Below are 559,095 nucleotides of genomic sequence, written 5' to 3'. Positions count from 1 at the left end.
GTAGATATCTCTCAGGCCCTCGGCCTGGGCGGGAAACCCTTTCTTGGTAAACCAGAGCCTTAGCCGCCCTTCGGGGGAACGAGCCTCTTCTGGGCAGCACCGGGTCCCCCTGAGGCTGGGCGCCTCTGATGGCTGCCACTGACGCAGGCCTGGGTGAGCTGCACCCCGGCCTCAGCGGTGTCCCCATGTCCCTGCCCAGTTTGCTGGCCGTGCGGCTCAGGCACAGCAGATCTGTGTGTCCCGAGCTGGCACCTGCCTGAAGCCGGGCGTGTGAGACCCCAGCCCGCCCCAGCGTGGGACTTTCCCGAGTGCCCCTCTGACGGGCTCCACGCCTCCCAAGTGACTCATCTCTGACTTGGGACTTAACCATCAGAACATTCCATAGGACAGGTCAGGACCCCATCTGAGGTGAAGGCCACTGCGCAGCACAGAGATCCCCCTCATCCCCACCCCCATCAAGTCCCCCCATCCCCACCCCCCCCCATATGGAGGGCTCATTCTCCAGATGCCCACTCATCCCTGGCCCCCACACGGAGGGCTTATTCCCCAGACACCCTGTCATTCTCAGCCCCATATGGAGGGCTCATTCCCAGACACCCCCTCACCCCTGCTCCCCCATACAGAAGGGCTCATCCTCCCAAAGCGACAGCTCTGCCTGACACAGTAACCAGAAAACCTCTTTTTTTAACCTGTTGTTGAAACTACTTTCTTACTGCCTGCGTTGGACTGTCTCCTCACAGACAGACTGGCCATCTCGTGGCGCTCGATGTTAATGCATGTTTGATGCAAACCGGGAGTACGGTGGGAGCCGCTTGGAGGGAAGTTGGGGTGTCTGGCACTGTGTGTGCATATGTGTAGACCGTTACTGGACTTAGAATTACATACTTAACTCCAATCAGGTTTCTGTAAGATTGAAATAAAACCAGTTCAAAATGGTGGCTATTCAGGGTGTTCTTTGTCTTACTGTAAAGTACACACACAGCCACCTCTTCCTGGAGGTTTGAGAAAATAAACGTTGGAGCTGGAGCAATAGCACAGCGGGTAGGGTGTTTGCTTTGCACGTGGCCTACGTGGGTTCGATTCCCAGCATCCCATATGGTCTCCTGAACACCGCCAGGAGTAATTCCTGAGAGCATGAGCGAAGAGTAATCCCTGTGCATCGCCGGGTGTGACCCAAAAAGCCAAAAAAAAAAAACAAAACCAAAAAACAGAAAATGAACGTTGGGGCCAGAGTGTTAGTCCAACAGGTAGGGCATTTGCCCTGTCTGTGGCCAACTCAGGTTCGCAGGTTCGATCCCAAATGCCCCAGAGTCTCCCTGAGCACCACCAGGAGTAAGCCCTGAGCATCACCGGATATGACCCCAAAATGAAAAAAGAATTTAGGAGAATGTGCTCCAGGGACTCTTCCTGGCCCAAACCAGTTCCTTGGGCAGCGCTAGAAGGGCGGACTGACCAAGGCCCCGGCTCCTTAGCGTGAGACGTGCCTCAGTGGCCTAGTAGCCAATCAGCAACCGAGCAGGTAGGCTCAGGACCCATTCACCGGGGACACAGACTGACGGCGTCACAGAGCGTCATACTGGGTGACACGGCACAGGATGAGCCAACACACGTGGGATGCCAGAAGTCACGGGTCACCAAGGAAGCAGGGAGGGCTTCCTTGAGTTTCCAGGAGGAAGCTTCCCATGGGAGAACAGGGATAGGGGGACACTGGCCGAGGGTGGAGGAAGTGGGCACCAGTGGACAGCGTAGTGCTGGAGTCTTTACGGGTGGAACCCCAGCAGCGACAGTTCAGCAAAGCACAGAGTTGCGGCAACGTCCAGCTGGTGAACTTAGGACCTGGGGCCTGGGGATGGGCAGGGCAGTGACGAAAGCGGGCGTTTATGACCCATAGACCATCTGCGCTGAAACTTTGGTCTGTTGGTTTGTTTGGGTCACACCTGGTGGTTCTCGGGGTTTCCGCCTGGCTGTACTCAGGGGTCATTCCAAGCAGGAGCATGTGAGATTCCAGGGGTCCATGGCCAGTGGCTTGGAAAAGTGGGGAGCCAGAGAGGTGGGGAGCCTTAAGAGTGGCCACTGTATCACTGCCATCCCGTTGTTCATGTGTTTACTCAAGCAGGCGCCAGTAACGTCTCCCCAAAAAGGGGGAGGACAAGGGGAAGGCTGGTGTGAAGGGAATGAGTGTGGGGTGGGTCAGATGGGGTGGGTGAGAGGGCCGGGCTGAGGGGAGCAGGGCAGACCCCTCAGGCTGGTTGGGAGAGCTGAGAGGTGAGGGCCACGAAGTTGTGGGGAGGGGGGACCCTCGGCTCTCTCGGAGTCTCCCCCTGACCCAACCAGAGACTCCTGGGGAGGTGGGTGGGCCTGCGAGATCAGGGAAGGGCGGGTAACAGGCATTTGGTTAAGCCAGGGGGGTGGGGTGGGGCAGTGCCACATTCTATAGAAGGTTCCAGAAAGGGAGGCCACTCGTGCAGCTGGATAGGGAGGAGGAGGAGGGTGCGTGCCCTCACAGGTGGGGACTCCGGTGTCCTTGTTACCTGTGCCAGAGCTCCGGAGGGAACTGCTGTCCCTGCAGCCTTGTCACCCGGCCACGAGGGCCAGAGGCCAGGACGGACCTGTTGGGGCTGTTGGGGCCTGGGTGAGCGGCCTCAGGCCCTCGCCCTCAGGGGGGCCTGCCTACAGCAACTCTGCAGGGGTTCACAGACATTGCAGAGGACAAGCCACACTCAAAGCTCAGGGGCCTCCAAGCCACCGCATGGCCTCAGTGTCCTGCTGGGCACTGGGGACAAGGTTCTGATAAACTGGGTGTTCACTAGAAGACTGAAAGATTCTTGTAGCCGTAGCTGTCATAAGGAAAACAAGGACAAACGAAACTCAACTGGCCTTTGACAGGACAAGGTCAGCCATCCTCCTGGGGGGCGGGGGGGGTCTCAGCCCCAGCGGGGTGCCCTGAGCATGATTTTTTTTTTTTTGGCTTTTTGAGTCACACCCGGCAATGCACAGTTGGACCACATGGGATGCTGGGAATCGAACCTGGGTAGGCTGCATGCAAGGCAAACGCCCTACCTGCTGTGCTATCGTTCCAGCCCCCTTGGGAGACATTTCTAGCTCAGTCCACACTTCCTGTGGGGGATGCGATCTGCCACCCCAGGCTCCTGGGCTGGGGTGTGGGGGAGTAGATAGACCCGAACGATCTTCATGAACACTGAGACGGGGTCTGTGTGGCCAGGAGAGGGTCTGAACTCACTTCCAGGCTGGGCCAGTTTCCCAGAGACAGAGGCCACTGCACTTACATGACGCTTTTGCCCTCAGTGCTTTTGGGTCACACAGGGTATGCTCTGGGCTTATGCTTGGTGACGCTGAGGGAACCAGATGGGGTTCTGGGGATCGAACCTCGGAATGTTGTATGTTAAGGCCTTAACTTGGACTTGTTAAGATTACAAAATCAATTTCGGGGGCTGTATCCGACAGTGCTCAGGGATCACTCCTGTTGATCACTCCAGACGAAACCTGAGTCAGCACCGTGCCCCGTGACGTATTCGATATGCCAGACACAGTAACAACAAAGTCTCCAATGGAGACGTTACTGGGCCCGCTCGAGCAAATCGATGAGCAACGGGAGGGCCTTTTAAGCACCCTACTCTCTCCAAAATGAATTACTGAGTCACCTGCAGTGTGGGTGGTTATCCAGAGCTAAGGCCAGGAGTGTGGGGCTTGGAGGCCACTACAGCTACACCCAAGTTTATTTTCTTCACCTTTTAGAGGCTCATTTCAAGAAACTGTGAACTTTAGTTAGTTTTGGGTCGCATCAGACATCAGAGGTGCTCAGAGGCCTTTATTACGAGCTGCCAGGAATGAAACTGGAGTCAGCTCCATACACGGCAAATGCCTGACCTCCTGTACCATTTCTCAGGCTGACTTTTATCTTAACACTCCATAGTTAAGGCCAAAGTGAATATAGAGTATAAAAAGAGAATTTCTTTAGGAGACATGATGGCTGTGAAACTTATTAGTGAAACTGAAGTATTTCCATACCGCTACTTTCCAGCTACTTTAAAGGGAGGTTAGAAAACTTTCTACTTAACATGATTTTTTTCCTCCCTGAAACCTAGAACTCTAGCTCAATTCACTTTTCTCCCCCATTCAAACTGAGAAATGTTCATGAATTGCTTTGAAGTGGGAGAGAAGCTCCAAATCTCTGGCCAGTCTCCCACAAATTGGGATACAACTGGATCTCTTGGAGCTAAACATAGTACAGTGGACGGGGCACTTGCCTTGCACAGGGCTGACCTGGGTTCGATTCCTGGCACCACTTATGGTTCCCTGAGCACTGCCAGGAGGGATCCCTGAGTACAGAGTCAAGAATAAGCCCCGAGTATTGCTGGGTGTGGCTCCAAGTCATCCCTGGCAAACAACTGGATCTCACTGACAGGCCATATGGCCCAGCAAGCCCTACTCTGTGGGCAGAACGCTAACTTCCCTGGAAGTCTCCTACATGAGGAACTCTGGGCTCCCATTTCTAAAATGCCTGTTAGGTAAGAGAAAAGGCCCTGACTAGCTGAACTCTTAGAAACAGGGGGAACCGGCCCCGAAAGCCTCCCCGTCTCCCCAGCAGTCCCCGAGTGTGATGTGCAGGCCACACTGCTCCAACAGATGCGCCCGACGCAGCAGTTTCTATACAAGCCGTTTATTTGAAATGCCAACTATATGTAGGGTAAAGTCAGTGTTACATGCTGAGTAACAGTAGAAAAATAGAACCAGTGAAAACCTTTTTACAACTGTAATGATACTCAAAAGAGAAATATGTATCGTTTTACAATGCTTCACACAGACGAATTCAAGTTTGGAGGTACCTAAATAAAAATACTATATATTTCTTTTAAAAAACACTATGTACAATTGAAGCGTAAACAAGTTTTACAAAGTACTGGTTATGCAGGTTGTAGAAAACACTTGCATAGGACGTGAGATCAGTTAAGAAAAATTTCTGAGCCTTTAGCGTTGAAGGCACTTGACTTTATACCAGTAACAGCACAACCACAAGAAATGCAGTGTGGGGGCAGGCGCCACCGCCAGGGGAGACGGAGGCAGCGCCGAAACAGCAAGTGGAGTTCAGAAATCTTGATTCTTTCGACCACTCCATCTCAGGGCAGGGGGTGGTGCCACCTGCCCACAGGACCCAGAAACACAGTCACGTGTGGGTACATGATGCAGCTACCAGAGCTGATTTTGTCCCTCAGACCCACATCCTCACACATACACGAAAAGGTTGTTTTCAAGACACACACTTGCAAATTACCTCTCTATAGAAAACGGCCACAGCATTATAATATTCGGCATATGGAAGGTTAACACAGTCTGAGGGTTTCCTAGAAGATAGAAAAACCAAGAGAGACTTGACAATACAATGACACAGCAGCAATTGCCATCTTGAAGACAAAGGACAATGTTTCATAAAGACAGTTTTCACAGAACAGAGTAGAATACCTGCTAAGCGATGTGCATATAACTCTGGTAATAAGATTATCGGTGAGGAGGTTGGAAAGGAAATGATCAAGTAGACCAAGTAAGCCGTTGCAAACCGAGAATAGCACCCATCATTGCTGCTTGGACCAGCTCCCAACAGGAGGTGGGAAGCCGACGAAATGATTTTTATTTTTACAAGTTAGACAAACATTTCCCTTTGCACTCAGTCCTCAGGTGAAAAGTCAGACGAGTGCCTCAGAACTGCAAAACAAGAATCTTATATGTGTCTCATGAAACACAATCCCCTCAAAGGCAAATGAACTGTGCCAACACTGAAGTTGGCCGAGGAGCTCAGGAATGGAGAATGACCCCGTGGGGGTCAGCTTTAAGTCAGCTTCGGCCACACATGCTGTGTCTCCCAATTAACCACCCAGGCAGGCACTGTCTTTTCTAGAACTTCAGCAACAACCCAGAAAAAAATGCCAAGGAAAGAATGCAACTGGATTGAAAACAATGTTTGTGGAAGCCAAAACTGAGGCTAAAGTCAGGGGAAATAGGAAAGACAAACACGGAGGACTCTTCCAGTCGAATGGGCGACTGGGATGCCAGGAGGGAAGGGGAAGGGACGCTTATAAGCTGCAGGGCACAAGGGAGGTATGGGGAACCCCAGCCCTTTCTCGGGGAGACGCAGGCTCCCTATGAGCTTCCACTCATCACTACATCCCAAAACAAAAGAAGAAAAAGAGCAACTGGATTTAGAAGCAAAGAGACTCCTCCTCTGGCTCCAGATTGTCTGAGGGCCTGATTGTCTCAGTCATGTGACAGCCGGGAGATTTGGTTTTCTCTGTGTTTTTCTAGAAGGAGCAGGCTGGGACTTGGGATAGGACATGACACAGATCATTCTACTTTTGTTTCCCGAGAGCAATCTTCCACAGACCTCTCATGACCTTAGTTCACCAGAGACTAAAAATGCGTGGTGAGCCAAGAAAAAAAAAGACATCAGATGGGTTCAAAGGCTATAGGCACGAAGCTAGTCAACACACTCTAGTAACTAACTGGACTTCACAAGACACCGAAGAAGGGCACTTCACTGACCTTAACATACAAACCAGCCACGTGTTCACTTTCTGTGGGTCAGCCAGTCCACAATCCCACAGTTCAAAGCTAGTTTCGATACACACAGATTAGCTTGCTAAGCTTCGAAACCAGTCAAAGCAAGCTCCATCAATTCAATGGTGAACAGTGATTTTTTTAAAAAAAGAACTTTTGGGAGGTAAAAGAAGATTCCATTTCCAGCAAAGTTAGTGATTGGCATCCAAGGTTCTGGTCTAAGAAGAAATAAACACCAGCGGCAACTGATGTGAGTTTCTGCCCCGCGGCACCCGCCAGCCTGCAGTACTGGCACAGGGCCCCCTGGACCTGGAACAGAAATGGAAAAGCGAACAAAGCAGCTCAGGTCCACACCGGCACGTAAATACACATCAGGGGCTAGGGATGGAAGGAATGACTTTTGGATCTGAAGACAGATGGATGGAACTGGCTTCCAAAGACGCCATCGTTGGCAATGAAGAGTCAAACATCCTAAAAAATAGCAGAGTCCTTCCTGGCTTTTCTACCAGTCACTGAAGGTGCCCTGGCATGGCCCCGGGCGAGTGCGTGGCTGCCGCACAGAGTGACGGTTTACCATCTGAGACTATGGACCATTAGGATTTTGCTTGTGATGTCAGATTATTCCTGAGTGTGTATCCACAGGGTAAAGGAGGAAAGGACTGGAAGAGAAACCTCAGTTTCGGGGGAAATCATAGTGAATGGAGAGCGCACGGCGTTCACGGCTCCCTAGCCCTGCAGTTGGAGTGAGTGCGAGTTTTACATCTATATACAGACACAGAGAAGAGGGGCCCAGACACCCTGCACACGACGGGGCGCTCAGAGGGTCACTCTTCTTCCAGCTGCTCCGGCTGTGTGTGTCTCTATGTGTGTAAAATACAAAGTGAGTGCTCAAATATGGTGAAGTGACCGGGAAACTCAGATGCGCGTGTATTTACACCGGAGAGGAAGATGTCTTCAGCTCTTGTGATGCCTTCCACGGGAGAGAACCTTAAAGACCCTGTGTGCTCAGTGGTTCAGTCAAACCCCAACCAGTGTCCTCCGGGATTTGAGTAGAACATGGAGTGTTTCACTGGGGTGGGGGAGGGGGAAGTCTCTCTCTCTCTCTCTCTCTCTCTCTCTCTCTCTCTCGACAAAGCATTATGCATTATACAATGAACCATTTTTTAAAAATAGGACACCAAAATTCAGACACACGTTGAAAAACATTTAAAAATAAAAATCACGTTTGCTTACTGACAAACATCAAATGACATCCCTATGACTGAAGCCCTTTTGTTTTCTAGTTTTCCTACAGAGAGCAAGACAAGGGCTGGCAGCGGGGCCCCACTCTCCAGAGGCAGCCCCCAGCATGACCGACACCCCGTGGCTTTAGGGTACCAGGACACGGAACCGCTCTGGAACCGCACCGAATGGGCACCGTACCCGCAGTGAGCAAAGCCGCAGCTCTTGTCTGGGGGTGAAAGGCCATTTGTTCTCCTTCCTGTTCTTCATGGAGCCCGAACACGTCAGGTTTCTGATGGGACTCTGGCTGGAGAAGTACGAACCAGCTCCCCGCTTGGATGAAAATTAAAAAAATAAGAATGACATTAGACTTCTGAGCAGGAAGATTTCTGAACTTAAGACAGTTACTGAAAAGAGAGGAGCATTTTGATGTGCTGTTCTTTGGAATTTCTATAATTAAAAAATAAAGACAGAAATATCTCATAAGAAAATACATCTTGACTGTGCGATTCACTGCACAGTAGTGAAAATTGGTAGATGAAAGGTAAAATGCAAAAAAGTATGAAAATACAGTCCTTTAAATGTGGCAATAAAGTTTAACATACTTATATAAAATTAATACAGATAAAATAGATGTACAAGTGCAAAAGAATTCCATCATTTATAAAGGGGGGAGGGAAAGGCGGCAGCTTGCTTGCTCTGAAAAACGTTTCCTCACACAATTGTTCAACACAAAATAGACAGATGCAGCATTCAAAATAACCCTCTTAGCATGCCATGTCTAATCAACATGTATATACAGAAAAGAGAACAGAAGGATGTGAAACCGAGTTATCCGCTGGCATCGACAGACTGTCCGTGCGTCGTTGGCGCATCCCAAGGAGGGACGTGTCACCGCCCGGCATGCACGGCCGACGGGGAGGCTCTCAGAGCGCCGACTTCTTGTAGAGGAAGTCGGGCTTGCTGGGGGATCTCCTCCCTCTGCTGAGTGAGTCTTCCCTCTCTACCTGTGTGCTCCGTGAGGCTCCCGGGCCCGGGGCCCCTGGCTCGGCCAGTCTTCGGCTGGCTCTCTCTTCAGACGCCTCGGAGGTACACGCAGCAGGGTGGGGCGGCAGGCTGGGCGTCAGCCCGAATGTCAGGTCCGTTTCTCCTGCTGCTCGGCCCCTGCCGTGGGCCAGGGTGCCTGCCGCGCTGCCTGTGGTCTCGGGGGCTGCCGGGGCCAAGTCTGCCCGCGGGGGCGGCTGCTCGAAGACGTCGAGGTGTATGGGCTCGCTCTTTGAAGGGTGCGGGTGCCGCTCCGGGGACCGTGGGCAGTCTCTCCGAGCCTCCTGCTTCTTCGGAGACGCCTGGCTGGGCAGGCAGGCTGGCTTCAAGCTGTTCGGTGACGCCTTGCTGTGGCTGTACAAGTCGGGACCCAGGTATCCGCCTCTGGAAGGGGAAGGGCTGCGCCTGCCGGGGGCGGGGGTGGGGGGCCTGCAGGCAGTGTGGGAGAAGTCGTAGAAATCCGGATACTCCTGCTGAGCTTCCCGAGCCTCCGTCTTGGCCTCGAGCGTGTGTTTCTTCCGAGACGTGTGCGGGTGTCTCGGGGGGACACACGACAGATGCTGCTGAGACGGCCCTGGTCCGACTTCTGACACCGGCTGGCTCAATTCTGTGTCCACAGCAAGTTCTGGAAGCCTCCGGTCCTTGAGTGACAGAGTGGACACCCCCATGGCGATATCTGGCATCAGGTCGTTGAGGGCGGGTTGTGTGCACTGCAGCCAGACAAAGGGAGAGGCGGGCTTAGACGGTCCCCTCCCGTCCCCTCCACCCTGCGCCCCAGGCTGGAGCTTCCCACACACGAGGCGTGGGCCTCTGAGCCCTGCTTCCTCATACAGAGGAATCAATTTGCAACAATGATGAAAAGAAAGGAAAAAGTTTAACTCCCCAATAACTAACTTTCCCAATGGACATAACCACTGTTAGAATCCTGAATTATTTCTTTTGCCTTTCCTTTTTGTTTGCTTTGTTTTTCATTTTTAGGCTACACTCAGCAGTGCTCAGGGCTTACTCCTGACTGTGCTCAGGGATCACTTAGCGGTACTTGGGGGACCACACAGGATGCTGGGGATCGAACTTGGGTTAACCCTGTGCAAGGGAAGCACCCTACCAACCACACTCTCTCTCCAGCCCCTCACCTTTCTTTGTAAATTATTAGGTTTCCTGAAATTGAATACAGACATAATCCTGTCACTCTGCCCTGACAACGCTACGTTATCACTGGGTACTGTATCAGTAAGGCAGGGCTTACCTAACTTTTTTCCTACTGGTGGATACTAAGGTTAACTAATATTTCATTATTACAATTAAGACCGGAATGATCTTATAAATAGAACCTCGACATAAACGGGATTCATTTACAATACAACGTAAGAGACATTTTAAAATTCTGAAACCATGGGCTAGAAGGGTAGAAGTTTCAGTTCAGTATATTAAACACTTTTAACCTTGTTTTCTTCTTCTGGGGAGCTTTGGGGGTGATGGAACATTAGACAACAAGGTGTAAGAAGGAATTAAAAAAAAAAAGTATTTCCTTTCCCCCAAATGTACTCATTAAGCATTTATAAGTATATTCTTGGAAAAATCCAAGACTCATCACTGAAGTTATTAGCTACCAGCAGTAACTAAAGTGATTCCCGGGAAAATGAGTATTCTGATGAGTGAGTTTGCCAAACGTTGAGACCATCATGGGAACTGATTTTCTGCCACCTTGTCCCTGGCAGAAAAGGTACACTTATCAGGAACGTCCCCCGCTCTGGTTCCATCAAAGTATCTGGCATTGTACAGAAGTCAGGGGCAGTCTATAGGTATGTCCGAACTGAACATGGTGATAGTCTGTTTTGTGTGTACACCCGTGCCCTACCCCCTTCTGAGTATCTGCAAATGGACATAAAGGTAAGGAAACCACTCAACTCCTCCCTCCACATACCCCTCTATCCTTCCTTACTCACCTATACCAGCCTTCTCCCAATCTCTTTTTCACAGTCCTCATATTCACTGCATAAGGGTCACAAATTTTATGTAATTTTTTTTGGGGGGGGGGCAAAAAAAAGACAGTGACTGTCATGTGCCATGATTATTATTATTTTTGGCTTTTTAGCTCACACCTGGTGATGCTCAGGGTGACTCCTGGCTCTGCACTGAGGAATTCATCCAGGCGGTGCTCAGGGGACCATAGGGGATGCCCAGGATCGAATCCAGGCTGGCCACATGCAAGGCAAACACCCTACTCGCTTTACTATTGCTCCAGTCCCAGGTGTGCAGTAATTTTTAATTGCATCAGTTCTGGCAGGGCATGGAGGGACCATATGTGGTGCTGGGGACTGAACCCGGGTTGGCTATGTACAAGGGAAATGTCCTACCTGCTGTATTATCTCTTTGGCCCCTGAAAAAATATTTTCAACTGTGCTGATGTTATCAAAAAATCATTTACTCTAGGGCTGGCGGTAAGGCACGTGCACTGGATGAGGTAATAGCACCACTGGTTTGCTCGGCAGTATGGCCCTGGGTTCCCAGAGCACAGCCCCTGGGCACTGCTGAGTGTGTAGCCTGAACCCTTTCTCCCATCACCTCCCCCCATTTATTCCTAAACTGCTTACAATCATGCGAAGGGGGGGGGCGGGCTAAAAGCCAGCTTCTGGATTGGAAAATCAGGTGTGAGGATTATGTCGCAAAGTCTGGGTTTATGAGCTACACTTCTGTTCCCCGGGGGGTGCTGGTGGGATCTCTCTGCACAGAGGAATTGCCCCTGACGGTTCGAGAGCTTTAGGCAAACCACTCGAGTGCTAACTCACCACTTGCTTCTCTGGTGCTATCGCTGCGGACGCCGTGGCAGCAGCTACCGTCTGTCTCCCCAGCCCAGAGGGGGTGGTACAATCAGGGGCTGCCGCTTTGACACCTGGCAAGTAGACGGGCGGGGGGCCAGCTTTCGGGGCTGTTCTGGAGTGAAACAGCGAGTGATTGCAGGGGTAAGAAAAGGACCGTGACGGCTGCTGACTGGGAGGTCTTTGTTTCCAGCCTGCCTTGAGTTGGTTATGGAGCGGGGTCGCTGGAGGGTGGTACGGTGGCGGTGGAGGGGGCAGGGGCGGATGAAAGGCCACAAAAGAGTCCAGGTCTGTAAACATGGTTTCTGCTGCAGGGGTGCTGTTCACGCGACACCTCCCGGCCTGTGACTGCCTCATTGTCAAGAGTGGACTCTCATCTCCAAAACGTTCATCTGGAAAGAACTTGTGAGGGTTCTGAAAAGGAGGAAAATGATGAATTAGCACATTTATTAGCAGATTTCCAAGATGGGAATGTAGAGACTGGGAATGTTAAATAATGAAGAAAAACACATTTGGTGAGAGTGAAATGTACAATGTACATCCGAGGTCAGGAGTCCAAGGGAATATGACCTCTGCAATAGCACAGAGGGCAGGGCACACACCGTCACCTGAGATACAACATCAAGAGCTGCTGCATCAACTGTTCCAGCAAGCAGACCAGGAACCTCTTACAAGAGATTATGGCTCATGCAAACACACAGGAAACAAAACCTAATTTAAACATGCCCTTGCTGAGAAAACAAATTACTATTAAATATCAAAGGAAGAGAGGCATATAAATGAGGACACTCCTAGAACTTTCAAAATACATTTATATATTCTCAACCTAAAATAAAATTCAGGGCCTGGTGGAATAGCAGGGACTTAGAGCACTTGCCTTGCAAGGACATGGTCATGAATTTAATCCTGGGGTCCACCGTGAACCAGGCGTGATCCTGACTGCCCTGCTGGGTGCTTTCTGGCCACATCACAGCCACGTGAGCAAAACACCACAAAAGGGTGCACTCTCCAGCAACCGGAGCAACTTGCTGCAGTTACCCTCGGGGAACACCTCAACTGACGGAGGGCAGACTGTGGTGAGTGCTAAGGCAGGTGTGTAAACAGCCTGAGTGACAACCATGGCCAGCAGCACAGCCAGAAAGGTCAGGTGTTAACAGAATAAGAACAACGCCCATGGGGCCTGGGGTTCGAGGACGCTACCTGCACATTCCTTGGCAGTCTGATGCCACCCGCTGCTTGGATGACTGCCCGGAGAGAGCCGGGAGTCAGCCTCTGCAGGAGAGTCATGCTGTCCTCATGCTCTGAGACAGGTATGGGAGGGTCTCCGAAGCCTATCCAGTCCACCTTCACCAAGCTGTAGAAAGCACTTGATTGAGGCTCTTCGGGGGTCAAGTTTGAATGTCCTGGCCAACAGGGGATCCACATCTCCAGGAAGTGAGGCTGGGGGCTGGAGACAGTCTAGGGGCTAAGACAGCCCTTGCATGTGGCGGGCTGACCTGGGTCGGATCTCTGACACCACATATGGTCGCCTGATCAACATCAAGAGCGATCCCTGAGGACTCCCAGGTGTGGCTCAAAAAGTAAAACACCAAAACAAAAGAAAACCTACCTCTGACCCTCAACTCCAAGTTTAATGTGCAGTGAGCCTAGCGCATCTAAAGGCAGGGGGTCTAACATGGCTCACCCAGATGGTTGTGGGGTCAAAGGTACCCCCCCCGGACAAATGGGGGCATTGATTCTTAACAACCATGGAGCTGTCTCCCCCTGGGTTGTGTCCACCTACTTCTTACCCAAAAAGACAATGAAGAGCACAAATCTGTTTTTATCCATTACACGTTAACAGATGCAACTATGGTTACTCCATATTTTGAGAATATTTATGGGGATACTTAAACTATAAGCCTTATATATAATTTAAGATATCAAACATACAATTCAGAATATCAGAGAACATTGAAACAAATAGAAAATAAGACCATGTTAGGGATAAAAAATCAGAATAAAAATGGATATGGAAACCAAGTCTGGCTGGTGAGGTGGCGTGAGGCCCTGGCAGAGCAGAGCACAGCATCAGACTAAGGGGCAGAGTGAGCGGTAAGAAAACAGTTCAATCACTTGCTCACATGAAATTACATTTTTCAGGTTCTGATTTAGTGGCTGTGAGCAGATTATAAATGCTAGTAGCTTCATTTCAAAACCAATGCCATTGTTTTTTGTATGTGATGATTAATAGAAATGAGTTTTCCCTTGCTTGTTTAAAATAAACAAACTACTCATTTATGGATTCTTGGGCTCATAGGTTTGAAATGTCATGCAAAAATTGTCTGGAAGGAAGGAGAGGGAGAGGGTCTGGGAAGACCCATCAGCTTGGTAGCTGACCAAAACCCACGCTCCAGCGACCAAGCGAGGGATGGGGACAATGAAGGGTCAGCTTTTCCTGCTTCCCTATCACCTCTGTTGGCACACCCAGCAGAGCTCAGCGACCACCACACACATCTGGATGACACGAGACACACAGAACACACCGTCTTTGGCTCACCCAAGTTACAGTATGGAAACTTATCCTCACAGTGGGAAAGGTGCTTGCTCTAAATGAACTAGTTACGGAGCGGAGCCAGGATATCCATGCAGTTCTCAGTTCTAAGCACGTGCTCCGCCTGTTCTTCTATCATACTGCCTCTCTCTCGGGGGCAGGTTGCCAGTTACTCGACATACTAGGCCTGGTCAAAGAGCACGTCCTGGGAACGCGTGAGAGCTGCGAAGGGCTCCGTGGGACGAGCTTCGACAAAGCCTGCGCCAGGGCCGAGACTGAAGGAGGGCTCCTACCTGCAGGAGCTCTGCAGCCGCGTCTGCCAGGCCAAACTCTCTCAGCACTCGGATCTGAATCTCGTAGCTCACGGTGGCCCCCTCACCACAGTTGAGTGCGTAGGCCCGCTGCACCCGCTCCGTGTGGCGGAGCTCCTGTAGACGACGGACCATGTCCTTCATGATGAGCAGACGAGGAACTGGGGGGAGAAGGACATGTCAGCAAAACACCCGAGCTATGCGAAAGACCACCCCACCCCAGCCCACAGAAATAGTGGCAATCGGACACTTTTTTCCACAGCACATTTTTAGTGGCCTGGCAACACAGAAGTCATATACTTCCAACAATTTTCTAAAGTTTTAACGTTTCACGGTGCCCCCAAATTTCTTGATTTTTACCAACCAGTTCTCAATCTGTATTATGTTATTCCAAGTCTATTTTTGGTGTTGTTTTTAGACCACAGCTGGCTGTGTTTATGGCTCTGCACGAAGGGATCACTCCTGGGTTGGCTTGCGTGCAAGGCAAGAGCCCTACCCCATGCACTATCTCTCTGGACCCATTTCTCTCCATATTTTAAATCAATGCAGTTTAAATAAATATGTAGTAGCTAAATTTGACAAATCAACAATCAATCAGATATTAGCCTGAGAACAAAATATATGTGCTCAATTGAACTTCCTGTCACTGTCTCTTATTATTTAACTGAAGTAGATAAGCGGAAAACAAATGATATTTTCAATAACGCCATTTATCTACTTACTCGTTATAATCTTGTGAGGCTAACTGGCAAAGAGTTTCTGATGCCTGTATTATTGCTACTCCTTCTTCTTCAGAAAATGCCACTAGAAAACTTTGGTTAAAGTACTCGAAAGTTTTTGAGACACAACGGTTATACTTCTACTGCTTATTTCTTCAGATTTCTAACATGCAATATATAAGTCTACACTATAATAAAACTTACAAAGCAGATCTTGGGAGACGGGATCTCAGGGAAAACAAAGGTGATGATATTTTGGGGGACATATCACTCTCAAAAGATATTATAATATTGTCTCCAAAGGATCTGATAATGTGAAAACTTTCTTATAACAAACCCAATTTCTGGGCTGGAGAGATATTACAGCAAGTAGGATGCTTGCTTTGCATGTGGCTGACTGGGTTTGATCCTGGCACTCTGCCAGGAGTGATCCCTGAGTGTAGAGCCAGGAGTAAGGCCTGAGCAATACTAGGTATGACTCAAAAACTAAAATGAAAACCAAACTATAAACCCAAAACCAAACAAATCCAATTTCTTCTAAACCAGTGTTTCTCAATATGTGATTCTGATTCCACTGAGGACATATGGCAATGTTTAGAAACATAAGACTATTGTTAAAAGAATTTGGGGGGAGGGGCAGGGTAGGGAGGCGGTGGCAGCATGCATGTATGGATGTGTACATGAAGCGTGCACGTACACCAAACCATTGACATGGGCTGAGACCTGGCGGTGAAGCTGTGAACACCTCATAATGCGCAGGACAGACATAACACAGAATTAGTTTGCATGTCAAGAGGAAAGAGGCCTAAGATAGAGAAACCCTGGGTAAAATGACAAACTGGTACACAATAGTCAATGCAAATGCAATACAAAACTCTGAGCTTAGGAGTGTGCATTCTTTAAGGTGGTCAGTGCACAGTGGGTACTGGAATGCGGAGAGCTGCAGAATCTATGAAGCGGTTACGAAAGGTGAACAGTGATCACGGAAATACAACTACCTGGAATTTCGTTGGCCACAACTGAAGGAGGGCTGGACTGGTTACTACTGATCTGCTGATGGCTGATCATGTGACAGCACTGTGGCACGGCATTGCTGACCATGTACAGCGTATCTGGCACGTTGGACATCCTGACCATCCGCAAACGCACAAGATCTGTTTGTTCCACCATCATCTCGTCTAGCACTGACTGAAATGACAATTCAACATCATACAGTTAGGCTTGTATCATACACCCTTGTCCTATCCAGGGAGCTTACTGCTTCTAGTGGTCAGGGCTTCATGGTGGAATGTGGGGCAACGGGGAGGGGTGTGTGTGCGTATGTGTGTGCCTTGTGCCACCAAGCATGTGACTTCAGTCCTTTGAACATCTCCTCCATACCGAGTCCTTCTAAGTTTTACTTATTACACAAAATTACCGTGGTGCTCACAATGGGTGGTGCTGTGGGGAAGAGGATGAGGTTCCAGGGATCCAACCTAGGGACTCAAGTATGCAAGACTCTGGCTCTGCTATTTGAGTCGGGTAAGGTGACTGAAATGTTTGACACTTTCCCCCAGCATTACTAAGAAAAAAATCATTGTCTGAGAAGTTTTTTAACTGAAGTATCTGAAATCTAGAGGAGGGCTATGAAAGTACTCAGAAGTTGGCTTTCCACTTTGGAGAAACTCATGTTCTCTCTTGAGCACATATCTTGTGTGCGTGTGTGTTTTTCTTTCTCCTAATCCCTCACCCTTCTCTCTCATAGTAAAGTTACAACAAAGAAAACATTATGGGGCTGGAGAGAACTCAACAAGCTAAGCACATGCAAAGCCCAGACTCGATTCGTGACACGGCATGTTTTCCCGGCATGGCTAGGAGGCTGCAAGACAGAAACAACAGACGGAAGGAACTCTGTGCACCGGGGCATCACATGGCCCTTGGCGGCGATCATGTTGGAGACCAGACCCTGGTAGTTGTAGGGTGTGAGCTGGCTGACAGTGTAGCATGCTGGGGCAGAGTGGGGGCACACTGTGGTCAGGGACACTTTAGTGCCCGGCATCCTTTTAGTTTATAAAGACAAAAGGGCCACAGTCTTCTTGTAGAATACCTTTTCTATCTTGAAAATCATGAAATCTGGAAGTCTTGGCAAGGCTAGGGATGAGGTACAGTGGCAGGGCACGCGCCTGGGTGAAGTTGGGTTCGACCCCGGCATCACAAACACAAACAACAAAAGCAAAATTTTAGCAAAAACAAAGCAAAAATTCAGCAAAACAAATTCTTCCATGTTAATCATCTGCAAGGCAACTGAAAGGAGAAAAACACAAAATGCGACTTAACACACTGCAAATGATAAAACCATGCTCCACAGTTAGATTTCAGGAAACTATTAAGTAGGCGAAGGAGAATTTACTGTCACTTTCCCTATCACAGACATTTTGGTGACTTCCAAATCTTTAAATTACACACATATCTGCTTACAGCCGTGAAACACTCGCCCACTACATTCAATACTTTCCATTACCTTTGCTTCTTCCACGTAGGGGGAGAACAGACGAGGGCGCACATAGATCCCAGCATTTTTTTGCCGTAACCAGGCATTTGACTTGCCGCCTTCCGTTGTAGGAAGCATATCTGATGGAGGAGTACTAATCAAGCCTCTTTTCATCTGAAAAAAGAAGTGTTTTTTAGATAAACTGGTGACCTGGTTGGCAGTACAATACTACCAAGATACATTTAACTATATGTGTAATGAAACAATGTTCAAACTTTACCTCTTGATTAAGATTTATCATAAGAGCTGGAGAGACAATACAGCTTGCCTTGTACACAGCCAACCTGGGTGGCATACCATATGGTCCCCCAAACACTGTCAGGAGTGATTCCTGAGCAAAGAGCCAGGAGCCAGCCCTGCACATCACTGGGTGTGGCCCAAACTGCCCTTTAAAAAACAAAAAACTTTACCTGTAAAATAAAATTTTGTTTTTTATTTATATTTTGCTTTTTTGGCTACACTCAGTTATTCTCAGGACTTGCTCCTGACTGTGCTCAGGGGTCACAACTGGCGGTGCTCAGCAGACCATATGAAGTGCCAGGGGTCAAAGCAAGCTGCTCACCTGCTGCACTCCCCCTGGCCCTTAAAATATATGTAACATTCAAGAGGAGCAAAGGGAGTGTCCTTTTAAAACTCAAGCAAAATGGGTGTTTGTCTTGTATCCTGTCAATGTGAACAAAAGAATTTTAGGAACCGTGAACTATATGTGAATTATAAAATACTTTAAATATTTTCTAGAGCATTCAACAATAAAAAGGCACTATGTATCTCCATTTATTTTTTTCTCTAATAAGCGATTCCTCCGCCCCTCTCGGAGAGCCCGGCAAGCTACCAAGAGTATCTCGCCTGCACAGCAAAAGCCTGGCAAGCTACCCGTGATGTATTCAATATGCCAAACACAGTAACAGCTCTCACGATGGAGACGTTACTGGGCTCGCTCAAGAAAATCAGTGAACAATGGGAGGACCGTGATCGTGACTGAGTAAGAGGTTTTTTTTTAGTCTGGGTACACCCAGTGGTGCTCAGGGATCACTCCTGGAAGGGCTTGGGGGATCATATGGGATGGGATGCTAGGTAAGGAACCCTGGTTGACCATGTGTAAGGCAAATGCCCTACCTGCTATACTACTGCTCTGGCCCTGAGGATTTAAAAACAAAAAAAACCCCAACAACAACACACCAACAAAAAACAAACAAACCCCAAAAACAGTATTAAAAGTAATGAGTCAGACTAATTTTTGGAATTTCTTTATATTTTTGGGCCATACCCAGCTGTGCTCAGGGCTTACTTCTGGCAGAGCATGTCAGACGATACGGATGATGAGAATGAAGTCTGAGTTGCCACATGAAAGGCAAGTGCCCTACCCACTGTGCTATATCACTTCAGTTCTGGAGGTTTCCATTTCTAAGTTGGTGGTCGTGATGGTCAAATGTAGGTGATGCAGATGTGATACTGCGCACACACTAGGTGCGATATAGCTATCAGTCCTTACAGACAGACCATGATTGAGGGCTTATGTGTTAGACAAGGAATTAAGAGAAAAACAGACATTTGCTAAATATATCAAACCAAAATTCTAAAGTGTTTTTCTAAGCCAAATTCAGGACTCAATTTGGTTTGAATCCCAGGTTTTAAACAAAATCAAATATTGCCTTTCATTACTACTGTTAAATACAACAAACATTTAAGTCCTACACTAGTTAATTTAAGCTGCTGTGTTGGGGGGTGGGGGCAGGGACTGAACTCAGGTATTATGCATGAAAGGCATATACTTTATTACGAAGTCAGCTTGCCAGTCCCACGAACTGTTTTGCTTTTATGTCATGCCTGGCGGTTCTTAGGGGTTACTCCTGAACATACCTGGGGTCACTCCCAGTGGCGCTCTGGAGACAACGTGATGCTGGGCACTGAACCCAGAATGCCAGCATGCACACACGACCCTTGAACTAGCCCCCTGACCCTCCCGTCCTTCTATAATTAGGCATGGTAATTTACAGAGTTATTCATGATAAGGGTTTCAAGCAAAGAAGTTCCAGCACCAAAGCCACCTTCCCTCCACCAAATAGGCTTTTTTTCTTTCTTTTTGGGTTACACCCAGCGATGCACAGGGGTTCCTCCTGGCTCTGCACTCAGGAATTACTCCTGGCGGTGCTTGGGGGACCATATGGGATGCTGGGAATCGAACCTGGGTCGGCTGTGTGCAAGGCAAACGCCCTACCTGCTGTGCTATCGCTCCAGCCCCCTCCACCAAGTAGTTAATAACTAATAAAACACTGGATAATATTTAAAAAATAGAAAAAAAAACCCAACTCTCTCTATAGCATTGCACTGTTGCACTGTCCTCCCGTTGTTCATCGATTTGCTCGAGTGGGCACCAGTAACATCTCAACAAATTGTGAGACTTGTTGTTACTGTTTTGGCATATCAAATACGTCATGGGTAGCTTGCCAGGCTTTGCCATGCGGGCGAGGTACTCTAGGTAGCTTGCCGGACTCTCCGAGAGGGGCGGAGGAATCAAACTAGGGTGGGCGGCTTGCGAGGCAAACACCCTACACTGTTCTATCGCTCCAGCCCAATTCTCTCTATAACTATAATAATGCTGATGTATTTCCTTAGCTGTTTCTCAAGTGAACTTCTACATAAATGAATTCTAGAATATACTGAGGATTTATTTTGTATCTGTTTAGTGGCGTATTCGATATGCCAAAAACAGTAACACGTCTTACAATGGAGAGGTTACTGGTGCTCACTTGAGCAAATCGATGAACAATGGGAGGACAGTGCTACAGTGCTGTTGCAGGGGAGGGATACGGGCAGTGATTCTCCTGACTGGTGGCTCAATGTAAGGGTCCGAGGATGAGGTGCTGCTCGAGACCTGCTGGGCCAGAGATTTCTCAGGCCACTCCTGTAGTGCTGGGAACCTCTGGGGATCTGATAGTGCCTGGGATGGAAGCAGGGTCAGCCGCACATACCTTCATCCCACATACCTCTCCACTATCTCTCCAACCCCTGTATCCTTCCTTCCTCTTAAAAGTTATACTTTAGGGGTCAGACAGTCCATTGGCAGGGCTCTTGCCTTGCTCCTCATGGCTGACTCGGTTTGATCCCTGACACTCCAAATAGTCCCCTGACCCCTGCCAGGAGTGGTCCGTGAGTGCAGAGCCTGGAGTAAGCTCTGAGCATTGCCAGGTATGGCCCCAAAAATCAAAACTGAAAGAAAAAAAATTCTATTCTATCATTAGCACATACTGTGCAACTATATATTAATCCTTTTGTTGTTCTGGGGCCACACCCAGCAGTGCTCAGAGCTAACTCCTGGCTCTATACTCGGGTCACTTCTGGTAGTGACTGGAGGACCATGTAAGGTATGAGGGACTGAGCCTGGCTAACTGTGCTTTAACTCCTTTAGTATTATCTCTCCAGCCCAACTGCTGTTCACCATAGCACAACGCTCTGCAAATAGATGTGCTATAATTCACTTTCATGTACCTTGTTTTCAGGCACTTAGGTTATTTCCAAATATTTCATGATAAAACTCCTAATGTATCAGCTAAGGTTTCCCCATGGAAAAGTAGTAGCATTTTAAAAATTGCTAATAGGCAAAAATGATAAATTACTGTTTTATTTTGCTTTCTTTGGTTTATGTGCTTGGAAGTGAGACTGAACACAATTTTTCTAATCAGATTTCATAAATATTTAATTACTTTCTACTAGTTTTCCCATGTTTAATTTAATATTTAATTATTTATCTAACAGGGATTTTGTGTACAAGTGAAATGAAGCTTCAACATTAAACAAATCTTCTTCCTGTCCCACTCACTGACTTGTGACCGGGTAATACTACATGCTCAATTTATTAACTGAGATTCTTTTCTTGACTATTTTCTTTCATATGTTATGCTATCATAACAAATTAAACATCAGTGTTTTAAATATATTTTACATCCTGGAAGTATTATCCCTCCCTTCCTTATGCTTTTTTTTTTAGAGAATTAAGACTTTTTTTTTCAGATTTCAAATATTCCTTTTTTGGGGAGTGGGGGAGTAGTGTGTGAGTTTGGGTCACACCCAGCAGCTCAGGGACTATATGGGGTATTGGCCATGTGCAAGGTGAATGCCTTACCCCCTTGTACTCTCTCTCCGACCCCTCCAAATATTCCACTTTTATGATGGTTCTGTGCAATTAAAAAAAAACTTGAGAGATATAAAACATTTGCTATGAGCAAATTTTTGAAGAACTTACAATTTTCCTTAATCCAATAATGAACAATTCTATTATTACTATTCTTATTACTTGTGGGGGCTGTATTGGGACATACTCCACAGTGCTCAGGGCTCACTCCTGGCTCTGTGCTTGGATAATTTCTGTTGGTGCCTGGGGGACCATCTGGGGTGCTGGAGATGGAAACTGGATGAGCAGCTTGCAAGGCAAGTGCCCTGCCTTGCTGTACCGTCTCTTTGGCCCTGAGAGAATTCTATTATTAAAGAAATTAGCCTTTAATCATTCATCTTTTACATCAAAAACTCTTGCTCCCTGATTAATTTCTATAAGCATCACCAAAGGCAGTTTCTACCTTTTCCTTTTTGAATAAGGATGTGCTGACAAATGGTTGAATTCATTCCCCAGAAACTATCCTCATGCAAGACTAAGACTGACAGTCACCCACTCAACTCTCAGGCACCAAAACATTGATTTGTGCCATGTGCCAGCCACAGGCAGACATCTGTCACTGCCCTCACGGAATTCACCGACTCACACTGTTCTCTAAGAACCAGAAATCTTTCACAAGGATTCCAAAGGAGCGCCTGCATTCCCATGCACCTTCTGTTCACGAAAGGGATATATAGGCAGAGACTCACCGTGTCACTGAGGACTTCACTGTTGGTGGGTAAGATGTGCTCGATCCGCACGAAAGGCAGGATGGAGGAGAGGATCTCTCTCAGTTCTTCCATGTCCAGGTCTCGTCTTTTCACGCCTCTTTTGTTCACACTGTGAGCAGTACCGCTTAGTAAGTTCGGTTCTAGGAGACAGAAAATGAGGAGTCTCAGACCAAATCCAAATTTTCAGAGAAACCTTTTGTTTCCTAGATTACTTTCAGGAATATAACTTTTACTTAAGTACATCTGCTTTTAGAAATGGCTACAAATAAACGCTTTTCAAGTCTGAGAGCTTGATGGAGATGTTTATGGACAAATTTTTTGTGTGACATTTCTGCATTACCCCCCCCCCCCCCCCCCCCCCACTTTCCTCACACACTAAAGTCAAAGGAGAGAAAGATTCAAATTTTCCCTGGCCACAGTTCTCAAAGCTCTCTCACTGTTGTGAATGATGCTCTGGACAGTAAGAGCACTGCAGGGCCGTGCTGCCCAGCACGCTCACTGGGCTGTGAGATCTCCAACAGCAACAGCAAGTCACCAAGCTGTGAACCAGACAGTATCTCTGGCAGCTTTTAGATGTTTTATGAGGCCTCCTAAACTTCATACTTATGAGAATGTTAATACGCAAGAGGCAAACCCTCACCCTCTGCATGTAATATATTCCCACTATTTATAGTACAGTATTAGAAAGAGGTATTATAGTGAAGGGGTCGTCTTTCACCGACTCAGCGAAATTCTTTCTTGAAATTTTTATCAAATGAAATCTCTATCAACTATGAATAGAAATACTAGATTTCAAGCAAACGCTGCATTGGCAAAGTGGTAGTTCCCTTAAATCATGTGATAGATGAAAGTGTGATTCCCTCTTGCCTTGCTATGATTTGTCTATACTTATCCAAGGCAATTCTTAAAAAAAAAAAATTTCCTCTTAAAGCGGTTGTATCCTATTTTCAAATAAAATACTTTTTTTTTTTGAGTGGGGAAGGCCACATCACATCTAGTGGTAGTCGGTGGCTGGGGCCATTCCTGGCGGAGTTCGGAGAACACGCAGTGCAGAAGTGTTCGGGGTTTTGACATGCAAAGCATGACCTCTGAGCCATCTCCCTGGCGCTCAAATAAACTCTTCACAGAATTTCCAAATATGTAAAGGGCCTCAGTAAAGAAGGTCACTGAAACAAAGGTGCAGAATGATCCTTTTATCTTTCTTCTCATCCTTCTGGAAGAGTGTCCCACTCAAACTACACTGACAACTACTGTTTGAAGAAGAATTTCATCAACAATGTTCATTATGTGCCCAAAACAAATATATTTCATCATCATCAACCTCACATCAAAGAATAACTGATGTGAAGTAATAATTTTGTGGTGCTATGTACAGTTAAATCTTGGTACCTGAAGTGGTTCTGTTCTATAAAGTTCAACTAAGTCAGTGGCAACTGAAACACTGTCTCAAGGGAAGCAGGGCTGGGTTCCCGACAGCTTCAGCTCACATTTTTGCTAACTGATCACAACTTCACTGTTTCATGTGTGTCTGCTTCAAGATGTTTTATTAATATATACCGCTAAATCACTAACACTGAATTCACTGTAACTCCTGCTTGAGTTTAGCTTCTCTAATATACACACATAGAAAGATGATATAGGAAGTTTTAGAGTTATGGGGCTGGAGAGATAGGGAGGGTGATTGCCTTGCCTGTGGCTGACCCAAATTCAGTCCCTGGCACCACGTATGGTCCTCTGAAACCCTCTAGTAGTGATTCTTGAGTGCAGAGGCCAGGAAGAAGCTCTAAGCACTGCCATGTAAGGCCCCAAAACAAAAATGCAATTTTAAAGTTGTGAAACAAAATTTTCTGATAACTCTAACGGTCAGGGTCCTCCTGTTGTTCATCGATTTGCTCAAGCGGGCCCAGTAACGTCTCCATCGTGAGACTTGTTGTTACTGTGTTTGGCATATTGAATACATCACAGGTAGCTTGCCAGGCTCTGCCGTGCGGGCGAGATACTCTCAGTAGCTTGCCAGGCTCTCCAAGAGGGGCGGAGGAATCGAACTCGGGTCGGCCATGTTGGCCGCTTGTAAGGCAAACGCCCTACCACTGTGCTATCGCTCCACCCAACTCCCTAACAAAGCACCAAAATATCTTCTGTGCTAAATAAATTAAGCAGTTCTTTTATTTATTTATTTTTTAAAGTGTTTTATTTTCTGTATCACACCTGGCATGACTAAGGGGTTACTTCTGGCTTCGCACTCAGGAATTGCTCATGGCAGTACTCAAGGGACCATATGGGATGCTGAGGATTGGACCTGGGTCAGCTTCATGCAAGGCAGACACCCTACCCACTGTACTATCGCTCCCACACCCATTTAAGCAGTTCTGTTTGAGTCAGTAAATGGTGACCAGGATGCATCATTTTAATATTTTTTTGGAATACACTTAGAGACAAGTTAATTTTCTGAGCTTACCTCTGTCTGCTATTCTTCTCATCAACTGATGCTCACCCCATTTAATCAAATATTTAAGGATATCTTGTTCACTTGCCTATAATAAAAAAAATTCATATTTATTGGTTAATTTCATTAGTGACTTTTTCTGGGTCATAATGTAAATACAGCGTGCAACTTACCACATTTCATTCTTCATATCAACTGTCTGAAAGACCTGTGTTAAATCTATTGTTCATCAACCGCAAATATACAAGGCTGCATTATATGCATCTGGTCTAGTAACCACTCTTCGTTGCAATTATTATTTTTTTTTATTCTTATACTCATCTTTTGAGTTTTTAAAAATTCTCTTTCCTTCACCTATTTACATTTATTTTCTCCCACTAGAGGGCTTCTGTATAGTTGCCCTCATTTTGGGGGACAAGATGGACATAAATAGAGTAAAAGTACAGAGATACTGAGCTACTACTCAAAGGAACCCAAGAAAAACTAATGGGGTCTCCTTATTTTCCCAGACGGGACTCTCACTGGCATGAACTGTGCAGGGCCCTCCAAACATACTCTGGGCCACAGCAATGTGCCCTTCATTTCTTTGTGCCTGATTTACACTCTTTAAGGCCCGATTTTACTCTTTGAGCATCTTTCTGCCTGATTTACACTCTTTGGGCATCTTTGTGCCTGATTTACACTCTTAGAGCACATCAAGGTTGTGCTCCAGGTTTTTACTTTCTAAAAAGCACAAAGCTTCCATAATCTGAGAAAACTGACAAATCCTAATGCCCATAATCACAAAGTTAATGAACACAGATTCTAAATAAAACAGATCTGATAATGACAGCATTTGTAGCGAAATCAAAGCCACGCATGAAAGAAAAGCCCAGACGCTAATTGTTGCTTAAGTGTAAACTGCACTTCCAAGTGAGAGTGTTTTACTGTTTTAGTGTTTTTTCTAGAACAAATGCAAAGTAGGAAATGGCTCAGTGGGCCCTTAGATTACTCAAACTTCTGTACAATTCAGCAGAGTTCATACAACCTAACACAAAAAACAAAACCCCCTAAACACCCACCTCCCCCCATTAAACAAATGCACTAAACTTGAACATATTGTACCTGAAAGCATTCTTTTCAGTACTTAAAATCTATTGTTGGATCAGACTAATATACAAGTCTAGGGCAGAAAATTGGGAAATGCCGAAAACACTGACCTCTGGCAGGACACATACAAGTGCTTGGGCAGATTAGAAATTGAACATTATACTTACTCTGTTACTATGTACAGTCTAATTATCTGATACTCCAGTAAATATAAGAGATCACTAGGGTAAACCTACTATTAGCGGAAGCCACGAAGACCCTGGCTGCGATATGTCTCTGACCGTGCGTACCACACCCTGCTGGTGCAGCTGGTTAGGACCAGATTTCATCCCAAGGTTGAGTCACAGCAGCACTGCACCCCAGGGTCCCAAGGGCCAGACACTGGTTGACAGATCTGGAGGGGTCTTTCCTGGGCAGGGGGATCTCCCTATGTGGGGACAGTAACAGAGTACAGATGGAGTTCCTGGAGCACATATGAATGACAATGAATGGGAGAGATGTATAAATGATTACCTGTAGGTAGTCAGACTGGATAGCAGTAAGCAGATGGTCTTTGCTGAGTTCATAAAAAACATCCGAAGTCATGACCTGGGAAAATTCCTCACAGAGGAAATGTAAAGCTTGTCGGTGTACCCACTTAGAGCCATATGGATGAGAGCTCCACTTGAGGATGGCAATTAAGGTATCTAATGAGATGCTCTCAGCAATGATATCCTCACAGCCTAAAAGAGAAGGCAAATACTTCTTGAGATTAATCACGAATATTACTTACTAAACAGTTGTGTGTTAGGCACTATACGTAAAAGTGGCAATCGCAAAAGGGAACTGAAGGAGATAAAATCTCACGGAAATCACCAAGATTTGATGGGATGGGGTAACAGTAGACTGGAGCACCTACAGGAATCTGCAGTCCAGATACAGGTCACAGAAAAAGGCAAAGAATTCTCACAGCTGGTTCAGAAAATCAGTCTTTAGGTGCTAATCCAACAATGAGAACACTGTGGTGGAGAACACTGGAGTATAGGGAAAAAGAGCAGGGAATTATTGCCGTGGGATCTGGGGGGCCTGGTCAGTTGGAAGAAGGCTCAGGAGAGCCCTTCGCTGAGAAGAGAACGGGCGATGGAGAAGAGGCCAGGGCAGGCATGGGGAGGAGGCATGTTCTTGGCACCTTTCCCAGAACAAACAACACTTTATATTGTTGTCAGTGCTGGGATACAGACAAAATCACAGCTTTATGCTAATTTCAGACTTCAGCAGACCACAAAGTTATCAGAAACCTAAGTGAAAAAGACCTGGATTCGAGAGAAAGGAATGAAGGCACCGCACTCAGGAGCTCAAAGAGGAAGAAAAGCTGATAGCTCTTTTCCTCAGGAAAGATCTTTTAAAAAAATAAGATAAAACACAAGTGAAATCTGAGTGACAGAGACTGTGGAAAGGGAAATAGTTACAATTGGAAAGAAATTCTTTATGGCTACATTCACCATAAAATAAAGCACCAGACACAGGAAAACTAAAAAAAGGCATTTAAACACTACGACCAGCAACCGAAGCATGGCCGAATGAGCTGTTTTCCAATTAGCTCAGCACTTTGCCGGATACAGTCCCCACAATGGCATCAATAAACGCCAGAGTTTCCGAAATCCAATGTCACTGTGAAATCATCGAATGTGCAATGAGAAAGCGGCTGAATCTCATCTTGAGGTAGAGGAGATGGGGGGGTGGTGGTGGTGGTGAATGAAGAATCTGGGAGAAAGAACGCCTCCTTCCCTTTCCGGCCATGGTACCGGAAAAGGAGATTACCTCTGAGAATTGTGTCACCTGATTTCTGTTTCGCATTCAACCTAATAAGTCCTGGCACCCACACTATACCTCCTAAGACAGGGCCTGCTGTCCTGTCACCAGCTCTTTTTTGAAGACAGCAGGTGCTAAATAAAAATGTGGGAAGTGCATAATAACCGAGATCTCCAAAGAGACTGAGAGGGATGACGGCCGGGGTTAACAGTCATTTGGAAGCAGTACTGATGGACTCAGGGGCTCGGGGGTGCAGTGAGGTGTCTCTCCTTTTGCCAAGGTTACCAAGAACTTGATGAAAATGTGGAAAGTATGTCTCACAATCCTCAGATGAGCCACAATTAGGAAATAGTAAACATACCAGATAGCAGAAACCTAGCTGGCTAAAAAGTGGGGGGTCAAAATGAAGGTGAAATTTAACTAGAAAAATTAGAAAATGCAACATTTAGATGAATGAAAACTTCACAGACGACAGGGAGCATTTTGTGATTTGGAACTACCATCTCTTAAACAAGGTAACTGCTATATTTCTTTTTTTCCAAGCGAACAGACAAAAAAATGTGACAAGGCTAAGGAAATCACAGGCGTGTCAGATTATAATCAGAGTCCTAATTAAAAGAATCCTGCTACAGTGCTCTTTTGTGGGGTGCTCTGTCTTGTCCTGTTCTGGATCCTATGTTTTGGATGAGACATGCATGAAACTCCAGAATTCTCTGAGGGTCAAAGAACAGCAAAGAGCGTAAGACCTGTCACTGGAAACAAGATTACTCGGCTAGTGCTGGAGAAACCAGGAGACATACGAGCCTTATTTAAAGTCTGACAAACCTTCCTAAACAAGAGGAGAAAGATGGACTGCTCCACTATTTCAGGAGCAGGTACCGGAAAACTGGGATTACAGAGAGATTCTGACTACCTATGAAGGAATTTTTAACAAGCAGGACTGCTCTTCTCTCCTCAAAATAGAGTCTGGAAAAAGGTGGGCGTGGAGACTGGCTCATGACATCAGTCACATAGTACGACACTGCATATGAACCCAAGGTTAAACAATACCCAAGATAGCACAAATGGTCACTTTTTAAGAAAAATGGCAAACAACTTAATACTGCTACTGCAAACCACAACACCCAAAAGGAGAGAAAGAACAAAAGGGAATGCCTTGCCACAGAGGTGGAGTGGGCGGAAGGGACGGGGTGAGGGTGGTGGGAGGGATGCTGGGACCATTGGTGGTAGAAAATGGGCACTGATGGAGGGATGGGTACTCGACCATCATATGACTAAAACGCAAGCACGAACGTTTCTAAGTCTGTAACTGTACCCCACGGTGATTCACTAATAAAAACCGAAAAAAAATAAAAAAAACCCAAAGCCCAAAAATATGAAAACAAAACAAAACAAAACAAAAATTAAAGAACCAAAAAAAAAAAAAAGAAAAGAAAAAGGCAAACATCAGAGTAATTTACAAGGAATAGTAAATTATACAAGGAATAGTGAGACCATCATAAAAGGATTGGCAAGTCCTACACCCCAATGTAGGACTATGTGCTAATGAGAAGTGGGGACATGAAAGAGTCCAAATGATGCGCAGGGGCTGATGATGCGCCTTAACTGCCAGCATGAAGACAAGTGAGGATCCAGTGGAGAAAATGGGTTTGTTTTTTTGGCCTGTTTTCAGGAGGCGCTGGAATAAAGCAGAGCGGACTACCAGTCAGGCCAAAATGGCAATCTGATAGGTGTGATTGGGAGCAAAGGCCAGGAACTTTGGAGAGAGGGCAGCTGCTTCAAAGGAGGTCCTACAGTCCTTCTAAGCAAGCACACCAGCAGGGGAACAGAAACAATGAATCCCAACATCATCTATTTAAACATATGAAATGCAGAGGAGTCGCGGTGAGAAAAAAGGGGTTCTGCAGTCAGACCCATCACGATCATGATCACAACCATCCTGTTCGTCGATTGCCTCGAGCAGGCCCCAGTAACGTCTCCTTTGTCATAGCCCCGAGATTTTTTAAAAAGTGCCATATTAAAGGCTCTTCCAGGGTTAGGAGAATGAGACCCATCATTGTTACTGGTATTTGGCATATTGGGTACGCCACGGGGAGTTTGCCAGACTCTGCCGTGTGGGCAGGTTACATTTGGTAGTCTGCCAGGTTGTCCAAAGTAAGAATGAGATAATAAGATGTCGCACAGCCGCAAATGCGGCCATGCTTTTCCGGGAGCTGGGTTTTATAGTCTCTGGGTCTTGGCCGTTGATGGGATTACACGGCGCCAGGGGGCCAGTTGGTGGGTGTGACATCTGCCTACTGGAATATCGAGGATCTGGGTGGAGGATGCTCAGCCCCGATCCAAGCAGGCTTGGAGATCTCAGCCCCAGGACCCGCATGCCTTTGTTCCTCTGCCGTTACCTTCATGCGTGTGGAGAGTGGTCTCAGCATGGTTGTGGCTGGTTCTGGAGGTCAGACCCATGGGCCCTGAAATCCCTGTCCAGCTACTGAGTGGCAGTCATATTGGGCAAGTCACTTAACCTCCAGCCTGCAATGCTGCCATCTTTAAAACGGGTCTGACATTTCAGTGAGATTCTACCCCAGACACTTCATTTGCTCCAGCATCCTGGAGGATCTACTTGCCAAGGGCAGAGAGCACCCCCAGCTCTTTTCTCGTACCCTTCCCTGAGTGACCCCTTACTCCCACACTAGAGCCTTGCCTGCCTGCCTGCCTGAGGTCAGGACTTTCCAGCCTGCAGGGCTGAGTTCAAGTCCTCTCATGATTCCCATACTTGCTCCTGCACCTTCTCACTGCATAGGGATGGAGAGCGGTGGAGGTCTTGAGCACTTACGTAAAAGCCGGAACTTTAATACTATTGTAACCTGCACTACAATAGATACTTAAAATGAAAACAACCACAAAAATAATACAAAACATAAAAACCCTTCTCACTTCAGAGTCCCAGACGACATCTTAAACCCTAGTCAATTAGTTTCCTCTGAGATACCCAGCCCTCCATTTCTTCTATTTTGTGGGGAGAGATTTGGGTCACACCTGGCAATGCTCAGGGCTTACTTTTGGCTCTGTACTCAGGGATCACTCCTGGCAGGGCTTGGGGGCCATATGGGGTGCCAGAGATGGAATACAGGTTGGCCACATATAGAAGGTAAGCACCTTAACTCCTGTACTATATCTGGTCCATGTCCCTTTTCCTAATCCCTGTTATCGTCTCAATCAGCAAAACTTAAAAACACTGATACGGTGGGAGAGATACTACAGGGGTTAAGGCACTTATTTTGATGGCAGCTGGTTCCAGTTCAATTCCCAGCTCACACACAGTCCCCAACCACCACCAGGAGTGACCCCTGAGCACAGAGCCAGAAGTCCTAAGTATCACTGATTATGGCCTCCACAGCTCCCTCCACCATATCTGAGTGCAACTGCTCTTCGTCATAAACTCCGTCTTTGAGCTACTGTGTGCTATTTATGCTATGTGGGGGTGGGAAGGAGAGATGACAGGGCCACACTTAGAGGTGCCCAGGGATCACACTTGGCAGGTGCAGGGGATGTTGTGTGGTGCTAGGACTCAATCCTGGCGAGCAGTGTGCAAGGCACATGCCTTATCTACTGCTGCTTCTTTCTGGCCCCTCACTCTATTCATTTTTGGGTGGTGCTCAGGGGACCATATGCAGTGCCAGGGGTCTAACCTGGGTTGACATTATGCAAGGCAAGCACCCTATCTGCTATACTATCTCTTTGGCCCTTCTACTTTATTTAAAACTTGTTCCGGGGCTGGAGCAACAGCACAGCGGGTAAGGCATTTGCCTTGCACGTGGCAGACCTGGGCTTGATTCCCAGCATCCCATGTGGTCCCCTGAGCACTGCCAGGAGTAATTCCTGAGTGCAGAGTCAGGAGTAACCCCTATGCATTGCCAGGTGTGACCCAAAAAGGAAAAAAAAAAACAACCAACCAAACAAAAAACAAAAAACAAAACCCAACCTTGTTTCCACCACTCTATCTTTACCATCTGTTGCAGAATTTGGTTCTTTTTCATCATATAATTTTTTTTCTTTCTATCTACCTCCTTCCCAATCTGGTCTCCATACTGTTGCTAGAAGTATCTTTTAAAAATGTAAATTATGCGACTGGAGTAATTGTCCAGCAGGTGGGTGCTAGCCTTGCACAAGGTTGACCCTGGTTCAATCCCTGGTCTCCAGAGCCCACCAAGAGTAATCCCTGAGTGATGAACCAGGAACAGCTCCTCACACGACCATGTGTGGTCCCAAAACAAAACAAAGTAAACTATGTGTGCTTCAATAACCATCCAACAGTTTACAAATGACATCAAGATAAAAAAAAAATCTAAACTACATGAGTTTGATGATCTCGACGTGACAATCCATCCAGCCCGAGGCCTCTTCAGAGACCACAATAGAGATATATGGCATCACCTACAGCTCCCCTCTCATACTGCCAAGCTTTTATATCTGACACTTCATCTTCTTTTTTGAGAAGCTCTTAATTCTCCTTAACTCCACATCTTTTTGAGATTTCCCCTTCCATCTCTGGGACGGGGGTGGGGTGGAGCAACACCTGGCCATCTGGCTATGCTCTGGGTTTATTCCTGGCTCTGTTGCGTTCAGGGACCATTCCCGGAGGGGGGTGGGGGACCTCTGGGTGCTGGGAATCAAACTGGGTTGGGTGCATGCAAATCAAGCACCCAATCTGCTGTACTATTGCTCTGGCCTCTCGGCATCTTGCAGAAGCATCTGCAATACTGCCTCTTTCCTGAGGTTCCCCAAAAGCCTACCTACATCCCCAAAAGCCTACCTACATCTTTCCATGGCGGCCTATGCTTCTAGAAGACACTAAATTCTCATACTTTTCCTCCTGATCGTACTGAGCTCTGTGCTTAGAATAGATACATAGTTTTAGCACTTTTCGTGTAGGTGATATTGCTATTACCATTTATAAATAAGAAAGCTAAGACCTACAAAGACTAACCTGCCCAAGACCATGCAGATAGAAAGCCAAGTCACACTTCACATATCTTCTCACCCGTCCCCAAAATTTCTCCTCACTTAAGACTTCTAATCAGCGCTCATTAACACTGCTTCACTGAGAACCAACTTTCTTGTGAAGAGAAAAGCATCTTATAAATAAACTAAATTGATTATACTGCCTCACGCATAAAAATGAGAATCAGAAAAAGAACAGAATCTTGGAAGATACATAGATAATATTTGGGGGAGGGGGATCCACACCTCAGCACTGAACCCTGGGCTCCTGCACACAAAGCCTGGACTACAGTGCACCCTGATCTCTCACACTCCGTTGTGGTTTGACTAACACAAATGGCAGCACCCGTTTGATAATGTGGTAAGCTAGCTCTCTGGCCTTTGATTTTTTTCTTTTTTAAGTGTTCAAGGTAAGTGCCTTACTTTCTGCAGCCTCTCTCTAGCCTCCCAAATATTCATTTAATTATTTTGCTTCTGGCAGGGCTCAGAGATCACTCCTGGTGGGCATTAGGGAATCACATGTGGTGTCGCAGACGAAACCGGGGTCAGCTGTTTTTGCAAGGTCAGTAAACCCTGTACATCTCCAGTATAGCCGGGGTGTGAGGATCATGCTTAGTGGTGCTCAGCTCTCGAGATGCGTGGGGGCCGTTCCAGGCAGTGCTCAAAGAGGGGACCCATACAGTGCTGGGGTCAAATTTAGAGCATTTCACATGCAAAGCATCTATACTTCACCATTTGAGCCACATCCCTTTCCTCTTGAAGATATATTCTTAACAAGCTTGATCTAATTGTTATGAAAATTCAACTCTCCCAACTAAAGGATTCCAGTGAGTCATTTGTCAAGGTTATCAATAATGGAGTAAAAATGCAAACATGGCAGCAAGGCCAAAGAGATGTTGTCAGGGAGGAGCCAGCAAGTGAGACACAGAGAGGCTTGTGTCTTGGTTATTTCCTTGGTAAATTCTGCAATAGTCTTGTAGGTCCAAAGGCATTAGGTAGCATACTTCTATGTGGTGAGATTCTGAGTGACAATTACTAGCAGACAAAATGTCCCCAAAGCAATGTCCTAACCAGAAGACCCATGTATGTAAGGCACAGACATCCATTTCTTCTGAGCAGAATGTCTTACTGGACTTCCAGTTCTTCCCAGACTATCTCCAGTCAAGAAAGTTCTAATTGTTTTTTTCTTTTAGGATCACACCCAGTGATGCTCAGGAGTTACTCCTGGATCTGCACTCAGGAATTATTCCTGGCAGTGCTTGGGGAACCATATGGGGTGCTGGGGATCAAACCCAGGTTGGCTGCGTGCAAGTACCCGCTGTACTATTGCTTCAGCCCCAGTTTCTTAAATTTTTAATGTCACGAACCGGAGTGAGGTCAAGAACACTAAAAATGCAACTCAAACAACTGTGATAATGAAAAATTGCTGCAAGTGTCTAAATGTTTACTCTCAAGTTGTGCTTAGCTCACAAAGATGCTTTGGTTTTTTTGATCTGTTTTCGAGCTACCCCTGGCAGTGCTTAGTGAGGACCATGTGATACTGGGCATCAAACCAGAGTCAACTGCAAGCAAGGCATGTGCCGTAACTCTTACATTGTCTCTCTAGTCCCTGTAGACCCCTCTGAATAAAACTCTTTTGTCTACAATTCCTTTTCTTTTGCCAGTTTCCAGATACATAAAAGTCAAATTTGCTTCTTCCAATTTTATACTACTTTTGAGGTTACAAAACTCTTTGGACATACCGAGTTTATAAAGTTCATTTCCTAACTAATAAACTATCAAGTACCTCACATTTCTTTAACAAAAAAAGAAAAGCTACCATGGACGAGGGCAATAGAACGGCAGGTAGGGTGTTTGCTTTGTACATGATCCACCCTGGTTCTATCCTGATGTTCCCTGGAAGTGATTCCTGAGCTGAGCCAGGTGTAAGCCCTAAGCACCGCTGGATGTGGCTCCAAAACTAAAACAAAAACAAACCAAAAAAGGCACACAATGACACATGTGGGATGACAGTTTAGACTATTATCTGTATCACTGTATCACTTGTCATCTAGTTGTTTATTGATTTACTCGAGCAGGTGCCAGTAATGTCTACATTCGTCTCAGCCCTGAGATTTTAGCAGCCTCTCCTTATTCATCTTTCCCAATGACCATATTGGAGGCTCTTTCAGGGTCAGGGGAATGAGATCTGTTATTGTTACTGTTTTTGGCATATCGAATATGCCACGGGTAGCTTGCCAGGCTATGCCGTGCAGGCAGGATACTCTCGGTAGCTTGCCAGGCTCTCCGAGACACACACACACACACACACACACACACACACACACACATTTCCCTCTATGTTAATAGTCAAAGACTATTACCTAAACCAGAGTTTTCCAAACGTATTCGGTCTACTTCCCTTTTAAGGTGGGGGAAGGTGGGAGGTCACTCAGCCTCCCCTCCTCCCTATAAACCTTTAAAACTTTAAAGTGAACAGAAAGCACCCACCAATTGCACTCAAGGTTATGACCACTTTCCTGATTGATTTCAGCAGCCCTGGAGAGATGGGGGAGACCTGTCTGCACAGGAGACACCTATGCAGACAGACTCATCCCAGCAGAGCCCGGCAACACAGGGAACTGCCCTGCCCCAACAGTCAAAGGCCTGGTTATGGTATCAGCTTTGACCTATTAAGTGTCAGCGGATGCGGAGAGACAAAGGTCTCCAAAAGTACTTTTGGGTACTGGGCTTTCTTGCCTGATTAATTACATAACCTCGATGAACTCACATAAGCTTTCACTAACAATTTCCTTGTAACAGAGAATCTCTATAGCCAAGACATATCATGGCTCAAAGGCGTCCACACACTCTGCTTGGGTTGCAGATGGTCGGCAATGCTGCTGCAAGGCTGAAAGATAGTCAAGTTTTTTATCTTTCTTTTTGCCTGTGTGAAAGTCATTTTACAGACCTATCTTCCAAGTACTGGATTCTTTTATTCTCTAATTATTTATGTAAGACAAGAAGGTTCTTTCCAACAATTTGAGCTACATAATATGAATGATCAAGGTTGATATAAAAAGTAAAGTCAATTAATTCGACAGTAATACAAATGATTGTTATTGATGATGTTAAGCAGTGTAAATTTGCTCGTATTTACCGACATTTCTGGTTTTGTCTTCTTTGTATTCCGAGAACTCAAAATGTCACTACTGTCAGATCTGTCCTTTTGTTGTTGCTCTTTTGGGGGCTACACCCACCAGTGCTCAGCAGTCATTCCTGGCAATGCTTTGGAACCATATACTGTGCCAGGGATTAAACCAGTGTTAACCATGAGCAAGGCAAGTGCCATAACCGCTATTCTCTCTCTCTGGCCTAGGATCTGTCTTTATTGATACCCTCATTATTCTGGCTATAGCACCATGGTATGGTGTTTGCCTAGTGCGTGGCTGGCCCTGCCAAGCCAGATTTGATTCCTCCGCTCCTCTTGGAGAGCCCGGCAAGCTCCCTGTGACGTATTCAATATGCCAAACACAGTAACAACAAGTCTCACAATAGAAACGATACTGGGCCTGCTCGAGCAAACTGATGAACAACGGGAGGGCAGTGCTACAGTGCATTATTCTGGGTGCATCCTCATAATGTGGCACCAATGCCAGGGAAGGAAGTCTTCTCATTAGCTCCCATCCATCAGGAAATGTATGAGCAGCTTCCAGATTCAGAATTTCATACTGGGGTTGATGCAAGACAAGAAGGAGGAAACAGAAAGAAGGAAGAAAGGCCCAGGAACAGGGTAAGAGACTGCAACTTCCCATGCAACCAGAAACTGCCCTCCTATGCCCGAAAGCTTAGGAGGCTGGTCTGAGAGCAGCTCAAACTCTCCAGAGTGAGAAATGAGACTTTGAGTGCAAACTGGCTTGAGAGGAAAGTTGCTTCAATTTTTTCCCCTATCAGCCTGTACATGACTGATTTCGAGTCTGAAGGAAAGGCATCACCACCAAGAGAAGTGAGGACAGCATAAAGTGATAGAGCACACCAGCTTTAAGTGCAGGCAGGCATTCACTAATTCCTGACTTTTTCACTTATCACCCTAATTAAATGGTGTCTTCCTTTATAGGATGAAATAATCCCACCAGAGTTCAGAAGCAATACTGGAAGCTTCAGTGTCCATCAACACTACCATTTTTCTAGGTCACAAGTGTTACCTTTTTATTTTTATTTTTTAAAAAAAACTTCGTTCCTGGGCCACAAACGGTGGTCAGGGCTTATTCCTGGTGGAGACTACATAGGGAGCCAGAGATTGAACCTGGTTGGCTGCATGTAATGCATGCAAGCACGCTACCTGTACCATCTCTCCAGCCCCTAGTCTAGTCTATAAATCTTACATCAACTCACTCTCTTATAACCTATGCTTAAATGTGCCTATGTGTATGCCCACATATGTATTAGTGTGTTCAGCCTTCAAAAAGCTTTTTTTTTTTGTACCATGAACATCTGTCCAAATGTCCATGAACATCTGCCCTCACACATGAATTCCTGAAAAACATTCTCTGAGCTCCTTGCTTTCAGTGCTCTGACCCATATTAAGCCAACTACATTGAAAGATTTTCCAAAACAGCACCATTAGCATATTGTTTGTAAGTATCTCCTCTGTTCTTGTGCCACGCCCAGTGGTGGTGCTTGGGGATGCTGTGGGGGGCTCGGAGCACAGGACTCCTGCATGCAGAGCCTTCGTGGGGTCCATGAAGCCAGCTCCCTGGCACTCTGCTGGTCTTTATATAGATTTTTAAGGCACCAGAATTAAAAAATCCAAGGGAGAAAGTGAGAATCCCACATGTGGGTCAGAAGACAAGTGAGTCTGTGCCTCCACTTCTCAGGTTCCTCGGATCCCTCCAGGATGGACAGATGCTACGCTCTGCTGCTCTCAGGAGGGCACTGTGAAGGAGAGGTAGGGAGTTCCCTGGCGGGTCCTGGCAGGCCGGAACCCAGGGGTGTAGGCAGCAACCAGCTCCTCTTTCATTGCTTTCCCTCCTTCAGGCCGCATTCTATCATCTCTGCTCCTGATCACTGATGCCCTAACCTGTGCACACACTTCTGTTTTAGAGGAATTTTCAAGGAATAGAGGAGATACCGACAGAAGAATAATAATTAAAAAAGTGGTGCAGAAAACAGTATCTGTTTGTTTGGGGGCTACACCCAGCAATGCTCAGGGGTTACTCCAGGCTTTGCACTCAGGAATCACGCCCGGTAGGACTTGCATGGACTACCTGTGTGCTAGGACAGAATCTGGATCAGCCACCTACAAGGCACACACTTTACCTGCTGTACTATTTTTCTGGCCCCTGAAACAAGATTATTGGTTGAGATCAGGAAACCTACTCAGGAGATGGCAGAAAGGACCCAATAGTAAGTTGGGGGTGGTGGTGAGCCTGCAGGACATACTGAGGTTCTTCACCTCTTGAAGGAGCAGCTTAGCAGGAGGGATGGCAGCTGAATGGAATGGTTATGTCGGTAGCCCTAAGGCTGTGATATTGCCTGGCTTTAGTGAACAGCTTTAGGGTTCACTCCGGCATCACATGTGCTAAAATTGGAACATAGCAGGGCCTCTTCACAAGTGTGACATGAATATCTGTGCAGCTTTAGAAGTTTAAAGATAGGGTCAGTTTGGCCACTGCTTTACAGGCATTCTGTCAGGGAGAAGTCCTCTTCTAGGTCTGCATTTAAAAATCCTCCGTGCCCATAGTCAGAGGCAGACTACCAAACTCAGGTTCAGGACTGAACTGGTTCCCGACAGCTCAGCCTTTTGTTGAGCATACAAAATCTAGAATGAGGATATTTGAATAGATGAATAGTAACATTAAAGTCCAAGATCCTCCTGAAAAAAACCTTTTTTTTTTGGTGGTGGGGGCACATACTCAACTGTGCTCAAGGCTTACTCCTGACTCTGCCCTCAGGGGTGCCTCCTGACTGTGATGGAGAGACAATATGGGATATCAGGCAAGTGCCCCACCTGCTGTGCTCTCTCTAGACTCTCCCCCCTGAACTTCCTGGGGTACACCCCTAACGTCTTGCTAGAGGACAGCAGGGTCTTCTTGTCTAGAGAGCCTGCAGGCACTAAAAAGTTTACAGACGCCCTTGTCAACATCCGTCCATCTCCTCTACTTTGCAAATCAATAATCAGGATCCAAAGCTGGCGATCAATCTGAAAATGCAGTCCTTATTTTGGGAGGGAAAAACACATTTCAAAGAACTCCGAAGCCTGGATTCAGGTACTGGCAGGCCTGGGAGAAAGATATTTGGAAGAGATTTTGACAGTGTTAGGCCCGGGCTCCATGTTTGTGCCAAAACAGCAGGACAGGAAGCTGTCATCTGGGATCAACAGGAGTCACCAGGGCCCCTTCTAACATTGTGCCTGGTGGGCAACTGCAGATAAAGCACATAGGTGTTCAGACACCCATGGGGGTCGGAGAGACAGTACAGAGGGCACTATCTGTACTTGCCTAACATGTTGTTAAGCCAGGTTCAATCCCTGGCATTCCATATGGTCCTTTGAGCACCACCAGGAATAATTCCTGAGGGAAAGCACTGAGCATCTCTGGGTACAGCCCAAAAACAAAACCAGAAGAGCTCAGATACTTCTGGGATGAAGGTCTGGGTGAGTGTACCTAGCAGGCTACCAAAATGATGGCAAAGTGATAAAAGTCTAGGGTGGGTGATGGGAGGAATAGTTCCCCCACCTCTCATCCCTCATTCCTTCTTCATTCTGTATGGTTCTAAGCTCCAGTGTCCAAAAAAAGAGACGTGGGGGGAGGGGGGGGGCAACGGGACAGGACACAGCAGCAAGAAGCCCTGAAACATTCTCTAGAACAGAGGTTCTCAACTATTCATGAGTAGGCACAGAAAGCCCGAAAAGAAGGCTGTGGAGGCAGCTGGGCAGCACAGCGATGTCCTCTCACAACACCCTGCCAAATTTTGAGAACTTTTGCTCTCAAAGTCATGCTGCTGGCGGGAGCAACTGATGTGGATGGGCCGGTGGGTCTAGCTTGCTCTTACTCCCCTCTACGCTGCACCCAGCTCTCGTGACAGCACACAACGCTTGCCCCAATCCAGCAGCAGATGCCTGGCTGCGAACCCAAAGAGCCCCTTTCCAGAAGCCCCTCTCTGTCCTCTGTCAGAGACCCTTCAGTGGTGGCTGGACCACCCTGGCATCTCAGGCGTCTCAGGGTCTTCATTTCTCTGGATCCTCCTCCTCTACCAGACCTTTATTTCCCAGCTTGGTCAATAGCTGTGCAGGACCCAAAATGCCGAGAAGACCCTCCTCCCTCAGGTCAGACTCGGGCAGCTCCTCTCAGTGAACCGAGTGGCACAGCTATGCCGAGAATATCGGAGCCAGCCTCCAGCTGGCTGCAGCAGCTTGTTATCACTTTGAAGGCTCTGTGATGAATTGGATTTAAATTACTGTTTTCCCCTAATTAAGTTAAACCATATGAAATTATTGCTAGGAAAGTATTCTGACCTATGAAAATAACATCAGAGAATTAAATAATGAGTTCTCTATTGCTATAGAACAACCCGGTACACGTTTAATGGGTTAAAACAACAAACATGTCCTCTCGCATTTTCTGTGGGTCTGGGGCACCTGGCCACAGCCAGGGGTTCCAAAGGCTACAATCGAGGTGTCCGGAGGGCTTCTTATCTCAAGGCACAGAAGGGGAAGAATTTGCTTTCAAACTCCTTCAGGTCTTTAGCAGAATGAGTGTCCCTGTGGTCCTATGACCGACGCCCCAGCTTTTTGCTGGCTTCGGGCCACGCTAAGCCTGAGAAGTTCCTTGCCGTCTTCTACGAGAGCCTCTTCCCAGGTCGTTTCACAGCCTTGCTCACCTCAAGAAAGTTGGCAAAGATGAAAGTCTCTAGAACAAGACTGCCCTCAAGACAGAGTGTTACATAATGCGATTTCGGGAGTAAAACGTCACCATCTCCATCGATTTCTTTTATTCTGGGTGTTGGGACTCAAACCCAGGGCCTCACACATACACACCACAAGCCCCATCACTGGGCTAATGCTTGGACTTCTACACGCTGTTGGTTAAAAACAATCTCAGGGGGCAGGTGGTAGAGCGTGTGCCTGGCATGCAAGAGATCCTCAGTTGCTCTCCCAGCACAGCTAACTATATATCTGACAATGGGTTAACATACAAAATATCAATTTTTGGAATTAAGGAACTCACACATTAAATGGTCTGACTAAAAATGAACACAGGACTTTAATAAAATACTTCCCCAAATACATACAAATAACCAACAAGTAAATGAAACATTAACTTATTAGGGAGACGGAAATCTAACCAAAGACATTCTGTTGTACCTATTAGAACAGCTACCAACAAGAGCCCCTAATGCAGGTAGGGGCTAAAGCCCTGTGATGCCTTGAAGGCTGAGCTCAGCCACTCCATGGACGTGTGGGCTTAGTCCCAAGCACAAGGCACTACTGAGCACTATGGAAGCAACCGCTGGACAGAGCCAGAGCCTGAACATCTCCAGGAAGAAACTCCCCACCTTAACTCCCCAAAAACAAAGTGCTGGCAAGAATGTGGATCAAAGAGAACTCCACTACACTGCTGGATGGGATGCAAATTGATGCAATCACCATGGAAAAGCACAATTACAATGGAACAAAAGTGTGGAGGGGGCTCACATATTAATCTCGGAACCGAGCAGCCGTTCATTGCAGGGATGGCTCCAGACCATGCGCCTGGCTGATTTCACTGGGGCACCTCAGATGGGAGCAGCATCCTCTCTCTGCCTGCACCAGATGAACCCCGGCAGCCCCAAACCTCCAGAACCCAATCGCTGCCACCCTCACGGCTGATCTTCAGAGTCTTGTCCTGGGACCCCATGGAAGAGACTAAATTCGCTGAAAAAGCCAGGTGTGCAGGACCAGTGACTCAAAGCCCCAGGCCTCATGGGGTCAGGACTAGGCTCTCCCTTCCCATCTCCCCTCCCATCCAGGGTCCAGGCTGTCACACCCACGAACTGCCTCCAGCCACTATTTAAGCGCATTGATGGCCATGATCCAGAGACTCATAAATGAATCTCAGAACTGAGCAGCTCACTGTAGGGATGGCTTCGGACCCCAATTATTTCAATTTTATGATCCCAGGAGCACTGGGCCGCAAAAGTGGCCACATGATGTATTGTACTCTTTTTCTGTTGTTGTTGAATAATTGTGAGATAGGCCCTTACAGACATCTTATACTATTCATAACAAGCAATTCAGAATAAATTATCTAGCTTCTGCCTGTGGGGCAGACTTGAATGGTGGTGGGAAACTTCAAAATACTGGTGGTGGGAAGGTGTAATGGTGGTGGTATTGGGGTTGAAATATTGAATGTGATCAATAATTGTGAAGAATTTTTTTTTTTGCTTTTTTGGGTCACACCTGGCGATGCACAGGGGTTACTCCTGGCTCTGCACTCAGGAGTTACTCCTGGTGGTGCTCAGGGGACCACATGGGATGCTGGGAATCGAACCCAGGTAGGCCACGTGCAAGGCAAATGCCCTATTCGCTGTGCTATCTCTCCAGTCCTGTGAACAACTTTATAATAATTTAAAAAAAAAAGTATGGAGGGTTCTCAAAACAAATTAAATTTCAGGGTCCTGAACTTAAAAAAAAAACATCACCACTATATGATATAGTAAGTCCCATTTCTGGGCATATAGTAAAGGATGGCAATCACAATCTCAAAGGAAAATCTGTTGATCATAATCTTATCCACAACATCTAAGACATGAAAACAACCTAATCGTCCATCAATAGATAAACAGGTAAAGAAAATGTATTTTAAATTTATTTATTAAATGGAATAACATTGTCCACTTAACACTGTCTTCCTGTTGTTCATCAATTTGCTCATTAATAATATTCACTGTATCAATGTCATTCCATTGTTTGTCGATTTACTTGAGCGGGCGCCAGTAACATCTCTATTGGTCCCAACTCTGAGATTTTAGCAGACTCTCCTTGCTCTCTGAGAGGCATATACATATACATATATATATTTCTCTCTATGATTTGTTGCCTACTGCATCAAACATGGTGTGGTAATTATGGAAAATGGGTAGGAAGTATCTTATGGTGCAGAGTCCAGTGGCATGGTTATGGGGGCCTCCTTTTATACTCCCATCTGAGAGAAGCAGCCATGAGTTCTGGAGGGTGGTGGATGAGGAGATTATCTGATGCCGGCAGGGTGTGGCTTATGGGTGTTACCCCCAGGTCACCAGAGACTGGGGGAAGAAGGCACAGGATCTGTGCTCCAGGGTCCCATTGAGTCCAGAGTCAAAGGACTCCAGACTCCGTGCCAGACTGTTTTCACTTGGGGTGCCTTGGGGTGGGGGTGGGCAAGAGCCCTCCCCGCCTTAAGGGACCCAGCCCCAGCAGTGACCTCCACTACCCAACCGCCGCCATGCTCCAGGCTGCTTTCCAGACACTTGGGCTGAGCCTTACGCAGGAGTGAAGTCCCACAATAATATTACACAATTAGATGGAATAAACAATAATATTAAACATTAATAATATTAAATGTTCAACAACAAAAGGAAAGAAATTCTAACCCCGGAAAGCACAGACAAACCTTAAGGGCATTATGCTAAGTGAAATAAATCAGGCAGAGAAAGACAAGCACCAGACAATCTCACTAATGTGTGGCAACCAAAAACAGTGAACTCACATAGAGAGAATGAAGGTTCTGGGGGTAAAGGGATGGAAACCTTATTCCCTGAGAGATGTCCATTGATGGGCACCAGCCTTCTGTTATAAGACGAACGAGGATCTGAAGTTAAAATACCACATCCTATTATTTGAAAGTGGCCATGAACAGAGCTTCAAAAATCTCCCCACTTGGGGCTGGTGAGACAGCCCAGATTTTACATGCCGGAGGCCGAGGTTCAATGCCCATTTCTGCATGGCCCTTGGAGCAGCAAGCCAGAGGTATTCTCTGAGCACTGCTGGGGAATTTCTCACCATAATGGTAATGATGTATAATCAAGGATGTATTAAATAACTTTATGATGGTAAACATTTTGTGATATGTGTATCAAATCATTATACACCACATTTAAACTGTACAAAAAGCTACATGATACTGACATTTCAATAAAGTTAGGAGAAAAGGAAATCCATATTAAAATCTAATTTTAGTGTAAAGATTTTCTTGATTTTATTTTTTGTACCTTTTCAGGTTATTGTTTAGAATACGGCTGTCTCTTTTGGGTGGAAAGGCATATACAGAAGTAGAATTTTACCCACTATCTATTTACCTAAAGTGTCTGTCTGTCTGTCTGTCTGTCTCTCTCTCTCTCTCTCTCACACACACACACACACACACACACACAATCTTTCAAGTTTCTTTCTCTCTTTATGTATTTTGGGCCACACCCAGCAGTGCTCAGGGGACCATAAGGGTGTCAGGAATCAAACCCGTGTTGGCCATGTGCAAGGCAAATGCCCCACTCCCTGTACCATGTCTCTGGCCCCTATCTTTCAAGTTTCTGCCCTTCTTAACAGTCTTAAGATTTTCCAGCATGAGTGAAATGACAGAAGGCAATTTAATTACTTATCATGATTACTAGTAGTGTAGGTTTATTCTAAGAAACTTTTTTTTTCCTTTTTGGATCACACCTGACGATGCACAGGGGTTCCTCCTGGCTCTGCACTCAGGAGTTGCTCCTGGTGGTGCTCAGGGGACCATATGGGATGCTGGGAATCGAACCCGGGTTGGCCGCGTGCAAGGCAAACGCCCTACCCGCTGTGCTATCTCTCCAGCCCCACTAAGAAACTTTTTGTGATCCCTTTCAGCATGCTTTGAAAGTTATGCTCTGAGATAAATTCTGGGTGGTTATAAATACCATATAAATACCAAATACCTAGAGGATTCTAAAAGAAACTGGTAACACTGGTTGCCCCAGTAGAAGGCAAGAGAGTGGCTGAGATGGGAAGGAGACTCTCTCGAGTACCTTTTGAATTGTGTTCCTTAATGACTGTTCTACACACAAAAAAAATCACATAACAAAAAACCAAACCAAATAAAACCTTTACACGAAAACTGCTGGGAGTTCCTTTCCTTAGTGCTCATTTCAAATCAATCACTGGCCACAAAAACCCAAGTCAAGGCTGAAAAAGGAATGGGAAGGTTCTCTACTGGGAAAACACTACTTCCTTTTGATAGGAAAGGGGCAATCACTGAGATTCCTGCCGGTTACATATGAAATGTACACCAGGCACCTGTACTTTTCATTCTTAAAATTTTGCCAAGCTGCATGATAGGGAAGAACAGATAGGAAAAGATAGGCAAGAAGCCAAACAAAAACGCTTAGGGAAAAATTTTAGTACTTAGTAAATAAGGGTGGCAATGAAAGCACACAGACAACTAACAGAAGACTGGGGATTTCTTTCAATCCATGAAAGGGAAAAAGAGAATAGAGTAGACTGCTTTAAGTGATCACTTTTAAACTAGTTCTCCAATGACATTTCTAAATATTTATGGTGCTGTGTACTCTGGGGTAAGAGCAGAGTGAAAAGGAAAAGCATTCCCGGGAATGTCAGTTTGCTGGACACTGACATCTTCTAGAAGCCTTTGCTATATTTAACACAGGTGATTTAAGGCCACACCTCCTGGGTCTCCAACTCCTTGAAACCAAACACCTTCTCTGCAGGTATCTTGCTGGAAGTGAGATGCAATATCTAAGCACTAGAGTTGGCCTGCCCAGAGACCCTTCCTAATTCTCCTCAGTTTATGTAAAAATGTGAAATCCTGCCAGTTTCCTCCTTAGGAAAAATGTTTCCGAACCCTCAACATTTACCTCCCTGGATTCTTTTGAGGATTAAATCCAGTATACAAAGCACTTAGCACTTGCAGTCAACACAAAATAAGAGGCAGCTCTGATGATCACGTTCTCTTGAGGAGGGCTCCTATTGCATTAGTGTAATCTGATTCAGAGCAAGCATGAAAATTTGTGGGTAGGAAGGCAAGTCTCAAAAGACCATGAAGGGCAGAGAAACAGTCTGAGTGTTGTGCAGTTCTTACAAACATCTACTGACACACTAGATACAGGGATTGGAGAGAAAGTGCAGTGGTTATGGCGTATGCCTTGCATGCGAACAACGCTAGTCCAATCCTTGGCACCTCAGGGCCAGAAGGCATTGAATCCTGAAGTCCTGGGTCTCCTGAGCACCACTTAGAAAGCCCGTTCTGAAAATAAAAACAAACAGCGGGCAGTGTGCTTGCCTTGCACACAGTTGATCTAGGTTCAATCCTGGCCATGCCGTATGGTCCTGAACCCCATTAGGAGTTGATCCCTGAACCCAGAGGCAGGAGCAAGCCCTGAGCACCACCGGATGTGGGCCCCCTAAACAAAATATGACACAGACAAGTAATCCTAGAACTGAGAATATGAAAAACTCAGCAGTTCACACCTCTTCAAAAACAACAAAAATGTCCATTTATACCTCTCCCTTATTTACAATCCTTAAACCTTTCTCCACTACTAACAGAACAGTATGTTAAGTTCCTACTTGCATACAGAAAAGGAAAAGTTTGGCTTTGGGAAAGAAAGTCATACAGTTACCGATCTAGGAAAAATGTTAAATACCAAGTAGTTGATTATTTCTTGAAATATAATGATGTGCTCTTTTGAAAACAATGCACCTCCCAGGTGGAACTTTGCATATGGGCCTAATTTCCTTTCCTCCCAAACCGGAAGGGCTAAAGATCTAAAGGTCAAAGATCTAATTTCCTCTCCTCCCAAAATGAAAAGGATTCCAATTCCTCCCAAGATTCCAATCCAGGTCTTAATTTTTAGCGCTAAGTTTTGGTGATAATTTTCCATGCCTAAATTTATCTGTAATGGAAATAATGTCAGGGAGGATATATGTAATAGACTTAGCATAATGCTTAGCAAAGAATATGTGTTTGAAAAATTATGTGCTACTCAATAAATGAACAAAGAAACTTAAATTAGCAAATTTTAATGTTTAGAGATTTTTGTCTCCTAAATATGTACATTTTATTTTGGGTTTTGGACCACACTTGGGTGTCAGGGCTTACTCCTGGCAGGCTCAGGGGACCATATGGGATGCCGAGGATTGAACCCACTCGGCCAGGTACAAGGAAAATTCCTTACCCACTGTACTAATACTCAAGTTCCAGAACATACATTTAAAAAGACCAGCATTTCTAAAGTATTGCCAAAGAGATCTTTCAGGAAATGCAAATGTAACTCAGTCACAAGAACTGTTATGCTGAGATAAAGCCAACTGTGTCAGCACTGCAAACACAGTTCTTTATTTTGCAGTTCAGTTGCTTCTTTTGTTTCATTTCTTGCCACACCACTAGTCTATGCAAAAGCCAACTAAAGTGTCTTGTTCTCTTTTATCTCTGGGTCTGTGTACTTGTAGTTCCTCCTGCCTGAAATGCTTCCTTTCATCTCTAACTTTCAGTTAACTTAAGTCTACATGAGTCAGTTCTTCTGGAAAGTTCTCCCTGACACAGTCCTCCCTTTCCCACCCATCTCCGAACATGGGTTCTTTCTCTATGGGTGTGGATAATATCAATTTGTCCTTGCTCCTCCGGCAGGGAGCTTAGGTTTATTGGTTACACCCATCACAGTGCTCTTGAGGCACTCCCACTCTTTCACGTATCACTTATACCCCCAAATCAGACCCTGTGACTTTTAAGGTCAGATCCTTCTAAGGACTCTGGATTTTGCATTTGTAAGTTAAATACTGCTTCTCTCTCTCTCTCTCTCTCTCTCTCTCTCTCTCTCTCTCTCTCTCTCTCTCTCTCTCTCTCTCTTCCTTTGCATACTTTACTTTTAGAGCAATGTCCTTTTCGTATAGACACAAGAAGATAGTTCAAGCTATGCTTTTGTAACATGGGAGTTAGTTGACTCTGAATAATATTTACTCCTGGGCATCCACATATTTACCCGACTTAAGCCTCAGTTACCCTTACTTCCTAACATCCCCCAAAGCAGGGTCCCCAGTTGAGGGGAAGGATGTACCCAAAGCAAGCTGTAAGTTACCCTGGCATTGGAAAGGGACGAACTACGTGCCATAAGAAGAATAATAAGTTAAGAGCACGGTCGTGAAAGACTAACCTGGCCTGAGGACTGTAGTCTGGAATATATTACGAGATGTCCCTAGGAAGGGCCTAACTTTAAGCTTAATATATCTGTGTTCACACAAAATGACTAGGAATATTAGTAAGCAGTAAATTTACTATGATTACTAGCCGAGGAAAGGAGAAAGCAATACACCCTAGATGGAATCCTGCCCTTGAGGGGGATCTCCTAGTAATCTAGAGTGCTGACCCCTCCAATGAGATCTGTCCTTGAGTTAATCTCCCAGAATTTCCCTGAAGCAGTGGCTTTATATCTGTTTGTTGTTATGACAATGTTCAACCCCACCTATGTGTACCCCCACCATTCATGTAGCTATGCTGTAAGGGGAGAGATGGAACTGCTATGTTGGGGAAGAGAGAGAAAATGATTACCAACCAACACAGGGGGGCCCTGTTCCTGTTTCCCATTCCTTCATTCATCTGTCTCCACCAACAGAGTTGGGGAGGCACACCAAACACTAGCTAGGTCCCTTGAGCCCAGGATTCTTTGGCACTTAACACTGTAACTGCATACAGGTACAAAAAGCTGGATTAATACAGTAAGACTTAATACATGCTTGCTAAGAGAATCAAGTCTAGTGCTAATTCTATACCAAGGATTACATTGACTTGACAGGTTGTATTTCCTCCTTTGTCTGTTAATAATGGCTCACTTTTGCTTTTATTTACTTGAAAACTCAGGCAGTTTTTGTTTTTTTGTTACTGGGCCACATCTGGCTGTGCTCAGGGATCACTCCTGGTGGTGCTTGGGGGGACCATATGTAGTGCTGGGGAATGAACCCAGGTTGGCTGTGTGCAAGGCCAAGTGCCTTAATCCCTGTACTCTCACTCTGGCCCTCAGGCAGGTGCTAGTCTTAGGTCTACAGAACTATTAGGATGATTAGGCTTATAATCCATGTCGACTCAGAACTTCTAAAAAAACCCATGTGATACCCATACATTGAGAAATATTTTAGTGAATCAAAATTTATTCCAGTCCCATAATGCACACTCAGTGAGGAAAGGACTAGAGAGAGGTGCATGTGGGGTTTGTGCCTCAGTCCAATGTGGTTTCTTGAGCACCACCAGGGCGGCCCAGACAATCCCTGCCACTGAACCTCTGGGGCAGTTAGCTGGAGTCGTTGGGAGAGCCTCCTGAGTACTGCGTGGGAGCTGCTGTCCCCTCCAGATCCACCGACCCACCTCTAAGAACTGGGCTGGTGGAAACTGCATGAAAATCAACTTCTCAAAGGGGATGTGGCTCAGAGGCAGAGCACATACCTCCACTTTGGAAAAGGCTGTGCTCTTATGAGTGAAGAGGGATGAGGTCAGAAACAAAGACAATGTAATATGCAAGCTTTTTGAAGTTTTTTGGCATCAGCTATGTGGCTAGTTCATCTCCCAATGATATGATCTACTCAGCGTTTACCAGCAGTACTACAGAACGCGCCTCTGAGGTGTGTGAAACCTGGCTCTGTGTTTGCTTTCATCAAAAGAACTGACAAGAGAGCACAAAGTCTTTTGATATGTAGCCATCACCCCCTTCACAGGGAAGATATACCTAGTGCAGCTAGCTTGTGTTGATTTGTAGTAGAAACTGACACCCTTTTCATCAAAATGTACAAAGAACAGTGATTGGAGGGAAGCATTTTCTGGTTACTTATAATCACAAATTGTTCTAGCAGTTTCATAAATACCAAAGTAAGACCAAGTCTTCAGGATACACTTTTGTTAACTAGGGAATTAACTTCTTTTTAGTCACTGGGGATTAGACTGAAGGATTTCCCCTGAATTCACAATCACAATCACAACCATCCTGTTATTGGTCGATTGCCTCGAGCAGGCCCCTGTAGTGTCTCCTTCGTCCTAGCCCTGAGATTTTTTTTAAAAAGTGCCATATTCAAGGCTCTTTCAGAGTTAGGAGAATGAGACCCTTCACTGTTACTGGTATTTGGCACATTGGGTACGCCACGGGGAGTTTGCCAGACTCTGCCTTGTGGGCAGCTTACATTCGGTAGCCTGCCAGTTTGTCCAAAGTAGGAATGAGATGATAAGATGTTGCGCGGCCGCGCGCTTCCGGGAGCTGGGTTAAAATTATTTTTGACGGTGGGGGGCGGGGGGGGGGGGAAGGAGGGCGGGTATACCTAGTGATGCTTCCAAATGCAAACCTGAGCTCAAGCACTTAAACTTTTGAAACCAAACAAGGAGTTGCTAACTTTATCTATGGGGTTGGGAGGTAGTACAGGAGTTAAAGGGGTTGATCCCAACATCTCAGAATACCTCTAGAGCACCTTTGGGTGTAGTCCCAAAACAAAGAGTCAAAACTGAGCTCTACTGTTAAGAAAGTTGTATATAAGTTAGTCCATATCTAAATTTACTTAAAATTTTTAAAAAAATTGAATCACAGTGAAATACAGTTACAAAGCTGTTCATGACTGGGTTTCAGTTATATAATGCTCCAACACCCATCCCTTTACCAATGTACATTTCCCAATGTCCCCAGTATCCTTGCCACCTGTCCTCTGTGGCAGGTACACTGCCTCCCTCCGCACCTCCTTCTCCCCTTTTAGGCATCATAGTTTGCAATATAGATACTGAAAGGTCATCATGCATATCCCTTTATGTACTTTCAACACTCAGTTCTTGCCTAGATCTAAACTTACTTTAAAAATACTTCATATTTATTTCCCAATTGAAGTTCAGTGTTTCACTTGGTTTGCAACATTGAGAATTAAAAATTTATTATACGGCTTTCAAATAAGTTACTTACTGTTTTCATAGGTATTAAAGGTCACACAAAGCATGTAACTGTGAGTCTACTAAGAATGGAACACTCTGATAGGTTCTTTAGGTAATTCAAAGCTGAACAGAATTTTGATCTTGCCTATACAAGAACAAAAAATGCCAGTTGACAAAGTGAAAGCGAGAGAGCTATAAAGGTAGCTCTAGAACAAGTTAGAAGATATAAAAACTTAAAGAAAAATGTTTATATGGAATAAGGTATTACTTTGAGATTTTCATAATTTGGAGTCAAACGTGAATGCTAACTGTCATTATGTCTTAGGGAGACTGAGCAAGTGGTAAGAGCACATGACTGGCACATGCCAGGTCCTGAGCTCAGTCCCTGGCACCATATGCCCTGTCCCCCATACTCAGCACTGACAACGTGGCCCTGAGAACTGTTGGTGCCCTCTATGAAGATTATTTCTAAAAATATACCATTATGAATGTCTAATTTAGAGGATCATCTGAGGAACAACCATTCATTGAACATTAATTCTTGTTCTACGCTGCATGTTTAACTGAAATGAAGCATGTGTTCATTTACAACTCCGATCTGTTGAATAGTTTTTAATTTGGTACCATTATTCTGACGTATATTTGGAGTAGTTTGCTGAAGAGAAAACAATTATAGACAGAAGGAAAACGAATGCCAACTCAAGTGAACTGAGACAGAAGAGGAGTGACATCATGAGACAATGGAGAGGACGGAAGGCAAGGGGACCGCATTAGGCTGTTCTGCATTAGTTTCAAAGACTCCCTTAGATGCTAAATGGAAAAAATAGGTCACTGCTTTCAGCTGCTTTCTCTGCTTTTTTTTTGTTGTTGCTGCTGTTGCTTCGTTTCGGGGCCACACCTGGTGGTGCTCAAGGCTTACTCCTGGCTCTGTGCTAAGGGATCATTCCTGGTGGGGAGTGGGGGGTCATATGTGGGCACCAGGAATCGAACCCAGGTTGGCCACACACCACACGCGAAGCAAGCACCTTATCTGCTGTACTACCTTTCCAAACCCTCTGCTAGATTTTTCAATGGAATAAAATTATAGCAATCACTAGACGTGAACTGGAGAGTTCCTTTTGGAACTAAGATTTCATATTACAAAGATTGAAAAGATATGTATTTTTTAAAAAATGAAAACACAGAGGCTGGAGTGATAATTCAGTGGGTAGGGTGTTTGCCTTGCACGTGGCCGACCTGGATTCGATTACCAGCATCCCATACGGTCCCTCAAGCATCCTCAGGAGTAATTCCTGAATGCAAAAAGCCAGGAGTAAACCCTGTGTACCTCCGGGTGTGACCCAAAAAGAAAAAGAAAAAAAAAAAAAGAACAAAAACAAACAAAAAAACCCCCCATAAAATCCAATTCCAAGTCCACTGCTGTCAAGTGTTCTGCATTGGTACAGGCATATATATAGCACTGTAGCACTGTCCTCCCACTGTTCATCGATTTGCTCCAGCGGGCACCAGTAATGTCTCCATTGTGAGACTTGTTACTGTTTTTTATTGGCATACCAAAAAGCAACATGGGGCCTGCCAGGCTCTGCCGTGCGGGACAGAGGAATCAAACCTGGGTTGGCTGTGTGCAAAGAAAACACCCTACCTGCTGTACCGTCCCAGGCATATAGATAGCACTGTAGCACTGTCCTCCTGTTCAACATTTTGCTCGAGCGGACCCAGTAACGTCTCCATTGTGAGACTTGTTGTTACTGTGTCTGGCATATTGAATACGTCACAGGGAGCTTGCAAGGCTTTGCCGTGCGGGCGAGACACTCTCGGTAGCTTCCTGGCCTCTCCTGAGAAGGGCGGAAGAATCGAACTCAGGTGGGCTGCGTGCAAAGCAAATGCCCTACCCACTATGCTATTGCATATAGATCACTTAATCACTTAACTTCCCGTTAGTCGTCGATTTGCTCGAGCGGGCGCCAGTAACGTCTCCATTTGTCCCTGTCGCGTGCTAGTGTAGCCCAATGGCATCTGTTCGCTCCGGGAATATGAAGAGCTTCAAACCGATCGTTCATGATCTTGACGAAGAAGTCTGACCATCTGGTAGGTGGGCGGCCACGCGGTCTCTTGACATCCCGTGGAATCCAATCAGTAACAGCTCTAGTCCAAGGGTCGTCTTTAAATCTCATTACGTGACCAGCCCATCTGATTTTCGACACCTTGGCAAATGAGACAGCGTCCCTGATCCTTGATCGTCGACGGATGTCAGAACTCCGGATTCGTTCTCTCATTTGAGTGAAACGTGATATTCCAAGCATGGCTCTTTCTATTCTTCTTTGGGAGACCTGAATGGCGTTCTCATCATGTTCTCATCATGTTGCATATAGATATTGGGGATAATTCTGGGCTATTTTGTTCTAAAGTCAAAATACTTATTTTGGTTTTGGGCCCACACCTGGTGGTGCTCAAGGGTTATTCTTGGCTCTGAAGTATTTATGACAAGGAAATAAAATTTCCCACAATAGGCCCATGTGTTGTTCAAGTACATGAGAAAATCTATAGTTCTCCTAAGGTGAGGGTTTTTGTGTAAGTAATTACAAATCATTATTACGTCCTCAGTGATCAAACAACCAGTGCTTTTGAGTCACCAATTTTGGAATTTTATACACTAGTCTTTTCAACAAGGCCCTGTTAATCATCCAACCCTCTAACTTGCAAGTGCAGAAAACAACTGAGCTGGCCTAGAGAATAGGGATTTCTCGGAAAGGACACTGTGGGTCTGCAGCGTTGCTGGGAAAGCAGAGAGCAGGCTCGGGAAACAAACAGGAACAAAGGAAGACTGTGGCTGAAGACAGGCCCACAGGAAAGGCCGGGAGCAGCCTGCCTGCCTGCCAGCTCCTGCTCTGCCTCTGGACCGAGAAGGAGACCACCAGCACCACTGTGCCCCTACCCTGCTCCCAGAGGGAATTCTCACTGGTCTCTGGACCTCACTTCCTGGTGCCGTCAGCCCAGAATCCCACCTTCTATCAAGATCTAAACAAGGAGGAATTTCCTACAAACTCATCAATTAACTGACTGTCTATTCAGGAAAGAGTGGCTGACTCACGACAAGGTCCTCTGTTCTCCGGCCAAGTGCACTATGGCAAAAACTGAGTAATGACTTACCCAGCCAGGCTGCTGCCCCTGCCCCCGCTTAGTGCCCCAATAAAAAGAACCCCTCCTAGCGGAGAGTGCAGTTCCCATAAATTTGTGCTTATTCGCCCCTCCCCGAGCAATTCAGCACAAACCAGGCGTGGGGACGACATTCCTAAGTTGAAGCTCCAATAACCGGTTGACCATCTGGCTTCTGAAGCCAGCCCGAGGGCCTCCTAAAAATCACATCCCTGGAGACTGGTTCTTATTTTGCTCCCCCACTCACTGAGCCTGAATTTCTGGGCTTGAAGTCTGGAAGAGCTGGTATGAGTCACAACTTCACTTACAACTTTAGGAAAGTCTATCTAGTAATTAATACCTGAGCCGTACTACACTCACAGGATGACCAAAGGAGGAAAACAAAAACAAACCAAAAAACCAAAACCAGGCCCCCCACCCCAAACCCAAAAAAGCCATTGTAATCTAAAATCCCAAGAATGTTCTTAGTATTAACTCTGCTGATAGAAAATGACTAATTTCTCAACTCTTCAAGACAAGGTCTACTTTACTGGGAAAATACTATAGCTTTATTTAAAAGTTTTTTTTTTTTTCAAATCAAAGCACTATATGCTTATTATCTGAAGTCTTATGCCTACCAGTAATAAAAAGCTTAGCCTAAAAATAACTCTCCCTGGTGTGCGGTCTCCCAGAGGCAACTACTCTCAGTTCCTAAGGTATTTCTTCTGGGATTTCTCTATTTTCCAATTTTTATTAAACCAATATTCAGTGTTCATTTTAACTAGTTCAATAGCTATTTTAAATAGTGTCTACTGCTGGGCCCAGTTATGTGCTAAAATTATATCTCTTCCCATTAAGTTTAGAAACATATTAATTTCATCTTTACACATTTCACTTCTGCAAGTCTATTGCTAATTCCTTATAATCACACCAAAGGATCCACCAAAATCTTTTTCAATGTCATTTATCACTTAATCTCCAACACCAAGGAAAGGGATTTCTTCCCAGAGCATTTACCTGAGTCTGACCACTAGACCTACTGCTGAGCTTGTACTCAGATCTCTTTTCTTTCCTCTCTGCGTCCCATTTTCTGGACACTACACATCTTTGTTTTTCGTTTACTTCAATGTCCAATGGAAAACATCCACAGTAACTTCATGAGTGGGGAAGCGGAATGTAAAATTTTTTAGAAAAGACTGAAATTTTTTTGGACAATCTGTAAGTCTAGAATTTTTAATTTAAATTAATTTTCAATCAGCTCTTTTGGAAGGAGTATATAACACTGTGTTTCAGTACTCAACTGATGCTGAAATATTCAATACTATTCTGATTCCTAGTTCTTTGAATGGAAACTAAATGTTTCATCTCCATATTATTTTAGAATCTTTTTACCTTTATTGTTCCCTAGGTGAAATGGATAAAAATTTTTAACACAAAAATGAATTTAGTTTTCATCTATGTACAATTTAGTTCTCTTGCATTCTCTCTGGTAGATATATAAAAAAATCACTATTAAGGTGTCATATTTTCTAGATGAATACTGTTTTTTTTTTTACATTCATCTCCACTATTGTCTCTTAATAATTAACTTTCTAGGTGTCTTCAACTTTATATCTCCCCCCAACTTTACTTTTTAATCTATTACACTTTTCATTCCTGTGACCTCATTTTCTAAAGCTCTTGTTTTTACTTTTATGTCAGCCTACCTGTCTACCTTATGTCTCACTGACTCAAAACGTTCTTTTATATAGTATTTTGAGTCTAATAAGGCTTCCTTCCCCCTTTATTGTCTATTTCTTTTAGTACTTTGTTCTTTAGTTCTCATCTCAGTCTTAATCTGAAATCTTTCCTTCAATATCCAATGAGTTTTGGATGGGTTTTTCTATTTAAGAATAAAGCAGTGAAAAGAAGCTTGGAAACTTTGTTGCAGAGGCTGACTTGAGGACTATAGCCTCTGTAGAACAAAGGAGAGGCAAACTGGTTTTTTCATTATGCAATTGCTGTGCATAATCAGATCGTGAAACCCTGAACACCTGGTAAGACCAGAGGACAGCAGAGCAGGTGGGGCCTTGCCTTGCACGTGGCCATAGCTGGGTTTGATGTTAACACCCCACATGGTCTCTGGAGCCCTGCCAGGAGTGCTCTGCCTGAGCACAGTCAGGAGTAGTCCAAGTAAAACAAAATTGAATTTCTTTTGGACACCATGTATAAGTTAAACTCCGGGGTCTTGGTCATTTTAGAGTTCTGAGGGGTGCACTGCTGTCTTTTTTATTTTTTCCTTTTTGGGTCACACCCGGCGATGCACAGGGTACTCCTGGCTCTTCACTCAGGAATTACTTCTGGACGTACTCAGGGGACCATATGGGATGCTGGGAATCGAACCCAGGTCAGCCACATGCAAGGCAAACAACCCTACCCGCTGTGCTATCGCCCCAGCCCCGCACTGCTGTCTTTAAGGAATGAGAAACCCTATTTTGCTGTTTTAAAAATGGAGAAGCATTACTTTATGTAGTTCTGAATGAAAAGTAAAATTATCCATCTTTGGAACTCGGAGAATACTTGATCTAGAATTCTTTCATGTTAAGTGTGTTAAAAAAAAAAATTAACAGTCGAACTGGAGAGTAATACAGGGGTTAAGGCTCTTGCCTTGTGTGTAGTCAACTCCAGGTGACTCCAAAGCACCACACCTGGTGCCTGAGCATGGTCAAGGGTCACTTGTGGGGACGGTCACCTTATCAGTAGTACCCTCCACAGACTCCAGAATTACGGGCCTGTCATCTTTAATGCTTTTTTTAATGTTTTCCAACTTTGAAATTTTTCAGTATCCCCTTGTTATTATTTTCTTCCCAGTACTCTTTGTCTTTGAGTTATATATTTGTTTTATTTGTTGTTAAGTCTTTGGGGGAAATAGATTTAAACTTACATTCAATCTTTTACATACTGATTTAGGTGAAGTGAAATCTAGTTCTAAGATGCCAGGTCAGTGAGCTGAACCCTATTACCTGCAAATGCACCTCCCCAACAGTGACTTTCTCCTGGTCTGACTAAAGCACATTCTCAGTGTAGAACAAGATTCCTTTTATCCATCTGCCAAAACACTCCAGCTGTCCACCTGTAAGCCCTCTTTATGATGTTCCTGAAGCTATTAATTCTCTATTAAAGTCTCCAGGGCAAAGGTCTATCTAGTCTCAAGGTATCAGCCACCCCAGATTGAATCAGCTTCCTTTCAAAATTGCCTTTTACTTTTATAGTTAAATCTAATATAAAATAAAAGGTAGCAGTTTAAAAATCTTTACTGAGCACCTGTAACGTTCCATAGCATGGAGGACATGCAGCCACGAAGAAGGACACATCAGAACTTCCAGCTGCTGCTGGTCATGGCATTCCTGCTGATGTGACGGGGGAGGAGGAAGTGATTACACGCTGTGCTTTCCTAGTTAGGAGCTCACTGCGGGTCAGGTCACACGGGTTACTGTAGTGCTTGTACACCCTTGGTTGCCGTGTGCTAGAGATCAGACTTGGTTTTGGTTTCTGGATCTCAAGCAGCAGAGTTACATAGCTAAGACTCACTGCCAGATGCCTGGAGGCAAGCACTCTTCCATTAAGCTACCCCCCCCAGGACCTTAACACATACAACGCAAGAAGACAAGTGCTCTCCTGTCGAGCTACTTCCTGGCCCCCTGAGAGTCTTTCCTAACTGAGCATGCTTGTCTGAATCCTAGGACACAGAACAAGATTTTGGTAACTATTTTCTTAATTCTCTCCAAAATGGTACATAATGAGCACCATGCTTGGATGCATGCAGAGATGCAAATTCATTATACAGTCAATGCCTGAATGTACTATAGTCTGAATCTTCCTGCAGAACACCTGCTGAGAAAAACTAACTGCAAGAGTAACAGATATTTAGAACAGTTTAGTCACTAGTGATAAAACTGTAATAAAATTTTAGTATCAACAATAATTGGTAAAATATGCTAGGTATTAGGTTAAAATAGATATAATTATTATTTTTAAAAATTTTGGTGCCAGGGATCAAAAATTGTCTTTTGTAACTTAAAGTTTCACCAAAGGCTGTGATAATTAATGAACAACATACGTTGTGAGGAGTCTCAGGCAGCAGGTATGTTACTATCAGCTTCTACACACATAATTTAACCAATACTCTTTCTTAAATCCTCAATGTCTACGGTACAGTGTCACTATTCTTATTTACAAATAAGAAAATAGGAATTTAAACTCATTTTAAGGTCAACAAGTTAAAACATATGAGTGAAGAATGCAGATCTAGTTGTCTAGTTTTGGGTCTGGGAGATGATTCAAGTGTTAGAGCATAGGTTGAAGCAGCCATGAAGCCTCGAGTTCAATCCCCAGCACCACATATATCCTTGCTCCCCTGCCAGATATGCCCCCTCAGCCCCGCAAAAAATACCTCTTTTATGACCAAATATTCTCTTTCCCATAGATAAAATATAGCTGCTTATGAAATTATGATCTGTTATAAGCCCTAACAGAAATAGTAGAATGAGTAGGAGAAGTGGGATAAGGCCTACACAACGTTAAAAAACAAACAAACAAACAAAAACAACACTTCTATTGTTTAAACTAAAGGAAAAATAACTATATACATACAAATTTAGTGTCTTCTTTTTTTGGTAAGTCTGCTGCTCTGGACTTACTCCTGGCTCTAGGCTGCAAGATCACTCCTGGCAGGGATTTGGGGACCATATGAGGTGTCAGGAATCTAACCTGGGTGTGTTAAATGCAAGGTAGGTGCTCTACCTGCTGTACTATCTCTTTGGCCCTTAGGAAATAAGCCTTATTACCTTTTTCTTGGGGGGGGGGCGGGTGGATGTGGGTGGGGGAGCATATCTAGCAGTGCTCAGGGTTTACTTCTGGCTCTGTGCTTGCTTAGGGATCACTCCCGGCTGGAGCCTGGGGACCATATAGGGTGTCAGAAGTTGAATGTGGGCCAGTTGTGTGCACAAGTGCCCTACCCACTGTTCTATCTTTCCAGTCCCATTATTGTTTTTTTTTTGTTTCAGGGCACACTGGTGATGCCCAGTGCTTACTCCTGGCTCTGCACTCAGAGATCACTCCTGGTATTTATTCAGTAATACATATGGAGTGCAAAGGATTAAACCTGGGTCAGTCACATGCAAGGCAAATGCCCTTCCTGCTGTATGCACCACTGCTCCATTTCTTAAGGGAATTTTCATTTTAAGTAACCATGATTAAGTCTGAAAATAAAGAGTTGTTTTATGTCTTTAATTCAAAATACAATTAATACCTAAATAATTAATACCAAAATTCAATTAATACCTAAATAATTGTGTAAGGGTTTGGGCCACACCAACAGAGTCTAGGGCTTATTCCTGACTGTGTTCAAGAGTGACCACTGGCCATGTTCACTCTTGTACAGCGCTGCGGGATTCACCTGGGGTTGTCTGCACACAAGGGAAGTGCCTTAACACCTGTATTACTCCCCGGTTCAACGGCTAAGATTATTTTTTAGCACATTTAACATGAAAGAATTCTAGATCAATTATTCTCCAAGTTCCAAAGACTGGCTGTCAATTTTACTTTTCATTCAAAACTTAAAAACTACATCAAGTAATGCGTTCCCATTTTTTGAAAGAGCAAAGTGGGATTTCTCATTACTTACTGTCCTCCCGTTGTTCATCGATTTGCTTGAGCGGGCCCAGTAACATCTCCATTGTGAGACTTTCTTATTACTGTGTTTGGCATATTCAATACTCTCGGTAGCTTGCCAGGCTCTCCGAGAGGGGCGGAGTTATCGAACCTGGCTCGGCCAGGCTGACTCTGCACAGGCAAATGTCCTACCGCTGTGCTATCACTCCAGCCAGCTCATTACTTAAACACATTAAAAAACATCAGGGCTGGGAGCATGCTAAACAAGTGGAAGCCCTGGGTTCGATCCCAGTATGGCATGGCCCCAAGCACTGCCTGGAGCTACCCCCAAGCAAAAAGCCAGGGGCATATTTGTGACACCACTGGATGTGACTCAAAAATCAAACACCAAATCAAATCAATGAGAAAACAGAGATTATACCTTTATGTTAAAAATGCCACCTTACCAAGTTCCTGAGGTTTACTTTTTCTAACAAAGAATTTGGTTTTACAAAATAAAGAATAGTAGACAAGAGCTGCTAATTTGCCAAGTTTCCTCTAGTCTAATACCAAATAGTACACTATTAATGTAGCACTGTCCTCCCCTTGTTTCATTGATTTGCTCGAGTGGGCACCAGTAATGTCTCCATTGTGAGACTTGTTGTTACTGTTTTTGGCACATTGAATTGCCATGCTCTGCTGTGCGGGCGGGATACTCTCGGTAGCTTGCCAGGCTCTCCGAGAGGGATGGAGGAATTGAACCTGGGTCAGCCACATGCAAGGCAAATGCCCTACCAGCTGTGCTATTGCTCCAGCCCACCATTAATGTAATTCTAAAATTTTTTTTTGGTTTTTGGGCCATACCTTATGGTATTCTGGGATCATTTCTGGTGATGCTCAGGGGACCATATGAACTGCTGGGGATGGAAACCAGGTCAGCAGTGTGAAAGACAAGTGCCCTAACTGCTATACTATCTCTTCAGTGTGCAATTCTTTATATTAAATATTTTCTGGTTTTTCTTGAGGGGGCAAATGCAGCAGGGCTCAAGAATCACTCCTGGGGGGCCTAGGAGACCATATTGGGTGTCAGAGATCAAAACTGGGCTGGCCATGCACAAGGCAAGTGTCCTACTGCTGCCCCAATATTAATATTTCAATGATATTTTGGGCTTTCCCTTTTTTGATCTTTTCTTATATCACACTCTGCAGTGCTGGGGGGCCATCCTCAGCTCTATCTGTGGGAACAGCTTCTGGCAGTGCTTGGGGGAGTATATGGAACCAGGGATTGAACGGGGCCTCCTCTATGCAAAATCAGTCAGTTGTGCTCCCTCTCCATCTTGATCCTAATAAAACAAATCTAGTATGATGAGTAACAAGATTGTGGTAAAAGGACATTTACGAAAGCAAAATCTCAACTTTTTTTGGGTGGGAAAGGGGATACTGACCTCAGGTCCATCAAAGTCAGACTTGGTTCAGAGGCCCACAAAGTGCTGGGCTTCAAATGCAGGATATGTGTAGTTCCATTTAAGTCACAACCTTGGCCCTCAATCCAAAAAACCAAAACAAAACAAAAAACCAATTCCCCCCCCCAAAACAAACAAACAAAACAAAACAAAAACTCCCTCCTATTTATCAATGCCTTCTTTTGTATAATTTCTCCCATTTTTATTACTGAAGATACTTAATTGAGGCTTTAATTTCTTGTTTTCTCTAAGTTCTGTTTGTTGACTTAGTCGCAGAATACACATTATTTTCCAGTTAGAAAAATGTGCTTAGCTTTTCTTATTTAAATCCATGTCTTTTACCCACACCATTAACATTCTTTTCTAATTAACAACTTCTAATGTTCTTTTAGAAATACTCATTAGCTAAATTTCTCAAGCACTTTCATGCTATACAGCTTGTTTTCTTTTAATCTATGGCCACAGAAAACTGTGTGAACTCTGTTGAGACAGCAGATTCCCGAGCTCTCCCACGGACGGTCTCTCTTTTTGTTTCTGAAATGTTCACATTCTAATGTTTATCAATGAATATAGGATGCTTTTTTTCCCTTTTCAATGGGGGCCCACTTTCAGGGTACTGCTGGCAGGTAGGTCCTCCAGTGCTGGGGCTGAACTCAGGACCTCACACATGCTAGACAGGTGCTCACCTGTGCCATCTAGCTCTTCTGCCTCACATATGTATCATTCTTTTTAATGTAATTCTGATGCACTCCTCTGCTTATAATACCCAAAAATATCTGTGCTAACTTAAAAACTTTTAGTATAAATAATACATGTCATCCTAGCACCATGTCTTGACAAGATGCAGTTAGTGCTTCTGAAATAAGATGAGCTTGAAAATAAAGAATATTTGAAGCCTGAAGAAACCCTGCCAATTCTTTAATGCAAATGTGTTTGTATTTAACTATAATTATTTTAATTTCTGTAATGAACCTTCATTCTTATTCTAAATATAAGGAAGTAAATATAATCACAAGACTTTAAGGAGTCTGAGGTAAAGGTAAGGTAAAGGCCCTCCTGTTGTTCATCGATTTGCTTGAGCGGGCCCAGTAACATCTCCATTGGAGACTTTGTTGTTACTGTGTTTGGCATATCGAATACGTCACAGGGAGCTTGCTAGGCTCTGTCGTGCGGGCGAGATACTCTGGGTAGCTTGCCGGGCTCTCCAAGAGGGGCGGAGGAATCGAACTCAGGTCGGCCATGTTGGCCGCTTGTAAGGCAAACGCCCTACCGCTGAGATCAAGACTAATCTTGAAAGCTGGGACATGGGTCAGCTTCAAAGCTCAGGTAGACAGTGCAAGTGGGTAGTAGCTAGTTGAGTAATTATATATTTCCACTCCTATCACCTTACATTCGGGAAGGAAGAGACTTATGCCTCATCTACTGCTTAGTCACTAGTCTTGAATGCTTGGTTTTAATAAGAAATTGGCAATATTAATACTAATTCTCAAGTTATACCTCAGATGTCATTAGTATAGAGTTGAAAGAAAAAAACTGAGCCCGTTACACTCTAAACACTGAAATAATAAAAATACTATGTGCTAAGTTTGGAAGACAAACATATAATTCCAGAAATCAGAACCAGAATTGCGTACCTTGTGCAAGCATGTTAAATTCCAAGAACAATGCTATGTGGTAAAGTTCCATGGCTTCCTCTGCCCTGGTCATGTTTGGCTTCCCTGCGACGAGAGCCTGGACTTCACTGAGACTGCCCACAGAAGGGCTGCAGTGCAACACCGAGAGGTCCACCACGTCAGTGTACATACAGTGTAATATCACTTTTGCATATTTTTTTGGTATAATGGTCTCATCTAATATAATTCTTGTAGGAGTCCTCAGAGTTCGGTCTGTGATTTCTTCACCAGTTCGTATCCTCCTTTGTAATAAATTTCGAAAGAATGGGGACCTTGCTGAAATAATAGCTTTGTGAGCCTTGAGCTCTTCATCTAAACAGCTCTGATTGCCACCAAAAGCTTCAACCAGTTCAGAGTCAGAAGAGAAACTAAGGACGACATCGTAATAACACATGTAATCAAAGAGTCCACGCATATCTACATCGAGGGGATTTGGTGTTCCGAATTCTTCACTAAGCTGAACAAGGATATCGACATTTTGAAACCTTGAGTCCTCCATTCCAAACTCTCCTGTATAAAGGTAGTGTAGCAAAGCAGAAAACATGGGCATGTCTATACCAGCTGTACTGATATCCATGATGATCTCTGCCCCGTATTCAGGTGAGGAAGAAAGCAATGTTTTAAAAAATGGACACCTTGCCGCCAAAATGGCACGATGAACAGGAAAACAAGTTTCTTGAAATATTAAGTCTACATCAGTACAATACTTGAACTCATACAGGTCGGCCATATCTTTCTGCAATGTCCGGGCTTCTGGTCTAGCCAAACTGGCTTGTAGAGAAAGTTCCTTTAAGGCTGAAGTTCCCTCATATTCCTCCACCAATGCATTGACGTCTCTAACATCCCACCCAGAGAGGAGTTCTCGCATCTGCTTGGCATGATCAGCAGACCTATTAGATTTTCGACGTTTAATAAACTTCTTTTTGAGGGTGGCAAGGCCCGAGGTTCTCTTTTTTTTGTCTTGTGGTTTCTCGTGGCCATGGTCAAGGCTATATAATTTTGACTCGCAGCCATAGCCTTGCTGAGAAAAGGATGATGTCCCTAGAAAGAAAATTAAACAAATGAAAATATGTTTCATTTTCTTAATATTCATTTTCAACATTCACTTTAATATATTTTATGCTTAAAATTTTTACAGGCATTTGAATTGTTGAAATAGAATTGGCTTTTTGTTTTATAAAGGCAGAAAAAAGTTTGAGGAACAGTTTTGGCTTCTGTTTTTCAGACCACAGCCAGGGGCTCCTCCTAGCTCAGTGCTGGGGAGGGAAGCTGTCACTCCTTGGGGAAACTCGTGCTCTCAGGGACTGAATGCCAGCATCTGCATGCAAACCATGTACTCTGGCCGGCTAAACTATCACTCTGACCCCAAATAATTAAGTTTTATATATAAATGCAAAGTAGAGTCAGAATAAATTATTCTGTATTTTTTGGTTTTCGGCCACACTCAGCAGTGTTCAGGGAATCATACACAGTATCTTAATACCGGAAGGTTACTCTTAATTTAAAAAAGCTTTTGATGTTATTTTTGATCAAATAACATAGCCGTTAATCATAGATTTTTAGGAACGTGGAAGAATATTTGTGATTATTGTATGCAATATTTTATATGCAATTTTGATCTATATCCTTATAGTACATAATGTTGATTCCCCCCCCACTTTCCTTAACTTTCCCAAAGCTGCCTTTGTTGGGCAACATGTCTGTCACAATTTTCACAGCAATGAAGACTGCTGGTTTGCACAAATTAATTGGTAATTATAGTTAAGATAATCAGAGAAGAAAGCAATGCTATATTGAAGAAATGACTATCAAATGATTGATTGGGATGAAACACATAATAAACTAGATTACATTTGTTGGGGGAAAATTTGAATGCTAAATTATCAGTTGTGCAATAACTTTTCACAACCCAATTTTCTGTTCATTAGCAAAGACCAGTGAAAATACATTCTATTTTTATTTACACTAAAGGAAGAAAATGAAATTAGAAGAACTGAAATGGTTACCTATGAAAGTCTGCTGGGCTTGAGAATTTGCCCCTACCCTCGGGGAACATGAATGAGGATAGTTAGATGCATTAGCACCCATTTTCTTCAGTCACTCAGACCTTCCATCTGCTGGTTCTTCAGAACACAACTCCAGAGGCCTCCACAAACTTTCAACCCTGGATCCAGCAGCCTCTTTTCATCCATTTCTTGATATGAAACAAAATAAATTTTATTCATTTATTTAAGTGTTAACTCAAGTCGTTCAGCAAAAAAGGTAAGCTACTGAAAGTTGCTTTTATTTGCAAACAATGACATGCTGTCAAATCCACAAATTTAAATATAAAAAATTCAGAACATACAAATAGGTTTGAATTATAATTCAGCCTGGCAATTTTGTGTGATAAAACGTATCAACTGCATACATTCTAAGAGAGTAAAAATCAACATACTAGACTAAAATGTGTAAAGGTAAAGGTAAAAGGTAAAGGCCCTCCTGTTGATCATCGATTTGCTCGAGTGGGCCCAGTAACGTCTCCATTGGAGACTTTTGTTGTTACTGTGTTTGGCATATCGAATATGTCACGGGGAGCTTGCCAGGCTCTGCCGTGCGGGCGAGATACTCTCGGTAGCTTGCCGAGCTCTCGAGAGGGGCGGAGGAATCGAATTCGGGTCGGCCATGTTGGCTGCATGCAAGGCAAACGCCCTACCGCTGTGCTATCGCTCCAGCCCGACTAAAATGTGTAGTCATAAAAATTATGTTCAAGCATAGGGGAAAGTATTTAAACTAAAAAGAAATATACCCATTTTTTAAATTCTAGGGATAAGTACCAGTAGTTATAACCTAGGTAATGAATGAACATTTAAGAAGCTGAAACCAAAACTACACAAAAAAGCAGATAATTAAGCAATCAGTTTGTGTTTCACTAATTTAGATGAAATTACTTAAATTGATCTCTAATCTGTGTAATTGGGCATTTCGCTAAAAGAGTACTGAAGGAAAGGTGGGGCCAGGAATCTTTTTTTCCTTTAATTTTTCACTTTCCTTTCCTCTTGTTATTTCTGCCCTGACCAGGGGTTGCATACTAGTTCACAGTGCTCACACACCTTTAGCTAAAGTGTTTGCATACAGCTGGTTGTGATATACCAGAGATCCCAGGCCCCATAGCTGCCGGGAATGCTCTGAGCTTGTGGGGCTTATGGCTCGCCAGCACTGTTAGACTCTCTCTGGGCATAATTATCTTTAGACTATTTGTTCTGTAATAATTTTAAAAGAAGTCATTATAGAGACATAAAGCAAAACAAAACAAAAAAACAAAACCAATCCCCCTCAACTCTATCCTCCCCTAGTCCTGAAATAAAAGTACAGATTTCTATTACTTGAATTATGACAATATGGGGAGAGCATTACCAGTAAGAGAAAAATTACAGCCATTATAGAATAAATTCCACACCATGAAATTTAATTTTTAGAACTGCCTGGGAGATACACTAAGCAAAAAGGAAAGAAAAAAACTTTAATAAGAGACTAGAATAGGAATGCTTCTAAAGCATGATTCCATCTGCACAGATACAATTTACCTGACTAAAAGGATAACTGTTAGAAGATCTTCTAACTTCATAATGAAGGATGAGGCTTTAACAAATAGTTTATACACACACACACACACACAATCCCAAAAAACCTGCTAAAGAGAACCATGTCAAGAGTCTTAAAGTTTATTTTCATCTCTGTTTCTGACATAGCATAAGTTTAGGAATTTAAGGTTCAGGGCTGGGGAGATGGCTCTAAGCACTGGAGTGAGCGCTCTGCCTGCTGAGGCCTCTGGCTCCATTGTTGAGAAACAACCTCAAGTACCCTGCTGGGAGTAAGCGGCTCCCAAGCACCTGTGAGCATGGCCCAACCCCCCAAAGAAGGAAAACTATTTATTTGGACACACACACACACACACACACACACACACACACACACACACACACACAAATATGCTTATCCACACACAGAATTACCTACTTTAGAGTTCAAGAGAGAAGCCAGGAAGTTTCCTGATTAGATTTTATAATACGTATTACTAACTGTAATCTGAACACACTTCCTGTCTGGAAATTACCCACCTACTCTAGGAGAACAAATACATTAGATGTTTTATGCCTGAAGTCAGAGACCAACACAGCAAAGCAAACAGAAACATGACCTGGTGTCCTTTAAGCACCCAGAAAGGAATTAAAATATTTAAAACACTACTTTGTATCATTAAATGACCCAAAAATGATCACTTCTTCCAGTATTCTCAGTCTTCCCACCCTTCCAACCAGCCACCCCCCCGCCCGCCCCACACACAAACACAACCATAGCTGTGTTCAGGGGATCATATGCCATGCCAGGGATCAAAGATCAAACCTGGGGAATACTATGAACAAGGCAATCACTTTAAGCCCTATACTATCTCTTTGGTTGCCCCAAAAGTCAGTTTTCTTAATGATGCACCGTGTAAGTAAATTCACATTTTCCTGTTCTTTATTAGAAATGTAGAAAAGATGGCTTTTAAAAATTATTTCTTACGTGTATTTTTTTGTTCTGGGGCTACACCTGGTGGTACTACCAGTTCTGTTCTTAAGGGATGATGCTCCTGGTGGTTCCTGAGAATTATGAGATGCGAGGGTTCAACCCAGGGATCGACTCCTGCATGCAAAGCATGTGTTCCATCTCACTGAGCTCTCTCTGGCCCTAAAAATTCATTTTTAATACTGGTGATTCTTATAAATTAGAAACAGCATTTGTCTATATTAGCTTCAGTTTAAACATAAAAACAAACCTACTAAATCTCAGTTTTCAGGTTGAACCCTTAAAAGTTTCAAGCACTTAGGGTCAAAGAGATAGTAGGTTAGGGCACTGGCCTTACCTGGGTTCAATCCTTGGCATCCATATAGTCTCCTGAGCACTGCCAGGAGTGATTCATGAGTGCAGAGCCAGGAGTAACCCCTAACATCACTAAGTGTGGCCCCTGCCAAAAAAAAAAAACCTTCAAGAACTTGGGGCTGGAAAGAGTACAGCAGGTAAGGCGCTTTGCCTGGCGCGTTTGATCTCTGGCACCATAGACAGTCATCCTACAAGTACCACCAGGAGTGATCCCCAAGCACAGAGCCAGGGCTATGCCCTGAGCACAGCTGAGTGTAGTAAAAAAATAAATAAATAAATAAAAATTAAAAAAAAAAGAAAAGCTTTGCGTACTATTGTGCACTTTTAGTTTTTCTTTAAAAGAACATACGGTTTCGAAAGCCAAGTTTGTGGCCTCATTTATAGTCAAATCCCATTCTTGAAGACTGGTATTTGAAAGATGTAACGGACACAATTCTCTTAAGTAAAGTCCAAAACAGGGGCTGGAGAGCCAGCACAAGGGTTAAGGTGCTTGACAGGCATAAGATATTAAGCAAAATAAAGCCTTTAAGGAAAAAAAGGACTTTAAAAGATGTGTTTTGAATATGGAATTATTGAAGGCTCATAGAAAGTGTTTCTAAAGCATAGTCCAATGGAGGCCTTTTATTTCCTCCTTTAATTCAATCTTTTTTGGTTTTTGGTACACATCTGAAGCTGGAGCGATAGCACAGCGGGTAGGGCATTTGCCTTGCAAGCGGCCAACATGGCCAACCTGAATTTGATTCCTCCGCCCCTCTCGGAGAGCCTGGCAAGCTACCGAGAGTTATCTCGCTAGCACAGCAAAGCCTGGCAAGCTACCCGCGACGTATTTGATATGCCAAACACAGGATCAACAAAGTCTCACAATGGAGACATTACTGGGCCCGCTTGAGAAAATTGATGAACAACGGGAGGGCAGTGACAGTGACAGTGGTACACATCTGATAGTACTTTTAGGTTTCTTCCAAATTCTTGGGGTTAATCTGTGTAGTTTTAGTACTGAGGTCATATTTTTTCTCAAATTGCTCAGGAAACAACTTCACTTATTTTCATAGGTAATTCAACAACAGGTCAAATGGTTGATTTATTTCGTCCAATCCACTGTCTTTCACAATCACGATCACAATCATCCTGTTGTTCCTCGATTGCCTCGAGCAGGCCCCAGTAACATCTCCTTCGTCCTAGCCCTGAGATTGTAAAAAGTGCCATATTCAAGGCTCTTTCAGGGTTAGGAGAATGAGACCCATCATTGTTACTGGTATTTGGCGTATTGGGTACGCCACGGGGAGTTTGCCAGACTCTGCCGTGTGGGCAGGTAACATTCGGTAGCCTGCCAGGTTGTCCAAAGCAAGAATGAGATAATAAGATGTCCAGGAACTCTGGGTCTTGGCCGTTGATGGGATTACATGGCGCCAGGGGGCCAAGACACAGAGACTATAAAACCCAGCTCCCGGAAGAGAACAGCACAGAGTCTCCTGCCCCCACGCTTGGCTGTTCTCGCCGGGGCCCTTTGGAAGGGGGCGGGTTGAGTTTCTTTCCCCATCCCCAGCAGAGCTCTGGCAGCTGAAGACCTCCAGAACCAGCCACCACCATGCTGAGACCACAGTCCACACGCATGAAGGTACCGGCAGAGGAACAAAGGCATGTGGGTCCCAGGGCTAAGATCTCCAAGTCTGCTCGGATCAGGGTTGAGCATCCTCCACCCAGATCCTCCATCTTCCAGTAGGCAGGGGCCACACCACTGCCTTTATATGCTAGAAATGAGGGTTTGTCACAATCCAACCTCTCCAGTGACGTTTCATCCATGCAAGCTTTGTCTCCTACAAAAATAGGATAAAACTCAATCTTGGGTCATATAACAGAAAAGGAAAGAGAAAAAGTCAGCGAATAAGACTGAAACAGGATACACATGGTTTTAGGAGGCCCATGTTCGATCCGTGGCACCAAATAGTCCCCTGAGCACAGCAGCGAGTGACCCCAGGAGCAGCCCCAGCACTGTCAAGTATGGCGCAAAAATGAAAACAAAACAGGGCACTGGGGAGACAGCATAAAGGCTAGAGTTTGCCTTGTAGCCGACCTTGAAGGTGATGAGGAATGGGAGAGGGAAGGGAGGAAGAGAGGAGGGAGAAGGAAGAAAACACTGGTATCAAGTGTCCAAGAAAGAGTTCTCTTGTCACTAATTACCACTGAAGTGGTAACAAGTCACATTAACTTGTATGGGTCTTAAGTTTCTATAAACTGAAACAGGAGTTATCGTAAATTAAGGGAGTTGAAAGAGAATTCCTAAAATTTAACAGAGCTATAATGACTTAATGATTTGGAAAATGATGAGGAAGACAATTATTGGTATATTAATTAACTTACAGAGAAAAAGGCAGCAACTGGATTTTGGATTTTAAGTGTTTTCTTACTGGGGTGGGGGAGAGAGAACAGCTCATCCAGGTTCCATCCCTGAACACAGAAATAGGAGTAAGCCTTGAGTTGCAGGGTTGTGGCCCCCAAACAAAATAAATTAAAATTTTTCTCTTGGCCTAGAAATTATTATATTACTAGAAATTACTATAAATATAGGAACAGATGAACATGAACATTAATAATGACAACTATGGGAACATTTTCATCCTGCAAATCTGTAAGTGATCATGTGATGTATCACTCGAACTAGGAAGAGTGAGAGTAAAAAGAGGAAGAAATGAGAATCCAAAGAGATGAAAATACGTATCATCCACCTTTGTTTGACCAGGCAAAATGGGAAGAATGACGGCCCCTGTTAGCCAGAACTCACGTTTCCACAAAAGCTAAACATGAAACAAAGTTCAAAAAGAGAAGATTCCTCACCACTACGTAAAAACAAAAAACAAAATAAAAAGAACAAAACAAAAAACCCAAGTTACAAGATGACTTCTTTGCCTTTCTCATATCCCAAGCATATTTTACTAACATAACTACTAACACTGAGAGTTTACTGTATGCCTGACTCTCTTCTTAGAGAACTTTTACAAATATTAGTTCATTTAATTACTTTTTTTGGCTTTGTTTGGGGTCCCACCTGGCAGTGCTCAGGGCTTACTCCTGGCTCTGAGCTCAAGGATCACTACTTGTGGGGCTTGGCGGACCATATGGGGTGCTGGGGATCAAACCCCTTTAATTCTAACATTTTTTTTTAACTGATGAGTGTAAGAATGTAGCAACTAGCCCAAGGTCCAGAGATAACGAGAAGGGCAGAATTACTGTGAAACCTTCAGTTCTATCACTGATACATTTTATTATTTTGTTTTGGGGCCACACCTGGAGGTGTTCAGGAATTATTACCTGGCTCTGCACTCAGGAATTATTCTTGGGAGACTGGGGCACAATATGGGGCGCCGAGGAGTAAATCCTTATCAGCAGCATGCAAAGCAAGGCAAATCACCTACCTGCTATACTATCACTCTGGTCCTGGTGCTGATACATTTTAACAGTCACAAAACAAAACCAATTAACAGTAAATTAGAAGTCAAGTCAGCAATAAGACCCTTATCCTCAGAAGGCATCTTCAAAAAGATGAGACCAAACTGACAGGAGTTTTAGACAAGTCACGATGGAGGGGAGGCTGATGGCTTTCCAGGTCATCTAACATCTAAGGGATGGGTTATCTCCACTCAAAACCACAAACCCAATTCTTTTGATGATACTGAAAGCAGTACTTCATTATGGAAAAACAATTATGTTCCATTAAACATATTTATTAAGGAGGAGAAATCAGAATCTTAGAACTGAATAAGACCTTCAAGGTTATTTCAACCAACCTGTTTTAAAAAGTGAATTATAAATACAAAGTAGTTGTGAATCAAATACTTGAGGAGAAATTAATACCCAGAATGGAACTGCTGGGCCAGAGATAGCACAATGGGCTGAGAATGTTTTGCATGCCAGAGACCCACCACCAGGAGTGACCCTAAGCAATTAAACAAGGGCCCCAGAGCACCACAGTGTGGTGGCTAAAACACAAACCATCCAATGGAACAGGCCTGATCTTTTCAAACATGTTCTCCCTTCAATGTGTATTTCCTCTTTTCTTCCTTCACATGTACGTTTCATTCAATAAAACTGAACAGAGAATACCTATGACTCAACAACTAGATTTTTAAAAATGGTGAATTTAAACGAATATTTCAAAGAAGACATACATATGGTCAAAGTACCACATGCAGAGATATAAATAGTCCTTAGGAAAAACCAATCAAAACCACAATAAAACACAAACCTAAAGGGTGGGAGGGATAGTTCAGAGGGTAGGGCGTTTGCTTTGCACACAGCTGACCTAGGTTCAATCCCTGGCATCCCATATGGTTCCCTGAGCACCACCAGGAGTAATTCCTGAGTGCAGAGCCAGGAGTAACCCCTGTGCATCACCGGGTGTGACTCCAAAAAAGGTTAAAAAAAAAAAAAGGAATGGTAATAAAACAGAATATAACAAGTGCTAACAAGGATATAGAAGAAATTCTTAAAAAAGAAAATCTTTGTGGGGGCTCTTAGGTGGTGTTCAGGATGCCTGGGTACCCCCTCCTGACAAATGTCAAGGATCTGGGCTGATCTACAAATGTGAAGCTATGAGGACCAGCGGGGACCCGTGGTGCCGGAGATTATCTGGCCAACTAAAGAGGAGCTTGGTGGCCTGCAGGGCTGATTGTTCACAGGCAAAAACCTGAAGCCTGAAACTACCTCTCAGCTCTGTAGCTAGAATGTAAATGTTTGTTGCTATCAGCCTCTGGTGACAGAGGTACATTGTGATTGCAATAATGATCCATTTTGCCATCAGTTATTGAGGTTCGAAAAACCAGGCAAGGAAGGCTGAGTCACTTACCCAAGGTCAGAGAGCTGGAAAGTTGCAGAAGCAGGCTTGGAATCCAAGCTCTTCTATCTATGAACAATGTTATCTTTGCATTTTTTCCCCCACGGTTTGCAGAAAAAAATTCTAGAGCAGACAAATATAGCTTCCTTTCAGAAATGGGAAGTGAGTACACACCTGACAGTGTTACTTTTGGCACTTTAAAGGCTCTCTCACATGAACGGAAAGAACTAAAAAGATACTTTTTAGATCATAGCAAGAATCTTTCTAAATATTTACAGCTAGATCTAGCCCTGTTCTCTGATGGCAGGATGACAGACACTCCATGTCTGATTCATCTAGCAGCCCTCACCCACCGCGAGCAGCGGTCTTACAAAACTGAGAAAAATCCTGACTTCCTACTTTGAAACCAGGCCCGTATGAATATGAGTTCATCTAAGAAAAGTTTAGGCATGCCACTCGATGTAAAGAAATAGGATATTTTAAATTTTCAGGGAAAAGGAGGACTGGGTTAGATATAACAGGGCAATGCCTTAATGATAGCCCATTACAACACCTGCTCATATTCACAGAATCTTTGCTGATATGCTAAACAGACACTACATATTTTTTTTCCTTTCCTACTCTAAATGGAAACTTTCTCCTAAATTCATCTGAAAGCTGTAACTAGGAGAAATCTTTAAACAGAAGTCCCAGTCAAAGATACACTGGTGAGTCTGATGATTAAGTCAGCAACTCAAGGGGACAGCTTCGCAGCTTACACCTGAACTTTGTAAACTGTGGCCTGTGACCCCATACGGGGTTATAAAACTTTTAAAACCTTTTTTATTTAAAATAAATTTATGATTTATTATCAGTAAGTGTTGGATTTGTATACCCATTTCACATACCGATTTAACTGGAGTTGCAAAAAAGTTTCGCAGGTTTTCCACCCAATCCGGAGTGGGAAAGATCTAAGCAGCCTGGGTTAGGGCACTAGTCTTCAAAGCAGTGAGTCTTCAAAGCCTCAGTGAGGCTGCATGTGCCAAGCATGGGCTGGCAGTTCTGGGGTTTAGCGGGCACCCCTGCAGTCTGTGCGCTGAGTTCCAGAGCAATTTTTGGCTGCACTGCAGCTACGCTGTGCTCAAGCACCACAAGTGAAAACAGGATGCAGCTCCTATGAGCACCACAACTAAAGAGATATGTGACCAACATAGGTAGTAGTGCTTGGAGAATACCAAAGCCTAGTGCGTGATCTCATGTGTCCCCCAGGTAAGTTCCAAACCAAGTGTCTGAGCACTAGAGTCAGGAGTGTGTGGGACTCTCTGTGATCTCAACAGCTGTCAATGGGGACATTAAATTTTTTCTATGGTAAAGGTAAAGGTAAAGGTAAAAGCCCTCCCGTTGTTCATCGATTTGCTTGAGCGGGCCCAGTAATGTCTCCATTGGAGACTTTGTTGTTACTGTGTTTGGCATATCGAATACGTCACGGGGAGCTTGCCAGGCTCTGCCATGCGGGCAAGATACTCTCGGTAGCTTGCCGGGCTCATTGAGAGGGGGCGGAGGAATTGAACTCGGGTCGGCCATGTTGGCTGCATGCAAGGCAAACGCCCCACCGCTGTGCTATCGCTCCACTGAATTTTTTCATTGAATTTTTTCAATGAAGAAGTGAAATCAGATAAAACTTTCACCTTCAAAGAATTCTTATGAGGTCTTTTGTAGAACAACGGGAAAGTATTTCCTGTCTCCTTCCTCAAGCCCAGTGGTCTTCCTGTACCACCCACTTGTCATAGAAACACTGCAAAAAGGCTGTTACTTTGCAAATATACACAACTGGAATACATGTCCTAGGTACTGGTTAAATGACATTTAGTCTCTATCTTAAATATGAATTAGCATTTAAGATCTCCACAATAAAAAAACACAATTCTTAGTTAAGATAAAATGAAGTTCTTATTATAGAGTACAGAGTGAATACTAATGCAAGACCAGCAATGCTGAATTGAGGAAATGGCTCAATGGTTAGAGTATATTTCTTACATATAGACGCCCCAGATTATGCCTGGCATCACATGGTCCTGGGCCCTCTGAGCACTGTGTCAGGAGTAGCCCTAAACATCACTTGGTGTGCTCCTCTCAAAAGATCAACAAAGTTATGAACCAAGAATATAAGCAAATTTTAGGTATATCAGGGCCAGGAGGTTGGGGGAGAGGAGGGAAGGAGGATAAAGAAAACGGGTTTAAATTCCCATGACATATGAAGGGAAAAAAATGTAGGCAGAGCACACATGGGTCTAGGACATAGCGCAAAGAGTTCCGCCACACGAGAGCACAAGTTTGATCCCCCACTCTGCCCCCCAAACACTGCCAAGGTGGCTCCCAGGAATACCAAACTCAGGCATCGAACCATTTGGTGGGCCACGTGTCAGGATAGTCCCAAGGACCTCTCAGCACTACTCAGCAGGTAAAAACAGTTTAAAAGTCAGCACACACTCTAAAATATAGAATTTTCTTATACAGCAAGCCCTCAAATAAGGTTGTTTCATTATCATGATGTGAAAAAAAAATTTCTGGACAACGCTAAATAAAAATGTGGGTTTATCTGGCTAAGAAGCTTATGAAAAAAGTGCTTGCATCACTAATCATCAGAGAAATGTAAATCAAAGCAATGATATATCACCTTACACCACAGAGACTAGCACACATCAAAAAGAACAAAACCCACCAGTATTGCCATGGATTCGAGGAAAAGAGCAAGATTGACTGGTTCAAACTGGTTCAGCCTTTCTGGAAAACGACATGAACATTCATCCATTCCTCAAAAAACTAGGAATTGAGCTTTTCATTTGACCAGACAATTCAACTTCTTGGGATATACCTCAAGGACCCAAAATACAAGGGAGAAAAAAAGACATTTGTACTCCTATGTTCATTGCAGCACGATTCACAATAGTCAAAATCTGGAAACAACCCAGGTGCTCAAGAACAGCTGATTGGATAAAGAAACTATAGTAAACAATGGAGTATTGCTCAGCCTTAAAAAATGATAAAATCCTACAATTTACTGCTACATGGATGGATCTGCAAAGTATCACACTGAATGAAGTTGCTGGGAGACAGACCAACTTAGAATGTCTCTCATGTGCAGGATATAAAGAAACATGTAGGGGAACAACAAATGCCCAAAGGAAATAGAAATGAAGAACATGAGAACTGTAGTCTTCAGTAGGAAGCCTGCAGGGAGTGGCACAGGAGGAACAGAACAGGGAGGGAAACACTAAAACAATGGTGGAGGGAAGTAGTGGGCCAGGTGAGGAGGGGGCGCTGGAAGATGGTAAGGTGTTATACACGAAACCCTATCAGCAACGGTATTGTAAGCCACAGTGCCAAAAATGTATCTGAAGAGTCTCATAGAGGTAAGCTGTGGAGTGGGAGGAAAACTGGGGAAATTGGTGGAGAGAAGTAGATACTGGTGAAGGGATTGGTGCCGGAACATTACATGAAACCAATATGAATAATTCTGTATACCAATGGTGACTAAGTAGCACTGTCCTTCCGTTGTTCATTGATTTGCTTGAGTGGGCCCAGTAACGTCTCCATTGTGAGACTTGTTACTGTATTTGGCATATCGAATATGTCACAGGTAGCTTGCCAGGCTCTCTGAGAGGGGCGGAGGAATCAAACTCGGGTTGGTCGGGTCGGCCGTGTACAAGGCAATGCCCCACCCACTTGTGCTATCACTCCAGCCCTGACTAAACAAAATTTTTTAAAAATGAAGAGAAAACCCCAGGTTTATCATTTTTTTTTAGCTTAAAGCCACAAGTTCCCAAAGCACCTACAGAAAAGAGACTAAGTGAGAATTTATCGCACTAATTTTCACTTACAGAGGTAATATTCAGATGAGTATTATTAGCATTCTACTGAGAATATTATTACAAATGTCCCATCAATGTTTGAAGAAGATCAATGCAAAGAGGCAACAAAGTGACACTGCTTGTTCTTAGTGCTCCAAGCCACTCCTGGCCTAATCTGGCTTCCCTGCACAGCTCTAATGTCCACACTCTTTCCGACCCTCAGCACAACCCTACTAATGTTTGCACTGTCATACAAATACCAGCAAGATCGCTCGATTATTTTACTCACTATGGTTTTCTTTTCTTTTGGGGGGGACAGGGTGGGGGAGGGGTAAGAGTGGGGTTTGGGCCTCTCCTGGCAGTGCTCAGAGATTATTCCTGGCTCTATGCTCAATGATCACTCCTGACTATGCTCAGGGGACTATAAACGGTACCTGGACCTTGAACCAAAGTCAATGGGTTATAAAACAAGAACCTTAACACCCGTACTATCTTTCCAGCTTCTTAATTAAGATTTTTAAGAGTCTTACTTAAAACTGAGATTCCTTGTACCGAGAAAAAATACACCCCAGAGAGAGGCTGGTGTCTTCTATGTGGTAATCATCACTGGGATGCTTTGCCTGCAGGAATATCTTGCAGCATCACTCATCCCACAAATCAATAAAAACATGGTATTTCTAGAATTTACGAAACATAGAAATATATTTTCCTAAAATATTTCTATCTGTAGTTTTGATCTTACTTTATTGCCAGCGAGATATCTTAAACCATTTCTTCATATTGGCTGAGATGGTAAGTCTTCATATGATTCCTACAATGTCTCCTTAAGTATTTCCTGGGCTAGAGAGTGTGTAGATCACCTGATCAACCTGGTTCAATCCCCAGCATCCCATATGGTCCCTTGAGCCCTGTAAGGAGTGATTTTTGAGGGCAGAGTCAAAAGCCCTAAGCATCACTGGGTGTGCTTGCCCCCCCCACCCCCAGAATAAAACAAAAAGCATAAAAACATTTCCTGGGGCTAGAGGGATAGCTGGTAGGACAATATATGGCCCCCGCCCACCACCCCATATCTCCAGGTGGGGCCAGGAGTTCAATGCCAGGCACATGCTCCCCTCTCCCCTAAGAACTATAGGGTGCAATCCCGGAGGCCCCCCAGGACCATGGGGGAAGGACGGGGGTGGGTGGAGGGTGACCCAAGGGTCCAAGCAGCACTGCATCTGTGTCCTCAGCCTTGAATGGCTGCCCAGCTGACTGAGACTCATGAGGGGACCCTAGGCCTCTTGAATACCCTTCAGGAGCCTCCCCAGACTCCTAAAGGCACTCCCTGGGCTGGAGAGAGTTATCAAAAGGCATTGCCTACTAGGTATGGCCCACTAAAATGTTTCCTGTTCCTACACTAGGGGCTGCTACTCCCTTTGCCTGAAATGCATTTCTACAGTTTTTTCATGGTTCACTGTTTTTATCTGGTCTCTGCTTAAATGTCACCTCAGGGAGACCTTCCCTGATCATCCTCTACAAAAGAACATCCCCTCCCTTCCCTTCCCATCCCTTTCTACACTCTTCATTTTATTTTTCTTTAAATTACCTCCCTGTGTGCTTGTTTCACACTACAATGTAAGCACCAGGAGAGCCACAATGCCTTGGCATACTGGAGGCATGGGGCTGTTTTATCTTGGTGGTGGTGGGGAGGGTGTACTGGGGGGGAACCCAGTGGTGCTCAGGATCACTCCTGGCAGGGCTCCAGGACCGTAAGGGGTGCTGGGGATCAAACCTGTGACAACAGCATGCAAGGAATTACCTTAACAAGCTACGTTACCGCTCCTGCTACAGATGACTGGGCTTACAGATGACTGGGCTTAAGAGAGTAATATTTAACAAGGAAAGGCTTGTTTTGCACGTGTGTGTGTGTGTGTGTGTGTGTGTGTGTGTGTGTGTGACAGAGAGAGAGAAAAGCAAGGTAGTTTTTATTTAAGCATATTAGTAAGATGTGAGGTGAGAGAAAGGGAGAAATGTGTGCTCAATAGAGATCACAGGCTTCTCTAGAGTGAAAATAGGCTAGCAAAGAAACAGACAAGCAAGCAAGATACATGTTCAAGGGAGAACACAGGCTTGAAGAGTAAGTCAGAAAAGAGCTGTTTGTAAGAAACCTTCTGTTTGCTTGTTTTGGGCCCCCCCGCCCCCCCCCCCCAGTAGTGCTCAGGAGACTATGGACTCACTGTTTGGGGACTACTCCTGGCCATGTTTAGATAACCATGAGGTGCCAGGGATCAAACCTAGGTCTCTGGCATGCACTCTAGTCTAACGAGTTCTCTCTCTGGCTAACGTAATGATTGCCAGTTTTGGTGCTCAAGGCTTATTCTAGACTCAGTATAAAGGAGATCATTCCTTATGGTGCTAAGGGGATGACACACCACAGGAACTGAACCCAGGTTGGCTTTGTATAAGACAAGAGTTCTACCCACTGTATTCTATTTCTGACCCCCCATTCTAATTTTTTAAGGTTTTCAGCCCAGAAATTGTTTCTTAGAATCATTATATCTTGTATATGGTTGTGTTTTAGAATGAGATTTAAAAACTGTACCAGTATACCTGGGAAAGAAAAAAAAAATCTAGAAAAATACACATAGATAACCACAACCTCAAATTTGACTGAGAAAATTAAAAGCACGTAAGCAATAAAGTATTTTTTTATTTTGGGTGCACACCTAGTGGTGTTCAGGACTCACTTCTAGCTCTGTACTCAGGGCTCACTCCTGGCAGTGCTCAGGTGACAATTTGGGATGCTGGAGATTGAACCTGGGTTGACTGCATGAAACACCCTACCTGCTTTATTATCATTCCGACCCAGTGAAGTATTTTTTAAAACTTGATTCTTCAAGAACACAAAATTCAATAGCCAGAAACTGGAAGAAACCTGAATGCCCAAGAACAGATGACTGGTTAAAGAAACTTTGGTACATCTACACAATGGAGTACTATGTAGCTGTTAGAAAAGATGAAGTCATGAAATTTACATACAAGTGGTACAATATGGAAAGTATCATGCTAAGCGAAATGAGTCAGAAAGAGAGGGATAGACATAGAAAGATTGCATTCATCTGGGGGATATAAAGTAACAAAGTATGAGATTAATACCCAAGAATAGCTGAGATCAGCACCAGGATGATTACTCCATAACTTAGAGGCCAGCAGGGTATCCTAGAGGAAAGGGCAGTTCAGATAGAGAAGGGAGCACCAAATAAAGGATGTTTGGAGGATCCTCCCAGGAGGGGAGATGCATGTCGAAAGTAGACTATGGACTGAACATGTTTGCCACTCAATGCCTCTTTTGCAGACCACAACACCCAAACGGAGAGAGAGAACACAGGGGATTGCCCTGCCACAGAGGCAGGGGGGGATGGGGGGATGGGGGTGGGAGGGATATTATCCATGGTGGTGAAAAACGGGCACTGGTGGAGGGATGGGTATCTGATCATTGTATAATTGAAACCCAAGCACAAAAAATTGTAAATCTACAACTGTAAAAAATAAAAAATAAAAAATAATTAAAAAAAAAGAACACAAAATTATCATACAATTCAGAAACTCCATTTCTGGACATATATCCTCCACCCCCATCAAAATCTTAACAGGTACCTGTACACCCCGTTCATAGTCACATTGTTCATCATGGCCAAGAGGAAGTAAAGTAAGTACTCACTGGCAGATAAACAGAGGAATAAATGTAACATGCACTCATATCACTAATCTTAAGAAGGAAGGTAAAGGTAAAGGTAAAGGCCCTCCCGTTGATCGTCGATTTGCTCGAGCGGGCCCAGTAACGTCTCCATTGGAGACTTTGTTGTTACTGTGTCTGGCATATCGAAAGTGAATCAAAAATACAATGAGCTATCACTTACCTCATGCCCACTATAATGTCTAATATAAATAAGACAAGAGCACAAATTCTGGGGAAGATGTAGAGAAAAGAGAACCCTTGTGGCTTTTTTGAGGGGGTTATGAATTGGTATAGTCACTGTGGAAAATGACAAGAAAGTTTCTCAAAAACTTAGAAACAGAAACACAGTGATGCAGCAGTTTCACTTCTAAGACTATATCCTAAGGAAAGGAAAACACAATGTCAGGGCTGGAGTGATAGTACAGCGGGTAGGGTGTTTGCCTTGCACACGGCTGACCAGGTTCAATCCCTGGCATCCCATATGGTCCCCCATGCACCGCCAGGATTAATTCCTGAGTGCAGAGCCAGGAGTAACCCCTGAGCATCACTGGGTGTGACCCAAAAAAGCTAAAAAAAAAAAAAAAAAACCATAATGTCAGGGCGATACCAGCACCATATTCAGAGCAGCATTATTTACAACAGCCAAGACAGAGAGACATTATCAGTGTCCAAGGGTGAATGAATGGGTAAAGAAGATGTGCTCCTCACAGTCTCACCAGAATATTATTCTGTCAGGAAAAGAAGAAATCCTGCAATAAGAAGGATGGGTGTGAAAGTACTATTCTAAGTGAAGTCAAGAGAAAAAAACACAAGTAAGCTCACTTAAAGTGCACAGAGGTATCCGAGGGATGAGGGTGGTCAAAAGGCCAAAATTCCCAGTTTGAAGGTATGTCAACCATAGTTGACACTGTTGTATGGTATATATTTGTTCAGAGAATAAGGTAAAAGGCCCTCCCGTTGATCGTCGATTTGCTCGAGCGGGCCCAGTAACGTCTCCATTGGAGACTTTGTTGTTACTGTGTCTGGCATATCAAATACTCTCGGTAGCTTGCCGGGCTCTCCGAGAGGGGCGGAGGAATCGAACTCGGGTCAACCATGTTGGCCGCTTGTAAGGCGAACGCCCTACCCGCTGGGCTGGAGCGATAGCACAGCGGGTAGGGCGTCTGCCTTGCACGCAGCCAACATGGCCGACCCGAGTCCAAAAGCAGGCAAAAATATGACATACAACATACAATGGAGTATTATTCATCCTCAGAAGGTTGGGTTAAGGATATAGCAAAGGTACTTGATGGCATCTGTACCCGCACTCTCTTCCCCAGCAGGGCCACAGTGGAGCTCTTCTGACCAGGGACACTGTAGATACAGAAGAGCTTCTCTCCGTCAGTACCATCATTGAAATGTTTGTGGTAAGTGACTGTGTGAACAGTCACTGACAGTTTGCCAGTCTGCTGGTCACCAATAATCAGATTGCACTAACCACAACTAATAGGCACAGCTTTATTGCCAGTCTTCACAATCCCCGCATGGAGACTCAAGAAATGATACTGGGGTTTCTAAAGTCATCACCTACAGATCTTGGAACCAACTTTAGAAGATAAGCTGGACCTCCAGAAGATAAGCTACAGAGTGCTGCTGTGTGTCCCGCTGCACCTGTGACCTGTTCTCTCCCTCCAGAAATGTTTTGGTATCATCCTTTATTGCTTCAAGGAACACACTGGCCTCTGACACATCTTAGAAGACTGGTACTGCTGAGATGACTTGTCTCCTGAAGCTCATGTTCTAGGAGCTGATACTTCTGCTGACTTTTGGAAATTGGCTGTGTCCTAAATATTGGTGATGTTATTTCCCACTCACCTGGACTGAGGATTGTTTGAGCAAAAGAAATCGTAGTTCTCTTCAGGCGTAAAGGGCTTGTCTCTGAGCTTGGAACCTGACAACGCTGGTGTTGTCATATTTGAAAATGATAAGCTATTGAAGGAAGGGGATATTGTGTGGGGGATGGGAGCCTTTGTAGATGTCCTGTTGGTGAATAACCCGTGGGTCATATAGTAGACGACCTTGGAAATGCCATTGATGGGAAGGAGCTGAGTATGTAGCTCAATGGATAGAACACTGACTTGCAGGTGAGAGTGATTAAAGAGAAGGAAGGAAGAAGGTGGAAAGGAAAGACGCTGGGGTAAGGAAGAGAGTAGGGGGAGACTGATTTTAATGCTTAATTATGAAATTTCTGATAAAAAGCTATTGTGCTCTTATGTACATTTTTAAATGGGGCATCAAATATGAACCAAAAAAGCAGATCACACAACTGGGTGACAGGACCCATGAGCTGCATTCAGAATACTTTCTCTGCCACCCTCCCCTTTCTGCCCCACAACTCTGCAACACTATAAGACTAAAATCTGATTTTATTTTCTTTCTTAATGGAAAGATTGGAGCTGGAGTAATAGTACATCAGGTAAGGATTTTGCCTTGCACGCTGCTGACCGTAGTTGAAATTTCCATTACCCCATTTGAGACCCACCAGGAGTGATCCCTGAGCAAAACTGGGTGTGGCACCAAAACAAAGGCAAGAAAAAAAAAAGCCCTGGAAATAAGTTTTTAGCATTTTAAACTTTATCTTTTCCGATTTATCCCCAGAAATGTTTTTAGTTTCTACTATTAGAGAATTTGAAGAGTGAGATTTTCACTAAGACGGAAATGAACATTTATAGAATACACGTAAAATACAGAGTGCAAAAAACTTAATCTTTTCTACCCATCTTCAAAATATGTATATTTTTGTTTTTATGGCCACACCAGCGGGACTCAGAGGCTACTCCCAGCTCTTATTTGAGTCACTCCTGCTGGTGCTTGGGGGATCATGTGTTGCTAGGGATTGAACCAGGCTGGCCACATGGAAAGCAAGTGCCTTAACCCCATACTATCTCTCTGGTCCCAAATGTACATTTTTCCTGATCCACCTTTGAATACATTTGCTATTTAAAATACTAAATTTTATAAAGACATTTCCTGAGGCCAGGTAATAATTCATGTGACACCCCTACCCCCAAATCTGGAGGAGGACGGGAAGGGGGGAAATGAGGCAATTCCCTAAAATCTGCTGCCCCTCTGGCAAAGACACTAACAATCTGATCTCTATTTTCTAGCATTTTTCATATAAGTTAATTTTAAACATATTTTACAAATAATTCGATAAAAACCTATTTTCATTTCCTAATATATCAGGGATAAAGGAAGATGGCCATATAAGTTTCCTTAATCTTTAAAAAGTCAGCAATTAAAGCACCAGCTTTGCAAGCATGTTGCCACAGTCCAATCTCCAGTGCCAATACAATAGAAATCTACTGGATGAGTATGCTGTATTTCAAGGTGGGATAGTTCTTCAATTTTTTTTTTTTTTTTTTTTTGCTTTTTGGGTCACACCCGGCAATGCACAGGGGTTACTCCTGGCTCTGCACTCAGGAATTACTCCTGGCGGTGCTCAGGGGACCATACGGAATACTGGGAATCAAACCCGGGTTGGCCGCGTGCAAGGCAAATGCCCTACCCACTGTGCTATCGCTCCAGCCCCTAGTTCTTCAATTTTAATAGCAGGCCTTAAATGCTTTTAGAAACTCTGATTACTCAAAGTTACACCATAAGAAGCAGTATTAGAAAGTAGGTTTACTGGGTTAATGTGTAAATATGTCTAACTTGGAGATGTACTGACAGCTTCCTTGCAATTTACACTCATATCAACACTGCATGAGAATGATCAGTATTAATGTTTGTCAATCTAATAAGTGACGTCATTATTTTAAACTTTATTTTAAAATTACTAGTAAAACAGAATCAATATATTTATTAGCTTCTAGTTTATTTGTATCCTTTGCCTATTCTCTATTTGATCATTTTATTAGCTTATTAAAGTTTCACATTAATGCAAAAATACCAAGGGAGAACTAACACACACAAGGTCTTTAAGGCAACAATGGTAAGAGTTCTTTGTCAGGCCAAGTACTGCTAGAAGACGGAACCCTCCCCCACAAAGGAATACAGAGTAAGTATAAATATCCATCCACAAGTACTGTGCCCTATTTTACTTTATAGATATTCTACTGTTATATCAGGATGCGAGAGAGAAGAGAGAAAAAACAAGAACAAAGACAGGATGATCCTGGCTAGCTTGAAAACATCTCTCGCAACAGTACAGTTTTGTAGAATTAGTCATTAGCAAATATTTGAGTACTATGTGCTCTATGCTAAATCATGAACAAAACAGAATTGATTCTCCCGTTGTTTGAGAGCAAGAGAAACTGACACTAAATAAATAATCAAAACAATTAGATGCTGGGATAAATACGGTGAGATGCACAGACTGCTATGAGAAAGAATGGAAAGAACTGATTAACCAATATTAATAAATCCCTAAGACATGAAGAACACACAGGTTTGGGGAGATAACCCAAAGGGTAGTGTGCATGCTTTGCAGGCAGGAAGTCCAGGTTTGATCCCTAGCACTGCAGGATTCCCCAAATCATGCAAAGAGGAACAAGAGCTCAGAAACGGTGAAGTAAGTCAGAAAAGGCCCTCATCACAGAAGTTGTGAAAGGAGACAATATGAAAGAATTCCAAGATCAGCTTTCAATTTCTTGCATTTTCCCTTCCCCCCCACCCTATCTTTAGCAACTTCTCAAGTCACTGCTGTTTCTGCAAATTCATTTCTACTCTATTGCCGTCTTCTAATTTTTTCCTTCAGCAACTGCATGAACACCAACTGTGTGCAATGTATTTAGCCAGGTAATGTCAGGAATACAAAAATAAGCTGACTCTAGCAGTTTAAGACATATTTCAGTACATAAATGACAGAAGACTGTAATTGGATTCAGAGAGAAAGAACATGAGCATGACAGTGAACTTAGAGAAACAATGATTAGGGATGGCTTTCATTAAAAAATGAACTAACCAATCAAAATAGGATGCCAATTTCTCTCTCTCTCTCTCTCTCTCTCTCTCTCTGATTCGGGGGAAAATAAATGTTAGTACATAAGAACATACCAAAAAGAAACTTAAAAGCAAGAGAGAAGAGACATCTGCTCTGGTCCTTGAAAGACATTTAGAGTTTAAAATGCAGGTGAGGAATTTTCAACAGAGAAAACAGCTTAAAATAAATACGAGTGTGAGAGTCAACTTAAGAAAAGAATGGGGTTGGGGTGATAGCTCAGCGGTTCATGGCGGCATGCCCGGTGTGCTTCAGATCCCAATTCAAAACCATACAGCACCCCAAGCACCTCTGAGAGTAGCTCAAGTGCTTCCAGCACTGGCAAGATTGCCCTGACCACCAGCACCACCGGGCTAGCAGTACCACACTGCTAGTCCCAGCACCTGTTCAAGTTCCAGCTGGGCTTGCTGAGAACCACTGGAGTTCATGAGCACTTCAGAGGCTCCTCCATCCCCCAACAAAACAAAAACAAGATAAGAAAATATTAAAACAAGTTATCAGAGAAATACAAACACTGCATGATTTCATTAATGTGATTATGTAGAGAAAAATAGATGAACTTAATTTTGAGCTTTAAGAGCAATTGGTTGTAAGCAGAAAAGAGGGGGAAAAGGGGAAACAATAAAAGGAACAACTGTATGGTGAAGAACAGAATGTACATCTAGTGGTGAACTTACATAACGCTATCATGCAATGTTACCAATGTAAACACACACAAACACAGATTATGTCATTTCCATGTAAGTAGAGTCAATGAGATCAAATGGAGCAACCAAAGGAAAGGAAAATCAAAAATATGGTCTCATAGAATTCAGGAGAAAACCAAATTAAAGTGAAATTTTGAAAGAGCAGATGTTTTTCTAACTCTTTTTTGAAGGGTAGCTGCTAAAAGGTACAGAGAAGAGGTAACAGTAGAAAGGGAAATGGCAACCTATGTATGTAAATGATGAAGAGGGAGCTACTAGAGCAAATGAGAAGTAGATAGCTAGGAATGATGTAGCACAGCAGCAGTTTTCACTTGGGTCTCTGCTCCTTTCAGTACCTTTGTGGGTTTTTTTTTTTTTTTTGCTTTTTGGGTCTCACTTGGCGATGCACAGGGGTTACTCCTGGCTCATGCACTCAGGAATTACTCCTGGCAGTGCTCGGGGGACCATATGGGAGGCTGGGAATCAAACCTGGGTCAGCTGCGTGCAACGCAAATGCCCTACCTGCTGTGCTATGGCTCTAGCCCCCTCCCTTCAGTACCTTTGGCAACACCCAGAGATACTGTTTACAGCCATGGCTGAGGAAGGGGACCACTGGCATGTACTGTGTAGAAGCTGAGGATGTGCTAAACATTTTACAATACACTGGACAGTTTCCCACAACAAAAAAACTATCTGGCCTAAAATTCCACTGGTATCAAGGATTAGAAACTCTGCGGAAAAGATGAAGGAATCAGAAGACCAACCGAAGAAGCGAAGTTTTTGGTACAGTGAGAACATTCATGAAAAAAAAAACTTTTCTGATTACTCTATCCTGATTAGTTCAAGATGATGGGAGGTATTTATTTGAAAACTCTGTTAAAAGTTAAGGACAGTTCATCTTTTCCCATAAATATCAATTCAATGTGCATGCCTTAAATCAATTCCCAGCCTGTGACTGATGGCTAAATCACTTATCTTGGGCATACATCACAATTTAGGTTTAAAATACACTTGAGAGGCCAGAGAGATAGTACAAGGGTTAATAAAAGCACTTGTCTTGCTTTTGGCAGACCCTTCTTCCCACTGTATGGTCCCTGGAGCACTACCAGGAGAGGCCCCCAAGCACAAAGCGGAGAGGAGTCTCTGAACACCAGTAGGCGTGGCCTCCAAACCCCAAATATGCAGAATATTTGGGGCTAGGGTAAGCAGGGATGTGACTAAGTGGTAGAGCTTCTATTTTGTAGTCACAGGTTCCTAAGTTTAATCCTTAGAAGGTGGGGAAAAAGGTGGGATACTTCTAGTTAAACTCCATATAGACCCAGAAATCATATGCACGAAAAGGTCGATACGAATGATCAGAGGCGAGGAAGAAGTTGTACAGAAGGTAAGGTGCTTGCCTTGCAAGCAGCAAACCCTGTTCCGTCCATGGCACTGGGCGTAGTGTAAAGGCCAGCAAGAGCTCCAGAATACCACAATATATGGGGAAAAAAGCAAATAAACAACATCACCTCCCCCCAAAATATCCAGCGTCTATAAACTAGTGGACATTAAAAAAAAACAAACCCTATGTACCTCTTGGAAACTAGTTACAAATAATTTCATTTTAACAGTTCACGGGGGAAATTCATTCTTTTTTGTTGAGTAATATAATCTATTTCAAAACCATAATAAACTATTTTATATTAATTTCTCTTTGTATCAATAGCATATAAAGATGATGTGCAGGAGCCAGGAGATGACACAAAGGACTGGAGTGCTTGCTTTGCATGCAGGAGGCCCAGGTGCAATGCCCAGCACCGCCAAACACAACCAGGGGAAACTCCCAGCACTGAGCAAGGAATAGCTTCTGAGCTCTGCCAAATGTGGTGCAAAAACCAAAAGAGAGGACTATTTTCTAAAGTATGTAGTAAATGAAAGGTACTGAGGAATTTAATCAGAATGAACTATTCCCAGGGCCAGAGACAGTATAGGAGTTAAGTGCTTGCCTTGCACATGGGCGACCCTGGTATGATCTTAGACACTATATATACACCTGCTAGTACCATTAGGAGTGATCCCTGAGCATAGAAATTGGCGTAAGCCCTGAGCACCACCAGGTGTGTTTCAAATACCCAAAACAAATAAAAAACCTACAAAGAGAGAAATAATTTTTAAAGTTCTTAAAAAAGAAAAAGAAAAAAAGTAAGTGGGGCTGGAGCAAGAATACAAAGGGTAGGACACTTGCCCTGTGTGTGGCTGGCCCAGATTCTATCCCCAGCATCCCATATAGTCCCCTGAGCACTGCTGGGAGTTAATCCCTGAGCGCAGTCAGGAGTTAAGTGCAGATTCAGGAGCACCACTGGGTATGGCCCGAAAACAAAACAAAGCAAACAAAGAAGTTAACACTGGTCTCATCTAAGAGAATTCGTGTTTGTTATTTCTGAGCACCTACTGTGTGCCTGTGTGCACAGAGGACTGCAATATACTAGAAACAAGACATACTATTTGCTTGAAAACCAGAGGAGCAAACTTGGTAAGTAGGTAATTACAGAGGAACCAGAGATGAAGGGAGCTGAGGAATTCTGGAGTCAGAGTGCCTGGGGCTGGATACAGCCCTGCATTTTAAGCATTATGATTCTGGTGCATTTTTATGTTTGAAAGCTTTTGGTGTTTGGGCCACACCCAGCAGTGCTCAGGGTTTACTCCTGACATTACCTCAGGGATCACTCCTAGCAGTGCTCATGGAACCATATGGGGTTCCAGGGATCCAACCGGGTAGACATGTGCAAAACAAGTGCCCTCACCCACTGTACAAACTCTCTGGCCCCCTTGTTGCATTTTTATAAAATCTCTGTATGTGATGTACTAAAAGTGTATCTTATGTGGGCTGATGAGAAAGTGCCATTTAAGATAAGATCTGAGATTAACAATTCAAAGTGTAAACTTTCCATTTTCTTAGTAAAGGTAATAGAGAATGGTGTTGGACACCAAACCAACGTCTCAAATACAGGGAACTGACTAGGTGAAGGATCAAGGAGACAGCAGGATCTGGCTCACTAAGGCCCTCCCGTTGATCATCGATTTGCTCGAGCGGGCCCAGTAACGTCTCCATTGGAGACTTTGTTGTTACTGTGTCTGGCATGTCGAATACGTCACGGGGAGCTTGCCAGGCTCTGCCGTGCGGGCGAGATACTCTCGGTAGCTTGCCGGGCTCTCCGAGAGGGGCGGAGGAATCGAACTCGGGTCGGCTATGTTGGCTGCGTGCAAGGCAAACGCCCTACCACTGTGCTATCGCTCCAGCCCAGGCTCACTAAGAAAGTGAAAAAATTCTATAGCGAGAGAATATAGTGGGGCTGTGGCAGGAATAACAACCAAGTTTCAAGAACAAGCAGAGGCAGAATTATAAAAAAAAAAAAAAAACCCTTTGATCCATTACTAGGAGTTTAAACTGTATTCTAGGGAGCTAGTCACTGCTGCTATTACACATACAAAATGCCTGAATTTAGACATTTTTACTCAAGAATAAATCCATAAGAAATCTCAACACTATCCACTTTGAAAAACTGACAGAGAAAGTGAGACTTATGTTCCAAAACTCTGTTTTCATGTATGCCACCTTGATCAATCAAATGAAAACTATAAGGTAATACTACTAATTTTTACAAAGGTGGAAACTAAAGTACAAGGGAGTTAACTCATCCAGAGTAAATAATTACACATCAAAATAAGGTTCCTTAAAGTCAACACAACAAAATTACCTATTCAGAACCATGCCAATACATACTAGTTTTTTAAGCGTACATTCTATTTTTCTATTCCTCAGCGGGTAGGGCGTTCGCCTTACAAGCGGCCAACATGGCCGACCCGAGTTCGATTCCTCCGCCCCTCTTGGAGAGCCCGGCAAGCTACCGAGAGTACTCGATATGCCAGACACAGTAACAACAAAGTCTCCAATGGAGACGTTACTGGGCCCGCTCGAGCAAATCGACGATCAACGGGAGGGCCTTTACTTTACTTACTTTACATTTAAAAATATTTATATATTTTTTTTGGGTCACAACTGGTGGTGCTCAGGGCTCACTCCTGGCTTTTAGGGATCACTCCTAATAAGTCTTGTGGAACTGTATGGAGTGTTGGAGATTAAGCCTGGGTCAGCAGCATGCAAGGCAAAGTGCCCTACCCACTCTCTCTCTGGCTCCCCCCAAAAAGTGTTCAATCATGCAAGTGACTATATTAAAGTTTATTGACTGAAACCAACAAATAGTCAAGTATACCAGCTCAGGAATTTTAACTCTTCCTCCCCATCCCTCCTCCTTTATCAGAAACGAACTGTTGAAGAATGTGACAGGATGACTTCAAAATTAAGATTATAGTGAAATCTCTCTGTCATGAACTATTATTAACATTTGTGACAAACACTCTAGCTCTGCCCAGAGCTTTTGCTTTGCTTTGTTTTGTTTTTGCTGACCAGAAAACACTGTCTAGTCTGAAGCAAGCAAAAAATATTTTGGGAAAGTCTGAAGAGTAATGAGGCCTTACAAGGCATATTAAGAAAATTTTCTCTAAAAAATTCACAAATAAAACCCAGGTAAAATAGTTTCAAAATATAGGGAAAAGACACATGATCTTAGTTCTGGCATTCAAGAAATGAGGGTAGCAGAAAAGGGAACAGGGGGGGGGGGGGGGAGATAAAGAGACATAAAACATAGTAACACAATTATATTTCCTTTCAGAAGCTTGCTTTAGTGTTAAAAATTTTCATTAAAATGCCTGTGACCAGAGAAGACCATTACATTCTTCATCAAAGTGAAAACTTTTTTAGATTCCTGACGACAGGAAAGAAAGAACACTGTATATCTGGTCTTAACTGATTTTTTCCATTTCACAAATGTTTATTTATTTACTGGTTTGGGGGCCCACACCCAGTGATGCTCATTTCTAGTACTGTGCTCAAGGATCACACCTGGCAGGCTTGGGGGGAGGGGAGGAACCATATGGGATGTTGAGGATTGAACCCAGGTTGGCCATGTATAAGGCAACTGCCCTACCTGCTGTACTATCTCTCCAGCCCTTCCATTTTACTTTTGTTGTTGTTGTTTAAATAATTTTGTTAAATCACTGCATTGTGAGATAAATAGTTGCTCATGATTGGGTTTAGTCATACAATGTTCCAACACCTGTCCCTTCACCAGTGTATATTTCCTACCAACAATGGAAAAACACCGTCTAGAAGTCACAAAGTAGGTGGCAGTGCCTTAATGGTATGTGTGTTGCAGGCCAAAGCCTCTTCCATCCTTGTCAAGGTGTGTGCTAACCTTCTCTCCATTCATTCAACACTCCATTTCATTTCAAAGACAATACCACCATACCTAATACTTAAAAATGGCTTACAAGACATACAGTAGGTAGGGCACATGCCTTTCATGTGGCCAACCCTAGGTTCCATTCCCTGCACCCCTGAGCATCACTCTGAGCAGTACCACATCTGAGAACCACATCTGAACCATCACCCCAGCAGGCCAAGAATCACCCAGAGGGGTCACTAGGCTCCCAAACAGAACTTAGGAGCCTCCAACTATTGCTAACAAAGCACCTTTTCATATTACTATTTCATCCAAACAACTCAATTCACTTATTATCCGCAATGTACCAGACATTGTCCAATGCCCTAGATTTTAGTTCAAAGTAGAGTCCTCTGGAAGTGACAGACATGCAAGCAAGTGACAATACAGTGCAACAAAGACTAGAAGAGAGATCTAAAGTACTGAATGCATGGCAACTGGGAAAGACAATGTCTGAACTGGGTCTCGAAGAATCACAAAGGTATCAGGAGACATCTGATGGCAAATCCTTGGAGAACAATTCCATGGCAGGGATGGCCTCGGGTTCAGTATAATATGGTTCATGTGGTAACAAGGACCTAGATTGCTGCTCTGCTCTGTCAAACTCAGGGCATGCTTCGCCATCTGTTGCAACTAGACATAGCTACCAGTGACAACTGACTCTTGTTCTCTTGTTTAAAACAACAGGAGACAGAATCCTCTACCCAAGAAATAGACTATCTTCCTAGTTTCAATCTGACTAATAGTTTACAGAAAATTCCTTGAGTTGATTGACTTTGAGTAATCAAAATTTATCCCTAGAGTAGGTGATGAATCATCTCCAAGCTTTTGCACTGCAGGAACAAAAACAGTTTTCTGTCAAGGAAAAAAGGAGAAAAGTGATAACGGAAGGGCCACCAACAGCTGACAGATGACAAAGAACAAGCAGGAGTCCAAGTGCAGAGATGGAGAGATTGCTCAATGGGTAACCCCATGTCTAGGCCTGGGGTCAATCCCTGAGTCAGAGGAAGCACAGTCCTTACCTAAACCAAAAAAAAAAAAAAAAAAAAAAAAAAAAAAACCAAAACAATAGAACTTCAAATAGTGAATAAAACTTGGTCTGCTTAAAGCGGTAGGAATTCTGAGGTGGGACACAGTCTACAAAGTTAACACAGGTGGTTTTTGGTTTTCGCACAAGAACAAGGCCATTTTTTGCCCATGCTATTTTCTTTAATTTTATTAAATTTAAACACTATCATGTGAGTTATGTGTTTATGACAGTTGTTAACCTTTATAGACTTGGTACAGATACCACACCTTACCACCTGCAAGAAAGCAACCATGTTCCTATATCACTTCCAGTTCACTCATTCTCTTGCCCCTGTTCCTGCCTGACTCGGAAGTTCCATTTCTGTAATCCAGGATCAAGAGTTTGTTATCATTTGGTACTGTTCACTCCCTTCCTTTGTGTCTAAACCTCTATATTACAGATAAGTGAGATCAGCTGGTATTTGCACTTCTCCCTCTGACTTGTCGTCTAATCAAGTTATAGAGAGGTGCAAGATTTCACTTTTCATGGCTTCACAGCATTCCATGATATACAAATACCACGTCTTTAACCACTTACCCGTCATTGAACATTTGGGTTGTTTCCATATCCTCGCTATTATACAAAGCACTGCAATGAACAAAGGTGTGCTCTTTTCAAATTAATATTTTGGTTTGGAGAACAAGTACCCAGAAGTAACATGTTTTCCCCCCCTTTTCTTTTTTTGGGGGAGAGGGAGCACACCCAGCAGTTTCAGTGGGATCACATGGGGAGCCAGGTGTCGAACCCAGATTGGCCTCGTGAAAGGCAAGCTCTCTACCTGCTGTACTATCACTTCAGCTCCATAACCTATATGTGTTTTTCAAGAAGTAACATGTTCCAGTTGGATTTTTTTTTAGGATTTTTTTTTTTAAGTGTGGTAGCAATACAGTAAGAGGACAAGTGAAAGAGACTCTGGTGAGCAGGCTGCTCAGTAACAGATGAGCCAAGCGGGCTAAGGGGATAGAGAGCTCAAGAAGGGGTTGTAGCACATGCTTTGCATCAGAAGACCAGATTCAATTCCCAACACCAGATAGTCCGGGAGGCATTGGTGGAAGTGGCCCCCCAAACAAAGTTCAGACTAGCAAGGAAGTGTCACTAGAGAAAGGATGAAGTAAAAAAAAACAAGATTTTGAACTCAGTATGCTAAGAACTATGCTAAGTTTTTCCCCTGCTGGGGAGATTCTTTTCCTTTCCCACCTACTTTCCAATAACCCTTTCCATTTAAAATAATAATATAAGGGCTGGAGCGATAGCACAGCAGGTAGGGCGTTTTCCTTGCATGCGGCCGACCCGGGTTTCCCGAATTCCAGCATCCCATATGGTCCCCTGAGCACCGCCAGGAGTGATTCCTGACTGCAGAGCCAGGAGTAACCCCTGAGAATTGCTGGTGTGACCCAAAAAGCAAAAATAAAATAAAGTAAAAAAGAACATACACACACACACACACACACACACACACACACACACCTGGTAAGACAAAATTACTATGTAAAACATTGCTATTATGCGTGGATATTTCTCTATTTGCTTATTGGTTCACAGATGAGGAAAATTTAAGCCTCAAATAGCTTTAAGCCTAAAATAGCTTCCAAAACTATCAATAGTCGTAGTAAAACTGTGAATGGGATGATTCCCAGTCTAGATTCTATTACATCAAGCTGTATTTGGAAATTCCCCCAAATGGAGGAGACACTGCACCCCATTTTGCTTGCAGGAGGCCCTGCCTAATCCCCAGCACAGAATGTTCCTATGAGCACAGCTAGGAATGACCCCCAGAGCACTGAGCTCGGAGTAAGCCTGGAGCACCACTGGTGCAGCCACCTACCTCAAAATAAAGTGATTACTTTGAATCCACGATTTAAAGAACTTCCGGACGGTATCTACATGACTGAGACCTAAACCCGAAATCTCTGTAACTTTTCCCACAGTGATTCAATAAATAAATAAATTATAAAAAAAAAAAAAAAATACTTAAGTAAAAAAAAAAAAAAAAAAGAACTTCCGGTGTATTGGAGTAAAGTGATTATTCCAACCGTAACATATTATTAATCCTCACGTGGATTTATTAAGTTATAGCACGAAGTCCTTAGTATGTATGTTCTTGAATTTATTGAGATTACAGATATTGTGAAAGGCTCAATTTATGTCAAATTTGTTTGCATTTATTTGCTAGTTTGTGATGAGGGGGATCAAACAAATCATGTGGTCTACACTGAGCTACATCCCCTAGTAACATCAAACTTGCAGACTGTCAGAAGCATATGTGAAGCTGTGAGTTTGATCCCTAGGATTGCCTGAATGCACTGAGCATGTCCTGGGGGGCTCTACTATTTATGAACCCCTGGCACCACAACAAAGTACACAATCTCTGGCCCACTGCCCAACACCACATCTAAAGATGTGTGAGTACCATGGCTGGGAATACAATCCCCCACAAAGACGCGTGTGGGGAACACAGCAGACCAGAGAAACACAACTGAAGTGCAGGTTTCCCAGCAAACACCAAACTAAGAATGCAAGCACAACCAAGAACAAGTGCCCCATCCACCAGTCATCACAGGGGGGACATGAAAAGAAAACTGAAAGGTCCTACAGTTTGAATTGAATATTCAAAACTTGTCTTGAAAATAAATCATGTAAAGCATACTTCTACTTATTACAAATATTCAGACAACAGACACAAAAGTATTTCTTGAGATCTACACCTTTCTTTGAATTTCTGGATTCTAAAAACTACCTTGCACTGGCACCAGCTTTAACAGAAAAATGTTACTTTTAAAAGATGATCTATTTTGGAAAAAGCCATTTGCTTCTTTTTCAAGTGAAGACTATGTTTGATTCTTGACTGGAATTCTTGAAATACTGTCACTGAAAAATTATAAACAACATGCTCAAGTGTTATTTTTTTTGGTTTGGGGTTTATGCCTGGTGGTGCTCAGGACTTGGTCCTGGCTCTGTGCTTAGGGGTCACTCCTTGCGGCAGTGCTTGAGGGACAACATATGGTGCCAGGTTACCCAACTGAGGTTGGCTGCAAGCTTCAAGACAAGTGCCCAATCTGCTGTACAATCTCTCTGGCCCCTGAACAATGTGCCTAAAAGTTTATTATTTAAACCTGATCCTCTGCCTCATAATTCATTTTATCAGTTTAATGAGCAATTATGTGCCTGGCATTAAACTAGATACTGGGAAAACAACTGTGAGCAAAACTAAACTGTATCATTTAGTCATATATTTGTACTGTTATTTGAATACTGTCATTCTTCCCTATTAAATAGCTGTAGAATCTTTTTTTTTCAGACAAACATGGCTGCCAATGTACAGAGATTATGCTTTTGTTAACTCAGGATTATTATTCTACTAACCACACAAGAATTTTCTCATTCAACAGGCTACAAATTCAGCACCTGTAACTATTTTTCTTAAAATGTACCTTCTAAAACACACAATGGTAACTATCTCATGGTGATTCAATAAAATTAAAAAAAATAACACACACACAATGATCAAAACTACGAAAACTGAACTCTCAACATGAACATAAACAAAGGCTATAACAAAACAAAACCCACAAAACCCTTTAACTCCATCCTCAGTGGTCAAAAACCAAAGACTAATCTTCTTCCCTAAGGACGAAGACAAGGATATGCACTTTCACTGAACTTTTCACTGAACTATTCTCTGTAGTACTAAATATCCTACCCTGAGCAACTGCTCATGTAACAAGAAAAAACATACAAGTTGGAAAGGAAAAAGAAAATTTATCTTTGTTCACAGCAACACTGTCTTATAAGTAGAAGACTCTAAGGTTTCACAAAGACAAATGTTGGAAGTAATAAACGAATTCAGTAAAATTTACAGAATGCAGGACCAGACACAGTATAGCATACAGTAAAGATGTGTGTGACCAACCTATGTTCAATCACTCACACTGCATACGGTCCCCTGAACCCAGCCAGGAGTAATTCATGAGCACAAAGCCAGGAATAAGTTTTGAGTACTATCTGGTGTGAACCAAAATCCAACAAAAAAATAACCCCCCCACCCTAAAACAATACAAAACTGAAATACAAAAATAAGCAGTATTTTATGTACTAACAACAAAGGGCATCAATCTCATTTACTATAGCATCAAAAAGAATAAAATATTTAACAATGAATTTTAACCCAGAGATGAAAATCTTGTATTATAAAAACTACAGCATGTAAGAAGAAATTAAAGGCAACAATGGACATATTGTTTTTATGGACTGGAACACCTAATTCTGTTAAACATCAAAATAACCTTAAACATTACATAGGTTCAATACAATCCCAATTAAAAAAATTCCAAATGTCACTCTTTTTGAAGAAACAGAAAAATCCATTCTGAAATATGGAATCTCAAGAGACACCAAATAACCAAAACAACCTTAAAAAGAATTTAATACTGGAGGTTTCACATTTCCTGATTCCAACACTTACTGTTAAACACAGCTTTCCCAAAGTGGTGAGTATCACCCTCTCTGGGCAACTGGGGGGGGTCACACACTCCGTTTACTTAAGGTAGATTTTTCGGTGAACACAGTGATTTTTTTTCTCTTGACTGGGGAGCAGTGGGGCAAATAAGTTTTGGAGCTTTGCTTTAAAGCAGTGATAGTCAAAGCATAAAGAGAGACTTACACCCAGCAGAATACAACAGATCAGCATGCTTCGAGCTTTTTATACCTGCAACACATTTGCCCTGCATGTGGACCAGTGTCTATAGACCAGCATTTAGAACCAAGGGATAGGAGTCAAAGCAATATAGTACAGCAGCAGGCAGGGTTCTTGCCTTGCAGATGGCCAATCCAGATTCAATCCCTGACACCACATATTGTCCCTGGAGCCAGTCATGAGTGATCCCTGAGTGCAGAGCCAGGAGTAAGCCCTGAACACTGCTGGGTAAGGGCCCAAAACATAACAAACAAGTAGCAAGGAGTAGACTAGTAGTTTCCAATCTTTCTACACCTGCAGACTGGTGGTTGAAAACCACTGGAATAGAGCTTACAGAACACATATACAGTCAAATGATTTTCCATATGGATTCTAAGACTGTTAAAAATAAATTTCAGCAAATGTTGCTGGAGAGTGGAATATTTACATACAAAGATCGAACCATAAGAGATAAAAACAACTCTTGGGAAAAAAAGAACAGTAGCAAAAAAACTTCATGACACTGGATTTGTCAACAAGTTCTTGGGTATAACAAGACAAGCAAAGAAGCAAGAGAAAAACTAGGGAAGTTGGGTTTTATTCAAATTTAAACTTTTGAGCATCAAATGACACTTTAGCAAGAGTGAAATGGCAATGCAAGAAATGGTAGGAACTACTGCAAATCATATATATGACAAGGGACTGACATGCAAAAATACTGAGATCTACAATAACAAAAGCAAAAAGACTTCACTTAAGAAAGGGCAGGGGCCAACAGTATGGACAGGCATTAAGGTACATTCCTGGCATGTTTCCTATCCCAGTTCTACCCCCAACACCACACTGTCTCCCTAAGCACTGGGTACAGTCCTGGAGACCCCTGAGCAGAGTTCTGTAGCCAAGAAAGTCCCCAAGTACTGCCAGGCTAATTTAGGTAATCCCCTGAACTGCAAGGCCCAAGCAGCACACTGAGCCCCTCTGTGTGTGTGTGTGCGAGCGCGTGTTTGTGTACCCATGCAGAATTGCTAAGAATCCCCCGTCGCCCCAGCCCCAGCCCCATCCCCTCGAATAAATAAAAAAAATGGGTAAAAAAAATCCAACCCAAATCAAAACACCCCAAAACCTTTTTACCAAAACCTGTATAAAACACAGGCCAGGAATGTGCTTCACTGGTAAAGTGCATGCCTTGCAAAGAAGAGACCTGGATTCCCTCCCCAGCACAGTAAAACAAAATCTACAAAAAGCTGATAAGCACAAGAAGAAATGCTCAGTATCTCTAGTCACTAGGAAAAAGCAAATGAAAACCAAAATAATACCACTTCACACCCATTATGATCACCCATTAGGATTACTATTATCAAAATATGAATGATATAAATGTAGAGTAACTGGAGACCCGTGCATTGGTGGAATATAAAAATATCTGGATATGCAGTAGGCAGGACAGTATAGAGGGTAAGGCGCTTGCTTTGCATGCAGCCAACCTGGATTCAAGCCCTGGCACTCCATATGGTCCCCGAATACCACCAGGAGTGATCACTGAGCACAGAGCCAGGAGTAAACCTTGAGGACCTCTGGGTATGGCCCCAAAGAGTAATGAAATTCTGGCCATATACCTGTAAGAAATGAAAGCACAGACTGAAACAGGTATTGGCACACTCATGTTCACTGCATTACCCACAATGGCAAAAAGGTGGGAGCCAACCAAAGACTCACGACAAATGTTCGAACAAAATATGGTGTGACACACAAAGTATTGCTTAGCATTAAAAAGAAAATATTCTGACACACAGATGAACCTAAAGGATAACAGGTTAAATGACTGAACAGGTGAAGGATATGTATAATTTTCGTTCCAAGAGGTACCTTAGAACAGTCACAGCCACTGAGACAGGAAGTAGAATGACAGTTACTAAAGGCTGGGGATAAAGGGATACAGAGTTAATGTTTAACAAGTATAGTTTCCCCTGGAGAAGATGAGAGGTGAGAGTTTTAGAGACAGGTGGTGATGACTGCACAACAGTACACATGTTCTTACGCCATAGACTGGGACACTTAAAACTCCTCGAAAGGTCAACTTTATGGTCTTGTATATTTGACCACAAAAACAACAGCTGCTGTGCGTGCTGTCCACTGATCTAGTCTGGGGTCTCCTCTCTTCCTATATCCAGGTAACGGCAACAGCTACAGTCATCCCTAGTTCATTTTCTTAACTCAACCTGTAAATCACTGACACAGTCATCGTGCTCATTTATCCCAGTAACGTCCAGCCTCCAATTTTTCAAAGGTGCCTTCATGTCTTGCATAAAGAAGGTAAAAAGCAAATCCCCTTAATCCAGCACTCAAATCCTCCTCCTTCCACTCCCAAGGAAACCGAGTCATCCACTCACCCCAGTTTCTCTATGACCGCTCCCCCCAAGCCGGCCTCCATAGTATGCCCTGGCTGTTTCCTCACAAAGTAACCAACTCCAATCTCTCGGTAAATCTATAAAACCTTCACAGCTTGTTCGAGTCCCAAGTGTTCCAGGAAGTTCTTTGGACTCCTGAGGCCCGGCTCATCTTCCTCGAACCTGAACACCTACACCACTCCCGCTGCCTAGAGAACTCACAGGGGCAGTCTTGAGGCTCCTAGGGTTACTACATTCACTTTCCCCAGGGCCAAGTCTAGAGGTAGCATTCTTTTCTCCTAGAGCGACCCGTCCTGTCCCCAAACACTAGCCAACCTTCAAAAAATGACCCCCTTGGGATCCCTGAACACCAGGCACAACTTTCCTTCTGTGAATGCCATGCCACCGCCTCTGAAAGCAGAAATCATTTGACGTTGCAGTTCGTGGCAACACACCAGCCGAGGCACCTACAAATTCCACGGTGACAGAACCTGGCAAACTCAACCACAGGTACTTTAAATCCAAAAATTACAGCCTGATAACAAAGAACCGGTCTTCGCCGTGGGGGGTGCCTGAGGCCAGCCAAACGAGGTTTGGACAGTTTGGAGAGAGGGAATTCAGTGAATGCATGCCACAAGACGCCATCCTGTGCTTTGGGGGTGGGGGGGGGGAGGAGGGAACTGGAGACAGAGGCCATGACAACTCGAATCGGAAGGCCACTTCTTATTAAATTCAGGTTGGGGGGGGAGAAAAAAAAATCATCAGTTAACTTGAGGTCATCGACAGGAGTCGTCGAGAATCCGAGTGAAGCTCGTTTCTGCCTTCAACTTGTTTGCACACACACACACACACACATACAAATCAACAACAACAACAAAACAAACAAACAGGGGGCCCCCCACCCCCGGGAGTGTCGGGGAGGAATCCGATCCCTGCAGAGGAGGCTCAGGAGGGCAGAGAGAAGAGCGCCCTGAAAATGGGGCAGCAGGAGGACCGCCTAGAACCTGGTTCTGGTCCACTCCCCCCTCCCCCGACCCCCCCACCCCAGCCAGCCGGTCACTCTTCTCCCGGGGCTCGTTCTCCAGCCCTGGAAGAACCAGGCACACAGCCAGCCCCGACGACGACGAAGAAGAGGTGCTGCGGTCGGTCCCCCACCCCACCCCACCCCACCCCACCCCACCTCACCCCCCTCCCAACCGCCACCAAATTCCTGGACAAGTTGCATCACAGCTGCCATGAGCGTGCCTGAATCTGGCCAGAGCGTTTTTTCCGATCTTCCTTCCCGGATTTATGCCGACCTGCGCCCCCCCACCCCCCGACCCCCAATAAGTCATTTCTTCGCAGCCCTCTCCCAGAAATGGATGCCATGCAGACAAAAGATCCTGTGAACTCAAAAAATTAAAAAAAAATAAAGAAAGAAAAGAAAAAAAAAAGAAAAAGCGCCAAGTTCTTCTGCCAATTTGGGGGAGGGGGAAAATCTATTTTTTTTTTTTTTCATGAAAGAGGTTGTGCAGCATAAACAAACAAAAAACAGGGGTCTTGGTTCCGAGAAGCGCCGAACTGCGGAGGCCTCTTCTCTCGTCGGCGCCGGGACGGACGGACAGACGGACGGACACGGACGGACGGACAGACGGACGGACGCGGCGCCCGCGGCCGCTCCGGGCTCCGCCGAGACCACCCCGAGAGAAAAGTTGTCCTCCCGGCCGAGCGCGGCCGCGCGATCGCGCGCGGGCTCCGCATTGTCTCCCGTCCCGACCTGTCAGAGCGGGACGCGAGGGCGCTCGGACCCGCGCAACTACTTCTCCCCGAGGCGGGGGACGGGGGGGGGGGGAGTCGGGAAGGGCCGCGCTCACGCCCACCCCGGGCCGCCCCGCGCCGGGGGTCCCGCCCCTCGCCGTCGCCGCCGCGACCGCCACTTGGGGCCACACCTCGCGCCTCAGCCGCGGCCGCCTCAGCCCCGGACACGGCCGCCCCTCAGGGGCGCTCGCTGTGTGTCTCTCTCGCGCGCGCTCTCTCTCACACGAACACACACACGTACACATATGCACACTCACACACACATTCACACACACACACACACACACTGAGGGACACTCACTCACCCCGGAGGCTCCTCCCGCCGCTGCTGCTGCCGCTGCTGCTGCTGCTGCTGCCGCTGCCGCTGCCGCTGTTGGGGCCGCGGCCGCCGCCGTCGCCGCCGCCGCCGCCGCCGCCCGCACCGCCGTCCGCTCCGGCGCCAGCGCCGCGGGCCATCCTCCTCCGGCCGCCGCCGCGCAGTCCGCCCCTGTCAGCGGCTCAGGCTCCGGGGCTGCTCCCGCTCCCCCTCGCCGCCATCTTGACTCTCAGCGCGAGCAGGCGGGGCCGGGCTCGGCGCGGGCCTCACGCGCCTGCGCGGCGCTGCGGAGCCGGCCAGGGGAAGTGGCCCCGCCCCCGCCCCCGCCCCCTCCACGCTCGGCCTCGCTGTCGCCGCCGCCTGCCCACGTGACCCGGGCGCGGCGGCGGCGGCGGCGGCGGCGGCGGCGGCGCGCGTGTGCGCGTGCGCGGGGTGGCCAGGCGCGTGCGCGGCCCCGCCGGTTGCCGGAGTCGAGCGCGCGCGCTTTATGCCGGCCCCGCGGCGCTGGCACGGGGCAGCTCTTGGCTGCAGCAGCCTGCGGAGGGCCAGGAACGACGACGAGCCTTTTAGGGTCTCAGAAACGGCCGTGGGGCAACCCCGTGACTGCACGTAGGACGCGCAGCGGGAAAGTCTCAAAGCAGCAGGAAGCCGCGCTTCCGCGCCCAAGTCCTTTCTGCCTTGGCATTTCCGCAGCTTCTTGGCAGTTGTTCCCCCCCACCCCCCCACAGTGCCTTGGCGGTCCATGCTAGTTGTATTTTTTCCTTTTTTTCCCTCCTAGACGCTGAAAAGTTTTCTGGAACAAGATAACTCGTGAACGAGGTTCTAGCATTGATGGAAGTGCAAAGGTGTCCACGCGAGAGCGCTTCCCTCGGTGCATTTTTGCCTGGCAGTTTTGCAATAAATTCCAGCACTGCCGCAACTCGAACGCCTTGTTCTTACGGAGCTCCTGACGGTTTTCGAAACAGTTAGCAATACGTGGCTTCGTTTGGACGCCAAAAGTAGCCTTTGAGGGAGTCGAGACAGGTATTATTAACGGCTGCTTTTACAGCTCAGAAAATCGGTTCAGAAATACAACCTCTTTGACCCAGGGGCGCACAAGCAGCATTAAAAAGGCGGGCGAGCCCGAACTGGAACCCAGACGTTCAGACCTGCTTGTCCTGCACCGGGGAGGTTCTCAGATTGTCCTCGGGGAATCTTTAAAACTTAAAAAAAAAAAAAAAGTCTACCTTTTCAATTCTTACGCTGAGACACCACCTCTAATCTGCGAGAAAAGCAGTTTCAAATTGTTTTGTGGTATTTCTGATCAGATCTGATCTTGCTTATTTTATGTGTATCACACTGAAAGATTTAAATTGTTTTCTTTCCTTCCCACCCCCTGGCTTTTGGGTCACACACGGCTGTGCTCAGGGCTTACTCCTGGCCCTGCACTAAGGGATCACTCCTGTCTAGGGCTGTGGGAACTTACCTGATTCAGGAAGGAGCTTGGGTTGGCCATGTGCCGGGCAAATGATCTATCCACTGTACTAGTACTAGCCCACCGTGTCTTCAACATTTTTTTTAATGAAAACACATATCTCTCTGAATACAAGGTAATTTTTCTCAAGTCTTCTTTTCATTTTTTGGGGGGTCACACCCAGAAGTGCTCAGGGCACACTCCTGACTCTGAGTTCAGGGATCACTCCTGGCTTGCTAGGGGACCATATGGGATGTCGAATTTCAAACCCGGATCCACCACAAGAGCAAGGCAAAAGCCCTCTTCCTTTGTACTATCGCTCCAGCCCCAAACTGTAGCTTACTTGTGCTTGTTCATAATCTACTTCCTTGGAAAGAGTCCTGTAATTTGTATTACTTCCTTTCACCCAAGCCATCTCCCTACCCCCACCCACCTGCCCCACACTCATGTTTGAAGGTTTGGAAGTGGTGGCAGATGCTACAGTAACCCCCTTCTCTGACAAAGACTTCCCTCCTTCTGGTAAGGTGTGCTTTGACTGAGTGCCCGGGTGTCTGTGATTGACAAGAAACACAAGGGAAAAAATGAGACAATACTAGGGGATCCTATGTAGACAAGGGGTGAAGAGTCGGCTTTGGGTACCCACTTCTTATTCCTATACAGTTATACTTCCGTTACAGACACAACGGGCACTGACTCTCAATGGGGAGTTCTCAAACGTTCCATCTTATTCGAATCACCCAGAGAGCTTTTAAAATTCCCAATGTCTTTCTTATTATCTCGTTCTTACTTTGGACAACCTGGCAGGCTACCGAATGTAACCTGCCCACACGGCAGAGTCTGGCAAACTCCCCGTGGCATACCCAATATGCCAAATACCAGTAACAATGATGGGTCTCATTCTCCTAACCCTGAAAGAGCCTTGAAGATGGCACTTTTTAAAATCTCAGGGCTAGGACGAAGGAGATGTTACTGGTGCCTGCTAATCAACTGGCAATTGACGAACAACAGGATGCTCGTGATCGTGTGAATGTCTTTCTACTATTACTAATAACATGGTTATGGGCCAACCATGACAATGCCACCCAAATCATCTCTGAGGGTGGACCCCGGCTTCAGTATTTTTTTTTTAGGTTCCCTCTCATGGTTTCAGCGTGGTTTCAGCGTGCAATCAACCATGTGGAGAACCTCCCATCAAAATCCAAGTCACCTGCCCTCATTTCCCACTGTTTTGCCTATCGGGATCAACTGAAAGATGCTCTTCCAAAGCCACTGTCTCCCTGACAGCATCACTGCCTCGTGCTCACACCTGAGTGATGCTCAGCAGGGCTCACACTCTGCCAGGGGTGCCTGCACACTCATGCGTGCTTGCCAGGGCCTGTCTCCTTCCATCCTGGTGCTGCCACACAGCTGGCTGGGGCTCAGCCAGAAATTGCCGGAAGTGCGGGGGGGGGGTCTCAAAGAGCACAGCTGTAGGGCATACACAACGGCGTCCTCAGGACCACCCGCAGGGAGCGGTATGGACTAACTCAGACTGCACCAGTCCAAGCCAGTGTTCTAAGCCACTGAGCTACCCTTGGCCACACCATCTCTTAATCATTTACTACAATGTTTAATAAGGACCCTCGCCACTATTTACACTTTCTCATTGATTTCCTAACCGTTATGATAAAGTTCTGGCTTTTGTTTCCTAGACACAACCTGAAACACAAAACCAAAAAGAGCGTTCTTAGTAATGTCAGGGGAACAATGTGATGAAACCTACAAAAGACTTTTTGTTTGGAGGCAAAACAGTGGTCACTTCTGGCTTTGGTAGAGCATTTTCCTATGGGGTTTCCTATGTATGTGTAAAAATCTGCATTCTTCTTGTTAATCTACGTCAGTTTAAGTCTTGGGATCCTAGGAGACCCTAGAAGGCAGAAATAAAAGTTTGCCACCTCTATGTATAAGTTTAACTATATTTAAAATCAGAGCTTCTGTTGATAGAAATATCCCACAAGGAGAGTAAAAATATAAAAATACAAGGACCCGTGGGGGGGGGGGGCAATACAAAACAAAAGGCACCTATCCAGAATATATAAGAATTCCTGTGGCCTGATTTGACTTGTATATATGACCCAACTTCAATCCCCAGCATCCCATATGGTCTCCCAAGCTCCACCAGGAGTAATTCCTAAGTGCAGAGCCAGGAGTAACCCTTGAGTATTACCAGGTGTGGCCAAAACCAAAACCAAACAAAGAAGGGAATTCCTACAGTTCTGGAAGAGAGAAAAAATGACAACCAAATAGAAAATGGGCAAAAGACCTGAGCAAATGAGGAAATTCAAGTGAGACAAATTAAAAGTTGCTCAACCATGTGAGTGCAAAGGAAGTACAAATTAGAGTTGTGATAAAATGAAATTGACTCATGAAGTTGCCAAGAGCCAAAAGAGACAATTCCGAGGACTGTAGAGCAAATAGGAGCCCGGCACTGCTGTTGGGAGTGAAAATAGAACCACTGGGGAAAGCAGCTTGGCGTTACTTGCGAAAAGGTGAAAATTAACTTATCTAAGGCCAGAAATTTCATTATTGGATATGCAGAAAAATAAGTTGCAGAAACAGAAAAAATACAGTACAGCTGGCGATGTAATAAACAACAATATTCCTAACAATGATGGTTATATGAATCAAAAACTTGTATGCGTCAAAAACTAACCCAGGGCCAGAGAGATAGTCAGGGACTTAAGGCACTTGTTTTGTGTGTGACTGGCCCCAGTTTAGTCCCCAGTGTTGCAGAGTTCCCTGAGTATGGCCCCAACCCCACCTACGCTTTCCCCCCCACTCTTCCCCAAGCTCCCTCCCCCAAAAAAACTGATAACTCAGATATCCATCAGCAAAAACAGTTTGTCTAGAAAATGTGATACATTTATTCTTTTTTTTTTTTTTTTTTTTTTTTTGCTTTTTGGGTCACACCCGGAAATGCTCAGGGGTTACTCCTGGCTCTACACTCCTGGTGGTGCTCAGGGGACCATATGGGATGCTGGGAATCGAACTCGGGTTGGCCGCATGCAAGGCAAATGCCCTATCCTCTGTGCTATTGCTCCAGCCCCAATATATTTATTCTTTAAATAAATATGGGCTGGAGCAATAGCACAGTGGGTAGGGTGTTTGTCTTGCACGTGGCCGACCTGAGTTTGATTCCTCCACCCCTCTTGGAGAGCCTGGCAAACTATCGAGAGTATCTTGTCCACATGGCAAAGCCTGGCAAGCTACCCGTGACATATTCGATATGCCAAAAACAGTAACAACAAGTCTCACAATTTGTTGTGAGACATTACTGGTGCCCACTCGAGCAAATTGATGAACAATGGGAGGACAGTGCTACAGTGCTTAAATAAATATATGAATGGATATTGCACTATTAGATACGAGGAAAAATCTTTTTTTTTCCCCCCCCCTGCTTTTTGGGTCACACCCAGCAATGCACAAGAGTTACTCCTGGCTCCTGCACTCAGAAATTACTCCTGGCGGTGCTTGGGGGGGACCATGTGGGATGCTGGGAATTGAACCTGGGTCGCTCGCATGCAAGGTAAACGCCCTTCCCACTGTGCCATCGCTCCAGCTCCCACAAGGACGAATCTTTTTCTTTTTTTTAATTTAATTTATTATTATTATTATTTTTGCTTTTTTTGGGTCACACCCAGCGATGCACAGGGATTGCTCCTGGCTCTGCGCTCAGGAATTACCCTTGGCAGTGCTCAGGACCATATGGGATGCTGGGAATCCAACCTGGGTTGGCCGCGTGTAAGGCAAACGCCCTACCCACTGTGCTATTGCTCCAGCCCCCTAAATTTTATTTTGAAGGACAAATCTTAAAAATGATTTTAAGTCAAGGAAGCAAAACATAAAAATAACAATGCAATTCCACTGGTTATGTTTTATCCCTCTAAGATGCACTTTCATATTGTAACGGTGTTGAAAGTTGTTGTCTAAGCACGAATGACCTCTTACCACCAAATCATGATTTAGTTAATAGATTTAGTTCTTGGGTGAGACATCAAATCATGTTATCTTAAATTCCCAGAAACACTGTATTTCAGGGGCCGGAGATATAGAGTGGGGGCTAAGGTGCTTGCTTTGCATCCAGCCAATCCCCATCCAGTTCCTGGCATTGCATACGGTCTGATGTGCACAGCCAAAATCCAAACAACAAACATTCCTACACTGTTTTCCAAACCTTTCTTTGTTAGCTTTCACATCTCTAGAACATAGGACAAATATCTCACAGACCAGCCCCTCTTTAAAAGTGAAAAGCACTATTTATAAGAATACTAATTAATATTTATAACAGTACTGCTACATGAGCCAGGCATACTATGTGTTAAGTGGTTGTAACTTTTTCATGGCCGTATAGGGCCAGTTTTCCCAGCACCAGCTGTGGGAGAAGCTTTCTTTGTTCTATTTTATACTTTGCTCTCTTGTTGGAAGACGAGCTATCCATCACCTGAGGATCTCTCTCTGGACCCTCAATTCTCTTCCACTGGTCTAAGGCTCTATTCTCATTCTGGTACCACACTGGGGCACTTGATTATTCTTATCTTACTCCTTCCAAAGAAGTAAGATAAGGATAAGCTCATCCCCTACTCTCTGATGTGCTGCTGGTTTCTTTTCAGTCTTTCTTCCATTTTCTGTTGGTTTCTAGATGTTTCCTGCATCCCGTCTTTGAGCTCGCTAAATTTTCCCCTCAGCTGTTGCCGCTCTGCTGTTGAGACTTTCATTGAGTTTTGAATTTCCCCTACGGTGCTCTTTAGCTCTGTCCCTTCTGACTGTGAGTTTCTTATGTCTTCTTATGCTCTCTCTTGGACTTGTACATTGTTTCTTGAAGCTCATCAAACAACTGAAGCATGGTGCCTTTATCCAAGAGGCTTCAGAGCTAGCTGGTGCAGGTGGAGTTTTCTGGACTATAATCTTTACTCCTCGATGCTTTTCAAAGCATCCCTATTGAGTCTGCTATTCTCTTCCCTGCTCCGGAATACCTTTAGTGCTAGAAGAGAGATACTCAAACATTTTTGGCCTACCACCCCCTTTACGGAAAAAAAAATTACTCAGCACCCCCACCTCCTAGGGGGAAATCTACTTTTTTTTTCTAATCTGGCCATGCATAAGGATTACTCCTGGTTCTGCACTCAGGAATTACTCCCGATGGTACTCAGGGAACCATATGGGATGCTGGGAATCAAACGTGCAAGGCAAACGCCCTACCCGCTGTGCTGTTGCTCCAGCCCCCGGGGAATCTATCTTTATTTGTTTGATTTGGGTTGGATCAAGCTCACGTTTTATACCTGGTTTCCTGATTTCCACAAAGAAACCAGAGTTTCCACAAATAGGGGGCTGGAGCAATAGTATAGCAGGTAGGGTGTTTGCCTTGCACATGGCTGACCTGAGTTCCATTCTCAGCATCCCATATGGTCCCCTGAGCACCCCCAGGAGTAATTCCTGCATGCAGAGCCAAGAGTAACCCCTGTGCATCGCCAGGTGTGACCCAAAAAAGCAAAGGAAAAAAAATAGAGAAAAAAAAAGAGTTTCCACAAATAGGCAGCAGCCTCCTATGCCGTTGACTCTCATTCAGTCCTGGGCACCACATAAGTCCCCTGTGTGCCACCAGGGGACACCTCTGAGAATAGAGTCAGGAAGAGCGTCTGAGCACTTCTGGAATGAGTATCAGCAAATGCTTTCTGTGGCTTTCGAGGTTGGTAGGTTGAGGGACGATAATGACTTAAGACTATTTTTACCACAAAGAGGACATGGGGAAGAGAAAATCAAGAGGAAAGATTCTGGAATAGTGGCCCCCTGTCTTCCAGGGAAGACTGAAACAAGATGTGGTTCTAAGACAACAGTTGTGCCCCTGGAGCAGGTAGGGCCTGCTTTAGGGTCAAGGCAGCTTCTGCCCTAACCTAGTGCCCATAGCAGGTAGGTTTGCCTTGTACGTGGTGATCTGATTAGCGATGTTGTCAAGTTCCCCTGGAAAGCATTCCTGCCTCTAACTTTTCCAATTGTGGGAGCCAATAAATCCTGTTTATTCTGTCAGAGTCATCCAAAGCATTCTTTTTCTTTTCTTTCTTTCTTTTTTTTTATTTTGCCTTTTTTGGGTCACACCTGGCGATGCACAGGGGTTACTCCTGGCTCTGCACTCAGGAGTTACTCCTGACAGTGCTCGGGGTCCATATGGGATGCTGAGGATCGAACCTGGATCCACCGTGTGCAAGGCAAACACCCTACTGGCTGTGCTATGGCTCCAGCCCCATCCAAAGCATTCTTAAATCACACACATACTATCTTATTTAACCTCCATATTAACATTCTCAGAGAACTATATTCCTGGCAGTGCTTGAAGCCGGAGGCCACATTTGGCAAGACACAGGCCCGGCTGTTCAAACCTGGTGGTGCAGTGATCAGATCTCGGAGTGATTGGGCCCCCAGGATTACACCTGTAGGGGCTTGGCAGTACTGGGTGGAATGGTATCATCTGGTGCTGGGTTCATACTGGGTTCAAGCAGCAAAACATTTACTCCAGGCCTTTGAACTCTCTCTCCTTGGTCCAGAAGTGTTGTCATGCTAGTTATGAGGCTGTGCAGACTGTCAACTAAAGATCTTTTTGTTGTGGTGACTGTTTGGGGCATCCCCAGTGGTGTTCAGGGCTTACTCCTAGCTCTGTGCTCAGGGATCACTCCTGGTAGTGTTCAGGAGGCCATTTGCAGTCCTGGGTATTGAACTGGGGTTGGTATGGAGGGCAAGCCCCTTAACCTTTGCACTATCTTTTCAGCCCCTGACTTTCCATCTTTTGGCTGTCTTTCTGTCCCAACATAATAGAAAACAGCCGAAAAAGTTCTGGGTAGAATTCAGGAGAGGAAGAGGAATGTCAGAGGAAGAGGAAGAGGAAGAGGAAGAAGAAGAGAAAGAGGAAGAGGAAGAGATGACTTGGGATCAAACCCTAGTCAGTTGCAATCAAGGCAAACCCCTTACCTCTCGTACTATTTCTCCAGCCCCATCATTGCAAGTCATTTATTTGGTTTGTTTGGGGCCACACCCCTCAAAATGATGCCTATTTGGAGGGGGAGGGGATGGATCTCCTGAATGCAAAAATGTGCTCCAGGCTTTTAAGTGACCTTCTCCGTCTCACAATAATTTCCCCAAGAAAGTAATATATATTTTTATTTTTTAAAATGTGGGGCTGAAGAGATAGCACAGAGGGGAGGTCGTTTGCCTTGCACGCGGCCGACCCTGGTTCGATTCCCAGCATCCCATATAGTCCCCTGAGCACCGCCAGGAGTAACTCCTGAGTGCAGAGCCAGGAGGAACCCCTGTGCATCACCAGGTGTGACCCAAAAAGCAAAATAAATAAATAAATAAATAAACAAAATGTTGCACAAGTTTAGAAGAGTCAACTTGGCACACCAGGATGATTTTTCTGAGAGGCCTCAGGGCAATTATTTCTCAGGATTCTTTGAATCTTCCCCCCCCCCTTGTTTTGGGGCCACACCTGGTGCTCAGGGCTTACTCCTGGGTCTGGTCTCAGGGGACCATACGGGGTGATGGGGATTGAACCTGGGTCAGTCTTGTGCAAGGCTAGCGCCCTTCCTGCTGCTCAGGCGGGGTTCTTTGCAGTTTACTAGAATGCTTACAGTTTAGCTGAGCATGGCTCCTGGTTGCATAAGGGAATGTTCTTTATTTTTTGCTTTTTGGGCCATCCCTGGTAATGCTCAGGGGTTACTCCTGGCTCTGCACTCAGAAATCACTTTAGGCGTTCTTCTGTGGGATCAAACCCGAGTCAACCCAGAGCCAGGCAAGCACCCTCCCCACTGTACTATAGCTCTGTGACCCCCAAGGAATGTTTGCTTTGCTTCTGATGCTTCTACGCTTACTGCTTCCTTCTATATGTTGCTCTGTCTTGAGGTCATGCCGTTGTGAAGACAGCTACAAACAGACTCGGAGAGAGGCTCTCTGTTCCCCGAAGACTTTTGGTCCTTGAAGAGCAGTTAAATGTGTTTTTTCTGGAGAGGAGAGAATTCAAGATGTTTGGGCCTAAGGCAACGCATCATAATGCCTTTTTTAAAAAATGAAGGTTTTTTGGTGCATCTTTTGTCGAAACAATGAATCTAATCAAAGTAGATAGAGTGTTAACTAGAATTCATCTGCCTCACAGGCATTGGGAGGGTTGGGGTGGGGGGGGTTATTGGGGTTCTTCATGGTAAAAAATAAGTATTGGTAAAGGGAAATGTGTTTGATAATTGCATGACCGAGACTTAAACCTGAAAGTTTTGTAACTTTTCCCACAGTGAGTCAATAAATAAATAAATAAAGTCTTCAAAACTCATTAAAAAAATGACTGCAGTTCTCTTAAAAAAATAAAAATGAAGGTTTTTGTCACTATGTTCTTTTCCTTGCCTCACCCCCCTCCCGCCCCCACTTTCCCTTTCTTAGTTATTGCAGTTGTGATGACAGCGGGTCTCACATACTTGGTTGTGGTGGTTGCCTGCTATTGAGTTTGTGGGGAGGGAAGCTGTGCACACTTTGCAGTGACACATGGGGTCACACTCTGCATGAGGCGGTTCCATGCCGGGGATGGAACCTGGGGCCTCATATCTCATACTTTGGACACCACTGACCTGTCCAGAGCTCTTGAATCTCCATTTTTCATTTGGGCAGAGGGGAGGTTGGTCCACATCCTGCGGTGCTTAGGGGCTCTCCCTGACTCTGAGCTCAGAAATATCCTTGGAGATGCTTAGGGCATCTTTAGTGGTCCAGGGATCAAACCATTGTCAGCCATGGGCAAGGCCTGTTGCTGTTGCTAACCTTGTGTACTATTTCTTAAGTCTCCTGACTCTTAATTCTTTTGATATGTTTCTAGGACCCTAACCCCAAATTATTTAGCAGATTAACATTTGTGAAAAGTCACATTAGGGCTAGAGTGAGTAGAGCAAATTGCCTTGCACGTGGCAGACTTGAGTTTGATCCCCATCACCCCAGATGGGCCCTCGAGTTCTCCAGGAGTGATCCCTGAACAGGGTGCCAGGAATAAGCCCTGAGCAATGCCAGGTGTGGAACCCAAAAAATTTAAAAAAAAAAAGAAACATTGCATTAGACAGAAGTGGGTGAACGTGCCTGCCTCTCCCATTCCTGTGGCACCCCAATCCTCATGTCTGGGTTCTGGCCCTAACTGTAGCACTGCAGCACTGTCCTCCCGTTGTTCGTCGATTTGCTCGAGCGGGACCAGTAACATCTCCATTGTGAGATTTGTTGTTACTGTGTTTGGCATATCGAATGCGCCATGGGGAGCTTGCCAGGCTCTCTGAGAGGGACGGAGGAATCGAACCTGGCTCTGCCAGGCCAGCTGCGCACAAGACAAATGCCTACCGCTGTGCTATCACTCCGGTCCCTGGCCCTAACAACCTCCTTATATCTAACTGCAGCAACAAAGGACCAAGTGGAGATCACTGAGGATGGATTGAGACTCTGCCCACCAAGCCCTTCATTGGAAAGAGTAGCGGTTTGTGTTCGCAGAGCCGGTTTTAAATTACTTGGAGAAATGAAACCGGAGGTGGTTGGTCCTGTAATCTGAGAAGCTTCCAGAACCACCTCCCAGGGTGGGGGTAGGGAGTGGGGGTGGCTACAGCCTTAATTGTTTTGTGGCTGAATTCCGAGTCAGAGTTCCTGAGGCTGTCAAAAGTAATTTAAGGTTTTTGTCAAAGAGAAAGAAAAGGCGGGGGACTGACTCCATCCACTGGAGTTGAGCGAGAAACTTTTCCGGATTAGGATTGATTGAGCCACAAGTCTCTTAATGGGTTTTACCTTATCATTCTCTCTCTCTCTCTCTCTCTCTCTTTCTCTCTCTCTCTCTGTCCCTATCTCTCTGTGTGTCTCTGTGTGTCTCTCTGTCTCTCTCTGTCTCTGCCTCTCTCTCTCTCTTTATCTCCCTCCTTCTCATCCTTTTTTTCTCCCTCCCTCCCTCCCTCCCTCCCCTCCTCCCTCCCTCCCCTCCTTCCTTCCTTCCTTCCTTCCTTCCTTCCTTCCTTCCTTCCTTCCTTCCTTCCTTTTATTTTAAATAAAGGAAAATAAACCAAGGGAAAGCATTTTTTTGTTAAGACTCTTCGACTCAGTCACAAAGGCAGAAATTCTGCACCAACTAGTTTCAGCTCAAAGCTGATTTATCACAAGGAAAATCGAGAAGCACAGAGCCGAGGACAGGAAGGACTCCAAGATTCCGTGGGGACCGGGGAAGACCAGGGCCTGGCCTGTGTTCAGGCTGTTCCCTGGTGGTGATTTTTCTCTGCTGTGTTCTGTAGCTTTACTTCAGCACTAAGTCAGGGGGGAAGAATCTTTATTATGGGTAGAAAGAAAACAGCCCTATGCACAGGCTTTGCATCACTGTCATCCTGTTGTTCATGGATTTACTCGAGTGTGCACCAGTAACGTCTTCATTCATCCCAGTCCTGAGATTTTAGCAGCCTCTCCTTACTCGTCTGTCCCAACGCTGCCTTATTGGAGACTCTTTCAGGGTCAGGGGAATGAGACCAGTTATTACTGTTTTTGGTCTATCATATACCCCACGGGGAGCTTGCCAGGTTCTAATGTGTATGCAGGATACTCTTGGTAGCTTGCTGGCTCTCGAGAGGCATATATATATATATATATATATTTTTTTTTTCTCTTTCTATGATTTGTTGCCTACTGTCTGAACCCCATCAAATATGGTGTGGTAATTATGGAAAATGGATAGGGAGTGGAGTGTCTTATGATGTGTCATTCACTTGTGAAGCCCAGGTGTGTGGAAAGCGGCCTGGAGCATGGCGGTGGTTGAGTAGTGGAGGTCAGCTTGGTCCCTTGGAGCGGGAAGGGCTCTCATCTGCCCACCTCTGGGGTGCCCCGAGTGAAAACAGCCTGGCATGGAGACCAGGCTTTGCATACAGCAGATAAATCTCCAGCACTGCATGGTCCCCAAGCATGTTAGGAATGACTCCCTGAGCACTGAGCTGAGAGTAAGCCCTGAGCACTGCCTGGGACAAAAAGAGCAGAATCTTCCAAGATAGCCATCTGCCACAAAAAAAAGAGTCTGGGCTCCAGTCTGCTGTCCCAAGAGAACTGTCTCACTGTTTAAGTCAAGGAGCCCAAATTTATGTATTTATCTTTGTTTGGAACTTTATTTAAACATCATGATTGGCAAAGTTGTTCATCATACAGTTATTTCAGCTATCCAGTGTTCCAACACCAATCCCACCACCATTGGACCTTCCCTCCACCAATGCCCCCAGTTTCTCACCTGCTTCCCTAATCAGGCACAAAATAATTTACTTTATATTACTTGTTACAGGGGCTGGAGCGATAGCACAGTGGGAGGGTGTTTGCCTTACACGTGGCTGATCCGGGTTCGATTCCTCCGCCCCTCTCGAAAAGCCCAGCAAGCTACCGAGAGTATCTCGCCCACATGGCAAAGCCTGACAAGCTACCTGTGACATATTCTATATGCCAAAAACAGTAACAACAAGTCTCACAATTTGTTGTGAGATGTTACTGGTGCCCGCTCAAGCAAATTGATGAACAGGAGGACAGTGCTACTTGTTACATAATATGTCTCGCAATAGCATTACTAAGTCATTGTCTGAGGACTTACTGAGCTGTCAGGTGGTTGGAGTGATAGCACAGTGGGTAGGGCATTTGCCTTGCACGCGGCCAATACGGGTTCAATTCCCAGCATCCCATATGGTCCCCCGAGCACCGCCAGGAGTGATTCCTGAGTGCATGAGCCAGGAGTAACCCCTGTGCATCACCGGGTGTGACCCAAAAAGAGAAAAAAAAAACCTGAGCTGTCTGGTGCTAGATGAATGCTCTATATTATTCTTTTGTTCATCAAGCTTAGTGGACTTCCACACAAACTTCTGTGTTATGTTTTTGTCTGTTGAGTGCGTGCCTATGCAATGTCTAATTCGATGAAGGCAGGATAGGGAAGGTCTCCTCTCAAGGCAATGGCAAATTTCCTGTGTGTGAAAAAATAGCCCCGAAGTTGCTGCGAGAGCCTGATAAGACCCTCAGAAGAAAATAGGAAAAAACTGGACTTAAGGGCTGATAAGACCCTCACCCATCCACAGCAACAGACCCAGAGAAGGTCCTGCAGAAACAAAAGGCCAGGAACGGAATTTCAAAGAGGACCATCACTACTCCCAATCCCCCTGGTAACTGCCTTAGCAACAGACTTTGACCTAGGTAGAAACCCCACTTGGGGGCAGGTTGGAGAAACCCTCTAAAGGCCACCTTGAACAAAGGAAGGGCACGCATATGCCGCCTGAGCCCATGTGCTACTTCTGTCCATGTGGCCGAGGACATGTGGTGCCTGATCTTCCCTCTTAAGATGTGTGCTTTCATGCCTAATGCTGGGGTGTCTGTAGGGGCTCTCTCCGTCCTTGAGAAGCCCGGGTTCTCTCTTGAGCACACTACTATCTACTCTCTCCCTTCTTCTCTTCAAAAACCCTCCAAATAAAATCTACTTACTTCACTGCTTGTCTACTCCTGAAATTCCTTTCTGCGACTCAAGACAAGAATCCAGTAGCCCTGGGTCCTGGATGGCAGAGGCAGATGGGGGGAAACTGACCGTCTTTCTCCTCCCCGCTTCACATAAGTTACACGTGGGGCCCACCGACATCATTCCTACTGGACATTCAGGTACTGTGGAGCTGGGATGATTCAGAAGCTTGGCGACTCTAAGATTACTTGGGGAGCTGTGAAGTTGGACTGTTTTTATGATGGAGGACGTTTGGTGTGGGTGGGGTGCTGGACCTCTCGGCAGGGTGGGGACTCAGTGAGTCCCATCCAGAGAAGAAAAAGCCCAACTTTAAGCCATTCAATAATAGCCAGGAAATGAGATGAGGCTGCTAGAAGTTCACAGAGGGCTTCAACCTGGACTTATTCAAACTATTACCGGGAAATTTCAAAGTCCCCTTAATGTGTACAGGGGTTCCAAGAAGTTAAAATTAGTATTTTTTACTATTATTAGGGCTGGAGCGATAGCACAGAGGTAGGGCGTTTGTCTTGCGTGCAGCCAGCCCGGCCGAGCCGGGTTTGATTCCTCCGCCCCTCTCAGAGAGCCTGACAAGCTACCGAGAGTATCTCACTCGCCAAACACAGTAACAAGTCTCAAAATGGAGATGTTACTGGGCCTGCTCGAGCAAATCGATGAACAACGGGAGGACAGTGACAGTGATATTATTTTTGCTTTTTGAGTCACACCCGGCGATGCACAGGGTTTACCCCTGGCCCTGCACTCAGGAATTACCCCTGGCGGTGCTCAGGGGATCATATGGGATGCTGGGTCAGTCGCGTGCAAGGCAAACCCCCTACCTGCTGTACTATCACTCCAGCCCCAAAGTCAAAATTATTTTTATGAAAGCACCAACACTAATGATTTTCATGATAATATTAGGGAAGTTGGATTTTTCAAGTAACAGCGGTTTAGTGGAATTCTCCAGAGGCTCTGGGAGGCCCACCATTGTTAGACCAGGGAGAATGTGGTGCTGGGGATCACATTCAGGGCCTTGCAGAAGCTAACCCTGTATTCTGCCTCTTGTTCTAATTCCTTACTGTTATCTATTTATTTATTTTTGGCAGGTGGGGGCAACACCCATCTCAGGGGCTACTTCAGGCTCTGGGCTCAGGGATCCCTTCAGGTGAGGCTCAGGAGGACCATATGTGGTGCCAGAATTCGACTCAGGCTTGTTCCGACCACAGCTGCATGCTAGGCAAGTGCCTTAACCTTTGTTCTCGTTCCCTGACCCATTTATTTTGTGTGTGTGTGTGTGTATAATAAACATTCAGAGGGGCTGGAGTGATAGCACAGCGGGTAGGGCGTTTGCCTTGCACGCAGCCAACATGACCGGCACAGGTTCGATTCCCAGCACCCCATATGGTCCCCTGAGCACCGCCAGGAGCAATTCCTGAGTGCATGAGCCAGGAGTAACCCCTGAGCATCGCCGGGTGTGACCCAAAAAGCAAAAAAAAAAAAAAAAAAAAAAAAATCAGAATAATTCTTTCAATCTTTTAAACGTTTATTTCTGTAAAATGCTTAGGGCAGTGCAAAGAACATAATAGGCCTTTTAGAATGGCATCAGTATCATCCTCATCATAAAAACTATCTCCATATGTGGAAAGGTGATGGGGAGTTCCAGTAGAGTGAGGTTTATGGAATATGCCAACTATTAACTATACTGGAGTTTTCCATAAAAGCAAAACATTCCAAGATAATAGCATAGTTCAGCTCTCCCATATCCTTCCTGATTTCCTGACAACTTTTATCAATTATTGAAAGAAAGGGTTTAAATTTTCTAATTTTATGGTTGGATTTGACTATCTTTCCTTTTGGTTCTATTAGTTTTTTTCCTCATTCATCTTAAAATTTTGTTACTAAGTTCATACATATTTAGGAAAACTAGATTGGTATATGATCAAAGAAAATGTCACATCAAGAAATATTGATGTGACAAATTAATGCTTGGTCCCTTAATCATTATAAAATATTTTTCTTGTGGTGGCTGGAGTGATAGAACAGCGGGTAGGGCGTTTGCCTTGTACGTGGCCAACCCGGGTTCAAATCCCAGCATCCCATACAGTCCCCTGAACACCGCCAGGAGTAATTCCTGAGTGCAAAGCCAGGAGTAGCCCCTATGCATTGCCAGGTGTGACCCAAAAAGAAAAAAATATTCCTCGTGTGACACTTTGATTATATATATATATACCCATCTAGTTTTCTGTAATTGATACTTATGTAGAATATCTGTACCTTCTCCTCCTCCTCCTCCTCCTCCTCCTCCTCCTCCTCCTCCTCCTCTTTTTTTGCTTTTTGGGTAACACCCAGCGATGCACAGGGGTTACTCCTGGTTCATGCACTCAGGAATTACTCCTGGCCATATGGGATGCTGGGAATCGAACCTGGGTCGGGGTGTGCAAGTGCAAGGCAAATGCCCTACCCGCTGTGCTATCACTCCAGTCCCCCAATTTTTTTCCTCCTACTTCTTTCCTCTTCCTCCTTCTTCCTCCTCCTCCTTCCTCCTCCTCCTCCTCCTCCTCCTCCTCCTCCTCCTCCTCCTCCTTCCTCTTCCTCCTCCTTCCTCTTCCTTCCTCCTCCTCCTCCTCCTCCTCCTCTTCCTCCTCCTCCTCCTCCTCCTCTTCCTTCTCTTCTTCCATACTCAGTGATGCTCAGGGTTTAATCCTGTCACTGTGCTCAGACAGCACTCTGGAGATACTCAAAGGAACATAGGTAGGGATTCAGATCAGGATCGGTCATATGCAAACTAAGCACCTTAACTTGTCATACTACTTCTCTTAACCTGTCTTTATCTCTGTCTCTAAAGTGGGCTTTGAGTTTTTTTTTTTTTTTTTTTTTTTTTACTTTTAGGCCACATAAACACTATTCAGGGCTAATTGATGGTTCTGTGCTCAGGTGCCCTCTTGGCAGTACTCTAGGGACCATAGGTGGTTCTGGGATTTGAATCAGAGTTGGGTACATGCATGGCAAGTGTCTTAAACTCTTATACTATCTCCCCAGCCCCAGGATTTTTCTTCTTTGAAGCTAGGGATCGAACTCAGGGTCTCATACATGTGGCGCATACACGTCTACAGTGAGCTATATTCCCCACTGCTCAAATGGATTTCTTTTTGACAGCATATAATTGGATCTTTAAAAAAGAAACTTAGTCAGACAAGCTTTGCCTTTCATAATTTATATTTACTTACACTTAATATAAATAGTCTAACCATATGTAACTTTTATAAAGTCGTCAGCCATATGCCCCAAGCTCAGATATGTCAATTGAGGCATATAATTTATCAACCAGAAAGAGATGTCAAAATAATATCTTTTTAAATGTCATTGTTCCATATATTCTGAACAGTCTACAGCAATTCTTCTCAGACGCTCTCCCTGCATTTTTCCTTTTGTTTTCCTTACACATTTTCTTTCAGAAAATTGCTCTTAACAGTTTTTTGGGCCTCTTGCCTTTCTCTTCCTCCTCTTTCCTCTAAATTCTGTAACACAAGAGTTCAGTTGTGTGTTAGAAAGAACCCCCAACTGAGTGAGGGTGGTTAGAATGGAGAAGGGACCGCTATGAAAATGATCAGCGGACAAGAACTGAGTGCTGAAAGGAGGAAAAAGGGTTCACATGATGCCCTTTCAGTAACAGAATTGTGTAACCATAGTGCCTAAAAGGAAAGAGTGAGAGCAAGAGCAAAAGGTGGAGAGAGAGAGAGAGAAAATGAGAGAGAGGGAGAGAGAAAGGGAGGGAGAAGGAGGGAAAGAGAGAGAGAGAGAGAGAGAGAGAGAGAGAGAGAGAGAGAGAGAGAGAGAGAGAGGAAAACTGCCTGTTTTAGAGGCAGACTGGGGGTGGGGGTTGGCAGAAGAAAATTGGGGACATTCGTGGCAGGAAATGTAGATGGGTGTTGGAGCATTATATAACTGAAACCCAATCATGAACAACTTGGTACTGTGTATTTCATGATGATCCAATGTGGGAAGCTGGCCCTTTAACTGACCAAGGGCCTACGTGCCTGTGCATTGTATGGTTATCTTGGCCTATGTGACCCTGAACAAGCGGGTCCTGACTAGCGCAAATCTGGTACTGCGTCTGCTCTAACCACAGCCTGTGCATAATATGAGCTATGTATGATTATTTAAAAGAAAACATTTGTCACAGCTAGCCCAAGAATAAGAAGTAACTGACACTGACTAATCAAGCACATGGAGCATGTAGTTTTTGTAACTCTCCTAACAATATATGATATGACCTAGTGATGTAATTGCCTTCTGTGATGTAAGCATAGTTTCCTGCGTCGCAAAGTATATAATACCCCTGCTGCCCTGAATAAAGTTCTGTCCTGTCCTGTCTCTTTATCTCTGTTTCTAAACTGTACTCTGTCTCTTGTGTCTTGCGTCTTCATTCGGTCGGTCTTTCCCTGCACCTACGGATCCTAGGGCCACCTCCGCGGGCCAGAGAGTGGTCTGGCGGGGCCCCCCGCAATCCAATTAAAAAAAAAAAGGAAAGAAAGAAATAACCCCCAACCAGTTTAGAGATTTAAAGAGACAAAAAAAAAAAAAAAGAAAAAGAAAAACCAAGTAAACAAAACCAGTATTGTCTTTGGTCCAAAGCTGGAGAGAAACAGCATTAATAAATTCATTATAAATATCATATTATTATATAGAGAAACAATGTTTTATGCAGATAAGTACATCGTACAAATGAAAATGAATGTGTTCATGAATACCTTCTGTCCAGCTATTCTCTCAGAGAGTTAATAACGTGACTACAAAGAAGTAATAACCAGTATTTGGATATGCCGACACCATCCATTTTCTCCTTCACCTCCCAGAGTCTGTCTTGCCTATTTCATTGTCTTCTCCTCTGTGAGAGAGGCCTTGCTCATGCCCACATCCTCCATTTCCTCCAAACAATGTCTTGGTGGAGAAAGGGAGAGCGAGCACAGAGCTACGAACACTTTATTCATTTCGCATTTAGCTGCTAGTTAATTACTCTGTGTGAGGTTGTGAGGTGCTTTGGGGGACTTCAGGGTGTGGGAGTCAGACGCAGCTGCTGCTTCTCCCAGTGCTCACCTCCCTAGTGATGGAGAAATCCACGTGGCCAACACAATGTGTAAGTTCTGATGGTGCTTATGAAGGAAGCAAAGCATCAGAGAGGGAAGCAGGCAGCAAGGAATGGGGCCAGGGTTGTGTTCTGCACAACTGAATGATGTAAAGGTGATGTAGGAAGGCAGATAGGGAGGCCTCCTCCCCAGGCGATGGCAGTAAATTTCCTAGGAAGTAAGATCTCTGAAGCTGTGAAAGCCATCCCTACAGAAAACAGGAACTAAGGCCTGATAAGACCCTCACCTTGTGCCTGCAATGGACCCTGAGGAGATTGGACACTTACCCATGAAGGGAATTTCTCGAATACCCTTGGACCTCTCCCTTAGTCCAATTAACTTTAGTGATTCAGCCCAGAGAAGACGTCAGAACATTCCAGACTAAGACATCCAGAGAAGACACCCCATAAAAGCCACCTTGAACAAAGGAAGGGTGCACATATGATGCCTGAGCCCATGTGCTAATTGCACCCATGTGGCATACCCCCAGTGGATACAGCCTGGTGGCTCCTCACACAGGCATAGAATTGTTTAGGCCGGAGGGTGGATTGTCACCAGGAATGGTTTACAGTCCCCTGAGCATTGTTTGGGAAGCCCTCCAAAAAAACAAAACAAAACAAAACAAAATTTTCTGTTTCCTAAACAATTTCTGTGTTTTTCTAGGATGATTCTATTTCTTCGTTTTCTCCCTTTTGTTTTTGTTCACCAATCTTATAACCATCATTTGTTCCTTCAGGCTTATGAATTTGAGAAGCCAAGCACTCACTTGGGTTCTTTTCAAGTACCCTTTGTTCTCAGAATGAAAACATTGGTCGTATGTTCTACGTGTGCAGAGAGAGTATCTTAATTGACATGCAGGAACACATCTTCCTTCATTCCTGTGCCAATGGAAGGGTCTACTCTAGGCTTCCAGAGGGCTGCCTTTCTAGGAAGGAAGTATCTTAGGAAGAATTTCCATAACTCTGGCTACACAAATCAGCCAAAATACACACACAGCAGGGGGGAGAGAGAACAGTTGACCCATTCTTTCCACTTACTATTTTCCACCAGTGACCTGGAACTTGTACCTTTCCTCCCACTCCAAATCTTTGTTGCTGTCATGTGAGTCTGGATGTGTAGACTCTGCAGGGGAAGCATCTTTCTTGTCCCCTACAGCCTCTATACTTATTTTTTCATCAATATGATGTACTCATCATTATGATTGGGGGGGGGTGCTGGAGGGATAGCACAGCGGGTAGGGCGTTTGCCTTGTACACAGCCAACATGGCCGACCCAAGTTTGATTTCTCCGCCCCTCTCGGAGAGCCTGGCAAGCTGCTGAGAGTATCTCGCCCGCAGAGCAAAGCCTGGCAAGCTCCCCGTGACGTATTCGATATGCCGAACACAGTAACAACAAAGTCTCACAATGGAGACGTTACTGGGCCCGTTTGAGAAAATCAATGAACAACGGAAGGACGGTGACAGTGACAGTGACGATTTGGGGGGATGGAGGCTCCCAAACAGTGCTCAAGGGATCTGGGGAGTCTCCTGGTTATTCTTGGACAACTGGGGCAGCTGTTCAATGTGAGAGATTGAGGATGTGGTACTCTTGGACACTGTGGTGATGGGCATCCCCTGGTCCACACTGACAGTGCTCAGGGGCCCCTCGGGTACATCTCTTGACACTTGGGAGAAGCATGATACTGGGGGTCGAACTGAGGTTGACCACATTCAAGGTATGTGCCTTTACCCCCCTACTATTTCTCCGACCCCTACACATTTATAAACTTTTATTGGCCTTCTAACAAATTCACCAAGTTGTCTCAAGCCTCAGTGACTCAAAAGTCCCTACTGCCGCCCACATATGCCAAATTGCAGTTCAAGTGACTATGAGGACCCAGGTACAACAACAGAGCACAGGATCTGTGGTACACAGTCAGATGTGTGTGTGATTCTCAACAAGTTTAGCACCTGAAAGGTGTCTTAGCCCTGCAGCCAGGGGTGCAACTCTCTGGCAAATATGCGTGTGGGCACCATGGCAACTCTAGTGAGCACTACAACCCAGTGTGCAAGAGCACCACCATTAAATGAATGTTACCATCTTTGGAGGGCAAAGGGCCACGTTCAGAGGTGCTCAGGCTCACTCCTAGCTCTGTGCTCAGGGATCACTCCTGGCAGTGCTCAGGGTGCCAGGGTCGAGATAACTACTTGGAAGGAAAGTGCCCAACCCTGGTTATCGCCACAAGAACAATGACAAAGGGAAGAGATGGGGAGAAAAGAAAGAAATGCACCCACATCTTTGGTTTTCGGAGGCAGCTCTCCACCTCCCCGCAGTGTCCTTCCCTGGTACCAATACTTACCACCACCCGCTGCACTTGTTGGGAATCACACACACACACATCTGATTGTGTGCCACAGATCCTGTGCTCTGTTGTTGTACCTGAGTCCTCATAGTCACTTGAACTGCAATCCACTACTTAATGGAGCCCCTATGGCATTTATTTGCAAGTAAATAGATTCAGTAAATCAAGCAAATGACCCATCTGGTTCATGGGACATTTCTTTGTTTCTTGTTTTTGTTAGTGCTTACTCCTGGCTCTGCACGCAGGCAGGGGTCACTCCTGGTAGGCTTGGGGGTGTTGGGGATTGAACCCAGTTCAGGCACATGCAAGATAAGCACATTACCTACTATACTATCCCTCAGGCCCCTGGTTTACGCGACATTTCTCTGGGGCATTTCTGTTCTCAAATATAAGCCTCCCGATTAGGTCCCCAGTGAAGGGTCTGGGCTTGACCATCGGCTGACCCTCTTCTCTCCAGCCTCTTGAATATGATGTAACAGGCAGGAAGATAGGGAAGGCCCCCTCCCAAGGCAATGGCAGTAAATTTCCTGGGAAGTAATAGCCCCGACCTCATGAAGAACTGGTGCCAGAGCTGGTCTGAAACAGACCTGAGGAGACTGGACCTCCCCCCAACCCCCCCCCCCAAAGCTCCATCAGGAGCTAAAGAACAGGAAAGGAATTTCAAAGAAGACCATCACCACTCCCAACTCTACCCCCTTGACAACCTCCTTAGCAATGGACCTCGACCTAGGTAGAAGCCCCATGTGGGGGCAGATTGGAGAAACCCAATAAAGGCTACCTTGAACAAAGGAAGGGCACGTACATGCTGCCCAAGCCCATGTGCTACCTGTGTCCACGTAGCCGAGCACATGCGGTGCCCGAGCACATGTGTGCTCTTGAGATGTGTACTTTCATGCTCTCCTGGCTAATGCTGGGATGTGTGTAGGGGGTTTCTCTGCTCTTGGAGAAGCCCGGGTTCTCTCTTGAGCATATTATTCTCCACTCTCTTCCACTTTCTCTCCCCTCTTCCCTTCAAAACCCTCAAATAAGAACTGTGTAATTTCACTGCTCATCTACTCCTGAAATTCCTTTCTGTGAGTCAACAAGAATCCAGTAACCCTGGGTACCAGAAGTCAGAGGCAGATGGGGAGAAAGTGACAGTCTTTCTCCTCCCTACTTCACATAAGTCAACTGTGGGGCCCACTGACATCAAAGGACTGAGTTGTGGGAATGCACTGGGGCAATTTCTCAGGTCAGTACCAGTGAAGAGAGATAGGAAGCTGGTTGGATTTGATATCAGTGGGTCCCAGGAGATGCCTGGGAAGTAAGTACAGGGAGGTGGAGAGAGGTATCCCATCCCGACCCCGAGAAAGCCTGGAGATTTCAGTCCCAACATCCGCATACCTGAATTTTCAGCAGATTATATCTTGATGATGTCAGTCCTGAGATGGTGGAGTCAGGCAGGGTGTATGGTGATGATTTTGGATTGTGGAAGCAAGTGGCTGCCAAGGGCTCTCCTTGGTCAGCCTGGTATGCCACCCAAAGTTGCCACCTGGTTAAAAAACTACTCTAGCCTTACCATTCCAATAACAATACTGAATGCCCTGAATAAACCCCATAACCTCTTAGCACCTCTAATGCAAACCATAATGCACAAAAGGAAGAGGAGAGAGAGAGCAAGAAGGAAAATGACTTCCATAGAGGGAGGCTGGGGGTTGATGGTTGGGGTGTTGGGGGATGGCTCGAGGGAAACAGGGGACATTGGTGGTGGCAAATGTACACTGGTGGAGGAATGGGTGCTCGATCATTATATGACTGAAAGCCAATTATGTACAGCTTTGTAATGGTCTATCTCACGGATATTCAATTAAAAAATTTTAAAAAAGTAATGAGGTGTTCATGCCCAATTCAATCAGCTTAATCAATGGCTGAATAAATAGCAGTACATCTACATTTTAAAAAGTGCAAAATCATAGATGATCCACTAGGAAATAAAGTTCTAATAGGTGGGATAAGAGAAAATATGGGCTGGAGAGATAGTACAGCAGGTGGGGTACTTGCCTTGCATATGACTGACCCTGGTTTAATCTGTGGCATCCCATCCCTACCAGAAGTGATACCTCAGTGTAGAGGCAGGAGTAAGTCCTGAGTACTATTGGGTGTGACCCCAAAACAAAAAAAAAAGCAAAAGAGAGAGAGTAGAGAGAAAAAAATAATAGAAGTAGGTCTCCCCAAACTAAAGAAAGCTTCAAATATTCAAACTGAAAAATCTTACTCCCTGATAAACTGTTTAAATGAAGAAAGATCCATATCTAGTTTTGTATTGGGGAAACGTGACAAATCCAGAGCTAAGAGGAAAGTCCTAAAAGAAAAATAATGAGACTATATCAAAAGGAAAATAATTATATTGAGATCACACTTGAGGGTAGGGGGAAAAAGAAAACAATAGTTAAAATTCTTAAGAAGCAGTGATTTCCAATTTAGAGTTTTTTTGTTTTTGTTTTTGTTTGTTTTTTTTTTTTTTGGTGGGGGCCATACCCAGCAGTGCTCAGGGCTTACTCCTGGCTCTGCACTCAGGGGTCATTTCTAGCTGTGCTTGGAGGAATATATGGGATGTTGGGGATTGAACTTGGGCCGGCCACATGCAAGACAAGTGGTCTACCTGTTGTACTACCGCTCCAGTCCATCAACCTAGACTTCTAGAACCAGCTAAAGTAGCATTGTAGAGAAGAGCAAAATGAAGAAAACATTTAAATATATAATCTTCATTCTTCCTCTATCTATACACACCAGCACATTAAAAATACTTGTTCTTGTTTTTCAATGGTGGGAACAAACGTATAGACAGTGAATGAAAGATTTAATTGATGGAGAACAGGAGGCAGCTGTTATCACCTCCGCCCGTGAGGGATACAGGTGAGTGAGAAGATAAAGGGAGTGAGGAGACTGATGGGCTAGGCAGGCCGGGAGGACAGTGTAGGATGGGCTAGAAAAGAGACGGTGTGGGGGGCCCCAGACAGGAGACCCTAGGCGTGGGACATTAGAAGGAGAGGCTGCAGAAGGGAAAGGCGGGGGGGACTAGGTGGGGCTGCGCTGGACAGCAGCTGGGACGCATGTGCAGATCTCTCACTCACGTGCACACACACACACACACACACGGGCACGTGCAGGCGTCCGCTAGGGGTCCCTGGGAGCCATGTCCCCTTGGCCGTTTCACGCTCTGCGTGTCCTCCGTGTCCCCTGGAGCCTGTTCGGCCTGCAGCCCCAGCGGAGAAGGGGCCGCGCACCGGAGGAGCAGCAGGGCTGTCCCTGCCGGCAGACAACTTCAACGCTGGTGGGTGGAGGCCTTCCTGCTGGGCAGCAGGGCACCCCGAGGAGCAGTGGGGGGCTACGGGCCAGGAGGAAGGCTCTAGTAGCCCCTGAGCCCTTTGCAGGGACCAGGACTAACTAGGGATGGGGTGGTGCAGGTGTGGGGGTGGGGTTCCTTTGCGGGCAACCTGGTTGGGAATGTTCTGGAGAGGAGGGCAGAGAATATTGCACTGAAGAATGTTCTTTCACTTTCCAAATTGCCTCTGTCACCAAGTCCTGCCCTCCCTCTGGCCCTCAGAAACGGTAGGAAGCTGGGGCAGCATACTAAATTCTGAATTTCAGAGGTCCGGCATGGGGCGTTAGAAGAAAAATACGTTATCTTGAAAAATTTCAGTTGTGGACCGGAGAGATAGTACAGTGGGTAAGGCACTTGCCTTGCATGCAGCCCACCCAGGTCCCAACCCTGGCATCCCACATTGGTCCCCCAGGCACTGCCAGGAGTAATTCCCAAGTGCAGAGCCAGAAGTTACTCCTGAGCATAGCTGGGTGTCGCTCCCAAACTAGGGGGCGGGGGGTGGGAAGAAAAAGAAAAAAGAAAAGTTTCAGTTGATTCACCAAGGGCTGGAACCCGACTTTGGGGCTTTCACCTGATGCCTGTTTCAAGAGTGACAATCCAGGTCTCGCCTTTTTATTTTTTTCTTTTTGGGTCATAACAGTGTTCAGGAGTTACTCTCAGCTCTGCACTCAGGAATTATTTCTGATTTTTATTAAGAACACTGTGATTTACGTAGTTGCCATTATACAGTTCTTTTCTTTTCTTTTCTTTTCTTTTCTTTTCTTTTCTTTTCTTTTCTTTTCTTTTCTTCTTTTCGGGTCACACCGGGCGATGCTCAGGGGTTACTCCTGGCTCATACACTCAGGAATTACTCCTGGCAGTGCTTGCAGGACCATATGGGATGCTGGGAATTGAACCTGGGTCGGCCGCATGCAAGGCAAACGTCCTAACGGCTGTGTTATCATGCCAGCCTCAAGGTCCCGCCTTTTTGATTGGCTGCCCAGGACTGGTCCAGAGGTGGTGGGCCCTAACCACTCTCTTCTCATCTCTTCCAGGACACCATGATTGGCCTCACGCTCTTCTTCGCCGTCCTCTTTACTCCAAGCGGCTATGTGTTGAGTAATCTGAAAGAGTTCAAGAGAGAATAGACTCTACTCTGGAGAATTGCTTGTTTATTTCCCACCAGTGCTCAAAACAAACCATGGCTTTCTTAGACCGGTGAAACCCTCTTGTGAGGTTGAGGTTGGCGCTATGGGGTTTTTCAGCTTCACTTACCATAGACTGATGGTGAACATTTTGCACTCTGAAAACACCAGGCATGGTGGAGAGATACACTGTCTATTCATTTAAAACTGTGAAATAAATTCACAACACCTGTCTGTGTTTCATATTCTGTGGAATCCCAGATTTGTTTCTGAACGACATATGAAAACTTTAGGGAAATTCACTGGTGGATACAGAACAGAAGTTCTGGAAGAGTTTGGCCTTGTGAACCAGAGTATCATTGGGTATTATTTTTTTTCCTTTTTTTTTTTTTTGGCTTTTTGGGTCACACCCAGCGATGCACAGGGGTTACCCCTGGCTCATGCACTCAGGAATTACTTCTGGCGGTGCTCGGGGGATCATATGGGAGCTGGGAATCGAACCCGGGTCGGCCGCATGCAAGTCAAATGCCCTACTATTGTGCTGTCACTCCAGCCTCTCATTGGGTATTATTTCATGATGTCTAGTGACATCAACCTCAAAAGATTAGAGCCAGAAGAGCAAAATTCCATTTCGCCAAGCAATTCTTCCTGCTATTTGTATGTTCTCTTGGTACTGTCATATAAGATAATTAGGTCCAGACTTCATTTTTTTGGCTGTGAGAAATAGTTTTTTTTTGGAGGGGGGGGTCACACCCAGCGATGCTCAGGGCTTACTCTTGGCTCTGCACTCAGGAATTACTCCTGGCAGGGGGACTATATGGGACATCAGGGATTGAACCCAGGTTGGCTGTGTGCAAGGCAAACACCCTATCCGCTATACTATCGCTCTGGCTCCCTGTGAGAAATACAGTTTTAAAAAATTAATTTGATTTAAGGCCTCTATAGATTTATTCTAGGGTGAGGTTGGTACATGGCTACTTTGTGTCTCCCCAGTACACTGATTTTGTGCTTCTCTCACTGAGTTGTCTTTCAGATTTGTCTTTCAATTTTCATACACACTTGTGTTTGAATTTCCTCATGCTGCCCACTGCAGGGTGACTGTGAACAGCGTTATTTAGTTTTGAGCCTGGACTTCCTTTTCTCTGTAATGGGATCTGAAAATGGTCCTCTATAAAGGGATTTGTGGGGAAATCAGCCACTGGACAAAAGTAAAGCCCCTCCAGCCTAGGGCCTGAAACAGATGGATGGAACTTATCAAGACAACAGGTTTTGAATAATGAATAATTCCTTATTCATTTCACAAATACTGCAGTTCTGTGATGTGACAGATATTGTTGGGGGCAATAGTTAAAATAAAAAAATCCTTGCCTCTGTAGTACGTGGGATTGCAGAATCCTTACACTCTGATTAAATATTACATTTCCTTTTTAAATTTAATCTGCTGATTTATTAGGGTGGCAGGAGATTCTGCGCTGTTCTCTTTCGGGGAGCTGGGTTTTATAGTCTCTGGGTCTTGGCCGTTGATGGGATTACACAGCACCGGGGGGCAGTTGGTGGGTGTGACCCCTGCCTACTGGAAGATGGAGGATCTGGGTGGAGGATGCTCAGACCTGATCTGAGCAGGCTTGGAGATCTCAGCCCTGGAAACCTTATGCCTTTGTTCTTCTGCCGGTACCTTCATGCGTGTGGAGAGTGGTCTCAGCATGGTTGTGGCTGGTTCTGGAGGTCTTTGGCTGCCAGGGCTCTGCTCGGGGCAGGGAGGGAAACTCAACCTACCCCTCTCCAAAGGGGCCCCGGCGAGGACAGTCAGGCACATCTTATTATTATCATCTTATTATTACATCTTATTATCTCATTCTTGCTTTGGACAACCCGGCAGGCTACCGAATGTAACCTGCCCACAGGGCAGAGTCTGGCAAACTCCCTGTGGCGTACCCAGTTTGCCAAATACCAGTAACAATGATAGGTCTCATTCTCCTAACCCTGAAAGAGCCTTGAATATAGCACTTTTTAAAATCTCAGGGCTAGGATGAAGGAGACATTACTGGTGACTGCTCGAGGCAATCGACGAACAACAGGATGATCGTGATCATGATTGTGATTTATTAGGGTTCTGTAGAGGTTATAGGACGTGTATGTATTTGTGTGTGTGTGTGAGAGAGAGAGAGTCAGAGACAGAGAAAGAGAGATAAATAGATATAAATAGATTTATTTTTAACAATAATATCCGTCTTGTAGAGGTCAGCACTTTCAAAGGGAGTCAGTATTTTTCTTAAGATTTTCAATTGATGGGACTGAAGCGATAGCACAACGGGTAGGGTGTTTGCCTTGCACGCGGCCGACCCGGATTTGATTCCCAGCATCCTAATCCCATATGGTCCCCTGAGCACTGCCAGGAATAATTCCTGAGTGCATGAGCCAGGAGTAACCTTTGTGCATTGCCGGCTGTGACCCAAAAAGAAAAACAAGATTTTCAATTGATGATAATATTTTTCAACCTTTTTCTGACTGTTACTTTGTTGTTTGTTTTGTTTTGTTTTGTGGCTACACTTGGCTATGCTCAGGGCTTACTCCTGGCTCTGCACTCAGGGATTACTCCTGGCAGGTTAGGGGTACCATGTGGGGTGCTGGGGGTTGAACCCAACATGACAAGACAAATGTCCTACCTACTGTACTATAGCTCTGACTCCCTGGTTTCTGACCATGGACCCTTTCAACCTTGTTTCTTTCCTCTGCCTCCTATCCTATCAGTTGCCCCCCAGTCTCATGCCATGGTCCCACATTCACCCTTGGAATATTCCTGGGGGCCCACAGGATGCGGTATGATCCCTGGCAGAGAAATACTGGACCTAGAGAATAACCTGCTTGACTCGAAAGTTTACTGATTTAAATGTTAATTCCATTTTAAAAACTCACAAAAACCCAAGAATAGCATTGGGTCAAATAGTTGGGTTCTGTGGCCTAGTTAAATTGATGCCAAAATAATTGCAGACAGAACAATGATATAATACAGTGGATAAGATGCTTACCTTACACTCAGCTGAACTAGGTTTGATCCCTGGAACTACAGATGGTCCTTTAGCACTGGGAATGGTCCCAGAGCACAGAGCCAGGAGTAAGTCCTGAGCACTGCTGGGTGTGGCTCCAAAACAAAATAATAATAGTAAAATACTTGTCAAGTTGGCAATTTGTCAGACGGAAATCACGATTTGTGGTACTCCCTAATAGAGGTCTCAGTACAATATCTAATAAAAATTTGCTCAAATTTTTAAATACAGCTTCTCTGTCCCCTGGTGGCACACCCCTTCTTAATTTTTTTTCTGAGAGTTGATCCCTTAGGCGGGTAGGGCGTTCGCCTTACAAGCGGCCAACATGGCCGAACCGAGTTTGATTCCTCCGCCCCTCTCGGAGAGCCCGGCAAGCTACCGAGAGTATTCGATATGCCAGACACAGTAACAACAAAGTCTCCAATGGAGACGTTACTGGGCCCGCTCGAGCAAATCGACGATCAACGGGAGATTAAATATTAAATATTTAAATATTTTTAAATCAGGCTCATCTCCTGATTTCTTATCAAGACCATGTTCTATTGCTCATTTTGTACTTTTTCCTTCTCTGACTGATTTTGTGCCAAAGTGTCTGAGACTTGCCTCCAGGTGCTCCCTGCTAATGACAAAAGGCTTTGTCTGCCTTTGTTTTGGGGAAGATACTGAACTGCAGGAGTCCTTCCAAAGAGCCTTCCCATGGACTTTTCAGAACCATTTTCTTGGCACTCACTGAACATTCTAATGGAATTGTGCTTTGTGGTGGGAAATGGAAGCTCTTGGATGAGCAAACTCTGTGGCTCTGTCTTGTTCATTTCACATGCCGAAAAGTATCCCATTTTATTTATATATCTATTTATTCTTTATTATTATTATTTTTCATTTTGGGTCACACCTAGTGATGCACAGGGGTTACTCCTTTCTCATGCACTCAGGAATTACTTCTGGCGGTGCTTGGTGGACCATATGGCATGTTGGGAATCAAACTCAGGTCGGCAAGGCAAATGCCCTATCTGCTATACTATTGCTCCAGCCCCTCTATTTATTTTTTAGTGAAGTGAGGTAGTTTTCATTGAATGAAACTTACTTAGAAAGATGTGAGAATCCAACCTTTTCAGAATCAGGGTGGGCAACCTCCCCTGACCTTTACGTTCTTCAGGCAAACCCGGCAGCCATGCCCACAAACCACTGCCTCCATTGTGTAAGCTCATCCACCGGCCTTGTTGCAGAGACTCATAAGTAAATCTGGAAACAGATCAGATGTGGGGCACGAAGCAGACTTCTCTGGGAGCTGCTCCTTTTGTGTGTGCTCTTCCTCTTTGTTGTGGGCCTCTGGGTGGGGATGCCTGTAAGATCCTTCTTTTGCGGGGTGTGAGGTTTGGGACACACCTGGTGGTACTCAGGGCTTACTCCTGACTCTGCACTCAGGAATCATTTCTGGCGGGATCAGGGGACCATATAGGATGCTGAAGATCCAACCCAGGTCAGCCACGTGCAAGACAAGTGCCCTACCCACTGTACTCTCAGTCCGGCTCCCAGCCAGTTAAGATCCTTTTTTATTTGCTACCTATTTGAGTCTGGTCCTTGTGGCCCTCATGCAGAGGAGTGTTCCTCTTGTTCAGAGCGTTGTCAGGGTGAAGAGCTCTGCGTGGAGTCAGGTGAGAGGAGCAAAACCTGCGACTCTTCTGTACTGCCACCTGGAACTGCTATGAGTAAGTGCTTCCGGAGTTATTCTAGGACTCATCAGAAAATGGGGCTCCTTTTCAGAAACCAGCCCTGACTGTTGATGGCTTTTCTCAGTGTTTAATTGAGAATACAGATTAGGCTTCTCCATAATTAACAGAGGAAATAGAATCCCCTTTATTAGAGTAAGCCGCATGGATGTATAACATAGGCCCATTTCCAAAATGTTGAGTTGTTAAGTATAATTTAGAGATAAAGATATTAAAGTGTTACTTAGGCATGCTGGCTATTTTTCTAGGTGAAATTGCATTTCAGAAGTATAGTGATGTGAAGTCTGTGTATATAAACTCTTTTTAGTAGACTGGATAGAATCTTTTAGTAGTTCTTTAGAATATTCTTTTTATAGAAATGATTACATTGAACCAATTTTTAAAAGTTCTTTTAATTCATAAGAAATCTAAGAATTAATTTCTGGGGGTGTATGATGGGCGAATTTTGACTACCTTTTACTCCTTAGAAAAACGTTTGTACCCGTTTTTCCCTTCCTCCTCCCCTCCCACTCCTTCCTCTCCCCCCATTTGCTGTTGTTCTGGTGGTGCCAGGGCATTGCACTTGTGGGCTGAGGGTCATAATCAGTGATGTGAGACAGTGCTAGGGATCAAACCCGGGGTGTCACCTGCAAAGCATGTGTAGCCCCACTGAGTCACAGCCCTAGGCCCCTTTAGGTTTCTGTAAAGTGTCCTCTGCTATTATCTATTTCACTTTATTTTCATCTATTTACTTTAGTCGTTACTTTGATGATGTTAATTTCTAGGCTTTGCTATTTATCTACCTATTTTGGATTTTTTGGTCACACCTGGTGGTATTCCTGGCTCTGTGTTCAGGGAAGCATACATGGTAGCCTGAATTGAACCTAGGTTGGTCACATGCGAGACAAGTGCCTTAACCCCTGAACTATCTCTTTGGCCTTTTGCCTCCTATTTAAACTTCAGTCGGATCTTATCAGATTCCTTTAAGACATTTGGCTGTTCCACTATTTCTTCAATCTAAATGTCTTCTAAATCACTGTCACTGTCCTCCCGTTGTTCATCGATTTGCTCGAGCAGGCCCAGTTGTATCTCCATTGTGACAATTGTTACTGTGTTTGGCATATCAAATACGTCATGGGTAGCTTGCCAGGTTTTGCCGTGCGGGCGAGATACTCTCGGTAGCTTGCTGGGCTCTCCAAGAGGGGCAGAGGAATTGAACTCAGGTTGGCCATGTTGGCCACTTACAAGGCAAACGCCCTACCCACTGTGCCCTACCCACTCCAGCCCATTTTCTAAATAGAATTCTTATATTGAATGTAATAATTATTACATTATTGTAAAAAGGGAAAAATAAATAAATAAAAAGAAAAAATAGAATTCCTAGAACCCTTGACCAACCTCTTAACATTTGTTTAAGTCAGTAGTCCTCTTATGCTATGGTTATGATTGGATTTGTCTTCTCTAAGTGGTGGTCTCTATTGAACGTTCACATTCACTGAAATAATAAATATTAATGAAGGAGCTTCACATTGGAAAGTACTTAATGAGATGGCTGATAATTTTCTAAAAGCTTTGGTTTGTATCTTAACTCATTTATTCTCCCATCAACACAGATCTTATGTAATTGTATTTAATTAGATTAATTAAATGTAATTAGTTATTAGTTTTTGAGCCCCTTCTGGCAGTACTTGGGTGACCATATGTGGTGGTAGAGATTGAACCAGGGTTGGCTACATGCTAAGAAAGTGCCTTAGCCCTTGTATTATTTCTCCAGACCTGTAATTTTATTTTAAACCATATAGGAGAGAGAGATATGAACAAAAGATAGACTTTGCTATCTTTTATATTTATCAATTTGATGATCATAATTTCCTTTTCAGTTATTTTGTTTCTTCTTGTGGATTGGAATAGTTTCATTTCATTCTCAAGGGACTCTACTGATTCTCTTAAGGACAAGCTAGGTATAAATTCTTTCAGATTTGAAAAAAGAATCTATGAATAAACAATAAAAAAGTTGACTATTTATGCAATAACAAATAATCACTTTTATTGGGATAGTCAGGGAAATTCACATCTGGTTTTTAATTTCGCAGTGTTTCCTCAGTCACTCCACCCTAACTTCATTTTTATTTTATTTATTGATTGAAGTTCAGTGATTTATAATAGACTAATTATGTGCACAATTCCAGCACCACTCCCATCACCAGTGTACTCACTCCCCTCCCTCAGGGACCTGACTCTTTTAAACCCTTACCCCACACCCACTCAGTGGTGTAGACCAGGTCTCCTCTCTGTGTTGCCTTTGGCCCTTTGTAGTCTACTTGCTGTTTTTTTTTTAATAGATTTTTTTTTTATTGACTCACTGGGAGATAGACCCTTACAAAACTGTTCATAATTAGATTTCAGTCACACAGTGTTCCAACACCCATCCCTCCACAAGTGTACGTTTCCCAACACCAGTGTCCCCAGGTTCCCTCTATTACCTCCCCACCTTCCCCCCCCCCCCCCCCCCCCCCGCATAGAGGCAGGCACTTTTTTTCTTTTTCTACTTTTTTATTGAATCGCTGTGAGATAGACCCTTACAAAACTGTTCATGATTAGATTTCAGTTATACGGTGTTCCACTACCTGTTCCTTCACCAGTGTATACATTTCCCAGTATCAGTGTCCCCGGGTTCCCTCCCATCACCCCACCCCCACTTCACTTCTCTCTCTCTCACTCTCTCTCACTTTCTCTCTCTCTCTCCCTCTCTCTCCTTTTGGGCATTATGGTTTTCAATACAGATACTTAAAGGTTATCTGGCATATGCCTTTACCTACTTTCAATACGCAGTTCTTTCCAGCGTGATAATTTCCAACTGTTATTGTTTTACTACACACAGCGGGTAGGGCGTTCGCCTTGCAAGCGGCCAACATGGCCGACCCGAGTTCGATTCCTCCGCCCCTCTCGGAGAGCCCGGCAAGCTACCGAGAGTATTCGATATGCCAGACACAGTAACAACAAAGTCTCCAATGGAGACGTTACTGGGCCCGCTCGAGCAAATCGACGATCAACGGGAGGGCCTTTACCTTTTTACCTTTATTGTTTTATGGGTCCCTTCTCTATCTTACCTACGGTCCATTTAAAATACACTTGTGGTACATTCCAACCATTGACCATTGACTTTATTTTTGAAATTTTCTGTTTTGGTTATAGAATTCTTGGTAGCTCTTTTTGGGAGAGGGTTTCTTTTAGCCCATTTGAATGTATCATCCTACTGTTTCTTGTTTCTCTTCTTCTTCTTCTTCTTCTTCTTCTTCTTCTTCTTCTTCTTCTTCTTCTTCTTCTTCTTCTCCTCCTCCTCCTCCTCCTCCTCTTCCTCCTCCTCCTCCTCCTCCTCCAGGCAGGGCTCAAGATCATTTCTAGTCACTTCCAGAGGTGCTCAGGGGTCTGTGTGGTGCCAGTGATTGATCCAGGGATCCCATTTACAAAGCATATGCTTTATCTTTACTGATTGATTGATTGGTGTGGGGCTATACCTGGTGATACTCAGAGGTTACTCCTGGCTCTGCACTCATAAATTACCCCTGGTGGCGCACAGGGGACCGTATGGGGTGCTGAGGATAGAGTCTGAGTCAGCTGCATACTATGTAAGCACCCTACACATGGTACTATCACTCTGACCTGCAGACCAAGTGCTTTGCAGGTTTGCATTTCTCGGAATGATCTTTTAGCCTCTTTTTTTCTTTTAAAAACTTTTTTTTAATTGAGTTATTGTATGAGATAGACCCTCATAAAGCTGTTCATGGTTGGGTTTCAGTCATACAGTGTTCCAACACCCATCCCTCTACCAGTGCACATTTCCCAGCACCAGTGTCCCCAGGTTTCCTCCCATCATCACATCCCCCCCGCCATTCCCTGGCTGCCTCTATGGCAGACATTGCTTTTCTTCTCTCTCTCTTTCTCTCTCTCTCTCTCTCTCTCACTCTCTCTCTCCTCTTTGGGGAAATTCCTCCAACCAGCACTGACTTAGTGATCCCTTCTCTATCCCAGCTGCTTTCTCCCCTAGCTCCTGAGGCAGGCTTCCAACTGTGAAACAATCTTCCTGTCCCTTGTCTCTACTGTCCTTGGGTGTCAGCCTCATGTCATGTTATTCTATCTCCACAGATGAGTGCAGTCCTTCTATGTCTGTCCCTCTCTTTCTGACTCATTTCACTTAGCATGATACTTTCCATGTCCATTCATTTATAAGCAAATTTCATGACTTCATCTTTCTTAACCACTGCATAGTATTCCATTGTGTAGTTGTACAAGAGTTTCTTCAACCAGTCGTCTGTTCTCGGACACTGTTTTTTTTTTTTTCCAGATTCTGGCTATTGTGAACAGTTCTGCAATGAAAATACAGGTGTAGATGCCATTTCTACTGTGATTTTTTCCATCCCCAGGATATATTCCCAGAAGTGGTATTGCTGGGTCATATGGAAGCTCAATTTCTAGTTTTTGAAGGAATGTCCATTTTGTTTTCCAGAAAGGCTGGATCTGTTGGCATTCCCACCAACAATGAAAGAGGTCCCTTTCCCCCCACGCCCACACCAGCACTGGTTGTTCTTGTTCTTTTTCATATGTGCCAGTCTCTGTGGTGTAATGAGGATATGCTTAAGAGTTGACTATGAGTAGCACAATTGGGATGGGAGCAGAAATGCATGCTTGTTTCATGATGACACACTTGCTCATAATTTGCATGTCTGCTTTGCATCTAATTAGGAAGCCCAGGGGCATGTAAGTTAATATGTATTTTAGGAAAATAAGGAGCTTAATAAGGAGAAAATTGAAATAAGGTCAAGCTTCTCTTTGCTGTGCCACCAATGGGCTGGAATGAATTTTCCAAAGGTCTCTTTGTATCTGGAAGTTGGTAAACAAAAGGCTATCTGAGTTAGAGTTTTAAAGCCTTTGTTTGTCTAAAGGTCCCTCTGCTTTTCATGACACCTGGGATAGTCTCTTTGTTTTGGAGTGGCACACCCAAAAGTGCTCAGGGGCTATTCCTGGCTCACTCAGGAGTGACCATATGCAGTACATGTAAGGCAAGGACCAAACATCCTAGACTATCTCTGACCTTGCTGACTGGCTTTTTTAATTTTCTTATGCTATCTCTCCTCTGTCCCCACTCCTCCATAGCTCTCATCAAACTAACTACCTATATCATGTATATGGAAAAATATATTTCAGAAGTTCATTAGTCCATACATGGTGCTAATACTAATGGGTCTTTAGAAGTCATCAGTTGATATCATTTTCATTAGCTTATACTTTTCACTCATGTCTTCTTAGAAACTATTAGGAGTTTTGTTTCTTTGTTTTCTATTATGTGGACATATAGAAACTTAAGATATATTTTATAAGGCATTATTCTAACATATTATATTATTACTGGTTTTGACATAGCGAATACACACTTCGACCGTGAGTGTGGAAAGGTCGGTCTACAGCTGAATCTTACGAAGACAATGTTTATGAGAAACAGCCTCATTCCTGACGCCCCATTCGCTCTCAACGGAACGACCATCTCCGAATGCAATAGCTATGTGTACCTAGGTCGAGAAGTCAACATGACAAATGACCTGGCACCCGAACTGCGCAGGAGGAAGAGAGCGGCTTGGAATGCCTTCAAGAGCATCAAAGAAATAGCTAAGAGGACAAAGAACCTCCGGCTCCGGGCACATCTCTTTGATTCCACTGTTCTTCCTGCATTAACATACGCCTCAGAGACCTGGGCCCTACGTAAACAGGATGAGAATGCTATCCGGGTCTCCCAAAGAGGAATTGAAAGAGCTGTGCTTGGAATATCACGTTTCACTCAAATGAGAGAAAGAATCCGGACTTCCGACCTCCGTCGATGATCAAGAATCAGGGACGCTGTCTCGTTTGCCAAGGTGTCGAAAATCAGATGGGCTGGTCACGTAATGAGATTTAAAGACGACCACTGGACTAGAGCTGTTACCGACTGGATTCCATGGGATGTCAAAAGACTGCGCGGCTGCCCACCTACCAGATGGTCAGACTTCTTCATCAAGATCATGAACAATCGGTTTGAGGCTCTTCATGTTTCTAGAGCGAAGAGATGCCATTGGGCTACACTAGCACGTGACAGGGACAAATGGAGACGTTACTGGCGCCTGCTCGAGCAAATCGATGATTAACGGGAAGTCAAGTGATCAAGTGATTATATTATTACTACTAGTAATATTATTCCTATTGGTTCCATCTTTAGGACTGGGATGAGTTTGTTAGGTGGAATTTTTCCTGGGGCATTAAGGTCAAAAGGACTCAGAACTAAGGCCTTTTGAGACTAGACTTCCAGGACTGAGAAGCAGTACCTCGATGGGGAAGAGTCAATGATGGCACCTGGATGATAATATTGCACATAAGTGTGGGCAGGCACAATATGTAGAAACAGAGACATGGACAGAATGATGAGTCAACTCTAATCACAGCACCAGGCCTGTATGCTTAGTTCAAGAGTGAGACTTTGCATGAGAGGGCTGCTTGGACATGCTATAAGTCCCACATTCCAGGGAAGACACACATCCATAAAGTTTAATTAGGCCAATCGCCTGTAGTTTGTCATGGCAAGGTTGTAACAGAGCGTCGAACAACTTATGAGATAATCGTGGGGTCCTGAATTTTGTCAGCTGTAAATACTGTGAGATTTAAAGGCGAGGGGAATAGATCTTAGTTGCCAGAGGCAGGAAGGTCTTCACTTAGTAGGGAAAACTGTTTGGAAGACTAGAGTGATTTTAGATAGGCAAGAAATGACAGAATTGCTGCAGCTCGAGGGGAGAAATGAATAGGAGATGGAAAGGCATGTGTTGGCAGTAAGTGTAGGACCTTATTATGGGTTACGCTAGATTCCCTGGTGACATGGTATTGGGGAATAAGACAATTTTTTTCTTTTTGGGTCACACCCAGCAATGCTCAGAGGTTACTCCTGGCTCTGCAGTCAGGAATTACTCCTGGCAATGCTCAGAGGTTACTCTGAGTCAGGAATTACTCCTGGGATGCTGGGGATTGAACCTGGGTCGGCTGCGTGCAAGGCAAACACCCTCCTCACTGTACTATCACTCCAATCCTGAGAATAAGACAATTTTTAGGTAGAAAATGGTCTGAAACCATTCGATGAGAAGTCACTAGAGAATCGGAAAGAAATCCTTGTGGCTGTGGGTAATGTCACAGCCTTGCCAGGTTTGATTCCCAGTACCACGGGGTTCTTTGAGTGCCAGAGAGTATAGCCTTGGAGGCCCCAGAGTACTGCTGAGTATAGTCCTGAGCACCACTGGGATGACTCCAGTAATCCCTGGCACTGTAAAGGTCGAGCAACACTATATCCTTGGCCCTGTTATGAAACTTCTACTGGGGGGGGGCAATAATTATTAGAAGGGGCTCTCAGCCTCTAGAACACCACTTGAGAGGCCCCCTTTCCCCCCAACACACACAAAACAAAAATAAATCTGTGAAATATTTCTATTGGAATCTATTCAACGTTTGTAACATGAATTATGGTAAATCTGTTTGTATAGGCATCTCTCCCTTTCTTGCCATTTTAAAATAAGGCTATCTTAAGGAACCATGCCATGCATATTACATGTGTATTTCATTCTCGTGTGTGTGTGTGTGTGTGTGTGTGTGTGTGTGTGTGTGTTATACCTGGAGGTGCTCAGGACTTCCTCTTGGCTCTGTGCTAAGGTAATATTCCTGATAGATCTTGGTGGACCACATGGTGTTCTGGTGATTGAACCTGGGTCAGCCACGTGTAGTACCCTACCCACTGTACTATCACCCCAGTCCTATTTTGTCTTATTCTTTACCCCTGTGTTTTGAGATTTTCATAGCACAGTGGGTAGGGCATTTGCCTTGCATGCGGCCGACCTGGGTTCGATTCCTCCGTCCCTCTCGGAGAGCTCAGCAAGCTACCAAGAGTATCCCACCCGCATGGCAGAGCCTGGCAAGCTCCTCGTGGTATATTCAATATGCCAAAAACAGTAATAAAAAGTCTCACAATGGAGACGTTACTGGTGCCTGCTCAAGCAAATCGATGAACAACTGAAGGACAGTGCTACAGTGCTACATCATGAAGCCTGCTGTAATGATACAGACGATTTGGTGTTTTGCTGGTCCCTGTGTCTTCACACAACTAAAAGTCACCACAAATAGTGACGACTGTAATGGGAGGATACCCAGAAGTTCTTTATTGGTGTCACAAATCTAGTTATGCTGACAAAATTCCAATTGTACTGCCTTTCGTTGTCCTTTCCTTGTTCCTTTGGCATATTTTCTCACGTTCTTTTTTCGTATACTGCTGCATTTTGGATATTATCTTAGTTCTGGTGCAGGTGACTTAATGTGAAGTGGGGAGAAGAAAGGTACTAGCCTTGAGATAGGAAGCTACTGCCTTCCTCTTTATCCACCTTGGTTACCTGAAGATGTTCCTGGGAGGTTAAGGACTGATGAAGCTGCTATGAGCACCTGTGGGTGGAGATGATTGAAACTCATCACTCTACCAGGCAGTTGTCAGACTGCTTCTAGTTCCACTTGATTTACATGGTGTGGGAATTAATACCCATTATCCAGTTTCTGCCTAGGACTTTACAGGTTTCTTGCCTTCTCCTGCAGAAAATAATTTTATGGAGGCGACACAAAGTGAAGCAAACAGTTTAGTCTAGAGATTCACGATCACGATCACGACCATCCTGTTACTCATCGATTGCCTCGAGCAGGCCCCAGTAATGTCTCCTTCGTCCTAGCCCTGAGATTTTTTTAAAAAGTGCCATATTCAAGGCTCTTCCAGAGTTAGGAGAATGAGACCTATCATTGTTACTGGTATTTGGCATATTGGGTAGGCCACGGGGAGTTTGCCAGACTCTGCCGTGTGGGCATGTTACATTCGGTAGCCTGCCAGTTTGTCCAAGTTAAGAGATTAAATCTAGAGATTACAATGGAAAAAAGAGAGTAACACATTCAGGAGAGAACCTGGGCTTCTTCAGAGGGGTTAGGGTCAAGGTTACTCTATAAAGAAAAAGGAAATAACTGTGCATTCCACATTAAGGTGAGGCTCACCCAAGAATGGGGAAATGTACCACATGTTTGCAAAGTTGCTTTTATAGTTTTTGTTCCTCTTAAAATGCCCCTGACTGCGGCTTCCTATGTTCACAAAAGCCTAATTATAGGGGGAAAACTTTGAACTTTTGGTGGTCTACCATCATGTTCTTATCACAGTCTTTTGTTCCCATTGGAGATTTCCCTTTCTGGAGTGGATGCAGCCTTGTCTGGGCCGGTGTTGGTGCCAGAGAGTCTTACTGGACCCACTTCCTGTGTCCATGAACTAAGTCTAACCTTCATGCTTTCTTGGCTGCATTAGGGTTTCTGACAGAGAAACTTCTTTAAATCTCATATTGGTTTTATTATTTCCTGAGTACCCATTGCCAACCCCCCTCCCTCCATCTGTCTACCTGCCTCAGCTCTACTTGATATCATCCCGGGAACAAAGCCCAGATTCTTCTTTGCACAAAATATCCACTTGAAACTGTCATAGTTTAGTTCCCTTTATTGAAGATTCAAGGGAGGACCGAAAGAAGTCAGCTCACATACCGAACAAACTTCTCATTATTTGCTCTTTACCTTTTCTTCTCTTTCCCCTCTACCTATTAAAACAATTGGAAAATCCCTTTTATCCTTGGCAAGACAGTTTTTCTAACACCCAAATCTAAAATTGATAGAACCTTCTTTTCTCCAGCCATTGTCAGTTTATTTACCAGAATTTATACATCTTGTATGTATTAGATGTACATATATTAAAGGCCATGTGTGTGAGCATAGTAGGAATCTTAGATAAACAACTGTCTCTTTTCTTTCTTTATTTTTTATTGTATTTTATTTTTTGCTTTTTGGGTCATACCTGGCGTTGCACAGGGCTTACTCCTGGCTCATGCACTCAGGAACTACTCCTAGCAGTGCTTGGGGGACCATATGGGATGCTGGGAATTGAACCCGGGTCGGCCACATGCAAGGTAAACTCTCTACCCACTGTGTTATCGCTCAAGCTCCCCCAACTGTCTCTTTTTTTTTTTCTTTATTGAATCACCGTGGGAAAGGTTACAAAGCTTTCAGGTTTAGGTCTCAGTCATGCAAATATCAAACACATTTCCCTTTACCAAAACTTATTTTTTACCATGAAGAACCCCAATAAAACCCCACCCACCACCCCTCCCAGTCCCTGTGGGGCAGATGAATTCTAGTTAACACTCTATCTGCTTTGATTAGATTCATTGTTTCAATAAAAGATTCACCACTATTATTTAGAGTTTACCCCCCCCCCCCAAATCAGACATGCTGAAAAAGCATTGTGAAGTGATTTGCTTTCTACAGCTGGGTTCAAGAATTAAATGTTGGTTTTGGATTTCTGCTATTTTACTTATTGAACCTGGAAGTATTTCTACTGAAAGTCAGATAGTTAAGAAATTGGTTTCTGTGCACTGGAGACGTGGCCGTGCTGGAGAGCCGCTAGTGGGGGGCAACTGGTGGCCTCGGTAGGGCGTGAAGGGCGGACCGAAACGCCCCCCTTCCCATGAGGCAACTGTCTCTTTTAAACTTTTCTTTTTCGTTTAAAATTTTTCCTTTAGGTAAAATGGTTACAATAGTGTTAACTTGCGTGACTTCGGTAAGCAAAGTAACTGCACCTTCATGACCACGTGAGGAAATAGCTGTCTTTTATGGGAGGAACAGAATTATTAGGTGAGGAAGAAGGGAGACCATGGAAGTAGGAGGTGGAATCCAAAACAAGAAGATCATTCATGGAAGTTTTAGGGTAACCAGATTTAACATAGGTATTCTCACTTGCATCTCTTTATATCTGTGTTTTTTTTTCACTCCAAGATTCAGTTGATTCTTTTCCCTTTTTATTTATGTTTCTGAGAGAAGGACTCTTTTGGGGGAGGAATTTCTGATGCTCTTCCAGCTGGAGCTCTTGTGGGTCTATTTTCTGGAGAAGAAGTTGCCGGAGTGTCAGGTTTAACATCCAAGGTCATGCAGCCGCAGAGCCAGGATTTGAGTGACAGTTTTTCTCAAAGGTTATATTCCTTTTACTGCTTTTGCGGACAAGGCTTTGCTTTAGGCTTGATGTAGGAATGTACATGACCCTTTGCCCGAGCTGCTGACAGTAGGGAGATAAAGGTGATAGAGGTGGCAGGTAAGTGCCATATGGATTGTACAGATGGAGCATTCTGGGAGTTCAGATCAAGGAGAAATTTCTCCAGAGTGACTATGGAGGATTCATGGATGAAATAATAATTGGGCAGCACAAAGCTAGGCTTGTAATAGATGGAAAGTGGGGAAAGGAATTCTGGCAAAGGGAATGACCCGAGTAAAGGTCAGCAACGAGGAAGGTGCCTGGTAGGCGAGACTGGAAGAGAGGTCCCAGGCCCAAGGTCACATCCCACTTGTTAGGAGAGTAAGCATAAGATTGCATTCAAGTGAAGTGTGATATGCACTGGGGGCTTCTGAGGAGGAGTTTTGCTTGTTCAGATGTGAGATCATGGAGAAATGAATTAATGTCAATGAAAAAATGGCACAGTTTCTCATGGAGATTTTTTATAATTTTTTCAAAGATCTTCTTCTTCTTCTTCTTCTTCTTCTTCTTCTTCTTCTTCTTCTTCTTCTTCTTCTTCTTCTTCTTCTTCTTCCTCTTCCTCTTCCTCCTCCCCCCCTCCTGTTCCTCCTCCTCCTTCTTCCCATGAGAAACAGTTACAAAGCTTTTCATGTTTAAATTTCAGTCATACAATGATCGAACACCCATCTCTCCACCAATGCACATTCTCCACCTCCAATGTCCCCACTATCCCCTACCTCCTCCACTTCAACCTTCCCCCTGCCTCTATGGCAGACAATTTCCCCCATACTCCCTCTCTACTTTGGGGCATTATGTTTGCAATATAGATACTGAGAGGCTATCACATTTGATTCTTTATGTACTTTCAGCACACATCTGCCATCCTGAGTGATCCCTCCAACCTTCATTGTCTTAGTGATCTTTTCTCTATCCCAGCTGCCTTCTTCCTCGGCTCATGAGACAGGCTTTCAACTATGGGGCAATATTCCTGGCCCTTGTCCCTACTGCCCTTGGTTGTCAGTCTCATATTATGTAATTTCTCCACAAATGAGTGAAGTCATGTTATGTCTGTTCCTCTCTTTCAGACTCATTTCACTTAGCATGATGCTCTCCATGACCATCCACTTAACAGCAAATTTCATGACTTCATCTTTCCTAACAGCTGCATAGTATTCCATTGTGTAGATGTAAAAAGTTTTTTTAACTAGTTGTCTGTTCTCAGACACTCGGGTTCTTTCCAGATTCTGGCTTTGCTCACAATTCTCAGCATTGTGAAAAATGCTGCAATGAGCATACAGATGCAGAAATCATTTCTGCTGTGCTTTTTTTGCACCCTCGGGATATATTCCCAGAAGTGGTATTGCGGGGTCATATGGAAATTCAATTTCTAGTTTTTGAAGGAATGCCCATATTATTTAGGGACAGAATTATACCCAGAAATGTGGCTCAGTGATAGAACACTTGTCTTGCATGTGTGAGACCCTGAGTTCTATCTGCAGCACTGGGGGCACTGGGGAAGCAAGCAAGAAAGAAAAAAGGAGAAAATTATTGACAAACAGCTGCATGTGGTATATAGAAAAATGACTTACGGGATTTTTTTATGGGATAAAATGTTGGAGAAGATTTTAATGAATATTTTAGGATGGTACTGGGCAAAAAAGTGACATCTCACACTGTAGATAAACATTACCAAGATCACGATCACGATCACGATCACAATCAGGATCATTCTGTTGTTCGTCAATTGCCTCGAGCAGGCACCAGTAACGTCTCCTTCATCCTAGCCCTGAGATTTTAAAAAGTGCCATATTCAAGGCTCTTTCAGGGTTAGGAGAATGAGATCCATCATTGTTACTGGTATTTGGCATATTGGGTACGTCATGGGGAGTTTGCCAGACTCTGCCGTGTGGGCAGTATACATTTGGTAGCCTGCCAGGTTGTCCAAAGTAAGAATGAGATAATAAGATGTTGTGCGGCCACAAACCAAGATGCTTGGTTGCCAAGATGCTTAACAAATACTTAAATGTAAAAAGTAAGACTAACGGCTCCGGAAGATAGTTCAAAAGGGTGAGGTTTTCCTGCCTTGTATGCTTTGAGGCCCCAGATTTGACCACTGGCCCTGCCTGACTGCACCCCAGCAGCGCTGGACCCAAGGGACATGTTTAAAACCTTGAGGACAGAACAAAATATTTTGAAATACAGAAAGCATAAGCGATAAAGGAAAAAAAAATAAAAAAGAATAAATTTGGCTTCCATTTACAACAGTTTACCAAAGAATCTCTAAACAAGTTAAAAAACAAAAGGAAACAAATCAAGATGCAAGCTGGTAGGCCATGTGAGTTTTTTTTAACTGGTTTCATTTTCCTTTATGTTAAAAAAACTTTCTGTAGCCTTGCTTTCCTTTGCCTTTGCAGTGATGCTTGGGCTTGCAGGTCGGGTGCGGAGGATCACAAACTGGGATGTGGGGTGGGCTGGGATATAAGTCTGGGCTTCAAGCAAGGAGGCAGCTCTACCGCTGAACCCCCGCCCCCTCCCGCTCTCTTTAACATTTCTATTGGTGCAATAAGCTGGTGAGAAATACTTTTACTTTTATTCTACTGGAAAAGGCTTTGTCTTCATTCTGAGGATATTTTTGCTCGATGGAGAATATAGCAGTAACAGTTTTTTTTTTTTCCTTTAGAAATTTAAAAATGTTGATTCATTGTCTTCAGATCTCCCTTTAAAGAATTTTGGAACCAGTGATTAACAGGAATGCTGCTCTCCCTTTAATTTGTTCTTTTTCTCTTGTTATTTCTATGACTTTTTTTTCTTTTTTGGGTCACACCCAGTGATGCTCAGGAATTGAGTGCAAAGCTTTGCACTCCTGGCAGTGCTTGGGGGACCATATGAGATGCCAGGGATTGAACCCGGGTTGGCTGCTGTGCAAGGCAAATGCCCTCCCCACTGTGCTATTGCTCTGGCCCCAGTGACTTCTTTTTCATCCTTGGTTTAGACCTCTAGAATCTGATGTGCTGGTACATGATTTTGTTCATATTTCTCTTGCTTTGGAGGTTCTAGGGTATGCTGAATCTGTGCATTTTATTTTTAAAAGATTTATTTTTGTGTTGGAATTTTTAATTTATTTTCCTAGAAAAAATTTTTTATTGAGGTTTAAAACCCAGCTCCCGGATGAGAACAGTACAGAGTCTTCTGCCCCCATGCCTGGCTGTCCTCACCGGGACCCCTTGGAGGGGGACGGGTTGAGTCCCCCCCCCACCCGCCCCGCTCTGAGCAGAGCCCCAGCAGCCGAAGACCTCCAGACCAGCCACAGCCATGCTGAGACCACTCTCCACACGTCTGGACAAGCCTCATGCATGAAAGAACCGGCAGAGGAACCCAGGCATGCGGGTCCCGGGGCTGAGATCTCCAAGCCTTCTTGGATTGAGACTGGGCCTTCTCCACCCAGATTCCCCACCTTCCAGTAGGTAGGCATCACACCCACCAGCTGCCGCTGGCACCAGGTTGGTCCCATTAATGACCAAGATGCAGAGACTATAAAACCCAGCTCCAGGAAGCATGCGGCCACATTGCGGCCATGCAACATCTTATTATCTCATTTTTCCTTTGGAGAACCTGGCAGGCTACTGAAAGTATCCTTCCCACACAGCAGAGTCTGGCAAACTTCATGTGTCGTACTCAAAATGCCAAATACCAGCAACAATAATGGGTCTCATTCTCCTAACCCTGAGAGAGCATTGAATATGGCTCTTTTAAAATCTCAGGGCTGGGAAGAAGGAGATGTTACTGGTACCTGCTCGAGGCAATCAACAAACAACAGAATGATTGTGATCGTGATCATGAGGTTTAAAGCAATACCCACATGGCATTGTGCATAATTGTCTTTAAATAATTTTCATCCTCTATATTATCTGTTAACTTTCTTTTCTGACTCCTCATTTTATTTTCACTGGATTATTTGTGGTATCCATTTTATTATTATTTAAAAAATATAATTATATGTTGGATTAAAAATTATTTTAAAAAATTTTTATTAAGATATCGTGGCTTACAAAATTGTTCTTAATAGCATTGTTTCAGGCATACAATGTTTCAACACCAACCCTACCACCAATGTCCCCTTCCCTCCACTTTTGTCCCAAGGTTCCCTGCCCACTTCCCAGCCTGCCACCTTGGCAGGCATATAACAAATATATTTCATCTTACTTGATCCAACAAAATTTAAAGGAGTGGCAGTTGTAGTGATAAAAAATCATAAATCTTGGCAGTACTCCTACATAAAAAAACATAAATCAATAAAATAAATTTGTGATGATTGATTGCTAAGTTTTTAACCTTTCTTAATCACGATCATGATCACGATCATCCTGTTGTTTGTTGATTGCCTCGAGCAGGCACCAGTAATGTCTCCTTTGTCCTAACCCTGTGAAATGCTCTTTCAGGGTTAGGAGAATGAGACCCATTATTGTTACTGGTATTTGGCATATTGAGTACGCCACGGGGAGTTTGCCAGACTCTGCCGTGCGGGCAGGATACATTTGGTAGCCTGCTGGATTGTTCAAAGTAAGAATGAGATAATAAGATGTCGCGTGGCCATGAATGCTTCCGGGAGCTGGGTTTTATAGTCTCTGGTCTTGGCTGTTGATGGGATTACCTGGCACCTGGGACAGTTGGTGGGTGTGACCCTGCCTACTGGAAGATGGGAATCTGGGTGGAGGATGCTCAACCCCAATCCAAGCAGGCTTGGAGATCTCAGCCCTGGGACCCATATGCCTGGATTTCTCTGCCGGTTCCTTCATTATTTCTTAATCAGAAGACTGCAATAACATGCACCATTAGTGAGTGCTGAATTCACATGTTGGAAAGTTTCTCCTGTCCTTTAAAGAAGCTCTTTGAATGTTTCTTATAAAACTGGCTTCAAGGTTATCAATTCCCTAAATTGCTGTTTGCCCAAGAAACTCTATATTGTTCCTTTAAATCTGAATGAAAATCTAGTTGGGTAGAGAGTTCTTGCTGAGGTGTTCATTTTGTTGAGTTTTTGTACTGTATCCTTCCATACTATTCTGACTTGTAGAGTCTCATTTGATAGATCTGTTGTATATCTTATGGGATCTTCTTTCTAGGTAAGATTTCTTTTTTGATCTTGCTCCTTTCAATAGTCTCTCTCTCTCCTTGGATTTTGCCATTTTGAGTATGTGCCTTGGAGTTTTCTTACTTGGGTCTAGTTTTGCTGTGATCCTTTGGACTCCTGAATCTTGGTGCCTATATTTCTCAACTGTGGGAAATTATTATTGATGATTTCTTTAATTATTATTTCTTCATCACATTTACCTTCCTGCTCTTCAGGGACTCTGGCGATTCTTAAATTGTTCCTCTTGAGATCATCCCATGGTTCTCTGGTATGCTGTTCATTTCTTATCAGACTATTTTCTATCTTCTCCTGTTTCCTAGTGGTTTTATCATTCTCATCTTGGAGCTTCTTGGTCTTTTGCTCAGCTATATTATTCTGCTATTCAGAGTTTCTCTTGAGTTTTTTTTATTTCACCTACCATGCTCTGTATTTTTGTCATTTCTGATTATAGTATTTAAATTTTGACCCATATAGTTTCTTGTGCTTTGCTGACTACCTGTGCTATTGTTTCTTTAAGATCACTGAACATCCTTATCAAGATGTCACTAAGCCATTGTCCAAGAAGTTACTCAGCTGGTTGATGGTATTTGTGTTTTCAGTGATATTGTTTTCTCTCAGATAAAGTGGTGGGTTTCCACATGTTTTTCCCATGGGTTTTCTAGTGTTCTTGCTGTGCTGGGGTGGGGGGATGAGTATTTGTATTTAGGTCACCTGGAAGATGCTAAGGGATTGGGTTGAAAGTTGTTCTCTCTCTCTCTCTCTCTCTCTCTCTCTCTCTCTCTCTCTCTCTCTCTCTGCCTGTTCTGACAGAACAGCAGAAAGAATAACTGTGAGCAGTGTATATTCTGTTGAATAAATCTGTTGCATGACTGTGTACTTCAGGAGTAGTGGTGACACCTCTTAAGATGGCGCAGCAGCCTCCACACATGTGGAGGTTGCTGGGACCCAGCTGGAAGGGAGGGATCACTGCAGAGTAGGCCCAGTGATACCAGCTGGAGGAAGGCCTCACCTGGAGTGGTGGAGCAGCAGCAGAAGGTCAGGGACAGATATTATTTCTTAAAATAAAATTGCATGAATGCGTGCGCAATCGTGAGTGTGTGTGTGTGTCTGTGTGTAGGTACTGGGGGACAGGACCCAGGTCTCATGTATGCAAGACTTTCATTTTACCACTGAGCTACATCCCCAGCTCAGTTTTCCCTTCATTTGTTCTCTCTATTATTTTCTTTTGTGGAGAGGAAGGGCTGGAGTGATAGCACAGCGGGTAGGGCATTTGCCTTGCACGCAGCCAACATGGCTGACCCGAGTTCGATTCCTCTGCCCCTCTCAGAGAGTCTGGCAAGCTACTGACAGTATCTCACCCGCATGGCAAAGCCTGGCAAGCTGCCTGTGACGTATTCCATATGCCAAACACAGTAACAACAAGTCTCACAATGGAGACGTTACTGGGCCCACTCGAGCAAATCGATGAACAACGGGAGGACCGTAACTGTGGAGAGGAAATGATGCCATCACTTCATGTTAGACCTTTTGCTACTATCCTGAAGATGTCAAAATTCTGTTCTAGTTCTGTTTTTTTCTCCTTCCTATCCTTTAAATTGGATAATTTTTATGGATTTATATTCAAGTTGACTTATCATTACAACTATTTACTGTAATTAAGCCCACAAGTGGATTTTTTTTGGTTTTGGGTTCTGTGCTCAGGGCTTACTCCTGACTTTGTGCTCAGGGATCACTCTTGGTGAGCTTGGGGAAGTCTAGGGATTGAACCCAGGTTGGCCACATGCAAGACAAGCATTCTACCCAGCGTAATATCTCTATGGCCCCTCATTCAGTGATTTTTTTCTTTCTGGGTCACACCCAGTGATACACAGGGGTTACTCCTGGCTCATGCACTCAGGAGTTACTCCTGGCAATGCTCAGGGACCATATGGGATGCTGGGATTCAAACCCGAGTCAACTGTATGCAAGGCAAATGCCCTACCTGCTGTGCTATTGCTCCAGCCCTCATTCAGTGATATTTTTAAGAATATATTTTAATCTATGCATCATACAATTAAAAAGTATCTGATACTATGATCATGTGGGAAGTATTCCAGGAATGAAGACATGTGTCAGGGTACACGAATTAGTCAACATGACACATCACACAACCAAAATGAAAGACAAAAACCATATAATTATCTCAATAGATGCAGAAAACAGTAGACAAAAGTCAGTGTTGATTTGTGATAGTTTTCAACAGAGTGGGAACAAAAGAAATGTACTTCAAGATACAAACGTAGAGACTGCAGATGACCTGCAGATGTCCTGCAGATGCCCTCAGCTAATACTATACTTGATGGTGGAAAAATGAAGGCCTTTTCTCTTCCTTTCTCTAAGAGCAGAAGCCACAGGGCTGACCAAACTCAACACATTCATTCAACATATTATTGGAATCCTATCCAGACAATTAGGAAAAGGTAATTTTTTACATTCAAATTGGAAAGGAAAATTTCCAGTTTGCCACTATTTTCAGACGACATGTATCTAGAAAATTCTGGGGCTAGAGAGATAGTACAGCACGTAAGGTGCTTGCCTTGCATGTGGCCAACCCAGGTTCAATTCCTGGCAACTGATACAGTTCCCCAAGCTCTCTGGAAGTGATCCCTGAGCAGAGTCAGGAGTAAGCCCTGAGCACAGCTGGGTGTGCACCCTCAATAAAAAAGGAGAAAAAAAATCTAAAAACGTTTTCAACAAACTGTTAGAATTAATAAATGAATTTAGTAATCTTATGGGATATAATGCCAAAATACAAAAATCTATCACATGTTCCCTACCCTGCTAAAGAATAGGCAGAAAGAAAAATGAAGGAAACAGCTCAATTTACTATTGCATCAAAAAGAATAAATGCCATGGGATTAAATTTAACCAAGAAAGTCAAGAACCTAGGGACTGGAGTGATAGCAGAGTGGGGAGGTTGCTTGCCTTGCATGGGGGCAGACCCACTTTTAATCTCTGGAATACCATATGATCCTTTGAAGCCCATCAGGAGTGATCCCTGGCCACAGAACCAGGAATAGGTTCTGAGCATCACTAAGTGTGACCCCCAAATAAGGCAAAACAAAATAAAACAATAACAACAACGGTCACAGTTCTCCCATTATTCATCGATTTGCTCGAGCGGGCCCAGTAACGTCTCCATCGTGAGACTTCTTGTTACTGTGTTTGTCATATCGAATATGTCACAGGTAGCTTGGTGAAATACTCTCGGTAGCTTGCTGGGCTCTCCGAGAGGGGCGGAGGAATTGAACCCGCCTCAGCCGGCTGGGCCAGCTCCACGCAAAGCAAACGCCCTACTGCTGAGCTCTGGCCCAACAACAACAACAACAAAGTTAAAGGGCTTCCACAGGATCCCTATGCTCTTCCGCCCAGCCATATGCCCAAACCTGGGGCTTACTGTATGCAAAACATATATCCCAGCCTTTGAGTCATCTCTCCATTCCTGTTCATTTTTCTAAAACCCTCAACATCACTAATCATCAGTGAAGCTCTAATCAAACAGTGAGATACTGTGGCACACATCTGAGAATGACTATTATGAAAAATACAGAAAAAACATTTTGGCAGGAATGTATAAAAAGGGAATCCTTGTGAAAAAAAAAACATGCCTATACTTTCATATTTTTGTTGGGGGACAGTTTTTCCCCAAGGTGGTAAAACTGTGGGTGGGCGAAGGATGACGGGCATGCGGAAGAACACCCTCTGGGAGCAGCCAATGGCTGTTCACTTTATTGCCAAATACACACATATTTTTATAGAGGGTCTCGGCTTACAGGAAGGTCCAGTCACATAAAGTTCAGCATTATTGGCCAATCACCTTTTCTTCTCTGCTTTGCCCTGGCCCAATCCTATTCAAGGCTAGATGCTGCGGGTAGGATGACTTACTAAGCAAATGTGATAGTTTCTGTATCGTGGACGCATGTGACTAAGAGGTTGAGTGAGGCTCAAGGCCAAACACCTGGTGCTGATACCCTGCTCTTGACAACTTTGCCCAGATACTCCCTTCCTTGGGGCCTTGCTTCAGGACCGTTTTGCAAGGTCTGGTCTTATCTGTGCCATGCTCAGATGCCTTAATGTATCCTGTTGATTTAGTAAGCCAACTTCTGCTCTTTCTTCTTCTCTGATGACATTCTTTATTTTTATCTCATTAGACAGAATTATGGGTCAGGCACGTTCTATTGTTTCACTCTGCTACTTTCACTGGACAGAGTTAAACTTTAAAATCTTTAGCTGCTAATTCCAACATTTGAATCACTTTGTTTTGACTGTCTTCTTTTTTTCTTTGAGATTAAGTCACAGTATATTTCAAGTCAGTTGGATTTGTGTTGTGAACACTGTCATGATATGAAAATGCTGACTTATTATTTTGCTCTCAAAAGTGTTGGTCTTATCCAGTCTACAGAATGGGAAAGGATATTCGCCGAATACACATCTGACAAGGGGTTGATATCCAGGATATACAAAATACTGGTTAAACTCCACAAGAAGAAAACATCCAACCCCATCCAAAAATGGGGCAATGAAATGAACAGAAACTTTCTCAAAGAAGAAATCCGAATGGCAAAAAAGCACATGAGAAAATGCTCTACATCATTAATCATCAGGGAGATGCAGATCAAAACCACAATGAGATACCATCTCACACCTCAGAGACTGGCCCACATTCAAAAGAACAAAAGCAACCGATGCTGGCGCGGATGTGGCGAGAAAGGGACACTCCTTCACTGTTGGTGGGAATGTCGACTGGTTCAGCCCTTCTGGAAAACAGTATGGTCGATTCTCAAAATATTAGAAATTGAGCTCCCATTTGACCCAGCAATACCACTCCTGGGAATATATCCCAGAGAGGCAAAAACGTATAGTCGAAGTGACATCTGCACTTGTTTGTTCATTGCAGCACTCTTTACAATAGCCAGAAACTGGAAGAAACCTGAATGCCCAAGAACAGATGACTGGTTAAAGAAACTTTGGTACATCTACACAATGGAGTACTATGTAGCTGTTAGAAAAGATGAAGTCATGAAATTTACATACAAGTGGTACAACATGGAAAGTATCATGTTAAGCGAAATGAGTCAGAAAGAGAGGGATAGACATAGAAAGATTGCATTCATCTGGGGGATATAAAGTAACAAAATATGAGATTAATACCCAAGAATAGCTGAGATCAGCACCAGGAGGATTACTCCATAGCTTAGTGGCCAGTCGGGCATTCTAGAGGAAAGGGCAGCTCAGATAGAGAAGGGAACACCAAATAAAGGGTGTTTGGAGGATCCTCCCAGGAGGGGAGATGCATGTTGAAAGTAGACCATGGACTGAACATGATTGCCACTCAATGACTCTTTTGCAGACCACAACACCCAAAAGGAGAGAGAGAACACAGGGGATTGTCCTGACACAGAGGCGGGGGGGGGGATGGGGCGATGGGGTTGGGGGGGATATTATCCATGGTGGTGGAAAATGGGCACTGGTGGAGGGATGGGTATCAGATCATTGTATAATCAAACCCAAGCACAAAAAATTGTAAATCTACAACTGTACCTCATGGTGTTTCACTAATAAAAAAAGAAAAATAAAAAAAAAGTGTTGGTCTTATCACATACCTAATTTAACTGAACTTAAACTATAGGCTAACTCTAGGATTGCGGTTAAAATTGAGTTTTGGGGACGAAGTGATGGTACAGTGGTAGGGTGTTTGCCTTGTATGTGGCTCACCCAGGTTTGATCCCTGGCATCCCCCAAGTACTGCCAGGAGTTGCAGAGTCAGGAGTAACCCCTGAGCATCGCCAGATGTGACCCAAAAAACAAACAAAAAGAAAAAAAAGAAAAGAAAATTGAGTTTAGTTTTTTTTTTCTTTCGTAGTTAGATCACTGAGCTGGAGTGATAGCACAGCGGGTAGGGCGTTTGCCTTGCTAGTGGCCAACATGGCCCACCCAAGTCCAATTCCTCTCGGAGAGCCCGGCAACCTACCGAGAGTATCTTGCTTGCACGGCAAAGCCTGGCAAGCTACCCGTGATGTATTTGATATGCCAAACACAGTAACAGTTGTCACAACGGAGATGTTACTGGGCCCGCTCAAGCAAATCGATGAACAATGGGAGGACAGTGACAGTGACAGTGACAGATCACTGTTATCTGAACATAGACCTGAGCACGTATGGGTCTGGATCAGCTAAAGATTTGAGCAGACACATTATATTTCTTTTCTCTGGCTTTCTCTATCTAATAATTAACCTTTCATTTTCCACTAAGTATGACTGTTCTTTCATGAGCTTTAGTAATTCAGACCAAAGGCTGTGTGTGTGTCGTTGAAGTTTAGCTATCCTGTGTGGCACCAACTATAGCCATCCCTCAGGAAAAAGATCAGAATCTCATGTTGGTTTTTTTTGGGTCTATACCCAGCAGTGCTTGGGAGTTACTCCCTGCAATGCTAGAGATATTTTTATACTTGAAGACATGTTTAAAATGATCATTACCCTCTGTAAATAATAGGAAAATATTAAAAATAGGAGAGAGAGAGAACAAAAGGGAATGCCCTGCCACAGAGGCAGGGTGGGATGAGGGGGATGGGGGTGGGAGGGATACTGGGACCTGTGGTGGTGGAAAATGGGCACTGGTGGAGGGATGGGTACTTGATCATTGTATAACTGAAACCCAAGTACAAAAATTTGTAAGTCTATAACTGTACCTCATGGTGTTTCACTAATAAAAAAAAGAAAAAAATAATCTAAATGCCTATCAATAAGCTAGAAAGTAAATAAGTGCATTGATGAGCTGAAATACTATAAAAAATGAATAAATTTGTTATATACACTAACATGGTCAAGTAACAAAGTAACATCAAATAAAATTGCTTGTTTTGAAAATTTATAGATAGAATATTGATTATATAAAATAAAATTATGGAACAATAGATATGATTTTGGACATATCTATATATGTAAAATGTGTGTAGCTATCTTTAATTTTACTTTTTTTTTTTTTTTTTTTTTGCTTTTTGTGTGACACCCGGTAATGCACAGGAGTTACTCCTGGTTCATGCACTCAGGAATTACTCCTGGCGGTGCTCGGGGGACCATATAGGATGCTGGGAATCGAACCTAGGTAGTCTGCGTGCAAGGCAAACACCCTACACATTGTGCTATTGCTCCAGTCCCCTTAATTTTACTTTTTTAATTTTACCAAAATTTCAACTTCTTTCAGCATTTACTACCTCCTATCACTGGTTTAATATTTTTTATTTTATGTCATTGTCAATCCCTAATATGTAATATATTTTATTTAATTTCTTTTCCCCCCAGTAGCTTCATGAAGACAGAAGTTTGTGTCTTATTCATTTCCTTATTCTTAGGGTTTAGAATAGTGTTCGTAATATATTGGTATATGCCTCAACTTAAGTAACATTAAGTATTTGTTTAAGTTATAATGATATTTGAGGATTAAATGAAAATTGAGGATTTAATGAAAATCAAATTTAGAAAAGTTTTATAGTGAGTCTAAAATAGCTTATTTCTTCAATTCTAAGTATAATGTAAATGTGAGAAAATATTAAGACCTGATAGCAATAGGTGATGGCAAAATTAGTGCTAATAATATTATTTTTGTATTTCTAGATTGGAATTACCTCATGAAACAAAAAAAGCAGCAAAAAAGTTCAAGGGACATTTTTCAGAGCATTATCACTTAAAAGTTAAGAGAAGAAGAAAATAAAGGAAAAGGGACATAATTTGAAGTGGTGGAATTAGTCATCAAGAGATAATTATAATCGAATATTAAGAAATTATTAGTGACTATCGGGAGAACCTGTTTCAGCATAGAGTTGATAATAGGATGCTTGGGAAACAGAGATAGTAAGTAGGTGGAGAAATGGAGACGGCTTATTCAGTATGATGACATACACAGCTTTTCTGGGATGGAAAAATTCCTTCGGAGTTATGTGAATAGAATGGAAGAATTGAAGAGATAGGGATCTGAATTTTAGAAAGAGAAGACAATCAAGGACATAATATATGATGGGAAGCGTAGATTAAGAACGAAAGGTCCTTTCACCTGCCAAAATGAACCGACATTGCTTCTCTGTAGAAGAAGAGTCAGTCCAAGGGGGAGATGGGGAGGACAAGTGGTTAGGGAGGTCATATTTATTTCTCTGAAGGACTGGAGCAATAGCACAGCAGGTAGGGAGTCTACCTTGGGTTCGATTCCTCCGTCCCTCTCAGAGAGCCTGGCAAGCTACCGAGAGTAACCTGCCCGCACAGCAGAGCCTGGCAAGCTCCCTGTGGCATATTCGGTATGCCAAAAACAGTAACAAGTTTCACAATGGAGACATTACTGGAGTCCGCTTGAGCAAACTGATGAACAACGGGAGGACAGTGCTACAATGGTACAATAAAATATGTTCGGATGGAGAAACTGAAAAATAGATATGGTCCAGCTTCATGAATTAGCCCAGGGGACCTCCGAGAACTTGGAAGTTTCATGGATCGGAGTTGATTATTGAATACCGATTTTATGAATGCTTTTGCCTTTGAAAGATTTAAAAAGGACAGAACTAACCTCAACTGTATGTCAGTGCATTTGAGTGCATTATGCAGGTAGTCATTATGTACCAACAACAGTAAGTTTGTAGACCAGAGATTATTCTCGGTTCTCATAATGTCACTTAAAATGTGTGGGGAATCAGTCTAGATTCTTTATGTGTAGTTGTTTAATATTGACAAACTCCATAGGAGATCTTTGATGCCACCAAAATTTGCCTCTGAGAGTGTGGCTTCAGGAACCCTAACTTTAGGGTTCTTTTCAGCCCAGGGCAATTCTAGACTTTACCAACAACTTGAAACTTTATTTATTTTGTTTTTGAGCCACACCTAGCAGTGTTCAGGGCTTACTACTGGTTCTGTGCTCTGGAATCACTCCTGGTGGCTTGGGGGGACTCTATGGGGTGCCAGGATCAAACCCAGGTCAACAACATGCAAGGCAAGTGCCCTACCCACTGTACTATCTTGGGCACCAACACAGTGAAACTTTTAAACGGTGTGTAATTGTTATGATTCTTGTCATTATTAAGTTAAAAACCAAACTGAATCTGGATACTGGGTAAAAGCAAAGGCAGCAACTTTTGAGACACTTGGATTGTTACGAACATTTTACAAGTGAAAAAAATGAGGCTCAGGGAAGTAACTTTCCTGAGACCCAGGCAAAGCTGAAATTGAAACCACAGTTGTCTAATGCTGGCGTCAGTGGCGGGTACCAACACTCCAGTTAACAGGGAGGGTTGAATGATGACAAACAGCAGGAACAATAATCAGGATAAGGTAACAAACTTTGTTTTCTTTTGAGTCACTATCTTAAAAATTTTTCCCAATTATTATTTTCTTCAACAAAGTCTCCCAGAAAGTTCTGAATAAATTAGTGACCTTTCTTTTAAGCACATAAAAATTATTGTTGTTGTCTTACAAATTTAGAGTTTTTTTTCCAGAATGATTTCAATATAACTTTTACCCCCAAATAACTCTTGGACATAATTGTGTATCAGTTATCTTTGAGCAAAGAATGGAGCTTCTTTCTGGGATGTGACTTTGGGCATGGGCCGTGATGCAGGACGCTTGGCCAGGCCAGTCAGGTCCACCTGCCAATCACCCAGGTGCTCCAGCTTGTGTGTACCTTTGCAAGAGTCAAGCGACAAACGTTTTCATCAGCACCGTGCAACTTGGCCACTGCGTGCATCCTAATAGGCAATTCTACTTATTATATACATTACGTAACATTATATAACACATATAATATCGAATGTCGGTAGAATGACTTTCGGTTGTTCAAAAGGTCTTTCCTTGATGTCTGTGTGCATTTTTCCTTGTCAAAGTTTGATTTAGAATGTTTTGTATATACAATTTAACAGTACCTCCCCGCTGCCCTAAAATGAAGATTATTCTTTTGTGACGGGATAGGAAAAAAGAAAAGAAAAGAAAAGCACACCTCAAACCTGCTTTATTCTATCACCAGAATTTTTTTTTTTTTAAAGGTCAACGCTTCCAGTTCTGCTCGTCTAGCCGTTGCAAACCGCCCCGCTGTGGTCTTGCGCCTCGGCTTCCCCACGGTCGGTCGGAATGGTTAAGAAAGGTCCTGATGGTTGGGAAACTTTAAATAAATAAAAGACCGTCCCACGTCTTGGGCCGTTTGATCTGCCCGGTCCACTGAGGCTTCGGGCGAGCCAGGGAGTGAGGTGGACAAGAGGAAGTGGGGTGCTAGCCAGAGGAGGGGGCAGAACCGAGCCCCCGGCCCGGGGCGCAGGCAAGCCTCCTCTCCATCCCCACCCCCCACCCCCCATGTAGTTGATCCATGGGGGAGGGCAGGACCGGGGGGGGAGGGGGAGGGGCGGGGTAACTTCGCCTGCCTTTGCACTTGGCTTCGCTCCGCCGTCCCCGCAGAGGGGGCTTCCAAACGGGCGGTGGTGGTCCAGCCCGGGGGAGGGGGGCGTCCGGGGCGCGCCCGCGGGGGGGGGGGGCGCGCTCCGGGCATCCTCCCAGCATCCGCGCCCCGCTCCCCGCATCAGGACCACCCGCCACGCGTGCGGCGTCGGGGGAGCCCCCTCCCTCTCCCCGCAGCCCGTGGGTCCTCCCCGCCCCCTCCCCGCCCGCGCGGGGGGCTCCCCCGGGCGCTCGCCTCCCAGCCGCCCTCCGGCCCCGGCGCTCCGCAGCCCGCCCCGGCTCCGCCTCCCCCTCCTTCCTCCCGGAGGCTGGGCCGGAGCGCGCGGGGCGCACCCGGGTCCCGTGGGCGCCGCGGAGGCTGCTCGGCGCCGCCGCAGGATCGCCAGGCCGCGGAGCACGCCCGGGGGAGCTCCAAATGGTCGGGGACTCCGGCGCTTTAAGAGGCTTTTCTCCGGGAAACACCCGTCCCCTCCGTGCGCCTTATGAATGGAAATACTCCTCCCCCGGTCGAGCCCATTTTCCCATTTCACCAGGAGCCGCAGCCCGCTGTCTCCTTTCGGTCTCCCCGCCCACAGCAACGCGGGCAGCTCCAGGAGGGGACGGACAGGAAGCCTTTGGCCGCCTATTAAATCCCACCCATTTCTCCGGGGGCGATTTCCTAACCTTCCGGGACCGAATTCTGCAATCCGATGTGCGTTTTGTCCGAATGGTAGCGACACGGGCCTAAGGGAGGGGGAAAGCGAGGGGGTGGGGGGTGGGGGGTATGCGCTCTTTTCCTCGCAACATCGCTGGCGGAGCGAGGGAGCTCACACGACACAGATTTTGGGGCAAAGCCTTTCCATCTGGACAGCACCATGTCCACCAAAGCGGAGCAGTGTAAGTAGCAGGCGGCCCGGCGGTCCGGCCCGGCCTCCGGCTGGGAGCTCTCGCAGCTGCCGGGAGACCTTGGCGTCGTGCTGGTGCGGGGGTGGGGGCCGAGGTTGGGGCGGGTGTGGGGGGGGGTGGTGCGGGGCGGTGGAGGAGGAGAAGGTGGGGGGCGGGGAGGGGTGGGAGGGCGGCCGGGCACGGCAAACGGCATCGCGGCGCTGTCCCCGGTGCTGAAAACAACGCGCCCGCCGCGGCGCGGGCTGCGGGCTTCCCCCGGGGGGCCGGCGGTGGGGTTCCGCAGGAGCCCGCGAGGTGCCAGGAAAATGGGGTCACTGTCGGGGGAGCGGGGGCCTCGGAGCGTTCAGATAAACATTTCGGGTATCTCTGGTCGGAGTGGGGGAAGGGGGGCAGTGGCAAATCAGGGGCGGGGAACTGTCAGTTGCAACCCCAGCCAGCCCGGCCTTCTGAGCATGCCCAGTGCTGGGTGTCGGAGCCATCGGGGAGTTTGGAGTCTGCAGTTTCGACTTGGGGCTGGGGAGGCGAGGAGGGAGAGGGAGGGGAGGGGGTGGGGAGGGCGCCGGGCGCCAGGCAGAATTCAGGGTGCGGGCTGGGGAGCAACTTGGGAATGTCAACGCGAACGCCCGCCCGGTGCAAAGCCCGGCCGGGGCCCAGAGCCCGTGTGGGTGCTGGCGAGAAAGTGAAAGGGGCGCTGGGAGACAGGCTCACACGGCTCTCATGATGGTTATTGTGAGGATCCCGGCTATCCTCCTTTTTAAATCCAGAGGCTTCTTTTGTCTGGCAGCTCGCACAAACTCTCACCCCCCGAGCGGGCGGGTTCTAGCTGTCCCGGTAATGATTGCGTGTTTGATTGGAGGCAACCTGCTAACTCCTGGTGGAAGAAAGGAAGTTTCTAATCCGCTCCCCCCGGAGCCTCTCTTTTTGCAGTGCGCATTTCACAGGCCTTCGCTAGGGTCTTGGTAGGCGGATGAATGCGAAACCCTTTCCGGAATAAAACTGGAGGGGTTCGAGAACTTACACTTGTGACTGAATGAGAGGTATTGTTATTCGGCGACGAGTTGGAATGTTGATCCCTGTTCCAGAACTCACTCAGCTCCCTGACTCTTGCGTCTTTCAAAGCAGGACACACTCAGTTTGAGCAGACTGTCTGCTCCAAAGTCTTTGTAAGTCTTCTTCGCAGCGATGCTCAAAAGCCATTTTGTGAGACGCAGCAGCAGTATTTGGGGGGAGGATTTTCTATCTGATGAAATGCAGCATGCCCTTCGCTCACCAGATAAGATGGACGAGGGGATCAGAATCCCCAGACTGATGGATCCTTCGGAGTCCGCTTAGCCCACCTGCTGCCCAGCCTCTGTTTACTCTTTTTTTTTTTTTCCTTTTTGATCTGAAACCCTTGAGCTTGAATTCTAGTTTTACCGTTGATTGTTTGACCTTGGGTAAGATAACTGGCTTCTTTGAACTTTATCATTTGGAAACCAGGGTTAGTGGTGCTGATGTGAATCATAATGGAGACCATACACACGAGGAGGAGTGAGCCTAGCGCAGAGCAAGTCCTCAGTAACCCATGGTTAGGGCGTTTACAGTTATTTCCCAGTTCAACCCATCTCTTTTAAATGATCACAAAGTTATTTTGATGCCCTCCACCCCCCCTTGTTGCCCAGAAGTTGTGATGTGCTTCAGCAGACGCTTTGGGTCCTGGGGGTGGGGTCGATGCATTGTTTTGAGTAATAAGAATGTAGTTCAAAATCAGTGCAGAACTTCCCACAGGAGGATTATCATGTCCTTGAAGGTTTCATTACAGTATGGTGGTTAAAAAAATCCCCACCACCTGCCATGAGATTTCATAGTTCCATGTTACATAAGTAATTTCAGGTTAAAGCCAGTGAGCATTGCTCTTTCCTTTGTTTTCCTTGTTATAATTTGTGATATGCTGGGTGTTTTGTCTGGGCTTTTTCCTGGATGTTTCATGCCAGATTGTCTGAAACCTACACATGGACCTTGCAGTGTGGTGCAAGGAGTCTACCGTTAAGTAGCTATTTTAGAATTGTTTATAAAACAGCTTCTTTTCATCTGCAGATGATGGAAAGGACATTGGGTTTGGAGCCAGAGCATGTGGGTCTGAGTTTTACATGCCCTTCTGATTAACTGAGAGACACTGGGCAATTAAGTTAATGATTTTGTGCTTTGGATTTTCCATCTCTAAAGTGAGGACAACCAGAAGTAGCTATCTTTGTTTATTCTTCAGGGTTTTGGAGGGCAAAGGAGGTAACTGGGAGCAGGCTGTGAAAAGGATAAAGACGCTTTGGGTGTTTTTAGGTATCTTTATTTAGAGTGAAGGGAGGTTAAGAATCTCTTTCTTTCCTTTCTTCCATGCACAGGAATGACTGACACTCCAGTGCACTTTATATTCCTGAAAATAGAACACACACATGAAAGACTGAAAAGTCGCTATGCATGAAAGGTGAATACTTTTTATTAAAGGCAAGTCACAGATCTGCAGGATTTTATCCTTGGACTCAGTCAGAGTATGTCTGGGGGAGAGGATCAAGAGAAGTGAGGACCACACAGGTTTTCTCTTCTGCTAGATGTGAAGACCATCAGAACCATAGAGAAGGAGAGAGTTCGTTTCTCCTCTGCCTTCAGGAGTGAGCCTAGCACCGCTTTCTGAAGACCAAGGAAGAGAATCAGGTTTAATCTAAACGTTTCCATGAATTCTTTTCCTGAGCCCTCTGGGATGTAGGTGAAGCATTTCACTGTACAGGAAGTGGACATAGTTTGGTTGAAGCAGCAAGAGGAAGTTACTTGCATTTCAACCCAAACAGATTACGTGACTTACCTTGGAAATGGAAGGTGTCAAAGACGGATTTTTATGTGGTAGCGTTTTCTTTTCGGAAATAAGTAATCCAGAGGGAAGAAAGACCAGTTTGAGTTAAGATATAGTTTGGAGCCTATTCTTGTATGCATTCACCCTGTTTCCTGCAATCTATGCAAAATATACTAACAAAAGGGTAAGACTGCCTCACATTTTCGCAGTGATGACATGGAAGTTAAAGTTGTTTTTTAAAATGAATTTTATTGTGATTTTTAAAAATTCCAAGTGCTTCGTTCTCTCTCCTTCCACCCCACAAATGCTTCTTTTTCTTTCAAAGTCCACAGGGGTGAAAATGTCTCCCTAGCTGAGATAGAATCTGGAATGACACAGGTTGGGATTCTGTAGAGGAGAAAAGGGAGTTAGTGCTTCTCGACTTCTAGGAGTTAAATCTGACCCGTCTGGGGTTTGTTCTTTCAAAGAATTTGCTTCTGATAACAGTGCAAGTTAGGAATGGGACTTTAGAATTGGGGCTGCTGCCTGATTCAGAGCTGAATCTTGACTCTGCTTCTTGCAATCTCCGTGACCTTGGCTAAGTTATCCTCTCTAAGCCTTCCCTGGATTATCTAGAAAATGGAGATAGTCGTAGCTGACAGAATTCAACAAGGTCATTTGTCAGTTGTGGTTGGCGCAGAGTAGTGGTTCACAAGGAAGAGTTAGTATATGTTAGCTCTCATCATCACCATCCCATCATCATCGTCATCATCATCATCATCATGTCCTTATGGACTACTAAAACGAGACAACAATCAAGTTTGGATCTAGCCTCTTTAGAGCAGAACAGAAAAAATAGTAGGCATAATGTTGTTTAAATGGAATATGGGCCATTAAATTGTTTTGTTAGTTTTTTTTTTTGGGAGTGGGCTTTACCCAGCAATGCTCAGGGATTACTACTGGCTATGTTCTCAGAAATCACTCCTGGTGGTACTCATGGGACCCTTTGGGGTACCAGGCATTGAACTGGAATAGGCTGCATTCTGGGCAAACCCGCTCCCCTCTGGCCCTAAACATTGGCTTCATTTCTTTTCTCCAGGTCTCTTCTGTAACCATAAGCCTTACTCATTTTGGGTGGAAGAGATTCCTCATGGTCGTTCTTTGAGTTGATATACCGAGAAAGGCTTGTTGGGTCACTTAAAGTAGAGCATTTCTTTTTTTAAGATTAAGAAGGTAGAGTTTATTTACAGTTTAAGTAGATGGGTCTAGGTCCCACCCCAATGTCAAGACCTCTTCTTTACTCTTGTATGACGTTATTCAACCTGTCCTTTGCCGTGTGGTCTAGTGTTTGACTTCCGGATCCTGTCCCTCACCATCTGTCTGCCTCCGATGTACGATGACCTCGTCTCGTCCCCACGCTGTTACCCAGTGTACCTTTCCTAGTATGAAATCTTGTTGCTGGGCCTTTCTTGGACTGTGCCTAGCAGTTTTCTGTCATCCTGTTCTGGCTTTTTAAGTCTCCGGCCACAGTCCCATGCATGCGGGTGAGAGTCCTGTGCTCTGTACTTTGTCATGGAATGAGCATTTCAGCCCTGTCTGCATCTGCAGTCAGTCTTGGCACAGATGTTCCTGGTCCATTGCCTTCTTTTGCAGAAAGAATTTCAGGTGAAATAGTGAAGCAAGATGAGTTTTATCAAAAGAAATCGACTTAGGTGTGTCAGGGGACCAAAGACAGGAATGTGTGTGTGTGTGTGAGAGAGAGAGAGAGAGAGAGAGAGAGAGAGAGAGAAGAGAGAGAGAGAAACAGATAGAGACAGAGAGAGACAGAGAGAGATGTTTTAGGGAGAACAGAACCTTGAAAAAGCATGCCAATAGAGCATCTCCGAGGCATGACTGCTTCCCCATCATCTTTGGTTGCATTCTGACATTATTTTTTGGGTCACACTCAGCAGTGTTCAGGGCTTAACTCCTGACTCAGTGCTCAGGGATCATTCCTGGAGGGCCCAGGTGACCATAAGGAGTGCTGGGGATCAAACCTGGATTGGCCGCTTGTACTCGCTGTCTCTCTGGCCCCAATATTTTGTATTTTATAGAAGTTGGTGAACATAAGTGACTTATATAACTATCCATCAAAATGTCAAATTTGGAAATTAACCTGCTGACAATTTGGGTGACAGCTGAGAATAATGGGGTGTTTCTCAGTCTTTTGGCTGTGGGCCCCTTCTGACCTTGTTTCCTTCCTGTGGTCCCGTCCTCCTACTTGCCTCCCAGTTTCATGCCATGGCCCTGTGTTTATGTGAATTTTTAATTTTTACCTGTGGCCCCTAGGGATCCTAGGTCCCCAGTTGAAAAACACTGAAATAATCCTGAGGCCCCGCAGGGACCATAAGATCCCCAGTTGAGAAGCACTTAAATAATCAATTATAAAATTGTGAATCTATGCTGTATTTTGTTTTTGTTTTTTTGTGCAAGAACTCAGGGCCTACTGCTGGTTCTGTGCTCAGGATCACTATTGGTGATGCTTAAATGATCAAAGTGGGTTGACTGTGTGCAAGGCAAGTGCCCAAACCCCACCGTATTATCTCTCTGACCATATATATATGTATATATATATATATGCTATTTTTATTTTTATTTATTTTGGGGGACTGGTCTACATCCAGCAGTGTTCAGGCCTTACTCCTGACTCTGTCCTCAGGGATTATTCCTGGTAGGGCGTGATTGCAAAGCCTTGGTGGGCTGGGTGCCAGGGAAACATGGGTAAGCTGTGTGCAAGGCAAGCGACCTACCTGCTATATTATTACTCTTCCTCCGTGTATATTCTTATTATTTTTTCAAAATTTTAATTTTTAATGCATTTATGCCATTCAAGGTGTTTATCAAAAGAACTAAAAACATTTTCATTATGTCACAAACAAAAACCAACAAACCACTTTATGAATACAGATATTTAGTGTAATTGTTTGAAGTTGAATTTGCTTCTCTTTCATGTGTACATGGTATATAATGTGTATGTTGTACGTGTGTGTGCGTGTGTGTGTGTGTGTGTGTGTGTTGCTGAGAAAAAACTCAAAGTCTCATATATGCAAAGTGTGTGCTCTGCCACTGAGTTACTTATCTAGACCCATATATATTTAAGGGCCAAGTGAGGGGAAATTGATAGATATTTTCTTTATTTTATAACATATAAACTATATGTTATAATGTGATTGTATAAATGCAAGAGAGAAGTACTTCTCCTTTTAATAGCACTACAGTCTATAGTTGTTTAGAAATCTGTGTATAAAGTCGGTCCTTCTTTCTGTATTCGCAGAATTAGAGAATAGTTATTGGCCATAGTTGTGGTAGCCAAAAAAAAAAAAAAAGAAAGAAAAAAAAAGAAAAAGAAGAAGAAGAAAGAAAAGAGCAGATGGTTTTTAGCTCTTTTCTTACATGATTTCCCTGTGCCTTTGACAGTAATTACTACATTTCTGATTTAAATTCTTCTTTCTTTTATGGTTGTATCCACTCAGATTTTTTTTGGGGGGGGAAACTACTTTAATGATTCCTTAATGATTATAACTACTCAGATATTTTTGGAGGGGGCATTTCCTCTTTTAAAATAAGATTTTGCCTTCCTCCCACCCCACCCCTCTCTCTCCATCTCTCTTAAACTCTCCCCTCCCTGCCCCCAAGCTTTTGATCTCATTCACCTTTATGTGGATGACACCTCTCACCTCGATTCGATCCTCCACTTGAAGCACGTCTCTTGAACTACAGGCCTCCATTCCCATCCAGGCATCATAGAGGTGCCTCAAACTCATTGTCTTATGTTCTTCATTCGCACCTTTCCTATGACTCATTTCAGTAAGTGGCACCATTGTCTATCCATTCTCCAAGAGAAACATCTGGGAGTATTCCTAACTTTCTACTCAGTCCCGTTAGTATCCAACAGAGCTGAAGCCCTATTGGTTCTACCCCATCCAGTTCTAGCCCTATCCTAACTCTTCGATTTCTTCACACTGGTCTGATGGGTTCAGTTCCTCCAATGCACCATGTTCTTTTTTTTGCCTGCAATGCTTCCTTTCCCTCCATGGCCTCTTCTTTGACACTCTAATGCCTACTTATTGTTCAATATTTATCTTGTAAGCCTTGCTTGATTGCCACTCTTCCCCTGTATTCCCCACTTGTGCGCTTGCATTGTATTGCAATAATTAGTTTCTTGTTAGTTGCCCTCATTTGTGTGTAGATTGTATTATGTTCATCTCTGTGTCTGCAGCATGCAAAACAATTGTTTAGTGCACAGTGTTTGCACAAAAATTGTTTCTCGAATAAGTGAAAATGATTGAGGGTGAATGAAAGGTCTTTCAAAAACAAGAATTCCCTAATAAATGTTTTGGGTATCATTAATTTTGAAGATTTAACATTTCTATTAGTGCATGTTGTTATGTTGCTTTATTGATGCATGTTTTCCACAGGGATTTACAGATAAAAGTGGTTGTCAAAAATACTCCAACATATTTGTTAAATCAAATTTAAAATAATTATGTATCATGTTATGCTTTTCCTGAATGTTCATTGTGCTTTCAATTTTCCTCACTTTGGTTAAAATTTTCTACTGTTGTATTGGGCATAATAATTGCTAATTGGGATGCAATCTTAGCATACATCCAACCGTTTTTCTTATGAGAAAGTGACAGTACCTATTGAGGTCAGGGACCCTTCAGGCTATAATATGACTTGTATACTTCAATAAAACATTTGTTCAAGTTTTATGTATTGATTACCCAACCAATAAAAGAGATTTTATTTGGGATTTTTGTTTTGCAGTTTAATTATGTTGGAAATTCATGTGCATTTATTTTACATGTAAATATGGGTAGTTGCACAAATTAAATGAAAATTTTATTGCACCGAAGTGCATGTTCAGAAAAAAAAATTTTTTTTTTTGGTTTGTTTCTGGAGGCACAGCCAGCTGTGCTCAGGGCTTACTCCTGACTGTACACTCAGGATCACTCCTGGCAGGGCTCAGGGTGAACCAACTTCTTGTGGTGCTGTGGATTGACCCAGGCCAGGCCACATGCAAGGCAAGTGCCTTAACCCTGTACTAGCTCTTCAGACTCAACCATCTAGAATGTTTAGTTTTATTAAAACCATATGTTCTATTTTTGTCCCATTTTACTCTCATTTTGTCCCATTTTATTCTCATTTCAAGAATGCATGAGCATTGTTTATATATGTGAGTCTCATTAAATATTTGATGTAGCTTTAAAATCAGAGGGATATCTAGGGCCAGAATGATAGTGGGTAGGGTGCTTGCCTTGCAAGTGACTGACCCAGGTTTGATCCTTGGGACCTCATCTGGTCCCCCTTTCCCCGCCAGCCCTCCAGAAGTGGTCCATGAGCACAGAACCAGGAGTAAGCCCTGAGCACCACTGGGTGTAACCCACCCCCCCCATCTCTCCCAAAAGAATCATAGGAATATTCAACATTGTAGGGCATTTTTTTTTTGTCTCAAGAATTTGATTTGATACTTGAAAGAAATAGAAAGGCCATGTGTGTATACCCATTTAAGTATTTGCCCATAATCATTTATGGATAAATATGATGTTATTTAAATTTATTTTATTTTATTATTTTAAGTTTTTGTTTAGTTTTTTGGGCCACACATGACGATGCTCAGTGGTTACTTCTGGCTCTGCAGTCAAGGATTACTCCTGGTGGTGCTCAGGGAACCCTAAGGAATGCTGGGATCTAACCTGGGTTGGTCCCGTGCAAGGCAAATGCCGGCCTGCTGTCCTAACTCTCCAGTCTCTTTATTTTATTTTTATTCATTTTAAATTTATTTTTTTTGCTTTTGGGCCACACCTAGCAGTGTTCAAAGCTTACTCCTGTGCTCAGGAATCACTCCTGGAGGGCTCAGGGAGCATATGGGATGTAGGGGAATTGAACCCAGGTTGGCCACGTGCAAGGCAAATTCCCTGCCTGCTGTACTATTTCTCCAGACCCTGTTATTTTTATTTTGAAAAGAAATGAGCTTACCTTTGAAGTTGAAGTAGATGATAACTCAGATGGAAAGAAAGTATAGGAGGTAAGGTGTTTGCTTGCCTTGCATGCAACCAACCCTTTTTTTTTTAATCTCCTGGCACTACTGTGGTCCTCTGGCACTGCATATGGTCCCCTGAGCACTGCCAGGTATGGTTCCTGTGCCAGGGGTCACTCCTGAGCACTGAGCCAGGAATAGTTTCCGAGCACTGCTGGGTGTGGCCTAAAATAGATAATAACATAATTAAAAACTCAGTTCAATGTATCAAAAATATATGTATTTTTATTATAAGCTCTCCAGAAAGGAACATTTAGATATTGATTTCTCGTGCTACTACACGTGTCAAGCACTTTGACATATACTAGCTTAATTCATTCTCGTAATATTTTTTCAGAATCAGTTGTTATATTAGTATTCTGGTTTTATCGCTTAACAGTCCCTTCAATATTTTACTTCCTCTTCAGTCTTAGCATCACCTTCTCAATTATGAAATTTATCATCTCTCTATTATAACAATCTTTCAATTTATCTCCCTGTGTTCCTGTTTCCAAGTTAGGTCATTTTCATAGGTACTAGGGATTGTGACTTGAACATATGTTTTTTGGGAGATACGATTCAACTCACTGGAAGTGCTATTAAATTTTATCTTATGAGTGTCATTTCATTGTTAGGCCTGATCTTATCATTCATTGTATTAGCCATTTCTCCATTAGTTTTGCATCAGCCATGAACATAATATGCATTCCTGTATGATATGAGCAAAATAAAAATCTTGAGTTAAAAGAAGTACAAAAACTTTATAATGTGGGGTTAGTTTCCCTCAAGTTGTCTTTGAAGCAATAACCAATACTTTTTGTTTTGTTTTGTTTTGGGGCCACACCCAGTGGTGCTCGGAAGTTATTCCTCTTTCAGTGCTCCATGGTTGCTTTCTGCAGTGCTCAAGAGGCCATCATGCAGTTCTGGGGAACTAACCAGGAACTCCTTTATGCAAATCATGTATTACACCCTATTTGAATGATCTCTCTGGCTCTCAGATAATTATCTCACCCTATTTGAATTATCTCTCTGGCTCTCAGAAAAGAGATAATTTTTTGGCTTTTTTGGGTCACATTTGGTGATGCTCAGAAGTTACTTCTGGTTCTGTACTCAGGAATTACTCCTGATGGTGTTGGGGGGAGCATAGGAAATGCTGGGAATTGAACCCGGGTTAGCCGTGTGCAAGGAAAACGCCCTACCCGCTGTACTATTACTTCAGCCTCCTCAATACATTTTTTTTTCCTTTTTAGATCACACCCAGCAATACTTCTGGCTTTGCACTCAGGAATTACTTCTAGCGGCGCTTGGGGGACCATATGGCATGCCCGGGATTGAACCCAGGTTGGCGGCGTGCAAGGCAAATGCCCTACCTGCTGTACATTGCTCTGGTCCTTCCTCAATACATTTTTGGTTTGACAGTTACATGAATTTAAGATTCATCCCATTAGCATCTGTTATATTTTACTATTTTGCCTATTCACTTATTATAGATATTTATTGGGTTTCTACAATGTATCAGACTCTTAATAGCTCTGGAGGAATTAACAGTTGGATACTCAAGGGAATCATACTTTTGCTGAGAGATGTATATTCTACTTTCTACTTTCTTTTCGTGTAGTCTGGTTTCTGAAAAAAAAAATAGGACAACTAACATATTTAGAACATTGAGTCTTTTTGTTTTTGGATCTTTGGATCACACTGGGTGATGCACAGAGGTTACTCATGGCTCTGCACTCAGGAACTACTCCTGGCGATGCTCAGGGGATCATATGGGATGCTGGGAATCGAAATCGGGTTGGTCGCATGCAAGGCAAACACCCTACCTGCTGTGCTATTGCTCCAGCCCTAGAACATTGAGTCTTAATAGGAACTTGGTATGTTTTTTTTTCAGATGTTTTAATCATTGTGCCTTTCCGGGTGCTACTAGGATTTTGAAAATTAAGTTTATGCTTATTATTTTATTTTATTATTTTTTTCTTTTTGGGACCATGTGATGCTGGAGATTGAAACTGGATCTCTCATATCCAAACAATGTGCTCCTCAGAGACATTTTCCCAGCCCCTCTACTATCTTTCCCTCCATTATAATTGGGGAATTTTTCATATCTTTTTTTGTATGTTAGTTTTATGTTATACATGCATGCTATTTACAACCCTATCTATCAAATTATTTTCTTTGCGTATGTGTCTTTCCACCTAAGGGATCTTGAAATTATAATTATATAATCTACAAATAGAAAATAGTTCATCTCTTCTCCTTCTCCTCCTCCTCCTCTTCCTTTTCTGTCGCTTCCTCCTCTTCCTCCCTCTCCTCCTCCAGTTTTGAACCACACCTGGCAGTGCTCAGGGCTTACTCCTAACTCTGCAATCAGGGATCACTTCTAGCAGTGCCCAGGGGACCATATGGAGTGCCAGAGATTGAACCAGTCTCAGCCATGTGCAAAGAAACCACCTTACGTGCTGTACTGTCTCTCTAGCTCCCACGTCTTCTGTTTTTAATTGCTTTTGCTTCCCCAATTGCATTGGCAAATATCTCCAACACAATGTTGAGTGTAGGGGAAAGTATTCTTTAATTTTTTAAGTAGTCATTATAGTTTAGGTAACATGGTTTCAGCAGTAACTATCTTTTGGTATGAAACTTTAAACATTGTGAGTTACAAAGTTATTCACGATACTGTTGTTTCAAGCATTCAATATTCCAACACCAATCAATCCCAGTGTGACCTTCCTCCACCAATGTCCCCAAGTCCCCCTGACCCCTACAAGCCCTGCTCCCTTATCAGGCACAAAATAATTTACTTTATATTGCTTGTTATAGCATATATCTCATAATGGTCTTGCTAAAGTCATGACCAGAGGATTTATTGAGCTGTTAGGCGCGAATTGGGCCCTCTGTGTGGTTGTTTTCACTCATTGATCTTAGTGGGCTTCTACTCAATTTTCCCATCTCATTTTCTGCGCTTCTGCTGGGCTGTCAGCTCTCTGAAGTTTCGAGTATTCGAGTATTGTAGTTTTGCTGCTCATAGTTATTACACCTCACCACCACCAAAGTACCCAAGACCCTGCACCATTGTCCTTCACTTCTTGTCCAGTCCTTCCTCTCCCCTCTCCTCCAAATCCCTTTCTGCACTGCTTGGCAATCTCATTCCTGCAGAGACCAAGGGTATTTTTCCCCATTATTTTCTACTGTCTAGTCCCTTGTTTTGTTTCCAGGATAGAGTAATCTTGCCCTCTTTTAATTTTAGTAGGGACAGATTTAGTGCTTCTCTAATTTTATTGGTTGAAGAAATGTTCAGGAACTTAAAAAAAAATCAAATTAATTGGATGTCTCCCGTCTCCACCTTTGTTGCTGCTGCTATTGCTCCAGGGGCTGGGGCCCATGTGGACACCTGGTTGGCGGGCTCACACATTGTTCTCTGCAGTGCTTGCACACGATGCTGTGATGTGCCACACTTGGCTTGGTGCCCACCAAAACATGCATTCTTTCAGTAGTGGGAATTGCTCAGATGCTCACCAGGCTTCGCACTCAGAGTCGAGGCGCACAGTGATGGTTGTGGAGCTCGTTGGAGGTGGCATTTCTGGCCACGGTGTTCACATCTTTTTTTTTTCTTTTTTTATTAGTGAAAAACCATGAGGTACAGTTATAGGCTTACAAATTTTGTGCTTGGGTTTCAGTTATACAATGATCAAGTGCCCATCCCTCCACCAGTGCCCGTCATCCATCCCCATGGGTCCCAGTATCCCCCCCCCCCCTCATCCCCCCCCCCCCCCCGTCCCATCCTGCCTCTGTGGCAGGGTATTCCCCCTTGTTCTCTCTCTCTTCTTTTGGGTACTGTGTTTTGCAAGAGAGGCTTTGAGTGGCAATCATGTTTTTAGCTGCTTGCTGGCGGTTGAATATCCTTTTGTGGTGCTCCCACACATCCAACTGTGGTGCTTTTGGAAACCACTTGCTGCCCCCCAGATCAAGGACAGCAGAGCTGCCAGGTTCAAACAGCAGTATTGCCAAGATTGTACTGATTGTATGTGAGGTGCCAGGGATTTGAACTCCTGATCAGGTGCTTGGAAGGCAGGTGCTCCAAGTTCCTGTGCTATTTCCCGGAAGCTATTTATCTATTAAGTAAAGTATCCCTTTGGGTTGAGATAGAGAGGTCTTTTTTTTTCTCTTTTTGGGTCTCACCTGGCGATGCTCAGGGGTTACTCCTGGCTCTGCACTCAGGAATTACTTCTGGCAGTGTTCAGGGATGCTAGGAATTCAGCCCGGGTTGGCTGTGTGCAAGGCAAACACTCTACCAGTTGTGTTATCGCTGAGATTGGGAGGTCTTAATCCTTGTTTTATTGAGTTAAAGAATTTGGTGTTGAATTTTGTCAAGTTCATTTTCTGTATCTAGGACTTATTTTTGTGGGGGTGGCATATGTGATGGTGCTCAGGGCTTATTCCTAGCTCTGTGCTCAGTGATCTGTCCTGGTGGTGCTCAGGGGACATTTTGGGTTGCCAGACATTGAACCTGGGTCAGCCACATGCAAGGCAAGTTCCCTACCCATTGTATGGTTGCTCTGACCCCTGTGACTTCTCCTTTTAAGCTTTATTAATATTATGTATTGGATTTTATCATACATATTTTATTAAAATTTATATTTAATTCATAGTTAGAATAGTTTGTGGGTTTTTTTTTTCCAGGACAGTGGGATGGGGAATGGATCTATTAGGATATGGGAGCAGTGTTACATAAATTTCTTTTGAGTCTTTTACTTTTTTTTTTCTGTAATAAAGTAACACTGAGGTTATGTGATTTAAAAAAAAAATTGGTCAAGTGTCTCTCTAAGGCATGTGACCCTGTGCTTGTTTGTAGTGGAACTCTTTGACTTCTTCTCTGTGTCCTTTATGACCCTCATTCTATTTTAGCCTTTTCATTTCTACTGGGGTCAGTTTTGATAAGTTTTATTTATCTGAAAGATTTTTGTTGACATCTAAAGTTTTCAAATTTGTTTGCATTGAATTATGCAGAAGATCATCTTGGAATTTGAAAAGTTTTCTTTATTTTGATGTTTTCTCTTTGTCACATTGAATGTGGTTTACTTAATGTGTATTTGTATTTTCTGTACCTCATCTCAGTTTTTCTTGTTTTTGTGCACTGTTAATTATTTTTCTAAGGATCCATTGATCAGTTTATTACTTCTTGTGATTTGATTTTAAATTAATTTTATCCCTCCAGCTTTCTTTTGTTTTTCTTTTGGTGTTTCTTTTCTAGCTTGATGAGGATTTTTGTGTTTTGGCATTTTTTTATATAATCATTGCATGCAATATTTCCCCTTGATAGTTCTCTTAGCGGTAGCTCTCAGATTCTGATGTCAGGCTTTTATTATTTTCAAGAACGCCTCCAATTGAAATTTTAATTTTGACCCTAACTTGAGTCTTACTTAAAAGTGCGTTTCAATATTTTCATGTGGAGTATTACTTTAAAATATTTTGTCATTGATTTCTAGTTTTGTTGCATTATAAAGTGAGGGTGATAATTTGCATTATTTCTGTTTTTTCAAATTTAGGGTAGTTTTCTCTGTGGTCCAAGATTTGGTCATTTTTAATGAATGTTTCGTGTATACTTGAAGTTGTAGCCTGTGGTATTGAGCTTCAGAGTTTGATATAGACCTACATGATGTATCTCAGTTACATTGCTAATGTTTTCTTTTATTAATTTTTGGTGTACTTGATCTTGGATTGTGAGAGTCATGTTAAACCTTGTGCTTCTATTCATGTCTCTGTGCATCTCTTGCAAGTTTTCACTTAATGAGAATTTTTGCTGTTATTGGATGTGTAAATAGAAACTTGTAATATCTTCATTGTGAATTGTATCTTCAACATTGCTCTGTGGTCTTCTTTATGTAGTTTAACATTAATTCCACCATTGTCAGATATAAATCAAAATTTATGACCCCTGTTTTCTTCTTATGTTTGCCTGATACCTCTTTCTGCACCCTTTTTATTTTTAACTCTTTTGAATCTCTTTGTTTTAGGTGTGTCTCTTGTATTCTGCCTAGTGTTGGATTTTGCTTTGTTAGACAATCTGAAAATCCTTTTCTTTCAATAGGTGAGTTAAGTCCGTTTACATCTCTTGATATGATGACTATGCTTGGCCTCAGTTCTATCGCATTGTTTCATTTTTATGCCTTTTGTATCTACACTTTTAAATTATGTAATGGGTTTTATCTACTTTCCCCCATTGGTTAATATTATATAATATCTTTATATAACACTCTTAGTCCATTTTTAAAGGACTTCTTGGTTCTCTCCATTAAACAGTATTGAGATAAGTTTACAGCTCCTTCTTGTCTTTCATTCTTTTTATGCTGCTCTTTGATCCAAGGTAATATCCTTTTATTTCCGATTAAAGTCTAGTAGACTATCATTCCTATGTACTCCTTATTCCCCTTGCCCCAGTTTTGATGATTTTATTCTATATATTATATTCTCTCCTTTCTAACCATGGCATATATATATATATATTTTTTTTTTAATGCTCGTCATGATTACTTTTAGTCCCTTGGGTTCTCTAAATGTACTTTATATATATATATATATATATATATATATATAGTTTTTTGAGGGGGCTGGGGTTGCAGAGGGCACCATATCTAGCTGTGTTCAGTACCTCATGATTCCTGAGAGCTACTCCTGGTTCTGCACTCAGGGATCAATTCTGGGGCTTGGGAAACCATACAGGGTGGCAGGGATTGAATTCAGGTCAGCCTGCTATACTATCTCTCCGGCCCCATAATTTTTTTTTGTTTTATGATTGTAGCACTTTTTTTTTTTTGCTTTTTGGGTCACACCCGGCGATGCACAGGGGTTACTCCTGGCTCTGTACTCAGGAGTTACTCCTGGCGTTGCTCAGGGGACCATATGGGATGCTGGGAATCGAACCTGGGTTGGCCGCATGCAAGGCAAACGCCCTACCTGCTGTGCTATTGCTCCAGCCCCCTGATAGCAGCACTTTTATAACAGATTCTTTAGGATGGGGTCACAGGACCAATGCACCCTGAGGATTTTGTTTGTTTGGGCCACCCCTGGGGGTGCTTAGGGGGCTATTCCTTGCTCTCTGCACTCAGCATCACTCCTGGAGGTTCTTTGTAATGTCCTCGACTCTGTACCCTGATTTTTGATATATTTTATAAAGTTTGTTTGCAGTCATGTACTTGGACAGTTTAGATACAGAATCCTTGAGTATCTTAAGTGTTGCCATATTTTCTTTGGGCATTAAGAATAGCTGAGCAGTCTTGGGATCAGAGTGATAGTATGTGGGATAGTGTTTGCTTTGCATGTAGCTGACCTGGGTTCAATCCCCAGCACCCTCTATGGTCCCCCAAGCACCTCCAGGAGTAACTTCTGATGACTTGTTAGCACTGTTGGATGTGGTCTAAAAGGCAAAAAAATAAAATAATAATTGAACAGCAAACAGTCTAATGATAACCTTATTTCCTTTCCTTCTTTTTCCTTCCTTCTTTTTCTCTTTCCTTTCCTTATCTTCCCTTCCCTTCCCTTCCTTTCCCTGCCCTGCCCTGATGGTGCTCAGTACCTATCCCAGTTTGGAGCATCCTCTCCCAGTTTGGAACTTGTGTGCTCCAAATTGAAAATAACTAGAAGTCACTAGAAACGGAAAGAAAATCAGATTGTTTGTTCTAAAGAGATACTACAGTAACTAGAGTATATGGCTTGTATACTGGAGGCCTGGGTTTAATACCTGGTACCTCATGATTCCTAAGAGCCACTAGGAGTGACCCCCAAGCACTGCTTGGTATAACCACCATCTTCCTCCTCCCCCAGAGAACAGTCTTCTTGTCCCTTTGACTCTTTATTTATTTATTTATTTTTGCTTTTTGGGTCACACCTGGCAATGCACAGGGGTTACTTCTGGCTCTGCACTCAGGAGTTACTCCTGGAGGTGCTCAGGGGACCATATGGGATGCTGGGAATCGAACCTGGGTCGGCCACATGCAAGGCAAATGCCCTACCCGCTGTGCTATCTCTCCAGCCCCTCTTTATTAAGGTAAAAGGTAAAGGCCCTCCCGTTGATCGTCGATTTGCTCGAGCGGGCCCAGTAACGTCTCCATTGGAGACTTTGTTGTTACTGTGTCTGGCATATCGAATACTCTCGGTAGCTTGCCGGGCTCTCCGAGAGGGGCGGAGGAATCGAACTCGGGTCGGCCATGTTGGCCGCTTGTAAGGCGAACGCCCTACCCGCTGTGCTATCGCTCCAGCCCCTCTTTATTATTTTTTTTATATCACTAGTCCCAGACCTTTTTCTGCCACTATGGTATTTTATATGAATGGAGTCATATATGTTTTACTTCATTTATTTAGCATGTTTTGACTATCAATTCATGTTGTACAGACTCATTGCTGCTTCTTGTTGCTTTGTCATAGTCCATGGTGTATAATATTATTTAACCTGTTTCAAGTTATTAGAGACTGTTCTAAGCAATTCCACTATCTCTATTTGCATACATGTGCCATAGGGAGGTATGTCTTTATTTCTAGAGGGCAAAGATCCAGGAATGGAACTTTGGTAAAATGGATGTTTAATGTGACAGATATATCTATACTGCTCTGCATTACCACGAGCAGTGGACGTCCAGTTGCTCTCGTCTCCACTAACGTCACCCGCACTTGGTTGTGACGGTCTTTTGAACTCCACTAATTCTAATGGCTGTAGCATGGACCACAAATTGGCTTTAATTAGCATCTCTCTTGGGATCCACAGTCTGAAGCATCTTTTCACATGCCATTTGCCTTTTGTATATCTTTTGGGAAATGTCTTTTCCAATCTTTGCTCTCTTATCTTCCTTCTGTTAGTAAGTTTAGGGTTCTTATGCATTCTGGATAGAAGTTCTTTGTCCCCTAAAGTTTTCCTCCCGGTTTGTGGCTGGCCTTTGTGGTACTTACAGTATAATCTTTGTGTTTCCTTAACTATGAGCAAAACTCTGAAATGATGAAGCCTATTTTATCTATTTTTCCTTTTATCATTTGTTTTTGCAACCCTCTTTAGGAAATAATTAACTCAAAAAAAAAAAAGAAAGAGAAATTTTTGTCTAACTCACAAAGATATTCGCATTGTTTTCTTCTAGTCTTCTAGTAGTTTATATCTCTGACTGCCAGATCTGTGAACTATTTGGAACAATTTTTATGTATGGTACTAGGTAAGATTTGAGGCTCATTTTATCCATGTACAGTATCCAGTTCTAGCACCATTTATTGTAAAAATTATTTTGTCTCTGTTGAATTACCTTGTTACCTTTGTTAAAAGTCAATTGATTATACATGTGGATCTTTGAACTCTATTCTGTTTATTGATCTATACGTCACTCCTTATGCCAGTGGTATGCTTACTATCTTTATTACTGTTTATGTTGCTTATAAATTTATATAGTAAGTTTGCTTAATAAGTGATTGCTTATAGGATCTTCTGAAAGAGATCATTTAAGGATACTTCAGATGCCTGCCATATGCTAGAATGATTCAAATCTATTAAAATACACTTAGCAAAAATAGTAAAAATTCATGTGATTTTGTTTTGGCTCATTGTTTAAATGACCAGTTAGTCGTAAGTTCTTTTATTGTAAAGTCTTTAAATCTATATGAAACTAGATCATCAAATTAAAATATATCTGCTCTAAAAATAAGTTGTTGTTTATAAATATTTTATTCTTAAGTGTATTTTACAGTGTGCCCTGAAATCAGGTAATATAAGTCCTCAATCTTTGCTCTTATTTTCAGAATTGTTTTAGCCCTTGTAGATCCTTTGCTTTCCTTATACATTTTATTAAAAGGTAAAGGTAAAGGCCCTCTCGTTGATCGTCGATTTGCTCGAGCGGGCCCAGTAACGTCTCCATTGGAGACTTTGTTGTTACTGTGTCTGGCATATCAAATACTCTCGGTAGCTTGCCGGGCTCTCCGAGAGGGGCGGAGGAATCGAACTCGGGTCGGCCACGTTGGCCGCTTGTAAGGCGAACGCCCTACCCGCTGTGCTATCGCTCCAGCCCATACATTTTATTAATTTTTTTTATTATTTTGGGGTTTTGGGCTCAGTAGTAATCCTTGGTGCTTGGGGGACCATACATGGTGCTAGGGATCAAGCTGGCATTGGTCGCATTGCAAGGCAAGTGCCTTATATTCTGTGCTATCTCCTTGGCCCCTCCTATACATTTAAAACTTAGTGTCATTTATTTTTTTCTTGGAAAAGTCTATTTGTCCTATAGATTACTTTGGAGAGGTTGACTATCCTGGCATTGAATCTTTCAATCCTTGGAGATAAATATAATCGAACTGAGCTGGAAATCAAACCTAGGGCTTCACATGTGCAAAGTATCACCTCTTCCTCACAATTCCCACCCTGAATCTTTGTCCTTTGGTTTTTCTTTCTTTCCAGAGCTCTCTCACCTTCCTTTTCAAAACTTCTCTTTACTCTAGTCTCTTAATTTCACTCTACTTAAGAACGAAGCTATGGTTATGTTCTTAATTTCCTTCAGACTTTTTTGAAATGAGAGACCTGGGGCCAGTGTGATAGTAAAGTGAGGAAGGCGTTTGCCTTGCATGCGGCCGACCCAGGTTTGATCCATAACCTGCACAATCTGTTTGAGGTGCTTGCTTACACGTGGGTTGCAGTGTTAGCGAGCTAGGGAAGTGTCACACCCTTGGTTGGGATGTGCCACTAGAGGTGGTACACTTAGTGGTGGCACCACCAGGGAGCTCAACCAGCAGAGCCTCCCGGATTGTCAATATCTTGGGTGGTGCAGGGATCAAGCCCAAGGCCTCATGGCTACAAGACAGACGCTTTTCCACTGTCGAGCCATTGCACATGCCCTGCTGCACCTTAGTTTTTAGATTATTTTTGGTTTTTGCACCACTCCCGGCAGTGCTTAGGGCTTACTTTTTTTTTGTTTATCAAACACATTTTATTTTATTATTATTATTTTTTATGGGATGGGCTGGAGCGATAGCACAGCGGTAGGGCGTTTGCTTTGCATGCAGCCAACATGGCCGACCCGAGTTCGATTCCTCTGCCCCTCTTGGAGAGCCCGGCAAGCTACCGAGAGTATCTTGCCCACACGGCAGAGCCTGGCAAGCTACCCGTGACGTATTGGATATGCCAGACCCAGTAACAACAAAGTCTCCAATGGAGATGTTATTGGACCTGCTCGAACAAATCGATGAACAATGGGAGGACAGTGACAGTGATTTTTTTATGGGATAGTTTGACTTTATTTAATTTGGAAAAAAGTTTGCACTTCTAGAATATTCTAGTTGATGCACATTATGCAAATTACAGCCTTCCTACTGCATCTTACTGGGATCCGTGGTGGTGGGAAATGGGCACTAGTGGAGAGATATGTATCTGATCATTGTATAATTGACACCCGAGCACAAAATTTGTAAGTCTACAACTGTACCTCATAGGGCTTACTTTTGACTCTGTGCTCAGAGATCACTCCTGGCCAGCTCATGGGACCTTAGGGGATGCTGGGAACTGACCTGGCTTAGCTGCCTGCAAGGCATATGCCCTACCTGCTGTACTATCTTTCTGGCCCCAGCCTTCCTGTTGCTTAATTTTAAAAGCAAAACAAGTTTTCGTTTTTCTCTTTCTTCTTTTGAGAGGGAATGGTGGGTCAGGAGAACTTTCCCGGCTCCTCTATGCTTTTTGTTTTTGGAAAATGGTTTAAAAAAAGTTGCTCTTGTATTTTCTGAGACCCAGTTTCTGTGGCTCCCTTTCCCACTTTGATCTGGGCTTGGTCACTTTTTTCTCTTTTGCATCTCTGCTTCCTCAGCTGTTCACTTGATATTCTATTCCCAGCAGTTTCTTGCGAATGCAGGTTTGTTGTTTTTTAAATCTTGAAGGTTACCTTTGGTTTGCTGGTGTTTGCTTCCCCTTGCTCAGCTTGCAAGACCCGAAAAAAAAAACGCTTATTGCTTTTCATTTTTGTTTCCGAATTGGGCCACCACTCGGAGTGCCCACTGAGGGTGATGGAGGGAAGTCTTTGGAGCAGGAGCTCACTGGGGACCACACTGCTGTCCATTCACATCTTCCTGCATGGAATGGTGGTGGGGGGGGGGAGGTAGACATGTCATGGCCAAAAGTGTATGGCTTTAAATATTTTAATTTTACTATTATTCATGGGCTGGAGCGATAGCACAGTGGGTAGGGCATTTGCCTTGCATGCGGCCGACCCAGGTTCAATTTCTCCGTCCTCGGAGAGCCCAGCAAGCTACTGAGAGTATCCTGCCCACATCCTCATGGCGTATTCGATATGCCAAAAACAGTAACAACAAGTCTCACAATGGAGACGTTACCGGTGCTCGCTCGAGCAAATTGATGAACAATGTGGGGACAGTGCTACAGTGCCTCTCTTCATTGGTTTCAGGGGTGGCCTGACTTTAGGGGATCATTAGGAATGTTGTCAGTGTCATCCTCAGTGTCCTGCATGCTTTCGGGATGGAGGGTCTGGGATTAACTCAGAAGCTGTCCTGCTGCCAGAACCTCCCTCGTTATCATCTTTGACCTCTTTCCAAAGCCAGTTCTGTGCAATTGAAAACACTTTTTTTTTTTTTCTGAAGGGATGACCGTTTCCTTTCCAACCAGGCTTCTTTTCATGCAATCTGTGTGCTGTAGCAAAACAAAGCCACACCGGAGTGTTCATTCCTTTGTTTTGTCGTTGGCCTTGGGAGGAGAGGGCCACGTTCTGTAGCTAGGGGAGTTTTCTGATCAGCGGCAGTGGTTGGCTTCCCTAACCCCATAGGGTTGGTGCAGACTTTTCATCTCTTTGCAAATCAAATCAAATAGTGTTTACACGCTCTCTGCTCCTGTCAGAGGAGCTGGAGCGCTAAGGAAGAGCAAGGAAATGATGAACAGAAAAGAGAGTGAAGTCTTCTCTGAGGCCACGGAGGGTGGAACTAGAGTCACATATCCAGTATGGGAATTGTTCTGTCTTCTCGGCTTTGTGGTACTTGATGATTGTGTTTGAAACCGTTTACCCAATCTGATGACCTCCTTCAGATCACCAAGGCAAGCTGGTCTGCGTCTCTGGGACCTGAGTGAATTTGTTGTCCTTGGAAGAGTCCCTCCTGGGGACATTCCTGCATAAGGGCAAGAGAGCAGCCAGAGAAGGCAGAGGTATTGGGTTGGATGCAAAAAAGAGACGGGGTCTGAGTCCTCTGGCAAAAATATGCTTGGGCGTGAGCGTCTCTCTCTTTTCTGCTAAATGCATCATGACCTACCTCTAGCTCATAGAAGTAGGTCAAAGAAGAACTCTTCTTTGTGAGCAAAATGAATGTCCTTGGCCCTTCTGGGAGAATAGGACCGTCATTAACTCAAGGACAAGAACCAGGGTCATACTCCTTCAGGCACTTTACCTGAGGTGAGCCCCCATGCCCTGTTCCTTGGACAGGGGTTTGGTGACCTCTAGGTGACAATGGCTTATCTCTGGACCCCCACCACCCCCCGGGGTTCTAATTTTGACCAGTGACCTTCTGCACTTAACTCACTGGTTTTTCCCATGAGTGAGGAAACTGGGGTATTCATTGTTGGAAACCATGAATGACTTCCATCTTTCTTTCTGATTTTTCCTTTGTCTGAATCTAGTCTTTACTTAGAGAGTCTTTTCTGTCTGGGTTAGAGACACTGTATTGTTTCCTTATGTCCAGGGTTGCTTTTGAGAAATCCACATAGTCATTCTGGTTCCTGATCTTTTCTAAGAGACATCAATTTTTAAAAATCTTCAGAAGCACCCAGACTCTTTCTTTCTTTGTCATGGGTTTCTTCTGTCTCACTAGTGTTGTGCCTTCTTTTTGCCATTCTTTATTTCACTGGGTGAGCCATTTCCTAGAACGTCCTTTAGTTATTTTTTGAATGCTTTTTAACCCTTCTGCACCTGCTTTTTCTGGAGCTCCTTTTATTCTTGATTTTCTGGGTGAGCATTTCTTTCTAAATTGGCTTCTCTTTTTGTTGGATGCGGGGAAATGTCTTCAGCTGCATCTTCTAGCCCATCTGTTGACTTACTTCTAGGGTCATGTTTTGAATTTGTAAAATATCTTGTTTTTGTTTTGTTCTCTGTGTGTTGGTTTTGCCTTCTTTATTGTTATTATTGTTACTCTTATGGGCTGGAGTGATAGCACAGCGGGTAGGGCGTTTGCCTTGCATGCAGCTGACACGGCGGACCTGAGTTCGAGTCCTCTGCCCCTCTCAGAGAGCCCGAAAAGCTACCTAGAGTATCTCGCCCGCACAGCAAAGCCTGGCAAGCTGCCCGTGACGTATTCGATATGCCAAACACAGTAATAAGTCTCACAATGTTACTGGGCCTGCTCGAGCAAACTGTTGAACAACGGGAGGATAGTGACAGTGACAGTTACGGTTATTAGAGGCCCCATCCAGCATTGTTCAGGTGCTGCTAGGCTGTCCAGTACCAGGGATCGCCCTGGTAGTTCTGGGAGGACCCCAGGGCTACACCTAGTATACTCCGTGAACCATGTGATGCTGGGGATTGAACCAGGGTTGGCCCCTTGCAAGGCACATGCCCTAACCATTGTACTATCTCTCTGGACCCTATTTGATAATACTTTAGTAGCACCCCCACATTCATCCATGTGTAAAGTATCTCATCTTTTGAATATGACTCACTTTTAAAAGGGATTTTCTTTTGCTTTCTCTTCCTCTGGAGCGATAGGGGCTGGAGTGATAGCACAGCGGTAGGGCGTTTGCCTTGCACGCAGCCAACATGGCCGACCCGAGTTCGATTCCTCTGCCCCTCTCGGAGAGCCTGGCAAGCTACTGAGAGTATCTCGCCCACATGGCAGAGCCTGGCAAGCTCCCCATGACGTATTCGATATGCTGAACACAGTAACAACAAAGTCTCCAATGGAGACGTTACTGGGCCTGCTCGAGCAAATCGATGAACAACGGGAGGGCCTTTATCTTTTTACCTTTCTCTTCCTCTAAGAGAGATCCTTCTTCTCTAAGTTAACTTTCTCTTCTTTACAGTCTATCTTCCTTGTTAGAGGTTTTCTTTAGTTGACTTGCCCCCAATTGGAGGGACCTTTACTGGGGACCCCACTTTCTGTCTTTAGTTTGGTTGACAAGAAGAAGGAGAGGAAAAGGGGTTCCAGTCTTCAGCCTGAAGGTAAGAGTTTGGCTGCTTTGTGTTGGGGATGCAGAAATTGACGTGGGTCTGTATCAGTTTCAGAGATCTCTTGGCAAATATTTAGCTTTTATTTATTATATATTAATATTTTGTCTTTTGGTCCATCCTGGGCAGTGCTCAAAGGCTGCTCCTGGCTCTTGCTCCAGGGGTCGCTTCTGGCAGGATGTTTGTTGCTTTAATATAATTATCTATTTTTTTATGTTTTAATATAGTTATCTATTTTTTTTCTTTGGCTTTTTGAGTCATACCTGACAATGCTCAGGGGTTACTCCTTGGCTCTGCACTCAGGAATTACTCCTGGTGGTGCTTGACAGACCATATGTGGTGCTGGGGATCGAAACTGCGTTGGCTCCGTGCAAGGCAAATGCCCCGCCCGCTGTGCTATTGCTCTGGCCCTTAATATAATCATCTTTCTGGAGACAGTCTAGTGGGTAGGGATTTTGCCTCATTTGTGGCTGACCCAGATTTGATCCCATAATCCCAGGTGGTCCCTGGAGAACCACCAGGAGTAATTTCTGAGCACAGAGCCAAGAGTAACTCCTGAGCATCGCTGGATGTGCCCTCCCCCCAAAACAACAGCAAGATAATCATCTTGGGGTCTGTGGAGATGGGGAGAGGTGCCCTCTGAGGGACATGGAGTAAGGGCAGAGATTTTAGTGATCTACTTGTTGCTTAAACAGCTTCCAGGCTGCCCTGGCTTTTTGCATATCTTCTTGTCCTCTAGCTCCAGAAATGTGGGGTTCCTGCCAGCACCCACCTTTGAGAACTAATTCTTCGTATTGCTGACCTGGAACTTGACTTTCTCTCAATTGCTGTTTGTCTATGATTTCAAGCTCCCACTGCCTTTTATTTATTTATTTATTTTCTTTTTGGGTCACACTTGGTGATGCTCAAGGGTTACTCCTGGTTCTGCACTCAGGAGTTACTCCTGGCGGTGCTCAGGGGACCATATGGGATGCTGGGGATCGAACCCATGTAGACCACGTGCAAGTGCAAGTCAAATGCCTTCCCCGCTGTGCTATCACTCTGGCCGCTCCCATTGCCATTTGACTGTGTGTCTTCTTGCCTGTTCTGCCTCATGGTCTAGGTCTTTAAAAAAAAGAAAATCCGGATAGAGTATTCTTGGTGAAGCATTCATTTCAGTGAGTTTTTTTTTACTATTTCCCACCATTGCCTTTGGGCTTGGAGGGTTTCCTCTGATAGGTCTGCTGTGAATCTAAGGGGTGCTCCTTTGAATGTGATTTCCTTCTTTGACCTTGCTTCTTGCAGTATTGTGTCTCTATCTGCGGCATCGATCATTCTAACCATGATATGTCTTGGAGTGTTTTTATTAGGGTCTCTTTTAGCTGGTACCCTTTGGGCTCCTTGAATCTGAATGTCTGCAATGTCCAGATCAGTGGTGGTGGAGAATGGGCACTGGTGGAGGGATGGATACTTGATCATTGTATAACCGAAACCCAAGCACAAAAATTTGTAAGTCTACAATTAATACCTCATGGTGTTTCACTAATAAAAATTAAAAAAAAAAAAGAAAAGCTCATAGGGAAAGTTAAAAAAAATCCAAAAACCAAACCATTTCCTATACTTTGGTGGCATTGCAGGCATGTGACTTTGCTGTGTCTGCTTTGTAGTCCTGACCTGGAGCCTCTCAGCCACTTTTTCCTGCCGAGCACTTCTCATCCTTGACTCTCTTTTGAGAGGTCATCCCCAAACACCTGGTGAAGATGGCTTTCCCCGCCGCTCTCTCGTCTCTATTTTAGCTCCCCACATATTTCTTTGTAGATCTGTGAAGCGTTTATGTTTTGCTCCCTTTTGCTCGTCTTTCTGGGCTGGAGCAATAGCACAGCGGTAGGGCGTTTGCCTTGCGCGCAACCAGCCCGGCAAGGCAAATCGAGCCTGGTTCGATTCTTCTGCTCCTCTTGGAGAGCCCGGCAAGCTACCGAGAGTATCTTGCACGCACAGCAAAGTCTGGCAAGCTATGCATGACGTATTCAATGTGCCAAACACACGGGGCTAGAGCAATAGCACAGCAGGTTGGGCGTTGGCCTTGTATGTGGCCAACCCGGGGTTCGATTCCCGGCATCCCATATGGTCCCCTGAGCACCGTCAGGAGTAATTCCTGAGTGCAGAGCAGGAGTAACCCCTGTCCATCGCCAGGTGTGACCCAAAAAGCAAAAAGAAACAAACAAAACAAAACAAAACCACAGTGACAACAAGCCTCACGATGGAGACGTTACTGGGCCCGCTTGAGCAAATCGATGAACAATGGGAGAACAGTGCTACAGTGCTCATCTTTCATGCTTCACCACATGCATCAGGCAATAAGGCGCTAGAGCCGTCTCATGCATTTTTATCACCGAACTTTGGCACAGAGTTGGATTAGTGGAGCAAAGTAAAGTAAGGCCCTCCCGTTGATCGTCGATTTGCTCGAGCGGGCCCAGTAACGTCTCCATTGGAGACTTTGTTGTTACTGTGTCTGGCATATCGAATACTCTCGGTAGCTTGCCGGGCTCTCCGAGAGGGGCGGAGGAATCGAACTCGGGTTGGCCATGTTGGCTGTGTGCAAGGCAAACGCCCTACCGCTGTGCTAATTGGAATTTATTGGAGCAAATTGGAATTTATTTATTTGTTTGTTTATTTTGGAGCCCCACCCAGCGATGCTCAAGGGTTACTCTAGCTCGGCCTCAGGAATCACTTCTGGCAGTGCTTGAGGGACCCTACGGGATGCCAGGGACTGGATCCAGGTCTGCTGCGTGCAAGGCAAACACCCTATCTGCTGTACTAGGCCTCCGATTCCGCAAATTATTATTTAAAAAATAAAAACTTTTTGAGGGGTAAGTTATACTCAGCAGTGTTTAAGGCTATTCCTGTCTCTGTGGCCAAGAGTGACCTCTGATGGGATCTTGGCAGACCCTATGTGGCATTGGGGATGGAACCACGGTTGGTCACAGGCAAGGCCATCACCCTATTTCCTGTACTATCTCCCAACCCCTAAAAGAGCAAATTAAATGTAGATTGCATACATTATTTTGACTTTTTTCTTTTCTTAAGACTTTTTTCTTTTTTCTTTTCTTGATTCGCGGCCGCACAACATCTTATCATCTCATTCCTACTTTGGACAAACTGGCAGGCTACCAAATGTAACCTGCCCACACGGCAGAGTCTGGCAAATTCCCCGTGGCGTACCCAATAGGCCAAATACCAGTAACAATGAAGGGTCTCATTCTCCTAACTCTGGAAGAGCCTTGAATATGGCACTTTTTTAAAAAAAAATCTCAGGGCTAGGACGAAGGAGACGTTACTGGGGCCTGCTCGAGGCAATCGACGAATAACAGGATGGTTGTGATTGTGATTGTGATTGAAGACTTTTTTCTTTTCTTGATGGTCTTTTACTTCATGGCTTATCATCCAATACAGCATGACCAGCTTTATTTATCTATCTACTTATTTATTTTTGGGTTTTTGGGCCACATTTGCTAGTGCTCAAGGACTGCTCCTGGCCTGAGAGATGATGCCTGGCGGTGTTCAGGGACCATTAGTGGTGCCAGGAATTCAAACTGGAGTCAGCCAAATGCAAAGCAAGGGCCTAACCTTTACACTTTTTTTTTTCTTTTTTGGGTCACACGCGGCGATGCACACAGGTTACTCTTGGCTCATGCACTCAGGAATTACTCCTGGTGGTGCTCGGGGGACCATATGGGATGCTGGGAATTGAACCCGGGTCGCCATGTCTGCATCTGCCGACATTTGCAAGGCAAATGTCTTACCCACTGTGCTATTGCTCCAGCCCCTACACTATTTTTTTTTGACCCTCAGCTTTATTGTCTTTTTTTCCACATTAAAATTTTAAGTGTGCTTTTAGTTGACAATATTATAGACATTTAGGGGCTGAATTTCACTCCTCTATATTTGTATAATTCTCAATACTTAACCCCCAAATTTCCAGTGTCACCTCACCCCCCCCCCCCCCCCCGAAAGAGGCTTCTGTGCTGCCCTACCCCTCTAATCCCATCTCCTTTAAAAAATTAAGTAATTTTTTTTTTCTTTTTGGGTCACAACCGGCAATGCACAGGGGTTCCTCCTGGCTCTGCATTCAGGAGTTACTCCTGGCGGTGCTCAGGGGACCATATGGGATGCTGGGACTCGAACCTGGGTTGGCCGCGTGCAAGGCAAACGCCCTACCCGCTGTGCTCTCTCTCCAGCCCCCCAAATTAATTAATTTTTAAAAATTTGATTATTAGTAGGTACACAGTTACAAAGTTCTCATGATTGGGGTTTAGTTATTTAACGTTCCAATGCCTGTTCCTTCACCAGTGTACATTTCCCACTTCCAGTGTTCCCAGTTTCTCTTACTCCCCCACCTCTATGACAGACACTCTTCTCTCTCTCTCTCTCTCTCTCTCTCACTCTCTCTCCTCTCTCTCTCTCCTCTCTCTCTTTTTCTCTCTTCCTCTCTCTCTCTCGTGTGTGCACGCTAACTCTCACTCTCTGCTTTTTCTCTCTCTTTTTGGACATTATGGTTTGCAATAAAGATACCAACAGTTTATCAGGTATATCCCTTCATCTATTTTCAACATATAATTCTTGACCAGAGTAATCACTTCTATTATTGTCATACTGGTCCCTCTTCTCTATCCTAACTGCCCTTCCTTCACCCACACACACTTGTGGCAAGCTTCCAACCATTCACCAGTCCCCCTGACCCCTGTTTTCCCTGACCTGGAGTTTAGTCTCATACTTAAAAAAAAAATGAATGTAGTCATTCTATGTCTGTCCCTTGCCTCCTGACTTATTTCACCCAGCATGATACTCTCCATCCATTTATAAACAATTTTTATAATTTCATTTTTCCTAATGGCAGTGTAATATTCCATGTGTGGATGTATTGTAGTTTCTGTTTATTATTATTTATTTAATTTTATTGCCTATTTATTTAGTTTTATTTATTTATATATTTATATCATAGTTTCTTTATCCAGTCATCTGTTCTCGGACACTCAGGTTGTTTCCAGATTCTGGCAACTGTGAATAGTTTTATGATGAACATTGAAGTGCAGATGGTGTTTCTGTGATGTGTTTTGGGGCCCCCAGGGTATATTCCCAGAAGACATTTTGATGGATCAAATGGGAGCTCAATTTTTAAGGAATGTCTATATTGTTTTCCAAAAGGGCTGAACCGATTGGCATTCCCATCAACAAAGAACGAGAGTCTCTTTCTCCCCGCATCTGTGCCAGCACTGGTTACTCTTGTTCTTTTTTGTTGTGTGCCAGTCTCTGTGGTGTGAAATGATAGCTCATTGTTTTGATTTACATCTCCCTGATGATTAGTTATGTAAAGCATTAAATCATTTTTTTCCATGTGCTTTCTGGGCATTTGAATTTCTTTTTTGAGGAAGTTTCTGTTTATTTCTTCCCCCCAGTTTTTGATGGGAGTTGGATGATTTTTTTTTCTTGCAAACTTTTACTGCTGCCTTATATTTCTTTGATATTAACCCTTTATCAGATGGGTATTGTGAAAAATAATTTTACCTGTTCTGTGTCTGACGGGGAACCCCCATAGTTTTCACTCAATCTCAGGGTTAGGATTGTTGGTTTTTTTTTTTTGTCAATTTGTTTATTTGACAAAATTTGACATTCCATGCATGAAAGAAGCCTTTCAGAAATGCTTTCACTTCCTTCCTTAGTTCACTCAGTGTAAGGCTGCATGCATTAAGAAAATCAACATTTGCGGGGGCAGGAGCAATAATAGCACTGTGGGTAGGGCACTGCCTGACAAGTGACTGACCTGTGTTCAGACCCTGACCACATTCAGAACCCACAAGGAGTAATCCCTGAGCTCAGAGCTGGGAGTAAACCCTGGGCACTGCCAGGTGTGGACCCCAAACAAACAGCCTCACCCCCAATCCCTCCCAATTTCCTCTTTTTTGGAGGGGGAGTTTCATAAGCAGTGCTTGGGGGGCCTGGGCGCTACCCCCGGTAAGACTCAGTTCAATGCTCAGGCTGGGGGTCTGGAGCTGTGTAGGTCCTTTAGGACTGGGGACCCTCAGAGCAATACCTGATGCTGCTGACATCCCATGTTCCTCATGGCTGCTTGAACTCGGGTCCTGGTGCTGAATGTGTCCCTGACCATTGTGTCATCTTCCTTGCTCCTCCTTAGTTTTGTTATATGGAGAGCAAGCAAGACTGCTGAGGGAAATAGAATTTTTCTCATAAGATTGCTGAGAGACTGGAGACTGGCAAGAGCTAAAACAACGGGAGCTCTTAGCACAGTGCTTGGGAAATAGTAAATCCTAAAGAAGGACCAAAAAAAAAAAAAGGAATTAAAGTCTCATAGTTTTGGGCCATACCTGATGGTGCTCAGAGCTTAATCCTGACCCTGTGCTCTGGGATCCCTGCTGATGGGGCTCAGGGAACCATCTGAGATGCAGGAGGTGGATCGTGGGTCAGCCGTGTGCACATTCTAATGCTGTACTAATCACTCCAGCCCCAAAGGCTCATATTTAAAAGTCTTAAGAAGGGTCTCTAAAGAGTCATCACTTTGTATTTCATTGACCTTCCCTTTTGATCAAGTTGAAGAAAACGTGGCTGTGAAGTGGTCTGAGTTCTTCTGAGGTTTGTGCTCTGAGTCACGGCCTCTGAGCCTAACTCACTGTTCATTATAGCTCTCTGTTGAGAGACAGAACAGTCTCGGGCAAGCAGGTGAATATTCCCCAGGGCATCTCTGTAGAACCAGTCATTTGAATTTCAGATGGTGCTGGTGGTGACTTCACTTCACCTTCTGTCTTAGGCAATTCAGGGCTTTCTGTTTTGTTTTTTTTTTTCCTTCAGGGATTATAACTTACTTTTTTGGTGCAATCATTTTCTTTGGGGAAATGGAGCTGCATTGATTGGCGAGGTGGTTGGTAATTCTGAAATGCCTTGAGGGATTGCCCTTAGTTGGAGCAACTTAAAGAGTGACTAATAATCATCAACTTCTGTTGATCTCTGAGGTTTTTTAATTTCCTCTACATTGCTCCTTGGGTCTTAAAGAAGTCCTGATCACAAAACGCTTAATAGAGTTTAGCTCTGAGAGTTTGAAGTACCCTCTGGTCTCCGTCTGCTAATGCTTCCCTCTGGATTTGAACTGCCTTGAACCCCACAGCGAGGCCTTGCGGTCTCCTCTCCTTGCAGTTTTCAGTCTAGTTTTCAGATATGTGACCCTGTAAGAAAGCACCCTCTGTGAGTCACTCTGTGGGTGGGGTGGGAGGGATTTCAAATTGGACCTCTCGGATAATTCAATTTCAAAACCTTGAACTGAGGAAGCTGCTGAGTGAGCGTGTAAAAACCCTTTCCCATAGCCAAAACTGATTGCTCTCAGATAAACCAGAGACTGCAGTACATCCCAGGGCATCACTAATATTCTGTGGACACTAAAGATGAAGAAGGTGCCTGGCCTTCATTCTTCTTCATTACCCTGTGATGCTCAGAGTCCCTGGTCCAGGTTTTCCGGTCTGTTGTTGCAGAAGAAAGCACTATTGTAGTGCTCTTCTCCTTGGACTTGAATCTACTGTTTTCCTTTTCTTTAGGATGAGTGTCTTTACATTAAGATTTTTGTCAATCAATAAGGAGTTAGGACTCACTAATCCATAAACAACTTTGTGTAGGGTTTTTTTTTTTTTTGACATGCTAAGAATGTGCAGCTTACCACTGCACAGTGTAGAGTTTCTCTGCACAGGGCTACATGTGGAAGTGACTTTATCACTTTCCTCCAAGGAGAATTGCCAAGTAACTTACCTCTAAGCCTCAGGGTTTTCATTATAGTTATATATCTATCATTTCTGTGCTTCTTGAGACCAAACAAATACCCACAATTTAGAATGATGGGGATTCTTAATATGAGTTAAAAATTTAATTGTCATTGCCATTTTTTGTGACCCAGAGAATGAGGATGATTTTTTGAAAAATTTAACTGCTGGTTTAGTGAATGTCCATTTGCCTAACACATAGTGACTGTTTTAATAATCACCTTGTGAATGAATAAGATCTTTCCCTTCACTTTTGCTATTTAATTTTTGCTTAATGCTTAAAATCCCCCAACCTCTCAATGCATTACTTTCCACAAGTTAACTGCTAGAAAACATACCCAAGAAACATATGTGGAAATGCCTTGAAAAAGTATTAATGACTCTGCCAATATAATTGATGATGATGGTGGTGGTGGTGGTGGGGTTGGAGTCAATTGCCAAGAAGAAGAGTGCTCATCATGGGGCTGGAGCGATTGCACAGCGGGTAGGGCGTTTGCCTTGCATGCGGCCAACCCAGGTTTGATTCCCAGCATCCCATATGGTCCCCCTGAGCACTGCCGGGAGTAATTCCTGAGTGCAGAGCCAGGAGTAACCCCTGTGCATCGCTGGTTGTGACCCAAAAAGAAAAAAAAAAGAGTGCTCGTTGTATACCTCTGCTGGCTTGGGAATGACAGGCAAAGTTTGTTATCTGGAGTAAACCCTGAAGAATGTGTCTGTAAGTATGTGGATACTGGAAGAATTAACAATGAAATTTGTGACACCTGACATCCTTTTGCTTCTGCTGGGAAGTTGGACTGCTTTGGCTCTGGACCTCTGCATGGACTTTTCTTCTCCCCTGCCTTCGTAGCCTTCATGAGTTACAGCTTTCAGTCAAAGTGGATGATCTTCAAGGCAGGAGGATCGTTCTTTCATTAAGGATTCCCAAAGAACTCCCCAACAGTATATGACTGCATTGTTTCACTCCACATTTCCATTTCTGGATGTTGTTATTATTGAGGGCTGGAGCGATAGCACAGCGGTAGGGCGTTCGCCTTACAAGCGGCCAACATGGCCGACCCGAGTTCGATTCCTCCGCCCCTCTCGGAGAGCCCGGCAAGCTACCGAGAGTATTCGATATGCCAGACACAGTAACAACAAAGTCTCCAATGGAGACGTTACTGGGCCCGCTCGAGCAAATCGACGATCAACGGGAGGGCCTTTACCTTTACCTTTACCTTATTATTCTTTAAAAAGGATGAATCTCTGAGTATAGAACTATATTTCACCAGCAAATGCTCTAGAAGGACTGTATGGGCGTACAAGGCAATAAGGCTTGATTGTGGTTGGAAGCTCACGGCCATGTTTTTCTCATTCCACAGATTATTCCATTTTATTTTTAATTAGTGAAACACCATGAGGTACAGTTGTAGACTTACAAACTTTCACGCTTGGGTTTCAGTTATACAATGATAGAGTATCCATCTCTCCACCAGTGGAGATTTCCATTTTTTGAGGGACAGATTATTGAACTGGGAAAGGGGAATGAGAAGAATCTCACCTGTGACTGTTAATTATAATAGTTTGTTTTCCACTTGGTGCCAGTCAGTGTGCTGAGTAGTACATAGGCATGACATTTTAAAATCCTTGTAGCTATGCGGTGAGATGGATATAATATCCCCATTTTACAGGTGAGAAAAATGAGGCGCAGAGCAGGTCGTTATTTTACCTGAGATCTTAGAGATGGTAATTCAAAGGACACCTAGATTTGCTTTTGGTTGACTCCAGTTTTTTTTTTTTTTTAATTTTCAAACATGCTTTTAACTCTAGGCTTCTTCATGTTTCCTTTTGTAAGATGGATAATTTTTGGGAAGACATGAAAAGCTCCACTTGTTGCGGGTGGGGGTAAGGATGAGAGTAGAGGCCACTCTTGAAATAGCTGCAGCAAATGACACATGCATAATGAAGTCGGCACTGCAAGAATCGGAGAAGCTGCGAGCGGGGGTAGCAGGAAAAGGCTCCTTTCCTCTATAGTCTCAGTGCTCCTGGCCTTCTTAAAAGCCTGTGGGGTGAATTCAGGCTCTGACACTGCAATGGAGGGAGCATGGGGCACCCCTGGAATCTGCCCTTCTCAGGTCTTGCTTCATTCCCGATCTTTCGAGAGTTGCGTATGAATTCTGTTGTGCACCATACGAGCATTGCGATTGTTTCTAAATGTCTGTATTAGTCAGAGAGCATTCTATTTATAAGTGAAATGATCTGATGAAGAGGATTTGCCGAATATTCTCGTGGAAAATAAAAAAAGAGAGATTTTGGAAGGCAGTCGCGGTTGACTTGTGAAGTACACGCTTTCTATTTTACTTTTCCTTCTACTTGTGTTTAAAATTTCCATAATAAAGAGTAAACACGTAAGTTTTTCATCTTCTCTCTGCCTCCCCCGCCCCCAGCTGCATCTGAAAATAAAGAATAAAGAGCAAGAAAATAGGCAGTTATATTAATGGAGAATTTAAATGCCATGGATTTAACTAACTTGAATGTTGTTTTCTGCTTAGTGACAGGACTCCAAAATCTGCTTCATTTTTATATTATTATCTTCCCCAAAGTTCCCTTGGCTTAGTTCTTGATTTTTTTTTGATTTGTCTGTTTTTATACCATGCTCAGGGCTTAATCCTGGCTCGGTGCTCAGGGATCACTCCTGGTGGTTCTCAGGTCACCATATGGGGTGCTGGATGGAACCGAGGTTGGCCACGTGCAGCGCAAGACCCTACTGACTGTACTTTCTCTCTGACCCTGGCTTAGCAGTATTAGAGGTTTAAGTTATGTCCTCAAATGGGGTGGTTTAGCAATGTCTGCCCATCTTGAGTTCTTCTCTGTGACCCCATCCAACAGAAGAGGAAGGGAATGAACTCACTTTCCCCACAGCAGGCTCACTAAAATCCTTGTTCTCTGCTACCATCTCTTAGAATGTTTTCTCCCAAATATTCTTCTTTTTTTATTGAATCACTGAGAGATACAGTTACAAAGCTTTCATGTTTGAGTTTCAGTCATACAATGATTGAACATCCATCCCTCCACCAGTGCACATTTTCCACCACCAATGTCCCCAGTATTTCCCCTCCCCCCATCCCAACCCTCCCTCTGCCTTTATGGCAGACAATTTCCTCCATATTCTCTCTCTACTTTTGGGTATTATGTTTGCAATATGGATACTGAGAGGCTATCACATTTGATCATTTATCTGCTTTCAGCACACATCTCCCAACCTGAATGATCCCCCCAACCATCATTGACTTAGTGATCCCTTCTCTATTCCAGCTGCCTTCTCCCCAGCTCATGAGGCAGGCTTCAAACTATGAAGCAATATTCCTGGCCCCTGTATCTACTGTCCTTGGGCGTCAGTCTCACATTATGTTATTTTATATTCCACAAATGAGTGCAGTCATGTTATGTCTGTCCCTCTCTTTCTGACTCATTTCACTAACCTGATACACTCCATGACCATCCACTTAGAAACAAATTTCATGTCTTCATCTTTCCTACCAGCTGCATAGTATTCCATTGTGTAGATGTACCAAAGTTTCTTTAACCAGTCATCTGTTCTCAGGCACTCGGTTATTTCCAGATTCTGGCTCAAAATATTCTTCTTAAGGGAGGATAAGATCTACTTTCTGGCACCCAGAGGCACATAGGTCTGATCCTCAGTTGAGAATGGCTTTGAGCATTTTGAATCTTCTGCTCAGTTCTGAGAGTGGGGCATGGATCAGTTTCTGATCATAATCTCATGTAGCAAGTCCCTTAGAGCATAGAATATTCCTTGGGGTTCCTTTATGCTTCCTCTGGAGGAAATTATTTCCCCCTCCTTGTGTAAAGGCCAATCTTTTGAATCCTCCAGTCTAAAAACAGACCCATTTTCAGCCAGGACACATGCCAAAAAGACTAGAGGTAGAACTCAGGATGTTCTACCTGAAGAATGGATACAAATGGTTCTCCTAGTATTGTTCTTCCTCCAAGTAGGAGCACATAGAAGCATACAGAACTTGAATGACATATCCATGATCCTAACCAACCCATGAAAGGAACAGGAATTGTAAGCCACTAGATTCTGCCAAGCACCGAGTGATCGGTGGATTCAATCTTCATTCAGTCCCTGAACAGTTATTTATTATCTGCAACCTAGCAGATGCTGGAAGTAGAAAATGCTAGACGTAGAAAAATAAGAGAGATGGTTTCTTCTTGTGAGGATATTTGACCCTGGTGTTCTAGACTGAGTGAGTTAATTTGAGCCCATAGTGATCAGTGCTGTGATGGGGAGTGAGTGCGGGGTATGTCCTGAGAAAGTACTCAGGAGCCACTTTTTTTTTATGTAGGAGTACTGCTATTTATTCAGCCACTGATTAGCTGATTGAATTGTGCATGAACTCCACCTTACTTTTTTTTTCATTTTTTATAATTTTATTTATTGAATCACTGTGAGAGCAGTTACAAAGCTTTCGGGTCTAAGTCTCAGTCATACAATAAAACACCCGTACCTTCACCAGTGCCCATTCTCCACCACCAAAAACCCCAGTATACCCCCATCCCACACCCTCAGGAGCCAATTTGAATTGAGCTTTTTATGAGCAGGGTTTGTCGTTCCCCTGGGAGTGGTAAGAATTGAGCTTTGAAGACTTCCTAGCGGTTGGCCAGGTGAAGGATGACTGCATTCCCATAGAAAGGATTGCCTGCTGAACCGTGGAGACTTCATGAGCTGTGGTTGCAGGTCCGTGTGGTCAGAGTGGACACCGCATGGATAAAACAGAAGCTGAAGCTGAGCAGTGACCAGGGATTTGTTCATTCTGGACTGTAAGGGAGATGATTTGAATTTTAATCAGTAGGAAATGAGGGAGGTGTAGATCTTCAGTTGTTCTCTGTGGATATCAGATGGAAAAGGGATGGGAAGAGAATCAATAGGGACTTGACGGTAATAATCTAGGAGAAATTTTACAGTTTGAATGAAGGTCATATGCCACTATGAATGGAGAAGAGATTTTGGAGACAATTTCGAGATAGCATCAGTTGGACCGAGAAGTAGATGAGGCACACAGGAGAAACCCTTTGAGAGAAATAAAATGGCGGATCAAGACATATACTGAGTGATTTATATATACTGGGTGATTTATATAGATTTATGTAGCTTTATATAGTATATAGACATATACTGGGAGACTTGGTATCTTGATGATCTAATCTGGAAAACACACAAAAAAAACATACAAGGCATCTCTCCCCCCACCCCCCGCCCCATTTTGTGGGGCATTTTTTTTTTAGCAATTCCAAATTCCAGTAGGCGAGGGTCACACCCACCAACTGGCCCCCTGGCGCTAAGACTCAACGACCAAGACTCAGAGACTCTAAAAACCAGCTCCCGGAAGCCCTCCCAGACATCTTATTATCTCATTCCTACTTTGGACAAACTGGCAGGCTACTGAATGTAACCTGCCCACACGGCAGAGTCTGGCAAACTCTTCGTGGCATACCCAATATGCCAAATACCAGTAACAATGATGGGTCTCATTCTCCTAAAGAGACTTGAATATAGCACTTTCTTAAAAATCTCAGGGCTAGGATGAAGGAGACGTTACTGGGGCCTGCTCGAGGCAATCGACGAATAGCAATTCCAACTGGTGAAAATGTTAAAATACTCTATACCTATCATGGTAAAGCTAGTACAAAAAAAGATTAGTAGCTGAAATTAGGGCAGTGGTGGTATCAAGTCTTGGACTTTACATTGTGGAGGAGGAAAACAGTTTAAAAATAAGATGGATATAGGGCAAATGCTGTCAAAGCAACCACATCAATAACTAGTCTTTGAAAAGGCTGTAGGGTAAGTCTTATTTTAATTTCTTACTTGATAAACACAGGACAAACAAGAACCCTTGAGGCTTAGAGATATTAAATGATTTGTGTGAGGTCACACGTTGGGTGTAGGTGACAACTCACACTGCCTCCCAGATCTCTCTGTCCGTGGGACCTCTTGATCAGTCCATGACATGAGGATCCAATAATGAGAAGTAAAGCGATGCTTTGTTGAAGAAAAAAAAGAAAAACTGTAAATGAGAAGGAGTCTATATAAAGAATGTATAAAGTGAATTGAATTATTTGGAGTTCAGTGGATTGAGAGAAATGGGAAGACAATAGAGCATGAAAGAGTTCTGCATAATTTACATGTTACACAAGCATTTTCTTTCAAACTGATGTAATTTGGTGATAGAAGTTAAAATTCTATCTAGAAAAGTCAATAGAATATAAAGTAGTTAAAGTTTATTTAGAAAAAATGTTTGGGGGGTGTCACACCTGGGAATGCTCAGGAGTTACTCCTGACTCTGCACTTAGGAATCACTCCTGGTGGTGCTCAAGGGAGCACATGGGGTACTGGGGATCAAACCTGGGTTGGTCTCGTGTAAGCCAGATGCCCTACCTACTGTACTATGGCTAGTTAGAGTTTAAACTTTCAATTCATTTCAACCACTGGGTTGAAGGTTGACCATCTGCTGTGTCCCTAGCACAGTGACACCATCTAAGGGAGTTGCAAATGCTACATAAGATAATTCTCTTTCCAAAAAATTATTGTTTACAGATACTCCATTTGCAAATGTGGCGTGAATTTAGAATACTCTAGAACAGTTTATTAATCAATGCTAAAATTATAAAACAAATGATAAAATTTGGGTGGGGAACCTCCTCAGAAGTATTCAGGAACAAAGATAATACACCAAAATATTGATGATTGTCCCTGAGTCACAGACCATGAGTTGATTTTATTTCCTTTGTGGCGTTCTCTTGAACATTTTTCTCTGATGGTGATGAGCATACAACATTAAATCTCTAAAAAAATATGAATTGGGCCACTATTAAAAATACTCAACATAGGCTAATGTTTAAAAGTTAACTAATGCTTAGATGAAAAATATGTGACAGAAGCTAATGATTAAGAGTGAAAGAGATTTCAAATGTGTTATATGGTTCCAATTTTGTTCAAGTGTTTATATATTTATGACTGCCTTCCATGACTGAGTTTCCCTTTTGTGGCCCTTTCTCTCTTCTAAGAAATGCTGGGACCATCGGAGGGAAGGGAGAGGAGCAGAAAGCAGGATTAGACTCATGTCTGCCTGGATAAAAATCATCCCTGTCTTCCACCCCCTCCTGTGTGTGCTTCATTTTCATCACGGCTTTAACAGTTGATGTTCTTGGCTGTTTTCATAAAGAAGCCAAGATTGGAAAAGCTCTTCTCTCTCCCTCTTTAGCTTCTCTCCATATCAGGACTGACTGTACAAATCCAGCACCCACTGGTCATTGAATACATGCAGTGGTGCACAAGGGGTCTAGTCCTTGGGCCTGCTGTTCACCTTGGACAGTGAGAGCAAGAATCACCCATATCAGCATATCAGGAAGAGATTATGCTAACGACCGTGAAAAAAAATAATAAGATGTTCTGACAGAGGAAAATGGGGGTGGAAGCGAGGGAATTGGTTGAGACAGGACTGTCAGCCATGACATTTAAAATGTGAGTGGGAGTTGGCCAGACAAAGTGTGGAGGGAGAAGCATTCTAGAAAGAGGGTCAGTACCGATGAAGGTTTTCAGGCAAAAAATAGCTTTCTGTGTTTGGAAAAGTGGGCCAGAAGAGCCAGTGTGTCTGCTTTTGGGGTACGACTGGAGGTTGGAGGCTGGCAAAGGCCCTGGCGGGTACTCTGTGAAGGATCTGGGTTTTTACTCTGAGGGTGATGGGCTGCCACTGAAGCAGTTGCATGAAGTCGTTTCTATTTAAAACGGAAAGAAAAAAAAAATCTCCTTAGCTGCTCTGAGGAGAAAGTGCAGGCGAGAGAGGCAAGTGAGAATCAGGAAGATGAGTGAGGAGGATTTTCAAGGCCCCCTGAGGGGCTCAGGAGCGGTGGCAAGAGTGCGCTGAGGAGAGTGCTGAGGTTTATTTGGTGGGGGCACTGGCGGGCTGTGGGGGACAGATTGGATTAAGGCCATGAGGGAAAGAGAAGAGGAGCTGTCAGGGAGCATTTCCAAGATACTCGGCTTGAGAGACTTGGTCTACTAGATGGATGGTAATGGAGGCTTCTTTTGGGAAGAGGGAAGAACTTGGAGATCAGGTGGGATGAGGTTGCTTTTCCATATCCCTAAGAGTCCCAAAGGCTGGAGTGATAGATAGCACAGCGGGTAGGGCGTTTGCCTTGCATGTGGCCCACCCGGGTTTGATTCCTCCAATTCTTCCGTGCCTCTCGGAGAACCCAGCAAGCTACCGAGAGTATCCCGCCTGCACGGCAGAGCCTGGCAAACTCTCCGTGCCCAAAACAGCAACAAGTCTCACAATGGAGATGTTACTAGTGCCCGCTCAAGCAAAATGATGAACAACGGGAGGACAGTGCTACAGACAGTGCTAAGAGTCACAAATGGAGAAGTGGCATGGAGCTGGTCTGCGATTTCAAAGGGTCCTCTGGGATATCTGTGGAGAAATACAGAGAGGAATTCCCAGAGGAATTCCATCATCCAAACAGCATGCCACTGGGCAGAGCATGCTAAGAGAGTCATGTTTGGCACTAGGAGAAGGTGGCATCAGGGTGGGTGGTGGCAGGGGGAGCCCATGATAGAGGCAGGGCTCTCGGGGGCAGCTGTACTATTGAGTGGACGATGATGGGAAGTACCCTTGGTCTTTTGTGACTGGGGGAGCCCAGAAGCTCCTGATGGTGGAAAAGGGCAGATTCAGAGCAATGGTACAGGGGGAGACAAGACTAAATAGAGGGGAAATAGTGTCAGGAGACCTGTTGTTTCCTTTGGGCAAGGAGTTTTTAGAGTTTATTCAAATGCCTCGGAAATGAATTGCCGGGGAGGTTTGCTGTAAGGACGGAAGCATCAGTAGTGGGACTGACCTTTATTATTATTATTTTTTTCTTTTTGGGTCACACCCAGCAATGCTCAGGGGTTACTCCTGGCTTTGCACTCAGGAATTACTCCTGGAAGTGCTCAGGGGACCATATGAGATGCTGAGGATCGAACCTGGGTTGGCCGCGTGCAAGGCAAACGCCCTACCCGCTGTGCTATCGCTCCGGCCCCACTAGTGGGATTGACCTTTAACAGGCAAAAGGAGGAGAGAGATACCAAGAGGCGTTGGATATGGACCATCTGCCAAATGCACGCAAGATATGGGCAAGGCTGGTGGTACCTTATTCCACAGTAGCTCTCTTGGTGACCGTATGATGAAGGCCCATCGTATAGAGGAGCAAAGTGGGATGGAGTGGAGAGAGAGCCAACGTCTTAACCCTGAAGTGCCGGGTTTCAGCGCCCCACGTTCTCCATCAGGCTCTCCCACCCTGACTGATTTCCACCATGATGGAGCGGCCACTGTCAGTTCCCTAGTGAGTGTCTCACACGACAGAAATGAGCATTTGCTGTCTTGGAGGCGAGAAGTCTGAGATCAAAGTGTTGGCAGGTTTGGCTTCTCCTGAGGCCTGTCTCCTCGGCTTGCAGATGGCCGCTCTCTCCCGTGTCCTCACATGGCCTTGCCTCCGCTCATATACTTCCCTTGCGTCCCTCCTGTGTCCTAAACGCCTCTTCTTCTATGGGCACCTGTCAGACGTAGTGGCATGGCCCCCAGAGGCCCCATTTGAACTTAATCACTTCCTTGAAGGCTTTAGCAAATGCCCTTCCCTTTTCTGTATCCTTTAACCATCCTGTTCTTGTTTATTGTCTTGATGTACAGTTCCTGAACCCGACTGCCAGCAGAGAGCCTGTTACTCCACTGTTGACATCTCTGTCCTTATTTTCATTCTAGTCCATTTCTTCATCCCCTGTACTTCTTTTCCCAGTCTTGGTAACTTCAGTTTTGTAATCCAAAGTCAAGAGTTTGTCAGCATTCCTTACTCATTATTCCCCCGTTCTGCCATTTTTGAGATTAGGGCTCATATGTGTGAATCTGGGTCTTGGGCACAATTCAGCTTGGCTGGGACATTTGGGTCAAGGTTAAGGAAAGGCGTGGCATGGGAGAAGTTTTGAAGAGTGGGGGGAGATGAAATAGAAAAGGGGGAAAGGAGCTTTGCTAGAAAGATGTAGCTGTGGGGTTAGCTGAGGATGTATTTCCATCCAGCCAGTGATCTGGGTTTTGGGTCATACCGGCAGTTCTCAGGGGCTGTTTCTGACTCTGGACTCAGGTATCACTCCTGGCTGTGCTCAGAAGAACCATATGTGGTGCTGGGATTGAACTGGGGTCAGCCACGTACCAAGCCAGAGGCTTTATCCCTATATTCCCTGAACTGCCTCTTGGCCCTGATCTGAGTCTTTTTGCATCAGTATTCAGGGATGTGGGTGGAGTTCAGAGCAAGAACACTGCTCAGTGGGGCTGTGGGGCTGCTTCACTGCATCCCATGTGCATAGTTGAAATGTAAATAAATTTTATTCATATCCTTAGCACAAAAAGAAAGAAAGAAATTGCTGTATCTTGCAGGACCTCTCGCTGTTCTCAGATAGTTGAAAACATGTAACATGTTAAAGAAGTTTATGCCTCTGAAGATTTTTCTGCTTTTTACCAATGCACAAATGAGCTTGAACTTTTTCCAGCTGCTTCTAGAAATGGTCTTTTGTGCTTACTCACCACTATCTTTGTTCTGCTTTTCTCCCCTAACCCCTTCTTTCTTCCCTTTTCCAAAAATTTTCATTCATCAACTATTGAGTCCCTACTAGATGTCTTGCATTAAGGGAAAAGAGTCAACTACATAGTATGGGAAATAGCCTTGTCTACTTGCAGAAAATTCCAAGTGCTGTTTTAAAAGTAATAATGCATTTGTTCATTTATCCTGCAAATATATCCAGTGCCTACAACTGCCAGGGAGTGTGTTAGGCTTGGGATAGAGACATGAGTAAGATACAGTTTCTGCCTTCAAGAAATTTACAACCTGGTATAGAAAAATAAACAGGTAAGTAAATGAAGACAATGCAATGTGACGTTTATAAAATATTAATAGATCCCAAAGAAGGGAATGATTGCTGTCTCTGGTTTTCCTTGCATGTTTAGATGCTCGTTAAAAAGAGAGCGATTGCTGCATTTAATTTAATTTATTTTTTAGCTTTTGGTTTTGGGGCCACACCCGGGTTGCTCAGGGCTTACTCATGGGTCTGTGCTCAAAGATCACTTCCGGTGGGCTTGGGGAACCAATGAGATGCCGGGGATTGAACCCAGGTTGGCCTCGTTCAAGGAATGCAAGTGCCCTCTCTGTTGTTCTATCTCCCCGGCTTCCCCATTGCTGCATTTTAATGAAAGAAACTTTATAAAGAACATTTATTCATCTTAGACCTTTTGAATGCTTGCAAGTTGTTTTTGTGACAGCTTTGTGACTCTTGAATTATGAGCAAGCATCAGGTTGGAAGATCTATGACTTTTCTCTTCACCTGAGTTTATTGCGCACAAAGCTGCACTATGGACACCCGTGTTAAGTGGGAGCATGCTTAATGGTATTCCTGAAATGCTCTATAGGATTTCAATATCTGCTCAGTATCTGCAACATCTGCTGAATGTTAAGGCTTGAGAAAAGTCACAGTAATGAAGCCTGACTGGGATGGTGGCGTGCGAAACTTCTGGCACTGCACATATTTCAAATATTTGGGAATTGGAACTATGTATTAATAAGGGCTTCCCTCAAATGCAATTAAAAAAAGATGAACAACAGAGATCAAAAACACTGAGAAGAAAATGAATTTTGTAGATTATGTAATTGACACATTTTGTTGAATGTGACTTTTTTTTTTTAAAAAAAAACCTTTTTATAAGAAGTGCTTTACAACCAACCAGATGCTTAACAGGGTCAATTGAGACAATGAATATCAACTTGTTGCTTTCTTCAGAGGTGATATGGTAGACAAACTCAAGGTATGAACATAGACTTATTTTTGAGGGGAAATGTTAATCCTGTTACAGAAAAACTGATGGCCTGTAAGCTATGTAAGATCTAGACTCTGTGTCTAACCTATTAACAGCTGAAAATTGCTTTGATGTCCTGCACTGAACACCTCCTGTCTGCATATTGACTTCACTTCGGAATTGTGTTCTAGAGTATGTCCTAGTGAACAGAGCTGAGAATGGGAGTCAGGATTTAGAGGGTCTGGTCCAGCTCTGCCATGTGAATGTGCCTCATCTTCCTTCTGTAAGATGGCATAAGGATCTTCTGGTCATGGGTATTTCATCGTTCTGTGATTCCACGTCCCAATACCTATCAGCATTTTGCCTTTCTTTGCTTGATGTCAACCAGCATTTCTGCAGTTAGCGTGCGCCCAGGAGCACTTCCCAGGGGCTGTTGGGAACAGCCTAGCTTTATTTCTCCAGGACTTGATACGTCTTCTGTGCCCTGCTAACAGTGAGCCTGCCCCACTGAGGGCTCCCTGGATAGCCTTAAAGAGCGGACATGTGGACAGTGTTGGGAGCTTTGTGAAGAGGAGACTGGGAGACGCTGTCATGGCTCCTTGGGATTTGACTAGACCGGAGCCAGTCTTGGCTGCCAGGTCAAAGGTCAGGTCAGGAATGTGGACATGCTGCTGCTTGAAGGTAGGTCAAGGAGGGACCAAGAGCCTGTTTCGTCCTTTCTGAATCTAGAGAAGATCTGGGCAGCCAAGCTCAGGAAGCTCTTAGCAAGTCTCCAGATTTATGAAAGTCCTTGGAAGACAAATGTGACATTCATTTTCCAAATTTTTATTACCTCCCCAATCACTCTATGGTTACTTAATACTCACAAAGTAACTCGACATTTTTTCATAGTTCAGATAGTCTCTAAATGACCTTTAGTAAACATTTATTCACTTGGAAATCTTTGATGGATGCCTTGGCACTATGGACTTATAATATTTTAGGACTTTGAGTGTTATTGGAAGACCTTTGAATTTTCTCCCCAGTTTTAGCTAAGCAACATCAAGTATAATTCTCTGGTAGGAGAGATTTACATCCTACAGTTATTTTGCTAATGTGGGATGATCAGAAAATGATCTGGACCCTCCTTGCTTAGTGACAAAGTAATAGCTAATATGTGGATAGAATTTGCAATGTAATAACTAAAAATAATTTTGAGTGTGGAATATTTGATACATATATACACATGAAAGGTCTTTTGTAATTTTTCATGAATTCCAGTAAAAATTTACACCATTTCCTTAAAATACTGATGAAATATCTGTATCTGATTTACAAATAAACAGTTATATACCTAATACATATTACAAGATGATTCTTCTTCTTCTTCTTTTTTTTTTTTTTGCTTTTATCTAGTTGCTTCCAAGATCCGGTACTTGCAGGAATATCATAACCGGGCACTCCACAATATTTATCCTGTACCTTCAGGAACAGATATTGCAAACACCTTGAAGTACTTTTCTCAGACCTTGCTAAGGTAAGCTTTAAAAATAGCCTCTACTTTGAAAGCATTATTAGGTAGTATTGCTGAATTTATGGGGGTCTAAAATTTTTATTGAACTGAAGGTTTGAAGGGTCTTATGCTTTCTCATGCTCTGCCAGAAGTATCTAGACTCAAGTTCTCTTGGTGTATATAGCAGATCAGATCCCAGAGAGAAAAAAATAAGGAGTTGCTTGGCTATGGTCTGCTTTCCTCAGCTGAACACCTTTCCAAGGAATTTGCGTAGTGCTAAATGTTCTATGGATGACATTAATGGTGGCATTAAAAGGAGAACTTAAAGTTGCTTAAAATTAAGACAAGGAAATATCTGGTGCCTTAAAAAAATCAGAATTAGAATCGCCTGTTTCCTGAAGTAGAATGTAGGGTAGTAGCAAGAGTTTTCAATCTGCACAACTCACCAAGTGTTCAACTTGGCTTTACACTTGTTAAGGGAATTCTGTAAAAAAAACAAAACAAACACTGTTTGCCTTCACTAAAAGGGAGAAAGAAGGAGAGACCCAGCTGTTCCACAGTTCATTTTAGGGGAAAAAAAAGCAACAACAACAACAACAGGCAGAAAAAAAGTGAACCTTTCAAGTAGATTCAATTGTTTGGGAAATAACACCCATAACTGAGAGGAACACTTCAATCTCTATTCAATTTGAAGGCTTGATTTCTCTCTTTACTGTGATCCTCTATCTCCCTCCAGGTCTGATCTGGGAAACATACTGTTTCTTTCAGTGAATGTTTTCTTTTGGTCTACAGTAAAAGACTGGTCAGGGAAGAATGAAGGAAAAGTCACTGATTCAGAATAAATATGGTGTCTGGGGAGCCGGGAGGGGAGGGGGAGCCCCCACAGTCTTTCTCGATGCAGGTGGCTGACTCAACTCTTTGGTGCAGAAACTTCCTGTGCTCCTGTCTTCTGTGGTTCCCTGAGCTCCATGGTCTTGGCCTTGCAAGTTTCTTTTCTTCTCTAGAGCCTGGAATGCCCCATGTTGTGCCCCTGTTCTATGTTAAAGGGCTCTTCTGGGGCTTATGGAGTTTGTACTTGCCTGTTTTTTTTTTTTTAACCTTGTTACCTGGTCTTTTGCTTCAAATGGTGGTGGAATAATTGGCTTCTTTTCACAGTAACAGTCAGATAAACTTATACAGGTCATCTGACTCTGTTCTCTTTGAATTCTCCTTTTTTTGTCTTTGAAGTCAGGCTTCTCAATGGGAAACACTTTCCTTTATCACAAATTCTGAAAGTCGTCAAAGTGAGAGAGATGTTTCAGGAGGAAGCCAGCTCTGAATTCTATTTGCAAAGAAACTGTGACCTCCTAGTTGGCACTTAAGAGCTTGCTGCTCTGATCTTAGTCATCGTGCCCCAAAGTTGAGAAATCGGGGATACTGAAATCATGTTTGCCAGAAGGGAAGATTTCATTTTACTGGAGGACTGGGAATCATTAGAACACAATCAAGAGTGGTCACATATTAATGATGAATGTTGTCTCACCATAGATTGTTTGAGTGACGGTTGGAGGAGATTTTGTTCAGGGGAGCCCAGTTCATTTTCCGAAGGAGGTAGCATCCAGAGCTATGCCCTGTGGTCATACTAACGCAGTACCATAGATATTAGTCATGACTATAGATATCAAGCATTATTCCAAGCATTTTAAGGCATCATATTTAATCCCTTTTGATTCATGGAAAAAGTATACTGCTGACTCCATTTCACAATTAAATGAAACATAGAGTGTTAAATAATTTATGTCTAGAGTTTCATGTCTATGCGTGTTGGATAGAACCAGGAGTTGACTCTGCTTCTGGTAATCCACAGCACTCTCTGTCAGCAATCATTCTCTACTTCCTACTATCACAGTATGAGGACGCTTCTTTTAGGAAAAACCTGGTTTGACCTTTGGAGTGCCACCATTCATTCTAAGTTCATAGTGGAGCTCTGGTTCTCTTCGAGATTAAAGGAAAAAGAGAAGTGCTTGAGGAAAAGAAGCCATCTTTCAGAAGCTCAGTGGAGCTGCATCTGTGTCTCAGCTGTATCTGGGGTGAGGTAGACAGTGCTGCCAGGTCTATTGAACTTGACAGACTGCAGGACACAAACACAGAGAGAAAGAACAATGAGAAAGGCCACAGGTTAGACCTCAGGACTTGAAGGATCAACTGTTGGGCTAAGTCCAGCACATTTCTTTCTTCTTTTTACCTACCTCAGTGTCTTTGTTGCTGTTTTTTTCAGACTGTCAGCTTTTTGGTTTACTGGAAATACAGAATTTACAGCACCCGCTGGAGCGATAGCACAGCGGGTAGGGCGTTCGCCTTACAAGCGGCCAACATGGCCGACCGGAGTTCGATTCCTCTGCCCCTCTCGGAGAGCCCAGCAAGCTACCGAGAGTATTCGATATGCCAGACACAGTAACAACAAAGTCGCCAGACACAGTAACAACAAAGTCTCCAATGGAGACGTTACTGGGCCCGCTCAAGCAAATCGACGATCAACGGGAGGGCCTTTACTTTACGTCCTATATAAGTTTTAATCACTTTCACTGTTGGTACACTCCTCCAGGACCACCCTAGTTCTTTAATTTATGCTGATAAAAGTTCTAATTGTTTGGTATTTGGTGGTCCAAGACTTTGGACGGTAGGCTTTTGCTTACATACAAAATGGTTCCTTTCGTACTGAATATACTATTTTTTAAGTCTCTCGAAAAGCACTTCTCATTTTCAGAATGATGGGTCTTAAAAAGAAACAAAAAAATAGAGATAAAATCTCACATAATAATTCTCTATTTTTTTTCTTTCTTTCCTTGCTCTTTGGATATTTTCTTTTTTTTTCTTTTGCTTTTTTGGGTCACATCCAGCGATGCACGGGGGTTACTCCTGGCTTTGCGCTCAGGAATTACTCCTGGCGGAGCTCAAGGGGACCATATGGGATGCTGGGAATCGAACCCGGATTGGCCGCGAGCCAGGCAAATGCCCTACCCACTGTACTATCTCTCTAGCTCCTGTTTGGATATTTTCAAGGAAGTTAAGAAGTTATGATTTGGTTTTAAATGTGTAACTTGACATTCCCCTTTCTTCTTTGGGTAAGGCTCGCTTGTTGAGAGGAAGAGGCTTCTGGGACCTGCGCATGCTCACAGCACTCCTTGGGCAGTGGATCTGGGGCTTGTTTGTAAAGGCCAGGATTCAGGGAGGCGTTTCCTGCATGGTAGGGGCGAGGTTTTATAAGACCACAACTGACCTTCTCAGCAACGAACAGTCCACATAGGGCCACTTAGCTCGAAACTGAAGCTTCCTATTAGAGATTACATCTTCCATTATGTTAGTGGAAGACAAACCCAATGTCCCCCACTCAGCTGGCTCCCCCTTGCATGTAGAGTGGTGTTGGATCTCTAGCTGGGCGTCAGTGAATGTTGGTTGAGCTGAATTGCCTTGAATCTGTCTCCTGAACTCCTGGAGATCATCCACTTAATCCCATAGCAGGGATTTAGGGACTAGGCAAAAATTTATCTCCGTGCTGTGTTGTACCCATATTAAGTTAGGTGGGAAGAAAGCATGTCAGAGACCTACAGCTTGCTTACACCCAGCTTCAGAATTTAGTTTTTGCTTCTCCCCAGAGGAATCAGGGGAAGATAAGTTGCGATGCAACAAGCAAAGGGTCTTTATTGGCTAGCTCGAGCTAGGGCCCCTGTCCGGCTCACCAACACAGTGGCACCTTCCTCAGAGTGAGCGGCCCCTTGCCACGGGTGTGCAGGATTTTTAATCTTCCAGCATTACATAATGGAGATTTGTCTTTGGCAATGGTCTTGAGGGCTTTCCAGCTACTTGGTAACTTCTGATTGGCTGGAGGCAGGCTGAGTTGGTTGCCGGGGATTGTCCCAGTCGTTTTTGTTTGGTTGTCCTGGCCGGCCACATCTCTTTGGGAAACTGTAACTCGGGGAAACCGTAATTTAAGCCTAGGAAACCAAAGCTTTGGCTTGGCTCCTTGTTGAGCCTGTCATGGCGCTGCCTTAGCCCCTTTATCTTTAACGTGTAGTTTAATCTCCATATGTAACCACCAAGGAATCTGCTTGTTTTGCTAGAACCATTCTGTGGCTGTATCTCAACACATCTGGGATCTTCTATAGGATTTTTGCTTTTTGCTTGGCAGAATGTTGAAAGGTTTCAAGTCTTCCTATGCCAGACATTCTTTTGGAAATCCTTCCCCTCCTCCATCTCTCTTCTGGTGCTATTCAAGCTGCTCACACATAAACGACTGTAAAAGTCATTATGTTTGGGGAAAACTACTGTGGCTGACTCTTTAGAAAACGTTGAATATGTTTTTAAGTGGGATCAACCCAATCACCTTAATTGACTTATAATTTCTGACTGCTTAGAAAGAGTGAATAGGCCATTCAATTATTGATTTGAAACCTACAGGGTAGCTTTAGAGTATAGAGAACCAAGGCAATTTTATTTAGTCTTTAACTTCACCTCAAATGTCAAAATTTTCAATAGTACTGAAGCTCCATTTGGTATATTAATTTTCTGTGCTATTTACACCACAGGGCAACTTCTCAGCTCTTCCTCCACCCACAGAGGTCTTTTCTCACTTCCTTTAATGTTGGAAGTCATTCCTTGAGAAAGAGGATCTCATGAAGGAGATGGAGAGGTGAAAAGTTGGCTACTGGGTCAAAATCTTCTGAGCAGAGCATTCTTAATATTCTAATTGGTTGGGTGTGTAGACGAGAAAGAATTTCAGAAGGGGAAGATGGTTTTATCATTCCCAAGTGAGACAGTTTGGTTGGGGAAATAAGATTTTTTTTCTGAATAAACTTCACAAAACATCATAAAATCACAATGCATTATACATTTATTCATGAGCCCTTCTTTAGTTTTTCCACAAATGAAAACATTTCCTTACATTCAAACATGAATGGTAATTTAAAACTGGTTTCATGGATAACTCATCTTCAGCCATTTTTTTTTTCCCTCAGTCTCACCCAGTGATTCAATTTCAAGGCAGTGAAAAGGGAGTTTCACTGCTTCAAATACTGATATTCTTCCCTCCCTGCATGGATGAAATTGTTGTTGCTGTCATTTGGGAATCCAGCATAGACAGGAAGGGAAAAATATCCTAGTGGAATTTCTGAAGTTCATTTGCCTAGTGTTTATAAATTATATCACGCTTTGGAAATATACTAATGGATATTTGAGAAAGATCATGAGCTGTATTTCCCCCACCAAGGAAAGCTTTGATAAGAGCACTATACCTAATTTAAAGACTGGCATTAGTATATGATCTTTAGCTAATTTTATTCTCTAAAGCAAAATGTTGTTCTGATACCAGTTTTATAATATATATTTCTTGTAATTTGGAAAAGTTGCTGGTAGTAGACTCATTTAGGATTGAAGTTTGGGAAATAGTATGTATAATTTATAGTCATTGTAATTACAAAGGAATATTCAGTGGAATAAGGTGCTCTAGGATTAAAACAGATTTTTGGTGACTGGGCTTATCAGGGGAATAGCATCAAAAGATGGTGCTTTTAGGAGTAATTGAATTCTATGAGGAAAGGATAAAGTCTGATGGAAAATATGATGGAATTTATAATAATTAAAGGCATATAAGGGTAACTGGAATGTTGATATTATCCCATTGTTAAGTATAAGCATGCCAATTTAAATACACCACACACACAAAAAAAGGTCAATTAAATCCCTTTAAAAGTAAAAAAGAAAGTTACATCAAATCTTAAGTTATATATTGCTAAGAACTATAACATAATTATTCTGAAATTATTTTTATTATTATTAATTGTTTTTCCCCGGACATTGGGTAACAGAAGACAAAGGAAATCGAGGTAAATTAGGCACATGGAAAATAAAAAGCATGTAGTCATTTTTCCTTACATTATAACATATTTTGCACTGAGTTAATAAAAATAAATGTAAATTTGACATAGCAAGCATGAATGACACTAACCAATTTTTCACACCACGATAAACTGTAAATTGTAGTATTATAACTAAGAACTTAGAAATGTTTTATGAACATAGAATAGTGAAAACAAGGTAATTTTTATGTAATGAAACATTTATAAATTGTTACCTGTTTTGATTAACATAGAAGTGTACTATATAAAATTACTTTTTAAGTACAGCAGATATTATCATTCTAATGTATAGCTATGTCTTTAATGATAAATAGTATAATATAATTTAAAAACCCTAAACATTTGACTAAGTAGTTACTTCTATTTTTAAATTAGAAACTTTTCTGCCTTATTAAAAGATTTTTATTTTCCTTTACTGAAAGGTTTTTATTGAAAAAAATAGGCAAAAAAGCGCCAATTTATTTTTAGAACTTCTTTTTATTCCCATTAAACTTTTTTTTAACTTTCTAAATTATCTTTCCTTTAGTTTGTAGTGAGTTTTGTTGCAAAATAACGTAAGTAGCAGCAGTAACATTGAGATCTATTGTATGTTGTACAGCGATATGAGATACTGCTCGCTTAGTCTTTAGAGTTTAAGGTAATTATTTAATAAGCCACTGTTTGTACTCATAAGATAAAATGTTTCCTCCCTAACATGCAAAATTAAAATAACACACATAAATAACCATTATCATTAGTTCACAAACATATGCTACGGACCATCGACTATATATTATTTTATAGCTTTTCCAATGTAGATTAGCTCTAACATTTTAGAAATATGTATTATTTCTAAATTCATATGCCTGTTTAAACTTCATTATCTCAAATGATACTGACAGAATGTCATGAAACAGTATCATAAAATACATATAGACATTATTTTGATGCAATAAACATGTGATTTTTAAGACTTTCTTAATAAACACACATGTTTATTCTTTGCTAAAACATGTTTCTGCAAGTGCCATGCCTATATTTTGCAGGTTTCTATCTTCCCAATGAGTATAGCCTTAACTGAAAACCCCCACTGCTTTGAACGCTCCTTGTAATTAGGAAGAAAAGCCCTTCCTCCTGAGATGAAGCTGCTGTTTTTCCCTTCCAGGAAACCTCCTTCACCAAATTGACAAACTGTAAAACATGGGTTTGGCACTGAAACATGCATTTTTATATTTTTGCTCCTTATTAGCCAGATAACACATGAGATGCAATGCAACTTCCACAAAATCAACCTGATGTTATTGGTCTCCATGGGTGTGAAGCAAGGCGCCCACTTCTAGAGTCTCAGACCCTGCTGGTGTGGCAATTGCATCTTATGTGGGGTGTATCTGGTGTTCTATTATTTGTTTTAGAGTGTCATTTCAATGTAATGTGCTGTTCTTTGTGTCTTTGTTGTCTCTTTTTTTTCTTTGTCCCCCCAACAGCATTTTGTCCCGCACAGGGAAGAAGGAAAGCCAAGATGCCTCCAATTTGACAGTGCCCATGACCATGTGTCTTTTTCCTGTGCCATTCCCACTCACCCCATCTCTAAGACCGCAGGTCAGTTCCATCAACCCTACTGTTACTCGCTCCCTCCTTTACAGCGTCCTGCGAGATGCTCCCTCTGAACGTGGCCTGCAAAGTCGTGATGCTCACTTGTCAGACTACCCTTCTTTGGACTACCAAGGCCTCTACGTGACTTTGGTGACTCTCCTGGATCTAGTTCCTTTACTACAGCATGGCCAACACGGTGAGCATTTCGTTGAACTCTTTGCATTTTGGTGGGTGCCAGAGACTTGCTGTCATTGGAATAAATTACTTGAAAGGTCTTTGTGTGGATAGAGCCTTTCTTAACGCTCAAAGTTAATTATGGTGTTTGCCTACCTGTGATTTATTTTTGCTGATGTGTGTCCAGGGGGATATTATCCAACTGGGCCTGTGTTGAGGTGTAATGGGCTGGAGCAAGGAAGAAGATAGTTAACAGGCTAAAGGACCATGGGTGGACCCCCCTGGTCAGCCAGTCATGGAAAGTCTGGTTGACATGATAATTTGGGGAATGAGATTTTAAAATTTATCCCCCTCATCCCAATTTCAGGGTTGGAGATTTCAAAGTGGTTACTGAATCTACTGACTAACTCTATGACTTCTGGGGTCATAGAATTTCTCTGAGACTCATTTTCAGCTAACCAGGAGGTTAGATAAAATCTCCAAGAACTCTTCCAAATTTAACTGATCAATCACGATCACGATCACGATCACGACCATCCTGTTGTTCATCGATTGCCTCAAGCAGGCCCCAGTAACATCTCCTTTGTCCTAGCCCTGAGATTTTAAAGTGCCATATTCAAGGCTCTTTCAGGGTTAGGAGAATGAGACCCATCATTGTTACTGGTATTTGGCATATTGGATACGCCACGGGGAGTTTGCCAGACTCTGCTGTGTGGGCAGGTTGCATTCGGTAGCCTGCCAGTTTGTCCAAAATAGGAATGAGATAATAAGATCTCGCGCGGCCGACATGGTATTATATAGAGTGGTACCTCTGTTGCAGATTGAAAGTTGAAGAATATTCTTTTCTTCACTTCTTCCCCTTTATGCTGTGTTTAGTCAATTTCTTTACTTTGCTTGCTCAAGTTCTTCTGAAAATGAGTTCAACATTGGCTGCTTACCTCATCCAAATTATATTTGGAAGAATGAAATGGAAAAACATATATTAAGAAGAGTTAATTTTTTTTGCTTAAAAATGCATTCTTAAAAGCTTAAGTGTCTTAATTTTAAAGTATCAGTGCCATTGAGGTCGCATGGTAAAGAAAAATTGATATTTGGGAAAATGGGTGGGTGGTGGATATCATTTTGCTTTTGAGTTATAGTTGCTCGCCTCAGGGAATGCTTATGGATTTGCTTGATAAGATATGTTTCTAATTGAGTTTTTTAAAAAAATCTATGCTTATTAAAATTATGACATATTGATATTGAATTTGTTTTTATTGTATTTAAAATTGTATTGTAGTAGTTATACAAATGTTGAAATTTGTAAATTTGCTTGGTGTAATTCTGGGGCTCTCCTTTTTTTTTTTTTTTGCTTTTTGGGTCACACCCAGCGATGCACTGGGGTTACTCCTAGCTCTGCACTCAGGAGTTACTCCTGGCGGTGCTCGGGGGACCATATGGGATGCTGGGAATCTAACTTTGGTCAGCTGCGTGCAAGGCAAATGCCCTACCAGCTGTGCTATAGCTCCAGCCCCTCTGGTGCTCTCTTAAACCTGGACTCTATTGTAGGGGCCTGCTCCCTGCTCGGAACTTAAAAGAGATGTCTCTTTTTAAGTTCTTTTAAGTTTTAATTAAGATGTCAGAGATTAGCCTGGCAAGCTTGTCAGTGTCTTTGTGACTGCCAGTCCTGAAGCCACTGCCACCTTCCCTGGCCCTGGGATGGGTCGTTGTGTTTCTGCAGTAGTTCTTTGTCTTTACAGCCTGGTGACAAAAGCATTTAATTTGGTAACTTGCAACCTAATGTTTAATTGCTATTAATGTATAAATTAATGTCTAAATTATGAATTATGACCATTGTGTGTGTGTGGGGTGCTGGTGGGTAGTTTTGCTTTGATATTCAACAGCTATCTTGTGGTTTTACTCTTTAGTGTTATCAGTATGCTACTATGTTCTTGTTCTGCATATGGGAGTTTACAAGATAGGGAAAATCTCTTGAGATGATCCCTGTGTGCTTTGGAAACATACAGAATGTCTCTGCACCACGCATGGGGAAAAGAGCAGAGTCATCCAGGGAATTTGTACATGGCATTCTGGGTTCCACTGGGATTTCTGGATAAGAATCATGAAGGGTTGGTTCTTTTTTTTTTTTTGGTCATACTTGGCAGTGCTCAGGGCTAGCTCCTGGTCTGCACTCAGGGCTCACTCCTGACAGGGTTTGGGGGGGACCATTATGAGGTGCTGGAAATTGAACCCAGGTTGACTGCTTGCAAGGCATGTGCCCTACCTGTTATACCATCCCGCCAGTCTAAATGGGCCATGATGAGCCAATTTTAATTTCCTTTATTTTATTGGGAGTCTCCCAAATAGTGCTCAGGAGATTTGGGGGTTCCTTCCAGCAATATTGGCCAACTATTTGATGTGAATGCCAGAAAATGCAGTCCTGCTCGAGCCCTATATTGTGGGGCCATCCTAGTGGTACTCAGTGGCCTCCACAGCTATACCCAGAAATATTTAGGGCATCGTGTGGTGCTGGAGATTAATTTGAGAACTGCTGCACTGGGCTGCAGGCTGGGTTCCCCAGCAGCTGCGAGGTGCCTGGAAGAGCTTTAGACTGCCTTTGGGTTGCATTTTAACTATACGGACTCTTCAGTGACCCGGGGCAATCATTTCCCCTCTCCAGTCCTTAGTCCTTTTGTGAAAAGCCTTCCCGTGGGCGCTGGGCCCCTCGAAGGTCTAATCGTGTGTGATTAGATTAAATTGCAGCAGATGCAACTTTCATGCACAGTCTCAGCTCTTATTAAAACATCTCTGAACTCGAGCTCACTCTCCTCCATCTGAGCCCCAGTTGACTGTCTCCTACTTCCCAGACTGCATTGCGGCCACATCCCCTGGTTGGTCAGTGGATGTGCCTGTTGAGATGCCAGATTAATTTTAATGACTATCAGAAATAACAGCAGGCAATCACAGCCGTGTTGAGAAGGTAAGTCTGTGTTGGAGCTCTTAAGCCCTCATGTATTTCTTTTATGGTGGATTGAAAAAGGGGCCTGTGTTTTTCTGTGGTTAGATCAGGACCGACAGCTTCTATTTAGGAAGGCTCAGAAATACCAAAACTATATGTGCAATGTAATGGGATTTGATTTACATGTTTGAGATCTACATGGTTACGGTGTTTTGAATGTCCTCTATCCTCACTCCCCATACAGGTTATAATAGTAATCATTGATGTTAAAATTAAAGGCTAATATTTGTGGTGCAAACACAATGCGTTGTGTTAAGCACTTCGCTTTCACCTTACTTAAGCTTCCTAACAGTTCTTCTAATGTAGTGAGGTAGGTATTGCACCTGTCCCCATTGGCCCATGATGACAAAAGGGACCATGCTCTTTTGTTCCTATTGTGACCTTTGCCAACAAATGAACCGGGGTGCGCATGGACCACTGGCAGTTGGCTTTCTTTAATGCTTGCTGCATCTGTCCTTCCCCTGGAAGATGCAGGGGAAATCCGCTGTGCAAGAATCCAGATGTGGGAGGAGTGGGGTGCGGTGGATGGAGCAGAAATAGCTTTGCCACTTCCGGTGGGAAAGTAATTTAACATCTTTGGGCTACAGTTGCCTTGTGTAAAATAAAATGAAGGTAAGACCGCTGGAGGGATTTCAGGATTCATTACTACAGGCCCAGTGATTTTTATTTTATTTTTTCTTATTTATGGCATCCAGGGCTAAAGAGGAATATCAAGTATCACTGAAGATTGGTGGAGGGTTGAAGAGCTCGTTGATTAGACATTGCCACTGCTTAATGCAGTCATTCACCAGTCATTACCGAGCAGTTTCTGTAGCTGCAGAGTGCGGTACTAGGCAGCATGTTTTAGAATTCTTAATAGGAAGGAGCAGTAGTTGCTTACAGTTCAAACCGGTTCAGAGAATCTTAAAATGTAAGGACAAAGAGCAGATGATCTCATTCATCTGTGGTATATAGAGAAGCAAAACAAGGGATTAGATATCAGATGAGGAGGAAACCCTTGAACTTGGATTACAAAACTGAGATGACCAAACCAGGGGGCCAAGGGAGGGAGGGAAGGCAAGAAGAGGTGGGTTAGAAGTAACCTAAGAACTGTGGTTGAAGGGTCTTGGGCACTTCAGTGAGGTGCAGTTACCATATTCTTCAAAACCATAAATGTTAACACTATTGTAAACTTACTGTTACTAGAATATAGTGTTAAAAAAATGAAAAAAAAAACCCTTGAAGTGTAAAATTAGCACGTTTTGTTAAGTGGCAAAATATGCAGTGACTGATTAATCAATTTTGTTTTCTAGATCTTGGACAGTCAATATTTTATACAACTACGTGTTTGCTACCCTTTCTCAATGATGATATTCTGAGTACTTTGCCCTACACGATGATCTCAACATTAGCCACCTTCCCTCCATTCCTGCACAAGGATATAATTGAGTATCTCAGCACATCTTTTCTACCAATGGCTATATGTAAGTTCCATCTTTGTTGATGCTAGATTCTTTTTGTGTGTTCTATGAAGGGGAATTGCTCTTACTGTTACCTAGCAACAGCTATGCAAGATGATAATGGGATCCCTAGCTACATATATGTGCTCACGAGGTGTATTTAGTCTTTTTTTGCAAGTATATTATGGCAAAACTATTATGCCTTTGAATTGTAATAATCCCATGGTTTGGTCTTTTTTTAAAAAATTTTTTATTAGTGAGACACCATGCATGAGGTACAGTTGTAGACTTACAAATTTTGTGCTTGGGTTTCAATTATACAATGATCCTCCCAGAATGGGAGAAGCATGCTGAAAGTAGACCATGGTTTGGTCTTACAAAAAGAGAACGTGTCATGGCATGGTCTGTATTAAGTGTTAAATTAGGTACCTTTTCCCACTTTGGGAGGAGAGGTGGAGAAAGGGTGCTGCTGCCTGAATGACAGTTCTTATGTTTGCCTCTGAAGGTGGCAGGGGTGATAGTCAGGACCCATCGCTTCCAGTTTTAGTTCTGTCCCTAATGTACAGTGTGGGGTTGGACCACTCATGGAATTGAAACCTCATTTCCAGTACGATGATAGCATCAGTCTTCTCACAGGGCCGCTGTGATGATGAGGCGAGTTGAAATTTATGAAAACATTGAAAGAAGCCAAAGCCTGCAGCCCCGTGTGGGGCACTAAGACAAGCAGGATTTGGGACTTAACTTTCCTCTTCTAGACTGGCTTTTGCAGAATTTCTAGATATTAGAACAAGGAGGAATAGAAAATTAGGAGGCAGTTTTGATGATCAAAATCTTTCTCAATTCCTTTTTGTTATGAATTCATCTTTGTTTCACTCATATTCTGAAAAAAAAAAAGATGGATACAGGAATCAGACAGATCTAGATTCAAATCACAACTCTGTTCCTAGCTAGCTGGGCGATGATGGGCAAATAATCTAACCTTTCTATTACTTAAGTATAATGTAAGATGAATACTCACAGCTGTTTTGGAACATTGCTTAAATGCTAGCACAGTGTCTAGTGTTTAGCTGGTGTTGGTTTGCTTCTCTCCTCTCTTTACTGATAAGTCCGTATTTATGATTCAGTTTTAGAACGTGTATTGATGACTTGCAGTCATGTGGTCTAGTCTGTGCATTAGAATGTAGCCATGTTTGTTTGTTTCTTTGTGTATGTGTGTGTGTGTCTATCGGCAGTACTCAAGGGTGACTCTTGGCTTTGTATGTAGGAGACTGTGCTACCTGAGATTGAACCCAGGCCTCCAGCATGCAAAACACGAGCACTGGACTTTGAACTCTCTTCCTTGTTCCATCGTGTTTGTTGTTGGGTTTTCAAGTTTTAGCTCTGAAATGCTGACATCAGTATTTTTGTTGCATCAGAATTTATACAGCAGGTTGTGGGGAGAAACAGATCGTGTAGGAGTTCAGGAGTTTGCCTTGCATGTGCCGACCCTGCTTTCTTCCCCAGCACTGCTTATGGTGCCCTGGGCACTGCCAGGAGAGATCTTTGAGCCCAGAGCCAGGAGTAAACCCTGAGCACCACTGGGTGTGACCCCAAAACCAAAATAAATAAATAATAGAAGAATTATATAAGAGCTGGGACATGACTCCAAGGGCTGGAGGGGAGGAAAAAAAGAGCAGAAGGTTGGAGCAGAGATAGGGCTGAGTGGGTCATAGGCCTGAATGTGATCTCGAGTACTGAATGCCTCTCTCCTTTCCCATTAAATATCATTGGGTGTAGCCCTGGTAACACTCCAAAGCACCAATGGTTGTGCTTTCTGTAGAAAGGAAAAAAAGGGGGCAGAGAGACAGTACAACAGGTAAATCATTGCTTTGCACACAGCCGATTTGGGTTCAATCCTCAGCATCCTATATGGTCCCTTGAGCCCCACCAAGAGTGATTCTTAAGCATAGAGCTCTGAGCACTGCTGAATGTGGCCCAATGCCAACCCCCCCCCAAAAAAAAGAGGGAGAGTGGGAAGAAGAGTGTTGTGATTGGCATTTTTCCTTAATATTTAACTAATTCACTATACCCATTTTATAGAAATAGCTGAGTAGCTTGGGGAGCGTGTTTGACTTATCAGATCTCTGAAGTTAGGCCAGTAACATCTGGGCACTTGCTTCTTCCTCCCTTGATTGTGACTTTTTGCTTAATTAGGAACACGGGCCCCCAAACATGTTTTGTAGTCACCTGAAAATCCTTACTTAAGTAAGTGTGAACTTTGGCAACCCAGGAGAGCAAAATAGTAAGTTGAGCTTACAAAGTTGGTGTGAGTTTTAGTGCTGATTCGTAGATGGCCCTTAAACTTTAAATTTTAAAGTCATGAGCAGTAGGACTTATTCTTCAGTTGTAAAGGAGGAAAAAGTGTTCAATGTCTATGGTGACTTTCTGACTACCATAATTCTCGATGAAATAGTATCCATCTCATTCTCGCTCTTGCTAGTTCCGTTATTTTATCATTCTGGTTTTCATTTTGGATCTCTTAGCTCTACCCTCAGGAATTATCCCTGGAGGTAATTCCCACATGGGAAACCAAATATTGAACCTGAATTGACCATGTGCAAGGCAAGGGCCATACCCACTGTCCAGTAGTAGTAACTCTTTTTTTTTTCTTTTTGGGTCACACCTAGCAATGCACAGGAGTTACTCCTGGCTCTGCACTCAGGAGTTACTCCTGGTGGCGCTCTGGGGACCATATGGGATGTTGGGAATCGAACCGGGGTCGGCCACATGCAAGGCAAACGCCCTACCCATTGTACTATCACTCCAGTCCCAGTAGTAACTCTTATATGTCCTCTTTAAGCCTTAGAAAATGGGTGGTCATACTTAACCTTGCTAGCCAAATTCTCTGAAGTGCTTCCCATGTTTTTCTTGTCCTTGTGCTTTCATAAGGAAAGACAGAGAGAGCACAGACCCAGCGGCAGAGGGAAGTCAGGTTCCAGAATCCTCCTGTTCAGATAAATTGGCTTGAGAATGAGTAGCCTCATTGCTTGTGTCCGTGATGCTTCTATTTGCGGTGGTTGTTTTGGTGTCTCAAATTTCTAACCCAGTTAAGAGTGGAGTGCTTCACTCCTTCCAGAACATTTTTATTTCAGGACTGAGCTGAGGAGGAGGTTGTATTTTTGGGAGAACTTGATCAAGTCTTTATGGCTTTCCCCCCCTCTTTTGGTGGTGCATTTCTCCTAAGGTTAAGTGGAAGACAGGGACGATTTTTCAGACCTTAACTGATTGTATGGTTAAGGACCTGGAAGATGCCATTCTGAGCTCTGAAGTGGATCTAATGAGGTTTTGCAGTGCCTTCATTTTAAGAGCCCTTTATGCATTTCAGTTATGTCCCTCATAACATTCATTAAAAAAATCAAGGCAATAGAGGCTTATAGCATCTAAGTTTCAGATGTTAAATATCCAGCATTATCCACCAGTGCTTATAATACCACATTATATATTGTCGTTTCTGTCAAGTCATTTTTGTCACTAAACAAAATACATATGGTCTCCTGAGCACTGCCAAGGATCACTCCTGAGCACAGAGCCAGGAATAGCCCCTGACTAATACAGGTGCGTCTGCCCCAATAATTAATTAATCTAACAACTAACCAAACAATCCCCTTTGTAGGGCTACAGATTACCAACTTCATCTTATACACATTTCCGTTGAGACAATCTTTTCGACTCCTTCTCTAAGAAAGATACATTTCTTTTTTGTTTCAAATATGTGCAGTAGGTTTGTTTATCAAAAAACATATTAAAGGAGTTACTAAGAATTGAAAAAGTCATTTGCATTTCACCATGGAAACCTCCTTCCAATAAAGGAGTTGTGATTTGTGGACCAAATTGAGATTTGGATGTTGAAAGATGATATTTCAGTGGAGAAAAGGAAAAGGTGATTCCAATAAACTTGAATTGGTTAAAATAAAAAGCTGATTCCAAATGAACAAAAATGTCAGCTGCATTATTTTAAGGATGCTAGCAAAGTTGAATAACCACTAAGACCTTTCTAAGTGTCTTGTAGCACGTGCCTTTCTAATGGACTCTTTCTCCTCTAGTTTTGTTTCCAACTTAAATTTCCCCAGAAAGCTATTTACCCTACTGGCAAGTAATATCCTTGCACTGATTTAAAAACAAGTGTCTGGGCTGGAGAGAGACAGTCCAGGGTGAAGGTATTTGCCTTGCATGTGGCTGATTCAGGGTCATTCCAGAGCACAGAACCAGGAATTGTCCCTGAGAACCACTGGGTGTGATCCATCCTCAAAAAAAAAAAAAAGAAAAAAAAGAAAACCAAACCTAAAACAAACTGAACCTGAAATGTATTACTTAATTGAAAATCTGCTTTCATGCTATTAATCTGGGATGAGTTGTATTCTAGTATACTAAGAAGGATGTATGTCATGTGATTATAATCTTCCAGAGATTAATAAATACATTAAATAAACCATAAAACTTAATGTATTTTGAGTTTTTTCTATTTAATATGTTTTATTGGGCTGGAGCGATAGCATAGCAGGTAGGGCATTTGCCTTGCATGCGTCCAACCTGGGTCCAATTCCTCTGTCCCTTGGAGAGCCTAGCAAGCTACTGAGAGTATCCCACCAGCACGGCAGAGCCTGGCAAGCTCCCATGGTGTATTCAGTATGCCAAAAACAGTAACAACAAAGCTCACAATGGAGATGTTACTGGGCCTGCTCAAGGAAATCGATGAACAACGGGAGGACAGGACAGTGCAGTGCTACAATATGTTTTACTAGCTGGTGAGTATTTAGGTTTTTGTAGGGGGGCTCCCTCTAGACACTGTGTGAGGCATGAAGAGCCAGCAAGCCAGGGCCTCACAGGTGCAGTACATGTACCCCCCGCCCCTTCATCACATCTCCAGGTGAGCCAGAGAGTGTTTGTAGAAGGTGGGTCTTAGTCTGTGGGAAATGTTTCAGAACAGGAGTGGAACGAAGCTGAATTGTAGGCCTTTGTTGGCAAATGTCCTAACCTCATCCAACTGTTTTTTCTCAGCTGTAAATTGTGAATAATCCTCACTCCCCCTTTCTCTCTCTCCCATGTTTCTTGTGAAATCAGAAATGAATATGCAGGAATGACCTTTGAGTTTCATCTAATGTTAATATGATTATGTAACAGACCAAACACATAGTTAAATGATCAACATGTCGAGTTGCACGGCTCTGATTCCAGTACTCTGCTCAGATTCTCCTGTTCTTTTATTCCCATCATGTTTATTCCCATGCTATGTTTATACCCATGTTAAATTTTATCATCTTAAATATTACCTACAGTAGGGCCACATGCACTGGGTCCTGGGATTTTTCTTCTCTGCAGGGTTTGTATTATAACATCAGTAATTATTTTAATAGAATTTGATCTCCAAAATGTGTCAGAATACTGCTCTACAATATTACTGCACAATCTTGTCTATGATGTTACTTTTTGGGGGCATGGGAGCCATCAATATTTGGGACATATCTAGTAGGACTGAAATCTTGTTTCAGGCTCTGTGCTCAGGGATTATGTCTAGCAGGGTTTGGGCACTGAATGTGGTGCTGAGGGTTGAATAGGGTTGGCCTTGTTTTAGGCAAGTGTCCTGCCCTCTGTACTACCTTTCCGGCCCTTCTCTGACTTTTTTTTTCCCTTTATTTTATTTTATTTTTTTTTACAGTTGTAGATTTACAATTTTTTGTGCTTTGGTTTCAATTATACAATGATCAGATACCCATCCCTCCACCAGTGCCCATTTTCCACCACCATGGATAATATCCCTCCCACCCCCATCCCCCCATCCCCCCTGTCTCTGTGGCAGGGCAATCCCCTGTGTTCTCTCTCTCCTTTTGGGTGTTGTGGTCTGCAAACCTTCTCTGACTTTTTTTGATCCTTCCTAATCTGTGAATATTCTATACTGTGTAGACGTCAGAGATGGGGTATGTTAGTCCTCTGTTGACTTGGTCCATCCTACTAAGGAGGCACAGGTTCTCTTCAAACCATCACCCACGAAACACTATGACCATTGTGCACTGGGTCACGATCTGGTCAACCAGACCATGTGGTGGTTCTGTTCCTGGTCAAGTGCAGGAAATGTTTCTGGCAGAACTAGCCCCAGAAAGGCCTTACTTCCCCCTTCTGACTCCCTTACCTGTCTTAGTCCCCCAGACCATGCTGAGACCAGAGGGCTTCGATAATTCCCTCTCAACACAGACCCCTGCTTCCCCCACCACTCCCCATCTCCCTTGGCAGCTTGGACCCATGGGCAGCTTCCACCTGGCCTCTGTCTTCTCCCAGTGCTCCCACGGTCCGTCCTTCACCCAAACATGTCAGTCAGGCTTCCTCACTGTCCTTATCCGGGCAGTCTGGTGACTTCCTATTGCTCCTGCAGGTCCTTTACAGGCTCCTCCCGGGGCTCCCTCCAGGCTCTGTCCTGATCCACAAGCCTTCCTGCTTGACCCTATGTCCTCTGCACTCACTGGGCTGTGTCCGCATGGACCTGCCTGTCTAGGAAGTCCTAGAACTCCTCATGTCCAGGGGGTTCCCTCAGTGTACCAACAGGTCCCCCTCCCTCACAGTCACATGATTTGCTTCCTCCCTCCTGGTGTCCTCAGCCCCAGTGTCCTCTGTCAGGAAGACCTTCCATTCCCCACTCACGGATACAGGCCTTCATCACTCTCTCTCTCTCTGTCTCTGTCTCTCTCGCTCTTGCTCTGTCTGTTTCATATGACTGCACAGGACTTCATTGCCTCATTCCTCTAGAAACGGCATTCCATACTCCTCTGAGCTGGCCACGCCAGCTGCCATGAACCATGGGTGGCCAGTGAGCAAGAGAAACGGATCTAGTGAGGCCCAGGAACTGCATTTTTAGTGTAACTACATTAGTTGCAATGGCCTCATTTGGCTACCGGCTCTGGGAATGGATGGCACAGCTCAGCACTTAAGCTCGATAAAGACAAAGACTTGCCTATTTTGTTTTTGGCAGGGTTTCTGGGGCCAAGAGCGATGCCTGGCAGAATAGGAGCCCTGAAAACGAGATCTTGTTGAATGAAGAGACTAGATCCTTTGCTCCAAAGATCAGTCACAGGGCTCTCCTGGAAGTCATTACATTTTCTCTCTTATAAAGTGGCCTTTCCCATATACCTTATTTTTGATGAGACCCATGTAAGAACTTTAAAAGAGCTACAGAGCATGGAAGCAAATGAAGGAATTATTATTGTCCATGGAGGAAGCAGAGGGAATAGCAAATGGTTGTCCTAGTGCTACTGAGAGTGCCATGTCGTAGGACTTAAAACTTTACCTTGTTTCTTAAACATTCTATTAAACGTAAAAATCCTCATTTCCACTCATTCCCTTATTCTTTCCATTGTCTATAGTTCTGGCTTTCTACACTCTCATGGGGCTAGGCAGCACATCTGTTTACATCAGGTTTTTTTTAACAAGATTCAATCAGTGACGTGTGTCTGGGTATGTTTATTAAATTAGAATTGTGGTGATTTTATTCAGTCTGTTAGATGCTAAGAAATTGCAAGGCACTGTCTGTTTCTGGAGGAATTGGAGCTAATTTCCTAGGGCTTGAACCACGGAATTGCTTTGGGCTTTGTGGCTTGCAGCTGAGGGAAAGCGCTGGGTTGAGGGGCAGGAGGGACTTCAGAAGATCACGGAGACACTTGGGCTGTTCTCCAAAGAAACTTCCCCCAAATCACCTGAGACATTTGGGCATTTCTTCTACTTCCCAAGGCTCCAGGCGCTGGGGTTCTCAGTTGCTTTCAAAGCTAGTTTTTATGTTCTAGAAATACTTACTGTTAAAGACTTTGAGATGAAGAAGGTAAAGATACTTGTCCCTCAAGAAATGGAGAAATATATACACCTATATTTATTTAATCATCCTCCGTGATTATGTTAGATAAATCCTTCCCACCCACCCCCTGCCTCTATAACAAAGGATATAAGGTGGCAGTGGGGCACTGGGAGTGTGGCTCAGTGGTAGAATACATGCAGTTTTATTTTTTTTCTGATTTTGGGACCATAGCTGGTGATGCTCAGGCTTTCTCCTGGCTCTTGGCTTAAGGACCACTCCTAGAGGGGCTCGTGGTGGGCAGAGGCGGTGCTATAGATAGAATCTGGGCCAGCCTCATGCAAGTGCCTTATCTGCTGTACTGTTGCCCCAACCCCAATACCTTGGGTTCTATACCTGGGACTGGAAGCCACTTTCCTTTGAAACAAAACAAAAACCAAACCCAAAGGATCCTTGTAGTTGTGCCTCCCACACCGGGGTGCCTTCTTCCTGCTCTTCCTTTCTGGGTTCTCCCAGGCTGAGCATGATCTTGAAGATGAGATCCGAGGCCTTCCTGCCTGGGCGTCTCTCCTGTACGTGTTCTAGGTGTGTCTGTCCTGCTTTCAACCAACTCATTGTCTTCTCTAGAAGCAGCTCTGGAAGTCGAATTTTCACAGCCCCTCCTGGTTCAAATCTGACTTCTTGTGCTTTAGAGGTCAGCATTAAGATTTATTGATTTATTGTATTTGATTTATCAACTTTTCTAAGGCAAGATGGTTTCTATGTCTCTGTGTCCTTATTAATCCCTACGTACAGTGAAGAGCCATGCTCATAGAGTCACCCAGATAATCATTTGGTGGGTTAGTAACAGCCCACTTTAAGGGATAAATAGAAACAAAGTCAGTTGAATGGAACTTCAAAAGCTGTTTGTTTCTGTAAAGGCTAACAACCAGTTACATTAAAAAAAAAAAAAAGGCCACCAAGTCCTCTATGTAAAAAATGTTAACTTTTGTCTCCTGTTATGTGAGAAATATTTTAGTGATTCCTTTATTACATCTGAGCTTTTTAAAATAGGTATTCGGGGACTGGAGTGTCGGTGCAGTGGGTTGGGTACTTACCTTGCTCATAGCCAACCTGGGTTTGATCCTGGACACCCTATAAGACAACTGCCTCCCCGACACCCCCCAAGCACTGCCAGGAGTGAATCCTGAGTATAGAGCCAGGAGTAAGCCCTTGTGCACTGCTGGGTGTGTCCCCCAAATGAAACCCAAAGACTAAAATAAAAAAGTGTTTGGGTGTTAGGATCTATTCACTTCCTGCAGAGCTTGGTCAGTGATACTTGGGGACTGCCAGGGTCACACCCAGTGTTGTCTGTCTGCCAGGACTCCAGGTGGTGTTAGAGGGGGCAATAGTATGTGGCTCCAGGGCTCAAACCCAGGGTCTCATGCATGCTGAGCATGTGTTCTACCATTTGAACGCTTTCTCTTAGCCCCTTCCACATGCATTCTTCTGGCGTATTGTATTCTTTTTGGATGTAGGTGAGACAAAATCTTCACTGGTTGTACTTCAACATAACATGTACAAATTAAGCTGATTTTAAGATAACTTGAATTTTTGGGTTGTTGACTACATTCACGAACTTCTCCATTTGGTTTTGGAACTCAAGATGTGATTTTGGGAACTGCTCTTGTCATTGATCATTGTTCTTTTCATTTTTTTCGGGCAGTATTTCATATATGTTTAACTCTTAGAAGAGGTTTTTTTCCACTTATGAAATTATCTCTGAGAAAAGAGGAATTCCAGCTTTAGAAAGTATTCTGAAGGTCTCTCCAATTATGGGTTCTCAATTGCTGTGTTTAGAATAATAACCATGTGCTACCCTCAATGACCTCCCTCAAAGCTAGTTTTGAATGCATAAAGGGGTTTCCTGATATGTGCCATTAAAAGGTGAGAGGAAGAAATTGAATATAGTGTTGGATGCCATTGTGAACAAGCCACTTAAAGATATTCCAGAAGCTGTTATGTAAATGGGATAGCATGGTTTTTACAACAATTAGATGAAATTTAAAGAAACCAGCTTGCTCTGATTAAATTCTTATGACATATGCTAAAAGGTCCAGGGATAGCATCTCACACAGATTCAGTGGATACTTAGGTTCTAATGACTCCAGTGAGTATGAAGATGGTAAATTATCCAAAGGAATCAATGGCTTAGCCTGGGGAGGAAGTTACTGAGGTTAAGGTTACTCATGTGGGTTTGAATGCAATAATTTTAATTTTTGCGAGCATTGAAAACCATCTTGAATTGATGGTCTGTGTTGACAATATATGGTTTTAAAATGCCTGTCTAACAGAATCAATAAAGTATCCATTATAAGAAGACTTATTATTTCATCTACAACTCTAAACATGAATATGTTTGAGTGGGTATGGCAATCTCTTATTTTTACTTTCTTTAAGGATACATTGCAACATACCTTTTCATTTGGACACATGGAGTTGCCTCTCCTTTCTACCTCCCTAGAAGCCACCTGGGAATAGAGAACAGGTCTCAGTACAACCCTGACAAAGCCATGCCATTTCATTCTGGCATCGTTCCAGCTGCACATTGCTTCTTATTGCTGTTACCCATTGACGCCAACCAGAGCACTTGGAAGCCAGGAGGGATTTAATGGTTTTATTTGTGCAAAACTTCCATTGATTTGGTTGGAATCTTTTACTGGAGTACCAAGGAGTACTCAGTAGGCCCTGGTGTTATAAACTTGCTGTGGCGGCCTGATGGTTCAGTGTTTGAGCCCGTTGATTTGGTAGTGCTGGGGGAAGGGGTAGGGATCAAGGAAATTTGCAGTGTCAGGGATTGAACTTGAGGCCTCTGAATGTTCAGCCTATGCTCGAGGCCTTGAACTGTCTCCCTGGCTCCAGTTGGAACTTAAAAAATATTTTAGCTTTCCTAAGTATGAATGTGGTGTGTATAGATAGATCAGTAGATAGACATTGAGATAGATCGGTAGATAGACATTGTGTCTAATGAAGACTCTTTTGGTTCCAGTGGGGTCCTCCAGGAGAGAAGGGGTCCCTACCCATGTCAATTTGTCTGCGTCCTCCATGCTAATGATTGCCATGCAGTACACATCCAACCCAGGTAAGTGTGTGTCTTGATTCGTTCAAAAGTCAGTACTTAAACAAGATCTCAGAATCAAATAATCAGGTTTGAAATTCTCACCTGGGTAGCATTTATTCGTAGTGGCCATCTTGCTGGCTATTGAGATTTTTAGAATGTCTGAGGATAGAGTTTTAGAACGTTGACTGGAAAGTATTAATATATAGAAGTATTTAAGTTAAAAATATAAAAACCATCTGTGTTTTGTCAAACTCTGTAGTCATGTATAAGTATCTTTAATCATAGTAAATATTGGGTCACATTTCTATTTTCTTAATAGGAGATTATGGGTTTAAAGGACTTGAAAGGACTCAATATTCCCACTAATGCTGTGTGAGAGGACATAGTAGCTTTTTAATTGAGCATTATAATAATATTTGCATGCAGTTGGACAAATGGAGAGTAATATCTCATTGTTTTATTCTGTTTCTCTGAACAGCAGTGATGTTGCATTTTATGTGGTTGACTCTGTTTGCAGACAGACTCTGGAAAGTCAACTTACAAAGGGGTCCAAGTGTTGGAATTACATGGGAAGCCATAAACTCAGGTTTTATTTTCATTGGAGGTTTGCTTGAAAGTGAATAAATTTGGCGGCACTGTTTTCATTCTTCTACCCAGACTACCTACTTAGTCAATAAATAAGCACATATTTTTACTCAGGAGAAGGAAATAAAACCCCTTTTGCATTTCAAAGACTGAATGCTTTTCTTGTCTGGGTGTCTTCCTTGAACTCCAGAATTGTCCAGATTCTTATATGATCTTGAAGTGTGTATAGTTTGGGAAGTTGCATTTCTTTTTGTTTGACCTGGAGATGCCACCAGCCATTATTTATAGTTAGTACATATTCTGTTCTGAAACAGAATAACTAGATTTGGAATGACTAGATTTGGAATCTAGTTAATTGAAGTGTCCCGTAAATTCATATGCTCAGAGGTCAGTTGTGTGTAGGTTCACATCTGAGTTCATTTACAAATGACCAGTTGATATGATCTTAAAGAGGTTATTTAACTTCCCTAAGTTAGTTATTTAACTTCTCTCTCTTTTTTTTGCTTTTTGGGTCACACCCAGCCAATGCTCAGGGGTTACTCCTGACTCTGCACTCACGTATCACTCCTGGTGGTGCTTGGGTGACCATATGGGATGGTGGGAATCGAACTCAGGTCAGCCGCGTGCAAGGCAAATGCCCTACCCGCTGTGCTATTGCTCTAGCCCCAAGTTATTTAACTTCTTATCTATATAATGGGAGTCATTCTGCAGTCTTTTTTTTTTTTTACTTTTTTGGTCACACCTGGTGATGCACAGGGGTTACTCCTGGCTTTGCACTCAGGAATTACTTCTGACAGTGCTCGGGGGACCATATGGGATGCTGGGGATTGAACCCGGGTCGGCCAAGTGCAAGGCAAACGCCCTACCCACTGTGCTATTGCACCAGCCCCTCTTCCTGCAGTCCTTTAAAGTACAGTTTCAAGGATCTCATGACTTAATTCTGTGTAAGACCCCACACCAGCAGAGTGAGAGCACAGTGCATATACATGATCAATACCAGCAGGATTACTGCTTTTGCCCTCTTTTTCTTGGAACACAGGTTTCACCAGAAAACAACTGTAATCAAAACTCCTTTGGATATTTTCAAATATTTCTCTATTCATGCGGGAGTACTTAAGTTAGCTATTCTAAATTAACAAGTACGTATAGAATCCCAAACTGCCCTTCTCTTTGCCTGAGATTTCAAGCAGTGAAATTATCAGAAAGACCTGGGCACATGTGAGGTGATGGGGTTTGAGCTTGGCCTCTTATGCATGCTAGGCCACCTGCTCTAAGCTACTGAGATATCTTTTAAGCCCCCCAATTATTCTCTTTGTGGCAGACTCTTACAAAGCAAGGTGATAGGCTCCAGGGGCTCATGGGGTCTGGATGGTGGGCCATCATTCTTGGATCATTACTGGAGAGACAGCAAGTGGCTTGCAGTTGATTTGAAGCAGTCAGTGTTCAAGTCACAGACACTTCAGCTTGATTGGACATAGGTTTCCTGTATATGACTTCATGCTTGACATTTTGTAGACCACCCAGGAATGTTGGTGATTGTGCCTTTTCATAGGGCTCATAGCGGCCTTGGCAAGCTGAGGCTCAGGCACATAAATCATTGACTTACAATGTGGAGGAGGAAGTCAAAAGTACCCAATAAATACAGACTGTCAGTCCATCAGTAGGAGAAGGATCTGGATTGAAATGATCAGGAAAGGCCCATGTCACTCATGGCATAGACTTTTGACTGATAGTGGAAATGGGGGCATACTGGAGAGCAAGTGGTTTACATGGAGGGACCCCACAGGGCTGATTGTGGAGCTGCCAGTAGACCCCATGGAATGAGGTTGGTAACCGACATGTGGTGATGAGTGGTCACTGGGTGGAAAAACATCTCACTTGACAGTGATGGCTCAGCTACGAAAATCTCAACTCCAGAGGGCCACTGCACAGCCAATGCACTCCACAGCCAGTCGTTGAGTTTCTTTCGTGTGTCAGGCATGAAGGACACTGATCAACTGAACAGAGCCGACTTCTGGCCTTGCCCTGTGAACGTATTCTACGAAGGAGGGAGAAGTGTTTATCAAATAATTATGAAAGTGAGTGTAAAGTCTCAATTTCACAAGTGCTCCCAACCATATAGGTTGTGCTCCATGAGGTACTGTAATGGTATGTGTGTGTTCTTTTATTGAAGAGCTCAGAGAGGGCTTCTCAGAGGAGGTAATAGTTTGTCTGCAGACTGAAGGATGGGCAGAATTACGAGGTCTGAGATGGAGGGGGGAACGCCTGGGCTGAGGACAGAGGAATCTCACATTTTTGGAGGAAGCCTGTTTAGGAGGGGGGTGTAATGTGGCATAGCTGAGCACAGAGTGAGGTTCTGGGATCAAAATGTGGAGGAAGTTGCGTCTCTGTGTGGGAATCCCAGTTTTTCCCATGTCTGATGGGACGCCGGGAAAGGATGTTGAGTGATTAGGTGGGCACTGCTCTCATTGTGGCTGGAAAAAGGTCAAAAACAGACAAAGCACATGTAGATCGACCTGGGTCTGCCAAAGACCAGGGCCAATCAAGGTTGAGAAAAGTCACTGTCTGAAGGTGATTGAGGAAGGAACACTGATGGCACTTGGTGACAGGGGTTTTGGGCTTTATGACTGGCTGTGTGATATTTTTGTTTGTTTTTGTTTTTGGCCACACTGGCATTTCCCAGGGCTTACTTCTGACTCTGCACTCAGGAAATACTTATGGTGATGCTGGGGGGATGTATGGGATGCCGGGGATTGAGCCTGGGTTGGCCGAGTGAGAGGCAAGTGTCCTCCCCAGTGTTCCATCTCTCCATCACTGCATGGTTGGTCCTGTTCATGAAAAGGAGACCCTGGGAGGAGACTCAGCGCTTCTGCGAAGATCATGAGGTTTGCCTTGGACCTATGGTGTTCAAGGTGTCTTGGAGACGTTTAACAGGAGATGGTATATCTCAAACTAATACAGTGTTGTGTCAGTTTTATCTCAGACTGGGAACACACACACACACACACACACACACACACACACACACACCATCATATTTCCATATGTCCAAAACACCCTCATCATTCCATATGTCCAAAACACTGAAATGCAAATAAATCAGCTTCCTTTAGCAAAAAGAATGGATGTTTCTCAGAAAGTTATGTTACAAGCCTCAACTCAGAACAGAGCTCTGAGCTAGAAATCCAGGCACTGTGCGCACGGCCACTGATCTCCCCTGCGTGGCACAAAGACAGAATCAGAGCCGCTGGAGCGTGGGATGGATTCCCCAGCCTGGAGGTATAAAGGCGGAGTGGGCTCAGCAGCAGACCACTGGGAATGCCCGCAGAAGTGGCCAGTGAAGAGGATGAACCTGCCAAACAGGCAGGGATGGAATCTGCTCAAAGGTGTTTTGGCTGGCAGACAGAGACGAAAAACCATGAGAACATTTTGTTTGCTCAGTAGGGAAGGGTATGGGGAGTGGAGTCCACTTCTCATGGACATCTGCTGTCTTTGCAAGATGACCACCATGGTGGCTGTTCTGTTCCTGCATGTCACCTTCCCAAACTGGGCAGAGGACCAACGGGGACAGAGAAATCAGACAGGGGTCATTTGGTCTACCTCTTTCCCTACACACTTTAAATTGGTTCATCACAATATTCTAGGATTTCAGGGGTATGCAACACACCTCTCTGTGTGGACAGGGTTTACCATACCCAGTGCCCTCCCTCTCCTGTCTCTCCCCTTCTCCCTGGTCACCGTCATCATTCTCCTCTTCCCTTTTATCAGAGAGAAAAACTAAATCTCCAAAGCGTTTCAGCAGTCTTTCAGTTCTTACCAGTCAGAATGGAGTCCCCTGGTCACCCCTAGTATAATGTGGGGGGTTTTGAGAGATGCGTGGAAAGAATCTTTCTGTGTGGTTCATGAACTGGGAGATGGGTGAGGAAGAGAGTGTGACTGGCAGCCACTGAGTAGCAGTAACGGAGTTTGCTGTGTTGAATTCAAAGCGAGCCAGCCTTTCTACAGGACCCCGGGTCAGCTCTGCTGGACTCTGCAGCCGGCATGTGGGGGGCAACTGGAGAGGATCCACCCAGATGAAGGACAGGGAGGTCTTCAGGACTGAGTGAGACCAGCTCTGTGTCAGCAGCTGGATTAGGAGAGCCATAGAGGAGGCGGAAGAACACATCCCAGAGCAGACCTCAGCAATTCAGAGAAGCTTGCTGTTTATGTAGCTTTAAAAATAAGGTGGTTTTTAAAATTTTTTTTTGTTAGTGAATCACCGTGAGGTACAGTAACAGACTTACAAGCTTTCATGCTTGCATTTCAGTCATACAATGATCGAGTACCCGTCCCTCCACCAGTGCCCAATTGAATCACTATGAGATGCAGTTGCTCATGATCGAGTCACAGTCACAGTGTCCAAGCATCTGTCCCTCCACCAGTGTCCCTAAGTCCCTTTCTGTTCTTCAGCCTGCCTTGGTGGCAGACACTTTTCTTTTTTCCTTTTGGGCACTGTGGTTTGCAGTTCTGTTACTGAAAGGGTATCATGCATATAATTTTACCTCCTTTTGGCGCCCAGTTCTTGTCCAGAATGATCACTTCCTATTGTCCTTGTCATAGTGGTCCCTTCTCTATCCTAATTGCCCTCCTCTCACTGTGACCAGCTTCCTACTAAGGGCCAGTCCTCCTGGCCTTCATTTCTATTGTCTTTGGGTATTATTCTCCTACCATCTTTCTTTTTATCTTGCAGATGAGTGCAACCTTTCTCTGTCCCCTTGCCTCTGACTCATTTCACTCACCATGATACTCTCCATGTCCATCCATGTATAAGCAAATTTCATGACTTCATTATTTTTACTAATGACTGAGTCATATTCCACTGTATAGATATACCATAGCTTCTTTATCCACTCTCTTTTCTCAAGCACTTATGTTGTTCAGATTTTAAGAATTCCTCCATGAGATAGAGTGAGTGATCAGATGACAAGAGACACCCCTTCTCACCTCTCAGCCTGTTCTCTGCTGTTTGTCTAACCTTGTGCAGGATGGGAACTGAAGTCTGTTTCCCAGCTGCAGCATGGGGCTGGTGAGAAAATTGGGGTAAAGCACAATTTTACAGTTTTATTTCTTAGCACAATTCCAAGCTCAGAATGAAGGCTTCAGCACGCACAATGTTATTTCCCTTCCATTAGGGTTCTTGATTATATTGATATATGATTGGGTTATTCATGACTTTTATTATGCAGTTTATACTACCAGAAGGTGTTTTTCATAGTATTTTGTTAATGAGGTGAATTAAGCACGTCTTAAGGATGTTGGATGGTGAGGGGTGTAGTGATGGAATTATGTGCATGGAAAACCATCATTAACAGTATTGTAAATCACAGAACCTCAATCAATGAAAAAAAAGTTTAAAAAAGGGTCTTGGAATGAAGCTTAATAAGGTAAAAATATTATTTTTGAAATGTATGAATATGTGACAACAGTTAATTTTGAATTTAATGTTTAGACTGAAAAGTCACTCTAATAGGTTTTATTACATTTCAAAGGATATTTTGTCAGGCACTTACAGTTCATATTAAAATTGTGTTTTCTTTCTTGCAGTGTATCACTGTCAATTATTGGAATGCCTCATGAAATATAAACAAGAAGTGTGGAAAGTAAGTCTTGAACTACATTAAACTCACAGATTTAAACTTTATTTAAAACTTATTTGGTTATTAAAACTTTATTTAGGTCAAATTTATTGATGTCTTCTTATTTTGGTGTGACAGAACCTATTATTCTTTCCTTGCTGGTTAATTATTTATCATTGAGCACAGAAATGATACTTGAAGAACATAGAGAACATAGTGACTTGACAGAAAAAGTAACTGGATAGATCTTACTCTCAAAATTCAGCAGATCTATATTCCTTGACAGTTTTATTTAATCTGAAAGGCTGCCTGAGAACCTATCTCCCTTCAAATAGGCGATGTAAGTTGTTAGGAAAGGTGTCGTAGGAAAATGTTTTTAAAATTCAATATTTGACAAACTGGCTTGTGAAATTCTAAATGCTTTCTTTGACATTATTCTGAGTAGAGAAGATTTGATGAAAGGTGGCATACTTTGGAACACTACCCACAAGCAATATCTAAAATAAAGAAAGAAAAGTAATAATTTTTTAATATGATCTCATTCGAAAAACACATATGGTTGATGAAATTCTGGGGAAATTTGGGGTCAGAGTGATAGCACAGTGGGGAGGGTTCCTACCTTGCTCAGGCTAACCTGGGTTCAATCCCCAGCATTCTACATGGTCCCCTGAGCACCACCAGGAGTAGTTCCTGAATGCAGAGCCAGGTGTTACCCCTAACCATCGTTGGGTCTGGCCCTCAAAATAAAACAAAAAGGGGAAATACTAGAGAAATGAATCACCTCAGACCCCTTTCCTGGGGTTCTCACGGCATTCTTAATATCAGGTGAAATGCATTGATTGTCATTTGATGATGTTAAATGAGAACTTGCTCCTATTTTCTTTAGGATCTTTTGTATGTAATAGCCTATGGGCCATCACAAGTGAAGCCTCCGGCTGTGCAGATGCTGTTTCATTACTGGCCCAATTTAAAACCTCCTGGGGCAATAAGTGAATACAGGGGCTTGCAGTACACAGGTAAGGAGAGAATCACCCTGTCTTGGCCCGTCTGTCTCTGGTGCCAAATTTGTCACACTTCGACTTATTAATCTTGCGGCATTATATTTATTCTGCCTCGAGGCATTATCATAAATCTTTTCTGCAAGTAGGTGGTATAAAATAAATTGATTAAAATGAATTTCTAAAGCAAATATGACACCATAGCAAATTGCTTAAGACCCAATCCCATGGGCTATTAATGCCCCATCTATGGTCTTAACTCCTGCTAACGTGGATCATGACCAAATTGTGAGCAGTGATTAATGCTTGAAAGTTGGCTCATCATTTAGCAAAGCCCCAAGTGACTGCTTCTACTCTGATAAGACTTAGAGCAATTCTAACGTTAAGTGTTTATACACTACATAAAAATTAAATGACCACAGTAGCCTCGTGGGACAGGAAGAATCAACATTTCTTAAATATTCATGTAAGTAATAACTGAGAAGTAAATATTGAATTTAAATATAGGTGCATAACGATTGCAAACAAAACAAAAACTCACAAATAAGCAAGCTCTAGGTTCCTAAATTGTTGTTTCTGTTATGTGTAATAAAATGAAAAAGCTACCTTTGACATTGGAATTCTATTCCCACTGAGTTTCATATCCCTTCTCCCCTTGCCCCCTGAAAATGGGAAAGGTAGATATTTTTGCAAAATTAGTTTTTATTCAAGTTATTGTGGAATTATATGCTGACTTTATAACACTCTATTTCTTGGTATCACTTGTGTTTGCAAAAGAAATGTGAAATGGCTCAAAAGAGATTTAGTATAATTCAGCCACTTGCTTTATGTTCCTGATTTAAGCCAAGTGTTAGCATTATTAGTTTGGGCTTTGATTACCCTTGGTAGAATTACTCTTAACTCACAATCAATAATATAGGCCTTAGTAGTGACAATTAAGGGGATAGTAAGTGAGTTTTTAACAATGAAAATTCTACCATTTGTGTTTTCTATCGTAGTAGGGGATGTTTAACTATTGCTAAGTGGATTATTTGAGTGGGGCAGCAGTGAAAATGTTGGAAGTATCAATAAAAAGTGACATGTGTGACGGTGACCTCTTTTTGCTAGATCCTTGAAACAAGATTCTTGTGGTCTGCAAGTGGATAGCAACTATCAAAGGAAACTCAGTCAGAATTTGAAGAATAATTTGAAGGGTTACCCTGCTATGCTGGGCACTGCACTTTTTTTTTTTTTTAATGCGCTGTCACTGTCACTGTCACTGTCCTCCCGTTGTTCATCGATTTACTCGAGTGGGCCCAGTAATGTCTCCATTGTGAGACTTGTTGTTACTGTGTTTGGCATATTGAATACATCATGGGGAGCTTGCCAGGCTTTGCCGTGTGGGTGGGATACTCTCGGTAGCTTGTTGGGCTCTCTGAGAGGGGCAGAGGAATTGAACCCGGGTCGATTGGGTCAGCCGCGTGCAAGGCAAACTCCCTACCACTGTGCTATCCCAAAACAAAACAAAACTCTAGACTTCATGGAGTTTGATGTGACTTGATAGGGAAATGAATTCATTTTAAGATATTTTAAATATCCACAGGTGTTTTAAGGCTTGGTTACTCTTGGTCAAGTTTTAATTCTTGGTACTGGTGGTAAAGTTGTGAAAAAAAAATCGTAATCACCTGACCACTATCTTGGCACTGAATCTTCCACTTATGTCGACAGCCCTGGGCTGTCCGGGGCCTGAGTGGGCACACACAGGGCAGGGACTCTATATTGAGGGGGAGCAAGTTGAAGGAAGAGTGAGTTTCCTGGAAGATTGCCCAGCGAGGGACTTGCTAGCTGGGAGCTTTGCACACACTCTGTGTCCTTCTGGCAGTGACACAGGAAGGGCTAAAGTGTGAGTGTGAGGGAATTCAAATGCGGCCGACCAGGGTGTGAGAGGAGCAGATGACACAGAAAGAAGTGGGAAGCCTGACAGGACCTGGGAAAAAGTCTGGAGTTGAGACTAGTGGCAGAGGAAAATCAGAGTGAGGTGAAGTGATTTTTTACATAATAAGGGGTGTCTGTGTACAATGTTGTGGAAACGTGGTGAATGGCTAGTTGCTTTCATTTGCTCCCGTGACCATGTTGATGGGCAGAAACAACCAAGCCCGTCTTCCCAGTATAGGGGTCCCCTGCTTACTTAGCCCATTTTCTCTTGGTCATTCAAAAGCTCTGTCGCTCACGCTGGGCATCTATTCTTTAGTCCTTCCTTGGAGCCAGACCTCCTACTTTCTTCTTTTGAAAGCACGTTCTGTTGTGTTTACCTGCCAGGTACTGTCTGAGGCCCATGGGGAGTGAGCCCCAGGGACATGCCCATCCCAGTAACCTGTGGCTCCTGATGTAAAGGAATCACTCAGGAGCTCGCGGTGCTGTTGATGTGACACTGTGTTGTCAGACATTGTTCTCGGCGCGTAAGCGCTCAGTGAATAATTTAGCCTCCTCCTAAGTGAACACTCTTTGTGGACCAAGCACCACACTGAGTTTTATTGACATCTCAGGGAATCCTCACGGAAATCTTGAGAGGTGGCTTTTCTTATTTCAGTGTTAGCGCTGAGGACAGTTTTTTTTTTTTTGGTGTGTTTGTGTTTTGGGGGGTGGGGGCTGGGAGGGGGCATATCCGGCAGTGCTGAGGATTTATTCCTTGTTCTGCACTCAGGGATCATTTCTGGCTGTGCTCATGAGGCCGTATGGAGTGCTGAGGATCGAACCCAGGTTGGCCTTGTGCAAGGCAAGCACTTTGTGCACTCTCTGATCTCTCCAACCCCACCCCGAAATTCACACAGGAGAAGCAACTTAATACGACTCCCAAATTCACACCAATAAGAAAAGGAATACAGCTTGAGTTTCAGCTCAGATCATCTTCATTGAAAACTCACATTTTTTTTTTCCTGTCCTGACAACGTAACATGGCTTCTGTGCTTTTGTTCAGTTCTTTAATTAAACTTGATCAGGAGCATTAGAAATTTCCCCCAGTGGAGCAAGTGTGAGAGTTCAGGGGTTATGGCACTTGCCTTGTGTGTGCCTGACCCAGGTTTGATCACTGGTACCACCTAGTCCCCCAAACATTGTGGGTTCAGACTTGGGGGGCTTCTACCACTGCTGGGGTGGCCTTGGGCATTATCACAGCTCTAAATCCTTGCATTGAACTGCAGGACCAGCTGGCCAAGAATTCCTGGGAGCTCACCAGGCTTCCTGAGGTCTGCCTCCGCCAAAAACAACAGCCACAAAGTCTCAATAAAGAATATTTATAAGGGCTATAGCAATAGCACAGTGGGTATGGCATTTGCCTTGCATGCGGTGGACCCGGGTTTGATTCCCAGCATCCCATATGGTCCCCCGAGCACCGCCAGGAGTGATTCCTGAGTGCAGAACCAGGAGTAATCCCCGAGCATCGCCAGGTGTGACCCAAAAAGCAAAAAAAAAAAAAAGAGTATTTATAATACCTGGATGGCACTATAGCTCTATTTTTGTGGGGGAGGGCCATATCCAGCAGGACAGAGGACTGCTTCCAGTTCTGTGTTCTGGGGTCACTCCCAGTAGTATTTAAGGGACTGTGCAGGGCAGGGATTGAGACTTCCATATGCAAAGCATGCATTCAGCCTGCTGACTTACATAGTCAGCTCTTGATGGGCATTTAAAACTAAAATTGAGATTGTCAATGCATATAATTTTGCAAGGTCTCCTCCCAAACATTTTTCAAATACAGAAAGGTTTAAGGAATAATGCCGTGAGCACTGTTACCTTGAGTCAGCCATTGCTAATAATTTGCCATGACTTTATCTGTCTTGGTTTCCATGGTTTCCAATATGGTTTCCCTCCCCTTTTTAGGCATAATAATGTAGGATTATTTTCACTTAAAGTAAAGAAGATTAGGGGGCTGGAACTATAGCACAGAGGGTAGGGAGTTTGCCTTGCACGCGGCCGACCCGGGTTTGATTCCCAGCATCCCATATGGTCCCCTGAGCACCGCCAGAAATAATTCCTGAGTGCAGAGCCAGGAACACCCCCTGTATATTGCCGGGTGTGATTCAAAAAGCAAAAAAAAAAAAAGTAAGGAAGATTAAAGATGGAGGATTTGATGATCTATAGGTTTGCCTCTTTGGGGTTTATTAGTATTTATTAAACTATTCTACTCTTTTATCAATTTTTCAATATTATCTTAAAGATGCGAAAGATCCAAGTCTCTTGGTAGTAAAAATAGCTATTATGTTGTCTTGCAAAATTCTGCTGTGGAAGGAAGGCAGAGAAATCATTTAGCAATTTTCTGGCTAGAAATCTCAACTAATAACTTTACTTTTGTTAGCATAACTCAGTGACAGTTACTGGTTACACACAGAGACCGTTGTAAAAGTACAGCGTCTGTCAAAGTAAACACTAAAGGCTCAGCTTTAGTCTACCAGAAACATAACCCTATTCCCATGCAATTGGCTTCTTGATTTGTGTACAAGATTTGTCTCTTCTTTGGATTATAACTTTCCATGATTGAATTCTTAGTTATCTTTTTGTCATCTTAATTTTGTCACCACAGAAAAGGTTGAAAACCTTTCTTAGTGCGACATTAGACACGTGAAGAGAACTATCACAGTTTGATTGTGTGGAATATCTTCTTGGCTTTCTTCTGATGGTTATTTCCACACCAAGTTTACCCCCTTTATTTCCGTATGCCCTCTTTTTCTTCTTCTCTTTTTAATGGATATAGGGTGGTTTTGACTTTAAACTGACTTTTACTGCTAAATACTAGTTTCACCTGCTTTCAAATTTCACCTACAGGGATTCACACATCGTGTGTGTGTGTGTGTGTGTGTGTGTGTGTGTGTGTGTGTGTGATGAATTCATGTGTTTTGAGCATTCCTGAGTTTTGAGCGTAACTGCTCTGTTCATTTCTGTTGTTCTATATGTTTTACTCAAAGAATTTGTGGATCTTTTCTACTATTGGTCTGGAGCGATAGCACAGCGGGTAGGGCGTTCGCCTTACAAGCGGCCAACATGGCCGACCCGAGTTCGATTCCTCCGCCCCTCTCGGAGAGCCCGGCAAGCTACCGAGAGTATTCGATATGCCAGACACAGTAACAACAAAGTCTCCAATGGAGACGTTACTGGGCCCGCTCGAGCAAATCGACGATCAACGGGAGGGCCTTTACCTTTACCTTTACCTTTCTACTATTGGTAGTATTGTTCTAACTCAACTTTTGAGTTGTTACAAATCATGCTGCCGTGAAGAGCCTTCTGTGTTGTCACAGTACACTGTTGCCTCTGCCTGTGCAACACAGCTGGATCAGAGAGCATATATCTGTTCAGTGTTAGTGGCTAAGGGCAAGACATATCCTCTACGAGTGGCACTCATTTGAATTCTCATAAGCAGCGTGAAAGTTCTTTTTGATGTGTATTCAATATTTGGGGCAATTCTTGGTTCTATTTCAAAATTCTACTAGTATGTGGAATTATTGCATTATGGTTATAGTTTTGTATTTCCTTGCTTATTAATGAAACTAAACCCTTTTATATAATCATTGACCATTTCTATACTCTCCATATCATTTTGATATCTTTATTATTTAATTGGGCTGGAGTGATAGAATAATGGGTAGGGCATTTGTCTTGCTCACGGCCGACCCAGGTTCGATTCCTCCATCCCTCTCAGAGAGCCTGACAATCTACCGAGAGTATCCTGCCTGCAGAGCAGAGCCTGGCAAAGTCCCCATGGTGTATTCAATATGCCAAAAACAGTAACAATAGGTCTCACAATGGAGTTGTTACTGGTGCCCGCTAGAGCAAATTGATGAATGAGAGGACAGTGCTACAGTGCTATTATTTAATTATCATTAGATATCATCTTTATCTTGGTCATGTATGTAGATGAATGGTGATGACTTTTCCATCTTCTTAATGGTGATGTTTGAGTAACCAAGTTCTTATTTTTTAATGTAATTAAGATAGTCTTTTTCTTTATAATGGTCTTGTCTGAGAAAATATTTCCCTATTTGTAAGTTATGACAGTGTCCTTTGTTATCTTGTAGAGTATTTGTTTTTTTATTTTGTATTAGCTGTATCTGAACTTCTTTTTTTGTATGGTGTGAGGGAAAAGGTAAATTTTTTCCCCTTATGGATTACCAGCTAAATCAAATAAAAAATATTGTCCTTTAACTACTGCTCTATAATCCTACATTTTTGGGTCACAAATAAATTATCTGTTTAAGAATGATCCTGTCTGTGGAATATTTATTTAGTTCACTTTGTGTATTTTTTCCCCAGTAACATATGGTCTAAATTACTGAGGCCCAATAGCAACATTTTATATCCTCCAATGTAAGTCTCCCCATTATTTTTAATAGCTGCTTTCTTCCTTATTCTCTGTTGGTATTTCTTTTTTCTTGGGCTTTTCATCTTTTTCTTTATTTTCCCTCGTTCAAAGTTACTCCTAACCATTTGCTGCATTAATGAGTTTCTCAGGTAAACTTCATACAAATACATACATAAATTAGTAATTTTTTAATTGAGCTTGTTTTGAATTTATAGATCAATTGTATAATTTTTATCTTTTTCACTTTGAGTCTTTTAATACATGGTCATCTCTCTTTATTCAGACTTCACAATTTTTGTTCAATGCTTTTTAATTCTTTTTTTTGTTTTGTTTTGACACCAAACCTGGCAGTGCTCAGGGATTATTACTGGCTCTACGCTCAGGAATTACTCCTGGCATGCTTGCGGGGGTCAGTTCATATGGCATGCTGGCCACATGCAAGCCAAATGCCCTCCTTGCTGTACTCTCACTCTGGTCCCACTTTTTAAAACTTTAGTGTGTAGAACTTATCCTTTTTTCTGAGTAGGAACCTGGGTACTTTAATTATTATGATTAATTATGTATCTTTTAAAACTTACATTTTAAATATCTTTGGTCTTAGTGTATGAATATATCATTAATCCACGTACACGCTTTTTTGGTTTGTTTTTGGGCTACTTTCAAGACATGCTTAGGACTTCCTCCTGGCTCTGCTCTCAGGAATCAATATTGGCAGGGTTTGGGGAACTGTATGGAATGTTGGGGATCAAAGCCAGGTCGGCAGCATGCAAGGCAAGTGCCCTACCTGCTGTATCTCTCTGGCCCTGGTATCTGTCAAACTTGATGAACCACTGTTATTTACAATACAAATTGAATTTAATCTTAGTGAAGCATACTGTATAGAATTTTACACTTCTGTCCTGGGAGAGGGAGAATTAAAGTAATTATGGTCAGAGTTGTATATCAAAAACCTTACAACAGGGCTGAGGAGATAGCTTAACAGACTGGAATGCATGCTGTGCATGCAGAAGACCTGAGTTTGATCCCCAGTACCTCACAGTCCCCAAATACTAACTTCTAGCAACTAACTTCCAGCAACTTCTAAGCTGGAAATAGCCCCTGAGCACTACCAAGTGTGGCCCCCAAATAAAGCAATAGCAACAAACCCAACGGAATATCTTATAATACCAAATGCTTGGTGTTGATCTAAATATAATTTGTTTTTTAGCTTGTAGGTTGGTGGTTGCAGGAAGAATATTTGGTTTTCTTCACTAATAGGAGTCTCTCTTCTTTGGTGTAGAGGGTTTGAATCATACTAGGTAGTGCTCAGGGATCATTCCTTGTGCTGTTTGGGGGACCACAGTCAATGCCAGAGATCGAACTGTGGTTGACTGTGTGCAAGGCAAGCCCCTATCTCCCTGGCAACTGTTAGGACTAATATTACCCTGCCTTTTTTTTTTTTTAAAGTTTCTTCTGCTGCTGATTTTCAGCCTAATTATCTGTGTGTGAATGGAATTGGATGGAGAGCTATATATGGTGTTTGTTCCAAATAAGAGAGCCTGGCCAATTACTATAGCAATGAGGTAGACAGGTGCTGCCTAATATTTTCCAGACCAATAGGATAATCCTGAGGAATTATCCAAGATTTAGGAACAAAAGACCACCTGAGATACACAGTAGAAAGCCAAGCTGGGAGCCTAGGAGAAGAACAAAGCTAAAAATCGCTTCTTCTGGCTGTGATAATGGAGAGTTTTCCACCTGTGACTTTAGATGGTCTTCCTGGGGGACTGGCAATGCCGGCTGTCAGGGGGGCCACACATGTCCTCCAGCTCAGGTTCTGGTGGTGGAGACAGTCCTTGCCTTCATGGTGCGGGGGTTAGGAGAGACTTCTGTTTCTCAGTCTGCCAAAACACTTTACTTACTATTAACTTTTGGTTTTGGAGGTGTTTCTTAGGACTTACTCCTGGCTCTCTGCTCAGGGATTACACTCATCAGTGTTCAGGGGGCTGGGTGTGGTGCCAGGTGTTCAAACCAGGGTTGGCCATGTGTAGGCAAACACTGTGTGCTGGTTCTGTCTTTGGACCAAAATCACTTTTAAATTAAAGTAGTTTTTAGCTTTTTTAAAAATAAAGTTAATGTGCACAGCCGTATTGTTGTTGAGCAATAGTTTGATATCTCCTTTCTAATCCTTAGGGCTTTTTTGTGTTCTTTCCTTATTGCACTGCTAAACTCTCTTATGCAACATTCACTTGTAAGTCCCTTCGTGATTTCTTGGATTAACATAGCCCTTGAAAGAGTGAGATTCATTTCCAAACAGGAGAATTTCCCTAGTGAAATCTTTTGTTGAGTTGTAGCTTGATTCCTATGAGGACAGACAACAAACTTTGTATTCTCATTCTTTGGATACCTTCCACTTTCTGTAAGTTCAGACTGATTGTTTTTTGTAAATGTTTCTGTGTACTTCAAACAACCTTGAATTAATGGTGTTCTCTTAAAACTTTTTATAAAGTTGTTCACAATTATTTATTACATTTAATATTCCAACACCAATCCCAGCACAATTGCACCTTCCCAACACCATATTTCGAATGTTTCTACCCTGAACTCCAAACCCTGCCCCTAAGGCAGGACCTAAATAATTTATTTTGTATTTTTTGTTATGAATAATTTGCTAAAAATGATTCCCCCAAAAAGTTTCCTTAGACGAAAGTGTGTGAAGATAGTTGGAGCCATTTAACCCTTGTATGAGATTACTAACATGTTGTTAAAGGTTGAGCCTTATGTGTTTATATATATATATATATTTTTTTTTTCTTCCCTAGATTGGTGGCCTTCTACTTTACACCTCACCAAAATCAAATTTGGTGTGTGCTACTCTTGGTACATCAGTGGTGTAGAGTATAAGATGTATTTACTTGTGGTCTCTGGATCATGGCCGTTAATGAGTTTTAATATAAGAAAAACGTATTCTTTACTTTCTAGTAATGTATTTTTGTTTGCTTTGCTGTCATGTCTGGCAGTACTCAGGAGGGACAATTTCTGGTTTGGCACTAGGAGAACCAGATGTTATTAGGGATTGAACGTGGGCCTTCATTATGAAAAGCCTGAACATTTGTCCTCTGAGTAATGCTTTTCTGGTGTTAAAAATCTTTTCTCTTTTATGTTAATATAACCTAACCTAACCTGGTTCTTATGAGTGTTTGCATGGTTACAGTCTTTCAGCATTTTTCTTTTCTTTTTTTTGTGGGGGGAGGGGTATATCTTTATGTTTTGTGTGTGTGTGTGTGTGTGTGTTAAAAATAAGTATCATATAGTTCTCATTTAATTTAATTGATTTACTTATTTTGGCTTTTTAGGTCACACCCTGTGGTGCTCAGGGGTTACTCCTGACTCTGTGCTCAGTAATTAGTCCTGGTGGGTTCAGGGGGCCATATGGGATGCTGGGAATCAAACCTGGGTTGGCCGTGTGCAAGTCAAACGTTCTGCCTGCTGTACTATCGCTCCAGCCCCATAGTTCTCATTTTAGTTGAAGCATTTAGTTCAAATACATGCAATGTGATTTCTAATATTTTTGATACTTTTAATTCTCTCCCTCCTCCCCCCCTCTCTTTATCTTTGCTGCTATTGTTGATGTTGTTGTTGTGACCACACCTGGCTATGGTGTTCACATATTTTTTTAGCAGTGGTGTTTGGTGGGGGTCAGACATCAGAGGGAGTGTTCACACTCTGGGGCAGTGCTCACAGAGCACTTGCACACATATTCATTGGAACTTGAGTCCTATTTGGAGCCCACCGTTATGGTTTCGGGCCCCGCTGCAGAGTTCACACATGGGCTCACCAGAGGTTGCAGTTCCTGAACACAGTGCTTGCATTTCTTTTTAGTTGTGGTGCTCCCTGCAAGTTGCAACCTTTTTGTGGTGCTCACACACCTTGGAAATTGCTTGCAGTGTTAGGCATTGCAGACAGCAGAGCTGCCAGATTCAGACAGGAGAACTTCCAGCATCGAACTTGATGTATGTGGGGCACTGGGGATTTGAACTCGTGATCATACAACTTGCAAGGCTGGTGTTCTAAATCCCAGTGCTACTGTGCTGGGCCCTATATTTGATTTTTTGACCCACCGTTTTTCTATTAGATTTTGATTTCCTCTACTCCTTGTGTGTTTGTTTCTCTCTCTGCACCTTTTCACACTGGTTGAATATATGTAAATATTTCATCATCATCTTAGTGAGTTACTATTTGATATTATTTTTAAAATCATTATACCATGCGTATTTTACTCATGCCCAATATAGGACTTCTATCTCCTGTAAAATGAAGGCTGTAACTTCTTTTACTTCTTCCTGAGTTCCATGATTTTTTTTTCAATGCTCTATTTTTTTAAAATCTAAAACCAAAACTTAGACTTTCATCTTTCTAGTCTTTTCTATATTAAAAACCTCTAATTTTCATCTGGGATTTTCTTTTCCTTAATAGTGCCTTTTTATTTATTTATTCTGTTGGGGATGGGTCTTGAGTCTCACACAGCAGTACACCAGTACACAGTATAGAGTCCTGGCTCTGTGCTCAGGAATCACTCCTGGTAGAGCTCTGGGGACCATGTGGGGTACAAAGTATCAGTGACTGAAAGGAACCTGTCTTAACTCTGTACTATCTCTATGGCTCCTGTATTTCTTTTAGTGATACTTTACTGAAGATAATTTTCTCAGTGTTTCTCTGAAAATGTCTTTCTTTTGACTTTGGTTCTCAGATATATTTCAGCAGTGTGTAGAATTATAGATTGCCAGTCATTTTCTTTGCATAATTTGAAGATATTATTAAATATTTTCATTTTCATTATTCCTATTGAGAAATCACATGGCTGTTATTTTTGTTATTTTTAAATATAAACTTCCTTTTGAAAATTTTTCTTTATTTAAAAAATTTCTTTTAGTCGTTTTACTATAATATCTAGTATCTGTATGTCTTTTGGGGGCTCACAGAGGGAGTTCTTAACTTGATAACTCATTAGTTTTTAAATTATCAGATGTTATATTTTGTTAAATTATATTTAATATATAATGTAGTAGGATAAGAAAGTATCAAGCATATGTACCAGTTTTGGTAAATTTTACTTATTGCTTGAAGTAATAAGGGAATCTGAAAATATTGTCACTGTCACTGTCACTGTCTTCCCATTGTTCATCGATTTGCTCGAGCGGGCCCAGTAACATTGTGAGACTTGTTACTGTGTTCGGCATATCGAATGCGTCATGGGTAGCTTGCCACGCTTTGCCGAATGGGCAATATACTCTCGGTAGCTTGCCGGGCTCTCCGAGAGGGGCAGAGGAATCAAACTCCAATCAGCCCAGTTGGCCGTGTGCAAGGCAAATGCCCTACCCACTGTACTATCGCTCCAGTCCATCCCCACATCAAAATAAGTTAATAAAATATTTCCAACACCTAGAAAGTGATGGCATGATCCTCCTTTGTAATACATACCCTTGTTATACCCTGAGGCAGTCACTGCTTTTGTTTCTATATAATTTGTAGAGTTCTATAATTCAGGGGTTGATATACACTGATATCACATTGTATTGCTTTGTCTCTGATATAATTCACTCAACATTTATAAGACTATGCAGATTGTGAGGATACTAGTAGCTTTTTGGTATTGCTACATCAGTATTTCACTGCACGAATGTACCATTTTTGTTTATCAATGGTGTTGTACACAGGATGGGTTCAAGTTTGTACCTAACGTGTGTGAAACCCATATACACATTTTATGCCAGTATTTTGTTAACAATAGAGTTCAATTTTCTTAAGTACAAATTTTGGAGTGAAATTGCTGGGTCATAGAGTTTATAAGAAAAGTGTTGAACTTTGTTTATAAATGGGTAGACATGGAGAGTATCATGCTAAGCGAAATGAATCAGAAAGAGAGGGACAGACATAGAAGGACTTCACTCATTTGTGGAGTATAAAACAATATAACATGAGGCTGACACCTAAGGATAGTAGATACACAGGACAGATAGATTGCTCCATAGCTGGAAGCCTGCCTCATGAGCAAAGGGGAGAAGGCAGATGGAATAGAGAAGGGATCACTCAGAAAAAGATGGCTGGAGGAATCGGTCAGGGTGGGAGATGTGTGCAGAAAGTAGAAAAAGGACCAAACATGATAATCCTTCAGGGTCTGTATTGCAAATCATAAGACCCCAAAGTAGAGAGAGATTATGGGGAATCATGTCTGCCATGGAGGCAGGCAGAGAGTGGGAAAGGAAGGGTATATCGGGGATATTGGTGGTGGGGAATGTGCACTGGTGGAGGATGGGTGTTTGATCATTGTGTGATTGTAACCCAAACATGAAAGCTTGTAACTATCTCATGGTGTTTCAATAAAATTAAAAAAAAAAGTGTTTTAGCTTCTAGATCAGCTATCAGCTGTATTCCTGGACTCACTTTATTGATCTGTGTCTCTCTACATATACTCATATAAATCTCTTAAATGTTTTGGCTTTATCTTCTTGAAATTATGTTGAGCAAGTTCAGCATTTTGTTTTTCTTATTAATCAGCTTAGCTGTTTTAGGACCTTTGTAATTTTATTTTTCTTTTTGCTTTTTGGGTCACACCTGGTGATGCACAGGGGTTATTCCTGGCTCATGCACTCAGGAATTACTCTTGGCGGTACTCAGGGGACTATATGGGATGCTGGGAATCGAACCCAGGTCGGCTGTGTGCAAGGCAAACACCCTACCCGCTGTGCTATCGCTCTAGCCCCAGGACCGTAATTTTTATATAAATTTTCTATTAAAATATTTATTTTTTGGAGGGACTGGAGCGATAGCACAGTGGGTAGGGCATTTGCCTTGCATGCAGCCGACTTGGGTTCGATTCCTCCATCCCTCTCAGAGAGCCCGACAAGCTACCAAGAGTATCTCACCCATATGGCAGAGTCTGGCAAGCCCGTGGTGTACTTGATATGCCAAAAAACAGTAACAACAAGTCTCACAATGGAGATTACTGGTGCCCGTTTGAGCAAATCAATGAGCAATGGGAGAACAGTTCTACAGTGCTGTTGTTTTTGGATTTGGGCCATATCCTGCATTGTGAGGCTTATATCCTAATCATCTAATGCAGGGGATTGAATCAGGGTTAACCACAGGTAAGGCAAGGACAACCCTATACTATCTGCCCCCAAACCAGTTGTAATTTCTGAAAAAATATTATCCTGCTGATATTTTTAATGGAATTGTGTTCAGTTTATAGTTCTATATGCAAAGAATTGGCATGGTAATAATATTGTGTTCTAATCTGTAACTGTGATATAGTTTTTCATGATTTAGATCTTCTGATTTTTTTTTCCTAAGCAGTATTCTCTAGTTTTCATCATAGATTTCTTGAATTTTTTTTTTTGGCTAAATTCTTTTTGCTATTTTTTTTCTATTTTTTTTTTGTGCTGTATAAATGTCATTATTTTAAAATTTAAGTTCACATCATTTCTTGATAGTCTAAAGAAAGAAATTTATTTTTGTAGGCTTTAAATTTTGTTGATTGAAGTAACACTGAGTGATTTATAACATTACATGAGTTTTAAGTGCTCAGATCAGGTCTCCACATCCATATGTCCTGTGACGTCAACTCATCGCCAAAGTCTAGCTTCTGTCTATCACTGTACAATTGATCTTGGTGCTCCTCTTTTATGACTTGCAGAACACAACGATTAGTTTCAGTTGTTTATCAAGTAGTTGGGTTTTCTCCGTGGTATCATCTATAAAGACAAATTTACTCCTTTCCGATGTTTTGGTTAGCTCTTGTGGGGTCACACCCTACCGTGCTCCAGAGTTAGACCCACCCCCCTGGTACCTGGGAGACGCCCAGGGCTTTGTGGTGCTGAGTATTGAACCCAAAATCGGGAATGTACAAGGCATATGCCCTCTCTGTCTTAGCCATGTCCTGGCTTTATACCATTTATTCCTATTTTCTCCCCACTTTGCATACTGCTTAGGCTCACTTTGCATACTGCCTAGGATTTTCAGAAAAATGTTGAAAGAACGTTATGTGTGTAAACTCACACAAGGGGGGCTCGGCACCCACAGCGCCGGTGGCTCTATCTCTCCCGCCGCCCCCATTCGGTAGTCTCACCCTTCTCCCACCCTGGAGAGGTCGATGGCGATGGTCAGGCGGAGGAAGGAATGAGGGCCAGGCTGGTAGGTATTAGTCGTAGTTTATTCTGATTCTCTCCTCATCTGTCTCTGCTCCCTCTCTCCTTCTCTCTCTCTGCTCCCGTCTCTCTCTGTTTCTCCTCGTCTCTCCTTCTGTCTCTGCCCCCCCTGCCCATTCTACAGTCTCCTTATATCTCTCTCCAAGAGAATCAGGGAAACAATTACATATAGGTGTGGTCACAATCAATAGGGGTGGAGATCAACAGGGGTAGAAATCTTGGCCTCAGGGAAGACCTCTCCTAGGACAGATCCTTCCTCAGCAGGAGGACCCACCCTAGAGCATAATCCCATGGGCGTGCCTCTCCTCTCCTTGTCCAAGCATATAAGAATATAATATAAATCATTTTGTATGGATACAGTAAGAAATATCTTAAACTTATAGAATTGCTCTCCTAGGGCCATCTCGATCTCAGACTACGGTGCTCAGGCCAGATAGTCTTTCCCACCCCTAGCAGGATCCTAGTCTTGTCGTTACCTTTGGATCATGACAGCATTTGTCTATGATCAAACTCTTAACTTATAGTTAAGAATCGTGGCACTTTGGCCTGGCCCATTTCGCTGCCAGGGTAGCTCGCCGCTTGCCCTGGGTCCATTCAGTCCCTCGTCGGGACCCTGCTTTTGGGGTGTTAGGAACTAAGGGCAACTGAGGTTTAAGTCGAGAAAGCAGATGCCCGGGAGTGAATAATATTCAAGGCCAATCAAATCCTAAGTTACAAAGCATAATGTTAACGGTCTTTCTGTATCTATACAAAAAGGATATTACTTTAAAGTAAACTGTTCATAAGGCATAAGGAGAGGAGAAAGGCAATATTTCACTCATACATATAAAATCATAGATTTCTGGGAAACTGATCTTACAAATTAACAAAGTCTGATTAAGGGGGAAGCTGATTAACTGGGTGGGAAGGAGAGCATAGGGAAGACTGCTTACAGATAAACACAATGGAAGTGGAAGTGCTTCAGGAGCACTGTGATGGGTGTAACCAGATAAACCTAAGCTTCTTGAAGGACAAAGCAATGTTACCCAACAGTTATGTAGTATCCCCTCATTAATAAGTGCTCATGAAGGGTTCTGTGTTTACCCTTTATGTGAGTTTGAAGGAGTTTTATTTCATTTCCAGTAGGCTGAAAAATTTTGTTTTATATAGATGTTTAATTTTTTTCAATTAATTATTTAATTTTGGTCTGGGGGTCATACATGGTGGTGCTCGGGGACTGCTATTGGCTCTGTGTTTAGGGGTCACTTCTGGTGGTGCTCAAGGATCTTGTGGTACCAGGGAAGAAATTTGGGCCTCCTACATGCAAAGTCTGTACTCGGCCTTTTTTTTTTTTATTATTAGTGAGACACCATGAGGTACAGTTGTAGACTTACCAATTTTTGTGCTTGGGTTTCAATTATACAATGATCAAATACCCATCCCTCCACCAGTGCCCATTTTTCACTACCACGGGTCCCAGTATCCTTCCCACGCCCCCATCCCCCCATCCCACCCTGCCTCTGTGACAGGGCATTCCCTTTTGTTCTCTCTCTCTCATATCATGTTAAGCGAAATGACTCAGAAAGAAAGGGATAGACATAGAAAGATGTACTTGGCCTATTGTCTTTCTGATTGCCTTTAAGATGCTAAAGTTAGTCAAATGCTTAGATAAACTAAGATAAAAATTGGAAAAAAAGATCAAAGTTTTATTTTTCTTTGTGCATACTATTGCTTTCTGCCCTTTAAATAGTTCTTTCTCTTAATTTTCTTTTTCCTAGCTTTTTGAGGTGAAAGCTTAAATGGTTGAGTATTGGCATTTAAATTTTAACATGTTAGTGCCATGTTATCTATATCAGAGAATATTATTTGTATATTTACTTTTCTTCCTGCAGTGCTGGGGAATCACCCAGTCAGTGGCCTGGGCAGTGCTAGGGCTCAAATGAGGGCTTCAGAAATTCCTGGGCTCTGCCACTGAGCTCCACCCTCTCTTATCATTTGTGATATGTTGGTTTTTTATTGCTCATTTAACAGAATTAAACATTTTTTTGTTGTGGATCTACTTTTGCCTTGTTTTATTTAGAGGACTATTATTTAACTTTCAGAATTCTGGGTTCTAGTAATCTCTAGTTTAATTTCATTGTAATCAGTGAATATTGTTTTTCCTCATTCCACACTTTAAAGATGTCATTCCATTTTTCCTTTTTAAAATCAGTTTTTTATTTAAAAGATGATAATTTACAAAGTTGTTCATTCTACAGTTGTTTCAAGCATCTAGTGTTCCAATACCCTGTATGACCTTCCCTCCGCTGATATCCCCAGTTTTCCTCCCAATCCCAACCTCCCCCTTAAGTACACAACCAATTTACTTTGTATTCATTATTACAACAAGACTTTAAGAAATGGCAAATAGCATGATCCGAAAATAAAGCAGGAAGAGTCAATTGGTGATTACTATATGGTTTTTACCTATGTAAATAAGAAATGTAAAATCATTTCATACAATAATAAAATGCCTATTCTCATTTACATATATAAATTTTCAACTCTGGAATCCAAAGTGTATTTCATTAAATTTTATCTTTTACTTGAATATTATTATGGTAATACTCATGTCTCACCTGTCATTAAAAAAACTTAAAGCAATTCTCTGTTAATACATTGTGGAGTTTACATGAAATGGAGTTTACTTTGTCTGAACACTGTGGTTTACAAAGTTTTCATGATAAAATATTACAGGCATTCAATATTCCAGCACCAATCCCACAACAATTACACCTTCCCTCCACCATTGTCTCCAATTTCTTCAACTGTAGGGTAACATTGTTTTGTTCTTCCTGCATAGCTTCAGGTATTTTAGGTTTATGGGGTTGCTCCCATCACAGTGCTCCCATTCCTCTGTGTTTATTTGTAATTTCCTTCTTTGTGCTCTGTTAACATGTAAATATTGTTTTTCTCTTCTCCTTAAGTCCTTTGCATAGTTAGTTCAGAGTATGTCCTTTTTGTATGGACACAAGAAGACAGTAAATGCTATGCTTTTGTAACGTGGGAGCTTATTGATATTTTCCTCCTGGGCATCTGTTCTCTCGACCTAAACCTCAGCTGCCCTTACTTCCTAGCACCCCCAAAAGCAGGGTCGTGACAAGGGACTGGATGGAACCAGGGCAAGCGGTAAGCTATGTGCTACCCTGGCATCGAGATGGGCCTGGCCAAAGTGCCTAATGCTTAACTATAAGTTAAGAGCTTGGTTGTGGACAAATGCTGTCATTATCCAAAGAGTTATAACTAGATTTGAACCCTGCTAGGGTTAGGAATGATTAATCTGGCCTGAACACTGTAGTCTGAGTCTGTGGCAAGATATTCCCAGGAGAGCTACCCTACAAGCCTCAATGTGTGTCTCTTACTGTGTCCATACAAACATAACTAGTATTAAGATGTTGATAGAGTTATTGGCCTGAGGAAAGGAGAAAAACACCTTTGGAGGTATTTTGCCCTTGGGCAGTCAGGAAGGGCTTTGGAATACCCCAGGTGGTGTTTCTGCCCTTGAACCTGACGACAGTCAGGAAGGGCTTTCTTACGTTGATTTGGCTACCAGACTGAGTGCATTGGCCTGGAGTGCTGGGGAGTTGGAGAGACAGAGAGCTGGGGAGAGAGTGAGAAAGCAGGGCAGCAAGATGGAGTGTGGAGTGACTAGCAAGGGGGACAGAGGGAGAGGGATGTAGAAGAAGAATACAGGAGCAGGCACGTGGAGAGAGAGAGAGAAAGCCTAGGTTGCGAGATGGAGCACAGAGAGATGAGTGGGAGAGACAGGAGGAGACGGGAAAGAGGAGCAGTGGGAGACTAGGATGGGAGGCTCAGAGAGACTGGGGTAGGCACATGGGAAGAATGGAATAAATGGCAACTGATCAATCTACTGGCTTTGCCCTTGCTTCCTCCGCTGTCTGCCCCATGGCCCAGGTCACCCTGGCTGGGGGAGTGGCCTAGGGCCCACCTGGAACGCGGGCGGTGAGGGGGAGAGCCGTCGGAACTCTCCCTGGTTGCCCCTTGGAGTGTTTATACACCCAACCACTCCTTAAGCCTGCCCTCATAACAGGACCTCAATACTTTATTTTATATTGCTTGTTGTTAATATTTTGCTAACAGAATGATCAAAATATGTTTTTTAGAAGAAAATTAGTGTGTACTATTGTATCTCACAATGGAGACATAAGTCCTTTGTATGCGAGATGACTAAGGTGTTATAGTTAAGCCTTCTGTGTTTATGTTTTGTTAATCAAGATTGGTTGCCTTTTCTGTTACATCTCATCCAATCTGGTGTGCTATTCCTGATTTATCAGTGTTGTAGAGTTTGAGATGTTGTTCCAGGAAGTCCAGAATTTTTAACGGGGTATACAGCTGGAGTTAAATTTTTAACTGAATGGCTGTTTTGGGGTGTAACATGATTGCAGGGGATTCTGGAAGTACAGAGAGGTGGGGGAAGGCAGCCCATCCTGACTTATAGAAAGCCTGGAGATTTCGGTCTGTTTTTCTGATGAGAAATTCACTGCATCACTGTATCACTGTCATCCTGTTGTTCATCGATTTCCTCAAGCAGGCACCAGTAACGTCCCCATTCATCTTAGCCCTGAGATTTTAGCAGGTGCCACATTGGAGGCTCTTTCAGGGTCAGGGGAATGAGACCCATCATTGTTACTGGGTTTTTGGCATATCGGATACACCATGGGAAGCTTGCCAGACTCTACCCTGTGGGCAGGATACCCTGTTGGTAGCCTATTGGGTTCTCCATGAGTGAGAACTAGACAATAAGAGGTCGCATGGGCATGAATGCAGCTGAGCTGGGTTTTATAGTCCCTGGGTCTTGGCTGTTGATGGGATAACATGGCGCCAGGGGCAGTTGGTGAGTGTAATGCCTAGCTACTGGAAGTTGGGGGATCTGGGTGGAAGAGGCCCAGTCCCGATCCAAGCAGGCTTGGAGATCTCAGCCCTGGGACCCGCACACCTGTGTTCCTCTGCCAGTTCCTTCATGTGTGAGGCTCGTCGGAATGTGTGGAGAGTGGTCTTAGGCATTTCTGTGCCTGGTTCCAGAGGTCTTCAGCTGCCAGCGCTCTGTTTGGGGCGGGGAGGGAAACTCAACTCACCCCCACTTCAAGGGGCCCCAGTGAGGACAGCCAGGCTCGGGGGCAGGAGACTGTGCTGTTCTCTTCCGGGAGCTGGGTTTTTTAGTTCCTGGGTCTACAGAAATTAGAGAAATTAGACATCTTAAAAAAAAAAAGATTGTATCGCTGAATATATTTTCTGAGTTTCTCCTTATTTTTGGTATTTGGTAGTTCTGTTATCATCTATCTAAATGATTATTTTTGTACTCATTTTGCATGGTGTTCTTGAATTTTGGCTTCATATTATTTATCGTTTTTAGAAACATTTTGGATGCCTTTATCCCCAGATATTTATGCTGCTTCTTTTTTCTCTCATCCAAGGACTTTAAAAAATTTCCTGTTCCATAGATCTCAGATATGCCATTTCAGTTTTTAAAAATATTTACTTTGGGACTGGAGATATAGTACAGAGATTAAAACATTTGCTTTTTATGTAATCGACCATGGTTTGATCCCTTCCATTGCATATGGTTCCCAGAGCACTGCCAGGAGTGATCTGAGCTGGGTGCTGCCACCATCCCTCCAATATTAGTCTCTGCTTTAGTTTGGATTTATAGTGACTGATCTTCAAGTTAATTAATCCTCTTTTTCCTGTGTCCAGTCCTTAACAAAGAGTCTATTGCACTTTTAATTTCATTATGTATTATTTTTTGGTTCTTGAATTTTCCTTTAGTTCTTTTTTTTCCCAGAGTTTTCCTTTCACTGTGAGAATTTGTATCTTCATGACCAATTTCTCTTGATTATTTCCCATCTTTTAATGACTCATTTTGAAATCTGCATCTTTACTTTTGGATTTTGGACAAACCCAGTCATGCTAAGGGGCAACACCTGGCTTTGTGCTTAGGGATACTTCTCACACAGGACCTGGGGTGCTTCCTGTGTTTCTTGGGCCCTCATACTAGTTTTTTTTTCTTTACAAAAGTATCAACATTGATAAGGAAGAGAAGAGGGAGACAGAGACAGACAGAGAGGACACAGCTTTCTGATATCAAAAATGAATTATGGGTCATCAGTATCATACATGCTGCCATCAGCATTCAAGAGCAATAAAGGAACATGATAAGGTTCTCTGTGCCCATGAACTTGATAACAAATTCGATAACAGTTTAAATGTACCATTTCCTTGAAAGATGGCAAACAAACTATCCAAGCTCACACCGGTGGAATAGATGATCTGAGTAGGCTTATGTGAATGAAAGGAGTGAAATCAATAGTTAATAAGCTTCTAAAACAGGAAAGTCCCAGATGAATTCATTGATGAATCATCCAACGCATAAAGGGTGAAATGAAACCCGTTCTCTACCATCTCTTTCAGAAGCAAAAGCAAAAGGCACATTTTCTAACTCATTCTCTGAGGATGGGAGGTGGTCTGCATTTCTACTGTGTACCTATCTGTGTTCTTCTAAATTCTGGTGTGTTTACCAAAGGGCCTATCTTCCTCTGAACTGGAAACAAAACATATTCCTAGCATTGTTGCTCAACTCCACTAAGGTTCCATTATTGCACGTCTGTTTTCTGTCAGTCCTTACAGAGTATCACTGTGGACACATGCAGCTTAGAATTAGGCCAAGAGTACTCTTACATAGGAACATGGGACCCTTTCTCTAAAGCTTCTTATCTTCTGTCTTCTCTGCATAAATTCCAGCCACTTTGGCAATTCTCTTTTATTTTTCTTTCTGGGTCACACCCGGCAATGCACAGGGGTTACTCCTGGCTCTGCACTCAGGAATTACTCCTGGCATTGCTCGGGGGACCAAATGGGATGCTGGAAATCGAACTCAGGTCAGATGAGTGCAAGGCAAACGCCCTTCCCGCTGTGCTATTGCTCCAGCCCCACTTTGGCAATTCTTTTTATTATTTTATTTTATAAGTTACTTCACAATATTTGATTACATTCAATATTCAAACACCAATCCAACCACCATTACACCTTCCCACCACCAAATTCGGAATGTTTCCATCCCAAGCCCCAATCTCTGTCCCAAAACACAAACGAAAGACTATATTTTGTATTGTCTGTTATGAAGAACTGCTGAATGTGCTTACAAAAAAGTGTTCATTTAGGAAACAGTGTGAAGATTGTTCTATTTTGGCAGGAGCCATTAAGACATTCTATAGGCTATCACTAACATGTTAAAGTTTTGGAGATGTGAGCTTTGGTATATGTCTGAAAATATGTATATATGCATGTATATATTTCCCTCTATAATTTGTTGCCTACTGTCTGAACCCCATCATATATGGTGTGGTAAGTATGGAAAATCGATAGGGAGTGTCGTATGATGTGTTGTGTGGCTGTGAAAGTGGCCACGCGGTCCAGGAATATGTTCACTCATATATGAGGCTTGGCCTGAACATGTGGAAAGTAGCCTGGAGCATGGCAGTGGTTGGATAGTGGAGGTCGGCTGCCAGGGCTGGTTCCCTTGGGGTGGGGAGGGCTCTCACCCGCCCCCCTCTGGGGTACCCCTAGTGAAAACAGCCTGGTGCAGAGTCTGGTGGCATGGTTATGGGGGCCTCATTTTATGCTCCCTTCCGGGAGAAGAAGCCTTGAGTTCTAGAGGGTGGCCGTATGAGGAGATTACTTGGTGCCGGCAGGAGATGGCTGATGGGTGTGACTCCTGGGTTTCTGGAGACTGGGGGAAGCAGGTAGAGGAACTCTGCTCCTGGGTCCCATTGAGCCCTCTTTGGTAATTCTTGACCCTGATACACGTTTCCTCTCTCTGCTCAAGCAGGACTTTGTGGGTTCTGCTCCTCTGGTTATAGTTTGTTTGTTTTGGTTTTTGGGCCACACCCAGTGATACTCAGGGCTTACTCCTGGTTCTACACTCAGGGATCACTCCTGGCATGACTTGGGAGAACTTCTGGGGTGCCTGGGATCTAACAGAGGTGGGTCATGTTCTTACTGTAGTTTGAAGATGCTACCAGGCAGAAAGCCAAGGAGAATGGAGAATTTAATTAGTATGTTTCACCCTTTTTTCCCCTTAAAGGATCACAGCCTGTCCTTAAAATCTCTGTCCAAAGTAGGAAGCCAGTTGCTTTTCTACATTTTGTTCAGGGGAACAGTAAATCCAATCCATCTTGTAAAATGTCGTGCCTGCAGCCAGAAACTCCCCTATTTCCTCAAAAATAGCTTATGCCATATTCTCACTCATCCTTCTGGAACTCCCGGGCTCATGTCTAACCTTGCTCCCATGTCACTTATGAATGTTTTATATCCCCTTCCATATATCATCTTTTCGTGCTTCACACTAAATCTTTCTATTTTTCTGTTATCTCTCCTCCATCAGTAATACTTAAGGCTCCTGATTGTATTCTTTATTTTACAAATTCTCTTTTTGCGTTTCATAATTTTTATTTTATCCTTTCAAAAAAAAAAAAAGAATGCGATGATCTGGGCTGGAATGATAGCATAGTAGGAGTAATCCCTGAGCTCAGAACCAGCAGTAAGCCCTGAGCTCAGAACTAGGAGTAAGCCCTGAGCTCAGAACTAGGAGTAAGCCCTGAGCACAGAACCAGGACTAAGCCCTGAGCATCACCGGCTGTGGCTCCCAAACCACTACAGCCCCAAACCCAGTGAGCTGATGACAGTTTTGCATGTTTGTTGGTTTGTTTGAAATTCTGTCTTTGCTACCTCAGTACACTGGACCCGGAGTTTCTGCCATCTGTAGTTTCATATTTTTCTTTTTTTTCTGTAATCCATGGAACCCCTTTTATTTGGAAGTTGTCGTTGTCATCAGTGCTGGGGGTGGGGGGGAGTCTGCTGGTGTGGTGCTCACACACGTGGTTGTGCTGTGTTGGTGTCACACACTCCGTGGCACTGGTCGGTGTTCAGGGGTCACTCCCATGGAGCAGAGCCAGGTATCGCACCTATGACCGCTTGTCTGTTAGGCAGGTGCCGCTCCCCTGAGTTATATCCCTGAGCCCCAGATATAAAAACGCTCAAGCTGATTTGAGATTTTAGATGATGTTATTTCTTTAGAAAGGCTTGCTTTTGAAAAATATTTTGTTTTGTTGTAGTTTAAATTTATTGTACTTACGGTAATGTGCTTTAATTACAATGGTCTTGGTGAACACAGTTACTTCGCATAGAAAGAATCGCTTTTGCTTTTGTCAGGAGGCAGTGGATATCATAATCCAGGTCAGCTTCATGCAACTCAAAACACAGAAAAACAACCCACTCATCAGCTATGGGCTATTCTTTTTTCTAAATTATTTTAAAAAATCATTTAATTAAAGAACCATGATTTACAAAGTTACCGATAATTGAATTTTAGGCTTATGATGCTGGGTAATAATCAATTTTCCTCAACCAGTGTTCTCTGCCCCACCCCTACCTCCCAGCCTGCTACCTTGACAGGCACATTTTATTTTTTAAATTTTTTTTTTACATTTTTTTATTAAAAATTTTTTTAATAATGAGACATCATGAGGTACAGTTGCAGACTTACACATTTTTGTATTTGAGTTTCAATTATACAATGATCAAACACCCATCCCTCCACCAGTGCCCATTTCCTACCACCACGGATCCCAGTATCCCTCACACCCCTCATCCCCCCATCCCACCTGTCTCTGTGGCAGGGCATTCCCCTCTGTTCTCTCTCCTTTTGGGCGTTGTGGTTTGCAAAAGGGGCATTGGGTGGCAATCATGTTTGGTCTATAGTCTACTTTCAGCATGCTTCTCCCATCCTGGGAGGATCCTCCCAACACCTTTATTTGGTGTTCTCCTCTTTATCTGAGCTCCCTTTTCCCCTAGTATGTGTGGTTGGCCTCCAAGTCATGGAGTAAAATTCCTGGTACTAATCTCGGCCATTCTTGGGTGTTAGTTTCCTATTTTGTTACTTTATGTTCCCCAGATGAATGCAGTCTTTCTATATCTATCCCTCTCTTTCTGACTCATTTCGCTTAACATGATACTTTCCATGTAGTACCACTAGTATGTAAATTTCGTGACTTCCTCTTTTCTAACAGCTACATAGTACTCCATTGTGTAAATGTACCAAAGTTTCTTTAACCAGTCATCTGTTCTTGGGCATTCAGGTTTCTTCCAGTTTCTGGCTATTGTAAAGAGTGCTGCAATAAACATACAATTGCAGATGTCACTTCAACTATACATTTTTGGACAGGCACATTTTAAAGTTTGGCAGTTATAGTTTGGATTTCATGTTTTTAGTGTTGCTGCACCTACACTTTGGATATATAGCTATTCTACTACTCCATAATACCAGTGTACTGAGGCCCCTGACTCCTCGCCCTGTTCCCCTGTTACTTCCCTGATCTCACCTTCTTCCTTTCCTCATCAATTTCTTTTCTTCTCTGTCCTTTTCCTTCCTATACTCTGGGGTCAAGAGTGATCTGAGCATAAACTTTTACTACACTGCATTTCCTCATCCTGTTACTCTATATGATTTCCCAGATAAGTGAGATCATCTGGGTTTGTCTTTACTTTTCTAGCTTACTTCACTCAACGTATTTTCTTGTTCCGTCCAGGTTGCAACAAATTGCATGATTTCATTGTTCCTTGAAGCTGAAAAATTCCATTGTGTCTTCATAATCCATTTTGCTGTCCTTGGACACCTAGGTTGGCTCCATATCTTAGCTATTTTACTAAGCGTGGTAATGAATAATGGTATGCATATGTCCTTTTGAAAGAATGTTTTTATATCCTTGGGGTAGAGGCCCCAAAATAGAATTGCTGGACCCTATGGAAATTCAATTCTAAGTTTTTCTAAGGACTCTCTATGCGATCTTCTACAGGGATAAAACCAGACAACACTCTTACCAGCAGTGGATGAAAGTTCCTTTTTCACCACATCCCTGCCAACACAGATTGTTCCTACTATTTTTGATATGTGTCATATTCATTGGTGTGATCTGATATATCATTGCCCTCTTGATTTCAATTTCCTTAATAATAGGTGATGCAGAGCACCTTTTCACATGCCGATTGGCCATCTGCCTGCCTTCCTCCATATATAACACTGTAGCACTGTCCTTCCATTGGTCATCGATTTGCTTGAGTGGGCCCAGTAACGTCTCCAATGTGAGACTTGTTGTTACTGTGTTTGGCATATCCAAGTGTCTATTTGTTCCCTCTCCTATTTTTTTGATAGGGTTTTTGGATATTGCATTTTTTATTTTTCTTTTTATTTTAAAAATTTTGTTATTTTTGTGAAGTTGTTCACAATAATTTATTACATTCAATATTCCAACACCAATCCTACCACCATTATACCTTCCCACCACCATATTTTGAATTTTTCCAGGCCCCCCAAGCCTGCCCCCAGAGCAGGAGCTAAATAATTTATTTTGTATTGCTTGTTATGAATAATCTGCTAAAGGTGATTCAAAAAAGTTTTCTTTGAGCAAAGTGTGTGCAGATTTTTGTATATCATTCTGGAGCCATTAAGCCCTTGTATAAGAGATTACTAACATGTTGTTACAGGTTGACCCTTGTGTGCATATATACATTATATATATATATATATATATATATAGAGAGAGAGAGAGAGAGAGAGAGAGAGAGAGAGAGAACGATAGCACAGCGGTAGGGCGTTTGCCTTGCACGCAGCCAACATGGCCGACCCGAGTTTGATTCCTCCACCCCTCTCGGAGAGCCCGGCAAGCTACCGAGAGTTTCTCGCCTGCACGGCAGAGCCTGGCAAGCTCCCCGTGACGTATTCGATATGCCTTTATATATATATATGACACTGTAGCACTGTCCTCCCATTGGTTATTGATTTGCTTGAGCGAGCCCAGTAATGTCTCCAATGTGAGACTTGTTGTTACTGTGTTTGGCATATCCAATACATCACGGGGAGCTTGCCAGGCTTTGCTGTGCAGGCGAGATACTCTTGGTAGCTTGCTGGGCTCTCCAAGAGGGGTGGAGGAATTGAATTCGGGTTGGCCTGGTCAGAGATGCATGCAAAGCAAACACCCTACCCTCTGTGCTATCACTCCATATATATATGTATATATATATGTGTGTATATGTATATATATATATACACACACACACACACACACACACACAATCAAGATTGGTTGCCTTCTACTTTACTCCCTATAAATGTGGTGTGCTACTTTTGGTACATCAGTGGTGTAGAGTATGAGATGTTGCATAGCTGTGAATGCTCTAGGAATTTTAAAATTTTAAATAGGATGATTCATCCTATTATTAAAGTCCTAAAATTTAACTCCTAAAATTAAATAGGAGTTAATTTTTAACTAGATGGCGACTTCGCGGGTACGGAGGCATCTCTACAACTTTCTCTCTTCCGAGATTTATTTGTGAGTCTTTGGATCATGGCCATTAATGAGTTTATATGGTTCCAGAGGCAGTTCGTGGACATAGCACAGGGAGATGGAGGCAGGTTGTCCTTTCCCCACTCTGTGTGAGCTTGGAGATTTTGGTCACAAAACCCACATACCTGAATTTTTCAGCAGATTCACTCACGGTTGAGGTTCATCTGAGCCTGTGGATATTGGCCGTGAGCATGGCAGTGATTGAGTTCTGGAGGTTTTTGGCTGCTGAGGCTCCGTTGGTGGGGGGAACTCACCTGCCTTCCCTCCGGGTTGCTCCATATAAGACAGCCTGGTGCAGGGTCTGGAGGCATTGAGTACTTTATATATCCTGGATATCAACCCTTTATCTGATGTATTGAATCAGAATATTTCCCCCCCCCATTTGGTTAGCTGTCTTTTAGTTTAGCCCATGTTTATTTTGCTATTCAGAAACTCTTTAATTTTATGTAGTCCCATTTGTTTATTTTTTTATTCTGTTGCCATTGTCAGTGGCATCAGATCATTGAGGACACCTATGTTCTGCCTATATTTTTCTCAATGTGTATGTATTATAATCTCTGGTCAGATCAAAATGCATTTGATTCATTTTAAATGGACCTTTGTGTAAGGTGTGAGATATGGATATAGCTTTAATATTTTTTACATGTGGTTATCCAGTTTTCCCAATACCATTTGTTGAAGAGACTATCTTTGCTTCATTTCATGTTATCAGTTCCTTTGTCCAAAATTAAGTGTTCATAAATATGGGGTTTGTTATTCTGTCCTGACCATTGACCAGGGAGCCTGCCTTGTCTTTATTCCAGTACCAGGCAGTTTTGATCACTATGTCTTTATAGTACAGTTTCAAATTACATAATGAGATACCTCCCAGTTTCTTTTTTTTTTTAGTATGAATTTGGCTATTCAGCGTCATTTCTGATTCCATACAAACTTTGTTACTAACTTTTCTAATTCCTTGAAGAAAGTTGTCTGAATTGGAATGGGAATTGCATTGAATCTACATAATAGTTTAGGTAGGATACTCATTTTAACAATATTGATTCTTCCTATCCAAGAGCATGGAATATTTTCTATTTCCTAAGGGCTTCTATTTCTTTCTTAAGTGATTTAAAATTTTCATAGTATACATCTCCCATGTCTTTTGTTAAGTTGATTCCAAGCTAAGATCCTTGATGTTTTGGGACACTATTTTAAATGAGATAGATTCCTTGATCACTTTCTCATTCTAGATTCATTGATTCCTTGATTCATTCTCTGGATATAAAAATGTGACTTATTTTTGTATATTCACTTTGTAGCTGGATACTTTGCTGTATTGGTTTATTGTTTCTAGGAGTTTCGTGAGGGTTCTTTAGGGTCTTCTATGTATAGTATGTCATCTGCAAATAGTGATAATTTAACTTCTCTTCCATTTTGAACCACTTTGATTTGTTTTTTCTTGTCTTATTTCTCTAGCTAGGACTTCTAATACTATACTGAATCAAAGTGGCAACAGTAAATATCCTTGCCTTGTATCTGATCTCAGAAGGAGTGTGTTCAGTTTTTTGCCATTAATAATGATTCTGCTATGGACTTGTAATAGATGGCTGTTACTCTCTTAAGGAAGGTTTCTTTCACCCATATTTTGCTTAGGGTTTGTATCATAAATGGATCATATTAGGTCTTGTCAAAAGCTTTTTCTGGAGTGAATGATTTTTTTTAACATGTTGATGGAATCAGATAGCTAAGATTTTTTTCTTTTTGGGTTACACCCGGGGAATTACTCCTGGTGGTGGTTGGGGAACAATATGCAATGCCGGGGATAGAACCCGGGTTGGCTGCATGCAAGGCAAATAGCCTACCCGAAGTACTATCATTCCACTCCCAACAAAGATTTTGTTAAGGATTTTTCATCAGTGTTCATCAGGGAGATTGGTCTGAAATTTTCTTTGTATACTTTGCTTTTTAGCATAATGTTAGTTTTATTGAAGATGATAGGAAGGATTCCTGTGTCTTCAATAGTCTGGAAGATCTTAAGGAGTAAAGGCAGTAAATCTCTGTAGGTTTGATAGAACTCACAGTGAACCTACCTGTACTAGCCCTTTTATTTTTGGAGATTCTTAATTACTGTTTCAGTTTCCTTACTTGTGATTAGCCTATTCAGACTATCTGCTTTCTTCTCATTTAGCTTTGGGAGATTTCATGACTCTAAGAATCTATCCATTTTTTTCTAGTGTCTCTAGCTTAAGTGCATAAGTAACCTCTCATTATATTTTGATTTTCTCAAGGATATATTGTAATTTCTCTCGTTTCATTTCTGATCCAATTTTCTCCTTTTTCTTCATGAGTCTAGCTAAAGGCTTATCTACCTTGTCTATTCTTTTAAAGAACATGTTCTTGGTTTTATGATTCTTTGAATTGTTTTCTTGGTTTTTATTTTGTTGATCTTTGCTCTAGTTTTTACTATTTGTTATTTTCACTACTGACTATTCCCTCCTTCGACAATGTTTTGGGTTCATTTGTTGTTTGGATAATTTTGAGATATGCGTTTAGGTTATTGATTTGGGCATTTTCTGCTTTCTTAATAAAGGTCTACATTGTTGTGACCTTTCCCCTTCATATACCTTGTTATATCCACAGACCCTGATAGCTTGTAACTTTGTTCTGGTTAGTTTCAAGGGATCTTTTTATTTCTTCCTTGATTCCCTCTTTAATCCAATAGTTATTTAGTGTGTTTTGTTTATCTTTCAAGTGCTAGAAAATTTCCCCATCTTCTCTCTGAGGTTACCTTCTGTTTTCATGGCGTTGTGGTCTGAGAAGTTAGTTTTCATGATTTATATATTTGTAAATTTATGTATGTTTGAATCGTTTCCTAGTATGTGATCTATCCTGGAGAATGTTCCATGCGCACTCGAGAAGAATGTATATTTAGCTTTTTGGGGAAGGAGAGCCCTGTGTATGTCTAATAAACCTAGTTCTTCTAGCTCTTGTTTCGGGCTCTTGTCTTTTTATTGTTATTCTGTCTGGCTGATCTTCTAGTGGTGAAAGTGGAATGTTGGAGTCTCCCACTACTGTTGTGTTTCTATCAGTGTGTTTCTTTAGATTGTGACAGAAGCATTACGAACTTTCCTGACCCTTCATCCGGTGCATAAATGTTGATCCCAGTACTTCTTAATTTATTGTTCCCTTAACCAATAAGTAATTCTTATCATTGTTTCTAATCACTTTCTTTATGTTAAATACTGTTTGGTCTGATATAAATATAGCTGTTCCAGCTTTTTTGGGGGGGTTGTTCTGCTATTGCTTGTATATTGTTTTCCATCCTTTTACTCTGAATCTGTTTTTATCCTGTGAGTTTAAGTATGTATCCTGGAGGCAGTAAATAGACTGGTGATTTTCCCCCCTCCCTGCCCCATCCTTCCGGCTTCTTTATGCATTTTTATGCATTGACATTGGGGAGATTATTGATAAACAGGACTGTGTTGCTGTTTTTGTGTATGTGTGTGGAATAAAGTTGTTTTTGCAAGCGTCTGTTTGCTTTTTTAATATGTGTCTTTCAGTTATTCTTGCAGTATTGGTTTAGTTGTTGCAAATACTGCCAGCCTTTGTTTATTTGAAGAGATTTTTTTATTTTTCGCTTTACTCAAAATCATAGCTTTGTAGGGTAGTGGTTTCTAGGTTGGTAGGGTTTTTTTATATTCATTATGTTGAATATATCATTCTACTCTGTTTTTATGCTTGTATGATAATATATGGTAGGACTGTTGTGATTTTTATATTGCTTCCCTTGAATTTGAGAGGTTTTGTTCTTTCTGAATGCTTTGAGCAGTCTGTTTTGTCTTCTATATTTAACAATTTGGTTACAATGCCTTGGTGTTATTTTGTTTGAGTCTGTTTTGTTTGTTACTTTCTGGGCCTCTTGAACCTGTGCAGAAGCCTGGATCCAGAGACTGGGGAAGTTCTTGGTTTTTATCTCTTCCACCAGTCCTTCCTCTCCGTTTTCTTTTTCCTCTCCTTCTGCTATTACTGTCTTTCAGAGATTATTCATTTTGTTCTTATCTGTCAAGAATCTTACATTCTCTTCAACTTGTTTACTTCTTTCTCTTTTCTTTTGCCACTTCATTATTGTTGATGGCTTCAGAATCACTCATCCAGTTTTTATATGCTGAATTCTGTTGCTGTGCATTGTTATTTTATTCTTTAAGTCCTCAATCCCATTTGAATGGACTCTTTCATATTCTGGATCAGTTCTCTTTGAGCTGGTTGAATTTTTCTTCCAGAAATTGCTTTATTTCCATTGCCTTCGCATGAAATGTTTATTTGAGGTCCTCCTTGATGAGGCTTGAGGCTTTACTTGAGCCTCAGTGATTTACTGGACTTCTGTCCCTGTCTGCCAGAGCAGATAGATTCCTTTCTTTGCTCATTATTCTTCAAGATTTGTGGGTGCTGAAGTTTGAGTGTTAGATTTCCAGTGATCTGAGATATGATCTGATTTATTATTTTTTTCAGTAAAGGATTACGACTTACAATCCGTTACTCTAACAATTTCTGTGCCCTTAAGATACTATTTCAGTGGTCATGCAGGTGCATATCTAATTGGTCCTGTTTACATGCCAGAGTTATTATGGAGGGTTTGAGGCTAGATATCAGAATCTATAAGTCCTTAGAGTTAGACGGGGTGGAACAGTAGAGTTCTTATGTGTTTTGGATTTGAGTGCCAGGTGGGGGAAGGGGCGGGAGTGGGGCTGGTCCACAGGATAGGGGAAGAGGTGATGGTGCAGAAATGATGGGACAGGAGGAGGTCAGAGCTTTTGATGAACCTGGATGTCATGAGAGGAGAGTGTCAGCATTGTGGATTCATAGGTTGGCAGCACTTCCCTGTTCCACGGGGCTAGGGAACAGGTGATGGTGGAGAGAGGGCTGGTGGAGGGTGGCAGAGGTTAGAGCCTTCGTCATCTAGGGATTATTGAGTGATTTATGGTTGGTCTTCAGTTGCTTGAACGGTTGGTCTGTTGCTGGGTCCCTTTTTCTCCTGGAGTCTTTTTGGCATCTTTAACCTGAGCCTAGGATATTTGCTGGTCTCCCATTTTTGGTAGTCTGAAAATTCCAGTTTTTGTTCTTCTGCTTGGAAGAGTCTGTTGAGATCTGAATACCGTGTGTAAGTTGGGATCCTGGTGAATTGGAATAGTGTCATTTGCTGCTTCTGTCCCCACCCCGTCATTGCGCTCTCTCTCTCTCTCTCTCTCTCTCTCTCTTTCTCTCTCTCTCTCTCTCTCTCTCTCTCCCCTCTCTCTCTTTTCTTTTGTTTTGGCTTTTAATCTAGTCCAGTTTCCTGACCGTTCTCAGTAGGATAATTGGCTTGAATTAATTTGTCAGTTCCTGGAAATGTCACCCAGGGTTGTTTTCTTACTCCCTGTAATATTTTCAACAGTTGAAGGTGGACCCTGGCTTTCCTTTTGAGTTCCGTCTTATTTAAGATGGTCTTTCTGTGTCATCACATAGGAAAGAGAACTTTTTCCCTGTGGAAAAGAGGGAAATATTTTTCATCGTTTTTTGGGCATTTGGAGTGACACAAATCTTAGGCTTGTGTGATTTCGTCTGTTTCTGGAATCCTTTTTGATTTGCTTAATTATTGGAGGCTTATTTATTTAAAAGAGCTTTGATGGTATGCCTCTGCTCTAAGAAAAGATAAAATCTCGCCTTTTGCTACATAATGGATGGGATTAGAGGGGATCCTGGCAGGTAAAATAAGTCAGAGGACAAAAGACAAATAATAGATGATCTCATGTTTAATGGTACATAGAGAAACACAGGAAGGGAGTGGACTGTGTCCAGTGCTAAGAAGCCCATGGCCTTTGACTATAGCACTGAAGTGACCAAGTGGTTCTGGGGAGTTGCCTGAGGGAGGAAGGAAGAGGAGGACTAGACATGGCCTGAGGACAGTGGCATGGAAGGTCTTTGGCATGTTTTTTTTTCCTTTTTCCGCATTTTGGTGCTTGTGGAAAGGAAGTAACTTTGTGCACAGAAAATACTGTTATCATGCTGAAAGTAGACTATACACCAAACATGATTGCCACTCAATGCCTCTTTTGCAAACCACAACACCCAAAAGGAGAGAGAGAACAAAAGGGAATACCCTGCCACAGAGGCAGGGTGGGATGGGCGGATGGGGGTTGGGAGGAATACTGGGACCCATGGTGGTGGAAAATGGGCACTGGTGGAGGGGTGGGTGTTTGATCATTGTACAATTGAAGCACAAAATTTGTAAATCTATAAGCACAAAAATTTGTAAATCTACAACTGTACCTCATGGTGTTTCACTAACAAAAATTTTTTAAAAAAGTAAAAAAAAAATGAAGTCCCTTCTAAAAAAGAATACTGATATCAACTTTGCTGGAATCACAGTGCCTCAATGACAATGGAAAAGAATGGAAAATAGATAAAAAAGAACTTTACCTGGACCACGAGGAGGGATATCAGAGAGGCTTCGAATGTCTTAGCAGCACACACACAAAGTCAGAGTTCAGCCTATCCTGTGTGTGAAATGCACCTTGCTTGGTTCCAGTGCTCTGATGGTTGAGCCTGGCAGTCACTGTCTGTGACCCCTGGTGTGACAAACGTTTGAGGGCCAAATAAAAATTAAAAAAATATAGAAGAATTTCCAAATATGCAAGCTCAAGAGTGTACCTTTACTGCCTTTTGCCTGTCATTCGAAGTGTGCTTCTAATTTGTCAGCTCAGGTCCTTGACCAATGTTTCTCAGGAGATTTCTCATTGCTGAAGTTTTAGAGAACAGCTTTTCTTTGGACTGTTCTTCATACACTCCTTGGGGATACCTGTGACTCAGAGGTTGAGTTTTCATGTTCTTTGGTATGTTAGCTGTTATAAACACTGTTTTCTCTGGATTCGTCTTTTCTTCGTATTTTTAGCACAGCAGGTTGGCATACTCTAGAACATAATTGTTTTTTTTTTCCTAAGTCAACTCTATGTGCCACTTCAGTTTTAGTTTGCTGATGCTCGTTTGTCTTATTCAAATTCTTTCACATCCTGTGCTCTTAACTCCTGTCACCCCCTGCATCGGTCTCACTTTCTGCTGTTTTATCAGAGACCGACTCGCTCTTCCTGCTGGTAGGTTGCCGACATCCCATGCTTTCCTGAAACCTTGTTATAATGCGTGAGTTTTGCCTGTTTTAGAATTTCACATGAATGGAATCTGAATGTTACATACCAGTTTTCTATCTTGCACTAACCTAGTTTTTAACTTTGGAAAATGGCAACGTATTATTCTATTTACTTTTTCATTGCTTTGCAGTATTATAGGATTTCAGTTTGGCTTCATACCTCTATTTTCACTACCAAACTCACTTCAGGATTATCCCACGGCCAGAAAGATCCTTCTTCTCTTTCCTCCCACATCTCCTCTTTCGTTTAGAGCCAGCCTGGGTTTTATTGAGTCAGGAGTGATTTTTCTGTGTGTGTGTTTTGCCAGTTGGTTTGCTTTATTTATTCAGATCCACATCTGAGTGAAGCTATCCAGTTCTTAGCTCTCTGGATTTTTTTTTCACTTGCATATAATCATCTCTAGTTTCCTCATCTTGTTGCAAAAAGTCAATTATAATTTTTTAAAGAACTGAGCAGTCTCTGCTGAGTGTATCAGTCACAACTTCTTTGTTAAAATATTTGTGTGTGAGTTTGTAGATGGATTTGGTTTCCATGTCTGGCTATCGTGAATAATGCAGCTCTGCACATAGGGATGTAGAATATCCTTTTGAATTAGGGTTTGCACATCCTTTGGTGAGACTTTAGGACTTTCTCTATATACTACCATGTCATCTGCAAATAATGATTAGGATAATGTTGGCCTTAGAAAATGTGCTTGGCTGTTTGCAATAACTAGAATCTGGAAAAAACCTGAGTGCCCAAGAACAGATGACTGGTTAAAGAAGCTTTGGTACATCTACACAATGGAATACTATGTAGCTGTCAGAAAGGATGAAGTCATGAAATTTACATACAAGTGGTACTACATGGAAAGTATCATGCTAAGTGAAATGAGTCAGAAAGAGAGGGATAGACATAGAAAGATTGCATTCATCTGGGGAACATAAAGTAACAAAATAGGAGACTAACACCCAATAATAGCGGAGATAAGATAAGTACCAGGAGGATTACTCCATGGCTTTGAGGATAGCTGCACACGCTAGGGGAAAAGGCAGCTCAGATAGAGAAGGGAGCACCAAATAAAGGGTGTTGGGAGGTTCCACTCAGGATGGGAAATGTGTGATGAGAGTAGACTATAGTCCAAAACAAGATTGCCACTCAATGTCTCTTTTGAAAACCACAGCACTCAAGAGGAGAGAGATAACAAAAGGGAATGCCCTGCCAGTGGTAGGGTGGGATGGGGGGAAGGGGGGTGGGAGGGATACTGGAACTGGTGGTAGTGGAGATTGGGCACTGGTGGAGGGATGGGTATTCGATCATTGTATAACTGAAACCCAAGCACACAAATTTGTAAGTCTACAACTGTACCTCATGGTGTTTCACTAATAAAAATTTAAAAAAAAAAGAAAAAAGAAAATGTGCTTGGGGGACCGGAGTGATAGTACAGTGTGTAAGGCATCTGCCTTGCATGAAGCTGACCTGGGTTCGATCCTCGGCATTCCATATGGTCCCCTGAGCACCACCAGGAGTTATTCCTTAGTGCAGGGCCATGACTAACCCCTGAGAATTGCTGGGTGTGACCCAAAAAGCAAAAAAAAAAAAAAAAAAAAAAGGAAATGTGCTTGGGAGTGTTTTCCCATTTCCCGGTTTTGGAAGAGTTAGGTAGACTTCAGTAGTGTTTTATCTGGTTCTTGGATTTTGTTCTGATTATTCTTTAGTTGTGTATTTTAGAATGGACTATTCAAGTTGTTTCTTCCTGTATTGATCCTGGAAATTTGCATCACTCTAAAATTGGTTTATGTCTTTCAGGTTGTCCAGTTTGTATTTCTTCTTATGATCTCTGCATTTCTGTGGCATTTATTGTACTTTAGTCTTCCTCTCTCCTTCCTTCCTTCCTTCCTTCCTTCCTTCCTTCCTTCCTTCCTTCCTTCCTTCCTTCTTTCCTTCCTTCCCTCCCTCCTTCCCTCCTTCCCTCCTCCCTCCCTCCTTTCCTCTCTCCTTCCCTCCCTTCTTCCCTCCCTCCTCTCATCCTTCCTTCCTCCTTCCTTTCTCCTTCCCTTCTTTCCTCCTTTCCCTCCTTCCTCCTTCCCTTCCTTCCATGCAGTTTCAGGGATTGAACCTGCTTTCTTGCTGTACTTCCTCTCCAGCTCTAGCTTTCATTTCTTATTTGGTTTGTTTTTCATACGTACTGTTGCTTCTTTCTGTACCACACATGAGTGTGGTTGTCTGGTCTTTCTCTTTCTTACTTGATTTGTTTCACATTGATTTGGGCCTCATTGCTATGAACTTCCTTCTTAAAACATCTTTTTCTACATCCCATTAGATTCTATAGATTCTCTTCTCATTTTCTCTGGCCTCTGGCTGATACTTTCTTTTCCATATGGCTTTTTCAAGAGGAGACAGAAATGATTTACTTAGTGGTTCCTTCTCTATTCCAGCTGCCCTTCTCCCCTGTACATGAGACTCGCTTCCAAGCCGTGGAGTGATCCTCCTGACCCTTACCTCCACTGTCCTTAGGTGTTAGTCTCCTGTTATGTTACTTTATATTCCACAAATGAGTGCAGTCATTCTATGTCTGTCCCTCTCTTTCTGAACTCATTTCACTTAGCATGAAGGGGTAGGGGTGGCTGGAAGGATACTGGTAACATTGGTGGTAGAGAACGGGCATTGGTGGAGGGATGGGTTCTTGAACATTGTATAACTGAAACGTAATCACCAATGTTTGTAAGTCTGTAACTGTATCTCATGGTGATTCGTTAAAATAAAATTTAAAAAAGGAAAGAAAAAAAGAGAGGGGACAGAAAGATAGTACATGGGTAGGGTGCTTGCCTTGCACATGGACAACATGGGTTCAATCCTGTATCCTATCTGGTTTCTTGAGCACTGCCAGGAGTAATTCCTGCATGCAGAGCCAGGAGTAACCCCTGAGCATTGCCTGGTGTGGACCCAAAACAAAACAAAAAGTTTGTTCAGGAGTATGTCATTTAGTCTCCAATGTTTCAATATGCTGCTTTTATGTTTTATTTATGTTGGTGGTACTTGAGTTCATTTCCTTTAAGGCTGAGTCCATTGTATGTTTATATTAAACTTAATGTATTCACTTTTTGATACATATTTTATATAATATGAGCCAAACTAAAATATGAATATAAAAGGCTTTTGTGAAGATATGTGTCTATTTCTCCTGATAAATTTCTAGCAGTCAATATGGTGACTATATAATAAGTATATATTTTATTTTATAAATAAAATCTTATAATTTCTCAATAATATTGTACTATTTCATACTCTTCCTAGCAATGTATGAAGTTTCTTGATTTTTTTACACTTTTATCACCACTTGAGATTTAAAAAATATGTAATTATTTAGCGACATGGGAAAATAACATCATGAATTGAATTATTTACAAACAGCGAGTAGAGAGTGACTTTATTGTTGACAAAATATTTAAAGTATGTGTATTAAACACTCGAAGGTTATATACTAAAATATCCACCAATGTTTTATTTCTGTTCAGTGACTCAGTATTCTTCCCTTCTCTTTTGTATATATCTTGAAACATGATTACTTTACAAATAGAAATTGTAAACAATTTCTTGCATTGTGAAATATTTATTAAATATAAATTAAATATTTATTAAATATGCCAGAAGTCCAGTAAATAATGAACCCAGGTTTGGTCTAGCTAGGGTGGCTGTGGTCAGCCCAGCTGTTGCATAGCAGTCTTTCTGATTTCTACTGGAATGTTCTCAGGATAACTCTGTTTAATAGGTTTCTAAAATACTCACTGGTCCAACAACAAAATAATGCTAGCACTTTGGATCTGAATTTCTCTAAAGAGTATTAATTATTACTTTAGAAGTAATAAAATCATACCGTTAGAAAAACGGGGCTTCTCAGTGTCTCTTCTGCAGACCACAGCACCCAAAAGGAGAGATAGAACAAAAGAGAGTGCCCTGACACAGAGGCAGGATGGGGCATGGAGGGGTGGGAGGGATACTGGTATTGGTGGGGATGGAGAATGGGCACCGGTGGTGGGATGGGTATTTGATCATTGCATAACTGAAACCCAAGCACAACAACTTGTAAGTCTACAACTGTACCTCATGGTATTTCACTAATAAAAAAAAAAAGAAAAAGGGGGCTTCAACAACAACAATCACATTTGCCTAAAGTACTGTCTTTTTTGCTCTTTTTGATCTATGAACATTAAAAAATTTTTTTGAATGTTAGGCATACTTGTAGCTCTGGACTAGCACGATGTTAATTTGAAATTTTTTGATGGCTAATGTTATTGACTCCTTTCAGATGCTGAGCGATCATATATGTGTATATATGTTTTGAAATTTTTGATGAAATTTGTTGTTTAAAATAGAAGCCTTGACAATATTTGTCTAGTGAATATTTTCTTTCTATCTCGTGCTATCTTTTGTAGGTATTACAAAAAGCAGGAGTATTAATCAAGCAATCAAAAATTTTGATACATTTAAAACTTTTCAATCTTTTCTTCTACTGTTTTCTCTTTAATTTCCCTGGGCTAAGGTCTTAAAAAATTTCTTCATTTTTCTTTTAAAAATTTTATAATTTAAGATTTTGCATGGACGTTTAAGAGCTGTTTAGAATTAATTAGCTTATAGGGGCCACTCATGGCAATACTTCGCCCTGCTGTGTGTTCTTAGTGGTACCCGGGCCACGTGGGCATGTTCTAGTGGTGCTCAGGGGCTACAGTGGATACTTCCATTGTCCTCAGGGATCTGTGTAGTGATGAAATCATACATGTGGCCTTGCTTGTCTGGTATGTGTTTCACACTGTTAAGCCATATCTCCATCATTGGAATTACTTTTTGTCTCTGGTGAATGGTAAGTACAGGTGACTTATTTTCATAAGGATATCCAGTTGTTCCCATTTAATTTAATGAAAAACATTGTTTTTTTGAGGGAAAATTGTTTTGCGGCCATATCTGGCTGTGCACAGGGCTCCCTCCTGGCTCTGTGCTCAGGGATCATTCCAGGAGAGGTTTCAGAAACCACATGGGTGCTGAGGATTGAACCAGGACATGCACGGCAAGCATTTTGCCTGTTGTACTGTTTTTCTGACCCTGAAAATCATTAACTGTTCAATAGTGATTTACTTTACTAATTGTGGAAAACCAATGAGCCCCTATGTCTGGGACTATTTCTAGAGTCTATGTTTCAGTCTATTGCTTCTCCTTAGATAATAAGAAATATAATAATGAGATAATCTTGCATAATAAGGAGGTAATTGCATGATTCTAACCACTCTAGCATTAAATCACCCTCCATATTTTGGTGGGGGCCGTGTTGGGTCACACTCAGCTATGTCCAGGGATCACTCTTGGCAGTACTCAGGGGAATTGTATGTAGTGCTGGGGATCAAACTGGTTGTTGTTTTGTTTTCTTCTTTCCTCAAATAGCTCTGACTATTAACTTTTCAAATTCTACAAAAATTATCTGCTTGTATTTTGAGTGGGAATGTATTAAATATGTAGTTTAACTTGGGAGAGGAATTAGTACTTTGGAGAACACCCTCAATTTGAGTCTTTTGATCTATCAAAGTGGAGTCTTGAGCTATTTATTTAGTTATTTAATTTGTATTATCAACATGTTCTAGTTTCCAGTGTGCAGTCTTGCCGTTATTTTGTTAAAGGTATTGCTAAATATTTTGTGGTTTTGTATTCTACTTAACAAATATTAAAAATTTAGCATCCTACTTGTTCATTGCCTATTATATAGAATATGTATTTCTCTATATACTTGTATATATTAAGTGTAATTGATTTTGTGTATGTATTCTACAACTTTCCTATATTTACTTACTAAACACAGTAACAACAAAGTCTCCAATGGAGACGTTACTGGGCCCGCTCGAGCAAATCGATGATGAACGGGAGGGCCTTTACCTTTACCTTTTAATTTTTGTGAACTTTTTAAAAAAAATTTGGGTGCTGGAGGGGGGAGTTACTCCCGACATACTCTGGGGCCACTTTCTAGTGGTATTGAGGAAGGAACTTGGGTCTCTGCAGAGCAGTCATGGGTTCTGGCCCTTTGGACTCTCTCCTGAACCCATTGTGACTGACTTTTCAGTTTCTTTAGATTTTTGTATGTGGTGTGTCCCTGAATAATATCTTTTTAAAATTCAGCATTATTCCATGTTAATGTTGGGGGTAAAAAAGTGGTCACTGTTGAACAGAAAAACATTATTCAAGACCTATTTTCCTTTTTTGTCCTTTTGATTAAAGTCCATTTCCAACCTCTTTGTGACATGAAGTGTGGGTTTACTGTACCTGATTATGCTTTCTTGCAAATAGAAGTAATTTATTTTTTTCTAATTTGTATGCTCATCTTTAATTCATTTGCTCCTTCCTTCCTTCCTTCCTTCCTTCCTTCCTTCCTTCCTTCCTTCCTCCCTCCCTCCCTCCCTCCCTTTCTTCCTTCCTTCTTCCTCCTCCCTCCCTCCCTCCCTTTCTCCCTCCCTCTCTCCCTCCCCCCTCCCTCCTTCACTCCCTCCCTCCCTTCCTTCTTTTTCTTCCCTCCCTCCCTCCCTCCCTCCCTTTCTCCCTCCCTCTCTCCCTCCCCCCTCCCTCCTTCACTCCCTCCCTCCCTTCCTTCTTTTTCTTCCCTCCCTCCCTCCCTCCCTTCTTCCCTTCTTCCTTCCCTCCCTCCCTCCCTCCCTCCCTCCCTCCCTCCCTCCCTCCCTCCCTCCCTCCCTCCCTCTACCCTTCCTTTTCCCTTTTTTGTTTTGTTTCATTTTCTCTCTCTCTCTCTCTCTCTCTCTCTCTCTCTCTCTCTCTCTCTCTCTCTGTATTGCACATCTACTGATGCTCAGGGGTTACTCCTGGCTCTGTGTTTAAGCGATCACTCCCAATGGCCCCTCTTTCTTCCTATAATAGGTCATATTTCTGTTCAGTATTGAACAGAACTGTGGAGAGTTGCTATCTCTATAGCATTCTCACAGAATGTGTATGTGTGTTTGTATGTCTGTGGGTGGGTAATTTATTCATTACATATGCTGTTCCCTGTAGGTTTTTCCATAGATGATCTTTATATGATCTTTATCAGTTTGTGGAAGTCCTTGTCTATTTTAGTTTGATGAGAATTTTTTTTTAAGTTAAAATGAATGGTGTCAATTTGGTCAAATATGTTTTACCCTACCAAAATGCTTATATAAAGTTCTCCCCTATTCTGTTAATATGGTAACTGTATCAATTTGTTTTCGAGCGGGCCCAGTAACGTCTCCATTGGAGACTTTGTTGTTACTATGTTTGGCATATCGAATACGTCACGGGGAGCTTGCCAGGCTCTGCCATGCGGGCGAGATACTCTCGGTAGCTTGCCGGGCTCTCCGAGAGGGGCGGAGGAATAGAACTCGGGTCAGCCATGTTGGCCACTTGTAAGGCGAACGCCCTACCCACTGTGCTATCGCTCCATTGCATTCTTTGGCTAAGCTAACTCCACCGTTGTTAGCTGTTTTGTGTTGTCAGATTCAGTTTGCTGTTTTTCAATCAAGTGTTCTTTGTCTTATATTTATGAGAGTTATTGATCTAGTTTTCTTTTATTGTAAAGTTTTTTATTTTATTTACAGAGTAATGAGGACATTATACACTCGTTTGGGAAGAATTTTTCCTGTTCTGTTTTCTGAAATATTTTATGTAGCATCTGTATATTAAGTAGTTAATAAGCTCCTGGGTAATTCCTTATGATTTTGGAATTTTCTTTGTAAGACTGTGGCCATTTTCTCCAGCCTATCAACTTTATAACTTCTATAGAAGTTATAGTGATTTTCTGTTTTTCACTCCCCATCATGATCATCTATTTCTTCACTCTGCAATTAATCAGACTAGCAGGGGCTTTTCAGTTTTATTAAAATTTCTCAAGAATCAGTGTTTTGTTTTATAATTTTTATATATTTTTTTCTCTTCTAGTTTCATTGATTTCTGATTCTGACTTTATTTTTTCTTTCAGTCACTTAAAATTTATTTTAAAAAATATGACAAAGGTAAAAGTAGAAGTTTTTTATTTTGGACCTTTTATCTTTTTTGATATAAATAAGTAATAAACACTAATAAAACATGAATGATAATGAAATTAAAATATTTAAAGCCTTAAATTTCCCTTTAAACATTGCTTTGGTTTTTTTTTTTTATAAAATCGATACTCTGTCGTCACTGAATTTTAAATGTTTTCTTACATTCCTTGTGATTTCTTCTTTGATTTGTGGGTTGTTTAGAAGTGTGTTTTTAAATACAAATACTTTGTGACTTTGTTTTGGGGCCACACCTGGTGATGCTCAGGCATTACTGCTGGTTCTGCACTCAGGAATTACCCTGGCAGGCTTGGGGGACCATGCATGATCCCAGGAATCGAATCTTGGTTAGTTGCCTGCAAGGCAAGCACCTAACCCGCTGTACTATCTCTGCAGGCCCATATTTGGTAATTTTCCTTATAATTTTTTATTATTTCTAATTTTAATTCAAGCATAGCAAGAAAATACACTCTATATAGTTCTCCATACAGATTTTTGAAGCTTCTTTTATAGATTAGAATAATATCCATTTTAGCAATTGTTACAGTGTCCTTAAAAACAGTTTGTACCATGATGGTTGACTGGAGAATTATATCACTGTTCGATTAAGTTGTCAAAATGTTTTCAAGTCATCAATGGCTTATTTCCTCTCTTAGTTCTTTCAGTTTTGCTTTGTGTAATTTGAAACTCTGTCATTAGATACACACAGATTTATGGTTTTATTTCTTCTTGATGAATTTGCCCTTTCATCATTTTGAAATTTCTTTCTATATTATTGATAATACGCTTTGTCCTGGAGTCTACCTGTCTGATCTTTTTATTGACACTCCAGTTTTCTTATGTTTAGTAATTGTATGGTATACATTTTTCAGTTTATTTTTAACTTACCTGTAATTGTATTTGTAGTGTATTTATAATGGGAAGACTACATTCAAAAAGTTGTTAATCGATTGCCTCGAGCAGGCCCCAGTAACGTCTCTTTCATCCTAGCCCTGAGATTATATTCACGGCTCTTTAGGAGAATGAGACCCATCATTGTTACTGGTATTTGGCATATTTGGTACGCCACGGGGAGTTTGCCAGACTCTGCCCTGTGGGCAGGCTACATTGATAGCCTGCAAGTTTGTCCAAAGTAGGAATGAGATAATAAGATGTCATAAAGAAAAGTTCTGATTTTATAGTCTCTGAGTCTTGGCCGCTGATGGGATTACACGGCGCCAGGGGGCCAGGTGGTGGGTGTGACCCCCGCCTACTGGAATTTGGAGGATCTGGGTGGAAGATGCTCGACTCCAATTCGAGTAGGCTTGGAGGTCTCGGCCCCGGAACCCGCGTGGCTTTGTCCCTCTGCCAGTACCTTCATGTGTGCGGAGAGTGGTCTCAGCATGGTGGTGGCTGGTCCTGGAGGTCTTCGGCTGCCGGAGCCCCGGTCGGGGCGGGGAGGAAAGCTCGACCCGCTCCCCTCCAAGGGGTCCCGGCGAGGGACAAAAAGTTGTACTTTTTGAAAAAAATTCCATTTGACAATCTATGTCTTTCAGACTGCTTTTAAAAAATATAACGTGGTTGTTTAAACTGTTGATATAAAATATATAATTGTGTTTAAGCTGATAGTCTTTGTTGACTTTCTGTATGCCCCAATTATATACTACCTTTTTTTGCTAATTACTTTTGGTATTTTAAAAATTCTCTATTTCAGTGATGCCTCTTTTTTTTTTTTTTTTTGCTTTTTTGGGTCATACCTGGCGATGCACAGGGGTTACTCCTGGCTTTGCACTCAGGAGTTACTCCTGATGGTGCTCAGGGGACCATATGGGATGCTGGGAATTGAACCGGGCTGGCCACATGCAAGGCAAACGCCCTACCCGCTGTGCTATCTCTCCAGCCCAATGCCTCTTTTAAAGAGGAATTTCTATAGAATTTGTATATGCACTTGTCAGCAGTACATTTTCAAATAATATCCTGTCAGTTTGGGGCTGGAGGGATAGCACAGCAGTAGGGCTTTTGCCTTGCGCACAGCCGCCCGGCCGAGCCGGGTTCGATTCCTCCACCCCACTAGGAGAGCTTGGCAAGCTACCAAGAGTATCTCACCCGCACCGAAAAATCCTGGCAAGCTACCCGTGACGTGTTCAATATGCCAAACACAGTAACAATAAGCCTCACGAAGGAGATGTTACTGGGCTCGCTTGAGCAAATTGATGAACAATGGGAGGACAGTGCTACAGTGCTACATCCTGTCAGTTTAAATGTAATGGAAGAATGCTGTGCACTTTTATTTTACTTCTCCCATTTTTAGTACACTATTTTATTGCTCTCTATATATCATTGGTCTTACAATGAATTTTATAAAATGTTTTGGTTTTACATAAAATTAAAATTATGTACAATACAAAGTAAATAAATTTAATTTTACATAGAAAGTCATATTTTAATAACATGTTAATGAGTAGGAAGGTTTCTATACAGGAAAACTACCATATTTGCCATGCTCAGTACTCTTTATGTCTTTATGAGCTTTCATCTGGTATTGTTTTCTTCCAGCTTGAAGTCTTCTTTTAACATTTCTTGTAGAATTGCTCAGTGGCAATGAATTCTTTTATATTTATCTTCAAAGAGTATTTATTTCATATTTATTTTTTGAAGGATATTTTCACTGGGTATAGAATTATAGGTTGACAGTTTTTTTCTTTCAGCCTATAAAAGATGTCGTTCCATTGTCCCCTGGCTTGCATTGTTTGTGACGAGAAATCAGCGATCATTCTTATCTTTGTTCCCCTGTAAGTAATGTGTCTTATTTTTCCTGGCTGCTTTTGATTTTCTCTTTATCATTTGTTTGCATCAGTTCTACTATTATGAGTTTTGATGTGATTTTTCTTTCCTCTTATATTACCCAGTGATTCAATGATTTTTGTGGATCTGTGTGTTTAAAATTTTTATCTAAAAATATTGGCCATAGTTTCTTCAAATACTGCCCTCCTGTCTTGCATTTTGACTTTTCATCACATATTCTCTCTGTTGCCTAGTATTTTCCCCTAATTCACTAAAACTCTAATTATTGATTTATTTTTCAATACGTCAGTTTAGGTACTTTTTATTAGTATGTCTTCTGCTTCATTGATCTTTTCTTCCACAACGTTTAATCTGTTATTTAAAGCTCACTCAGTGACGTTTTCACTTTAGACATTGTGGGGTTTTTTTGTTTGTTTTCTCTCAGTCCTGATAATGTTCATGTTTTCCTTTGAATATATTTATAATAACTACTTTAAATCCCTTGTTTGCTGTTCAGTCATTTCTGTAATTTCTATTTAGTGGCCAGTTTTTTCCCCAATTGTGGGTAATACCTTTCTCTCTTTTCAAATATCAACTTGAATATTTGAAAATCAACATTTAATTTCTTAATATAACTTGGTGTACCTTTCTCCTCATTGAAGGTCTGATGAACAGAGTCGTACACATGCAGCCTATGGTTCTCTTAGTATTAATCTGTGGTGCTCTCCAGGTTGCATTTCAGGCTGTGGTGCATACACATGTAGTTGCAATGCTCACTAAGGGTTGCATCCCTTTAGTTGTGGCTCTGCCTGCATATGTGCTCACCAAGGGCTTGCACTTCCTGGCCATGGACCTAGCACACATTTTTAGGTGCTGTACTTGCTGGGCTCATGGTTGTTGTGGTACGTATGCAATTGTTGTGGTGCTTATGCATCTAGCTGTTGTGCAGCTGGAAATCTCTTGTGGCCCTAGGAATGACAGAAAGCAGAGCTGCCAGGTTCAAACAGAAGCACCATTAGGACTGCTTGGTACATGAAGTAGCACAGGAGATTGAATTATTGACCTGACACTTGGAGGTGTTTCAGGCCATCGCATTAATTTTTTTTTTTTTTTGCTTTTTGGTTCACACTGGACATGCTTAGAGGTTACACCTAGTTCTGCACTCAGGAATTACTCCTGGCAGTGCTTGGGGGAACCATCTGAAATGCCAGAGATTGAACCTAGATTGGCCACGTGCAAGGCAAATGCCCTCCCCGCTGTACTATTGTTCTGGTCCCATTGTACTATTCTTATAGGCCTCTATTAAGTATTGACTGAATGCCATTCTCATGAATGTTAATGATTCAGTGTTTGTATTTTCCATTTCATTAGGTTGAAGTTTTTGTTCATCAGTTTATTGGTGGATCAATTTGATGCTTTCCAGGTTTTTTTTTATATGCTTTGTTTTGGTGAACCTAGAGCAGCCTTCTGAAATGTTACTGTCTTGTTACTAAATTAATCATAATTTCTATTAACTAATAACTTATAACTTATAAATCATAAATTCTATTAATTAATTTATAAATTAATCATAACAATTTCTATTGAAGTCCCAACCTTTCTCTAAGTTTTCTCTTTGTTGATCGTTTGGTCCTGTTTGAGACATTGAAGTTATTTTGCCTAAAGGTCTCCTATATCCTCCAATAGCTACTCTTTATACACCCTAAGGGAGTTGCCTTATACAGTTTTGGTTGAATATGAAGCCAAGGATATCAAACTACTATTACTTAGTTTTCTGGAGCTCTTACTTTGCATACCCTGCTTCTCTTTGTTACTCTGTTTATTCAGTTTCCCTACTTTGTCTTTCTCAGCTCCATGCTTTGTCTCCTCACTTTAAAGAGCCCACCATAACTCTGTTTCTCTTCCCTTCTCATGTCAAGTCTGGAAACTGCTTCAAGGAAGAAGTTCAGGATGACTGTTGGAACCACTTCATTGTTTCTTCTCTCCCAAAGATCGTCATCTGGCACTATTTTTAGTCTAATTTTAAGATGTTTGTTTCATGTGTATTTTCTGGTTTTCTAATTGTTTGTTGGGTGGGGGGAGGACAAATACTAGCTATTCTGTAATAGTGTGAAGGAGAAGTCTGGCCTGCCATTTTTAATGCTTTTTAAATTTTCACTTTAAATAAAGGTGGATCTATCACGATAATATTTACCATATGTCAAATGTCGATTGCCCTTGTATGAGAATCAACTGTAGGGATTTTCCCAATTTTAAGTATGGATAGGCTGTTGTTAGAGATTTTTATCCAGTGGATAACCCTAACGTTGATCTCAGGCATCTTATTTTGGAACCTTGAATAGGTGACTTTTGTTGTACACCAAAAGCTAAAAAAATAATTGTTGAAGTCAGCATAAAATGAATGAGATTTTGGTGAATTTAAAGAAGTTTCTAATGACTGGTTATTGGTGACATTGTAAAGATGGCATGAAACTTTGGAGAAGTAGGACTCCATGGATTTCCCCACCATCCACATAAAGAGCACTGGTTTCCGCTAGAGTTAGGAATCTTCAGAGCCTTGATCAATGCTGCATGATGTGCACATTTGATTGGTTTGTACTTGTGCTATAGTTCACTGCTACTCTTGCTTATTGGTGTTAAGAATTTCTAGTATGTATAAAGTGGCATTCCAATATTCTGATAATATTCTGAGATGGTTTCATAAATGGACTCAGACATGGCAACCAGATTTCATCTTATGCTTCAACTATTTCATTTACTTTACTTTACTTTATTTCATTCATGTCGACTACCTATATCTAAGTTGTTGAGGATTCAAAACCAATTCTTGGTCATGTCTATCACAAGTTTGGGATGGAGAAACGAGGTATCTGTGTTTTATATTTTCTTCCAAGACTGGTTAAAAGTAGTTTCTCTAGTTTTACAAGAAAAATGTGTACTTCTATGTTTATCCTATATACTTTTCCATATATAGGAGGCATTTCAGAGTTAGTTGAATACCTGTATTCAAATTGATTCTTTTATTTAAGTTCTTCTCTTTTTAAAAAATTTTTTGAATTTAATTAAAGAACTGTGATTTACAGAGTTATTGACAGCTGAGTTTTAGGCATATAATAAATTTTTTAACACCAGTCCCACCACTGATACCAACTTTCCTGCCTCAGTGTCCTATATTCCATTCCCACATCTGCCCCCCAACCCTCCCTGCTTGTCACCTTGACAAGCACATTATAAACTTCTGGTGGTTACAGCTTGGATCTCATGTTTTTAGTGTTGTTGAGCATGTGTTTTGGATATATTGCTAAACCATTCTCTTACATCACCATTATAACTGAGGTCCTGACCCCTGTGTGCCCATGTCTTACCTCAAAAATTCCTTCTTATTTATTCTTTTTTCCTTAATGTTCTCTAAAATTCCAGTCAATAGGCATTATGTATTAAAATTGTAGTTTAATACAAAATATTCTTACTGGTTCTTTTTCAATAATTAGACCTGTTGTATATTTAGCTAGGATCATTAGTTTTGTTGAACATGTTCTTCTAAATCCCAAATCTGACATAATGTTAGATGCGCTCTAACAGTAGCATTGATGACCTAAAGTTGGAATCCGCCAATGTAAAAAAAATCTTGTAAAATGTCATAAGTGTAACTTAGGTAGGCCTAAATCATAAATAATAAATATTTTATGTAACTGGATCCACAGTAATTAGTACTCTTTCATCTGCAAGTTCTTAGATGTTAGGTCAGTCATGGACCTTTAAGATTAGAATGTGGCAATTTAGAAAAATGTCCTTTTTTCAAAACTTATAATCCTACTACTTTATTTTATGATCATGGACCATTTTTAACTGTTTTGGGTTATATCTGCATTATGGTATGACTTATTATGACTCTTTTTCTGATCTGTCTTAGATTATTTGGCTCTTGGGTCTTATCAAGCTAGCAAGGTTTAGACTGTGATTTATGGTGAGAGAGATGCATTTCTTTTGGACAAAAAGGTGGGAGGGATACTGGGATGCATGGTGGTGGGAAGTGGGCACTGGTGGAGGAATGGTATTTGATCATTATATAATTGAAACCCAAGCACAAAAATGTGTAAGTCTGCAAGTGTACCTCATGATGTCTCACTATTAAAAAATTTTTTTAACAAAAAAGATAATAAAACAAACAAACAAACAAACAAAAACTTATATTTCTATTCTTGGCATTTTATGGGGATGGGTTTGGAAATGGAATGGTGGCAGCTCCTTAACATTAATTTCAGATACTGTCAGCTTGAAACACTTCCTGTTGCCAAAAAATGTAGGGTGTCCAGCATCTTATGTGCTATGGTGAATCAACATAGGATCAAAGGATAACCTTGTTGTCCCAATTGGTCATATGTCCTAACTTTGTGACTCTAGCAACTTATGTAACCTCTTCAGCTTTTAACTTCCTCTTGTGAAATGAAGTTAATAATCTGTCATTCCTGTCCTACAGTATTGGTAGGAGGATTAAGCGAAACCATAACTGTAAACACCGAAAGCCTATTAATGATATATCCTTGGGAGGTAATGGTACGGTAATGGTATGGTACTATGCATTCCGCTTCCTTTTAGTTTGTCTCTCTCCATGGAAAAATGGAGTTGGAAATCTTTGCTCAATATTTTTTAAGTTAAAAAGAAATGATTTCTGGGCTGGAGAGATAGCACAGCGAGTAAGGCATTTGCCTTGCATGCGGCCAACCCGGGTTTGATTCCCAGCATCCCATATGGTCCCCTGAGCACCGCCAGGAGTAACTCCTGAGTGCAGAACCAGGAGTAGCCCCTGTGCATAGCTGGGTGTGACCCAAAAAGCAAGGTAAAGGTAAAGGTAAAGGCCCTCCCGTTGATCGTCGATTTGCTCGAGCGGGCCCAGTAACGTCTCCATTGGAGACTTTGTTGTTACTGTGTCTGGCATATTGAATACTCTCGGTAGCTTGCCGGGCTCTCCGAGAGGGGCGGAGGAATCGACCCAAAAGCAAAAAAAAAAAAAAAAGAAATGATTCTTTCAGGAAGCCTTCTGATAATGGTCCTATAAAAGAAAAAAAAACTTATTGAAATATATAAATGTCTTTAATTTGGAGACCGATCATTTCAGTGAGAGGTACTCACCAGTTGCGTGTTTTGCTTTTCCAGCTTGGAATCCCATCCACTGCCAGCACATTGAATGCCACAATGCAATTAACAAACCAGCTGTGAAGGTAACCGTGTGATTAAACCTTGTGCCAAATTGCTTTGCCAGTGCTCAGAGGATCAGAAGCAAGTTGCCGGGTGCTCTGGAGTCACCTCCACCACCTCCATGTTCTGGCAGATGGGGTCTAGACAGAGAAGTAGAGGGTGGTGTCTGCAGGTCGGCCTATGAATTCATAGATGAGCTCTGGCAGACGTGGTACAAATGGTCATAGTAATCCCAGCAAAACAGCACCACAATCTTCAACTGCCATCTCTGAGCATCCAATTCAGGGAAGTGTGGCTGCTGCTCATTTCACATGTGTACCAGAATCTCAGTGACTGGTGTGTGATTGTGGGTTCTAGAGAAGCAGGTCAAAAACAGAGAAAGTGGTGTCTGCTCACATTGTAGATATTTGTAGGCTGAAATGACTGAGGTGGCTGGAACACAACCAGATGGAAAGTGACATTATTGCTGTAGTTTGAGGAGGTCAAGTCAGTTCCTAAGATGATAGAGACAGAAGCATTAACTCTCTTTCTCATTCTTTTTTTTTTTCTGACGCATCAATTTGCTTCTGATCTGTTAGAGTCCTGAATCTTTGATGGTGAATGCTCTTTCTTTGGGAGGGGTGTTTGGGCCACACTCAGTGATGCTTAGGGCTAGTCTCTTAGTTCTGTGCTCAGGAGTTACACCCAGCTTTGCTCAAGGGACCTTATGGAGTGCCAGGGATTGAACGGGGACCAGCTGCATGCAAGGCAAGCACCTTACCCCCGTACTATCTTTCTGGCCCTTGATGTTGAATGTTAAGAAAAATAAACACATTTTGACAAAATGATTGTTGACATGCTTGTAAGTATGTGAAACACTTGACTGGCCAGGCAGTGACTGGATTTGGTTAGTTTTTAGTAGGTGTTAGGTCAACTGATTTGAGTCCACCACATATACTGTTTAGAGCCTGGTGAATTGGATGTTTATCTCCCTTGTTTGATAGGTAAAGATATTCAAAGAATAGAAAGTTAATGCTTCCATTGTGTAGAAGCCAAGTAGGAGGGTCAACATGAAATATAAGAAATGTAAGTGAAACAAAAAAAAATTACAGATAGAATTTTAAAAATGTGTTTCACCTACCCAAAATGGTAGAAGATAATATGGCTCCTGCCAAGCTAGCTTATTAGCAGAGATCATCCTAACATATTTCTGCTCAATCTCTGCTTTTATGAAGGCCAATGGAATGAATTTGTATTGGAAAGTGTCACCCGCCAGTGGCCATGAAGGCCTCTCCCATTCTACTCTGGGGACATTCCTCTGAACTTCTACGGAGGTTTGGAGTTCAAAGGACTTCATCTGGTGTGAGGTCATTTGAAGCTAAATACATGTGACTTCATATAGCGTTTATGGAGTTCAGCCTGGTTCTTTCCAACAGACTGAGACTGACCTGTTACCTCTTCCTTTTGTTCTTGTAGCCAACCCACCTTCTTCTGGCCCAGTCATAGCTGCCTCTTCAGGGACATCTTTATTTTCCTGTTTTTTTTTTTGAGGTGGGGGTAAGGTGCTTGCTAAGTGGTGCTCAAGATGTCCACTGACCCATCATTGGCCAACTTGGTTGGTGGTTCAATGCTAGGGCCAGAGAATGGGGTGCACGCAGCTCAGGTCCTCTGGTGCAAAAGACCACCAGTGAGTGCTACCTTAGAGGTGCCCGTGGACCGTTTGGGCTGCACCCAGTATTAATCCTGCACCATGGGGTGCTGGGGATGAGACCTAAATGCTGTACTCTCCTCTGACTCCCCAAAGGGGTCCTGTAGTCTTTTTTTTTTTTAATTTTCTTTTTTTATTTTGCCAGTAATTTCCTCCTTGGTTTCATGTCAGATCACATTCTCAGGAGTCCTCTATCTTCCTGATTAGTAATGCATTCTGATCCCTTACTCACAGAAATTATCATGAATTAGCTTTTCTCCTTTTCTAGGCAGACAGCCCAGTCCATGCCCCTGGGCTGGCTTTACTTTTCCGTAAGCCAGTGTTCCAGGATGGGCTAAGTCATCCTATTGCTTTTTTTTTTGTTTTAAATTAAATTGAAGTGAAATTCACATTGCATGAAATTGACCATATTAAACATTTGAGTGACTTGTAGCACTATGAGAATACTGTGCAATCGATAATTCTGTCTTGTTCCAAAACATTTTAATCAGCCCCACAATTTTACTTTTTGAACTCCTAACATGAACCCCTTTCGATTTCCAGAAGAGCTCCCTTTTCTCATTTTACTTTGCACTTCTTAAAAAGATTACATTCTGGGGCTGGAGAGATAGCACAGCAGGTAGGGCGTATGCCTTGCACGCGGCCGACCAGGGTTCGAGTCCCAGCATCCCATATTATGATCCCCTGAGCACAGCCAGGAGTAACTCCTGAGTGCAGAGCCAGGATTAACCCCTGTGCATCACTGGGTGCGACACTAAATCAATCAATCAATCAATCAATAAAGATCTTTCTTCAAAAAAAAAAGGTTACATTCTTATTAGCATTACTTGCTTTCTCCGTTTTACACCATGGTCAATCTGGGTCAGCTTTGCTCTTTCTTTACAGCTGAACACTCTGTAAATGCTTGTTGATGTGATCGGCAAGCAAGGGCATCCAGCATCAAGATGCTTAATAATAATATTAACTGAAAATGAAAAAAATTATATAGTTGTATATCATGATTTATTTTAAAATCACACTAATAGGGGCAGGGAGTTAGTATCAGGGTTAAAACACTTGCCTTGCATGCAGCTTATCTTGGTTTAATTCCCAAATCATAACTTTATTTTCAGTATATTGTAACAAATAAGAGTCCATATTAGTTGGTCATTCATTTCATTGTACTCTGCTCTTGGTTTTAACTTGGTTTTATTTTATTTTTATCTTTTTGGGTCACACCCAGTGATGCTCAGGGGTTACTTCTGGCTCTGCGCACAGGAATGACTCCTGGCGGTGCTTAGGAGACCCTATGGGATGCTGGAGATCGATCCTGGGTCAGCTATGTGCCAGGCAAATGCCTTCCGCTGTACTATTGCTCTGGCCCCTAACTTGGCTTTATTTGAAAATCACTTTATAAAATGTTTTTCAGCCCAGCTCATTATCCAACATAGGAGACAGCTTACTGTGGCCTCCAGCCAAACCTGGTCTCTGTGTCTGCTTCTGTAAATAAAGTTTTATTAGAACATAGCTATATTTATTTGCTTCTGTATTGTTCTTCACTGCTGCCATTGAGAGAATGAAGGGTCCATGTAGCTTAACGTATTTACTGTTATCACTTGTAGAAAATTTTCTCTTCCTTGGTGTAACATAAGAAAGAGTAGTTTATGGTATCAAAGGGGGTATATAGTTGACATATTTTAATGGCGTAATTAAATTGAGAATTCTACCCCTTGTTTTGCTCACCATTGATGTTGTTGTTGGTTTCTGTTGCTGATCTGTAGCCAGCTGGGCTCAGGGCTTACTCTTGGCTCTGTGTTCATGGATCAGTCCTGGAAATGATTAAGTGATAACCAGGGATGTGAACTGGGACAATATATAAGGCAAGCACCTTAACTCCTTTACTATCTCTCTGGCCCTTCTCAATCATTGAATCACTTCACTTAATCACTTAATCACTTAATCCCCGTTATTCATCGATTTATTCGAGCGGGTGCCAGTAACGTCTCCATTCATCCCGGTTGCGTGCTAGCGTAGCCCAATGGTATCTGTTCGTTCTAGGAACATGCAGAGCCTCAAACCGATCATTTAGGGTCTTGACGAAGAAGTCTGACCATCTTATAGGTGGGCGTCCACGTGATCTTTTGATGTCCCGTGGAATCCAATCAGTAATGGCTCTAGTCCAGCGGTTGTCTGTAAACCTCATTACGTGTCCAGCCCATCTGATTTTTGATGTCTTGGCAAATGAGACAGCGTCCCTGATTCTTGAGCGTTGACGAAGATCAGAACTCCGGATTCTATCTCTCATTTGAGTGAATCGTGATATTCCAAGCATAGTTCTTTCGATTCCTCTTTGAGAGACCCGAATAGCGTTCTCATCCTGTTTTCGTAGGGTCCAGGTCTCTGAGGCATATGTTAATGCAGGAAGAATAGTGGAATCAAAGAGATGTGCTCGTAGCTGGAGGTTCATTGAATCATTCAATCATTGAAACTCTTCAGAATTTTAACTTAAATGATAGGCGACTTTGGTTAAATTCTCCCTTCAAATTAGTTTAAAAAAAACCCACCGAAAATGGTAGAATGAACTTCCAGAAGAATTTGTGTACTTGGCATATTAACTATATAATGAGCTATTCCTTGGGTTATTTATTTCCTCAAGTGCTAGAATAAATTAAAAATGACTTTATTAAATCACGGAACTAACTTAAGTCTGTACAAAGTACAGAATTTAGTGTCATTTGAATGTTGTTGTTCATTTTACTTACAGCATTCAGGTACTTGAAATATAATTTTATGTTTATATGAAATGGCGAAATTAATGCTCTTCATCTTTGCTATGGGTATTGAAAAGCCAGACATAAACAATTCAAAACTAAATAAAGCACAGCAGGATTAAACAAACTTCAGGCCACATGTGACAGGAAAAAAAAATAAAGAGCAAGGAAAGTGCTGGCTAATTGATCTAGAATTCAGGTTGCAGAGAGAGAAAATTAAAGCATGCCAAATATTTGGAATAAGGTCTACCTTCAGATTGCAAAATTCTCTACCTCCAGCATTTTCGTAATGGTATGAAATTTTAGTTTTGTTATAGATTTCCCCTTTCATAAAGAGAGATGACTCTGTTTACCACTTTAGAGGAGAAATGATTATCTGAGTGACATCGAGGTGACTTGAACACCCAATGAAGCTGAGGCATTTTTTCCCATCTTTGCAGAATGAAGTTGGATTTCTTGACACTATTTGTTCCTTGACTAGCAAAATAAGCAGAGAAATGAAAAACCACGTTAGTCACATTTCACCCCCACTGAAAGAACTCCTGCCACTGTTAAGAGCTTACTGTGTCATTCAAATGACAGCTAAATTCTGTACGTTGTGCAGACTTAAGTGAGTTCTGTGATTTAACAAAGTCATTTTTAATTTATTCCAGCACTTGAAGAAGAAAATAACCCAGTAATTGAGAAGTAATGAGTTAAAGAAGTAAAAGAGCAATAGCCCATTATATAGTAAATATGTCAAGTACACAAATTCTTCTGGAAATTCATTCCGCCATTTTTAGGTGTTCCTTGAAAACTAATTTGAAGGGGGGAAATTAATCAAAGTAGCCTACCATTTAAGTTAAAACTCTGAAGAGTTTCAGTAGTTGGGAAGGGTCAGAGAGATAGTAAAGGGGTTAAGGTACTTAATTTATATACAATCCCAGTTCTCATCCCTAGTTATCATTAAGCACTTCCAGGACTGACCCGTGAACACACAGGCAGGTTGAATCCTTCTTACGACCAAGAGAGTATTCATTCTAGCTTGCTTTAGAAAACCTGTGATTGTTGAAATAGGTGGGCTTGTGGTGTCACTGGTGATGACCAGAACGGGAGCATTCATTCTGTCCCTTCTCTTTTTCAGATGTGCATTGACCCTTCTCTGGCAGTGGCTTTGGGAGATAAACCACCCCCTCTCTATCTCTGTGAAGAATGCAGCCAGAGGATGGCGGGGTAGGACTGTGCTGGGGGCGGGGAGGGGGACAGATGTAGGGGTGTGGTGTGCCCGTGAGAAGATAGAGCAGTGTCTCCATGTAGTCACCTATTTTTACCCCACTTGCCCCTCACCCCTGTTGTCCCCCTGAAGGTTAGCATGTCCTATATTGAACCTCCAGTCAACTTGCTTTGAAAAGATTTCAGCTCTGCAATGTTATATTTCTCTCCCACGTGTGGAGAGGAAGCAATTCCACTTAATAAAGCAGCTCTGGTTGTCAAGTGACCTGGTTAAAAAGGCCACTGAGAAAAAAAAATGGAAATCACAGTGGCTTTCAAACAGAACGTATAATTCACACGGGTTCTATTTGCTTGTTTGTTTCACAGAATGACCCTCGGCTTTGTACAAATCGTACTGTATTTTGGGTGGTTAATTAGCATCTGGAAAGTATCATTTAAAGATAACTGAATGTGATGAAATGCCTATAATTTATGATTTAGCTGGGATGCAATAGACATTTATAAATTTTATTATGATAGTGCTTTCAATTACACATCCTTTTTATTAAAAGCCTCCTAGTGATGGCGTGCAGCTTATAAACATTCATGTGGAGGGATAACATTGCAAAGAGGCTCAAAAATGAATTTTGTCTTCCTTTGTAGAGACCACAGTGAATGGCTGATTGATGTTCTTCTGCCGCAAGGTATGGTTTACTTCAGAACAGATGAATAAGGAGTAATCATGACTAATGGCTTGGTTGATTTGTCTCTGTTGGTCCTATTTTATGTTACAAAGACTGTTACCACAGTATTAAATTTTATGAATATTCATGGATACGAAGCATTTTGTCAATGTCTTTTTTGTAACATTCCCACATTTTTGGTAGCAATGATACCTCCTCCTCCTTTATTATTAAAGTTAAACGTTGATGTTGAAATTCAGAATCTGTAATAAGATTGAAGCCTGACTGATTAGGAAAACCTCCAAGGATTTTCTGTCCATGTGGCAGATGTTGCCCGTGGGGAGTTGCAGTGCCAAGGTTTGAAAAGAAAGAAGGAACATCAGTGGGGAAAGAGTGGAATTCTTTTTTGCTGCTACTAGGCCTTTTTTAGGGAAAGTCATTTATTGCTGAGACTCAGTCTCCTCATTGGTGAAATGAGGATAAAGTGTATCTGACCCATGGAGAGATAAAATCGGAAGCCTTCGAGTGAGTGGGGAGGGTTTGGAAGTCAGGCCCTGGGAGCTGGCGTGGCCCAGTGTTTCTCTTTCCGGAAGCGGAAGGCAGGAATTTCAACGACCTAATTGGAGGCTGTCAGGAGAAGGAACAGTCCCCAGGGAAGCAGAGGAGAGATAAAATGCAGAAAACATTGGGTGCTGAGCGAGTATGGCTCAGGTGCCTCGGGGGACTTGCAGTGGGATTTCAGAGGTATATAACAGAAGAATTAATAGGAAAGGCTGCATTTAAAAAGAAACACAAAAACTTTCTGTGAACTACATTCTGTGCATTTTAAAAACAACTTCAGGTTTTTGATGATAAATCCACTCTTCACCTGTGATATTGCATGGACCCTATAACTGTTAAGATTAGGTCCACTCAACCTAATTGGCTTTGGGGAGCTTGTTCCATGGGCTGGAGCGTATGTTTTGCATGCAAGATCCCTGGGTTCATTAACTGGCACCATATTGTCCCCTGAGTGCTGCTGGGCCAGGAGAAGTCCCTGAACACCCCTGGGGGTGGCCCAAAAATTAAAAAAAGAAAGAAAAAAGAAAGAAACTTGGTGAGGAGTTCTCTGTAAAAATAAGCCATAAAACCAGCCTCTGGAGTTTCAGAGAGCCGTTTGGAAAATGTACATAGGAGTATCTGTAACATTTGGGTTTGCACAGATCTAAGGAACGTCTCCTGTAAATCAGGCTGCCTTGTTGGTGGGGTACAGTAACTTACATCAACACCATGTACTGTGGCACTAATGTAGCCATCTAGCACCAACTATAATAAAATTGTAAAGTTGAAAAATTAGGCTACCTTGTCAATAAACTTGCAGCATTCCGAACTAAAACTGCTCTTTTTTTGAAACCCTGACAGACCTGTCAGGTTCTAAACTACATTTTCAGTGGAGCTCGGTTGCTGAATTTTGCTCATTTTCTCCAAGGGCTATTTGTCTTTGGAAGAAAATTGATAGCAACTTGTCAGGACTTGTCTAGAGGTGTGACACTAATCCAAAATTGAGATCAGTGCTGAGATAGCAAACAACCATTAATAATAATGTAGCACTATAGCACTGTCCTCCCATTGTTCATCGATTTCCTCGAGTGGGCACCAGTAATGTCTCCATTGTGAGACCTGTTGTTACTGTTTTTGGCATATTGAATACGCCTCAGGGAGCTTGCCAGGCTCTTCCATGCGGGTGGGATACTCTTGGTAGCTTGCAAGGCTCTCTGAGAGAGACGGAGGAAATGAACCCGGGTCAGCCGCATGCAAGGCAAACACCCAACCCATTGTGCTATTGCTCCAGCCCATTAATTATACAAAATGAGGATTTTTTTAAAATGAGTTTATAGCTTTTTAAAAAATTTGATACCCATAAATTTATAAGACAGGATTTGGGAGATATTTACCTATGATCTGTTTGGGGGGTTTGGGGTCTCCCAAGTACTGCTTAGTGGTATGGGGGGTGGGGACATGTGCTAATTAAAACTTGGGTCCAAGTTGATGCGAAACTTGTGTCCCCTGATTGCTATGGTATCTCCCCTGCCTGGATCTTTATAATAAATGACAACAAAGTCTATACTATGAATAGTGGTCTGGTCTATTTTTTGAGTATTTTACTATTTCAGGGGAAATATTGACATGTTCTTGGAAAAATTATTTTCAAGCATTGATTTTCATGGAAATAATTGGCATGATCACTCAAAAGAATTCTCCATGTGTAAAACTCAAGTCTGGAGGGTAGACAGTCTTTGGACTCCGAGGGGTCAGTCTTGGGTTGTGAAAATTGCTTTCTCTTAAATAACTGAGTAACTGGTTTCATACAGGTTAAGGATTGAAATTGATCGGTAGCTCGAGTCTAAATTATCCCAGTTAGTAAGTGATTTGCTACAGGGCCACTGTCGCCAATTATCTCCATGGCAAAGCTCTGTTCTGTCATATTAACTCGGTGTCATGGATGAAAACCCCAAACAGGGACCCATAGATGGTAGCTCTGAGTTTGCCACTGTCATTGAGTCTGCACAAATCTTGCAAACAGAGCAGCCCGCACTTGTGTTCTCTGTGAAATGAGGAGGGTGACCTTGATGTCATGTCGATTTGAATTCTCAGTCATGTCTGAGTTGGTTGAATTCCTCTTGAGTAGAGATGAAGCCTTTTCAGCTTGGAGGTGTTTGTGTAACCTCATCAGCTACAGCCCCCCCCCCCCCCCAACTACGGCCTGATGAGGAAGAGACCTAGCTCATGTTTCCTAAAGCAACTCAAGGCCAGTGCGAATAGAGGACAGTCAATGAAACAAATGAGAAAAGCTGTTTCAATCCTCTGTAGATGCTCTTGCTACCTTATGTTTTACTTCCTTTTATGGTGGTCCTGATTTAAAATGGGCTCTTTCTGTGTTGATGTTTTGTGTGCCTTCCTCTTACAGCCGAGATATCTGCTATATGTCAGAAGAAGGTAAGAGCAAACCATCTGTGTGGTGGGGCATGATTTGCTGTGTTTGTATGTAAATTCATTCATTGACATCTGCCTCATTTCTGCACCCTGGTTTCCCAGTTTGTACATATCACTGTATTTGTGAACGGTTGTGTGTGTGGGGGGGGGCAGGAATAATTTAGCATGTGAGATTGCTCCATATGAATGGTCTCTATTTCCATTTCTGCTTTTGCTTGCCCATCTTATTCATAGTGTTTGATTAAGTCATCTGAAATCAAAGCATACACGTCGCTCTGTATAGAGTTTTAAATTCAAGGTTTCATTGACGGTGCAATTTGTGCCACTTAAGCTTGGTAAAAGATATCACTTGTATGTGAAACATTTTTACTGATTTGAAGTGGGGTCCAAATAGCCTAACAGATGTGTGTCAGAATCATACTCAACCCAATTATGACGGTAAAAGTTTTTATTTCTAAGTTAAATATTTCTCTGGTTAAAGATTCTTCCTTCAGACTTCCTTTAGCCATTTTAATTTTAATGACAATGTTTTTTGGGGGGCACACACCCCCAACAGCTGTACTCAAGGCCTATTTCTTGCTTTGTGTTCACGGATCACTTCTGGCAAGGTTTGGGGGACCATGTGGAATATAGGGAATCAAACCTGGGTTGACTGTGTGCAAGATAAGTGCTTTACATGTTGTACCGTCTCTCCAACCCCTGATGACAGCTTTATTAAGCCACTTAGGTCTTGGTCTAGAAATAGAGGAAGTTATATAATATAGTACAGTATAAAAAAAAAAGGCCCTCCCGTTGATCGTCGATTTGCTCGAGCGGGCCCAGTAACGTCTCCATTGGAGACTTTGTTGTTACTGTGTCTGGCATATCGAATACTCTCGGTAGCTTGCCGGGCTCTCCGAGACGGGCGGAGGAATCGAACTCGGGTCGGCCATGTTGGCCGCTTGTAAGGCGAACGCCCTACCGCTATGCTATCGCTCCAGCCCATAGTACAGTATAATATAATAAAATATAGTATAATGCAGTGACTTTGGACTTGGTTAAGATACTTGGATTCTCACCAGCCCCATTCCCACCTGCCTATGAGATCATGTATAAGATGTTTATGTTTTTTAAGACTGGCCATGAACGAACACATCTGGTGACCCTCTCAACGCTTTCTTCAACCACCAATCACCACATAAGGACCACAGACATTTATTTGACCACAGTTCTATGGTAACATGGCCCATGCTCAAAGAGCATGGAGTTTTGATAAGTTCCTCTAGATTCACTTAATATATTTGTGATCATTTGGGGACTGGCTGATCCCAGATGTACCACTTCCATAGTGGGTACTCAGTTGGGTGACTGGATTGGTTGAGGTGAAGGAGGCTAAGCTGGATTGAGTGTGTGGGAGGAGGTTGCGAGGCCTTTTGAGAATCTGAAGCTCAGAAGTCACATAGCAGCACTTTTGTCAAAATGCTTCCCCCTTTGTCAAAGCATATCCCAAGTCCAGTTCAGATTCTACGGATAGTGGCAGAAACACTTTCTCTCTATAGTAGGAACAGTGAGAATTTTGTAGTCATATTTGGTCTACTATAATCTGCCCTCTAGACGTAATTATTTACCCTCTGATTGTATGAAAAATACTCAGCCACCCACCTTGCAGCAGTATTAAGCATTTATAGCTTCAGGTTTGCAGTTGGTTGTCTGGAGATCTGCTTGTGCTCTGGTCACTAGTAGAATCCCTTGTGTGGTGCAAGTTCTCTTGACCTGAAAACTGTTAACTTGACACGTTGTTCGCCTCCTGCACACCAAACACCCAATGGTGACAGAGGGACAGAATGGTTACAGTAGAGCTCTGCTCAGGAGGAGGAAGGAGCAAGCAGACCAGTCAGACAAGTGAAGTAGCATCAGCCCTGAACAGGGTCGTGGCTGTCCCTGGATCAGAATCTGAATTTGCTTCCCAGGAGCAGTTCCCTAACTCTCTCTTGTCTGAGGTGCTTCGTTCTGCTCAGTGAGACGTCTTTGCTTTTCAGTCAGAAATGACCTGTGTTTTATCTAAGTGATTCAATCAGCTTCCTGCATGTACAGTTTGGAGCTCTTGTGTTGAATTGGGCCTATCTTCCTTAGAATAAACTGGTGACACTTCGTCTAGAATATCTTCCTCCAAAAATCTGTAGATTTCCAGTGAGTGTCAGTAGGAGGTTCTGCAACTCCAAAACCACACCTAAGATTGTTTAAAGACAATTCTTTCTATACTTTGGGCATTTCAGTCTGATTTTCAAATGAAAATTTTGAATCCCAGTACTAGCTGAAACTCTAAACTGGTTCACCACTTAACATATTTCTGAAGTTTTAGCAAGGAATCTTTCAGTCATTCATCATACTTTTAATTTTATTCATATCCTGAGCTTGAGGATCCTATACAAGCTGGAAAGTCTAGAATGAAGAACAGTTTGGTTTTCTAAATCAGCATGTCCTCACTTTAGTGGTATGCCTCACATTTGATACTCAGAAAAAAATAATTTTTTATACATTTGTATGGCAAATTAATTTTTAGAAATAAACTTCAAATTAGCATATTTAAAATTCTATCCTTAAAGTTTATCAGAGCGTTAATTTTGAGAGCCCGAGTGTAACTGACAGAGAACATGATTTGTGTGTGTGAGGAGCCTTGATTTGATTTCCCAGTAACAGTTCCTACACCCCATCTCAAAGCACACACACACATTAACTTTGAGAGTGTACATTAAGCTCCTAATTGTTCATAGTTGCTTTGGGAGAAGTTTATGTCTCATTTAAAAAATTCTACTGCATTTGAACAGTAGGCTTAAAATAATAATAGTATAAAAACTGTAGGAAGAAAGAGAGCTTGATTTATTCCAGTTTCAGTCTCCTAATGGAACACTTGGAGTTGTTTATGTATGTTTAAAAATCAAAACAGAGAAACAGAATGACTGGGGTGAACCAATGAAAATTATGTCCAGTCGAGTCTGCATCTAAGGACAATCTCTCTAGTCCACTTTTGATATAGAAACCAATAGCTGAGTTCTCCTGGGCAGGGGACTGTGGCTTATTAAGACATTAGGGACCACAACGACTGCGGTGGTGGTCGGGGAGGGGGGTGGGTATTCAAATACTAGAGGCCACTTTGGGGCATTGTATTTTCTTTATGGTATTGCTGCTATTTAAGGTTATGGGGACATGCTGACCAAGCAGATGGGCTTTTAGTTCGTGTCCTAGATACTGTTACATGCAGCATATCCAGATACTACACAGGAACTCGCACAAAACATCATCAGAAAACCACCACCACTGCATTAGTCTCCGAGATTCTGTGAGTCGGGGATTTGGACAGAGCCTAATCTAGAGTACATCTGCTGATGATGTCTGGGACCTCATTTAGAAAAATTGAGTAGCTGATAGGTGGAATTACCTAGAGACTTCTGGACTGCAGTGGGGTGATTTAAATACTAGGTTGACTAGTTACCCCCCCCCCACATTACCACTCCTTCTGGCTTGCCTACAATAGAATTCTAGACAAATAGCTCAGACAGCAGACAGGTGGAAGCTGCATGCCCGTATATAACCTGACCTTTGGAGTCATGTCAGCCCCACTTCTGCCATTGTTGGTTGGTTGACACAGCCACCAGCTCATCTAGTCTCAAGGCAAATGGAAGGGTACAGAGAAATGATATCCTGAGTTGCATCTGCAGTTGGATTTAATTTATACGAGATTGTCAACCTGCATCGGGAGAGGAGGAGAAAGTAAATATTTTGCCATGCGTGTTGAGGGTGAGAAACTCTAAGCCTTCAGCTTTATCACCTTATCAGTAAACCCCTGTAATAGCTACTCACTAATCTCATATCCACAAACTGTCGTTGATGCAACAATGGGAAATCCCAGAGGAAGGAAGACTAAATTTTGACCCAAAAGGAGAAGTAAAAAGTAGAAGTGTGGTATTTTGGTCCATATTGGCTTGGCGAGTGACCAGGAGAAAGCGTCAAACCTGGAAAATGCATCCAGACTGTAACTTTATACATGGAAGAGAAAGGAAGGAGTGAATGAGGAAACAGCCCCATCTTTGGGAGTCCAGACTGGTTTCAGCTGCAGAGACACAACAATTTTAATAAAACCTTAGAGAAAAACCTTAGTAATAAAACATATAAAAGACTATATAAAATTTAAGCTTAAATACTGTTTTACAGGATCTGGAGAGATAGTACAGAGGTTAAGGCTCTTGCCTTGACTCTGGTGACCCCGGTTCAATCCCTGGTCCCCACCTGGTTGCCTGAGCACTGTTGGAAGTGACCCCCACATAGAACCAGAGAGGAGCCCCTGAGAATCGTCTGGGTGTAGCCCCAACTCTCTCCCCCTAATTGGTTTTCAAACTACCTATTCTGATTTGTTGCCCTGAATCCTGTTTGGACAATGAGATTTCGCCAACACCAGTATCCAGAATTGGAAGGGGGACATGCCTTATTTTAAAGCCGCTGTTCCTCAGAGGAAATCCACATGCTACTGGGTTTTGATTTTATACTTTCCTTTTTCCTTCTCTCTCCCCAATATCTCAGCGGGGAGGCATCTCAAACCACCCCCACCCCCACCCCGCTCAGAATTGCTAAGCTGGGAGCATCAGACCTGGTCAAGACACCTGTTTTTGGCAACAACCCTGGGGCCACCCAACTTCCGGCACCCCCAGGGCTGTGCCACAGGTATGTCAGATGTGGGCTGGCCACAAAACTCAAGGCTCGTGGTGACAGTTGGGGGTGTTCCCCCAGCCCCTCACACTGCTGCCTGAGGGTGCTGCCTTGCTCCTCTTCCTCTCTCAGAGCAGCCCTGCTGACAGGTCCCCAAGTTAGGTCACCTCCTTTTCCCTGGCACATTCCTCTATGTTCTCACCTCATCTGTTGTTTCCACTTCCGGTGGTTGATGTCCACAGCCGACTCTGAACATCCCTGGCCATGGGGTCCTATGTTCCCAGGGTGTCTATCCTTTGCTGTGTTTTGGGGGATCTTGATGGGACATTCTAATAACCCTGGTTGGGCTCAGAGTTGATTCTAGGCTCACATGATAGCCACCCCGTCTTGGATTTCTGTGATACCCTGCCTGTGGATCATCATTTTCATGTTTTGCCTCCTGCATATTTCTGCTGGAAATTCTTAGTCATCCTTGCTGAGCTAGTTTAGAAAGGTCCCGTGCCCAGCTCCATGAGTGGGGCAGCTTTGCAGAGGACTTTCCCAAGCACCCAAATCACCTTTGTTCTTCACTCTGAAATCCAGCTGGTTTCGGGCAAGTGCTTCAGAGGTGGTCCTGGGAAGTTTCCATTTAGTTTTTAGTTTATTATTATTATTATTTTGATTTGGGGGTCACAACTGGCAATGCCCAGGGATTACTCCTGGCTCTGTGCTCAGGAATCACTTCAGGCAGTGCTCAGGGTACCCCCCCCCCCAACCCCAGGGTGATGCCAGGGATGGAACCTGGGTCGTGCCCTCCCCGCTGTACCCGTCTGCCTGTCGCTCGGGAATTCCCCACGCTCTCCATCCCAGGCCTCTCGCTCCCGAGGTTCACTGGGCTCTCCCTGCCCGCTTCCTCTTGCAGAACTGCAGCTCGCACGTGCGGAGAGCCGTGGTCACCTGCTTCTCGGCCGGTTGCTGCGGGCGCCACGGGAACAGGCCGGTGCGGTACTGCAAGCGCTGCCACTCGAACCACCACAGCAGCGAGGTGGGCGCCGCGTCCGAGACGCACCTCTACCAGACGTCGCCACCGCCCATCAACACGCGCGAGTGCGGCGCCGAGGAGCTGGTGTGCGCCGTGGAGGCCGTCATCAGGTAGGCCTGCGCCCTTGCCCACCTGCTCACCTGCAGCAGCCTGGTCCGTCGCCTCCCGCAGGGGATGGGGCGTGCGGGCCAATGCTCAGTCTCATGGCACACAGACGGTCCTCACATGCCAACTGTGCGCCAGGCTAAGTTGCCCGTCCCAGGAGTAACTGCTGACGATAGATGCTCCTACTTGCCATCAGGTCTGGGGTTCACCTGGCGAGCCGGAAGCAGGCATGCCAGAGCGGGGTACAGGGCTAAGACTTGGCTGATAGCTGCATTAGGTGGGGCGTGCCTGCTACCTGCAGGTACCTGCAACGCTTTGCTGGGGAGTGCAGGCCAGATGGGCCGGAGGTAGCACAGAGATTAAGGCGGATGGCGCGGGTTCATCCCTGGTGCTCTTATGATCCCTTGAGCACCGCTGGGTGTGGCTGGGTACCACCAGGCACTGTGCCAGTGCGAGCATCTTGTCCTAGGTTCTGGCAGTCGGACCCAGGATCTCCGGGATCTTGGGCCTCTGGGCCTCCTCAGTACTGCACCCAACGCTCCCCTCCGCATTAGAGAAACAATATGAAAATAATATTTAAATTAATTAAATTAATATTTAAATATGTTAAAGTTATTGTTCACTCCATGGCTTGGAGGCCAGTCGCACATGCTAGGGGAAAAGGCAGCTCAGATAGAGAAGGGAACACCAAGTAAAGGGTGTTGGGAGGATCCTCCCAGGAAGAGAGATGCATGCTGAAAGTAGATTATAGACCCAACATGATTGCTACTCGGTGATTTCTCTTTTGCAAACCACAGCACCCGAAAGGGGAGAGAAAACAAAAGGGAATACTCTGCCACAGGGGTGGGGTGGGATGGAGGGATGGGAGGGTGGGAGGGATACTGGGAGCACTGGAGGTGGAGAATGGGCACTGGTGGAGGGATGGGTACTCAATCATTGTATAACTGAAACCCAAGCACAAAAATTTGTAAGTCTACAACTGTATCACATGGTGTTTCAGTAATAAAAATAATAAAAAAATATTTTAAAGTTATTTAATTTTTAAGAAGTTGGCTCTTAATTTTTAATTAAGAGCACATGTGGCAGTGCTCAGGATGTGCTCCTGACTCTGTGCTCAGGGCTCAGTCCTGGCTGGCTCTGGAAATCATATGGGGTGCCAGATAGAGAAAGGGTCAACTGCCCACAATCTTTCCCTCTGGCCCCAGAATATAAATTTTTAAGGCTAGGATCTGCCCTTTATGTTTCTCTTGGCCCAGCGGCCTGCCCAGGTAGAAATATCATAATAGAAATTTGCCAAATAAAATGTACAGAAAGTTCGGCAGTGGCACCCTGAGTCTCATCCCTAGCACCGCAGATGGTTTCCCCAGTACTCCCAGGATCCATCCCTGAGCATTCCTGCCAGGAGTAAAGCCTGAGCCAGACGTGCATTTGGCATATTGAAAAAGGTGAATTTCTGGTTCTCTTTCAAGTGTTTAAATACTCCCTCGATCACGATCACGACCATCCTATTGTTCATCGATTGCCTTGAGCAGGCCCCTGTAACGTCTCCTTCGTCCTAGCCCTGAGATTTTTTTAAAAGTGCCATATTCAAGGCTCTTTCAGAGTTAGGAGAATGAGACCCATCATTGTTACTGGTATTTGGCATATTGGCTACGCCACGGGGAGTTTGACAGACTCTGCCATGTGGGCAGATTACATTTGGTAGCCTGCCAGTTTGTCCAAAGTAGGAATGAGATAATAAGATGTCTTATTAAGATAAATACTCCCTAATGAATATTTTCTCCATTGAGGCCCAAGTTCCTCAGTCTCTCCTGGTATTGTTGTTGTATGTCTGTTGTCAAGACATCAAATGTCTGCATAGGTGCAGGGGAAAGTGATTTCTAATGGGCTGGGGGCAAAACTAGAAGCCAGAAGGCATCAGTTCTGCTTGATCCTAATGGCAGAAGTAAGCGCAGTGCCTCAGTCTGCCTGTCTTTGAAATGGGTGCAAACGGTAAAGAAACAACCATTTCTGGTTTTTGTGGAGCAACTCTCCTGATTTCAAGGAGGGCAGGGATGTGCTCATGGAGTGATGAGAAGAGATCACAGTGTAGACTGTGCAGATCACTGGTCTAACCCGAAATATCCCTTCTTTGGTAAGCTTGTTGAAAGAAGCCGAGTTCCACGCGGAGCAGCGGGAATATGAGTTGAATCGGCGGCGGCAGCTGGGCCTCTCCTCGTCCCATCATTCCCTGGATAACGTCGACTTTGATAACAAGGACGACGATAAACACGACCAGCGGCTGCTCAGTCAATTTGGCATCTGGTTCTTAGTAAGAAAGAGAAGTTAACTCTTCTCTGCTTTAGTTCTCATTCCAACGTGGCACTGATGGTGAATTTCTCCTGTTCTTTTTAACGAAGTAAATAGTAGAAAATTAATGTTAGCAATGTCTTTGTTCTCGCAGAGGGTGACTCTCCCTCAACCCAGCGGCTCCCACCCTCATTAGATTTAACAGAGAAGTTATTATTTGGGGAAAAAAAAAGAAAAAGTGACAAACGCACAGGTCCTACCCTCAGTTCTTGGGACTTTTCCCAAAGTTGATTCTCATAAATAACTACGTGTCAAAACCTACTGTGTCAGGCTCTAGTCTCTTGGAAAAGCACCTCCGGCAGGAAACAAATGGGAAAGTTGGTGTAGATTGTCACACACTGCATTTGATGTAATTTGCATGTCACTTCCATCCAGATGACCACATACACGGCATTTTTCTTGAAAGTTCAAGCTCTTTGGAGCTCTTTATTGATGGCAATTCTGTATGTAGCTGGAACGGTTATAGCCAAATCAACACAAATAATTGCTCTTGACTCATTCGACTGCGTTATTCATTTAGTAGAGATCAAATACACAGGTCTCAAATTCCAAGCTAGATGAACATTCTGCAGAGAAATAGGCTTTTGTTTTGGCTCTAGGGAGATGTGAATGCAGTCTCTATAGTCTGCATTCCCTTTATGCTTTCACAGGACTACCTGAAAAAAAAAAAAACACCTTAAAAAATCACCAAATTGGGATTAAATTGTGGATTTCCTTTGTTTTCTTCCTGGAATTTATTACCATGGCCATTGTTGTGAAGTCCTTAAAAACAAGGAGACATTTTGCTCATTGATGGTATTCCTGGACCCTGCTAAAGTACTCAGTGGAACATTTTATCTTTCTGATTGAATGATGAGCTTTAAAAAAAATAAGTATTATTTTTACTGGGGTGAATTGGGGAGTCCAGGGTTTCAGAATGGTGACAGATACAAATTCTTATCCAAGTTGAACCATTTTAGAATTGAAATTATAATTGAAATGTGCATTATTTGTTTTTTTCATAGAAAATATCAATGCAATTGCACTCTCATAACATTTTTGTTGTTTGATTTTTGTTTGGGGGCCACACTCAGTAGTGCTCAGGGATTACTCCTGGCTCTGCACTCAGAAATTACTCCTGGCGGTGCTCAGGGACCACGTGGGAATGTTGCGGGTCAAATTCAGGTCTGCATGTAGCCAAACGCCCTACTGGCTTTACTATCACTCTGGTCCCCAATAGACGGAACTTTTAATGTATAATCTAGAGAAGAGACTTCTCTGGGAGAAAAAACTAGTGTGGAAGGAGCCATATTAGGGGAGAGCACCATTACTGTGCATCTCTTCCATAGTCCGCTAATGCTGTGCAGTCCGCTAATGGGGACAAGGAATCCTTTGTCATTTGATAAAGTTGCCTTTGAATGACCTTGAGGACAGTGGGAGGCTGAAGCCGATTCTAACCTGCCCCTTCCCAGGTGAGCCTTTGCACCCCCGGTGAGAACACGCCCACGGAGAGTTTGGCCCGTCTAGTGGCCATGGTGTTTCAGTGGTTCCACTCCACGGCCTACATGATGGATGACGAAGTCGGAAGTTTGGTGGAAAAACTGAAGCCTCAGTTTGTGACCAAGTGGCTAAAGACGGTCTGTGATGTTCGCTTTGACGTCATGGTCATGTGCCTTCTTCCCAAACCCATGGAATTTGCCAGGGTAAGTGGAGGCCCGTGGTCTTCCGCCTTCTGGGTGAACACTTGGGGGTGGTGCTTCTGTGGTTGTTTGAGTTCTCAGTGTTGGTAGAAGTGGGGTCTCACTGCTGCTGGTTGGTGCTTAGGAGAAAGGCAAGCTTGGTGACAGTGTCTCAGGGGATGGTTGCTTTGGTACGGATGCGGGAAGAGGGAACAGTGAAGGGTGGACGGGGAATGTGGCTGGAGTGGTAGAGCACAAACCAGGGCTACCTGGGTTTCATTATGGCCATGTATGCTACCCTTTCCCCATGCCCAGCAGTGTGGAATGTGACCCCCCGGTGGCCCCTGACCACTTCAGGGATTGACTTGGTATGGCCACCACAGCAATAGTACTGAAACAAAATGAAGGGAATCCCGAAATGACTGAACCATACCTGGTGGTGCTCTTGGCATTTCCAGCGATGCTCAGGGGGGACAATATATGGTGCTGGAGTTGGCTGCATGCAAAACCTTACACCTCTGTGCTATCTCAGTGGCTCTGATGGCCGAACATTTTCATTAAAGCTGTAACATCCTCTGTGAGGATGCCAAGGCTCGGTCTACTGTCTGCAGTGCAGTTAGCAGAGAGATGGAGTGTTCCTTCCCTTCCCATTCAGATGCTGAAATAGGTTGCAGGAGGTCAAATATGCCTTTTCCTCTGGCCTAGAGGATGCATGTCTGTACTCAGGCCCTCGTTTCTACCTCAGTGGATCACAGACTCTGGGTGTACAGCTACAAAGACTCTTTGTTTCTTGAAGAGAATCTAATTGGAGTCTAACCCAGCAAGGTCCATTTTTGGCAGTGATACAAGATGTTTTCCCCCAACTATTGTCTTTATTTGGGACTGTAAGTAGGAGGGTGCCATGGCTACCAGTGCTCAGGGGTTACTCTTGACTCTGAGCTCAGGGATCATGCCTGGTGGGACTCAGGAGATGCTATGTGGTGTAGGAATTGAACCTGGGTTGGTTGTGTGTGAGGCGAGTGCCTCTCCAGCTCCTAGTTTCTTTTTTTCAAAATCTTATTTTATTAAAGCACTAGGGATTACAAAGTTATTCATAGGTTTGGTTTTGACATACAGTGTTACACCACCAGTCCTGCCACTAGTGTCTGCTTCCCGCCACCCAGAGTTCCCACTTGCCTCTCCTGCTCATGCACCCCGGCCCCAGCTGCCACCTCGACAGTCACCTTTTAAGTTTGGTTATTGAAATTTGGGTTTCACCATTTCACTGACTCTGTGGTTTGGATATTTAGCTCTGTCCTTCCTTAATGTCAACAATTTTCCTGGGTCCCCTTCACCCTCGTTGCTTCTCACCTTTCTCTCCTCCTCTTCCCCTTCACTCTGTTCCTTTCCTTCTCCTCCCTATACTCTGGGGTCCAGGTTGACCGAGGTTTCAGCCCCTATTTTCTAAATATTATTTTTATTTGTGTGTTTTGGGGTTGGGGGTGGATGTGTGCTTGCACCAAGAACTTGAGAAAGTTTTCAGCTGCAGTAAGATATTCCTGGTTAACTGAAGTCCCAAGGAGGCTGGTGATCAGATTTCCAGCACTCAGGGTGTTTGGTGCATTTCTCATTCTTCTTTGGTGCCACCTACTGACTCTCCTAGAAAATGGGAGTTTTTGCATAATGGAAAGTTCCAATTTCCAGGCATTCTTTGCCTGTGTCCATGTTGTCTACGCTGATTTCATTTGGAACAGCGAAAGGTTGGGGTGACCCGATTCTGGAAGAAGAGAAAAGTTGATGTGGTTGGTCAGGGACTATTGACACTGAAACAAAGCTCATGGCTCTCTCACGCAGGAGCCTGCCGCAAGGATGAGCCTCTCGGGAGATCATGGGTCTATCTACCAAACGGAATGAGCTGTGTGTGTAGGGGAGTTAGGCTCTGAATGGAAAGTTCTTTGATTTGTTTTTGGTCACACCTGACAATGCTCAGGGCTCACTCCTGGCTCTGCACTCAAGGATCACTCTGGTGGGACTCATAGGACCATGTGGGGTGCCGGGGATCAAACCTGGGTTGGCTACATGCAAGGCAAGTGTCCTGCCCACTGCACTATCTCTCAGGCCCCATATTTTCTTTTCTTTCTTTTCCACTTTTTCCTTCTGTGTTACTGTAGCAGCAGTGCCTGCACACATGCCTGATTGTGGAGCTCACACATTTTTTTTCACTGTGTTGTTTATTGGGGTTGTGCATCAGGCTGTGAAGTTTGTGCTTTGACTTTGGTGCCCGCACCTGTGTTCACTGGGGCACAGTCTGTTGAAGTGAGCAAGTTATGGTTGCAGTGCCCGGCGGGGGTTGTTCCAGTGCTCACACACTGGCTCACCGAGATGGCACCTCCTGGATATAGGGCTTATGTACCTGCCTGTAGCAGAGCTACCAGGATTGTGCTTGGTACATGTGAGACACTAGGAATTTGAACTTGTGACCATAACTTCCAGGACACTCTTAAGTCACCATCTCTCTTTCTTCCAGGAACCCCCATTACATTAAAACTCAGATTACTAGATTTGGCTGCCTGATCATTTTCATGAAAGCAGCAGGAATGATAATCAAGCACTTTCCCTTTTAAGTTTACTTTGCCGGCATTTTGATTAAGGAATCTCAGATTGGACTTTTGTAGGGCCACAGCCGGCTGTTGCTTAGGGCTAATCCTGACTCTGCTGAAGGGTCAGTCATGAGAGTGCTTGGGAGACCATGCCACTTTGGGGATTGAATCTGGGTCAGCTGCATGCAAGACAAGTGCCTTCTCCTCTGTACTGGGCACCCCAAAGGCAGCTCCCGGGCTGGTTTATCCAAGATAGCTTTATAATTGTTGATGTCAAAATGTTCATCCTTGTCCCTTAAAGCTCTCTGATTGTATCTGAGATCATGCTCACCATTTTCAAATCTCACATGCTAGTCAAAGAATAATAATCTAACCAACTTTCCCAGAAATAATTTGTTACAAGGAATGCAGATTTTCACTGAATTTGTGCCCATGACTATTCAGTAAGAGCTCTTGAACTCTGAAGGTGTCATGAAGTGAGAGAAAAATTAGAAAATATAATTCACTAAATTGTCATGAGCTCTATTGCTTAAGAGAAACTTTATATCTAGAAATTAGAACCTTTAAGAGCCCACAGTGCTCCAAAGAAAACCCATCGGAAATAATCAACATTCTGCTTCATTTAGGCCAGTGTAATTAATTCTTGTTCTGTTTGATGTTGGGTTAGCGGTTTGCCAACCCCATCGGCTTCTCTGCTAGGGTGCTAGCAGCCTCATTTCCTCCTGCTGCATGAACGGGCATCTAAACGTTGCCATCATCCAAAGTGTGTGCCGCCGAGTGCCCATTTGCGTCCTTCCCGGGGTTAGAGCCAGTCCTTTCTTTGGGAAAGGAAGCTGATTTTAAGAGCATTTGGGAAAGCTTTAGAATAAAGCAGTTAATAGCTGTGAATAACTAAAGGTTTAAAATGATTGTAATGAAAGATCAGAGCAAGTACCTGGAATTATAACATTACATCATTATGTTTATGGCCAAGTTAAGCAACATCAGGGTATATTATGAATAGACAAGGACTGGAAAATTTCTAGGAATTTCATACATTTCCCCCAAATATTCATAATATTTGCCTCTACAGTTTCAAGCTAGGGCAGGGCAAGCATTTGGCAATGTTCTGCATGCCAAAGTTAAACATATCAAGAAAATGATGTGGAGGATGTGATTGAACAACTTTTCCTTAAAACTAGGTTATATAAGTCCTTTGAGGCTTTTCACAGGCCCTGTAGGAGTCTTTAGGTCAGTTTGAGATCAAGAGTCTCTTTGGGATTTTGATTTTTTTGGAAAGGTAAAATACCAAGGGCTGTGAAAAAAATGTCTAAACGTTTAAGTTACATGATGAACCAGGACTGCAGGTCATTGTGGAAAGAATACTAGTATAGCTTGGCAATCTATTTAGCCAAAATGACAAGAGATTATTTCAGAAGTGAACATGGATGGTAACATGATTAATTTTTTAAAAATTATCTTTTGGGGGTATGCGTATGTATGCCAGGGATTAAGCCCAGGGCCTCCAACATGAGAGCTTTACCCCCGAGTCTTATCTCCTGCCTCACCACCCTCTGCCCCCTGACACTTGGTTCTCTTAATTGAGCAAAAGAATCTGGGCCTGCTCCACCACACACATAGAGAGGATCTTTTCCTATTTCTGTTCAGATTTCGCCCTTTATTTTCCTTTCCCCTCTGGCCTTCATCTGGCTTCTGTGAACATCTACTTTGGCAATGACTCTTTCCCCCTTAACAAAAAAACACATCCTACACACCGAATAGTTCCCATAGAATTTTAAAAAACGTTCTTATTATTGCTAGTACTTTCATGAATATTTAAAAATTTCCAGCATTCAGAATTTCTGTTTTTCAGAGAAAACCAAGAGGCCAGGAAGCGTGGGATGAGTGTCCCTTACCAGCACTCTGTGACTTAGAAGCACATTTTATGAACATACCAGCTCACCAATTCTAGGTGCTTATGCAGTTCCATAGCCTGATTCCTTTTTGTCTATTTAATTTTGTTTGTCTGGTTTTGGTCCACGCTGGCTGGTGCTCAGGGCTCACCCTTGGTTCTGTGCTCAGAGGCCATTCCTGGTGGTGCTCAGGGGACAATAGGGGTACCGGGATTGAACTTGGATCAGCCACTTATAAGGCAAGCGCACCCTACCTGCTCTACTATGGCGCTGGCCTATGTATTTCCATTTTTTCTTTTTTGCTTTTTGGGTCATACCCGGCGATGCTCAGGGGTTACTCCTGGCTCATGCACTCAGGAATCACTCCTGGCGGTGCTTGGGGGACCATATTGGATGCTGGGAATCGAACCTGTGTCGGCCATGTTGGCTGCATGCAAGGCAAACACCCTACCCACTGTGCTATTGCTCCAGTCCCCTGTATTTCCTTTTTTTTTTTTTTTTAGCATATCATTGTTTTATTTGACTTCTGAACATAAATAAATAATAAAAAGAACTTTGAAAAGAACATAGAAATCAGTACATAAATATGGCATCAGATAATCTGACATACTTAATGATGAAAATGATACCCTGTAGTTATTCTTTACAAAAGCCCAGATGTTATTAATTTTCCTTGCTTTGCAGTCACATCAGGTTTACAGAGCTTAACTACTCAGATTCAGGTCTCACCTTACCCCCTGCAAAGTTCTGGCCCCCTCACACTCCATAAATAACCCCTTCAGCTGCCTTCTCCACCCCTCTCTCTTCCCCTTGGGTAAACACTCAGTTTTTTATGGCACCTGCCAGTCAACTTTGATGTGCCAGTTCCTTTGCTCATTTCCCGCATCTGAGTGAAGCCCTCCTGATCTTTGTCTTCCTGACTTATTTCATTTAATATAATGGCCCTCAATCTATCCTGTTGCCCTGAGTGGTGTAAATTCATATTTTTAATGGCAGGGTGGCTTTCCAGGGTGTGTATAGAGTACAGCTGCTGCTCCTATTTTTCTCCCCCTATTTTATTTTATGAAAGCATTGTGATTTACAGAGCTATTCATAGTTGGGTTTTTGACACACAAGTTTTTTTTCAAATTTTTATTAGTGAGACATCATGAGGTACAGTTGTAGACTTACAAATTTTTGTGCTTCGGTTTCGGTTATACAATGATCAAATACCCATCCCTCCACCAGTGTCCATTTCCCACCACCATGGATCCCAGTGTCCCTCCCACCCCCATCCCACCCATCCCACCCTGCCTCTGACACACACGTTTTTATCACCGATTCTCCCACCAGTGTCAACTTCCCTCCACCAGTGTCCCTAGGTTCCCTCCCCTACTCTCATCCCCACCCCAGTCTGCCATCTTGACGGGCACCTTTTTAAATTTAAGTTTGGTCTCATGATTTCAGTGTTGTTGACTACTGCTTTATTTATTTATTTATTTATTTGTTTATTTTGGCTTTTTGGGATCAGACCCGGTGATGTTCAGGGGTGACTTTTGGCTCTGTGCTCAGGAATTAGTCCTGGTGGTCCTTGGGGGACTATTGGGATGCCAGGGATAAAAACCCAAGTCGACTGTGTGCAAGTCAAACGCCCTACATGCTGTCCTATCACTCTGGCTCTGTGCTACTGCTTAAAAAAAAAGAAGAAGGAGGAGGAGGAGGAGGAAGAGAAAGAAGAAGGAGGAGGAGGAGGAAGAAGAAAGAAGAAAGAAGAAGGAGAAGGAGAAGGAGAAGAAGGAAGAAGGAAGAAGGAAGAGGAGGAGGAGGAGGAGGAGGAGGAGGAGGAGGAGGAGGAGGAGGAGGAGGAGGAGGAGGAGAAGCAGCAGCAACTTAATTTATAGTACTGTTCAGGATAGGATTTCATGCATACAATGTTCCAACCCTGCACCTTCCACCAGACCATTCACTTCCCTCCTGAGATAGTCAGTATCTCAGGGTCTCTCCCATCTCCTCTCCTCTCCCCACCACCCTTGGTAAGCCCAGTTCTGTAGACCAATTCTCAGGTTCTGCTGTCTTCAACCATTTGTTATTCCCACACTACATTTATTTAGGGCCTACATATGAAAAAGATCACTCTGTGTCGTCCCTATCTTTCTGGCTGACTTCTTTGGGCTTGATATCCTCCAGTTCTACATAGCAGAAAGTTGTATGACTTTGTCCTTTCTTATGGCTGAGTAGTATTCCATTGTGTCTATGTACCATAGCTCCTATATGGTGCATCTTTTCAGGCCACCTCTTCTTGGACCCCCTGGGGGTTAATTCCACATTTGGGCTATTGTGTATAATGCTATAGTGAATATAGGAGAGTCACTGTCTTTTCTGAATAGTTTTTTTGTCCTTGGGGGTAGGTGCCCAGAAGCAGAATTGTTGGGTCCTATGGAAGAGCAATGTTAATTTTTTTTGAAATGTGTCAATATTGTGTTCCAAAGAGGTTAAACCAGTTGTCATTCCCACCTGTAGGACTGCACTATCCTCCCGTTGTTCATCGATTTGCTCGAGCGGGCCCAGTGACATCTCCTTTGTGAGACTTGTTACTGTGTTTGGCATATCGAATATGTCATGGGTAGCTTGCCAGGCTTTGCCGTTTGAGCGAGATACTCTCAGTAGCTTGCCAGGCTCTCTGAGGGGGAGGAGGAATCAAACCTGGCTCGACCAGGCGGGCCGCGTGCAAGGCAAATGCCCTACCGCTGTGCTATTGCTCCAGCCATTCCCACCAGTAATAGATAAAGGTTCCTTTCCCCCCAGTGCCCCCAAAACTGATTGCTTCTCTTCTTTTCGAGATATGCCTGTCTCACTGGTACTAAGTGATATCTTATTGTTGCTTTGATTTGTATTTCATTAATGATAAGTGATGCAGAATATTTTTTTGTATACACATTGTCCATTTGCTATGTCTTAAAGAGGTGTTTGTTCATCTCTTCTCCCTAGTTTTCGGGCCCTTGTGAAAGATGTCCAAAAATAAATTGATTTTTGCATATGGGGGCTGGAGAGATAGTATAGCAGGGTAGGGCACTTGTCTTACTCATGGGTTCAATCCCCAGTACTCTGGTGGGGGCCCTGAGTCCCCCAGGAGTGATCCATGAGTTCAAGGCCACAAATAAGCACTGCTGGCTGTGGCTCAAATTTTTTTAAAGTTAAATTTTTGTGCATGGGTTAATAATTTAGTTTTTTCCCTTTCCCCCTTTTTGTATGTGGCAGTCCAGTTTTACCAGTTTTTATCAGCATCATATGTTGAAGAGGCTTTCTTTTCCCTTTTGTATGTCTTTAATTCCTCTGTCATATATTACATAGCTATATATATACATATTTATTTATTTGCAGCCTGTTCCATTTCATTAATCTTTGTATCTGTTTTAGTTCAGTGCCATATAGATCTAATTGCTGCTGTTTCATAATAGAGTTTGAAGTCAGGGGTCATGATGCCTAATACAGATTTTTGCTCCCCTGCAATATTTAGTGGATATCTATTATTTAACTTATCTTCTTTTAATTTTAATTCCAGGTAGCAAAAAGGATTTTGCAAACTCTTCCTAAGCAGATACATAACAAAAGACAGTTATTGTTAAAATAAAGTTTGTATAAATAAGTATATAATCTGATTTAAATGAAATCTATATGTTTAAATGAAATCTGCAAGTTTTATTATCTTAACGAGCTAGTGAATATAATGTGAACTTATTTGACTACCAATAAATAAATGTTGGGTGATGTATGCTCATGTTATACTCAAGCACTGAAAAGTCAGGCACAGATGTGTTTATTAGGTCATTAATACTAAACTAATCTTACAGACAATGTTAGGAATATTTAATTTATAAAGGCAATACTGTACCACATCTTATGAGACAGAAAACTGTCTCAGAAGCAGAACATACATTTGGCAACATACAGGGAGAAGTAGAAACTTTTGTTGGTGCTATTTGTTTTTGTTTTATGGCCTCCAGAGGTGCTCAGGGCTTACTCTGGCTCTGTGCTCCGCGATCACTCTTGACAGGCTTTGGGTACCATATAGGATGCTGGGGATTGAACCCTGGTTGGCCGTGTATTTGTACTGTCGATCCGGTTCTAGCAGCAGAGACTTCCCAGTAGAGACTGTAGGGAAGGGGACATTTTCCTCTACTTACCGTCCTCCCAGGTTCTTTTAGGGTGATAAAGCAAATTAGCATGAGATGGATTAATAGGAGAAAGAAAACATTAATTAGAAGTGTGTGGAGAATCTAGGTGGAAGCAGGTGTTAAAACAAATGCAGCACAGCAACAGTCTGGTTCTGATGGAATGACTGGGACAGAGGCCAAAGGAAGGGAAAGAGGAAAGCAGAGAGGAAAGAAGAGCCACAGTGAGGAGAGGATGGTACCCACGACCAAGACCGGATGCTGTGTAATGAATGGGATGCTTGGCCATGGGAGGTGGTCACTTCCTCTCATAGCAAGTCTGTTCCAGATTATACTGGGCCAATACCCCCCTCCTCTTCAGTCTCCTAGTTCTCTTGTTTTCAAACATTAGTCCCTGGACCAGTGCCAGTCTGCTGGTGTAAAAAGGATGGAAATCACTGTTTAGTTCAGGGAGCGCTGTTTCCTTGAAGTTACCAGGCCTTCATTGTATGAGTGCGAAATAATCCACTTGCCCAAGTGGCAAGTCCTTTTTCCTCTTTGCTATGTGGAGGTAGTGGTCAGGGTCTACTCCTAGTTCTGTGCTTGGGGTGCTGCTCCCAGTGGTATTGGGGTCCAAATCCATGTCTCCTGCATGTAAAGCTTGCACTCATCCCCTTGAGCAGACTCTCTGCCCCTCAAGGGAAAAGTCTTAAGGCCTGTTCCTAACAACTTGGAAAATCTTAGATAGGACTAATCTGAACATCTCAGGGGTCCCTGTCCTTTGCAACTTTTATTTTTGGGCCACACTAGGCAGTATTCAGGGCTTGCTCCTGGCTCTGAGGGATCACTCCTGACAGGGCTCTGGGGACCACATGCGGAGCTGGTAATTGAACCTGCATTAACTATATGCAAGGTTCAAATGCTGTACCTGCTGTACTGTCACTTCCGCCCTCTTTTATGACTTAAAATTTGGGGAGTGGGTATAAATAAAGCAACCACTCCCAGAAGCTGGTGTTTTGGGGAGCAGGGCTAATCCTGGGCATGCTTGGCCTGAAAGTGCAGCCCTGACTGCTCCATGCTCTTCTCTGAAGTGTAAGGGGTCATATTATGAGGGGTCGTGTTTCAGTGCTTGGGAGACTATGGGATGCCAGGGATCAAACTCAGGGCACTGAGCATGTGAGGCATATGTGCTACTCACTGAGCTATCTGCCTGGCCCTATTTCTTTTACATATGAATTTTTTTCATACCCTCTAAAAGCATTGTCACAATATTGACAGCTTTTAGAACCCCAAATGTGAATTAAAATCAACTAGTCTTTGTATGGCTTAACTATCAATTTGCATAGCCAGTGGGAACTCAGAAGTGATGCATTCCAGGCTCTCCATATCATCAGTTCTTTCTCTCTCGGTGTTTGTTATCAGTCTCTTCAGAAGCTTGTCTGCAGCCACAGTTCCAGAAATCGTTACTTCCTCAAAATATCAAGTTGTCTTCTAGAATATTGTTAATATGATATTAAATAGATATTTGAGGGGCTGGAGATATAGTACAGTGGGTAGGGCACTTGCCTTGCATGTAGCTGAGCTGGGTTCTATCCCAAGAACCCCATATAGTTTTCTGAGTACTGCCAGGAGTGATCTTTGAGTGCAGAACCAAGAGTGAGCCCTCAGAACTGCCTAGTGTGGCCTCCAAACCAAATCAAACCAAATAGATATTTGAGCTTTAAATAGAATATTATTTGACGCAGTGTAGATTGATTTGGGGAAGGCACTCTGGTGGAGGGAGTGGAGGGAGTGATGTTGGAACGTTGTATGCATGAGATTTTACCATTAACAGCGCTGTAAATGATGGTGCCTAAAAAGCAAAACTAAACAGAATTGATTTGATTTTTTGAAATATGTGGGGTTCCGGAAAAAGTGACTTCAAGTATTTGCAATGATTATTAAAATTAAACTAATTTAAAATTGGATTGATTTTATATCATTTTCATACATATTTCATGGCACAGTCAAGATTTGGGACAAAATATAGGATCTTTATTTAAAAATCAAAATTGTAAGTAGAGCCTCAACTGGTTTTGTTTTGCACAAACTTAAATAGGCAATCTTAGTGAGTAAAAGGTATATGCCTTGAAGTCATGGATTCATCAGGACTTCAAACATGTTAGGGAAAAAATGGTGAGAGACTAGTTCTTTGGCATTGCCCTCTCTGTTATTTTATTCCCCTTATTGGAAAATCTTCAGTTTGACATGTACAGTAGTAGAAATCTATGTTCTGCGGCACAGCTTGTGTGGAATGGGTGTGTTTAACTTTAGAAATCATACTCCATAGGTTTATCCCATTAGGAACAACTCTTGGGAGCTTTGACTTGTCTGCAGCCCAGAAGACCGGGTTGGGGCTGTGATGAATCTCTTTGGACCTATTTTTAATTCCGGATTCTTTTCTGTGACTGACCCCAATGATTAGGAGATTCTTGGAAAATCTCAGTCAGAAGGAACATGGCACGGGGTTGGGATTTGATGGAATAAGAGGTTGTCTGGTACTTGATTTCTGTTGGGAGGTTTTGAGTCTCATTTTGTTCTTTTCCCCTGTGACTATGGAAACGCCATCAGGTTGGTGGATACTGGGATAAATCCTGCAGCACAGTGACTCAGTTGAAAGAAGGTCTCAACCGAATTCTCTGCCTGATCCCTTACAATGTGATCAACCAGTCCGTATGGGAGTGTATAATGCCCGAGTGGTTGGAAGCCATCAGAACAGAAGTCCCAGATAATCAGTTAAAAGAATTCAGGGAAGTATTAAGGTGGGTAAGTAGTTAATGAAGTCGCTGCTGTAATTATAATGTTACCACTCACTGAGCGTGTTACTGTGCTAAGCATTTTAAACGATTTCATGGAATCTTTAACAACCATGAGAGAAATTCCAAGAGAGAGAAATTCAACAGAGAGAAATTCAAAGACCCAGGGTCCAGTGCCTTTTTCAAACCATATTAAGATGACCTGAAATTGCTCAAAAATATTGACCTTGTATAATAAATAGAACTGTATTTATCTATTTTGTTTGCTTTCCCCAAAATATTTAGATAAAATGGAGTAAGTGTGATGGGGAAATGGTTTTACATATGTGGAAAGCAGCTTGAATTCCCCCCAAATTAAATTTTTCTGTGAAGCCAAATATGAATTGGAACATGAATATGACAAACAACTATATGAATTACCTCTATCCCAATGACATAAACCCTTACAGCAAGATGAAAGATACCCATCACAGTTCGGATTGCATGTCATTTGGAAATGTTTGGTTCCCCCAGAGTTAGATGTAGGTAAGATACAATTGGAAATGCAATAGTAGACCCCGCTATAGACCCATGGGTCACTTATTCTTTTTTCTGCTTTCCAGCAAAATGTTTGACATTGAGCTTTGTCCTCTCCCTTTTTCCATGGAAGAGATGTTTGGCTTTATTAGTTGTCGGTTCACAGGCTACCCTTCCTCTGTGCAGGAACAAGCTTTACTATGGCTGCATGTAAGTAAACGGCATGGTTGGTCATTATGGGCAGACTGGTCTTGGAGCTTCAGATCCTGGGGTAGCGGGTGGGAATCATTGCCAAGAGTCCTATTTATATCTACATGTTTGTTGATTACCTGATGACCTGTAGACGCTTCACTCATATATATATAGATAAATGTACTGCGAGTGTTTGTAGCCAGAATTGTGATTAATAAGACACAGATTTATACAGTTTGTTAACTGAATTCCTAGCAGTTTGGGGTCCTTTATGTGGTTTATATCAATGAATACTAAAAATAATAATAGCTGTCTGGTTGAACTCTAATCTTTTGATATTAACTTGGTCCATTAGTTGAAAAGGTTGAGAGTTATTGATTTAGGAAGTCATTCATGTCATTCCCTCCACCTAGAATGACTTTCTTTTCTGTACCCGTTATGAATTTCAACTTCTCCTTTAAAGTCCAGCTCAAAAATTTTCATCTCTGAAGTTTGCTGCTACTTCACAGTCCCAGCCTCCTGTCAGAAATCATTATTTTTTTTATCCAGTGTTCACCCAGGCCCTCTATGAGGATTCTATTTCTGTGTAATATTATAGTTTACTCCTTCCCCCATTATAGATACCCTGCACACAGGACCCCAATCACTTGGGGAGGGTCCCGAATTTTAACTTTTTTCTTTAGATGTTAGTAAGAGCGTTTCTCATCTTAGGCAAGGCCATTCATTTTCACTTTGGAATTAACGCTCTCATCCTCCCCTTTTAGCATGTGACATATGCTTTATATTTAGTGGATGTTCAGTACAAGTTTGTTAGGGTTGAGGATATGATTCATGGGCAGAGTGCAAGCACCGCATGTATGAGGCCCAGGGTTCAATATTTAGCATCCCACTCCTCCACCTCCATCCTCACCAAAACTCTCTCTCTCTCTCTCTCTCTCTCACACACACACACACACACATACACACAAAAGTTCATTAAATTGGGTTGAATATTTGATAGAAAGAGTTGGGGCAGTATCAACAAAGAAGGTGAATCTACACTTAGATGAATTATGGGTCTAGCTTCATTTCTGTGTCGCAGAGGGTGTGATTTCAAAAGCTTGTTGGCAAGTTGTGAGAACAGCTTTTTTTTGGATTTCAAACTAAGGAACAACATTTTCATAAATGACAAAGAATTCAAGGGGTTATTGAAAACAATCACTTGGGGAGGGTCCGGAGTTTTAACTTTTTTCTTTAGATGTTAAGAGCGTAGTAAGAACGTTTCTCATTTTAGGCAAGGCCATTCTTAGAAGTTGTGATGTTCTTCAATGTACCCTCTAAGATGCATCATATGTAGGGGGTATAAATCTCTGTGCCCCACTCTAGCTGGAATAACTGAGGGTTTTGTGGGCAAATGTGGACATGGCTTTGGTTTGAAGGGCTGTGATCAAAGGCAGTTTTAAACCACTAGTATCCCCATATCGCCAACAGAGTGAGAAGTGAGTGGCGTTGACTCATTAATTAATTAATTTGGGAAACATAGAGCTCTGATTGCCAGATACTCTGTTATGCACTGGGGTAAAAATGAAATAAGAGGTGCTGGAGCCATAGCACAGCGGGTACGGTGTTTGCCTTGCACACAGCCAACATGGCCGACCCAGGTTCGATTCCCAGCATCCCATATGATCCCCCGAGTGCCGCCAGGAGTAATTCCTGAGTGCATGAGCCAGGAGTAACACCTGAGCATCGCCGGGTGTAACCCAAAAAGCAAAAAAAAAAACCAATGAAATAAGACATCAAACTTTATTCTTCGTGGTTTCAGGGTTATCACAGAGGGATTTTATAAAAACAATCAAATAAAATAAAGTGCACTAATAAAGATATGTTTGGAGTGGTCAGAGAGACAGAATAGCAGGCAGGGCACTTGCCTTGTATGTAGCTGGCCTGGTTTCAATCCCTGGCATTCCAGAGGGTCCCCTGAGCATAGCCAGGAGTTTTCCTTGAGCATAGAGCCAGGAGTAAGCCCTGAGCAAAATTGGGTATGTCCAAGTCTCCCCCACACCCTCAAACTATGTTCCAAGTACCAAGACATCAGAGAAGGGCAGGTTAATGTGGTCTGAAGTAGGAGACATCTTCATCACAGATAAGATAGCTTGATTCTGTCCCCAGCACAACAGAGCGAGCAACAGAAAGGGGAGTCTGATAGGGGCTGCAGGGAAGTGTGCAGGGTCTGGGAGGAAAATTGCACCCAGACTCTACTGTCCAAGCATGATGGACAAGGCCACCAGCGAGGACCAGTGTCAAGCACACTTACAAATTTGAAGTAAAACCTGGCGACATAATGGACGTGGGAAGTGCAAAGAGGGAAGGTTCAATGATAGCTTTGACCTTCTTGGCTTAGAACATTGTCCGGTTGAATGTCCTTATGTGAACATTGTCTTTATTGTTCACACTGGAAAACATGGTCTGTCATTTTTCTGACTTTTGAAATTTACATCTGTTCTATGCCGATTTTCCCCCCTCTAGGTCTTATCAGAGTTAGACATCATGGTTCCACTTCAGCTACTAATAAGTATGTTTTCTGATGGAGTTAATTCTGTCAAAGAGCTGGCGAATCAGAGGAAATCCAGAGTCAGTGAGCTGGCGGGGAATATGGCTACGCGAAGGGTAATTATTTGTTAAGACTTTGAAAACACTTGTCATTTGTATGGGGCCCGGAATTGGCTGCATCAGACTCAATTTCCGTGAAACTTCTTTTCTCATTCCATCTCACTCCTTTAATCACCTTAGAATAATAGAATGCATTTAAGTGAAACATATTTGGTTTAGACTGTATTTAAAAAGTTACTGAATTTTCATTTTTCTTTGAACTTGTTCATTTCCCTTTGAGTTTTTTTTTTCCTCTGTTGCCCTTGATAAAAAGAAAAAGTAGCTTTGGGGGCGTTATTCCTATTACTACATTTTGGTTTCCTGGAGAATGAGAATTCTTTTCCAGCTGCTGGGAAGATAAGCCTTTCCCTCTGGGGTGAGTGTCTGGACGTAGTTCCTTGCGCTTGTGTTTTGGGAAGGTGAGATTAATTGGGAGTGACTAGAGTGTGGCTGCCAGTCTGTGCCAGCTCAGTCCCTTTTATTGACCTTGTATAGGTTTATGAATGAGAGAGGTCACTACTATCTGACCTAGAAGGATAAGAACTGTTGGGAATCTTTGATGACTTGTTTAAGCAGATCTGATGGACTTCCTGATGAATCATGCCTAGACCATGATGAGTTTGGGTGAGGTGGACTTAGATCAAATGGTTGGCAGGGACTGTTCTCAACTCTATTTGTCAAGCATAGCCACAAACTTTCCCCCATGGTAGGACCTCTTGTCTGTTCTACCCAGGATCTAGAGATAGGAAAATAGATCATAATCAGAGTCATTTTTGTGGTCAGTATTTTAGGAAAGTCTCTTCTTTTCTCACTTGCCCTATGGGAGGTCACTGCCAAACTTACAAACATTTCTTTTGTAATCTTTAATATTTTATTAATTCCTATATCCCTTCATACATTGCAATAGGTTCACAATTAATGCTTATGCATTAATTGTGTATGAGTCTGGGGGAAGACTTCTTATCCCATTTGGCATGAATCTGAGATTCAGAAAGTGAAGTGGCGTTTTATAAACAACACTATCAGTATCCAGAATATTCTGGTTCTTCACATAGGGTGCTCAAGGAACTTTCTTAAGACTAGAAATGTCTCTAAGAGGGGAAAAAAAGAAACAGCATGATGTTCAAGTATGCCAGTCAGGGTCTTGCTGCAGAATTGATTCCAAGTGACTCAGGTGAAGAGTTTCTTGGTGACTCTCCCTGTAGAGTCCTAGGAAGGCCCAGCATAGGGAATAAGTGTTGGTGAAACATAGAGGTCTGAAAGAACAAGGAAAGGAGTTCCTGGTGACCACTGGGAACTGAAACTTTAAGGAAGGGTTGAATAGAGGAGTGGTAGAGTGATGGAGCTATTGCTGAAGATAAAGCTATACAGTTGGAAAGGGGTGGGGAAAAGTAGACCCCCCCCCCACCACACACACACACACACACACACACACATATACACACACACATGCACACACTCCTCCAGCTTCAAACTTTCTGCCGGTGCCTCCTAGTTACCAAAACAAATTGGAAGGTACTCAGCAAAGCTTTCAGGAGAGACATGGAGGCTTGATGGCCATAATGCAGGGCAGAGGTGGGCAATGCAGGGACCAAAAGGGAGAATAGCCAGTACAACAGTTTTGATTCACACTGTTGTCTCCAAATAACCATGACACTCTTTTAGCTGGTCATGTCCATCAGAGATTCTGCACTGTGACTCTGAAACTGTGCTCACAATATTTTTTCCTTGTGTGAATTCTCATTTTTCAGGTAATGATTTTCCTTTCGATCGAGACAATTAAGTTTAATTGGGACTCTTGAATGGGATGGAGAAGATAGTGGCAAATATAGCTGCCGTCATTTCTTCCCCGACTGACGTTTTATTCCCCTGACTGTTAGTCAGAAAGTTTAGATGATTTTATTTCTTATTTTTATAATCTGAGAAGATTTATAGTATTTGGAGGTTTAAATACTAATGGCCAAGAAAGCCTACAAAAATAGCTCCCCTGGTCCCAGCAACTGTTGTCAACACCGGAGCTTCTGCAGTTCCCTTATGTGTGATCTTGTTCTTTATTCCAGGCTAGTGTTGCTTCCGACCCAGGCCGGCGAGTTCAACACAATATGTTGAGTCCATTTCATAGCCCTTTCCAGAGTCCATTTCGGAGCCCTATGCGCAGTCCATTTCGAAGTCCTTTCAAGAATTTTGGCCATCCAGGAGGAAGGACTATTGACTTTGATTGTGAAGATGATGAAATGAATCTCAATTGTTTCATCCTCATGTTTGACCTTCTCCTGAAGCAGGTAGCTGCACCATGAGCGTCCTTTAGTTCAGAGGTGAAGAATGAGTGAAAGCACCGTATAGCGATTCGTTCTGTCGTGTTGGTCATCTTCACGCTGACTGAACGATGCAGCATCACCCAAGAAGTTTGGCGAGCTCCTCTGGGGATTTCCTAAAACACTTGGAAAGATTTGTGTATGAACATCTGCAGTGGTGTTGACATATGAGAAGACATGAATTTCAGCAACACCCTAGTATCATTAGAATTGAGTCTTGCACAAATTTGGTAAACAAACTGGGTAATGGTATTGTTGGGATGAGCACAGTAAAACGCTATACAGATGAATGGATGTGAATCTATTTTATGAATTGGGTTTTTTTTTTTGTTTATTTTTTGGAGCCTCATCCAGCAGTGCTTAGGAGCCTTTCTGATGGTGTTTGGAAGGCCATATGGTGCCAAGGATTGAATGCAAATGTCCTGCAGATAAAGCATGCACTGTTGAACTATCTCTCTCACCCCTAATAAATTGCTTTTTTTTTTTGGTGGCTGTGCTAGGGATTGAACTTAGGGTCTCACACATGCAAGGCAAATGTTCTATCCCATCCCTATAGACTTAGTTTTGGAGATAATCTAATAGCATTAAAGGTTTTGCTTAGGAGAACCTTTCTTCTTAAGTCTCTGTTTTGATATCAGTTCAGAATTGGAGATTCTGCCATTGTTTTAGAAATAATACAGAGATTTTCAAATGGTCCTCCCCCAAATTCTCCAGATAGTTATATTTACTGCATTTATTTCCCTTTCTTGCCCTTAATCTGTATGCATATGTGTGGATCAACATATTTATTGGTCCATACTCAGTGGTGCTCAGGATTTAACTCCTGACACTGTGCTCAGGGATTATGGACTTTTAAAATGAATTGTTTGAGAATAAGTTGGAAATATGATTTTTTTTACCCTGACATCCTAAGAATATATCTTCTAAAAATAAGAGTATTTTATTACATAACCACAGAACAGTCAGTAAAATCAGAAAATTAATATTGTTATATTATTACCCATTAGTTAACTTATAGAAATGATTCACTAAAATTGAAATCATCATCATATTATTTTATAGCAAAAATAAATTCTTTTGGGGGCAAAGGAAAGAGATACAAGAGCTAGTGCACCTGGAGGCGCGGGTTCATGCCCTGAGCACCACTGGGTGCATCTCTAGTCTATGCTGGGGATATCCCTTCAGCACTGCAGGGTGTGGCCCCAATCTCCCCCCAAATGGCACTCCTGGCAGTGCTTGAGAACCATCAAAGCTACATCTACTCACCCTGCAGGGACTCTGTGTCACGAGGGCTTGAACTGAGAGCCTTGAATATCCACAGAATGTATCCTGCAACTTGAACCACATCCCCAGCCCAATAATTTTATTTTTAAGGATACTATTCAGCTTCTCTCACTGCAGTTATTTGCCCTTTATCGAGGGCAAATTGTCATCGGCCTTAATCTAGAACATATCTTTGTCTTATATATTCTTGACACTTTTCCCAAGTTATTTTGGAGAACCTCCCTCAACTTGGGTTGGCCTGATTCTTTCTTAGATTGTTGATTTAATCACGCCTTCTTAGCTTAGCTTATGATGCCTGTCCTTTTACGTCTCAACCTATGGGAAGCACATGACTCGCTCATGTCCCATGACTAATGGAAATAACTTTAAAGATGACTTCTTCTAGATTTCTCTATGAAAAGCTGCTCTTTCCCCTGTGTAATGAATGAGTAACTTGTAGGGAGAGAGGTGAAGATGGGAAGATTTCCTGTTTTGTGTCAGACTTTCACCTGCTAGTTTTGGCATCTGTGGATGAATCAGGGCTAAATTTACTCTGTGTCCGCCTTTCTTGTTCATTATATTATTATGATGGTTACCAAAAGATAATTTCCTAAATCTATCATTTCTTTTGATTCATTAGCTTTTATTTCCTCTATGACCTGTTGGTTAACATTGCTATCTAGCTGCTTGTACTTGCATGGACCCCTATGTTCTTATTTTGTTCTGAGGGTCCAAATCTGTTATTGGGATCATTTCCCTGCTCCTTTTGTTTCCTACTTGGCTATGGGAGCCCTTCAGGCTGATTCCTATAATCCTTTGACATGTTTCTGTCATTTTCTCGGACACTTCCTTAATTACTGGCGTGACAAAGGTATTCCTGGCTCACTCTATATTTTCCTAATCCCTCACCCTGGAATCACCAAGGAGCCCTTGGTTCTTTTTAGTGGATAGTGGATAGTGGCATTTAGAAACCAAGATCTGGAGACTAGGGGAAGTGACACATTTTAATTAGGTAATAGTTAAAAAATTAAATATGATCCTCACCAGTGTTGCTCGGGGCCTGGGAACTATAACCAAAGATCCTCAGACCAACCGGCCTGGCCTGTGAAGTATTACTCAGACCCAGCAGTGCTCATGACCATGCTTGGCGATACTGGGGTAGGAGATACGCAGTGGCAGGACAGGATTTGGGGTCTCAAATGTGGGGGACCTGTGGTCCAGCCTTAGAGCCATCTGTCTGGCTCTTTTCCTCTCAATGTGTAAAAGTTCAATATGTGATAAATTTTCAATTCAATTCAATTTTAAATGTCCCCCATGGATTAAAATAATGATCTCCTTTGTACTATGTTGTGAAGAAATCATGAAATGCAGTGCGTTTTCTTGCTCTAGATGTCTCTAGCATATAAAAATAGCCTATTACTGTCAATGAGTGAAATTATCCACTCTTAGTGGAGCAGTGGAATATTGGACAAAAGAACCAAACTCCCTCTTTTTCTTTTTTTTTTTCTCTTTTTGGTATCTTTCAGATGGAGTTACAAGATGATGGGATCACAATGGGGTTAGAGCACAGCTTATCAAAGGACATTATTTCCATTATAAACAATGTCTTCCAAGCCCCCTGGGGGGGCTCCCACACCTGCCAGAAGGAGGAAAAGGCAACTGAGTGTAACTTATGTCAGTCTAGCATCCTCTGCTATCAGCTTGCCTGTGAACTCCTGGAGCGACTAGCTCCCAAAGAAGAAAGCCGGCTGGTGGTAAGCATTGGGAGTAGAGTGCTGGCCTGGGTCTGATGGTAATAAGGAAGCTAGTAGCTGGTCTAATGGCATTGCTCGTCACTGTTCTCTTGGCTTCCCTGCTGGGGGATGTCCTTAATGGGGTTAAAGGATGATCTTCGGTCCTGCTGCCCATCAGGCTTCCAGAAAGGGAGAGAAGATGGTACTGCGTAGGGAAGATTTCTCTTTGGTGGCTTGGTCTTCACATGCTCAAAGCGTTACTTGTGGGTTTTTCTCCCCCTTTTTTTTAAAAAAAAATCGGTACTTTTGAAAGACTTTCTGTTGTAAAGTTACACAGGTTAGATCAGGAAGTTGATTGGAAGGGAAGCTGAGGAGTCCTCAGAAACCTCAGTTGGTAAAAACCTGTCGACTTTATCAGCCACAGTCAAGTCTTTACTTATTTCCTGGTGACTCCCAGGTTCTGTTTCCTAAGGGTGAAATAGGGTAGTCCCTACCAGTACTCCAAGGTTATGGGACCACATTTGATAGGGTTCAAGGTAGGAGGCAACAAATCTTAGAGGGAAAATATACAATTTTTTCTAGAGAAACATACATAAAAAGCACACAAGGCTCAACCTTTAACCACATGTTAATGATCTCTTATAGAAGGGCTTAATGGTCCCTGAGTGAAATACAACAATCTTCACACTCTTTCCTCTAAGGACACTTTTTTGAAGCATCTTCAGTGATTTTTTTCATAACAAACAATCACTGTCACTGTCCTCTTGTTGTTCATCGATTTGCTCCAGCGGGCCTAGTAACGTCTCCATTGTGACACTTGTTACTGTGTTTGGTATATCGAATACGTCATGGGTAGCTTGCCAGGCTTTGCCTTGCAGGTGAGATACTCTCTGCAGCTTGCCAGGCTCTCTGTGAGAGGGCCGGAGGAATCGAACTTGGGTCGGCCATGTTGGCTGCGTGCAAGGCAAACGCCCTACCCACTGTGCTATCGCTCTAGCCCGGTAACAAACAATACAAAATACATTATTTCAGTTCTGCTTTGGGACAGGGATTGGGGATCAGCATGGAAACAGCCAAAATATGGTGGTGGGAAAGTGTAATGGTGGTGGGACTGGTGTTTGAACATCAAATGTAATCAAATATTGTGAACTACTATATAAAATTAAAAAATTAAAAAAAGAAAATAGGGCAGTCCGAGTCTGGAGGCCACGTATGGGCTCCTCCATCCTTCGTGTGCCCTTCCCTTCTCTGCTCACTTTCCATCTCAGACACACCTAGCATGGCGGTAGCCTGATTCCTTGGCAAGTCAGTGAGGTGCAGTCAATGAGTCAGTGTTCGCCATGGTTTCTTCCTTCCCCTGAGACCTGTCTGGGATAGACAGGATAGATAGATAGGAACTGGTTGAATCTCTCCTTAAGGGCCGGTCTGTTGAAGTCTTTTTCTGTTTTCTGTCACCCTTTTCACCTCAGTGAACTCTTTAGTCCTGCCTTGCCAAAGCTCCATCTGCCTGTGGTCTGCTCTTTTAAGTTGGCCGTGGGTTGGTTATTACAGAGAAGCCAAGATGTGAAACAGAAACGAACATCAAGCATTTCAGGGCCAAGTCAGGAAGGTTGTTGAAATATATAAAACGCCCTTTGGCAGAGTGACTGAGGCAGCCAGGATGACAAGTGGCCTGGATTACAGGAGTTAGTGGGAGGACAGGCGAAGCCAAGCCTGATGTCCTAAGAAGGATGAATGATCCCTTTTGCCCCTGTGCTGTGCGGTTTCCCTGGCTACAATGCGGGACCCTCCACGCTAGAGCTCAGTCTTCCCTGAGTATCCGCAGAGGTGGAAGGGGGGGATTTGAGGGCGGGACTTATCAAGCTTAGGCAGGAGGGCCCAGACTTGTAGGGCCGATCCAGCCTGGGCTTCCTGGGTGCTCACCCTGTGGAATTTTATGAGACTCAGTTTACAGTTCTATTCTCTCTTTTTTTTCTGCTTTTTGGGTCACACCCGGCGATGCACAGGGGTTACTCCTGGCTCTGCACTCAGGAATTACTCCTGTCGGTGTTCAGGGGACCATATAGAATGCGTTTCAGTTGCATGCAAGGCAAATAAATGCCCTACCCACTGTGCTATTGCTCCAGACCCTATTCTATTTCATTTTTTTTAATTGCAAGTTGATATTTTTCATGACTATTCCATGTCCCTGCTTTGGGCCTCTTGGTATATGTCAGGGACAACTGGTCACCCCTGAGGTGCTAGTCTTCAGAGGGTCCAAAGGATCTGTCCAAAGGATCCTGGCGCCTGCTGAATCGGCCTCCAAGAGGGGCTGCTCCTGAAGGTTCTGGGGTACTCCTCACAGGGTGCTCTGCTGTCTAGCCTGTGCCCTGGCAGCTGGCGCTTGACTCCTTCCCCCAGTGGTGCCCGAACCTGGGGCATGTACAGGGTCCCTGCTCCTCCTGTGGGCTTGGGGTGACCGCCAGAGTGCGCCCAGGGGACTCCCCTAGGACCCTGGCCACATGCTTGGGCAAGGCAGATGGGCAAATAGTGCCTGCTGGGGCCCCCTGGTTTTCCTGCTTCTGCCCTCATTTGGTTGGATACCCTGTGTGGATTTTGTTTTCCTTCACACCTGCGACAGCTTCGCTGTCCTCGTTTTTAAGGTTTTCCCAGCAGCAGCTGTAGCTCCAGCAGGTCCAGGGGAAGAGGTGAAGTCAGGGGTTCCCTAAGTCACCCCCACCCATCTCATCTTTGTCTTGTTTTGGAAAAATCTTAGCCGAGGTAGACGGTGACTAGGTGTCAAGTCCTATTTCAGCTCACCTCTTCTCCTGCCTCTGTCTTGTAGGTCGTTCGGTTCTGTCCAGATAATTCTTGGGCTGGAGCGATAGCACAGTGGGTAGGATGTTTGCCTTGCACGTGGTCAACCTGGCTGATCTGAGTTCAATTCCTCCGCCCCTCTCAGAGAGCCCAGCAAGCTACCGAGAGTATCTCGCCAGCATGGCAAAGCCTGGCAAGTTCCCCGTGATGTATTTGATATGCCAAACACAATAGCAACAAGTCTCACAATGGAGATGTTACTGGGCCCGCTCGAGCAAATCCATGAACAACGGGAGGACAGTGCTACAGTACAGTGCAGATAATTCTTGAGAAAATGTTTTTTTTTTTAAAGTTTTATTAGTGAAACACCATGGGGTACAGTTGTAGACTTACAAATTTTTGTGCTTGGGTTTCATTTATACCATGATCTAATACCCATCCCTCCACCACTGCCCATTTTCCACCACCATGGATCTCAGTATCCCTCCCAACCCCCATCCAACCCTGCCTCTGTGGCAGGGCATTCCCTTTTGTTCTCTCTCTCTCTCTCTCTCTCTCTCTCTTATTGGGTGTTGTGGTTTGCAAAAGAGGCAATGGGTGACAATCATGTTTGGTCTATAGTCTACTTTCAGCATGCTTTTCCCATCCTGGGAGGATCCTCCCAACACCCTTTATTTGGTGCTCCCTTACAGATCAGAACCTTAGTGAAAGGAAGGTCATTTGCAAGAGGCAATTTAAAGAAAAGAAGGAGAACAACTGGAGCGAGAGTCTATCTGGAAACTGGGCTCCGGCTCTCCCCTCTTTGCATCTGGTCGCACTTGCCCCCATACTGGTGTGAAGGGGGATGAGCCTCCGGGCGCTTGGGCACCAGATCTGCAGGATACAGTCATTTAGTAAAACGGAAACACTATTCCCTAGAAACCCCCTTCCCATCCTCCCCCTGCTCTCGTGAATCTGTTACTGGCCGGCAACTTGTGTAAGTGGAATCTTAGACGATTTGTACCTTCTTGGCTGGTTTATTTCACTGAGCGCAGTGTCCTCAAGATTCGACCACTCTAGTCCACTTTTTGCCAAGGATGGGAAATATTCCACTGGAGGGACATACTAGTTTCTCTGTCCATATGTCGATGGTTACAGCAAGTTCTTGCTCCTAAAACCTGGATTTTGCTGGATAGCCACTGTTTCTTTGTATCCTAGCATATTTCTGTGATTCCTTTATCATGCTCTGCTAATTAAGTACTGGCAGAGCAGAGTGTGTATGCACTGGATTCATCTGGGAGGGATAACTGCCCACACCGATTAAAATGGAGCTGGGAAAGCAGGTTCGAGGAGGTTGAACAGTTGTTCTGGGATTTTTCCATATTTATCTTAGGGGAGTGAGCATACTCAAGTAATAGTACATGCAGATTTCCTTTAACTGCAGTGGAAGGAAGGGCCATTGTCTGCGGAGACAGGTGCCGTGGCCCCACAGGGCTGGGTGCAGCAGGGTAGACTGGGGCCCCCCTATTCCCCCCCTCCCCCACTTCCCCCCCCCCCCTTCTTATCTCCGCTGAGCTAAGCAGGGCTGCTCACATGGCTGCATGTCGTCTTTGTTTCAGGAGCCCACAGACAGCCTCGAGGATAGTCTCCTTTCTTCCAGGCCAGAGTTCCTCATAGGCCCTGAAGGAGAGGAGGAGGAGAATCCCGCAACTAAATCTGGGGAAAACCCAGGCAACCGCACTGAGCCCATGGAACATGCTGGTAGGTGAATTCTGGAGGAGTGGGCTGAGGGGCTATGGGTCGGGGGAGGGTGTGCTGGTGTGTTCTCTCTGCCCCCCCCCCCCCCACCATGGGTGCTGACTTTCTGTTCAGAACCCTTATTCTGACCATGTGGACAAGCCCTCGCAAGTCCAAGACTAGACAACTGGCTTCCTACAGACCCGTGCACATGAACCACTTCCTGCAGATTAGGGAACCAGCCAGTCAGGTTATGCTTGTGGTAGAATCCAGTCACTGAGCAGGGATCTATAGTCCATGCTCAGAAGTGGGGTTCTCTCAGCTCTGGGCTGGGAGAAAGGATGCCGCTGTGGAATTTTCTTTTTTCTTTTCCCTTCCTTCCTTCCTTCCTTCCTTCCTTCCTTCCTTCCTTTCTTTTTTTTTTCTTTTTTGGATCACACCCGGCAATGCACAGGGATTACTCCTGGCTCTGCACTCAGAAATTACTCCTGGTGGTGCTCGGGAGATGCTGGGAATTGAACCCGGGTAGGCCGCATACAAGGCAAATGCCCTACCCGCTGTGCTATCACTCTAGCTCCCCCGCTGTGGAATTTTCTTCAAGGTTCTGGAGGCTAGTGGGAGTGGCAGGTCCCAGGCTGGTTTAGGGTCATGTGGTGGCTGAGGAAGCCACATGTGGATGGTTCAACAGCTCATCCCAGGTCCTGGAGCTGGTGTGATTCATTCCTGACCTCTGCCTGTGTTTCCTCTCTTCCCTGGGGATGGAATGGGGCATTAAGATTGTTAGAGGAGCTGAAACATAAACACAGTGTACAAGCCGTTATTTCTTTTACCCAATTCTTGGAATATCTGGCATGTCACTGTCACTGTCCCCCCGTTGTTCATCGATTTGCTCGAGCAGGCCCAGTAACGTCTCCATTGGAGACTTTGTTGTTACTGTGTCTGGCATATGGAATACGTCACGGGGAGCTTGCCAGGCTCTGCCGTGCGGGCGAGATACTCTCAGTAGCTTGCCGGGCTCTCCGAGAGGGGCGGAGGAATCGAACTCGGGTCGGCCATGTTGACTGCGTGCAAGGCAAACGCCCTACCGCTGTGCTATTCTGGAATGTGGGACTAGGAATTAGAACTCCAGAAAGTGCACAAGTACTTAGTGGCAGAGTTGAAAGGAGGACACTGGTTTCCAGTTTACTTAGAACTAATTACTCACCGAGCCCAGGCCCAGGGCTGCGTGCCTGTCACTTTAATGCCTCAGTGGCAGGGGTTTTGCTGATGGTGCACTCAGAGCCTGTGCTCTTTATAGGCAAATCAATACTTTCAACCTCAGCACACATCAGTGAACCGAGCCTTTCATTTATGTTTTATTTGAACATAGTCCAAATAAAGCAATTTAAAAATGACTCTTTCTGCCCCAATTGTTATAACATGCCCCTGTTTGACCGTTCACCCTCTTCCTCTCTTCCCTCTGCCCCGTCCTCCCCACCACTTCAAGCTGCGATCTTGCTCTCTGCCGTCTCAGCGGATGTGGTTGAAACAGGTTTGTCCTGGGAAGCCCATGTTCTCCTTTGAGCTCGTTATCTCGTCTCCTTGCTTGCTCTTCTAGCTTGTATTACCTCTTAAACACATATTCCTTTCCCTTCTCCTCCCCTGCCCGTTTCCCCTTACACGTCTTTCTAAGGAAAATTTGTTATTAAAAACGACCTTGGGACTGGAGTGATAGTACAGCAGATAGGGCATTTACCTTGCATGCGCAGCCGACCCGGGTTCGATTCCCAGTACCCCATATGGTCCCCTGTGCATTGCCAGGAATAAGTAATTCCTGAGTGCAAAGCCAGGAGTAACCCCTGTGCATTGCTGGGTGTGACCCAAAAAGCAAAAAAAAAAAATTTAAAAAAATTTAAAACTACTTTGCTTCACAAAAAACAAAACAGTATTTTCAGAGGCCCCCCTGCCCCCACCCCCTACCTTTCTTCTGTTTCTTCTGGTTTGGCCAGCTTCTGCTCAGAGCTTTGAGCCTGTGTGGCCCCATAGGCCTTGGGCCATGGTCTTTGAGCCTGTGTCACAGCCAACGCCAAGGCGAGCTCTGCCTATGAGTCTGGTTGGGGTTAGGTTGGGCTTAGGGTGAGTGACAGCCCCTTCCTTTAGTCCCTACTTTCGCTCTTGGCACTTTGTGACCTATTTCCTACAGAAGTCAGATATGACATTCCTGAAAAAAAATTTTTTTCAAGCTTGAATACTCTAGTCTCTGATCCTAAGAATTGCCCCAACTTACGATTGTGAAATGTGTTTTACACTCTTGCCACCATTCGGTTGCAGCTTGTGGGGTTTCCTCTGGCGTGCTCAGGTACATACGTGTCCAGCCATCTCTGTCCCACCTTCAGAGGCATCACGGACCCTCACAAAAAGATGAAACACTAGTGTTTATTCTAGTTTGAAGGGGTTCAACTTGTTCACCACACCCCTTTTTTGTGTGAGGCTATGTCATAAATCTTTTCCTGAGTGCTTTTATGGCTCGTTCCCTTCTCTTGGGAACCTCCTGACTTCCCTTTCAGGTCTCAACCCCACCTCACCTCCCCAGCACTAGGCTCCTATCCCCATCCCCCATACAACCTCAGAACCAGCCTATCACAGGAGTATTGGGTGGGACTTTGGCTGCTTCACAGAACCCGAGGCACCTGCATATCCTAGAAAATGGACTTCCCAGCCATATATCCACAACACAGACTCAACAACACTGAAAACACGACATCAAAGTGGCAACCATCAGAACTTTGTAGTGTGCCTATCAAATTGACAGACAGGGAGAGGGTGGGGGTTGGGGTGGGGGGGAATATGGGAACACCGGTGGAGGGAAGTTGACACTGGTGGTGGGATTGGTGTTGAAATATTATATGCCTAAAAGTCAACTGTAAATTACAGTTATTTAGTAAATTGATTAATTAAAGGGACCTCCTCAAAGCAGGGTATGTGCAAATAATCTGGAGAGCAAATGTGAACACTAGAGCATACCTCTGAATAGAGTTTGGATCTAAGGTTTTCCCTCTGGTTTGATGATCTTGAGCAGCTCAAGATGATCAGGATTGCGAACAGGATTGGGAAGAAAGAGCTGGGCTAACTTTTGCTGTATTCTTTTTTTTCACAGCAATAAAGAATGATACTGAAAGAAAGTTTTGCTACCAACAGCTTCCAGTAACTTTAAGACTAATATATACCATTTTCCAGGTATGTTTTCGGAAATATTCAAATTGCCAATTTAGAAGCATTTTAGTCTCTTTCTGATTTCTTGATAACCATGTGGTTCTTTGTATAGGAAATGGCTAAATTTGAAGAGCCAGACATTCTTTTTAATATGCTCAATTGTCTGAAGATTCTCTGTCTTCATGGAGAGTGTTTATACATTGCTAGAAAAGATCACCCTCAATTTTTAGCCTATATTCAGGATCATATGTTGATTGCAAGGTATGTATCCCTATGGATTTATATTTATTTTTGTCTATAATTTGACTTTTGCTGTAAATATGAAATTAGAATAAAACAGACCAATTCATCTGGGTTACAGCTCTCAGGATAGCTTAATTATTTTCTCCTATCTAAATTTCTAATATCACTGTGAGGAATAGCAATTTCCTTTGCTAGATATTATAGCTACAGAGAAGGTAAAATCAGGTTTCTTTTGTGCTGTCCAGAAGTTCAATGGCTTAAGAAGAGAGTATGCCCCAGGAAACTTCAGTAGGCACCAAGTTATTTACCTGTAAAAACTGACTCATTCCATTTCTTACAGGGATTAGAACTGTCAATAAACTGTCATTTAACAATATTTCCATCTATTATCAGATAAGGCATTTGCTAAAGGCTGCAGTAATGTTCAAGAAAAAGATAAAATATTGCCTTGGATTTTCATACAGTGTTTCCTGCCAAATTATTTTAACTCTTGTAGTCTTCTGAAAGTGAATCATAAAAGCATTATTCTCCCTTTGTATGTGAGAGAATGAGCTCACTAAGAGAAGAGAGGGCTGTTTCAGGCTAGCTTGGTGTTAGCCAAGTGAAGGCCCTCTCCCACTTAACTGATTTTTATTTATTTTTTTAAATTCTTTCAACAAATGTTATTGAGGTTTTGTCGAAAGGTATTGTTTTAGTTACTTGTAGTCTAGTGTGAAAGGGAGTGAGCACTACATCTGTGGAAGGTGACAATGTAATTCATTATTCAAATTTGTTCATGACTAAGAGTGAAGGAGAGCTAATTTTCACACAAACCTCAAGACAGTTCAGTTCAAAGTGGACTAAGAGTGTGGATAAACTGAGATGCAGAGTTCCCAGGGGCATGGAAGAACCCCTCTGGTCCATGGGAGCGATGACTGTTATGTACAGTTCAGAGGCAGGAAATCACTTCTGGATGGTGAGACAAGGACTCCGGAGCCTATTCCATTGGAATGGATGTTGTGGTGATAGACTCTTGGGAATCCTTTTCCCGCAGGATGGGTATACCGAGGAGGTCACTTTTGTTGGAAAAGTAGCCACCATCAGATATCTAATTGGGCAAATGGATTATTGGTTCCTCAGCCTTTGGATTACATAAGTAATACAGTCTTGTCCCCACTGTGCCATTTAGAAACCAAAGCCATAATGAACAAGGAAGGGAGGTGGAGAAAGGGACACTTCCTCTCTTTTCATACAAGGTGGCCTTAGAGAATTGGGAACACCTCTGAGAATGGTCAAACCCAACGTTATGGGCCCCTGAAATTGGTTTCTAGAGTCACTAAATAAGGTTTGCTGCCTTGGACCGAGTTGAAGTTTAACAAGCGTGCAGATCAGAGCTGCTACTTCCTTTGCTTTCTTCATAGGGCTCATTATTGTGCGAGAGCCATCATCCTTGGCCTCCCCGGGTACCACCGGTGCAAGGTCTCTTAGTCTCTGCTTTATATCAGGCTCTATACACCTTTTTAATCAATACAACCAGACATGGGAGGAAATGGAAGTTGAGAGAAGTAAAGAAATTGACACTTTGGATATACATCCAGCCAATATCATGACTGGAATTTGGATCCAGATTATATGATTTGTGCTTCTCAGATGAAGCATGGAGTTTTGGGAAATTGCTCCTTTTCATTCCATAGCTCCAGTTTGTGCTCTCAGGAAGAAGCCACACTAGTGACTTCACGTCGGTACCTTCTCTTTGGCACCAAGAGTGGCCAACTCTCTGAATCACACTCTGGGAGTTTACCAGTCACAATTCATTTTGATTCTGATGTCAACTCTGGAGCCAAACAGAAAACAAGATTACTTGAAATAAAGGAGCAAAAAATTTGCAGCCAATAATAAATGTTTGCCAGAAATATTTAGAATGACTCAGGTATAAATTGATCGGGATTTGTTTAGTGACATTTGCACTTACATTTGTCATCTGTAGTGGTCTTCAAGGTGTGGCTAATACAAGAAACGTACAGGAATATCTCTGTCTCTTTCTCTGTTTTCCTCCCCATCACTTAGCTTTGGACCTCTCAGGATGGCTGTTTCTCAGGCTGTAATTTTTGAGGTGGAGAATAGTGGCATAGAAGTTCTAAAACAATGTATTCCTGAGTGGAATAGAGATATACCAGGACAGAGATATACCAGCGGCCATATCAGGATTAGGAAGGACTACTCTGACCTTCCTATGTGGGCCCACATGCCCATAAGATACTCTTTATTTTTTAAGTTAAAATATTTTAAAATTTTTTATAAGATTGTTCACAGTAATTTATTACATACAATACCAAACCCACCACCATTGTACCTTACTCCCACCATTATTTTGAATTTTCCACCACCACCCAAGCCTGCCCCAAAGGCAGATCCGAAATCATTTATTTTATATTGTTTGTTAAGACTAATTTGCTAAAATGATCCAAAAAGGTTTTCTTAGACGAAAGTGTATCAGATCATTGCATCTCACCACAAGACACTCTTTACTGGAACCATGTGCTTTGATGACTCTAGAATTTCTTTTTCCCATAGAGAAGGTGGGCAACCTTGGTTGATAGCCCTGCCAGGTGGAAAGAGTGCTTTCATAGAACAGATATTACTTTTTGGTAGAATAAAAGGAAAAGTCAAAACCCTCAAGTTTAAAATTCACTTGTGTTCTATCATCTGGACCAATATGGATTTAAAAAAACAGACATCATTCATTTATATAACTGAGTTTATAATATTTATAGTCAGTAATATTTATAGTCAAATATTTATAGTTAAAATAATGCCAAGTGGTATTTACATGAGTTACTTCTTTAAAAAAATGTTCCTAGAGCAAGGCACAGGCAACTTTCTTGGGGGAGTTCCCTGTCGTGTGGATGAGCACCATTCCATCTCAGTATCCACCCAGCTCCTGTGGACCATAGTTCTGAATGGTGAGGAGGGGCTTTACTCTAGAGAGGCTGGCATGCCTGTAACTGCTCTGCTTTTTGATCCCGCAGCCTGTGGAGAGTCGTCAAATCCGAGTTCTCCCAGCTGTCTTCGTTGGCTGTCCCTCTCCTTCTTCATGCTCTATCCCTTCCTCATGGTGCTGACATCTTCTGGACAATCATCAACGGCAATTTCAACAGCAAAGACTGGAAGATGAGGTTTGAAGCAGGTACCTCTGTATTAGCTTAAAATGTTCTCTTGGGGTTATGAGGTAGACCAGATGGCCAGTAATGACATCTAGTTCTGGGCCTTCTTTCTCCCTTGCCTTTTTTTTCCCCTTGGAGGTCGGAAGGCCTCCAAAGATGTCATGCTTATGGGAGTGCTTATGGGACCCTGGGGATGGTTCATTATGAAGACATAAAGATGCTGTGCTGATCAGGCCTTTGGCACCAGGGACCACCAGGGCCACAACCTGGGGTTCTCAGGGGGCCCCTGGTCTCCACCAAGGATGCTTGGGGCACCAAGCGGTGCTGGGGGTTGGACCAGAGTCCTGAAAACTCTGTTATTTCTCTCTGTCTCTGTCTCTCCTGTGACATTGCCTCTTTTTTTTTAAAGTACCATTTCCTGCTTGCCAATGTTCCCATGTTTCTACTGGGCACAGCCACCACACTGAAACTCTTCTGTGCGCCTCAGGCAGGCTGCTCCTCCTGGATTTCCTCAGAGTTCCCCCTTCTAGCTTCCTGCTCAGTTGTCTGTTATTTGTACCCTTGTTTTCTCTCCAGTGGGTCCTGGGTTGAGTGGTCAGTTACCTGGTAAATTGAATAGGCTTCTGGCATCAGAGTAAGTAGGGATATCTGCCAAGAATGCAGACATTGGGACCCCATCCTTGACCTATTGCCTCAGAGTCTTTCAGGGTGAGGCCAAGAATCTCTATCTTGATCAAGGAGGCATCAGGGACGTGTCTGGGACAGGGAAGGTCTCATTCCCTAGTACCGAGAAGAGCGAGACTTAGAGGGGCACGGTGAGTCTGCTCAGCCCTGTCTGCCTTCTTCGCTGTCATTCCAGGCTGCTAATGATCATTCTCAGGAGGCAGCTCCCTGCCGTCATGTGCTTTCTCGGAATAATTCTGCATATTTTAGTGTCCCAAAAATTTGGCAAAGAAGTGGGAGTCTGATTAGGTGAGCTAACGGTTACTGTCAGAAAGTGTTCAGTTCATGAAAATTTGGCCACCTCTAGGAGTTCTTGCTTTTTATTTTTGTGGCGGGGGTATGGAGGCCTCCTGAGTAGTGCTCAGGAGTCCCCTCCCTCAGGCCCTGCAGTTCTGGGCATTACCTGGGCCACTCTAGGAATGCTTGGGGGCTCCAGGGATTCACCTTGCAGTGCTTGTGGGCCTCCAGGGCTACACTCAGTGATGCTCGGGGGACCATGTGGTGCCAGGGATCAAACTTGGGTGGACCACATGCAAGGCAAGTGCCTCAACCCCTGTACTACCTCTCCAGTCTCAAGTTATTGCTTTTTCGAAAATGCCTGTGGATGCCCAGGCTTGTTTACATAATAACACATGATGTTGTAGGGAATTAGATAACCCTTCTCACAAAGCTTCACGGGGTTGGCAACACTTTACAGCCATTTAAATACAAATAAAGCAGACAAATATTTAACTCTGCTCTTCCACTCCAATTTAAGGATTAGATTGTTCGCAAACTAATCTGAATCACAGCTCTGGGGATGTTGCTTTTCCAAGGACTGTGCATGGGTTTGCAGTGCCAGAGAAAGAAGCTCAGACTCCTGTCAACATTTGGAGCCTCTCAGAGCCTGTTTTCCCCTCTCTCTGCTCTCACCCTGCTGTCCTCCCATGGCTCCTCCTCACCGAGGCTGGCCGTTCTGTACTCTCCAAGTATTCTTTGTGTCACTTCTGTTTCCATGTCCTTCAGATGCTACCATTGAATTTTACTTTCTCTCTCTTGATGAAAAATTCTTCCTTCTGCATGCACGCGCGTGTGCGTACGTGTGTGTGTGGTGGGTGTGAGGGCTACACCCAGTAGTGTGGAGTTTACTCCTGGCTAATTCCTGGTCATGCTCAGGCAATCATATGTTGGAATCAAACTGTGGTCAGCTACGTGGGAGGCAAGTGCCTTTCCTCTGTACCATCTCTCTGACCCTGAAAAGTCATTTCTTTAGTACCTGATCTCCCATGGCACTAGCTCATACCTCCGTAGTTGCCATTGCCAACTTTTCATGTTATATTTCAGTTTTTTTCAAGTTGACTTTACTTTTAAAATTTATTTTTATTTATTTTTTATTTTTTGGAGGGGGCTTGGCAAACCCTAGCAGTGCTCATGGGCTTTTTCTGGCTCTGTGCTGAGGATTGACCCCTGACAGTGCTTAAAGAACTATTTGTGATGCTGGGGATTCAGTTGAGGTCAGTGGGATGCAAGGCAAGCACCTCACCCCCTCCTTAGTCCAGCTGACTTGACTTTGAAGTGAAAATTGTGAATGATTTATTAGTCTACTTGGGCTGCCGTCACAATACCATGGAATTTAACAATTGAAATCCATTTTCTGGAAATTATAGAGACTGGGAGGGCAAAGGTCAAGGGGCTCTTCCTAGCTTGTAGATGCTCTCTTATTTTAGAAGGGGGATGAGGGACAAGGGAGAAAAGAAAAGGAGGATGAGGAGGAGAAAGAAGAGGAAGAAGTGGAGAGGAAGGATGAGAAGGAGTTAGAGGAGGAGGATAATAAACACAACATTCTGGGATCTCTTCCTCTTAGAAGGATACTAACCCTGTCATGGTGGCCTCATCAACTAAAGCAAATTCTCTCCTGTGGGCCCTTCCTCCTCAAACCATTCACACTGGGGTTAGGGTTTTACTGGGTAAATTGTAGGGGGCAGGGGGATGCAGAGATTCCATCCTTAACAGTTTATTTATCCATTTACTCCCAATCTCTTCCAAGGATCTGGGGGCAATTTCTTAGATATGTTCTTAGTTATATATATGCTCGAGCGGGCCCAGTAACGTCTCCGTTGGAGACTTCGTTGTTACTGTGTTTGGCATATCGAGTACGTCACGGGGAGCTTGCCAGGCTCTGCCGTGCGGGCGAGATACTCTCGGTAGCTTGCCGGGCTCTCCGAGAGGGGCGGAGGAATCGAACTCGGGTCGGTCATGTTGGCTGCATTCAAGGCAAACGCCCTACCGCTGTGCTATAGCACAGCGGGTAGGGCATTCGCCTTACAAGCGGCCAACATGGCCGACCCGAGTTCGATTCCTCCGCCCCTCTCGGAGAGCCTGGCAAGCTACCGAGAGTATTCGATATGCCAGACACAGTAACAACAAAGTCTCCAATGGAGACGTTACTGGGCCCGCTCGAGCAAATCGACGATCAATGGGAGGGCCTTTACCTTTACCTTTACCTTATATATATATATATATATGCCTTATATATTGTCACTGTCACTGTCACTGTCCTCCCGTTGTTCATCGATTTGCTCGAGTGGGCCCAGTAACGTCTCCATTGGAGACTTTATTGTTACTGTGTTTGACATATCGAATACATCACGGGTAGCTTGCCAGGCTCTGCCATGGGGACAAGATACTCTCGGTAGCTTGCCGGGCTCTCTGAGAGGGGCGGAGGAATCGAACTTGGGTTGGCCATGTTGTGCGTGCAAGGCAAATGCCCTACTGCGCAGCACATATACTAAAATTGGAACGATACAGAGAAGATTAGCATGGCCTTATATATTAGAGATACACAAATTTATGAAAGAAATACTGTAAGTACTGCTCATTATGGGAGCAGTTAGAAGTATAAAATTACTCTTTACAAAGAGAAAATCCTGAGGCTGGAGAGATTGTTCAGGGGATAGGGTACTTTGCTTGCATCTAATGACCCTGGTTTGATCCCCGACAGCACATGTGGTCCCCTCAAATATTACTGAGAGCAGTCCCTGAGCACAGACCCAGGAGTTGCCCCTTACGCACTGATAAGTGTGCCTCACCACCCCCCAACCAATATCTGAGAGAAGCCCCCGATTGAATTGAATTGATTGATGAGACCATATGGTAATATTTAAGAGGTTAAAAAAGGCTAACGGGAGAGCAAATAAAGAGCTATAATGCTGAAGACCAAAAGCGGTATTTACGGCAACCAAATGTGTTGTTGGGGATCAAACCAGGGTCATTACATGCAAAAAATGTTAAAACTTTCAAGCCCATAAAAGGTCTGTGATAAACAAGATAGGTGTGCACATAATTGTCGTTTTGCAGAAGTTGATGGGCTGGAAAAGACCACTAGAAGATCACAGTGGACTTTACAGATCATGGTGAATTTCAGAGCAGATTGTTTAAGGAGAACTGAATGTCACGAAGGAAAAGAACAAAACGAATATTCCAGTTCTTTCTGGGCAGCAGAAACCAACTATTAAATTGTATTTGTGGGACAGAAGATGGCTTTTCAGTTATTAGAGACTTTGTTTGTTTTGAGAATGACTGGACTCATTTAAAATAAATTTGCTGAATTATTAGAACTCAAGCAAGCAAGGGTGGGTCTGTTTCAGAGAAACCCATGGGCTCTAGAGCCCCAGCACAAGTGCCAGTCACTTCAAATCACAACACAGACTAAGTGTATCCAGAATCCAGAGCCAAACCTGGTGGGTAACTATACCTCCCTCTCGTCTGCAGCCTCTCTACATGAGGGCTGGGGAAATGAGCATAAATTTTACTCTCTGTAAAATGCAGTGTAAAATGTACCTGGAAGTTAAATAAAGGAAAAGGCCATTAAAAAATAATGAGAGGACACCCAGAGCTAACTTGAGCCTGCCGCCTGGCAGGAACTGCTATCCTTGGTAGAAATAGGCACAGCAGTACAAGACACGGAGGACACTGGCCGTGGTGGCATCCGGATTCTGTTGGGAACTGAAAAGGTTTTCATGTGGGGGCCCAGCCTTTACTGTTTCTCTTTGGGTTCAGGTCTCAGACTCTCTAAATAAATGTCTTTATTTTTCTGTCCTCTGCCTTTTGCATTGCAGTGGAAAAGGTGGCTGTCATTTGTAGGTTTCTGGATATTCACTCAGTGACCAAAAACCACTTGCTGAAGTACTCCCTGGCCCATGCCTTCTGCTGCTTCCTGACGGCGGTGGAAGACGTCAACCCAGCAGTGGCCACCAGGGCTGGCCTCCTACTTGACACCATAAAGAGGCCGGCCTTGCAGGTGACAACTCTGACACTTCTGTTATCTGCTCTGCAGATGGGTCTCTGCTCCTGCCACTGAATCTGTGGACTGTTTGTCCCTTAGAACACACAGAATGCACTGACTGCTATGAACTATGGCTCTTTCTAAGCTGGGAAAAATATTCAAGAAACACACCCTCAGAATAGGCCTCTTGTTCTGATGGGTCAATGCTTTCTTTTGTGATCTCTGTTCATATACTCTGTTGCTTCTTAGAGATATGATTATTACCTATCTCTTTATTTGGGAGCTTGTGGCAGGTTTTAAAAATTAGGCTAGCTTATTATATGCTGTTTAGTTGGTTCCTGGGTTGGAAGCCACTATCGGCTAGGTGCTGAGAGAAATGACATGAATTATAGTGCAAAATTAAGCAAATCATGAGAAGGTAAACATGAAACACCAAACAATAAAGCCAAAGAAACATGCAATATTAGAACTAGAGAGAATTGTGTGTCTATTGTATAAATTTTGTAGCTGAGGCACCCAAATTTCAGAGAATGTGGCTTAACAAAGGGCACAGCGAATTAGAGGGAGAAACAGACTGAGGAACCCCCACCCCCATCCCAATCAACTGTTTTCCCACACTGGCATCAAATTTATTCTCATCCTCATTATTAAAAACAATAATAATGGCAGGAACAAACTTTTGTGACCATACACATTTTGTTTCTGGGGCAGTGTATTAGAAGTGACCCATCATGATTGTACTATCTCACTTACCCTCATAATAGCCTTTGTGTATAACCATTTTACAGATAAAGAAGATGAGGGTTAACAAAGGTCAACTTTGTCAGTAAGATGACTGGACAGTGGCTGCAAATGTGGGTCTGACTTATAATAAAGTCCCTGTGTGTGTGTGTGTGTGTGTGTGTGTGTGTGTGTGTCTACACATTGCCTCCCGATTAGTATAATTCTGCTTGTGAAAAAGACTAAGGGGAAAAAAGGTTAAGAAGAAAGGTGAATTGTGCAGGAACTGAAAAAGCGTTAGATTATGTGCCTCTAGATCCCAACCCTCCCTTGTGAAAATCCTCAGCAGTCTCCAGGCTAGTTGTTTTCTTTTGATCTTGAGCAAGCAGGCAGTAACGTGTCTTACCCCAGCTCAGGGCCTGAAACACAGGAGTGGAGGTACTTATGGATGAAAAGTAATAGGATGGCTGGGTATATTACAGCCTTACAGTGCCATTTAATGAAAAGGGGGGAAGGGTACACTTACATTCTAGAGAAATGGAGGCATAGTGTCCATTCCAGTTTTTATTTTGGTTGGAGGCCAGTGGGCTCCATTGAAAATTCTTGATCAGCTGTCCTGGGGCTTCAGTGGGAAGTCCTGATGGGGCAGTGCTGTTTGGGAGCCCTTTGGGATTAGGTAGGCCACCCTAGCAGTGCATCCAGTGATGCTCAGGGGACCAGATGGTGCCAGGACTGGTCACATGCAAGAAATGAGTGTTAATCCCCGTACTATCTCTCTGGGTCCAGTTTTGATTTTTTAATTTGTTTTTTGGGCCACACCCAGCAAGGCACAGGGGTTACTCCTGGCTCCTGCTGAGGAAATAACCCCTGGCAGTGCTTAAAGCACTGTATGGGATGCTGAGGATCAAAACTAGGACAGCCGTGTGCAAAGCAAACACCCTACCCACTGTACCATCACTCCAGTCCCCAAGCTTTGATTTTTTTTTTTTAAGATGCCATTTTCCACTTATCCACCAGAAGACAAGAGGACTTCACTTTCTCTCAGAATTATAGAATTTGAAACTGGAAAGGGGATTTAAAGACCATCTGGCATAAATTTAGTTCTGGAAGTAAGCTTCTCTTAGAGAAATTATAGAAACATTGCTGTGCGGGTTTTTGGATTAATTCTCACCTGCGATGATTTAGTGCATCCAGAAAAATCCATAACATATATTTAGCCAACTTCTGAATCAATATTCAAGAAATTCTACATTTAGGAAAAGCTCTTCTCCTGCATTTTCCACCCTCTCCAAAACTGAAAAGATGAAGATTCCAGTTGAAATCTGCTAACAGTCTGGACTGAGAAGTGAGTGCTTTAAGGTAATATGGATTATTATTATTTTTCCCCCTGACTTTCCTTTTCTCTCTTTCTATCTTCAGGGTCTGTGTCTTTGTCTCGACTTCCAGTTTGACACTGTGGTTAAAGATCGTCCTACAATACTAAGCAAGCTTCTGCTCTTGCATTTTCTTAAGCAAGATATTCCTGCTCTAAGCTGGGAGTTCTTTGTCAACAGATTTGAGACGCTTTCTTTGGAAGCTCAGCTACATTTGGATTGCAACAAAGAATTTCCTTTTCCCACCAGTAAGTATAAGGTGAACTTAATTTTCCATAGACACTATTCCCTTGCAAGCGCTGGCTACTTAAGCAGTGGGGATCCTGTAGGTAATCTCACTCTGGATAACGCCTCGACTTCACTGACTCAGCTTATCAAATCTTCGGTGAAGATCTACTGTAATAAGCCACAGATGAGCTGTTTTCTGGCCTTCCAGATTCAAAGTTCTCATTTCTTTTCTATCCAGTTGTCACCATGTGGCCCTTAACTATTACTCAGTCATCAATTTATCTTGTTCATGAGAAATTTTGGGAGATATGTTTGTGTCTTACAAATTCAGTCTTGTATCCATGGGGCAAACACTTTGGTTATGCAACCACTGTGATAACACAACTTGATCACTTCATTTTATGGGCTAAACAGAAAGACAACAGTCATGATAGTGAATAATCATATTTGTTTATACGTTCCTGGTTCTTATTAGAAAGAGCTATATGCTCTTCTAATATAAGCTTTTTGGTACACATGCTTACAGAGACAGGTATATAAAATATAGACAACCTCTGCACCCATTGTGAAATCACCAGCAAGAGCAATTTTATTAACACCCTTCACCACATGATCAGCAAACTTTTATTTTTTATTTTGGTGAGAACTTCTAAGAGCAGCTTTCCTGATTACTTTCAAATATGCCATCTGGAATTCATTAACTCTGGTCATGATGCTGCATATTACATGCCCCCTGGCTGATTAATTCCATAACTAGAAGCTGGAACATTTTGACCACCCTTTTCTATCAGGAGACTTGTAGAGGGAGCTGTGAGTCTTGAAATGGGAAAGGGGATTACAAGAGCATCTTGCATAAATATAGCTAGCCCTGGCAGTATCTTCTCTGAGAGAAATTATAGGCACTCAAAAAGAAACATTGCTTTGTGGGTACTTGGAGTAATTCTCAACCTGTGATGGTTACACCTCTCCCGTGTACCCGCGGAAGAGAGATTTAATATTGACCTCTACCAATGGAGCGATAGCACAGCGGTAGGGTGTTCGCCTTACAAGCGGCCAACATGGCCTTCCCGAGTTCGATTCCTCCGCCCCTCTCGGAGAGCCCGGCAAGCTACCGAGAGTATTCGATATGCCAGACACAGTAACAACAAAGTCTCCAATGGAGACGTTACTGGGCCCGCTCGAGCAAATCGACGATCAACGGGAGGGCCTTTACCTTTACCTTTACCTACCAATGGATGATTTCCAGTACATTAAAGGGAGAATCAACCCCTTCTCCTTCCTTCTGCATAGCTATCACTGCTGTCCGGACCAATGTCGCTAACCTCAGCGATGCAGCCCTGTGGAAGATCAAGAGGGCTCGGTTTGCCAGGAACCGCCAGAAGAGTGTGCGTTCCCTGAGGGACAGCGTGAAAGGGCCAGCCGAGTCCAAGCGGGCGCTCTCCTTGCCTGAGACCCTCACCTCCAAAATCCGTTGAGTATCTTCTTCCATTCTTCTTCTCTTTCTGTCTGCTGTCAAAATCTCTGAGGCTGACTTGTCTTGTTGAATGTTTGCAGAGGACAGGGCATTTAGCAAACTGGGCTTGGTCCCATTTGGCCTTCAGAGTCTCTGGAGCAGCTCCCCAGGGGAGGGTCAGCGCTCTGGGCAGACTTGTGGGGTTTAGGGGTGGGAGTGTGTGAAGCCAAACCCTATTTCTGTTTGAAAATGCAGATAACAGTAACCTCAATAATATTTAGCATGAAATGCTAAGCGACATTTGCTCCAAAGAGTAAGACAGTCTGTACCACCAGCCTTGCAACCTAAGGGTTTTGTGGTAGTTAAGGGGGTTTGGATGGAAATCTGAGGGCGTTTTCTTTTTGTGCACACATGAGACAGCCAACTAACTCCCAGACAATGCACTAATAAAAGTTGCTTTGGAGAAAAGAAAACACGGGAGAGACTGAATTTCTGCCCAACTTTAGATGATAATTTATAAATAAAAGCAAGTTTCATTGCCAACTTAAAAACAAAAGACCATATAGACTTGTTTTCTAAAGGTCTTTCATTTAGTATTGTACTTTTAAAGAGAAAAAAAGTGTTCCTTTAATTATTAAATGACTAGTTGAACTCTGATGATGATCATTGGCTCATAAGTAACATTCAGAATTCATAACTAAAACACCATATCAGTGGGTGAATATATTTAAATACATTACCAACTTGGAAAAATTTAGGGAATCATTTAATTTTAGAATAAATGCCATAATACATTTTCTTATCCTGTTGGAACCTGGAAAGTTTGCATTTTCATTGTTATTTATTAGAAGACAGCCTTATGTAACATAACCATTTTTAATCATAAATATGATTTGATTTGATTTATTACATTTTTCTCTATTTTATGACAAGCTATGGAAATGTGGATTTGAACTTTGGAAGAGTGAAGGAGAGCCCCTGAGGCAATCAGTAACCCAGTTTCCAGGGAGCAAAGATAATTATATTTGGCCGTTTAAGAATAACTTGGAGGGCTGGAGAGAAAGTTCAGGGGAAGGGTGCTTGCCTTGTATATGGCCAATCCTGGTTCAAATCCCTGGCACCACCTCTGGCCCCCTGAACACCACTAAGGGTGACTCCTGGGCACAGAGACAGAAATAGCCCCTTCACACTGCCTGGTGGCCCAGCCCCTAAAAAGAATCACCCGTAGTTTAAGTGGTAGAAGGCCCCCCAGTGAAACAGAATCCGATTCTAGAAACCAAAGTCTAGATAGATGAAATAAAATGCTGTCTCTGTATGAGAGTTTACAACTTAGCATTAATTTGATATATAAAGATTGTTTATTGTTATTTCTCCTTAATTGATTCAGATGACAATTTTGAAGATTGAAAGTTGACATCACTTTGAGGGATGTTCTTGAGAACCCAATAAGACCACAGAACTCGTGATGTAAACATCTTTGATAGGATGTTAAGTTTGCTTAAGGAGAACAAGACTTGCCCCTCCTTAGCCAATGCATTTAACACTGGGGTGTATTATTTTGCTAGGGTCAGGTTGTTGTTAATGCTTATTTCAATAGAGTTGTTGTTGATTTTTAAGCTGTGAGGTTGACCAGGCATGAGCAGTCTGCTCCAGCTCTCGGTGGGACACCCGAACAGACGCCAGGTGGGTACTTCTGACGTTGAAGGGCCGTGTGCAAGTGTCTATCACAGGTGGACAAGGTAAAGAATGGGGTGTCTCTCACTGGACCAGACAGATCAACTTCAGATTTGCCATCTTGAAAGCTATTACCCAGATGCTCAAGTATTTGAGCTCTGACAGAGTAACTCCTCCCAGCTTCAGAGTGCAGATGCCTCTGACCCTGCTAACTTCTGGTCCAGTAAGAAGCATCATGTTACCCAAGTCTGCACTTTCCCCCCAGGGAGCCAATGCGATGAACACTCTACCTGATACTTATATTTGTATGCGGTCTTCTACATACAAATATTAATGTTCATTGAATCTGCTGTAGGAAACACATACATTTCATTTACATTCTTAAAAGGCTATACATTTGAACCACTGTCATTCACTCATCCCCTTAGTCATTTCTGATTCTTTGCAACTCTACATGCATTTCTGTCTCTCAGAGAATTGAGGGTTTCCGTTGTTTGGAGGACCAGAGGATCCCGTTCAGTTTGGTGAAGATGGATGCTTTGTGAGAGGTGTCACTGTCCAGCAGTGACAGGGTACCTGGGAGCAGTGAACCAATTCATTTCACTTAATTAAGTTAATAATTTAAGTTAAATTATTAACTTAATTAAATGTTAACTTAATCATTTAGCTGAATTGGATAAGTTATAATTTCTCAGCAAGGATGTAGGCATTGAAGGGACACTGGCCAGGTCACCACAGATGAGATGTTATCTACACACAGCACACTGACTTATTGGGAAGACTTGACAGGTGCTGGCTATACACTTACTTGTCAAGAAGTTTGGTGACTACCACCTGTGTGTCATGCTGTAGAATATTTGGATTTTCACTTAGAATAATTTTAAGGGAGACTTCTCAGAAAGGTAGCAGCAATCTTAGTAGGAAAATGTCTAGGAAGGTGACTTCCCTGTGTGTCACTTGGTATCAGAAGGGCACTACCACAAGGGCCAGTGATAGGGAAAAGAAGAGAGGCTAACCCTCAAGAGAAGACCAGTGGCAGGAAGGAGAGGAGAAGGGGAGACGCTGCCACAGGGACGGTGAATATAGATGGCAGATGTTGGCCAGAATATTTTCTTTGAAAACTGATGAGAAAATGGGGCCAGAGGTATAGAACAGGGATTCAGGCCCTTGTCTTGCCTGTGACAGGTTCTGGTTCAAATCCCTGGCATTGCATATGGTTCTTCCTTTGAGCACTGCCAAGAGTGATCCCTGAGCACACGTCCAAGAGTCAGCCCTGAGCACAAAAACCAAAGCCAAAAGGAAGTCCACGAGAAAATAGAAATACTTTGCAGAGTCTATTTGTTTTTTGCATCCCTTCTGCCTCATTGGTGCTGCTTTTTCAGATGGGGGAACTCCCAAGTACTGCTCAGGGGCCACTCTCAGCAGTGCTTGCCTGGCATGGCTGCGTGGGCTCCACTGTTCAATGCTACAGCCCAAGAATGCAGTGCTGCTGGGGCACAAGCCCGAGGGTAACCACCAGGGCCATACGTGGTGGTACACAGGGAGCATGTAGTGCCAGGGACTGAATGTGGGCCCTCTGCATGGTAGGCATGCACTCCAGGTCTCTCAGTCTCGTGTTGAAGTTTTCAAAAAAGAAAGAACTTTTAGTCCCAAACTCCACCACAATGAGAATTCCAGTTAGGGCCTTTCCAGTTAAGTATTCAAGAGATTGGTCTTATGCTTCCAGTTAAATCTTCAAGAGATTGGTGTTATGCAAGTTCACAAATGATCTTATCTTACCCTAAGCTTGGTGTCAAGACTTCATTGAAAAGCTAGTCTTTCATTGTTATCATTATTACCCATTTTAACAATCCAATCGTAAAAGTACTCTCACTTCTTTTTTTGAAAACATGCACCTATGTTTCTTAAAGATAAAGAAGCATCTCAAGGCATCTAATTGTTCCACTAAAAGTGGAACAGATGGAAAAGGGGTGGATCACATCATGGATGACATTACACACATAGTTAGAGGATAATTTACATGATACCACAGTAAGCGATGCTTGCTTATTAGATTGTGAAAGTTTCCTCTTTATACCAGGTAATTTTAAACTAGTGTTTCATTTTTTTATTATTACTTACTGGACACCAAATATTTTAATTTGGACAAAAAGACATGCTGGGATAATAATAAGACTTATTTTTGGGAGGGAGAGGGCTTAAGATTGTAATTAAATAAGACACAAGGAACTTTTCTGTTTAAAGAACATACTTTTGTCTGGTGCAAGTACTGAGGTATTGGATATGCAAGATCTCTTACTGCCTGAGAGAAGGCAGATGCCTTTTAATGATGGAGCAAGACTTCATTTTAATTTCTGTGAGGCTGAACCTTTTGGCACTGGATATACAATCCTGCCTCTTTATATTACCCACGGCAAAGTGCCATGGAATCACACTCACGAAGATGGTTTGCTGTGTAAATCTGTCAAGCCTGCATTCCTCAGTGCATTTTATGGTTCAAATCAAAGGCATTTGTGTATATACAGTTCCCAGACTTCCTTAACTAGAACATTAGAGCTGTGAATATTCTCATTTTTATAGTGGAGGAATCCGAAGTTCCCAAAAAGGAATGCTTTACACCAGTTCCTTGGTGACAGTGCTGAGTTTCCACCTCCACTGCTTTGATATTTTTTGCAAGTCATGTGTGGTGAATGCTAGTCATAACTCAGCACCTTATTTTGATCTTAATTGATGAATTATTTTTTTCCTACTAATTCATGAGGTGTGCTGTCTCTATATAGTTAAGTATGACGTATCTTTTCTTTGATGTTGTAGGAAGCAGGAATGCTTTGTCTCTGTGGTTCAGATATTTGGTGTTATTTATTAAATACAATGGAACAGTTATAGTCTATTATAACAGCACAGAAGTGAACCAATGGTATTAACCCAAAAAGCACCAGGAAACTTAATGATATCTAGTTTCTCATCCCCTAGAATGAACAAGTAAATAATAGTAGGTATATAATATACCATCAAAATTTCATATGTCTATAACACTTCTTTAACAATAGTGTTTCAGATTATCTCATTTTGATCTTACAATGATGAATATATAAAGTATTTTTCCCACTTTTATATAAAGACAGGAAAATGGAGGTGTCCGGGACTTACATTGAGTAACCTATTTTAAGGATTTTTTTTTCCTAGACTACACATAACCAGTTAGGGATAATTTAAGACCAGAAGATTTGATTTTCTTTTGTTCCACTAGAATCCTCTGTCGGTTATAATACTACTTTGATGTGAGGGTACTCCTTTGCTACCCTGTGGGATATGAAGACCTCGTTTGGTTATGGAAATGACCTGGGCATTCAGGTCAGGCGAGTGTACACACTGAGGCCTTTCCAGTTTGTACTTGTGGATTGGGCTAGAGTTGTCCAGCCCCCCAGTAGACTTGGAATCTTTCCTTTCTCCTTCAGTCCAGAGTTCTCTTCGTTTGAATTTTAGCCAGTGGGAGAAAGTGTCCAGTGCTTAGTAACACTTAAAACGCTCGTATTCACCTTTCTTGCTATTCTTCTAAGGTACCAGACAGGAATTCCAAATTGCTTGGGCACATTCTTTTCCTTATTTTAGAGATTAGTTACAATTGCACTGATCCAATAACTTGCAAAATGCCTCTGATTATGAAAAAGCCAATAAATCAAAGAGTACAGTTGTGTTTACAGAAATGCTTTTGTTTGAAATTATAGTTTTGAGAAATGACAGTTTCTGCTGAGTAAACATTTAACTGGACAGCTGCTTTACTAGGAAACATGAAGAACACAAAGATACATCAGAAATCTGGGTACTTGCAACTTGCTTATAGTCAAGTAAGGAACATAAAGTATGAACACAAGCAAGGTTTCTGCTGGGGTGAAATCAGTAGTACTGTTGAAAGTGTTACAATGCAACAGAGGAACACAAGACAGTGGGGAAGCTTTGTGGTCAGGTGGCAACGCAGAGATGTCAGTGATATGGGGTGGTTATAGGATCAGAAGAGGAAAAGCCTGGGGTGAAGAGCCTAAAAGGATTTGGAATAAATCGCCAGGCCTACCTGTGTCCAGGCCCACCGGAACTGTCGTGAAGGCAGCTCACAGTTGAGAGATGAGCTGAGGAGATCGGTGAGACGCTGTAATATGAATCACCAATGTAACACAGTCTCTGTGCTTGGACTATTGATTTTTCTAGGTCAAATGCTCAGAAAGTTTGCAGTTTCCTACTGTAGACTGTTACTTGGTTTGACAGAGGGGCCAGTGAGTTAATTTATGGCAGAGGAATGTTCCCTAGTTTCCTGTTTCCTGACTATTTGGGGGCCTCTATCATTTTATTCTACATGGAAGACAGGAAGACAGGATCTATTTGAAATATTTGAGTTAAGCATGCTTAGACATTTGTGCATACTATTTGTGAAACACTGCCCCAGTTTCTGTTAGGGATATAAAAGTGGATCAGGCATAAAAACTTCTCCAGAGGTCCCTCGATCTCAGAACTATAAAACAAAGGGAAAAATTCTCAAATGTTCCCTGATTCCATTTCCAATTGTGCAGCTTTAGAGCCAAATCAGCCTGGATGTGGAGGAAGCTGAGAAGGAATGAGGCATCCATGCTCTCTTAAACCTTGCCCCCCGCCCCCAAGGCTAAAATGAGTTGAGAAATGGACTTATATTGTGGTCTTATGATATGTTAAAAGAACCTCCCTGCCTCCCTGCTTTCTTGTCTTTGCAGATTTATAGACTTTAGGGACATAACCAAATTTTGAGCAGAAGAACAGGTAGGCATAAGTAATAATCCCTTCTGGGGTGCAGATCCTGCAGGAAAAATTGGGGTGTCAATGGATGACCATCTGACAAGGAGAAAAGAATACCACAAGCAAATACACACACAGTGGTGGCAAAATGTTAGCTCAGTTCTAAGATTTGCGAGTTACTCAGCTTCTAAGAATGATGGGTATTAGGGTTGGAATAACAGGTGATAAGTCTGGAAAAGCAGATCCAGACCCTTCCCTGTTTCAGATCACCTGAATACATAAAATTAAAGTACACTCTGAAGACCCATTGGGCCTCTCTGTGGACAGACTGCAATAGATTAATCCATGTGATGGTTGTGGTGAAGCGACTCTGCTCTTTGGTGGTAAAGACACTTACATTTCTTTTCAGAAGTGATATGACCAAATCTTTAGTTATGATGGAAGATCTCTAAGCTTCAGTCAGATATAGAGATGACTTTCTTAGACCAGAATTTCAATAGCAAGTGTTTTAATTGTCATGGAAAATTTGTAAGCATTTAGTTGTAAAATGGAAATTTCTTTCTTTTTTCTTTTTTTTTGTTTGCTTTTTGGGTCACAGCCGGCAATGCACAGGGGTTACTCCAGGTTTTACACTCAGGAATTACTACTGGTGGTGTTCAGGGGACCATATGGGATGCTGGGAATTGAACCCGGGTCGGCAGCATGCAAGGCAAACATCTTACCCGCTATACTATCGCTCCAGCCCCTAAAATGGAAATTTCATACCCCTTATAGGTCACTGAAGCAGTACTACTGTCGACCAATTAAGAATATTTGAGCTTTTTTAAGCTCCATGTTCTCAGGGAGTGAATTACGGTAACATTTCTTTATAAGGAGTGTACCGTCACCAGCTTACTTTCTGTTAAAGAATGTCAGGGATATCAAGCACAGACTTACAGACCCACAGTGGGAAGGGACATGAGGCATGTTATTAGACATTTTTGTTTGTTCCCTGGTACATGTGATATTTTCTTAATGTTTCCTAATGATGATTCAAACAGAGCAAAGGCCAAAGCACTGGGGAAGAAACCAAAACCACAAAAGCAAAGATGAAACCTAAAATGAAACAAGGGCATCTGTGAAATGACCGTCACTCAGAAAACAGAAAATGGTGGGAAAAATGAAGGGTGTACACTTTTTAAAAAATTTTTTTAAATTTTTATTTATGTATTTATTTATTTATTAAAAGAAAGGTGTACACTTTTAAAACAAATATCTTCTTGCAAGACAAAGAGTTTTGAAATAATTCAAGATAAAGGTTTGAGGTTTATTTTTCAGACTTAATCTGGGATAGAATGAAATGGGGGACGGGTGTCTTTGCCTCATCTGACTCCTTCCTTTCTGTACAGAGTCCCTAGATCTCAGATCTATACAATAAAGGCAAAATTTTTCAAATGCTCCCTGATTCCATTTTCAATTGTGCAGCTTTGGAGCCAGCTTGGATGTGGGGGAGGCTGAGCAGGAATGAGGGATCTGTGCTCTCTTAAGCCATGTCCCCCAGAACTAAAATGAATTGAGGAATGAACTTGCAACAGCCATTACTTGCTGCTACAATAATATTAAACCCTGCAGGGATGCTAGATCCCCACACTTTCGTGTTCTTGGCCCAAGCTTGCCCAAAGCAATTACCTCCTTCTAGGTGTAAATTAATACTCTGGAGGAAAATAAGTCTGGATTAAGTACATTTAATGCTGAAAGATCTCTAACTTTAAAAATCTTGTTTCATGGGGATTTTCACAGGTATTGCTTTTTAAACATTTAGTTTAATTATAATATATAGGAATAGTCCATAATCCTGACCTCTTGGTGAACTAGGATATTCTACATACATTGATTTTTTTCCCCTCTCCAGTGGTTGATGTATACCTAATAAATAACAATTTATAGATTACTTTCCGCATTTGAAATACCATAACAAGTAAGATTTATTTTTACATTTTGAATTACTTTTGGTAAAAATGTATCTAAAGTACATGGTACATATTTATTTCTTCATCAACATACATACAAGACAGAAAATGCTATTACTGTCCTAGACTCAGATTGAAAGTCAGTAGATGGGTTTGCTTATGGGAAAGACTCTGAGATCTGCTCAATTCTGATGCCCTTTTATTCATTTTCAACTCTTCTTTCTCAATATATCACTTTTGAGCAGACCGATAGTCTCTTGATTATCTGAGAAAGCAAAGCAATCAAGCATTGTTGGCTTCTGTGTTGCTCTAAATTAGTAAATTCTGAATTTGACATTATATTCATTCAGCCACTGCACTAGAGGAAAATATATGGGGTAGAGACAGCTCATTTCTTTAATCTTGAGAAACAAATCTCCAGTTTACTTCTCTTGGGTATGTCCTGAATCACAGATTTTACTAGATTAGTAGAGGAGTCCATTCATAGATATACATTATCACCCAGCTCTGTATTGTGTTCCTGATACCATAATAGTAATGGATGTGACCAAGGTTTGATGTATGTATAGAACCAAAGCTGGTCATCATTTAGTAGAACTTTTTTTCTCACCGATGAGAATTTGCACGAGCTGATCTAATCTATTAGAGCCTGGCAAGCTACCGAGAGTGTCCTGCCTGCACAGGAGAGTCTAGCAAGCTCCCCTTGGTATATTTGATATGCCAAAAACAGTAACAATAACAGGTCTCATTCCCCTGATCCTGAAAGAGCCTCCAATCGTTGGGAAAAACGAGTAAGGAGAGGCTGCTAAAATCTCAGGGCTGGGACAAATGGAGACATTACTGGTGCCTGCTCAAATAAATCGATGAACAACAGGATGATAGTGATTCAGTGATACAGTGATCTAATCTATTAGGCAAAAGCTTTCTTTTCAATTGAGAAATTCTGGTGTTGCTTATCAAAAAAAGATAAGAATGCAAAGAGATTTTTGAAATAAGTTCCCAAATACAAATATAGAAGAGTAAATCTCACTCTTCTTTCCTAAAAAGCCCTAAGCCATACCCAATCACAAGAGATTAAAAAAAAGAAAAAGAACAAGGCCAGGGGTGGGGTGGGAGAGGGTGTAATGTCTAGCTGGAAAAATAAGAGAAACTCAGAGTCAGGAAGCCCCTTGGGTGGAGTTATTTGTTGGGGTAAGAGGTTAAGGTAAGCCAAGGACGGAGATATTTTTTCATTCCATGTGAACTTTCAGCTCGCCTTCATGTGGTATTTTTCTGTTTTTAAGAGTTCATGCTTCTTTTTTCTGTCTGTGCCCACTCATGTATTTTTCTCATTACATATAGCAAGGCTTATAGTTTGCTCTTTATCATTTTGATTATACCATCTCAAGAGTAAGATTTCAGCACTTGGAAAAGAGAACTTACTTTTAGCACTAACTGATTTTTGCATATAATGGAACTGAGACAAAAACTTAAACAAAAGAACTCAATGGGTGCTTTTATGCTCAGTAGAGTTTAGAATATTGTATCTGTGGTTATTCTTAAATGCTTATTTTATAAAGTTGGAAGGAGAACTTTTATTAATGAGAATAAAACTTTGCTAATTAAAAAATATCCTGAATACAAAGTTTCTTTAGGTGTTATTTCCTGTTGTTCACAGAGATCTTTGCTTTAGAGATTCCTATTTCTGTGTCTATTCCCATATGTCTCCAAACTGACTTGGAGGAATTAGTCATTGATGAAGTTAGATAGTAACATCCACACCTCCATTACTGATTTCTTGTGTGTTTAAGTTTGTCTTAAATGGGAACATTTAAGCATTTAGTGGAAGCTTAAATAATGGTGCTTTAACAATAGCGAAGGCAGGTTTTAATGTCAACTTTCTCATGGGGAGCAGCCCCGCCCTCTGATGGCCTTTCTTGTACTCACAGGACAACAGTCCCCTGAGAACGACAACACCATCAAGGACCTGCTACCAGAAGATGCGGGCATCGACCACCAGACTGTCCACCAGCTGATCACCGTGCTCATGAAGTTCATGGCCAAGGACGAGAGCAGCGCCGAGTCAGACATCAGCAGCGCCAAGGCCTTTAACACGGTCAAGCGGCACTTGTATGTCCTCCTTGGCTACGACCAGCAGGAAGGCTGCTTCATGATTGCGCCTCAGAAAATGCGCCTGTCAACTTGCTTTAATGCATTTATTGCAGGAATAGCCCAGGTACGTGTAAGAACAGCTTCTGGAAATCACACCCTTGGGATTTTTTTTCCCCTTGAATCACCGTGAGCTACAGTTACAAAACTTTCATGTTTGAGTTTCAGTCATACAACGATCAAACACCCATCCCTCCATCAGTGCACATTCTCTATTACCAATGTCCCCAGTATCCCTCCTACCCCACCCCATCCCTCCCCTGCCTCCATGGCAGACAGTTTCCCCCATACTCTCTCTTTACATTTGGGCATTATGCTTTGCAATACAGATACTGAGAGACCACCATGTTTGGTCCTTAGTTTACTTTCAGCACACATCTCCCAACCTGAGCGATCCCTCCAACCATCATCGACTTAGTGATCCCTTCTCTATCCCAGGGCTTTTAGTGTTACAGCAGGTTCAGGAGTGCAGATTCTTATAGTCAGGTAGTTGAGACTGAAAGCCAGGAACCAGACTCAAAATTCGGAAAAGACTTTATTTAAGGGAAGGGGAAAGAATGCAGGGATGATCCCAGATTATGGGAAGGGCCTCTTAAACCAGGATTCCAGAAAAGGGCAGTGACTTTCTCCCTTTTATACCTTTTTAGCAAAACGTGTGTGTGCGTGTGTGTGTGTGTGTGTGTGTGTGTGTGTGTGTGTGTGTGTGTGTGTGTTGGGGGTTTGGGTGGGGTGAGCATCTCTTTATTATGGTCCAAGAATGAGGATCATTAAATAGGGAAGAAGATGCTAAGATGATTCTTTCTTTTGCTGTCTGGAAGGCAGGGCCTGGGTCATCTGAGTTATCAGCTACCACCCAGGCCACCTTTGTGACATTCCATACCAACGGTTCCCTTTCTTGAAGGCCATATCCCCAATCTCATTCAGTTATGTTCCCCTTTCGTGCCTCTCATTAGTAGAAGCAGGTCATTAACTATGACTTAACAAACACTGGGAACACTAGTGGAGTGCAAAGGTTTGTGCAGGTTATTTTATTAGTGAGGGGGATTTGGAGAGTAAAGTTGAGTAAGAATCAATGTAGTAAAAGGGTGACAGGATTTTGAGGGGGGTGGGAGTGAGGGTAAAATATATATAAAATAAAATAGACTCTTTCAAATACCAAATAGGACATTTTGATAAAATTTTATTTTCAATAGATAATTAGACAAATGGCTAGTTAAGTAGTTCAAAACAGTGTTAATATACAGGGTAAAAAAAAAAATCTTCTCAGGTCCTGGAGAGATAGGACAGTAGGTAAGGTCTTGCCCAGTCAAATTGGGTTGATCCCCAGCATCCCAAAGGATCTCCCGAGCTCTCCCCTCACCCCCTAGGAGTGATCTCTGAATACAGACCCAAGAAAAAGCCCTGAGCATCACTGGGTATGACCAGAAAATTTTTTTAAAAATATTATGCAATTGGATTTTTTATGCATAGTGATGATTATTTTGGTATTTCGTGAGGTCCTTTGAAATATTTTGCCCCTGATACGATGGGTCATTGTTTCCCTTTTGGCTTGTTGGTGTTCTCTCTAAATTTCCTTCAGTTAATGACTTTTCCTCTTTCAGGTTATGGACTATAACATTAATTTGGGAAAACACCTTCTCCCCTTGGTGGTCCAGGTGCTCAAATACTGCTCTTGTCCTCAGCTTCGGCACTATTTCCAACAGCCCCCTCGTTGTTCCCTCTGGTCCCTAAAACCTCACATCCGACAGATGTGGTTAAAAGCTCTGCTCGTCATCCTTTACAAGGTGAGTTGCTACAGTCTCTCCTCATTTGGGCGTAATGATCCGCTTAGAGAGACGTTCACTTAAGAGAAATAAGTGGAGGATGTCACAGGTTAATAACTTGACTTTCAGAAGAAGAACCACGATGTGCAATTCGTGTTGAGCAGAGGAATGAATGAAAGCAGAAAAGAAAAGGATAAAAGCAGAAAAGAAGACCATGCCAGTGTACACTTTTAAAAATATTTCAAACACAAAGTGATGAGTGATAAGACCTTAACCAACAACCTCTGTTTATGCTCAGTAGAATCATATTTTATATCTAGGTATTAACTATTATGCTAAAAAAATCCCAAAGAGAATATTTTATTTAATTAATTTATTTATTTGTTGTGAGCCATCATGAGGTACAGTTGCAGCCTTACAAATTTTTGTGCTTGGGTTTCAATTATACAATGATCAAATACCCATCCCTCCACCAGTGCCCATTTCCCATCACCACAGATCCCAGTATCCCTCCCACCCCCCATCCTCCCCATCCCACCCTGCCTCTGTAGCAGGGCATTCCCCTTTTTTCCCAAAGAGAATATTTTAAATGGTGTTCATTTGCCAAATATCTCTCCAGATCATTTTTTTGGGGGGAGTGGGGGGCAAGAAAAAAATTTAATATAATGAAGACCTGTCATGCAATGTTGGTTCAAGAAGAAGGGAAGGAAATTTGTTGTAAAAATAAAGCTATGCTAAAAATGTATCCTTTTAATTTTTTTGGTCTCTTTTCAACCCCAAGAGAAACGAGAAAAAAAATATTAAAAAGCAAGATCCGTTGACTAAACGCAGCCTTTAGAATAACCGTTTCTCTTGTTCTCCTTGGGTTTTATCGAGCAGTATCCCTACCGAGACTGTGAGATCAGCAAGGGTCTGCTGCATCTGATTCATATCACGGTCAATACCCTCAATGCACAGTATCACAGCTGCAAGCCACACGCCACGGCAGGCCCCCTCTACAGCGACAACAGCAACATCAGCAGATACAGCGAGAAGGAAAAAGGTACTTACCATAGCCCCACGCTAGCCAAGACATAGCTTGCGATCACAATACGTTTTCTGCACTGTGATTTTCTTAGGAGCTAGAAGAGCACCTCTAGAGAAGGTTCTGGAGCCAAAAAAAGCAATTTTCGTTTTTCCAGTGGAATGTTGTGGTTTTCATTCTTAACGCCAACAGTCAAGAGGAATCATTGTGGTGCTCATAAAGTCCAGTGCAAAGCAATAAATGTTTTATATATAAAAAAAGAAAATGTCTGCTGTTTGGTTAGTCTTGGTAAGCTTTTCCCTGTGTAGGAGAGAGAGTTGGCTCTGGGCCTGGCTGGCACCAGTGGAAACAATTTGTAGGGATCTACAGAGTCTTGCAGATTTACCCCTGAACCTGGTGTTCACAGTTTTGACTAAAGTCTAAATTTATGGAAGAGTTTTTTCAGTCTCTTTATTCAGTAAAAATCAATTTAAGTAACTGGAATTAAACATTTTTTTCCCTGCATAGATTTCAATTATTTTTAATAGTAACATTTTTTGGGGGGGATTTAAAAAAAATTTATTAGTGAGACACCATGAGGTACAGTTGTAGACTTACACATTTTTGTGCTTGGGTTTCAATTATACAATGATCAAATACCCATCCCTCCACCAGTTCCCATTTCCCACCACCATGGATCCCAGTAACATTTTTTTAATTGATAGTTTTTCCTCAAAGGCAGTTGTAGAAGCAAACTTTAGATAAAGTCAGTTCCAGCCCGGATGTTTTCAGAGAGCTGAAGGACCAAGGTTTATTTCTTTAGCTCAAGTCACAGACTCACCTGTGAAAGGTAACATCATCTGGTCCAGTCCTAAGAGAAAGTCTAGCTCTGAGAGGGCCTTTGTGGTGTTGGTCGGGCCACTCTGGGGCTCTCTGAGCCAAGGTTCACCTGCTCTTTCACTGCTGAAATGTTGTCCAGGATAGGTCAGCCACGGACAAAATGCTAAGAACTTGCGTCTTGAAGTTCTGGTCCATTTAGCTCCTTCTGGAAGAATCTCTTCATCAGTTTAGGCCTTAATTTCTGGGATATTCAATAGATCAAACCTCTGAATGTCCTCAGATGTGACCTCACTGTTTGAGTCAATTCCAGATGAACCAACTTTCCTGGATGGGGTGGTGGGGAGGGGTACCATATCTTGAAGTCTGTCTCTAGCATTCTGAGAACTACTTCAGCCTTAAATGATTAAAGTTGCATAACTGCATCCTCAAAAAACCCAAAATTTCAAAGGGGAATATAAAAACAACACCGCCGAAACACCCAAATATTGTGTTGCCTTTCCCCAGACACAGAAATTTGATAGGTTTCATCATTTTTGCCAAAGTTCACAGGGAGTTTTGTACCCATTTCATTCACTGCTTTATTATTATTATTATTATTATTATTATTATTATTATTTATTGAGTTGAACAGATTAGTATGATTTCTTTACCTAATATCTACTGTTTCAATTTCATTTACTAGTAGAATTGTGTGTCGAAGAATGGGCTCTGTCCCTAAAACTTAACACTATGCTGTAGGTCCTTGTCACTCAAGAAATTTTAATAACACCTTGGCCTTGTTTTTTTTTTATATTGGTGGATAGAAATACAGGCCCAATACTGTGAATTCAGTGATGTTCAACTCAAATAGCAGGTTGATCGCATTGATTGTGATGTTAAATGCACCTGAGTCGCCTTTTATCTTGCTGCTTTGGCCTTTCTAAAGGATGAAAGAACAACACTTGTCAGGCAAACTCTGTGGGTTTCCAGGACCACCTCTTCCCCATGATCGCGTTTTGGGGTTTAAATGTGGCCAAATGGCAATCTCAATAGATCCTCTATCTGACCAGTTTGTCTAATGGAGCCTGGGATCAGGAGTCAAGGATTCTTTCTGGGACTCATAACAGTTTCAAAGGGAAAGACTCTTCAGAGAAGTCAATATTGAATAGGAAACGTTTTCTGTTTTCTTTTTCCTTTGTTTACTCTTTCAGTCCATAATCATTTGTGGAGCTTTTGAGACAACCAGTGCCTTTTATAAGCTTTTTCTGTGTGTTGTGTGTTTCATTACCAAATGTAGAGTACAGTATTTTGCATTCACAAAGTGTAAGGTGCATGTACTGTTAGGCTGTGTCTATGCCAGTTCTCAAATCCCAGGAAGGCATGGTTTTGGAAAGGCCATTCCTTTTGTTTAATTTCCTTTGGCCAAATTAACCTGAAAATTCCCCCAAAGCAGGTACGTTCAAGCAGTATTAGAGGTTCCTGACCATGTGTGCCCATTTTCAAAAGCTTTGGGAACATTTCTCCAGGAAGGCACTCCTGAAATACTGAGATGCCCTATGGGAATGTTTGCTTGAAAATGCTGCCAACTGTCACGTGAAAAGCATGACAACCTTGTACCAGGTTGGTTTGCTCAACACAGGGATCAGCGCATGCCTGGACGCGGTCCCCCACCAAGAGTAGACTTGGGCTGGTCCAGAAGCACCCCCAGACCTTGATGCAGAATGCTTTCATTGAAGTGCTTGTGTAGACACAGCCTAAGAGAGAATAACCTCTTAAGTGTAATTTTGACTTTCTCTCCCCAATTAGAAGAAGATAGTGTTTTTGATGAATCTGATATTCATGATACACCTACTGGACCCTGCAATAAAGAGTCTCAAACTTTTTTTGCAAGATTGAAAAGGATAGGCGGCAGCAAAATGGTGAAATATCAGCCGGTTGAGATGAATGTGCAGAGAAGTATGAATTTTTTCCTCTTAGTCATTTATGCAGAAATGTTGTACTCTACTGTTTGTTTGGGGTGAAATCTTAATTTGATTGCGTTACTACACATTTTAATACCGTTGATTTGATATCTCTGTATGCACCAGCAGTATATATATAGACATATTTATATATATACGTGGATTAACAGATACATCATTAATGTCATAATTGTCTTAGAGGGCCATTGCTTATTTGATTTGTTGCAAAATGTTTGCTTCTCTTCCACACGATTTGAATCTAGTTTCCTAGATTGGCCTCAGCCAAAAGTGACCCCCCCCTCTCCTGGGCACCAATGAATAGGGCTGAGGAATAACCCTGAAGCCTGATTGGGGAAATAAGCTCTGAAATGACCATTCTTGGTTATCTTCCATTCCAGAAGTCTTCTGGTTTTTTGGAATTAGAATGAACCTTCCACCACTGCACCAGAAAGGCAGTTTTCCCTCGCTTTCTGGTTGGAATTGGGATTGTGATTTTGACTTAGGACGATTGTTTGCCCAAGTATGAGGGGGGAGGAGGAAAATGGTGAAATCTCCAAGTAAAATAGTACTAGCTTTTTCTGTTTTAATCAGGTGAAATAGAACTGGCTGACTGTAGAGAAACGGGTGCATTACAAGACAGCCTTCTACACTGTGTGAGAGAAGAAAGCATTCAGAAAAAAAAGCTGCGCTCTTTTAAACAAAAATCTCTTGATATAGGGAATGCAGACTCGCTCTTGTTTACGTTAGACGAGCACCGTAGGAAGTCCTGCATAGACCGCTGTGACATAGATAAGGCTCCCGCCCCGGCTGCTTATGCCACCCACAGACAGCACGAACACGGACGGCCACGACAGAATTCTGCCACCAGGCTTGACAACACGGAGATCCCCGAGAACCCCATGTTGGAAGGCTTGCAGGAGCCTCGAAGGCCGGTCATCCCCGAAGTCAGGCTGAACTGCATGGAGCCGGTGGAGGCGAAGGCGGGCTCACCGGGGAAGGCTGCTGCCAGAGAGGACTTAGATCTCATAGATCTGTCCTCGGAATCCAACTCTGGGCCTGAAAAACGCTCTGTGCTTTCAACCTCTGACAGCGACTCCCTGGTGTTTGAGCCTCTCCCACCTCTCAGAATAGTGGAGAGTGATGAAGAGGAGGCGATGGAAAACAAGAATAACGGTACCCCTGAGCACGCTGCCTCCTCATCCTCTCTCCCTAGCAACCCATCCGTCCTCAGCCTCAGCACCACCCCGCTCGTCCAGGTCAGTGTGGAAGACTGTTCCAAAGACTTCTCTTCCAAGGACTCAGGAAACACTCTGTCCGCAGGTGACACCGACTCCACCCTCCTAGCTCTGGAAGATCCCACAGACTCTGAAGACTCCGCACAGCCAGAGGAATTGGCAGGGCTGTCTGGTGGGAGCCCTCTCACGCTCAAACAGAAACGGGACCTCCTGCAGAAGTCCCCTGCACTCCCAGAGATGTCGGTGGATGAGAATCCCGAGCCGCATGCGGAGGAAGAGAAGCCAGCGGGGCAGACGCCAAGTTCAGGGCCCAAAACTGTCCTCCTCCAGGTCCCTGAAGATGCTGAGAATCCCCTGGCCGGTGAGAGGCCCGAGCCTGGCGGTGAATCGGATACGGAGCAGAATTCCGAAAGGAAGGTGCAGGAGGAGGGGGCCGAGGAATCTGAGTTTAAGATTCAGATTGTTCCCAGGCAGAGAAAACAGAGAAAGATTGCCGTCAGTGCAATTCAGAGGGAGTATCTCGACATTTCCTTCAACATTCTAGACAAATTGGGAGAGCAGAAAGATCCAGGTAAGCTCATGTCTCTTCGTTCTCCCAGCCTTACCTTCTTGTTAGGGTCTGCTGCACCAAACTCGATCTTAAAATGTCATGGGATGACATTCTCATCTGCCCCAGAGCCCCGCTGAATCCTTCCTGCTTACCAGTGTGTGGAATTCAGATGTGGTTCCATCGGCTCCATAAATGTTTCTGTATTTGTTGTTTCTTAACTCAAGAATTAATTCTTGACCGTCTTCAGCCATTTGAGGCAATGGTTCATTCGTATCTAGGTATCTCAAGTGTTGTTACTGTTGTTGTTATTGCGGAGGTCACACCTGGCTCAGGGCTGACTCCTGGGTCACTCCTGGTGCTCCAGGAGACCATATGTGGTGCTCAAGACTGAGCCAGGGTCAGCTCTCCGATTCTAAATATTTTCACTTCAACAGCAAAAGACATCACTGAATTGCTCTTTTGTTGTCTTGTTCCCTCTGCTATGCTATGAGCACTGTGATATAGTTCAAAGAAGGAATAAGCAGAAAAAGCGAAAATAAAGAGTGCTTAGAATGATTCAGAATGGACTGTTTCCCCATGTAGTGTCCACATCTGATTATATATCCACAACCTGGAGAATATTTTGTCCCCTCAAGAACCAAAGACCAAAACCCAGCTAATGTAGATCTGAATGGATGGAGCCTCCTTGTTGTATACCCATGGGTTTCTCACCTCATTTCTCAGTGTCATTTCTATGATGTCTTTGGAGACACTGTTTCTCAGGAAGGTAGCAGGAAAATATGTCAAACTCATTGTCCATCTTTTCCTAAAACAGTCTCCTACAGTGTCTTACTCTTATCACAGGAATGGGAACTGGTATTTCTAAGTTCACACCCAAGCACTATGCAGCTCTTCAGAAAAACAAGAGTAGAGTACACAGGTGATATTACTGCTGGAGATGGCTAGAAACCAGAGAACTGACCATGGAGAACTGGTCAGGTTCTTAGAGACCTTTAGTCTAACTCTTGATGACCCTTGAGTTCCATAGCTGACCTGACACTAGGAGGAAGTGACAGTGTCTTTTTTTTTTTAGATTTTTTTTATTTGTGAATCACCGTGAGGTACAGTTACAGACTTACAAACTTTTGTGCTTGCATTTCAGTCATACAATGATTGAGTACCCATCCCTCCACCAGTGCCCATTCTCCACCACCAATGATCCCAGTATCCCTCCCACCACCCCTTCCCCATCCCCCCATGCCCCACCCCACCTCTGTGGAAGGGCATTCCCTTTTGTTCTCTCTCTCCTTTTGGGTGTTGTGGTTTGCAATAGAGTTATTGAGTGGCTATTGTGTTCAGTCTATAGTCTACTCTTGGCTTGCATCTCCCATCCCGAGCGGTTCCTCCGAACACCCTTTACTTGGTGTTCCCTTCTCTATCTGAGCTGCCTTATCTCCCAGTATGTGAGGCCACTTCCAAGCCGTGGAGCAAACCTCCTGGTACTTGTTTCTACATACATATCTCCTGGGATGCTGGTATGATCAGACTTGTCTCTACTAATCTAGTCTCTCATTCTGTTACTTTATATTCCACAGGTGAGTACATTCTTTCTATGTCTGTCCCTCTCTTTCTGACTCATTTCACTTAACATGATACTTTCCATATTGATCCAGAAGTGAAAGTCTTGCTCTAGGTCACACAGCCGCGAGTTGGGGCCAGGACTGAGTTTAGTCTTGCTCCTCTGATTTCTCTCCATGATGCAGTTCTTCAGAGAATGGACTCAGCTTTTCACTCTGCCCAAGGACACTTCCTGAGATTTCTAACAACTCATTGCCTCCCAGGACAGAGGCCTGTACCTTGAAGTTGCTTCATAGAAATCTGCTCAGTCAACAGGAATGTATTTGAAAAGGCACATGCTCTGGCCAGAGTCTGACAATAATACATTGAAGAAGATTTTTAGGGAAACTGAGATACCTTTTAATTCCTTGGAGCCAGGGAAAACTCTGTGTAGAGATAGACAGAAGCAGTGATCTGAAAACTGTGGGTGTCTATAGACTTGGCACAGAATAAGTCATAGAACATCTGTGGAGTGGGAATGAGTGAAAAGAAAGTTGTAGGCTGTAAGTTTTTATGTGTGAATATTGTCTTCTTTATTCAAATCTATGTCAGACTATTCTCCAGACTTACGTGGAAGAAACTGATCTTCTATTAATGCATTTTTGTTACCTGAGCAAGAGCAGAATATTTGACAATTGTAATAGGTCTTTAGAATATGCTTGTCTTTGGAATTTTATAATAGGTATCCATTCCACCACGATAACAAGTTCCTGTTTAACATCTCCGCCCTGTCCTGGAGACATACAGATCTCCTGGGATGCTGGTATAATCAGACTAGCTCAGGCTTCCCAGTAATTCCTCCCTCTCTCAGCTGGCATCTAAAGAAGCCCAGATATTTAGCCCACCTCGTCCTTCCACACCCATGGCCGTTTCCAACCGCCTGAGTCCACTTGGATGGAACACACCGACTTCTTCGTCTTTGCTAACATTAGTCCCCACAAGAGGGACCTGGACCCATCATCTCCCTCACTCTCAGGCCCCATCCTCTGTTCTGAACCTTCCTCTTGCTTTTTTCCCAGCTCCTCAAATGCTTCCTCCAGCTGAAATTGTGCGAACAAAATCCCTTATATATGCTCTCTCTGTTTCCATGACCCGAGTCTAATGGAAGCGGGTTCTAGCTACCCTGGGCTAGGGGGAGTTGGCACCCTCCTCCTAGGCCATCTCTACTCACTTTTTTTCTTTTGTACTTACTTCTTACCACGCCTTCCTTATCATGAATTGTGTGCTGCATCCAGCAGGGACCCTCCTCACACTAATCTTTGACTTTCTCCTTTGTTAACAGTTTTAACCACTGACTCTTCCTTAAATGATTCCAGTCTTAATTCTTGCTGATTTTAATATTAGTATAGATGGAGCAATAGCACAGTGGGTAGGGCATTTGCCTTTCACGCATGCCACATGGCCAACCCGAGTTCGATTCCTTCGCCCCTCTCAGAGAGCCCGGCAAGCTACTGAGAGTATCTCGCCTGCAGGGCAAAGCCTGGCAAGCTACCCATGATGTATTCAATATGCCAAAAACAGTAACAACAAGTCTCACAATGGAGACGTTACTGGGCCCGCTCGAGCAAATCGATGAACAACGGGAGGACAGTGCTACCGGGCTACAGTGCTAATGATGGCTATGTTGACGTTTTGGCTTCTCTGGTCGTTGAACTGATCTTTTCCAGTGACTTTTAAAATCCCCCACCCTGGCTCAGCAGCTCATTTCCACATTCTTATTAAAGACCTTGTTATTGCCAGTAACTGTTACCTTTCCTCGATGTCCATTTTATGTTTCTCTTTCTCTGATTCTCACTTTCTCTCTCTCTCTCTCTGTCTCGGTCTGTCTGTCTGTCTCTCTGGAAAACATTGTATTGATCCTATTTCCCTACACCGTGTCTGCTGTCCTTATTCAGGCTAAATACAGCTAATGTATAATCCATAAATATAATAATAATCCATTAATATATTCTGCCTACATTCTGCCTATCCTTTGCTTTCTCAGATTTGTGTGGTTAAATACAACCTTTTCAACATCACTTTCCCTTCTACAAGCACACGCTCCTAGCAGATGAATGCGACTAGATAAAAAAGTTAACAGTGTGGATTAGTTTAATTTTAAATTCATGCCCATGAGTCTCAAACTTGCTCTGTAATTATACCCTATGTCCCTGGTTCATTCCTCCTTGCATTCTTTGAAGTGACTATTTCTTAGCTATGTCTCTTTAAACTTTGATGGGCTTTTCCTGTTTGAATAATCAGAAAGCCTTCATAGTCTCCTATCACATCATCTTCTACCCACCCCTGGTCCTTCTGTCTGGGTTCACAGATGAAGGTCTGTGTCTGTGTCTTAGGTAACATCGCTACACGTGGACAGCATTTCTCTTACTGAGTTAAGGATAGGCCTAGAAAATTCTACCGTTTCTCCTCAGTTTTTGTTTCCTAGAAGAATTCTTGGCTTTCAGATATACCTAACTTATTTTTTTGTCTAAAAAAAAAGTTCTTGATCCCAGTTATACCAATCATCCCATCTCTCTTCATCCCTTTTATTAAAATGTTTTAAGGACTTAACTATGCCATTGCTATCTCCAATGTTCTCCCATTATGATCTTTCCAAAAATAATTCATTAGGGACAGGAGAGATAGTACAGCAGGTAGGGTTTTTGCCTTATGTGTGGGTGGCTTGGCTAAGATCCCTGGCATCTCATATGGTCCCTCGGGCACTGCCAGGAGTGATCTCTGAGTGCAGAGCCAGGAGTAACCCCTGAGTATGACTGGGTGTGGCCCCCAAACCAAGTAAATAAAACAATAATTCGTTGCTGCCCTGAAGCTTTCATCATCCCTAGTTCACCAGCATTTCTCTTGCCACGATCACTAACAACTCCTAACTCCCATGGTCAATTGTTATATTTTCTCTTCTGCTATAACTTTATCTAGTGAGAAAGTTGATTACCTCAATACCATTCTCCCTTTGTTTGTCCTTAGTTTGTTGTAACTTGTCTATTTGTATATGGTTCCTCCTTCTTTAATCATATCTCTTTAATGAGGGTATGCCCAAGGATCTCTGTCCTTGGACCTTTTCACAGTTCCATGTACTCTTAACTCTCTTGTTGATCTCATTGAATCTTATAGTGTCACATATTAGCCACATGCTGAGAGAACTATTACCTACTGCCTTTTAACAAATATACATACAATCTCAGCAGCAGATGGCAGTGAGCAATTTGTCCAGATCCAAGGGTCTGTTGGTCTCTGAGGGTTGGGGTTGGCTAATCTATAATGGGCTGGGCTGGCTGAGGTGGCCAAACTCCTCCTGAGTCCATGGAGCCTGGGACTCTTCTCAGGGTGATGAAAGAGGCATGAGAAAACACGCTCAATGACAAAAGCACTTTTCAAGCCTCTGTTATCTTTAGGACTACAGACCTCATGTGTTTCCATAAAGCAAAACAAATCACATGGCTAAGTTCGAGAACATAGTCTGCCTCATCTTTGGTTTTACTTGGTTCTGATTTGGGGCCTCCCCTGAGAGTGCTCAGGGCTTACTCCTGGCCAGGCCCAGGGGACCAGATGGCATTCTGGGTATTGAACCCAGGTTGGCTGCGTGCAAGGCAAGCACCCTGCCTGCTGTACTGTCTATCTGGCCCCCATACTCTGCCTCTTTAGTGGGAAGAACTCCTAAGCCACAGGGGAAAGCTCAGACATTTAGGGAGCAGTGAAGAGCTAGGGTGTTCTGTGGGATAGACTCGCACTTAAACCATTGTAGTTTAACGGGGCATCACTTATTTATTTTATTATTTTTTAATTGAATTACTGTGTGATAGAGCATTTCAAAGCTGTTTTTGATTGGGTTTCAGTCATACAATGTTCCAACACCCATCCCTCCACCAGTGTAATTTCCTAGCACCAATGTCCGCAGCTTCCCTCCGAAATTCCCACCCCCACCCCAAATCCACCCTCCATCCCACCTCTATATAGGGCAGGCACCTTTCCTCTCTCTGTCTCTTCTCTATCATTTTGGACATTGTGGCTTGCAAGACAGATGCTGAAAGGTTATCATATATCAGTTCTTGTCCAAAGTGATCATTTTCAACTATTGTTGTCATACTGGACACTCTTCTATCTTATCCACCCTCCGCTCCACACACATTTGCGGTAATTTCCAACCATTGACCCGTCCTCCTGTGGGTATCACTTATTTTGTCAGGCCACTTAGCCTACCATCAAAATATGTCTAAGATCTGGACCTTCTCACTCTACTCGGTCTCAGCCTCTACAGCTCTTGCCCGTGCTGAGACAGAGGACTCCTGTCTGGACCCTTTTTCTCCAGACAGCAGTCAGTATTCTTAGAAACAGAAGGTACTGTTTCTAACAGCCGACCACTGCTGACACCCCAACACTGGACCCTCGAATCCTTCCTAGGAAAGCCTCAGCTGCCTTCAATTCTGAGAAGAAACGCTTCCCAGAAATGTTCTGGTATCAAGTTGTCTTGTACTTTCCATGTTTCTTCTACCCAGTCAGTGACCTCTTGCCATTTCTCAAACATTTTCTGCATGGTCCCACTTTGGGATCTCTTCAGCTTGCCCCCCAAAAGCCCCTGGAATTGTCCTCCAGAACTATCTCCCTGGCTCAGTCATGTACTTTTGTTTGTTTTTGTTTTTGTTTTTAAGGCCTCATCCAGCAATGCTCAGGACTTACTCCTGGCTCTACATTTAGGAATTGAGGGCTCAGGGGACCTCATGGGATGCTGGGAATAGAACACGGGTTGACGACATGCAAGGCAAATTCCCTACCCACTGTACTATCACTCCAGCCCCTCCACTATATGCTTTTAATTCTTTGAATACACACAGGTTCCATAGAGTCCCGGGTTACCCTTGACCCTTAACACCTACACTGACCTCTTAGGCTCCGTCTTTTCTCTGTTTTTCTTTAAAAAAAAAAAACCAACTGCTGTTATCACGGTCACGGTCCTCCCGTTATTCATCGATTTGCTCGAGCGGGCCCAGTAATGTCTCCATCATGATACTTGTTGTTACTGTGTTTGGCATATGGAATACATCACGGGTAGCTTGCCAGGCTCTGCCCTGCGGGCGAGATACCCTTGGTAGCTTGCTGGGCTCTCCGAGAGGGGTGGAGGAATCGAACTCTGGTCAGCCAGGTTGGCCGCTTGTAAGGCAAACGCCCTACTGCTGTGCTATTGCTCCAGCTGTTATAATGAATATTAATTTATTTTATGCATAATAGTTATTTGTCTCTACCTTTAACTTGAAAGTTGTAGGGTTGTCTTTTGTTGACTGATATCAAGTGCCTTAAAAGAATCTTGGCAAATATTTGATTAAAGAATAGTATGGCATTTTCTGTACAACATTAATACAAATTGACTAGAAATGTTTTGAGTAAAGTGTATACTCTCTCTCTTGGGCTGGAGCGATAGCACAGCAGTTGGGCGTTTGCCTTGCACCAGCCAACATGGCCGACCCGAGTTCGATTCCTCCGCCCCTCTCGGAGAGCCCGGCAAGCTACCGAGAGTATCTCGCCCTGACGGCAGAGCCTGGCAAGCTACCCGTGATGTATTCCATATGCCAAACATAGTAACAACAAAGTCTCCAATGGAGACGTTATTGGGCCCGCTCGAGCAAATCGATGAACAATGGGAGGACAGTGACAGTGACAGTATACTCTCTCAAATATTTGTTGCCTTCAATTGGATACAATTAAAAGTCTTCATAAAATATCTTAGGACTGAGAAAAAAAATGCCCGGCTTAACACAATGATGCTGGCACACACCCCATGGGGCTCACACTTGAATGTGGTTTAATTAACACAAATTTCCATGCTAGCATCAATGTGTTAAAGAATCTTAGTACACTAGCGATTATTATAAGAATCTTATAGTAATGACATTTCATTAAAATTAAAGCAACATCCAGGATTTTAATAAGGGTGCCGACATTTTGAAAAGTCTCAGTACTTTTTAACTTTTAAAAACTTTTATTAAAGCGCCATGATTTGCAAGGTTATTCACAGTTGACTTCTAGACTAGTGTTCCAACACTAATCCCACTACCACTGTCAACTTCCCTCCACCATGTTCTCAGGTTCCCTCCCATACCCGCAAGCCCCCAGACTGCTAGCTTGACAGACACCTTTTTAGTTTGGTTGTTAAATTTTGGGTCTCATTATTTCAGTGTGTTGACTCTGTGGTTTGGATATTTAGCTCTGGTTTCTTTATATCACTGTTGTACCTGAGTCCCCTTGCCCCTTGGCCCTCGGTGCTTCTCATATGTCTCTACTCCCTCTCCCCTCCAGTCTATTTCTTTCCTCCTCCATTGTACACTCTGGGTCCACGGGTGATCTAAGCATGTCCCCTTCAAGTTTTGCATTACCTCATCCAGTTATTCTAAATACCAGATATAAGTCATATCATGCTGTATTTATATTTCTTTTTCTGATTTATTTACTTAAGCATGATATCTTCCCATTCCATCCATGTTGCTTGACTTCATTATTCCTTACAGCTGTATAGTATTCCATTGTGTGTATATATATTACACCTGTAATAAATATTATATATTATATACACACATATATATATATTACATGTTCATGATCCACATAGATTTCATTGGACATTTAGGTTGATGCCAGATCTTAGCTTATTATGCTGAGTGCTGCAACGAATAATGTTGTGCACACCCTGTTTTCAATGAGTATCCTAGAGATAAAGACCCCAAAGTGGAATTTCTGAGTCATATAGCAGCTCAATTATGACTTTACTAAAAACGCTCCATACTGTTTTCCATAGGGTTGAACCAGACAGCATTCCCACCAGCAGGACATGGAATTCCTTTTTCACCTCATTCCTGCCAACATAGAGTATTCCCAGTATTTTTGATACATGCCATTCTCACTGGTGTCATCTTGATTTGGATCTCCCTAATAATAAATGATAAAGAGCATATTTTCATGTTACTCTTGGCCATCCATTGATCTTCCTGAGAAAAGAGTCTGTTCATTTCCTCTCTCCATTTTTGGATGGGGTTTTAAGATTTTTTGGATATAAACCCTTTATATGTATTGATATTTTCTCCCATTCTGCTTTTAGCTTTAACCCATGTTCTTTGGTCATACAGAACCTTTTTAGTTGGATGTGGCTTTGTTTGTTTAGTGTTGATTCTGTAGCCTTTATCTCTGGCATCGTCTGGTTGAAGATTCCTTTGAGGTCTAGGTCTTGGAGTATTCTGTCTGTATTTTCAGGTCTCATCTCCAGATCTTTGATCCACTTTGAGTTGAAAGAATTTTTGTAAATTAGATTCATACTTTCTCATTCTATTTTATGGAACTAATATGCCTTGGTAGCAACATAATTAAAATAGAGGTAGATGAGGATAAGGGATAGAGAATTTTGCATTAAATTAAGCATTTTGGGGTAGAGAACACCTATGAAAAAAATAACCTACCTCACTTTTAATATAGAAAAAACTATGGTAATTTGGAATGATCATTTTATGCTTCATTGAGAGGTTGGGAACATGTACTAAGTAGCTATACTCTTTTGGTTTTAAATAAATTATTATTCTGGTAGCTGTATCCTTTCAGAGTGTTCTCTGAAAATAAAAATGGTCTTCCAAAATCAGTGCTTAAAACTATTAAAAAATAATACTGAAACCTTTTAAAATTTAAGAAATGAATTGAAATATCACGAAATGATACACAGTTACAAAGTTGTTTATGATTGAGTTTCAGTCATACAGTGTTCCAACACCCATCTGTTCACCAGTTGTGTACATTTCCCACCACCAATGTCTCCGTTTCCCTCCGGCCCACCCTCTCTAACTTGCTTCTATGGCAGACTCTTTTCTACTTTTGAAGAGCGTTCTACTTCTTCTCTTGGGCTGGAGCGATAGCACAGCGGGTAGGGCGTTTGCCTTGCACGCAGCCAACATGGCCGACCCGAGTTCGATTCCTCCACCCCTCTCGGAGAGCCCGGCAAGCTGCCGAGAGTATCTCGCCCGCGCGGCAGAGCCTGGCAAGCTCCCCGTGAAGTATTCGATATGCCAGACACAGTAACAACAAAGTCTCCAATGGAGATGTTACTGGGCCCGCTCAAGCAAATCGATGATCAACGGGAGGGCCTTTACTTTTCTTTACTTTACTTTACTACTTCTTCTCACACCCAGTTCATGTCCAGAGTGATCATTTCCAACTGTTGTTGTTACAATGGTCCTTTCTCTGTTCTAACTGACCTTCTCTCTCCCAACACCCCTTCCCTCCCCCCCCCGCCCCCCCCCCCCAAACACTTGTGCCAACCATCCTACTATGGATCAGTCCTCCTAGTTATCGTTTCTGTTGCCTAAAGGGTCACTTGGAACCTTTTTTAATGTAGAGATGCCACTTCCAGTGCCTGGGACTGGTTGGGGACTCTCCTGGTGATGCCCACCCAGAAGTGTGGTATTCTTGGTACCACTGGGCTGTACTCACCAGTGAGATGAGTGGGGGCCAGATGAGTGTGAAGCACCAGGGATGGGACTCAGGGTTTTGACTGAGCTAGGCACGTTCTTATCTCTTGAGCTATCTCTGAAACCCCAAAATTTGTTTTTAATTTAATTTAATGTTTGGTGTTTCGGACCACACTAGGGTGCCGACTCCTGGTTCTGTGCTCAGGAATAAATCCTGATGGCATTTGAGGAACCCTATAGGATGTCAGGGACTGAATTTGAGTTAGCTACATGCAAAATAAGCACCCTCCCTGCTGTTCTTTTGCTCCAATTCCATATCCCAAGATTATTAATATCTTTTCTTCCAGGTCTTCTCCTGTAGGATCTATTTTACTTTTATTTTTGGAAGTTTAGCAGGTTTAGGGATCACTCCTAACAGTAGCACTGGCATACTAACATTGAGTGTATGTGATTGTGTGCTGTGGCAGAGAAGCAGCTAATCCTATGAAAACGTCGAGATGGGGCCCTGAATCCACGTAGGGCTTTACCCTGAAATACAGCACAATCCTAGAAGCCCAGAGGGCTCACTCTAGACCACTCACTATTTTTTAATACAGTGCTGCTTATGGTTGCAAGGGGGTTTGTAAAGAAATTCAGGGGGCAGTGGGCTGGGGATGTCGTTGAGAAGTAGAGGGTGTACCTGTCCTGTAAGGAGGTCTTGAGTCTGAATTCTGGCACCCCCCAAAATTATTTTAAGGGAGTACTATGACTGAGTATTCCTTTTAGTCGATTAGATACTCTCAACCTAGAATAACGTGGCATAGCTTGTGTCCATTGTTAATAAAGCAGTATTATTACACGTTACACATAGAAAATATTTCACTATAGGTACATTTGTCTAGAGGAGCAGCCAATGAATGTATCTGGCTCAGTGAATAAAATAGGGGACCTGAGTTAGTAGTACTATTTGAGTCATAAATCTATAGTAAAGTATAGTCTCTCTGCTTTTAGATTACTCATGGTTTCCAGAGCTTGAAGACCTGTTTCCTTAAGGAATGGCGCAGGGCAGGGTGCTGTGGAATCACCTGTGAAGCTCACTGGACTATTTTTCAGATTCTTTTTCTTTGAGAAGGGATTCCTAGAAAACAGAGTGGAGGGGGAACTTTCTGTACAAACTGAGAAGCAAGTGATGAATTAGAAGCTGCCCAGCAACTTGGATTGGTGGGATAATAAGGGAGGGGGAATGAACTATGAGCACTCTGGGTGTTAGGTGAAAGGGCATTCCAGGCCAACATTCAAGACCAGTGCAAGGTTATGTCATGTGGGCAGGCGGGGACATTCGGCTTATAACATGCTGGAAAAGCAGCCCAACACGCAGCTTGGCAAGTATAAGCAACTCTCCATGGAACTTGGGAACCAGAGTGTGTGTAATTCCAGGAAACTTATTCACAGGACCCAGCAGGATTTAATGATCAAATGAGTATATTTGGTTAGATGGGAACAGATAATGAGAAGATCCTTGAACTTACTTTTAACCAGAGCCCTCAGATTTAAGCAATCTTTCTCTTTGTAGATTCCTCTACTAAAGGACTTTCAACTCTGGAAATGCCACGAGAATCTTCCTCCGCCCCAACGTTGGAAGCAGGCCTTCCAGAAACGAGCAGCCACTCCTCGATATCAAGTAAGACCAATTTCCTCTGGTGGTCATTTCAACTGTACATGATTCTGAGGCATTGTTTAATGCACTGTTTTCAATTTCTGCACTTTGTATTGTTTTTCTTTCTGCATAGCTTCCTTGGTTTTACTATGTTGTAGGTTTTCAGAGATTCTGAGGCATAGGCCCACTCTGGATATCTCAAATGTTTGACAAATAAGCATGTTTACGAGTTAACAAAGAATCGCTGAATGGGATCATTAAATGAAATAACAATTGCATATTGTTAACCTAAATATGAAGGTTGGAGCTCATTTGGGGAATGCAAAAAATGTGATTTATGGCAGAATTTTATGTAGACCACCTTCATTTAATTTAAATAATCTCAGTTATTAAAAAATCTTTTCCTCAATGGCCATTAAAATGTCCAGATGTGTCATGTTCCCAGGACCTGTTTTGATCAGAAAACAAATAAAAATGGCATAAAACATGGTGGGGTTCATAGGAGGCAGCTCTGTTGAAACTGCGTTCTGTCGATTCTACAATCTTTTCTAGGAGGAGCTTAAGTTTCAAGGAAGTGAAGATAAGGTGCCCAATTGGCCCAATTAGCAACTTTTGATGCAACATTCAGTCAGAATCAGATAAACAAAGTTCAACTTGTGCAAACCCTTGTCATATATGCTGGTCTATCTTATGTTCCTTCTGGAACACTACTCAAAGAGCCAGTTAATTTTCATTTGATCACCTTTTGAAGAGAGCCTAAAAAAAACAGATAAAGACTTGAACTTAAATGCTGGACTGGTAGTATGGAATGTCATCATTATCATCATCATGATCATGATCATGATCATCATCATCATCATTATTCATTCATCCATTCACTCATTCATGCATTTAATTTATTCATCTATTAAAGGGCTGCTGGGTGCCAGGCACTGCATTTGGCACTAGGGAATCAAAGGTGAATAAATAAGACACCATTTATATTCAGAGAATTTCTTGTTGAGGCCAGTGAGATAGTTCCAAGGACTGAAGCATGTGCCTGGCAAATGTCAGGCCTAAAGTTTGATCCCTGGCAGGCATGGTCCTTTGAACACTGCCCAGGATAACCCTGATGTTTCCTGTCAACCATTCAGAAGATCTGGTGGTCCCCAGCACCCCTGGCCTTGAGCACTGAACCATCAAGTTTGCACCATGGGGATGAGTATCACTTGGAGTGACTCTGGAGCTCCCTGAGCAACTCTAGAATAGTTCAATAATAATAATAATTAATAATAATAATAGGATTTATTTGGCCCTCTTCAGGAGCCAGGCACTGTGCTAAGTGGTTTATTCAGCCTGGCTTTCTTCTTCAATACTTACATCAGTGCCCATGGCAAATAGCATTGACTTTCAGTTTATAGATTAGGAAATAGAGAGGCTAAAGGATACAGCTACTAAGACAGGAATTATATTATTACAATTCAGACTAAGTTATAACAGAGATTATAAAATTCTAAAATTTCCAAGTGAGAGTTATTTGGTATTTTGTTAGCAAATGATGTATATTTCTCAGTCTCATTATTGTTCTTGTATTACAAAGAATTGATTTGAGAATGTGATAAAATGCCTATTTTTAAGTCCACATTCTAAAATCATAAAACTATATTTTCTTCAAATTTGCCTGTGTGTGTGCTTTTTTTCCAATTTTTTAAGTGTATTCTTGCTAAAATTCCCAGTTGGGTATAATTTCAGATAGTCAGGATGATGGTGTCAGTTTGACTTTAGTGCCAGCTGAATGTACCAGGAAATAACTGAATCAAGTGCGTCACGGCCCTGAAGTCCTGCCTAAGACTGGCCCTTTGGATTCACACCATCACTGGAGGCCCAGCCTTGCCCCTCTCCATTAAAAGCATGGTTTGGTTAGCTCTGGGTGCCATGTTCTTGGAGGCATTATACGAGGTGCCTTACAAACTGAACTAGGCAATAAGGTTTTGTTTTTTCCCTTAGGAAAGTATGCTATCATTAAAAACAACTGACAGTTGGAGAGATTTTTTTTTCAAGCACTCAGTTCTTTAAGTCTGATAGATGCTCCTTGTTTTTATTATTATTATTATTATTATTATTATTATTATTTTCTTTTTGGGTCATACCCAGTGATGCACAGGGTCCTGGTTCTGCACTTAGGAGTTACTCCTGGTGGTGCTCAGGGGACCAAATGGGATGCTGGGAATCAAACCCGGGCCGGCTGCGTGCAAGGCATACACACTACCCACTGTGCTATCTCTCCAGCCCCATGTTTTTAAATTTATTCAATCCTAAAGATTTGCTTCTGAATTACACTTGAAGCTGCAGTTTTCAAGCCAGCCATTAAATGAATCATTAAGCAGTAAATTTTGCCAATCAACAAGAAGAATCAGCAAATTTTCTTACCTGTTTACATAGTAATTTTTATGAATTTTTATGAATCCAGATGACATGAACTCCAAGACACAAACATTTCCATCACACTCCACCCCCTCTCTTTCAATCTCTATATTGTAGCTAATCATGCCGTGACCACCGTTTATCAAGCAGCATGCTGGGTACATGAAAAAAGAATGTTATAATTGATTTCACATCTCACCAAGTTGCTGCCTTTTTACTGTAACTGCAAAACCTGTGTCTAATATTGAAGGCTTTCCAGGGCCAAGCTGTCATCCAGTTTCTATCATCTCTCACTAAGGCATGATGTTCAGAGCTGCGGTTTCTGAACTGTCAGTCTGAGAGAGGAACTATCCACAAATCCACTGCGTTCATGTGTTTGGGATCATGTAGAAAAGGCAGTCAGCACCACTCTGCCTTTCCATCTGGATGGGTGACAGTTTGGAGGCCAAAGCTTCGGGCCAGGTTGTTTTCTCACTCAGCAAGCTCCTGGCAGAGCTTTTTTTTTTTTATTGTTTTCCTGGTTGGGAAATGCTACTAACTTATCACTTCCTTGGGGGGATATTTGCCATATTATTTCCTAAAACAAAGAGCTGTATGAGACGACACTTATGAAATTGTTATTCATTGACAGTCATTGAACAGTAGGCAAGAGGCTCTTACAGAGATTGAAAACAGCATCAACTGTGGAATCACCACGCTTTGGTTTTACAACCACCTCATTCATTTGCTGGTTGGTTCCAAGTAACATGATTTCATTTGTTTCAAGTTTCCTCTGAAAATTGCGGTTGAGATATGTCATCTTGTTCTAAAATATACATCCATGTAGACACCCTACCTCCCTCCGGGAACCTCATGAGGTAGGAAGGAGCCTAAAAAGTTACATATGCACAAGTTGCATTCAAGACGGTTGTGCTGTCAAGTCTCAAGTAATATAATCTGTCTTAAACCCATGTTGGAATAACAAGGCAGGGAGTACATAAATCTTAAAGCCAGTGAAAATAGTTGTATTGTTATAATTGGGACAAAATTTTGCAATCTCCAGTTAAGTGCTCTGCTAAGTCAAGAAACGCCCAGGGAAGACAGCAGAGTGCCTCTGTGTTTCATTTGGACAGAAGCATCCAGTATACTGAACAATCACAAATAGCCAAGGAAGGTCCATTTCAGACTCTCTGTGGATGTGTTGAGCCTTTGTGTGCTATGGACTTTGGTTTCCCCTCTTAATCGTCTCCTAATTTCCTCCATATAGCTCAGTATAGGCAGATGAAAAGGGGATCCCTGGGAGCTCTGACAATGAGCCAGTTAATGAAGCGACAGCTGGAACATCAGTCTAGCGCCCCCCATAACATCAGCAACGGGGACACTGGTGGGTCAAGCTTTTTCTTCCTGTTCTACCTCTCCTATTAGCTAATGCCACTTTCTATGTGTCCCCTCTGATCCCTTGTTAAGGAATAATTTTTTTTCTCGTGTTCTATGCTTCAAATCAGGTGTTTTTTTTTTAACGAAGGTAACTACTAAGTTTATTTAAACTTTCCTGTTGTACTAGAGCCACCTGTTTATCTATCTAAGCTGGTCCAACTTTTTTTTTCCCTTTTCTCTAAGACCCAGATTCCAGATACTAGGGTTATCTTTCTATGGGTTCAATAATGTAAATGTATTTTTTTTAAAAATAAAAGGGAACGGAACAATGAATTCCTGTTACAGAGTTAAAAAACCAAAATACCAACTTGCAGCCTGGCAAGCTCCCCGTGATGTATTCAATATGCCAAACACAGTTATAACAAAGTCTCCGATGGAGATGTTACTGGGCCCGCTTGAGCAAATCGATGAACAACGGGAGGACAGTGACCAACTTGCCAGTATTCTGTTCTGTAACTTAGAAGGCCTCCCTTCCCCAGTTAGGGGCAGTAGAAAATGGCACTAATAGACATAGTCTAGTGACATGATGGCAGTAGGTATGGGAATATGACCTCTGTGGTTCAGCCAGTAGTGTCACAGGGTGCAGCCACACGCCCTCATGTTCATATGATGCAAGGGCATTGAACCTCAATTTTAAAGTAAGAATGAACTACCATCACATACCTCTTTGGAACATAATCACGCTCCATTTTCTGAACTTCATTACCATGCTCTGTCCAGATGCTACTTTCTCAAGTCAGTAGTACTGCTTTGGTCCTTCTTTTGACCCTTTCTTTTCTCTTCCCACCCCTACCCTTCCCTTCCCTCTTCTTTTTTAATTAAATGGGTCATTTGAGACACCAAATTCTCCATATAAAACACTGGGAATAGGTACACACAATGAAAACGCCAGGGTTTCTTACTGTGATATGCTCTGGACCCCAACACTTGGATAAGGTTATTTTAAGTATCTTGGTTAGTCTTTTCCAGCTACTGAAATATTCTCAAACGTAGGTACTAAAATACTAGATACTGAAAACACTAGATACTGAAATACAAAAAAAATACTAGTACTAAAAATACTAGGTACTGAAAATAGTAGGTATTAGGAAGGACTGGGCTAGAGCAATAGCACAGTGGGTAGGGCATTTGTCTTGCATGCAGCCGAACCGGGTTTGATTACTCCATCCCTCTCGAAGAGCCCAGCAAGATACCGAGAGTATCCTGCCCTCACGACAGAGCCTGCCAAACTACCGGTAGTGTATTTGATATGCCAGAAACAGTAACAGCAAGTCTCAATTCATGTTCCTGGATCGAGCAGACGATATTGGGCTACACTAGCATGAGACAGGGATAAATGGAGACATTACTGGTGTCTGCTCAAGCAAATCGATGAACAAGAGGATGACAGTGACAGTGACAGGGAGGACTAGTTGTATGAGAGTTTTTCAGTACTCTCCCATATAAATAGAATTATAATAGAGAATTACCTAAAGCCATAAAATAGTGTTATTGGATCAAAATCATACTAGTTACATACATCTTTGTCTTATTTTCTTTTATTCAAAATAAGAGAGCTTATCTGAATAACAAAATCTCACAGGCAAGTCTACATTTACCAGAAAACTTCAACTCTCCTGGCGTTTATAAGGGTCCTAATATTGTTTTAACTTCCTGTTAGTGATACGTGGTAGCAATAATATGGCCAGAAGCCAATAGGCAAGGGAGACAAGGAGAAAGACTGCTGAATGGTCAGCCTGAGAATTTATTGGCTTTGACTGAGGTCTTTTTCTTTCTTTCCTCAGTTGAGGTAAAGATCTGAGAACGGAAGCATCTTTTGATTAGGCCTCTGATAAGTAAATGCCCAGTTCCTGTTAGGGTGACTTGGGGGCTCCAAGGCTCTTACCATGGCATGGAGTTCAGCATGAACTAATCATCTTAAATTCTGACTATATTCACAAGTTTTGATTCAGTAAAGCAATAAAAAGGCAAATTTGGTCTCAATTCCTAAGCCACATCATAATCTAAAAATTCAACGTGGATGCCAAATAACCCATTTAACTGGTCCTTTCCCTTTTTAACCAAACTTCAGCTTGTCTGAAACACTCTGGTTTCTCATTCAGTGCTTCTCATTTACATGCTATCTGAATTTCTTTCACCTGAGTTTCCCTGGGCTTGTTTTTCCATCTTCCAAGCTAGTTCATCCAAGCTGAGTTCCACTAGAGTTTCATCTCAATATCCCCATTTTTATTATTACTGTCCAATCTCCGTCAATATGAGAGCAGAGGAGTCGTTCAAGGTCAGCTGATGTGTCACATCAGATACATAGATTGATTCAATGACCTGCTTGTCTCCAAAAGAACAAATTTGGTCCTAGATGCATCACGAGAAAGACAGCTCTCTATATCACAGACCATGAGTGAATCACTATAGCCTGTAACTGTTCTCTCACAGAACACCTGCTCTTCTCCATCCCTGCACATCTGATGGCTCCCTCTTGGCTTCACATTTCAAGCAAATCAAATGTTCAAGAAGCACCATGCCTACATGTCCACCCCAACCCTGTTCCTGCTCTCAGATCTCAGCATTTCCTTGCTACCAGTTCCACATGTTTTCTGTACGACCTTTCTGGCCATTGCCCAAATGATCACTTATGTAATTGTTGATTTGCGCAAAATACTTTTTTTTTTCCATGAATGCTGCATGAGCCTTTCATTTCTTTTCCATTTCATGTCAAGATATGGGGAACTTGAACTTTTCTTGGGGTAAGGGCAAATAATCTGGATGGGGAGGATAGTTTTAGATGTGCTCCCGCTTTCAATAGAAAGTCAATAGATTTGAATGGTAGGTTACTGGTGAAACTCCAAAACACCCTACCCCCAAATCTAGATGTTTCCTGTAAATAAATGCTAATCATCAACAATAACCAAAAAGTTGACCCACGAGATTATTGGTTAAATTCTTATACTGTGAATGGTGCTCAGCTGCCCTCACTGAAGACTGAAACGCTTTGTTTATCCACAGAACAGATACAGCCTGGGAAACGCCAATGCAATGTGCCCATGTGCCTAAACCCTGACCTGGAGGGGCAGCCATTGAGGATGAGAGGTTAGTTGAGCCGCAGAGACTGGGATGGTATGAAGGAAAAGAGTCTGGTATGTCAATTTTCTAGTTACCCAGTTGGTGCTGAAACTTCCTTTTCCGCAGCTCCTCAGAGTGGATCCAACCTTTGTTCAAACATCAGCAGGAACTGAGAATACAAGCCAGCTTACCTTTGAACAGTGCGGGCAGGAAGCTCTTCCTTCTAGTGATTCTCAAACCCTTGGGAGCACCTAAGACAATTCTGGTCTCTCACATAAATTTCAAATCTTTGGAAATAGCCGTATATTTCTGAGTCTTCAATCTTTACTAAATCAGGCATCAGGGAATTCCTCCCAATACATGACTCTCTTCCGTGTCACCCTGCACCTGTTTCTCTGAACCTGGGATAACAGGGAGCTGCTTTTGATACTGCGCTTAGTTTTGATTCAGCGACATAAAACGTGACTAAGGCTGATGGCTTCCATTTCTGTTTTCCATCCCTTGGCTTGTACATTATTCTTTGCTCTGGCATCTTCAGAAATCCACTAATTTAGTGAATGTTGCCATGTGGAGGTTAATGCCCAATAACCTAACCTATTTGCTTTTATTTGTGACAGCCATAAATATTGGATCACAATACATTAGGTATTGTGACATAGAAAAAACAGCCTCACCATACTACTATCAAAAACACCTATTCCTTTGTATATGATATAAGCAAAATACATTACCCAATTTTGTATTGGATAATGACTGTTTTGAAACTATCGTGTGTCTTTGATTTCCTTTCTTTTCTTGACTTTACGTGTGATGACAAGTCTTCACTCCAAATAGTGAAAAAATCAGTTTCGTGAAGACTTTGTACAAATGATCATATGTTTTACAGGTGATTTGCCACTTCTCACAAAGACATTTTTTTCTGTTCTTAAGTAATTTGTATTATAGTTAAGTAACATGGTTACATTAGGGTAAACATTTATTGTATTGACGTATATGGGTACTGCACCTCACCACATCAAAAGTTCATCACTCTCCCTATGTCACCTCTGGTCACCTCCTCATTTTCCTGACCCTTTCCATAATGGCTTGGGAAGCTGAGTTTTGTAATCCAAAGTCAGGCAGGAGTATGTCATCATTTGTTACAGTCTCTTTCCTTGTTCTCTGTCTCTGTCTATGTCTCTCTCTCTCCCATAGATGAATGAATCCACCCATTATTTGTCCTCAAATAATTGCTTTGTTTCACACTATGTCCTCAAGTTCCTCCACATTGCAGTGAACAGTAAAATTTCATCTTTTCTATAGTTCAATAGTATTCTATTATTTATAAATGTCACAACTTCTTTATCCATTCATCTGTTGTTGGACATTTGGGTTGTTGCCATATTAAGCTATAGTGATAAGTGCTGAAGTGAACATAGGTATGTGTCTACTTTTAAAATTAATGCTTTTGTGTTTGGGAGTAGATGTCAAGAAGTAGGATTACTGGATCATATGGAAACTCTACTCTTACATGTTTGAGAAATCTCCACATTGTTTGTTGTAGAGGCTGAACTGGACATCATTCTCACCAACAGTGAATAAGGGGTCATTTTTCATCACATCCCCACCCAAACTGCTTGTTTCCATTCTTTTTGATCAATGCCATTCTGAATTTGCCTGATACCAACCGATGATATTCCCATTTTAATGATGGTACTGGAGCGATGGGGCTGGAGTGATAGCACAGCTGTAAGGCGTTTGCCTTGCACGCAGCCAACATGGCCGACCCGAGTTCGATTCCTCCGCCCCTCTCGGAGAGCCTGGCAAGCTACCAGAGAGTATCTTGCCTGCATGGCAGAGCCTGGCAAGCTCCCTGTGATGTATTCGATATGCCAGACACAGTAACAACAAAGTCTCCAATGGAGACGTTACTGGGCCCGCTTGAGCAAATCAATGATCAACGGGAGGGTCTTTTCTTTTCTTTTCTTTTCAATGATGGTACTGTTGCTGATTTGCCATTGTTGTTGTGCTTTGTGAAAACTCTGTGTATCTCAGATATTATCTCCTTATGGTATGCAAGTATGTTCTTCCATTTAATAGGGTATATTTTCATTTTAGCTCAAGTATCTTTTGCCATGCAAAAGAAATTCACTTAAAATTTTTTTTTTATTGAATCACCATGAGATGCGCAGTTACAAAGTTGTTCATGATTGGGTTTTAGTCATACAGTCTTTCAACACTCTTTCCTTCACCAATGCACATTTCCCACCACCAGTGTCCCCAGTTTCCCTCCCACCACCTTCCACCTGGATTGGTCTCTCCAGGTTGTCTGCTTCGTCCTGATTCAATCTTAGGATATTGGATGTTTCTAAGAATCCATCCATTTCTAGGTTATCCAGCATAATGGTGAAGAGTTGTTCATACAGTTAGTTTTTTCCCCATTTTATTTAAACACTTGTGGTTTACAACGTGGTTCATGATGATTTTTTTTACAGGCATTATATTCCAATCCCAATCCCTCCACCTCTGTTAACTTCTCTCCACCGCTGTCTCCGTTTTCCCAACCACCCCTCAAGTCTGTCCCCATATCAGGACCATGATAATTTATTTTATATTGCTTGTTACTTCTAGGGCCGGAGCGATAGCACAGCACATAGGGTGTTTGCCTTGTATGCAGCCGACCTGGGTTTGATTCCTCTGTCCCTCTCGGAGAGCCTGACAAGCTACCGAGAGTATCCTGCCTGTACAGCAGAGCCTGGCAAGCTCCCCGTGGTGTATTCGATATGCCCAAAACAGTAACAACAAGTCTCACAATGGAGATGTTACTGGTGTCTGTTCAAGCAAATCGATGAATAACGGAAAGACAGTGCTATAGTGCTACAGTGTTACCCCTAAATGCCTAACAGAATGGACAAAAAATATGTGGAGAAAATTTGTGAAAGTTGTTGTATCTGAAATGGGGACATTAAGTCCTTATCTGAGGGTTTACTAAGCCATTGTTGAAAGTTAAACTTTCTGTGTTAATATTTTTGTTAGTTGAGGTTGATTCACTTCTACATCACATCCCATCAAATCTGGTGTGTTCACATGATTTCATATGAGCTTTGGCATTGCTCAGATATCCGTTGTAATTTCTCCCTTTCATCTCTCTTCTGATGTACTTGGGGTTTCCCCTCTTTTTCCTCATGAGTATATTTAAGAGTTTGTCAATCTTGTTTGTGTTGTTATTGTTTTCTTCATTTTGGGACCACAGTGCTCAGAGCTTACTTTCGGCAGTGCTCAGGGTTACTCCTGTCTCTGTGTTCAGGGATCAGTCCTGGTGGGCATATTGGGTATAGGGGATCGAACCTGGGTTGATCATATGCAAGGTCAGTGCCCTACCCCCTACCTTCTGTACTATCGCTCCAGACTCGTCTTGTTTTTGTACTTCTGACTCTGTTCAGGGATCACTTTTTGCAGTGCTTTGGGACCATATGTGGTGCAGGAATCAAATCCAGGTTGACTGTACTTAAGATAAACACTTTACCTATTATACTATGTCTGTAGCCCAATTTTCTTCATTTTTTTTGTAAAACTAACTCCTGGTTTCACTGATACTCTTATTTTACCACCCCTTGAAATAAGAGTGAAATACTTATTGTATTTCATGCCCTGCCATTGTAATTTCAATTATTTCTTTACTTCTACTTACTTTGGTATTCATTTGTTGTTCTCTTTCTCATTTCTCCTGCTGTGAGGTTGGGTTATTAATTTGAGCAATTTCTTCTTCTGATGTAAACTCCTGTCACTGTGAACTCCTACCCCTTAGCATTGCTTCCGGCACAGGCCTTTTGGCATCTGGTAGACATAGCTTGTCAATGTTCTGAATTATGGGAGTTGGAGTTTAAAATGTCTGTGTTTTGATTTCTTGAAGCAACTTTATGGTGCTTACCATATGTCATATCTCGGCCAAGTTATTATCTTTCAAAAATTATTGTACCGACACTTGTTACACCATCTTTGTGATACAAAGATCTTTGTTTATGATACTCTGGAGTACACTTAGAAAAGAATGGTTTCGCAGAGATGCTGATAAATATGGCAGTAAAATTTGGGTTCCAAATTTTAGGATTGTCAAGGTAAAGTTAAAGGTAAAGGTCCTCCCATTGATCATCGATTTGCTCGAGAGGGCCCAATAACGTCTCCATTGGAGACTTTGTTGTTACTGTGTTTGGCATATCGAATATACTCTAGGTAGCTTGCCAGACTCTCCGAGAGGGGTGGAGGAATCAAACTCAGGTCGGCCATGTTGGCTGCGTGCAAGGCAAACGCCCTACCGCTGTGCTATCGCTCCAGCCCTGGATTGTCAAAAAGGATAAAAATGCTTTCAGATACTTGCCTTTGCCATTTATGTTCACACGTCTGCTTCTCAGAAGCGCATTTAGTAACCTTTGATCAAGCAAGGGAGTCTGTGTGATAATATGGAATAATCCTTGACTATTGAAACGACTTGATGCCCTTCCTCCCTCTCAGAATGAAAACACACTTTCTACTGACTGTTTGTAGAAATTTTGTATTGGCTACTTTAGAAGTTAATTTCATAAATATGACATTTAGTCTATTTAAGAAAAGATTATACAGCTGTGTTTTGCCTTTTAGCAACACATTACTAGTTCCTTGATGAGAAATGGGATCTCAGCTATTACTGCATAGAACATGGAATTGTTTGAGCTTATCATCCTGGGATTCCTCTCAGGGCGCCTCATTTCTGCAGATCTTGGACATTCTGTCCAGTCTCACGATTTTCTTAATAGGAAACAGAATTCTGGCTCCCAGATTTATTCCTCACTGGAGAATGTTGCCAAGACTCCTACCTCAGACTGCTCTGAAGGCATCAAAATCCAGTTTTAAACACTGAACTATTTATTGGATCGAGTCACTGAGCAGTTCCTTTAAAGCACTTGATATTTCATTTATAAATATTTAATCCATTCATTTCAGTTTGAAAAATGAAGTCTTTGCTTTGGGGCTTATGGTATTAATTTCCTGAGAATAAAACTGTACTGATATTTCCTAGCTCAAATAGCTCCCTTTACTTTGAAGTGTAGTAGTTTCACGGATATTTATTCCCTTCCCAAGTGATTAACCTTTTAGTGTTGGTATTATTTGTGATATTAGAAGCACACTAGCTTTTAAGTTTCCCTTGGATCTATTTCTACCCCCAAACCCTTAACACCATCTTGTCCTAATAACTTGCAGGCACACCTGAAATTTTTCTGATTGCTCCCAAGTCAAGAAGCCAAGGCAGGAGCTGGAGTGATAGCACAGAGGGGTAGGGCGTTTGCCTTGCACGTGGCCGACCTGAGTTTGATTCCCAGCATCCTATATGGTCCCCGAGCACTGCCAGGAGTAATTTCTGAGTGCAGAGTCAGGAATAACCCCTGTGCATCGCTGAGTGTGACCCAAAAAGAAAAAAAAAAAAGAAGCCAAGGCAGAGATCTAATTCTAGCTGTTCAAATCATACATTGCAGAAGCAAATCACAGGCTTGTTTAGATTCATTTTTCTCCTGAGGGTGTTTTACAGTTCAGTTGGACTATCCAGTTCCCATCCTGCGAATATGAATTTTGGTGGGATTTCAAGAAGAGAATGTTTCCCCTCTCCCCCACCTCCCCCTGGTCCTCAGCAATGGATCTTTATTCACCAGTTGTCTCCACTGCATACCCAGGTGCCACTAAATCCAGCTTGCTGTCAGCACCCAGCATTGTCAGCATGTTTGTGCCAGCGCCGGAAGAATTCACAGATGAGCAGCCAACGGTGATGACAGACAAGTAAGTGCAGCGTTCCCCTTCTTCACCATGTTCACAGAATTTAGACTTCGCTCGCCATGTATTGGGTGTCGAGGTTATCATAGGGGACCTGCTCTGGTTTTAAGTCATGCTTTGTTCTCCAAAGGGCTGGATCGTCACGTTGCTCTGAATTTGACATCTAGAAGCACAGAGTCCTTTTGCGCAGGTTTGGTGTATGTCAAGGAGGTTTTTTCCATTTAGAAGAAGGCAAATAGTAATCCTCTTGTTGATGATTTCTAACACAATTTCACACAAATAATCTCCAAACCAGACGCTTTCAATTGTTAGAGTGAGACTGAGTTTGAGATTTGATTGTTATTCCTTTTCCTGCCTCAGAAGTCATTTTCTGAACCTTAAACTGATCATATCACTCCTCAGCTCATTAGCTTTTAGTATTCCCAGGTTTCTTACAGGATAAAGTCCAAATACTTTGGTTTATTATAAAAGATCTTTTTTAAATTATGAGGGTAAAGCCTTCCCACTGCTCATTGGGAACTCTTCCCAGCCCCTTCGCCGTCTTCAGAGAACACCTGATGTGATTTTGCAGATTCTCTTTCAAGATACGCTTTCTACTGAGAAATCTCCTATCCATGTTTCAAAACCCAGCTCAAGGCAAAGATTTCCTGATTACACATGGCAGAATTAGTCAAGCCATTCTCTAAGTTTCCATAGTATTTGATGCATCTCTGTTTAGCCTTTCACCACATTGTGAGTTTTGTTTGCTTTCGGGGGGCGAAGGGGGTGCACACCCCGTGGTGCTAAGGGTTTATAATGGCTCCGTGCTCAGCAGTTACTCCTGGGTTGCTTCGAAGGGCCTTATGATGAGTGCTAGGGATTGAACCCAAGTCTCTAGCATGTACTCCAACCTCTTGAGCTATACCCCTGGCCATCACATAGAATGTTGATTATTTGTTTCTCTACGCATGTTCCGTAGTCAGTTGTAAATTCCTTAGAGATGGGGAGTCTTTCCTCTGTATTTATTTATTTATTTATTTATTTATCTATTGCTTTTTTTTTTTTTTTTTTTTGCTTTTTGGGTCACACCTGGCAATGCACAGGGCTTACTCCTGGCTCTGCACTCAGGAATTATTCCTGGCGGTGCTAAGGGGACCATATGGGATGCTGGGAATCGAACCCAGGTCAGCCACATGCAAGGCAAACGCCCTACCCTCTGTGCTATCTCTCCAGCCCCTCTTCTGTGTTTATAGATCACGTTCCTCATGCGTTGCCCTGGCACATTCATGTTCATTCAAGTGAGTATGATAAAGCATGAGACAGGAAAGATTCCTTTGGGCCTGGGAGGCTTCCTGGGAAAGGTGATGCAGCTGAGAAATTGGGGTTCTGGTAAAATGAGAGGAGGAGGTGTGAATAAACATCAGCTGGCCGGCTGCCTTAGTGGCTTCGGTAGCAGTGCCTGCCGTCTTAACAGCTTCCTTAAAACGTCTGCCCAGGGAATTCCTGCATGCTGTTCTTGGCTCCCGCTCTGGTATAATTACTGCATTTTGTGCCTTCCGCCAAATTCCAATTCTTCTTAATTGCCTTCCGAGCTCCTTCGTATGCACTCCATATTTTCTTTCCCCCCCTTTTTTGTTTTTATTTGTGAATCCTTTTGTGAACTCTTTTTAAAGTCAGTTTGGGAAATAGAGAGGTAGCACAGTGGGTAGGGCGCTTTCCTTGCATGACACAGACCTGGGTTTAATCCTGGCCTCACAAAACAGTCCTCCCTTGCCCCACCAGGAGTGATCCCTGAATGCAGAGCCCCTGAAGAACCCCTGAATACTCTGGGTATAGCCCCCAAACAAAAATAAAACAAAACACAAAACAAAAAGGTGGTTGATAACAGAAAGTAAATGGAAAAAAAAATTAGGTCCATTTGTATGTCAGGGATTAGGGAAAAATTCTTTTCCTCATATTGAGGAAGTTTTCCAATGGGATGGTCACAACACACTTGTGGGCTCCGAGACCTTTGTTAAGCTGAATGAAACCTGACTCTGCACTAGGACACTCCAAAGAGAACTCTGAGTTTCTTAAAGTAGTGTCACTGTTTTTGTGTTTACACATCACACTCAGTAGGTGTGGTGAGTTACTCAAGTAGATCTAAGTTGTATACTCTATGCTTCACGTAGAGTTGGCTACTCTCCCGGGCATTTTTAAATCCCAAAGCTCTTGAACTCTTTCATTTGTACCTAGGCATTTTCATTTCAGTTAAAAAAATTAAGTTCCTATTCCTAGCAATAATTTCATACACATAAAATCTCTCAATGAGAGCTTCTGACTGTGAGTGGCTTGGTGCTTGGTGGAAAGAGAGAGCTGTGATTCATGGAGGGGTCAGATGCATCTGGAGTTGAAATGACATTTTCCAACCAGAGGGCCCCTCTTGCTCTCAGCCTTGTGTGCAGTCTGCTTAGTGGCATTGTGTGTATGTGTGTGTGTGTGTGTGTGTGTGTGTGTGTGTGTGTGTGTGTGTTGGAGGGTGGTGGGGGGTGGTGCGAGACCTTTTCCAAGACTCAGCAGAAAGGGCTGGGGGGAGTCTGTTGTATCTTGAAACCATTGCTGGCTTTGGTGGAAAGAATTTCTCTGTTTTCTTTGCAGATGCCATGACTGTGGGGCCATTCTGGAAGAATATGATGAGGAAACCTTGGGGCTGGCCATCGTGGTCCTCTCCACGTTCATTCACTTAAGCCCAGACTTGGCCGCCCCACTGTTGCTGGACATCATGCAGTCTGTGGGAAGGTGAATGCTGGCTTCTCTCTGCTTTCATAGGAAAAAGTATTCAGTCTAGGTCTTGAAATAAAAACTGTTAGTTCAGAGGTGAACCACCCAGTCGTCTAATAGATGCTTGACCTTTGTGGGACTAGTCAAAGCGGATTTTAAAAATTGTGAGAACCAGTTTTTTGGTTGAATTTCCAAGCTGGGTGTTAAGTCCTGAACCACATTGTTAGAACGAAGCCAGTAGAAACTACATTAAGGAAATCACCAGAAGTCTCCTAGGGCGCTCTCAGATTAGGTCAACTCAACAACACCATCTCATTTCCTTCCATTTCCATGGACTTATATCTTTATCTCTTTACCTGGATTGTGTTGATTTTACCTGCCCTTTTCCTAGGAATAGCCATTAGTATTACATTTGCCTCGCCCTTCATCATTGCATATTCATTTGCCAGTGTAGACTGGTCACTGTTATATCTTTAGCCTTAGATTACCCATAACCCAGCCACGGGGACTGACTCAGAGCTGGGCCACCCATTCTTCCCTGAATGGACTCTGGAGTCAGTCTATTTCTAGTCTTTAAAAAAAAAATACTGTGACTGCAGAGATCACACCTGGCAGTGCTTGGGTGTCACCAGAGCTGCGCTTGTGGTGCTGAGGTTGGGGCCGGGGTGCTGTGCGATACAGGTTGACGCTGAGCCTCACACTTGCAAGGCATATGCTCTACCACTTGAGACACAACCCAAGTCCTCCACTCTTGGAACTTAGGAAATCTGTCTGTCTGTCTCTCTCTCTCTTTTTTGCTTTTTGGGTCAGAACGGGGATGCACAGGGGTTATTCCTGGCTCTGCACTCAGGAATTATCCCTGGCAGTGCTTGGGAGATCATATGGGCTGCTGGGAATTGAACCTGGGTTGGCTGCGTGCAAGGCAAATACCTCCCCACTGTGCTACCACTCCAGCCCTGTCTCATTATTCTTACTTGATTCCGCAATATCTTAATGGTCACTACATGTTCTTTAAGAGGTTTGTTCCCAAACATTTTTGGCTGATTATTGACTGAAAAAAAAGCACTCAGAGTTCCCCCTGAAAATATACGTTCTTTATGCAAAAAGAAAGCACCCCACAATTGCACCTTGAGGCAGTATTGGCCTTTTGGGAAACACTGTTTTAAACCCACTAATTTTGTACATTCTTTTTCATGCAACGACATATCAAATATTTCACTGCATATAAACCCATATAATTATACTTCTGAATAAGTAGACATTGATTGTGTAACTTGACACAGTTATCTTCACAATGTATCATTTAGTTCATCAGTTAGCTGATAAATCTTCTTATCCTGTTTTACTATCTTGTAGGGCTTTTATGATTTATATGTTATTTTCTTGTGGTTGGAATCCAGGATCATATGCATAAAAATATAAATTTTGAGTGGAATTTATATCAAATAATTCAATGCATATAGAACCATGTAATTACACTTTCAAAAAATTAGACTTTGATTGTATAGCTTGACACAATTATCTTCACAGTATATCATTTTAGTTCATCAACTAGCTGATAAAAATATTCTTATTCTATTTTACTGTCTTGTCTCAGAGAGCCCTGCAAGCTACCGAGAGTATCTCGCTCACACGGCAAAGCCCAGCAAGCTACCTGTGATATATTCGATATGCCAAACACAGTAACAAGTGTCACAATGGGGACGTTACTGGGCCCGCTCAAGCAAATCGATGAACAACGGGAGGACAGTGACAGTGACAGTGACAGTGGGACTTTTTATGATTTATAGATTATTTTCCTGTGGTTAGAATCCAGGATCATATGCAAAAAACAAAAAATAAGATTTGAATGGAATTTACATGGAAACGACTGTGTCAAATGCATTTCCAATGCCGGTTATATTGTAGGGCTCTGGTTCATATGATACCAACTTAACTGTAGAGGATATCTGACTTGATGTAGAAAATAGTTCTCTAGGGACTAGACTTGTATCCTGCCTGCACGGCAGAGCCTGGAAAGCTCCCTGTGGCATATTTGATATTCAAAAACAATCACAACAGAAGTCTCACAATGAAGACGTTACTGGTGCCCGCTTGAGCAAATCGATGAACAACGGGAGGACGGTGCTGCAGTGCTACAGGGTCTAGCCTTATTTGAACCCTAGAGACTGCCCACTGAGTGTGACCTCTGCCTCTGATCAAGGGACTTTCCGGTTGTGCTCTGTCCCCTCATCTATACAGAAACCAGAGATAATCACATAACTTTGTTGGCTTTATTTCCTAGGTTGGCATCCAGCACTACTTTTTCGAATCAAGCAGAAAGGTAAGCTCTTGAAGTGAGCCCAGATCTCACTTTCTTTTTGTCTCCTCAGCATAGATTCTCTTTCTGAAAAGTCAGATTGCCTAATATGGAAGACACAATGGTTTCATTGCAGCTCTTCACAGCCCTGAGCGTTTTCTGTCCATGCTTTTATTCATTTGTTCATTTCAGTCAACAAATATTTGTATGTGTGTCTATAGAATTGAACCCCAGGGTTAACGTATGAAGCATCACTCTGACTCAAAGTTACATCCCTGGTCCAGTCAGCAAATACTTTGAAGCCCGTTTTTTTGTCTGTTTGTTTGTTTGTTTGTTTGTTTTTTAATTCGTGAATCGCTGTGAGGTACAGTTAGAGACTTATAAACTTTTGTGCTTGAGTTTCAGTCATGCATTGATTGAGTACCCATCCTGCCACCAGTGCTCATTTCCCACCACCAATGGTCCCCAAATCCCTCACACTACCCCCACACCGTCTCCCCTACCCCACCCTGCATCTGTGGCAGGGCGTTCCCTTTTGCTCTCTTTTTTTGGGTATTGTGCTTTGCAATAGAGGTATTAAGTGGTCATCGTGTTTGGTCTATAGTCTACTTTCAGCCTGCATCTCCCATCCTGAGCGGGTCCTCCTAGCACCCTTTACTTGGTGGTCCGTTCTCTATCTGAGCTGCCTTTTCCCCTAGCATGTGAAGCCATGAAGCCCGTTTTGTGCCAGGCACTGTGCTAAGTACTTAGGTTCCAAATGGAGTAAAGCATGATGTGATTACTATACCTGTTAGGTTGTACTGGAGAGGTGATGATGAATAAAATGCATGCACATGTTTTTAATTGTAAACATTGCTCTATGAAAAAGGTATAAGGAGCTGCATCTAACATTTATTTGCAAGTGTTTATGGGGTTTCTGCTCAGAACTGCTAATAGAACAACAAATCCTGGCTGTAAGGAACTTAGAGTTCAGTTGAGGAGGCAGACAAAAAGTAAAGACAATAAGAAAATCAATCATGTATTTTATTATTGTTTCATACTAAATGTTGTAGAAAAGATCATGTAAGTTCAGGAAATAGCACATGATGTATCACGGTCACGGTCCTCCCATTGTTCATCGATTTACTCGAGCGGGCCCAGTAACATCTCCATCATGAGAGTTGTTGTTACTGTGTTTGGCATATTGAATACGTCACGGGAGCTTGCCAGGCTCTGCCATGTGGGAGAGATCCTCTCAGTAGCTTGCCGGGCTCTCCAAGAGGGGCAGAGGAATCGAACTCGAGTCGGCCATGTTGGCTGCATGCAAGGCAAACGCCCTACCGCTGTGCTATCGCAATTTTAGAAATAATGGTCAAGGACAGCCTCTCTGAAGAAGTAGAATTTGAACACTTGAAAAAGGGGACAGGTGATCCATGCCGCAAGTTATGGGAAGAATGTTCCAGGCAGAGGAACCAGCAGATGCAAAGGCTCTTTTATAAGCAGGAAAATGCCTTGTATATTTGGGAACTGAAGAAGGCTTGAGCAGAAGGAGCATGGAATAGTGGGGAGGAGATGAGAGGGACAGGGAATGGGGAGGCCAGGACAGGGAGAGTTCTGAGGGTCACTTTGAGGAGTGTGATGGAACAAGGAGAGCCATTGCTTCTGTGTTGAAATGGGCTATAAAGGATGACAAAGAAGGCAGGGAAAATGGATTGAAGACCATTCCAGTGGTGCTCGTTCAAGATAAAAGTGATTTGGTTCAAGGAAGGTAGTGAAAAATGGAGATTAGAGATGTATTTGACAAATATCTTGAGTCTGGTCAACAGAATTTTCTAAGAGACTGGATGCCAGGTGTTAGATAGAGGGAAGAATGTCTGAACAATGGCATAGATCTGTAAGTCTGGAGGAAATGAGTGGGTATATAACAAGTAGATCTGATCTAATCTAGGTAGTTCAAATGGAGGGAGGAGAGAAAAGTTTTCTTTAAGAAGTGATGTTAAAACACAGCAAGAGAACTGATCCACACAACTGAGTGTGGAGTTTGAAAGGGAGGGCCACTGGGGTTCTGGGAGGGAGAAGGGGGTATATGGTGATGAATACGGTATTAGAAATATGTACGTGGAAAGTCATCATGACAAATATTATAAATCACAGAACTTCAATCAATTAAAAAGTTAAATAAATGTATATATAAAGAAGTGATGTTGAAAATAGAAAAAGTGATGTTAACTGATACCTGAAAAAAAGACCTTGGTCTCACTATGCAAATAATTATGGAAAATGCATTTGCAGAAGTCTTGAGATGAAAAGGAATTTAGTATGGAGCTTTGAAAAGCAGTTTGTCTTAGTAACCACCTTGGAAACTTTTGCATCAGTAGGATACAAAAATAAGTGCCTTCATTCCTGTACTATTTTCCAGTCCTGACTTGCCTGATTTTACATTGCTTTTAAAGCACTTTAAATGTTTTGGGCTTCCATATAGCAGCTCTGGGAAATCATTCAAAAATTTTTAAGTAGAGAGAAGGACGTGGGGTGGATGTGGATGTGGAGGTGGGCATTGACACTTTTCTTTTGCAATAGAGGGGAGAAGAACCAGAGGAATGCAAAAACGGATTGTGTGTTTGTGGCACATTTATCTCTGTTTCAGTTTTCTTGTCTACAAAAGAAGTATTTTAACCTATGCTCCAAAAGTATCTGTTCTGAGGTCCAGGTCCTAGTGACTGTGTGATGTCATAACTGTAGTAGGTCCAACAGACACAAGATGGCATTGCTGTTGTTGTACTTCTGTAATGTGCCTTTTATCCATTGTGATGCTCCTTTCTGTCTAGAATTTCCTTTGAAAAGGCCTTTCCTCTTGAGAATTTTATTATCAAGTATTGAAAGACCTACTGAAAAGTTAAAATTTATTATAGCGAACACATATGCCTGTCTCCTAGGTTGCACGACGAACCTTTTACTTGTATCTCTCTACTCATCTACTTACTCCTCAACTCATTTTCTTTTTGATGCAGTTCTAAGGAAATTTCAGACATTGGTATGCCTCCTCCCCTATATTCTTCAGCAAAGTTATAATTTTTGTTCATTTTAACCTTTCTTTTCTTTTTTTGTCTTTTTTGGTTTTTTTTTTCCTTTCTGGGCCACACCTGGCAATGCTCAGGGGTTATTCCTGGCTCTACCCCCACGAATCACTCCTGGCAGGGCTCAGGGGACCATATAGGATGCTGGGGATTTAACCTGGATCAGCCTCATACAAAGCAAATGCCTTCCCCTGTGGACTATCTCTCTGCCTCCGCCCCCAAATGTTTTTTTCTTTTGCTGCAAAATGTGTGCACAAGAAATATATTCACCTGTAATATTAGGTCATTCGTTTTGATACACCTACACAAACCAAATCCTGATCAAGTTCCTGAATATTACCATCACCCCCCAAGTTTCCTCCTGTACCTTTACAATCAGACCCCACCCCCTTAGAGGAAGCCCCCCAAATTTTTCATATTCTGACCCAGTCTTCTGAATGGAATCATATTCTGTGCTCTTTACTGTCTAGCTTTTCTGTAGTCTCAGTACCAGTCTTTTATTCAATATGTTTTGAGAATATTTTTGCCCAGTCTGAAGACACACTTATTCCTTTTTCAATTGATATTTTAATGAGACAATTTAAGAAAATGTTAATACTTAAATATTTTTAAAGCAATTTATGATAATTTTTACTGGATTATCTAAGAAATCTCCCCCCCAGGTCAAAAAGATATTTCCCAATATTTCCCTCTAAAAGGTTTTCTGTTTTGTTTTTTGGGCCATGATGGTGGTGCTGAGCACTTATTCCTGGCTCTGTACTTAGGGGTCATTCCTGACAATGCTTAGGGGACCATATGTGGTGCCAGGGATTCAAAATAGTACAGAAAGTAAGATATTTGCTTTGTACCTTACTTCTTGTACTATCTCTCCAGCCCCTTCGTCTAAAACTTTTATGATTTAACCATTTATATTTAGTATACTATTCATCAAAAATTAATTTTTCCTTCTGATTTAATGTTTATTTTTGAAATTGCCATAGTACACCATTTAAGACCACCAGCATAAAAATAAAAATAGAGTAAATGCTCTCATCTTGTTTCTGATGTTATGGATAGAGCATGTGATATCACTAATTAGGTTTACTGTAGATTTTCATAGATGACCTTTATCAAACTTAATACATTTCCTCCTACTTTTCTGGTTTTCTTTTGTCATGACTGTGCATCAATGTTTGTCAAATGCAATTCCACAGTCTATTAAAATAATATTTTTTTGCCTTTTAGTCTTATATGTTGACTTTGGTCTTTCTTTTTAAAAAAAAACTTATTTATTTATTTATTGGCTTTTTTGGTCACACTCAGAGATGCTCACAGGTTACTTCTGGCTCTGCAATGAAGAGTTACTCCCATCGGTGCTCAGGGATCATATGGGATGGCCCTGTGCAAGGCAGATGCCGTGCCCACTGTACTCTCGCTCTGGCCCCCAATAGGTTTTTCAATATTCAGCCAGCTTCCATTTTGGGGATAAACTACTTGGTCTTGAGCCTCCCTTTTCTCTCTGTAGCAGAAATCAGTGTCCATGAGGAATATTGCTCAGTCTGTTTTGTTTTTTCTTTTTTGGTTCCTTCTTATTTTTGGTGATGACTTTATCTGATTTTAATTGTAAGGCTCTGCTAACCTCATGAAATAAACTGGGAAGGGTTCTCTCCACCTCTATTTTAAAAAGAGAGTTGTGCAAACTTGTGCAGAGCTTAGTGTTATCTCTTTCAGATGAGCATTTTCGTTTTTCTTTTTTTTTTTTTTGAGTCACACCTAGCGATGCACAGGGATTACTCCTGGCTCATGCATTCAGGAATTACTCCTGGTGGTGCTCGGGGAACTATATGGGATGCTGGGAATCAAACCTGGGTCAGCCGTGTGCAAGGCAAATGCCCTATCCGCTGTGCTATTGCTCCAGCCCCCAGATGAGCATTTTTTAAAAAGCAGCGGCCCAGTGGAACTCACGGCTCGCCACTTCTATCGATGCAGGTCTGGTGCAGGTCTGACTGTTTAATGGTTGGGTCTGGTAGTGTTTAGGGACCACGCCCAGTGATGCTTTGGGAGCCATGTGGTATGAGGGTCAAACTCAGGTCAGTTTGAGCTGCCTTTCCAAATAGACGTGATGAAGCAGGTAACAGGGACCATTGTTCCTTCCAGTAATTTGCCTGTAACTCATCACCTCTGGAAATGTTCCTCCTTGGCTTGAAGGACCAGACCACTTACCTGAACTCCCCCCCCTTTTTTATGGAAACTATTGTAGTCAAGGTGACACATTTATGATAGTGTTAACCTTACAGGTCTCAGTGTGTAGGTACTGCACCTCACCACCACAAGACACCTGTTCCTTTTGTCCCCTATAGCCCACCTCTTGAGCCCCCCCACCCCATCTCCCTCCTCCCTCCCCGCCCCCACAACTTGGCAATCATTGTTGCATAATCTAAAGACCAAGGATTTGTTGGTTGGATATTCTCAGTTCTCCTGTGTCTGCTTCTCACAGATGAGTGACATCAGCTAGTCTTTATCCTTCTCCCTCTGACTTATTTTGCTTAACACAATGTGCTCCTGTTCCACCCACGTTGCTGTGAACTGTATGATTTCACCTTTTCTTAGGGTTCCCTAGTTATTCCATTGTGGGTCTATGTGTTCCTCCATTTTGACAAAGACAGTAAAGGGCAAAAATAGACTTATTCATGTGCTATTCTTTTTCTGTGAGTACGGGCTCAGATGTGCCAAGAACTTCTCCCACTTCCCAGATCTCCCAAGAAGAAGGAACTACACCTCCTCATGGTCCTCCCCCAAACAGCTCTCCCTGGGCCACTGACCCTTCCTGTTTTTGTTGTTGTTGTTGTTTGTTTGTTATTTTAACCAACACCCTCCTCCAGGGTCAGGCTAGGTCAGGCTCCTGTCCCACACAGGGACAGGGAACCTGACAACAGGTCAGTCACTTTTCCCCTCTGGATCTACCGTGACCTGTGTTTGCATGGGAGAGGGAGGAAGTCTTGGCCTTTCCTGGCTCTCTTCCCTAAATGACAGAAGGAGAAGTGAGCCGCAGTGGGAATTGGATATTAGTTTCTCAAGCCGATCGATTCTCGGGCCTGGTTGGGAATGTCCAAGTGAGATGCCCACCTGCAGCACACACGCGCTCACACTCTCTTGGGCCGAGTCCTGAGCTCTTACCTTTCCTCTCCGGGTTCTCCCACAGCATGATGGTTCCGGGCAATGCGGCAGGGGTGGCCAAGCAGTTCCTGCGCTGCATCTTCCACCAGCTGGCTCCCAACGGCATCTTCCCGCAGCTCTTCCAGAGCACCATCAAAGGTCAGTCTTGGTCACCCCCAGCCCCTGCCCCTCAGGAGGTATCCAGACCCCACCGCCCACTGCACTAACCCCCAGCCTTCGCCTTGCAGATGGTACTTTTTTAAGGACCTTGGCCTCATCTCTGATGGACTTCAACGAGCTGAGCTCCATCGCTGCCCTCAGCCAGCTCCTGGAGGTATGTTAGCTCCGAGTCAAAGCCATTTAGATTATGCAAATGTGAGATGGAGCATTTTGCATTCCAAACAGTGGCAATGAAGATGCCAGTCATCAGGGCTGGAGCCATAATACAGCGGGTAGGGCATTTGCCTTGCACGTACTCTACCCGGGTTCAATTCCCAGCATCCCATAGGGTCCCCTGAGCACCGCCAGGAGTAATTCCTGAGTGCACAGCCAGGAGTAACCCCTGAGCATCGCCGGGTGTGACCCAAAAAACAAAAACAAACAAACAAACGAATAAACACTGTCCTCCCGTTGTTCATCGAATTGCTCGAGCGGGCCCAGTAACATCTCCGTTTTGAGTCTTGTTGTTACTGTGTTTGGCATATCAAATACATCACGGGTAGCTTGCCAGGCTTTGCTGTGTGGGCGAGATACTCTCAGTAGCTTGCCGGGCTCTCCAAGAGGGTGGAGGAATTGAACCTGGCTCGGCCGGGCTGGCTGTGTGCAAGGCAAACGCCCTACCTGCTGAGGTATCACTCCAGCAAGAAAAAAAGATGCCAGTCATCGGGCCCAAGGAGATAGTCAAATGGGTTCATGCTTACAGGCAGGAGCTCTGGACTTTGGATCCTCCAGACCTTGTAGTTCCAACACCGCCCCACCTCCCCAGCACCTCCAGGAACAGACCTCCAGGAACACAGTGCTGGGAGTAGCCCCTAACACCCCCCACCCTGGGTGTGGCCTCCAGAGCAAAACCGTGTTTTTAATAATGAAGATGTAATTAAGTTGGGAAAATGAAAAAGTGTCAGCACACATGGATGAGGTATGGGTCTCACGTCTCAGTGGCTGGTGCTCCTGGAACTGGAACTCCATGCAGTGCGGGCCAGGGCCATCATGCTTTGTGATCGCTGCAGGTTGTAGTCTCAGGACTGAGCTTGAAGCCTGGGACTCGTGAGGCAGTTGCTCTGTGCCCCTGAGCACCTCCAGAACCTACAATTTCTTCCCCATTTCACCTCGTAGCATTGAAAGCCACCAAATTGACTCCCTAAGTTTGTTTGCACTCAGACCCCCAAACTCCTTCCGATCGCACTGTTCATATTAGGTAGCGCACAACATATCTCTAGCGCCAACGTACATGCTTTTTATAAAAACGGTCTTCACCGCATAGCTAGGTGAAGTGCCTTGCTGTTTCAGCAGTTGATTGCCTATGCTTTTGTGTTTTTAGGGTCTAAATAACAAAAAGAATTTACCAGCAGGGGGTGCTATGATACGCTGTTTGGAAAACATAGCTACCTTTATGGAGGCCTTGCCCATGGATTCCCCCAGCAGCCTGTGGACCACGATCAGCAACCAGTTTCAGACATTCTTTGCCAAGCTGCCTTGTGTTCTGCCTCTGAAGGTAAGCTGGGACCAGGATTCTCTTTTACAAACACTTGTGTGTTTGCTGTCCATCTGCTCACAGAGAAGCAGGGCCCTGAGTGCCTTTCTGCTTTCTAAAGGGTTATGAGGAATTTGTTGTGGGGTGAACAGAATAGTTTTGGCTATTCTTGTCAAATGTCACAAAATAATAAGAGCAGCCGGCATTTTGCCTTAGTCCTTCCTATTTCAAGTTGACTTTTTTTTTTTAAAAAAGCGAGGAATAATGATCTGTTATAGAGAAGAGTATTTGCAGATAAGCAATATATAGGTTTGAGCATTAGTTTTCAAAAGGGTAAATTTTGTTCTGTATATTTTGTACCTTTGACAGAATATTTAAAAAATTATTAAATCACACTGAGATATAGAAACAAAGTTGTTCATGATTGGGTTTCAGTCGTACAATGTTCCAACAGAGTCATTTTTTGAAAGTGAGGAAAACAGCTGATGTTTAACTAAAAAATTTTCTCAAGTGGATAGTAACTATGGAAGTCAATAGGTGTTCTTGTCTAAAAGAAACCCAACATAAAATGTAATTCCCCAAGAGAACTAGCTACGGAAAGTGGTTGCTTATGTGTTTGTGAATAAAGTATTTGCAGAGCAAGTTTGTTCTCTTTATTTGCTGTACTCTATCTCCATCACCCCATCGCTCTCCCCCTACACACACACACACACACACACACACACACACACACACACACACCATCATCTTTACCCTCTCTGAGAATGTATGTTTACCTACTTGAAAATTTGGCAGCCAAAGAGTATTTTCAACATGAACCTGTTGAAATTCAGTGTCAAGCCAGAATTCTAGACTGTCAAAAGCAAGACACTTAGAAAAGTCTTATCCTGTCTAATATTCCTATTTCCCAGCTTGTGGTGGGAGCTGAAAATTCAGAGAGGTGATTAGAATTCTCTCATGACTCACCCTCCTGTGGTCTTTTGGCCAAGTGACTTCTGAACCCCTTCTAAAGGGGAGCAAGTTAAAGGTACTCATGTCTGGAGAACAGGGAGAAAGGAGTGGCAGGTGACTTCTTTTGAACCACTTTGCTCCATAAGCTTTTCTATGCATTATGCTGAAAACAGAAAAATTTAAGTAGGAACAAAATGAGTCACTTAATAATGTGACAAGAAGTTATAAGTCAAGAGCACCACATCTGAAATGAGTAAAAGATATATGTAAAGTATTTTATTCACTACCAACTGCCTCTGATGATACCTTTTCTCCCTGGCAGATTGGTGTGTGTGTGTGTGTGTGTGTGTGTGTGATGTAGTGTTGCAGTGTGTGTATGGGGGGGGTATTCCTTCATTGTTTACAAGTTCAAATACCTATAGGAAGATGCTGTCCTCAAAGGTTTTTTGTTGTTGTTGTTTTCTTTTGGGGCCACATCCGGTGTTGCTCAGTGCTTTCTCCTGGTTCTGTGCTCAAGGATCACTCCTGGTGGGGCTCCAGGGCTATATGGGGTGCTTGGGATTGAACCCAGGTCAACTGATTGCAAGGCAAATGCCCTGTCATACGCTGTTCTATTGTTCTGGCTCTTGTCTTCAACATTTTTAACCCGAACACTAACCACTAGAAAAGCTAGCATCAAAGAATAGGAAAGCCTGATTTGTGACAGCTCAGCCCAAAGGAACCTGTCGGCAAGGCTAATGAGTGGAACAGCGTGACTAAGATGCCCAGGAAAGGGGAGAACTAGGAAGTACAAGTGCCCGCTGTCGGAGTCGGCTGGAACCCCCAGTCAGACCTGACAGAGGAATTCAGACCTGCACTGTTGAGGCCCCTCTTTTCCAAAAGAATATTCTCTGATTTTAAAACACTCTAAGGACCTATAAATAGCCAGCCGCTGGCTTAAGGTAATGTAAATGTCATGTTGGGCAGATCAAATAGGTCAACGGTTGCCTTAGGAAGCACTTGTGAGATGATTTCAGAATTTCTATAAAAAAAAATTTCCTGTGCTCTGGTCCTGCTGCTGATCACCTCCTGTTTAGTTTTTGCTCTTGGAGGGGAGATATTAGGCCGTTTCGAAGCTGTTTACGGTGTGTTCTTGTCAGTTGTCTTCAATGTTCGCAATGTCCCAAAGCACTTGCTAGCCTCTGGACTTGGTTGGAGCCTTATTCTGAGCATCTGATTCAGGCTTTCCTATTCTTTGATGTTAGCTTTTCCAGTGGTTAGTGTTCAAGTTAAAAATCAGTTGGGTGGGGGCAGGGAGGATGCTGAATAGGTGCTTTCTAACCAGTCCACAAGTGACAGAGGATGCTGGAATAGAGGTTCTACTAGGGGGACCACTGGCTTCTTGCCTACTGTCTTCAAGACACAAAGCTTCAAAGATTTACTTGTGGCTTGATATTGTGATCAATTTACAACATTAAATAATACCATTGCTTATTCTTGCTGTGATGTTTTCCCCAAAATCAATGAACTCAATAAAAAAAAGGTGTACATTTTGTTAAGGATCTTACCAAACAAAAGCTAAACTAGATTTGTGAGGCATGGTTTTTCTTTTATACACATTTTTACTGCCATTTTCATTTTTTTCTATGTATTTATTATAGCACAGTGGTAGGGCGTTTGCCTTGCACGCAGCCAGCCCAGCCAAGCTGGGTTTGATTCCTCCACCCCTCTCGGAGAGTCCGGCAAGTTACAGAGAGTATCTTGCCAGGCAAAGCCTGGCAAGCTACCTGTGACGTTTTCCATATGCCAAACACAGTAACAACAAGTCTCAAAATGGAGATGTTACTGGGCCCGCTCGAGCAATTCGATGAACAACAGGAGGACGGTGTTTGTGTTTGTATTTATTTTAGTAGTAGAGAAAGAGCCAGTTAAATGGATCTATTTGCAATATTAAATCTAAATGGTTTTGAAGCAATCTAAGTAGATATTCCCTGCCCTGCACCCCATGCTAGTATACTCTTCAGGCTGGAACACATTTCTTAAAAATTTTTTAATGAATCGCCGTGAGGTATAGTTACAGATTTACAAACTTTCGTGCTTACATTTCAGTCATACAACGATCGAGTGCCCATGCCTCCACCAGTGCCCGTTCTCCACCACCAATTTGAACACTGGAGCAATAGCACAGCGGTAGGGCGTTCGCCTTACAAGCAGCCAACATGGCTGACCCGAGTTCGATTCCTCCGCCCCTCTCGGAGAGCCCGGCAAGCTACCGAGAGTATCTCGCCCGCACGGCAGAGCCTGGCAAGCTCCCCATGACGTATTCGATATGCCAAACACAGTAACAACAAAGTCTCCAATGGAGACGTTACTGGGCCCGCTCGAGCAAATCGACGATCAACGGGAGGGCCTTTACCTTTACCTTAATGTCCACCCATCCACCTGGCAGTTTGAGTCCGTCCATTTATTCACTCAGTTCTTTATCTAAATCTCTGATTTAATTTTAGGATTGTATTTCTGAGAAATAGTTTGGGAACTGTGTTTAATTATTTTATTTTTATCACTTTTAATTGTATAAACTATTTAATTGAATAAACTTCTGGGACTTGAATGATTTTTTTCAAGACATATAACATTTTCAATAACTCTAAGGCATGCCAATTGTAGTCAGCTGTCTTTCAGATTTTTTTGCAACAGTAAATGCTTATAGAACTGAAGATATATTAATAAGGGGACTAACTTTCATTTTTTCATATTTGTTCGCAGTGTTCTTTAGATTCCAGTTTGAGAATTATGATTTGCCTGTTGAAGATACCATCTACCAATGCCACAAGGGTATGTATGTTTCAGAACACATAACTGACAAGCTCAGGAGTTTAACCAAAACAGACAGACATGTAACCACAGTGGAGAGATGGTTATTGTACACAAATGTCTCATTTTCAGCCATCTTCCTCTCCTCTTGTGTTTCGTACAAAAAGCTGTTGTAATGAAGAACAACAAAAATTCATTTAAAGAAATAGTCCAGGGGTTGGAGCAATAGTATAGTGCTTGCCTCACACGCAGCTGACCGGGGTTCAATCTCCAGCACCCTGTATCGTTCCCCGAGACCGCCAGGAGTGATTCCTGAGAACAGAGCCAGGAGTAAACCCTGGTCACTACTGGGTGTGGCCAGAAACAAACAAAATATTAATCCTCTTAATCCTGGGTTATGTCCATCAGTCCATTTTTCATATGACTAACCAAGTGATCTCTCTAAAAACATCACTGGCCCTTCTACATAAAGCTCATTGCTTTGGTTCCTTGAAAAAGTTCTCATTACTTTCAAGGTGATGTCCAAATTCCATTCTGTGGTATAGGAGAATTCCTAATCATCAGCCTTCCTCTTTACATGACTGCTGGTCCTGACCCCCGCTTGACTCTGCATACTTTCAGAATCATCACCAAGCCAACTAGGCTGTTGGTTGAATACTTACCCTGTGGCATGCATTGTCTAGGTGCTTAACATTTGTAACTTTAATTTCATTTCACCTTGTCTTACTTAAGTTATTTTCTTTGCCCGGCAAGCTTTATACCTATGTCTGAGTAGTGAACTTCTTCTCTTCAATATTCCATTCAAATAAAAGAGTGCTTATATCCTTGGGAGCAACTTCTTCCTGTATCAGATTCCAGGTTACTGGATAGAGTCCTCTGTATTATTTGTCCCCAAGCCTCCCCAGTAAGGCAGAGCTTTACAAAGTCCAGAACTCATGTACTTTTGGATTTTTTTTCCCCTTTTGGGTCATACCCAGAGATACTCAGGGGTTATCCCTGGCTCGGCACTCAGGAATTACTCCTAGCTGTGCTTGGGGGATCAGATGGGATGCCGGGGATTGAACCTGGGTCGTCCACGTGCAAGGCAAACGCCCTACCCTATCACTTCGGCCCCACTTTTGGATTTCTTGCTACATTTCTCGAATGCATCACATGCAACAATACAGTCATCTGATTGTCGTGGCTTGTTAATAGTCCAAGAAGGCACATCTCTTTTACCTTTTAACCTTGGAGGTGCTTTTATACCTTCATGGTTGATGCTGGAAAAGTAGCAAAGAGATCAGTTGATCTCATCAGCTCATTTACAGATAAGGAAACGGGCTCAGAGAGAAGCATCTGAGCCAAGGTGACACAGCTGGTTAGTAGGAGATATGGGACTTGAGCCAAGTCCTTTGATCCAAGTTCCTTTTCCCATTGTACTGGCACCTGATTTTCCCCATTGTCATGCCCCTTAGCTGAACAAAAGGATAAGTTACTATATAGAAAATTCAGGATTCTCTAGTTATCAAATAATCAAAACTTTCTCAAATCTGTGCCCCTTCCTTCCCCAAAGGTAAGACTCTCTGGGGTTAAGAAAGACAAATATATGGGCCTAAGACTTGTAGTTCAGCGGATGGGACAAGGTGTCCTGAGAGTATACACTTTGTTAAATTCTTTTGTTTTAACTGGACTAAGAGAGAGCCTTCCAAGTACCTTTGTTCTATTGAAGACTCGAGAGCGTTGGCCAGGCAGTTCTGGTCAGTGGAGACAATTCAAGAAACCCAGAGATACTGTAGTAAAGACATACCCCCTTGATGTTTCCCACCCTTTCTGCACTCACAGTGTTCGCCCATCACAGTACCTCAACTGTGCATGGCCTTTGTAAATATGCATACATTTTTTTGAAAAAGTTACATATGTAGAGACTGTTATGTTACTCTCGCCCTACCTGGCATAAATCCAGACTCAACTTCTGCTCTTTGACCCTAGCTCTATAACCTATGTTGATGAGACCAGTTTCCCAACTTATGTTGTTTTCTTGCCACTAACGTTGCTCTTTTCTATTTAATTGCTTCGTGACTTTTTGGAAGTCACTCTTTTGGCCAATGTGAATGCATTTTATATCAACTAGAGACATATTCCTGTCCCCATTCACATAGAGTAGAAAACACAGAATCAACCGTGCAAGTTTAAAGGTTTCTTTAAGTTTTAAATTTTTTTTTTGCTTTTTTTTGGAGGGGTCACACCCAGCAATGCACAGGGGTTACTCCTGGCTCTGCACTCAGGAATTACTTCTGACTGTGCTCAGGGGACCATATGGGATGCTGGGAATCGAACCTGGGTTGGCCACGTGCAAGGCAAATGCCCTACCCGCTATGATATCTCTCCAGCTCCCATAAGTTTTTAATTTTTATATGCAGTATACTGAGTTTCTGTGGAGAATATAAACCAAAGACAACATTTCTGTCTTCCTAGTGACTAATGTGTAATAGGTTAATTTTTGTATCAGTAAGGGACAAAGATTTTTAAAATGCTCATATTCTTTAATTTAGTCATTCATTTCTAGGAGTCTATTCTAAGGAAGAAAATTAAAAATGTAACTTTTGTGTAAAATGCATTTATTTGGATGTGTAATAACAAGTGTGATATGTGGCATTACAGTAGATAATGATGAAGAATTAAATGCCCTGAAAATTTATTTCATATATAGTTGATTTGCTCAATAGAAACAAAGCGTAGACTTGTAATTGTGCAAGATTTCAAGTAAGTAAGCTGGTGTGCAATGAAGAAGAGATATAGATTAAAATATTATAATTGGATGGTGGGGTTGTGTGTCACTTTTATTTCCTCATCATCCTTTCCTGCGGAATAATACTCAGGGAGCATTATTAATTTCATAATCCAGAAACTAAGGAACATAGAGGTTGCGAAATATTAGAATAGCATGGTGCGGAAGTCTTTTAATTAATTCTGTCTGATGTACAGAACAGTTTCTCTCTGGAAAGCTGCCCTGGATTGCGGAGTTGAATTCCATTCAATAGCTCTGTGGCCCCGGGCACATTTCTTGCCCACTTAACAGGTTCAGTTGTATCACAGGGAGCTAGTTCTGGAGGCTCTGCTTCAGGTCAGAGCTCTGGTGATGGAGAGTTTCCTGTCAAGTGTTTCACATTTGTTATCTCTTTTACTCCTCAGAAGAACACGAATGAGGTGGCGGCCGTTATTATCCTCATTTTATTGAGGAGAAAACAGTCCAGAGAGGTTAAAGCACTTACTCCAGAACCATGGGAGGTAGAGTTTGAAAACACTTAGGCGAGATTCAAGAGCTTGTATTATTTAGCAACTCTTAGAGTGGTATCTTCCCAGAGGAGAAAAAATTTGAGTGAGCTCTGCAAGAATAAGTCATCTTTTTTTTTTTCATAGGCATTAGCTCTGCTCGACATGAAGTCAATTCTTATTTCTAATTGTGACTTAGATGGACCTAATGTTACTCTTATTTATTTATTTATTTATTTATTTATTTATTTGCTCTTTGGGTCACACCCAGCTATGCTCAGGGATTATTCCTGGCTCTGCACTCAGGAATTACTCCTGGCAGTGCTTGGGGGACCATATGGGATGCCGGGGATCGAACCCAGGTCGGCCACGTGCAAGGCAAACGCCCTACCCGCTGTGCTATCACTCCGGCCCCCCTAATGCTCACTCTTTTTTTTTTCTTTTTTTATTAGTGAAACACCATGAGGTACAGTTATAGACTTACAAATTTTGTGCTTGGGTTTCAGTTATACCATGATCAAGTGCCCATCCCTTCACCAGTGCCCGTCATCCATCACCACGGGTCCCAGCATCCCCCCCCACCCCCCATCCCCCCCGTCCCATCCTGCCTCTGTGGCAGGGTATTACCCCTTGTTCTCTCTCTCTTCTTTTGGGTACTGTGTTTTGCAAGAGAGGCATTGAGTGGCAATCATGTTTGGTCTATAGACTACTTTTAGCATGCTTATCCCACCCTGGGAGGGTCCTCACAACACCCTTTATTTAGTGCTCTCTTCTCTATCTGAGCTTCCTTTTCACCTAGCACGTGTGGCTGGCCTTCCAGTCATGGAGCAAAATTCCTGGTACTAATCTCAGCCATTCCTGGGTGTTAGTCTCCCTTTTTGTTGCTTTATGTTCCCTAGATGAATGCAATCTTTCTGTGTCTATCCCACTCTTTCTGGCTCATTTTGCTTAACATGATACTTTCCATGTAGTACCACTTGTATGTAAATTTCATAACTTCATCTTTTCTAACAGCTACATAGTACTCCATTGTGTAAATGTACCAAAGTTTCTTTAACCAGTCATCTGCTCTTGGGCACTCAGGTTTTTTCCAGATTCTGGCTATTGTAAAGAGTGCTGCAATGAACAAACAATTGCAGATGTCATTTCAACTATACCTTTTTGCCTCTCTGGGATATATTCCCAGGAGTGCTATAGCTGGGTCAAATGGCAGATCAAATTCTAATTTTTTTGAGAATCGTCCATACTGTTTTCCAAAAGGGTTGGACCAGCCGGCATTCCCACCAGCAGTGAAGGAGGGTCCCTTTCTCGCCACATCCGCGCCAGCATTGGTTGCTTTTGTTCTTGTGGATGTGGGCCAGTCTCTGTAGTCTCTGTGGTGTGAAATGATATCTCATTGTAGTTTTGATCTGCATCTCTCTGATGATTAGTGATGTAGAGCATTTTCTCATGTGCCTTTTTGCCATTCGAATTTCTTCTTTGCGAAAGTTTCTGTTCATTTCCTCGCCCCATTTTTTGATGGGGTTGGGTGATTTCTTCTTGTGGAGTTTAACCAGTACCTTGTATATCCTTGATATCAACCCCTTGTCGGATGTGTACTTGGTGAATATCCTTTCCCATTCTGTAGGCTGTCTTTGTATTTTGGTCAATGTTTCTTTTGAGGTGCAGAAGCTTCTTAGTTTAAGATAGTCCCATTTGTCTATCTCTGTTTTCACTTGCTGGGCCAGTGGCGTGACATCTTTGAAGATACCATTAGCTTCAATATCATGGAGAGTTTTGCCGACTTTGTCTTCAATAAACATTATGGATTCTGGTCTGATGTTGAGGTCATAAATCCATTTTGATCTTACTTTTGTGCATGGTGTTAGGCAGAGATCTGAGCCCACTTTTTTGCATGTAGACGTCCAGTTTTGCCAGCACAGTTTATTAAAGAGGCTTTCCCTGCTCCATTTCACTTTTCTTGCCCCCTTATCAAAGATTAGATGATTATATGTTTGGGAGGAAATGTCAGTATATTCAACTCTGTTCCATTGGTCTGCAGCTCTGCTTTTGTTCCAGTACCATGCTGTTTTAATTATTACTGCTTTGTAGTAGAGTTTGAAGTTAGGGAGGTTGATTCCTCCCATTTTCTTTTTCCCAAGAATTGCTTTAGCTATTCGTGGGGGCTTATTGTTCCATATAAATTTCAGGAGTGTTTGCTCCATTTCTTTGAAGAATGTCATGAGTATCCTTATAGGGATTGCTAATGCTCACTCTTGAGAGAGAACATAAACGTGGGGGAAACCAAAGCTTACACCACTTCCCCATAACCACTGGCAGAGAGCTGGCTTATGGTAGATTTTATGAAGCAAACTGAGCTTTGGTTCATATTTGTAAAGTTGGTTTGAGCAGTGTAACTGAGATGGCAGGCTAGAGAGGATGAATCTGAAAAAAGAGATGCAAAGAAATTCTGAGAAATGAATATGAGATCCCGATTGGAACCTCAGAGTCTTGTCATGTGGGATGAACTAATGGATGGGGTTATAGTTAGGTAGGAATATCAGCGATACCACTTAGACAAATGGATGATTTTAAGCAATCAAATGATTGAGTCCTGTTCTTCAGATCATTTGTTGGAGATGCTGTCTTGGCTTGGGGTGACCAGTAGGGTTGCTGCAGTAGCCATCTGGCCACAGGTTATAATGAAATGAGTGATCCTGTTGGTTAAAGTATCACAACACGCTATTTTTTTGGTGAAAGAGTCGGCAGTTGATTTCATGTGACCTCACTATCATTGCAGAGTTTGTTGGAGCCATTTTCAAAACTGCTCAGCTTTGTGATTCAGAATGCCGTCTTCACGCTGGCCTACCTGGTGGAGGTGTGTGGCCTGTGTTACCGAGCCTTCACTAAGGTAAGCTTGCAAGTGTTAATGTAATCGGTGTCATCCTTGTTAGCTTAGTTGCCATGACACAGTTCTAAAAAGATGTTTATATTGAACTGGAGAGAGAGTACAGTGGACAGGACTCTTGCCTACTTATAGCCAACCCAGTTTCAATCTTTGTCACTGCACAGGGCCCCCTGAGCCCTGCCAGGAGTGATCCTTGAGCATAGAACCGGAAGCAAGCCCTGAACAATGCTGGGTGGACCCGAAATCAAAAATAGTAGTAGTTATAATAATAATGAATGAAGAATTCTAGGGCTGGAGTGATAGCACAGTGGGTAGGGCATTAGTCTTGCATGCGGCCAACAAAGCTGACCTGAGTTTGATTCTTCCACCCCTTCGAGAGCCCGACAATCTATTGAGAGTATCTCGCCCGCACAGCAAAGCCTGGCAAGCTACCCATGATGTATTCAATATGCCAAACACAGTAACAACTCTCACAATGTTACTGGGACCACTCAAGCATATCGATGAACAATGGGAAGACAGTGACAGTGACAGTGAATAATTCTAAGGGACCTAAATAGTATAGGGGAAAAGGCACATGTCTTGCAAGCAGTCAACTCGGGTTCAATTCCCAGAACTGGTTCCTGGATCATGGCCTAGGATCATTGCTCAGCTCAGAACCAGGTATAGACTCTGAGTATCATCAGGTGTGATTCAATATCCCCAGCCCTCCTCCCCCCCCCAAAAAAAGAGTAATTCTGCTGGGGTTTAATAAATATTTTTGTTTGGAATGACACCACACACACACACACACATCTAAGATAGTGAAAATGGGAGACATTGAGGGTCATAGGATTTAGTAAAGAAGAGGTGTTTTGAATGAAATGAGATTATGGATGTAAGAACCTTTTAAAATCTTTTTCAAGGTCTCCATCTCCTGATCTGCAGACAAGCTATCACTACATATCATTTTTATGCCCAAAGTAGAAAAACGGCAGCTTGTCATTTGTAAAAACTAGTGAAGCACTCCTTAATTCACATCATTTATCTGTCTCCTCAGTTCTGGGTTCTTGGCCTCTGAGATTGTAATCTTGCCTTTTGTCATCTCGCCCTAATAATGGTTTCTCTATTGCATTATGGCTCATATCCCCTGGCCCACCACCGAGGAAGTGGAAAAGTACTGCCTGCCCACTGCACACTGCAGCCTTGTGGGAGTTGGTGGACATGGTCTACCAGGAGGCAGGGCAAATTGAGGGCATTCTGTCCCCAGGAACAATGTGCAAATTTTGCCCTTCCATCTCCAACTTTTCCAGGTTTATGTTCAATGGGGTCTCTGTGTCTGTAGTTTTCTCTTGAGCATTCAGAATGTTTCTGTGTTCATGTTACCCAGTTCTACAATCCCTGTATTTTTCTCATAAAAAATCTAATTATATATCAAGGCTCTCATTCTATTTTAAACAGCCACCCTTGTCCTCTTCCTAACCTTCTTGTGACCATTCTGCCAAGTGAAGTGTTCCATGACCATCTTCTCTTTAGTTTCTGGTTATGAGTTTCTTATTTTGCTTGGAGCAATGTGCTCTCTAACTTCAGAAATAATCAGTCCTAAAATAAAAATCATTCCTGAAAAATAACATATTTCCTCTTTTCACTTGAAAAAAATAGATCTGTAAGACACAGCACCAAATACAGGGAAAAATTGTTCCATTTTTACAAGGAAAATTTGTTCTAATTATTTCTTAATTAGTGTCTGATTTATTCAAATTAGATTTTATAGGAAGCAGTATAAACTATCACTTTATATGTTGTATATTTGTAGATATTGTTTTTAAAGGGCCCTTTACTAATTTGAATTCAAGATATTCAAGATTTTGAGGGGCCGGAGAGATAGTATAGAGAATAAGAATCTTCTTGCCTTGCGTGTAGAGGACTTTTGAGGGGCTGGAGAGATAGTACAGAGAGTAAGAATCTTCTTGCCTTGCATGTAGCTGACCCAAATTTGATCCCTAGTATCCCATATGGTCCCTGGAGTTTACCAAGAATGATCTGGGTGGAGAGTCAGGAGTAAGCACTGCTGGGCATGGCCCCAAAGCCAGCATATACATGTGGTTTTGAATATTAATCATATGCTATTTCCCTTTATAATACACCATAATTTTAGTGTTCTTTTCTTCACTGTTAATCAGCTGACCTTCCTCATTCAACTTGAAATGCCTTTTACTTGTTGTAAGTTCCAATCCTGGTGTTCCTAGCTTTTTTCGTAGCTAATAAGAAATGGTTAAAGAATGCTCAAGACCTGATTAGCCTTTTTCTGCATGTAATGAAAGAAAAGACATAGGGAGGTTAGGGGTTTTGCAGGCTTTCCTTTCTAGCAGATGCAGAGCTCCTTAAACTTCGGGTCCTGCATAACTAAGTATTGGGGGTGTGGTCATAAAAAAGTTGCTAACACTAAAAGGTTTCTGAATGTGCAATGACCAAAACTGAATTTAAGCTACAGCATAGAGATAGGGCATTTGCCTTGCGTGCAGCCGGCCGGCCGAGCTAGGTTGGATTCCTCTGCCCCTCTCAGAGAGCCCCGGCAAGCTACCGACAATATCTCGCCCACACGGCAAAGCCTGGCGAGCTACCCATGACATATTCAATATGTCGAACACAGTAACAACAAGTCTCACGATGGAGACATTACTGGGCCCACTCAAGCAAATCGATGTTCCAAATCCAAGGTGTATCTGCAACTTGTATTATATATCTCAACTGCAGAGGAGTTAGGAGTGGGAAAAAAATTAGGAAGCCCTGGTCTATATAAACTGGAAAGTCCCTCTTAGAGAGCACTGATTGTTGCAGGATAAAATGTGATCAACACAGTTTAAAATATATGACTAGAGGGCCGGAGCGATAGCACAGCAGGTAGGGCATTTGCCTTGCATGCAGCCGACCTGGTTCAATCCCCGGCATTCCATATGGTCCCCCAAGCACTGCCAGGAGTAATTCCTGAGTGCAAAGCCAGGAGTAACCCCTGAGAATTGCTGGGTGTGACCCAAAAAGCAAAAAAAAATATGACTAGATTGGTCAGAGTGAAAAGGACCCAAATGAAGAGGGACTTGAGGCCAGTTGGTGACTGTGTTCTATGGGTCTTGGGTTGAGTGTTATCTGTCTTAATAATTTAGTAGCTTGAGTTTTAAAGCCCACACAGGACAGGAGATGAGGTCTTGGCATTACTTCAGTCTGGAAGTTGGAAATAAAAGTCAGAACCTTTGAAAGATTGTTAAATAAAAGGGCAGTTTAGGGAAAAATTATTCTTACACGGAGGTGACAATGTTATATGTCTGAGCTCACAAACTGAGAGAATTACAGTCTTCTCAAGGAATTAGCAAATGCAGGCCGATCTTTGCACAGATTTAGAGTTTGAATTTATAACATCCACCTGCTCTGGAAGAACCCACCTAAAAAATTACATAACATTAGCTTGGCAGGCCTGGCAGATGCAAACTTGAAACTCAAGCCTTTCTGCAAGTTTATGTCTTTAACCTAAGTCTAGGCGGATCCCATTAATTAAAATCCTCATGAACATGAACTCACAATCTAAAATTACAGAACACACCAAGAAATAATCCACCATGAGCTAGGTTAGCACAGTTAACAAACAGAAAACTTCTTTCCCTGAGAACTTCAACATTGCAGTCTTGTGTCAGATGGTGAAGTCTACCTTAAGTAATGACACATAAAGGACAACTAAAACATGTGTGTGAGGCGATGTAACTTAAATGTTGGGGGGTTTAAGAGCTTGGGGTCCATCTCCAACACTGCATGGTCCCCTCAAGGCCTGCCAGAGGTATTTCTTAACAACCATTGGAGTATTAACCCCTTAACAACCATTAACAACCATTGGAGTATCATTCCCCCAACTAAATACAATTGGAGTATCATTCCCCCAACTAAATACAAATGCGAAAACGGGAGAAAAGATCTAGTCACTTTCCAAAACAGAGTACCTGACAGATTTGAAGAAAGAAAAGATTCTAAAAATGAAAGAGTCACCAACCTTAAAAAAATACAAAATTCCATCCGAAAAATTAGATGTAGCCACAGAAGGAATTGATAAAATAGAAAACAGTATGAAGGAATTAAATAGTATGTGTGTGAGAGGGGCCGGAGGGATAGTACATTGCGTAGGGCACTGCCTTGCATACAGTCAACCAGGATTCAATCCCTGATTTGCCATATAATCCCCCAATCCCCACCAGGAGTGATTCCCTGAGTACAGAATCAGGAGTTACCCCTTAAGCATTACAGTGTGTGTCCCCCCAAAAAAACAAACCAGCAAAAAAAGACAACCAAAACCCAAAATGTTTGTGAGGGAGATATAATGAGATGAAGAATATAAATAGAAGATCTGACATATCAGGTGTCTCAGGAAGAGAAAAACAGACTCTCAGTTGTGCAGTTGATAAAAATAATGAGGGCCCTGGTTCAGAAAGTTCAGTGAATCCCTACATCTTTATAAATTTCCACTTTCCCAAGTCAGAGTCTGTAAGAATATGTACAATTCCATGTGATTGCCAAGACAAATAAAAAATCTTTAAGGATCACCCAGGAGAAAGGACACTCTCCACATAAAGTGACAATGAGTTTCTCAGTTGTACCAAGAAGGAGGATATAAATACTATGATGCTTATGAAACTGGCACAGTGTGGAACTCTAAGTAGCAAGCTTGACTGGCTGAACAATATCACACCAAATTACAATAATAACCCATAAGATGGGAGAGGCAACTTGGCCTTGGATTACAGAACAGAGACTACCAAGCATGTGGGGGGTGGGGGAGGAAATGAAGGGGAAGGGAGAGGCAGACTAGCGATGACACAGGATAAGTGGGTGGAACTTGGTCACTTTGATGGTGATGAAGTTGCAGTAAGTCTGCAGATCAAAATTATAGACATTAACCCAATTTTTAAAAATACGATCTAAACTATAATAATTAAATTAAAAGGGAAACCATTTGTTTACATTTATGATAATGTCATTATTGTTACATTAATATAATGTAATTAAAATAGTTATGGTGTAAACAATATAATTATAATAGTGTAATGCTTACATTTATAATAATAATAGGTATTATATCTATTATATATACCTACATATCTAAGTATTATCGCTATATTTCATATATTTCATATGTATTTCATATATTATATATAATATATAGGTATCATATAGCATATATAATCTATAATAATAATAATAATATATACCGCTGACATGGGCTGGAGTGATAGCACAGTGGGTAGGGCATTTGCCTTGCACCCAGCCAACATGGCCGACCCAAGTTTGATTCCTCCGCTCCTCTCGGAGAGCCCAGCAAGCTGCCGAGAGGATCTCGCCTGCACGGCGAAGTCTGGCAAGCTACCCGTGATGTGTTTCATATGCCAAACACAATAACAACAAAGTCTCACAACGGAGACATTACTGGACCCGCTTGAGCAAATTGATGAAAAACGGGAGGACCGTGACCATGACCTCTGACATAATAAATGACAAATAATTCTTTAGTTGTCAAGCGTGCCCTCCCACCAAATATGGGAGAAGTGATTGTCCCTAAACCACTGAGTTACCCCCCAAATTCTCTAACTTCAAACTCTTAAGGGACACATGGAAATATTTTAAATGTGACTATCCCATAAGTGAGAAATGGAATGTATAAATTCCATGTAAGTGGAAAGAAAAAAGGAATAAAAAATTAATCACAGAACAAGCTGGAATTGTGATAGGAATAAATTTTATATATCCTAGTCGTTCTTAGTTGCTGTTATTCTGTTTTATAAGACACATCTCAGACCAGAGTTTGAGCCCTGGCACCACACAGCTCCCAATAATCTTCCAGGTATGACCCTGGACACCTTTAAACATTGTTGGGGTGACTCTGATGGTCCCCAGAACTCTAAGCCCTCACTCTCACATTGAACCGCCCAGCCAGTTGGCTGAGTATGGCCAAGAGTATTGGCTGAGTACAACCAGGAGTGTTGGCTGAGTATGGCAAGGAGTACTGGCTGGGTATGGCCCCAGGCACCCGGAACACTACATAGAAAACTCTCCTGCTTCTGCATGAAAAAGAATAAAGGACATCTAAAAACAATAAGAAAGTCAAAAGGAAAAGAGAAAGCATGGGAAAGATATGCCAAGCAAATACTAGTCACAAGAAAGCTGAATTCAGTAAACTTAATTTCAGTTGAAAAGCTTTACTATAAAGGTCATCTATATTGATTAAAGGAATAATGTTCTAGGGGAAATGTGACTAATCTAAAACTCAGTGCAGCAAAACAGGGAAAACCTCAGCTGTCTGAAACAAAAATTGATCAGCATCACCAAAAGAAATTGCCAAATTCACAACCTTCATGGAAGATTTTATCACATCTCTTTCGGGAACTGATCAAGCAGATTAAATAAACGAGGAGCCGGGGAGCTGGCTTAAAGGGTTGGAACATGGTTTGCACGCAGGGACCTCTGGCTCAATCCCTGGCACTGCCTGGTCCCCCAGTGTCACTGGCAGTGACTTTCCATCACCCACCCCCAAACGAATGAGATGACAGAAGACTTGAACGATGTAATGAGCAAATTGAACCCAGGAGACACAGAAAGGTTCTTGAAGCTCCCAATTTGAGACTGTATGGAACATTCATTATTATCTCTCAATTATAAGAGATAATAGGCCATAATTGAAGTCTCCGCATGTACTGGGGAATCGTTTTCCAAGAGACCAAATTCTCCGATCACTATGCAATCAAATTAGAAAGGAATGAATGAAAACCTCTACCTGCATCTAGAAGTTTAAGGGTACCTAACCCAGGACTCTGCCGAAGGGGCCACGATGACCATCTTGGGCATATTAAATTTTATGTGATCTGGGACCTCTTGTTGAAAACTCAGAGGGGCTGGGACCAAGCGCCCTGCTTGTCAGGGTAGAGACTGTGCACTCGTGGTGGTGACTCTCCCCTGACCCCTCTGCCCTGTAGAAATCCTTGAGGGTCTTTTCTTGATTTCTTCTGATTCTCAGATTTCTGCATCATATTCATCTAACAGTCATCGGGCACAGGGCAGGGGTGGGTGGGGGTGTGGCACGGTGCAGTGTCCTCTGTGTGTGTGTGTGTGTGTGTGTGTGTGTGTGTGTGTGTGTGTGTGTTGTCTGTGCACGTACTTCTAATTCATGTAGAGGTGCTATCTGGGTTAATGGTGCCAGAGACTTGCTGTGCCTGGCATTGAAAAATACACTTGAATTATTCATAGATCAAAGGAGATATGACAGAATTTTGAAGCATATTTCGAACTTAACAATGTTGGAAAGACTACATTCCAAATTGAGCTAAATAGCCTGTGTAGAAGAAAGTTTATAGACTTAAGTGCTTGTTTTAGAAAAGAAGAAATATTTTGTGGCTAAGTAAGCTAAATTAAAATAAGTAAGCTGGGACTGGAGCAATAGCACAGCGGGTAGGGCGTCTGCCTTGCATGCGGCCGACCCTGGTTCGATTCCCAGCATTCCATATGGTCCCCTGAGCACCGCCAGGAGTAACTCCTGAGTGCAGAGACAGGAGTAACCCCTGTGCATGGCCAGGTGTGACTCAAAAAGCAAAATAAAATAAAATAAAATAAGCGATGTTAAAATAAGAATAACGGTAATCAGAAGAAGCAGGATAGAAATTAATGAAAAAAAAACAGAACTGCAACATCAAAAAAAAGAGACTGAAAAATAAAATACTTTGAGATGAGTATATACACACACATTACTGTACAGAGTTTGGAAAGACTAATCAAGAAAATCATGAAAAGGGCACAGGAAAAAAATAACAATGAAAAAGGAAACAGCATTTTATTAGAGATTTCAAAATGAGCCACTCTATATCAGTAAATGTGAAGTCTTGAACAAAAGGTACATTTTTTTCCTCAGAAAATGTAACGTATATTGGGCCAGAGAGACAGTACATTGAGTAAGGTATGTGCTTTGCACTCTGCTGACCCGGGTTCAATTTGTGGCATCCCATATGGTCCCTGGAGCACTTCCAGGAGTGATCCTTGAGTACAGAGCCAGAAGTAACCCTTGAGCACTGCTGGGTGTGGCCCCCAAACTAGAAAAGTGCAATGAAACAACAAAAAAAGAAAATGTAATATATAGCAATCAGAAAAACAGATGACTGGACATAGAGGATTGAAAAGCGTATTCAGCAATTTAAAACAGGTCCACCAACATCATTCCAGCTTTATCTCTATTTCTTTATTGTTTTTACGGTTAATTTCCCCTCTCTTTCCCTTCATTGTACTTGTTCCATTGTCCAGAGACTACCCGTATGCCTACCCGGGGTGCCTGCATATTTTAATATTTTGCTTTGTTTGTTTGTTGGCTTGCTTTCTTTGTTTGTGAGCTATACACTGCATTTGCTCAGGGGGCTACACTTGGTTCTGTGCTCTCCCTGGAGATCTGGGGAGACCATGGGGTGCTGGGGATTGAACCTGGGTCTTGCAGCGTGCAAAGCGTGCACTCTAGTGCATGGAGCTATCTCTTGGCTGTGATGCTCCCCATGGTTGGCCCACCAGAGTGTGGTACTTCATTCTCAGCCACAGCGCTCACCCAGGTTAGCACTCCTCTAGTTGCAGGGCTTCCACCTGTGAGCCTGGGCAAGTGCACTTGGTCGACACACACAGCTATGGTTGTGGCACTGGCCAGAGTCAGCTGTAGTGCTCTCATAGTGCTCTGAGTGTGCGTTCTCTGGCCATGGCATTTCAATGCTTTCTGGGACTTACACTCCCTATTGTGGTTCTCACACACGCCCAGCTACAGTGTGCCTGGAAATCGCTGGCAGGGCTGGGGATCACAGAACCTGCTGTCAGGCTGGAAGAACAGAGCTGCCTGGATCATGCTAGGCATGTGGGGACACCAGAGGTTTGAACTCATGACCACATGCTTGCAGATAAGGGTCTCCAGCTGCTGTACTATTTCTCTTGGCCCCTCCCTCCAGCTTTAGAGACAGTTTCTCTTATGTATTGAAGGGTTGGATTGATCTCTGCTTTTATGCAATTTAATGCAGAGGATCAAAAATAGGGAACATGTCCCAAGGTATTTTATGAGACAATAGAATCTTGATACCAGCCAGATAAGGAAGGAAAATTATCAATCGATAATACTTCAAAGATGTGAAAATACTGAAGGAATAAGAGCAAATGAATGCTTGAAAAATAAAGCCTCCATTCAACGGGGATTTTCTTGAAATGTAGAAAATTGTAAATACTAGAATATCAGTCAGTTTATTGATTAAAGGGAAAATAACCTTATCATGATGTTATCCTATTTAATGAGTGTATCCTATTTTCATTAACTTTTTGCAGATTAAAAATACATTAAGGCACTATGACTTACGAAGTTATTTATAGTTGAGTTTTAGATATACAATGTTCCAGCTCTAATTCAACTTACCTCCACCAATGTTCTCATGCCCTCCACACCCAGCTTGCCACCTATTTTTTTTTTAAATCGAATCACTGTGAGATATACAGTTACAGTTTTCATTGTAGGGGTCCTATTCCTCTTTAGTTAGGCTGATTCCGAGGTATTTGATTTTCTGGGGGTACAATTGTGAACTGGATTGTTTTTTTCTGTCATTTTCCTCTGTCTCATTATTTGCGTATAGGATAGGAAGGCCATGGATTTTTGGGCATGAGATACATGGTTACAGAGTTGTTTGTGATGGAGTTTCAGTCATACGATGTTCCAACACCCATTCCTTCACCAGTGTACATTTCTGTGTACACCCCCAGTTCCCCCCACCACCACCACCGTCACCACCTCACCACCCCCTCCCCCGCCCCCCAAGCCTCCAACATGCCATGTTGACAGGAACCTGTTAGAGTTCAGTTGTTAGAGTTTGAGTCTCATGATTCAGTGTGATGGACTCCATGGTTTGGATATTTAGCTCTATCATTCCTTAACACCATCAATGTGTCTAATCCCCTTGAACTCTGACCCAACTGTTTTTCTTCTGTCTCCTCTCCCCCGCCCCACTCTCTCTTTTCTTCTCTTCCCTATCCTCTGGGGCCAAGGGTGATCTAAGCACCCTCCTTTCCTTAATCCTCACATTGCATTGCTTCATCCAGTTTTCTCAATACCACATATAAGTGATATCATCCTGTGCTGCTCCTCTTCCTGCCTACTACATTTGATGTACATACGATGTCTTTTGATGTACATATGATACATTTGATACTACATATGATGTCTTCCAGTTCCATCCATGTTGCCACGGATTGCATCATTTCATCATTTCTTTTTTCTCCACAGTATTCCGTTGTGTATATATACCACGTTTTCATGATCCATTGGTTTGTTGTTGGACATCTAGGTTGATCCCAACTCTTAGCTACTGTACTGAATGATGCAATGAATAATGGTGTGCATACATTCTTTTGAATGAATGTTCTCCTCTCGGGCTGGAGCGATAGCACAGTGGGTAGGGCGTTTGCCTTGCACACAGCCAACATGACCAACCCAAGTTCGATTCCTCCGCACCTCTTGGAGAGCCCGGCAAGCTACCGAGAGTATCTCACCTGCATGGAAAAGCCTGGCAAGCTACCCATGATGTATTCGATATGCCAAACACAGTAACAACAAAGTCTCCAATGGAGACATTACTGGGCTCGCTCGAGAAAATCGATGAACACCGGGAGGACTGTGACAGTGATAATTCTGTGACAGTTCTCCTTTCTGGGAATAGATACCCCAAAGTAGAATTGCTGGGTCATATGGAAGCACAATTACGAGTTTACGGAGAACCTGCCATACTGTTTTTCATAGGGGTTGGATCAGACAATATTCCCACCAACAGTGAATGAGAGCTCTTTTTTCATCACATCCCTGCCAATACAAATTGTTCCCTGTATTTTTGACATGTTCCATTCTCACTGGTATAAGATAATATCTCATAGTGGGCTTGATTTGGATTTCCCTAATAATAAGTGATGCTGAGCACTGTTTCATGTGCCCAATGTCCATCTGTTGGTCTTCCTCAGAGAAGTGTCTGTTCATTTCTTCTCTCCATTTTCAGGGGGTTTTTTGATTTTTGCTGTTGTTGATTTTGTATTAACTCTTTATATCATGATGTTATTCTTAAAAGCATTCTCTATAATTCAATATCCATTTGTGACATAATGCCAATTATGAATAGAAAGGAACAACTTTAACTTGATAAAAGGTGTCGACCAGAGAACTCCAGCACACATTATACTTAGAGGTGAAATCCAACAGCACTCCCTTTCGAATCATAAAAGAGACAAGATTGCCTATTACCAGCATTTCCATCCATTATGGCCCTGGGGCTCCTACTCTGTTCAGTAACATAGGGAGAAAAATCAAAGGTGATAGGATTGGAAAGAAAAAACAAAGTTCTCATTTTTCAGAGATGATACGATTACCAGAAAACCAAAAAGAATCATCTGAGGCTTTGATTCTTTTTAAAAAACTTTTTATACATTTTATCAGAGACTTAAATGAAGGTTATGGATACAGATGAAGATCCAAAAATCACCTTCCTCCAATATCCCTCCAATCCTTAGAAATGATTGTAAACTATACCTTAACAATGTTGTTGAGGTGGAGCGATAGTACAGTGGGGAGGGTGTTTGCCTTGCACACAATCAAGCCAGGTTTGATCCCCGGCATCCCATCTGGTCCCCCAAGCACCACCAGGGGTGATCCCTGAGTGCAGACCCAGGAGTAACCCCTGAGCATCACCAGATGTAACCCCAGAAAGACAAAAACAATTCCCAAACTAATATTTTCAAGAAAAAAAATAATAAATCTGTCCAAAATGTGCAAGGGCTTTATGGAGATAAGGAGGACATTTGCTTTGACAGAATTAAATAAATGGAGACAGAGCTCATGTTTCCAGTTGAGGGTTCAGTATAATAATGAAGCTGATTCTCATTTTAAAAAATAATTCCTGTTTTTTTTTGTTCCTCCCTTTTTAAAAAAAATTTTATTAGTGAAATACCATGAGGTACAGTTGTAGACTTACAAATTTTTGTGCTTGGGTTTCAGTTATACAGTGACTGAGTACCCATCCCTCCACCAGAGCCCATTCTCCACCACCACTAATCCCAGTATCTCTCCCAACCCCATCCCCCCAATCCTACCCTGCCTCTGTGGCAGGGCATTCCCTTTTGTTCTCTCTCTCCTTTGGGGTGCTGTGGTCTGCAAAAGAGGAATTAAGTGGCAATCATGTTCAGTCTATAGTCTACTTTCAGAATGCTTCTCCCATCCTGGGAGGATCCTCCTAACACCTTTATTTAGTGGTCCCTTCTTTATCTGAGCTGCCTTTTCCCCTAGCATGTGCGGCTGGTCTCCAAGCCATGGAGTAAACCTCCTGGTACTTATCTCAGTTTTTCTTGGGTGTTAGTCTCCTATTTTGTTACTTTATGTTCCCCAGATGAATGCAATCTTTCTATGTCTGTCCCTCTCTTTCTGACTCGTTTCGCTTAGCCTGTTTTTGATTTCAAGGAAAGCCCTAGATCATTTCTCCTGATGATGGCAGATACGCTCATTGGAAGTTCTCCAAAGTCATTCTGGTGTTTTCTGTGGTTAGATCACACCCTCCTGTGCTAGGCAGCTCTTCACTGTCCTCACTACTTGACCCCTATCCCTGTTCTCATTTAAAAAAGTTAGAGATAGTCAGGCAGATGGCACGGGTGGTAGGAGCATGTGCCTGGTCAGTGTGAAGCCCTGAGTTCTGTCCAGGCACTGTAGGCCCAACCCCAGCACCTCTAGGTATGACTCAGAACACTAGAGATCCCCCAACACTACCAAACCCAAGCAGCACTCCACTGGAACCGAGCACTGAACCAGAGTCCTGACCCATCCGGCGGCGGTGACCCCCCAGTCAGGACTGGCCCTGACTCCCTCTCCCCTGGTGTGACCCCTATAAAAACAAATATGAACAAAATATTTCCTGAAAATGTCTTAAAAACATCAACATGCTATCCACAGAGGGACTCATGGATAGATGGTGAGTGGCCGGCTTAGTGCAGAGGTGATAGCATATGTATAGAACATCTGAAGGGGTTCAAGGTGTAGGACTGCACATTGGTGTGATTGATCATTTACAGAGGTAAAGCGTTTCAAAGGAGGCAGTTCTCTTGGAGGGGATTAACTCAAGAAGATGTTTTGTCTCCCAGAGACATCTATATTGCTTTTCTCTTTCTGTAGCTACTGTAGCATTGTAGCACTGTCCTCCCGTTGTTCATTGATTTGCTCGAGTGGGCCCAGTAACGTCTCCGTTGTGAGACTTGTAGTTACTGCGTTTGGCATATCGAATACGTCACGGAGAGCTTGCCAGGCTTTGCTGTGCAGGCGAGATACTCTCAGTAGTTTGCCAGGCTCTCCAAAAGGGGCAGAGGAATCAAACCTGGGTCAGCCAGGTCGGCCAGGTTGGCCGCGTACAAAGCAAACACCCTACCCGCTGTGCTATCGATCCAGCCCTAGTAAATATTAAACAGTTAAGTTTCTTCTTATTGATACTTACAGTTATTTGGATAAACACAGTAAAAGATTCAGATTCCAAAACTTAGTTCTCTGGACTCTGAGGGCAAGGCTTCTGGGCTTCTATCATAAATCCCAGACTAAGTCCTCAGGCTGGTTTAAATCTTCCCTGTGGGGGTCATGTCTCTTACATCATAACGGCTTGAATCAAGACCATGCTTTTATGCTTTCTAGACTGTCCCATTTCGATGCCAGGGTAGCTTCACTTCTTGCTCCAGGTCAATCCCAGTCCTACAGCGGGACCTCCCTTTGTGGGGTGTTAGGAACTATAGGAACTTAAGCCTTAGTCAAGTAATTATGACAGATGCCCAGGAATAGATAAATTTCAGAGTCAGTCACCTCCCAAATATTAAAGCGTGGCATTAATAGTCTTTCTGTGGTAAAACGAAGAACATTGATTTATGGTAAAATATGAAAAGTTATAAGGGAAGTATTAGTTCACCACAAATGCAAAGTCCAGACTTACCAGAAAGTTTGACATAATTAAGCAACCTTGACTTGGGGAATTGTGACTATGAGAGGTAACACACAAAGGAAAGGTTAAAGATACACTCAGGGGATTAGGGTTGCTTGTAGAACACTACAAGCTTCTCCGGAGTTAGTAAAATGGGCAATTCACTGCTGAAGCCTAAAACACTAAAACCGGATAATATCCATCAGACCTTTATGTTCGTTTGATTTCTGCAGATCTTGGGACCTATCTCCTGTGTACTGGAACTAAATTCAATGGTTTCACTACTTAAGAGATCGCCTTTTACTTTTCCATTACATTATATGTTCTCTATGCTTCACTAAGCCCAGTATTACATTAACATTCTTTTTTAATATTTTCTTTTTAGTTTTAACATTAAGAACAGTTTATCATGCATTTTAAGTAGTCTTTTTTTGATTTTGTGTTGGATCTCACCCTCCTGGCCTGAGAGCTCACCCCTGGCTCTATGGATCGGGCTGGCTCTTAGCAGGGCTCAGGAGACTGGATATGTGGTTGGGGTTTGAACTATGGGTTTGAACTCACTCCCTGCACTATCTCTCTGGCCCCCATCCCACTTTTTTTCTTTTATCTTTTGCTTTTTGGGTCACACCCGGTGATGCTCAGGGGTTACTCCTGGCTCTGCACTCAGGAATTACCCCTGGAAGTTCTCGGGGGACCATATGGGATACTGGAAATCAAACCCGGGTCAGCCATGTGCAAGGCAAACACTCTCCCTGCTGTGCTATCGCTCCAGCTCTCTCTCTCTCTCTCTCTCTCTCTCTCTCTCTCTCTCTCTCTCTCTCTTTTAAATCTCTGACCTGTGACTCATTTGGAGCTCTTTGGGCATAGATCTAACTGACTTCTTAGAAATCTCTGACCGCCTTCCTTTTTGTTTTTTTTTAGGAACGAGATAAATTCTACTTGTCTCGTAGTGTCGTTCTAGAACTTCTGCAGGCCCTGAAGCTCAAGTCGCCTTTGCCGGATACAAACCTCCTCCTGCTGGTCCAGGTAGGTGTTAGCCTCCATTGCAGTAATCTTCACGAGGTTACTTAGTGGGGGACAGTTCAGGAAGAGGTAGGGCACAGGCAGATATCAAACATCGCTGCCCAGAAATGAGAAATTATAGCTCTTAAGTGAGCCCTTATTCACCTGACACTAAGCACTCCCTTTTACCGTCCAAAAATGGTGTTTTGTGCTTTTGGAAAAGCTAGTCTTGTGAGTGACAGAAGAATGAAGCAATACTTTCTTTCCTCAAGAAATTTGGGGTGTAAGAGGGTAAAGGTTGAGGTAGGGCTAGACTAAGGTCATCAGCACTGTGGGAGCTGACCAAGGTCTGACTGCAATGGTGAGTGAGTTGGTGGTGGTGGGGGGGGGGAGCACCTGCAGTTTAGCAAAGCAGAGGCGGAGGTGAGGGAGGGTACCACCAGACCAGGCCATCAGAAAGCTCTGGGTCCAAGCAGGATGGGAGGCCTATGGAAGAGTCAGCCCTGGAGAACTTGGAAAGACTTTGCTCTGGGTTTTCTTCCTGTTGGGCATTGTGGTCCCCAAAGTCATTTTATTCCTACTCTACCACGGCCAACATCAGAACCATCACTTTTCAGGGATTGCTGATCTCAAAACATGCATGGGTGCCCTGGGAAGCTCTTCAGAGGCAACTGAAGGCCGTTCTGTATGGGAACTATATCCCCTTTCTTATAACCTCTCAAGCCCTTGAGAAGAACTCGATACATCTGTTTTTCAGTTTTTGGGTCACACCCAGTGATGCTTAGGGATGGGCTTGGGGGACCATATTGGGTGCTGGAGAGCATACCCAGAGTGGCCGTGTGCAAGGCAAATGCCTTCCCTGCTGTACCATCACAATTCAATTATTGTCCTAAGAATTGACAGTCTGTGAGGACAGAGACCAGGGGAGGGAAGCAGGGGGCTTGCCCTCCTCTTCTCCCTGGTAAACCCCTCCATTTTTAAGCATCCTCCAGAGCCAGGACATCCATTAGACAGACAGATAGACGACTTCATTGGACAGACTTCCCTGGGCTCAATATCTTCCATTCACACACCAATAGCACTGCCACCTTTGGAGGCAAGAACTTTGAAGGTGAAGATGAATGTGCCTGCCTGGTGGGGGTCAGAGTTAGTGAACCTGCCCTTGTGGGGATGCAGGCAAGCCGACAGTGATGGCAGAGGGCATACAGGCAAGCAGGTGACAGTGATGGCAGAGGGCATACAGGCAAGTGGGCTGACAGTGATGGCAGAGGGCATACAGGCAAGCAGGTGACAGTGATGGCAGAAGGCATACAGGCAAACAGGCGACAATGATGGCAGAGAGTATACAGGCAAGCAGGCTGACAGTGAGGCAGAAGGCATACAGGCAAGCAGGCAACAGTGATGGCAGAGGACATACAGGCAAACAGGCGACAGTGATGGCAGAAGGCATACAGGCAAGCAGGCAACAGTGATGGCAGACGGCATACAGGCAAACAGGCGACAGTGATGGCAGAGAGCATACAGGCAAGCAGGCAACAGTGATGGCAGAGGGCATGCAGGCAAGCAGGCTGACAGTGATGGCAGCTTATTGCTTCTAGAAGTTTCTGATGGGGATGTGCCATCTCGAAAGAACCTGAAGCCTCAAAGATGCTTTCTCCTGAACCTCCGCTGTATTATTCCCTTTGTGGCTTCCATTTTAAGCAGAGCAGATCCGGGTGACTGATTGTCTTGGGGTCTAGCACCCCACCCTGGCACTGCCGCGAGGGCTGGTTTCCGGTGAAGTATGTTAGTCAACCTTAATAAGCACTTGTCCCGAGACAGCAAAAGAATAGTGACACTTCCCACTAGCTTGGTGCTTACGGAAACCATGAAAACAGCCATTACCGCATCCCAGCTTGGTGCAGAAATAACAAAAACAAATTAACTTGAGGGGGAAAAAAACAGGCACAAAGACTCAAGGCTTCTCTGAAGGGGGTTTTGGATTCTCACATGCTGTTTCGAGTGAGGCCATTTTCATCTTTTTTTTGTTTGTTTTAGAACCCCACCCAGCAGTGCTCAGGGCTGCCTCCTGGATCTCCACTCAGGGATTCCTCCTGGTGGGGTTCGAGGGGCCGTATGAGGTGCCAGGGGTTAAACCGGCTCAGCTGGGTGTAAGACAGACTCCCAACCCACTGTACTATCTCTCTGGCCGTAACATTTTCATCTTTTACAAACATATTTGTCACTAATCCATTCCAGCAGTTGACAGAAATGAAGCTGTGAGACTATTTAGTTTGGACTGGTATTTTTGGAGGCATTTTGAGTTCCCGCCTGAGAGGAATAGCTTTATGGACAGCGCTTCGGGTCCCCAGCGCCAAAGGGCCATTTGGGAAGTGATCCAGCCGTTCTGCAGAAGTTCCGACTAAGCCATTGTCATTATTGAGAGAAATGAAAGGGAGACATTCTCTCAGTATCTGCACCAGTTCCCATTTCTGCGTTGTGCTTCCTGGCTGGTTCCTCACGAGAAGTCCCCCTCAGGGCCCCTCATGGGTGAGGGGAGGCAACTTGTTTGTGTTTCTCCTGGAGACTCTTTTTTTTTAAATTTTTTATTAAACAAACACCATGAGGTACAGTTGTAGACTTACAAATTTTTGTGCTTGGGTTTCAGTTATACAATGATCCAGTACCCATCCCTCCACCAGTGCCCATTCTCCATCAATTACATTTTTTTTAAAATTTTTGTTAGTGAAACACCATGAGGTACAGTTGTAGATTTACAAATCACCCAAAAGGAGAGAGAGAACAAAAGGGAATACCCTGCCACAGAGGCAGGGTAGGATGGGGGGATGGGGGATGGGAGGGATACTGGGACCCATGGTGGTGGAAAATGGGCACTAGTGGAGGGATGGGTGTTTATCATCGTACAGTTGAATCTCCTGGAGACTCTTGAGTTTTTGTTCCTTTTCTCCTCCCTGGACTGCTCAGGGCCTTTCTGTGTTTTCCGGGAGAGCTGGGGTGATGGACCCTTCTCTCCGGTAGATTCCCGAAGGCCAGAATACCCCAAGCCTGCACTGAGAGCAGATCTTCCTTGGCTGGACAGTGAGGCTGGACAAGTGTAAGGGACAGAGAGCAGTGGGCACTAGCTCACAGCCTGGAGGGGCCTTGGTTTCACTGCAAATGCAACTCAGAAACAGAAGAAAGCTCAGTGGTAGGACCCACCCCTCAACCAGACTGGGAACCATTCTGGACACCAGTGACCCCTTGCTTGGGGGTTGAGGCCATTGCTGGAGGGTTCAATTTGCTGTTCACTCTGCCCACAAGGACCCACTGCCCTGTTTCTCTTGCTCCTTCTCTGATCATAAATGAGCAGATCAGTTCATACCGTGATGGAGCTCTTCTTATTCCCGTTGACCCTGTGAGCCTTTGCTCTTCTTCAAGTGCTCTAGCAGTAAGAAGTTTCCCTTAAAGAACAAGAGCTGTGGGCCATGCTCTGGATCCTCAGTATTTCAGGGCAGTGCCAACTACTCATCTGTCTTTTCAATTTCTTGAAATCCTTCCTGGAGGCAGAATTCTTTATCTTTGGGGCCTGCCTTGTGGTGGTGATCTACCTCACCTTCCGCCCTTTTATTTGTTCTTACACATGAAGTTAGGTGGCCTTCGGTATTTAAGTAGATTTTTCTTTTATTCTTTTTTCCATTTTGGTGTTTTAGCTACAGCTGTGGTCCTCGGGACTTACTCTTGGCTCTGTGCTCAGGAATCACTCCTGAAGGGCTTTGGGACCATATGGGTGCTGGCAATCAAACACTGGGTCTGCTCAGCATGAGGCAAGTGCCCCCCCCCACTGTACTATCTCTCCAACAGGGTAGATTTCCCTTTTCTTTCCTTCCTCCCTCCCTCCCTTCCTTCCTCCCTCCCTCCCTTCCTTCCTTCCTTCCTTCCTTCCTTCCTTCCTTCCTTCCTTCCTTCCTTCCTTTCTCTTTCCTTTCTTTCTCTCTTTCCTTTTTCTTCTTTCCTATCTTTCTTTTCTTTCTTTTTGCTTTCTCGCTTTCTTTCTCTTCCTTCCTTCCTTCCTTCCTTCCTTCCTTCCTTCCTTTCTCTTTCTCTTCTTTATTTCTTCCTTTCTTCCTTCCTCTCTTTTTTTTCTTTCTTTCATTCTTTCTTTCTTTCTTTCTCTTTCTGATCCTTCCTTCCTTTCTTTCTCTTTCTGATCCCTTCCTTCCTTCCTTCCTTCCTTTTCCTTTCTCTTTCTCTTCTTTCTTCCTTTCTTCCTTCTCTTTTTTCTTTCATTCTTTCTTTCTCTCTCTTTCTTTCTTTCTCTTTCTGATCCTTCCTTCCTTTCTTTCTCTTTCTGATCCCTCCTTCCTTCCTTCCTTCCTTCCTTCTTTCCTTCTTTCCGTTATTTCCTTTATTCCTCTCTTCTTTTTTCTTTCCCATCTTTCTTTTCTTTCTTTTTGCTTTCTCTTTTTCTCTTCCTTCCTTCCTTTCTCTTTCTCTTCTTTCTTTCTTCCTTCCTTCCTCTCTTTCTTTCTTTCTCTCTTTCCTTTCTCCTTCTGATCCTTCCTTTCTTTCTCTTTCTGATCCCTTCCTTCGTTCCTTTCTCTTTCTTTTTTCTTTCTTTCTCCCTTCCTCTCTTTCTTCCTTTCTCTTTCCCTCTTTCTTTCTTTCCTTTCTTTTTCTTCCTGTTCTTCCTTTGTTTCTCTTTCTGATCCTTCCTTCCTTCCTTCCTTCCTCTTTCTCTTTCTCTTTTTTAATTTTTCTTTCTTTCTTCCTTTCTTCCTTATCTCTCTTTCTTTCTTTCTTTCTTTCTTTCTTTCTTTCTTTCTCTCTTTCTGATCCTTCCTTCCTTTCTTTCTCTTTCTGATTCTTTCTTTCTTTCCAACAAAGGCCTGAGATCAGGAAAGAATTTACCTAACAGAAAAATTAAATTCATTTCTCTGCCCATCAGGGCTGGGCCGTTCGTCTGCCATTCTTCTGTAGTCTGGGCAGCTGTGTTATTTTATCGTTTCTCTTAGGTTCTACTGACATCTTCTCCTTCCCTGGCAACTCTTTCTCCTCTGTGAGCCTGCTGCAGCCGTTTCACATGTGATGGGGCTCTTAGGAGTGCAGTTGACATGAATTCAAACAGAACTTACTCTCTAGAGTGGTAACTCTAAAAGCCACCGTAAGAACTGCAGGCACCCATCCCAAAGAATTTCCTCTGCACCTCTGATGTGTCAGGAGGAGATATTCTGCCCATCCACGTGGGCCCTCCCCCCTTCCCGTCCTGCCACCCCACGCAGGCCTCACCTGCTTTTCCTAGTAGGGAGAATCCAGGTGGGTGAGAAGTTCTCTTTTCAAGAGCGGTTCACTGTGGGCAGAGAACAAAGGAGAATGATCTGGCTGTTGTTTTTAATCCAACTGATGTGTGGGATTATTAATGCTGGTTGAGTTAGTTATAAACTCATCCCTCTGTGGGATGAGATGCTATTTTGAGGCTCATTTTGATGATAAATTGAGGAATGGCACATATCGGAAAGCGAGTTCTTTTGTGTTCTTTCATTTCCCCGTTGGCGTGCCTTTTCTCTCTCCGAGTAGAGAAATCCTCCTTCCACAGTGCCGCTCCCTTCGCCTCTGGTCTTCCTTACAGTTTTGTGTCTTGTGTGATTCTAGAAAATGGTTCTGGAATTTTCAGTTCATGATCAGCGGTCTATGTGAAAGGGATACATAAGCTTCTGAAGTACAGAGGGTACAAATTTACACGGGACGGAAGGCCTTGCGTCAACATTCACAGGTGTTTACAAGTCTATGGATTGAATATACCCGACTCTGACATGTACCTCTGTCTTGTTGGGAGCAGTTTTTGCTGCTGAAGTTCGACTTGGAGAGTTGTCGCTTATCTAAAGCCAGGCATTTGTATCCTGTTGGGATACTGCTGTGGTTAACAGATGGCGTGAATGAGGTTACTGGTTTTTCTCAGCTAAGGATGCTGGCTAAGACAGGCTTCTAGAATGTGGCTGCCTTACCTGTCCTCTGCCTCCCTCGGAGCCCCGCTGACACCTGCACCCATCATTAGGTGGTTGAGGCATGAAACTACTCTTTGGTTTGTACCTAGAGCTCTCACTCTAGTGCTCCCCTCAGACACACTGTCTGCTGGCTTCTCTATGGTGTGGTCTCACTTCTGCTGTGACCTGATTGAAATGCTGTCCTGATACTTCGGTCCCCAAACTTCTTTTGAAGCAGACATGCAAGGGGTTCTCTCTCTCTCTGCAACTCTGTACACAGTTTGCTTTAGAAAATAAGTTTTCTGGGACAAACCCTAGATTACTCAAGACTAGATTGTTCCTTCTTTCTACTGTTCACCTCTACCAAATACTTAACTCTTTTATTTAAGTGCTTAGGCAAAATCAAACACTTGTGTTTCTTTTCTCTTTATACTGTGATTGATTTGCTTTTCCTGATATTTGACTCACTCCGAAATAGGAAAGCTGATACAAGCACTCCTAAATAAAGGAATGGAAACTTTGAGGCATTTCCTGGCTAGCCCTTCTGAGCTGCCGTTTTCTTTGCCAGAGTTCATGGACCATACAGATCTTCCCACTTTCTATCACTATGCTTGAGGTCAAGAAAGGGAACATAATATGAGGATGGAGACCCGTGTCTTCACAAAGTACCTTTTCACTGCAACCCACCCTTGGCCCCAAGGCTCTGTTGAGGTGCCGTGCCTGGAGACCCCCATCTTCCAGATGAAGACAGTTGGTGGCTATGAGCAGGAAGTCTCAGAACCTCTTGCCTCCAGAAAGGCCTGACTTAGCACTCTGCCTTGCTGGGAAGTGCCCTGGCTCATTGATAGTGCTGAGACTCCAACCCAAGGCCCCCCACATAGCACTGATCTCCGTTCCCCTGACAGACTTCTTAAGATTTTTCTCTCCCACCCAGACCTCTCTCATTCCTCCCCGGTTTGATAGGGATGAAGCCTGTCCACCTGAGCCCACGATCGAGATTCTCCTTCCCTTGGGGTGCCTTTTCTCTGGGAAGATGAAGATTCTGTGTATCTCTGGGCTTCTGTACAGCTGCAACTTTGGGTTCCCAACATTGTTGGGGTTCCGGGGTTCCAACCCAAGGCCGGGAGAGAACAATTAACCAGTAGCTTGTTACTCATAGTGACAGACTTTATGTGTGACTTTCCCCCCAACACTCTAAGTCATTGAGTGTTGCTTCAAGTGAAGACATCTATAAACATCTGGATTGAGGCAAGTTCAATAGAAGTCTGGACAATTCTTCTTCCCCATGCTCCACCAAATCCTCATCAGTCAGTCTTCATTTCACAAGTACTCATGGGCCTTTCCACAGGGCAGGCACTAAGCTCGTGAGGGTGGGTTGAAGTCCCCCAAGTCTGAGAGCAGACTTGGGGAAATAGACTTGTAGGTCACTTCAATCCAGTGTGGTGACTTGCAGTGGACGTGGAGGGATGCAGAAAAGGTATGGGGACACCATCAACAGAGACCATGGCCAAGGAGGAAGTGGAAGGAGGAAGACCGGAAGCAGAAGGGCCTCAGAGAGGTAGAGACAAGTAAAACAACCTGCTGGGATGCAGATTGACAACCTGTTTTCATTAAAATTGTATAATATAATGAGAGACTCCCAGGTGGGTTGTGAAAATTCGGTGACTGTCAGGAAGTGTATGAAACTATGTAGAATAGTTACTTCAGAATAAAGAAAATACTGAGGACCTCTTTGCTTTCTTCCTTGACTGAAACACCATTTCAGGGCCACCAAGGTGTCTGGGTGAAGTGAGACCCTCAGAGATTCTGAGTGAACACTCATGATTGCTAGTCCTAGATATTTCCCAGGACACATTGTCACCAAAGTCATCATGAATGAATTTAAACCCAAGTTCAGAAAATGATAAATGACTCATTACTGTCCCAGTGCTCTTAGAAATAATGATTCTTTCAATTTCTTATTAGTTTATTTGCGCAGATGCTGGAACCAAGCTAGCTGAGTCGACCATCTTGAGCAAGCAGATGATCGCGTCTGTGCCCGGAGTAAGTCCTAACGAAACTCACCTTCTACGTTTTCCATTTCTCCTGAGTGCTTCATGTAGGAAGGAAATTTTTTTAGCCTGTGATCCTGGTTCACTCTAGAGATAACAAACACTGTAAAATTGAAGACACGAAGCATCCTGTTTAAAAGAGTATTAGGGACTGGAGCAATAGCACAGTGGGTAGGGCATTTGCCTTGCATGCGACCAACCCAGGTTAAGTTCCCAGCATCCCATATGGTCCCCTGAGCACCACCAGGAGTAATTCCTTAGTGCAGAGCCAGGAGTAACCCCTGTGCATCGCTAGGTGTGACCCCCCCTAAAAAAAGAGCAAAAAAAAAAAAAGATAAGAGAGCGTTAGTGAAGTTTTGAATGGATCCCTATCTTGGAAGCTTCTAATTCCAGGAAACATGAATAGAATAGAATGGAAGCAGTGAATTAAAGAGAGGAAAGAAATGACCAGCCATACAAAATAGATTTGATTAAGTTCAATTTTTTTTTCCAGAATCAATTTTCTTATATAGGCTCCCATTAACCAATTTGATCTAACTACTGCCAGGAACAAGTAAGAGTTGCAATACCTTGTTTTCCTTTATATTATTATTTCCTCTGGTGATGTCTAAAAGTTTCTTTTTTCATCAACTAGTGAGCTATCATTTTGAAATATAGTAAAATTTTCATTGACAGGCCTGAAATGAGAAATCATGATCATGTATTGGTTAGTAGGGTCACTGCAACAGATTCAGAAATGTTAAAGATGTTGTTGATAGAACATTTATATATTTTCTTTAGAAGAAAAAAAACAGAAAAAGGAAATAATACTTAAATCAGCCCTCAAGTCAGACCTCTGCTGCAAAAGTAAAAAAGGAATTTGGGGATCAGACTCAGGGGCTTATTCACGTAACACCTGTACTTTACTGCTCAGCCAGGTCCCCCACCAATAAAACTTAGGTTTTTATTCATTCAGCATTCTAATTTGTCTACTGACATATTATTATCAATTTATGTAATTACTAGTTAGTTTTTATTTTTTGCTTTCTGGGGCCCTGCCTGGCAGTGCTCAAGGTTTATTCCTGGCTGTGTTCTCAGGTATCACTCCTGACAGTGGTAGGGGACCCTGTGGGGTGCCGGGGATCAAACTGGGTTTGGCCAAGTCCAGGACAGGTACCTTACCTCTCTACTAATCCTCCCACCGCCTAACTTCTAGTTCCTTTCTAAATGTCCATATATATGTAAACCTATATGCAAATATAACACACATGTCATCTTTATTTTAAATTGTAGTGTCTTTTCTCAAAATTGGGTTTTAGGCACACCTGATGGTGCTCAGGGGCCATTCCCAGCGTGTTGTTGTTCTGGGGGTTACTCCCAGCAGTGCTGTGGGTAACATATAGTATCGGGGATCAAAATGTGGCTCCTGCATGCAAATGTATGTTCAGGCCTGATGGGAAAGTTGTCCTGATACATATTCCCAGATTGTTTTCTAAAAGAGTTTCATGAATTTTTGTTCAGTATTCTAGTTTTATCTAGCACATTGACAAACAAAGCTTTCTTGGGTTTTTGGACCACACCTGGCAGTGCTCAGGGTCTGCTTCTGGTACTGTGTTTGGAGTCACACCTGGAAGTGCTCATGGACCATCGATGCTGGGAATAGAACCTTCCAGTGTGTGAAGCCTCTGCTCAGCCCATTTAACTCTCTCTCCAGCACCTCTACCACAGAGGTAGAGTTGCTATAACACGGCCTATTAGTGTATTTCATTTCTTCTTTTTTTCTGTGTAATTTTATCTAAACATAGTTGAAACCATGTTAGAAGCAGCTTGGCTTCATATGTTATGAGCATTTCCCCCCAGAATATAATGGCTGTGAAGCGTAACCTCTTGTTCAGAGGTAAAAAGATATTTTCTTAGCAGGTAAGAAAATAAGGCTTTTAGATTCATACCAGAGTTTCAGGCCTGCTTCAACTCTAGGACCCAGAGAGATAGTACAGTAGTCAACCTGGTTTGATTCTTATACACCCCCATGGTCCCCTGAGCACTGCTGGAAGTGATTCCTGAGGACTTCTGAGCACAGTAAGCCCGGAGCACAGCTGAGTGTGGCCCATCCCCCACCAACACCACACACCCACACACACACCCACCCCCCCACACACACACACACACACACACACACGAAAATTTTTTCCACTAGTGACCCCATTTTGGCCCGAGAATTTTTTGAGTAGCACCAGGATCATAGGAATATAAAAAGGTATACAAACCAAATATTTGGTAATTATAAGTCATAAACAAATCTCTTTTTAAAACAAATTTTAAAAGTTTCGAAATTCCATTTGGGGTCATGACCCATAGTTTAAGAAGCTAGGACTTAACCTATGATTCTTTGATTTGAATTCTTTGATTTATATTATTTGTATTGATTTGTATATAGAACGTGATATAATTGGGCCTACTGTATGGGGTTAAAGATTGAAGAATACTTTTTGTTCTTTTTGTGTCACACGCAGCATTGCACAGTGGTTACTCCTGTCTCTGCACTCAGGAATTACTCCTGGTGGTGCTTGGGGGACCATATGTGATGCTGGGAATCGAACCTGGGTCGGCCATGGGCAAGGCAAATGCCCTACCCACTGTGCTATCGCTCCAACCCCAGAAGTAATACATTTAAAACATATTAACACGGTATCAAACATGGTTAGTGTTGAATTAACATTATTTTAAAATATTCATATCAACAAACATAAGATTCCTTGCTATTGGGTATTTTTAAATTTTTTTAATATTCTGAAACAATAACTAATGTTCAAATGCCTCTCTGTGTATAAATCTTTGTCCATTGTCCATATTTTAGAATATTTGCAAATTTATAATATATTTTATAATAAATTTCTGGGAATAGAATTGATAGACTGATTGATTAATAAATTTCTGGGAATAGAATTGGGGAAATGGCCTGGCAGTGTTCTGGGTCTGCTGTGGACCAGTGCAGAGCACGCATCTCCGTACACAGAGCACGCATCCCAGCCTCTGAGCTAACTTCTCAGCTCCGGGGTTGGGGCCACCCCCAGCATTTGTCAGGGGCTGTTCTTGCCTCAGGCTGGAGCAGTAGCACAGTGGGTAGGGCATTTGCTTTGCACGTGGCCGACCGGGGTTCGATTCTTCCGTCCCTCTTGGAGAGCCTGGCAAGCAACCGAGAAAATCCCACCCGCATGGCAGAGCCTGGCAAGCTCCTCATGGCATATTCGATATACCAAAAACAGTAACAACAAGTCTCACAATGGAGACGTTACTGGTGCCCACTCGAGCAAATCGATGAACAACACCAATTGTTGGACAGTGCTACAGTGTTATTGTTCTTGCCTCTGTGCTCAGGTGTCACTCTTGGAGTTTAAGGGACCACAGGTGGTGCCAGGGATTGAAGCAGGACCACCTGGATGCCCTGTACCGTCTTTAGCACCTAGACTGTCTTTAAGAATAGTTTTGGAAAATAGAGTAGTTGAATATGCTGTGAGTAATACCCAAGTTCTCAACGACTTTACACAAGGTGCTTGTTGTTTGCTCTTGGACGTTCAAGTGGGTCCCCTGATTAGTAGAGTGATAAGACTTCCATCTGAATGCTTCGCCGTGGATGGTTCCAGTTCTGCTTCCTTCCATCATATGGAGTTCTTGGCAACCAACCGGTGGTGGGAACAAAAGAAGAGACTGTTTTCATAGGGCAGGTCAGAAAGCAGTGCTGGCCTCCTGCTCTCTCCCCATTGCCGTGAGCGCAGTCACGTGACCATCCCTGGTTGCAGAGGCTGATGGGAAAGGTGCATTACCTGCTTGCTAGGGAAGAAGAGAGGATGGGCAGGTGAGAAGCTGATTCTGCCTCAGAGTCACTGGTTTCCTCATTGTTTCACTCTTTGGGCGAGGGTTGGGGGCTCCCAAGTGATGTTCAGGAGGTGTGAGGGCCTCACCAGCAGTTGTTGGTCAAGCCCGCCTGTTCAGTGCAAAGGCTGAAAGATGTGATGGTGCTTAGACCCTGTGGTACCAGAGGCAGTGGGGCCACCTCAGCCCTGCAGGGGCCTCCAGGACCTGCCCCCAGTGAGCACTGCCCAGAATCAAACCCTGCTCTGGTCCATTCTTCTAGGCACGTGCCCCAGCTACTATCTCACATCTCGTATTTAATTCCATAAACCTCAGTATTTATCACCTGTGTTAGCTAAGGATAACAGCCATCGCATTAAAAAAAAGGTAGACTGAAATCAGTAAGTGAAAGACAGATATTCCAATAACAAAAAAAAAAAGCAACCGACATTTAAAGGCTCCACCCACAACTTTCCAATAGCCAGCTAGCCATTTAAATGAATTGTTACCCTCACTGAAGTTAACTATAGCACTGTCCTCCTGTTGTTCATCAGTTTGCTCGAGTGGGCACCAGTAACGTCTTCATTGCAAGACTTGTTGTTACTGTTTTTGGCATATCGAATACACCATGGGGAGCTTGCCAGGTTCTGCCGTGCGGGCAGGATACTCTCAGTAGCTTGCTGGGCTCTCTAAGAGGAATGGAGGAATCGAACCCGGGTCGGCCACGTGCAAGGCAAATGCCCTACCCACTGTGCTATCGCTCCAGCCAAGAAGCCCTGAAAATGGATGGCACTGGATTGTTGGGCCCATACCCGGCCTTCAAACAGTTTTATCCGGTAAAGCGAATAATTAGAGGTCTTGGGGCCGAAGTTAACATAAAATGTAAAAACATGAAAAGTAAGATAAGTTAGAAAACCTTGCTTTTTCTTTGGGAGTGAGTGGGGGGAGGTTGGCAGTGCTCAGGGGTTACTTCTGGCCCTGCATGCAGGGATCACTCCTGGTGAGGCTTGGCACGTCCAGGTGTGACTCCAAACACAGTACCAGAAGCAGACCCTGAGCACTGCCAGGTGTGTTCCAAAAACCCAAGAAAGCTTTGTTTGTCAATGTGCTAGATAAAACTAGAATACTGACAAAAATTCATAAAACTCTTTTAGAAAACAATCTGGGAATATGTATCAGGACAACTTTCCCACTCAGGCCTGAGCATACACATGCAGAAATTCTGGGACCGTTTCTATTTTAAAACAACACATCTGACATTATACTCACATTTTGCAAAGTAATAGAAAAGAAGCAGAAAGACTGGGAGATAGGATATGATGGTTGGGACTCTGGGTTCTGTCTCTCATGCAGTGCTCTTCAGTGCTCTGAAGGTCCCTGAGCATTTTGGGGTGCAGCCCTGAAGCCCCCAAGCATCACCACGTGGGGTTCTGGTCATCTTCGGCATCTCTGGACCCCAACAGCATTACATTTTCGGGCTAGCATTAAACCAATGACTGCTGGGCCAAGTGTTGGTGGAAGTGAATCTGGGACCCCTGAGCAGTGCTAGGGAAGTCCCCCCCCCCCACCTTTCAAAATCAAAAACCAACAACAACAGGAGGGGAAATTAGAAATGATATTCTTTGTCTTGTTAGCATAGATGCTCAGATGATCCCGACTCTAAAGCATTTTAAAGCCTGCATTGCTCTGCTTAGGATAAAATAACTAGGCAATAGTAAATTCTTTGCGCTCGCTTTAAAAATTCAGACTTAAAAGACAAATATTGAATAATGCGCTTAGTAATTATTTTCGGTGACATTTGCCCTGTTGAAATGTTATAAAATATTGCCCCAAAGAAACAAATCCCTTTCAAGAAATTCAGGAGAGGAGCCTGCTTCTGTTTGCATGACATGTGAAAGGTCAGAGAAAACGGAATAAATCAGGTGCAATCCTTCCGTGCACCCAAGGATTAATATTCCAAAAGCAGGACCATAATAACCTTTTATGATTCCTGCACTTGATTTAAATTAAAAGCAGAAAACCTTAGAACGTGGGAGCTGCTTAGAAGAGGCTCTTGACAGACCTGCCAACGACCTTATTTTACTGTTTGTTATCCTGTCAGAGGACCTGACAGGCGTAACATTCTAGAAGAGACGGAAGGTGATATTATTCAGCGCGGGGCAGATTTCCATGCATATGGGAAAGCGAGGGCCACTGGGTGAGCCGGTTAAGTATCTAATGTTCCAGATTTTCCTAAGGAAGCCTAAGAAAGGCCTTCGCCTTGTATTCAGCGGGCTTCAAAGACAGCCTGCTTTTGATCCCCGTCAGACCCAAGTGGGCGTGGGGGTTCTTGCCGACTGCTTTGATGTAGGGATGGGCTGGCTGCTCATTTTCCTTTTCTTTGCTTCTAATCCTAAATTCACTGCCCCCCCCCCCCCCCCCGCAAGAGAGAGCCGGCGTCTGCCATTCAATAACCTGAAACACAAGTGTGTGTTTCTTCCCTTCAGCCCCACCCGCACGCCCCCACCCCACCCTCCCGCCAAGTTTGCCGCTAGACTGTGAGCCGGCCTGGTTGCTTCCCTCCGTGTAGCTGTGGCCAGATAACAGCCGCTGGACAGTCTCCTCCAACACAGGAGACGTCCAGGTGTCAGTGATTTTGACACAGGAATTTTCGACTTTGCAAATGAGACGCTGGGGACGTGTTATCTTTGTAGAGCTGGAGCAATAGCACAGCGGGCAGAGCATTTGCCTTGCATGCAGCCAACCTGGACATCCTAAGTTCGATTCCTCCGCCCCTCTCGGAGAGCCCTGCAAGCTACCGAGAGTATCCCGCCCGCACAACAAAGCCTGGAAAGCTCCCCGTGATGTATTCGATATGCCAAACCCAGTAACAGCAAGTCTCACAATGGAGACATTACTGGGCCCACTCGAGCAAACCGATGAACAACGGGAGGACAGTGCCACAGTGCTCATTTGGGGGGGGCTAGAGAAGAGGGAAGATTCTGATGCAGTTTGAAGATTCATATTCTTATGGGCTCCCTGGAGTGATAAACCATTGCTGTAGTCTTTAGGGTGACTCACATTATTAAGAACTCTCGTGACTGATGGTTTAACCCAGATGAAATCATTGTAGGAAAACCCATTTAAAAATAAGGTAGCCCATGGGGCCGGGGCCATTCGCCTTGCAGGTGGTGACCCGGGTTCAATCCCCGGCATCCAATATGGTTCCCCGAGCACCTTCAGGAGTAATTTCTGAGAATCATGGGGTGAATTAAAAAAGCCTTGTTCTCCCTCACAAAACCCTTTATCAGTTTGTGTCTCTGTGGAAGACAGAAGGTCACAGGCTCCCCAAGGGTCCTGGAGTGAGTCAGGAACACAAGAAATCAGAGCCTCCTGCCTTCCCCCCCTTCCAGGAGAGCCTCACAGCCAGGGCCAGGCGAGGCACGCTCCCACCTACCCCCATCTCCAGACATGTGTGTCCTTGTGTTTCAGTGTGGGACGGCAGCCATGGAGTGCGTGCGGCAGTACATCAGCGAGGTGCTGGACTTCATGGCCGACATGCACACGCTGACCAAGCTCAAGGTAAGAGGCGCCTGGCCCCCTCCCAAGACCACAGCCCTGACGCTGTTGGCGAGATTTCCCCCGTAGACTGTGGAGCTGTTTATGCACCAGCTGCAAGGAGCATCCAGGCGGAAAGGGGTCCAGGTGGGAATGGGGGGATGATGTAGCTTCAAACTGTGAGTGGAGGGTCTTGCTCACCATTTATTCTGGTCTCATACCGCCTCAGGTAGGTTCAGTTTCCAACTGGGGGTGCATTTTGCTCAGGGTGCCTCCTACTGTCCAGCAGGTGGAGTGAGGGCTCCCCTAAGACCCCCCCCTCTCTCCACATCTCTTCTTCCCTGTGGGGTTCCATCTCATCCCTTTCTTCTGTGGCAAACACAAATCTGGTAATGCCCCGCACAGGGCCTATTTCCAGGCTAGAGGTGGACTCAGGCAGGTAAAAAGACTTTTATGAACGGTGATGCATTATGCCAACGTCAGCATTTTTAAAATTTTATGTCTTTTTATCTGTCCCAGGGCCATCTTCTTCTGGTCAATAATAAAGAGAGGGGGAAAGAACAGAATTCAATTTGCACATGGACAAATTCCCAGTGAAGTTGTTGAGTTTATTGATTGTTTCGCAGGGTGGAATGAATTGCTGATGCAAGTCAATCTCGCCTGCCCTGAGTCCACCAGGGTGCTCTCGAGATGGATAGTCTGCAAGATTTGAGGAAGGCTCTGGGGGGAGGGCAGAGGAGAATTTTAACACAGCCCACGGAGCAGCCAAATTGCAGTTTGGTACTGGAGGATGCCTCTTTGACAGATAGGACCCAGCCATCCCAGAAGTTCCCTTGCTCAAAACAATAAAACCTACAATTCCTTTATTACCCAACTCAGTTTCCAGACCCCACTGTGATGACGCAAGTGTTCAATTTGCAAATGCTAGAGTGGAAAGTGGCAGCCACGTGTGAGCCCTTGATGTCTCATGATCTCTTAGCCCACTTGTTTCCCACTTGGCTGCCTGAGCTTCCCAGTGTTGGATCATTCTCTGGTTCCTCGGGGCTCATCGAGGTGGCCCCACACTCCTGACTTGGATGCATAAAGAACAGGAGCAGTTGCAACCTAAACAGTTTCAACTTGGTTTACAGCTTCACTTTCAGAGCATAGAGAGAAAGAGTCAGAAGGACCCAAGGTGTTCAGAAGGTCAGGAGTTGCAGACCTGGCCCTCCAACTTCACACACTGGGAATGGATCAGAAATGGATCAGGGTGGCCTGTCTAAGGCTATGAGGTCCATTAGGAGAGAACTGGGTCTAGCAGCTGGGCATTGACTCCCAGAGCAGTGCTCATTCCACCAAGTGACACCAAACAAAGACATTTTTCTAAATCCAACAACTGCATACCAGGTACAGATACCTTCTGTGTCAGGAACTGTTGTGGATTTTTTAAAATAGATTTTTAAATTAAATCACCATGAGACAGACTATGACAAAGCTGTTCATAATTGGGTTTCATTCACGCAATGTTCCAACACCCATCCCTTCACCAATGGACATTTCCCACCACCAATGTCCCAGTTTCCCTCCCAGCTTGCCTCTATTAACAGACACTTTTCTTCTTCTCTCTCTTTCTCTCTCTCTCTCTCTCTCATTTTCATTTTAGGCACCGTGGTTTGCAATCCTATTACTGAAAGGGTAACATGCATCTCACTTTACCTTCTTTCAGCACTCAGTTCCAGTCCAAGTGGTTATTTCCAACTATCATTGTCACAGTGGTTCTAGAACAGAGAAGTTAGGACTTCTCCGTCCTAACTGCACTCCCCCTCCCCCTTGGTGGCAATCTTCCTACCATGGGCCAGTTCTCCTGGTCCTTGTTTCCATTGTCTTTGGGTATTATTCACATACCACGTTTGAATATATGTATTTTTTCAAATGACTGCAATCATTCTACATATGTCCCTCTCTCTCTTCTCTCTCTCTCTCTGTGACTCATTTCATTCAGCGTGATACTCTCCATATTCATCCATTTATAAGAAAATTTTTTGACTTCACTTTTCTTCACAGCTATGTAGTATTCCACTGTGTAGAGGTACCATAGTTAGTTTATCCACTCATCTGGCATTATTGTTGGCACTTAGACATGCCATGATGAAGAACAAACAGGAGAACAAACAAATAAACAAACAACAAGTGTAATTGTTGAAATCAGCAGTGGAAGCCAATTTTAATGAAAATGTCATACAAACTCAAAGAAGATTCGTAACTCTCACAATTTCTACAAGAAAGGATTGATTGTGACATAGGAACTTCCCATTAGCAGACCTGACCAGAGAGGTCAGGACGGACTTCCTGGAATAAGGGGTCCTTGAGCTAAAATCTGAATAATAAATAGCAGCTAAATGGTGTGGAGAGGCTGGAATACCATTTCAGGCAGCAAGAGCATTATTAGTGAATGCTGGTAATGAGACAGAACCTGTGGAATGTACCAGGGATCGTTAGCATAGGACGAAGAAGCAGAGATCTGTACTAGTAGAGTTTCCCAACCATGGTAAGGGATTTCTGTCCTAAGATCCATAGGGAACCATTGAGGAAGCTCAGTGGGTTGTATGCTTGGGAGTGTGGTGAGACAAGGACAGGAAATGACAGCCTGGTCTTTGCAATGTGCTCCATCAGTCACCAAATGCCATTTGGTTTTGTAGAGCCACATGAAGACATGCTCCCAGCCTCTGCACGAAGATACCTTTGGTGGACATCTCAAAGTCGGGCTGGCTCAAATTGCAGCCATGGAGATCTCACGGGGAAACCACAGAGATAACAAGGCTGTGATTCGCTATCTGCCCTGGCTCTATCATCCGCCTTCAGCCATGCAACAAGGGTAAGGACCTTACTATTCCAGCAAGGAGGGTAATGCAGGACACACCCCGAGTCCCCTGAGGCCCAGGGAGAGCCACTGATCGTGTGGAAAGATTCTGGGAGTGGAACAGGATTGGTTAGGAATAAGGGATTCAAGACCTATCTCCAGCCTAACTTGCTGGCCCACCACCTGTATTGAACACAAACAGTTTGCCCTCCTGCTAAACCCTCAGTCCTCCCCTAATGAAAACTGGGAGGTTGGAACTGCTCAGAACTTTATTTCAATAAGTTATATAGACTGAGAGCTACTGAGTACCCCATAACTTCTACTGTCAAGGAGCTCACAGCTGGAACAAAATCTGTAGCAGAGATGAAATAGAATGCATGAAGATAATGAGACACCACACCCCTTCACCACCACCCCCAACACACATACACACACACACACACACACACACACACACACTCATATTCTGTCTCTAAGGGAAAGAATGTGCTGGGAGCATCTCTTTGGGAACTCAGAGCCGGACTGAGCCTGCCATCTTGCTTGGTGGGTCACTTTCCTAGCTAGAAGGAGAGGTTTGGAGTGGAAGGTGAGGAGGACAGAGTGTCATTGGCTGTTTTTTTTTTTCTTTTTGGGTCATACCCAGCAATGCACAGGGTTTACTCCTGGCTCTCCACTCAGGAACCACTCCTGGCAGTGCTTGGGGGACCATATGGGATGCTGGGAATCGAACCTGGGTCAACCGTGTGCAAGGCAAACACCCTGCTACCCACTGTACTATCACTCTAGCCCTTGACTGTGTGTTTCATGTCTGCTTCTCTTTCCTTCCCTGGAGGGGCGAGGTAGATCAATGTTCTGATGAGAGAAAAGGAAAGTTTCAAAAGGCAATCCGGTTTGAAAGGTAGACCAGGTTTGTCCGAGGATGAGATTTAATCCCTCTCCCTCCGAAGGCTGCTTTCCGCCTGAGAAGCTGAGCTCTGGGATGACAGGGAGAAACCAGGAGCGCAGATAGCTCATTTGGCTGGCCCTCTGTTCCCTTGCTTTCTTTTAAGTCATTGCCTCCAAAAGGCCACGCTTTGAAGGCCTCCCCTTGGGCAGCCCTTGCTGGGTGCCAGTGAAGCAGCATCGCATCATTGTCTCTGCTTCCTTCTCCCCTCACAGACCTAAAGAGTTCATCGAGTGTGTCTCCCACATCCGTCTGCTCTCCTGGCTGCTCCTGGGCTCCCTCACTCATAACGCCGTCTGTCCCAACGCCTCCTCGCCCTGCCTGCCCATCCCTCTGGACGCAGGCTCCCACATCGCAGACCATCTTATTGTCATCCTGATTGGATTTCCAGAGCAATCAAAGGTAAGTGATTTCTGCAAGATTAAGACCATATGCACCGAAATTGCTAATGGAATTCCTTATCAGCCAATTATGGTTCTTCTGAGAAGAAAAAGCATCTTATCACTCGCCCCCCTGTGGCTGGTAGGAAAGCAACCTTGTGCTAATGACTTATTTCAAGTTGTTTAAATTCCCAGACTCTCTCTCCTTCCCCCTAAATGGCTTTTTGGTTCACTTTTATGAAGATAAATGAACGGGACCGGCAAGGGTTAGCTTCCAAGGAAGTTCTGGCTCAAAGTCATGAAGCGAAATAAAAGGAGAGAAATAGAATAAAACATTCCATGCTGAGTAGTTCCAACAAGATGGAGAGGAGGGGGAGGAGAAGCAGTGTGGGCTCCACCTTACCTAATGCTTCAGGTGCTGTCTTTCCGGTTGAGAACAGGAGAGATGTAGGGAGCTGGAGAAAGTCAGAGGCGGGTGGGAGGTCTCTAAGTCTGTGCCAGGATCACTTGCACAGGGGAACAGTAGTGATTGTGGGTGAGGTGCTTAAGCCAATGGAGCAGTCTGCAGGCTGGCTTCCGTTACATGTCTGTGGAAGCACAGTAGACATACTTGGTGTTACTCAGTCACAAGGAGCTCCAGGCCCTTTCCAGAGCCCAGGCGCAAGCTGGGAGGGATGTTGGGCTTGGGGACAGCTGGATTTGGGCCACGAAGCTGGCCCTGTGGTACAGCTGAGCTCCTGTCCAAATACCCCGGAGGAGCTGAGAAGTCTGTTCCTTATATTTCTTTCATTTTTTAAAAAAATATTTATTTTTGGTTCTTGGGTCACACCCAGCAATACTCAGGGGTTACTCCTGGCTCTGCACTCAGGAATTGTTCCTGGTGGTTTTTAGGGGACCACATGGGATGCTGGGGGTCAAATCTGGGTCGTCAGCCATGTTCAAGGCAAGCACCCTACCTGCTGTCCCTAGTTCCTTATAATTCAACCCAGATCTAGGCTGGCTTCTTAGAGCTGGTCCAGAGTCAACCCTGAAATAGTCACTTCCCTTTTCTGAGCTCCAGTGTCCACAATTGAGCTGAATGGGATGGCTTGAGAATTCTGGAGATGATCTATGAAAAATATCCAAGGGTGAGATGCGGCAGATGCCCACTCGGTGCTCCCTGCTGACAGGAACACCAGCATCGTTGAGGCTGCTGCTCTCACCATGGCCACTCCTGTAGGAGTCTAACTGATTGCATGCAACTCAGTCAGTTCACCTCTGTCACTTCTTTTTACTCATCACAACAACCCTTTGAGGAGGGCACTGCTATCTCCTTGTTTCAGATGGGGAAACATCCTAAAATCGTCAAAGGATGATTCTCTTTGTTGGTTGTCTTGGTTTGGGGACATACCCAGCAAGGCTCAGATTACTCCAGGCTCTGCTGTCAGGAATCACTCCTGGCGGTGCTCGGGGGACCATATGGTATGTTGAGGATAGAACCCGGGTTGGCCATGTGCAAGGCAAGTGCCCTGCCTGCTCAGGCCCCACGAAGGATGATTCTTTTAGGTTTCATTTAAGAATGGGGTGGACAAGAATAGCCGAGATAAATACCAGGAGGTTTACTCCATGGCTTGGAGGCCAGCCACACACTCTAGGGGAAAAGGCAGCTCAGATAGAGAAGGGAGCACCAAATAAAGGGTGTTGGGAAGATCCGCCCAAGATGGGAGATGCATGCTGAAAGTAGACTATAGACCGAATATGATTGCCACTTAATTCCTCTTTCACAAACCACAGCACCCAAAAGGAGAGAGAGAACAAAAGGGAATGCCCTGCCACAGAGGCAGGTGGGATGGGGGCATAGGGGATGGAAGGGATACTGGGATTATTGGTGGTGGAGAATGGGCACTGGTGGAGGGATGAGTACTCGATCATTCTATAACTGAAAGCCAAGCACAAAAATTTGTAAGTCTACAACTGTACCTGATGGTGTTTCACTAATAAAAATTTTAAAAAAAGAATGGGGTGGAGATTGGGGCATCCGTTCATTCAAGAGCAAGGGTGAGGGTAGCTTTGCCCCCTCCACTAAGGTGCTTTCCCCAAGACCCTGTCACTGAGTGTGCAGGATGTTCCAAGGTGCTGGCTGACTCACGAATTTGCCAGTGGGGGTGGCCGGGGAGAGTACTTTAAGCCTCCCGTCCCTTGAGGTGAGCCTTGACAGGGAATCCCAGAAGGCTAATGGCACGCGGAGAGGACTCCTTGGAACGTCACACTCCCCATCTTCTTCCTTTTCAGACCTCCGTGCTGCACATGTGTTCCCTCTTCCATGCATTTATCTTTGCTCAGCTCTGGACTGTGTACTGCGAGCAAAGTGCCGTCGCCACGAACGTGCAAAGTCAGAATGAATTCAGCTTCACGGCAATTCTGACGGCACTGGAGTTCTGGAGTAGGGTGACGCCCAGCATCCTTCAGCTGATGGCCCACAACAAAGTGGTGAGTTGATGAAGAAGTTGTTCCCTGCCTGGAAAGGCACTTTAAAGCGATTATGAAAGATCTGTGATTTATAAAGCTGTTGCTAGTTCAGTTTTGACACATTGATTTCGACACCAATCCCACCACCAGTGTCACCTTCCCTGTTCCCATGGTCCCTCCACACCCCCAACCCCCACCCCATCCCTGCCTGTCATCTTGACAGTTACAAAGTTTCAGTGGTTGCCACTTAGAACACATGTTTTCAGTGCTGTTGAGTCTGTGTTTTGGATATATGGCTAGACCCGTCACCCATGTCACCTGTGTAACTGAAGCCCCGATGTCTGCTCACCCATGACTTCCCGTTCTTCAAGAGCTCAGTTGTAACGGTACAGAAGTAGAATGTTGGATTTTTACATCTGAGATCATGTGTTAGGCTCGGGTGAAAATGTCAGTGGGAAGATAAACATGTGGTCAGTCAAAAAAAGGAGTTTTCTCTGCTTAAAACCAAGGAAATTTGTAGGATACTCATACCTGTCAGGGCTGTTTTGTTAGAAAGTCAGAGTTAAGAGTGAGATGGGATTATTTTGGGATTTCAAGGTGATTTTGGAAAACCCAAGCCAATTAGGGCCCCTTTTTGTGATGTTGAAGAGCAGACCACCACAGAGGTTCGTTTCACTCAGGACTGAAAGCCTGAAGGAACCTCAGTTGAGCGGCCGTATGAGGCCCCAGGCTCCAGTCCTCAGCCCCAGTTGTATTTTTATGTGATGGCACACAGAATGAGTGGATACTTGCAGAACTAGCTGGGGTGCGCTTGGTACACAGCCACTTCCCTGAATACATCTGGATGAGACCTCATGGAGGCAGTTAGTTAATTTCTTGTCTGTGTATAGCAAGGTCCCCAAACAAACAACACCATCATGATTTTTGTGCCCAGAAACCCAGTGCCACAGCATTGACAGAGGCATTCCAGAAATGAGTTTTGATTGACTGCAAATCTAAGAAATATATCCTTCCAGCTCTAATTGGATTATCAGGGGTTATGATTGAATGCAGCTCAGATGTGATAAGGCAGTTCTGTATGAAGAGGTATATTTTAGTTGAATTTAAAGGACATTTGTGTGAAAATTTTACACCCAAAGTTCTCGCCAATATGGGAATAATTGCAGTTATTGCATCATATATTCTAGGGTTGAAGAATTCTGTGATCTTACAGACAGTGCAACTGGGACCATAAATTGGAGACTCAAAGTGTCTCTGTTATCATTAGTTTTATGATACCATTAATACCTCCCCTCCCAATTCCTCTTGACATTAAATGTTAGAAGTTCATCTGAATAAATTTTGTACTGAAAATGTTGCTAAACTATTTAAGCAGGACTAGTAAAACCCCCCTTGGATGTTTAAAGGCCAGCCTTAGGAATTTCACATGAGGGAATATCAACTCTTGTCCTTTTAGACTGTTGCAAGCATGGCTGGCTGCTTTGCTCCAGAGAAAATAAAAACAAAACTATAGCCACACAAGTGCAGTTACTCAAAGCCACCCCAGATGAAGGAGCAGTGAAGAAAAGATCAAGCTGGAGGAGAGAGTCCCTTAGCCTGGGAGTTCTGTAGTTGGCAATGGAGGGAGCAGAAACCATTAATTCTGGGGTGTGAATCATTCTGTAATGCCCCTCAGTGAGTTCATTGTCTGGATCCCAAAACGGCCAACCCCGAGTTAGACGAAGAAGGCATTAGCGAAATTTCTGGAGCATGTTTAATTCTATTTAGGGTTAAAGTCAAAAAGGTGCAAAGTCCCCAATCACGGTGATCTTGTATGGTCAGAGGCAGGAAGACTGCTGGGCCTGGGATCTCTGTGGGTCAGGATTAACAGCCGTATCCCTGGAAATAATACCAATGGAACTGATTTTACTGTTTCTCATTGCAGATGGTAGAAATGGTGTGTCTCCATGTGATTAGCTTAATGGAGGCATTGCAAGAATGCAATTCAACAATTTTTGTCAAGGTAGGAAAACCTTATGATTTTTAATAGAACATTTCTGTGTTTTGTTTTTCATTGAATCACCATGAATTACAAAGTTACAAAGATATTTATGATTGAATTTGTTCCAGCACCAGTCCCTTCACCAGTGCCCACTACCCTCCACCAGTTGCCTCAGTTTCCCTCCCACCCCCAGCATTCCTCTGTGGTAGGGACTTTTCTCCTTCACCATTGTTCCTGTGTATAGAACATTTCTTAATGCAAATAACAAATATGGATTTATTTTGAATGTAATTTCTTTTTGTTTGTTTTGTTTTTGAGCCACACCCAGTAGTGCTCAGGGCTTGCTTCTGGCTCTGTGCTCAGGGATCACTCCTGGTAGAGGTTGGGTTTTTTTTTGGGGGGGGAGGGACTTTTTGGGTCACACCCAGTGATGCTCAGGGTTACTCCTGGCTCTACACTCAGGAATTACTCCTGGCAGTGATCAGGGGACCATATGGGATAGTGGGAATTGAACCTGGGTTGGCTGTGTGCAAGCAAACACCCTACCTGCTGTACTATAGCTCTGGCCTCCAACGTAGTTGGCTTAAATGGGATGGATTAAGCAAAGTCAATACTGGATGTTCAGCTCTATGACAAACTCCTGTTTGGTCATAGTGATCCTGTTTACCCCTACTTTGTTGAATAATTTATACAGGACTGAACTGCTTCAATTTCAAGTGTATAATTTGGTCACAACTTACATGAGTAACTTACAGAGATTTCAGGTGTACAGCTTAGTACATTTTCCCACATATATAGCACAGTGGGTAGGGCATTTGCCTTACAAGCGGCCAACATGGCCGACCCGAGTTCGATTCCTCCGCCCCTCTCGGAGAGCCCGACAAGCTACCAAGAGTATCTCGCCCGCACGGCAGAGCCTGGCAAGCTCCCCGTGACGTATTCGATATGCCAGACACAGTAACAACAAAGTCTCCATTGGAGACGTTACTGGGCCCGCTCGAGCAAATCGATGATCAACGGGAGGGCCTTTACTTTACTTTACTGATGAAATTATTACCACACTCAGGATGGAGTTTCCTGGTAACACTTTATTATAATCTACCTCTTCCAAATCTTTCCCCCTGTCCTTCCCTCACTCTCCCCACCTTTCTGTCACTGTAGGTAGGTTGGTTTGTATTTTCTAGTTTGTAAAGAACGTACATTTTTCTGACTTCTGCTATTCAGAATAATCACATTGATAGGAGCCAGAGAGACAGTACAGCAGATAGAACATTTGCCTTGTATGCAGCCAACCCAGGTTCAATTTCTGGCACCCCAGGAGTGATCCCTGAGAACAGAGCCAGGAGTAACCTATGAGCACCATTGCATGCGGTTCCCCCCAAAACAACCCAGAATAATTATATTGTTATTATCAATAGCAGTTATCAGTAGAGCATTACTTCTTTATTTTTGAAAATATTCCACACCATATTTGGTCTATCCATTCATTGATTAATGGACATTTGGACAATTTCCAGTTTGGAACTAGTAAAGCTGTGGTGAATATGTATGTAGAAGTCTTTGTGCAGATGCAGATATATGCTTTTTTGTATTTAGATAACTACCTAGAAACAGAACAGCATGGTCATACATGGTCAAAATGCATATATCTTTTAAAGAAATTGGTGCACTTCTGCAGAACTTATACCACCAGGGTTGGGCTTTTGGTTTTGGAAGGAGAAACTCCCAGGGGTGCTCAGAGCTTATTCCTAGATCCTGGAAGAGTTCAGGGAAACTTATGGGGTACAGGGATTGAACTTGAGTCAGCCATGTGCAAAGCGAGGCAAGTGATCAACCTGATGTAGTGTTGCTCCAGCCTCCACAGTTTTATTCTTTTAAACAGTATCTGATGAGGAGCAAAATGTTTTTATTTTGATAAAATTTGTGCATAAAATTTTCCTTTTATGAATCATGTTTTAATATTGTATTAATTTTTTTGCTTAATTCAAAGCCACAAAGTTGATTTTTTAAAAATAAGTGTTACTATATTTTCTTTTGTTGTTTGTTTGGGGCTCATATATGGTAATGCTCAGGGCTTATTCCTGGTGGGGTGTGGGGGACCATATGGAATGCCAGGAATTGAACCCAGGTCAGATCTACGCAAAGTAATTGTCTTACCAACTATATTTTCATTCTCTCTCTTTCTCTCTCTCTCTCTCTCTCTCTCTCTCTCTCTCTCTCTCCCTCTCTATCTCTCTCACACACAAATTTTCTTTTAGTTGTTTTGAATAAATTTTGTGTGGTAGATATGGTCTGAGAAACAGTTTAACAGTTTATATATTAGAATTTCCAATTATTATATCACTACTTGAAAATACAGTATTTAGAACATTCCTGTATTAAACTCAGTATCTGTCAAATCGGTTCTGTCACCTTTTAGTCACCAATATTAATGAGTCATGAGTTGATTCCTTTTTAACTGATTAGTTTCAATAAATATTATTCTTTACAATGAGGCTTTTTAAATTAACTACTACCATCATCTTTGGGTTGGTCTTTATTCATTTTCTCTATTATTTTTTAATTGCTCTTTAATACACTTTTTCTTAAATTTATTAAATTTTTTCTTAAACTAGTACTAATTTGCTTTTTATTTTCTAGTTTCCTAAAGTGAAGCTCTCTGAGTTTGAGACTTTTCCTTATCTTTTAGGAGATGAGTTTAGGATATGTGTCCTATAAATTGTCCTCTCAGCACTGTGCTGGCTGCAACTCAGTGTTGTACCTTGAGCTATTATTTTAAATCACGATCATGATCACGATCACGATCATCCTGTTGTTTGTCGATTTCCTCGAGCAGGCACCAGTAACGTCTCCTTCTTCCTAACCCTAAGATTTTAAAAGAGCCATTTCAATGCTCTTTCAGGATTAGGAGAATGAGACCCATCATTGTTACTGGTATTTGGCATATTGAGTACGACACGGGAAGTTTGCCAGACTCTGCCGTGCAGGCAGAATACTTTTGGTAGATAAACTAGAAAAAAAAAAAAAAGAATAGGGGCTGGAGCAATAGCACAGCGGGTAGGGCATTTGCCTTGAACATGGCCGACCCGGGTTCAATTCCCAGCATCCCATATGGTCCCCTGAGCACCACCAGGGTAATTCCTGAGTGCAGAGCCAGGAGTAACCCTTGTGCATCGCCGGGTGTGACCCAAAATTAAAAAAAAAAAAGTGGCTGACAGGGGCTGGAGTGATAATACAGCGGGTAGGATGTTTGCCTTGCACACAGCCAACCCGGGTTCGATTCCCAGCATCCCATATGGTCCCCTGAGCACCACCAGGGTAATTCCTGAGTGCAGAGCCAGGGGTAATCCCTGTGTGTCGCCAGGTGTGACCCCTCCCCCCAAAAAAGAATGAATCTTTCTGTTGGGCCTAAAGAAAGTTGTTCTACTTAAGGGATTTTAAAAAAAAAAGTAGCTTGTGGGACCTGGAGCATTTAGTGTTTGCCTTGCGTGTGGCCAAGATGGATTTGATCCCCGGCATCCTCCGAGCCAGGAGTGATTTCTGAACGCTGAGCCAGGAGTAATCCCTGAGCATTTCTGGTGTGTCATAGTTTAGAAATCTTTTAGCTTCTGTTTTGCATTCTTGTTTTTTTTTTCTTTTTGGGTCACTCCCAGCGATGCACAGGGGCTACTCCTGGCTTTGCACTCAGGAATTAATCCTGGCGGTGCTCGGGGGACCAGTTGGGTTGCTGGGAATCTAACCTGGGTTGGCCGCTGTACTATCACACCAGCCCCTGAATTCTTATTTAGAAAAGACAATTCAGTTATTTAGAATTTTATTATTTGTATTTCTAACTGTTGGAGAAGTCTTTAGAGCTTTTTTTGTTCATGATTTTTTGTTTTAATTTAAATCCACTGGTGCCAAAGAACATACTTTGATACTCTCATTTATTTTCAGTTTATTGAGGCTTATTTTTTGCATAGAATATCATCTAGAGTTCTGGAAAAGGCTCTTCTAATACGTTAGAAAATAATGTATTTTCTTCAGTTGTGGAGTACCACTTCCTTTTTCCACTGCCTTAAACTCATCAAAAGTGCTTAAAACTTCCATGACCTCCTGAGTCTATATGCTTTACCAATTTTCCAGAAGGGTATATTGAAATAACTCTATAATTTCATTTTTTAAATCTTTTTAGGTTTAGAAGTTTTTGCTTCCATATTATGATTTTATTTTATGAGGCACGCAGATGTTTGGGATTTATCACCTTGTCTTAATAAACTAAAATTATAAATGGTCTTTTTCACCCTCAATAATATTCTTTGTTTCAACAGCCACTTTGATTTTTAATAAAATCATTCCAGCTCTCTTTAGACTAATGTTAGCATGACATTTTGGGGTATTTTTACTTTTAACTTAGTTGTACCTTTATATTGAAAGTGTATATTTTCAACATTTCTTTATAGCTTTACTTTAAATTTTATAACTGTTTTATTTGGGGGGCCACACATGGCAATGCTCAGGTTTCACTCCTGTCTCTATGCTCAGGGTTCACTCCTGAAGGGTCTCAGGGGACCACATGAGGTCAGCTCTGTGCAAGGTCAACACCTTACCCACTCTGACCATATCATCGCTCTGACCCTAATTGGCCCCTTCAAACACATTTTATACTTTTCTTTCCCCTTCCACATCTCTTTCCTGCCAACTTGCCTTCCTATCTCGTGACTATTAAAAAGGCTTATTATCTAAAAGCAAATTTTTGCCTTTTAGTTTATCCATTTGTTTGGTTTTTCTGTCTCTCACAATCACGATCACGATCACGACCATCCTATTGTTCGTCGATTGCCTCGAGCAGGCACCAGTAACGTCTCCTTCGTCCTAGCCCTGAGATTTTTTAAAATGTGCCATATGCAAGGCACTTTCAGGGTTAGGAGAATGAGACCCATCATTGTTACTGGTATTTGGCATATTGGGTATGCCACGGGGAGTTTGCCAGACGCTGCCATGTGGGCAGGTTACATTCAGTAGCCTGCCAGTTTGTCCAAAGTAAGAATGAGATAATAAGAGGTCGCGCGGCCGCGAATGCGGCCGTGCGCTACTGGGAGCTGGGTTTTATGGTCTCTGGGTCTTGGCCGTTGATGGGATTAAACGGTGCCAGTTGGTGGGTGTGACCCCTGCCTACTGGAATATGGAGGATCTAGGTGGAGGATGCTCAGCCCCGATCTGAGCAGGCTTGGAGATCTCGGCCCCGGGACCCGCATGCCTTTGTTCCTCTGCCGGTACCTTCAGGCGTGTGGAGAGTGGTCTCAGCATGGTGGTGGCTGGTTCTGGAGGTCTTCGACTGCCAGAGCCCTGGTCGGGGCGGGGAGGGAAACTCGCAGAGTCTCTGTCTCTCACACATGAGTAAAATCATACTTTTTCAATCTAGTCTATTACACTAAGGCCCTCGGTCAGTGGTCTGGGCCCTGAGGATAGGAATAGAGAGGAGACAGAGGAGAAGGCTCACATGATGAGCCAAAGTGCCCTGTGTCGCAAGAACAAATGCTCTCTGAAATTCGCTTGCCATGCCATATAGATAGAAAGATATGTTTTTCTGGCAGAAGGATGTGTCTGTTTTAAAAAAAAATAAGATGTTCAGATTCTCTTGGTTTTCCCTCTTTGGATAGTTAGGGAATGCAAAACGTTCACAGAAGCCTACAAGGCCTTGATCAACGTCCATTTGAAGTAATCCACATGCCAAGTGACATATTTGGGAAAGGCTATTCTTATAAGCACAAAGCTTTAGCTCCACTGCTTCTCAAGGGCCAATCTACCAAGAGGCAGTGAGGAGTCCAGACAGAACTGTATGCCAGCAACTGGTTGGCCAGCTGGGAGGTGGCCGACTCCTGCCTCCCTATGTTCATTTCCTATAGGCCCCAAACAGAAGGGTATTGTTTTTATTGTTTTTATCTTATTTTTTATTTTGGGTTTTTTTGTTGTTTTTATTTTAATTTTTTATGTTTTTGCTTTTTGGGTGACACCTGGTGATACTCAGGGGTTACTCCTGGCTTTGCACTCAGGAATCACTCCTGGTAGTGCTTGGGGGACCATATGGAATGCTGGGAATCGAACCCAGGTCGGCCGCATGAAAGGCAAATGCCCTACCCGCTGTGCTATTGCTCCAGCCCCTGTTTTTATTTTAAATGATATCAGCCAACCTTCCTCTTAACTTGAATACTATTTTTTTTCCTTTCCAAAACTTTATTTTGTTAAAGCACCATGAATTACAAAGTTATTTATAGTTGGTTTTTTTGACATTCCATCACCAATTTCACCACCAATGTCATCTTCCCTCCACGAGTGTTCCCAAATTCCCTCTCCTACCCACCCCCCACATCCTCACCGCCCCCCCCCCCACCATCCCCAGTCTGCCAATCTTGACAGGCACCCTTCAAATCTGGTTATTAAAATTTGGATCTCGTGATGTCAGTCTTGTTGACTCTGTGGTTTGGATATTTAGTTCTATCATTTCAAACATCACCAATTACCTGAGTCCCCTTAATCTCTGTCCCTGTTGCTCTTCATCTATCTCTTCTCCCCTTCCCTTCACTCTCTTTGTTTGTTTGTTTGTTTGTTTGTTTGTTTGTTTTGGGGGGTGGCACACTGACAAGTGGTCAGGGTTTGCTCCTGGCTCTGTGCTCAGGGATCACTCCTGGTGGGCTCAGCCAGGAACTGAACTCAGGTCAGCGATGAACAAGGCAAATGCCCTACCTGCGGTGCTGTTGCATCAGCGCCTTTTAGTAGTTTTTATAGAAATAAAATTTCTTAGAAAGAGGCGAAAGAAAGAAAGAAAGAAAGAAAGAAAGAAAGGAAGAAAGAAAGAAAGGAAGGAAGGAAGGAAGGAAGGAAAACATGTTCAAGAGAGAACATGGCTTTCTCCAGAGTGGGAAAAGCTTAGTTGGAATTTCAACTAATTTTTTTTAAATTGTTTTAATTGTTTGGTTTAAATCAATCACATTGCCATTTGTTTTCTATTTCCCATTGTTTCCTGCCTTCTTTATATTATTTACATTTTTTTAATTTTACTGACTTTTTTATTGAATCACTCGGAGATTCAAAGCTGTTCACCCTTACAAAGCTGTTCATGATTGGATTTCAGTCATACAGTGTTCCAAAATGCATCCCTCCACCAGTGTACATTTCCCAGCACCAGTGTCCCCAGGTTCCTTCCCATCACCCCCCCCTACCCCCTGCCTACCTCAATGGCAGGTGCTTTTCTTGTTCTCTCTCTCTCTCTCTCTCTCTCTCTCTCTCTCTCTCTCTCTCTCTCTCTCTCTCCCTCTCTCTTTTCTCTCTCTCTCTTCTCCCTCTCTTTCTCTCTTCTCTCTCCCTCCCCTCCCTCTCTTTCCCTCTCTTCTTTTAGACATTGTGTTTTGCAATATTGATACTGAAAGGTTTATTTACATTTTTAATGACTAAAATTAGAATTTGCTCGAGCGGGCCCAGTAACGTCTCCATTGGAGACTTTGTTGTTACTGTGTCTGGCATATCGAATACTCTCGGTAGCTTGCCGGGCTCTCCGAGAGGGGCGGAGGAATCGAACTCGGGTCGGCCGTGTTGGCCGCTTGTAAGGCGAACGCCCTACCCGCTGTGCTATCGCTCCTCTTCTTTGTCTAGTTCTTAAAACAAACGCTGAGACCATTATCCCAAGAAACTTCTTTTTCAGTCACATGTGTTGAATGCTCTGAACTTTCTTCTGCATACCTCTAAGTACTGATTGTTAGTCTACATTCCGCTGAAATTTTGGATGTCCTCATTTCCATTTATCTCCATAGACTTTATATCCTTTTTGACTTCCATTGACGTCTTCTTTGACCTGTGAGGTTATTGAGAAGTATGGTTTGCAGTTATTTCAGTTATCTTATTAGCTCTATTCTTGGTTGTTGACTGGGTGGTTGATTTAATTGGTAGTACACAGTTCAGACCCTGACTTCCTGTAATATTATGCTTACTTCTTGTATAGTATAAGAATGTACGATTGTATACCATTACTTTCCACCTCCCTGCTTTGTGCCAGTTATTGGCATACATTTCATCTATCTGTGTGGTAGACACCAAACCATATGTCATAAATATTTTTCCTTTAAACAGTCAGTAATCTTTCAGGGAGATTTAAATTTTTTGCTTTAAACAGTCAATAATCTCTACGGGAGATTTAGATTTTTTAATATTTACTATTTAAAACATTCAACTACAAATATATCTATTTGTTTGAATATATTTAAAATCTCAGATGTTTAGAATTCATCTCAATATTATCATTGCTACTGTTGCCATTTTTATATTTCTCTCGTTTGGCATTTTAAAAATTCATTTCTGTAGAACTAAAGTTCCATCATCCTTCTCAAAGAACTCCCTTTATTATTTCTTATGCAGATCTGCTGACAGTTCACTCTTTCAACTTCGAAAGGCATTTTGACTGGCCTTCAGTTTTGGAAACTATTTTCCCTGGGCACTGATTTCCAGGTTCACTATTTTCTAGGGCCTGAGAAGATGTTGATTCTGCCCTCTTATTGCCTCTGTTGCTTTTGCTGGGGCTGGAGAGAGCTTGAGTAGGCTGAGCACAGGCTCTGGGAAGCCCAAACTCAGTCCCTGCTCCTGTGTGATCCCCTGAGCACTGCCGAGAGGGACCTCCAAGTCCTGAGAGGGACCTCCATAGGGGGAAAAAACCCTCTGCCTGGATGGCTGGATGGCACAGCAACAGAGATCTGTGTCTTCTTTTTGTGTCTGATTTTTCTGTGTCTGATTTTTCCTTCTGTTTGTAATATGCCTTTTACCCTCTTCCTGTTTGAGTTTCTTTTCACCCCCACTGATAAACAGTTAACGATGTTATTCTGTGGTGGTGTTTTTTTTTTCTTCTCCCTTATGCTTGATGTTGTTAAAGTTCTTGACTCTATGATTGGATGGTTCTCATTACATCTGAAGAAGTATCAACTGTTGTCTCCTAAGGTATTCTTTATTTTTGCCTCAGTTTAAACATTCAGCACTTCCTCTACCTTCTTGACCATATTGAATAAGTAAGTAAGTAAGTAAAGGCCCTCCCGTTGATCATCGATTTGCTCGAGCGGGCCCAGTAACGTCTCCATTGGAGACTTTGTTGTTACTGTGTCTGGCATATCGAATATAGTTGTAATATCGCCTAATATCCTGGCTACTATTCTATTCTCTGTGCCATTAATGGGATCTTTCCATTGTTGGTTTTTTTTCTCATTATGAATTATATAGTTTTTCTGACAGTGGGGGCATTTGGGTCACACCTGGCAGTGCTCAGGACTTACTTCTCACTTTGCATTCAGGGATCACTCTTGGCAGGATTCAGGGGACCATGAGGGTGCCTGGATTGAACCCAGGTTTATCATGTGCGAGTCAAGTGCCCTATGCACCATCCTATCTCTACAGCCCCTACGGATTACATTTTTAAATCCTATTTTACAGGCCTTGTAATCTTTTTTCTTGCCTTGTAATTTTTTATTAGATTCCTGTCATTTTGAATTTGACTTCCTTGCTTGCTGGATATCTTTGTATTCCTATAAATTTTCTCAGGCCCTGTTTTATGACATGTTAAATTACCTTTATAGAAATCGTTTTATCCCTTTAGAGGCTTATTTTTTTTAAATGATAGGTGGGATTAGAGCAGCATTTCATCCAGGACTAATATGTCTCTACTCCTAGGTGATATCCTTCTGATCATCATTCTATAAATTACATGTTTTTTGTTGTTGTTTTTATTTTTTGCCACTCTAGTGAAAACACAGACTAATGACGGTCCAGGAATTTTCTCTCTATAATTCTTGAATTCTTTCTTCCTTGAGCCTTGAGTGCTTTTCTCATCAGGGTGCACTGGTCAGTATTTAGTTGAAGACTCCATCAGGAAGTCCTGCATAGATATCCACAACTCCCCTTTCTCCCTCCTTCCTTCTTCTCTCTCCTCCTTTCCTTCTTTATTTACTCTCTCCCCACCCCATGCTCCCCATCCTCTCCAGTACTGTGCCTTACAGACCCAGATACCCTCCCCACCCTGGCCTCCTGAACCCCAGCTCTATTCCGCAGGGCTCAAGGAGAATGCTGGTCTCGGCCCCATCCCCACCCTATGCCATGCTTGCAGTCTCTCTCACTTTATTTTATTCCCCCCAGCTATCACTTTCCACCCTTATTGATGTGCAGTGTCCCCAAACCCTGATTTCAACTATTCCATCTCAAATTGTAATGGTTCCGGACAAGAGCATAAATCTGGTCTTCATTGCTACATCTTTGCTGAAAGAGAAATTTGCACAGCTATTTTTAATTTGGGGCCAGAAATGAGCATGGCGTGAAATGAATGCCACCCAGCCAGGCTAGACTTTATTCTATCTCATAAACCAAGAAAAGAAGAAATGTTTCCCTTTCATTTTGGTGAAAAGCAACTTTTTAAAAAATTGGCCTTGACTTTTCTGCATTTTGCTATTGGAGAAGGAAAAAAAAAAGCCAACCAACTTCATGATAACAGAGCTCCAAATAAATTCAATCTAATTCTTACCGACAGCCTGGTAGGAGCCACTAGCAAAAAGAGGGCTGAAATGAATGTTATTCAATAAGTCATATTAGCACTCCTGAAGTAGAGTAACTGCTGGATTACATAAGGCTATCGATAACAATGAAATTAAACCTGAAGCCTTTGGGCATATACTTTGGACATCTCAGGCCGGAAGATCTTCAGCAGAAGTATCTTAGAATCATTCACTGGCATGGAACATCTTGGGGGAAATCCTTAAAACCCTCTTTGACCAGCCTCATTCTTCCCTGGATTGTCTCAGACAGACCATCAGCCCTGAGTACCGTGCTGGGGACAGTGTCCACCCAGACACAGTGTGTCAGGATCACTGGCCCCAACCCTCCCATGTCCCTTAGGATTTGGAGGGGGCAGAGGAGAGTCTCGGGGCCTCACCTGGCAGTGCTCGGGGATTATTCCTGGCTCTCTGCTCAGGAATCACTCCAGGCAGGCTCAGGTATGTAGTGTCAGGTACCTGGGTCAGCTGCTGGCAAGGGAAGTGTCTTAACTCCTCTACTGTCTCTCTGGTCCTGTGTTAGGGTTCATCAGAGGACAGTTGAGTATTTGTCTTCTGTCCACAACAGATCAAGAGTCCCAAAAGTCTGGGACAATGGCCACCATGTTTTTCAGGGCTTCTTGTGGGAGATCGTGATTAGCCTGTCTTTCCAGAGTCTAGATGTACCCTTTCAACAAGGGTCTAAGCAGACAGAGCCTTATTGGCACTGCCCTTGTAAACCCATGGTTTAGGGTGCATGGCAGGGCATCGGGGAGAGGGTGCTAAGCCCATGGTTTAGGGTGCGTGGCAGGGTATCGGGGAGAGGGTGCTCTCTTCTGCCCACCCATATCTTCTGGAACATATGGTACTGGAAATTTTTCAACACAGTGTTTGGGTCAGAGGCACGGTGCAGGAGAAACTTTGTCTAGGAGCAGACAGCCAGAGACATCAAATGAGCAAGTTGTCCAGAGGCTCCACAGAAGGGTCAGGGGCACCAGCTGATCCCACCCAGGGAGCAGAAGCAGAGGGAGCAGTGTCCTTTACTTTGCCACTGCCTTTGTGTCCCTGTAATGTTCAAAGGAAGCCAGTGAGACCCGAGCCATGGGGAGCAGAGGCCGGTCCTGCATCCCGATCACTGTCACACTCTGTGGCTGACCCTGAGTCCTCTTTCTTCCCCGCCCCCCACCTTTCCTTCAGCCTGGCACTGCCCCGAGTGACTGTCCCATCTGGCAGTGTCCTTGTCCTCCCTGAAGTCACCACACCCAGCAGGGTCTCCACCCCCTACATCCTGCCTCTCCTGGCGTGCAAGGACCCTGACTAGAGCCCAGAAAGAGAGGGACAGACATAGAAGGACTGCACTCATTTGTGGAGTATAAAACAGAGCTCCAAATAAATTTGCTCCCTTGGAGACAGGGCACCGTCATCTGCCCAGTGATGACTTTGGAAGCAGATCCCCAATCCTTAGTGTAGAACCCCCTCCCCCCTGCATTCCAGCCCCTTCTCCTAAGACCCCACCCCACAGCATCCCTGAGCCCCCCATGCCCCTTCTCTCTGCTATCACCGCTGGACGTTGTCCCAGAGGCAGCCGAAGTCCCAGTATCAAAAGCCCCAGGAGTGGGGTGCTGGCAGGTGCTTCCGCCCAAGCTCAGGGCGACCCAGCTCCCATTCTTCTCTTTCTCTTTGCCGGGCTGGACCCACTCTGGAGTGCTGCAATGGTGTCTGCATCCCCGCCTCTCCCGTAGAACCCCTGTCCACTGGATCCTGGACCTCACTGCTCCCGAAAACCATTGTCTGTCTTACCTGATTACACCTCCAGTGGCTGCATTTCTGAAGAGAGGCCCTTCCCGGGTTGGGTGTCTGAGGACAGGTTGCCACACCCTGTGGACACCATCGCAGTTAAACCAGAGAATCCAGCAAGGAGCTGGTTGGAGACCCCTCCACACCCACCCCGCTCATACCCAGCAGATTTCTGGGCCTTGCTCTTTCTCCTGGCCTTTCACATTATTGAGGCCACTGCTAGTTTTTTGTTTTTAATTAAAAATTTTTTTAAAAATTTTATTTAATCACCATGAGATAGTTACAAGCTTTCATATTTGGGTTACAATCACACAATGATCAAACACCCATCCCTCCACCAGTTCACATTCCCCACCACCAATATCCCCGGTATACCCCCCCTTTCCCACCCTCCCCCTGCCTCCATGGCAGACATGATTCCCCATAATCTCTCTCTACTTTAGGGCATTATGGTTTGCAATACAGACCCTGAGAGGTCATCATGTTTGGTCCTTTATCTATTTTCTGCACACATCTCCCATCCCGACTGATTCCTCCAGCCATCTTTTTCTTAGCGATCCCTTCTCTATTCCAGCTGCCCTCTCCCCTTTGCTCATGAGGCAGGCTTCCAGCTATGGAGCAATCTATCTGTCCCGTGTATCTACTGTCCTTAGGTCTCAGCCTCATGTCATGTTGTTTTATACTCCACAAATAAATGCAGTCCTTCTATGTCTGTCCCTCTCTTTCTGACTCGTTTCGCTTAGCATGATACTCTCCATGTCTATCCATTTATTAGCAAAGTTTATGACTTCATCTCTCTTGACAGCTGAGGCCACCACTGTTTTCTTCTCCTGGGTAGGATGGATGAGGACAGAGCCCACAGCTGAAAGAGGGGAGGTCCAGTTGGTGGTCTGCTCTGCAGGGCCGGATGCCCCCCATCCCTGTACCCCAAAGCCCTGTTGGGGCTGGCACAGGGGCCCGCATGGGCACCCTACTCTATGCGTGAGACCCCCCTCTTCTCCCACCGTCTCTCCCTTTCCCAGCCCAGCCTGCCCCCACCCCACAGTCCCCACCCCACCCCCCTGTGAATGTGGGACCCCACAGAGATGCAGCCACTTCTCAGTGACTTGTGACTCGCACCTCCCCTGCTCCTCCTCGGACACTCCGTGCTCAGGATCCTGGGGAGGAAATTCTATTTTGAGAAAGCGAGGATTTAATTAAATAAATAGCCATTTAATTTCCCGAGCTTAGGAGCTTTCAAGAGACAATCAGTCATCTCTAAAGTGCGTGCTGCGGGCCCTCATGGGGCGCTTATCAACCTCCCAAGGCCACCGGCTCAGTGGGGTGTGGTCTCAGACCGACACTTTGCTGCCCAGGGAGGGACCGCAGCCAGGCCTACCGCCTGGCCCAGGGCTGGAGAGCTTGGGGCGTCGCCTGCCTTTTTTTGAGACTTTGTGGGGAGACCCAGCCGTAATAACAAGACTTCTGTGTTTCTCCACACAGCTGATACCTATGTGGTTGCCGATGATTCAGTCCAATATCCAGGTAAGCCCGCAGGACTGCTGGGAAGTTGTTCCCTCCTGGCTTTGGCCACCCTATGGTCCACGGGGCTGCTTGGTGGCCCACCCGCGGTGGGTGCGTTCCACCTGCCCCAAGTCTCAAGGTCCCGTGCAGGAGACTTGTGGGCCAGGTAAGGGCCCTTAGGCGGAGATGACCACAGGACACAGGTACCACTGCTCACAGATGAGGAGGAAGAGGAAATGGGGGTGGGGGGTATGCAGTCTGGGACGGATAAAACCACCTCCCTTTTCAGGAGGCCCAATGCTATCTGCAGGGGACTCGTTCTATTAGAAAGGGGACACCAATGAGCAGCAGCCACAAGCTACCTCATCCCTCATCACTCAAGGACTCATAGCCCAGGAAGAAGGAGGAGCTTGGACAGAGCCCACCCTGGAAGGAGGAGGAGCTTGGACAGGGTCCAACCCTGGAAGGAGGAGGAGCTTGGTCAGGGCCCAACCCTAGAAGGAGGAGGAACTTGGAACAGGGCCCAAATCCGGAAGGAGGAGGAGCTTGGTCAGGGTCCATCCCTTGGAAGGAGGAGCTTGGACAGGGCCCAACCCAGGAAGGAGGAGGAGCTTGGACAGGGCACACCCCCGGAAGGAGGAGGAGCTCGGACAGGGCCCAACCCCAAAAGGAGGAGGGGCTTGGACAGGGCTCAAACCAAAAGGAGGAGGAGCTTGGACAGGGCACACACCCCAGGAGGAGGAGCTTGGATTGGGCACACCCCCCAGAAGGAGGAGGAGCTTAGACAGGGCCCAAACCCGGAAGAAGGAGGAGCTTGGACAGAACCCAACCTCAGAAGGAGGGAGGAGCTTAGACAGAGTCCACCCTGGAAGGAGGAGGAGCTGGACAGGATCTCTCCCTCACCCCCACCCCTGGAGGGAGGAGCTTGGAAAGGGTCCACCCTGCAAGAGAATGTCTCTGCAGGCCTAGGAAATGGGAGCAATGGCGCTGGAGGTGGGGAGAAGTCAGAGCCTTGGTGCTGGATAGCTTTTTATAACTGGGGAGGGAGGCTGATGGAAGGAATAGGGAGGGGGTGACTTTAAGGTACCCAGACACCCAGAGAAAAACACCTGTCAAGAGTGTTCTCAGGCTTTTGAATTTTGATTCATGTTGTCAGTACCATTTTGAGAAGACTGGTAGAAATGTCAGAACAACTGGCCACCTCTTCTCATCTCAGCACTAGGCTTTATTTTGGGGGGGAGGGGCAGGGTCTCCTGAACAGTGATAGTTGTTGCTCAGTCACTCTGACCAGTTGGTTCAGTGCTTCACCAGGTGATTTGGTGCGGACTGACCCCGTGAACCCTCTGGTACTAGTCTGGGTGGTATGAATTGAGCCACTGGCACTACCAGGCAGGCATGGCAGAGGCTTTGCAGAGGGCCAAGTGGCCAGTGTTGCTCACTGAAAAGCTGGGAACAGTCCAAAAAGCAGCACCTAGCTTCTCTCCATGCACATCGACACAGAAAGATCCTAACTGTGACCCAAACAAGCACATCCCACACACGTTCATTCTGAGCCTACTGCCAATGCACAGATCCTGACATGTGGTACCACTACCCCCAACACAGAGGGGAAAGCTTCTTCCCAGAGTTGCCCACCCCAGTGCCAGGCTCAGACCCAGGACATCTGACCCCAGAGCTGGGCACTTCACCACCTCCCCAGGCCCACACGGTGAATCGCCCAGTCGGGCATCTTGAGGTAGAGGACTGGGGTGGATCTGAGCCAAGGTACTGGCCCATAGGTCACCACCCACAGTGAGCGTCAGCCCTGTCTAGGTCAGATAAAGCCCATGTGCCTTGTCCGCCCAACTGGGGAGTTCTGTCCCCAGAGGCCGGACATGGGCGGTGGGGGTGGGGGGGTGGGGTGGGAGGGTTGTTGGTGGCAGAAAACAGAGACTGAAGCCCCCTCTTCTCTCCTCTTCTCAGCACTTATCCGCCGGACTCCAGCTTCGCCTCCAGGCCATTCAGAACAACGTGAACCAGCACAGCCTAAGGACACTGCCAGGCTCGGCACAGAGCAGTGCGGGCCTGGCTGCCCTGCGGAAGTGGCTGCGCTGTGCCCAGTTCAAGATGGCCCAGGTGGAGATTCAGTCGTCGGAGGCAGCCTCCCAGTTCTATCCTCTATGAGCGGACTCCTCGGCTCTCCTGTCTACACTCTGGTTTAGCAATAATGGGTTCCAAAACAAAAACAAACAAACAAACAAAAAAACCAATTTGATCCACGCAGGCTGGGGAACATACTGGTACTGTACATTCTCTTTCTAGTTTAGTAACAAGACGTGCCAAGGCCGGAGAGGGCCAACAACGAAGCTTTCTTGCTACACATATTTCTGATGACTCCTTGGGCTATCTGATTAAGTGTTTCCTTACATTATTTTTTAAAAAAACCAAATCATTTTTCTTTAACTAACTTCTATTTTTTTTAAGAAAAAAAATAGACTGGTGGGTACTCACAGAAAAGTTGTATAAGCCCCCCTGTTGCTATTTTTGATGATAGAGAATAAATAGGGTTTTTGAAACCTTTGTAGTGTTTTTTCTTAAAAAAAAAAAAAGTTCCACTTCTTGGCAATGCAATAAAAACCAACCGACCCGTCACCACAAGGCAGTGACCACGGGCTGGCGCTTTTTGTCTTCAATCCCGGGACTAGTGGCAGCTTGCGAGGCCCTGACAAAGTGCACTTAGAAATTAGGTGGTCAACCCAGGCCAGATCACTTCCTTTGTTTGATAATAACATTTTCTAGGAGTGTCCAGTCTGTTTCCTTCTTTTTAAGACTAGTTTTTCCAACTCATGAGCTCCAGGCCATATTCCCTTGTAAATTTTATGAGGACTATATCAGTTTTATGAATAATAAATTTTATTCCTTCATTAAACCCTGTATACAATTCACTTCAAAACCGGAGGCCGGACTGGGCAAGTCCCCCACACTGGCAGAGAAGCACCACCCCTCACGCTGTGTCCCCCTCAAGTGGAAATTTGTCCTGTCAGAGAACCACAGCACGCCTCCTTAGCAGTTTGTTCGGACACTGGAGAATCCCCACGCTCTGTAATTTTGCATTGAGGAAAAGAAGGCCAACGAGCACTTCAGCTGTGTACTGACATGCTATTAAATGCATTTTTTATGATCTCTGTGAGCCTGGGGGTTTTTTAAAATCAGTTTACAGAGCAAAAGTTCAGCTGCTGACCACTATTTCTATATTAAACTTTTAAAACTTCTTAAATGCGAATGGAATTATTGAGAGGCAAAAGCTTTCTTTGGGATCCTTCGGTGCAAGGAATACCTGCCGTCTTGTGGAGGCCGCTGTGCAGGGAAGTTGGAGGCTTGAGAGGATTATTGTTTTCTTCACTGGCTCTTGAGAGGTCTCTCTTCCTGGGAGGTCTGTGGGCTTCGTGCCTCTCAGGGCAGAGAGAATACTGGCCTCCGGAGAGAGGTTCAGAGTTTCCTGTAAGTTCTAGAAAGACGGAGTGGCAGGTGTTGACTCTGCCGAGACCTTGGAGGAAGAATAGAAACAGTCTTTGCTCTCTCTTCCCGAGGGCAGCCTCTTCGGGAAGGCTGACCCTGTCACTCCTTGCCTTGATGCAGTTTGGTTTTCTGTGCCACCAGGGATGATGGACTTGTTGGGCGGTATGTTGAGTATTTATTTCCCCTGTAAAGTGTCAGGGCAGTGGAGGGCTTGGGAAGGGGGGGAATCATCCTGTTCAGATTCTCCAGGCAGGCCATGTAAATCTGCATGTGTGGATATCTCTTGTATGGAGTGGGTTCAACTAACATGCAGATCTGGCTGGAGTGACCCAGTGAGCTCAGCCCAGGCTGAAACCCCAACATTCTCGCCCTGCGCAAAGCATCCTAGGGGACTTACGACACCGGCCCAGAGGATGCCCTGGCCACTCCTACTGGGAAGGGCTTCATTCACTTCCTGCTCAGGTAGGCCTGGTTCTTTGCTTCTCCTGAGCCCTCCCCTACCACGGCCAGCCAGGATCTTGGGGGTCCATCCTCCTAGGAGACAAAGTTGAGTTAGCCTCTAGCCGCTTCTTCCAACCGCATCTTTCTTACCCACCTCTGGGACAGACTTCTGCCTTGGTTTCTTTGCCATTAACCTTTCCCTAGGCCTGAACACAGCCCTCTCGACTCAGCACCCTCCCTGTGCTTCCAGCTCTCTGTGCCTTCCTCCCCCGCCCCGCCACGGTCTGGAAGATGAGGGGCCTGGGTCCCACCTAGACCAGTCTCCCTCTTGCCTCTGAGAATTGTGCCCATTTACCCGCCCAGCTGATGCCAACACCGTGTCTGGGGGCACCTGCCACTTCACTGGCTCGCCAGCTCTCCCTCCCCACTGGCCCCAGAGTCTCCTGTGTGGCTTCGTTAAGTGAGTCTCTGGTCAAGGAAGTGAGGGTTGGCTCCAAGAAGTCGGCCAGCCACTGGATGAGTCCAGGGCTCAGCAGGAGCTGCTGCCTGGCTGGGTGAGGTGCTCTGGGGTCCCCTGCTGTTCACCGATTATCTCCAGCTGCTTTCTGGCTTCCTGGGCAGAGGTGATGAGTTTTAGCTGTGATGAAGCCTAAAAGACTGACTTGCCATTGTGCCTTTTTGAAGGAGGGGAAGGGGTAACTCCCCAAGCAGTGCTCAGGTGGCCCCGGGGACCCCACTGCCAACTCTTAGCCAGGGTCAATGTGAGAGGCTCAAGGATACAGCACTGCAGGGACCCTACAGCTCCAGGGATTACGTCCCCCGCCACCCATGATGCTCGGGGAGCCCCGGGGCCATACCTGGCGGTGCTCGGGGGACCATGTGCCACAGTGAGTCAGTTGGGCTGGGCACATACAAGACTGCTATGCTGTCTCCTAGCCCCTTACCGTAAGGTCTTGACAGAAACAATTCGCTTGGCCCCTGGCCTAGGTGAAGGCCCCTAAGGAGTACTGAGTTCATGCCTTCGTGGGCATGTTTCTCTCCTGCTGCAGGCTTTGTGCATTTAACCCGCTTCCACCTTAAAATGGAGACAGTGACACATACTACTGTATAGGTCTGCTGAAGGGACAGTGCATGGGAAGTGCTGGAAGCCACACCTGAAAGGCAACCCCCGATGCAAAGTTACCTTACTGCCGCAGTTTTTTTTTTCTTTTTGGGTCATACCCGGTGATGCTCAGGGGTCACTCCTGGCTCTGCACTCAGGAATTACTCCTGGCGGTGCTTGGGGGACCATATGGGATTCTGGGAATTGAACCCAGGTTTGCCACGTGCAAGGCAAACGCCCTACCTGCTGTGCTATGGCTCCAGTCCCTGTTTTTATTCTTAAGGCAAAGCAAAACGAGGCTCAGCTGCGGCCAGGGGTCAAGTGGTTCAGAAGGGCCCAAGCCAGGGCCAGATCCACCCCTGGCTGTCTGCCTCAAGAATTGTTCTGCGCTTCCCATCACTGCCCAGCCACTCCTGCGACCCCCACAGCAGCCCTGGGCAGCCCCATGGATGGCAACCCGGGCAGAGCAGTGCCAGCAAATTCACCGCAAACCAGATTTGACAGCACGAGCGAATGGCAGGGAAGGAACTAAGGCATCAATCTCTGATTTCTTTCCCTCCTGGAACTCATAACTGGTTTCTGAAGGAACAATTCCCTCCTGAACCTACACACACACACATACACACACACACACACACACACACACACGCACGCACGCACGCATGCACACACACGCACACACGCACACACGCAGGCATGCACATACACAGATTCTGTGATCGGTAGCTGATTCATCTTGACTGAGTTATTCACCCTCTGTGGGCTGTTTTGTGGTATCTAAAATGAAACAATGAAGGGGTGAAGAAAGCACCAAGGTGAGTCATTGTGATGGTGCCAAAAGACCAGAACCTGCACCCTAGCCCCCCACTCCCCAGAGACCACTGCCACCTTGTAAAGCCCACCCTGGGAGATAGCCGCCCCCCCCCCCCCCGGAAGCAACACCTATAAGATTCGGAGAGCCCAGGATGCCCGGCCATTCCTTTGCGAGCGTGTCACTCTGCCTGACACCAGGATGTGCTCAGCAAATCTCTGCCCGGAGAGTCTCCTCAGAGGTCGACGGATGGCAGCAACTTCATCTTGATTTCCAAGCTCCGGCTGACCAAATAAAATCGGATTGAATTGAAGATAATGAGTTCTTTCTCCCAGATTGTTGCCTAAGTGGGGATGGCATGGCCTCAGGATTAATTGGACAACACAGATCCTTTAAGACAGCTCTCTGGCAGAAGGAATGTGCAAAGGTGAATAATGGGCAAATAGGGTGTTTTGCGAGTTGTGATCTTACAAGGAATGAGGTGGTGGTCTGGTCAGAACTCGGGGGAGAAGGGAGGCTGGCTTGATAGTATAGCAGTTAGGGCGTTTGCCTTGCATGCAGCCGACCCAGGTTCAATTCCCAGTATCCCATATGGTCCCCAGAGCATCACCAGGAGTAATTCCTGAGTGCAGAGCCAGGAGTAACCCCTGTGCATCGCTAGGTGTAAATCCCCCCCCCAAAAAAGAAAAAACTCAGAGGGGGCTACACCAAGCCCTGTTGTTTATGGAAGGTGAGACCTTTGAAGGAGGGTAGAAGAGACCCTGATAAGTGGCTGGCCTGACCCTAAACTTTGCAGGAGCAGCAAGGATGGGCCTTCTGCTGAGAGAAACTCACTTGCCCGTCATTTATTGAGTCAACTGAGCATGCTCTGCATGGGGCCTCATTCTTCCCAACTCTCTCCCAACCCAGGCTGGATTATTCCCATTTTACAGGGGAGACAGCTGAGATGCACAGGTGGCCTCACCAAGGTCAAGACTGGCGCTCACCTAGCCTGAGGCTCAGTGGCCATTTGATTCCAAGTCTGAGTTTCATTCAGAAAACGTTCAAATCTCCTCCCTTTTGGGGGGCCGTGTTGGGGGAAATTGGGGGCTCTTCTGGCTCAAAGGTCCCAGCCACCTGGGCTAGAGAAATGGCAGGACACAAACCTATCTCGTTTGCCTGCCCGACTGTCCTTGGCTTATTTTCTCCATCTTACGATCTGTCACTCCCTCTGATAAAGGCCCTTCTTCCTCTGCTTTGGGAATCAGTTTATCTGGGGCCGGGCCGGGGTGGGGTGGACCCAGCGCTCACACACAAGCCCATGAATCTCCCACATGCAGGACTGGCCTTGTGGATGACAAGTGCACGCTAGGCCATGGAAGACGGCCTTTGGGGAGCGCACCCCTGACTTGCTAGGCCACGAAAGACGGCCTTTGGGGAGCGCGGCCCTTTCAAGCTGGAGTCCGAGCTCTGAGCCAGAGGGGGCTGCACACCCAACTTGTTTCACAGCCAAGTGGCCTCTGTCGTGGGAAGTGACACATGACACAGAAGTGAGGCTTCGAGAGACATGGGCCGGAGTGGGAGAGGTAAAAGTACAGCTCGAATCTGGGCAAAGCCCTGATTCTTTCCCTGACGTGGAAGGTTCTGGAAGGGAAGCAATAGGTTGAGTCCTTTGCTCCTCACCTGTGCAAAAGGTCACCTCAAGTGATGGACCAGGGTAGCTGATGCGTAGCTGGCAGAGCTCAGCTCAGAGCACTGTTTGGGGAGTTTGAACTTCGTTCCTTTTTCTGCTGCTCCACACGATGCGGTGGGATCTCTTTGGGGACCGTTTGCCCCACCCCCCACCCCAGGCAGGGACATCCCACCTACCTCTGGGCAGGAAGCTGGCTGCCTTGGCGGTGGCATCCCACTCCTCTCCCCCCTCCCCCCGCCCTGCACCAAGCCTTCAGCCTAAGAGCTCATCATCTCAGCTTAAGGGTCCTCTGGTTTGATGGACCTTTAGGGAGCCACAGGCCAGGTAAAAGGTGGGGTCCCACTCTCAGCCCTCTACTGGTGTCTCCTTACCCTGTGACCTGGGCACAGCCTCACGGCTGGGCTGTTTCGCTACACCCCAACTCCTCCGTCAGTTCCACCTCACACGAGGGGCCCGTTTCTCCAGCCCACCTGCCTGCTGTGCACTCTGTCTAGAAAGCTGAGTTGGGGAGGTGGCCCAGATGGGCCCCAGTCCGTAGGGCCTTGGCTAGACACAGGGGCTAGGACAAAGAAAGAGCCGGCCCTTTAATGCCGCTGTCCAGACGGCCTCCCCCCTCAGTCCTGCGGAGAAGGGAGCCTCCCGGGGCTGCCTGGCAGACGCCCTGATTTCCGCTCCTTCAAGTGGCCACTTGGAAAAGGAAAGAGCCAGCCCGTAATCAAGCGTGAAGGGCAGGAACACTCCAGGTGAGGACAATCACGCAGCCGGCCAGAGGCAGGGTTGTGGGGGGGTCGGGGGGGAACCGGTGGGCAGGGCTGGTGGGGGATGCCGTGAGACCTAGGACTGTGGCACGTCTGCGGACTCCTGGCCCCTGCGCTGCCTCCTGACCACCGCTGAGGGCAGCGTCCTCAAGACCACAGTGGCCGTGAGGTTGCCTGCCTGACTCTTGGCACATCTGACAAGAACCCGTGATGCGGGGCTGGGGAGGTGGTTCGACGGCCGAGCGCAGGGTTCGATCCCTGGCGCGGCCGCGGTTCCTCCAAGCAGCACCAGGAGAGACGCTGGAGCATGAGCAAGGACTCAGCCCTGAGCACCGGCAGATGTGCTCGTGCTTGAGATGTCTGAGGTCCAGTTCAATCTCTGCAGTCCACAATCCCAAGCACCGAGTAGTCCCAATCACTGCAGACTGTGCCTCCCCTTGCCACCACCCCCACCCACCCAAAACCAGACCGGAACTCTTTTGTTTTTGTTTTGCTTTTTGGGTCCCACCCAAAAAATGATGCACAGGGTTTACTTCTGGCTCAGCACTCAGGAACTACTCCTGGCGGTGCTTGGGGGACCATATGGGATGCTGGGGATCGAACCCTGGTTGGCCACGTGCAAGGCAAACACCCTCCCCGCTGTACTATAGCTCCAGCCCCCAGACTAGAATTTAGGAGGCTGCCAGGCTGGGCCCAGGATTAAGGATGGGAGCTCTGGGGTTCAAGGCTGCAGACTCCGTGCTGCGCCCTGACATTCCTCAGCCCCCCCCCCCCCCAGCCCCCGCTGGCACCCATGACAGCTGGTGTTTAGCCGCATGGAAATCACAGCTTGCTGTGGGGGTTCGACACACATCCGGGGTGGCTGCGCTCTGGGCGGGCGGGGGGACTCAGTGACTCAAGCCCCCCACCCGTGTCTGTGTGAATGAGTCGCTGGGGAACCCTGCTCCATATGTCAGTCCTGCCCTTCCCCGGCACTGGGTGGGGTACGAACACATTCTCATGTTCCCGGGGAGGGGGAGGGGGGTTGCGGTTTGGAATTACAGGCAGATCTGTTCTCTGTTTTCCCCAGGTGCCCACTTCCAACCGGGCAACGGGCCAGCATGGGGCACGAAGACCAGGTCCAGCAGGAGATGCTTGGAGCTGACCAAACAAGAAAGCAGAGTCCGGCTCCACCGGTTGCTGGCCAAAGACAGAGGAGGAGAAGCACAGGGCACAGCTGAGAGGTCTTGGTGGGGGGCATCTGCGTCTGCCTTCTTGGGGGGGGTGACACTCTGGTAGAAGAAATACCCAGAGGGAAGGGGACCAGCAAGCTCCCAAACGCTTGGTGACAAATTGTTTTCGGAAGGGCCTGTGGTCTAGGGGGGGCTGGAGGCAGCTGTGGCCGGGCCTCAGACCTGAGTGTGGGGACCCCCGGGCCATGGCTGGTGCCTGCAGGAGGAAGGTGGACAGAGGCAGAGCTCAGGGGGGGTGCTGCTCTGGCCTGGACATTGGCTGCTGGAGCCACAGGGATGCAGCTGGACACCGTCGGGGCTGGCGTGCGACCCTGACCCAGCAACTCTGCAGGTTCAACAGGACCCAGATGGCCTGATGCCAACTTCTGGCCCAGCCCTGGGACCTCTTGGGACCTAGTCATCCACCTGAGGCTGACCACCACCTCCCCAGAAGACTGACCACCACCCCCCATGGTACCCTCCATTCCCAGACCGGGGTTCGCCCCTCCCCCCCCCAGAGGGGCTGCAGCTGTGAGGAATAAAGTGTCGTGTTCTTCTCTCGATCCTGCGCACGTGGTGCTCAATTCCTAACCCGGAAGTGATTCACTCTGCAAGTGTTTCTTGTGCTGGGCGTGTCTGGGGAGGGAAACTGGGGATTTAGCATGAAGAGGGGGCCCCCACGCACCCAGTTTTCTCACGGGGGAGGGAGGGGAAGGCAAGAAGAGCAGGCACCAACTGACAAGGCTGTCTGGGTTTGTTCTGGTTCCTGCTATGGCCGTGGGGACCCAGTCGTCTGGGCGGGACCTGGTCCCAGGAACGTTCCTGGAGGTGCTGGGTTCGATCCCCGGCACCCCTCGTTATCCGACAGTCAGACCATGCCTTACCAGGATAGCTACAGAACAGAGACTGCCAAAGCCCCTCCTAGGGACCAGTGCAAGCAAGCTCACTTCATAGGGTGCAGGGAAAGGGGGACCCCTTGACTCCAGAAGCTCCTGGAGGGGAGGCAAACCTGGCCCCCACCCTTCTGAGGGGGTCACTGTTAGAGGAAGTCCTGTGGGGCCAGAGGTGGCCCTGCCTGGGGTTTCCAATGGGGAAGGACACCCCGTCCCAAAAGACTGCTGGAAGGAAGAGGGGACTGAGCTACCGATGGGGACTTGGGACAGCAGTGCCCCCAAGGACCCACCATTGCCCTAGACAGGGGGAGGGAGGCCGCAGGAGGAAGGCAAGGGGACGATGGCGGTCGGGAGACAGTGGGAGGATGGCAGTGAGAGGACGGCAGCAGTGATGGTGGCATCCGGGTGTGGGAAAGGGTGGCTTGGGGCACCCTGAGCTTGGGGTGGAGAATTCTGCCCCACCCACCCAGAAGCCCTCCCGGGGCACTGCCTGACACCATGTGCCAGGGACAGATGCCGGAACACAGACATCCTATTAAGTGCTGTGGCCCCACCATGCCAGTGCCCCACCCATGCCAACAGGGAGCCGTGGAGCTGGGCTGGAGGTCGCCAGGCTAGCAGGGCTGCTCTGGGCAGTGCTGTGGCCCCTGCTCCAGGGGCTCCCCTGACAAGTCCATGCTCCCCCTGAGCCCCCTCATTGCCCCGGGAAGTGCCTCCCCCCACCCCCCCACCTCTACTGGGTGCATGGGTCAAGGCACTGGATATTCTTCTGAAGGGCCCGGGGGAGGAAGGGCAACAGGTGAAGGCTGGCCTGGTCGGTGAGATGTGAAGCAGGACCCCTGACGCCCCCAAACTTCCCCTGGTGCCAAGAGACGCTTCAACGCTCTTCTGCCCCACAGCGCAGGACTTGGTGGCCGCGACTCTCCTTCCCATTCTGCAGATGGGAAGGAGAGCAGGGGTGAGGGAGAGAGAGGCAGGAAGTAATGAGATGAGATGGAGGGGAGGAGGGAGGAAGGAGAGCAGAGGGGAGGAATGGGAAGGGGCGGAAGAGGGATAAAGGGAGGACAGAGAGGGAGGAAGGGGAGAGGGAGGGAGGACAGAGGAGGGAGGAGGGGGAGGAGGGGGAGGAGAGGGGGGAGAGAAGAGAGGAGGGAGAGGAGAGGAAGGAGGAAGGGAGGGAGGGGAGGGAGAGGAGGGAGGAGCCTGCTTGCCTCCTGCCTGTCACCCCCCAGGAGCCCCTGTGTCCCCTGCCCAGGTGCTGCCTCTGCCCCTCGGGGGGACGGGACAGCTTCTGGCCCAGGCGCCTGCAGAATGTCCCCAGCTCCTGCTCCCAGCGGGCAGGGAGCACTCGTGGGGCTTGGGTGGTGGTAGAGGGGCCCTCAGTGCTGGTCCCCTTGCTCTATGCCAGAGAGGAGACACTCAGTCTGGGGGTCCTCTCCGCCGTGCCCAGTGGGGGGCGCTGCTGCTCCAGCCCTGGGTTCATACCTGGGCCTCCCTGCCCCCCCACCATGCCGTGGCTGCGGGGGCGGAGGGGTCCTCCCCTTTGTCCCCAGCAGGAGCCACCACACACCTCCTCCTCCTCCTCTTCTTCCTCCTCCTCCTCCTCCTCCTCCCCACCCCCATCAGATAGGGGCGTCTGCGCCCGGAAGTGCTGGACAGGAAGCTTCCTTGGGGGTGCAGCCTGCACCTCCCTACAGGGGAGCAGTTCAGTCTGGGGTGCACCCTGTGCTCTTGAGGCCCCTGGCTCAAGGCGCCAAGGGCGGGGGCGTCACAATTCTGCAGGAGTTGATTGGGTAGAACCCAGACAGGAGGTGGATGCAGTCGGACAGAACCCAACTCCCCTCCGGCTTGGCAGGCAATCCTTGTCCCCCACACTCCTAGGCTCACGCGTCAAATCACGCCCCGACTGGCCTGTTTGTTGCCTCAGTCCTCAAGTCACACCCTCGGGACAGCCCCCAAGCCTGGGCGAGGCCTGTCACAACAGCGTGGGGGTTCAGGCAGGGGTGGGGAGGAAGGGCCTTTGAACCCCATCCCCGTGGCCCCATGCCCCATCTCCTCACAGAAGGAGGCAGAAACTGGGCATATCGGGGACCTCCCCGCAGTCTGGGTTTGAAGCCCCCCAAGTCTGCAGCTCCCCAGTACCACAGCCAGGCGCCTTTAGAAGTCTCTATTTTTATTGAAAATAAAAAAGACATGGCACTCTCTCCAGCAGAGCCTCGCCACACCAGTCTCCCAGCCACCTCCTCTGTCTCCTCTCTTGCGGGTGTGGCCTGGCCGGGGGTGTTTGTCCATCCTGACAGACCTGGGGAAGCCGGCAGAGGCCAGGAGGGCCTGGCTGGGTGACCGCAACCCTTCCTGCTCCGTCTCCCTGGACTGCGTCACCATCCATGTGCGGATTGGGCGGACAGTGTCGGGGATAGTGAAATCGATAGAACTAGATTGAATATATGCGTGTGTGTGTGTGTGTGTGTGTGTGTGTGTGTGTGCGCGCGCGCGCGCGCGGCCGGGCCCGTCACCCCACAGGCTCTGGGACTTCCTACCACGGCCTAAAGCTGGGCTCAGCCAGGACAGGAGATGGAGATAAAGCGGGGAGGAGGGGCATGGCGCTGCTCCCACCAACCTGAGAACTGGTCTTGTTGGGAGTGTGGGTGGGCATGGGGCTGAGCTCCCCACCAGGCCAGTCTGGGGGTCCGGGCTGCCCCTTTCCGGCTCCCCGGACTGTCTTGAGTGGTGGGTGCCGGCCTCGGGGCACTGTTCCAAGTAAATGCCTTTTAAAAATATTGGGGTTCTTTTCCCTTGGTTTACACAATGTCTGTCATGAGCCCAATTTGGAGTGAGTTTATGTGCCGTTAGCTTTGGGTGGGTGGGTGCGCCTTGCCTGGGTCCCCATGGATGAGGCAGGTGCAGGCTCAACGGAGGAACCGTCTGGCCCCCGTGGAAAGTTCAGACTAACTGCAAAAGGACAACTTTTGAGGTGTAAGCTGAGTGGGGGACCTGGGGGGCTCCCGTGCCCTGCCCTGCCCCTCCCCTCAGGCTGGCTGTCCAGATCCTTTCAGTAGGCACAGGCTGAGGGCAGGGGGCCATCTCACCACATCCCTTGAGTGGTGGAAGCGTCCTCCCAGAGGACCCACAAAGGGATCCCCTAGGTCAGGGGCAGGTGACGGCCACCCACCAGCAGGCCACTGGGGACTCTGTGTCTACCACGGGACACGCTGAAGCCACGTTCCAATCTCCATGAGAAACCAGGGGTGAAGCGAGGAGAGCAGGCAGCTCTGGGCAGTGGCGTTGGGAATGGGGGCTAGGACCCCGTTATGGCCACCGCAGAGCGCCCCCTCAGCTCTCTGGGAGACCAGGCCACCCTGTGGGCACCTGGGCTCTGCAGAGCAACACAGCCTCTCAGAGTGGCACAGACACAGTCAGCATCCACGGGACTGTTTCTTCATCTCCGGGGTCCCCCTGGAGATGCCCGCAGAGCTCCCGTGTGTGGGGGGCGGAGGTGAGACTGCAGAGCTGGACCCCTGATCCAGAGGGCCTGATCCGCTGTGCTCTGGGTCCCAAAAGGGGTCCCTGGGCCAGGGCACTCCCCAGTTCCCCTGGGCACGTAGGGCCACTGCCTTGGGGCCTGGCAGCGTGTCTGCAGGGCAGGAGGCCACATGGGGGTGGGTCTGAGGTCCCTCTCCTCCCTACCCTCTTTTCTCCTGACCATCTGGAGGGGCCGGCACTTTGAGGGACCCCTGAAAGGAGACATGTAAAGGGAACCACTGTAAGAACGCTGCCTGCTGGAGGCAGGGGATGGGTTCTGGGGACACAGGCAGAGGGTCGGAGGACCCTGGTTCTCAGGGAGACCCCATGTGGGCTAGGGGTCAGCCCCAGGTGCCTGCGGTAGGTTTGGCACACGTGGAAGCCCATAGAGCAGGGTCCGGCTCACATGGGGGGCTGGTCCCCAGGAAGTCAGGGTTTGTGTGGTGTCTATGCATCGCTCCTGATGGCCCCAGGAAGACCAGAATTCAGCCCCCAGTGTCAAGGAAGCCTGGTGGGCTCTGTCATGGCGAGGCGGCTTTGCAGGCTGGGCTCACAGCACCCAGTGGCGGGGAGGCAGGAGACAGGGACCCTGACGCCAGTGGGGACGGGAAGACGACAAAGACCATCATGGATGGGGTCGGGGACAGGTGTGTGGGAAGCACCTTTGAAAGGGGGGGGGGGCAAGGCTGTGCTGAGAGGTCCCGGGGGGGGGGGGGGGACAGCCTGGCCACCAGAGCAGCCCGGGGGAGGGGTGTCGGGAGGAGGAAGGGTGGTTTTCTGCAGTGCTCGGCCCTGCCTTGCTCATCTTTGGGCTGAAGGGACCTTCCTGCTGCAGCAGACAGACAGACAGACACAGACAGATGGACAGGCTGTCTTCAGGCAGCTGTGGGGAGACAGCTGGCCAGCCACAGCCCAAGAAGAATGGCGAGACAGCCCCACGCTGGTGCTGCCCAGGTGACCAGGTTCCCAACGTCCAGGAGGATGGTCTCTTCTTCCCAAGGTTCGAGGTCACGACATCCTGGCCCATGCCGGCATCGGCTCCGCTTTCCCGTGTCCACGAGTGCCCCCGGCTGTGTCTCTAGGGGGGTCACACCACCGCACTGTTCACGTCCACGCCTTTGCTGCTCTGCGAGGACGTCATGGGGTACTCAGCAACGCCCGTACCGTTCTCCTCCTTTCTCAGTGGTTTCCTGCAGTGTGGACAGGGAAGACAGGGCAGGGAACGCAGAGGTGTGCATTAGTCACCAAAGTGGGTAACCACCGGGCTCTGCTCTGGGTTAGCCTCCTTGCACGGCCCGTCCTTGTGGGGTCAAAGGGAAGCTGGATATAGCCGGTTGTGACTCCCCCACCTCCCCAGACTCTCCACCTCCAGATGGTTGGGGAGGAAAGCGGGGAGCCATCCACCAGGGACCATGGTGAACAGAACAGAATGGACCGTGAGTCTCCCCTGATTACGATCAGGCTTCGGTTGAGCCAACAGTGTCCACATGGGACATGCTGGTGGCTCTCTGGAGGTGCAAGTGGTGAGGAGGGAAGGGGGTTGTCACTGGAGTTGGCAGGTGGAAATGTGGATGGGCGGGTGGAGGTGGTGACAGTGGTCTTGGTGATGGTGGTGGGTTAAAGGTGACGGTGATGCTGAAAGAGATGGCGAGCTGAGGGGGTGGCCATGGCAATGGGGTTGGGGGGATTGCTATCCCAGAGTGGGAAGGAGTGGGAGGGGCTGATGGCGATGCTTGGTGGTGCTGTGGTGGCTGATGGTGATGGTGACGAGGATGAAGGATGTTGGTGAGTTGAGCTGGTGGTTATGGAAGGGGAGGTGGAAGGGGTGATGTTGGCTAGGGCAGGGGTTGCAGAAAGACTGTCCAAACACTGTCCGCACACACCAGTGCTTCTTGACACTCCCCCTGGGGCCCTTGGAAGTTGCTTCCGGTCTCAGGAGCGTTTCCTGTGTCCACGGGACCTGGAGGCTAGAGGGAGCTCTGAGAAGGCCTCTGCCCCTCTGCACACTAGTTGAGATTCTGCATCCTGGTCGCCTATTCTGACGTGGATCAAGCCCTTCCTGTCCCTGCGGGGGTTCTTGGCCCCGGCCTCGCTGACCATAGCTCTCCGAGCCAAGTAACACATTGTGTGAGCCCAGACCATCCGTGCCAAGGACACCCCTTATCTGAGTCTGATGTCCAGGGACCACAGATCAGGCACTTCCGGTGTCCGGGGGGCCCTGGGCTGAGGCACTGTGGGCATTGGTGTTGCCTAATTTGTTGTTGGAAGCCCGAGAGTAGATTACCTGTGTCCCCTCAAGCATCCCCCGAGCCGCCCCAGCCATCTGGAGACCGTGTGTGGTGAGAGCCAAGGAAGGGTGAGGCACTTAGTGTTGGGAGGGGTGGGGGTGGGGTGAGGTGTTTGTCAACATGGGGAGGAGAGGGGGTTAGGTCTGCCCAGAGGAAGCCCCCCCCCCCAGCACAAGTCTGGACAGTGCCTCTCCTCTGGCAGAAGGAGCTGCTCCCGGGCACCCGAGGACCCCACACACTCTCCCTTGGGGCTCAGGCCACACTGGTGCCTTCTAGAAGCACAAGATAATGGCCAGCCAGCAGGTCCTCCGTGGAGCTTGGGGCCGAGCCTGGAGAAGCTAGGCCTGGAGTTAAGAGATCCATTTCATGGGGAAACTGAGGCTGAGAGAGAGAGTGGGCAGGTGCCCGAGGACCTCTGGCTGGTCTGGGGTGACCCCTGGGCTCTGACGCCTCTCGGGACTCCACCCTTCTTCCCACAGGGGTCCCCCACTGTGACCCTGCAGCTGTGACTACGGTGGGCTTCCTTGTAGAGAACCCTCAAAGCTCTCAAGCACTTTCGGAAACGCCATCTCGCTTGGGAGGACCCCTCCATGCTGCTCACGGACCCTGAGGCCCAGTCCAGCTGTCCTGTTCTTGAGTGGCTTGTGGACACAGCCGCTCTGCAGCTGCTTGGGCCCTGAGTCCTGCTGTGGTCCCCTACTCCCTCCCTCCCAGTAGCCCTGCTCCATGTCTAGGGTCTGCTGAGGAGGGCAGGGTGCAACATCCACTTCTCATCTTTCCTCACAATGACCCCACGAACTGATGGGGGGATGAGGGTGGACATTCAAAGGCAGATTCTGGCAAAGATCTCGGGGTGCAGCTATCTCCCTAATAAACCTCATTCATGGGCTAAGTCAGCAATCCCAGTGCACAGGTGTGGCTGGGGGAGCACCACCTCGGGTGCTGGGGGATGACCAAGAAGGGGGAGGACAGGAAAGAGGCCAAAGCCAGGCCATGTCAGTGGCGCCATGCCCCCTGGATGCCTGGGTGTAGCTGACTCCCCTCCACACCCCGGCATGGGACGACACCTCAGACTGAGCAGCCCGGACTGAGGCGCGCAGCCTTGAGCCCCCACACTGTGCTCCACCCCAAGCTTCCCCGGGTTCCCTGCAGCCTGGCAGAGCTAGAACTGCCCCTATGGCGGGCCACGGTTTTGCCCGACACCCGCATTGCGTCCTTCCACCAAGTCTTTCCGGGCATGGAGGATGTCCCAGTTCCTGAATGTTGGCCACCCCCAACTCTGCAGCCATGGGACACTGGGACACGCCCTGCCTCTCTCCACAACTCAGTTGCCAGGCCTCCAAAATGGGCCCATTATGGTGTCCGGTGCCCGGTTGCTGGGAAGGTTACAGTCATTAGTGTGTGTCAGGCTCTTAGCGGGCACACAGGAAGGGTGGGTTAGCCGGGCGCAGGGTGCCAGGGATCCACTCCCTTTGCCCCTGCGCCCCCTTCCTACCTACTGCGCACCCTGGGGGATTCCAGAAATGCCAGACAGACCCGGCTGCTCCCTCTAGCGCCCAGAGGCCCATCTCCCTGGGCGCATGCTACGTGGCCTGGTTCCTGAAACCAAGAGAGAGAAAGGTGAGAGTCCTTGGCCGGCCCGGCCCAGGCTTCCAGGCCCTTCTCCTACCCCTAGGCCTGGGCCCCTGGCCTCAGAGTGGCAGGTGCCCCCCATGGACCCCCCATACCACCAGCATCCCAGCTCTGCAGAGGCTGCCTCTTGATGCAGCAGGAAGGCTCCAGGGTCCTGGGATAGGACTGGACCCTGCACCCCCACAGCAAGGCCAAGGCCAGGCTCAAGGCCCCCTCCAGGCCCACGGGCCTGCTGGAGGGCTCTGGCTAGAGCTGAACTCAACCCCCTCACCTCTAAGTCCCCTCCAGGGCTCCATCCAAGGCTGGGCTCAGCCTGGAGGTGAGGCTGAGCTGGGGGGAGCAGAGAAGGAAGGCAGCTTCCTGCCAACTCACCATTTCCACCTTGGGAGCTGGGAGCTGCAGTGCCAAAGGCCCAGATGGCCCTTTCTGAAGGTTTTACACCCCTCACCCCACGCCCCACCCCTGTCCCATGCAAACACACACACACACACACACACACACACACACACACACACACACACACACACACAGAGAGTTCAAGACGAGATGCCTGGAGACAGTCGACAGCTTCTCCCTGAGCCAGAGAAGGCCCCTGAGCCACTGGGGAATCACTGACCATGAGGGCAGCAGACCCGGGTGGGTCCCGAGCCTCTTGTTCCCACACAGGACAGGGCAGCGCTTTTCCTGCCAGCCAGGCCCTGGAGGGTCCTTCATGCCCAGAGATGTCAGCACCCTCTGGGGCATGTGGGGAGCAGCTGCTGGCCAGGCTATGGGCCCAAAGGTGCAGGCAGCTCCATCGGCCTTCTTGCTGCCCTGCCCTAGTCTGGAGGGTGTCAGGGTCACCTCCATGCAGGGGAGAGTGAGCTGAGAAGCAGGGCAGGGGGGGCGGGAGCTCAGGTCTCATCCATTCCTCTGGAGGGCCTGTCCCTTGCTCCACACAGGCATGGAGGAAGGGAAGGAACTAGGGGCCTCATTGGGCCCACAGGTTGGCTACACGCTGGGTCCCCACAATTCCTGCTGGGCACAGGGGTCTGTCTCTGGGAAGTGGACTCACAGCAGTGGCCCTGCTGGACCCCGGGACGCTGGTCTCCCTGAGGCTGCCAAGGGCCCAGGGGACACAGCAAACAAACAGCAGCAAATCACATTTGACCCAGGCCCACACCCAGATGCCCAGAGCATGCGGACCCCTAACTCCTGTAGGCTTGAGTGAGGACGAGCCCCCGGTGTGCATGAGTAAGAGCTGGCTGGGAATGGTGGGCTCGAGGAGCAGCCAGGGAGCGCTGGGGGCTGCACTGGGGTGGTGGGATGGGTCCCACCTACAGAGCTGGGCATGTGGGGGGTTCTATAGCTAGTCGGTGGAGGCCCCCGAAAATTGGGAATTTGTTTCTAAGGGGACTCCTAAGTGATGTCCGGGAAGCCCAAGGGCACCTCCCAGCAATTCTTAACCCACCAGGCCTGTTGCATGAAGTGATATCCGTCGATCAGAGACACAGAGATAAGACACGCAAGAAGAATGAATTAGCACAGAGGGTCATGGCATTGCTCAGGTTCATGACCCCCTGTGCTAACGCATTCCTCTTGCATGTCTTATCTCTGTGTCTCTGACCGACTGATATCACTTCATGCATCACAGTCAGAATTTTCATGAGGGCCTGAGGATGGGGTGCTGCTGGGGCCTGGGGGTACTGGGGCCTCGGAGGCTGCACCTGGCGATGCTTGGGGGACTGGGAGATATCAGGGAGAAAACCAGTACCAGCTGCATGCCAGGCCTGCGCCCAAACCTCATGCTCTCTCTCCAGCCCCCAAACTGGGGGTTCTGTGACGGGCGGCCACCCCAGAGATGCCTACAGGCTGAGGGCGGAAGGGTTGGGCTGTCCAGGGACTGAGCCTGGGACAATGTCAGCAAGTGGCCACGGCAGAGAGATATGTGAGTACAGAAAAGAATGATCAGAAGCGTCTGCCATGAGCGTCTCCTGGTGGTCACCGGGGAGCATCAGAGCTGCTGTTTCCTGGTGGACTCGGGGCAGATTTGGCATTTTAACTCTGGGCCTGCATCACTTTGGCGAGAATGAAAATCAGACTTCCAGGAAGTTAGGAATGCCGCGACCTGGTCAGACTCCCCCCATAGGGGCTGCAGCACCCTCCATCCGCCTCTCCCCCGGGACCCCGAGGTTCTGTTTCCTCCCCATGTTCATAAGTGAGAAGTGGGCAGGGGCTGTCCTCTTTGGTGGTCCCGTGCATGTGGGCAGCCCAATCCTTGCAGCCAACCGGGCCTGTAGTTCACTGAGAGGAGTTCACTACATGGCCAGCAGCTGTGAGGGGACATGGTGACAGGTTACTCCTTCAGAGGGGAGCGTGGAGCGGTGGCAGGGGACCTGCCACCTGTACATTCCCCCTAAAAATGCCTTAGCTCCTTGGTTGTCACCAACCCGTCCCAGATTACTCTGGGGAAGCCCAGGACTTGGAAAGGTCTCCCCTTCTCTGTGCTCCCCAAACCCTGCACCCAGACGCTCCCAGCACACAGATGGTCTCAGGGACACTCATTGCATCAGAGGTTGGAGTTTGAGTTCAGAGGAAGAAAGTGCTGATGGGGGGTCCTCAACTTCCTCTACCCCCGCAGCGCCCCCCACTCTCTCCGACCTCTCCACACTCCCCAGAGAAAGCACCTCCTTCCCACCCCCTGTTTCTAGAACCATCCGACTGGCAATCTGTGGGCCGAGGGTTCACCGAGATGGCTCGGAGGTCTCCCCGGAGACTCCAGGCTGAGAGTTTAAACCCACACAGAGCTTCTCACTGGATGCTCCTGCTAATGGCTCTCCAGGACAACAAACGTGCTGGTTTCCGTAGAGAAAAGATGATGTTTCGGATGAATTATTAAGCAGCAAGAAGCGCCTGGGAGCCCAAAGCCCTTCTCGAGGGAGAGAAATGCAGATGGTGTGTGGGGGGGGGGTGCCTGCTTTCTCCTAGTCCCTGCAGAAGGGGGACCAAGCCCTGCTGCCTCCCCGTCCCTGCACAGTGGGGGTCTCCTTGTCTCTAGACTTGCAGAACCTGCATGCTGTAAACGGTAGCAGCCTGGGACGATGGGTTGCTGTCTGGATCACTCATGAGCCCACCGGCACACTCCTATTGACCCTTCAAAACTCAGCCAAGGTGGCCCATTCACCAGAAGCCTTCTTGAAGGCATCTCTTCCCCCCTGGAAGCACAGCTCCCTCCTCTGATCAGCCCCTGCACAGAGCTGGGCACCAGAGATGATGCTTGGCCATACCCTGATGGGAGGGGACAGTGTTCACCGCCAGCAGATGGGGCTCCCAAAAGCAAGTCTTGTACAGATGCTTCTCACACACTCCAAAAGAGCTAACAGGGACTGGAGAGGCAATACAAGTGTTGGGATGCCCACATGCATGGGACCCTGACTTGTCCCCTGGCACCACGAAGTCCCCAAACACCGTCCAGTGTGGCCTCGAGGGGCGCTGGCACTGTCGGCTCTGGGACCCCCATTACTGGGCCCTTACATTGAGCCACAATAGCCCTGAGTATTGGGGGAGTCCCAGAGGGTACCTGGATCCCCTGTATACTGGTTGGGGGACCACCCCCACCCCTCCCAGAGACATTAGTGTCAGCTCTCTCCCATTGCACAGAGATTAAAAACCAGGGCCAGAGAAATGGCAGGAATATCTCTGGACCACAAGGCTGGAGTTTGGGTCTGAACCAAGATTGGACTTTAATACCTGGTGCCCAGCACCACGGGCTCACCCCCTCACCCCAGAGCCTCCCGCCCCACCTCTGAGTGAGCGTTTCTCAGTAACCAGACCAGGAGAAGCGTGGGTGAAGGTGTTGGTAACTTTCGAAAGGTCAGTTTCCTTGCCCCAAGCCCCACAGAGACTTAGGGAGGTGGGTTTGGGGCTACTCCTGGCTGTGTTCAGGGGTAGCTCCCAGAGGTGCTTTACCGGGAGGGGACTATGAGATGCCAGGATTGACATCCTGGGGTTGGCGACATGTAAGACAAACATCGTAATCCCTGGGCTATCTCCGCGGCCCCGGGATCAACTCTGAAATGTCAGCAATGACAAGGGTGAGGGTTAAGGATGTGTACGGTGGCAGAGCGCATGCCTGACATGAGAATGAGCTGTCTTTGAGCCTCTCACCACAATAAAGGGGGGGGAGGAAATGTGTGTGTTGGGGGAGGAGGACAAAATAGAAATGGAAGAAGCAGGTATTTGCCAAATCTTGACAACTCCTGAGCAAGGGGAGAGGGAGACAGAGATGCATGCTTTCGGCTTCAGCTCTCTGCTAAAGTTATTTTTATGATCTGGGGGGTGCCTGGGGGAGTCCCCGTGTGCGGGGAGGTGGCGGGCACTCACCTTTTGATGGCTTTGTAGCAAATGATGACAAGCACAGTGAGGAAGACCAGGGAGGCACAGCATACGGCAATAATGATCGCCAGGCCTGACCACCAGCTCTCCTCCGCCGGGCACGAGGTAGAGTTGGGAGCTGGAAGAGACAGAGACAGGGGGAGTCTGAGTGTGGTCCAGCAGGGCTTGGGGGGGGGGGGAAGAGGGATGGTGTCCACCGAGGGCCACCCCCGGGTGGCTTCACTGTGCTCAGCCGTCTCCTGCTGTCCTCTCCCCAGACCCACCCTGCAGGTGACATCATGCCTGGCCCCGCCAGGCAGCGTGCCACAAGCAGAGGTTAAGCGCCCGGCCCCAGGCCATCCATCGTCCACTGGCATGAGCTAACTGACAGCAGGGTCAAGTTTAATTTCCCATGAAAAATAACAGAACCGCACGCGCTCTCCGTGGAGGCATTAAATTCGCTTCCTCTGAAGGGGGTGGGGAAGGATTGCAGAGGAGGCCCCTGGCAGCCAGTGTCTTCACTGAGGTCAGTGGCTTAAGCGCCTTGCTTGCAAGAGGCGCCTCTCATGGCCTCCTGTCTCTGCCCCCAATGCCTGCCATCATCAAGTGAGCTTGTCTGATGGCCTCAATTTGGAAACATCTCTCGACAAAGCAGAGGATGCTGGGCGTTCCAGGGCCCCCTCATCATCATTCAGCTGGTAACACTCTGGGGGTAAGCCCGTCCACCCTCCCCTGACTCCCCTGGGGCCCAGGCTGTGTGGGATGGACCCACAGCGGAGAGTAGAGCAGGCGAGGAACACGTCGTTTCACGCCTCATTGCCACCACACAGCCTTCCCCAGGGGTCCGGGGAGAGCCAGACCTGATGGACACAAATGCCCCGGGTTGCAGGAGGAATGAGAGAGAGGGAGAGAGAGAAAAAGAGGGAGAGAGAGGTAGAAAGGGAGAGGTAGAGAGGGAGAAAGAGACAGAGATGTGAGAAGGGCGGTAGAGGGGGAGTAAGGAGGAGACATCACCGAGTGGGGCCAGATGAGATGTGAATCTGCCCCCAGAGAACTCAAAATAATGCCCCCAATAAGACTCTGGTTCAAAACTGGTGCCTTGAGTGATGCAAGGGTCTGCAGAAGACCGGAGGCTGGTTTTCCTGAGCCCACCGGAGCCTCACTGCTCATATAGCTGCGGCCACGGTGGTCAATGTGGCATGACTGACATATGCGGAAGTGCCTGGAGAGATGCTCCTGCCAGGGTAAGCCCCGCCTCTCCCCCAGCGAGCACCCCCAGGTCATCCTGGTCATCCCCACATCAGAAGAGGACACTTGCACTTTCTAAAATCAGGGGCCGGAGCAATTGTACTGCAGATAGAGCATGTCTTGCATGCGACTGACCTGGATTCCACCCCAGGGAATCCCATAGGGTCCTCCGAGCACCGTCAGGAGTGATTCCTGAGAGCAGAGCCAGGAGTAAGCCCTGAGTACCACCAGTGGTGGCCCCCAAACCTCTGCTTGTCCATGCTCTTTCTTGAAACTCTTGCCCCTGGATTTTAGCAGGGCTTGCCAGGCTCACGGGGGTTGCAGCCCACTGCCCTGGCCTCTCCCCCTACATGGTGCCGCCGGGCCCAGCTGCTCATCTGCTCCCCTGATGGTGGACACAGAGGCTGTCTCTGGGTGTGGGCTTCAGTGGATAAAGGGGCGGTAAATAATCACACACGAGTTCTGGTGCAGTTAGCGGGTAGGAGCGGCAGGGATAGGGGAAGGGGAGGGTGATGGAGGGGCTGTGATGAGTAGAGAGAGGAATCAACAAAGCCCCGCCAAGCCACATCTGTGGGCTCGCGCTCCTGTCTTCCCCTCGGGAATGAGGGAGGGCAGAGGGCGGGGAAAGGAAGAACAACAGAGCACGGAGCAAGCCCTGAGCAACACCAGTCCAGCTGTGGCTCATCGCAGTGGAGGGGGTGCACAGGCTACCCCAGGGAGGTGACGCTACAGCCCCATCACAGGGGGACAGATGCCTGGTCCCAGGATGCCTCCCTTGAGGGGCCCAAATGTCATGAGCCATGTGGGACCAGTCAGGGTGAGGCTGAACCTCCAGAAACCTCAGCACTAATAGGATGATGGAAAACCCCATCTGGAAAAGGCACCAGCCCTAAAGCTAGGAGGAGACCCAGAAGGTTTGCCTGCTGACAAACGTTTTTGGAGCTTCATGTCTCACTGTATCACTGTCATCCCATTGTTCATCAATTGGCTATAGTAGGCACCAATAACGTCTCATTCGTCCCAGCCTTGAGATATTTTAGCAGCTTCTCCTTACTCGTCTTTCCCAATGCTGCTGTATTCAAGGCTCTTTCAGGGTCAGGGAAATGAGGCCCGTCATTGTTATTGTTTTTGGCATATCAAATATGCCATGGATAGCTTGCCAGGCTCTTTGGAACTTACCGGGGTAAAATATCAAATGCAAGATCCTTTCTCCTAATTCCCTGTATTGGGGTCTCCCTTGATGGGTTGGCTCTTCCCAGAGAGACTAGGCAAAGACCCAGACCCAGCTGCTGGGACATTGAGGTGTGACCAGATCCACAGTGGGGTGGGGGCCCCACACCTGCCCTTCAATGGTCCACAGACACCCAATACCCAGGCCACAGCAGGCATCAGCCGTCAACCCACCCCCACCCCTGGAAATATGGGGAAGGCTGCCTTTAGTACTCACAACCAGTGAGGGCAGAAGCAGTGGAAAGTGACCCCCACCAAGGTGCTGTTGTTCTCGCACAAGGTGAAACTGTCCACAGCCTCACCGAGACCATGCCAGGATCGCTGATGCAAACCTGGTCTCAGACTCGGCCACTGTTGTCTGCTTGCCTCCTGAAGCTCTCTCCTTCTGTTCTCAAGAGGGGGATCCCGCAGGGATGTGTGGACCTCCCCACCTGCATCCCATTCCCCACGCATGCCCGAATTCGGAACCCTGATGGCAACACCTCCCGGTATCCCTCGGGATCTACAGCATGGCAGGGGGCGTGGCCTCTGGGGGTGGCGGCCGAAGTTATTTTTCCCTTTCCCAGCACTCTGGACTCACATCTCAGTCTCCATTACCTAATTCTGTGGAGAACATCCTGCCTAACTATTAGGCCAATAGTCCACTAGCCTATTCCAATTTCACCAAAATACTGGTGAACACAAGAAGTTGTACAAGCCTAATATAAAAGAATACATCCTCCAAAGCTTCACTAGTGGCCTCACATAAATCACATAGGAGGCCCTAAGAGGAAAGTAGAGTTCTATCTAGAAGGAGGGAAAAGGCAACCTCCATCGACCGAGCTCATCCAGAATCCTTTCTCGCAGTGAGAGGAGAATATGGATAGTTAACTGGAAGGTCCCACCTCCATACTACCCCCAACATGAAGAAACAGTGAAAATACCCACCACAAGGAGAGGATGAAGCCTCAACGGGGGTTACCCACAAATACGATCTCTCCAATAAAGAATTCAGAGATGAAATGTTGAAGATGTTCAATGAACTCAAACGAACGGTGGAAGAGGTATCAAGTAAATTAAAGGAGGACATGAAAGAAACAATGGAATGGACAGTGGTTTTCAAGAGGGGGAGCTTCCTTCACAGTGATTCTCCCAAGGGTAGCTGACTCCAAGGTGGAAAGCGGGTTCTGGAGGGTTCTTAGAGGAGCCCTTCCAAAATTTGGTGCCTGTTGTGTGAAGAAACTTCCCAAGGAAAAGTGGGGACAGAGGGGAGAAGAGGAAGGTGTTTGGGGAACCAAGTCTGGGACCAAAAGATGGGCTTTCTTAAGGCAATAGCGACTTTGTTTAGAAAGGCCTCCTCTTTTGAGGACAGAGAATACTGGGACTGGAGTTGGTCTAGGAGGCATCACTCTGAGACTCGGGCTAATAAACAACTTTCCTAGGGCCTAGAGGTGGGATCCCCAACTATGAGGAGCAGACGGGGTCTGTCCCTGCCTGAGCCGCCTTTCTGATAGGTGCTAGCTGGTATTTCCAGAGGAGATAAGAGCTTGTCATGTGGGCAGACTTCATATTCCAGAAGATTACATGACAAAGGCAACCAATCAGCCATCAGCCATTCCTTCATCCATCTATCTACCAACCAGCAATCATCCGTCCATCCACCCATCTAGTCATCCAACCACAGTCATACATTCAACTATCCATTATCCACCCATCCATCTACCCACCCTCAACCCATCCATTCATCTACCCTTCCATCCAGCCAGCCATCCACACACCCATCATTCATTCATCTACCCATTCACCTGGGCTGGAGAGATAGCACAGTGGGTAGGGTGTTTGCCTTGCAAGCGACCAACATGGCCGACTCGAGTTCCATTCCTCCACCCTTCTCGGAGAGCCCAGCAAGCTGCCAAGAGTATCTCGCCCACACAGCAAAGCCTGGCAAGCTACCCATGACGTATTCGATATGCCAAACACAGTAACAATTGTCACAATAGAGATGTTACTGGGCCCACTCGAGCAAAGCGATGAACAATGGGAGGACAGTGACAGTGACCTATCCACCTAGCCACCCGTCCATCACCCATTTACCCATTTACCCATCCAACTATCCCTCCATCTTTCCATCCCTCCATCCATCATGCATTGTCCACCTATCTCTCCATCCACTTATTTATCCACCAAACATGGGTAAACATACGTGCCCATCACTGTGCTAGGCTCAGGAGTACAGAGATAAGTTGAGTGTCAAGTGTGCCCTTGCCAGAATTTTCACCAGCTATTCAAGTAACCTTATAGAGCTGGCCTTGACCTGATCACCGTGTCCTTGGTGCTGGCAGGCTCCAAGGGGAACAGAGACGTGGGGAAGGTCACCCACCTTGCACCTAAGGGAAAGGCCTTCAAGTTATAGGCAGAAGGCTAGGCATCATGAGAGGCGGGTGGCCGGGTGGGGAAGGGTGAAACTGAGGCAAGCCCCACAGAGCTGGGAGCTCCAAGCAGGGCTGAGGAAGTGGACACTACACAGGGACAGTCCCAACCCCGTCTATACCCACCCCAACTACAAGGACTCATGTGCAAGCTAAGGAAGAGAAAGAGAAGAAGTTGAAGCCCCACACTCACCCCATGACCCCCAGTGCTTGGAGGAAGGGCAGTTGGGTGGGTGGAAGGGGGTGCAGTTGTGTGCCTGTCTGAAGGGGTGTCAAGGAACCTGAGCAGACGGCCAAGGAGGTGTACACACCCCCACCCCGAGACCTGGTGCCAGTGAGGGACTGAGGCTAGGAGAGTCCCCAGCTGTTCTTGGGGGCATGTGGTCTCCCTCATGTTTCTTGTGTGGGTTCTCTGGTTATGGGATGAGACAAAGGAAACACCGTTCTGTTTATTGTTTTGTTTTCTGGGAGCTATACCTAGTGGTGCTCAGAAGCTACACTCTACTTAGTGCTCAGGGGGTGCACCCGGCAGTTCTCGGGGGACCAAGCAGTGCCTGAGAGAGAACTTGGGGCTACTTCATGCAGTCTGCACTTCAGCCTACTGACTGGTCCACCCAAGGCTCCTCTTGAGGCACTGGCAATAACGACCCCCCACCCTCTGAGCTCTGACGCCTGGGTGCTGCCCAATTATAAGAGCTAGAGAGAGCCTAATGCCCCCCGCCACTTTTGTGGGTGGCCCAGAATTTGAGCCCAGGTGTTCCTGAGAAGCCCTCGCTGTAGGCAGGTGCAGGGGGCCTGGCCTCTGTCTTCCTGCCAGGGCTTTTGTCTGGGACAAGGGAGCCACATAGGAGCCACGGGGACAGGCAAGGAGGGGGGCCTCAGGGTGAACAGGAGAGGAACTCGTGTCCAGTCGGGAAGGGATGTGGCCAATGGGTGGGCAGTGGAATCAGCTGGCCCTCATGGAGTCGGGTGAGAATTGGCCTGTCCAGGGACCAAGGTGGATGGGAGTACCTGACCTAGCCCCCTAGGGGTGCTTGTCCACAAAGGGGACCCAACCCAAAGCCAACCTGGGGGTGTCACTGCCAAGGCAGCCATGGAGCACTGGGGAGGACGGGGCTAGACTAGGGCCAGCCCCAAGGGAACAGCCTGGGGGTGCGGGCAGCCCCAGGAGCCGGCGCAGTGCCCCTGTCGGTGTGTGACAGCAGAGCCTGACCCCACCGGCCCACAGTGCACTCAGCACCCCCTTCCTGGGCCCCATTTCTGCAGACAGGAGGACCCCGAGGTTGTGCGGGCAGGGGTCTGGCTCTGTGTTCTGCCTCGCTAACGCCAGGTCCTCTCCTGGGCTGACCCCCCTTCTCCTGCCCAGCCTGGGGGGCTCCACTCCTGTGTGGCTGCCTGACACAGACCCCCAGGGGCCCCTGCGAAGGACGGGGCTGGCCTCCCGCCTGCCCCCACACAGGACCCACTGTCTCCCCACACAAAGGCCCGACTCAGCCCAGTCTTTCTGCATGGCTAGCGCCTCTGTGGGGCGCCCGGTGCCAGGGGCGGCCCCCACACTCTGCTCTGAAGGTGCCCATGTCTGTGTCTCCACTCCAGGGACCTGGAAGTGAGGCCCTCCTGGAGAAAAACCTCTCTGAGGGTACTCGCAGGGGGCGGCAAGGATCTGCACCCCAGTTCACGGAGAGGCGTCCTCTCTGCCAAGGGGTACCTGGTTCCAGGTGTGGCTTCAGCAGAGACCCCCCCATTTCCTGACTTCCCTGTTTCCCCCACCAGAAGCCCCCTGAGGGTCCCCACACTGAACAGAGGTGGGTTCTGGGGTGAGCACACCAATATACACCCGGTGTCATCTCTGGCTGGTTCAGGGAGCAGGGGGGCAGGGGGGCAGGAAGGCAGGACAGGGCAGGGTGGGATCTGCTTTGGGGGCCACTGCCTCTTAGCCACCCCGCTCCCCAAACCCTGAGGGCTGAGTCATGTGGTGCTGCCTTGACTCCCCATTCCCATCTCTCATGGGACCCAGAAGAGCTTCCACCTCGGGCAGGCTTGGGGCGAGAGTGCCACCAGAATGCCTGGGGGAGCTGCCCAGGCTGGACACGTCACTGGGCTTTAGGGAAAGTTGCCCAGGGCCCTGTCCTGCACCCTCACTACTGTACCAGTGTCCCCCAAAGCCCCCCTCTCTGCCTTCGACCTCTTCTCCACCAATGCCCGGGGGTACAAGTGCCGAGAACACCCAGCTGTGAGCACCCATGTTGACCCACCTCCTCCCAGACTCAGGCCTCAGCTGTGGAGTGGCACCCCCTCTCTGGGGGGCTCAGCATGCCCTCACAGTGGCCCTCTCCTCCCAAAGCCACCCCTGCTCCGAGTCCCACAATGCTCCCAGCTGTTCTCACTGGCTCCTTCCCCCGGGTCAGCCATGTGGTCACCCACAGCCCACTCTCAGGACAGTCAGTCTCATCTTCTAGGAATTTCCTCCACTCTAAATTGGGGAAAACCACAAAGCCTCCTCCATCGGGCTGGCACAAGGGTGAAATGAAGTAAATGCACAGAGGGCTCAGCGCCAACACCGGTGCTGTGGACACTTCTCTGGGTCGACACCCTCGGCAGTCCACTGCATCCTGACCCCCGCCCCCCAGCAGGACCCCGCTTTCCCCTGTGTCTCCCACCCCCCACAGAGCCCAAGCTTTAGGGAGTGGCGGGTCCAGCCCAGGAAGGGGGTTCTCAGTGGTCAGCCCGACTGGGCGGCTCCTGTCCTTCAGTCCCTCGGAGGAGGGCAGGAGGGCGTGGGAGGACAGTGCTGAGCGGAGGAGCAGAGAGAACTCTGCAAGACTGGCCAGAGGGCCCCAAAGCAGAGAAGGCGCAAAGGATGCTGGGAGGGAGGCCCGTGAGCGTGGGCCTGGGTGAGCCCGACAGCTGCACAGAGGGGAATGAGCAACAGGAGGGGGCCAGCAGCCCAGGAGTGGGTGCTGAAGGCCAGCATGGGGCACACCGACCATCACCGAGGTGGCTTGGGAGGAGCAGCGGAGAGGACTGGGGGGACCATACTGAGGGCGCTCGGGGGCCACTCCCAGGGGTCAGTCCTGGAGGGATCATGGAATGCCGAGGGGGGACAAACCCAGCCTCCCACAGGAAGACCCTGTGCTTAGCCCTGGGGGCCATCGCCCAGGCACCCAGAGAAGCAGAAAGAGCCACCCACCATTCGCGGCTCAGCACGGGAGCTCTGTGGCCAAAGAGGGGAGCTGAGGGCCTGAAGAGAAGTGATGGCAAGAGGATTTGAAGATGGAAGATAGTGTGTGTGTGTGTGTGTGTGTGTGTGTGTGTGTGGTGCGTGCACGCGTGTGTGCATGTGTGTGCGTGTGCATGTATGTGAGTGTTTTTGTGAACTGCTAGGCAGACATAGCGGAGGAGAGGCTTAGTGTGAGGATGGGAAGAGGAAAGCATGTGGGTGGAGGAACGGTGGGGTTCCAGAAGCTTCCTTTAGATCCTGTCCATTGTGAAGAGGAATCCAGCGGAATTGCACGTGAGGATGAGGAAGGATCGAGAAGGTGTGAGCTGGTGAGGCAGGTGAGTACAAGGACGGGAGGGTGGGAGCATGTAGATCAGTGAGGAGGGCCTGAAGTGAGTGGGGTTCAGAGCTGTTCCTTGGGCTGCTGCGCAAGGGACAGCTTGGGCTGTCCTTGGGCTGCGACACCTTCAGCCACCCTATGAGGGGCCACTGATGAGGAAGAGTGTGGGGACAAAACACGGGAGGAAACCAAAGCACAGAAAACGGACACGTGGGGCCGGAGCGATGGCACAGCGGGTAGGGTGTTTGCCTTGCACGCAGCTGACCCGGGTTCGATTCCCAGCATCCCATATGGTCCCCTAAGCACTGCCAGGAGTAATTCCTGAGTGCAGAGCCAGGAGTAACCCCTGTGCATCGCCAGGTGTGACCCAAAAAGCAAAAAAGAAAGAAAGAAAGAAAGAAAGAAAGAAAGAAAGAAAGAAAGAAAGAAAGAAAACAGACACGTGACGGAGTCAGTAACCTTCGAGATGGACCGGATCACAGACCTCTGGCTCTCAGCGCTCCCCAACCCCAAACGAGCAGGCAGTTCCGGGGGAGACCACACCCTAAAAGGGGCGCTTTGGGGAAACTGAGTCATGGTGCTGGTGGGAGGGGAAGTGTGTCCCTGGAGCCTCTAGGGAGTGACCTCCAGGGCTGAGAAAGGTCCCTCGGGTGGGCCTTGGGGAGCAAGGGGACAGCCCACAGCTCTCTGCTCCCCCACGGGGGTCCCAGGGAGGGGCTGGGTCCTTCCATCTCTGTCCCCAGCCCACTGCCATGCGGGAAACTCGTGCCACTGACTTATTTATGGCTGCCGGCCTCGGCCTCCTCGGCTCGGAGCCCAGCGTGGGGCACGGCGCCTGCTTCTCATCAAGGGCACTGCCCTCGGACTTGGCTCTGGAGGGGGCGCCCAGGAGCACCGGATACATTATTGATGGTGGTGCTGTCACTGCCTAATGAGGAGACGGACGGGAGGACTGGGTGGAAATCGCTCTGGTGAGCTGGGAGCAGAGAGTGTAGCCGCAGCCTGCGAGATCACTAATGACCTGGGGACGAACGCAGGACACGGAGCCCCTGGACTCTGCCCCAAGGGCCCCTTGGGACAAGGACTGGCTGCTGACAGCACTCTTCTCTCTTCAAGGCGAGGGTCCCCCTGTGCTCTGCCGTGCCCAAGGGAGCCCCCCACGCCTGCTCGGCTGCTGTTGTCCACCCCAGGGCCCCCCTCGCCAGCCCCGCCCACAGCACAGCTGGGCTCAAAGTGGCCAGACAGAGCCACACTGGGAGAGTCTGGGACCCTCATTCTCTAGCTCCGGGGCTAATCCAGTCACACCTGGTCTCGTGCCAGGGGCTGGGAGAGGGTGGGCAGAGGGTGGGCAAAGCAGGGGGAGCAAAGATCAGTCCTGCAGCCTGGGATCCCGCATCCCCTGGCCACTTAGCAGGGCACGCAGCTCAGGTCCAAACAAGAAACCACAAAGGCAGATCTCAAATGCCCTGAACAGGAAGAGCCAGTGTTGGGGGCATGGAATGAGCTCACGTTTGCTTGAGGGAAGCCTGTGTGTGACCCTGGTTCAGGACAATGATCTCCACGGTGCCCTGGTCAGTGCCAGCTGATACTCATGAGACAGCGAGTCTTGGATTCTCCCCAGCCAGAGGGGACATCCTGGGGAGAGGGTGGGTACCCACGAACACCCCATCCGGTGCAACCAGTTCTGTCTAAACTGCTGGATCATTTTAAAGAGTGATTCAGGATCCCTGTGGCCCAGTGGTCGAGAAAGTCTGGCCTCGCGGCTGGAGTGATAGCACAGCGGGTAGGGCTCTTGCCTTGAATACGGACAACCCAGGTTCGATTCCCAGCATCCCATATGGTCCCTGAGCACTGCCAGGAGTAATTCCTGAGTGCATGAGCCAGGAGGAACCTCTGTGCATTGCTGTGTATGACCCAAGATGCAAAAAAAAAAAAAAAAAGTCTGGCCTCAGGTCAACTCTGGCCCACCATTTGCGTTTGTAAATAAAGTTTTATTGGTACATATTTGTTTACAAGGGTTTCAGCGGCTTTCTGGCTGCATCAGCTAAGTTGACAGGCTGCAACAGAGACCTGCGTCCTGCAAAGCAGAGAGTTTTGACCACCTACCTCTACCTAACCCAGGCTGGTCTTCTCGGAGAATCTAAGATAAGCTGAATGAAATGGCTGAGAGCTCCCAAAGGTACACCCATGGCTTGCATTTTGCGAAGAGACCTAGAACTCCTTCCATGTGACCCTCAGAAGGGTCGTTACCCCCACAGCTCCACCACAGCCTCGAAGCAGCATCTCTGGGAGCCTGGGAGCACAGCCCTGGACTTCGCCGTGTCTGGCGTTTCAACAGTGACCACACAGCGAGCTGATCACAGGGACTGGAAGAGTGAAAGCTGGCACGATCTTGCAGCCCTGCCAAGTGACCTGAGCAATGTCCTCGAATTTGGGGGCAGCAGCTACTGAGCTGGGGGCATGGACAAAGGGCCTCAAGGGAAGCTTCTCTGGCTCCTGAGATCAGAGGGGGGCAGCATGGCGGGTGCGATGTCCCCGGGAACAGCCTCCGCCCTCTCTCTGATTCCCAGCTCGCCCCCACAGTGCTCCTGGAGACCTGAGAACCCCAGTCCAACCACGGCTCAGCGGTGGCTGCAGAACCTGCGCTCCATGCCTCCTCTGCTGCTCTGAGAGAGCCACAGGCCATGCCCCCACTCCCGTTCCCTCCGGGGGGCCGCTCAGGGCTTGTGTGTGGTGCGTGAGGACTCAGTGCACCAGCCACAGCTACTACTGGGGGCTGCTTCCTCCCACACCCGGCAGTGCTCAGGGCTGACTCCTGGCTCTGAGCTCAGGGGTCACTCCCAGCAGGGCTGGGGGGACCTTAGGTGGTGCTGAAGATTGAACTGCGGTTGGCCACGTGTAAGGCCACTGCGCTCTCTCCAGCCCTTCACCCTGACTTTCCCAGGACCCACCATCCTTCTCTGGCAGTTGGAGACGTTAAGCAGAGCCTAGGAAGGCACCCCTGTGCCCCAGAGTCCATTGGAGGGACGGGCAGTGACATTCCATCCCCATCAGGGCTCTGGAACTCTCGGCCTTGGCTCCCTCCCCTCCCTGTCCCTGGGAATCTCACTTTGCAAATCTCAGTCTCTGGCTGAGGAGCAACCGTTCACCTGAACCGAAGCAAGAGGTTGCCAAGGCACAGAAATGTTCTGCCCCGTTTTCCCCAGCGTCTGCCAGTGGGGTAATGCCATCCCCACAGGAGGCTCTGCTTCCCAGTTCCCGGATGCTCCCAGAACCCCAACCCGATGGCTCTCAGAGCCTTACTTCCAAGTCCTACTTGCCTAAGGACAGGATCAGAGGTGGGTGTGTCCTGGGGCAGAACCCGGCAGGAAGGGAGACACAAACTCCCCTGTGCATGCCTCAGCTTGGCAGTGGTTTAAATGAAATCACAGTTTCGGGGCTGCAGCGATAGCACAGCGGGTAGGGCATTTGCCTTGCACGCAGCCGACCCGAGTTCGATCCCCGGCATTCCATATGGTCCCCCGAGCTCTGTCAGGAGTCATTCCTGAGTGCAGAGCAAGGAGTAATCCCTGTGCATCGCCAGATGTGACCCAAAAGGCAAAAGAAAAAAAAAATCACAGTTTCAACCACAACCACAGTTCCTGGACCTGGAGATGGCTCGGTGGGGGTGGACAGAGGCAGGGGCAAGCCTATGGGAGTCCTGAATTTGGTCCTCAGGACCGTACGGTTCCCCGAGCTCTGCCACGGCCCCCAGATAAAACAAAGTTTGAAGTTCAGAGCTTAGACACCAAGTGGTAGACCTGGCCTAGGTAGGTTGGAATCCAGGCTGAGAATTTGGGGGCCTCCTCAGAAAGGGGGTGGACAGCCTCCCCCACCCCCTCACTCCTGCACGAAGGGAAGGCCCGCCTGGCAGTCCCACCCACCCCCAAAGTCCTCTGGCAGGTGCTGGCCCAGCGTCACAGTCCAGGACTGACCCCAAGAGACGCCAAGCCGCTGATTCATTCCCATTTCACACTCCTGCCTCTCTAGAGGCTGCCCGGCAGGTGGCCCGGGGCCCGAGGGAAGGCAGACGCCCTCTCCCAAGGCATCCTACATGCCCTACGCCAGGCAGAGACAAGGGGCCATTGGCACCTCGGTAGGTTCATTTTCAGTGGGAAAACAAGGAGCCCATTGAGTCGATTCCAGAAAACTACTTTTGACCCTTGACCTTCCTGCCCTGGCAGGGACTGTGGGAGTGCATGGCCCTACTCATTGCATCTTGTTTTTCCCTGGGAGGAAGAGGTGGAGAGGCGCGGCTGTGGATGGTCCTCCCGAACTCGGGGGCAGAGGGAGGCCCAACAAGGGGTTATTCTACAGCCTGGGCTTGCTGGAGGGGGCACTGCCCTCGCTCCCTGCAGGCCAGCCCGGGTCTTGGGAGATGGGGCAGTGCAGTTTCGCCACCTTCCTGCCACGGGTCTGCAAGCTGCCAAACCGCAGGACGGCTCCCATGGCAAGGGCAGGACCCCAAGACACTTCCACAGCCAAGACCCTCTTCTTCCACCTCTCTCTTTAGACACCAGTTTCTCCAGAGGGTGAGGGTCCCTGTGTCCCCCTCAGCCCTGAAGGTCCGCCTCCTGCAGGTTGTAGCCCCCCTCAACTCCCCTTCTATGTGCTAAAGGTTCAAGAGGAGCTAAGAGGGGTTGGAGCGACAGCACAGCGGGTAGGGCACCTCAGAACCCCTTTTCCATCCTGATTCCCACAGACATCCACGCGGCCTGCCCAGGCTCACCCAATGCCCACCCTCTTGGCCGTTTGCCCGGCTGTCTTCGATTCCTGGAATGTGACTGCCCACCACTATGCAGTCTGTCTGTTTTGTTTCTTTGGGGTGGGCACACCCGGCAGTGTTCAGGGTTTACTCCCAGCTCTGCACTCAGAGATCACCCCTGGGGGGAGGGGGCGCAGGGCTCAGGGCTCTGTGTGATGCCAGGGATAGAACTGGGGCTGGCCATGTGCAAAGAAAATGGCTTATCCCACTGTATTACTGCTCAGGCCCATGTTCTGGTTTGCAAACTGTTGTGGAGGAACATTCCCTACGAAAAGCATCTTCAATAGGGAGTGAGAGGAGCAGCTGGGGTGGAGTGGGAGGGCTAGGATGAACCCCGGGAGGGCTGGGGGACTGTTGTCCCTTGGGGATGCTGGTGGTGCCATGATTTTGTGTACCCAGAGCATAAACAGGACGTCACTGCAGCCTGTTACCTCTCTAAGGTTATGTGGAAAAAAAGAAAATTGTGAGACCCTTTCCGCCACGAACAGCAGTTTGACTCAGCAGCTGTGAAAGCTCATCAGGGGGTCCCCTGCCCCTCCCCAGAACTTGGGGTGTCTCAGTGCCCATTCAGAGGCATTAACAAGCTTGTGACGGGGGGCAGGTGGGGCAGGGGCAGGACCCCAAGACACTTCCACAGCCAAGTCCCTCTTCTTCCACCTCTCCCTTTAGAGACCAGTTTCTCCAGAGGGTGAGGGTCCCTGTGTCCCCCCTCAGCCCTGAGGGTCCACCTCCTGCAGGTTGTAGGCCCCCTCAACTTCCCTTGCATGTGCTAAGGGCAGGACTCAAGAGGGGCTAAGATGGGCTGGAGCGATAGCACAGTGGGTAGGGCATTTGCCTTGCATGCGGCTTACCCAGGTTCAATTCCCAGCATCCCATAGGGTCCCCCGGGCACTGCCAGGAGTAATTCCTGAGTACAGAGCCAGGAGTAACCCCTGTGCATTGCTGGGTGTGACCCATAAAGCAGAGAGAGAGAGAGAGAGAGAGAGAGAGAGAGAGAGAGAGGTGGGGGCTAAGAAATGGCTGGGGTCACAGAGGTGACTTCCTGTCCATCTGCGTTCCTGCAACAGGGAAAAGGGGGGAGCCAAGGAGCAACATGGGGGTCTCCTCGGGCTCAGGACGAGTCTCTCCGCGCATTCACCAGAGCCCTGTGCCCCCAGCCCACCTCATGGCAGGATTCCACAGCTGCGTCCTGCCCCGCTCCCAGCAGCAGAGCCCGTCTAGGTCAGCCCCACTGACCACTCTGTCGTCTTGCTTTGACAAGGACCTAGAGAGACCTCGGAGGTGAGGGTCCCTCACACAGGTCAGGAGACACTTCCCGGGCCAGCCTCTGGCTCCCCGTCCCTGCAGGCTGCAGAAGCTCAGGCCGCAGTGGCCAGGCACTTGACCGGCCTTCTCTGGCCTGGCCTCCCCTGGGGCTGGGCCTCTCCTGAGGGAGACCAGGAGGTGGCAGGCCCTGGAGGCTGCCAGAGCTAGGGAGGCCGCCAAGCTGGGACGGCCCAGGGCGTGCTCTGCAGATAGACAGACACTAGGGTCTCCGGCCCCCCTACAGCACAGCAGAGGAGGGGAGAAATGTGGGTCCCCCCATCCACACCCTGGGGGCCTGGAAAGCACCTGGCCCCTGCCTCCCTCCAGGACAGAGAATCAGTGAGGTGGCAGCAGCTAATCCCGGGCTGACTACAGAGATAAACTGTGTTTGCTGGCTGGACGTGCTGGAAATCCGTGACGGGTGGGCACGGACTCGAGAGGGGCCCAGTCAGGAAAGGCGCTTCTGGGGGGGTCTGTGGAAGCTTAGGACCCCTCCCAGCTCTGCTGGGCACCCGTACACTGGGCTCCATGCAGTGGGACTTATGTGGGTCCAGGGCACAAGAGCGTGAAAGGGGGGCTGGGGGGGGACCCAGGGGAGACATGTGGTCATCTCCGGAGCGTTTGGTCTGAGATGCTTGTGGGGCCAGGCGGCCACAGTGGCAGCCACAGCTAAGAGCCTGGCACCTCACTTCTATGGGGGGGGGTGGAGCAGGTGCGAGTCAGGCCCTCAGGGGCTGGTGCACTGACACGTGGTGAAAGACTGCCCATCTCTGCCCCAGGAAGGCCAGGCTGTACACAGTGCCTGTCAAGGAAGCCAAATCCCATGGGGGCTGCACCCTGGGGTGGGTCCTCCTTCAGGGGATACCTCCCTCACTTCCAGAGAGTCCCCTTCCCAAGTGTGGACACCCTTTGGGTGAGCGAGGAGAGGAGAGGAGAAGGGAGGGGAGGGGAAGGGAGGGGAGGAGAGGAGAGGAGAGGAGAGAAGAGGAGAGGAGAGGAGAGGAGAGGAGAGGAGAGGAGAGGAGAGGAGAGGAGAGGAGAGGAGAGGAGAAGGGAGTGAAGGGGAGGGGAGGAGAGGAGAGGGAAAGAGGGAAGGAGAGAACAGGAGGGGGAGGGAAGGGGGAGGAGAGGAGAGGAGAGGAGGCGAGGGGAGGAGAGGAGAGGAGGGGAGGGGAGGGGAGGAGGGGAGGGGAGAGGAGAGGAGAGGAGAGGAGAGGAGAGGAGAGGAGAGGAGAGGAGAGGAGAGGAGAGGAGAGGAGAGGAGAGTGAAGGGGAGGGGAGGGGAGGAGAGGGAAAGAGGAAAGGAGAGAACAGGAAGGGGAGGGGAGGGGAGGGGATGGGAGGGGAGGGGAGGAGGGAAGGGGAGGGGAGGAGGGGAGGGGAGGGGAGGGGAGAGAAGAGGAGAGGAGAGGAGAGGAGAGGAGAGGAGAGGAGAGGAGAGGAGAGGAGAGGAGAGGGAAGGGGAGGGGAGGGGAGGGGAGGGGAGGAGAGGGAAAGAGGAAAGGAGAGAACAGGAGGGGGAGGGGAGGGGAGGGGACGGGAGGGGAGGGGGAGGAGAGGATCAGAGAGGAGAGGAGAGGAGAGGAGAGGAGAGGAGAGGAGAGGAGAGGAGAGGAGAGGAGAGGAGGGGAGGGGAGGGGAGAGGAGAGGAGGGGAGGGGAGAGGAGAGGAGGGGGGAGGAGAGGAGAGGAGAGGAGAGGGGAGAAGGGAGGGGAGGGGAGAAGGGAGGGGAGGGGAGAAGGGAGGGGAGGGGAGGGGTTAGGAGAGGGGAGGAGAGGAGAAGAGAAAGTAGGGGAGGGGAAGAGAGAGGAGGGAAGGGGAGGAGGGGAGAGGATGAGGAGGAGGGGATGGAGGGCAAACGTATGCCTGACATGGGCGCTGGATTCAGAGGACTCTGCTAAGTCCGACTTCCCGTCCCGGGAGCCCTGACCACAGACCTGTGTGCCCGCCCCCCAGTGTCTAGGACAGGGACAAGGCATTTAGTCCCTGGCAGCCGGGCACCACCGAAACTCTCAGGTGAGCGTGACACGGAGCCACCAAGGGGGACAGTGACTGCCCAACCAGGGAGCAATGGGGCCACTGGCTTCTCCAAGCCCAGGAGAATCTACGTCCATCGGTCAGCCTGAAGGGGGCGGCCCTGGCAGCCATGTGAGCACGTGGGCCCTGTCCAATCCGTGGGAAACCGTCCCTGCCAGGGGCCAGGCCAGGGCACAGTGCGCTGACCTGCCCCCGTCCCTGCCCCTCCTCTGCTCAGGAGGGACCCTAGAACAAAACCCAAACTGCCTCCCTCCTGGCAGCACATGCCACCCTCCCACCGCACCCCACCAACATGGGGGCACTCACCCTCGGCACAGCCTGTGTGAACCCAGGCACATGTTCATGGATGTCCATGCATGTGAGCCTGTATATGCGTGTACATGCATGTGACTGTGTATACACATAAGCATCTACGTGGGTGCATGCATTCAAGGATGCACGCATATGTGCTTGCTTGTTTACACACATGCAAACATGCACATGTACAATGTGTGTGCATACAAGCACATGTGCACTTCTGCAGGTGGGTACTGTGTGTGCAGAGCCTGTATGTTTACACACGTTTCTGCCTGTGTGGAATCTGTGGCCTGCGTGTGTGTGTGCATGTGTGTGCGTGCGCGCGTGTGTGTATGTGTGTGTGTGTGTGTGTGTGTGTGTGTGTGCGCGCGCCTTGGGGTGTGGTGGGGGCTCGTTGGAACTGGGGGATGGAGGAATAGCGTGAGGGGGGAGGGTGGGAGGGGCCCCAGCGAGTCACTACATCCCCTGTGCTCTGGGTTCAGGAGTTTGCGTCTCTTCAGTCAGCCGCCCTCTGGCCCCACTTCCGGACCCCCAGGGCCTTCCCAGAAGCTGCCTCCAAGGACCGGGCATCACCACCCTTCTCTGGCCCGGCAGAGGCCCCGGGGGAGCATCACTCTCTGGAAGTTTCCCGGCAGCTGGGTCCAAGCACCACTCCCTCTGCGGGCCCATCCTCAGGGGCCGACGGCGCCGGGCAGCAGAGGCCCGAGATCTACCCCCAAGGGGCAGCACAGGTCTGTCCCCAGAGCTGGGCTGGGAAGGGGACAATCTCGGCTAGGGTCCGGCAGCCGCGGTCTCTGCCTCCTCTTCCCCTCGTGGAAGGAAACATCTTTTCAAACCACCTCAGCACATAGCCTCCTGTGCTCCTGGGGCACCCTCTGGAGACCCCCTCTCATGCCCCCCACCAGAGGCCCTGCCTCTTCCTCTCACCCACCCAGCTTTCCCCACACCGACTCTTCGGATCCTAAGAGCTCTCTGAAACGGAGTTGATGCCACCTCCTCTGTGCAGTCCCCCTGTTACGCAGGGCCTATTCCTCTGTCTTCTTGCAGCGTGTCATACCCACGGCAGATCTGCCGCATGACGGCGCCTCATCCTTCCCCCGGCCCTGACTCCTGCAGACCCGTTTCTTGTGTCTGGCATGCAGGACCCCACACTCTCCGGAGGGGCTCAGCACACAGCAGGTGAGAAACTAGATGTGCTCGATCACAGCTCCCAGGGCATCCTGCCCTGGCCAACACGAGATGCCTTAACTCCTTGGCTCACCCCTCCACCCTCTCCTTCATCCTCCTCCTCCTCCTCCTCCTCCTCCTCCTCCTCCTCCTCTTTCTTCCTCTTCCTCCTCCATCTTCTTTATCCTCCTCTTCATCTTCCTCCTCTACTTCCTCATCTTCCTCTTCCTCCCCATCTTCTTCCTCCTTCACTTCTTTCTCATCTTCCTCCTCCTCCTCCATCTTCCTTATCCTCCTCCTCCCCTTCCTCCTCCAGCCCATGCCACCATCTCTGTCTCCAAACTCCCCCCAGGAGAGTACCTGCCTGCATCAGCTAAGGTACAAGGACTGGCTACATGACAGCACTCCTCTCTTCGAGGCGAGGGTCTCCCTGCATCAACCCCCTTTGCCCAAGTCAGCCTCCAGAGCCCCATTTTCTGCCCCGAGCCACCATCCCACCAACTGCATCAAGATGCGGGGTTAGTTTCAGAGGTGACAAACCTACTCCAGTGACACACAACATCACACACACACACCATGTTCCACATACCAGACAATCTAAATCATGAGTAACTGCTGCAACTCTCTAATTCACAGCGATTCAATAAAAAAAAAAAAAAAAGCAAACTGTGGGCATTACCCATGAGTCACACTGGGATTTTAGTGGCTTTCCATGGAGATGTGGCTGGGACGTGACACAGGCCCTTTCCCAAGGCAGCGTCTCTACCCCCGTTTCCCTCAGTTCCTTCCCCTTTGCCATCAGAGAGCACAGAGCTGTGGGTGCCCCCATGGACAATGCTGAGCCCCAAGACCAGCTCTAAGCCACCCTGGCCCAGTACAGATGCCCAAGAAAGGCCCCTCGAGCCCCCAGCACGGTCTCCTGGGGGGGGCGGGCATCTGGCATCAGCGGGTGTTTGCCTCACACAGGAAGAAGAGTCTAGGGTTGTCAGTTTATGGAGAGGATTAAGGGACTCCTCCTCAGTAGTGCTCATTGGGGGACTCCTCCCCAGCAGTGCTCAAGTCCAGGGGGACGCTCCAGAGCTCCTCAGCGCTAGGCTGAGGATGCGGCATTGTTTGGCCTTCCAGCACAGGCCCCCGGGGTAAGCTTATTGACTATCATTGTCCTCCTGATTCACAACGTGGGCGCGTCCTTCCGAGCTTACTTAGCCTGGCTTTTACCTGGCAGTGCTGACAGACACAGAGAAGCCATCACAGTGGGTCTTCCTGGATCTCAGAAGCCCCTCCCAGTTCTCTGACACCACCAAAGGCCTGGCCTCACTCCTGGAACCTTGGGGGTGGACATTCAGCCTCTCCCACTGGTAGCCGGGGATCACCCCACCTTCCACAGACACAGGCTACTGACAAAGCCTCACGGCAGCTCGGACTTCACCGAAGGCTTCTGCCCTGGTCCCTGAGCACTGGGCAGCCCCAACCCATCCCAGCTGCTGGTGCCCCGCAGTGACCAGCACCTTCGTCTTCAGGGGACTTCCGATAGGCTGTGATTTTATGATGGAAGTTTATGGCTTGGGCCACCCCTGCAGAGCTCAGGGCTTACTCCTGGCAGGGCACCGAGGAAGCATAAGAGGCTAAAGGGATCGAACCCAGGTCTGTCACGTGCAAGGCTAGCACCAACCTGCTGGCCTATCTCTTGAGGCCTGGGTGTGTGATCTTAGAAGAGACCCAACTCAGAATCCCAGAAGCTCTCAGACAAGGCCCTTCCTTTGCACCCACACCTCCGGTGATAACCAGGAGTGTCCTGCTCCATTAGAGCCGCCTTCTACATTCACATGCTCGGAGCCTACTCCCGGGACAGAGATCCTATAGTCTTCGTCCCTCAGGATGGAATCAGAAATGTACCCGGTAGTACGGCTGGTGAGGTGTATGGTTGCATGTGACCAATTGCTTGTGGGTATGATCCCCAGCACCCCACATGGTCCTCTGGGCATGCGAGGAGTGACCTCTGAGTAGCACCAGGTATGGCCCCCAAACGAAACAAGCAAGAAACCAGGAATGTACTGAGGCAGACTGGCTACTCCTCTGGGACCCAGGAAGAAGCTGAGGTCAGTTCTGGAGCAAGAGGAAAGAGCTAACAGAGGGGAGTGTGTGTGTGTGTGTGTGTGTGTGTGTGTGTGTGTGTGTGTGTAGGGCGGGGGGAGGGGGCGGCGGGATCTCCGTCCTGCAGCTCTCTCTGCCCAGGGAGCACCAGAGCCTGCCCCTCTCCCCCCCCCCCCAAAATCAGGCCTCCCGGAGGCTGGAGTTCCAGGGCTTCCAGAACAGTCCTGGATGCCCACGAACGAGTTTGGCCCACATGACACATTTTCTTCTCTTGTGGGGGCCACACCTCCCCATGTGCCCGCCTCCCAGCAGGCAGTGGACAGACCGCATACCTGCACCCCCCACCAACCCAGGTCCGACTCGAAACCCCTCCTCCCCCCTACCCCAAGGGAGGAGGAGACAGGAAATGGACTCAGGAACCAGATGGGTGCTGGCTAGGGTCTGGGGGACCTGGGGCAGGGGCTGGGGGGCTGCATCAAGGTGCAAGGTTAGTTTTGCAGGTGACACATCTGCTCCAGTGACACACAACATCACAAATATACTTCAAACCACAAAGAATGGTTAGAAGGGTTCAAATGTGGAAAAGTGGTAAAAGGTTTAACCACACTTTAAAATTGTTTAAACTTGCTTCTCCCATCCTGGGAGGATCCTCCCAACACCCTTTATTTGGTGCTCCCTTCTCTATCTGAGCTTCCCTTTCCCCCAGCACGTGTGGCTGACCTCCAAGTCATGGAGCAAAATTCCTGGTACTAATCTCGGCCATTCATGGGTGTTAGTCTCCTATTTTGTTACTTTATATTCCCCAGATGAATGCAATCTTTTTATGTCTATCCCTCTCTTTCTGACTCATTTCACTTAGCATGATACTTTCCACGTAGTGCCACTTGTATGTAAATTTCATGACTTCATCTTTTCTAACAGCTACATAGTACTCCATTGGAAGGGATACTGGGACCCATGGTGGTGGAAAACGGGCACTGGTGAGGGATGGGTAGTTGATCATTGTATAACTGAAACCCAAGCACAAAAATTTGTAAGTCTATAACTGTACCTCATGGTGTTTCACTAATAAAAAAAATTTAAACTAAAAAGACAACGGGGGAGGAGGTGGTGCCAGAAAGAGAATACAGCCGGTAGAGTGTTTGCCTTGCATGTAGCCAACCTGGGTTTGATCCCTGGCATCCTATATGGTCCCCTGAGCCACGTGAGCACTAATCCCTGAGCAAAGAGGCAGGAGTGAGCCACCACTGGGTGTAAGCCCAAAATAAAAATCAATCAAACAGAAATTATTCAGAAAGAAAGGGATAGACATAGAAAGATTGCATTCATCTGGGGAACATAAAGTAACAAAATAGGAGACTAACACCCAAGAATGGCCGAGATTAGTACCAGGAATTTTGCTCCATGGCTCAGAGGCCAGCCACACACTCTAGGGGAAAAGGCAGCTCAGCTAGAGAAGGGAGCACCAAATAAAGGGTGCTGGGAGGATTCTCCCAGGATGGGAGAAGCATGCTGAAAGTAGACTATAGACCACACATGATTGCCACTCAGTGCCTCTTTTGCAAACCACAACACCCAATAGGAGAGAGAGAACAGAGGGGAACGCCCTGCCACAGAGGCAGTGTGGGATGGGGGGTTGGGGGGTGGGAGGGATACTGGGATCCGTGGTGGTGGGAAATGGGCACTGGTGGAGGGATGGGTATTTGATCATTGTATAATTGAAACCCAAGCACAAAAATTTGTAAGTCTACAACTGTACCTCATGGTGTCTCACTAATAAAAATTTTTAAAAAAATTATTCGAAGGGTATTATATGGTGTGAACCCAGACTGACTACGTGGTCTGGATGTAAGTTCCTGCTGGGGCATCCTAAGCCCCACGGTGATTCCTGGGTGGGAAGTCTCACCGGCTTTGGGGTGAAAACTCTCCAGAACCCCACCTAGGGGGTGAGAGGAGGGGAGGGCTGTTGGGGAGGGGGAGGCTTTAACTCTGTGGCCCTGAACCGCCAGGGCACAACTTCTAAGCAAATGTTTGTGCAATAAAATCAATGAATAAAGGCTGGTTGAGTAAATTAAAGTTCCCATAAGTGGGTAGTCTTTTATTTGCCGGATACGAGCACAGAACTGAATGATCAACAATTCCACTTATTGAATTGGGGGAGAAAAAGCCAGTACTTTAAGGAAAATTACTTAAGGAAAAAAGAGAAAGGCCAGGGAGATGCTGACAGGGTTTCAGATGCTGGAGCGGGGACCAAGGTCGGGCTCAGACATCTATTGTGGAATGCAGGACAGAGCCAACTCTCTGTACAAGTGGGGCGCAGAAAAGGGGCCCAGGGGAAGTTCTACTGCCCAGAGGGCTGGCTGGGGCAGGGGAGGTGATGTAGCTAGACAAGGCCCACGTATTCTTTTGGGCTCTGCCAGGCGCCTCCACAGAGCAGAGCTGTCACACACGCATCTCCCACCTGCAGTTGGCAACATAAACTCAGAGAGGTTGACGGGGTCGCAGTCACACAGCACATAGCTGGCCCTGCCTCAGAACCTTCAACTCGCAGAAAAGCCAGAGGCCCTGAGCTCACAGCAGAGCGACGAAATCCAGCACCCCAAGATCCGAATCAACAATCACGCCAGGAGGATCAGCTCTGCACCCACACGGCACGGGGAGCACGGGACATTCCAAGGAAGGAGGCGTCCATGGGTTCAAGGGCTGAAGTGAGTCCCATCTTTGCAAGGCACCTGTGTCCTAGGACACACACCCCTCTGCACCTGCCCTGGGCTTGGGGGACCTCCACACCTGTCCCCCACAAAGGGAAATCTCCACAGCAACTATCTGGCCCTTCCCTCCCTGGAGGCCACACACAGACACCCCTCCCAGTGTGAACCCACAAAACTCCCGAGGGTCAAGCTGGAAGGCCACACGCAGGTGTGGAGCTGAGTCCCGAGTCCCTGCCCTCCACTGCCACGGCTACCGCCAGGCTCTGGGCAGTGCCCGAGAGGCCACAGCAACCCCCCGGCCCACCAGGAACTTCTATAGCTTCATTTGAGCTAACACCCCAACTTCTTCCTGGCATGCTGTGGGCACTGCTTGCCTTGGGACTTCCCCTCTCCTGTCTTCCTTCCCTGGGCTGAGAATGATTGAACCCCACAGACCTGCCCCTCCAGTCCTGACCAAACTGTCTCAGTACTGCCCACCACCCCAATCAGACCCCCCAGTTCCACTGGCCGGGGAACATGTCACCTCCTATACAAATAAACACAGAGGAATGGGAGCACCGTGATGGGAGTAACCCAATAAACCTAAGCTCCCTGTGGCAAGGCAGAAAGGACCAACCAATGTTATCCCACACTCCTGTATCTTGGTCTGACTTCTTGTTGCACACACATGCATGCACACACACACACACACACACACACACACACACTTATCTACACACTATAAACCTATATACTATATATGTACTCTATACAGTATTTAGAGCAGGTAGGGTATTCGCCTTGCACATGGCCGACCCGGGTTTGATTCCTCCGTCCCTCTCGGAGAGCCCAGCAAGCTACCGAGAGTATCCCACCCTCATGGCAGAGCCTGGCAAGCTCCCTGTGGCATATTCGATATGCCAAAAACAGTAACAACAAGTCTCACAATGGAGACGTTACTGGGGCCCGCTCAAGCAAATCGATGAACAACAAGACAACAGTGCTACTGTATTTATATGCTTATATATCTACATACTAGGCTTGGCTGCTGGTGAACGCAAACACATGCATGCACACATGTGTATCTTTCTATATACTACATACCTATATACTTTATACTATATGTATATATATACCATATACTATATTTATAAATTGACATACTTGACCTGGCCTGCTAGTGCATGCATATTCACATACGTGCCCAATGCATGCATGGGCACCATAGGTATGCACACACATGCACGCTCACGCACGCACACGCACACAGTGAGCCACAAGCGCGGGCCATAGGGGCAGAAACGCCTCTGTCCTGCTCTCCGGGCACTGCAGGAGCCTCACACAACCGCCCACCTGGCAGCTCACAGAAAGCACCAGATCTGTGCAAGGGAAATGAATCAGGGGCTGTAGGAGGCCCCGGGGTGCGTGAGGGGCCGAGAGTGGACAGAGAAACGGCACTTCCCTGGATCCAGCAAAGGATCCGGGCATTAGTCATCAACGGAGTATTTAAAGGGTAGGATGATTGCTAAAAAAGGAAAAAGGAGCGGCGCATGCGTGTGTGTGTGTGTGTGTGTGTGTGTGTGTGTGTGTGTGTGTGTGCGCACGTGTACGTGCCTGGGTTTATAGGGAGGTGTGATTTTCAGATGCCTTCCCCCATTTCCCAAAGGCTTGGATATTCCTCTCTCTAACCCCGGGAGCACTGTGACTCCTGGGTCCTGGGGCGAGTCGCTGCAGACTGCTCAGCTCGTCCTCCCAAAGGGCCCAGTGTCCACCCCTTGTCAAGCTCTGAGTCACCATGCTGGGAGGACACCCAGGTGGCCTGGAGGTGCCACCTGAGTTTCGTGTGGGACCCAGCTGGCCCCTGCACCTCCCGCCAATGGAGGGGAGGGATGCACGTGCCTTTGGGGTGATTCCAGCTCTACCGACTGCTGGAGACCCCAAGCCAGAAGCCCCCAGAGTGGGCCCAGCACCCCCACCCTGGAGAGGAAAGGAACCTTGGCCTGGGCTTTTCTTTTTGTAGTCATAGAGGTTGGGGATGATCTGCAGCGTGGCCAGAAAACGATGCGTGTGGGAGTCAGGGGGACATTCCGGAAGGCGAGTGCGTGACTTGAGGCTGGACAGGAAGCTCAGGGGCCTCAGGACTCGGGAAAACAAAAGCCTGAGGCAGGAATGGTCAAGGTGCTGTCACAGAAAAGAGAAAAATGCCCCCCGAAGTGGACGCTCAGGAGGACAGGACGGGGCGGGCAGGGGTGCAGCCAGAAGTGCTCCACTGGCCTCTACTGATCTTGTCCTCCTGACGGCTGGGCAGTGAGTCACCTTCTCCGAGCCCCTCCCAGGATCCCCGGCTCAGGCCACCAGCCCCAGAGGGATGCGGAGGGTGCCGTGAGCGCCAAGGAGGGTCCAGCTCAGGGCTGGGTGCTAAGCCGGCCTCCTGCTGGCGCTCTGGGTGAGTCAGACATTCATTCTAGAACACCCACCATCCCACTGGCTCCCTTCTTGGTGAGCACGTGGCAGCGTGGGCACAGAGGAGGGGAGCGGGTGACCCCTGCTGGGTGACCTCCGTGGGGAGAAGACGCTTTGCTTCCCTTCTGGTTTGTCTAGGAAAGAGCAGAGATGCGGCGGGGAGGCCTCCGGGCCGAGATGCCGGCTCACGCCTCGGTGCTGCTGCAGCTATTTTGGGCCCCATCAGCCTCCGAGGCAGGTCTCTGGGAGGGGGCGTGTGCGCCTCTCCGGAGCGCGGGGACACGGCTGCCCCCCTCCCCGGCCGGCTGCAGGGCATCTGAGTCACTGCGGGACAGGGACATCGCTGACATTCACGAGGCCAACCCAGATCCCAGCTCCTCCGGCGGCTGCCTGGGCCTTAGCCTCGGCCGGGGTTTATCCTGCCCACACGTTCCAGAAAAACCTTCCCGTGGGGGACTCCAGGACACCCCAAGGGTCCAAGCCTGGGGAGGGCAGGAGGTGGAATCCCTGAACGCCTTTTCTTTCCGGTAGAGGCCTTGGTTGGGGCCAGGGACAGGGGCCCGTGCAGGGAGGCGACTGAACCCCACCGCACCCTCAGACGCGTCGGACTAGATTAGACATCAGGTCTGCCTCATCTCTGCATCTGTGCTTAAGGCAAAAGCAACTCCCATGAGCCGTTCTGTTAGCCACAGCTTTGGCACGATAACTGACCAGCTGCACCCTCACCATGGCCCACAGGGGGCACCCATTTGGCACCATTTTGCAGATGCAAAGAGAGGTTCCAACCAGTGAAGGCTACTCTGCAGGGCGCCTCGATCTCTCAGTCGGGGAGCCAGTCACTGACCTGTGGGTCCTGTACACCAAGCAGAGTCTGGGGACTTTCCATTCTACATGGCCTCTCTTTGGGGGGCTCGTGGGTACACTGGGCAGATGAGGAGCAGGAGGGAGGGGTCACAGGGTTGCCCCCGTGCCGGAATGCAGAGCTGAGCTGCCCCTACCAGCCTGAGCTCTGGGTGGAGTGAATGGCTCTTGAAAGTTTCACGATAAGAAGTCACGCTGCCTGGCCTGAAGGGGTGGAGGAGGGTGGGGAGTGGTAGAAAGGTGGTCACCAGGTCCAGGTGTCCAGGCCCAAAGTGTTTCCATACATACAGGGCAGGCCCTGGCAAGACGGGTCCCAAAGGTCACCCTGGGCAGAAGGGAACTGGGTACAAACAGGGGACCTGCCTGGCCACACGTGACAGCTCCAGCCAATGAGGTGGCACCAACTTCCAGGGAGCCCCCAGAGCTGCAGGACTGTGCAGGGATCCCCTCCCTCTGCTGGGACACTGTACGGAAGGCCCCACTCCCACCTGCAGTGCTCAGCAAGCAGGGACCCCGCTTTTGCCCCCACCATCGTCCCATCGGGCTCCAGCCAATCAGATCCAACCGGAAGTTCTCCCAACCAAGCCTGCACGCTGCCTTCCTGCCCCTTCCGGAATGAAATCGCGCCTCCCCCCTCCCCCCCCCCCCCCAAGCAGCTTTCTTTCCCCCTGCTGGATCCAAGCACCGGGATTGCTCCTGATCAGGACGAGTTTCCCAGGATGGGGGGTAACCCCGCCCACCCAAAGCCCCGTCTGGTTTTCCCAAAACTCTTCTCACTTCTGGAAGCTTCCAGAAACCTGGGTGGAATGAGGGCTTCCTGCAACCCAGTTCACCAAAGAAGAAACGGAGACATAGGTAACTTGGCCGTCTTAAAACCAGGGCAGGCGTTTTGGCTGGCGAGGGATATGTCTCAGCGGCAAAGCCTGCACACCACACACGAGACCGGGTTCAGACCCTGGCACCACAGTGACATGAATAACACCGAACAGACAGGAAGTGGCAGGGTTGGAGGGTGCTCCTGGCCTCGAGGGTCACTCAACCCACTGCTGTGTTCTCGGGCTCCACCTTCCCACCAGTGGCCTGTCCATGCCATCAAAGTCTCGTCCCGAGGTGCTGCCAGGGTACCAGGCAATCATACGCCAGGTAGAAAGGTCCTGGAGAACAGCATGCATGCCTGGTACAGAGGTTGGTCAAAGGGGCAGGGCCACTGTGCATGAGACCAGCCCTGCCAACTGGAAGGGAAGTTGCCCCCTGATCACGTCCTGGAGCAGTGCACCCCTCCCTGCTTTTTCCCCCACCACCTCCTCTCCTCTCTCCACCACTGATTTCCTGGCCCACAGCTGGAGCTCACACACATCTGGGAATAATAGAGCCTCTGGGCATGGCGCAGGCTGACCCCGAGATTTCTGGGGTTCAACTTACCTGCAGAGTCTGGGCCACATGCAGAGAACGCAAGAGGAGAGGGAGAGGAAGCACACTGGCCAGCCGGGGGTCAGCACTGGTCACCTGAGCCCTGGGCTGTGGGGTGCACGGGCCTGCCCCCTGTCCAGTGCCCACGCACACCCTCATCCTTAGGGGACAGCGCCTCTATCAGGATTTTCCTTGGGGTTCATTCACTCCCTTCCCCTCTCCCACCCCCCAAATCTGGGCCCGAACCATCAGCAGTAATTCCTCTCACCATCTGTCAAGTAGGACCCTAATTGGGGGCGGGAAGTGGACCCAGAACTTTCGCTGAACTTTCGGAGAGGGAGCTGCTCCCTCATGGAGGAAACGGATCAAGGTGAAGTCAATAAAGTCAATGGAATCGGGAGCCTGGAGCCCCAGCCTCGGGCTGGCCAGGGAGAAAAGGTCTCCAGGAGCAATTAGAAGAGAGGAACGGACAGGAATCCAATACAGTCTGTGCAGAAGAGCCGGAGCTGGGATGTCTGGCCCATGCGCGCAGCCTGGCTGTCCCTGCCTGTACAGAGCCAAGGCACTGGCCTCTGGCCCTCAGTTCCTGGAAACTGAGAGTCCTGCTGGAGCGCCCCTCACCTGGTCTCCTCCCGCCCGGAGGGGCCCTCAGCCCAGAGCACACACACGCCCTGTCCTGGCCCACACCTGTCTCTACGCCATGAGGCCCCCAAGGGGTCTCCAGAGCCCCCACCAAACTCCAGCCTGGCATTGCTACTACCTCACTCGTCCCTGATTCCACCGCCATGCCAGAGCCAAGGTGGAAACAGAAAATGCAGATCCTGGTCTCTGCCCTGCTCCACCGAGCCGGCATTGCCCAGGTCTCTAGAGCTCAGCTTCTTCGAAGGGGCGTCCTGGCCCTGAGGGAGATTAAGTGAGCCAGGGGTGGGAGGGACGGGCGGAGCCAAGGGTGGGTGGGCGCAAAATGACCCAGTGTTCATTCAGAATCATGAAGTCGTGAATATGAGGTGTCTGGGGTGACATGTGTCCGAGAGGCGTTTCTCGGACTTGTCCAAAGGGGACGGGAATGGAGCACAGAGCAGAACCCTGCCCTAAGGTCCAGCGAGTGCATCAGACACGCTGGACCACAGAACCAGGCACATAAACCCTGCGGGTCCCCTTCCGACCTTGGGGCTCCCCCAGCCCCGTTCCCTGCTCCTCTCACCAAGCAACAGAAAGAGAGCAGGCCCGGGGTCCAGAACCTTCCACGGCAGGCGAGCAGAGTGATTTGATTTCACTGCCATCACTTACCCTATTGAAACCAAACCAACCAACAAGCAAGCCAGCCCCAGCACCTCCCTCCTTCTCACCCCTGTGCCTCGCCACCTCAGGAATGCTCCGGGCCACCTCACTGGACACACACTGGTCTACCTCCCTCCCTTTACTTGATGGCTGCCCACCTTGGACAACAGAGGTTACAGGAGGTCTCCTGTGGAAGTTCATTTGTACAGATGCAAAAGTGTGTCTTAACCAACAGTCTTACCATATCTCTGTGGATGGTGGACACTGTTTGGTAAACAGGAATCACTTCTGGGTCAAAAGACCAAAACGCAACCTAAGGTGCCTTTCGCCCGCAACCCCCTCCTTGCCCATGATGGCCCCCTTAGATCCACTGGGGGTGTCCGGTCGCCTCTCTGTGCTATGGTCCCACTGCTCCTTCTACCTGGAGGCCTTGTGCCTCCTTAGCAATCTAGAACAATCTCAGGGCCGCCTGTGGACACCGGCAGGCGGTGCTGTCACTGAGGCTGGAGCGAGGGTTGACACGGGAATGTCCTCTGTGCTCTCACAGGCCACTTGTCACGGGAGGAACCTCCCGCTGAGGCCAGGTCGCCCCCAGGAGGCCAGAACGGTCTTTCCCCTGCTGTCAGTTCAGTTTGAGGGGGGTAAGTTGAGGGGACTCTGAGGTGGCTGGGGCGCTGTCTGATACAAAGACCCCTGGGGTCCGGGCAGCAGGAGGAGAAGGAATTTGAAAGGAGGAGAAGCCGGAGACAGCAGGGCCAGGGGCTGCGGCCGGTGGAAGGCCTTCAGGAAGAGTTAGAAGGTTAAGAGCCCAGGGAGAAGGAACAGGGGTCCCAGAACCCCACTCCAACAGGCATCGACAGACCCCTCAGAACTTGCTAGAATGACTGTTTGTTAGCTCTCTGGGTGTGAAGAGGTCGTTAGTCGCCTTTCAGACCAACACTTCTGGCAATGCAGACGGCCACGGCCTGAGCCACTCTGGGCACGGGAACCAGAGACAGAGGCAGGCAGAGGCTAAGCCAACAAAACACAGAGAGGCACGTGGGGGGCCAAGACTCCCCCTGAACACCGCAACACGGACCCGGGATCTGCAAATCACCATCCCGAGGACATACCTACTCACGGTTACCTGCAGTTCACCCCGAACGATTCCTGTCTGGCGGAGTTGTGGGGAAGACCCACACAGGGTATCCTACAAGCTAAAATGGGAGTGATGGTTCGGACACATTGACCTTCTCCACGGACAACTGGCAGCAGGAATTTTCACTCACAGAGGCCAGAGAAACCCTCCTTTGTCTGCGCGTCCAGGCCATGACACTGCTCATGGATGAACCCCGGGCTCAGCCATCAAAGGAGGGTATTGAGCAGGATTCGCTGCCCAGAGGCACCCCGAGAGCTCGCCGTGCGCCCTGAGTCTCCCCTTGGGCTCCCTCCCCATCGCCTCCTCCAATGAGAACGAATCTCCATCAAGGGACCCTGATGTGTGGGCAGAGGCCCGCACCTGCCCCCCGAAAGGCTGGCCCTTGGGCAGCACTGCAGGCCCGTGGCCACTCATCAAATGGAGGCTGACTTTTATCTGATTAAGCGCGGAGGAAGCTTCCTCCTGCTCCAGCTCCTGGGAACGGCCAGCGAGCAAGGCGCTCTGCAGACTGCAGCGGACAGTTGGGCCTTGGCTTCTCTCCTGCTCGGCCAATGGAAAATTACAAAGGCGGACAGGCTGCCCTCTGCTCCAGCTCACGGCTCCGCCGGGGCCCTGCGCAGCGCCCAGAATGGCCCCGAAGACTTACCTGGAGCCAAGAGGAGCCTGGGGGGCGGCGGGGGTGGTGGGGGAGGGGGCAGCGGGGGTGGGGGCCGGCACTGGCAGATGTGTTGACAGCTGACGGTCACCTTGGAGCAGGACTTCTGGGGCTCGCCACGTGTCACCTGCAAACCCAGAGAAGACCATGAGGACGCGCGGAGCAGAAACGCATCCCTTCCCCGCCGCGCCCCCCCCCCAGCTGCCTAGAATTTGGGGTTCTTCCCGCAGACACAGCCTGGAGGGACGACTCCGAGGGAGCACTTATTCCTGCCCAGCACCAACTGGGGGACTGTGGACACATCACAAGATAGGGGGACAAGGGAAGGGAAGATGAAGCCCGGGCATGGGGATTCTGAGAATCTCCCTCCAGATTTAAGGGGAGAGTGTCGGACCTTCCCTGGAGCCCCAGAGCACCCCCCAGTCCTGGCCATGGACAGTCCTAGCCTGACCACAGCTATAGGTGTTATTCTCCTTCTTTCTTGGGGGGGGGGGCTGACCTAGTCAGTCTTGGCTCTGGGGACCCCGGTGACCATCAGGAGCAGGGCAAGTGCTCTCTGGAGCCCATAGGGGACCCCCATGGTCTTTCTGGGACACACACCAGACATAACTACCTGCAACTCCTCACCCCCAAATGCCCGCCCAGAGCTGAGGGGGTCACGTGGCCACAAAGGCTCAGTCCCACCTCTGTTAGTCTCTCACGTTCTGCTCTGCCCTCCAGGCCCTTCCTCGGCCCCCTGATTGTTGCTCCGGAACATTCCCTGCCCTCGCTCCAGCTCTGACCACTACCCCGCTTGGTGCTCACCTTTCTCCTTGAGGAAACGCTCCTGACCCTGTCCAGCTGGGGCCTTCTGTGTCCACTACCTCACTACCGAACCCCGCACCTAAGGGGAAGCCTGACATTCCAGCACAACCAGAATGCCCAAAACGGGAGCGACACCCTGCCTTTCCCATCCTGCCGGAGGCTCACCACACAGTCTAAGCTTCTCCCCAGGAGCCTTGGGAAGGGAAGTGGGGAGACGTCTGGGCTGTGACTGCCCGTCACAGTCTCCTGTAAACGCCATGCATGCCAACCTGGCCCTTAATCTCCTAAAGCAGAGTCTGCAGGAAGCGTGACTGGGCCTCTGGCTGCAACGTCCCAGGCTAAGCAGATCTGGGTGTCTAGTTTGAGGCCTGTCCTGGGAACACACTCACTCACAGGCCTGCAGGGAGGGGCTGGCAGTCCCCTCCCCCTCCACACCCCCCTCCCCTCAGGCCCCAGGATGCCCTGTTTAATTTCTCTGGCTGACAGCCTGAGGACAAGAACTCCAGAACCCCACTTCCCCTGCAGCCAGCCATGCACGGGAGGACTTTGGAGGTGAGCACGGCCCCAAGTTGCAGGCAGAGCGCCCCAGGACCCAGGAGGGGCCCGTCCGATGGGCCGCATGGTGACAGCCACCCGGAGAGCAGTGCGGGCCTTTGATTTACAGCCAGGCTCCGTATCTCAGAGGCCGAGAAGCCGGTGCTTCACCCCTTTGGAGAGTTTCTGAAGGACCATTGACCGCGTTTCGGATTCTGCCAGGCAATCTCCTCACCCCCCCCCCCCCCCACGGGAAGCATGTCCACAGATGGTGCGTCTTTCTGCATTATTCCACAGCCATGGTTAACTCCTTACACACTACTGGCAAACCGCTGGCCCTCTGAGGCACAGGGGCTTCGGGGACCCAGGGACAGGCCTTTGAGATGACTCCTTTGCTAAATTTGACCCAGTGTGCAAACATCACCAAGGGAGACCACTGAGAGGGCGATGTCTCTCTCTCTCTCTCTCTCTCTCTCTCTCTCTCTCTCTCTCTCTCTCTCTTACACACACACACACACACACACACACACACACACACACATACACACACACAGAGCTGTCCATGGAGCTGGTGCTGTGCAACCCTAGCTCGTGTCTTAGCCTCTCTGAGCCCAATGTACGAGGCAGGGCTCTTCAGGGGGCATGTTGGTTCAACCCGGCACCATGCCATACAGTGACTTGTTTTTGTGGGAGGTATATAAAGGCGCCCACACAGAAGAGGTTGAAGGTGATAAATTATGAGCAGGGAAATTGGGGTTCGGGGGAGGGGAGAAGTGTAGTCTCTGTCACATGCACCCCGAGACACAAAAATGGCACCACTGCCAACCCACTGCACCACACGAGTCTGGGGGACGGTCTGCACGGGGGCCCCACGCAAGCTCACTGATGCTCCCTCATGCCTGGGGGGTGACTTGGACCCTCCATGCACTTGCCGACTTCCCTCTGCTGCAAGCCCAGTTCTCACACACCCTTCTCGGGGAGTCCCTGATCCCACCCCCACTCCCCCACACATCTCTGCCCCATCCTCACATTCGAACCCTGCCCAGGTACTGATTCGCTTTGTTTCCTCCTTCCTTCTCCCTTTTTCCTTGCTTCATTTCTCCCTCCCTCCCTTCCTGTCTTCCTTTCTCCCTTCTTCTATCCCTCCCTTCCTCCCTCTGCCTTTCTTTCTTTCCTTCCTTCCTTTCTTTCTCTCTATCTTTCTTCCTTTTTCTTTCTCTCTCTTTCTTTCTCCCTTCCTTCCTTCCTTCCTTCCTTCCTTCCTTCCTTCCTTTCTTTCTTTCTTTCTTTCCCTTCCTTCCTTCCTTCCTTCCTTCCTTCCTTCCTTCCTTCCTTCCTTCCTTCCTTCCTTCCTCTTCTGGTTTTGGGGACGCACCTGGAGGAGCTCGGTGCTTACTCCAGGCTCTGTGCTCAGGGATCACTCCTGACGGTGCAGTGACCACACAGGATGCTGAGGATCAAACCTGGGTCAGCCTCCTGCGAAGCAAGCACCCTCCCTGCCGTCCTGCGGCTCCCTGTAAACTCTGCGGCACTCTCCCCTGGTCTTCTGTCAGATCTGTGGCCCACGCTAGGCTGTGGGAATTGGCCAAGGGTGTTCCACAACCCTGACCAGTGTGCATGCCCAGCTCCTCTGATGCAGACGCTGCAGATCACAGTCTCCTCTCACCCAAGGCCCAGAGCAGGAGGCTGGAGGGCGCACCCCAAGCAGGTGGACATCAGCTCAGAGAGACAAAAATATGTGCCAAACTGACACAGCATTGGAAGAACAGGGGCTGGCCTCCCTACCTGCCAAGACACAAGGGGACTCCCCTTCCCCTGCTCAGAGTTCACTTGGACTGGGCACCTGAACCGGCTGGATTACATCCTGGGGGGCCCATAAGGTAGAGCTTGTCCCCGAGGGCACCTCTCTTAGACTGACTTGGAAGGAGCAGAGGTGAGACCCCGGGGGCCAGGGAATTGCCCCAAGCCTACAGAGCCAAAGCTGGCTTCTCTGTGACCAAGGAGGGCGTCCAGCATCCCAGTCCCCGCTGCCCAGTCCTCCCCTGGGGCAGATGCTGTTGTCAGTGCTGTGCCATGCAGCATGGGAGGCACAGGGAGGCCCTCTTGTCACCAGGATTCGGTGCCTGTCACTGTGATCTGGGGGTCCCAGTGCCCGTGGCTCCGCCCCTGCCTGGGATGGTATAGTTTTCACTTGAATCCCCCCCTTGGATGCATTCCCAAAGCTCCAGCCCTGCAGTGGGTCCCCAGGACGCTCCGGGGGTAGCACCTGCCTCCGTCCAAGATTTGCTATAGGAGGTGAGACCCACTGCTCGGTAAGCCCCCGATAACGGGCATCAGCCAGATCCTGAGAGCCTCCAGGACAGCCTGGGGCTAAAGAAAAGAACCACTCAAAACTGACCCCAGTTTTGAGTTTAGAGCAATAGCACAGCGAGTAGGGCGTTTGCCTTGCATGCAGCCAACCCGCCAACCTGGGTTCGATTCCCAGCATCCCATATGGTCCCCTGAGCACTGCCAGGAGTGATTCTTGAGTGCAGAGCCAGGAGTAACCCCTGTGCATTGCTGGGTGTGACCCAAAAAGCCAAAAAAAAAAAAAGAAAGAAAGAAAGAAAAATCAAAACTCACCCCAACCCGCCCTCCTGACGCCAACATCACCCAACTCCTACCTGCCTCCTTCCACTCCCTCAATCTATCCTGTGGATGTGGTTAGTCTAAGAGCAGGTGCCCTCAGGGACAAGCTCTAAACTTAAGGGTTCCCCCAGGATATAACCCAGCCGGTCCAGGTTTCCAAAAGACCCAACGCAGGTATCTCCCGCCTCAGACGGCCTCTGTGTTGGCTTCAGGCTCAAGTGCAAAGGGTGAAGCGCTAGGTCAGTGGCTGACCCTGGTGTCCATCCCGTGGTCCTTTTCTCCCCTCTGCCTGGCTTCTTCCTCACGCCTGTATTCTGACTTCTCCGGTCTCGAGGGATGCTCTATGTCTGCAGGTCTTCACCAGCCCCGGAGATAGGTGTCTGCTGGGTTCTCTTGCGTACAGCCTGATTTCTCCGGGGTCAGAGTTCAATGTCATGAGGGCAACACCAACAGGTGCCTGACCCCATGCATCAGCCAAGCTGTAGCGACTGACTGACTGCAATTGGGGGAAGATTGGGGGGGTTCCTCAGTAGCATGCAGAGCCCAGAGGCCCGGCTCTGAGCCCCCTGCTCCCATCCCACTCCTCCAGGAGGACCCTCACAAGGGTGAGTGCTCCTGGCATCTGTAAGGGAGACGTTGAACCCCACAGTCTCCCTGTACCCAGGAACAGGCAGCCCATTTCCCTCCACACTTGCAAATGGGGGAAAAGGGGGCAGATTATCCAGATATGAACTCAGCAGAACTATAAATCTCAATTCCAGACACATCTAGAAAAGGGAAGGTGACCCTGGAATGCTGCCACTACCTTCTGGCCATTCAAATGTCATCGGACTTTGATGAAGTTTCTCATATCTGGGGAGTTACCAGAGGCTTTGGGCCATATTGTTATGTAGGAGCCAGACACTTCCGGGAACCCTGGCACTTCGGGTGACCCCAGGGCTCTTGCTTCACCACTTAACCTGCTCATGAGAGGACACTGTCTCCATTTCACCTTCGCACATGTTCACAACTGGGGTGGGGGGGTGGGGGTTCTTCTGTCAAATGTCTGTGGATGCTCCAAGAGAGAGCTCCAAATTCTTCCTGCGAACTCAAGAAACTCTATGACATGACGGATTTTAGTCTCTCCACTTAAAGAGAAATACACCACCACAGGTATTGCCATCTCTCTTGCCCTCAGGGCCCCTGGACTCAGCACTTCATTTAAAAACTATCCATTCCAACATCCTCTGGCCTGTCCGTCCTTATCCTAGGCAGGTTCATTTTTCCAGAGTCTCTAGCCAAGATCTGGTCCATTGTGCTCGTCTGGAAGATTCCTTTCCTAAATTGATTTTCATGAAAATGGATTTGTATTGAGTGCTAGCATCCAACACACACACACACACTCACACACTCATGCTTATATGAAGACTCCTTCCCTTGGGAGGAGGTGAGGGTCCTGCTAGCTCATGCAGCAAAACTCTCCTCTCTTGACCACATCCTTCTGCTCTCCAAAGTTGAGCTCACATTGGAGGAGAGAGCATGAGAGAGAGGAACGGAGGAAGGACATGAACGGAGCATCTGAGCTCTGCTCAAAGTTCAACCTGGGAAGCTGCTCCCGGCAGTCCGACTGTTTGAAAGCAACAACAGCCCAATTCCGAGAAGGCACAGCTGATTTTAACACCTGCTGCGTCACACATTAAACAAAGCTGTCGACTCCGAAAGGAAAATAATTGTGCAGGAGAGGGAAGCCAGCCAGAGAAGTGGGAGCCGGGGAGGGGCAGGGCTCTGGGTGTACCCGAAGATCCACTCAGCCCGCCAGTGGACTCCTGTCATTATTAACATCAAATGGGTCCAAGAGACTCACGGTGAGGCCACACATATGCACTGTCCCATAACTAGACCAACACGGTCACCACTTCCTGCTTATCCTGGGGCCAGGCACGGGGCTGAGCCATCCTGACTCGCTTTATTTTAGCTAATACTTGAAACAGCACGGAGGGGAAGATGAGGAAGAAGAACTAGAGAGAGGTCAGGCAGGCAATAAGGCACTGACCACGTTTCTGCTGCTGCTGATGGGCAGAGTCAGGGCTCAGAATTCAAAGCTGGCACCAAAGTCCAGCTCTTGGGCACCCCCAAGACCATTCTTCACACCATCCCCCAGAACCTTCTCTCTGACCTGGCAGAGGGAACTTCAGTTGGTACCCTCAAGCCTCTGCCCTGGAGTCTAGGGGACCCCAGGGGATGATTTTATCCACAGGTTGTCCTCAACGATGGGCAGTGCCTTCTTTAATTGGGGGTGGGGCGTGGGGGTGGTCACCCCCAGCGATACTCAGAACTTAACTCTCTCTTACCTCTGCTCAGGGATCCCTCCTGGCGGTGTTCGGGGGACCCTATGTGGTGAGGCCACGGAACCGCAGGCAGCCGCCCGTATTATCTCTCCGGACCCTGGCAATGACTTCTTAAACCCTCCACCCATGCCAGCCTAGTCGGGACTGTGCCCCCAGGCCACCTGCGGTGCTGATCCATTCCCACTGCTAAGCTCAAGTTCACTAGTGATTCCGGTGGGGAATATGAGAGTATATTCTCAGGATCAATTTTCTTTCCAAGTTTCTTTCCTGGTGTTTCTGCAAGAGCATGATGCTCTCCCTGGAGCCGCGCTCTCTCTCTCCTCCACAGACCAACGTGTCTGGGGACTTTGGCTTTCCAGAGTAGGGGTAGGGATGGAGGTGGGGGAGGGGGGTGCAGCCTGCCTGGGATCTCAGCTCTCGACAGCTGCGAGAAAGCTCAGGAGTGCTGCCCTCCCGGCACATCCTCACCCCGGAGGGTCCCCCGCCGCCCCCACCCCGCCCACTCCCCGCTCACCTGCACGAGGCCCCAGAGCGGGTGCAGCGCGCAGTGCAGCAGCAGCGACGGCCAGCAGCAGCCTGGGCCCAGCACCAGGTCCCGCAGGAGCATCTCGGCCGGCCCTGGGCGCCCGCTCTCCGGGCCCACTGTCAGGGGAGCAAAGCTCGGGTCAGGTGGGCGCTGCGCACCGGCACCGTCGGGGTCGGAGGGGCGGGGAGGGAGGGGGGGACGCGCCGCACCTCGGAGCACTCTCCTAACCCAAGCTGGTCCTTTGCCTCCAGCTTGCGCACAGCCTGACCTTTCGTGCAGAAAACAACAGGAGGGAAGAGGGGGGGAAAAAAGCAACTCAAGGAAGCCGGCAGCCCAGAACTCACAGCTCCCGGGTGCACGCCTTAGCCCCGCGCACACACCAACACCCCCATCCTGCGTGCATGCACCCCGGGGCCTCGGGCACACCCCCCCCAGCCCCTCCAAAAACCAGCCCGGGGCGCACTTACAGCTCCCCCCCAAGAAACAGCCACGCACAACTCACTCCCGCTGCCCGCGGACTTCAGACCCCGCGAAGGCCGCGGTCCCCGCGTGCGCCCCCACCGCGCTCATCCGGCCCGCGCCGCCCCGGGGACACGGGCGGGCGGCGTGCCCGGTCCCTGCCCGGCCGGCCCTCACTGCGCACGCTGCAGCCGCCGCGCCTCGGTGCGCTCCCCCGTGTGCCCTGGCGCGCCTCCAGCCTCGGGGTGCGACCTCCCCGCCGCCAGCCCGCCACCCGGGCCCTCCCCGGCCGCCTCCCCGCTGCTCCCTCGCCCCCCACACCGCACCCTTGCCTGGAGGCGGCCCGGGTGGACGCTCGCCGCGGGGGAGGGAGGTCAGCGCTCCCCCCCACCCTGCTGCAGACACGGCTCCGGAGGCGCCGACGGGCCCCCCATTTAAAGCCCGCCGCCTCCCTCGTCCCCCCGCCCTCTAGGCGGGGCCTCGGGGCTCACCCTGGCAGCGGCGCTGGCGCCCGGGGGGCTTCACATGCCCGGGAGCGGCGCCGGGCACCGGAGCAAAAGTTTGCGCGCCGCCGCCGGGGCCTCCGGTTCTGAGCGCGGCTCCGGGCGCGGCGGTTCCCGGCTGCGCCTGGCCGCGCGCGGGGCGGTACCCCGGGCCGGGCCGGGCCGGGCCGGGCCGGGCGGAGGGCGGGGAAAGTGGCCTCCGAGAGCCGCCCCGAGCCGGCCGCGCCGGCCCTGCCCGCTCCCCGCCCTCCCCGGCGGCGGCAGGCAGCGGCCCCGGGCGCGGGCAGCAGGGCCGCGGGCGGAGGCGAAATCAATAATGCACGAAAAAGGAAAACAGACGTGAGCCTCGCCAGCGCCTGCCCGCGCCGCTGCAGTGGGTGCGCGTCTCCATCTAGCGAGGCTATTGTGTAGCGGGCGTTCGTTGATGCACCCCTTGGGGAAGAGGACTCCCGGACCCCGGGCTGGCGGGTGGGGGAGGGGGCTGGCGCCCCGCTGGCCCACCCCTCGAGTTTCTCCCCAGTGGGGAAGGAGTGGAGACCCCCCCTCCCGTTTGGCGCTCGCAGCTTGCGGATGGTCCTCACCCTCCGGCTCCGGTTCAGGGCCGCTCCCCCCCCACCACCCCGCCCCGGGGGGCCTGGCCCGGGCTCCAAGGTGCAGGACGTGCCCTCTCTGGGCTCAAGGCGGCCTTGACCCCCCCACCCCACCCCCGTGCCCGCTCCCGGAGCCCTGCGGCCACACGGTGGCATCTTGGCAAAGAGCTGCTGCTACAGTTTCCCTTCCCATCCTCAGCTCCCTGTCGGAAGCCAGCTTATCTACAAGGCAACAGCGAAGTGACCCCCTCCGGGGTCGTCCCAAGCCAGAGCCCCGGGGCTCAGCTGCTGACATAAACGCACAACTCAGCTGCTCCGCTGGGCACAGGGCAGTTTTTTGTCCTATGGATGGGCCTTCCCGGTAAAATGGGGGCCATCTGTTTTACGAAGAGTAAGCAGAGTTAGACACCTCCCCACTCCCCATCTCCTTGGTTCTTGCCCCCAGTCACCGGAGAAATCACCTCCCCTCCTCCGAGAGGAACACCTGCTCCTACTTGGGCTCTGCAAACCAACTTGAAACCAGTTTCCCTAGCCACCTCCTTTCCATCCTGCTCTGACTCACAGAGGCTGTTCTATCCCCCTCGGCGCTGAGAACCCGAACCGGGCAGCTAGGGACAAAAGTGAACTTGGGGTCTGCTCAGGGAGACACAGTCCAGGAAGTCAGCCAGGCCACTGTCCAATGGCTCTCGGGGTCCCAGAGCCCTAGTGGGAATGGGGGAGCATTGCAATCGTTGTGGAAACGCTCATTCATTCACCCCTCTCTCCACTCGTTTGTCCAGTCACTCGTTTCTCCTTTCCTTCACTCATTCATTCACTCCTCCATGCTCAGTGTCGGCGGACAAGTGGAGAGCCTGCTGGTCCCTGAGAAAGAGCCACTCAGATCTGGCTGCTGCCCTTGGTGCGCGTTGGGGGAAGTGGCCACCACGAGGCACAGGGAGGGGAAAAAATCTCAAGGAAGGGATTTCCTGCCTCACTTCCTTTGACCTCAGTTGCTGCAGCAGAAGCACACCAGAACAATCTCTTGGCCAGTGAGACGGTCATACACTAAGGCGTGATCCTTCCCAGTGGAATCCACTGAGACTTCATTCTCTAACTGTGACAGCAGCCAGTGACGTTGAGATGTGGGACTCTGCAAAGTCTTCTTTATAGCCACTGCCACTGTAAAGAAATCTTCTTGGGTGGGGGCTGGAGAGATTCTGCAGCAGGTAAGATGCTTGCCTAGCATGTGATCAACCTGGTTCCCTCCCTGGCACCTCAGCTGGGCCCTGGAGCCCCCCTGGCAGTGAATACTGAGTGCAAAGCCAAGAGTAAGACTTGAGGTCCTCTGGGTGCCCCACCTCAAAAAATAAAGTTCTTCGATGGGGCTGGAGAGATAGTACAGGAATTAAGGCACTTTCCTTGCATGTGGCTGACTCTGGTTTAATCCTCAGTGCTGCCAGGGATGACCCCTGAGCACAGAGTCGGGAATAACTCTTGAGCAAGGAATAAAAAGTGTCTTTAGGCTTATACCCAACACTACTCAGGCCATTCCCTGGGGATTATTCCTCCCGGGAACGTGGTCAACTCGCTAACACACCGCCTTGGCTGGTTCTCTCTCTTGACTGGTTTCCTTCCCTTCCCCTCCCATCTTGGTTGCCCTGAGATTGCACCCAGATTCCACCTTTCTGAAGAAGCGTTGAACCCCCATCATCCCAACACAATCAGGGCAGCCCCTTGAGCTCCTTGCCTCCTGCCTGCATCTTCACTCCTGGGACCCAGGAGCTGTTTGTTGGCCCCTCTGACACCGGATTTCCTGCCAGTCTGGAAGCAGCAGGGAAGGGCCGTAACAGACACATGCGCCTTGAACCCTTCACTGGTAGCTAACGGAATGAGATGCGAGCTGAGGGCAGGGAGGTCCAGGGGCTGCCCAGATCCATGTCAGGGGGACATGACATGAATCAAAGCTTCTTCAGACAGGGCTGGAGGACTGGCAAGAAGATGACACCATAATGCCGTTAGTGCAATGTTGTGTATTTACTCAAAAATACCCATGTGGTGTGGGGCCTTCCTGACAGGAAGTTCCTAAGTGAGGGTGCTGATGTCTCCTGTTAGGGTATTGATCTCTCCTCCACTGGGAGGGGCCTAAGGCTCGGGGAGGGGTGGGAGGTGATTGAGGTTTCAGTGCTCCCTGCCCAAAAATGCTGGTAGGGGAGAGTGGAGATTTATTTCAGTGCTCAGTGGCCAAGGATTGAACCAATGGTACCTACAAAAATGCAAAGCACTTGAGTGGCTGGGGGGGGTAGGAGGGGAGGGGGGAGGGGGGAGAGGGTGCGTTTAGGGGTTTAGAGAGGGCAGGTGCTCTGCTTTTCCTCCCCTAATCCCCTTGCCTTTTTATTTTGACGCTTTGTTTCTCTGACTATTCCCAGTTGGGCTTCTTACTTCTGGTTCTGTGTTCAGGCATCACTCCTGATGGTGCTCTGGGGAACACATGTGGTGAGAGGGAGCAGCAAATCCCCGGTCAGCTGTGTGCACGGCAAGCACCAGCCAGCTTGAATTATCTCTGGTCCCCAGAATGGGGGACCTTTTGTAATAAACTGGTGACCTGGTCAGTAGAATGTTCCACTGGGTGCTGAGGGTCACTCTAGTAAGTTAACTAAACCCAGGACAGAGGTGTGGGGCTATGACCTAGAGCCATTGGGCCACCCCACCTGCTGTCAGAACGGAAGGGATATCTGGAGGATGGAGTCGGGCCCCCGTGGATGGGGACTTCTTCTGGACAGGTAGGGTGAGAATCGAGGGACACTGGACAGGTCTTAGGGCACTGCCGTGGGTATGGGGCGTCCCTACAGCCCTCGAATTGGTCTCAGCACCCCCTTTTCTTCAGCTCACTGCCACTGAAAAGGAGGCTTGGAGAAAGGACTTGGCATGCTGGAAGCTTGAGGGATGCTCCATCTCTCATTGTAGTCCAGAGATGACTTGGTAAGGTTGTAAAGGGGTCAGCTAGACAAGCCAGCAAGGAGCACAGCCACACCGTTGCCCGTGGCAGGCCTCGACGGTCTGGAACAGACATCATGACCCCCGTCCACACACACACACACACACACACACACACACACACACACACACACACACATCTCCCCAACTCCTCCAACTGGAAGAAGCACCTTGCCCTGCTTTGTCAGAGCAAAATAGCCCCATCTTTTATTTTTTTTTTAATTTTGTTTTTTAGGGCTGGAGCCGTAGTACAGTGGTAGGGTGTTTGCCTTGCGCACAACCGGCCAAGCCAAGCTGGGTTCGATTCCTCCGCCCCTCTTGGAGAGCCTGGCAAGCTACCGAGAGTATCTCGCCCGCACGGCAAAGCCTGGCAAACTACCTGTGGCGTATTCAATGTGCCAAACACAGTAACAACAAGTCTCAAAATGGAGATGTTATTGGGCCCACTCGAGCAAATCGATGAACAATAGGAGGACAGTGTTTGTGTGTTTGTTTGTTTTGTTTTTTTAAAAAAAGGCCCTCCCGTTGATCATCGATTTGCTCGAGTGGGCCTAGTAACGTCTCTATTGGAGACTTTGTTGTTACTGTGTTTGGCATATTGAATAGTCACGGGGAGCTTGCCAGGCTCTGCCGTGTGGGCGAGATACTCTCGGTAGCTTGCCGGGCTCTCCCAGAGGGGTGGAGGAATCGAACTCCAGTCGGTCATGTTGGCTGCGTGCAAGGCAAATGCCCCACTGCTGTGCTATCGCTCTAGCCCTTTGTTTTTTAATTTTTTATTAAATATCCCTGAGAGAGACTATTAAAAAAAAGTTCATGATTGGGTCTCAGTTAGACAATGAGCCAACACCCATCCCTCCACCAGTGTACATTTCCCACCACCAATGTCCCTCGTTTCCCTCCCACCATCTCCCACTGTCCCCCACCCCCACCCCAGCCTGCCTCTTCTTTCTCTCTGTCCTTTTGTACATCATGGTTTGCAATAATACTAAGCTATTAAGAGGTCATCAAGTTGACTGCTTAGTGCCTGTATTGCAAACCATAACACCCAAAAGGAGAGAGAGAGAGAGAGAGAGAGAGAGAGAGAGAGAGTGAGTAAGAGGGAATATGCCTGCCACCAAGGTGAGGGGAAGAGAAGGGGGTGGCAGGAGGGATACTGGGACATTGGTGGTGGAGAATAGGCAAGGGTGGAGGAATGGATACTTGAACATTATATGACCAAAACATAATCGTGCAAGTTTGTACGTCTATAACTGTATCTCACGGTGATTCGTTAAAATAATAAAAAAAATAAAATAAAAATAAAGAGTTCATCATGTTTGTTCAGGATGTTCCGTACTTTTACCAGGTTGGAGTAGCTTTTTTAACTGAGTGGCACCTTTTGTCTGTGGATATGACTGTCAAGACTTCCTAGAGGTAGCCCATCTCAACCCCAAGATAGTTTGGAGACTTCCGTACCCAAATTTTCAACAGATTATATCTCAGTGGTCTGGAGTGCACAGTGGGTAGAGCATTTGCCTTGCATGCGGTCAACCCGGGTTCGAATCCTCTGTCCCTCTCGGAGAGCCTGGCAAACTACTGAGAGTATCCCGCCCACACAGCAGAGCCTGGCAAACTCCCGATTGCATATTCGATATGCCAAAAAAAAACAGTAACAAGTCTCACAATGGAGACGTTACTGGTGCCCGATCGAGCAAATTGATAAACCACATGAAGGACAGTGCTACAGTGCTATATCTCAGTGAGGTGTGTCCTGAGACAGTAGAGTCCGTCCTGGTGAAACGACGATTATTTTGGATTGTGGGAGAAAGCAGCTGCCAGGGGCTCTGCTTGGGTGATTTACTCTTATCTGTTCAGCCTTGCACAGGAAAATGGCCCCATGATAGCCCCGTCTTAACTGGACATCAGGCTCTTCCGTGCTCAGCACGTGCCTTATAGGCAAGCTGGTACTTCTGTCCAGAGCCTGTGTTCCTGGAGTGAGCTGTCCCAGTCCTGGGTGTCACTCCAGGAAAGGAAGAGACTCCAAGGGCGTGAGGATCCAGTCAAAAGGCCCGGGGGCCAGTGCCAAGAGGACCCAGAGAACCGTCCCTCCTCTGAGCCAGAAAGGTCTGCCTTGGCCAGTCTGGGACCGCACACATCTCTGTGAATTTCAGTGCTAGCGAAGACTGGCTTCAGTGATGGAGAAACTGACCCCTTAGCAGCCCAGGAAACTGCAGGGGAGAGTCAAGGTCCATGGATGATGCAGCATCAGGGGACAAGGCCAGAGTGGCCACAGGTTTGCCCTGTGACAACGATGACAGATGGTGCTGTCACGGTGGTACTGCTCCATCTGTATCTCTTCATTTAAAAAAAAAAAACATCAGGGCAGGAGCCCAAAGACAGCATCAGCAAAGGGAAGGGAACTGCATTTGTTGAGAACCTGTGGATTTCTTTGAAGAAACTGGCAATGCCCCTGAATTATTCCACTGGCCGTGAGCAGCAGAAACCCACGCTCTAGGTGAAGGGGTGTGTTGATAGCAGGTTCGAGAAGATCTAGAAAGAACAGGGAAAGGACCCAAATGAGGGGACAGACTCACATCCCACTCACCCTGGGGGAGGCCCTTCCTCAGTTTCTACCTGGACCTTCAGAGGGGAGGGCATCAGTTTGGACTTTTCTGGAAGTTACCATGGCCAGACCTGGGCCCTACGCAAACAGGATGAGAATGCTATTCGGGTCTCCCAAAGAGGAATCGAAAGAGCTATGCTTGGAGTATCACGTTTCACTCAAATGAGAGAAAGAATCAGGAGTTCCAACCTCCTTCGACGATCAAGAATCAGGGACGCTGTCTTGTTTGCCAAGGCATCAAAAATCAGATGGGCTGGTCACGTAATGAGATTTAGAGACGACCGCTGGACTAGAGTCGTTACCGACTGGATTCCACGGGATGTCAAAAGACCGCGTGGCCGCCCACCTACCAGATGGTCAGACTTCTTCATCAAGATCATGAACGATCGGTTTGAGGCTCTTGGTGTTCCTAGAATGAACAGATGCCATTGGGCTACACTAGCACGCGACAGGGACAAATGGAGACGTTACTGGCGCCTGCTTGAGCAAATCGACGATTAATGGGAAGTCAAGTGATCAAGTGATCAAGTGACCATGGCCAGCTTCTGGGACTGGGCCTTTCACTCTCAGACCTCCCTTTGCTCTTGGGCAAACTCCATCAGATATAAGCACCACGAGAGGCACAACTGAAGAAGCCGAGGTGGTGTGTCTCGGTCCTTTTCTGAACCTCCCTGCGTGTGTGCGTGTGTGCGTGTGTGTGTGTGTGTGTGTGTGTGCGCTCAGCCTGTCAGGGCAGTGGTTGTGATTATCAGTCTCATCGTCTCCCCCACCTCTTCCCTGGGACTCTCAGGCCCCCCAGGAGGGCAGTGCTCAGCAGTGGGGGAGGGGGAGTCATGGCCCATCTGGAAAGTCTGTGGAGGCTGGATCCTACCCCCAGAGCCCTACTCAGAGGAATGAGAAGTGGGGTCTGCCACCCCAGCCATCAGTAGGGATGCAAAGGGGAGAGTCCATTGCCTTCCTGCTTCTGGTATGTTCTAAGTGGTCAGGATCTGGGTGGATGCTCATTTTTCTTCCTCCCCCACCCCATCCCTCCCTCCTCCTTCTCTTCCTCCTCCCTCTCCTCTTCCCTCCCGCTCTTCTTATCTTTTTCTCCCTCTCTCCTCTCCTGCTCCTCCTCTCTCCCTCCTCTCTCTCCTCTGCTCCCTTTCCCTCTCCTTCCCCTCTTCTCTCTCCCCCACACCACGTGGCTCCATATGGCCTATTTGAATTTGTTTTGAGCGACTGAGCACTTGGCTGTGTTCCTGGCCCAGCAGCTCTGCCTAGCTCTGCCCAGGACCGAATATGCCCCTCTCTGCTTTCTTTACTCCTTCCTCCACCTCCTTCCACTCTGCCCCCCTCCCCCGACACACACAAGCATACCCTTTCTCACCTGGACTCGCACCCCCAAATATCACTCACAACCTCTTTGGTAGTGAATTTGGCCTAAGTCCATTTCTAGAGACTTCCTGGGCTCGGAAGACTTTGTGGGACATGGGGCAGGATACCCCGGCAACAGGAACCCTTATATCCGACACCCCTGTAGAACAGTGGAGAATGAAAGCGAAGTTTCCTCAGCACCAGGTGAGTTTCCCCAGGCCTCCCCTCAGGAAAGATCTTGCTGAAAGGACCCCAGGCTAGTGGGGAGGACCAGCCTTGAAGGACAACCCCTGGGTTCTCACTGGCTGGCATCATCTTTGGAGAATTGCCTCACCTTTACAACTCCGCCCTCTCCCTTGTCAATCAGGAGAATATCAATTATAATTAATTAAACTATAACCAAGGTTAATTATAACTAAATATTACAGTTACTTAGTTATAATTAGATCCCGGACTTCTTAGAAGGATTGACTGATATAATTCACCTAAACTTTAGCCTGGAACCTAATAACCACTCAAAATAATCATAATAATCACTAAGGATTTTGAAGACTTGAAGGGCAAAAAGCCAGCCCTTTTGCAAGAAAAACAATTGGCATTAGGGGTCTTTTTTGAGTAAAATGCACTTGCATGCGCACGCGTGCGCACGCACACACACACACACACACACACACTGTGTAAAGGGACCTCATTATTGAACCATAAAATTATGCAGACTAATTAGGCTTTGAAATGCTGCAAATAAAGGTACTGTTATTGAAAAAGGTATCGGCCGTTTCCAAACTGTTTATGACGCCAGCTGGGACGAACTGTGACAGTTGCACATTGTCAGGGTCAGACTGTGATGCCCGGGGGACCCCCAGGGTGGACTGACCCAGTGTGGGGGACCCAAGCAAAACCTTTCTTCATCTCGTCGAAGCCCTCCCTGGCTCTCCTGAAGCCCGAGCTGTGGGAGTCACGGAAAGGCAGAGCCAACCCTGTCCAGTCCCCCATCCAGAGGGCCTGAATAGTCACGTTGGCCTGCCCTAAACTGTCCCCAGGGAGCGGTCCATCCAGGGTCCTTGAAGCTGGATATTTCTTCATGGAAAAAAAAAAAACCCGGGGTAAGCTCAGACTAGAAACTTGGAAGCGTCTCCACCTTCCATCCCCTCCCAGACTCTCTCATGTACTGCAACAGAGTTTTCAATACTTGAAAGGGGCCCCTTGTCGGGGCAGAAATCAGAACTGGGCATGCGCAACAGACATGACCTGGCCTGGGACAGTTTCCGCGGCCATCGGGGAGACCAAGCTGGCATTTGATGGAAGGGACGTGGCGGGTCAGCAGGTGAGTGGACAGTGGTCTCAGTGCAGCAGGGGGCCTGCTGGCTCTCTTCCATCCAGATCAGCCCCCACCCACGTAGACTGGGCCAAGCGGGACCCGCCAGGAGGGAGCAGGTGGGTCCCCGTAGGCCCCTGCGCTGCAGCTGGGCCTGTCTTCCCTGTGTCAGTCCCTCCGGAAGCCCACCTGACTCAAGCCCCAGAGGACCCCGGCCCCTGCTGCCCCTTCCCATTCCCCACTCTGCCCTTCGCAGTGGCTTGGATATCACTTGAGTCTGGGTCACTCTAGGAAGCCCCTTTCCTCTCCCTGAGCCTTGATTTCCCTTGTTAATGAACAGGGGTGCTGATGGGACCTTAGTGAAGAGTACGGGCTCATTTGCATAAAGCTTGGAACCCAGAGACCTCAGGCAGGCACAAACCCCCAAGAAAGCCATTGGGTTTTTCTGGGCAGCCAAGACTCTGAGCCCCTTTTGCTTCAAGTCCTCTCCCTTTCCCCTGCCTCCCCTTCCTTCCACTTCCCTTCACGACCCTCCACTCCCCTGCCCTGCCCTCCCCTCCCCTCCCCTCCCACCCCTTCCCTTCCCTTCCCTTCCCTCTGAGCCTCAGTTTCCCTTGCTAAAGAATTTGCTTACCTTACAGAGCTTTAGTGAGAAGTACTAGAATGATTTGTATAAAGCTCTTTTTCCCTGCCTTTCCCTCCCCTTCCCTCCCTTTCTTTCCTTCCCCTTCTCTTCTCCATTCCCTCCTCCCCTTCCTTCCCCTCTCTTCTCTTTCCCCCTTCCCCTTCTGTCTCCTCCCTTTCCCTTCTCTTCACCTACCCTGCTCTTTACTGACCTGTCCTTCTCTTTCAGCCTTTCCTCTCCCTTACCTCCAGAAAATACCGCCAGGGCCACTCGGGCGATTTACACACTATAGACCCTTGCACTCACCGAGACCAAACTCAGGCTCCCTTCCAATTCCAGACCCTGAAGGCTGAGTTTGTCTCCTAGGGCCTGAGCTGGAAGGAGGGCGTCTGTGTGCTTGTGCACGCTGGACAGGACAGGCCCCTGAAACACCAACAGACCTTCCAGAGGTGCTCATTTCTTGGGTCCAAGGTTGGCTGGGAGAGTGAGAAGCAAAGGGGTGGGAGAAGAGACTGACTGGTCAGACAATACCGGAAGTGAGGCACGTACCTCCAATGTCCCCAGTGTCCCAGTGTCATTCTGGGCACCGCATAGACCCCCAGGCACCTCTGCGCACAGAGCCAGGAATGGCCCAGAGTGCCTCTGCCGCACTTTTGTGGTTTACAGAAGAGACCAGATCGGGAGCGGGATCTTGCGGGTGTACTTCAGAGCTCTCGGCAGAGATGGGAGGGGAAGTGTGTGGGGACAGTTCCAGAGAAACAGAGAAGCTGTGAAGCTGTGAAACGCCCTACGCATGGGCGCCCCAAAGCCCGTAGCTAACAGGAGGTTCCGGGCATCTGCTGGTCCGGTTGGTTCTTTCGTTGGATTGTCCTCTCGTTGCCCGAATGCTTGGTCTAATTCAAGAATAGTTTCCCCTCCCTCCCTACTTCTCTTCGTGCCTCCCTCCATCCCTCCATGCTTCCTTCTCTCCCTCCTCCCTCCCTCCCTCTCTCCCTCCCTCTGTCCCTCCCTCCCTCCCTTCCCCCTTCCTTCCTTCCTTCCCTCCTTCCTCCTTCCCTCTGTCCTCCCTTCCCACCTTCATTTCTTCCATCTCTCTGTTCTTTCCTCCATTCTTCCTTTCCTCCCTTCCTTTTCCCTTTATTTGCTCCCTCCTTTCTTTCTTCCCACCCTTCTTCCTTTCTTCACTCCCTTACTTCTTTATTCCCTCCCTTCCTCCTCCCCTATTTCCTTCTTTCTTTCCTTTTCTCCTCCCTAGACTTCTCCCCCTCCTTCCTTCCCTCCCTCCCTCCTTCCATTCTCCTTCCTCCCCTCCTCCTTCTATCCTTCCTTACATCGTTACTTCCTTCCGAACTCCCTCTTTCTTTCCCTCCCCATCCCTCCCTTTCTCCCTTTCTCCCTTTCTCCCTTCCTTCCTTCCTTCCTTCCTTCCCACCCTTCCTCCTTCCCTCCCCTCCTTCCTCAGGACTGGCATTTTATTTAGCCTTTTATGGTTTACAGCAGAAACCCCAGGGATATGCAGTCACCTCCTTGCCAGCGAGCTGCTCGCAGACACCATGAAAGCTGCACCCCTAGTTGCTGGGCGGAGCTTCACCCCCGGGAGCCTGTCCCCCAGCTCTCAAGTCTTAGGCAGCGACCTCACCTGTGGAGACCAGGGTGGCCGGGTACAGGCTGTAGGCATGTGCTTCCTGGGTGCTCTCCTGCTGTTTCCATGCCCTTTCCAAGCTGACATGGGCAGCGTTCTCTTCTTTGCCATGAGGCTATGTGTTTCCCATAGATATTTCCCCCAATTCACATACTGACCAGACTTGGATTTTCTGCAAAGTGTTCATCAGAGGAACAGGAGTGAAAACAGGAACAGTTGTGGATTCCACCAACTTCCCTTTCCCGCCGTTGTCTACGTTCAGGGAGAGACCAACAGGTCCTGGTCTTAGCCTTGCCCAGTTTCACCGTCTTCCTGCTCCAGCTGACCATGGCTTTGTCCTTGCAGACCACTGGCCTAGGAGAAGTTCTGGGTCTCACGGGACCTTCAGGTCCCTAGATCCTTCCACATTTCAGCGATACTTCCCATGTCAAAGCTTAGCCCAGGCCTGCAGGCTCACTCTATTCTCCTTATGTTGATTTTTCTCCTAGTACTTCTTGCTTTCCAATACATGCTGAGTGTAACTTGCTTCCTCTGTCTAGAACAATCATCTCTAGGTACCCAGCAGGGATTGGTCAGAACCCACAGACACCAAAATCCAGGGATGCCCCAGTCCCTTAGATCCAAGGACAGAGAACGCACAACTCCCGCCCACTTCATGAATCTCTACCTTCCGTATAACACCTAACACAATGGAAAAGCTCTGAACATGCTTGCTACTCTGTATTTTCCCCCATCATAACAGGAAAAAGAGCATCTATGGGTGCCCAGTACAGACCCAACTGTTCACAGCCAAACTACACATTTCACATCAATAGTTGGTTGATTCTGCATTTGGAAATCTGTGGATATTCAAGACTAACTTTGTATCTCTCTTTCTTGTTTCTTTGTTTCTGGGGTGCAGGGGACGCACCTGGTGATACTCAGTAGGCTCAGGGGACCCTACATGGTGCCCAGGATCAAACCTGGGTCAGCCACCTGTGAGACAAGTGGCCCTACCAACTGCACTTTATATTCATCCCCTGACCTTTTCTCTCTTTTCAAAAGAACATCAGTCTCAGGAGCACAGGACACTGGGCTTTGCTTTCCAACTCCTGGGGAGTAGACAGTCCCTGTGTTCCACGGGCCCAGTCCTCTCTGGGTTCAGCACAGCCTTGGCGGACAGCTCCTCTTTGCCCAGGTCCCGCCTCCCTTTCCCCATCAGGCTCCAGCATTCCTGCTCTTCTGCCTAAGAGAGGAGGAAGCCCACCTGGCAGGCAAAACCCCAGAACTGCAGGGAGAGGTCTCCCAAAAGACGGGGACGATGGAGGACCCACTCACCTCAGCCTCCCTTCCTCCGCTGACAGTCTGTATGATCCATCCCCTCCAATTCGTGTTTATTGGCACCCCTGCAGTAACAGCCTTCTTAATGGACTCCCCAGTCTTTTGATCCTGACATGGTCAAGCGGGTAGGGCATTTGCCTTGCACGCAGCCTACCTGGACAACCCGGGTTCGATTTTTCCACCCCTCTCGGAGAGCCCGGCAAGCTACCGAGAGTATCTCGCCCGCATGGCAAAGCCTGGCAAGCTTCCCGTGATGTATTCAATATGCCAAACACAGTAACAAGTCTCACAATGGAGACGTTACTGGGCCTGCTTGAGCAAATCAATGAACAACTTGAGCACAGAGCTGCAGTGCTACTGGGGTGAGTCTTTGCCGTTGTCCCAACGTTGGGGAGAGCCTGACCATATTCCAAGGGACGAGAAGGGTACTTCCTTCTCTGGCCTAGGACCCGTTACTTACGTAGATCAACAGGAAGAGAGACAGTTGGCCAAGTTTTCCCTTCTATGCCTCATTCTATGATGAAATGTTTGGGTAACTCTTTGATCCTAAGGAAAACTTGCCAAGCGTGTTCTTTGTGTTTACAGGAGGATTTTCATGAAACGGTTTCTGCCCAGAGCCTGTGCTTGTCTTTGTAGATTTTGGGGGGAAGGATTGAGGAATTTGCCGTTTACTTTGAAATGTCAGAAACATGCAGGAACTGGGAGATCTCCTGCTGACCCAATCCTGGGCCAACCCTGCTCCCGGCTCCTGTTACAACCCTTGAAAGGGCATGCCTGTCTCAGACAACAATGTGGAGGGCTTGATTTGGTGACCATCACTGAACCAGGCTTGAGTTCATTCATCATGATTGGCACTTGCAGCAAGCGTGTGTGAGATGCAGAGTAGGGACTGGCAGAGAGGACAGAGGGGAAGGCATTTGCCTTGCATGAGGCTCACCCTGGTTCTATCTCTGGCACCACATATTGTGCCCCTAGCTCCACCAGGAATGATCACCTGGGAGTGAGCCCAGAGCGCTGCAGTGCAGGGAGCAATGTCTATGTACAGCATCTTAACACAGTCTTATTTTCAGTCTTAGATTGACCAATCTGTGGGGTTCTGCACTCACTGGTTCAATGGGGCAATTTCCATAACCCTGATTTTGCATGCCCTTTGACCCGGAAGTCTTCCCCTGGATCTTCCTAGCAAAGTCTTCATCAGATCCCAGCTCACGTTAGCGGGTCCAGGCAACATCTCCCCACCTCCATCCCGACACCCCACTAAGCTCCTCCCGTCCTCTGCACTGTCTGGTCTGCCTGTTGGCACTTACTTGGCTGCTCCTTCTCCCCTCTGTGTGACTGATGAAGAATCTGGAAGCAAAGTGTCGACTCTGCTATTCAAATGGGCGCCAAGGATGGGCTCAAATCTCAGCTCTTGCTATTTCCTGGCTCTGAGTTCTTGGGGGTAGTGGGGGGGAAGGAGAAGGGAGAGTCTGAGAAAAGGTTGCAGGAGTGGAAGACTTGGCCCTGGCAGGCGTCATGAGCAGGGCTGGGGGGTGGCGGGTGGGGAGCTTTGGACAGTTTTAAGCTAGAGAGCAGCGTCAGTGCATTTGTGGTTCATCGAGACCACACTGGCAGCTGTGGGAATGGGGTTGCCAGATGCACAGGTGGAAGGCAGGTGACACGAGTGCTAGCTGAGGTCCTCAACTCTGAGCATCACCGCTCTGGTCTGAATAGCTGGTTTACTTGTGGCATGATCTTGTGCAATCATTTCAATCCCCCAAGCCTTTGTTTTCTCATATGGAACATGGGTCCTGTAGTATTTTTTTTTGTAGAGGAAGATCACAAGAGAATATGTGTGGAAATATGTCCCAAAACATGAGCAGTTGTGAACTGGGCAATTCCCTGAGCACTACTGGGCTTGAGTACTGCCAGGAGTGGCCCCTGAAGCAATTAAAAATAGTTAAAGGTAAAGGTAAAGGCCCTCCCGTTGATCGTCGATTTGCTCGAGCGGGCCCAGTAACGTCTCCATTGGAGACTTTGTTGTTACTGTGTCTGGCATATCGAATACTCTCGGTAGCTTGCCGGGCTCTCCGAGAGGGGCGGAGGAATCAAACTCGGGTCGGCCATGTTGGCCGCTTGTAAGGCGAACGCCCTACCCGCTGTGCTATCGCTCCGGCCAAAAGGAGTTGCACCTGTGGCCCGTACGGGATCGAACCCGCGACCTTGGCGTTATTAGCACCACGCTCTAACCAACTGAGCTAACCGGCCACTAAAAATAGTTAGACCATTAAACATCAGATACAATCAGAAGGAGCTTAACCATGGTAGAAATTTATTTCTGAAAAAAATAAAAGAAATCTGGGAGCAGCCCACCTCTGCTGGAGCCTCACAGAGTGAGGTTCAGACTTTTCCTAGTCTGCTGACCTGTGTTTTCAATATGTGGTGTACTTTTCACCTCCTGGCTCAAGGAGGGCTGCTCAAACTCCAACCGTCAGATCCATATTCCATCCAGCACGTAAAGGGGAGAAAAGAGTACATTTCGCCTTTGAAGAGCACTTTCTAGAAGGACCAAGCAATACTTCTGTTGGCATCCTACTGGCCGGAGATTCTGTTAGGAGTGAATGAGAGCTGGTAAAGTAGGGGAAATGAGACAACAAGTCAATTCTCACATCTTTGAGTTGCATTTTGAAGGTTCCTATGGTGGATTTGAGATTCTTGGTGGCATGTGCATAACTCCGAGGAGGCTGGACAAGAAATAGCCCTCTGAGCAGCAGCCTTTCAGGGAGACCCTTCAACTGCATTCCACAAGGGGATCAAAGAAACTGTTTCTCCCATTCAGGGGCCCTTTCTTGGATCATACACCCAGCACATAAAGACACCTCCTCAGGGGAGGCTTGCAAAGTCCTTCCTTCCCATCGTGCTGGGCAAGGACAGGAAACTGCCGCATGGGACTCAGGTCAGAGAGACAGCGAGAGCAGAGTGGCTCAAGGCTGCACTAGCCAGGGACCATTGGAAGGGAAGTAAGACCTGCATCTGGTCAGTGATGAGGACCCTGAGCTCTGTGTGGGTGAAGGACCTCTAACAGGCAGCCTCCTCAACACACTGGGATGTCTCCACAGCTTATGTTCAAACCCTGCACTGGCACAGTGGGTGAAGCAGAGACTAAGGTCAGATGCCCCCACCCCGCCCCTGCCTCTACGCCAACTGACTTCTTGGTTCCTGCTGAATGAAACACAGAAAGCTTTAACAGAACCCCAGAGTCGATCATTGTTTCCAGGTTCTTTTAGATACTCAGAATGTACAGTGAGTAGGGCACTTGTCTTGCATATATTCGACCTGGGTTCAATCTCTGCCACCAACCCACATCTTCTGGGTCCAAGGCACCCCCAAGAACCCTGGGTCGGGGTGATCTCCTGAGTACTGCCAGGAGTGACCCCTGAGCACAGAGGCAGGAGTAATCTCTGAGCGCTAAGTGTGACCCCAGTCTGCACCTCCTCCCCACAAATACTCACAACGGTAGATCCTGTCAGGCTATTTCACCTGAGATGTGGTGCCCAGGGTCAGTCCAGCGGATAAGAGGGATGGGTACTATTTCTTGGCTGATTACTCTTTTCTAAAGATGATATGGGGAGTCGGAATCCTTCAGCCCCTCCTCGTTCACAGGAACTCCTGTGACTGTTGCCATTTGAGAGCTAGGGAGTAGACAGTGACAATTATTGAGTTCTGGGATCAGGGGGTTGCCTCTGGCTGTAGCCACCCCTTTGACCACATGACTTAGTATTACTCTCCCACCCCAACCCAGGACTCCCAGAGGTGCCTTGGACCCAGGAGACTTGGGTGAGTGTGGGACAGTCAGGAGCTGGGAGGTCTGAGGGACGAGGCTGGCTGGCCTTTGCTTCATTACGCTACCAGAAGATGAAAGACACGTGGGGCAGAGGCCAGGTGTTCATCTTCCATGCAGAGGCCACCCTAGGTCAGCCAGCCATCAGCAGAGCCTCGGGCCTGGGGGAGAGCCTGCCAACCATGGCAAACCTGCTTAGCTCATCTATGGCTGGCAGAGCCTGGCCCAGGTCAGAGGCTCTCGTTCGTTGATTCGCTCATTCAGTAAATGTTTCCCATGCACTGCTGAAGGCTGGAAGAATCGTGTTTTCAAATGGGCATGGGTCATACCGGGTGACGGATGTTTGCAGGCGCTGTGACTGGGGGTTGCTCCTGGCGGTGTTCGAGGACGCATGCAGGGCTGGGGGTTGAGCCAGGGCAGAGTGAATGGCAGCAAGTGCCTTAGCCCTGCTTTGAGAGAGAGAGAGAGAGAGAGAGAGAGCCAGACAGACAGACAGAGACAGAGAGAGGTGGCATCTTTCCAACAGGGTTCCATACAACATGATATGGCCAATGCCACTTCCTGTGATGCTCAGGTGCCCGGCAGTGCCGGGGATCGAACCCAGGGTCCCGCCCTGCTGGCTTACACTCTATTGCGTGAGCTCTCTTCCCAGCCCAGTTTTGTAGAACTTTGGTGACAGCGGACTGCAGGAAGAAGAGATGGCAGGAGTGCACAGGAGCTGAGCACTGGCACTGTGGCTGTAGAACTCACACGCTGAGACCCACTGATGCCAGAGGCTGGCCACTTCTGGCCGACAGGGCAAGTGCAATCCATGGCTTGTCCCAAGCAGCCCCTGAGAGGAGCAAAGTTATTCCAGAGGAATCTTCTCAGAGACCTGGGATGCTTCCTTTGAAACCCGGTGTAACAAAATGTTCCCCCAGAAAAAAAAAAAAAATTTTCTCCTTCCCCTCAGCAGACCGGCCTTGCGAAATCTTGAAGTGGACGTTTCTCTCGTTTGGATTCCATCAGTAATCCTCTGTGGACTTGTCTTTTCTCTTATTATATAATCGTCTACATACTTGTCCTTGCTTCTGCCTCTTGGCTGGCCACGCCAGAAATACTCACCATCTGGCTCTCCACAGAGCACAGTTGCCCACTTCTGTTCTCTGTGACAGTGCGAAGGAGACGTCTGGGCTTTGAACTTGGTCCTCAGGAAAGGAAAGGGATCAGACGGTGGGGAGCTCCCAGTGCCTGAATCAGGTTTTCTCACCTCACCTTCTCACAGAAGCGAAAGGAGACCCCCCCGAACTCTCTGCTCTCCCAGCTGAGAGCTCATCCTTGGATCTTCAGAGGAACCCACAGATTGTGGTTGTCTATAGACTTCCAAATCACCAGCTGGAATGTCCCTGGTCCCCCGCTGTGATTGGGGGTTGCTCCTGGCAGTGTTCGGGACAGTCTCCCTCTCCTGTCCGTTCCTGCAGGGGCTTGAATTCACCCACATCAGAAGGCACGATTCACCTTTTTTCTCACTCTCCACCCCGTGATTGCAGGATCGTGTGCTGTGTGGTGACTGACTCGTGTGAGCAGTTAAGACCATTTCTGCCAGAGATGTTGGTGATAGCAGACTCTCCTGAAGACTCTCACAGGCAGGTTTCATTAGAAAGACCTGGAACGGGAGAAGGAGAGAAAACACGGTTCTTCCCGGGCGTGTTAATGAGCTGAGCCACAGGAGGCCATGTGTAAGTCTGCAAGGCTGTGAGCGGCTGTAAATTAAATTTATTACGCGCCAAGGGATTCTAATAAACATTACTTAAAAATAGCAACAGACAGTCATTTGTATTGTATCATGTGACCCGGTTATGGCGACACTTTTGTGCCTCTGCTATTAATCAGAGTTACTTTGAGAGGCAGTTGGTAAATTCTTTTAGAACCACTGGCACCTTCCACTTAATTAAGATTGTTCTGGAAAACAGCAGGGCCAGGCAAAAATAGTCCAGCGTCTATCAATGCCCCCCGGGAGGCCCGCCTTGCTCATTAGGTGATGCTTGTTACACTTTCCAAGAGGGACAAACCTGAAGGAATATGTCACTCTCAATAAAAATCCCACACTCTGGAAGGTCCCTGTGCGTGTGTAGGGGTACGGGTGGGGTGGGGGCAATTTCTTAAGGGGTAGGACTCATGATAGGGAGAAAGACCCTCTGTCCAAAAGGGGGTTGTATAACCATCACTGCCATTCCTGCTCCAGCCTCAGGGGGGGCGCTGTGCTTGGCCTTTTCCTCTTGGGACCCACCTCAGACTAGGACCTTCCTCTTAGACTCTGGCGCACAGCAGGAAGTGTGCTGACAACCCCAGGGATTACCAGACTGGGTGCCCTTCTCTCTGTCTACTCCTCCAGCTCTTCCGACCACCCCACCCTCATCGTCATACACCTAAAAATGCATTTCTGGGGTCCTGACTTCCAGACCTGGACTCCCGGGAACCAATGTGTGAATTCTAGTCCTGCCCTGTGCTAGGGGAACAAAACCAGACCCGGCCACCTAACTCTCACCTCCCTTTTTCCATCTGTATAATGACCCTCCTGATGCACAAAGTGGGCATACAGATAGCCCACATAAGCCACAGGAGGACTGGGCACTTGGAACAGCACTGCAGCACACAGAAAGGGCAACGGGAGTCTCTGTGGTACTTCCAGGACAACCTCATTCCCTCCCTGTTTGGGCCATACCTGAAGGTGCTCACGGCTTCTCGCTCCTCGCTGATGGTTCACTCCTGGTGGGGCCTTGGGGGGGACCAAATGTAGTGCCCAGGAAGGATCTGGGGTCAGTCATGTGCTAGATATCTGACCACTGCACTCTCTCCCTGGCCCCCATGTCATCTGTTCTATTCCAGCTCACTCATCACTAAAGGAGGCTGTCCACATCCCTGTCCGAGCAGGGGACCCTCTCCTGACCTCTCGTCACCTCTGGGGACACCAGCCTGGCCCCAGTCCTTGTGATCTCACCAACCAGCCGCTGCGGGACAGAGGTCTTAGGGGACCATGACATCATGTCTGGTTTGGCTTTGCATCCGAGTGCCCGGCACAGACAAGGGGTCAGAACTGTCTGCGGAATTAAAGAAGCTGCAGAGAACTGGGCATGTTTAGAAAACGGGGCCCCCAGGGAATCCTCAGCAAGGCTCACATGGGTGGGGGAGGGGCACATCGAGAGTGAAACAAAGCGTTGTACTGAAGGGAACCCATGCGACAGGAGAACACAGAGAGTAAGAAATGGGGAGGAGAAGGCGGAAGTGAGCGCAATCTCCGCAGGCTCAGTTCTGCTGTGGATGCCCCAAGGATCTGCACAGAACGAGCCTCGGAATCATTTCTCACAAGCACAGGAGGCTGATACTGGGTCCACGGACCCGAAGACCCCTGGGTTTGAGGTCGCTAAATCTTCTGCGCAGAGTCGGGCAGGGGAGGAAATCTCAGCCAACATCATCCATGGTACTGCCCAGCAGAGAAGCAGCAGGCACTAGAACCTAGGGGGGATACCACCAGGGCACCCACGGCTTAGGACAACCTCGTGACAACCGATGCTCCCAAATCTAGAGTCCTGGGAGAGACATTGTGTCTTCTCTATGGTCCCTAACTTTATAAAAAATTAATTAATTTTTAATTTTTGTTAGTGAAATATCATGAGGTACAGTTGTAGACTTACAAATTGTTGTGCTTGGGTTTCAGTTATACAATGATCAAGTACCCATCCCTCCACCAGTGCCCATTTTCCACCACCACGGGTCCCAGCATCCTTCCCACCCCCCATCCCCCACCCCACCCTGCCTCTGTGGTGGGGCATTCCCTTTTGTTCTCTCTCTCTTCCCTTTTGGGTGCTGTGGTTTGCAAAATAGGCATTGAGTGGCAATCATGTTTGGTCTGTAGTCTACTTTCAGCATGCTTCTCCCATCCTGGGAGGATCCTCCCAACACCCTTTATTTGTTGCTCCCTTCTCTATCTGAGCTCCCTTTTCTATGGTCCCTAACCTTATTCCTGCTGTGGGAACTGGCTCCTTCCTGGAGAAAAGTATCTGGGGAGTCAGCAGGGAGCCATACCCTGGGCCTGGTGCCCTGGGACAGTTTCCTCCCGCTTTGGACCAGGGCTGGCTTGTTCCTTTCATGAAATATGCCAGAAGTAAGTGCATGACTTCACAGCGTTTGGTAAAACTTGTGGCAGCTTCCCGTGTCCCTCCTTGGATCGTGCAGGAAACCAGCTATTGGGCGTGACCACTCTTGGGCCACATCCCAGGGGAGAGAGACTAAGTCTCTGGACTCTGGACTCAGGGGAGCAAGTTCACCACAGCTTCCAGCCAAGTGAGCCAATGCCCCTGGAAGAGTCTCTTCCAGCCCCTTCTGACAAGACCAGCCCCTTGGAAGACCAGCTGCAGTGAGAAGAACTTCAGAGAAGAGCTAAGCCCCTGAGCGCCCCCCGAGACTGGCCACAGACCCCAGAGCAATAGCAGAGGTGCCCAGGCCTCAGCCTCCTGCCCTGTGGCTGTCTCTGGTTTGGAGGAGGTTCAACAGACCAAAGGGCATTGATCTCAGGACCCTCGTGGGCCATCCCTGCCTTTTCATCAGAACTAAGAGGGAGGTGGGGATCACCACAATGGTCTAAGTGGATGAGTAATCCGTGATGGGTGTGATTCTGCAGGGGTGCTGAGGTCCTAGCCCAGGTAATCTTAGGCCTGGACTCAGGTCGGGCATGAGGAGCCCACGTGGCAGGGTCCTGCTGAGTGGTCCCCCACAGCAGACCCCACTCCCAGTTCTGTATTGCAGGATTGGAAGGAACATGGACAAAAGGGACCCATGTCACTGACCCATGGGATGCAGCTCAGTGGGAGGATCTAGTAGTCATCAGCTTCCCTTCAGGAAGGTGGTTAAATGTGGTCCCGTGTTCTGTCCAAGGTAGACAGTATCCAGTCACTGGGGTGGGGTCCTAGCCCTTTACCCATTGAACTCATTCTCTAGACCAGATCTTAGTCCCCCAAACTGAGGGGTCGAGTCATAGAACATAATACTCCCTGCAGGGAGGGCGCCTGTGGTGCCTAGACAGGAGAGGAGAGGGACAGAAGGGGGTTGAGTCATGACTTGGGGTTGAGAGGGAAGGTTCATAGGACCCCTAGGTGCTTGGGAACATGCTAGGGACCATGGCCCTTGTTTGGGCACCAACAGGGTGGGAACTGGTCAACTGGGATGGGGCACAAATTCTGAACCACAATTACCCTGTGATATGAGCTGGAGCCTTCACCCCGCATGCCTATTCATCCCCACGGGTCCTAACACCTGACTCACCAGATCGCTGGGAACCACAGTGAACCCGGGTCAGGCTATAGAGCAGAGAGGAGGTTCTTGGGAATCATTTCCCCTCTAAAATTGTGGGGGGAAAGGCCAATGCACAGACCAGTTAGTTGTGGTCCTAGGGCAGAAACCGTGAGTGCAAACAAGCCACCGTGCTCTGAAAGTTAAATGTCAGGAACCTGTTAACAGTCATACGACTCTGTCTGCTCCACAGGCCTGATGCTTCATGCAGCCTAAGCGTCTTTATGGCTCTACAGCCCTGGAGGCCCAGAAGACCTGAGTCTGCTGGCCCACTGGACTTCCTGAGCCATCAAGGCAACTTTCTCCCAGGAACTACAGCCTGATACACTGGATCGGCTCCTGGCTTCCTGGAGAAGTGTTCCTTCAGTGGGATGCAACTAAAGTATACTGGAGACTTCCTGGGAATCAGGGACATGGAGTTGAAGACAAGCTGTGCCTGTTTTGGAGGGGCCCTCAGGGGAGATTGGTGTGAGCTAATGGTGCAATGGTGTGCAGTGGAGAGAGAAGCCAAACTGTTGTGGGACACAGAGAATGCACAACTGGCTCTAGTCAGGGCTACCAGGAAGGACATCTGGTGAGCCTGATCTCTGCAGTCATTGTGAGCCTGCTTTCAAGAAGTACCCACCAAGCCAGGCTCTTCAGTACATACAGCCTTTGGTTCAGAGGAGGATCCTGTATAATAACTACTGTCATCCCCATTACATAGGAAGGGAAGACTTTGGGGTGGGGGCATACCTAGAAATGGTAGGGCTGATTCCTGCCTGGCTCTGTGCTCAGGGATCACTCCTGGTGGTGCTCTGGGGACCATATGGGGTGCTGGGGATTGAACCTGGTTGGCTGCATGCAAAGCAAATGGCCTACCTATTGTACTATCCTTCCATCCCTGGAAGAAAAGACTTTTACAAGATGTCAACCTGTCTAAAGTTACAGGATAAATGTGGAAGAGATGGGTTTAAACAACTGGGTCCCATAATTTAAAGGAAGTAAAAAGACCATATGATAATTAAAAAAAGGGCCCAGACATCTCCCAGAGGTTGAAATGAGCATCAAGAATATTAAAGAAGTGATTATAAGTGTTTTCAAAGACTTAAAGGAAAAGATGGTATAAGTGAGTAAACAGATGGTAAAATGGAATAGAGTAGTAGAAATGAAAGAACCAGATAAACATTTCAAACATTCACCAATATAAATGGAAGGGAAAAACCTCATTAGGTTGACAGACCATCAGGTTGGAGAGTTAGTGACCTTAAAAACAGTCCATGAAAATGGTCTTTTCTCAAGAACAGAGAGAAAATATGTTTTCAAAAGATTCGCTTCTCGGAGGCACCTGTGCCATTATCAAGCAGGATAACACGCATGTGATGAGAATTCAAGAAAGCACAGAGCAAGAACTAGAATGTGTCTGAGAGTTCATACAGGGGTTGAGGCACTTGCCTTGCACCTGGATGACCCAGGTTCAATTTCCAGCTCTTCATATGATACACGCAATCAAACCAGGAGTGATTCCTGAGCACAGGACCAGAAGTAAGTCCTGAGCACTACTGGGTGTGGACCAAAAACCCTCCCCCCCCAAAATTAAGGGAAAATAAAGATATTTCAGAGAGATTAAAGCCAAGTCAGTGTGCTGATCCCAGACCTGCCTGGCAGAAAAGGTTGATGAAAATTCTTCAGCAGAGTAGAAGCAAGTCTAGACAGAAATACAGCTCTGACAATAGCAGCAGTGAGTTTCAGGAAGAAGAAGAAGTGGGTGCAAATAACAGACATTAACCCTCACGGTCTTCTCTTCATTTCTCTAAAGGACACATAAGAGTGAAAAGCAAGAGTAAGAGCCTTGTAATAACAGTTGGATCCTGTATCTAGATGTCAAATATATAACGAAGGTATCAAGAAGGCCAAGGAGATCAAGCAATCTTGTGGCAGCTTAAAACTGGGTATCTTTGAAGGGTGAGATCAGATAACTTTCCTTAACTGTGGAAAGTTAAGAAGGAAAGTTAAGAAGAGATCCTACTGTAAGAAGTAAAAATGAAAAGAAATGAGAGATGTTTCTGGTCCCTGTGCCAGGCTGAGTCATCTGGGGCACCCCTAGGTGGGGCAGATGAGACTAGCACCCATCCAAACAGAGCCCTGGAAGCTAAAAACCTCCACACTCCACAATCACCACCATGCTCACAGCCAGACACCATTGCTTGGAACGAGCCTCATCCAGAAATGAATCTGTTGAGAAACTCAGAAATGTGGGTTTTGTGACTGAAATCTCCTGACTCTCATGGAGTCGGGAATGGGCTACCTGCCCCTATATCCCTGTTCTTCCCGAAGTCTGACAGTCACGCCCATGAACTGCCTCTGGCACCAAATAAGCTCATTAACTGGCCATGATCCAGAGACTCATAAATAAATCTTGAAAGAGTTTTTTTTTAATGAAAGAAAGAGAAGAGGTATAGCTCAAAATGTAATAGAGGAGATAGAATGGGATACCAAAATCCCTAACCCAAAGCATTGGATGTAAAACTAAAAGACCACCAGTGAATTAGAAAAGCAGAGGATCATGGACTGGAACCCAGCCCCAACAATCACACGAAGTGTGCAGGGACTGAATGATCCAACGGAAGAAACAAGACTGTCAGCCTCAAGCCAATAGCGAGACCCCATGATGCTGTCTGCCAAAGAGGCACTTTGTTCTGAAGATGGAAAATGACCCTGGGCAAAGTGAGAGCAAGGGAAAGGGAGGCCAGTCTGCCTGGGGCTGTCTTCACAGAAGCCCACGGAAGCCTGGGAACAAAGCCCTGGTCAGCGAGGAGTCCCAGAAGCACAAAGGAATCTACTCAACAGAAAAGCACAACCCCTATGCCCTCGCCAATGTGTCAGCTTCAAAACGTGCAGGGCAAGTGTGGGAGAGTCTTGAAGGGAAACCCAGACACGGTCCCAGAGTGGAGATTCACGTGTTTGTAGCTCAGACATTGATGTTTTCGAACACTAATTGGTGGCCCTGGGAGTTCAGGGGGAGCCCAAAAGCCTGTCCTTGGGCTGAATGGGGAACAACTACACACCATCATGGCCAGGAACCTGCAGCCTTCCTGCCAGGGGCTGTCCACTGCGTTCCGCCCATCTCATCAAGCAGAGTCCACTGCCTGTCTTTCACACAGTCCAGCTGGAGGGAAGGGTGGTCCCTGGCCTGCCGTCATCCCCCACCATGCCTGGGACCCTGGGCGCTCATTTCTCTTCAGAGCTCAGTTACCTCCCCCCACCCCACCGTGGTCTTTCTTCCAGTGGAGATTAATCATGCAGAGCTCATAAGCAGAGGTCTGGAAGCATGACATCATAACCACAGGGCAGACTCCCCTGCAGCCCTCCCCCGCCCAGGGACCTCCGCATCTCCCAATAGGGTCAGGCTGGACCCCAGAGCAGGCGAATCTGCCCCATCTTTCCATTCAGTGGAGCTTCTCCTCCTACTTGTCTTTTATTTGTTTTACTCTTGTTTTGTTTGTTGCTCGGGGACCCCGCCCAGCAATGCTTAAGAGACTGTATGTGGTGCTGCTGACTGAACCGTAGTCGAACCCATGCAAAGCGAGTGCCTTAATGCTAGAGGTACCTCTCTGACATTCCTCCACATCTTTGGTGTCCTTCAGCCCCTGGCCCTGGACCAGCCTTCTCCGAGGGCAAGTTCTCTGGTGCGGGGTGTTCCTTATTCTCTCCAGCTGTCACCTTGCCCGAACCTCACTACTCCCCAAAGCATGCTTACTTTTCACCTTTCTTCTATCTGAAATCTGGATTTTTTAAAATTATGAATGACTTATACAGGAACAATAAAAGGGCTGTTGTTTCCACCAAAAGGAACCAAAACTGCAACAAATACACAATGGAATGTGGCCAGAGGCAGCCCCCGAGACCTTCTGGTGATACATCTCCCCTATTGGGTACCTTCAACCCGCCTCACCCCACCCCAGTGTGCTGATCCACACCTAGACCCTTCTCCACCCCCACCAGTGGTCAGCACACCAGTGTACGTCATTCACACCGGCAAGGAAATACAATCTGAGCTTCTCCAGCTTCAGGATGAGCTTGAAAATAATTCCGTGCTGAGAGAGACAGAGTGGTGTGTGTATGTGTGAGAGAGAGACAGAGTGAGGGTGAGAGAGAGACACACAGAGAGAAAAAGTGCCTGCAATAGAGGTAGGCAGGGGTGGGGTGGGAGGGAAACTGGGGACATTGGTGGCGGGAAATGAGCAGTGGTGAAGGGATGAGTGTTGGAACGTTATATGAAGCCTAATCATGAACAACTTTGTGACTCTGTATCTCACTGTGATTCAATGAAAAGAAAGAAAGGAAGAAAGAAGGGAGAAAGGAAGGAAGAAAGGAAGGAAGGAAGGAAGGAAGGAAGGAGGAAAGGAAAGAAGGAAAGAAAGAAAGGTGGAAGAAACTCAAAGACTGTACATGGACTCATGCCCTCATGGACCCTGCATGTCTCAGGGAGATTGGGAGCGCCCATTGCACTCCTGGGCCCTGAGGGACAAGTCCAGATGCAAGAATGCAGGAATGCAGAGCTTGGGTGCCGTTCAGAACACACCCTTGCTCTGGTCACAGAACAGCCCCCATCTCTGTCCTTCCAGAGCCCCACCAGCCCTGCCAGCCCCCACACAGTGACGCAGCCATGCCAGCCAAGCCGAGGTCCCCTGTTGAGCCCTGCATCAGATCCCACTCCCCAGCCAGCTGAAAGTTCCCTGACCATCCACAGTGCTCCCTAGGCTCACCCCAGCCCTCCTGTTCTGCTGCTCCTGGCTCACCTCCTGCCACGGGAGTCTCACGTCTAGTCTGCTTGAGACCAGCTCTGATTTGAGCCCTTTCTCCCCTTAAGGCTCAAGGATGTCCCAGGACCCAGGGACTCCCTTCACTGTCTGCTTTCCCAGGGTCCATCCAGGCCGGCCTGCTCCCCCTTCCAACCAGGTTCTGCTTGAGGGGAACTCAGGGCTCCAGGTCCTCACTTTGCCATCAGAGAAGTGGGGACAAGCCGCCCACCTTCCCAGTGCAGGGCACGACCTGGAGAAGTGTGTTCACCAGCGCCCCCTATCTGCCTCACGTGGAACATGTATGTTAGCCCCAGGGGGTGCACCAGGGCACGTGGGGTTGTGCATGAGCCTAGAGTGTGGGGACACAATCCTGCCTCCCACGTGCTGGTCCCCAGCCCCCCTCTTGCCTGTTTCCTTGCCCTGAGCAGCTCTGGCGTCCTCAGTATAGGAAGGAAGGTAGGAAGGAAGGAAAGAAGGAAGGAAGGAAGGAAGGAAGGAAGGAAGGAAGGAAGGAAGGAAGGAAGGAAGGAAGCCTTTCGTTCTTTCTCTCTTTCTTCTCCTTCCTTCCTCTCTTTCTCCTTCCTTCCTTCCTTCCTTCCTTCCTTCCTTCCTTCCTTCCTTCCTTCCTTCCTTCTTTCCTTCCTTCCTCTTTCTCCTTCCTTCCTGGGCTTATTCCACCAATGACAGCTGGCGGCCCGCAGGTCCCTCAGGTGACGCTAGCTGATCAGGGAGCTGACCCACAGCTCTGACAGTCCCTGTGAACTAGCCGGTCCTGAGCTGAGACCCCAGACCCGACCCCCTCAGCGAGCACCCAGCTGGTTTTCCTTGGAAGGCAGTACTGTCGCCCTCGGTACTATTTTGCATTTTAATGATGGCACGGGGTGTCCCAGATCTGTCTCCATGAACATGTCTGCGTTCTACTCTCTCCAACCATGCCCCCTGGCACAGACTGGCAGATGCCCGCTCCACCCACCACACCCTTAGAGTCATTCCTGGAGAAGCAACTCCCCATCCATGGTGCAAATGATTGGCATGTTGCTAAGAGGGACGGCTGGCACATCCCAGCCAGGAGGCATGGGGCACAGGGCAGGAACCAGCATGAGGCAGGCTGAGCCCTCTGTAGCACCAAGTCCATCCCTTGCCTGCCTGGATTCCCAACTCTCAACCTGTCCTCAGGATCTCAGTTCCTGACTTGGCCTCACCTATCTGCCTCACCCGAGCCTCACCTCTACCAGCTCCTGCCTTTCCCTTGCATGGTGGCCTCCAATCTTTACAACTCTCAGGAGATGACTGGGCCCACTTCTTTTTTTTTTTAATGTAAGAGTACTGCTATTTATTCAGCCACTTATTAGCTAATTGAATTGGGCATGAACTCCACCTTACTTTTTTTTTCATTTTTTATCATTTTATTTATTGAATCACGGTGAGAGCAGTTACAAGCTTTCGGGTTTAAGTCTCAGTCATACAATAAAACACCCGTACCTTCACCAGTGCCCATTCTCCACCACCAAAAACCCCAGTATACTCCCATCCCACACCCTCCCCCTACCTGTGGGGCAGATGATTTCCACATTACTCTCTCTCTCTACTTTGATTACATTCAATATTTTGACACCAGACCCATCATCATTATTTGGGATTTTACCCCAACACTCAGATATGCTGAAAAGGCAACACTAGACAATTTGTTTTCTATTGCTGGTTATGAATAACATATGATGTCGCATGGCTGCAGTAGTGGCTGTGTGATTCTGAAATTCCAAAATTTTAACACTTAAATCTGGAGGGATTTCTGCCAAAACCTGCTGGGTTCCTAGATTTGTTCCTGAGTCTCTTGTATCATGACCATTAAGCAGCTTGATCAGGAGCCAGAAAGGCTATTCATGGGCAGCGACTCAGGGTCTCATTGGGATGGGGAGAAAAGGGCCGGCTCCACCCCCATCCTGTGAGTCCCTGCGTGTCTCATCACTGTGGGTCCAAACCTGACTGTCCAACGGCCTCTGGAGGATGGTGGCCACAGAGCCACCAAGGGGGAGCAGGCGGAGGGACAGCACCTTCCCCCCCCCCTGGGGTGACCCAGCGGCAGTAACCTAGTGCACAGTCCAGACTCATTTCTGCCAAAAGTCACTGGGTTTCAAGATTTGTTTCTGAGTCTCTGGGATCATGGCCATTAAGCATCTTGATCATGAGCCAGAGAGGCCATTCATGGGCGATGACTCGGGGTCTTGTTGGGAGGGGGAGGAAAGGGCCGGCTCCACCCCCATCCTGTGAAGCCCCACGTGTCTTGCCACTACAGGTCCAAACCTGACTGTCCAGTGGCCTCTGGAGGATGGTGGCCACTGGGCCGCCCAGGGAAACAGGCCAAGGCACAAAACCTATTCCCACCTGGAGTGGCCCAGTGCCAGTAACCTACTGCAAGGACTGAACACATTTCTGCCAAAAGTCTTTGGGTTCAGCAATTTGTTTCTGAGTCTCTGGGATCATGGCCATTATATGGCTTGATTAGGAGCCAGAGAGACCGTTTGTGGTCTTGTTAGGGTGGAGAGGAAAGGGCCGACTCCATACCCATCCTGTGAGGCCCTACGTGTCTCGTCACTGCGGGTCCAAACCTGACTGTCCAGTGGCCTCTGGCGGATGGTGGCCACCGAGCCACCAAGGGGGAGCAGGCAGAGGGACAGCACCGTTTCCCCCCTGGGGTGGGACTGGGCCCATTTCACAGTTGAAAAAACCAAGGCCGAGAGCATGGCAGCTTGACCTATCTAACGTGTGAAGACAGAACAGAGATTCATTGGTTCATTCATTCCCGTACTATGTTTGATTGAGTGCCTCCTGCATGCTGAACACATAGATTTTGTCCCTTAAAGCATGTTTCAGAGTCAAGCCCAGACCTCCCCAGAGCACAGGGTATGACTCAGAATGGGAGACAGAGTACCACGTCCCCCCTTCAGTGATGGATGAAGAGTCCAGTGTTCTCCCTGCTTTGCGGGCACTCAATCCATCACACTCGCCCGCTCTCAGGGCTGCCAGTACCCATCCGCAGCCCGATGGAGTCATCTTTCTCCCTTGTAATCATGAGAATGAGAAGCAAAGGGCCATTGCTCACTTTCAGGAGCCTTTTGGGAGGTAGCCTGATGGGTGCCCGAGCCCACGTCTGCTCTCCCAGAAGACACCTGCATGTACCTACACTCTGTCACCCTGGGAGTACCGCCCCTGGCCTCTATGATGGGAGATGGTGGATGCTCCCAGAAGGCCCGCCAGGTGCAGGTAGTCAGGTCAACAGTGGACGAGCCTGCGGCTAAAGCAAGGAACAGGTTTGTGGCTGGGGTCAGTCTGGGTGGATGACTGGAATAGGGTGTCACTGTTTCCCAGAATCTGCTCCTCAACTTTGCTGGACGTGGGCAGGGGAATTAAACAGTGGCATCAGCACCTACTGTGTGGATCCTTTGCTCTCTCGCTTAACCCCACATCAGTTGTCTGAAGGAGGTCTTGAGATACGAATTTACAGGCACAGAAAGCAGGAATTACCAAGCCCAGCACTTCTCCGCGGGTCTGAGTGGCAGAGCCAGGACTTAGGTCCAGAGTGGAGGTCTGCCCATGATCTTGGCTCCCAGGGGGAAAAAATTATTGTCACATTCCCGGGATAACACCTAGTTCTCTGGTCTGCCCCCACAGGTAGGCATTTGGCCATCCCCTGGACGTCCTCACTCTACAGATGCATTAAGCTGGGCTGGGAATATGACTTCACAGTAGAGCACTTGCTTCACATGTGTGAGGTTCTGGGTTCAATCCCCAACACCACACACACACACATACACACACACACACACACACACACACGCACACACACACGTTGTAGTAGTAAATAGTTAAAAGTGGGAACCACCCAATTTTATTTTTAGCTTGGAAATGAATGAGCAAACTGTGACACCGCCGGACAACAACAGACTATTATTCAACGAAAAAAGGAAGGCAGGGCCAATACTTTGACCCCAAATGCGTTGTTCTGGGTGAGAGAAACCAGCTTCCAAGGCTACATGAGGCATTCTGGAAAGGGGAAACCGGGAGAGAAAGAAAAGCACATTGGCACCCGGGGATTGGGTGAGTTCCTTCCTCGCCCAATCCTCCTTCCAGGAGCGTGAGAGATACAAAGAAGTTCTTCAGCCTGGAGAAGGAAGGAAGGGTGACTCAGAGGTTCTCAGGGAGCCCTGGGGGCCATCAGGATGAGGACAGCCTGGTGTCTCTCAGATGAATTTTCTACATAGCTGATTGCCAGGAACGAAGACTAGAATGAAGCTGCAGAGGCTGGGGTGGGTGCAGAGAGGAAGATGCTGCCTATGGGGGATAGGATCCCAGTTCTGCAGATGGATAGGTGCGGGCAGTTGGGCACTGCATGGCTCTTGGGAGCACTGCTGGCCTGAGCACTCACATGGCCTCCACAGGAAACTCCAGGTTTAACCCACCATCTCAAATGAATAAACAAATTAAAGGTGTGAGATTTTTGGGGGGGATGATGAAATGATTCTATATGACAGAGATCCCAGACTGTACAGGTTTGTGAAATTCATTAGACCGGACATTAAAAACTGAACAATTGACCTGGAGCAACAACACAGGGGGTAAAGCACTCACCTTGCATGTGGTCAATCTGGGTTCCATCTCCAAAATCTGTTATGACTCCCCAAGAACTTCCAGGAGTGATTACTGAATGCAGAGTCTGGAGCAACCCCTGAGTTTCTCAGAACATAAAGGGCCACAGAACATAAAAAAGGGAGGAAGAACTTTCTGCAAGCAAATTACACCTCAATGAACCTGACTTTTTTAAAGTCCACAAAATAAAATACAGTTATAGCACAGAGATCACTCGCAATGTGCTTTCTGGACCGTTGATCGCCAGTCAAGCACTGTCCTCCACACTGGTTATATTGAGGACTTTCCTGGAGAATGGAATAAATGTAATGATCAGACAGACAAAAGAAAGAAATATAATAATGGATAGTCCAGAAATAGACACAGACCCGTCTAGCTTCCTATCAATCTATTCATGTCTGTATGGAAATATATATGTATATAAATTTAACAAGACATCAAGATGGCATTAAGGCTTTAGAGAAAAACTGATTATTTCATAATTTCTAACTTTATAGCATTCCCAAATAAATGTCACATAAAGATTAAAATGCAGAAAAAAAGCCTTTCAAAGTAAAATTTTAGTTTTTAAAACTAAAAACCATAAAGAAGAAAAAAGTTGCATCATCTTGGCCTGACAAAGAACTTTCTAAGCATGAGACCAAAGACAAAAGCATAAAAGAAAAGATTAATAGATTTAACCACACATAAACCGAAAAGCCTGACATCAAAAACACCATAAATAAAACTAAATGTCAAGCCCGAATGAGAAAATATTATTTGCAGCGTGTATTGTAGCACAAGGCTTAATATCCTTAATGCAGAAAGGAGTGTGAGGGATTGATAAGAAAAAGGCAAGCAACGTAGTAAAGATAGCTTAAGGACATGAAGTCTGACATTTTAGTTATTTTAGCCTTACATCTCAACAATTCACAACGCAAGTAATAAATGTGATGACCCAAACTATAATAAATATATTCAGCATCACTAAAAAGCAGAGATATGCAAAATAAAAGACAAGGTCTAATTAATATTTTCCTATCTGTGTGAGAGTAAAGTTTTAAATGCCAACAGTCAGGGTTATGGGCCTTTGGGACCTGAATGTTTCCAAAGCCTGACAAGATATGTGGGTTAATACAAGTGTTCTGAACAACAGTTTGAAAGATGCCTGTCCAAGGAGGCTGCCCGCCTCCACTCCTTCCCACTTCCGGGGCTGGTACCAGAAGCCCGTTGGTCACTTGGCTTCTAGCAGCCAGTGGGAGGTCAGGGTGGACGCTGGAAGACAAGAGAAAGAGAGAAGGAACTTGGGGCTCCAAGCTGTGGTCTGCATCCATCCAGACCATCTGTTATTGGCGAGCAGGGAGCCCCTCCATCATTCTGAGCACTGACCTTGTGTCCCCACTGTAGGAGTTCATGAGAGTCCAAACATAAGGAGGCAGGGTGATAGGACAGGAGACAGGGTGCTTGCCTCGCACGCAGTCAATCTGGGTTTGATCCATGGAATCTTATATGGTCCCCTGAGCCCACCAGGAGTGATCCCTAAGTGCAGAACCAGGAGTCACCCCTGAGCATCACTGGTTGTGGCCCAAAACCCAATACTACTACTACTATTAATAATAATAATAACAATAATTAAATAATAATAAAGTTATTCTGGAGTCCAAGCATGAGTCCAGAGGGCCACTTCGCTTCTGTGCACCCTCCTGAGTTTTATTGTTTTTTTTCTCTTTTGTTCCCCAAGTCCTGGGGATGGTGGCTGTTTCCTGCAGTTACTAATCTCTGGATTATCTCAGCATCTTTTGCTCTTTATCTTTCCAAAGTCTGCTTCATCAGCTCCCTATACTAAATCCTCAGTGTTTGAAATACACTGTAATTCTTTTTATCTTTGTGAGACCAATCTCCCATGGATGTATAGTCTTTAGACTAGAACTTTTACTCCTAAGAATTTATTTTAAGAAGGTGATTATGGAGTGGGGCCAGAGAGATGGTACATTGGGGCAAGGCATTTGCCATGTATGTGGCCAGTCCTGGTTCGACCCCTGACACCCCATATGGTTCTGCCAGGAGTGATCCCTGAGCACTGTCAAGAGTCATCACTGAGCACAGAGACATAAATAAACCCTGATAACAGCTGGTGTGGCACACACACACACACACACACACACACACACACACACACACAAAGCATTTATGGGAATGGAGAGATTGTATAATGGCAAGGCACTTGCCTTATAAGTGACCCACCTAGGTTTGATCCTCTGAGGCAGGAGTAAACCCTGAGCACGGCCAGTTGTGGGGACACACACACACACACACAAATACACATACATACAAAGGAAAGTGATTTTCTGTGTTCAAACTTTCAATCAATCACAATCACAAACCATCCTGTTATTCGTCGATTGCCTCGAGCAGGCCCTAGTAACGTCTCCTCCATCCTAGCCCTGAGATTTTTTTTAAAAAGTACCATATTCAAGACTCTTTCAGAGTTAGGAGAATGAGACCCTTCATTGTTACTGGTATTAGGCACATTGGGTATGCCACGGGGAGTTTGCCAGACTCTGCCGTGTGGGCAGGTTACATTCGGTAGCCTACCAGTTTGTCCAAAGTAGGAATGAGATGATAAAATGTTGCGTGGCCGCAAATGTGGCCGCGCACTTCCAGGAGCTGGGTTTTATAGTCTCTGACTATAGTTTTATAGTTCAAACTTTATTACATTATTAATAGCAAAAAGTAAAGCTGTGAACAAACTAAAGCCCGTCATTGCGTTTTGACTTGATTGGTATATACCAAAAATATATGTGGAAGTTGTAATTCCTCAACTTTAGAATATGAACTTATTTGGAATAAGCATCATGTAGATTGCAGGTAGCAAGTTAAGATGAGTCCTTATTGAAGAGTGAAGACCCTTAATCTAATAAAACTTATGTGCTTACAAGTATAATCCAAAAATCTAGATTTTATACAATCTCCAGGCCCCTTTCTTCATCAAAACTGAGGTGAACTCTCTAGGATTAAAGAAGAAAGTACTTACTCGACACTTATAGTTTGGATAAAGTGACAACTACTACCTAGGAAACATTCCTTTGGCTTTGACTAGACCAAAGAAAAAATTCATAAAGGGCAGCCCCCGGACGGATGGTACTGAAATCAGCTGGAGACCACCCAACAGAACCCTCCTTGACCAATAGCCACAAACTTCCTGTACACCATAGAAATGCACACATCTCCCAGAAGACATTTCGCTACCACTTTCTACACATTGGTAAGGGTTCATTGTACATTCCTCGACTGTGCATGGCCCCCATTTCCCTCATAACTACACACACATTATCCTAGAAAATTCCTAAAATTGCATGGGCTATTAGGCTAGGCTAGCCAAACTCTGTGGGGTTCACTTTCTCTTGGAAACTTGAACTACAGGGAACCTTGCTCCCAACTTAGAAGGTTTCTTCTTCCCAGTGAAGTCCTATTTCTCTACTCAGTTGTTCCTGTGTATTTTTATGACACAGGAAAAGGAGAAGATAAACATTATTGCATGGAAAGACAGACTGGGACTACAGAGGCAGAGAGGGAAGTGCCAGGTTGGCGGAGATCAAGGTTTGCCAAACTTGTCCAGCAATCACCAGACGTTAGAAGAGAGAAGTGCAAAGATCACATTCCCTTGGTTTAGACTTTTTGCCCTCTGAAAATATTCTTCCTTTTTCTTATGCCAGCCTGCATGGAGTGCTTTGTTAGGGCACCCTAGGAACCAAATGGAACTGGTTAAGAAAAATCGAGTGCCATAGCACTCCAATGTAAAATCATGGAAGAATTTGCACTGATATGCCAAGAGGCTCTCTCATTGGTTGAAAGACATAATTAGTACATTATTAATAGAAAAAAGTAAAACCTTTAATTTGCACCTGCCTTTGTAAATTAATTTTTAAAAACATGCTCCTGGTAATAAAAACTTAAGGTAAAACAGGAAAATAATAAGTTATATGTTGAGGAAGGGGCATTGTTAGTGGTTTCTATTTTCTTTTCATGATCTTTGTTTCTAAATAGCCTACATAGAAAGAACACTTTTCACTTCTGAAGCAGAAGACAAAGTCCTGTTTTAAAAACACCTTTTTGATTCCAGGATTCCATCAGATCCTGGAAAGAACTATCAGAAAGTCAAAGTAAGAATCACGGGAGCTGAAGTTCTATGGGGAAACCGAGGCCCACCTCAGGGGCAGGCAGGGGATGATGTTTCTTTCCAAGGCCAACATCTGAAATTGAAGGAACGCTTTCTCAGAAGTGCATGGGGCAACACTCCGGGTTCCTCTGGAAGGCTAGCTACGCACAGGACCGTAAGAGAAAGAACAGTAAATGTGAACTCAGATGATAAATGATCAAAGCTGTCATGTGGAGACACCAAATCAATCCTGGGGCTATTTTAAGCAACTCTGTTTCCATATACTAACTCCACAGAACCTCAGGCGCTGCCCTGGGAGGAGACTGGGAGTTCTTTAGAAATGTCTTGTTCATTTCTTTTTTTTTCCTTTGTAGCATAAAGTTTCCAAATATTTGAAAGCAAAGAGAACAGTTACCTGCCAGGTACCTGTCACCACCGTATTCTGCAGCCCTCAGAAATGCCATATCCAGTACAGGCCCCAGCCCCATCTTTCCCTGGAGTGTTTTAAAGCAAATTGCAAACTTCGTCTTTGGCAAATTCCACTCTGGAACACTTCCTTTTGCAGCTCAAAGGAGAGGCAGCGTTCGTGGATATTTTCTTATATAATCTCAGGGCCGTTAGACATCAAACAGCATCTAATAGGAGCCATCCTTCAGAACTAAGACTTACTGCTCAATTCACAGTTAAATTTCTACGGGGCCTTCTTGGAGCTTGCCTGATCATTAGGCACAGAAAAAGCAGGGGCTTTGGTGAATAAGGGATCTTGTTCTAAATGATCTAGCGTTAATTCTTGGTCATGGCGTTAAGAGGAGGCTGTTTCTGGAATCTTGGAGAAGTCTGTCTTGCTTCCCTTGCTCCTTCTGGAGCAAGGACAATAGCATTGCTTTTTTGTGTGTTTGTCTGTTTGTTTGTTTTAATGTAGGAGTATTGCTATTTATTCAGCCACTGATTAGCTGATTGAATTGGGCATGAACTCCACCTTACTTTTTTTTTCATTTTTTATAATTTTATTTATTGAAACACTGTGAGAGCAGTTACAAAGCTTTGGTGAATAAGGTTTTAGTCTCAGTCATACAATAAAACACCCGTACCTTCACCAGTGCCCATTCTCCACCACCAAAAAACACAGTATGCCCCCATCCCACACCGTCCCCCTCCCTGTGGGGCAGATGATTTCCACATTACTCTCTCTCTCTCTCTACTTTGATTGCATTCAATATTTTGACACCAGACCCACCATTATTATTTGGGATTTTACCCCAACACTCAGACCTGTTGAAAAGGCAACAGTAGACAAGTTGTTTTCTATTGATGGTTATGAATAACACATGATGTCGTGTGGCTGCAGTAGTGGCCGCGTGATTCTGAAATTCCGAAATTTTAACAATTAAATCTGGAGGGATTTCTGCCAAAACCTGCTGGGTTCTGAGATTTGTTCCTGAGTCTCTTGGATCATGGCTGTTAAGCAGTTTGATCAGGAGCCAGAAAGGCCGTTCATGGGCAGCTACTTGGA

At 45.3% G+C, this 559,095-nt stretch overlaps 3 protein-coding genes and 3 non-coding genes across 21 annotated transcripts; 2 read left to right on the top strand and 4 right to left on the bottom strand.

Annotated features, from left to right (window-relative positions):
* Nucleotides 1–7,988: 7,988 nt before the first annotated feature.
* On the bottom strand, nt 7,989–101,471 carry BTBD7 (BTB domain containing 7). The gene is made up of 11 exons (XM_056133515.1): nt 101,230–101,471; nt 64,734–64,921; nt 62,689–63,768; nt 26,677–26,885; nt 25,087–25,162; nt 22,608–22,768; nt 17,718–17,861; nt 16,216–16,405; nt 14,481–14,659; nt 11,625–12,068; nt 7,989–9,545 (listed from the first exon to the last, which is right to left on the bottom strand). Exons 2-11 carry the CDS (start codon nt 64,813–64,815, stop codon nt 8,718–8,720), a joined length of 3,393 nt encoding a protein of 1,130 aa, XP_055989490.1. The 5' UTR covers nt 64,816–64,921; nt 101,230–101,471; the 3' UTR covers nt 7,989–8,717.
* LOC130042253 (U6atac minor spliceosomal RNA) lies at nt 90,872–90,994 on the bottom strand. The gene has a single exon (XR_008795191.1). It is a non-coding gene; the product is annotated as a U6atac minor spliceosomal RNA (small nuclear RNA).
* Nucleotides 101,472–158,977: 57,506 nt separating the features above from the next.
* Nucleotides 158,978–464,391, top strand: UNC79 (unc-79 homolog, NALCN channel complex subunit). Of its 13 annotated transcripts, XM_056133505.1 has the most exons (53): nt 158,979–159,350; nt 204,640–204,760; nt 210,580–210,597; nt 212,253–212,398; nt 216,667–216,837; nt 227,655–227,747; nt 233,895–233,950; nt 234,813–234,942; nt 284,980–285,044; nt 290,582–290,670; nt 291,313–291,353; nt 294,280–294,308; nt 299,890–300,119; nt 302,254–302,425; nt 303,915–304,145; nt 315,333–315,523; nt 316,120–316,243; nt 318,731–318,871; nt 320,914–321,135; nt 323,958–324,185; nt 328,559–328,700; nt 331,813–331,892; nt 331,981–332,129; nt 335,120–335,277; nt 340,075–340,256; nt 342,381–342,582; nt 343,853–344,032; nt 345,633–345,698; nt 354,331–354,617; nt 356,152–356,334; nt 357,193–357,355; nt 359,942–360,091; nt 360,688–361,902; nt 373,468–373,575; nt 377,201–377,317; nt 380,374–380,457; nt 386,115–386,217; nt 388,828–388,968; nt 391,235–391,273; nt 397,487–397,599; nt 397,689–397,774; nt 398,981–399,154; nt 402,830–402,898; nt 408,909–409,019; nt 423,944–424,048; nt 431,950–432,027; nt 439,338–439,427; nt 442,082–442,257; nt 443,401–443,587; nt 445,837–446,034; nt 447,938–448,015; nt 461,812–461,853; nt 463,795–464,391. In XM_056133505.1, the coding sequence occupies exons 1-53, from the start codon at nt 159,146–159,148 to the stop codon at nt 463,993–463,995; spliced, it is 8,160 nt and encodes a 2,719-aa protein (XP_055989480.1). In that variant the 5' UTR covers nt 158,979–159,145; the 3' UTR covers nt 463,996–464,391. The 13 variants fall into 13 exon arrangements, with proteins under 13 accessions (XP_055989479.1, XP_055989487.1, XP_055989485.1 ...); XM_056133504.1 differs by lacking the exon at nt 210,580–210,597 and having other exon boundaries at nt 158,978–159,350; nt 212,094–212,398; nt 360,814–361,902; XM_056133507.1 differs by lacking the exon at nt 210,580–210,597.
* Nucleotides 338,721–338,826, top strand: LOC130042191 (U6 spliceosomal RNA). Its single transcript, XR_008795158.1, has one exon. It is a non-coding gene; the product is annotated as a U6 spliceosomal RNA (small nuclear RNA).
* Nucleotides 464,392–476,506: 12,115 nt separating the features above from the next.
* On the bottom strand, nt 476,507–522,621 carry PRIMA1 (proline rich membrane anchor 1). Of its 4 annotated transcripts, XR_008795074.1 has the most exons (6): nt 522,266–522,416; nt 521,469–521,596; nt 514,653–514,788; nt 484,023–484,152; nt 479,528–479,627; nt 476,507–476,930 (listed from the first exon to the last, which is right to left on the bottom strand). XR_008795074.1 is itself a non-coding variant. In XM_056134174.1 (5 exons), exons 2-5 carry the CDS (start codon nt 521,559–521,561, stop codon nt 476,828–476,830), a joined length of 462 nt encoding a protein of 153 aa, XP_055990149.1. In that variant the 5' UTR covers nt 521,562–521,596; nt 522,431–522,621; the 3' UTR covers nt 476,507–476,827. The 4 variants fall into 4 exon arrangements, 3 of the variants coding, with proteins under 3 accessions (XP_055990149.1, XP_055990148.1, XP_055990150.1); XM_056134174.1 differs by lacking the exons at nt 479,528–479,627; nt 522,266–522,416 and adding an exon at nt 522,431–522,621; XM_056134173.1 differs by lacking the exon at nt 479,528–479,627.
* A 14,418-nt stretch (nt 522,622–537,039) lies between these two features.
* On the bottom strand, nt 537,040–537,112 carry TRNAI-AAU (transfer RNA isoleucine (anticodon AAU)). Its single transcript has one exon. It is a non-coding gene; the product is annotated as a tRNA-Ile (tRNA).
* Nucleotides 537,113–559,095: the final 21,983 nt, after the last annotated feature.

Source organism: Sorex fumeus, unplaced genomic scaffold (assembly GCF_029834395.1).
Source record: "Sorex fumeus unplaced genomic scaffold, SorFum_2.1 ptg000098l, whole genome shotgun sequence".
Taxonomy (NCBI): domain Eukaryota; kingdom Metazoa; phylum Chordata; class Mammalia; order Eulipotyphla; family Soricidae; genus Sorex; species Sorex fumeus.
The sequence above is the reverse complement of the archived record's forward strand: the minus strand, read 5'-3'. Positions and strand labels throughout refer to the sequence as shown.

Excerpts from the sequence above, each read along its gene's own strand:
- BTBD7 (XM_056133515.1), bottom strand. The coding sequence starts at position 64,815 with ATGGGTGCTAATGCATCTAACTATCCTCATTCATGTTCCCCGAGGGTA. Across the intron at positions 26,886-62,688 it reads ATTTAACATGCTTGCACAAG|GCTGTGAGGATATCATTGCT; the intron begins GTACGCAATTCT and ends CTTCTCTTTTAG. Across the intron at positions 17,862-22,607 it reads GTGAAGTCCTCAGTGACACG|ATGAAAAGAGGCTTGATTAG; the intron begins GTGAGTCTCTGC and ends TTCTTTTTTCAG.
- UNC79 (XM_056133501.1), top strand. The coding sequence starts at position 159,146 with ATGGAAATACTCCTCCCCCGGTCGAGCCCATTTTCCCATTTCACCAGG. Across the intron at positions 300,120-302,253 it reads GCCGTGGAGGCCGTCATCAG|CTTGTTGAAAGAAGCCGAGT; the intron begins GTAGGCCTGCGC and ends TTCTTTGGTAAG. Across the intron at positions 340,257-342,380 it reads TAAAGAGGCCGGCCTTGCAG|GGTCTGTGTCTTTGTCTCGA; the intron begins GTGACAACTCTG and ends TTCTATCTTCAG.
- PRIMA1 (XM_056134174.1), bottom strand. The coding sequence starts at position 521,561 with ATGCTCCTGCGGGACCTGGTGCTGGGCCCAGGCTGCTGCTGGCCGTCG. Across the intron at positions 484,153-514,652 it reads CAGGCTCCTCTTGGCTCCAG|CTCCCAACTCTACCTCGTGC; the intron begins GTAAGTCTTCGG and ends TGTCTCTTCCAG. Across the intron at positions 476,931-484,022 it reads TGCTACAAAGCCATCAAAAG|GAAACCACTGAGAAAGGAGG; the intron begins GTGAGTGCCCGC and ends TCCACACTGCAG.